The sequence below is a fragment of the Molossus molossus genome, unplaced genomic scaffold (assembly GCF_014108415.1).
Source record: "Molossus molossus isolate mMolMol1 unplaced genomic scaffold, mMolMol1.p scaffold_m16_p_18, whole genome shotgun sequence".
NCBI classification, from domain to species: domain Eukaryota; kingdom Metazoa; phylum Chordata; class Mammalia; order Chiroptera; family Molossidae; genus Molossus; species Molossus molossus.
Genome location: NW_023425353.1, coordinates 55,978,765 through 56,459,152, shown reverse-complemented (window position 1 = coordinate 56,459,152; position 480,388 = coordinate 55,978,765). Strand labels below are relative to the sequence as shown.

Here is a 480,388-nt window from a genome sequence, read left to right as displayed (position 1 = left end):
ACTGGCAGCTTTGTAAACCAGGGGGCGGGGCAGTGCCGCAGGAGGGCGGGTCTGGAGGCGGGGCCGGGGCGCTCGCGCGCTCTCCACCAATCAGGAGGAGTTGGGAGGGCCTGCGGAGTGCTACGTCGTGGGCCAGGCCGAGTGGGCGGGCTGCCGCGCAGAGCGCCCCAACGCGCGCGCACTGAAGGCCTTGTAGGCTCGTCCAGGCTTGTTGTGCCCCAGAGGAAGCGAGGCTAATGGGACCTTTCTCCTTCATATACACTGGAGCATGGATCTTGTTGCAACGAAGTTGAGTGCTCACGAGAAAACCAGCGATCCTCTCCAAAAATTTATTGTATACTTCAGGAAGGGCTTCCGGCGAGGAGCACCCCACAGACCTCCCTGGTCCCTGCACTAAGTCGACCTCAGTGAGGGTCCCCAGTGGGAGACAGCCCTGGAACAGGGCTCCTGTGTCTGAGGCTGGTGGGAGAGCACTTCCGGGGAGCTGCTATAAAAGGTAGTTAGGCAAGCAGTGGGTGTTTTGCCCCCAAAGCCAGACCTCAAGTGATATCCTGGCTCTGTTAATGGGGCGGGGGGGGGGGGGGGTCTCGGTTGCCTTGGCGTGTGCTCTTACAGCTGCACCTTTGGGACCCCAGTGATTTGCCTGGGACAGCCGAGCCATGAAGGTTGCAAGTGAAGTGCCCTTTTGGTTAGAAAGGCAAGCCCTAGTTAAGTAGCCTGGGCTCCAGGACATGCCCTACCTAACCCTCCCAAGTGCAACCAGATTAGGGCCCCATTGCACCCAGGACGTCCCTTATCTCTACTTCTAATGCTCTTCACATTTGTTGTGAGGGGTTTATGGCTGGGCCAGAGCATGACAAGTTAAAATGTTTTCTGAATTCAGTTTTTTAAATCTACTGAATTCTAAGGGATCAGAGAGGAATTTCCCAGAGATAGCTGTGTGGGGAGATACCACTCCTCATACAGTCCTTAGTATATGACCACAGAAATCAGCATCCCTGCTGCCTAGCTGACACAGCGTCTCATTAACCAGGGCAAGGTGATAGGAGCACTTGGACTCACTGATCCACATACCTGAGGCCTGATTCCTTTTGGGTGGGGGACTTTCAGAGGTTCTGCACACTTAGCTGAGGGTAGGGAAGGAGCTCAGGGTACAGGGCCAAAGGAAGTGGTTTTCATCACAGATTCTCTTTAAAAACATTCTCCATCTTTTCTTTATTTTTTATTTTTTAAGAGAGAGAGACAGAAACATAGAAGAGAGAAAATCGATTGGCTGCCTCCTGCACACCCCTCACTGAGGACCCAACCCACAACCTGGGCATGTGCCCTGACCGGGAATCGAACCAAGACTTATCAGTCTATGGGACAATGCTCAATCCACTGAGCCTCGCCAGCCAGGCAGATCAAATTACTAAATATACAAAATTCATAGGTAAGTAAATACACCAGGACAAATATGAGTAAATGCTTTTTTTAAACTTGGATGGGAAAAGCCTAAGACTGACAAAAACTCCAGAAATTACAAAGGATAAGATTGATAAATTTGGCTACATTTATTCACTAAACAAACATTTATTGAGTGTCCACTATGTGCTGTGTTCTGTTCTAGACACAGAACCTCAGAGTTGTCCAAAAGGAGGTTTTGGGAGCTGGGCTGTCATACTCTTGCATGTCCATTACAGCTAGGTCTGTCCTGGGGGCCCGAAGCCCCCAGGTACTTTGGGCTTCCAGGGAATAAAGCAAAGCTGCCCCAGTGACCTGAGGACAGGTGCCAACCATTGGAGGCCAAAGCACATCAAACCTCAGAGAGGAATGCCCAGAAATAGTAAAGGGGATCTAAGGGGATCTGGACAGAGCACCAAAATGTCATCTGAGTCACAATTCCCAGCCTCCTACCATGCAGTGCCCTTGTTCCACATGCACTATTTAATGTTCTCCTTACATTAAATACATTTTTATTTAAATAGAAAATTAGTGGGTAAGATCTTTTAAGGAAAGACAAATGGGAAATGTAGGAAGGACCGTGATCCCCAAAAGGAAGAGCTGTGCAGAGTGAGGTGACAGAAACTAGAATACTATGGGCAGGGGGACATGGGACAAGGGCTGGCAAGCTGGGCCTCAAGGGGCCAAGGACAGGAACAGATAGGAAGATGGAAGGTATTGGTGAGAGCAGCCTGGCCTGGAGCTCCAGCGTGGGAGGGAACAGTTGGACCAGAAGGTGGGGGACAGTGGCATGACTGCTCTGAGGGTGAGGGAGAGACTGCCCTTGACAAAGAAACACTGAGTTTGAGCTGCCCCTCCCATGACCTGGAAGACCAAGGTATTGTTAGGGAAGCCAGAGGGCTTCCTTATGTCCCAAGACACCCGTCCTGTCTTCCCTGCTCAGTTGCCCCAGGACATCATCATTAAGGGCTTCCCAACAGCTTTTCCTTTTGCCTTCAACACTCATGCTCCTGCGACATCCTGATTCTTTCTTGCCAAGACTCCCTCTCCCCATCACACATGGGCTCCTCCAACCAAATGTCTATCTCCACTGACACCTGGCGCTTCCTAGGCATCTTTTCCCTCTGCCCTCACCCCCAGGGTTTCTTTCCAACTGGCCCCACTTGGGACGTGTGTAAGTCATCCTCACCTGAAAAAGGCCCCCTAATGGGCCACTGGTCTAGCAGGTGTAGGCTGCCCCCTGGTGGCCCCCATATTGTGAAGTCCTTTATATGTGCCCAATTGAATAGGAAAGCTGGCCTCTGTCCCGGCCAGCTCTCTGGAGTATACCACAGCTAGAATGGGCTCAGTCATGTCCTTCTCTTCACCCAGCAGTTCTGATTTGCATTCCTGTTCAGCTTTCCCCAGGGTATTAACAGAAAAGCCCTCGGGAATGTGAGGGTCTGTGCGTTTGGAGGGGTAGAGAGTAGGGGAATTATGTGCCCCACTTGGCCACCAGTCTTGGAGTAGAGATGGAGTGGCAGAGTTGATGCTAGCTGCTGGAGATGGACAGAAGGGCGGTCAGCCGGGGGTCCTGAGCACGGGAGGAAAGGGCATCTGGTAGAAAGCTGCTGGTCAGGAAGTACTGGGGAAATATGAGAGCAGGACACAGCCTGGTCTGAGACAGACTCTGCAGCCTTGGAGCTGAGAGGTTACATCCTCAGGGTACCGAGAAATCCAGGTAGCCTTCTTAGAGGAAGACACCTCAGTCACTTCCCTCTACCTCCAAAATCCCCGACCTGTCCTGTCCAGAGAACCTGGGTGGAAGTAGGGGACACAGCCCTGGGCTCAGGTCCTCCCTGGGAGCTCTGGGTGGGGGGAGGATCTGGTCCCACCCCGAAACCATGTTACAAAGGAATAGCAACTGGAGCAGGGCACTGTGTCTTCAGCCCATTGGCAGGAATGACTTTGGCTCATGAATAGGCAATATGTCATAGAGTCCCAAGTTGATTTAGTGACTCTGGAGCCAATGAGCCCCTTGAGGTGGGACCCCACACTTCTAACCCCCAGGTGGATTGCCCCTTCGACGCCTCTCCTATGTCCCAGGGTACAAGGTATCACCTGGCCAGGCTGGTGGAGCTGCTCCTGCCTAGCTGCTGGCATCTGGCCTCTCTCCCAGCTTCCCCGGGCCCCGGGCTCTGGCCCAGCCACAGGTACGCCCTTTATTCCCTGACCTGTGCTTGCAGAGCGGAGGTGGACAGCCCCAGACATGCCCACAGTCAGTGATGTGAGGTATTTCACAGGCAGGTCTGGTCACAGATGCACATCTTGGCACACACAGGTACAAACTGACTTGTGCACAGGCTCAAATACATGCCAAGACATGGCACACACGTGACAAGGTTTCTCTGCCCAGGCTGATTTCTCTCACCTTGGCACTGCACTGTTCTCCCTCCTTACCCCACCCTCTGGCATCCGCATCCCAGCCCTGCCAAGCACCACCTACGCCTTTATTCCCCCTGAACCCTGCCTCCTACCCTCTGGGTCTCTTCGGACCGTCCCTCATGTACATGATCATGGTGAGAGCAAAGGAGTTTGCTAGCAATTTCTATTTTTCACACAAACTTTCCTAGAGGCCTGGGTGGACAGAGAGCTGGGCTATCTCCTTTGGAACTGGGGGAGGGAAAAATACAAGGAGAAAAAGAAATCTTAATAAGTCCACCTGTCCGTCCCTGCCCCCCCCCCCTTGTCACTCATCAGTGTCCGCTGTGCTTTGTGCTACACAAATGTCCCAAATGCACCACTAAAACCGATTCTCAGATGGGGTTTTGACCCCAGTGACCCCCAGTCTACACAGTCCTGCTCCGGTCTAACGTGGCCATGGGAGGCCTCCCTGTGTTCCACATCTGACTGCTGGCCGGGGCGGCGGAGAAGCAGTATGTGGGGACCCAGGGCTGGGAGGCCCTGTCTCCACTGACAAAGGCCACAGGCAAGTGCTTCCTCTCTCTGGGCCTTGCTTTTCCTGCAGGAACACACAGATGATGGTCTGTTGCCCAAAAGGCTCTGGAATGAGTGCAAACTAGAAGGGGGCGCCTGTCCCAGTCTGAACTTGGAGATGGGATCAAGGAAGTACAATTTTTAGACACTTGGAACCATTAAACTTGTTTTTAAAATACTAAAAGCAACATGCTTTTGAGAAATGAAGATACTTGCAACCTGGATGTGACCAGACCTGAAGCATTCACAAAGCTCCTGAACAACTACTGTCTCTACAAGCCCCTGACAGCTCTTGGCTGGAGAAAGGAAGGTGGGTAGGTTTCACCCATCCTGCTTGCTTACTGCATGCCAACCTCTGACTGGGCACCACATGTCCCCAAGGAAGAGAGGATCCCGTGGATGCAAGGACTGGAGACTCTCTTAGGGAAGGACCAGGATGAGGGCCCCGGAGCAGGGTTCTTACAGGGACCCAGCTCAGACCCTGGAGAAACTCACCACTTTGTAGACCTCAGGGATGACCCGGTTCCACTGCTCACCTCAGGAAACTAGGTCCTTCAGGGCCCGGGCCACCCCAGACCAGCACTCCTGTTATTGCAGGGTAAGTGGTGATTGTGTCTGGGCTGTGTCTTCCACACTGCTTCTCTTCGGGCCTAACCACTCGTCCTCCTGCTAGCAACTCATGAAGTTTCTTAAGTCCCAGGTTCACGTCGGGGGAGAGAGAGAAAATCAGTGTGGCTCAGTCCATTACTATTGTTCAGGTTCCTATGGTTGTATAAAATATTATTCTAAGACTTAGCGACTTAAAGCAACAAAAATACATGCATAAGCTCTGCAGTTTGGAGGGCATGGCAGGAATGGCTCATCTCTGCCTTACAAGGTGTCCCAGAACCCCTGGAAGCTGTGGGGTGGGGGGCCTGGACTCATCCAGAGACTCACTTCCTCACATCAATGCTGGCCGTGTGCTGAGACCTTTGGGCTGCTGGCTGGAAAACCCACGCCTGATTGCAGCAGCTGTGCCTCTTATTTACAGTCTCGTGTTTTGACATCTTGGGGCTTTGCTGACTCATGCTGGAGTGGCTGCCCCGCCCTGGCAAGGCAAGCCCGTTCCTAGAGACAGCAGACAGCTGCCATGAGCGTGCCTCTCCTGTGCAGACAACCAGCCCCGCACCGCTCCTCCACGAGGCTCTCACACTCCAGGCCACTATTCCCTTTCCCTAATCACTGCAGGGCCGGGTGCCAGACACCCAGGGACAGTCCCTGCACCCCAGAGGCCACTGAAGTGATTCAGACCAGCCTATCCTAAACCTGCTCACCCTGTCTCACCCGTTCCTTTCCATGGAAACCACACTCAGATCTCTTGACACAGTTTCCCTTTCTCCCTCTGCCTCCTGTCCTGTACTGGTGGTGGCCCCCATGGCATGGTGTGCCCCTTCTCTTGGGAAGTAGGAGTATAACAAACTCTCTTTTCAGTGGCAGCTGTCTCCTGTCTATGGGCCTTGCTGTTGCTGAATAATAAAATCTGTATTTTAAAACAGTGGTCTCGCCAGTGGCTTGAGCTTCCTCACATTATGGTGGCTGGGTGGCCAGGGTGAGTGTCCTCCAAGCAAGCAAGCGAGAGCCCTGGGGGAAATGACATTACATTTTATGACCTAGTCTCAGAAGTCACTCACGGCCACTTCTACTGCATTCTGTGCACCAAGGCCATCAGAAAACCCTGTCTAGGTACAGGGGGAGGAGAAGTCTCCACTTCTTGATGGGACATGGCAAGGCAACAGAAGAGCATGGAATGGAAATATTGTGGTGGCCAGTTTTGGGAAGTACAGTTTGCCAAATTCTCCTCTCCGGGCTGAGCTTTGCGTGCCAGGCTACCTTCTAGGTTAGGCTGCCCAGAGGTCAGATGTGCAATCCTACCCCAGTATTGCCCTGAGACCTAAGCAAGAGAAGCTTTTGCCATGGGCCTTGCCCTTCAGAAGGACACATTCAGGCCCCTGTCCAGCTTTCCCTCCTCTATGGGATGAGGAATTTGCAGGACAACAGGACATGTGACTACCTGAAGTCTGTGCACCCATTGGCCCTGTTTTATTTTTTAAATTACTTTAACATTTTTATTTTTCATTACAGTTTATATTCAATACTATTTTGTATTAGTTTCAGGTATACAGCATAGTAGTTAGACAATCATATACTTTACAAAGTGTGCCCCCTGGTATTTCCAGTATCCACCTGGCACCATTACATAAGTATTACAATATTATTGACTATATTCTCTAGAACACACTTGGAGCACCCAGGACCCTGAAATATCCTACCCACACAGCTCTGAACCCACTTCTAAGGTCAGCATGCATTTCATCACTGGAAGTATTTCTTGAGGGCTGACTTCATCCTTGGTGAGGGGTGGCCAAAGGGTGGCTGTTTGCAGGGTGTGGCTGGGCAGGGTGAGGATGCAGCTGGAATGCACAGGTCGAGGAGAGTCCACGTGCATACATGTGGACCTCACGTGTCTGGGGAGGAGGGAGACAGGCTGTGGACCAGGAGCCTGGGCTTGGTCATGCTCTAGTGCAGAACTTCAGGGACTCTGATCATTTGCAAGGTAACTGGTCTTCCAGCCTTGTGTTTCTTCGCTGTTTCCTGGATTGGATTGGATGGAGTGAAGAAAACCCACACAGCACACAGAGTCTGGGCCTCCAATGTTCTCTTGCTCCACAGATGTCAGACATGGGCCTGCCCTGGTCCCATCGGCTGTGGACTGGTGGTGGTATTTCCAGAGGTATAAAAGATTGCCCCACTCCGGCCCCCATGCTTGGGGAAGAGTCTAATGCAACCGGAGGCATGTCAAGCCCTGTCATCAGACTCTTACAACCTCTCTGAGATGGAAATCAATAATGCCTTTTTACAGATGAGGAAACTGGCTCAGAGAGGTTAAGAGGCTTGCTCAGTCACACAGCTGGTGTGCAGAGCTGAGATGGCAATGGACACCTTCATGTCTGGGGCTCCTTCTGTCCAGGAAGCAGCTGCTCCAGATTACAGGGCAAGTCCTTGGCTGGGACTAATTCCAGATATTGACTCGCAGTTCTGACCACTCTTGTACACTGTGCCTAAACTGGGGCAGCTCAGAAAATGACTGTACTTAATTTGTTTGCAGAAGGGATGGCATTGACGGAAATCTAGAGAAGTATTCTGGCTAAACAATAAAAACTAACATCTCCTCAGTCTGAGCGGAGACGTGTTTATCTGGCATGAGCAGGATATGACCAGGGGCCGAGATGGGCACTATTTCTGTATTCTGGTTATGAGGTCTGAGATCCACAATCTACTAGATCTGTGCTCACTAGGCCCTGATGTCCTCAGGAAGCTAAACTCGTAACTCTGGACTGCCTATCTGTTGCATTGTTCCCAGAGAGAAATCAGGATATGGAGAAAAATGGCAAGAGACTAAGACGCAGACCCAAAGTTATATCTGTCATGAGTCTCTTTTGCATGTGCCGTTCTATCTGCCCAGAATCTGTTCCCCTCCTCTTCACCTTCAGTAATCTCTCAGCCTCCCAGGCAGCTTCCTCCTCTGTGTTCAGTGCTCCTGGGCTGTGCTCCCCTTGGTCTTTGGACTTATTAATCGGGAAAGACAATTGCAGGTGAGAAGGGAGAGGTGGCATAAATGTCCCCTGGCGCAGTCTGCAAACTGATTTAACACATCCTCTTGCTGGCAGATTGGGCTGCACCCTCCGATGAGACCACCCTATATGCTGCACGGGACCCGTGAAGGAGGCCCTGCTACTCACCTGGCTTCTCCTTCCGACGTAGAAAAGCCCATGTGCCCAGAACATTTCCCATATTGAAACACATGTTTCTCCCTTCACAACTTAATTCAACTTTAAAGTTTCTTTTCTCCTTTATTTATACAAACACATTTTTTTTTCAACAGTGGGGTTCTGGAAGATTGCTAGGTACCCCTCCAGAGCTGTGTAAGACCAAGATCAGAAAGCAGGAGGCAAGATGCTCGTCCCTCCCAAAGGCAGCCAACAAGATGCAGGCCCTCGGCTGGGAAGACTGGACCACAACCGCTCGTCCTCATCTCTGAGGCCCGGGCCGCATTCAGATGAACTGCTTTATCACCAGGGATGTCTCTGCAGCTTCCTTGTTGGTGCTAAGCTGGTTTTAAAGTCCCAGGTGTAGGAATGTAGCCTCCAGCACTCGTAATGCTTGTCCTCAGCAACACTTCACTCAAAATCAATTTAAGAACATGGGTCTAAACTGGATAATACAAACTGGCAGCCCAGGGGTAAAATCCAGCCCACGGGCCTGTGTTGGGGGCATACACGGCTTGTTGTTGTAATTTTTTTCTGTATAGTGTAGACTCACAGTGTTCTTTAGAAATTAAAGTCTTACAGAAACATTGCAAGAATAAAGAATTCCCATGTACTCTTCAACCGCAATCCCCAAGCGTGAACTTTTTATCCCGCATATTATTATTGGGACCATCTGAGAGTAAGTTGCACACTTACTCCTAAACCCTTCAGCCAATATTTCCTAAGAAAAGTCTCTTCTACGACCACGCACACTGATCGACTCAGGAAATTAACATGGCTTCGGTATAATCATCTAATCTTCGTAGATTCACATCCCACCAATTGATCCTTCTGCCTCTCAGAGCAAAAGAAGAAACATTTTTTTCCAGTCTAGGGTTCAATTTAGGATTATATTCTCATGTTTCTTTTGTTTCCTTTCATCTAGAACAGTTTGTCTTTGTCTTTCATGATCTGGTCAGTTGTGAAGATTACAGGCCAGTTTTTTGTGTGTGTTTTTTTGTTTTTTCTTTTTTCTTTTTAGACTATCCCTTACTAGGACTTTGCCTGTTGTTTCCTCATGATTAGACTCAGGCTATGCATTTTTGGCAGGAACACTACAGAAGTGATGTATCCTTCCCAGTGCGTCACATGTCACGTGAAGCACATCATGTTTTTGTAGTGTTACTTAAAAAAATGTTGTTGTTTATTTTTATTCTTTACCCGAGGATATTTTTCTATTTATCATCAGATAGTGTGGGAGACACAGAGAGAGAGAGAGACAGAGAGAAACATCGATATGATAGAGCCACATCGACTGGTTGCCTCCCGCGTGACGCGACCAGGGCCGGGGACAAACTGTACCCGAGGTATGTGCCCTTGACTGGAATCAAACCTGCGACTCATTGGTCCCCAGGCCAACACTATAACCATTGAACTAAACCGGCCAGGGCTAAAAAAATGTTTTTATTGCCCAGCCAGTGTGGTTCAGTGGTTGAGCATCGACCCATGCACCAAGAGGTTTCTGGTTCGATTCCCGGTCAGGGCACAGGCCTGGGCTGTGGGCCAAATCCCCAGTGGAGGGCACGCAGGAGGCGGCCAATCAATGTACTCTCTCACTGATGTTTCTATCTCTCCCTAAAATAAAAATAAAAATAAATGATTATATTGAGTTTGGAGAGAGAGAGAGAAACACTGACTTGTTATTCCACTTATTTATGCATTCATCGGTTGATTCTTGTATGTGCCCTAACCAGGGATCAAACCCACAACCTTGGTGTATCCAGATGAAGCTCTAACCAGCTGAGCTTCCCAGCCAGGGCTGTAGCATTATTGATAACATTAACTTTGATCCCTTGGTTAAGGCAGCGTCTCTAAGGTTTGCCCCCCATACGTTTTGCCCCTTTGTATGCCCCCTTTCTAATTAAAAAGCATTTTGTGGGGAGGTGCTTTGAGATAATATAAATATCCTTATTCTTATCAAATGTTTACCTTTTAGTTTCAGCATCTGTTGCTGATTCTTGTCTGAATCGGTTATTGCCACCAGGGTTTCCCGGTTTGATTAGTGGAAGTCCATTCAGGTTGTTCTTTGTGTGTGTGTGGCAGCTCCCGTTATTCTTTGAGCTCTTCCCTACTTTCTAGTACGTTATCCAAGGGGGCTCGGGTTTTTTTGGTAGAGAATGGTGTTTACAAACCAAGACCTGGGCTGTTAATGATTCTAGGCTCACTCAGCGGACACGATAAATTCTATCAGTCATCTATCTATATTCAACCTTCTGTTAAATTTTTTAAATTTTTATTCTTTATTGATTTTAGAGAGAGATGAAAGGAGAAGGAGAGAGAGAGAGAAACATCCATGAGAGAGAACATTGATTGGCTGCCTCCTGCATGTTCCCCACTGGGGATCAGGCCCACAATCTGGGCATGTGTCCCGACCAGGAATCGAACTGGCAACCTCTTGGTGCATGGGTCAACGCTCAACCGCTGAGCTACACTGGCCGGGCTAATACCTTGAGTTTATAGTGATACCTCCGATTCCTGTCTAACACCACATGATTCTTTATAGTCTCCCCTCTGGGTGAGTGAGAAACTTGTCCCCCGTTACCCACAATACATTTGTATCCTCAAGCTTAGAATACCCAGAGTGTAGCTTCAGAAATGCTCATCTATTCTGCTGCAAAACCAACCCACTAAGTAGGGGTCAATATTTGTTTACGGTTCTCTTTGTCTTTTGTCGAAATGCTTTATTCAAATATTACTTGGGTTAGTTCTTCCACTCCCTAACTGGGGTCATTTTTTTCTGTCTAATTCTATTTTAGGATGTTCCCCCATTCTTGCTGACTTTTTTTTAGGTAAGTGGGACGTGGCCCTAAAGTCAGAACTACACAGACAGGTATACTCAGAGAATGTCACTACCCCATCCTGCGTGCCTCACCCCTAACCCCACACCCTCTCTACCCTGCTTCTACCCTAGCACAGAATAGAATAAAATACCCCCAAATCAACCTAAGTACATACGGAAACTTAATGTGCAATTAAAGGTGGCTTTTAAGTCCATGGGAGGACGTTCAATCCACCGGGCTAGAGTATGTTTTAATGTCTAGTAGGGCCAGCACCTGACTCCCACTAAAGCTTTCTCCCCTCAGTACTTTCCTAGATGTTCTGGTATGCTTCTTTTTCCACATAAACTTCAGTATCTACTTGTCTAGACCCATTAAAAAATTTGTCTTCACTCTGGCTGGTTTTGCTCAGTGGTTAGAGCATCAGCTTGCAGACCAATGAGTTGCAGGTTCAATTTCAATCAAGGGCACATACCTCAGTTATGATTTTCCCCGGCCCTGGTCAGGGTTGTACAGGAGGCAACCCATCAATGTGTCCCTCTCACGTCGATATTTCTCTCTCTCTCTCCCTCCCTCCCACTGTATCTGAGGATAAATGGAAAAGTATCTTGGGTGAGGATTACAAAAAAAAAAAAAATGTCTTCTGCCCAGTTGGTGTGGCTCACTGGATTGAGCATCGTCCCATGAACTGAGAGGTCCTGGTTTGATTCCCAGTCAGGGCACATGCCTGGGTTGCAGGCTCAATCCCCAGTAGGGGGCGTGCAGGAGGCAGCTAATTGATATTTCTCTCTCACATCAATGTTTCTATCTCTCCCTTCTTCTCTCTCTCTAAAAAAATCAATTAAAAAAATTTTAAAAATGTGTCTTTCTAAAACTTTAAATTAGTTTCTAACATTAACATGGGGAGCTATCACATGAAAATATAGATTTCTGGTTTCTCTTGAGAATTGGAAAGGTCTGCCAACGAGCCCGTTAGTGTAGAGCGGAGCAGTAGCTGCAGCCTTCGCACAGGCTTGTGGTCTCCAGGACAACAGAGTGCCCACCACTCCCCCCGACCTTCTTCACACATTTAAGTTCCCTGTGTGGCATCTGAGTTGTGACTCAGGCTTTCAACGATCAGGCAAGTTACATACTATGTCCACTCTTAGTCATCCATTTCTCTGTCTCACAATAAAATGTTATGAAAGGGATTTGTGTATTTTGTTCACTGCTTTACTCACTAGGGCCTAAGAAGAGGGTTTAGGGCATTGTTAACACTTGGTAATATTTGTTCCATGAATGACTGTTTATAGATAGGAAATGAGAAGTGATCAAAATGTTCCTCTCTTCAGAAACCATTGAAAACAACTCAGGTAGAACCAGCACACTATGGTTCGGAGTGGGACGGTAGCACCCTTACAGAGGGCAATTTGACAATATTTGTTGAAGTTACAAATGCGTAGATCAGTGGTCCTCACAGTCTTACTCCTGACACTTGTGCCGAGGTGTGCTCGTAGGCAGGCAAAATGACGTGCAGGGCTACCTACCGCAGTAATCATAGATCGGAAATAAATTAAATTTCCTTCAAAGGGGGACATTATATAAATTATGGTTTATCCATACCTTAGAACAATGGAAGATACAGTAATAAAAAGAATAGGGCCCTGGCCAGTTTGGCTCAGCAGTTAGAGCATCGGCCTGCGGTCCAGAGAGACCCAGGTTCGATTCCTGCTAAGGGCACTTACCTCGGTTGCAGTTTGTCCCCGGCCTTGGTTGGTCGTGTGGGTGGCAGCCACTCGATGTGTCCCTTTCACGTCGACGTTTCTCTCTCTCTCCCTCCCACTCTATCTGAACAGAAAAATGGAAAAAAAATGTCCTCTGGTGAGGATAAAAACAAGAAAAGAAGAATAGGAATGCCGTCTATGAATGGAGAAGGAAAAACACAGTTGTAGAACAGTGTATACAGCAGGTTACCTTTTGTCTGAAAAAGGAAAAAAACAAAGTTCCATATTTATATTTGTAAGTTTATAAAGAAAATCTGAATGGGCTCAAAGGAACAAATAATAGTGGTTAGTCAGGTTGGAGGAAGTAGGGCGAAGAAACTGGGCAGATGAGGACAAGGTGGGAGGAGAATTTCTCTGCCCCTGCCCCTGTCTCTCTGTCTCTTTCCGTGACTCGGAGGAACAGGTTTTAAACCAAGTCCTTACATATGCATATCTAATGTACAGATACATACAAATACACACATGTATAAGAAGAACTATCACATCAAGGAGATGGTAGAGGAAGTCGTCGGACCCTGACATCCACGACTCTCCAGCCAGGACTCTGTATAGACAACCAGGTGATGGAGACTCTAGGTCATTCACGGGAACGTCAGCCACTCTCGTCGGAGGATGATATAGTGTGCACGATAATTCCATTTGGACAGAAAAGGCGATGAAATATGTTTCCACTCTTACTAGCTCTCATGCGGATAATCCCAGAGGGCACTCTACAAATTGACAGTCAATAAACCACTTCACCCAGTGGAGAAATAGAGGGCATTCCATGACGAAATGGTACTATCCATGACACAGAGACTCCATGATAAAGAGGTGAAATCTTCCGGCTGATGAAATTGGCAATTTAGCAAAGAAAGACTATTTGGGGTAGTTATAGTTCTAGAATGACGGGAAGCAAGATCTTCTAAATTGTTAAAAAGCAAATTCAGGAACTCTTCAGAGAATAACACGGATCTTATATATTAAGACTTTGGCATACGGCATATGATCAATGTGAAGTGAATTTAAAAAAATGAAAATGTATTAAGCTGAGTGCTGTTCCTCAAATAAATTAAATGGATGAATCTATATCTGTCATAGCATTTATCAAACTATTTTAAATCGGGGAGCCCAAAGAGTAATTAGAACTAATACTGTAGAAGATAATATTTTGGATGTATGTATGACTCATTAATTTTATTGTCCTTTTTTGGTTTATAATTTTTTTTTTCTGGAATTGCCACTGTTTGTTTGGAGTTATTAGTTTCCTTTAAAAAAAACTTCCTAAATAGCAAGCCATCCTGTTTCACATTCTTACAGATATCTAATAAGAAATGTTGACATTTCTGGTAGGCAAAATACTGGTGTTTTAATTCAGTATGCCACAGCTCAAGGTCATATATTTAAAGTAGAATAGTATTAATTTTCAGAAAACTTTAGGATAAACCACCTGAGTAAAGAGCCTTATGTACAATAAAAAGTATTTTCAACTCATGGGCTCCGAGCATCCAATGAAGGATTCATATATACATACATGAATATAGACATGGAAAAGAATCTATATTAAACAGCAAAACATATAAACAGCTTAGAATCAAAGTGTGTCTCTGTTGTCTTTATAAGGTGTATTTAAAATTCAGATGTCTCTATTAACTGCAATGACATTGTAGAGCAAATGTTGCCCAGGGACATCTATTGATTTAATGGCATTTCACCCATTGTTACACGGGCGGTTAGGAGTGAATCTCCTTGATGATATATATGGTTTTGGGGGGCCTGGAGAATGGCCCCATTTCACTATGATCATGTGCTATGCTTCATCATAATTCTCAGTTTTTCCATAATTCTACAACTTGAAATGAATGCCCAGTTAAAGCATTGCTTTTATAAATTTATGGTTGAAGAATTATTTTTGTTCTTTTAAAAGATGTTCGCTTTTTTTCCCTTTTCCTATTATTCCCACTAATTGCATAACTTAATTTCTTGATTATTGTTGCCTCTCGGCACTACTTCACTGACGTTTTTGGAAGTTAAATGTTCTGTTCCCGTAAATACCCAAAAAAGATCCATATACTTTTAAAGCAGTTGCTGAGAAGGCTGCCCCGACATGTCCTGACCACCAGGGGACAGCCGGTAGCCAGATTATTTGATTCCTTCCCCAGTAATTCAGACTCCTGATGGCGGGGTGCTTGCTGGTGCTGCCCTCACCTTGGCCCTTCCCGTAGCCTATGAACTGGCAGAGGGCTAGTCATCCCAGCACCTGCTTGCAGAGTTCCTGCCTCTGCTTGTCCTGCCTCACCTCACCCCAGTGCCTCTTGGCTCCTGCACTCTGGCCACTGGGTTTTTTTTTCAGTTTCCTGAACAATCTAGGTTCTCACCTGCCACGAGGTCTTTGCACATGCTGTTCCCTCTGCCTGGAATGCTCTCTCTTCCTTTTTCACATACTCATTTCTCCTTCTCAAGGGCCTGATCCTTAGGGAAGCCTTCCCTGATCTCCCAGAACAGGCAAACCTTTCCTTTGCATGCCTTTATAATGCCCTTTGTATGATTATTTATATGATTATATGTATGATTATTGTTAGTAACCTAATTCCACAGCCTTGTTGCAGTTTGCTGAGGGGTGGGGTGTTACCCTGGAAGGCCCTGAATCCTCCCTGGGTAGACACACTTCCACACCCAAACTCACAAGGACTTAGGGGCCGGACTAGGATGCTTTACAGTGAGAGCTGTGACTATCGTTCCTTTGGCAACCGTGAAAGTTGGAGGCGGGAGCTTGAGGCCAATGCACCTGTTTCCATTTGCTTCTTCAACTTTTGTTTTCCCTGAAATCAATAATTGTCTTTTTCCTCCTTTTCCATGGTTATCTCACTAATTCATCCCCGAACTGAGCTCAGGTTGTATGTGTCTCCTTCCCTTATGTCCTAACGTGTTAGGTGCTCGTTTGCATTGGCCTGTTGGCCAAGCAGCATCCCCTAAAGCCTTCCTACCTGCTCCGCATGGCTGGGCCCGCCTCGCCTCGTAGCTGAGCTGGGCACTGGGCCTTCCTCACCGCGCGGCCTTTCCTAATGGCAAATGTGTGTGAGCTTCTTCTCTTTCATGGTTTGACGATGTGATTGACCCCCACATGGGGGGGGGACATTTCCTGTAGATCTGAAGGCATTTAAGGGGTAAGGGGTGTGGGGCACATAGAAAACAGGCTTCTCTGTTTTCTGGGCCTTCGAGTGGGGCAGGCACAGCCTCATCAGACAGAAGCAAAGGTAGCTCACAGCACCTTGCCACATGTCCCCATTGCAACTCGGGTCTCACTCATTTCCTCATCCAGGCCTCTTCAGTGCCCTGCATCTCACACGCAGATCTGATCATCTGTGAATTTAATGGATTTTACAATTGGACAACCCACAGGATTTCAAGCCTGACTTTTGGCAACTTCAGTTCCGTGGCTGCATGAGATGAACATTCTTTTAGCCTCATCACAGAAAGTCCCTTGTTTCTTGACCTTGCCTTGAACCAAAGCTTTAGAATTTGAATTGCTTGTTCTTTTTCATAAAGTTGTCCAGGGTAGTTAGAAGTAACCAGCTGACTCCACAGTCCTTCCTCATGCCTTCCCTAGGGCTGCAGTCCCTCCCCAAACTTTGCCTTCATTCCATGGGACCCGTGCTTTGAGAACCTGCCTCAGGCTGCTGGAGCATCACCCTCTCACCCCTCATGGGTCTTCACTGTCTTCAGGCTTCACCAGATAAATAGCAAGTCCAGATCCCATCTCCTTGAGGGTCTGTTGTTGGCAGTCACCCTGATACTAGTATAGAAGAGAGAGAATTCTCAGTTGCAACAAACCAGAGCACACTTTGGCTAGTTTAAGCACAAAGTAAATGGAGAGGCCTTGGGAATGAGGCTTGACTGTTTCACAGCCAAGAATGGGATCATGGAAGCTCTCTTTTAGGATTTTTTCAATTACAGAAGAATCATATCCAATAAAATATAAAATTATATAGACTAGATTTCAAGGCAAAGCAGAAGTTTGGCAGCAGCCCCAGAATGGCACAGCCTTGGATTTTAGCACAGAGCTGGTGATACCTAGTTATACCCACTTTAGTTGGATGTGTACATGGAACGAACACACATGACCTCAGGGACCAATGGCTTTGCTGATGGATAGGTGCCAACCAGGTTGCTGGTGTAGACAGAGATCTAAGTAAGCACTTACATTAATTTTATTACTAAGCACAGTAACCTAATGAATAGATAGACTTAAGGACCAGAGGTAGTCTGGTGGACTGAAAAACTCCTGATTGAATTGAGGCAGACTTTACTAACTGGTGATTTTTCTTCCTCTTAATGTCCTATCTTTCAAGTCCTCTGGGTCTGTCAAGGCCTCTTCTGGCTTAGGGGAAACAGGTTGGGCAGCCTCGGGTAGAGAAGCGCATTTGATCAGCATGAGGAATGTGGCAGGTCTTGCTAAGCCAGGAAGCATCTGGAATTAAAATGCTTGAAATTACTTGCTGGACCCTTGTCCTAAGTGTCAGGCTCATCAATGCTCTTTGCTGCAAACAAATCTCTTCCTTTCCAGACCTACAATTTGGAATCTTTTTTTGGCTTAATCATTGCATGCTCTCCTGGATGTATATCATTTGTATATGCTTCACGGTTACAGAAGAAATACATGCCCTCTATAGAAAACTAAAATTCAGGCTAGTAAAAACAAAAAGCATAGCAAAACATGGACAATCCCACCTACTAAAGATGCCCGTTTTAATGTCTATATTTCATACCCCCTCTATACTGTGTGATGTGTATGTGTGTGCATTTTAACCAAAGGGGTGTAAAATAAATTTTAACAAGATCAGTGATTAATTAACTAGAAAGCCAAAACCAGTAGACTTGATTGGTACAACCAAAGGCTTATTCTTGGAAAAGACCAATAAAAGAGGTATATCTTTATTGGTCTCACCTAGGGAAAAAAGAGAAAAACACACAAGTGAACAACATTTGAGATAAGAATAGGGACATAACTAAACAGATGGAGGGGACTAAAATTCTAAGAGAGCACAATGTGTGTGAAAGTCTAACAATGCGAACCAAAAAGCTACTGGGAAAACGCTGAGTGCCTGGCTGGCGGATGCATGTGGAAGCAGTGTACTAACAATGAGGAATGTATTCTGTTCAACTTGGGCACATTTCCCTTAAGACTAAGGCCTCAGGTGTGGCCCTGGGCAGGTAGGTGATGCACAGAGAGGGTGATGGCCACTAAGTGGAGGCCAAAGATCAGGAACAGTTCAGCCACATTTAGTGGCCTGTTCATGAGCAAGTAGATGGACCTGCACATACATCCCCATCTTCAACATCCTAAAAAAGGTTCAAGTTCTTCATTAGCAAAGAAATTTCAGACTGAATTCCTGAATTGTTTGCAGCCATTTTTTTTTTAAATTTTATTCGAAACATGTATTTTTGTAAACCTGCATTTCCCAAACAGTGCAAGTGAATTAGAAGTGACTGCATAGACTTTAAATACATGTGACTTCGGGAGGAGGAACACCCCTCCCGCCAAAACTCTTCAATGCAAATGTACATGAATGTATCAGTCAAGTTCTTGAAGTGAAGTTAGCGTGGGTGCCTGCATGCAATTAATCACTCTTAAAGCTTCGAAACTCACTCTGCCAGTCACACCGTGCACATTAGAATAATAATAATAATAAAAAAAAAAAACACCCAAAACCTTAACAAAGTATGAAATCTAGACCATTGTGCTATAAAGCACGGCACCATGTGGGAAATTGGTTCATTGTCCCTGCAATGTGCTGAAAATCAGAAGACATTCCAGAAGGTCCTCCCTTCAGTCCTTTGTTTCAGAAAATATTCTCCACTGTGTATACTATTGCTCTGTATCACAGAACCAAACATTGACTAAAACCCTGTATATTGGAGCATTTCCAAAATGACACTCGTATTTTGCATTTTGTCTGCTAAAGGGCCATTCCCCCAAATTATAATTTACAGTAAATTTGGGGCGGTTTGAATCAGGTGTAGGTAGGTTTCACCAGGTGAACGATTCATATGCATCCTATGCATAACTGCATTCAACCTTTCAAGACGTTACTCTGCTGGGGATGAACAGGTAGCATTCAAGACACATATCACTGGAGGGATCCACTATGCTTCCTATTGAAAACCAGCCCCACCCGTTTCCAGGAGGCCTGCAGGTTTTGTTTTAACCTCTTTCCCTTTGGCTCAAGGCCTGTAGGATCCCCATGACTCAGTGAAGGGCTTTCTATGGGATTTTCTACGTTTACCAGTCCTCAGAATGTTCCTGGTGATGCTGGCGGAATTCTCCTGAAGAACTGACCGAGAAAGCCTCAGTGACCTCAGTGGTCATTCCAGAGGTGTGCCTGTCAGGCACCATGAAGCCACTGGACCCGCTCACTTCGAGTGTTTCCTTGCTCCCAGACTCCACGGCTCCGTTGCGACAGGTCCAGAGCTCACTTTGGGGACGTTCCAAACTCGTGAGTCCCAGGTAAACTGAGCATCAGCAAATTGTTTTTGGAGAGGGGGGCACGCTTTCACTCCATTTCTACAAAGGTCCTTTTTTTAATATTTAAAAAGCATCACAATCCTTCTGATAGTTGGTTAAAACTGATTTTTCAACCTTTTTCATCTCATGGCACACATTCCTAGAATTCTGCCACACACCAAAATATATATATTTGTTGCCAATCTGACAAAAATAGATACAATTTTGATTCATTCACATCAGACAGCGATTGTTGTGTTGGCTGTTGTCCTTGTTAAAAAATCTGGCAACCTAAGGGAAAAGAGGTCCGTGCCCCTGACAAAGTAGTCAGGTACTGCATGTTTTAAACACTCCTGCAGCACACTGGTTGATAATCACCGTCTTACAGGACTCCACAGCAAATCCAAAGAAACGGAAAGGGTAGAAATTGGAATGCACTGTGGAGTTGCAAAAGAATATTCTGGAGAAGTAACACAGACACAACTCACCCTGTCTGCTTGCCCTGAGAGCGGACTGAGGGCTCCTGAGCTGGGGCCAGCGGCGGGGAGCTAGTGAAGTGCCCGAGCCGGGAACGCGGTCACAATGTGCTGGACTCTCCCTCTCCCGGTGCCCCACCTGCTCCTCAGCGTGACCAGACAAGCAGAGGCACCATCCTCCCCAAACAGGTTCCCGCAGGGGCTGCCAGTATTTGCTCCTGCCGATGCCAAGCAGGATTTTCTCAACACTGCCTTCTGAAGGGTTAGCGATCTCCTGGGGCTGTGACTGCTCACGTGGGTCCGCCGTCCTGGAGCAAGTGGATCCAGCTGACGCCACCCTAGGAGCCCTCCCTTGTTGGAGTGAGCTTTTCCCTCGGGCTGGCAGAACCGTTGGCCTGCGAGTTCCTCTTCCACATCACCAGTGGGTCTGCACCCCTTGCAGGAGGCTGGTGAGTGGTTACAAAAGCATTTGGGCCCTGGCCGGTGTGGCTCAGTGGTTAAAGTGTCAGCCTGTGGACCAGAGAGACCCAGGCTCGGTTCCTGCTAAGGGCACACACCTCGGTTGCGGTTTGTCTCCGGCCCCGGTTGGGGTCCTGTGGGTGGTAGGCAGTCGATGTGTCTCTCTCACATCGATGTTTCTCCTCCCATCCCCCACCCCCCCATCCCTCTCACTCTATCTGAAGATAAATGCAAAAATGTCCTCGGGTGAGGATTAAAAAAAAAAGTATTTGGCCAAATCCCTGATGGAGCCGGCCCAGGACTACCCCCTAAAAATTTTAAAGGACAACATGACACAATGAACAAAAGCAAAGGAAAACTGCGAAGGGGGCAGGGGTTCATAAAAAACATCCACGGTCTACACTCCGCCGCAGGAAAATGTGCCTGTGGTTCTCTGGGGAACCTCCAGGACCTAGCACAGTGCTTGATGCACAGCAGGGACCCCATGGATAGCTTTTAAATGAGTGATTAAAACCCACTAAAGGCTGCTTTTAGTACTTTTGATAAAACTCACAGGCAAACTCTGAGCAAGAACTGGTTTCTCTGCCTCCACCTGTCCTGCGGTTACCTCTGTGCCTCCATCCCTTAGATGCAACATCCCTCACTTCATTCTAAGATCAGCCTCCTTCACACCTCCTATGACCCTCTGGCCCTTGTCATCTGTTCCCATATTCACCATGATACATTCATAATCTTCCTGCTTCGGGGTCAGTGCATAAGAAGAAAAAAAAAGACACACATGTTGCGCGCCAGGTGCACAACTTCCCAGCACCCTCATGATTTTGCCAAAACATTCGATGTTTGCAAGTATTAACCAAATGGATAGAAAACCTATCTCCCCTGAAGTTGAGTTGTGTCTTTCCAAAAATGTTCACAGACCCCCACCAGCAGACAAGGTCCTATAATAAAGATCCTTCATCTTGTTTTTTGTTTCATTCCCATTTGATGCCCGCCTGTATGTACTGGGGCTTGAACAGGCTCTCACAAGCCACGAAGGACTCTGTCAGATCCGGTTCTGAGTCACACGTTTCCCCTCTTATCAGATGGTTATTCAGCAGCGGTAACAGAGCCATCGCAGCTAACAGTTACTGAGTGCTCACGACGGCGCTGGGTGCAGTGCTGAGCATGCTACAGCCATCATCTCATTGTCTTGTTAGAAAATCACAATGCTCTCAAAACTGGGCAGCACAGTGCCTTGGATAATAAACACTCAAATAGAAAGCTTGGAAACTGAAGGCCATAACTCAGCATTCAACCATGCGGGGGGCGGGGGAAGAGGAGGAGGCTGGGGCTATGCCCAGATCCTTCTGCATCATTTCTGTATGCCTCCCCAGGTTGGGGTGCACCTGCATCTCTCTTTAGAGGACTACCCCTGAGTGATTAAAGCCTTTTTTGCCAGTAGGAACTGAGAATGAAAAATTTACATCAGCCCTGGATGCAAGAGAATGAAGGCTCAGCTCCCTTGCCTCAGGTTGGGACAACCCTGACATGCAAGTTACCCTCCAGAGCTCCCCTGCAGGATCAGGAGGAAGCTACCCTCCATGGGACATCCCTGAAATGGCACCCTTCCCTGGCTTCCTCCCCCCCCACTTCCCTGTTCTGCTTCCCTCACTCCCATACTGGTGCCCCCTGGGAACACTTCCTTAATCAGTTACTTGCATGCAAATCCTTGTCTTGGGGTCTGCTTCTTGGGAACCCCACCAAAGACACTATTAAAAAAAAGAAAGAGAGAGAGAACAGGTTGAATGGTCATCTCTGGGAGGACCTGGCAATTATCATTAGCTGGGACAGCAAAAGTGACTGGGAAATGGAGACCTCTGAACCCCAATGACTGCGCAAAGGCAACACATCACAACATTCAGACATGAGTCTCTGCTTGGTGGGCACTGATTTAGTCCTTGTGGTGCACACCCTCTGATTCATGATGTCCAGGATTAGACGCCATTCTGAGGTTTACCAGATGACCGGCTAGCTCTGCTCCCATTCTATTGTCCCATTGGAGGGAGGGTGAGGTGTCTTCTGTGTGGAGGTGAGGCAGAGCAGACCTGTTGCTAGGAATCAGGTTTTCCATCCAGACTCCTGCTGGGAATCTTCCAATGAAATGTACGTATGAAAAAACACTTCTGGTTCTTTAGCACATGACTTCAAACTTGACTCCAGGCAATAAAGATGTAACACGTCTCAGGGGTCCTGTCACAGACACAGTCGATTCGCAGCGCCACAAGCTTGGTGGAGTCACGACACGAGGTTCTTCAGATCACTTTGTCTGCAAGTCTGTTGTAACAGCAAGTTCCAAAGAACAAGAAGATTTTTATCCTTTAAAAATCTGTATGAATGTACATGTGTTTCCAGGCCAGATATCAGTGCTTGAGTGAATTATATAACTATTTAATAGAAATAATAAAACATCGATACAAATATAAAGACATAATCAGTATAAAAGGCTTATATTTATAAAAATACTTTTAGGTAACAGTTTTCCCCTGAGGGTTGACCACGCGTGTTGCATCCATAAATATTGCTCGGCTCCGCAGCTTGCTTGCCAAAGTTCAGAGTTCGTCCTTGACAGGAAGTGGTGGGCTCCAGTCATGGGACCTGGCCAGAGTGGCGGCCTCAGGTTGGCACCCGGGCTTGATAGAATGAAGATGAGAACAGCATCAGTGGGGCCTCCGAAAAATCTGGAGAACATTCTTTCTTCCAAATATGGAAGATACAAAGATCAAAGACGACAGGCGAAACGACTGGGTCATGTGACTGGTGTGGCTGGTCACTGGTTTTTCTGGACCCAGTCCCAACTGTCTTCGTTCTCTTTCCGGTTCTTCTCGGCTTCAATAATTTCTTTGTACCTTCGGCGGAAGAAGCCCATCTGAAAGGCAGACAGAGAAGCCCGGTTAGAAGTGCTGCCGAATCGGCCGTTCAGATCACAAGGCAGCCTGGCCCAGGAGGTGGCGTGACCTCTACTCAGTGCTGGGGAGGCTCGGAAAACTCCTCCAATTAAACTGCTTCGGAAAGAGCCTTCTACGGAGCCACTGTTCAAAGTGCACGGACCTCCTGCAGGCCACCTTAGGATGGTTCCTTGCAAAATGCTTCTAGCGGGGCGTTTCTCAAACCATGTGCTGGGGAATACTAGTCACAGAGAGCTAGTCTAAGGTGTTTAGGAGTAAAATAGGTCTCATGGTCAAATGAGTTTGGGAAATGCTGCATTCTTTCTTTCTTAAAGAGATTTTCCATGTATAGTAGAACAGTAAAGGATCTAAGAAACCCAGGGGCTGGGCATTTCAGGAGCTTATTTGGCTTTCGATAAACCGATTAATTTCCTGAGAGATATTAGCCATTGTGGAATAATTTAATTGCTGCTCTCACATAATAGGCTTTTGAACGTCTGCATTCTACCTCACTGTCCTCTCGATCTTGCTCTCAAACCTGTGTGTCACAGCCGGCAGCGTGGACGCCCCAGAACTGGCATCTCTTCCTGACCCAGGAGGGCAGTCTCTCTTAGCCTGGTTCTGAAAAGACCTTCCCCTCTTAGGTCTTCTGGTTTTTCACATATGGTGACATGAACATTTGTTTTTCTCAGTCATTGTAGGCACTACACTGCCTGATATTTAAGCAACTTTCTGTAGCCCAAAGCTGACCTTTGCTCCCATGCTCAGGGTGACCTGGCATCTCTTGACCTTTGCTCACCTGCATTAGTGGTGTCTGTTTCTGAGGTCAGACATCCCTCCTTGTATCTGCCTTTAGGCATGACTGCCTGGACTGGGTCCTCCAGCTCCCTCTCTCCTTGGATGTGATACCCCCGAGGGGCATGTCCTGCAGTTTCCCAGTGGCCCTTGCTGGCAGTGCTAACCAGCTTGACATATCCTTTATTGGCTTCCTTGTCTTCCCTGTCTTACTTCCCTGCTCCTGTCAGTGCTTCCTGAGATCACCTTCCAAAGAAATCACCTCCCTGAAGTCCTCCCTTCATCCCTTTGAACAGTGGATTCACAGACACGCACACTTGGTCTCCTGCACCGCAGGTTTGTGGCACCATGCTGTCAGGAGCTTACGATTCCCTCGGTCATATTTGAAAAGGCTCAAGACTAGCAGTCTCTCCAGTCTGCTGCCAACAATGAACGCCCAGAGAAACCTGCCCTAAGCAAACCATCAAGCAAACCCAGCTCACGTGAGCACATCTAACTTCCTGTTGTCTGTGCCTCGGTCTGCATGCTCCTTGGTGAGCCAAGCACCTACAGTCATCCGATGTGTGAGCTCCCCAGCAGGGAAGGCAACTGGGGGTCAGGAACGGTCTTGCTCTACCATCTTCCTACCCCCAGATGGGGGCTTATTGATTGAGCCAAAGTTGAGAACTATCAAGAGAGCTGCCAGGAAACATCTCCACCTACACTGCCAAGGAAATCCTGAGCGCTCACTTTGAATGGAGTCAGCGAAGAGGTGCCGTTTGAATGACCGGGGAAGCAGAAGCTTCCTTAACACAACTGGCGAGGGTCTTGTGTGGCGAGCGTCAGTCCTCATGGCCAGGGCTGTGAGCAGACAGTGAGTCCTAGTGATTTCAGCCCTGGGGCTTTCTTCTCAGCAGCATCAGACCACATTTGTCAGAACATCACTTTCTGACAACCCCACACATATACTTTTCTCTCCTCAAATTCCTACTGCTGTCTCCCCTCTGCAAGGGATATGGAAAAGGGGCTTGGCCTGAATGTTCTGGGTAATTAGAAAAAGGTCCTTGTCACTGCCCTCAAAGTATACCCGCAGGAGTCCAGAAAAGCAACCTAAGAGTTCATGGAAATGTCTGAGAAGTTACTAATGGAACGATCACTCTTTAAAGATAAAGACGGTTGACGGGGGGGGGGGGGGGGGGGATGTCATGTACCTCTTCTGTGCTGAAGAGAACATAATCAAGAAAATAAGGCTGGATACAATATGGAAATAAGATTCTTTAGCACATAACTCTGCCTGCCGCCCGTGTCATGGTTCAGTAATCCCTTCCTCTCAATTTCAGACCAGTAACATCGCTCTCCCGTGGCACTAATGCAGCCGAATCTGAACTGTCTGCTCCCTTCTTACCGTTCGCATTCGTCTTCGAGCTCCCGGAAGACGGAGCTTGTGCTTTCTGTCCTCAGAGCTCAGCTCACGGCACTTGGCATCAGTGACACACTGCAGAGGTGCCCACGATCCTCCGCTCCCCCGGTTTCTGTGCCCTTTGCCACATGACCGCAGCGGTTCCCATGAGGAAGGTGGCACCTATTTCCCACACCTTGAATCTGCTCTGTGACTTCTGAGACAATGGGATGTGATGGGGGACATGCTGTGTCAGTGCCACAGGAGACCTCGCGAGACCTTGCACACTGCTGCTCCCTGTCTTGGAGTCCTGCAGGGCCACGTGAATGAGTGTGGTCTAGCCTGCTGAAAGAAGAGTGTCCACCCAGCTGGGAACCTCCTCCACCAGCCCACCCCCACTGCCTGCAGGTGTGGGGGCCCCAGCTGAGACGGGAGAGCCACCTGTTAAACTCAGTCTGACCCATGGAGTTGTGAGCTATCTAGATGGTGGCTGCTTTTAAGCCACTAGACTTTGGGGTGGTCCGTTACGCAGCATGAGTTAACTGATACAGGGCTCCACATTCTTTGTCTGACTTACTGAATGAATGAACACCCGTAGGAAGGGTGGCAGGGGCGCAGTGGATGGGGTTCTAGATGTAAAGAGCATCTGCACCTTGTCCTGCCGAACAGACTATCCTTGTTCATCTCCAAAGACAAGAGTCGGCTCACTTTCTCACAGCTACGCTGGTGTGAAGACTGGATGGAGTGCAAGCAGTCTAGCAAGGGGTTAGAGCACATGGGCGAACTTTCACACGTGTGCTCCCGCAGGCACCCAGGAGCGAGTGCTTTCCTTTCAAATGGAGGGTTATCAGTATTCGTCCTAAAGTCACCTCCCAGAAGCAGCCTGGCCAACTGGATGCCCCACTCCAACACGGCAGGGTCTTGAGAGCCCTGTTCCCAACACCACCTCGGTGTACTCTCTAGACTAGGGAAGGTTGCAGCTGCTGCTGCTGTTTGTCATTCTTTGGAGCCAAAGACCATTTCTTAAAACACGATCCTCTCTCATGGATGGGGTGTGCTGGGTACAGCAGCGCAGGCTGTGCCGGGCGTAAGCGTGTGTTGGGAGGTGCGGGCGCCAACGCACATGAAAGATGTAGACTTGCAAATGTATTTTAACTATTTTCCAGAAGATGTCAGTAGAGAGTCTTTTTCTAAGGAAATCAGTGGAGTCTGAATTTCTGACAGAGGGAAGTCAAGTTCCTGGAGGAAGGGGCACTGCTTACTAGTTTGCACAAAGGTGCCCTGCAGTCTGGTGGGGGCCTCTGTCAACCTAATTTTGCTTCTTAGATGGTCAAACTAATTCTATTGCAGAAAATGAGACTTGCCTTAGTGCTTTTGTTTGGAGCTGGTTTTCGTTTCTGATAGAGAACCCAAAGCCCTGGCTCTGAGTTTACCAGGCAATGGTCCCCGAACAATGGCCCCACGAGGCCTGCACTGTGCCACAGGACCTGTTCAGAAGCGCTGACAGGTAAGAGATGGGGAGCCCAGAGTCCAGATGACTGCTCACACGCCAATGAACTACCCCTTGGGGTAGTAAACTACTGTTTGTATCTTTAAATAATAATCATTCAATTAGTAACTTCAAGACAGGACATTTTCTGCCTCTGAACCCCAGTTCTTTGTCTCTGCCCTAGAGACCACTGGTGTTCTCAGACCTCTTCCAGCCATGAAACATGACAGCTTTTCACGCTGGCCCCGAAGCCAACTTGGGACTGCAGCCCGCGGAGCACACAGCTGTGCACCCAGGACTCAGACTAAGAAGGAACAGGCAGAGTCCTTGCCTGGCGTCGGTTTTCCTCAGTTTTTGGAAAACTTGTCTTTTCAACTTTTCTATTCAAGTATGGATATATTACAAAGAATGATACACTTCTTAAAAATTAAGCTACATCAAGACTTCAGAGACATCTCTCTCCTGCAGCAGGCCGTCCTTGGGCACACGCACGCGCGTTAGCGCTCATGGTTACATCGGGGAGAACCTTTGAGAAGTGCTGGGCAAACCGATGTTTTTGCTGTCAGCTGAGCTCATGCTGAGCATGCTGGGAAGTGATTGGGAAGTGCTGAGTGTGAGCTGGACCCTCAGCAACCCCACATCCAATTCCAATCCAATGGAGTCAATGTTTTTCCACACTTTTTCTGGAAACTTCCAGGGCTGCCTTTGCCACTGGAGGGGCAGAAGGCTCTGTTTATAACCGTTCTGTCCACAGCAGAGGAAACACTCGGAAACCCTGGAGGAGGAGGACTCGAGCCAAGTGTGGCTCAGCTGAAAACCGGGGAGCACATGGCTTCTCGCCCTTTGTCTGGGAGGGTCCCACGGCCCCCCAAGCGGCTCCCTGAGCCTCTGGACAGACTCACACCGTTTTCGGATATACCTTCATCACAAAGCTGCCAGAAAACATCTAGGGAAACTGCAGACTTCCCCTGAATAGCCCTAAATAGGGAGGCAAGAGGCCTAGGAGGAAATTAGGCTTGACTGAGTTCTGGGGTCTGCAGCCCCAGCCTCTTCCGCGGCTCTTCTGGGGTGAGAGAGGCCGCCCCGGACTCCACGGCAGCTGGTCTCTTGTGTGACCCCCACCCCTCCTTCCCTGGCCTCTGGGCTCCTCCTGGGCAGCTAGTCCAAGGACCTCAGACACACTCCTTCTTTGGATGAACGCAGGGACTCATGTTTATGGGTCTCTTCAGTTTCTTGACTATTTACATAGCATGTCTCTGTCTCAAGATGTCAACCATGCAACATCAGCCCAATATTTACTTTCAAACATAAATAAGCCCCTACCGAGTGTCTCTGGCACATGGTTTTAATTAAGACAGTGTGATGGGTGTGCGTGTGCGTGTGTGTGCGCACGCAAGTACGCACACGTGTGCATGTGTCTGTGCACTCTTTTTTCCTTTGGAGAAGCAAGGATGGCTTCCCCAGCCTGGCTGGAGGGAAGGTGAGGACCCCAGTGACCCCCGGAGGGGCTGCCAAACCTTACACATTCTCCGAGCCAGTTCACAGATTTATTTTTCTAAGCATTTCTGCTGGAGGTCGGCAGTAATGCTCTCAAATAAAAACCAGGAGCCCAAAGCCAGCTTGAAAGCAGCAGGCTCTTGGAATAGCTCCAGCTGAGGTCACGTTTGAGGCCGTCCTTTTTCTGAGGGCGGCCAACACCCCCTGCAGCCTCCTCTTCACCGTGGGTGAAAGGGAGGAGCCAGCAGGGCCCGGGCCTGGGTTTGGACTGGTCCGGGGCTCCCAAGGCCATGGCACTGCCCTCTGCTCCAAGCCGGCTTGCACGGGGTCAAACAGGAGAGAAGGGAAAGGTTCCCTGGCCAGAAGCAGTAGGGATGAGATGCAGTTTTTCACCTTCGCTGAGTGGTGGCCTGTGTGTTTTGGCAAACTGCACAAGAGGGTGGGGGAGAGCTGCCTGGGGCCCCAAATGAGGCTTTTTCTTCTAAATGAAAGACATCCCAGCATCTTCATTCTCTTACCACTTGACTCAGAGGCTGGCTTCCTAAGTTGAAAGCACTTCTTAGAGGGACAAGTCACAAAGTTGTCATCCCTACTGTAGTGCTGCACAGTGACACCTTCTCCTACAGACAGGCCCTGACGAGAGTCTTGAGGCACCAGGCCCAGGCCGCCCCAGACCCATCAGGGGCGCAGGGAAAGGAGAGGGGACTCATTTGGAGTGTTCTCCCTTAAGCGCGGTTCATATTTCAAAGTCTGCTTCCCGCACGGTGGTTTGGCAGGCTACCGTAACCCTCGCGCATGAAGTTTAAATTATGCTCCCAGTGTCTGCGAACATCCCGGCTTCGGGCAAGCGATTGGGATCCATTTCAGTCTTTGTAGAAGGGTCTGGTTAGCTCAAGGCCCTCCTTGTGGATTTTGCGCTGGAGCCAGGGCCTGCTGCTGCCAAGCATGAGAGAGTGGCTGGGATGCCAGTGGGCAGACCTTCTGGAAGACTCCAGGGTCTGCCCAGAGTCAGCGGGAGAGGAGGCAGGGAGACTGGAGCTCCGCCCTGGAAAAGGCATTTGCTGACCCTATAGGGGTTTCTATTTTAGATCATCAGTAGATGATGGGTGTGTTAGTAGCACCACAGTGACATCAGGAAAGTCCAGGAGCTGGTGGCACCGACTCCTTCCCTCGCCAAGTCCTGCTCACCTCTCGGCGTACATGGCTCAGCCACATCTCCGGTCACTTAACTGCTTTTCCCAGAGGTCTTCAAGATGGAGTGAGGGCTGTGTCATTTACCTCTGTCCCTTTGCCCTGAGCCTGCCACCTAGTAGGGACCCCGTACTGTCTGCTGAATGAAGGCACTGGCCATCAGTGGCACAGGAATACATTAGCACAGCCGGCTTTGTTCTCTTGTCAGCATCATCCCTGCATTTGTGTTTATGGGACACATTTTTGGAACAATCATTTGTGGCTCCTGAGCTCAAGGCAGTGGCAAGCAACCGTAGGTGGCAATATCAAGAGTTAGTTTAAAGGGAACTTCAAGACCCCTGGCTGGTTTGGCTCAGCAGTTAGAGCGTCAGCCCGTGGACCAGAGAGACCCGGGTTCGGTTCCCGCTAAGGGCACGCACTTCGGTTGCAGTTTGTCCCCGGCCCTGGTGGGGTCGTGCGGGTGGCAGCCACTCGATGTGTCTCTCTCACATCAATCTTTCTCTCTCTTTCTTCCTCCCTTTCTCCTTCCCGCTCTATCTGAAGATAAATGCAAAATGAGGATATAAAAATAAAGGGAACAAGAGAAGTGGCTCTGTAAAGGGAAGAGGACCTGAAGTTGCCTTCCTGTCTTCGCGAAGCATGCCCTGGGCAGCAGGGGCACTGGGCACCACTCCTCACTTTCCTCCTGACTGGGGACTGGGGACAGTTGTATATGGGGACAGTTGTATATATAGTAAGGAGCTGGAGTGACTGAGACCACCCATGCAAGGCTATACACAGCGAGCTGGGCTTGAGGCCCATAGTCAACAGATTTCTGTGCACTGGACTGTGGGTGTGACAGCGATCTCTAGTCACTGTGTGTAAAGAATCATTCTTGGGTTACAGACACAGGAATGAGAATTGACAAGAGGTCTGTAGTTGAAGTTTTAGGAATATGTAGGTCTTCCAAGTATTCCTACACTTCATTTCCCCTTTTCAACCTCCTATAAAGTCACCACATTTAGCCATTTAAGAAAGAATTTTCCCTACAGAAATTCCCTGTGCCGAGCCCCTCCCTGCATCGCAGCTTTGCCCGAGGAGCCTGTCCACCCGAATGCTGAGTGCTCACGAAAGCTGGGCCCAGGCTTCTCTTCTGTTTGCTTTTCCCTGCAGGAGCTCAGCTGTGATTGTATCTACGACACTGTGGAAGAGCGGTGAGGGTTCATCTACTTGAAAACAACAACAGTGACTTTTAAAGAAAAGATTAGGATTTTGCCCATATTCCTGAGCCTCATAAACGGGGCAGAGAAGAGATGGCCACAAACCCTTTGCCACTCCTCCCACTGACAGGAGGGGTCTAATTCCCCTTCCTTGGATCTCAGCTGGCATGTGCTTCTGTGCCGGTCTGCAGAAGGACTGGCAGCTTTTACCACGGTCTCCTGGAGCCTCCCACCATGTGAAAAATCAGACCACTCTGCTGGAAGGGCCGTGCAGAGGGGTCCTGAGTCCACACAGTGAGGAAGAGGGGCTCAGTTGAGTCCCAGCCACCCCCACAAAGGTGCTGGGCATGTCAGTGAAGCTGTCTCAGACTCCTCAGCCCAGACCAGCCACCAGGTAAATGCCACTGAGTGACCCCACCCAATGTCACGTGGAATAGGAGAACCGACTAGCCAAAACCTTCCTGAGTTCCTGGACCATATGTTTGTAAGATATGAGGTAACGATTGTTTAAAGTCACTCAATTTGAGGGCAGTTTGTTACGCAGCCATAGCTAACTGCTACGGCATAAAAGCCTGCAATTCAGGCATCAGCACCACTAACAGCCATGAAACCCTACTGGAGTGAATGCCTTTGGGGTATCTGCCTGGTTTCCTTCTTTTCTGGGATTCAGCCCCAACCCCCCCAACCGCCATCTTGCATCTTTCTCCTCTCCTAGCCTCAGCTGTTTGGACTTGTGGGAGACATATCTCTCCAGCCAACTCCCTGCCCCTGGCCACAGTTGACAGGAGTGGGCATCTGACTTGAGATAAGCCAATCAGATTCTCTCTCCCAGACTTGTAGAACGGGGAATGAGAGGTGGCGGAGCAACCTGCTCTCTGTGTGTTGGGAAGGACGGAGCAAGCTGGTCTGCCATGGGGAAGAATGATGTGGGGCATGAGAATGAGGGGGCGGGGCAGGAGAGGAGAACCCCCGCCCTGCTTTGTGGACATTCTCTGGGTCTGAACACACACGTTTCCTTTGGTATCTATGAGCTTCGGTGGCTATGAAACTGGAAAAAATGGCCTCCAGGATGCCTGAGATTAGTATGTTCAGTCCTGCAAATCAAAGAGAAAACTGCCCAGGCTAGCAATGTGATAGAAATGTCCTTCTGCTGACCTTCCCTCTGCTAGGTGAGGGTGACTGGGAACGAGTCGAGTCAATATCAAAGTCTTCCTCTTTCAAAAGGACTTCCAGGCCTGCCTCCCCACCCCGGTTAAGGGAAACCATCCATCGTCTAAAAACAGCCAGAGACCGGTACTTTTTCCTTCCTGACCTCTCAAGTCCAACTGGTCAGCACATCCTGCCTCTTCTAACTGGGTCCCTTCCTCTCCACCCACAGAGATGGCCTTCATCTCATCCTGTCACCAGACCTCCCTCTTGAAACAGATGTGGCCGTGCCACTGCTCTGCTTACAGACCCCGGAGGGCCTGCCACAGCCAAGGAAGGTGATCTCACCGCAGGTCACTGGCTTCCCTTTCCTGACACGCCTCGCGAGCGGCCCCCCACGAAGCCTGCTTATTTCCCACCTCCTCTCCCTCCATGCGGAATATCCACCTGCCCTTCCTTTCCTGGAAAACTCAAACCAAACCTGAGATCAGACTTGAATGACACCTCATCACCACCATAATTCAAACTAGATGTTCTGGTCTTCATTCTACAGAGGAGGAAACCGAGGGTCATAGAAGGCCACACAACTGGCAAGAGCCAGGGATCCAGCCTGCAGCTGTCAGCCAGCAGAGCCTGTGCCCATCTCCCACTGTACTCGATAGCCTCTTCCTTCCCCTGGGGCAGGGCAGATGGGTGGTGTGTTTTTCAGTTTCCAGAGAAGTCACTGCACTGCCCTCAGTTATGTTTACAGGCCTGTGAACTTGATGGTGAGGAGTTCAAGGGCAGGGGAGAGTCGCTGTCATGGGTGCATCTGGGCGCCTGGCCCAGGGTTTGGTTCAAAGCAAGCGGTCAATAAATGTGAGTTGAAATGAGCTGCTCTTAGATGATGAACAAAGTTGTCTGACTCACACAGTGTCTTTCAACAGCTTTTTCAATGTGTTTTTTGATCATTTTATTTTACCTCTTTAGTAATGACAAGACCTTGCCTGGGTTAAGGCCCGTTGACTGCCACCCTCTGTTCTCTTCCCAGTCCACGGCACTGACGTCGGCCTCTATGGGTCCTGGCTCTTTGGATCACACATAGCTGGGTGACCCCAGGGTCTTGGCTACCCTACAACAGCCACCTTCTGCAAGCACATTCTTTAATCAAACACAACCAAAGCAAAGCTAAGCAGATGACGGGGGGAAGCATGTGCTTGGGAGATGGGACACCCCTGGGTGGCAGAGCCAAGTGGGGTGGCCCAAAGGAGGGCATGGGTGCCATGACACGTGGTGGGGCACAGCCGCCCCACTCCTCACTCTGTCCCTGTCTCGCCCACACTCAATTGTGGAGGATGGTGTTTCCTCCCATCTCAGAGCCCATGCAAAGGCAGAAGGAAGGAAGGAAGGAAGGCACACACACACACACACACACACACGCACACACACCCCCCCAAAGCCCTTACTGTCTTTTCAGATCTCAAACACTGAGCTGGCTTTGTTCTCCACCCACAGACCAGAGGCTGTCTCAGCAGGAAGGAGTTGGAGAAAACGGAGAATTAAGAATCTATCCGGCCATACTGATTAAACAAACAACAAATTGGCAGATTAAAAAAAAAAAAAGGTAATATCCACTCCTGGCAAATATACAGGAAATTGAACACTTTGGATGCACCACTTGTGGGAGGGTGAATCGGTGTAACCTTTCCAGAGGGTGACTGGCAGTATGTAATAACAGGCTTAAAATATGCATTTCTTTTGACTCGGTAATTCCATTTCTAGGATTTCATCTTAAGCACATAATGAAGGATTTGTGCAAATAGTTGGCTCCAAGGATATTCACTGCAGCACAGTGGACAGAAGTGTGAACCCAGGAGCCACCTCAATTCCAACGTCAAAGGTCTGGATGAGTGACCTGCAGACTGAAGCCGTAGGCAGCGCTGCAGACAGGAGTTAACTACATGGGAAGATGATTACAACATTGTGTTCAGGGAGAAGCAGGCTGCAAAGCAGCACACGGGCGTCCGAAATATGCGTGGAACGTAAGATAGACTAATTTTCAAGTAATATGCCCAGTATACTTTTCTTTTAATTTTAAGTTTAAAATTTGATTTTTAGAGAGAGAGAGAGAAGGAAGGAGGGTGAAGGGAGGGAGGAAAAGGGAGGAAGAGGGAGAGGGAGGGGGGCAGGGGGAGAGAGAAAGAGAGACATCAATTTGTTGTTCCACTTACTTATGCATTCATTGGTTGCTTCTTGCATGTGCCCTGACCAGGGATCGAACCCACAACCTTGGTGTATTAGGAGGATGCTCTAACCAACTAAGCTACCTGGCCAGGGCTCAATATACTTTTCTTCAACTTCCAGACACTTTTTCAGGCGAAGTGTCTCTAAGTTTAAAGCAATCAGTCCAACTGTCAATCTGAAAAAATGTACAATAAAAACACTATTTTTCCTGTGTGTCTAGACTACTTGGATAAAAGTGTACTTATTATACTTTTTCAGATGAATAATTAAACCCAATGCTTTAATTTTAGAGGTCCTACATCTGAAAATATATCAGATTATGTTGCTGGAAAATTTAACATACTAAAAAAAAAATCCAAAGTAAACGCCGCGAGAATGCCTGGTCTGTGTCTATTTTGCAGAAAAAAGGTCAAGAAGAGACAACCCTGTGTGCTCCCTGGTTATTTCTGGGATGAGGACTCCTGAGTGTTTACAAGTTTCCCCCCTGCTGGTATGTTACTATGTTTGAACAGCAAATACAAAATCTTTTGTAATCCCAAAGACACTAATTATTTAAATTTAAAGCATCCATTCGCAATGCTGTAAGAGGCTGTTTCCACCTGCGTCTGAAGGCGGGACCTCTGCACAGGCAGGGCTTTGGCATCAGGACGTCCCAGCTCCGGTCCCTGGGGCTGTGCTAGGAGCCAGGACACCATGGAAATGAGAACAGACACGTCCCCTCACCAGGAATGTTGCTGTGCAGTGGGACGCAGCCCTTCATCGGAAAGTGACTGACACCATTATTGACGAATTCATAGGGCAGAGTGTGAAGCAAAGAAACCATCCTAGACTTGGGGGTGAGGGCATCCCTTTCCCCTTGAGGAGGTGACAAGAGACCAGGCACAAAGGATGAGCAGGTGTTCTTGGTGAAGGAGGCAGGGTAAGTCTACACCCCGGGTCACCCACGTTGCACCACCATGGGGCCGGAGAGCTTAATGGTGCAGCGACCCAGGAAGGACTTGGGACTCGCAGCCCATCTCAGTTACCAAGTCGTCTGGGCAGAAATCTTTCTCCTGTTCCACAGGGGAAAGAAACAATGAGCTGCTCGGTGGTTCCTTCTGTTCTCCTTTCAGGAAATGGCAAAGCACCCGAGCCCCAGTGTCACGCCCCACGCTCCTGTTTTGGAGGCAGGCTCCCGCCATCCTGTGTTAGGACTGGAGGGAAGGCTAGAACGAGCAGAGGAAGCTTTTCGCTCTGCCTCTGAAGTGGTCCGACCCTCTGTTGTAAATGACCTCAGAGGAGCCAGGATTCTATTGGCCTCCGGAAGGGGACGCTGCCCTCCCCCTGCTGTCCCTGTACCATGAAGGAAGCTCCAACAGGATCCTCTGTCAAGAGGCTCTGACCTGGCGAGGCCGGGAGCCGGGCACCCTCAGGTGGGGACCTCGTGGGGACCGCGATCGCCACACTCACCTTCCAGAGCAGCACCGCCAGCAGCAGGAAGATGAGGATCCCCACCAGCAGGCTGATGGCGATGATCCACCCCACGACGTAGCCTCGGGGCTCCAGGTTGTGCAAGGCCTCGAAGACCACCTGGGAGGCGAAGGGAGAGTGAGAATGCTTCCCACCGGAAGTGTCCCTGGCGTGACGGAGCCCACCTGGGCCTGACATTGGGAGTGAACCCGAGCACAAACCATTCCTTCCCACAGGAAGACAAGTGAAAGGAAACTGCCTACGAAACATGGTGGTCGCTCTGGGGATGGACATGAGGCCTCTTTGCAACACATGTGCTCTAGCTGTGTGACCCTGGGCACGGTTCTTTACCTCTCTGAGCCTCATTTTTCTCATCTGCAAAACAGGGGTAGAACGGCATCTCCCAGATAATTAAGGGGATAATGCAGGCTGGCCCCCAGCACAGCACCTGGCGGAGCTTACCCTTGACAAATGGAGGTGCTCCTATTAGCATCATCATTGCTGGCAGGGAGGTTTTTTGTTGTTGTTTTTTGAGATTCTGCATGGTTGGCTACTTTTCAGTTTTTAAAAACTATTGACATCTAATATACACAGAGAAAAGTACAGCTAACCTAAGTGCACCGCTCACTGAATGCTAAATGCATCTGTGGAACTGAGATAAGAAACTGAATGTGACCAGCCCCCCAGCTTTCCAGTCACAAGTCCCAGCAAGGGTGACACGACTCAGACTTCTAAGAGCCTGGATTAGCTTCCCCTGCTCTCGTCCTCGACGTAGCTGGACTCGCACATCATGGCTGGGAGGTTCACCAGGGGAGGCGTGTTTCTCCTCGTTGCTGTCTAGATCGACTGTGTGAACACACAACTTCCACGTCCAGCCCACCCCTTTAGACGCTGGGCCATGCTGAGGGGGAGCACTTGGGGGTGGGAGCTGGTGGGACCGGAACGGGCTCTGAAGTCTGTCATCATAAGCCCACTGTTTTCTTTCTTTCTTTTTTTTTTTGATCCTCACCCGAGGACATTTTTCCTTTTTTTCAGACAGGGCGGGAGGGAGAGAGAGGAAGAGAGAGAGAGAGAGAGAGAGAGAAACATCGACGTGAAAGGGACACATCGAGTGGCTGCCACCCATACAACCCAACCAGGGCCGGGGACAAACTGCAACCGAGGTACATGCCTTTAGCGGGAACTGAACCCAGATCTCTCTGGACCACAGGCCAATGCTCTAACCGCTGAGCCAAACCGGCCAGGGCAGCCCACTGTTTTCTTTCTGGTTCATATTAGGGTCCTGTCTTCCAAGTTAGATTCACGCCTTTGGGTTCTTTCCCCTCAAAAGCTGTGTGTCAAATCATGTCCCGGATTCAGATCTCTCGTGGTGTCTTGTACATATGAACTATGAGCCACGATGGGCCAGGAAGTGTGACTTCAGGTGACCAAGACACTACTCTCAGTGTCCTCCTCTGTGCAATGGGGTCTGGAAGGGAAAATGAGGTCGCTTATCTAAGATCCCAGGGTCTGGTCGTGTAATGAAATCTGCTGAAGCTTCTTGTTGCCGATGAAGTGCTGAGGCAGGCCGTGAGCTCAGAGGGCTCAGCTGTAGAGACCGGCCCTGTGGGTAACCCTGTTGGCTTCTCAAGGACATTGCCTGCCCCTGGGTCTCTGAAATCTGCATCCCAGCGAAGCCACGCTGGAGGTCTGGCTTTGTGGATACAGACACAGTGAGAGATTCCACTAGAGTTTAGTCTGGCAGATTCCACAAGGGTACGCCGTCACTGCCCCGGAATGCGTGCTTAATCTTTTATTATTTTTAGTGATGCCGGTCAGCTTCTTGGACGTGAGCTGGATGCTTTGGCAGAGCTGGTTCATGTACACTGCGACTCGAATAAACTCATTTGTGGGTAAAAATCCAACATCCTGCCGTTACAAGAAGTCACATCTTCGATGAAAACCCAAAGGAAGAACAGGAGCATGGACGATGGGGACAGACCCACTGACGAGCTGGGGATCCTATCTGTAAATATCTTCTCTCTCTGTCCCCTTGTTTCCATCCCCAGCTACTGCCCCAGTTCAGGTCTGGTCTGCTCCCACCGGCACTGTCTGGGGAGCCTTGGAGAGGCCTCCTTGCTGCTGTCTTCCTAAAACACAGGTCTTGTGTGTCAATTCGCAGCTTATATGATCGATGGCTTCCCTTTATACTGAATATCCATCATAATTCAGGGTACAGTCTGGTCTCCTTCCCACCTTTTCAGCCCCTTGCAGAATGTGTATTCATGACATGCTGGCCGATGAGAGTCATCTCCCCTGTGAGACCGGCTTTTTGTCCCCCTGAATGCTCTTCTCTTCTTGTCCCTTTGACAAACTCCAATATTGCTCATGTTACAAACATTCCTACCCTTTGACCCATAATTTCTGTACTTAAAAATTTACCAAAAGGCAAGAAATATAAAATACAGAAAAAGTTTTCAATTCAAAGATGTTCACTGCAGCCCTGGTGGTATGGTTGGAGCACAGGCCTGCAAACCGAAGGGGAGCAGGTTCTATTCCCAGTGAAGGGCACATACCCGGGTTGCAAGGTTGATCCTTGGCCCTGGTTGGGGCACGTGCAGGAGTTAACCAATCGATGTATCTCTCTCACATCAATGTTTCTCTCTCTCTCCCCCTCCCTCCCTCTTTTCTACTCTCTCTAAAAATCAATGGAAAAAAATATCCTCTAGTGAGGATTTACAACAACCAAAGAAGGTGTTCGCTGCGGAATTATTTATATTGGTGTAGAAGTAGAACTGTTCTAAATGTCTAACCACAGAGCAGTAGATCAGTAAGTTACGATCAATCACCAAGTGGAATACCACGGAGCTATTACAAATGGTGATAATACATCAGGCTGTCAAAGTATGACTTTCAAAAAACTAAAACATGACTGTCATACAAAAATCCAGCGAAGACACGTTAAAAACGTATTTAATTCAGTATCGAGGGAATGAGCAGGATGGTAAAGCTGGCTCAGAGAAGGGCCTGAACACAGGGTGAGGCAAACGTAGGTCGACATTTGTGAGCACCCGAAGCGCAGAATTTATTCTCGTATTATTTATTCATTATTGTATTATTTTCCATAAGAACAACTGCAAACCCACTTTTGCCCCACCCTGTATATGTGTAGTCACAGAGAAACAAACAAAAAAAGAGTTCTGAAATGAGACACAAAACTGGTCAATACCCGAGAGGACAACAAACTGTATAACCTTTCGGATGACGTTTTCAGCCAGACAGAAATCATTGCCATCTTTTCTGGCAAAAGTCGTTTATAACTTATCAGTCTTCTGTGGGTTAACATGGGGCCTCACAGGAGCAGGGCCCAGAGGATCAGGCGGGCCTGTGAAACCAGTGCTGTTCTCAAACTTGAACGTATACAAGAACCACGAGGACCCTGGTCACAGAGCAGATTCTGATTCAGCCCATGAGGATGGGGCCCGAGACTCTACATGTCAAATAAGCTCCCTGGTGAGGCCGATGCTGCTGGGCTGCGACCCCACCTAAGTAGAAAGGGGACAGAGGATGCTCCAAGATGTCACTGGAAGAGCACCTTTTTGCCTGATTTCCAAATACGTCCTAAATACGTCTGAAACCATGACAATAACATGGGAGAAAATAGCAAACGTTATAGTGTTAAGTGAAAAGAATCAGGATATCAATTCAATACATAGAAGACTTCAGCTTTGCAGAAAAACAGGAGAAAAAAATGTAAAGAAAAACATGGTTTTTGAGATTGTGGGTGTTTCTTCTTGTTAGTACTTCTTACTATTAAAAACAATTTTTTTAAAAACCGAGCATTTAAAGCCAAGTTAAAAAAAATGAAAAAGAGAGGCTCTGCTCCAGCACCTCCTCTTCCAAGAAGCCTGCCCACTCGTCTCTCTTCGGAAGAATTAATCATCCTCTGAGCTTCTGGAAACATGGTGATGTCCAACCTCTCTTAGCAAAGAAAACCTACTGTAGCATCCCGATGTACATGACAGAAAAATGTGGATTCTCTGGCTATAAAGAAGACAGGCAGCCAGAGCCCTGTCTGCTCAGCCCCCCTCCCAAGCCTGTACCCCATCCCCAGCCCCAGCAGCCCGAGCCAACTCAAGGGGATCCCTGGCTCCACAAAGCTTAGTTTAAAAACCACAGTGAGTGCTTCATAGTCTCAGTTCTAAGTCCTGTCACTGGCAGGTAATGATGTATCTTTTGTCTACGGACTCCAGCAAACTGGGAATTCTTCTAGAACAAGGGTTGGAAGGCACGCTCTCCTGTCACCTAAACCACGGGAGGGATTCACGATGTGATTCGCGAATGCACAAATTAAGAAGGGCATTATGTTCTACCCTAGGGTTAGATGAAGCACGGGTGTGGCTCGGTCTGCAACAAAAGAGAAGATGGGATTTGAGGCTGGAATCTCTGACTGTGCTTCTCTTCCCTCTACTTCAAAATGTATCTGCAAATGTTATTTCTCTGGGGGAAGTTCTGGTCATTCATTTATCCATCTGTCCATCCATCCACCTATCTGTCCATTTGTCCATTTGACAAATGTATATGTAGCACTGAGTACTGCCAAGAACTGGGGGGACTTACTGATGAATAAAACAGGCAGGCTTTGCTCTCATGGAGCTTTCTGCTTGTAGGAAACACTGGCCAAATAGACACATAGATGCAAAATTATAACTCTGGAGAGTGCCCCAAAAGAGAGGTTCATGGTTATAAGAGGCAGATAAGCATGACAGTTAGAGTTCCTTGATGAACTGCTTGAGTGGAGACTTCAAGGATAAGCAAAAGTTAACCCTGTAGTCGACTAGGGGAGGGAACATCATCCCAAGGAGAAGGAACAGCATGTGCAAAATGCCTGAGGCAGGAGTGAGCTGGGCAGGAGTGACTGTCAGCAGCCGAGGCTGGAGCAGAGGGACCAGAAGCCGGAGGAAGCTGTTTAAGGTGAAGCCGGGGCGATAGGAAGGGCTGGAGCCACATGAAGAATTATATGCTATATCTGCCGAGAAATGAGGAGCCAGTGGAGGGTTTTCACCAGGGGACCGGCATGGTCGCGAAGAGGACTCCAGCTATGGAGTACATGTATGGATATACATCAGATGGGAGAAGTTTATGTGGGGGTTCAAGGAACAAACAGCCCCAGTAGGAGGGTGGCAGGGGACGTGGCTTCCCCAGGGGAGATCCATGCTTCTGGTACGAAAAGAGAAAAATGACGGAGGATGAGGGGGGGTCTTCTGGTTTTCGAACGTGGCAGGAGGCAGAGAGACGGGGAAGGCAGGGTGTGACCAGTGAAGGGCTCGATGGGGGCATGGCCGTGGTCTGCAGCAGGAGGGCTTATGCGTTGATGCCAACACTTAACACAAGGACGTGAGGAGCAGGAGGATTTGCCTCCACTGAGCCTTGGAGGAGGACAGATATCAGGGGTGGTGGCAGGGCCCAGACACTGGGCACCCTGCCTGCTGCTATAGTTTAATGCACCTGAAGTTGGCAAAGTGGTGTCAGGAAACGACCAGGAGCCAACTTGCAGTTGGAGGCAGCTGGCGAACCTAAACCGCAGTGCGTGATTCACTTCTGTGTTTCTGGAAGTTTCCATGTTCTGACTATTGCAAGTATGCCTAATGTCACAGCTGGAAATGCTCAGGACTCCGCAAGGCCTGAGGACATGACCACAGTGGGGTACACCTGGCCCAAGCTGGATGGAGTCTTCCAGTGCTGGCGGCACAAATTAGTTAGTGCTACCCCCACCCTGACCCCCACCAGGGGAGGTCCAACCGGCTAAAGGTCAGTTACAACACAAGGCTCTCCGCAGTCAACGTTACACGTTACACGTCTCACAGAGGGAAGGAATTTATGTAAAATAAAAAGTGGAAAGAGATAAGCATCTGGGACAATGAAAAGACTTTTCCACCTGCTTCACCCAATAGCCAGTAGGGGCGTGGGGGCAGGGGCATGGGGGCTGGGAGAAGTGTTCTCAGCTGATCATAGCCTCCAGAAAGCGCATCAGCCTCGGGGAGCAGGGAGGCTTCTGGAGAGGCATCAATGAACAGAAAATAAACTGCTTTTGGCAAGATCAACGCTGTAAGTCTGCGCTGTGATAAACAGAGAAGTCAGCAGCGCCCGTTCCTGCCGGGTGCCGGGGTCCGGAAATTCCTTGCTCTGTTAGAATTTGCAGAGGAATAAGCTGGGCTGGTGCTGACTCCTTTGTTGTTAATAAAGGGTCACATTTGTTGAGAACTTGCTATGTGCCAGGCACTGTGCCGAGAGGTTTCGCATCTATTCCTCCTGAGAATCCTCACCTTTCTTTAAAGGCAGGAGGAGAATGCAGCTCAGGCACCTCAAGCTACAGGGCCCTGGAGGAGCCCCAAGTCTCCTCTTGATGAAAGTTGCATCCAGTTAGGGACCTGGCCACAAAGGGAAGAGTTCCAGAATCAACAGACATCTAAGTCTGAACATGCTGTTCTTCTGAAGCACCAGAGCCAAGGGGCGCTCCTAAGACAAAGGACCAGCTGCTAGCCACCCAAGACGGCCATTCCCACCTCCTGCCCGGAAGGGGGCTCTCACTGCGTGGGGCGTGGGGCATGTGGGCACGGGGCTCGGGGAAGCACAGGTCAGAGGCACGAAGGACTGAGGACTCGGGGCTTGCAAACGGGCAGACCCGGCAGCCAGTCCTGGCTCTTCCGTGACAAGCTGTGGCTCCTCCGGCTGGCAGTCTCTTCACTTTTTGGAGCCTCAGTTTCCCCAAGAGACAGTGGGTGTAATCATGCCTGGTTCACAGGTGACGTGAGAGTGACAGGAGATAATCACACCAATGGTCCCTCCCATCCTCGCCATCTCGTTATGCAATGACAGCCCCTGTTAACTGAACGGCGGGTGCACCAGGCACTGACTTTGCATCAAGATGTGACTGAGCCTCTCCTGCCCACTCAGGACAGGTATTTCCTATGTGGGACTAGCACAAATGGCCACATCTTTACTCATACAAATCTACCTGTCCATGTCTACCTTCTCTGCCACCATCATCTCTTGCCGGGTGACAGGCACAACCGACAAATTCGCCTCCTTATTTCTATCTACCCTTTACCCCTACAATCTACTGTCTGCACAGGAGCCTGTGATTTTTAAATACTATACACTGGAACATGCTGTGCCCAGCGTGAAACAGAAGCTTTCGATGGCTTCGCTCTGTGACTGCCCCCCTGTGTGACAGGGTGTGGGCCCTGCCTGTGTCTTCCATGGTGGGTGTCTTCGGCTCACCAGTTCCTGCCACGCCGGTCTTTCAGCCTTGCACATGGCAAGCTATTTGGGTCTTCACACAGCTCTGCCCACCAATGCCACCCGCACACTCTTCCCCGTGCGTAGCAAGCGACTCCCTTCTCAGCCTCCGGGTCTCGGCGTCCTTGGAGAAACGTTCCTTGACACTCCCCCACCCAACCAAAAGCCGGCGACTCCCAGAGCACTGTTTGAAATAACACCCTGGCTTCCTTGTTTACTGTCTGTCATCCCCGCAGTCAGCTCTGGGAGTGCAGACACCTTGTCTATTTTGTCTCCTTTGCATCCCCAGTGCCGAGCACAGTGCTTGGCCCGTAGTAAGCCCTCAATCACTGTTCCTCAAATGAATAAGCACATGGTGACCATTAGGAATATGATTCATGTATTCTGGCAAACTATGCTGGGCTTTTTCTCAATTCCTGTGGTTATTTAATTTTTTTTTTTTTTTTATCCTTACCTGAGGACATTTTTGCATTTGTCTTCAGATAGAGTGGGAGGGAGAGAGGAAGGAAGAGAGAGAAATATCAATGTGAGAGAAACACATCGAGTGGTTGCCATCCACATGACAACTGAGCTATCTGGCCAGGCTGCAACCTTTTTTTGTTGTTGTTGTTAATCCTCACCTGAGGATATTTTTCCATTGATTTTTAGAGAGAGTGGAAGGGAGGGGGAGAGAGAGACAGCAAGAGAGAAACATCAATGTGAGAGAGACACATCAATTGGTTGCCTCCCATACAACCCAACAGGGCCCATGAATCAAACCCCAAAACCCAGGTACGTGCCCATAATGGGAATCAAACTCACGACCCTTTGGTCCGAGGGTGTACACTCTAACCACTGAGCCAAACCGGCCAGGGCTACCTACTACCTTTTGATAAAGGTACAGGATGGGGTTGGTGGTGACCTTCCAATGACCCTCTTCTTCATCTTCCATCTCAATGCAACTTGAGGTTCAGGGGGGCGGGATTCTCTTGCCATGTGGAATGCAATTTTGACTGAAATGGGCCACACAAATGGTAAAGCACAAGTCACAGTCTACTTGGTGGCAGTAAAACTTGTAAAGTTTGCATCAGGCACAGGCACCAGAAGTGGCATCATTGGGAGTCATCCTTGCTTACCACGTCAGATGGTGTCCCTCTGGTCGGGACGCCCTGGCTCGTGTCTTTGGCTGGGGGGCAATGGTAGGGGGTAGAATGAGGGGGAAACCTCCTGGAAGTGGAAAGCGACTGCCCACCCGGAACCTGGGCTTACAGCGCTGACCGACACCCACAGTCGGTCATCTCAGGACGGGAGGGAGGCGGGCTGGACCCACTGTGCTCCCCCTGCGCAGAGCGAAGGCCAGACCAGCACGGCTAACTTCCTAAAGGGCTGAGACTGGGAACTGAACCTCAATGGCTTCAGAGAAAACGCGCTGGGACTTGCCGTCCTGATCCGGCAAAGGCAGAGTTAGAAGTGAACGCGGCTGTGATCACGCGGCTGCCTGCTGGGGGCTGGCGTGGCCTGGCAGGGAGAGCCCCACTGGGCGGGGAGGGAGAACCAGGTCCAGTCCGAAGGGGCACCGGGGCAGTTTTAACAGAGATCCTTTATTTATTTATTTTTTTATCCTCACCCGAGGACACTTTTTCATTTTTTGTTCAGATAGAGAGGGAGGGAGAGAGAGGAAGAGAGAGAGAAACATCGATGTGAGAGAGACACATCGAGTGGCTGCCTCCCACATGACCCAACCAGGGTCGGGGACAAACTGCAACCAAGGTACTTGCCCTTAGCAGGAACCGAACCTGGGTCTCTCTGGACCGCAGGCCAATGCTCTAACCGCTGAGCCATACCGGCCAGGCCTAACAGAGATCCTTTAAAACAAGCGACTGTTCCCTGTCCTTACTGGAGACTCGGCATCGCGCCAGGTCTTCACCCAGGAAGGCTCGGTGCTTCTGGACTGAGTGGCTGCAGGGGAGGGGGATGGAGCCCCAGGCTGGGAGTCAAGAGTGGGGGAGGGGACGGTCCTCGTGGCACCACGGCCAGAGCTCCCTATATTTGCCAGGTCAAATCATCAAGGAAGCAGCGCTCATTCAAGCACATTTCTTAAAACGAAACAGAGCAAAAAGGCACGAATGCTCTGCAGCCATCTTTGGACAAGTATTTCACATTCTGTCACGAAGCCTGCAGCCTGCCCAGAAAGTTAGTGCCAACACAGTGGTTTAAACGTTTGAACAAGGACTCCAGCTTGGACGGAAGCCCCGAGGAGACCTGGGGCTGGCTGGCTGGCCGAATACTGACCCTCAGATTAGAGAAGCACGTGGGAAGGCCATTTATCACTTTTTGGCAGCCTGGTATTGAACCCACTTCCCGTGCTGAGGAACCCTCCTCTGTGTGAGTCTCAGGGCGAGGGCAAGTCTATGCCACACTAGCCCAAAATGCCAGTGACCTGCTCTCCCTCGGGTCCCTGGCACCCCGGTGACAGGGACCTAACCACAGCCTGTGAGAGGCTCCTGCCCGATTCCAGGGCAAGAGGCTGAGAGAACCCAGGGATGGCGTGTCCAGGGCACCACGCCGGGCTCTTCCCATGGCCTGACTGAGCCTGTGGTTCTGGCCCCAGGTTTCTTGACTCCTCTTATGCCCCTGGTCTTACATCCACTACCAGGTGGCCTTCGAATCCACCTGGTTCTGCCTCAACGAGACAGAGGCAGCCCCGTTCTTGCTCCCATATCCCAGCCTGGTGCACAACCTGCACGTGGCGAGGACTCGCTCCCCATCTGCGGATTTCTCCGAGATCCTGCCATTTTAAAATATCGAGAAATGGATTTGTATGTGATTCACACAAACTCCTCACCCAGCCTGAGAAGAAAGTGTGGGTGGTAGCTCGAAGCTGAGCTGATTCTGTAGGTTCTAACCTCAGTTGTTGGCAACTCTCCCTGAAAAGCAAGGCTGGGTTGACTAGAATAGGAAATGCAACGTATTATTGGAATCAAATGCAGTCCCGCAGGCCTCACCTGCAACTCTCAGCTTTGGGTCTCTACAAAGCCACGTGAGCTTGGTGTGGTTGGTCTCGGACACATGCTAACACCCCACCCGGGAAGTACCCCCAGATCTATTTATTAATAAACAGGGCAAATGTCTCACGACCTATTTCTAGGTATTCACCTAAGAGCACTACACATTCCATGGCATAAAAAGAAAAGACAGAGTCCCAGGGGAGTTATCTGATTTCCCTATCAGTGAAGCTGTAGACCTGGTGTGGTTCAAAATCTGACTGCTCTCTCCTCACCCCACCCTGCTCAATACCAGCTGCAAGTGCATTTCCTGTTCACTCTGAGGCCATGAAAACTCGGTGCCTCATGTAAAATCCTGTGACATTCTGCCTGATTTAAACTTGGTGGCTCCCCTCTATGGAAATTTCCCCTCAGAGGGATGATTGACAAACAGCCAGGCATTCAGAAGAATCATGCAGGAAAGAACGTGTTTGTTCTAAAAAGGCAAACCTTCCTTCTCAGAAAAGATTTTCTTCTTCCTGCCAGGAAAGCTGAGGACAGATTGCAGAACTTCATCTGAGCTCACGGATCGAAAAGGCTAAGTCGTGGAGAGGAGGGGGAGGGGGCACTGTGGGGTGACGATGGGTGTTATTTTTTTTCTTGGGAGCACTGAAAAAAAGTCAGTTGAAATGAGAGCTTCTTCCAAAGAACGCTTTATAGTGAAAATATCGCCCCAGTGTTCAAAATGGAACAGGAATTAATGGAAGTGGTATTCTGGGGTGTACAGATGACTCAGCATCCAACAATGGGATGCTAAGCAAAGTCTTCCTGCATCCTACACACGGCTCAGTGTTCGAACCGAAGGCCATGTTCCCAGAGACAGATTTTTTAAAAAATCTACACAAGGGATTCCACCTATAGAAAACCTATTACTTCCATTAGCTCTTTATTTTTTACTTATTTATTTTTAGAGAGAGAGAGAAAGACATTGATTTGTTGTTCCACTTATTTATGCATTCATTGGTTGGTTCTTGTATGTGCCCTGACTGGGGATCAAACTCACAACTTTGGCTTATCAGGATGACACTCTCACCCGCGTGTTGGGCTGTATTTCATTCTATAAAGCTTGTTAACCAGCACTGTGACAATGAGCAGTGAATCATCACTCTCCTTCTCTTCCCAGGGGAAGGTCTGACTTAGCAGGGAGATGGCCCAAGGCCGGGAGGAAAAGACTAAAGCCAACTTGAAATATTTGACGTGTCAGAAAAACTGGCCGTCGGTAGTGAAGGGATCCAGTGTCGTTCTACTCCATCCCATTCAGTTGCCATCAGTGAAATCACTGTGTGGACACTTTCCCAGTGTGGCTAGAGGGAAGCCGAACATCGGACAGGCCTTCCCCACGCCGAGTAGGGAACAGCCAGGTCCCGGTGCAGCTAAACATCCACACCCTTCCACAGGCTCACCGGTCTTCATTCTGTCCCAGCTGGTGGTGTCTCCTGCTCCCCACCAAGAGCAGCAGCTGAGGTCCCCAGACACTTCCACTGGTTCTATATGAACCCTTCCCAACCAGGGTCGCGTAAGAGTGAGCTTTGGTCCAATCCCATCCTAGCATTTAGACGTGGCGTCTCCGTCGTTACCAGAAAATAAGTTATCTTTTTTTGTAAGTAAATAATCTTTATGAACACAGCACCTCTGTAAACTTGTCACAGCCACACTGACTCTTCCGAGAGAGGGCCGAGCCTCCTTGAGGCGAGGCGAATCCCAGGCAGGGAGATGCAGAAGGGAGGCCCTTGTGCAGCTCATTGGCTGAGCCAGTTCCCAGCTGCTTTCTCCCCTTTCCTTTTGTTTGTTTTTTATCCTCACCAGAGTACATTTCGCGTTTTTATCTTCAGATAGAGCGGAAGGGATAGAGGAGGGAAGAGAGAGAAAGAAACATCGATGTGAAAGACACACGTCGATCGACTGGTTGCCACCCACACGACTCCATCTGGGGCTGGGGACAAACTGCACCTGAGGATCATGCCCTTAGTGGGAACCGAACCCGGGACTCTCTGGTCCGCAGGCCGTCGCGCTAACCGCTGAGCCAAACTGGCCAGGGCCTCCCCTTTCCATTTGCCTGTGGGTCAAAGGATGAGCCCCGCCCACCCCCCCACCCCACCCCCGCCCCGGTGAAAGCAGTCAAATCCCAAGGCCACACTCCTCCAGCCTCTCCACCACCAAGTGTTCTGGATGCCACACTTCCACGTGTCTGCGGCCGGCATGCCCACTGCGTTTTACAGAGAACCAGGGAGACGGTAGAGGATGAAAGAGAAGGTTCTAGGACCTGGCGATCTGGACGTGACCTCTTTAAGTTATTTGAACAACCTGTTTTTATCCAGTGTTTACCCATGGAGCAATTTTATGGGGAAGGCAGATGAGGTTTTGGGGGAAGGTCTAAGGGAGATAAAAATAGTCTTGGCTTCAGAGTGGAAATCCAAGCCCTGTCAAGGGTCCTTCGAGACTATTTTTCCTGTGGTTGGTTATAGCAGGGAGCTTTCGCCTAAGGATGCAATCCCAGGGAACAATGCTATCACAACAAGAGCAGGCCACAGAAGTCCTCATGGGGGCCTGGACGCCAAGGCAGCAGTGGTCTTGGGCCTACCACAAAGCTGTCATCTCGGCTCAAAAACCATCTTTAGCCTCAAATTCCAGCACCGGGTCACCCAGAGTCCCTCCCCCTCTGAGGAGGGTTGTCCCGGGGGGGGGGGGGTACTGACTCACCACCATCTCCTCTGGGTTCCCATTGGCTATCTCCACCACTCTCAGGACAGGGTCCACTCTCACCTTGGCACGGGTCATGAACTGGATGACAGATGAACTGTCCTGTGGAGGAAACAATACCATTCACTGTAAGGTCGTCCAGTGACCATGGCTGGGCCTTGACCATGGCTGGGTACCAGGCAGAACTAAAATCCCAAGATTCCACATGGACCAAGCAAAAACTGTATCACTGAATTAGATCCCTCCCCATCCCAGGCTCCCACACAAACAGATCGCCAGTCTCTCTCTCCAGAATCCTTTCGTATCATGGTGGATGCTGAAAAATGAAGGCGTCTCGCCAACCATCAACGCATGGAAGCTGTGTGCTGTGGTTTCCAAGTGCAAAGAGCCAGATATATGGATATTGATATGGATAAATAAAGCTGTTTAATTGTGTAAAACAAATCCAGGCCTGGCATTCCACAGAAGGCATTTGATTTACATTCTCAAGCATCTTCCTGCCTTGACCACAACCCTCCAACCCTTCACATGCGTTACTTTTAACTCTTTCTTTGCTCTTACGTGAACATGTTTTGGGTTCAAAGCCGTTAAACATGGAAAGAGGGGACTTGATGGAGACATGAGAACGCAGGAAGCATCTGGCTTATAAATTAGGCTATGGGGCTTGGGCACTTCTGAGACTCGGGAAGAGCCCACCAGCCAGACGCAGCCAGAGCCCTGGTGTGGGCTCGGAGTCAGAGCCACTGACCCAGAACATGCGAAAATGGCTGCAAGGCAGGGATGGAGAAGGAATTTGGAAAAAGACAGGGGTTGGCAAAATACAACTTTGGAAAGGGCCAGAACCTCAGGCCAGTGGTGCGTATGAACGTGGGGCGGAAAGGCAGCCTGGCTTCGGACGTGGAAACAGGGGACAGACAACAAGAGCATTCAGCGCCCCACCTGTGTGGGGGGGGCTCAGGCTCTGCCATCAGGTACCCTGTAGTGCACCCACCCACATCTCTTCAGCCCACGGGCCACGCAAGGAGGCACGTGTTAGATGCCAGCTCTGGTTCACTGCTGGTGAAACCCACCGCCCAGATGGAAGTGGAGAGCTCTCCAAGGGACAGTTCCGAGGGGCCTCTGCTCATCTCTGACAAAGGAACCACCAAGCCCTTCCTGGGAGGAGGCACGGCTGTCACTCTGTGCACCTTACCTGAGAGTTATGCACTGATTATTGTTTTTGCTTTTTTTTTTTCCCTCACCCGAGGACATTTTTGCATTTATCTTTAGATGGAGCGAGAGGGAGGGAGAGAGAGAGAGAGAGAGAGAGAGAAACATTGATGTGAAAGAGACACATCGACTGGTTGCCACCCGCACGACCCCAACTGAGGACTGGAACAAACTGCAACCAAGGTACGTGCCCTTAGTGGGAACCGAACACGGGACTCCCTGGTCCACGGGCCAACCCTCTAACCGCTGAGCCAAACCGGCCAGGGCTGATTATTGTTCTTTTTAAGAACAGCAATAAAACACATTTTAAATGCTCTGGGAAGCTTGTCACTCAAAGGTACTATTCCAGTTAGCTCACATTAAGCAGCAAATAATTTTGTGCACAAGTAATCTTTTCCCCGGTTTTAATAGTTTTATAAATGTGTGGGTTTCTGTGTCAGGACATATTGTATTTTCAATCTGGGATAATCATCATCATCGCCATCATCATCCTCTCAGGTACTAGTCATGACAATAATAATAACCATGCTAAGGATGCTAACTGTCAAAGTTCAAGGCTGAGCAGATGAGGAACCTGCCCCAGCACAGGCCTTGATGGCTGTAGAACACTTTCAAAGAAATCTAAATCCTCTGATAATTTAAAAAAAAAATCAGATCCTACATTTCAAATGAAAGCTTGTTAAGGTCAAAACAATAAAACCTCAAATTCCCTTGTCTGGGGCCAGACCTTGAGGTCAAAGGAAGATAAACACGCTGGCGGCCCAAGCAAACCACAAGGCTGGCGCCGCTCCACGTCCCTGGGGAGGCTGGGGGTGGGGGGGCTGGAGCCATCGCCTGCTCCACTCCCGAGGGAGCTGGTGGCTGGCTTCAGGGGACTGACACTCGGCATTTCAAGCTCCAGGAGCAGCTGGGGCCCCATCTGGCCTCCAGGTCAGCCTTGTTCTAGGCCTGGAATTTCTGTTAAAAGGCACTTTCAGGGAGAAGGACCCTCCAACACCCACAAAAGATACCCCATGGCTTTCTGCTCTCTTGGGGTGCAGACTGGACTGGATGGCCCATGGGGACAGCAGTCCATGGGACATGTCGCTTGGCTAAGGGTCTTCACTGATCACTGAGAGAGGGGGATGCAGATCAGGCCACAGAGCTGTGTACAAGGCAGGCTGGAGGCCTGCTGAGTCAGCTCAGCACCAGTGACTGAGGCGCAGGCAGCAGCCATCTGGGTTCAGGGTGAAGGAGACATCGGAGTGGTTTCCCACCATCCATGCCAACGACAGGGCTTGCTTGGTCAACAGTGAGGGATAAAACGGTCACCAGGGCCATTTGTCAAAAATGCAGACAGGCTGGGATGGATCTACCACCACAGTCCGTCCACTGAGCTGGCACCCATGCCGGGACGGCACGTGCTGTGGTGCGGGGCTTCCAGACTCCTTTCTGGACCAGAATGGCCAGCAGCGCTCTGACTCATGCCTGGTCCTCTCACAACACTGTCCTTCCGCAGGGGACAGGAACAACAGGGAAGGTCTGCTGTGTGAGCCCCATGTGCCCCAAACTCATTGCCCTCCAAGGAAACCGGAGAGGGCAGGACTGTGCATGACTCTCCGAGGGTGTGGGGCCTGCACCAGCTCCACGCGGAAAGTGGGGAAAACATCCCGTCGTCCCCCCGCGCCCGTGACTTCTCAGGTCGGCATGTGACTGCCAGGCCTAATGTAAAAAATAACATCGGAATGACTTTCCTAAGGATATTCATTCACATACTGACAGGTTTATACGGAATGACACGTTTCGTTTTTTTCAAAGGAAAATAAATAGAATCTCTGTGGTTAACATGCATATTTAGTTTTATCTTCACATAAGATTATTTTGAAAGCATCTTGTTGGATGTGGCCTTTCACACTCAGCAGCTCTTGTGTCAAAATAAATCATAGTAAATTTGTATGATTTTTTTAAGGGCCACTGATTCACTGATGGAGGTTTTTTAATGAACCACTTTTAATAAACTCATAATAGCAAAGGTTGGTTCAAACGCTGGATTGCTCTGAACAAGGTGCCACCTAAACAAACTACAACCCACGGGTCAAATCCGGCCCTTTGTTTGTTTTGTAAACATTTTCCCGGGGCACAGCCATGCCCATTTGTTTCAATACTGCCCAGGGCTGCTTTCAACACACACCGGCAGAGTTGAACAGCCCTACAGCTTAAAACATTTACTACCTTTGCGGAAAAGGTTTGCCAACACATCTAAAATGTGGTCCCCTGACCAGCAATATTGGCATCACCTGGGAACGTGTCAGAACTACAGCATCTCAGACTCCACCCCCAGGAATCTGCGTTTTAACAAGGTCTCCAGGTGATTCTGACGCAAGCTGGAGTCGAAGAAAAATGTGTAAACCAAACAGCCTGTTAAAGTGAAGATGCTGATTCAGCAGGTCTGGGGTGGAGTCCAAGATTCTGCATTTCTAACGAGCTCCCAGGTGAGGCTGGTGTTGCTGATCCTTGGACCACACGTTGAATAGTGAGGGTCTCGTCGTCTTTCCCTGGCATCCTCCAGCAGAATTCTCAATGGTACTGGCCAAGAAAGTTTTCAAAGGGGCAGGCAGAGTTTCATGAGAAACCGATTCAAATGCTTTTAAATGAACCTCGAGGGTGCAGTTGCTCAGGACTTACCTTCTTCAGTATTTCTGTGTTCAGCAGCATGTAAATGTCTATGGTACGACTTTCTTCTTTAGCAAGCGCACTCAGGTTACAGTGCATTGTGAGGCAAGACATTCCTGGTTTTTCACAGTCCTGAGAAGAAAAAGCAGAGCACTGACACATGGTATTAAGAGCAAAGACAGATGCAGAGCAGTTTATGGAGCAGAGGGCTCCATGTGCTTCTCTGGTGACTAAGACAACTCCAGGCACTGGAACTGCACAGGAAGATGCGATCATTCCTTCCCGCCACTAGAGGGCAATGGAGGGATTTCCCACCCAGTGGGCACCAGAACATGCCTTCAAGTCAAGCCACTGGAAGAAAGCAGCTCACTGGTTACCCTACCAAAAATCGGATTTTGCAAGGAGAAATAACTGATTTTGAAAAGAAACTCATTTACCTATTCTGAAAGTATTTTTCTTATGAGTACTGAACACAAGATGTATTTCTGCCTGTGCACTGGAAAATACACGTTCATGACCATTTTTTAGGTAGGTAGAGTAGAGGGCTAAGGAGTCATATGATGCAAGAAAACACAGGAGTGGAGAAAAACACATGTTGGACCAAGAAAATACGTAAACAACCAATACAAACCTTTATTCCAAATTTAAGTTACAAAAAGAGCAATTCTCTTTTGTACTGTAGAACCCAAAATATCCACACATTACCTTCATGATGCTTCATGTAGAGGGTAACATTTTCAGCAAGATACAGAGTTGTATCTGTCACACAGCTAGATACCACTACACCTAACGATTCTAAGGGCTTTTATTATTTATTTATTTTTATTGTTATTATTTTTTATCCTCACCCAAGGACATTTTTCCATATTTTGTTCAGATAGAGTGGGAGGGAGGGAGGGAGAGAGAAACATCGATGTGAAAGGGACACATCGAGTGGCTGCCACCTGCATGACCCAACCAGGGCTGGGGACAAACTGCAACAGAGGTACGTGCCCTTAGCGGGAATGGAACCCGGGTCTCTCTGGATCGCAGGCTGAAGTTCTAACCACTGAGCAACCAGCCAGAGCTATTTATTTATTCTTTTAATTTATTTTTTTTCTTTATTGGTTTTAGAGAGAAAGGAAGGGGGAGAGAGAGAGAGAGAGAGAGAGAGAGAGAGAGAATCATTGATGAGAGCAAACATCGAATGGCCACCTCCTGCATGCCCCACACTGGGGATTGGGCTCACAACCTGGGCATGTGCCCTGACTGGGAATCTAACTGGTGACCTCTTGGTGCATGGGTCAATGCCCAACCACTGAGCCACTCCAGCCGGGCTTTAAGGGCTTTTAAAAATAGCTGTATCACCCTGACCAGTTTGGTTCAGCGGTTAGAGTGTCAGGCCTCAGACCAATGAGTCCTGGGTTCAATTCTGGTCAAGGGCACATATCTCAGTTGCAATTCGTTCCTGGCCCTGGTTGGGGTCATGTGGGAGGCAGCCACTCGATCGATGTTTCTTTCACATTGATGTTTCTCTCTCTTTTCCTCCCTTTCTCTCCCACTCTATCTGAACTAAAAAGAAAAAAAAAAAAGGAAAAATGTCCTTGAGTGAGGATTAAAAAAAAAAAAAATAGCTGTATCATCAGCACTAGGTAAAGTAAAAAAGAAAAAACATAAAACACCGACATTCCAAGTGGCAAACAGGCCTACTTCTTCTACAGGAATACAAATGCACATGAGATGTGCCTAGGCTGAAACAAGAAGCTGAAGAGACGGAACCAAAGATCTGGGGAAAGGAGGCTTTCAAAAAGCTTAAGATTCTGAAATACCTGCACTTAAAAAAATTGGGGTCAAACAGATTACATCTGAAGGGTCCATCTTGGTGTGTTTTTACATATGTTCATACCCAGATCAAGATGTAGAACATGTCCAGTCCCTAAGCAGGTTTTCTCATGCCCCCTTCTATTGATATTCCTCCAAAAGTAACCACTGTCCCGACCTCCATTGCCACTGATAGTTTTGTTCTTATTGAATTTCATATAAGTGAAAGAGTATGATATGTGTCTTTTGGTCTCTAGCTCTGCCACCCGAATATTGTGCCTAGGAGATTCATTCGTGTTGTTGTGTGCAGCAGTTTTTAATTGCTCTGTAATATTCCAGTGGATGACTACACCACAATAGATGGATATTTGGATTGTTCCCAGCTTTGGGCTATAATAAAATGACTGTGATTCTTGTCCATGTCTTTTGGGAAGCACGAGAACTCATTTCTCTTGGGGATAGACCTGGAAGTGGAATTCCTGGGTCACCAGTACAAATATCTTGAGTTTTAATAGATACTGCCCGGCAGTTTTCCAAAGTGGTTGTACAAGGAGCATCCCTCTTGATTAGACTCCTCGTTGGAGAAATGTTTTACTGCTTTATGCTTGGTAGGTTGCAAAGATTTTCCCTTTGCCAGACAATGGAACTTGAAATGTCAATTTAACACTTTGAATGAAACCCTCAGGCTGAAAAACAGGAGCTGACCACAGTCCTTGTGACTTTCTAAGACAACTGATTAAAACCAGATTTGGGAAATAATAAATGCCAAATAGAAAACTGGCCTCTCATCTCAGATTTGCCTTCCTAGTGAGGACCACCCATGTTGACCCAACCAGAAAGCAAATTCTTACCAAGACTTTTCTTCCAGACTTTGTGAAAAAAGCAAATATAGTATGGAAGATATTTTCTTGTTCTTGAGGGATGATGCAGGGGGTTGGGTTTTTCTGGAAAGAACAGTTTCCCTTCTCTTGGCCCACCTGAAAATAAAAAGAAATCTGTCAGAGTGGTCCTCTCAAGAATGGGTCACGAGCATGGAATCTCTTACTGTAAAGGGTAGTAGTAGTCGAGTCCAAAGTTAATTTTCCCTCTTGTCCATTCTCCAGTGGACAATAATGGCAGAAAAATTGCAAGGCAGAAGTAATAACATCAATATGGTCAAACAACAGAAAATGTGGATCATCAGTCCTTAAATAAATGAGATGAGATGGCGCACAACATGCAAATGAGATGTGTCCAAGAAACAGTAAGACTTTAGGAACAAAATAAACCTACACTTTATGGTTTCTATAGCACATGTATAGGCTTCTTTACAAGTCCCTGAGATAAGCATTCATGCTCTTTGTCCAGACGTGGAAAATGAGACTCAGGTTAAGACGCTTGCCAACAACCACCGAGTCCAGAATGCAGGTTTTGTACCCAGGCCTTCCCAGATCAAACCTTTATGCATAGTCCACTGCCAGAGGTTTTCAAACTGTGTTCCATGGAACCCCTAGAGCACTATAAATCCCTTTCAAGTCCTGCAGCCATCACACTGGGCCATACAGAAGCTTATATGCCCAGTGACGTCTTGGTTGGGTTACCTGATTTTGCTTCTGACAGCAATATCAATGGTGCTGAGCAACAGCAACATTAAACCCAAAAGAAACCCAAAACAATGCTGTATAGTCTTCCATGCTGATTTCTCTAAGAATGTTATTTTTAATGCCTACACTGGGGAATTGTTAAAAACAAATAAGATCTTTTTTTTTATTTTTTTATCCTTACCCGAGGACATTTTTGCATTTATCTTCAGGTAGAGCAGGAGGGAGAAAGGAAGGAAGAGAGAGAGAAACATCAATGTGAAAGAGACACATCGACTGGTTGCCATCCACACAACCCCATCGGGGCTGGGGACAAACTGCAACCCAGGTACGTGCCCTTAGCGGGAACCGAACCTAGGCCTGTCTGGTCCATGTACTGACATTCTAACCGCTGAGCCAAACCAGCCAGGCAGGGCCAAGGTCTTCTTTATATATTATCATATCACACTGGTTGAAGATGGTGACTTAGATATGCCTTAAGGTCAAGTGATAAAATTAATAAATAGCAATTCATAGGACTGTGTTTATACTCCCATTTCTAACCAGAACCATCTGTTTAAACTCCCCTATCTTTAATACCCTTGAATAAGATATGGTGTATAGTCTGAATTTACTGAAGAAGTTTTCAAATTCTCATTCATGGTAGATTTAGTTTAAATTTTTTACATCAAGAAATTTCCAATGTAAGCTAACAACGTTAATCTTTTAATAATAAACTATAAAACCAGGCCTCCAAATTTGCTAAATTAATCTCTATTTTATCTTTGGACTACACACATATGCCAGGATTTACTATGTAGTAGTATATGCCTGGAAATAAATACAATGAAGATGTGTTTCCTCAAATTGATTATTAGAAAAAGAGTGTTGTCTTTACAAGTCTCTCAGAGTTTATAACTTATTATTCTTTAAAGGTATCTCATAATTCAGCACTCTCTCAATTACTTTATTTGAACCACAAAATCTGGGAAGACACACGAGCCCAAAATGGTCTCAATCAGTTGGTTTTGGATGCTTTCAGAGGCCACTGGAGGGAATTAATGGGAAGGAAGCGATGAGATTTAATACATATTTGGTGAATCTTCCTGGGGTGCCATTGTTGTAAGTTGTGATAAATATTTTATTAAAATTTTTTTTTTCCTTTATTGATTTGAGAGAGAGAGAGGAAGGCAGAGGGAGAGAGAAAGAAACATTGATGAGAGAGAACATCAGTTGGCAGCCTCCTGATGTCCCCCACTGGGGATTTGGCCCACAACCTGAGCATGTGCGGTGACCAGGAATTGAACTGGAGACTTCTTGGTGCATGGGTCCATGCTCAACCACTGAGCCACACAGGCCAGGCGTGATAAATATTTTAAAGCTCATTTCAGATAGCAAAACATAAGTTGCTTATATAGTGAGGATAGTGAGTGATTACTTCCCAAATGAGAAATACAATTTCTGCAATGTTATACAAATGGGTGTGTGTGTCTCTCAATAACATCTCGGCATCAAACATGAATTAAAAATGTTCTATAGTTCAAATAAATTGGACACATGGAAAATGACAGACCCTGGACATCTGTCAACTGAAACATGGCTTAGTGATGACATATGTACATTGATCTTGAAAGATGTACATTTGCATAAAATCATTTTGTGAAATGTGTGAATGGGAAGAGTAATAAATTAATATATTATTATTTTTTTATCCTCACCTAAGGACACTCTTGCATTTATTTTCAGATAGAGCGGGAGGAAGAGAGGGAGAGAAACATCATCGTGAGAGAGACACATCAACTGGTTGCCACCTGCATGACCCCAGTGGGGGCCCCGGATGAACCACAACCGAGGTGCATGCCCTTAGTGGGAATCGAACCCGGGTCTCTCTGGTTCATGGGCCGATGTTCTACCTGCTGAGCCAAGCTGGCCAGGGCTATATTATTCTATGATTTTAAGTATAGTAGTTCCTCTTTATCCGTGAGGGATATGTTCCAAGACCCCTGATGGATCTCTGAAGCTGTGGATAGTACCAAATCCCATATACTATGTTTTCCCTATACATACATACCTTTTCACTTATAGGAAACACTTTACAGCTTCTCTCTGGCATATTCGAATCGCCAGCATCAATACTCTAGTGTTTTGGGGCCATTGTTAAATAAGGGATGCTTGAACCCAAGCACAAACAGGACAGTCCATCTGACAACCAAGACGGCTACTGGTGACTAACAGGCAGGTGACAGAGAGAGTGTGAGATGCTGGACAAAGGGGTGATTCATATCCCGGGTGAAATGGAGTTGGATGGCTCAAGATTTCACTATAAGATTTCAGAATGGTGTGCAATTTAAAACTCATGAATTGTTGATTTCTGAATTTTTCCATTTAATATTTTTGGACTATGGCTGACCATGTGCATAACTGAAACTGTGGAAAGCAAAACCACAGATAAAGGGGAGACTACTGTATGCAATTACCTGGTTAGGTTAAATATTATTAAGTAGATATTATTTAATTCATTATTATAACTTTTTATGGAGGTAAAATTTACATTTACTAACGTGCACAGATCTTATGGGTTCAGTGTGATGAATGTTGACAAATGAAATCACCCACATAACTGCTACCACAGTGAAGGTATAGGACATGTTCATCACTCCAGAAAGTTCCCTCTGGCCCCCTTCCAAAGTCAATTCCCACCTCCCACCTCAAAGGAAACCAGTTTTTATTTCTATTAAGTAGGCCAAAAAAGTTAAGTTGACCTCATTAGGGAAGTGGGGGGTTGGGTTATTTGGGGGCTGCTCTCTAAGACACATATAGCACATTGCTGATGGAGAACATTTTGCTCACTGAGCATTTGAGAATTTGAACGTGAGCTCACGATCTTAATCCCTCTTCCTTCTGAAGCATGTGGGTCTCCACTTTCCCATTTGTCTTCTGCAGAGGACACCTGCTGACAGACCCCTGGAAAACAGTCCTCCTCAGCCCTGGGGCACACACATTCCTCTGTTGAGGTGGTCAGACCTGGCCACCCAAACACACCTGGTCTGGGTTTGGAAAAACAGCACCTCCGAGTCTTGCAGGATGCATCCACCCTAACTAAAACCAGGGAGGAGGGCAGAGTTCCGCCTGGCTCTGCACATGGGCACTCTGGTTGCTAGGCCAGGACAGAAAGTGTGGGAGCAGAGCCCCACATCAGCCAGTTTCACTAACGTGCTTTGGGTGTGAGCCTGGCGCCGTCATCCCCACAAGAACAGAAGCCTCATCCCAAGACAGCAGGGCAGAGACCTGGCTCAGAACTTCATTTTCCTTTCCCACCCGGGAGTCTCTGGGCAGCCTGTGAGCAGGGTGATGACGAGGACATGATGTGATCAATCTGACATTGGATCGGCCCCTGTGGAATCTGGAGAAGGGAAGTAGAGACCAAGCTTGTGGTGAATGAAAATCTCAGCCAGTTGTGCTCCCAACTGTGGTTACGAGGGAATCACTACAGTCGGGAAAGCGACCGTTTCTTTCTGGGAGGGTCAGGGTGGTCCTCCTTCAAAGGGAGACTGGAGGGTGCTTGGTGCTGCAGGGGTCTGACTCAGACCAGCTATTCCTGTTGTAGATGCTCCCTCAGCTAAAACTGAGCAACCCAGTCCCTGGCAATGGTCATCAAAGGGAAGCATTTTCCCACGTGTGTCAGGTACGTGACAGCCACGGTAATACCCAACACTTGTGCGGCCCTACTGTGTGCCAGGCTGTGCACGCTTTACACAGATTAACTCATCCAGTCCTCACCCCCGCTGAGAGGCAAGGGGAGGCCAGACGGCTAGGGGCAATGGCAGGTGGCAGAGCCGGGCTGGAATGAAGGCCATTCAGCTCTAGAGATCTGCTTGTAACGGCCTTTCTGCCCCTCAGATATGGAGGAGGAGGATGGGGCTGGGGAGGAAGTCACAGAGGGGTGGGGGTGGAGGGAGGCCATCCCTTCCTGTTTGACCTTGGTCAAAAGAAGGGACCAGTAGCCTAGAAGCTTGGGAATCTCAGAGTCCTCCATTGTGACCCAGTTCTGCTGCTGTGGCCAAAAAAAAAAAAAGGGCTCCTGCTTAGACCATGGGAGATAGAAATGCCTGCCGGCCCGGAGGCCAGGCCACCCCGTGCTGTCTTGGGCTGGAAGGGGAACAGAGCATCCTGGAATGTTGTTTCTGGAAGGCAGCTCTGAGGTCCTGTGGTCCCCAGGCCTCAGCTGTCAGATAAGGAACCAGAGGCTCTGAATTCTGTGGTTTGTCCAAGGTCATGTGATTGCTTGTGGGCATGAGTGGCACTGGGGAAGGAATCCTGTGGCATGGATGGCCTTGATGACCACTCGGCGGTCCTGGGCCCCAGCCTTGGCTCTGCCTCCTAACAGCTATGCAGTGCGGGTCCCTGGGGCCTCAGTTTTGTCACGCGTGACTTGAGGATGGTGGCTGATGCAGTCACTAAGTAGGCCTCAGGTGCTAATTCCACATTTTGACGACTATCCGTGCATTTTTTTAAATTGAATTTTAGAGAGAGAGGAAGGGAGAGGGAGAAACAGAGAGAAACATGGATCGGCTGCCTCCTGCACGCCCCCTACTGGGGGTCGAGCCCACAACCCAGGCATGTGCCCTGACTCGAAATTGAACCAGCAACTTTTCAGTGCCCTCTCTGTGCATTTTAGTTAGAGCATGGGGTCACCTAATTTCACATTAAATAGATAAGCAACCGTATCTATTTAAGGTTGGAGGCTGACCACCCCATCGCCTCTGACACACAACTGGTTCTAACCACCACTTTGTTGAAAACCAAGGGGCAGTTTTCTTGTATCGCAGACAATCCAAGCATCACAGTGCTAGTGTCCAACAGCTTCGTTTCCTTGTCTGGCCACAGACTCTGGCCATGGCCCCTGCTCATCTCTGCCCACTCACTTCTCATCTATTTTCCAGGCTCTGCGAGTCCAAATGCTTCCCATGACATGGCTGCTTATCTGCCGTGACCCCTGGGGGCTGGACGAGGTCCATGTCTATTGGAATGCGAGTAAAAGGACTTCACAAACACACACAAAAGGACACAAGGATGCGGGACACAGTGTCACGGCTGACTGCCGGAGGCGGCTGCTGAGGGTTTTCTGTTGGCATTTGTCCCCCCGCCTCCTTGTCCCAACCCCAAAGAAAACATGGTGCAAGTTGAAACCAAGAGATAATGGTGACTCAGGAAATTGTTGGGAGCCCAAGGAGAATGTGGACATCACTTGGTGGCAGGGACTAGGTCAGTCTTGGTCAGGGGAGTCTTTATGGTCAGAAGCTTTCGAGGGCCCAGATCTGGCAAAACTTTGTTTTATGATGTACTGGGTTTGAAGTATGAATGAGGACTGATCCCATGGTTGTGATCCCAAAAAGGAGAATCCATGCTTTGTTTTGAATGTTATCATTTGAAGGAACATGTACAGCTTTTACCAAAGACTCTCCAGGCTGTGGTGGGCTGATAACAGGGTTAGAGGAAACAGGGTTTCTCTGTTGTGGCCTCAGAGAGGAGCCTGCACAAGGTACCAGGAGTTGTTTGCTGGCCTCAAGTGAGAGAGGGCACAGGTCTCCCCCTGAGCCCCAGAACAGAGCAGCCCTAACACACTCTCTGTCCCTGGGCCTGAAGACTGGAGGGACCTGAAAGTCCTCCAAACTGTTTTCTAAGTCTCATGTCGCAAGCACATCACCATGGAAACCAGTTTTCACTGCTGAAGGCCCCATCTCCCATCTCTACACTCAGTTCAAATACTAACGGAAATGATTCTGGCTAACATTAGGTACTATGCTAAGTGCTGTGGCATACATCGAATCCTGAAAACACCCAGGTGCACAGGTACTGCTATCATATAATTTATTGAGGATGACCATGTAATTTATTGTCCAGACTGGGACATTTTTGAGAGGGAAGTGGGGGAGTCAACCAGACAGAATAGCAAGACAGAGATATATATCAGCGATGTGACAGGCGAACATCCAGTCTCCTTAATTTTCGCCCCCAATTTAGAGATAAGAAAACTAAGGCCCAGAGAGAGTAAGCAACCTGCCTTGTACCTTTAAGTTTTGACCCTGGGTCTGAGCATCATCTCCCAAAACCCCATCAGGATGCTCACTGTCCTGCTCCACCTTCCTCGCACCTCGGTTGCACAGACTCTGTTCCACACACATATGAATCATCATCTTTTTAAAAAATCCTCCCCTGAGGATATGTTTATTGATTTGAGAAGAGAGAGGAAGAGAGAGAGAGAAACATCGATCGGTTGTCTCTTGTACACACCCTGACCAAGAATCAAACCTGCAACCTAGGTATGTGCCCCGATCAGGAATTGAACCTGCAACCTTTTGGTGTCGGGATGATGCTCCAACTAACTGAGCCACCTGACCAGGCCATGGACCATCATTTTATTGTTTATCTTTTCACAGTCCTCAAAGCAGGGCTCTGTGATTATAAATCTTGTCTACAAGTTTCTCTCTCTACTAGCAAGTCAGCCCCTGTCATAATCTGCATTTCTGATTGGGAGATGGCACTTCAGGTGGATCTTGGAGGATAAAGGAACTTCTAGAGATTAAAGAGAGAAGGGGGAAGGTAATTCCAGGCAGAGAGGAACAGCACATGCAAAAACATGGAGGTACAAACAGTAGACTTGAGTCCAGAAAGCCTAAGAGTTCAACATAGCTCAAGCACTGGATGAATACTGGGTAGCAGAGACCAGAAACAAGGCAGCAGTGGGGGGCCTGAACATGGAGAAGGGTCTCAGAGGCAAATGGGCCAGTTATTCAGAAGGTGATTAGCATGACTCAAATATAGGAACCACTATTTACCTGGGGCACGGGGTCTTATTGTTCTTTAACAAGCTAAGGCACAGATGTCCTCTTCCTTCCAGCAGTGGCCCATTCCTCGACTGTACTCTGGCTGGCTGGATTCTGGGGATGGGAAAAGCCACCCAAGTGTCTCTGACTTGGTGTACAGAGTGCACTGCCTTGAACGCAGTACACAGCCAATATAAGCAAAATGGAAGATTAAATTAGCAGAGGAACCAACTCAGTGACAACAGTGCTTTCCACGGGCCAGGCTTGGAGCCTTCACCAGTGTGGGTGTCTCGGGTGAAGTTTGATCTAAAAACTGTTTGTTGAATTGACTTGGATTAAAGGGGGCACAGGTTCATTTCTGAATAACACATGTTTTGTGTCAACTGACATTTATCTGTTAATCATTGACTTTATGTTCTCTGTTACATCCCTGGGCCACTTTTCCATATCACGTTACACCAATCACAGCTGATGGCAACTGGGAAAACATGACCCATCCCCTGACTTACCACCTGTTCCTCTGAATTCACGTGCCCCTTGACTTTGAAAACCCAGAGAATGTTCTGAGTGCCTCCTTTGCTAATTTAATTACCTATCGCCTACTCTGGGAACCAAGGTATCAGGAGAAATAAGTTCCCTTTCTGCCTCCGGAGGCTGAGCAATTACCACAGTGACTTTGGTGATATTAATTTTAGGACTCCAAGGTTTGACGTAAAAATAATATTCATAAAATGATGGAGAAATGATAGCAGTGAACTAGGCCAACCTAAGATGTTTACTACTAGTGGGATAAATAAGAACTGCATATTTTCTGTTCAACAAAATGTAAACTGTGATAAAGTATTAGACCCCTTTAGGCGGTGCCTTATGTTAAATCACATTGTTGTGATTTACTACAAAATGTTTTTTTGTATTGACCAAAGAGCAGTAAAAGGTGACAATATTTTAATCATAAATACTAAGATAGGTATTTCCATCATTCATTTCAAGCCTTTATAATGACCCTGGTTTTTCAATAGCAGTGACATTATTTAATAGAAGGGCAGAGAAACAGTGATAACAATGTGGATCGTTCTTCATAATGAATATGCCTCACTTTATGTTATTAACGTGTTAGCAAGGTCGAAAACACACTTTTTATGTGCATGCACCATGTCACTGAAAGGAAAGAGCTCTCAGAGACATTCTGTGTTGGACCCTCCTGAAGAGTTAGGGATTCTTTTACTTTGTGAAAAGGTTCCCCTTGTTTATTATTAGTTCAGGAAGTTCTGATTTTCTGATATTTACCTCTGTGTGTAGCTAGAGACTCAAATATGTTCATACAAAGAGACAAAAGGGGAAAACACTTTGATGATCACAATAGTTCGAGGTAAGGGACCAGGAGGCTCTAGCCTGGGACAGCCCCCTCCGAGCCTTGCCCTCAGATGAAAAGCCACGTTCTGTTTTGAACCAAAAAGAGTGAACGGGAGTCCGTAATAGCCGCTAATAAATAACGGCCCGCTGCCAAATCTGCCGAGTCAGGCACGGTGTGGAAGAGCAAGATGTTTACGAGTGGCCTCGTGCCATCTCGTCCCGGAGAGGGAAAGACAGGACAGTAACTGGGAACAGCTGGAAAAGATCAGCACTTTAAAGGGCTTTGCTCTTTCCAGGTGAAAAGTATCTTCTAAATAAAATCCTCGCTTTCCTCCACCCCTTCACCAGCACCACTGTGAAAAGTTAGGCTAGATCTGAGAGGTCAGGGTGTCCCTGAGACCAAAACCGAGACAGGAAATAAATAAAGGGGCAAAGCCTCAAAAGCAACACCCCGGAGGAGAGGGAGAACACGAGGCACCGTACAAGTCTGACCTCTGTATGTCTTTGCCATTATTTCATTTAAAAAATCTCACTTCTTATGATAAAAGCTAATGACCTCCCCCGCCACTAGGTCTAGGGTTTGGCTAAAACAATGTGGTTCCCTCCCCACCCCCCACACCCTTTCCTTTGGGTGTGGCAGGCCAACACCCTGCAAAGTCAAGAGTGCAGGCCACCACCAGGCCAGGCTGCCACCAGGCCAGGCCGCCACCAGGCCGCCCTATGAAACGGAATTCACTTGCATTTACTCAAAGAAAAACGAGTCTCCCAGATGGGGCTGCTTCAGAGCACGGGGATGGCCTTTCACTGGAGTTAAAGTGATACAGATGGGATGTAGTTTCAGAGAAGCGGTGACACAGAAGAATTTCCAGATGCGGTCAGATGCTCTTTAGCGAAAACGTGAGACATAAATATGTTATCTGAGCACTTGACATGCATGCCAAAAATGTTTTCCTTCCACAGATAATGAAACATTTGGAAGCAGAACGGTCTGCTGATTTGGATAATAAATGAGTGAGTAGCCCCCTGCCTGTGGGACCCAACCCAGTCCTTGGACTTGCACTGTTTCTTTAAGTTCTGGTTTTAGCTCTTGGCCACATCTTCTGAGAAAGGATACAGTAGCACACCTACTGACTCACTGAGTTACCTCTGCATTTACTAGATGTGACACTTCATTATTACCTCTTTATCAAAAGGTAAATAATCATTTTCTGGTTGTCATGTTCCGTGTGTAACGGCCTGTCTAACCTCTTACACGCTTTCTGAGATTCCATCCATCAGAGCAGTGAAGGGAGAAACCTAGCTGTCATTCATTAAGTCTAGAGTTTCAGGCTTCATGGGAGGCCTGAAATATGCTTTAGGTCATAAGTTCCAATGAGAAGGAGAGGAGAGTGGAGTGGCCCCCTGACAGCCCGCAGATAATTACTTCTCAGTGTCTAACAATGTTGAAAAAGTCGCCTTTGGAAGAAACGCAGTGTGGCTGTCAGAAAGGAGTTTCCCTGTTTCTGTGCTTCCGAAGTATCCACAATTAGTCCTGTGCAGGTTGGATTAGAACCATGTGTGTCTCAGCAGTGACCGATGAGCTCTGTTTATCCTCAGTGAGATTTCCTGTTACGGACTTTGGTGATGGCCCATCACCCCTGCAAGGACAGCGCTCTGTGTCATGTTGCTTTTAAGGAACAAAGAAAGGAATGAAGGAAAGTAAACTGCCTAATCAACAACTTTTAAGCCAGACAACGCCAGGCACCTAAGCGTGGGCATTCCAACGGGGCCACACCCCACAAAGCAGCATTAATACTTCCAGATGTCCCTGTAGCCTGAGCGCAGGGCCCTAGGCTCCCTGATAAGGCCGGCGCCCTGGGTCTGCAGGGAGACAGGACTGTTGCCTTGATTCATTGGCTCTGTCCACACAGGTTAAAGGGCGGCCTCTGGACCACACTGTGCAAGGACAGCCCAGGCTGACGCTTATCCCCTCCAGCCAAAATGAAGATTGACCCAAGGGCCCAGGAACGTAACTCTCACTCCAGAATTCCGTCAGCCACCTCCCCTCTTTTTAAGCGCTTGGCTTCTGTTGAGAAACAAACAAACAAACAAACAAACAAACAAAAGTATCGAAGCCAGCCTAATCCTGACCCATTTCAGGAACTTGACTATTCAGCTCACACTCAGACATGTGCAGAAAGAAGAAAAAGAAAAAAAAAAAAGATTTGAGCCTATTGCTGAGATCAGCAGGCTTGTCGTGTGTGTGTGTGTGTGTGTGTGTGTGTGTGTATGTGTGTGTGTGCGCGCGCACGCGCGTGTGGAGGTTGGAGGGAAAGGGAGAAAGAGGGGGAGGTGAGGGAGAGAGAGGGAGAGAGAGGGAGAGCGAGAGATGTCTTCATGATCCATCTGACCAAAATGTGTGGATTTAAATTTGCTTTTGGTACCCTCTATTTCTGATAGGCGATTCAACCCCCTATTTCAGCTTGACCTTTTGATTTATTCCCATATCTTAATGAAGGCAACCTCTGCTGTGGATTAAAGGAAGTTGTCAAAACACCTCTACTTGGGGATTATGGTTCCATGAAAATTTCCCAAGTCCCTAGAACATATAGGGTGCTCCTTAGATGTGTTGCAGTGTGTATAGACGTGTAAGGACACACGCCTATCCTAAGGCAGAAAGAAATACTTGTGATGGTGAGGCTACCAGAGTGGGGTAGCCGATTCTTCCATTTAACTGAGTACACACTGCGGTCCAGGCACTAAATGCGGGGTGGGGTGGGGGTACACAGGGAACAAGGCAGCCGTGAACTTTATTGTCACAGTGTTTTTAATCTGGTACAAGAAAACTGACAACGAAAAGTAGTAATATCAGATAGTGGCCAGTGATATGAAGAAAGACAAAACATCACACACAGGGAAATGGCACAAAGAGTTGATGGGGGTTTGCAACTTTAGCTAATGTGGTCAGGGAAGACCTCCCTGAAAAGGTCAACTTTGGGCTCAGACCGACATTATGAGGAGCCAGCTATGCAAAGATCTAGGGGAAGAGTGTTCTCAGCAGAGGCGGGTGCAAAGGCCCTGAGGTAGGACTAGCTGGGAAGGCATCTGCCAGGCTTGATGGAATGGAGGATGTGGGAACTGGGTCTTGAGGAATGAGTGGGCTTCCCATAGCTGAGGGGAGGGCGAAGCCATTAAGGTCGGGAGGCCCAGGGAGGTGCATGGTGGGTGGTTCAGCAGCTTTCGTGGTCCAGGGTGGCTGGAAGACAAGGTCATGGATGCAGTTGGAAGCAGAGGATACTGGCCTGAAAGGTGGGTCGTGCAGAGTTTTGGACCTCATAGTTTTGGCCATTAAGATGCCCTTGTTGATTTTTTTTTTTTTTTAACAGAGAACCTTAAGGTGTCTCTGAGAGTTACACAGAGAAATAATTAGGAGTGGAAGTTAGCAAGTTCACAAATGGCAAACAAGGTGCTGTCAGCCTAAGCAATACATTTGTGAGGAGGAGAGGTTGGATAAAAGGCATACATATCTGGTGCTCAGGTGTGCATTTTGAAAAAATATTTTTTTTATCCTCACTCAAGGACATTTTTCCATTTTTTGTTCAGATAGAGTGGGAGGGAGAGAGAGGAAGAGAGAGAGAAAGAGAGAGACATCAATGTGAAAGGGACACGTTGAGTGGCTGCCACCCGCACGACCCAACCAGGGCCAGGGGTGAATTGCAACCGAGGTACATGCCCTTAGCGGGAACCGAACCCGGGTCTCTGGACTGCAGGCCGACGCTCTAACCGCTGAGCCACACCAGCCAGGGCTTGCACTTTTATTTATTAGGACAATGTGAAGAGAGCAAAGAGAATGGCCTAGGAAAAGAATAAGAGAATTAGAGTAATTGTGATGAGGCCCTGGCCGGATAGCTCAGTTGGTTGGAGCACTGTCCCAACACGCCAAGGTTGTGGGTTTGATCTCTGATCAGGGCAGGGCCAAGAAGTAACCAATGAATGCATAAATGAGTGGAACAATAAATTGATGTCTGTCTCTCTCCCTTCCTCTCTCTCTCTCTAAAATCAATACTTTTTTTAAAAAAGGAATTGTAATCTTTTGTAGAAGAAAAGTGGGAAAAATGACGAAGTAACAGCTCAACCTCTCCACAGAAGGGAGCTAGGCAACTGTTTTCCATTTTAGCTCAAAAAAAGGTCAGAGAAATTAGAGTATGGAGAATTGAGGACAGTCGTAAAAAATAGGCTTCAAGTGGTACCAAAAGGCTCGACTAAGAGCAGTTAGCGGAAACCGGTTCTATTGTACTGGGGAGATGTCTGTATTCTGTCCAGAAGCAGAGGGTTACATCATATAATCCCCAAAGCCACCCCAGGGCTGGAAATCCATCTCCTGCTGGGGAGGGGTTTCCTTTTCCCCTTCCCTCTCTGTTCCCCTCGTCTTATAACATAAGCTGTATTATTAATAGTTCACTTTACATGACATCATTTAAGTTATAAGATACCAAGGAAAAGAACAAACATAACCAAGCACTTAGCATCCAGGGGAGGGTTCCTAAGCCTCCACCTCTCCTTAACGGGAACCTCTCGCCCAGGATAAGTGCCGATTTGGTACAAGGCGAGTCCTTGAGTTTCTACAGGAAAAATCTGAGGGTAAAGGAGGAGAAAAAAGAACATGTGTTCACCATTGGGGAGACTAGTAGACATTGGGGGAAAAAAGTGAGTTGTTCAATTCTGCTTTGGGTTATTTGTTGGGCTGCTATAAAGTGCCAGGCCTGGCTTACGTACAAGTTAAAGCTTGGCCTCCAGCAAGCCTGCTGCAGGGGAGACTTCTTGTTGCAATTACCCTCCACGCACAAGGAGGCCATAAAACCCAGGACGTTTCTCATGCAAAATGCACCCTCACAACCCACCAGCTTTAAAAATCAGTGTTACTGTCAACTGCTGTTGCCAGCGAAGCAAGTGATTCATTCTGAGGGAGAAGGCTCCCCCAGAGTGGGTGCCGATGAGCACACACACCCAGACTCCTGGGTGTCCACTGTGAACACTGCGAGTGGACAGCGTGGGGCAGCATTTCTAATGGGAGAACCCAAGTAGGGCTAAAACCAAGGAGAGAGAATTCTCCGGAAACACTGCCTTGGCAAGGCCTTCATATGCAAAGAAGATCACACTACAAACTCTAGAAACAGCTCTGGGCCTCCCCCTCCCCCCCCTCCCCCATGAAGGCCTCAGTGAGACCTGCCTGACAAGCCATTGCCTCCTTAATTTTTCTCCACAGCTTTTACCATCATGTTACTATATGTTTTACTTATTCATTTATTAATAAGTAATAAATATACAGTCTTGGGCCCAGAATATACACGAGGCCTGGAAATTATGATGTCTTTGTCTGTTTTGTTCCCCACAGTAAGCCAGAGCTTGGCATATGGTGAGTGCGAAGTATTTGTTGAATTCGGCACAGACTGAATATAAAGCCATGAGTGTGGTTGAGATCTCTGAGTGGAGCACAAAGGAGATGCTGGGCCCTGCAGAAGTTGAAGAGATGAGAACAGCCAGTGAGAAAGGAGAAACCAAGGGGATGCGGTGTCCCGGGAGGAAGGAAGTCAAGGAGGCAGGTGGGGATGATCGTATGCTAGTTACTAAGTGCTTCTTGAGACAGAACCATCTACAGTTGACTTAGGAGCAGGGAGAACTGCATGTTCTGCAGAAACTTGAGTTTCAACCTGCATTTCTGTTTTATGAAGCAATGCTTCACCCTCTAGGCATCAGCGGTCCTCTGGGACACTTCATGAATGCTGTGAACCTTTCCTTCAGAAGAGCGCATTCAGACACACAAGACTGCAGACCGTTGCTGGGGGTTTCCAGTCGGTGAGGTCTACCCCAGAAGTCAGGTTCATCACCAACCCCCACCTCTCCCCAAAGAGGCCTTCTTGTGGCATTAACCAAACTGTCTCAATGATGAAATTCGGGTGCTGCAGGTCTTCCGGCTTCTCTAGATGTTTCCAAAGGTTAGAATGAGTGAACTCTCTGGGCCCTCGGGTGGAAGGCTAAATGTGAATGAGCTGATTCAAGTCTGAAAGCAACAGTGAAACAAAGGAGAACTCACCACCATCTCCTGGATATGAAACATCTCTGCTCCTCCAGGTGACAGTCGATTGGGGAAAGAGATGCTGACAGATGACCCGGGAAGGGTGCTTGGCCCAGTGTTATAGACCTGTGGGTGGGAGACACACAGCAAGTTTTAATAGAAATCGAGCTCTTCATTAGAGCGATCCACACCCTAAAATGCTTTGAAGTGGTATACAGCGACGCTGTGGTGCGGGATCTAGAGGTCATGACTTCAAATGAGATATCAAATGATGGGAGATGTCAATGTTCTTGTCTTGTTCCTGCTAAAAACTATTCTTTTTATATACTTAGAAATGTACTTATAGACGAAGGAATTCAGACATAATCTAGTTCAGTGGTTCTCAAACTTTAGCATATATCACAATAACCAGAAGGGCTTGTGAAAGCATAGATTGGGGGAGGGTCATGCCCAGAGTCTCTGAAGTCATAGGTCTGGGTGTGTGTGTGTGTGTGTGTGTGTGTGTGTGTGTATTTATTTTCATTTCTAATAGGCTCCCAGGAACCAGACTTTGAGAACCACTGATCTGGTCAAACTGCTTTCGTCTTACAGTTTGAGGTAACTGAGACTCTCAAAGATGAAGTAGGTTGTCCCCAAACCAAATGATCTGACACACAGAAAGGGCTGCTTGTACTACACTATCCAGCTGACTTGGTTTCTCCATAACTTGATGGTAATCACTTGCTAACACTGTTCAATGGCATCTATGTGCCTCTTTCCTGTCTCGGCATTTGGTCCCCTCACCCCCTCCAGTCCTCCCTGTCTTCCGTCTCCAGCAGCCCATCACCTCCTGAGAAATGAGAGGAGAGACGGCGGCCACAAAGAGGAAGGGCACGGAGCCAAGGTTGAACATGAAACTCAGGGGGAAAATGGAACATGAAGGAGAAGGAAAAAGATGGGTAGATGCGTAGAGACAGAAAGTAGATGAGTGGTGGCCTAGGGCTGGGGTATAGGGGAGAGGGGAGTGTGGCAGGCAGAAGAATGTCCCCCCCAAGACATCCATGTCCTAATCTGTGAGACCCGCGAATATGTTGTATGACATGGGGACAGGGAATTAAGGTTGCTCATCAGCTGACCTTAAAAATAAAGAGCTTATCTTGGATGATTCAGGTGGGTGCAATGTAATCATGCAGGTCCTTATATAGGAAAGAGGGCAAGAGTCAGAATCAGGGAGATGTTTTGTGAGAAGGACTCAACCAGCCATTGCTGGTTTTGAAGATGAAGGGGACCCTGACCCCCAGAATGCAGCAGCCTCGAGAAGCTGGGAAAGGTAAGAAAACAGACGCCCCTGGAGCCTCCGGAAAGGGACGCAGCCTTGCTGACCACGGTTTTAGCCCAGTGAGACCCATTTCGGACTTCGGGCTGCAGCACTGTTAGGTCATCGGTCTGTGCTGTTTAAGCCACTAAGTCTGAGGTCATTAGTTACAGCAACAACAGGAAACTAGTACAGGGAGTGACTGCCTATGGATAAGGAGATTCTTTTTGAGTGCTGATTAAATGTTCTACAATTAGATGATGACGATAGATTTCCAGTTCTGGAAATGTACTAAAAATCACTGAATCGGCCCTGGCCAGTATGGCTCAGCTGTTAGAGCATCGACCCTCGGACTGAGGGGCCACGGGTTCAATTTCCAGTCAAGGGCACGTACCTGGGTTGCAGGTTTGACCCCAGGCCCCGGTGTGGGTCATGCGGGAGGCAGCCAATCAATATGTCTCTCACACATCAATGCTTCTCTCTCTCTCCCTTCCTCCCTCCTTTCCACTCGATCTAATTATCAATGGGAAAATGTCCTGGGGTGAAGATGAACAACAACAACAAAATCATTGAATTGCACACTTTAAATGGGTGAACTTTAAGGTATGTAAATAATATCTCAATGTTATTTTTTCAAAAAAGATGGGTTAGGAGCAAGAGAGGACGCGGTGAAATGCTGCTCTGCGGCCTGGGGACCAGAGGGAGAGGTCAGGGACGCAAGGCCTCTCTGAAGCTGAGGTCAGAGGGCAGACCCCAGAGACGGGCTGGAAATCTAGGCAGGTCTTCACACATGACAGAACGTATCAGGATCTAGCTCCGGCCAGATCTTCCCTAAAAAACCATGTCTTCATTTTTTTGCAATAGTTGGTTCTGCTTCAAAGAACAGCCCAAAAAAAAAAGACAGAGCACAAGATCTGTCATTGCAACTCTTGACTCAAAAGGAACAAAATCACTGAACAACCCTAAGACACAGGAAAAGGAAGGTTTGTCCAACCACAGATGAACTCACTAATCTGAAGTGAAACATGAGAGCTCCAAGCTGAGAGGAACCCACCGCCACGGCTGGGAAATCCCAATCAAAGCAGGAGGGGGGAGGAAAGAAGAAAATGATTTGGATTTGCATTATTTCACCATCAGGGCCAGACGGATGGGAGAGCTTGTATTACCACATTACTTTATTTTTAACCAATGTCTTAATGTTTGATTCTCTGCAAATGTTCTTGTGCAACATCTACACGTCTGCGTTTCTCTCTGTGAGAGAAAGGGTTGTCTGTTGATGCAGGAGAAAAAAAAAAAAAGCCTCAGTAGTCAACAATGTATTTGTCTCTGTTAAAGAATCTCAGATGAAATGGAGAATCCAGTCCTAAGACTAGTATTTCCGCCTTTCTCCCGTCTGCTTTGGCAGTGGAGTCTTTAAACAGTCGTGAGGCTGCTGAATAACAGCTTTGAAAAGACACAGAAACATCTCTTCATGTAAAAAGCCTAGTGCTGTCCTTCAGGAGTGATGCAGCCCGAATGAGGAAACACAGACGCGATATATCCATGTTCCTGACCCCATCCTCTCCCATTATTTCCACCTCTCGGTCATTACCACCATTAACGTGGTCGGTGGCCTTCCTGTAGGACAGTCACAACAATGACGATTACACAGGCAAATGAGCCGTGAGAGGATGCTCGAGGACACTGTCCACTCCGCTAACACGAGAGAAGCTCCTAATCAATGGCACACCACCCAGCTGACCGTCCCAGCCGGCTCTCTTGATCCTGACGGGAAGGTATGTGCTTCCTCAGGCCACTGATAATCAAGGGGTTTATCTAAGGGGCATGTCGAGCCCTCTTCCAGGGGCCCATTCTCTAGCCTGCATCCTGTCAGGTCAGATGTCTTAGAAAGCTCTTTGCCTGAACACCAGACTTTCAGCTTCCTGTAGAAATGCCGTCAGAGAAACGCAACTTAACCACATGCCCTAAGCTTTCTTTTTTTCACGAAGGTGATAAGTACACTTTTGTCTCGTGCGACTCCTTCTCCTCCTCACTTTCTCCCCCAACATCTACAGCCTCTTCATCCCTGGCACGTGTCACGTGAACCGGAGCACTGTCCCTGACTGTATCTTCTGCTGCGTGACACCTACAAACTAGAAGTGTAGGAAAGTAATTCAAAAGAAAGTGATTTAAGGAAAACGAAATAACTCCATCTGGTCTTTGTCTGTTTTCCACCCAATTACAGAAAGCAAAGAGCAAATCAGAAACACAGAGGTCCTGTTCACAGCAATCGCTCTACGGTCTCAAAAGCGGGTCTAACCCCCCTCCCCCCGCACCCATAAATCAAGCCTGGGGTGTGACAGTTGGGCTTAGTTGGCTGGGAGCGCATCCTCTCTGAGCAGGGGACATGTGCTATCCATCATGGTTTCTGAGGTCTCTTGCCTGGGGAGAACATTTTGGAGAGAGGAAGACCATTGTTTGTGAGAACCCACAAATGTTTTATTGCCTCGTTCTCTGGTCCCTCACCCTGTCATTATTTGTCATCCCCTTGGTCCACCTAGGAGTGGCCACAGGGAAAGAAAATGAAAATTATTTGGCCACAGCTGTGAGTGCCAGACCAGGAAGCCACCTTCTCCATGGGGACGGATGGAGTGGAGGCCAGGGGCGGGGGAGGGGGACTCTGGGCCACGTGGGATGTAGATTATGGGAGAGGCAGCCCATCTCCTCCTCCTTCACTTCGTCCCCAGCTCCTGGCAGGGGGCTGGGCCACACAGGGGTGTCTGGTCAATGCCCAGGTGGCCCTGGCCTCGGTCCACCTCTCTCCCAGCTCGGGGCCTGGCAGCCCGTCCTCCCGGCTTGGGCCTCCATTTCCCTGTGCGGGGCCGTTGAGGAGAATGGACTGGATGATGCCGAGGCCCCTCCAGCTTTATATTCACAGAGCCTCTCGCTGGCCTGAGGATTTGTGCTTTAGAGCCGGTCAGCACTGTGGCCTGCGGGCCAGGCCTGCCACCTGTCTTCACACAGCCTGCGAGCTAAGACCGGATTTACATGTCTAAATGGAGGGGGGGAAATAATCATAACAAGAGTAACGTTTCATGACATGCGAAAATGACATAAAACTCAAATTTCAGTGTGCATCACGACAGCGTTGTGTCTCTACTGCCTGGGGCTGCTTCTGCGAGACAGTAGTCGAATGGTCGCTGCAGGGGCTGCGGCTGCCGAGCCTGAAACACTCACCCTCTGGCCCTTTTCAGGAAGTCTGCCCACCCCTGGTTTAGAAAAGGAACTGTGTCCCTCACGATGGCCACAGTCCACAGCGAGTGGCCCTGCTGGGAAGATGCTGGTGTGATGGGGAGGGCCGGCACGGGTCCTCCCGGGGGGAGTTCACAGGGGTTCACACTGCTCTGCCGTCGCTCTGTGGGGGTGGGCTCCTGGCTCGTCGCATGGAGAACCCGGAGGAAGGGGACTTGGCAAATCCTTGAGGCTGCCTGGCCCATCCTGTGAAGACTGGTGGAGCTGGAAAGGGGTCCTGTGGGGCCATTTGGGCTGGGATGTTGGATGGGCCTAGCATCCAGAGACCTTCTGGAAGCGGGCTGATGGTCATCACACAGCTCTCCTTCTAAGCACTGAAAAGCAGAGGGGTCTACACAGCAGAGTACCAGCCAGGGAAGGAACTGATTCTGTGTGTGTTTGCAGAAAACACATACACACCCATACACTGCACTCCAGCCAACCAGGCTGGGCAGTGTCTCCTGGAAAGAGCCTGGCCCTTTTCCCTGTGACGGAGACTGTCTCCAAGGGTGAGTACCTGAAGGGTGACGTTGAGGGGCTGGAAATGACACTGCAGATCATCCAGCTGAATGAAGTTGGACGCGTCCACAGATTCGCCGTACACAAAGGAGGTCGGAGACATGATTCTGAAAGAGGAAACCATGAAATCCATCATCTCAACCCACGGTCAAGCAACCCAAGGTCACTCCTGTCCTGAGAACCCAAACATCTGTCTCTGGAACCTGGCTCTCTCCAGTGTCTTCCAGCAACTGCTTTCCTTCTGGATTTGTTACTTCTCTCTCCTGAACACACACAGCCAGACTGACGCTTTCTAGACAGACACTTCCAACAACGACCTCTCATCTTACGTCAAATCAATACGCTACATAGGTACTAGGATTTCATTTCTAAAACGAAGAGGAAAGCAATGGTAGCTTGGATTTCAGTTTTATTTTTAACTGGATTATAAAATTATGTATGTTCTGTTTTGTCATTTGCAAAACTTTCTGTAGAGTGAGAAAGATCATGGCAAGCTTTTAGGAAATAAATACAAATGAATTATAACACATTTGGCATCCTAAACTCCACCCTGTGATAGGTTCATGAAAACATTTAAATTTATCAGTCCTGGCCAGTTCTGCTCAGTGGTTAGTGTCGACACCCGGACCAAAGGGTCGAGGGTTCAATTCCCAGTCAAGGGCATGTACCTGGGTTGAGGGTTTGATCCCTGGCTCTGGATGGGGTCATGCAGGAGGCAGCCAATCGATGTCTCTCTCTCTCTCTCTCTCCCCCCCCCACCCCTTCCTCCCTTCCACACTATCTAAAATCAATGGAAAAGTATCCTCGGGTGTGGATTAACAACAAAAAAAGTTTAATTTGTCAAACTACCAAAATTATTAGAAATTAAGTCTGAAAAGTGGACTCCATTCGATGACAGCATCTTCCCTCAGCTTTCTAACTGACTATGTGTGCTGTGACTAAGAATTCCAGGTGTGACGGAGAATGTAGCACGCTTTCCACACGGCCCGCTCAACATCCCTGAGACAGACAGAGCCCAGACCACTAAGCTCCCAGGGAAATAATGGGTTCTCCAGGAGATCCGAGAAGCTGCTCCCTTGCCTAATCACTCACAGCGTGAGATCAGGGGCACCGAGTCTGAATGGACAACCATTCATCTGTTTTCAACCTAAGTGTATGCCTTTCGAAACGGAGCGAGCTGCGGTGTCATCAAATGGCAGGAACTGGCTCCAGTAGGCTAGCCCTGTTTTGTGTTCCTGCAAAGATCAGAGGTTGCCTGGTTTGTTTAACTGACGGCTTCATCGGGGGCTGTTCACACTTCCCAGTGAGGCCTCCTCGGGCCCAGCAACAGGATCAAGTGAGCCAGTGTTTTCTCTTTGGTCCCCAAGGACAGGGCTGGGTTCAGGGCACGTTCTCACTGTGCCTCTGATGAGACAAGTAAATAAACTATATGGTTAAAAATAGAGCTGTGAACAAAGGCAAAGCTATGCTAATTTGCAAATACATTCCACGAAAGCCTCGCGTCTGAAGACCGTGATGGAAATGCCCAGAGAGCAGGCCTGGCCGTCCGGGCACCCAGCAGTGCGCCGGTCTCCGGGGACGGCTCCTTCCGCGATGTATCAGCACTTCTGCTGCTGGCCAAGGCCGGGCCCAGGCACTGGAAAACTGACAAATGAGAAACGCTGAACCTCCAGAAAGTTCAGCTCGTATTTGGGGCGAGGGTTCAGTGGATCCTCATTTGATCTAAATGGAATGTGAAACTCCTTTCCTTACCATCCAAGAGGTATGGGCTCTGTTTTCTGAGGCCAGAAACAGGAACTAAGTTCTCAGTTTTCCAGGCCTGGGCTTTGGCTGAAAACCGACCCAGGTTGCTTGATTCTGCCCACAGCCCTGTGTTCCGATGCCAGCAGCGGAGTGGCCTGGACTTCGCCTGGCAGGTGGTGTGCCCATCCTGATGGTGCCCTGCCCACTCCAGACCAGCACAGACAGGCAGAGCTGCTGCCAGCCCCGCAGAAGGGGTTAACAGAGACACACAGACCCAGCGCACTGAGAGCCAGCCAGGGAGCTGGGACACCCCTGGCTGCAACCTTTGGCTGAAACTTTAGATATTTCTTTTTAATCCTCACCCGAGGACATTCTTTGCATGTATCCTCAGACAGAACAGGAGGGAGAGAGGGGGGAAGAGAGAGAGAGAAACATCGATGTGAGAGAGACACATTGAGTGGCCACCACCCATATGACCCCAACCGGGGCCGGGGACAAATTGCAACAGAGGTAGGTGCCCCTAGTGGGAACCGAACCCGGGACTCTCTGGTCCACGGATCGATGCTCTAACCACTGAACCAAACTGGCCAGGGCTTGGCTGAGACTTTAATCCACGAATCATGCTGCCCCCAACCGTATGGCACTCTGGAGGGGTGGGTGCTGGGAATACGTGCATATAAAGGCATACAGAATGTTCCAAGAAATGAAGGGGCTTAAACCTGTCATCAAACTTCCTGAGTTACCTCACCATGTGGGTGGGTGGCGGGAAAGGGGAGAAAATGAAGAAGGAGGAGGACACAAGTCGCTGGAGCCAAAGCTTCATCCTGCGTTTCTGAGCCAGGAGGCGTGGAGGAGGCAGGGCCACTGACCCCGGGCTACACATGCAAATCCAAGAGAGGCACAGCCTGCCCTGCAGGGCTCCTCCATGTTCTGGAGCCCAGGCCTGGGCTACTCACCCTGTGATGGACGTGTCCACCTCGTGCATCAGCGGCACCGCCAGCGTGAGCGTGTTGTCGTGCAGGGAGTCGGCGCGCTCCGTGTTGCCGCTGTGCGGGGAGAGCGAATGAAGCTGGTCAGCACCGGGTCTCAGCAGCAGCCTCCTGTGCTCTGGCTGGAGCTCAGCCTGCTCCCCAGGAGCTGACCGCACCTATTTATCCTCAGTTCTGTTTCTGGTCCCTGTACAGAGTGACAGTGGCACTCTATTGTCTCAGCTGTCTTCCCCTCACAAAGATGGGAGTGTGTTGGGGAGCTGACCCCAGGAAACCCCAGTGGGGAGTGGAGAAGGGAGACAGGGAAGGGGGGGAAGACAGTGAAGGCATGTGATCCAGCAGGTCAGCGCTGTGGGCAATTGGGCTCGGTCTGGCTGGGGAATTCTGGGCCTTCACCCCCTGACTCCTGCTGCTGCTGGGGGAGGTGGGGTGGGGGCCATTAATGTCCTGGCACCTACCCTGTGCACACAGGTGAGTGGGCTCCGGACAGAAAAGCCTCGGGTGGAGTGGCAGGTGCTGGGAGCTGGGAGCTGGGAGCGGTGCATGGGGAAGGTGAGTGCCAGGGGGTAGGGATGGGCACTGGCAGTGTGTGCCACTTCTGGGAGTGCTTGTCCCATGAACGACGGACCAGCAAGGGTAGGGCACTGAGGCCGAGGAGGAGTCTGCTGGCCATCAGCAGCTGTTTCCCACCTGGGGCCTCCCCCACCTTCCATGGACAGGCAAGCCCAGGAGGGAGGCCCTAGCCTAGCCCGTCACCATGAACATCAGAGGAACTCCTGTTGCGAACCTCTGGCTGCGGTGTGTCCCCTCTGGGTGAGAAAGCACAGGACTGTTCTTCTCCTGAGGCCGCCCGCAAAGGCGAAGGCCAGGGCGCTGAAGCTGCTGATGGCTGCTTTGTGGCCGGCACATTTCACAGCAGGACGTCCCCAGGTCCTCAGAGCGCCCCAGAGGGAGGGACTCCCCACCTCGGACAGGTAAGGAGCGGACAGATTGGGTAATTTGCCCCAAGGACCCAGAGCAAACCAGGTCAGTGTGACTCCAAAGCAGAGCTTTTCTACTGTGGTTCCCTCTCCTGATACTAGGTTTGGGGGCTGAGGGAGAGATGGGAAGAAGGAAGAGGAGGAACAGAAGAGAGGAGGAGGAGAAAGAGGAGAGAGAAGGTCTAGTTTCCCTTTACCATTGACTTACATTTCAAATATGAATTGTGATTATTATTCCAGGGAAGCAACTGCCTTGGTAAAAAGGTGCGGCTGTTGGGCACCACTGACCTCACTGTGCACAGTGGGCTCTGGCACACAGCGTGCATGTGGTTCCCGGCGGGAAGCCAAGGTCACCCCAGGGTGGAATACGAGTCTCCGAGACCTGCTGAGGTTTGGGCATAGCTCATCCGCACCCGCCCATTACACCATTCCCTGCACATGTGCAGAGTTCCTGCCTGCCCCCTGACCCCCACTGCCTTCCTCTCCCACCCAGCAAGTGTTGAATGCAACAATACTTAAATAGCGCTCACATCCCCTCTCCTCTCTTCCATTGTCCTGAAACAATGGCACTCTGGGACTCTGCCCCGAAACTTCATCTGTCTTCCGCCTAGGGGGTGACACCCATCACTCAGAGGGCAGCCACAGTTTGCAGAAGCAGCAGGATCAGGTGCTCACCTGGCCTGGCTTCCTTGCCCTTCCTTTCCCAGGGGCCAATGAAAGCCGGAGGATCGCTGCTCTGGGCAGACCAGAGAGGCGCCCCGCTCAGAGGGGATGGCAACCCAGGGCCTGCCCCCTCCCCCGCCGAGCATCCTGCCAGGTCTGCAGAATCAGTCCCTGATGGAAGCGCCACTCCTTGCCCTGCTATTTGTCCAGCCACCTGTGGCCGCTGGCAGCTCAGGCCCAGCGGTGTCATCTGTCACCAGGTGGCTGCTCCAGACTGAGCCAAGTTGAAAAGTCGATAAAGAAGCCAGACATCAAAAGGCTTCCAGTCATTCTGCGAGCGCGTGACTTGGGATGCCTTCCCGCGGTCGGCCAAGCCCGGCTGCTGAGAGGGGAGCTCTTGAGAAGCTGTTTACTCTCGACATTAGGTCTTCCTAAATCCACACACGGGCAAGAGACCTTCAAAGGGTGGTGAAGGGAAGAAAGGCAGGGACACCAGCTTTCAAGATAAGGGGCTTTAAGGATCTTTCCATCACAGCAGGAAGTCAAGTGCTGTGGGAGCCCTCTGGGCAGTCGGAGAGAAACGAGTGCCCGAAACAGTCTGCTGTCTATGCAACATACAATACAGCTTCCTTAACACCTGTGATTCAAAGAATTAGAAGATCTGATTTTTAATAGTTAAGCTGCCAAATGCTAGGCATTCCTCGATGCTATGTGGCAATGCTAATGTACAGAAGGAGATACTCTTGAAGTTAGTTAAGTTATTGGCACCTTCTTATGTGGACAGCACAGTATCTGGTAAACAGTCGGTGCTTAATAGATGTCTGCTGTGTGAAAATGTGACCAATATAGAGTAAGGGGCTACAGATACTGGTTCTCTGCTGTGGCTGCTCATTACAATCACTTGATGAGCCTTTTTTTTTTTTTTCCCTATATTGATCTTTAGAGAGAGAGGAAGGGAGAGGGAGAGAGAGCTTGAAACATTGATGAGAGCGAACATGGATTGGCTACCTCTTTCATGCCCCTCACTGGGGATCAGGCCCACAACCTGGGCATGAGCCCTGACCGGGAATCAAACTGGCGACCTCTTAGTGCATGGGTCGATGCTCAACTACTGAGGCACACTGGCCAGGTTCTTGATGAGTCTCTTTAAAAATCCCAAAGCCCAGATCTCACCCCAGACCAATTAGATCAGAATCCCTTAAGGGTGGACCAGCATCAGTAGTTGTCAAAGCTCCTCAGGTAATTCCAATGAACACTTATGGCCAGGGCACCACCGGTCTAGGACACGTGGTTCTAATAGATGAAGTTTTCACCATCAAGTGTTGGCCAGCCCCCTTTTCACACCTCTGATTTGCCCTGAGTGGGGTTGAGAGGCAGGTGGAGTTTCCTCTTTTGGACAGGGAAGTCTCTTTCATGTCATATTTCCTGCCCAAATGTTCCTCCCCAGTCTATTGGCTGCCCCCAGGTGATGAGGGACCAAGAGGTCATGTTGATAGATCTGCCCGACATTGGTGAATTTTCTATGGATCCAAGCAGCAGCAGGAGAATGAGAATTTTCAGGTTGTAATGGACACCTGCCTCCCTCTTTTAACCTGACGATCTCTGCTCTGTGGATGAGCTGTTGCATGGCATCACTGCCCTCCCCAGAACATTCAGTGGCTCCCCACTGCCTTTTGAATGTAGTTCAGACTTTCTGAGGCTACATGGGCCCTCCTGGCCCAGTCCGATTTCCTCTTCCAGCCCCATCTTCCACTGCCCAGGTATGACCCCCGCCCTTCCCCAGAGATGGCTCGTGAAGCCCCCAAGCACTGCATGCCCACCACCCCCATGGGTGTGACAGAGAGGTTGCCCCATGCACATGGTCACCACTGTGCTTATGTGCCTTCTGCCTGAAAACAGACCCCTCTGTTTGAATGGCTCCCCAGTGAAGCCCTTCTGGATTCTAGCAATGGGAACGAAGGCCACCCTTTCTGTGTGTCTCAAGTGTTTCTATTAGATCACAGCCATATTTTCTGTGAACATGAATTATGTGATCTTGAAAACAGTGTGAATGAAAAAGAGCCAAGTCCTGCATGACTTCAAAGCTTGCAAGCCCAGCAACGGTAACCTGTGTCAAAATGCTCTTACCCCACGGCAGTGACACCCGGACCGTGGGAGCCATGCTGTGCTAGGAGGTCGTACAGGACTTCGGGGGTGGCTGGGCTACGTTTGAACATTCACTGTCATTATTAGTGACATCTACTTTGTACACCCTATAGCAATATGTAGAATACACTTGACGTTAATGTTCATTACGTCCAACCAGCACTGAACAAAGGCCAGCGAGTCATCAGCCTTGGGGTGCAAGCTGGATATGACAATGTATGGTAAAGAAGGTCAAGAAAACCACTGTGTGTGCTGTGCTTTTTTTTTTTAGGACAGAACTTTCTCCAAAATATTAGACATAATGCTGAAAATTGCAGAAAGCCACACTGAAAGCAAACCTATGCTATTGCTGGGTGTGGATGGAGGGGCTCTGACGATAAATGCCTCTGGCTTCCGTCATTCCCAGGGGAAAAGTCATCTTAATTCTGTGAGTTTTCAATAACGCTGGGATGGAGGAAGGTCTCAAGTGAGAACAAAAGGAAAGGGAGTGGAAGAAAGAAAAGGTAGTGGGCGATGAAAATGCTTCCTTACCTCCACACCCCATGAGCACTGCCGCCGCCCACTGCTGCGTTATATCGGGGGGCGGGGGGGGGGGGCCGGGAGGGCTGACCTGGGCTTCCCAAAGGCTCAGCTATTAAAGTTGGAGACTGAGGCCCTAAGAGCAAAGCTATCCGTGAGGCTGTGGATGACACTGCAAGACTCAGGACTTGTGAAGACTCTTAGTCTAACCTTTGAGTAACTAGTGTCTTTTTTTGAGTGAAAATTCAAGAACCACTCAGTGGGCGAGGATGACGCGATGTTAAGATGGAAACTCTAGCTGAGGCATCAGAGAGGCCAAAATTCAGAGAAAAGCAATAGACCAGGATTTACTACGTCTGGCAGCAGAAGTCCCAGATAGGACGTCAAGGACATAACAGAGTCCAGAAAGGAAGATTTCTGCAGACCGTTTTGGAGGAAAACTGTTTGTGATGAGGGGAGGGGGACCACCTTTTAAATCAAGCATCGGGAAACCTGATCAGACGGTGTGTGGTTCCTGCCCAGAAAATGGGAGAAGAGGCTGCTGGCTTCCCCTACGAAGGCGGAGTGAAAACGCGGAGACCCCCCAAGGGTCACCTGCACATCCAGAGACTGTCTGAGCAAAGACTGTTTAATGGGATCTATATGGGGAAAGGCAGTGGGGGTCCCCTTTGGTCCAGTCCCGGGGTGCAATCTCAGCAGCAGCAGCTGAAGGTGTCTCCGGCTGCCTGGAGGCTGAGGTCGGAAACTCTTTTCTCTTTTCCAAAGGTGAAGAATCGGCTTTGAACACCTGCACAGCCCAGTGAGGGCTCACAACAGTTCCTGTCAACTTAGACCCTTCCTGTTCCCCAACCCCTGCTGTGAGCCCAGAGGGCTCAGAAACTGCTCCGGAAAACGGGAGAGGGTCAGTAAAAGTAAGATCACACCCCCGAGGCAGGTTTTCCTCGGACACTATAATCATGAATTTGTCAACTTGCTTTGAGACTCGAAGTGACTGCAGGACTTTGCATCACCCAAGAGCGACCTGAGAAAGCACAGGACTGTCCTAGATGTCCTCCAGGGACAGGGTAGCTGTGCAAGCAGAACCAGACAAGCATACCATCCTGGAGAGAGCTGATTCCACCTGGCACTTGGGGCTTTATCCTTGAATAACCATTTCCTCCTCTTCAGCACCCTGGGCATCATCACAGCATGATGCACCCTGGGCATCATCACAGCATGACCCCCAGGGTGCCATCACAGCATGATCAGGCACCCTGGGCACCATCACAGCATGACCAGGCACCCTGGGCACCATCACAGCATGATGCACCCTGGGCATCATCACAGCATGACCCCCAGGGTGCCATCACAGCATGATCAGGCACCCTGGGCACCATCACAGCATGACCAGGCACCCTGGGCACCATCACAGCATGACCAGGCACTCTGGGCACCATCACAGCATGACCAGGCACCCTGGGCACCATCACAGCATGATCAGGCACCCTGGGCATCATCACAGCATGACCAGACACCCTGGGCACCATCACAGCATGACCAGGCACCCTGGGCACCATCACAGCATGACCAGGCACCCTGGGCACCATCACAGCATGACCAGGCACCCTGGGCACCATCACAGCATGACCAGGCTGTGTCTTTTCAGATCCCAGCAACACTTCATCTTCGGGGGAAAAACAAGTTTAAATCATCCCCCTTACCTCTGAGCAGTAATGATGAAGCTTAGAATTTCCTCTTCCCCAGACAGATGGCTTGTATCAAAGATCACGCTGAATTCATACTATAAAAAAAAAAAAGTGACATCTGGCATTGGCAGGCATTCCAAATTAAACTGTTAGCTACACTCCTTCGCTTAAGACCCCTGGAAACTCATTTGCATGACAAGCTTTATTTGTATGCATATACTTTAGGAAAAAAAAAATGTTTTTATTGATTTTAGAGAGAGAGCAAAGAAGAGGGAGAGAGAAGCATCAATTGGTCGCCTCTCATACATACCCCGACCAGTTTTTGAACCCGTGTCCTTTTGGTGCACAGGACGATGCTCAACCAGCTAAGCCAGCAGCCAGGGCTGCACACATATCTTTTTGATTGTCAGGCCAGAGACACAGCTTTCACAGTAAAACCACCCTGCCAAGAGGCACACGGTCCTTTTCAACAACAGAGGTTCTCTTTAGGAAGTGATATATTTGTCTCTTAAACCAGGACTTTCTGAATTTCACTCACATACCATCTTCCCAGTTTTTGGCCACAGCTGCATACCATAGCACCTGTGATATTTACTTCATATTTTTATTGCCTCAACTCTTTCTGATTAAAAACTCTGCTGAAAGGAGAGCTGTCACAGCTGGGAATCCGGGATCGCTTGCCATAAAAAGAAGGTAGTCATCAAAATAGGTGTCACGGGAACACGGCGATGCTGCATTCCGTGGCCTGCCAAAGTCTCTGAGCCTGAGGTCTATTCTGTTTTGGTAAGAGGGAGGCTGACAAGGGGAAGGGAGGTACAAAGACACGCTACACTAGCGCAGACCTTATCCTGCGCGCGGTTAGAACTGAGAGAGCGCTGGAAAGGTAATAACTTTCTCTGTGAGTCAGTGCTCTTCAGTGCTGTGTCCACGTATATATGACCTGCGCTCACCTTACGAACCACTTGAAATCGTCTCAGGTGCCCAGTGCTGACATGCTGTGCTTTGGGAAACACTACCCTAAGCAGGGGTTACAGGACCAGGCTCTACCACAAACTGACCATGTGATCTTCACCAAGACACGTCATCTCTTTGCATTTCAATAAAAAGCATGGAAAAAATGATTCTTAAATGCCATCAAGCTCTGAGAGTCTGTGACTTATTTAATATCTAAATATGTGGGTCCCTTTATGATGGATTCTAGGCCACGGTCTAACTCTGTGGGACTGGACTCCACGGAACCGAACGCTGCCGAAAGGACCGAGCCCTGGACCGCAGCATTGGACCATCGCCTACGGTGGCCACTGGACAGCCCTGTCCAGACAGAAGTTTCATGGCTGTGGGACTGTCTACTCCCAGCGAGGGTGGGGCAGGAGACAGGACGGGAAGCAAAGCTGGAAGACACAGAGGAAGGGAAAGTCAAGGGTCTTGTCCCAGCAAAGACTCAGAACCGGCAGAAGGTCTGAATGAAACACACTCGGTATCAAAGTGAGGTCAGGAGCAGAAGACCTGGGCACGAAGCCAGCGTCAGAGAGGGAGGCCGGAGGGCAGAAGGGCAGAAACGTAGGCTAGCTGCAAGCCGGGAGTGTTGTCATACGGCTGGAGCCCCGTGACCCACAGGGTCTGGGGAACAGGGGAGGGCGAGCCAGGATGTGGACAGAGGCAGCCGCTGTCCCCACCGAGTCACTTCGTGAGCTCTCTCCAGGGAACCAGCGCCACCACCCGTCTCCGCGTTTATTCTTGCTCCAGGTCTCAGCCTCTGTGCGTGGGAGGAAAGTGGCGGCATTGCCGGGTAGGAAGAGGCTTCAGCTCTCCAACATTCACAGCCCGTTGGCTCCATGTGGAACGTTAACAAAATCGAATGCCCCAGATTTCAACATCGCTTTGTTTTCGCTCTATTCATTTTTATGATCACCTTCTGTTTATGGGAAGCGATCCTAGGTCTATTTGTGACAGGGATCTAAATTCTCCTTTTAAAATAATCTTTAGTCCTGGCTGGTTTTGCTCAGTGGTTAGAGCATTGGCCTCAGCCCAGAGAGTCCCGGGTTCAATTCCGGCCAAGGGCACATACCTTGGTTGTGGTTCATCCCTGGCCCTGGTTGGGGTTGTGCGGGTGGCAGCCAATCAATGTTGATGTTTCTCTCTCTTTGTCCCTCTCTATCCCTTTCTCCCTCTCTCCCCCTCCCACTCTGTCTAAAGATAAATGTAAAAGTATCCTCATGTGAGGATTAAAATAAATAAATTAAATAAAATAATCTTTAGGCTAAAACTAGTAAGACACACCTTAGGTTTGATTTGGGATGTAGACTAAATTTTATAATAAAATGGCAACTGTGAAAATGTTTCAATTAAGTTTATTTTCTGTTGCTCAACAGATTTCCATTAAGTCTGTGTGTGGTGTGCCACACACATTAGTACAGGCAATTATGTCCGAGGTTCAGGGTCTTCCTCCTTCTCATCTTCCTTGGAGTCTCAAAGGGCTTGGCTTGTATCCTTTTTTATTTTCTTTATTGATTTTTAGAGAGAGAGATAGAAACATCAATGAGAGAGCACATAGATGGCTGCCTCCTGCATGCCCCCCACTGGGGATCAGGCCCACAACCTGGGCATGTGCCCTGACCGGAAACCAACCGGCGACCTCTTGGTGCATGGGTCGATGCTCAACCACTGAGCCACACCGGCTGGGCTTGGTCTGTATGAGGCAGAAGAAGGCTCAGGAATCACGGATGTAAGAGCCACAGTAGTTTGGGGCAGATCCATTCAATGAGGCCGACGGGTTCAAGAAATGAGCAAATCTTCTTTCTCACTAGAACACTCTCAGAATTGGTTTACCAAACAGCTACCATGTACTGGGACCAAAAAGTCTTAGAGAGTAAAATGATCTGACTCTATGACACAGGCAGGAGAGAAGGATTAAGCTTTCATTTACTCTAGGGGGCGGAGGCAAAAAGGTAGACAGAGAAATATGAACTTTCCTTCAATTCGTAGCAGGGAAAATAGCTTCCATTTCATAAGGCAGACCTGGTCTTTAGTTTCGTCTCCAATAATCGCATCCTCTATGTATCTTTGCACCTCCTTATAATGATGGCACACGCTAGAATGTTCCAGGAATGTTTGAACATGCTGGGCTGTAGTATTGTTTGAGCTTAGAAAACTCAGCTCCTTATAAAATCAAAATGACTGTAATTTCTTTTACTTAAAAACATGCAGCGCAATACAGTCATTTAGGTTTTAAGAATATGAGGAAGTCTCTTAAGAAAACTGAGTGCCCAGGGGAGTCAGGACTGTGGGTCACTAGGCCAGACCACCTGTATCTTCTCCCACGTCTCGGACTGAAAGTAGCCTGCAACGTCCCGGAAAAACCACTTCAAGAAGGCCAACTAGATTCTGTTTGCCAGAGTGCTAAGGCCACACTGTGTCTCTCCCATCGAGGGCGCATCGTGTGGATCCCAGAGGAAGACCAGGTGACCAAGGCCCCTCGGGAGTATCCTTGGAGTGGACCGCATGGACGGGAGCGCGGCCTTACCAGCCCTGGCCCGCCCAGCTCCTGCCGCCCAGCTCCTCGGGGAGGCAGCTGGTGGAGCCAGAGGCTGGGGGCCGCTCCCAAGGAAGTGCCCTATCTCTGCCCCTTACCTTCGACTTCGACCTCATGAAAGGAAATCCCACGCTGCATTTGAGGAAGTCCGATTCCAGCAGTTCACAGGAAATGCCCATTTCCTCCTGAAAGAGAAAAAAACACCAACCGGTGGGCTGGCCGCGCGAGGACAGATGGTGCGAGTAGCCCCAGGGAGGCCGGCGGAGACTCCAGCGGACACGGCCCGTCTTTCGTTCCCAGACAATAGCCGCTGTGGCTGTGGCGGGAGCAGGAGCCGGACCAGGACGAGTCCCAGACCTCCATGGCTGCCCACCCTTCCCCTGGGTTCCCTAGGAGACAGGTGCAGAAAACACAGCCGCTCCTCATTCTTAGCTAGCACTTGCCGCACCCCCATGCCCTCCTGTGAACTGGACCGGGCCGATGTAATCTGGACACCTCCGAAGGTTTGGAGTACTAGGCCACCAAGTCATCTTTCTGGCCCCTTTCACCTGACTCCACACCCTGATCCTGCCTTTCAAGACCTTGCTAGTGTAGGGAAGTCAAACTCTAAGAAAATCACATCAACAAAAACACAGGGATTCTTCCTACAGCCTAAAGAAGCGAGGAGGGCTGGACTGCTCCCCTGCAAGCCTCCCCAGGGTTGGGGGCAAGGGCAAGGAGAGGTTTTCCGGTGTAGCTGGCCTGCCCTGGACTCTACATTCGGTGGCACAAGAGAACCAGGAGAGGGCACAGGGAGCTGCCGTCTTTCCACCGGAACGCATGGTTTACAGTCAGAGGCTCCTCATAACCCCACAGCCTGTCCAGGTCAGGACTTCATGGGGTGTCAGTATGTTCGCAGACCTTGGAGAATGGGAGACAAGGATGGAACTAACACCTGCTGAGTGTCTGGAAGCCAGGACAATGAAGTTCAATGGGCAGTGTGACTGCCCCAAGGTCATTCTTGGCTGACTCTAAGGCCTGGCCCCTTCCCTGTTCCACACAAAGGAACCGATTCGTGTGGACACGGTTCTGAAATGCGGCCCGTGCTTTCTGCTTCAATTTCCCAGACCCGCACCTCAGCTCAGACCAACTGTTCCAGTCCTTCAGACACGCAAGACAAAATGTTGTTAGTATGTCCAATCAGGGGGAAAAAAGTGAGAGCACTTACTATAATATGCTTATTCAGTTATACGTTATAAACAGTTACTACCATACTAATGTATCTAATGTATGATGAACATTATCAAAGACACAAAAAGTACAAATGATAAAAGATAACTAATCCATGGGCTTAGAAATCAAGACAGCAACTGGGGAGGCAGTCCGTGGAAGGGGCTGCCGGGACGCTGGGAATACTTTTGGGAATGACCATCATGAAAATCCCAAGAGCAGGGCACTCAGTGATTTGTGTACTTACACCTGTTAAATAGCAGTAAAACTTTACTGAAAAAATAGCAACAAAATAAAATACAATGAAACACAAAGTAGGAGACATAGAAATAGAAAAGGAAACTCTATTTTTTTAGCATCCAGTCTTGGGGATTATACATTTTCTTTTTGTTGTTGTTGTTGTTCAGGTAGAGTGGGAGGGAGAGAGAGGAACAGAGGGAGAGAGAGAGAGAGAGAGAAACATCGACGTGAAAGGGACACATCGAGGGGCTGCCACCCGCATGACCAACCAGGGCCAGGGACAAACTGCAACTGAGGTACATGCCCTTAGCGGGAACTGAACCCGGGTCTCTTGGGACCGCAGACCGACGCTCTAACCGCTGAGCCAAACTGGCCAGGGCGACGTTATACATTTTCTAATGGCTCTTCGTGACCTTGGTCGGCGTACCTCACATGGACCCCCTGCAGTAGAATCAGTTTGGGAGCATCTTGAGAAACACAGATTCCTGGGCAACACCCCAGTCACCTCTGAGTGGACAACTGATTCGATTCAGAGACTGTGGGGCCTGAGGAAGCATTTTCAATGCACGGGAAGTGATCAAGGAGGTGAGGCTGCTGTACAGTGGGGGCTACTGCCGCAAGCGTCACTTTCTCTGGTCCAACCTACAGGCTGCTTGAGGAGCCTTCTGAAAACATGCCTCTTGCCCTGGTCAGTGTGGCCCAGTTGGCTGGATGTCGTCCCGTGCACCCAAAGGTTGCCGGTTCAATTCCCGGTCAGGGCACATGCCTGGGTTGTGGGCTGCTTTCTCTCTCTCTCTCCCTGTCCCTTCCTCTCTCTCTAAAAATTAAAAAACTAAACAACAAAACATGCTTCCCTCCACTGCCATCAGAATGAAGCTTAAGCCCTGGCTGGTTTGGCTCAGCGGTTAGAACGTCGGCCTGTGGTCCAGAGAGACCCGGGTTCAGTTCCCACTAAGGGCATGTACCTCGGTTGCAGTTTGTCCCCGGCCCTGGTTGGTCGTGCAGGTGGCAGCCACTCCATGTGTCCCTTTTACATCCATGCTTCTCTCTCTGTGTCTCTTCCTCTTTCTCTCTCCCACTCTATCTAAACAAAACATGGAAAAATGTCCTCGGGTGAGGATTAAAAAAAGAAGAAGCTTAAAATCCCGATGCTGTTGTTCATCATTTGGGCCCATATTCACTGTTACCATCCCCCGGCCTCACTGAGCACACACATTACTACCCTATAGACACCCTAACCTGGGACCATTTCCACACTCTGCTTAAGTCATCCCCACGGTCAGGAACGCCTTTCTTCAGTCCCCCTCCAAGGTTTTCTTCGTCCATCTTGGCCCCCGAGCACTCATGGGTAGTAAGTTCACATAGAGAATATGGATATGGTGCAGGGTTCAGAGTGCCCCTGAGCATCCCCTGGGGAGCGGAATCATCCTACCAGCTGCCACAGTTGGCGCTGAGGGCACCGGTCTGAAAGATGTCAGTCCCTGAATTTGAAGAGCTCAGGGATGGGAAGGGGAAGAGCTCCTAGCAGAGAAACAGACATTTACATGGCGGTGTGAGGGGCTGCTCTTGGGACCGAGGGGACATGTGTTGGCAATTTCAATAAGGGAAACCGGAGGATAATTTCTCAAGCGTTGTCTAAGACCTGCGTGTCCCAGAGACGGGTCCTAATGATTCACTGTGGGTGGCCTGTCACCATTCTCTCCCTCATGCTCCTCGCCCCAGAAGCAATGTCTACAACTGCTACTCCAAATCCTAGCTGATTGGCTTGTGGGTCCCGAGGCAGCGAGCCCGAGCCTAGGGGGACCTCAGCTCTCGTTTTTCCTGGGACAGCCCTGGTTCATGTCTGTCATCCGGGTGTAATTACTCTCAAGAGTGTCCCGGCATATATATAAATTGCATGATTACTCAACCCAGTCTCAAACTCCTTTTCTAAAGCTCAGTAACTCACCAGAAATCCCTTTCAAGCCAGGAGAAAAGTTTTCAATTTAAGTCAGAGGCCTGTCTGTTTTTGAAGTTTACTGCCCCGAAGACGTCTTCAGCTCTTGCATGTGTGTGGGGGGACGAAGGCGGCTTTAGAAATGTACTCTGGAACTTGACGGGACCTCAGTTTACTTCGCTTTGGCTTGGCCTGCTTTGGATTATTCACTCGCTGCCTTACGACCTTGTGTTTGTTCATTCCAAAATCCAAGAAAATAACATTTAAACCCACATTTACTGTATTTTTCCAAGTCTCTCTTCCACTCGGTCTAATAGAAATGACAAAATTCTGGATGGATCTCGGTGGCGGTAAGCAACAAGAGTGAAAACAAAGACATCTCTGGGAATGATCGCGCTCAGCTTCTGGCTCCTGACTCACGTGCTCCTGGACGACGCTACAGGCCAGTTGTCATGAATCACCCTCCTGCCACCTCTCAGCACCAGTACAGCCTCCTGTGGCTACTGAAGCTGGCCTGACCCAAATGTTTTTTAATTCTAAGCCCTGCCCTCCTACTACAGCTCTGTCTGGACATTACGGCGCCCTCCCGCACAAGCGTTCTGCAGCCTGCGACTGACATGGTGCAAAAGGCCCCCCTTTGCCTCAAGGTGAGACCAGCTCGCTTGTGTACCTCATGACCCAGACTCCCCAAGGAAATTGGCCAAGCAGACCGGCCAAGTGCAGTCCCTTTGGCTCCTCCCTCTGCCTCATCCTGCCCTTCTTCCCCTTTCCCCAAGAGCATTACCCCAATAGATCACTTGCATAGGAAACCCCAGCTCAGGCTTTGCTTCTGAGGAATCTGACCTCAGAGAAGACTTGTTACAGATGAGGCTCTGGGAATGAGAACCACTGGAGAATGCTGGGCATTTGCTCCTAGGAGGGGACAGGCAACGGAAGGGCACACTCACATGCGAAGATCTCGTGTTTAAATCCCTACTGGCCAAGAGAAAACTCTTAATGGCGGTTTATAAAATCTGCATAGCTTTCCCATCAGGACAGCACTTGCCTGCAAAGAAGCCTCTGTACCCCCTTTGTTCTGGTTTCAGATCATGCCCAGGTATAACCTTAAATACCAGGGTCAGGCTGGAGCCATGTACCCCCTTGGTAGTTAGGTAGGCACACTGTAGGCACAGAAAGACCCAGAGAAGCTTTGAAAAATAAATTCTGGGCTCTGGCTGGGTAGCTCAGTTGGTTGGAGCATCGTCCCATACACCATAAAGGTGGCAGGTTTGATTCCAGGTCAGAGCACATACCTAGGTTGCGGGTTAGATCCCTGATCAGGTCGTGTGCGGGAGGCAACTGATTGATGTTTCTCTCTCATAAATCCATAAAAACATATCTTACCCTTTCTCTGAAATCTATAAAAATATATCCCCAGGTGAGGATTTAAAAAGAAAGATTTCTGGGAGATGTGGCTAAACTCTGCCGTTCCCCTGCTTTACGGAACATCCATGGACAGTGTTCTTTTGGGGCGTGCTTATTACCTCTGCCAGGCAACTAGTGCCCACCAGGAGGTATATGGGGGTGATCCCAGGGGCCAGGCTTCTCCATGGCTCTGGTTTTTTCCGTGTCTCAGTCACTGGCTACACTGGCTTTAGCCTGAAGAACTAAAAATTAAGATGATCACCTCTCAGCCCTCTGGGAATGTGGACCAGTGAACAAATGGTCCATCCTTCTTTGTCCCTGGCTGCCAGACAGTGTAGACATGTGATCATCCAATTCGCAGACAGTACACATGGACCACACAGTAAAACTAAAACCCTGCTGCCACGATCCAGACTTTCACGGAATCAGGGAGAGTCCTGCTGGGAAGCTGCTCCCCGCGCCGAGAGCCACCGATACACCCGCATGGCAGCGACAGTCAGCGAACTGCTGGAGAAGTCACCACTGTCCCTGGATGGTCACCCAGGGAGCTGCTTCCGGAGATAAGGATTTAAATAAAACAAACATACTCGCAGTGCCCTTGGCAAAACATACCATTGCAAAGACGACGTTTTTGTGACTGTGTTTTAAAAAAGGCAAAATATGAAGTGAAAAAGGTTGCTTTGTGACAAAGTGGAGTCACCTCCCAAACCTGCCCATCCAGCCCTCAGTTCCTTCTTTTATTTCAGAAATCGATACACTGTCATTTTATTTATTTATTTTTATCCTCACTCGAGGACATTTTTGCATTTATTGTTAGATGGAGTGGGAGGGGGGAGAGATCGATGTGAGAAAGACACCATCGAGTGGTTGCCACACACACGACCCCAACTGGGGCCGGGCCAAACTGCAACCGAGGTACATGCCCTTAGCGGGAACCGAACCCACGACTCTGGTCCGTGGACCGACGCTCTAACTGCTGAGCCAAACCGGCCAGGGCCAAGCACTGTCATTTTAAAGACCCTAATAAAGCAAGTAAGCTCTTGCCTTGGGTCTAAGATATCCTTGACAATTTTAACCACAATCTTACAAAAGCTGCGAAATGGAAGATCCTATAAACTTATCTTCATACTTTTTAGTTTCATTTTTCAAGTCAAGTTCCAATCAAAACTTGAATTTTTTTTTTTTACTACGGAATTTTGGACCCTATTTTAAGAAGATTCACACAACCGGCTTTTTTCCCAGTCCCGCTTCTCCTGGGCTAGCCAAGATGTCCCATACGATACAGTGCTACCGGGTTTCTCTCTGGAGATGATACGTGATTCAACTGACTTTCTTCTTTCAGTTTTTCACTCACATGGATTACTCTCAGGATCGAGAAAACACCAACGGGCATTTTTTGAGAACCCCACAATGAAAAGCGTGGTTGGTACACATTCACCTCTGTTTTCTCGGTGTCTGGCATCGAGCCGGGCGCTTCTCAGACCCTGAGTTTGCATTTCTTGCACGAACGGGCCCTGGCTCATCAGGGATTCAGATGAAGGGACCGCACGCAGCAGCCTGCTCGCTGGCCCGCCTGGCATGGGGGATGCTTGCCTTGGCAGAGACCCTCTCCTTTCCAGACATACCTCGGCTGCCCCGGCCCCAGGAGCACGGCCGGCGGAGCCGAGCTCCAGCCCTGTTTGTACCGTGTGGTGGTTGGCAGGAAGAATCAGATAAAGGGGCTAGGGAGCCTCTCTGGCCTTTGGGTTCCTCCCTCCCCATCACACAGCATTTGGTTTCACTGTGGAGTTTGGGCTTTATCTGACCACCAACACGGTGCTCTCGGCAGCCGCCAAGTCTGGTGCCGGGCTGATGCTCAGCACTGGGGCGAGTCTGAAATCTGATTTCCCGTGTCCCACTCCCCACACGTGACGATGACCCCGATGTCTCCACGTCTGTCTGCCAGGCTGGCAGTCTGGTGCTCCGCCCAAGGCCCTCTTCCTTCCTCAGGCCTGCCGGGTGACCCCTGAGCCGGTAAGAGAGGCCTCCGTGTTCAGTCAGTTAGCGGAGAGTTCAGCTGAATTTTGGAAGCATTTTAGGCCAAAATCCATAATCAACTGAGAAGTCAGAGGTGAGCAGGGGTTCCCAATAACCTGGCCCAGTAAGTTAACGGAAAGAGCGTTTATTCCTAGGAAATACTTTATCGGCCTGACTCAGCGGTGAGTCAGCCTGAGTCTCCCCAGAAACAACAGTCCTGTTCCCAGACGGGAATCCTGTGGGACAAGGCCCATGAAATTCCTACCCGTGGAGCTTGAAGCATGAGCTTGAAGCATGGAACGCACTCGCTTTGGCATTCGTGTCGTAACTTGTTCTTTTATCCTCGCCGAGGATGTTTATTGATTTTCGAGAGAAAGAGAAACATCGATCAGTGCCCCAACTGGGGGTCGAACCCATAACTCAGGTATGGGCCCTGATCGGAAATTGAACCCCAAACCTTTCTGGTGTATGGGACCACACGCCAAACAGCTGAACCGCCTGGCCAGGGCTCCAGTCTGATTCCTGGCTCAGATATGTAACAGCCGTACGTCATCAGGCAAATGAACCATCCTTTCTACAAGCCTCCATTTCTCCCCCCGGGTGCATTTCAGAACACCTGCCTCACGGGACCGACTGTCGCTGTCCTTCAAGTGCTGATGGTTACAAGGATGTGACGCTCAGATGGCCCCTACTCAGTAACGCTCATGAGGAGCCCGCAGCCCCTCTGTGGCAGCTTCTCTTTTTATGCCCATTTTACAAGGAGGGAAGTAGAACAAAGAAGTTATAGCCCGTGCCTGGGTTCCCAGCTGGCGATAGAAGAATGGGTCAGAGGGGGTTTGGGGGGACACCAAACAAGGAACAACAAGGTCTTTCTCCTCCCTCCCCCAAAGAACCCATTGAATCTGAGACTGATCAGGTGGCCAGCACAGACCCCATGAAGCTGGAGTACACGGTGACTCGGGTGCCAAGGGTGGCTGGTGGCCTGGCAAGGCTGCGGGTTAGGAGCTGGCAACTGAGTGGTCCGGGGGAACCAGAGGTTCCACACACGTGGGGCATTTGGGGGAGCAGGGCAAACAAAGTGCTACCAAGCAGGTTTAAAGTTCACGAAAACCCCCACTTGGAAGAAAAGGCCCCGACTATTCTGCATTTGTTCTTTCCAAGCTTGAAAAAGTGAAGCAAGCAGGAGGGATAGTGAAAACAAATGTCGGGGAGAGAGAAACCACAAAGCTGTTAAAGCAAAATTCCCCTCCAAAGCCGAGCATCAGAATGAAGAGAATCCACTTTCAACAGCCCGGACCAATCACAGGTGTGGGAGCTCAACTGTGGCAAGGGGAGCTGGTCTGACCAAAGTGGTGACAGGGGAGTCTCCTCCCAAACAGCCCTTTGACCCTTAGAAAGAAAGTGCCTTGAAAGCTTTAAAATAAATTAAAATCATCTTACATTGAAAAAAACAATACAGACTGGAAATGACTTGAGTCAACTTCTTCCTGTAACACGCCCCTCCCTTGGTGCATTTCATCCACCTGCTTAGAGCCGATCTTTTTATTTTCCCAAGGTGAAGACAAAAAACTTTCCTAAATGCTGGTGTTTGCCCCCTTTGGGACCCCAGGAATGTGCACTTGAGAATCTAAACAAACAAATAAATAAAAATAAGTCAACCAGCCCTAACTGAAGAGCCCGAAGTGAAGAGACCAGCAAGCCATGCCTTCTAAGGCTCGACTATTTGATTTTCCTCCGGGAAGTTTTTCTTTCTATTAAACAGAGGCAGCTAACTTATTTTTAGATTTTTTTAAAAAAAGGTTTATTTTCTATGATTAATATATATATATATTTCCCAGAGCCCGCAAATTCTTGACCAACAAACCAAGAATTCAAAGTTGAATTCCATCTCACGAATCCAATTATTTTGGTTTTCTATCACTCTTTTCCTTTGCCCTAGAGGCTTGACCGAAGAAAATAAGGTGGGGACCTCTCCTGAAATGATTGGAAAGAATTTAACATCATGACATGAAGACAATTTATGAGTGGTGTTTGGATGAAAAAGGTTGTGTAGGCGTCAAGTGTTTGAGGGGTGCTTATTAAAGTCTTGGCCAGGAATCTCGATACTAGAAATGTACTTACAATGAAGATTTCCATCCCACCTCCAAACCCACTCATACCCCTGCCTACTCCAAACTCACTTGTGGCTCAATGGTTAGAGTGCTGGCCCACACACTGAAAGGTCATGAGTTTGATTCTGGCCAAGGGCACATACCTGGGTTGCAGGCTCGATCCCCAACCCCAGATGGAGCATGTGCGGAGGCAACCAATAGATGTGTCTCTCTCACATCAATGTTGCACGTGCTCTCTCTCTCTCTCTCCCCCCACCTTGCTCCCTTCCACCCTCTCTAAAAAATAAAAATAAAAAATCAGTGGAAAAAATATCCTCAGGTGAGGATTCATACACACACACACCCTCACTTGTGAAGAATCTTGCTGCCATGGGTTTGATTACTCGAAGCACGGTCCTTGGACCAGCAGCATCAACACCACTTGGGAGCTCGCATCAGTGCAGATTCACGGGTCCCACCCCAGACCTGCTGACTTAGAATCTGTGTTTTAACAAGAGCTCCCGGTAGCCTCTGTGAAATGACCATTGGAGAAGCACTGCTCCACCTCGCTGAGCCCACCCACACAGGTAGCTTGATGTCAGCGATGGAGTCCACCTGCCTCATGCGCTCAGCCCTCCAGAAAAATGCGTGCCCTGCTGATGCTATTTGCGGACTAGTGTCTATGGGAGGACAGACATTTCTGGAGATGGAGACCCACCCATTCACCTGATCCTTATCTAGGCAGACTCTGGGAAAGGATTAGGGGATAAGTAGGGAGTGGGGAAGTGTGCCACCAAGTGGGGAGAAAGGTGGGCATCTGTCCTTCAACACCCGCCTCTCCTTGGTGGAGAGGTGTTCAGGAGACAGTGCCTAACCTGCGCTTCCAGCCCCCTCGGCGCGCGAGCACGGCATCCTCCTGCAGCCAAGAGAGCCCCCGGCAGAGAGACACAGGCAGGCCTCGGCCTCAAAGGAGCTGGTGGTCTCCAGGGAGGGGGGAGGGAATACGAGAGGGCATCGGCTGTCTCTCTCCCCATCCTCTCCTCCTGCACAAGCGATCTCGGGGTGGCGGCTGCGGACTGAGAACAGAGGCTGGAGGCAGCTAAAGGGGAACTTCTCCCGGCCACAGACGAAGACACCTCTCCTGGGTCCAGCACCCCTGGCGCAGGCCTCCAAGGGGCGTGCTGTGGACTCACAGTGCCCTGTCTCAGCAGGTGGCTACTTCTACTCTTCACTCCGGTTGGCACATTCACTTTGCTACGTCTGGACACATCTCAGAGCTCTCCTTAAAGAACTGGTGTCCTCTTTCAGGAGACTCCCTCCCTCCTTCCTCGCTGCCCCAACAGGCGAGCTCTCACCTCTTCTCCCCTAGACGGGTGCAGAGCAGTCTCTTGGTGAAGGCTCTGCTCCCAGCTGCCCTGCCCTGCTCTACAAGCTGCCCAGGCGACTCCACATACTACCGCCAGCCCTCACTCAGCGTCGTCCACTTAAACTAAAACAACATGTAACAAAACCTATTGTACCACAGGCTAACTGATAAAACAACAGTTCAGTTCCTCCGCCATCTCATCAACGTTATAAGGAAACATTGAATGAAATGACATTTTGGAGGATCTGCAGTACTTTGTTATTTTTGCTCAAAACCCTTCAAAGGTTATGAACAACCGAGACCCTTCACGGATTCCTAGCTGGGGATGAGCACTAACACCATCTGGGAGCCAGGAATACCATGCACAGCTTTGCAGGCTGTTCTCAGCCCAAGAGACCTGGCTGAGGCGGACAGAGGCTGATATCAACCCAGCCCGGGCAGCGTTCACCAAGCCCTGCCCCCTGCAAAAGTCTCTGGACCACCAGAGGGGGCACTTCTCTCCAGTTTGTACAACGGTGCTAGGAAGACTATGGTAGCTCTGTGGGAAGGTTTGTTAAAAAGACCCAGATGGAAGCCCCACTGTGGACCCTCGGAATCAAAGCACACAGCACGGGCAAGCATTTGCTGAAAGCTCCCAGTTAGGAACCTTAAACGTTGGGCTGCATTAAAATCATTAAAGAAGCACATCGCATGCCCCGCCCTCCAGAATAGGGTTCTAGGTCAGGAGCAGGAGCTGGGTCAGGGGATTTGGATGTTGCATCATCCGAGGCAGGTGTTCTGCCCCAGCCTTTGAAGCACTGGCCCCAAGGGCTAGGACGGTCACTGCCGTCGTGGAGATTGAGACGCAGAGTGTACAAGTGCCTTCCTGAGGTTCCAGCTTTGGTGAGGACAGCACACCTGTCGTTATGGCGCTCCCTGCCTCCGAGTCCTCAGACTGAGCCTTCAGCCTGCCTGCCCACCATGCCCCCAGGGCAGTGAGCTCTCAGAGCCCGGCCAGCTCCAGCTGGGGGGGGGAGGGGACTCTTGGAGGGGGAGGAGTCCTGCTGCCTCGGAGGAAGCTCGGCCATCCACTCGGCAAGTGTTTCTTATTTTGCCTCAAATGGGAAACAGCTTCCATGGATACTTCTTATGCATGAGAAACGTATGTTTTCTGTTACGTCTTACATTCCTTTGTTCATTCCCTCGGTTAGCAGTTATTTATTGAGCAGCCTCGATGTCCTTCATTGGGCCACATGCCTTTATAATAGAGTCCCCGCTGCCTCCACGGGGGTGTTCCCAGCCTGGGAGGAGGGAGGGGGACCATGCTGCTTGAAGAAAGACTCCTGTACACTCCTGTGTGACAAGTGCCTGGCGAGGCGGCTCTAGGGGGTGAACTCCACCTAAGCTTGGCTCCCCACCCGCCTCACCCCGTGGGTCCTAGTTCACACCTCATTATCATTACTGTCGCTTCACCTTGCCTTTCCATTGGCGAAATAATCGACATGTTCTTTAACTTATGGAATCAAAGACTGGACAGAGTGAGGGACGTACCCGAGAGTCACACCAGTGCTGACTTTGGCAGGAAATTGTAGTTGGTCATTCGAACACCTAGGTCAATAACTATTACAAATGACTAAAAATATATATATATATATACCATTCATGACACAGCAAGATCTAGGGGAGGGCCCTGTCCTTCAGAGCGGTATCTAGCAGACTAACAGGCTGAGCACAGGTCCCGGTGGCGAGTCGAGGACTTGTGCTGTTATTATTTTACTCGACAGATACTATTGGACTAATCTCATGCGCCAGGCAAGGAAGTACCCAGGCATCTCACCGGCCTAAGCAAGCTCTTCTGTTAAATACCAGACATAGAGTAATTGCCTTGCAGCCGATCTAACAGAGAAACCTGCACCACTGAGGGCTCAAGCTTTGGGAGCTTGGCCACGAGGAGGACAGACAAGGGCGCCCAAGCGGCTCCGAGATCTGCAGGCCGTGCACACCGCGAGAGAAAGCCCGCCACCAGGACCCGAGGACCAGCAGTGCAGTTAGAACTGCTGCACGTCAGTCCTACGGCGCCCAAGCCAGAAGGAGCCCCCGGCATAACGAAAATGCCCAAGGTGTGTGTCCTTTTGTATTTTCAGGAACAGTAGAGGCACACGGGCCTGGTGTTCGAGGATTGGGCTTGGTTTCCTCCATATTTGGTTCAACATTCTCCGTGACTTGGCCAGTTGTTGAAAATGACTTACAAGCACCAAGCACAAGGGTTGCTTTTGGTGGTTTGAACAGTAAGGTTTTGAAGTTCAATCTCGCCAGAGTTGTTTGTGAAAATTTGATGATTTTTTTTTCACGGTTCTTTACACAAACCTGCAGGTTCATAAGACTGTCTAAGCCCCGGTGTGTTTGTTCTGAACTCACGGAATATACCGGATTTATGACCGTCAGCTGCTGGCGTGGCTGTGGGCAGAGATGAATGGACTGACTGATTTACTACTTCCCATGCCCCGACCCTGCAGAAGTAATCAATGGGTCAGCATTTTCTGTGTCTCCATCTGTCATTTTCTAGGTGTCTCTCCCTCACAGGACAGTTCTGTCCATTCTTTGTTCTCCCTTTAAAAATGTTTTACTTGTCTTGCTTTCCACGTTTTTTACAATGTTGTTGACTATTCCCTGTGCTGTATGCTACATCGCCATGACTTATTTATAACTGGGAGTTCATGCTTCTAAATCCTCGTCCCCCTTCCTGCCCCTCCACTTTGGTTTTCAGTGTTGCTTCAGATGGCTAGACTGATCACACGCCATTTCCCACACAACAGGGCCGAGAAGGACGGGCACACAATGCTGGTGGCGCATCTGTGTCCCCTGGGTCTCACCACCATCCACGGCCATGCACACACACTTCCCAGACACCGTGTCTTTTGCTGGAGGGGGACCGCTGGGCTGCTGGAACCCTCTCTGCCTGTGAAGGTGGAGGGATAGAAAGCTTGGGAATTCACATCCCCTTGGGGGAACTGTTGATAAGCTCTCTTGTCCCTGATTGGGACACCCCGAGGTAGGACCTACACACTGGGTTGTGCCAGAGTTACCCACCTTCACCCCCCACTCTGACATCACCCCTTTCCTTTGCCTCTGTCCCCATGCCCCTGGTGGTTTCTGCTGGGAACACCTCCTAGTGTCCCTTTCACATGATGTCTCATCTCAGGATTTCATTCTAGGAAATTCAGACTGAGACCGCGGAAAGGGACCGGGATAGAATGTCCAGCTTTCCTTCTCTCTCGGCGCCTCCGGCGGGACAGTTTCAGGTTTGAGCGAACGGTTTGCTAACGCACAAGGCAGGGCACAGCTGCTCACTGGGGCTGCCACTCCAAGCAAGCCAGGATCTTTGAGAACAAAGAACTCCACCCAGCAAACATCAAGGATGCCGCTGGGATGGCCGTGCAGACGTACGAGGCTTTCATATTGATTTTAATCCACTTAAGTGCCTCTCAAACATGGGCTCATTTAATTACCGTTCCTAAGCATTTCCTCTTTGTCCACTTCGGGAAGGATGCCGCCCGCACTGTCCACACCAGGCTTCAGCCAGGGGCCCTGAACAAAGGTTAAAGCCACGGTCCTCTTTCCAGAGCTTCCCAAGGGAAGGAACCGGGGCCCTGGGAACGTCTTGACTTGTGATGGCACAGTGATTGTTTTCAAACGGACTTGGGTTCAAATCTCAGTTCCATCATTTACCAAGCACCTCTCTGTAAACACACAGTCGGTAACCCCACCCACAGCCTTGCTACAAGGACTGAATGCGTTACCACGGCCAGCCACGTGGTGTGACTACTGCTCTCAGGCTCTCCAGAGGGGCTTCTCAAGCGCTTCCTTTGCTCTGCCTCCCACACTTGCTGGCAAGTCCTTAGGCTGTTCGCAGTCACCCCCAGAATAAGACCCGCAACCTGGCTGGGCTCCCTAGAAACCAAGAGGGCAGAGCTGCGTGCACTGAACTTTGACCACGTGGCTGACGCTGCTCTGAGCCTTTGTTAGGATGAACCAGTTTATGCTTCTCAACAACCCTACGAGGTAAGTATGAGGTCATCTGTTTTTCAGATGAGGGATGGGGCCCAGCGAGGGTGAAGGAATCTGTCCAAGGTCACAGAGCAGCTACATGGTAGAGCTGGAACCCGAGCCCGGCAGTCTCACCCAGAGCCCCACTGCCTCCCAGACGCCAGGCTGCAAAGGGGCCATCGGGGTGAACGGTGCACAGTAGGTTCTTTCCTTTGCTCTGTGATAACCTGCCTGCAGCACAGCGGGTCCCCAACTCGGCCGTGCTGACAGCCCCTGGAGTATGTTAAAGGGTGTGGGGCTGGGGCTCAGCCCCCGAGTTTCTGATTGGGCAGGTCTGGGGAGCGGCCGGTGAATGTGCCTTTCTAATCAGTTGTGGTGATGTGAATGCTGGTGTCAGGAGACCACACTTGGAGGGTCTCTGATCTAGATGCTCAGAACGTGGTCCCGGGCAGGACTCGTGATGCAGGACAGAGAGAGCGGACTTGGTCTGTTGAGCCTGTGACACCTGAGAAGCCCCTTCCAGGGATGCTGAGAAGTCTGCAGGGCTCTGCACTGATACACAGGCCACCCACTGTCCCTGTGACACCCAGATGTCACCTTTGTCCGGGTTGCCTCCAGCCCCCTCTAACACATGGAGCTGACTTTATCGTGGTGCTGTGGTGAGGAAATGCTGAAGAGGCACTGAAGAGAGCAGGGACGACCATGCCCCGGGCACCTTCCATATCTAGCCCTTGAAGCTCCATCTAATCCCAAGGTGAGTCTCATAATCCCCAATTTCCAGACGAGGAAAAGGAGGCCCCAAGCTAGTAAGTGGCTGAAGTGGGATTCAAACCCAGGTCAGTTTGGCCCCACAGCCTCCGCACTTCCTTGACCCCACGTTGCGTCCCTGTGACCCTCTGGATGGTGGACACCCTGCCTCCGATGAGCCTGGCAGGCTGCAGAGGGAGGCCTGTGTCCCACGTGGTGTTCTGTGGGGCAGGTGACATTTCGCGCGCAGCACTTAAAGCCAGGTAACACTCTGGTCTGGGTGGGGTTTCCCAACCAGAAACAGACAACTCACATGGTGTCTCAGCCACCTGAAGGATCCACGGTTTGTCCTGACCCACCACAGACAGACACAGAAGTGTGACCGCAAGCGGAGTGGCCCAGGCCTTCAGGAATGGCCAGCAGAGTCCACGCTGGCAGCCAGGGTGCCCATCCACGAGCCCCAGGCAGCTGTTCCCGGTGAAGAAAGTGCCACAGGCTTTTTCTAACGAGCACAGAGGGTTTTCTTTGGCACGAGGTTCAGATTTCCTGCCCTGTTCCGATGACCTCACGAGGGGGTATGGAAGCACCCCCGGGCCCCTCCCCAGTGCCAACGATCTCGGTTTCACAGCTCACTTTCTGCTTATTTGGGGAGAGAGTTTGTTTCTTGTCTTCTTCATCTGAGGTTCTGTCCACCGCCCTCCTCTGTATTCGGACACCGAAGGCCGTCCCTCCAAGTGGAACCTTCTAGAAGGGGGCTGAGGAGAGAGGCCTCTCTGTCATGAGCACCAATCCCGCATCTCTTCAGAAGATGCATTTCTAACTGCTGATAAATGACATGCAGGAGAATTCTGGGTTTTGTTTTTTTTTTATCCTCACCGAAGGACATTTTTTCATTTTCTGTTCAGATAGAGTGGGGAGGGAGAGAGAGAGAGAGAGAAACATCGACGTGAAAGGGACACATCGAGTGGCTGCCTCCTGCACAACCCCAACCAGGGCCGGGGACAAACTGCAACCGAGGTACGTGCCCTTGGCGGGAGCCAAACTGACCAGAGTAGAATTCTGGGTTTAAATCTCACAATGAGGCAGCCAAGAGGAGAAAGAAAAAGTCACGTGAACCCCGAGACAACCAGAGTTCCCGCGTGTTGGTGGTGTCCAGGGAGCTGAGCTCTTCCCTAGGTTTCTGAGAAGGGGTTTTCCTAACTAGAAACCCTGTCTCCTCCTGCCAGTGGGTCATCATCCCATGCCGCTATCTCCAGTCACTTCAGAGCCAACGGTCATACCCTGGAGTTTTTTTGTTTGTTTTAAATGTTTTTATTGATTTCACAGAGAAGAAGGGAGAGGGAGAGAGAGAAACATCGATGATGGAGAAACATTGATTGGCTGCCTCCTGCACGCCCGCTACTGGGATGGAGCCTGCAACCCAGGCATGTGCCCTGCCTGGAAATGGAACCAGTGACCTCCATGTGCATGGGATGAGGCTCCAGCACTGGCCAGGCTGTCCTGGAGTTCTGAGTGCACACTTTACATGGCCACAGAGCGCTCAGAAGTTAGGGCTGGGCAGGAAGCGCAGGCTCCCTCACCTGTGGGCTGTAGACTGGCCACGTCACTTGCCTGCTCTGAGCCCAGTTCCTGCCTCGGTGAGGGGGGATCACACAGCTCCCGAAGACAAGTGTTTCTAACCCCCCACATCCGCCCACCACCCGTTCCCTCTGGGGAGCATCCTCCCCATCTCAGCCCATGGGCACTCCACCAAACGCCCACCTTCCTAAGAGGTGGCGCATGTGACCCGAGCTTAAGCCGAATAAACCAATGAGAGTCCATGAAACTTTTGCGAGGACTTTTGTGAAATGAGACTACTGGCAGTCATTTTGCCACCCCGAGGGACAGCTTGTCTGAGAATGAAGCCAAAACAAGAAAGAGAAGCTGACAGATGGAGAGAGAAAGAGACGGCGACAACTTTCTGAAGCCCAAGGACTAGCTGTGGCCAAAGCCAACCCCAGGTCGGTTCAGTTTGCAGGACAATACACTGAAATTCTCTTTCCACCCTCGCCGCTGTGGGCTGTTTTCCACCGCTTGCCACAAGACGCAATCACCGACGATGCATCTCAAGAACGATACAAATACCGATCTCCCCGAGTTCCGAGAAGCAAACTAAATGACATGAATTCTTGACAGGGCGTCACGGAAGCTGGGCTGGAGAGCAGCCCACGGAATGGGCCTCTGCGCCAGGGTCTGGGCTCCAGGTCCCGAGTGGGAAGGGTACTCAGCCGCCACGCCTCCAAGCACCAAAGCGGGGGTTGGGAGTTTCCCATCAGGAGGTTTCAGGAGCATATGAGTGAAAGTGGAACCCAAACCGAGGTGGGATTTTGGCCAGCTGGACCCCACAGAGGAATGCCTGCACCTGAAGAAGCCGCAGAGCCTCGTGGTAAAGGTGACTCGGGTCATCCATGCCTGGCAGGGCTGCTCCGGCGACCAAGCATTTGAGAATGCTGCTGCTGGACCTTGGGGGCCAAGAGTCTTTCTGGTTTTCATGCGTGCCAAGCACACACAGTACCTAACTTAAAAGTCTATAGCATCCATCCTGAGTGGCTACAGTGGCTTTCAAATATGGCCACAGATTATCTGACACGCCTCCCTCGATAGAGGGGCCTAATCCTCCAGCCCTGCCCCTCGTGCCCACGTCAAGGCGCCTGCGGAGTCACTGAGCCTTCCCTGGACTTTGGCCATAAGTAGGATGACCACGCATTCCATTTGGCTGGGACAGTTCTGATTTATGCCTGTCTTCCTGGGGCTAATTATTCATAATGCTCCCTTTAAGTCCCCCAAGGTGTCCCAGTTTGGGAGATTATATGGTCATCCCCAAAATAAGGACTCCATCTTTAGCATTCAGGCCTCAGAGTCCCTCTTGGAGGACACCCCGAGGTCTGAATGGCGCTGTCCAGTGAGAACCTTGCTCACCCAGGAGCCACACGCCGTCCCCTGTGAACCACACCTGGGAGCGCATCCTCCAGCGTCTTGCTCTTTGTTCCGGGAGGGAGGACAGCATTCATCTCTCAACAGGACTGTCAGGGGTCAGGCCCTGTCCTGAACTGTGAGGCAGAGCAGCCGAAGGGGAAGCTCTGTCATCAGACTGATGGGACCTCCAATCCCAGGGCTGCCACTTGCTGGCTTTGGGGCCTGGAGCAAATCACCGTTTTTCTGAGCTCAGCTTCATTTCTGTAAAATGGAGATGATCACTCCACCTCCGTGGGGCAAATGTGAGTGTCGCCTGAGAGGACACGGGTGACTGCACCTATTCCAGTCCCTGCCACACGTGGGTGCGTTCCTCCCCCCCAGCATAGTTCTGTGCCGCATACTTGTGAAAAGTTAATCCAGTAAGTGCAACGCTGTACTTCGTCTTCTCCATCACAAGGCAGAGTCCGCTGGAGCCCTGTCCTCCTCCCTGTGTCGGGATGGAACCTTCATCCGGAGTGTTCTTTGGAAACACCGGGTTCCCGCTCTGTCCCGGACTTTCTCAAACCTCGTGGTGGTGTGCTCTATGCCCTCCCTGTGGGACCCTCCAGTCCAGGGTGCAGAGGGAAGACGACGTGTCCCCAGCACACTCTCCATCTCTCCCCATACGCACAGCTCTTTGTAGTACCCCCCATCACGAGGTGGACTTTATTCTTCCACCTTCAATCTGCGCGGGATCGTGACCTGTGACTCGCTCAACAGCACGCAGTGCAAGCGATGCTGTGCCTGTCCCGGCCCTCATCTCAAGAGGCCCTGGAGCCCTGCCGAAGCCACGTGGCCTGTGCTAGCCTGCTGGAGGGTGAGAACCGCGCAGCTCTGTCGCTCCCTCTGCCCCAGACAACAGCTGGGCCCCAGCTGACCTCCCAGCTAACCACAGACGCCTGAGTGAGGTCAGCCAACGGCAGCCGAGCCGGGCCCCCAGCGGAAAACGACTCCTAGAGTCAGGAGCAATACTCAATGGTTATTGTATTAAGCCACTAAATTTGGGGGCATTTTGTTACAGCAATGGATACAGACTTGTTGTGAAGAGTAAATGAGGGCACCTGGGAGGTACCCAAGCCCCATCTGGCCAACAGGGAGCACCCAGGAGGGGTAGCCGTGATGATGCTATTACCCACCTGCCCCCATGCTACCTGCCAAGCAAAGCCCCAGCCTCCGCTTTCTAAGAAGCTCAGGCCAACTCTTCTTTGGTTAAACCCCAAGGGGGGGGGAGGTAGAATGATGTGCCCAGGTGAAAACAGACCGAGATCGGAGACAAGACGGTCACAGAACAGTAGGTTTTCCGAAGCTCTGAGTGGTGAAATCACACGACTGCACCCAAATACCAGAGAGAAGGGAAGGGAGCCTGGGGAGATGTGGAATGTTCAAGAAACCCCGGCATCGGCTCACTTCAATTCATATGTGTGTACCCTGGGGGCCGAGAAACGACCTTCCGAACACAGAAAAACATACCAACTCAGAGAGGAATGACAAAAAATGACCATCCGTCTTATTTACTGTCCTCTAACCTTCAAGGTGCGTGAGGGTACTGCAAAGAGAAGGAAATGTAGGAAGAACGCAAACATAGTAAAAACAAGAAAGGTGTTTCATAAGCTCCTTCAAAGAGACTGTTTTCCTCACCTGCTGAAGGTGCGGCCACTCACAGAGACCTCACTTACACAGAAAGTAACTCCTTGGTAAAACTGTTCCTTAACTAAATATTTGGAGATTGTTGAGGCACATTTAACTTTTTATTTGAATTGTACTGACCTCTGTTGAGATGTTTTAAACATTCTCAGTATTAATCCTTTTGTAAACAGAAGAAACTTGTGATTCAAGTAATCAATCCCGTATTTACCTTTCTTCAAGTCTGGAGTTTATTTGCTTAGCTTAAAATCAGGTTTCTGCACAGTACAGTTTAAATGTCATCACTTCTCAGACAGTTTCGCATTGAAATTTTTCCTTAATTTATAGCCGGTGTCAAGAATAGTGATCAGGAAGGACTGAGGTGTAGATTCGAACCCCCACCCCTCTCCCTCCAGAACATAAACTCTTCCCTGCTCACCTAGTCTTAGAACAGACTGTCTTCCCCTCGGGCTTAAGGACAATCAGTAGACTGACTGTGGCCGGGAGACATCTGGCTGATGCTGTTACTCAAATGGCAGAAAGTATTTCCAGGTTGAACTCAGGTTGTGAGACTTGGGACTGCCTGGGTGGGAAGGGGGTTTAGCACAGGCCTCATATGCCTTTGTCACTTCCTCCTGGCCCAACCCCGATCGCCACTCAGGCCTGGCACACGGTTCCATGGGCTCTCCATTCAGTGCACCCCTTGCAGGGCAGGACACTATTCCTTCCGAGACAGCCCTCAGCTGCCTGGGAATGGAGCTGGTGACACCATGCTCTGGTCTTCTGTCAGGTAGGTGAGCGTTTCCGGGTGACTTTTATTCTAATGCTTCTCCAAAGGTCCAGGCACGACCAGCAGGGACCTCAAAATCACACTCTCGAGCTGGCTTTCCCCCCTCCTTCCTGGGACCTGGCTCCAGTATGGCACCTGCGTGGCGCCCCCGTTTCAGGCTTTGCAGAAGGCAGCGGACCTCAGGAAAGGGCAATGGTCTGAAAAAACACCCTTTTGGGGGAAAAGGTGAATCAAAAAACCCAACAGTCCAACTGAGGCAGAGAGGGAGACTCCCAGAGGGCGTGCATGGCAGAGGCATTCTGACGGCCTGAGGGGCCCGCAGGCGAGATTCTCGAGGCCACAGGGCCCTTCTAGGGCAGGCCGGTGGGGAGGAGAGAGCCGGTGTGAGAAATACACCTGCCTGGGTCCTTGCTCGGCAAAACCAGGCCTCTAGTCTTCCCTCCGTCCTTCATCTCCACTCCAGCCCAATGGCAAGCCATCCCGTGGAAACTGCCGGGCCCTCCGTCAACCTTTTTGTTTTCTGCTGCCTCCATCAGGAAGTCCCCCGAGAAAGAGGAACGGAGGAGTCCAGGCAAGGCAGCCTGCACCCTGGGCCCTGCTACAACGCCTTTCTCGAAGAGCAGGCCGGGTACTAGAAAGCGGGGTGAATCGTGCCTTTTACCAAGGCCAGCTCTCGGTCTGCACACTCTTTCCTCTCACTGCCCAATTAATTCAGGAGCAGAAATAAAATGGTTGCTGTATCCTTCCAGCCAAGTAAAAGAAACCTGTCTCCCAACGCCAAAACTAATACTGCAGACCGAAGCGGACGGAAAGCCCACGCGCAGAGCGGGCCGGGCGGGCGTTTCACGGAACACACGTCGTAACCCTGAGCTGGAAAACGAGCTGGGCGCCTCAGTGCCCCCCTGCACCAGCCTATACCTTCAGAGAAGCTGAAGAAAGGAGGAATTATTCCGAACCTAAATTCAGTTTTCTTAAACAGGGACCCCAAAGTTGATCTGCTCTTGGCTTTGTGACTTTCAACAGACCATTCCCTTTTCCAGGGGCTTGTCCCATCTGTAAAATGTAACCTTTTAGGTCTTTTATAGCTTTAGCTTCCATCCTCCAAGGACAAGGTTCAGATTTAAAGCTTGGGCTTTTTTTTTTTTTTTACCTCCTGGGCTGCTTGAAGATCGGCCACCATCAGGAACGACACAGTAACTATCTGGACCAGGAGGTCATGACCAACAGACCACTTCAGCAGAAACAAGTGGTCATTAGCAGCCTTCCCCCTAGGAAGGCAAAGGTACCTAAGACAGAAATTCAGGAAAAACTAGCCAAAATGGATAAGACCACACCAGATGTCACCTCTGTGTTTAGATTCAGAACCCAAAGGCTGTAGCATGATGTATGTATGATTCCTTGGATCATGAAAAAAAAAAAAATGAACCCAAAGACTTGCAAGGCACGGCCTGCACGAGAAGCCCTCTGGAAGACAGAGGAAGGAACACGAGAACAGGATGAAGAGCGTCAGGTCTGCAGAGGCCAACGGTGGTGCTGCAGAGTGAGCTGGGGATGGGACCGCAGAAGGAGCGAAGATTCTCCCGCGACTTTATCTGCGGCGACTGCGCAGATTTTTCAGGAGAAGATTACTAACTAAGAACGTTTAAAAACAAAAGACTTAAAACTTGGATCCATCAACTGGCTAATGACCATCAGCAGTGACCCAATGTGTAAATGGTCCTTCTATGGTGACAATTCTGGTCTCGATTAAAAAGTGTGCATTTTCATTAAAGACAGCTTTTTATTGGGGGGGGGGCATCTTCTAAAGTAAGAATGATAAATACATGACTTGTCTTCCCTAGACTTAATTATTAGACTAGAGCTTTATAATAAATAAGTAAATAAATATTTTTATAGCATTTTATAATCATACTTGGAAGCTCCAACATTAAGGCAAAACTTGAGCTGAAATGCACACACACCATTGCACCCTGCTGTGGGCCCAAGCAAGGACTGTATCATCGACCCTGCCTAGTTCTTCAGCCTCATCCAGGCCTCTCGCTCACACCCTCACTCGTTTTAGCCACCCTGGCCTGCAGCGTGACCCGTCTTCCTTCCAGTGCCAGCATCTTTGCTTTTCCTGAAAACCTCCCCACAGACCTCAGGAAAGTCTTCACGGCACCCAACCGAGTGTGTTCCACTTACCACCGTTGCAATCGATTTCATGAAGAGTCCTTCAGCTGCCTATTTCCCCGATGGACGGTAGCAGATTGAGGGCAGGGCCTAAGTCTGTTTTGCTCATGATCTCCTATGCCGACTACATGTTAAACACACAATCTCAATTTGCTGAATGAATGAATGGCGTTGTGATCCTGCTCATGACCAAGCCAGTCACACCATTCTAAGCATCTGCTTTCCCACTTGTAAGTTCAGTACTCAGAGGAGAAGTAATTCCTTTAGACCTTTAGGATATATATTTTTGGTTATCTGTCCAAGACCCAGTTCTAAATCATGCAAGCAAGGGGCTCTATGGTATTCATTCAGTCTCTTGTTGATAGAACTTGCCTCTGACTTATTTAGAGTAAAACAAAACAAAACTAAGCTTTTTTTCCCCATGGAAATCGCAGCTGTCTCTATAACCCAGCATCACCTCATTGCATAATATCCACCAGGAAATCAGAACACATGACAGGATTCTAGTAGTTACTTGATATAATTAATCCTCCAATAACCTGCCGATATCCTTGGTGTCTGAAAGCTTCAGATTCACTGTGCCGATTACACAAAGCCACCAGTATCCCCTCCTCCAACTGTCCAGTGCTCTACAGGTAAATGTCAAAACAGGAAGGGTTGTGCTATTCCACCTTCCCAACCCCATTTAAGGACAAGGCTGCCATGTGTGATCTTCCTTTGGGGTTCACCTAAGGACAAATTCATTTCAGAGAGGAAACCCCCAGGGCGAGGCTGCTGCCAAGCTTTCCAGGATCCAGCGTGGAGACACGCAGGCACCGCAGGAAAGCGTGCTCGGAGGAGCTGGTGGGGAGCTGGGTCTGCGTGCCAATATCCTGGGGATACTGAAGGGAGCCTTGTTCAGACCAATTGCAGCTGCCCCTGAAAATTCATCAATGCTTCCTTGCCCGTTGCCTCCTGCACAAAACACTGGGCATGACATAATGAGAAAGATCTAATTCATGAAGCACCTGGCACTCCAGAGGGAAATTGCCATCAAGCCACGTAGGCAGCCAGTACACCGCATCAGGCATGCAACTAAGTGTCTTTATGCAAAGAAGATGCGTGAAGCACACGGGAGTCGGCCTGTCTGGGCCCCAGTGCCCACTCTGGCACTTACCGGCTGCGGCTCTTCCTTCACCTTGCTAAGTCTTGGTTTCCTCGTCAGGAAAACTGAGGTCATAAGTGGATGCACCTCACGGGGCTGTTGTGAGGGTTAAATGCGTTGGTAAAAGTTAAGCAGTGAGGGTAGAGCCTGGCCAGGGCTCCGAGAAGGCTCGGCTTCTGCTGCCCGCTGTGGTCACCCCGTGGTCTTTCCAAGGTACGGGGAAAGAATGCAAGCTTCCTGCTTGTTTTTGCAAAGACTAGCAAAAGCCTGACACCCACCTGACAAAGACCACACAAGAAAGAAAGCGACGGACCAATACTGTTTATAAAAATAGACACAACACTACTACATAAAGTATTAGCAAATTGAATCCAGCAACATATTAAAAGAATGATACACAATGACCAAGGAGAAGTTAGAGTTTTTACAACAGAACTGATCTTATTAAAAGGTCAGAAAAATAAGCAACATGAATAGCTTAATATGGCCATGTTCTGAGTCTTAATAGCTAATTTCAAAAAGTTGTCATTTCAGTGTCCTGATGGATCAAAAACTTGCGATTTAATTGAATTAGATTGGGTCTCATTCAGAACAAAATCATTCAGAACAAATACTTACAAAGTAGATTTATAGTAGGTTGTGTTACAAAGGTGACAAGCAGGGTCATTGGAGGAAAAAGACTGTGGTCACACACACACAAAATCAAAATCTGACCGGTCAGATCAGTCATTTGGGAATTTTCTGCTGTAATAACAAAGCCTATTTATGAAAAAGGGGGCATGTCTGTTTTAGGTCTGGGTACTCAGAAGCAGAGCCAGAGATGAGGACTTGAGATTAAAAGATACATAAAAAATATGTTCCCAGAGAGACCAGGGAGCGAGTGGGGCAAGCAGGATAGCAGCCGGGGAGGAAATCAGACCAGATGTGAGCTCAGGCCAAATCCCACAGAAGGTGGACTCATTTGATCCCGCAGGGGAGCTCTGGACTGCGTTACACCTAGAACTGTCCTAACCTGGGGTGCTTGCTTGCATACATCACACCAGGGGTCGGTCAAGGGCTGCCCAGATTTGGGCATTATAGTTCCTCCTAGTTACAGGTAAAGTGTCTCTACCAGCCTGAGGTCAGTCCTTCAAAAAAGAGCCACAGATGGTGGGTGTGAAAAGCACACCGAAGTGGAGTGTGTGTGCAGGTGGAGGGGCAAAGAAAGCAGGCAGGGACTGGAGGGGATCGGAGTGGAACACCAACACGGCTGGCTACATGACCGACTGCAGAATGGACTAGAGCAGCATCCTCATGCCCACAGGCACCCTGGTCCATGTCTTTCTTCTGGGAAAGTCAGTACAAGTATAGCTACAGAAGGAGTCAGAACCAAAGTCAAAATCAGAATCAGACTAGATAGAGATAATTAAGAAACTTAAGTCTTTGCCCTGGCCGGTTTGGCTCCATGGTTAGAGCGTCGGCCGGCGGACCAGATAAACTTTAGTCTTTGATAGTAGCACTTGTGCAATTTGATTTAGTGTTAGCCTATTGATTGGCGAATCATGGGTTTGCTTTCCAAGGTATCGAAAGCATTTAAGAGAGTCTGAGAAAATTCCATTGATTCAGTTGGTGTTCAAAGCTAAGTGGGAAAGTCTATTAGACTGAACCATATAAAATCGCCAATATTCGGCTCTGACCTACAACACCACCAATTTAACATGGTTTGACGTAAACCTCTTATGTTCATGTTTGTAATGTAGAAATTAGACAGGTACTCTGTGAATAATTTGTAAAATGGTAGCTGTTTCAAGATACATAAACTGGACATCAGACATAATGCTAATAGAAGTGACCCTTCCTTTTCATGCATAAAAGCTCTTCAGATTGGGAGGATCTTGCAAATAGACTGAAAGCTGATTTGACAACATGTCAGCATCCATCATGTTAATGCACTTCCTTAATATGATGAATAAAATATGGACCTCAGGTCTACAGCCAGCACCGTGCGCCATCACAGTGGCAAACAGAAGAGTGTTCAGGACGCCTGCCGTGGTCACGTTACCCTTAAGTGCGAGGTAGAGACTACTCCCGAAGGAGTGAAGTTTTGATATTAGAAAGGAGGGGGCAAAATCATTATTTGCACAAGGTAAGATTTCTACCTTAAAAAAAGGCCTCGCTTAATAAAACTGAAAAACCAAGGTATAAGTTCAGGACAGTCACCAGTTAAACTTAGACCAAACTTGAAAGCTTTAAAAAAAAATGTACATGTAATATCCAGCTATAAAACATAATGGAAAAGGACCCCATTTACAACAGGAATAGGCAGACATGCAGGATCTAAGTGGAGGAAGTGGTGATACTCTTCTGAGGGACAGAAAAGAAAAAGTAAATGGACAGACAGCAGATTCTTACACAAAAAAACCCCTAAACACCGCAAAATGTATATATGTTCTTCCAAAGTGAAAGCACGTATTTAAAACAATTCCAATCACATTGCAATGGAATTTTTCCTGAACTCAAAAGAGTGGTTTCTTTAAAAGAAGCATGTGACACCAGCCAAAAAAATTTGGAAAAGTTGAGCGCTATGGCAGAAACTTCTCTTGGATATTAAACTCTCATACAAAGTTTCAGCAATTCAAGTTCATGGTATGACCCAGAGGTAGATCAGGAGACAGAACAGAGAAATCCAGAAACAACTCCAAGCGCAAACAGAAATTCAGCAGATGCTACGTAACTCAGACACACACTTGCCGAAGCCCTCTCCCAGATTTCTGCTGCGGGGGCTCTGCTGATTGCTCCCACTCTTCCCTTCCTCCCCAGGAACAGGACCTGGCTGAGTTTGGGACGGCAATGTGCCCAGCTAGGAAGACTCATCTCCCAGCCTCCCTTGCAGCCAGGGGTGGCCATGTGACATGGGTCTAGCCAATGAGATGTACATGGAAAATGCTGAATGGAGCTTCCAGCAAGCTCTGAGGGAGCCAGCCCGGTCCTTGTCTTTCTCACGCCTGGATGCAGCTGAGTAGGAGACGTCCAAACCAGAAGCATCGCGTACGAAGAAAGGTTCAGTGGAGAGACAGAAGGAACTGGGCTCCTGAGGGCATCAGGCACTTTGCTCACTCAGTCTCAGCGTGTCCAATTCTAGATTTATTGTTACAAAAGAAGTATCAAATCTCATTAGGATCCGCTGCTAAAAGTCGGATTTTCTGTTACATGGAGCCAAACACATTCCTAACTGATTTTTAAAATCGGTTGGTTAATCCGCTTGCTTGGGAGAACCGGACAGGCTGGCGAGTTATCCTCACGTGCCTGGGTAGGAACAATGCCAGTGGCCATCGCGCAGCAGGGGGCACAGAAACCTCGACTATTTGTAAGTCCAGCTTCAAAGGGACGAGAGGATGGCAAGCTGGGTTGTAATGGGCCGCAGCTCCGCATTCATGCTCCCTGTGAAATTCCACGAGCACCCACGCCTGCCGCCTCCCTAATGCAGATGCTGGCGGAAATATCCCGTGTGCCACCGACACTGAGAGCACCACACAATCACCTCAGAGCTCAAAGATCTCAGTCAACACGCTTGCAGTGTACCCTTCAAAACACAAAGGAAGTTATTTGATGGTAACTGTACGGTCGCAAACACTTACAGTGGTCCCTCAGGTCTCCTTGGACCCCTTTATATGCCCTCTCTCTGGCTTCAGGTGGCCTCTGCTCCCAAGAGCCAGCATCTGTAGACCTTCTTTGGAGACCTGCCTTCGGGCTAGCAGAGCCCCTGTGTCCACACCGCGCCCTCAGCGGGTGGGAAGTGCCTGGGGCATTGATTCCTCTGTAAGTGGCCCTTGTGGGAGAGCAAAATGCCCAGCGTCCAGGCCCTGAGGTGGGACGGTGCTGAAGTAGGCCCTTCAGAGCTGCCCCAGAAAAACCAGGCTGTGGCCACCCTCTGTGGTCCTTTGCCTGAGACTGCACCCTGCCCTGTCCTGCTCCCCCACTCCCTATACGTCTCCCTGGGGAGCTGACCCTTCACACAACACCTGGCATAAATCCCCACCCCAGGATCTGCTTCAGAGAAACCCAGCCTGAGACACCCACGTTCTTCTTGACTTTTTTTTTTCAGTTTTCTTTTGTTTGCCTTAGCTTAGCAGACCATTTTCATGGCTTTCTTTTTAAGAGGTGTGATGCTGCTTTATGAAAACATTTTAAAATCCAAGACTCCCTTCTTCCCCTTCAAAGAGGAAATTATTAAATTGCTGTTTTGCAGGTCATTAGAAAAAAATATCCAGAGGTTTAACACATGTTTTCTAGGCTCCCCCACCAGAGATCTGGGAAACGTCCTTCTTCATTGATCCTTGTCATAGCTACGGCTGTTGACATTTCTAAAGCAAAACGCAGCCTTCCTTCCAAACGCAGTGAATACACAAATGAGGCTTTTCATATATGTGAAAACTGAGCCCCACGGTGGAACACTGAGGCCACGCTGTGCCTTGCAATGGACATCTGGGTTTCTCCACCACTTCCTCGCTGCCGACTGCCACAGGAAGGGCCCAGCCCTTCTCTCCGGCAGTTACACTCCGTTAGGATCGCTGACTGCAGGGCCGCAGAGGGCTAATTCAGTGGCCACAGGTAATCCAGGTGAGAGACTAACAACCTGGCGTGGCCGGGGTATGGGCTGCCCCCTGCCCACTCTGGCCCTCTTGAAGAGGAAGGTCAGGGCCAGCAGACACAGCTCAGAAATGCCACAGGTCTCCAGGGACAGGCCTGCTGGGAAGACCAACTAGGAAGAGAAAGAGCTCACTGCTGTTGGAGCCTCGGATGGGCTGGGAGCCAGGTGAGGTTTTTCTGCCTGGCATTAGGCAGGAAGTTCAAGGTAGAGTCACCAGGGGGCTTGGGGCAGAGGATTAAAAACAGGAAAGGGGCGGAAAAGACTTATTATTTTCTGAGTATCGATATCCACCCTCAGGGCTCTCTTACAAGGGCAAGCAGCAAGTTCATTCATCATCTTAATGGCCCAGCGGAGATGACTATAAACATCTAAGGGCTGCATTTTACTCGGGGCTACTATTAACTTGACGAGAGACACCGGAGAAAGCAGAACACAATGAAAATCAGTTCCTGCCATGAAGGAGAGCGGTGGCCGGGGAGCAGAGGCCGTTTGAAATCTGCTCCTGCCATCACGCACGGGCTGGGGTGGCCCGCTCCTGCCGCGGACCCTCTGACGTGCGCTGTTGGGCTTCCCGGCCCCACTGAGCACAAGGCAGCTTGTTCCCACGTGCAGAGGCAGCTTCCGTGGTCAGCGTCCTGTCTGAGAACAGGCCAGGGCACTCCCGCAAATATAACGCGGGACAGACACGTCAGCGTCTGTCCTTCCTGCTCTGTCTGGGTTAGAAACATCGGTTTTATCGCCTGGCACCATCTCGTGCCATGTGCTTTGAAAGTGAGAAGACAGAAGCCCGTGACAGAAGGGGACGGCCCCTTCTGTGGTCCAGGGAGATAGATGGGAAGAATCACTTTACAAGAGAAACACACTTACAAGCCCTCTCTGCCTCTTGTCATCAAGAATCAGCCACCTAGAAGCTGCCCAAGGTGGCACTTTTCCGCCCCCAATGCCAACTTGGAGGCCTAGTGTCAGTTCCGCAGAAAGAGGGAAACCGAGCTTTCCTCCCGGCAACACCTGACACTGTCACACGTCCCCCATCAGGCCCCGCGTGGGGGAAAATGAAAGGACAAAGGGCCCATCCCTCCGTCTCCGTCTCCCAGGGAGGTTAGAAGGCGAGGCAACAACCCACCAGTCCAATTCACTGACTTACAACCAGCGGGAGCTGAGCTCTGACTTGAAAGCCATCAAATGAATGACGGGTCCTGGTCCTCACTGGTCCCTTTCCTCCAGCCCTCCTGAGGTGGCCACGCCTGCGCGGACTCTTGTCTGCTTCCTCTCTGCTCTGCCTCCAGGACGCCTCCAGCCTCCGTCCCTCTGGTTCCTCAGTCCACACCCTCAGTGAAGACGCAGGTGGGTGATGCCCACCTGATAAGGAACAGGAATTTCTCCAACCGGCTTCACAGGGCCTGCCACACCCCTGCAGACTGTGGGGCTGACTGTCTCCCTGCCCCACCTTCAAGACGCAGGACCTCGCCCTGCCATTGCTTTTGGGGTACACCATTCTCCTCATTCTCTAGACTCTGGTATTATTTATTGCATGTGTCACATATTCGAACAAGTATAGATCTTGGATTCTAAAAGGTCGACATTCCCAAAACCACCATCCCAATATTTCAGCAAAAACCAAATGGAATAACAATTTTTAAAAGATCAACAAGCCTAATTAAAAACAAGCAGGAGCCACAAAGGCTAGCACAAACATTTATTGAACTGACATATATTTGCTAACGTTTCACATTCATTTTCGTGTAATTTTATTTTTTTTAAATAAAGGCAATTTGTCAAACATAAAAATATTTTCACTTTGACACTCTCTCTGTTTAATGAACAGTATAAACACGTATGCACACGTGTGTGTGTGTGTGTGGGCACACGCAATCTTTTGTTAAGATCACGAGTCTTGATTTTTGATTTGAAAGGATGAGTCAACACCCTCTGGCTTGCATGTTTCGTCTTATATCCTTGCTTTCCCCCATCCCTCTCAGCATTTAATCTTGGTCTGAGTGGGCGATCACCATGTGCTTTCTGAGAAAATGAATGAACTATGAAGCATGTGCTAATGGTGCAAGGAGTCAGGTGGAGGCCTCAATTATCCCCAGCACCTCTCACTTTATAGAGAAAGAGCCTGAGGCACAGAGAGAAAACCCTTGGCCCGAGGTCGCACAGACCAGAGGAACGAGCGGAGCCCCCTCTGCATCCAGAGCAGCAGCCAGGGCCTCGCCTCTCCCCTTCCGGCTTGATATTTTACTCCCCCTCTAAGCACTTCAAGAATAAAAACTCCAGCTAAGCAGCTTCTCGCATCACTACAAAGTACAAGTAGTCCGGCCTGAAAACAGTTTTCAAAACATCATTAGCTTCAAAAATTCCACGGACATTTTTGGGCTCATCATCTCTAATCATCTCCCTCCCTCCCAAAACACTCACACCTGACGCCCTGGAATTCCGATCTCTTGGGCCAGCTTATCTGCCACCCAGGGGTGGTTCTGAGACACACTCAAGGCTGCAGACAGACTCGGTTTATCAGAAATACAGATCCATGCGATAAACAGGCAAGCCAGAGAACAGGACTTAGAACATATGGGAAACAGCTAAGCCAGAGGTCACAGTTTGGTGGCCAGCAGGCTGGACATGGTCCGTGGACATGTTTTGTTTGGCCCATACAATGTTCAAAGAACATTTTAATTAGCTGTCAAAGTCATGAGATTTCACATAAAAATGTGGATTTCTGGCTTTTATTGAAAAATAGGAAGTCTGGCAGCACTGGCCGTGACTCCCACCTGACTACCACGGACCCTGCCGAGTCAGATGAGGCTGGAAACCTCCATTTCCCCGTCTCCACTGCTTCCCAGTGTCGCACACCTGGCCCCACCTCCCATTTATAACACCTGCCTTCTCACGTGAGACCCTCAGTGAGTTCCACCAGGCCAATGTACAGCTCCAGGAAGCCTAGAAAGTGAGGTGCCAGGTTGGAGGTGCTTCCCACGCTGTGGGCAGTTCCAGCAGACGCTGGTGAGCCCTGCTCAGATGCTTTGCCCCTTCACGGTGCTCCAGCCCCTGCCAACTGCCAGCGCCTGCGTCTCTGCACCTGAGGGCATTTCCCAGAACCATGTGGTCTGCTCTGCTCATGCTCATTACAGGACAGGAGTATTGGGGGGTGCACAGCCCAGACTCTTTGGGAGGGTGTACATTCCCAAGCTTCTTCCCCCCAGGAGTTGGCATTTCGCTGTTTCCCAGATGTCCCTTCGGGAGTGAGTCCCTCTGCACCTTCTGCGTGAGCACCTCCTCCTGTCCGCACCACTCCCCCTCCCCCCAGCGTTGTCTGCACCTCCCAAATAAGCTAATGGCCCTCACTTCTCGGCTTCGAGGTCAGCATCTGGGAGACCCAAACCGAGAGCACCCGTACTGGGGACGAGAGCCCAGGTCAGGTCTGTCCCCGTGCTCCCTCCTCTCCCAGCACGGTCTCCTCCGTAACTCCATGGAAACCGCAGCCTCCCCCTTGCTCCCGGAGGTCTGCTGGGAGCGCCCCTGGACCCGACTTGCACCTCACCCTGCCCATGAGCATGTCTGGGTCCATGTGTACCCTCACGGTCAATATTGTGGAGATGTACTCATGAACCCAGCCCCTTCTTTGAGCTTCTTTCTCTCTTGGTCACATGAGACATTCACGCGTGCACAACTCCTGATGACCAGCGACTCCAGCGCGGAACAGCAGGCAGCAGATGTCCTGAGGTCACCCCCACAGGAATGTTCCTGGCTCTCTGTCCCACTTGGGCAGCCTCTTTCCTTCTTACTGAATTTCTCCTCTCCTCCTTTGCTCTCCTCTGCCCTTCACCCCCGTACCAGCCCGGCTCTCTCTTTCACTGCCCACATCCACGGACTTACCCCGCCCGCCCATCTTGGCTCTAGATGTTGACACTAGCTGACACCAACTTTTCAGAGACCCATCCATCGACCCTCCGCCTTTCTCTAAGGATTCTGTCCAACCCAAGACGAGCAGTCGAATAACGATTTGCTTCACCTCGTCGGGTCGGTGCTTCCAAGCAAGTCGTCAGCACCTCTCTCGGGCGGCTGGCATCTCGTGCTTCAGGTGCTTGCTGGCATACCTTTCACCCCTGGGCTGGGCTCCCTGGGAGCGGGGCCCAGGTCTCCCCATCGTGTGTCTTCCAACGGCTGGTGCGGCCCTAGCCCTCCGCAGGCATCTAAGAACTGCTGTCCAGAGAAATCCAGTCCATTCCAGAGGCAGCAGGAGCCACAGCAAGAAACTAAAACTTGACCTAATCTCGATGCCAGGGCCACATGTCTGGGGCACTCCAGGGGCACCATGCACATTATATCTTCTGGCATGTGCTCTGGGGGTGTCACTCACATAGAACCCAATGTGAATGTGACCCCGGAGTTGGGTGATGGGGTGACTCCAACTTGCTTTCTTTCTTCTTTCCTATTCTCCCCTTCAACTGTACGCCGGCCCCTGCCCCGCCCCTCCAGTCCCCTTCACGGTGCCACAGGGGACCTTTATATGACCATCCGATGCTGTGCTCCTGCCAGACAGCACACGCCAGCCGGCCATCAACCAGCCGGGTAGCCACCAACAAATTAAGTCCTATTTTATAGAGTGTTTTCAAGTTAGCTTTACAGCGAGGGAACGGCAGCAGATGGTCGCCCATGTGCACACCACGTTGTGACAAGCAGCCTTCCCTCCCAGCGGTTCGCAACCTTCCTGGTGCCGCGGCCCTTTCATACAGTTCCTTGTGTTGTGGTGACCCCCAACCATAAAATTTTTTTCATTGCTACTCCATAACTGTAATTTTGTTTTCTGATGGTCTTAGGCGACCCCTGTGAAAGGGTCGTTCGTCCGCCAAAGGGGTCGCGACCCACAGGCTGAGAACCGCCGCCCTAAAGGCAAGAACCAGCACAGATCTATGAAAGCAGCCGTGCGTTAGGACAGAAACATCCATTTCGGGATATCTTTTGTTCGGTCTCAGAAACGAGTACGTCACTGACTGTGTGATGACGGAGAAGACCTGAGACCTTGGAGTCCTGGGCTCGGAGTTGCTTTGTGACTTTGGACACGAGGGTTATCCATCCCCCCACATCATCTGTGCGGCGCAGGGAGCCACGTGCCTAGGTGCCACCTGAGCTGAGATTTCAAGGCAGAGCCCAGGGTAAGGGCAACTTCCCCCATAATTAACGATGACTGGATTCAGGTGTGTACGTGGGGATGGTGACCAGCGAGGCGGGGTGGTGGGGGTGGCGGGGGCGGAGGACAGGAGGGCCCAGGCTCAGCACGGCCTCTCGTGAACAGCTGAGGACTCTGGACCCCATTCTGAAGGATGGGAAGCAAGAGGAGTGAGGAGATTAGGTTTCTTCTCAGATCTGTATGGTATAACTGACATTAGAAGATCACTTTTAACTAATATTTTAAATGATGCTTTTACTGTGGCAGTAATTATTATTTTTTTACATTTGCTTAGTATTTTAAATATTTGTAAAAATTGCTTTTGCCTACTTCTGTTTCTTTGGCTTTAACCCACTTTTCATTCAACAAGTTCTATATCCTTGAGGGTTTTATCTGTAACTATTTCTCAGGAACAGTTTCATGGTGATTAAAGCTTTTATGGTTATTGCAGCAGATGCTGCCAGCGCCTGGCTTACATTTCCCAGAACCAACCAAGGGGCTGGTCACCTGAGGCCAGTCCCCTTCCAGGCCAAAGGCTCCCCCATTCCTCTGCCCGAGTTGTTCCCTCACCCCAGGGAGTGTGGCCCACAGCCAGAGAAGGCTGGAAGTGCTGGAGAGTTAAGGCCCTTGGGGTGATGCTCCATGGATGAATGACAAAAGTTGGTAAATAAACCCTCACCCCTCAGGGGAACAGTTCTGAAGTGTGTTCCATAGAGTCTGTCTCTCTGAGGATCTGCAGCAGGACAGAGCCCAACTTCCCTGAAGCAGGTCAGCTGCTCATCCATGCACACTTTCTTGTCTTTTATCCATCCTCTGTCCAAACTCGCCACTTTCACACAGGGTCTTCTGAGATCACTCCCCAAATAAACTACCTGTACCTCAGTCATTGTGTCAGGGTCAACTTTTGGGGGAATCCAAACTAGAAAAGTTAATAGACAGTATGAATTCTCATGTATATGAAGAAATCTTTATTTTTCCTTCACAACAGAGGACAAGTTGGCTGGGTATAGAATTCTTAATTCACAATGGAACATGTTCTAATTTTTAATATTAATGTTATTGAAAAGACGTTTGCAGAAAACAGGTTTCTTTGTTTTCTTAGATAGTAGTAGTACCATTTTCATATCCTTAAAATAAAAAATTTCATAAAGCTATGTGTAGACATTAAACTGTTCTCAATATTTTTGCCTGGTATTTGCAGCACCCATTCAAGAAAATGGAGATCCTTTCTTGCTCATGTTTTCTATTCCAACTATTCTGGACCATTTCTCTTTGCTGATTATTCTGTCTCCATATTCCATATCTGTCATCCTCCCTCATTGTTATGTTTTCTCTGAATTCTCAGAGACCTTCTCAAATATGCCCTGTACAACAATGAATCTATTTTCCTTACTGCTTATTCTGCCCTTTCCTTATTATAACACATATTTTAATTCTGCCATTGCTTTCTTGGTTTCATTAAAATATTTCCTCTCCTATCCACAATTTTTACTTTTGCTTCCCTCCCAGTCCATTCCATTTTTATCCCAGTCTATTGTTCTATTATCTGATCTTTTGTTGTACTCATGTTTTCTTGAATTTCTTCAAGAACAAAAGTAAATGCTCTAAAATTTACTTTTATTTTCTATTAATAATATATATTTTTAAATCCTCACTCAAGGATATGTTTTTTGTTGATTCTAGAGAGAGAGGAAGGGACAGGGAGAGAGAGAGAAAAATCAATGTGAGAGAGATACTTCAATCGGTTACCTCCTAGACACGCTCTGAATGGGGATCAAACCTACAACCTGGGTATGAGCCCTGACTGGGAATTGAACCCATGACCCTTTGGTACATAGGACAATGCTCTGACCAACTGAGCTACACTGGCCAGAGCTCTAGTAATACTCTTTTTAAAAGGTATGCTTTCCCTCTGTATCTTGAGTTGTACTTTCAGTCTTTCTGTTAGAATCTTTTTACAGGGCCCATTGGTCCACGTGTCGGCTGGGTGGGCTCTCTTGGTTGCCCTTCACTACCCACCTGGGTGCTGCTAGAAATGTGCTGTGGCTGAGAAATGCCATTTATATCCCCTGTTGTAGGCATGGGCGTAGTCATGGGAGGGACTTTTTTGTTTCTTTACCTTCTTCTGCCACACTAAGGGTCATCTTGTCTGCTTTCCCAGTTGGTCCTGCCTCCGCAGCAGCTCTGTGAGGTCTCTGTGCCCTGCCATCATTCTCATACTAATGCTCACCACATCCTGAAGAGCCCCTGACACCTTGTCGACTTTCTGCCAGAGTGAAACCTAGGATTCCTTATGCCAAAGATTTTAATGGTGTTGAAACTCAATGGCAAAGAGAGAAAATGGATGCATTTTCATTTTCCCCATGATCAGCTAACAGTGGTTAATGACCTACCTGTGTCCTTCTCAGGTGCATTGTCCTTAATTGACTACAGTCTCCTCATCCAGAATGCCTGGGAGGCTACTCAACCCCTGGCCCCCAAACAGTGGTCAATAATGATAGGGTGGTGGAAGGGATGCTCCCCACCAGTTCAAGAGGGGACAATCTGCTGAGTGATCTGTTCTCTGGAGCACCCCTCCATCTTTCCACCCCGTACACCAGACCCCGGCAGGCTTTCAGACAGCACAGCCTATTCGGCCCTTTCCCGCTGCCCATCCAGCTCCTCTCCCTCCTGCTCTCCCGCGGGTTCACCAAACAGAGCTCTGGGTCGCACGCGGTAAGGAGGGAAGGCGGAAAGGTATGTGAAAGCCTGGTGTACAGCAGGGAGTCCCCATTCCCTGAATAGTTACAGGTCGAAAAATATAAACATTTGCTCATAACAATCTCCGTAGAAGATATTAATCACAATATTATTTAAAAGAGAATAAAACTGGGAATAAGTATCTAATAATAGGAATTTGTAGATAATCCATAGTATGTCTTACGATAGGCTATTATGCAGTCTCTAAGCTAAAAGGAAAACCATGGTGAAGGGAAGTAAAGTAAGATATAGGAAGTTATTTAGTTTATTAAATAATACGACCAACTCCTATATTCTGACAGAGAGAGGCCAGTTCTGAACGTTCTAGCAGACAACAGAGAGAACAAAGCTGAGTCACAAGGATGACAGTGCCCACAGGTAACATGTGCCAGTGTTGAAAAACAACACAGCTATTCCTCCTTCTGAGACCCGAGAGGAATTTCTCCCACGGACCTGGAGTGAGAGCGATCTGTGCGATGTAATGACCGGTCACCAACCCACGTCCTTTCAGTTACCATAGAGCTGAGTGTCACAGGTCTTGTCCCCGAGTAAACCCCTCGCCCCCCTCCAACTCCTTACAGGAAGATGGCATCACAGCAAAAGAAGTTCCGTAAGAGAGACTGTGCATAGCCAGAGATACTGAAACCCTATAGATACTTGGTCCTCTCTTGATGGGGCGGGCAGCTAAGCCAGGGACAATGTTTAGAGTGTAGAAGGTGAGTGGAAAGCATGCGCTTCCCACAGTCCTTCCTAATTTTGGGGGGCCTCCCCGAACCCTGAAGCTCCTAAGCCGCAGACACAGCAGAGTCTGAGATGATCTCTTGGAGCACTGTCATGCTAGATGGCTCTGTGTGCTTCAGGTGACCCTAAGCTGGGTGAGACTGGCACAGCCCTGTCAGAACTATCGAGTCTGGTAGGACAAGTGCCTGAGCAGAAATCAGGCTGCCAGCAGGTTTGAAGGACGCCCAGTGCTCATCTGTGGGTAGGGCAATGGTTTGCCTCAGAGAGTGATTTTGGTTCCATTTTAACACAGACATCAGGGCAGTGTGGTACGAGGCTGTAAACACTATGAAAAGCTGCAAATATCCCCACGGGAACCACTGTCAACAGTTCGAGCAACCACGGGGTAGGGTGAAGTCTATTTAAATCCACCCATTCCTCCTGTTGCTCATCAAGAAGGTCTGTTCTTTCTCCCCAAAGGTGGTCCACTGAGGCAGGTTACAAGATAGGAGAGGATCCCAGCTCCTCTTTCCTTTGAGTCATACTATTTAAACTCCAATTCATCCAAATAAATTAATTCACTCTAAAAAGCTCACTCAATTCATGGAAATAATTTCATTTCCTCAATTCACTCCAATATGTCAGGAATAAATAAATATGCCCAAGTGCAGGCCGATGATCAGGGCCCTCTAATGAAAACATCACGTGCTGATAACAAGCATGCGAAGCTGCAGTCTGTGCTCATCTCTTATCTTGTTTTTCACAACGACTGACCTAACCCTGCAACTCTGTGGAGCACACGCGTGCTGGAGACAGTGAGCATATCATCTCAGAGGAGGGCCAGACACAAGACTGTAGGAAGAAGGTTGTACAAGAGAGAACGGGTAGGAGACCACAAAAGACACTGGTACTGCTACTCGAGGTATTGATAGTTTCTTCTCTGGCTGTACCAACTTATTTTCTAAGTCCAGGAGGAAAAAATTTCTAATAGTCCCAAATGATACTCCACGTAACAAAATAGTCTGCAGAATCACTGCACACTCTGAGCTACGATGAATGTCAGCAAATGCACTAGATGGACCAAAGGCTCTCTTCTGGGGTGCCCTCCTTACCTTCTGCCATATGTTGATGAAGAAAAGCTCCCGGGAAACATTGAAGGACACGTTGGCATCATAGGCATCATCGCCGAGGTTGGAAATGGAGATGTTTAGGGAGATGTTCTTCACAGCCCCCAAAGCCAGATAGGGGGTTTTCTCATCAATGCTGAAATGGAAAAGTAAACAGCAATCAATGCCCTGAATCTTTTAGCTTTCACGAGCATAACGTGAGCCATCGTCAGGTAGCTGAGGGTGGGGACAGAGACTTCACTAGGATCAGGACTACAAGTCCCAGGAACCCCAAGAAGCACCCATGGATCCTTGGGTAATCAGTTAAATCCCATGAGCCTTGGTTTCTTCATCTAACCATAGGAGGGTTCTGTGCTGCCCGTCTCAATAGGCTGTTCTGGGGCTCACATGAAATCTTATACATCAAACTTGGAAAATTATAAGACATTTAATAACCTAGACATGGAATCCAACTAGGCATTAATTCATTAAAATATTTGCTAAGCATCTCCTACCTGCCCATCACGACTATTCTACAAGAGTTCTTTCCTTCTTATAGCTTCAGGGAGACAGAAAACATAGACACAAAGAAACAAACACACAGATCAGACTGTGATGACCTTGTTACAAAGGGGTAAGAAGGACTCGGAGTGCCAGATTTGGAGGCAGGGTAGGTTGCAATATTAAATAGGGTGGTCAGGGAAGCCTCACGGATGAGGTGACCTCTCAGTACAAACCTAAAGGAAGACAGGGAGCCAGATGTAAAGGTATCTGGGAACAAGCAAAGAAAACGTTGTGCCTGGAATGTTCGAAGACTGACAAGGAGGCCGGTGTGGCTAAGAGGAGCGAGCAAGGGAGAGACTGGGAGGAAACGGGCTTAGAGAGGCGAAGACATTTGGGGCAAGTAGATCATGTAGGGCCCTGCTGGGCCATCAGAAGGATGTTGGTTTGACTGTGAGATGGAGCCCCTGCAGAGCGCTGAGTAGAGCACCAGTGTGACCTGACCTCCGTACTTAAAGGCTCACACTACCCATGATGAGAACAGCTGGTGGGGTGAGCAGTTGGGGGAAGCAGGAAGCCTGGTTAGGAAACTCTTGTAATAATCCAGGTGTGAGAAGATGACAGACCAGTCCATGGGGGTAGAGTTTGAGACTGTGAGAAGAAGTCACATTCTGCATATGCTTCAAAGGTTATACAAACAGATTTTGCTCATGGGTAGATGAGGGAGGCTAGGGATCTTGACAGGGGAGTCAAGGATGGCTTCAAAGACTTTAGATTCAACACCTAGAAGGAAAGAGTGGTCATATATTGAGATGGCAAAGACCGTGGGTACAGATGGGTTAGCAGAGAAAATCCAAACACTTACTGGATTTTTAAGAAGAGATTGAGACTGTCAGATACCTAAGTCTGGAGTTGAAGGAGGAGTCTGGGCTGGAGACATACATTTGGGAAGGACTAGCTATGATCAGCAAGGAACATGTGTAGGTAGAGAAGAGATCTCATACTTAGGAGTTGAAGATGAGGAGGAGACAGCAAAGGAGACTGAAAGAGAGTGGCGAGGGAGATGGGAGGAAATCCAAGAGAGTATCTAAGTGGCCACAGAAGACATGTTTCAAGGAAGGAGAAATCAACTTTGTCAAACACAGCAGAGAGGTCAAAATAACATGAATTAGAACTGGCCATTGGAATTAGCCACCTGGAGGTCTTCGGTTATCTTGATAAGAATGACTTAAGTGGAGTGATTGGGATGAAAGAAAGCATGACTGGAAGTGCTTTGAGCTGGAGGAAGAGAATAAACGGAAAGAGTGAGTACAGTCAACGACTTGGAGTTTTTCTACGAAGGGGAGGAGGGAAAAAGGATGATCATTTTTTTTTTTTTTTTTGAAGATGGAAAGGATCCTAGTATATTTGCATGATAATGGAGAGGCTCTACTAGACAGAGAACAATCAATGATGGCATGACAGGGCACAATGGCGGATGGCCTGTGAACAAAGGCAGGGGCTGGCCTCAGCTGGTGTGAGATGAGACAGGCGCATGTGGCACAGATGCATTAAAAGATGGTATGAGAAACAAGAAGAGATTCTCTTATGGATGCTTTCCATTTTGCAGTGTAATAAAAGCTGACTCCAACACCGGGAAGGAGGAGGGGGTGGGAATATCTGAGGGGCGAGCAGGAGGGAAATGGCAGCCCAGGAGAGTAGGGGAGGGAATATGCTATCAATGGGATGATGGTGGAGAAGAGCATGATGGGGATGAGAATGATAGTGAGGATGACAATGAGGATTTTATGAGATTGATGATTATTATGTGGTGTGAGCTTGGGACAAATTCTCATGGGTGGCCGACCAGTTAAGGAAGATGTGGTTAAGCATATGAGGGTTTATGTAATGGACAGTTGATATTTTTGGTGTCATCCTGACACCTTCCTGTGTGGGGGAAATCTCAAGATAAATGGGAGGGGAACATCAGAAGAAAGGGTAGGGTTAGGGTTCGTTGCTGAAGTATGGGCACCTAAGTGTAGTCATGTGATCTTTGGGTGTGGTCAAGTGGCCTTGGTGAGGTGAGCAGATGCTCCTAACTGGGGCCAGGAATTTTGAGGGTTGCCCAAAGATACCAGGGCCCTCTGAGATCATCTGAGGTTGGCCACAGAGGACTGAGAGCCCAGAGGTGGCATCCTGATCTAAGCCTTTCCTGTAATGATGGTTCTCCAGCCTTCCTGGCTAAGCTCTGAACCAGCCCATGTCCTTCCAGTAAATTCCTTCTCTGTTTAAGTTAACCAGTACACGTTTGTTGTTGCTTGCAACCATTGATATTACTAGTAGAGCATGCGAGGCAAGAGAGCTATCCAAAATCTCAGTAGGCTAAAATACTTTGAAATACAGATTGGGGGCGGGGGACAGGAACCCTCATTACCCATCCAAGAAGTGAGGACCTCACTTTTCTGCATGCCTGGCACATCAACAAGAATAACACATGCAAGGAGAGATCGGATGGTCTCATTTTTGGAAGCAAGAGCTCTAAGGATCCAAACAAGCTGTGAAAAATTAACTTAGAGAAAAGTTTCAAATTCTTGAATGGCCTCCAATAAATCACGACCCTGACCTCAAGCTATGTGGCAATTATTTATTGTTGTTGGCCACTTTTAATTTTAAACAATTGATGGGTTATTTCTGTCCTCTTGTTTGCTTTTGTAAGATTAAAGGAGTAATCCTCAGGCCGTGAGGAGTTATGAGAGCGAGAGAGCTACCCTGGCTTAATCTCGAGAAGGAATTGCATAAGCACACACGAGTTGCCTCAGAGAATACCTACCCATAGTTTCCAAACGGAATGTTAAACAGAGAGGCAACAGAAAAAGGCATAAGACCATGGGGCAGGGGGCTGCCTCCTTATTCCACTTTTGTTGTTCATGATCAGCCACCTTTCCTTACGTATAAATGGCAAGGGATCATTTAAGAGGCACAGAAGAGATTCCCTTATGAATGTTTTCCATTTTGCAGTGAAATAAAAGCTGAGTCAAAGACTGACTTCCGCCAGCCCCCAAAGCTTCAACCTCTGTCACTTAATCATGCAGCAAGGTGGTCCCTGGGGTTTCAAAGTCAAGTGATTCAAACATGGCTCCATGATTAGCAGAAGCCAGGTACCTTCCAGAGGACACCGTGAACTCAGACTTTTTAGAAGGAGGCTTCAAAGTGGTTTCACTCCTTCTCCACAGCCGAAAACCCATGTAATAAAACAGAACATTTCTGTTTCCAAAGCTATTCTTAGAAATGAAATGAAATTTGCCTGGTGCTGGGTACTTTCAAACATGTCATCCTTCTGAAACCTTACGGCACCGTGAAAGGTTCCTGATGTTAGTTCCATTTTTAGAGATGAAACTGAGATGCAGAGAGATAAGGTGACTGGCCAGGAGTTGTGCTGGGCTTAGAAGTCAGCGCCCCCTATGCCTTCAGAGCCCACGGCTGGCCATCGCAGCCCGTGTTCTCCGCCCGCACCTGCCACGCCCCAGGAGGCCCTTTCTGATCTCCCTCCTGGGTGAGATAAATCTCCCTGCTCTGAGCTCTCCCAGCCCCACGAGCTCCGCTTCCCTTCACAGCACTTGCCAGCATTGTGATGACACATTTATTTGTGGGCGTACTTGATTAAGGGCTCTCTGTCTCCCATTGGGATCCAAGCACCAGGGGCAAGGACCTCTGTCTGGTTTTTCTCATCATTGAACCCCCATTGACAGAGCTGTGTCTGGGACACAGTAGGTGCCCAACAAACCCTTGTGGAATGAATGAACACACACACACACACACATACACACACGCCATCCCCACAACAGATCATCAGCACAACCTTTGCATTTTGCAGATGAAAAAGCTGAGCCTCCCCAGAGGGAAACACACTTTGATGCAGGTCCCCCAGCTATCTGGGGGCTGAGCTGAATTTAGTGCCAAACTTCCGCTGGCTGGCATGGAGGCTGTTTGAGCTACAGCTCTTATATAAATTCCATCTCGCTTGGGAAGGGCTTTGGCAAGAAGTATCTTTTCATGACATCTGAAAATAACGGAACTCCATGAAGACCAACCTCTGACAGGACTGTTGAAAGAATAAAATGACCAGGACCCAGGTTGTGGTGCCAAACATTCCCTGGTGCTTACTTATTTAGGAAAGAACAATCTTTCTAATTTTCAAGGAGTCTTATTCCCTGAAAAGAACTCCCATTAATTTTAATTTGCTTGTGCAATCTTTTAAGTGGGTCACATTACTCTGAACACCTACCACTCTGATGTACTTTTATAAGAAGAGCATTATTAAGAGTCAAATAGCCCTGGCCGGTTTGGTTCAGTGGTTAGAGCGCCGGCCTGTGGTCCTGAGAGACCCGGGTTCGGTTCCCGCTAAGGGCACGTACCTCGGTTGCAGTTTGTCCCCGGCCCTGGTTGGTCGTGCGGGTGGCAGCCACTCGATGTGTCCCTTTCACATCGATGTTTCTCTCTCTCTCTCTGTTCCTCTCTCTCCCTCCCACTCTACCTGAACAAAAAATGGAAAAATGTCCTCGGGTGAGGATTAAAAAAAAAAAAAAAAAAAAAAAAGAGTCAAATAAGAACCAACTGTAAAGCTTATCTTACCACACATCTGTGGTCTGCTGGAAACATATCACTCATCTGTTATCAAAAATAACCACTGTAACTGTCCTAATACATCTTACAGCAGCTGTTTTTGAGTATGTCGGGTTTCTGTTGAAGTTTGGTACCGTCCACTCAGTACTCCAAATGGCAGCTGTTACTGCCGTCTTGGTGGCTGTGTGGTGCCCAAGGATCCCTGGAGAATTTGTTCTGGGATCTCACTCAGCACCTTACACTAAGAGTGTGTACCCCTCAGAGTTCCCTGTTGGGGAAATGCAACCCATTCTGATACCAGTCATCATATGGTGACTCACTAAGGACGCTAACTCCATTCTCCCCCTTCTACCATCATGGAAACAATTTTATGCAGAAACTTTGCTGTGAAGATGCTAAGGGAAGAAACTGAAGTAAGCTGAATGATGTTTAAGAAATAACTTTCCACTGGATCCTTTTCGATCTTCCTCAAATCTTAACAATAGAAACTGGGACCTTATTTAAATAATCTGTGGTTACAATCTACCTTCCATAAAATGTTTATTTTCTTTTGCTTCTAGCTTGAATCTAGCCTGAGCAAAGGATGCAAACATAGGAGTTAACCAAGTGCATTCTAGTCAACTGTATTTGAGTCTTAAAATCTTCTTGGTGTTGATATTATACTTGTCAACTACAACTATATTTGGCAATGACAACTAAAAGAATAGTACAAGGCAGCCAAACCCATCTGTTTTTCTCCCTGCCTTCCTCCTTCCATCCTCGTATTCTCCCTTCCTTCTTCCCTTCTTCTGTCTAGTCCTTCTTGCATCCCTCTATCCATTACTTTAAAAAACGACTGTCTCAATTTAGATGCTAGGGATACAGTTTCCATACTTCAAGGACTTCATAGCCAAGTAGAGGAGACAAACACGCAAGACATGATGTCCACATGTGCTAAATGCTGACCCAGAAAGACAAGGAAACATCCCTATGAAATCCTTTAAGGTATGAGATTACAAAGAGGAGATTCTGCAGGGTCAATCGGGGGAGGGGAAATGTATTGAAAGGTTTTAGGCAAAATATTACTAAGGAGGCAAACCACGAGTCCTACAATTAACGGAATGATAGCCCCATCAATAAAAATGTTGTAAGATTGAGATTGAGTGTACCCACACACACACGCATGCGTGCACACAATCCCTAGGTTTTCCATTCATGGAAATCATATTAAAAAGGACACCGTGAAGCAGATCACATTCTCCCATAGGAGAAATGTCAAAATTGGAGGCAGCCTTCCTGAGTAAGGATTCAGCATCCCACAAATCACAGACATTCTCAACAACATGTCATAAAAGCAATGACATAAATGATAGCCACTGCAATTCAAAATCATAAGCAATGCCTCTTATGCTGAAAAGCGGGCAGACATCACGGCATCAGAGACGGAATGTGACAGCCGGACGGCGGCCCATTGGAGTCATCACTTCACAGATAGAGGCCAAGGAGCGAACCCCTTTCCCGTGGCCGCGCAGCCGACAGCGGCAAAGCCAGGTAGCGTTCCTCCCTCTGTTCCCATGACTCCTAAAGTACAGGAAACGGTTTTACTATAAAACTGTGTAAGATTCACATAAAGCTCATTTGGGTACGTGGACAAAAAGGGACAAGCTCAGGGAGGCCTGCGGGGTGGCCTTGCAAACTCAGAGACCTACAGTAACCACAAAGGATGGTCTAAAGGAACACTTTTTAACTAAAAGCAGTTTATGGCAGGTAGTCATGTCCTCGGCCAGCATCTTCCCTGACAAAGGTCGATCTTTACCTTCACTGAGCCTGCCTGCTGTCTTTTTGCATCTACGATAACATATCTTTGGAACATCAAAGTGATTTTCCTTTTTCCGGACCCCTCAAAGCATAGGCACCTCCCTGCAGAGACCACACATCTCCTCATTGTTACTGAGCTAATTGTTCACTGTTAGCTATCCTGTACCCACCTCTATCTAAGATGTATGTGTCTATCATTTTACTTTTCATCCAATCCCAGAGGTTTCCTCGCTTTGCTTTCTCCCGCCTCCCTAATCTATCACCAATGGGTTTCCTGTAACCCACTTCCGCCTCCTCTTTTGATTGTAATGTATGAAATAAGGTGCAAAACTGCCCGTCTCTGGAGCACCATCTCAATCCGTTGAGATTTTGCTTCCTGGCAATTGTTGACAGTTTTGGTTCAAATAAATTCACAAAAATTCTTCACAGGTTTGCATGTTTCTTATGTTGACAGCTATAAGAAGAGGGGAAATGAAATTGCATTTGCCTTCTTAGCATTTAAGATATTTAGAATACTGGAAGGTGTCTTCTCTACAAAAGCTATCTGAGGTGTTTCTTCTTCTTCCTCTTCTTCCTCTTCCTCCTCTTCTTCCCCATCCCCCTCCCCCTCCCCCTCCTTCTTCTTCTTTTTCTGGACAATTTTCCTTGAAATTGGTGGAGACGTTCAGGATGGTTCCACACACCTTCGGTACCTCTGTGGGGCAATCTCCTTGGTGATTTGTTGACAACTATCAGTTTTTCAGCTATCAGTGCTTAACCTTACAAACATGGAAAACCCCATAAAACCACAGTTGCTCATCTGATGTCTTCCTAGGAGGGACAGGAACACAAAGCACCCAAGACTGATTACACTGTGAGGAAAATACACGAGGTGAACACACGCCATTCTGAAGGGCAGGCGCAGAACAACGTGCAACAGAAGCCCAGGGGGAAGACATCACTACAGACCGAAGTCATCCTAAGAAGTTCCCCGAGACAGGTAGGAATCGAGCCACATCTTAAGGAATGAGGAGCAGAGAAACAGGAAGTACATTCCAGGCAGAGCAAACAGTCAACAACAGATAAGTGCATGGAGGTGACTCAGAAATCGTGTGGAAAGGAGCAGGAAAAGGACGCCCTGAGCAGGAAGACCAGTAGAAGACATGGGATGCGCCCACATTCCCATGGACTCCGAATGTCAGGGTTTGGGGTTGATCCTCTAGGCCAGTGAACTTAACCATGTATCTTGAGTCACCGATGCCAAGTGTGTTGAAAGTAACTTGTTGATAAATAACAAAGCACTAAAAGGAAAGTATTACAAAACAGTCGACTTTGGTGGTTCCACGTCGGTTGCCTGGGGTCTTATCACTGTAGCCTGCACAGGCTGCAATTCACTCCCCATCTTATGCCGAAGGACTTTTCTCTGCAGGCCAGCAAAGTGCCAAAGAGTCAAGCCCCTGACAGCCTGGTAGCAGCCCCCAGCCAATGACTGATGGCAACTGGTGCATAATGACCTCGGCTCCCTCGCCTATTGCGGGAGACGACGCTAAAGGACATGTCCTAGTTCTAAGCCTGAGCTGCCCAATGTGGTGGCCACTAGTCACATATGGCTTTGAGCCCTTGAAAGGTGGCAGGTCTGCATTAAGTGTAAAATATACATCAGATTTCTAAGACTTAGCACAATAAAATAAAAAAGGATGTAAAAGAATCTCAGCCATTGTTTTCATGTTAATTACATGTTTAAATGATGTTTTGCTATGTCAAATGAAATGTTTTACAAGTTTCACTTTAACTTTTCAATTTGGCTACCAGAAAATTTTAAATTGCATGTATGGTTTGCATTACATTTCTATTGGTCAGGACTGTTTAAGACTCTCAGTAAATACTACGTCTTTTGCTTTTAACAATATAATGTTTGATTCGTGATTAATCTTCAATGGTACCTATTTGCTCATGTTACTTGCAAAGCAGAGGTCTAGAGAAAATAAAATAAATTTGGGTAAAAATAAAATTGATACTAAAAATTGATGTGCCTGCTGCAAGGTCCCTCTAAAACTCATTTGCTTATACGATGATGTAATGAACAGTGAAATACCACATGCGTGCTTCTCTTCCCCACAGAGCAATTTTGAGTTTCACCAAAATCTGATGCCCAAGTTGTGCACTGTGCAAATAAACCTCGTTGGTGAGGGAAGTATTTATGTGCTGCCTCTAGTCGCTGGTTGAGGTCTGCGTGGGAAACGGAGGGCACCAGATCCCAGCACCTCTGGCCCGGTGGGCAGAGCAGGCAGAGAGGCAGGGGCCTGAGCATGGGGTTGACGGGTCGCACGCAGCCCTGATGTGCCTGCTGCAGGGTCCCACGGCGGGAGATGTGGCTTTGTGAACGGGAGATGGAGCCAGCCAGGGAGGCCCACGGCTGGCAGATCAGAACAGTTGGTCCTGTTATCTCTGAATGCCTGGAAGGAGCCCAAGGCCCTGGAGACCCCCCACCACCCCTTGTGAGCCACATCCTGGTCGCTTTCCTTCTTTAGCAACTGTCACAAAGACTCATCACAAGTGCCACCGTCTCCATGACTACCGATGGTTCCAGCCCATCCAGGCCTCATAGTCCTTGCAAATGTCGGTGTGGGCGACCCAACACACCCCTTACCCAGCACTGACCGCCAGTGGGTTACACTAGGGGCGCTGTACTGGTTGTCTATGGCTGGCAAGGCCTCTTCAGGGTAGGGACACCCAGGCTGTGAAGATTGTTAATCATTTTGAATGTTATCCCTGCCCTACATCAGGGCACATAAGGTAAGACACACAGGGCAATGCCCTTGCTGAACCTGAGGGGTACATATTTGAACTTCCTCCGCGCAATCCACTTTGGAAAGAATGACGGGGATAAATTCAAGAAGCTGTAGATGGCAGCGAACACGGTCTCTGAGCCACCTCTGCAGGGTGTGCCCTGGTAAGGAACTGCCCTCAGCTTCCCAGCCCAGGAAGGCGGCTGTCGACGCCTCCAGGCACACAGTGTTCACGCCGCTCTGTCCCCGAACGTTGTGGTGTTCACTCCTCAGCCTCTGTTCACCCCTCCGGCTGACACTGTGCAGCAAAGGCTTCTGCGGGCCTCTGAGAGCCGTCCCAAAGCCCCCTGGCGTCCTCACAGCAGGAGCATCGCAGGCGCCGGGCGAGAGGCCTCTGCTCTGCCATACGGCCAACCCCTCTGGACAGAAAACCAGTGCTCCAGACCAAACACACAAAACCCATTCCCAGAACCCCAGCATTTCCCCAGCGCCGATGCCTGCAGCTGCCAGCATCGGCCGTCAGAAGGCAACGTGCCAGGTGAGCGCCCTCATGAGTTCTACACAGCGAGGGTTCTTGACCACGTTTTCAGCTTCTCAGTCCCTTTCTCTCAGCTTGAAATAAGTGGAATAGCTCCTTTTTTTTCTTCTTTCCAATCTGGAAGTTTTTGTTTGTTTGTTTTGGAGAAGCTCTTCTTTCCCCCAAAGCAGCCCTCCTCATGGGCTAGAACTCTAGACAAGGAAATCTTGAAGTACAGCTAGAGTCTACAAAGAAGTCAGTTCTCATGGAATGTTCCAGAATAAGCTGCAACATTTCTCTTTCCTACAGGAATGGGAAACTATTTTGTCTTGCTGGCGCATAAAGAATAGCGCCGACCTCTTCTTTTGCATTCCTATAGAGCTTATTGATAAATCAATTATTTAGGATCCAAACACCCATTCTCACAGCTATAAAAAAATCACTAAAGTTTCCCGATTTATAAGGTTCTGGTTATTGTGGCAAACATTTAGGAACTTATTTTACTAACCAAGAACACGCAAAAAAAGATAGCACTTCTATTTTTTTTAAAACACTTTTTTTTCTTTGTTGATTCTTAGAGAGGAAGGGAGAGGGAAAGAGAAAGAGAAACATCGATGAGAGAGAACACCGACTGGCCGCCTCCTGCATGTCCTCCACTGGGGATCTGGCCGACAACCTGGGCATGTGATGTGCCCTGATCGGGAATTGAACCGGCGACCTCTTGGTGCATGGGTCGACGCTCAACCACTGAGCCACAATGGCCAGGCTAGCACTTCTACTTTTTTAATAAAAACATTTTTGGTGTCCAAAAAGAATATAGTACCAAAAGGTGTTCTCTCTATATATATACACACACACACACACACACACACACACACACGTATACATATACACACACACGCGCGCGCACATATACATACATATGTATATGTATATATTAATCTAAACTTATTTTAGCTTCTAATATACTCTAGACAGATAGGCGTGGCTACTTCTGCCCAGTTCTTAGTCTTGTCCTGTGGTTGTCCCTGTGGCCCCACAAACCCAGGTCTCTGGCAGCCCCCTGTGCTTTGCAGCCTTAGGCCTGAGCCACCTGCTCCAGACCATCTGATGTTCCTCTCATTTCACACCGCACAATATGTTTCACTTTATTCAATACTCAGCGCCACATCTGGGACCAGCCTGCTTCTCAGGTGTTCCCGCCATACCTCTGCCTCACCCAGCTTCCCCTCCTGCCTTGGGACAAACCCCCCCCAAGTGGCCAGACTTGACAAGCTGCATCACTGGGTTGATACCTTACACGGCTCGTCTCAGAACTCCACCAGCCTCTACTGGGTATTTGTCTACTTTCAAATACACTTTAAAAAATCTAAATAGCGTCCTGGCCAGTTTGGCTCAGCAGTTAGAGCGTCGGCCTGCGGTCCGGAGAGACCCGGGTTCGGTTCCCGCTAAGGGCACGTACTTCGGTTGCAGTTTGTCCCCGGCCCTGGTTGGTCGTGCGGGTGGCAGCCACTCGATGTGTCCCTTCACGTCGATGTTTCTCACTCTCTCTCCCTTCCTCTCTCTCCCTCCCATTCTATCTGTACAAAAAATGGAAAAATATCCTTGGGTGAGGATAAAAAAAATTTAAAAAAAATCTAAATAGCAACAGTGTATATTAATTCATTTCTGCTTTCGTTTCAAATCTGCAATTTTAAGGAGCTGTAATAGTCATATGGTTCATATCCTTAAATACTGCTTAAACCGTAATTGAACTCTGTGTGTTTGGATGTAGGTTTTAATTTTTCCAGCGGGGGTTAGTAGGCCATACAGTTGGACATGGCTGCACATCTCCCCAGGCTTTATGAATCCCTCCTAATCATGCGAAACAGACCCGGACAGGAGCCCTGAGGCACCTCTGGAAGGCATGTCAGTTCAAGTTTACAGGGGCAGGGAAATGATGGCTAGGACTGAACTTCTGCTTCGAAAACCACTTACGTGGAGCCAGAAAGACCTCTATCGCCCTCAGATGCACCCACCTGGGCCCATTTCGTAATCGTGGAGAGAAAAGCATTTACTAAGGTGATTTGAGCCAAAATAGTGGTTTCCCTAGCAACATTCAGATAATTAACGTGTGTTACTTTAAAAAAGTAGTATGTATCCTCGCTGACTTCACTCGCATCAATTTGGCCCCAGCTCTGGCTCATTTAATAACTCGGGCAGGGACAGAATCAGGGCTCGCCTCAAAGGCCATCCTCCTTCTAACGAGGCAGACAGAGAAGCCCTGCCCTCCAAGAGCTTAGGCTCCTTCCTCCTGCCCCATCTGTGTAACTGTGAAAAGCATGGCCGGTTCCCAGCTAACAGAGGAATTCCAATCCTCATCAGCCTTTACTGTAGGAGTCGTTTCCGGAATCACTAAATCTTAGGACATCTGGAACAAATCAGTCAGGTTCACTCGCTGTAACAACTGGATTAAAGGCAACGAATACTCCGGGGGAGCAGAGGAATTCCCAAGATCTGTGGGCTGCTCAGAGGTCTGACGTCATGAGACAGGGATGGTGTGCGGTGATGTACGACCTGGCCCGACAATGGCACGGTGCCACCTTGTGTTACACATAAGCTGCCCATGAAACCGGGCCATACACACGCAACACGCAAAGGAGCTGGTGTGCACGGCACAGAGGCTGGCCGGCCAAACACCAGAGAACCAAGTCAGCATGGCCACCATGGTCCCCCAACTGTTATGGCCATAATTCCCCCCAATTCTAGCTCAAGAACCAAACAGGCGACATAAATGGTCGCAGACAATAAAATGTATTATCATCCTGGATGTGGAACTGTTTTCTCCTGTGAGGGGCAAGGGGGAAGGAGGTCTTTCCTCCTGGGTCTGCTGCATCTCCGGAGGCCTTGAAGGCAGACACAAGGACACACATCACCTGCAGCACCTCAGACCGCCGCGAACGGGCCCATCCGTGCATCGAGGGGCCGCCTCGTTCACCACCTGGCTCGGTTTCTCTGCTTTGGGCCCGAAGCACTAGTTTTCTTGAGCTCATCAAAGCTCTGATGAGCAGCTCCCTGTGTCTTTAATAAATAATAAACCAAGGACAAGAAATGAATCGTTATTTCCCAGGCAGTGTGTTCTGCAGACACTGAGAGCCACAGACAGGAAGGCAGGACCACAGCCGTATAGCGAAGCCCCAGTTCTGAACATCACGATAAAAACCTGCGTCTACTCCAGTAAGCAGAGCAAAGCATTTGTTTCTCCGAAGCATTTGGTTCTCCAAGGCACACCTTTTCCCACACTCAGGGGAAACTTCTAGAACAGGGGTCTTTCACTTGTTTTTGTGTCTCCAGGTACTCTTGGCAGTCCCGTGAAGAGAATGGACCCCTTCTCGAAATACTGCTTTTAAATGCATAAAACGAAAAACAGCATTACAGAGAAACCAATTACATAAAATACAAGAATCATATTTTAAAATGTGTGGTTTAGTAATAAGTGCTATTTTTGAAAAATAACAATGACTAGTAAGATTGGGCAGTAGATCTAAAAACCGCCGTAACTATGAAGTTGGGATGAATGTAAATGATATTTCGGAAAATCTGCAATACAGTAAGTCGATATGAAAATGTCAGCGATTTCCACGTGTGACAGTCTCAGTCCTGCTAATAGTTCGATGCTTTGCTGTCCACCTTCATAACGGAATAAAATGCTAACCTCAACCCCATGAACTCTAGGCACAGATCACCAAGGGGATGCGGACCCAGGTTAAGAACCTTCAGGAAGGTGAGAGGGAGCGACTGAGGTACCGCTGGGACAGGGAGGCCACCAGGACAGAGTGGGCAGGGACGCCAGGTGGGGGGGAGGACGGCATCTCCGACAGGTGTAGAAGATATTTGTAAACGCTTGGACTCCATTCACCTCGACCCCACCTGGACTAGCAGTGCACCATCTTTAAAACTGGGGAAGGTGGGCAGGCAGGTACGAAGACGAGAATCTTTTCCTTCTTGGCTTAGGAGGGTAAACTGTCTGAGTTCTTCCGCACAAGAAAAAAAGAGAGAGACAGAAATGTAAAAGGTGGTCTTTCTTAAAGAAACACGACTGGGGGCCGAAACAGTGGCATTCACCTCTTGTTCAAGTCTCATTATCACAGAAAACATTCCCGAAACAGAGCCCCGTGTTCCTGGCCAGGAAGGCTGACCGCTGCAGCCGAGCCTCGCGTGTGCCCGGAGCACTGAGGGGGGCACTGGCGTGCAGCTGCCACCGGGGCAGTCTGCAGGGACAGGCCTCTCTCACAGTGCCGCCCCTCCCCTGGGAACCCTGCCTGGAGAGCCCTCTTTAAAAGTGAAGTCCCAGGGAAGAAGCAACCAGCAGTGACCCTACCAGATACGAAGTCCCATTGGCCACCTGAGGGGTCCTCCCCCACATCACTCCAAGGCCTGGTCTTTAAAAAGCCCAAACCCCTCCATTTCAAGTGAGCAGACTTTTTAAAAGCCCACCGGTGACTGTCTCCCCCATTCATAGCTGATAAACACACTGGGTTTCGATTCCTTCTGAAATCCAGTCCTAAAAAGGGATGACACGGCCTGGCCAGGAGGCCTGAGAACAAACGAAAGGTGAGGTCTCACTCGACAGGGTCTCAGGTCCCCTGGAAGCAGTGTGACAAGAGCGTGGGTGGGTTATAGGGAGATGCCATGGGGAGCAGGGGGGCGGGGGAGGAGCCGCTCAGGGCTGTGGTTTTGGCAGAGTCTGGCCTTGGTCCGATTCACACCAGGGCTCTGGAGCAGAAGACCCTGTGTGAAACTGCCTGCACTTGACACAGGGGGCTGGCTTTGGTACCCCAAATCCGTCAGTCATTAGCTGAGGGCTGCCCAGGGCGGGTGTAACCTCCCAGGCAGAAGGACTCCCGTGAGGTAAGGGCCCTGCTCCAGGCCAAAGTGGAACAACTGTGAGTCCTTAGCAGCCAACCCTCAGACAGCTGGGAACAGGGCACCTGACCGGCAGAGGGAGCCGGGCGGGGCACCAACAGCATCCACCCAGCCTCGTCACTTTTGGATCACGATCACCTGGAATGGAGTCAGGGCAGAAGGCTCATAAAATCCAGACGTTCTTGACGCGGTGCCTCCCCTTCTCCCAGTAACAGCAATGGACTGGGACTTAACGAGGAGTTCATGTTACTCCCCAGTCTGTCATTTTTGGCTCTGCGGGGAGGGGCCAGTGACCACTGGGAACAAAGCAAAGGATCACCCTCCTCAGCCCCGGCGGTCCGTGGTTTCCCATCTGTGCCCCCCAGGTTACCAGGTGGCTCAGAACACACTTGGCGGAAAAGCTAACGAGGGCGTGTGCACCACCATGAGAAACACTTGTGTGGAGGGAGGTCCGTCTGAGAAAACAGAACCACTGTGCATCCTCGGAGTCCGGCTGTTCTTACGGTCGCTGAGTCGTCGTGGGATCCGTGGCCAGTGTTCGTGGCAGGAGACCGACAATACGGTCACCCAGAATAAACTGAGAATCTCAGCAGTGATCGCAGCACGTGGCTCCCGACTGGACAGTGGAGAGGAACCCAGGTGCTCCGTCCTCCGGGGGGGTCCCTATCTCGGGCTGAATGTCCGGGGAGAAGGAAATCGCAGCCGCATCATTTGACCCTGCTGGAGAGGTGCTTACACATACAACCTCCAGCGGTTGGCTATATTTGGAAGCCAAGGAAAATACTACCAAATAAAATTTTATTAGGTATACCCGTGAGGTAGACCCAGACTTCCCAGGTTGCTCGGGAGGGGGGCCGGCTAGGAGACCGTTCCCCGCTTCTCCTGCGGTTGCCATGGTTACTCCTCAGCCTGCCTGCCACGCTCCTCGATGGATTTCCCATCCTCTCACCATCCAGATGGGAAATCTCCATCGGTGTCTGCTCGACAGGGGCAGGGCTGTCCCTGAAATCCCGAATTTGTTAGGATAGATTTCTACAGCTCATGCGTGGGAGTGGGGGGCCCTGAAAATGGAGTGACCTTCCCAAGGGAAAAAGGTCAGTTGCTAGGGTGATGGCCCCAGCGTCACATTGAGGCCAGTAGGCCATTCAGGAAATCGGATCATCCCTCAGATAAGAAGGAATGTCCTAAATTGGACAGCAGCACATCACAGTAGGAGCAAGAGACAGGTTCCCAAAGCTGCCATGGCTATTTATTGATTGATTTTTAGAGAGAGAGGACGGGAGAGGGAGAGAAATATTGATGTAAGAGCGAGACACTGATCAGCTGCGTCCTGCAAGCCCCTATGGGCATCGAGCCCACCACTCAGGCATATGCCCAGACTGGGAATTGAACCAGCAACCTTTCAGTGCGTGGGACAACCCCCACCGAGCTGGGCCAGCCAGGGCTGCCACAGCTATTTAAAGACAGAGACCCGTGTCTAATGGCTGGAACACTGGACTTGGACTCAGGAACCTCCCAGCAGGTGTTTTTCCTGCCACTGCCATTTAACTTCCTTCTTGACCTCAGACAAGTGGCTCAAATCCCTGCCTGACAGCTTCCTGTTCTGTACCTGAAACGCCGTGGCTCCAAGTGCGTACATGGAGACTAGCCACGAAGGACCCGTGAGCTCGGCTTGTTTCTGTCCCGCCTGAGTTACTTTGGAGGGTGTGTCTCAGAGTCCCCGGGTCACCATCTGTGCTCATCCCCAGGCCGAGCCAGAGCGAGGGCCCCAAAGTAATACAGCTGTGTGGCCAGCTCCACCCTGGTCCCTCCCAGGATGACGGAGGGGCCAGAGGTCTTATCCTCTCTGCCTCGGATATGCTGTTCCCCATCCCTTGAATCTGGTTGGCCCTGTGACTTTGCTTTGGCCAAGAGAATGTGCCCAAAGTGACAAGGTACCAGCTCAAAACTAGGCTTCACGAGGCCGTACGTACTGCCGTTCTAGTTTTTGGACCCCCGCCACACTATCAGGGTAAGAGGGTAAAGGGTCAAATATATGGTGATGAAAGGAGACTAGGCTTCAGGTGGTGAGGCCACAATGGGGTACACAGAAGTCGTATGATAAAGTTGTACACCTGAAATTTATATAATGTTATTAACCAATGTTATCCAATACGTTTAACCAAAAAACCACACACACACACAAGAATAAGCCTGGGCTGGCCTGCTACAGGATGAGGGACACGTGGAGGGAGCGGAGGAACCCCAGGCAACAATCAGCATAGCACACACACTGGCACCTGGGCAACCTGAGTTTGGTGCAGACCCACGCGGGAGACCAGAGACCCAAACAGCTGAGCCCAGCCCAAGCAGCTGACCCAAGGATCTGGAGCTAAATAAATGGTGGTCGTTCGACTCATGCGGCCATGCGTGTTTTTACTTGATTGATTGGGGTTTTTTTTAGAGAGAGAGAGAGAAGAGGGAGGAGGAGGAGAGGGAGAGAGAGGGAAGAAGAGGAAGAAAAAGAGAAGGAGAGAGAGAGAGATTTATTGTCCCACTTATTATGCATTCATTGGTTGGTTCCTATGTGTGCCCTGACTGGAGATCAAACCCAAAACCTTGGCATTCCGGGATGATGCTCTAATCAACTGAGCTACCTGGCCAGGGTACGGCATGATGTTTTGGGGTGACTTGTTACACAGCAGTAAGTAACTGATACGCTGGTATTATGTTGCACCCTTACTGGCAGGCTTCTCTGTATACTTCTTACTCCCCTCTCTATTTCCTGCACTTCTCAACTAAATTATTTCTCCTCAGATCTGTCTCAGGGTCTGCTTCTGAGAGAACTCAGGCTCAGACAGGGCGGTGTTTCTTCCCTGAGCTTCCAGGGATCCCAGAGAATTACAGTTACTGTTTTCATGTGTTTCCGCTTCTAGACAAAGAACATTGTGATGCAGTAGTTTGTCCCTACTTGTTTCCACCAAGCCTGGTACAGCCACAGCAAGTGCTCTCTCAGTTTGTCAGATAAATGAATATATTAGCACTGTGTCGGGGGAGGAGAAGCTAGGCACTCCTGAGGGGCACTGCACTCTTCAATGCCTCTTCCAGTGTGTAAATGTCCCTTTGCTTGTCTTCCTCTTCTGATCACCTTCCCAGGGCCTAACTCCCAGCCCAGCCCAGGCCGTGCCCACAGAAGACCACCCACGTGTTCCTAAAATGTGGGAGAGACACCCGCTGCCTCCTGCTGGGAGCCCACATCAGAGCGAAAGCTTATTCTGAGGGAGGAGATGAGGATGGACCGGCGTCACCTCTCACTCAGAGAGTTCTTCATTGGAGCATTTCACCTTTCCTTCAAGAATATACCATTGAAAAAACCATTCCTGTTTCCAGAGATTCCAGAAACAGCACTACAAAAGCCAGCTGCTCCTAATCAACAGATTTCTTCTGCATTTTTCCCCCCAGATCTGAGGCAGAAAGTGAAGAAGTGAAGAAAGAAAGAAATCACATGGCCAATGTTCTGGCAAGGGCAAAAGTTTTCCAGGTTTCCGATCAGTTTCCACTCACCTTCCTTCTTTCCTTCAATAACAATAATAATAATAATAATAATGTTAAACATTTGAGGGAACTCTTGATATGCCAGCCCCACAAGCTCATGGTCAAGTCTAAGACCCTCCAAGAAGAGAAAATTCAACCTACGTGGATTAGGGATGTGGTGACTCCTGCAGGGACTGCCACCCACCCAGCAGCACTGACGGTGAACATCTCCCGAGAGAAAAGCTGTCAAACGGCCCACGGGTCAGACAGCACATCAGGGATCATGACTGGGGGTGGATGGAAGCCATCTCTGATAAAGGATTTTTACCCATCAACCTCCTTTGTGAATCGGGGCTTTTCACACAGAGGACTTTCCCCCAAGGTCCCCAGCCTTGGGACTTCTGGTCTAGAGCCAGCTGACACCAGACCCCAGCAGCAACTGAGGCCCATGGACAGGAAGAGAGCAGGGTGTAGAGAGGGACCTTTGCAGCTTTAATTCCCCGCCCCTACCACGAGCTCTTGAGCAAGTAACTGGCCTCCCCGAGCCTCTGTAACCTCCCTACTAAAGAGTGTAGTCCTGCTGGTGGGAATGCAGCCTGGTGCAGACACTGTGGAAAACAATATGGAGTTTCACAAAAAATTAAAAATTGAACTGCCATTTGACCCAGTGATCCCACTTCTAGGAATATATCCTAAGAAGCCTGAAACACCAATGAGAAAGAATATATGCACCCCCATGTTCATAGCAGCACTATTTTCAATTGCTAAGATCTGGAAACAGCCCAAGTGTCTATCAATAGACAAGTGGATAAAAAAGCTGTGGTACATGTACACAATGGAACACTATGCAGCTGTAAGAAAGAAAGATCTCTTATCCTTTGAGACGACATGGAGGAACCTGGAGAGCATTATGCTCAGCGAAATAAGCCAATCAGAGAAAGACAAATATCACATGATCTCACTTATTTGTGAAATATAATGAACAAGGTGGGCTGATGAACAAAAGAGACCCAGAGACATGGAAGTAAGGATCAGACTGACAGACCTTGAGGGTGGGTGGTTGGGAAGAGATAAACCAAAGAACTTATATGCATAGATGCATAACCAACGGACATAGACAACAATACTAAGAAGGGTGGGGGGAAGGACGGGAGTGGGGAGGAGGGTGTCAATGGAGGGAAAAGGTGAAACATCTGTAACAAAAATAAATACATTAATGAAATGGTAAACAAATAAATAAAAAGAGTGTAGCAATATTTACTTCTCAGTGTTGTTGAGAGGATTAAATGATACACTGTTAGCTCTCATCTACTGGGTGCTTACTATATGCAAAAAACTTTTGGAAGCACTTACATATGTTTTAATTCATTAAATACTCAAAATAACTTTATAAGGGGTTGCTCTTATTTCTCCCATTTTATAGATGAGGAAACAGAGGCCCAGAGATGTTAAGCAGCTTGCCCAAGGTTGCACAGCTGGTAAGACACTACAGTGTGTTTATGTATACTGAGGACTCTATAGGGTACCTAGTGCATGTAGGTGCTCAATAAACCAGGGTCTCTTTTCCTTCACAAAACAAGACAACTTTATTTCTACTCTACCCTTTGCAGTTAATGATTCTGAACACTTTGCCATTTTTGAGAAGGAGAACAATTTGTTTCCAACTCTAAATAGTTCTCTAGGTGCAGTGATCCCCCTTCGAAGGCTGGTCTTTCAGGGACAAAGCTACTCATCTCCCAGCCAAGGGTTCTGGGAAATTCACTCGACTCCCCCACCCTGACCGCGATAATAGCATTAGTAAGGCTATAACCATAGGACCATTACATGTGGCCACTAGATGGGTCTTCTAACTTCATAAATATTCTACCGTGTCTCTTCCCCTCCCTCAAGAGTGCTTTCATTATTGGAGTTGGCTAGCCAGACGGCACTGAAATGTTCCACTGGTCTCCTGTGGGAGGCATCAAAAATATTTTTTTTAGCTCAACTGCCATAGTCTATATTTCTTTTTCTTTAACCTAATCACGTGTGATGCATTCTTAGGTACGGTGAGTATTCAGACAGACAAAACAAAACATAGTTGCATCATTTTACAAATGGGATTTTCAGTCCTGTCGAATAGAAACTATCTCTACAGATTCAGCCCTATTCCTGGACATTTTTGGAAATGGCATGTTTTAGAACTAGGCTCAAGACCATTAACAATTGTGGACTTTTAATTGAACAGTTGATTGTTTTAGAAGACAACAGGCCTGCCAGAATTCATGCTCTCTGGAGAGGAAAATAAAAACATCCATGAGTCCCAGTCACAGAGAGCATTTCCTGGCTCGATCCCTGCCACTCTGGGTGACCCAATCACTCCCAGATGTCGTTCCCTCTGTCTCCTCAAGACAAAGGCTCCTCAGTCTGGTGGGAACTTGGCTGCTTCCAGCCACAATGCCTTGGACTGCACTGTCTACCAGTCTTTGGAAGGATCTTTCTCTGTTACCCCTTTTCAACTTTTCAGTACAGTGAGTCACAGCTCATGTGAGAGCCAGGTTCGAAAGACAGCACGAAAGGCAAATACTGTGTCCAAATGGCCCCCAAGAAGCCCTTGGGGAGGCACCCTGGGGGAGGTCAACACAGCATCTCTCCTGAGTCCGGCCCTGCCAGCGGTGCTCCTGCACCAAAGGCTACTCTACGGACCTGAGACGGATGGAGAGCAGCCGACTCAGAACCCCGGCTGGAACATATTCATGGGTGGAACAGAGGACAAATAACCCACACCATTTTCTCATTCTCTCCTCTGATTCTCACCCCCTCTCCTTCCTTTCCCCTCCCTCCCTCCCTCTCTTCCTCCCCCGACCCTGCTCCTGATCTCCTCATCTCCCACTATGTTCTCCTGACCACCTCCTTCACTCCAGACCCTGCAGAACTCCATGAGAATCCTGCTCTCCACGCCTCCATTGCTCTGCTCACATTTTCCTTCTGCCCAGAATGGGTGGATCCTCCTCATCTCCCTAATTCCTCTCCCTGCAAGCTGCTCCATGGCCCTGTAATGACCTTCCCACCTCTCTTAAGCACTGAGCACCATCACCTGGCCGCCCCCTCCCGGCCACACTGCCCATTGTGAGAGGAGCCTGGTGCCCAGAACTCCCCTGATTTGAACACTGAAGGAATGTACATCCCCCCTCAGGCAATAATGAAATGAGAGAGTTAATCAATAACCAAAGAAGTTCACTTCTAGTTCAAACCTCTAAGCCTTTGTCAACCAAATCCAGACCTTGGTTTCCACTCGCAGTGTACTGACCGGACCTTCCGCACTTGGGCTGGCTCTACATGCAGGTCTGGGGGAGCCCACTGCAATGGAAACCGCAGGCTTGGTTTTATAGCTCCACTTATCCAATTATCAAGTAACATTTCTCTGGTAGCTCCTTTGAGGACAGCTTTGGGCCCGAGTGTAATGAAGGTTTAATGGGGGATGTAGCTCAGAGGCTATTTCAAGAGACCAAGGGGCCTCCTGGGAAGTAACTTATCCTAAGAAGAGACTCCGAGCTCTGCCCAAGGACACTGCTTCGGAGATTTAGAAAGTCTTCTCATCAAGTCTCTAGGTCTCATGTCTGAGTTCTAGAAAGATGGAATTGCAAGAAAGGCTGAAATAGGCCGGAAAACCGCAAGGCATCAGAAAAGAGAGAGAAGCACCCTGTCCCTTATGTCGTAGGACAGAGAGCATTATTGGTCCCAATTCTCCATCCCTTCTACATTGTACCCTTGGCTGTGTGTCTTTTCAGTTCCTCTCACTAAAGGGTCAGAGTATATTTTCTTGTCCGTTGACTTTGGGTTTGGCCATGTGCCAAGCAGAGTAAGGCTGAAGTAAGAATGCACCGTTCTGAGCCGTGGCCTCAAGAGTTGTTGAGCGTTTCTGCCTGCCCTGGAGCACCACGGCCATGCCAGGGGACAGGGATGCCAAGGCTAGCCCACTGGCTCCAGCGGGACAATGAAAGACACATGCAGCAGAGCTGACTGGGTCGCCCACATCTGGCTGAGATCAACCCACCATCTGCTGAACCCCAGACGTGTGAGCATGTCAGCCCAGATCCAGCTGAATCCGGCCAACCCTCTGCTGCCCTGCAGGCCCTTGAGAATAAGTGACTGCTGTTTTAAACCACCAAGTGTTAAAGTGGTTTGTTATGCAGCGCATTTTGTGGCTACAGCTAACTGATACATTATTGATTACTGGGCCCACAGAGCAGAACTGGTTTGGACCAACACTCTTAAGAGGCAATGTTGTGGAAGTAGAGGCATAAGGTCCCTTACTGATCAGGAGCCTTGGATTTTACCTCTTAATATATGAAAAGCGCAATTCAAGAGAGAGAGACGTGACCATCCGTTACTGGGCAGCAAGAGCATCAGGACTTTTCTAACCTAATATCTAACCTTGGAACAAGTGAGCATTTTACTACCACATGAACTTATCTATCGTCCAAAGTAAATGTCAAACATTTACAGTAAGCCTCAAGACAAAACAAATACACATATTTTGTTTCCTCTTACTTTTTCCCTAAAACACTTTTTGGAAGACCTATTTAAAACTAAAAGTAATGACCCAATAGTTTACAAACCTTCTTTAGATTTGGTTTCTTTAATAATCCCAGGAGGTCCTTCTTACTAAATGTTAAAAACTCCCCATATCCACTTCATCAGGTTGAAGTAATTTTCTAAGCTTGGTGAAACATGTGGTACTTCAATGTACCACTCTTGTCCTAAGTAAAAATAATGCTAATTAATATTTAAGTGGCTTGAAGGAATATTTGTGTGTGTGCGTGTGTGTGTGTGTGTGTGTGTGTGTGTGTGTGTTGGGGGATTACATCACCTTTCACCCAATGAATGCAAACAAAAGAAAAAGAATCTTCGTATTACTTTCCTTTGATGGATAGCACATTTATCATCATAAGTGTCCCAGTGCAGTCACTGCTTCATGAGGGGATATTTCTTTCATTCCACCCACACTTAACTTTCACAGATACAAATAAAAGACATAGTTGGGCGTTCCGGAGAATAACTGTCAAAATGGATGGCGATTTTTGAGCAATGGTAATAAATCATACGGAAAGGCTTTCTGGCCCCAAGGCTAAAACAGTCTTTCAGAAGGAATTGTCTGGCAAAGAAACCATCCTCTGAAGTGTGGCTAAGGGACTCGGGGCCAGCACCTTCCTCCTGAAAGAAGTCTGAACTGCTGGTTGGCGAAGAGGAAGTAGGAGGCCTGTGTGCGGTTCACCTTTTAGCCTGGGGGACTCGCAGACGGGGGGAGGAAACCCTGAAACAATAGAGATGGGCCCTCACTTGGATCAGGACAGCCTGCCCCTCCTCCACCCCCTCCTGCCACAGAACCCCTAACGGTTGTTAAAGCAGACACCACTGCTGAGCGTGGGAGAAAAATAAAAAGAGCCTTTATAGAACGCTCAGTTCAATCATATGCGTTGTCCCAAACAGTTCAATACTGGCACCTTCATATGGTTCAACGTAACACAGTGAGTCCATATAAACTATCCCCCGCACACACACAAGCACAAATACTCTCAGAAATTAGAAATACAGACGATATTGTGAGATGTGGAATTGCAAACAAGAACCAAACTATCCCCCCAAAATAATAGCCGTTGTTAAAATTATTGTATAACCTACATTTTTAAAAACCCACAAAATAGCATTGCAACCCACCAATTCTATTTACCCTCTTGGGTGGGGAAATCTGCACATTCAGGCTTTGGGCCTGGAGTCAAGACAAAAGAACTTTCCAGAACAATGTCAAGCAAGGAGCACTGACTTACCTGGACAGCAGCAGTTGCCCTTGAAGCTGCAGGTCAGCAGCACAGTCCTCGGAACGGCAATTCCTCTCGAAAACAGTCTGTGAGAAAGACAACAGGAAGGTTGGAACAGGATTTAATGGTAAATGAGCGAATACAGCCAATACCTTCTTCCAGCGGGTTCTCCCACGAGCCCTCCCTCTCCGCTCCCAGAGGCCAGTGCCCAGCGTGCTGAGGGGCCCTCTGGTGCTCCCGGAAGCCCACGTCGGTACTGGTCTTCCTGCAGTGTGCTCCTTACTGGACTCATCTTGCGGTCTGTTCGCGGGCTTCCTCGAGGAGTTTTCTCAAGAAGGGTACATGGTAGAGACCTCTGAGAAGACCTCTCACTGCCCCGAGATGTGTGTGGATAATCGTCAGTTAAGAATTCTCAGGTCACTGTCTGGCCATCCCCCTCTGTCTGCTGTCTTGGGGAGGCAGAGACTCTATATTTGAGATGGATTCTGCCTGAGCAATGAGATCGCATTATAATTTTTAGTTCCGAAGGGAAAAGTCAAAGGCAGTTAGGCAATTAGGCTGCAGGCACCACAAAGGGCTGAAGGGATCCTATCCTGTGTCTTGGCAGGGCAGCCAGGGGTGAACAGGGACAGAGGGTCCTTTTCCCAGCTAAGACGAGGCCTTGACAGCCAAAGCCCCACCCAGCGCTGGGCCTACGGCTCAGTGTTCCAAACCTGCCATCTTTCCCCAGCGCTGGTGGAGGGGGCCTGAGCTGGGCCTATGGCTCAGTGTCCCAAACCTGCCATCTTTCCCGAGGGCTGGAGGAGGGGGCCTGAGCTGGGCCTACGGCTCAGTGTTCCAAACCTGCCATCTTTCCCGAGGGCTGGAGGAGGGGGCCTGAGCTGGGCCGACGGCTCAGTGTTCCAAACCTGCCATCTTTCCCCAGGGCTGGTGGAGGGGGCCTGAGCTGGGCCGACGGCTCAGTGTCCCAAACCTGCCATCTTTCCCGAGGGCTGGAGGAGGGGGCCTGAGCTGGGCCTACGGCTCAGTGTTCCAAACCTGCCATCTTTCCCCAGGGCTGGTGGAGGGGGCCTGAGCTGGGCCTACGGCTCAGTGTCCCAAACCTGCCATCTTTCCCGAGGGCTGGTGGAGGGGGCCTGAGCTGGGCCTACGGCTCAGTGTCCCAAACCTGCCATCTTTCCCGAGGGCTGGAGGAGGGGGCCTGAGCTGGGCCTACGGCTCAGTGTTCCAAACCTGCCATCTTTCCCGAGGGCTGGAGGAGGGGCCCTGAGCTGGGCCTACGGCTCAGTGTTCCAAACCTGCCATCTTTCCCCAGGGCTGGTGGAGGGGGCCTGAGCTGGGCCTACCTGGGGAGGCTGGCCAGGCCAAGCAGCGCTTTGGGAGGAGTTACACTTTTCTCATCTCTGTGGTACATGGTGGGCTCAGCCCTCCCTCCCTCCATCTGGTGTCAACCTGTCTGGCGTTCCAGTCTATGGACAGCCTGCTCCCTGTATCAGAGGCTCCACTCTTGTTAGCTGGCTTTGATGGTTGCAGTGAGATTTTGAAGAGAAGAGTCTTTTTCCATTTTTTTTTATTCCTCACTTGAGGATATTTTTCTACTTATGATCAGAGAGAGTGGGAGGGAGGGAGAGAGAGAGAAACATCGATGTGATAGAGCCACAGCGACTGGTTGCCTCCCGCACAACCTGACCAGGGCCAGGGACAAACCATTTTTCAATGGTAATTGATTCACTATTTAACATCTTCACCATCACTCCCCTCGCCCCAAGCACAGTTCCAAGTGATCTGTTTCCATCCCACCGGACAGTCCAGGTGGCTTCCCAGGATGCCAGCGCGGACTCGGCAAAGTCCCGGCCCTCGGGCAGTCTGGACCCAGCCTAGGCCAAAGGAGCTCATGTCCCGGCCGCCATTCCCTGCTTCGACCGTGGGGAACTCACGGGAGTCTTGGGCAGACCGAGAACATTCCATGCTCTTTTGGACTCTCCTGGGGGCAGGGAGAGCGCCAGATGTCCAGGAGAGATCCACGTGAGACCCTGCGCTTGGTTTGCCGCCTCGGCCGGGGACAACAGGAGGAAGTGTGTGACAATGGCACGAGAATCTCAGGTGAGGGAAGCGGCCTTCTGAGGTTAGGAATGACACCTCCCCCCGAGCCGAGGAGACACTCGCCAGAAGGTCCCTCACGCACACGCCTTGTACCCACCTTGGTATTCACAACTTTAATCTTTTCATTTTTTTCTTCAGGAGACTCTCCACCCAAAAACCCAGCTCTGCTTCTGGTCCTCCATGCTCATGTCTTGCTCATTTCACAGGCAAGAGAGACAGTCTGACTTCCTTACCAGGTGCTCAGGCCTCGGGGTACCCATTTCTCTGACCCAAATCTGCACTGGAAAAATCTTCCCTTCTGCTCTAATAGGAAGTAGAATTCTTAGCCTCTTCCAGCCGTCATGTTCAGAGGAGGGTCAGTCTCTAGCACTTTAATACACACACACACACACACACACACACACACACAATCATTGACATAGGTTAGACATGGTTTATGTGATTGCTATGGCAACCAAGCCCCATGTTAAGGTCTGAGAAAATTGGACAACTGCATTGGGTGGGAATAAATGCCTTTCAAATCCCATCCCAAAGGGACCAGAAGGGACAAGAAGGCTATTTTTAAGCTAAAATGAGTGACATATTTCCCGATGGGACATATTACTTTGCAGAGAGTCTCTGCCCGGACAACAGGGGGGACAGCTCTGTCACACTGGCACAGTTGCTCCCTAAAGACTATCCCATCCGTAAGAAGAAATGAAGACAAGTACTTTGTAAAGTTAAAGCTGAGACAGCCCCTCTACCTCAGGGTCTGCACACACTGTCCGTTTAGACTTTGAACTCACGGGAGAGGAGCCTGAGACACAGAGACGGAGGCAGACCTTTCTGGTCAGCGAGAACGTCGAACTACTTGTTTCCCTCACATGTACTTGAAACTAGATAGTTTTCACACTCTTCTCACCATGGTGCCCTTTCTGGGAAGATGACCCATAAGTCGATGCCTATAGAAGTTGGACTGATCTTATTGAAATTGGGATTGGGGGGGGACCTTCTTCCTCTAACACCCTTCTCCTCCACTGGGCCAAACCGCTCAGTCGAAACCAACTCATAACTGATGAGTCAACTCTCTAGGTGTATCAGATGGAACCTCTGAGAAGTCACCTGCCAGACCTCCTGGGGCCACTGGAGAGCTCCCAGCCGGCCTCACCAGGCCCAGGCACAGCGGTCTCCCTGAAGTTCATCTCTGATCTCCCCACACTCAAGAAAACGTGGTGGTCCCTGCCGGGTCAGGTCCAATGCCTCGGCCAGTGAACAAGTGGCCTCACACGGAAAGACTGTTATGTCCGGTCCTGGTGGCCCATCCTCTTCCCCCCGCTCTGCAGCCACATGGAAGACCGTTAGCATCCGTCAGTCCCTCCTTCTCCGTCAGTCTGTCAAACCCCTCCAACCCTGAGTGACCAAATCCTACTTCTTCTTTAGGCTCTGGCCAATTCTCCCTGTCTCCACAGAACATCTTTTCCTCCTGGGAGTGTCCTCTGGAGTGAAATACACACACACTAACCCGAGTCTCACTTTCTGCTCTGTGTAAGTTTTTCCTGCATTGTCTGTAAGTCCACTAAAGCAGTGATGTTTTATTTATCTCTCTTTTTTTAATCCTCACTGGAGGACATTTTTCCATTTTTGTTCAGATAGAGTGGGAGAGATGGAGAAAGAGAAAGAGAAAGAAAGAGAGAAAAAGAAACATCGAGTGAAAGGGACACATCGAATGGCTGCCTCCCGCACAACCCCAACCAGGGCCGGGGACAAACTGCAACTAAGGTACGTGCCCTTAGCGGGAACCAAACCCGGGTCTCTCTGGACCGCGGGCCGACGCTCCAACTGCTGAGCCAAACCGGCCAGGGCTATTTCTTTTTTATCAAGGTCTTACATGTAGTCAACATGCAAACGATTGATTGACTTGCTCTTGGATTTATAGTCCTTTTAAATATTCTTCTGGTCAACAGATAAAATAAGTTGGGGTTATTGTTTGTTTTTTTTTTTTTTTTTTTAATCCTCATCCGAGGACATTTTTCCATTTTTTGTACAGACAGAGTGAGAGGGAGAGAGAGGAAGAGAGAGAGAGGGAAACATCGATGTGAAAGGGACACATCGAGTGGCTGCCACCCGCACGACCAACCAGGGCCGGGGACAAACTGCAACCGAGGTACATGCCCTTAGCGGGAACCGAACCCGGGCCTCTCCGGACCGCAGGCCAACGCTCTAACCGCTGAGCCAAACCGGCCAGGGCTGGGGTTATTGTTTTGTTTTGTTTGTATCAAATATTTCCCAAGGAGAGAGGCGGGTTTCTGTTTTCCTTAAAAATCCCAGGAGAAGGTGCTCCTCAGCTGTCTCTCCTGCAGAGGCCCGCAGTGTTGGAGTTCCATTCTTCCCAGAGCACCCGGCATCCCCATCCATTCTCAGCACTGGTGGCCACCCCGCCATTCCCTCACACAGCCGAGCACCCCCCTGCAGTCCACTGTCTCCCACGGCTGTGCTTCACCCAGCAGAGCGAAGGCGTGGCCCCTGCCTGTCTCACTCATTCCCACTCACAGCAAAAAGCCTGGGGTCCATCAGTAAGTCTCCACCTAGCAGGCCCTAGTCACTGTCTCCCAGCTGCATACACTGTGCAGCTCTCCCCCCAGGACAGGGCCATCACTGGGGGCGACTCTGCCTCTACGAGGCCGCCACGCCTTCATCCACTCCATGGCAAGCCCAACATGGGGTCAGCGCCTTCCGCTGCAGAAATCAAGGCACGTGAGGCCCAGTGAAAGAAGGAAGATGCGCCTGGCGGAGCTCTCCCAGAGGCACACAAAGTAAAGCTCAGCTCTGCCTCCTGGGGTGGCCTCGCTGTTACTCTGACTCTCTTCCCCTCAGACTGAGCCAACATCTGGAAGACACATGGGGGAAGGTAATTAAATTATCTTTTTTAAAAAAATTATCAATCAGGAAAAGGAGAATAAGCAAGGATCACTCTCCCAGAATTTATCTCAGGCTCCTGGACAATCTTCCCAATCTAAGGTCAGTATTTTTCTTGCAATTTCCTTTAAGCCAAAGAATCACATAGTTAAAACAAAAATAAGCACGTGCGCGCACACACACACACATACACACTGCCACACACACACACACACACACACACTGCCACACACCTCCCTACCAAGTCCTGCTCTCCAGAGGCAACCACTATTATCCAGGTCCACTTTATGTTTCATTTGATGATTATTTCCATAGCTCTAAAAACTATGCTGATACTACTACTTCTTGATTGGTCAGATTTGGACATTATCTTACAGAATTCCTGCCATGAAAGACAAGAACTTATTTCACTTATATAATGGCCCCCTCGTATCCACCTTCCTAATTTTAACAGGTAAGTCATTCCTCTTAGCTCCTCTACCGCGGTGACTCGCAAATGTGAGCTACATCAGAATTGCCTGGTCAGCATGCTATGCACAGATTGCTGGGACACACCCATGAACATCTAATTCAGTGGGTCGGGGGTAGGTCCGAGAATTTGTCATTTCTCATAAGATGGCCAGAGGCTGATGTCGCTGATTCAGTGACCATGCTTTAAGCAGCACTACTCTGCTGGTGACCGCTACAATTCTAAGTAGCAAACAACTATTTCTTGTTATGTCGTCAAGTTTTATAATATCTCTCCGCTCACCAATTTCAAAGATTAAAATGTGAAAGAACTTCAATAGTTCAATTTTTACTTCTACACAGTCAAATTTAATGACATTGACATTTCATACTATAACCATAGTCTCTGGGATTGATTGTAAATACTCAAAACCAATGTACAGTGTTAATGTTATTACGGCCACATGATTCCTGTTCTCACAGAGCCAATAAGAGTGTCATGATGATATCTCCCCTACAAAGTTAAACTCCTAGAATACTTAATTTCTACTTAAGAGAGAATATTTCTAGTATCACAGTCTTTCTCTTCCTTGTACTCTTCTTGCTTAAAATCCACCACACTTTGTTTCATTTTTTTAACTATGGCATAGTGAATATATTTATATTTTTCTGGGAGTTTTTTATTGCCTTTATTTTTTTTTATCCATAGGAGGAATATATTTTATCAACACTGTATCCTGAATATTTGCTGTTTGCTTGGCATTCTGTCTATTGCTGGCTTCATTCTTCTTGAAGTTCATTGACCCTCTGTTCTAAATCAATCACCTGTCTTTCAGACTTGCTGCACAGTTGTAATCCTGAATTTCTTGTCGTTAAACCTCTGGGTATTAGTCCAGTTTTTTTGTATCCCACAACTTGCTCCTTTTCATTGTCTGCCTTGTTTGTTTAGAGCACAGCTCAGGTCATTTCCTTGGGAGGGCTACTAGGGAAATAGACTTCCTGGGTCCTTGCTTGTCTGAAAAATTACTTTGACCTGATATTTGACTATTCGGCTATGTATAAAATTCTAGTTCCGAAATCGCTTTCTTTCACAACTTTGAGGCCCTTTTTTACCATATTCCAGCTTCCAATCTTGCTAATAAGGAGTCTAGTGGGCGACACAGCCTGACCAACTCTGTTGTAAGCCAGCATATACCCTCCAATATCACCATCCTGTACTCGGTCCTGAAGCATTTAGAATTCTCCTTAAGTCTGAGGAGTAGTGACATTTCAAAATGATGTATCTAAGATATTTTTGGTTTATCTTGCTTGTAAGTCAGTGGACTTTTTATTATTATTTTAAAATATGTTTTTATTGATTTTTTTTTTTTTTTTAAGAGAGAGGGGAAGGGAACAATAGAAACATCCATGTGAGAGAGAAACATTGATCGGCTGCTTCCTACACGCCCCCTACTGGGGATCAAGTCCACAACCCGGGCATGTGCCCTGACCAGGAATCAAACTGGGACCTCTCAATCCATGGGACAACACTCAATCCACTGAGCCACACTGGCTGGGCTAGGGACCCTTTACATAAAAAATACATAATTAACACTAGAAAATTTTTATTCTATTCTCTCTCTTATAATTTCTTCATTTTCTCTCTTTACTTTTCCTGATAATCCAATTACTTGGGTATAGGACCTTGTAGATTAATCCTTTATTCTCTTATCTATTTGTTTTTGTCTGCTTACTGGGAGACTTCTTACCATTATCTTCTAATCCTTTTACTAAACTGTTGGCTCTGCAACCATAATATAACTTTCAGAACTTTCCTTGTCCTCTGATTCTTCCCTTCAGAAAGAAATAGAATTTCAACCATTTTATAATGGATGGAATATATTCTTTTAAAATTTTTACTGTATGGAATATATTTTGAAGTCTCACGTTTATTACATAGAGTTTAAGTTGGTTTTGATTTTTTTATAATTGCTTCTATTCCCTGAATAGTTATTTCCTTCTAATAAGTTCTCCTGTAGATTTTTTTTCATGTACCACATTCCCCCCAATCTCAGATTTCCTTGGTTGTTCATTCATATTAAGAACAGGCTTAAGGGCTGACTGGGAATCTGTGGGATGTCTGGGTGGATGGTGGGAGCGGAAGCTAGCCTGTGCATTTGAAGAAACGCCAGAAGTCAAGGTTTTCCTCTGGGGCCCCATTCTCCCCATCCTCTCTCTCAAGCAGTTTATTCAGTTCTTTAGAGAAGAAAATGCCTGGTTGCTTGCAATTCTGCAGGCCTGAAGCAGGAAGGGGTAGGGGAAGGAGCGGAAAGTCAACTCTTCCACATACCAAGCTTCCCTTAACACCCGCGTTTTCCACCCCATTTCACCCTCTGTAACTGCCGCCTTGGCCTTGGCTGCAGCCTCTCTGGATCCGTGGGTGGATGGGCACCCAGCCTCTCTGTGGGTAGTCCCAGGTTCACCCACCAACACTTCTCCATCTTCTTTATTTGCTAAAACAATTACAGACTGTCTCACTGACTGATGCCCCTTCCCCCATAGGATTCACCTTCGTGTTCAGATTACTCATCCATACTCATTCTGATGGGGTCTCAGAATACACAGACCTACATATGCACGCCTGGTCCCTTGAACCAGAAGTGATGAAGAATAACGTTCTTGTCCAGGTCCGTCTCTGCATCTCTGGCTTGGATGAGGATGCTTGACTCTAAAAATGGCAGTCAAGGCTGTACGATGCTCTTCACTAAGAAGACCTGCCCTGTGCCGCTGACAGATCAAGAGAAACGAGAGTTGGGTCCACGGTGGGAGGTGTGCCCAGGGGAGCCAGATGCTGAACAGAGTAGAGGGCTACCTCACTGGGGTCATTTTAGATGCAGGACCCAGTTCCCCAAAATGATTCCTCTAAGTTGGACCACTCCCATAACACATTTATTAGGCCAGCAAGATGCCACCTTGGAATAAGACTAGGACTCGGGGACCAGCCTAGAAATCACCATAGTGCTCTGACTTACTGAGTCCCCAGCCTGATCTCTGCTCCACTTCCCTGCCGGGAGGTGACACCAATCTCTACTTCTCAGTCAAGGTGAAGTCCTCAGCTTCCTGCCCTGCCTCCTCTTACCTTCCTCTCCTCGCCCCCTGCATGCCTCCCCTTCACGCCAACTCCTCCACTCTGCCCCCCACTGAAACCCCAGTGTCCTCCCATCTCTCCCCTCACCGCCCCCCTCCCAGAGTCTGCTCCAAGTATCAATGACCAGCAGGACATACTGGCCACCTCCAGGGCACTTGTATTTTTGTCTGTTTTAAATTTTTTCTTTATTAATTTTTTTTTCTAGTAGAGAGAGATGGAAAAGGAGAAAGAGATAGAAACATCGATGAGAGGGAACATCGATTGGCCACCTACTACCTGCCCCTCACTGGGAATTTGGCCCACAACCTGGGCATGTGCCCTGGCCAGGAATCGAACTGGCAACCTCTTGGTGCCTGGGTCGATGCTCAACCACTGAGCCACACCGGCCGGGCAGGACACTTGTATTTTGAAAGCGGTTCGTGTATGAATTCAGAATGGGCATTCAAAAAGGCAGTGTCGCCAACAGGCTGAGTGTAGGCGGCAGCGGCACCGTGAGCCCAGGCCCCTCACAGCTGCTGCCCACGCCCCAGCCGACGTGCGTGCAGGCTGCAAACGGCTCACTTGCATCCTTCTCCAGAGCCTGTCCTCAGCTGAGGGGTCTCCTTGAAGGACGCTCACACCCTACCACACCCCGCAGCCAGACAATGGCTGACTAATTGGGGTACCAAAGGCCACCCCGACTCAAGCAGAGGACAACTCTGGTGTAATTTATGCTCCAGAGTTTTCCGTCTCAGGCTAGGCTAGACTTGAGCGGAGACCACATCCTCGCTCAGCCCCTTCCCCTTCCCTCATCCCCGCACAGGTTTCTCCCAAGACCACAGCCTCAATCGACCAGGAGAACCCGAGATCACATGGGAGAGGCTCCGGGAAAAACAGGGATGCCTTCGTAAGAAAGAATCACCACTTAACCGAACAACTGGCTGGACATCTCGAACCCCAAACACTTCTCTGTGGTTCTGTTTACGTCTAATATGCAGGGTGTGGGTCACTGATCGGCTTGTTTTCCCACAAGCTCAGGGCATTCAGAGAACTGTGCAGGGTGGGGCTGGCAGGTGGTTCCACAGCTTTGTCCCCACCCTGCACAGAAGTCTGGTTTAGCCCCAAAGACAGCTCTGTCTGATCTTCCCCAGGGTCCTGGATCTGTGGCAGTCTTGGGTGTTAAAGGAAGATTTATAACAGACTGGGGATCGCAGATGCCTTGCATATTTCCTGATGAACAGTCAGCATTGCGCATCGCCAGATGGCTCTGGGCAGACAGGCCAGTGAGCACAGAGTGAGCTCACAGGCTCACTCCCGCCTCGTGTGGCCTTGTGTGGCTCACACCCGACATCACTCGGAAGCCCCGCCACGCACTGGCACACGATGGAATCTGATCAGCGTCACGCGGGGTGGGTGGCCCACCTGCGCTCACAGGGCTCTGGCTCCCGGAGACACTTGGGTAGGACATTTTTAACTCAACCACCAAGTCTAGTAAGACAAAGTCCTCGCTTGTCCACCCCACTCGCTCCTCCACCAACACAACACTGAATGAGCACCTACTGTGTGCTGATCCACGCTCCGGAGACCGTGGAGGAACAGGGCACACGTTCAGGGGCCAAGCGGTCAGTTCACGACCTCCAAGGGATTCTGATTTCCTAATTGCTTGAGAATAGCCTTCCATGTGTTTAGATCATGTGGTTGTTAGAAGCAGCACCCAAATCACAGATTTCATCATTTTGCTGATCAGGAAAGGGAGGCTCAGAGAAGGGGGTGAGCCTTGGCCGAGGTTCCCCAGGCATGCCCCCTTGGGTGCCGGTTGTGGGCTTTAAGGTTCTGACCTGGTTCTTCTGGGCGATCTTTTGTCCCTTCTTCCAGCGGAGCACAGGTGTCAGGGCCGGCAGTTCCCTCTCCTCCTCTCTGGTCACGTGCTCCCCCAGGCTATAGGCGGCTTCGAACACGATCGGACTGATGACGTCCTGCACCCTCCGCTGCAACAATAAACAAACGCGCGTGAACTGCTAATACTGGCTGACATTTGCAGAGCGTTTCACGGTTTACAAAGACCTTCCGCATGAACTGCCCCATGTGATCCTCACCACCACCGCTGTGAGGTAGGATGTTATTATTTGCACATTTTCGATGAGGTAACTGAGGCCGGGAACAATTAAGGTCTTGTCCAAGGTCACTCTGCTAATGAGCGGGGGCTCCCCCACTCTACCTTGCTGTGGTGCTAAATCATCTTCTCTTTAGCATATGGAAAACATTACCTTACTCATCTTCCAAATATTCCTCTAAGCTAGTTGGCAGGCAGGGAAGCATTAGCACGCACCCTGCAGTGCTAACCCTTCGCGTCCGCGCTGTTTGGATGATCAAAGCTCCTCTACGTTGAGATAAATGTGGATTTTATGTTAGAAGAGGGCACTGAGGCCCTGACCAGAGTTGTTCAGTGGTTAGAGCTTTGGCCTGAGGACTGAGGGGTCACAGGTTCAATTCCTGGTCAAGGGCATGTACCTGGGTGGCAGGTTCCATCCCTGGCCCTGGTTGGGGTTGTGTGGGAGGCAACTAATCCATGTGTCTTTCTCACATCAATGTTTCTCTCCTCCACGCCCCCCCCCCCTTTCCTTCTATTCTCTCTAAAAGTCAATGGAAAAAATATCCTTGGGTGAGGATTTTTTTTTCTTTATTGATTTTAGAGAGAGGAAGGGGGAGGGAGAGAGAGTTAGAAACATCAATGAGAGAAGACATCGACTGACAGCCTTCTGCACATCCCCCACCGGGGACTGGGCCCACAACCTGGGCGCGTGCCCTGACCGGGAATTGAACCAGCGACCTCTTGGTGCAGGGTCGGCGCTAACCACTTGGCAACACCGGCTGGGCCTTGGGTGAGGATTAACAAAGAAGAAAGAAAAGGACATCGACAGGCCCAGGGTCTCCCCAGAGCTAGTCATCAATGGAGCTGGAAGAAAAGTCTGACCTTTGGCTTTGTGTTCTTTCCTTGGGAACCCAAGGACTCTGAGACCAAGGGAACGATAGGCTGACAGGTCAGGAAAGCAGAGGAAGGGAAGAAGCAATGGACACCTCTGAGGGGCCAGGTATGGTGCTAGGTTGCTAGAGGGACAAGCGGCACGCCCAAACCCTGTGGGCGAGGGCTCATCCTCCACTGTCCAATAAAGGGCCAAGGCCAAGTGCTCAGGGCACAAGGCTAGTAGGGATTCTGATTCACATCTTCAACCCTGGGCTTCTCGGCCTTTCCGTACAAGGTGCCGCTGCCTCCCAGGATCACACACTGGAGCAGCATCCTCCATGACGGGTTCCTCGACCCTCCGTTCCCCAGGAGGGAGGTCAATGAAAGGGTCTGTGATCAACTAAGTTGGGGGGACACCAGGTTACACAAAGGTAAAGAAGATTTTTGTTCTGTTTTGCTTGCTGTTTCTGTTTTTACTACAATGGCCTCTGAGAGAGAGCAGGGCAGTTCCAAGTTTATTGGGGGGCGGAACCCTGTGTTCCCTCAGAGCTCCTCGGGGTGTGGGTGTGGAGAAGAACACCCTCGGAGACACGGGAGGGCAGAGCAGGACCTCCAGGGGCTGCTCAGGAGAGGAGATGGCGCCACAGCCAGGGTGTGGGGAGGGGGAGACAGGTGGCCGTACCTGTGGCTGCTGAGCTGGGGGGCGTGGGGGGCAGGGCAAAGGGGCCTGGATGATTCTGGGGTGACCAGCAGATGATGTATATTTGTGTGCAGTGAGGAGGAAGACTTTAGATAAACTGCTTCCTCTTCAGATTTTAGGAGCAAATCTTTAATACCCATCCCTTTCAGGGAGCAAACACACCCTGGGATCCAGATCTCCTCTGCCTGCTGACTCCACTAAGCAGAATTTAAAGACGGTCAGGGATGTGGAAAATAACAAGTAAGCACAATCCTCATGTTTCTACAAATAAATGCTTTGGTGTTTCTTTAAGGCCAGCGATTTTAAGGGTTTGAATTGAAATCCTTTATGTTGAAATAAGTCAGTTGTGATGTTGCTATTCTTGGGGGACAGGTTGAATATGGGGGTGGGGTAGACAGAAGTACTTCACATTTCCTGGCTACCAAATGTATTCCAGAGACTGGGCCACGGCGTTTTCCTCCTTAGTCCACATAACCCCTGAGCTGGGAGATTACTGCTCCTCTTTCATAGATGATGAAACAGAGGCCTAGAAGCTGAATAAGCTGTGCTTCATCCTAAAGCTAGTAAGTGGGGGAACCAGACTTTTTCTTCTTTTTATTGTTGTTGAAAGTATTACAGATGTCCCCCTTTGTCCCCAATGACCTCCTCCTTCCTGCTCCCACCCCCTGCTCCCTTCCCCAGCCTAGTGTCCCTGTCGACTGGTTGTGCATATATGCATATACAGACTTGTTCTTAAAACCTGAAGCAAAACAACTTTTCTTGAAGTCCATAGAACACTATTTAAAAATGGTCCCAACTGCCCTGGCCAGTGTGGCTCAATGGTTGGAGTGTCAGCCAGCATAGGAAAGAGTTGTGGCTTTGATTCCCGGTCAAGGGCATGTACCCGGGTTGCAGGTTTGATCCCTGGCCCCTGTCAGGGCACATTCAGGAGGCAACCAATAGATGTGTCCCTCTCACATCAATGTCTCTCTCTCTCTCTCTCTCTCCCCCCCTTCCTCCCTCCCTTCCACTCTAAGAATCAATAGAAAAAATACCCCCGGGTGAGAATTAACAAGAAAAAAAAAGAAAGGAAAAAAAAATGATCCCAACTACTTTAGTTTCTAACATCGCCCCTAAAAATTACCGGTTTACTTAAGGGACGACAGCAGGGGGTTTGCGGGGGCGGGGGGGGGGCCACACACAATCATGGATGTAGATGGACGACAGCTGACAGCTGACAAAGGCTGGACGCGGGGCTGTGGGTAAAGGCGCAGCCATCCCAGGCGCGGCCGCGCTCACTCGGGATGAGTTCCGACATCTAGGGGCGCAGATGCTGTGCGCTGGCACTGATTACACAAACCTGTTTTAACTAAGAGCCTGAAAAACAGCTTCTTATTACACATCCCAGTAGCTCCGGGCAGAAGGCATCCAAACCGCGCCGAGCTGTGAGTGGAGGCAGAGGGAGGGGCAGAGGAGGGGACAGCGATTAGAAACACGCGGAGACCCACAGGCCAGCCCCTGCTCAGCTACACAGGCGGAGCAGCAGCCCCAGTCAGTGGTTTTCTCCTCGTGCTGGGAGGGCGGCTTCCCCAGCTCAGCGCTGCAATTAAGCGGAGGAGCTCCTGAGAGGAGGCGGCTTAGGGTTCTGGCATAGACCGTAATTGCTGACATTTTACTGCTAAAAAAAAAAAAAAATCAAAACTACAAACTGAAGCTTCTCAAGTTGAACAAACACTTATCCTGACAGGCTGAAAGGCAACCACGTCCGTTTTCCCGCTGCAAGTCTCCGGAGTCTCCTGCTTTGCAGACGGAAGGAGCCCGCCCCAGAACACCCAGACGGGTGGCGGCATTTGCGGCGGCTGAGGTTTTACGGGGAACTTAACATATGCTCCAGTGGAAGTTTATTGGGTGCTTACTTTATGCCCGGCAACATGCTGGCCCGAGGGACACAGAGATGAAGGGCTTTCAGGGAAACAGGCAAGCAGTGACGACCTCACGCCACAGGCGCAAGGGCAGAGGTGACTTTGGGGACACAGACGAGGGACACCTGACCTGGACTGAGGTTTGGCAGGTTTCCCGAGGAGGTGTCCCGGACCCAGTCATAAGACAGGAGAATATTAGAGAGCAGGTGGGAGGCATGGGGGGGGGGTCTACTGGGGTAGAAGGGACTTGAGGTGTCCAGCGGCTGCATGTGACCCCCAAGGTGGGAATGTTGGGCTTGTGGGCAGAAGTGGGAGACAGGAGGCTGAAGCAGAGACCAGATCTCAGAGGGACTTGCCGGTTGGGGTGACTGTACCCTACAATCTAGGGAGAGCTGGAGGGGGGCAGATGATGCAAAAGGCTGCAGCATAGAAACATCTCTCTGGTTTCTTGTATTGACAGGGGTGAGACTGGAGGCAGGACGGCCAGGAAGGACACCGGAGGAGGCTGTGTTCTAGAAAGATCCCTCCAGCCATAGCATGGAAATGGGTTGATGGGGGCAGGCCTGGGGACAAGCAGGCTACAGAGGAGGCTGCCACTGGGGTTCGGGGGACTGATCGTGAGGGCCTGGGCCAGGACACGGCAGTGGGGGTGGAGAAAGAAGGAGGGAGGTGAGGGAGATTCGGGAGGAAGAGATGACCGGAGCTGGTAACTGGATGTGGGGGATGAGAAAGAGTTATGTACGACACAGCCCAGTGTGGCTTGGGTAAGTTGACACACTGGTGCCACTCAACACCGTGGGGACCCTGGAGAAGGAACAGGTGTGCAGTGAGGGTAGGTGTGGACATACTGAACTTGGTTACAACACAGAAATCCCCTTCCTGTCTCCCAACTCAAACGCTACAAGAAAGGTACTTGAACGTACAGATTTGGGCCTAAAATTCCACACTTCATTTTCTCTCACACAGAAGTACTCCCCTGCCCCAATGTGCAGATCCCCCTTCCCTGGGCCTGGGTCGGACTGTGAATCCTCTGACTACCCCATGGGCTTCTCCACCCCTTTTCAGGGCCAGGCTGCGCCCTCCTTTGGACCACATCCTCCTCCTGCCTCAGATCAGCTCTCATGCGAGACATTCTTAAAAGGATGCCAGGGCCCGGCCTGGCGGGGTCTGCAGACAAGAGGGAGTGAGGAGCTCAGGGGAACCTCTGAGTCGCCATCCTAGGAACCCCGTTCCTTCTTGGCGAGCCTTGTCATTCGTTACCTTGCTCTGAAGATGAAACAGACGGAACTTAGATAGGAAGTCCAGCAGATGAGGCCCATGACCGGTAGGTGCCACCCACGCCAGGGCTTCTACTAGAGGAAGGGACACTCAGCTCTGTGACCCTGGGGTATCTAGGCAGTTGTCAGTCAGAAGCCCCAAAGTCTTTTGTCTCCTCTACTCTGTGGAACCAGGGAAGCTTTACTAGTAAATATAAAATCACCTGAAATCACGGGACCCCAACGGTCCGGCCAAGGGAAGGTCTGCTATTTGGGGGGAAGGTGACCAGATGCCCGCCCTCACGCCACAGCCCTAAATAAGCAGCACCTGGGTGCCATGCCCCCAACCAGCCATGTGACTCAGAAACCTACCTCCCAGCCACTGGCTTCAAGTGGAAGATGAAGGGTTTTCATCCTCCTGAGCTAACTAGCAACCACAGTGGTAAAGGAAATGAAAACAGGAAGGGCTGCCCTCACTTTAAATGGGCAAATAACACAGAAGGTCGGCAAATAAGCCACTAGCACTAAGCCAGATCACTGGTTTGGGAAAAACACAAAAACAACAACAGAAAACACCTCTAAGTGTTTTTCAAAGAGGCCTCAGTATTTTTTCTTTTTCAAATGTAGTCTTTTTTCTTTTTGGCCCCTTCCATCCCGTATTACTTCTCACTATTTCTCTGCCCTCCACACCCAACCCTACTTCTGCCCATGATCACTTTGTCGGCTTGCCTAAAAATGAGAAATCTTCCGACGTAAAACGCCTTCTCCTTTAGTTCTGTGATCACAATGATTAGAACAGTCGTTAAAATGGTACCGACAAGTTGAAAGTTCTCTGAAGCTTGAAGATTTGAGAAGAGCAAATAGGAACTTGCATTTCTAGCAATAACAGAACAGCGCTGAAAATCTGCCCTCTCAGAACGACTGGAAAAGCTGGGGCACGCGCACACGCTCACACACACACTCTCTCTCTCACACACACACTCACATTAAAAGGTATCAGACCTAACAAGACAGCCAGCACTTCAGAATCCAGGCTCCCACGGGGAAGGAGAGAACACCGCGGTTCCCCAGCGAGGAGCGGCCCTGTCCCCGAGCGGCTCACAGATTTGTCACCAGTATGGAATGAGAGGAGGAAACTGAACGGGAGCTGGTGACTACAAGGCCGAGTTCTCAGCCGCTGAAATGAGTTTCTGGCCATCGTACGAGTCCGTGAAGACACAATATACAGCTCAGGGCGAAGGCAGCCAGGACTCGAGGACCAAGAGCCCAAGGGAAGGGACGCACAGGGAGGCGAGTTCACTGGCACGTTCATGTCAAGGCACCTGCCGATTCCACAGCAGCAGGGGATGTGGGGCTGCGACACAGAGCAGAGGCAGTGGCCGGTGCTGGGAAGAGTGGATGCATGCATTTCGCTGCCGACTGCACACAGCAGGAGAGAAGACCAGGGATCCCCAAGGTAAGTCACCAGAAAATATTCAGATGGAGGCATAGAGGGGAAAACCGAGAGAACTCAGAATAAACAGAGAGACGTATGGACCATAGTAAAAGGAGTAACAAACTTGTAATAACACATGATAAATAACATTTATAATTATATAAAATACCTAGCACAATCACTATAACACTATGTTAGAAATAACTGGTGGCTATTATTATTTTTCCATAATCTTTTAAATGGCAACTTTGATATGAAAATCTGTAAAAAACACCCTATTGCAAAACAAATCCTTATCATGAACCGCACGTCACAAGAACCTACTTCCCATTTTACAGGAGAATTAACTGAGGCCAGCGTGGTTTCATTTAGACTCCTATAAATTAAAAAATAAATAAGAAAAAAATGTAAATGAAAACCAAGGAAGAAAATCCTAGAAATAACTTTTTTATAAAAATCCTCACCTGAGGATATGTTCCCATTTATCTTCGGATAGAGTGTGAGGGTGAGAGAGAGAGAGAGACACTGATGTGAGAGAGACACATCAACTGGTTGCCTCCTGCACAACCCTGACCGGGCTGGGGATTGAACGTGAAACCCAGGTACGTGCCCTTGATCAGAATCGAACCCGAGACCCTTCAGCCCATGGGCCGACGCTCTAACCACTGAGCCAAACCAGCCAGGGCACTTTTTAAAACTCTGTGAAAAGCACAAGTATGATAGTGTCCAGCGACAGTCTTCAGGAGACAGGATTACACGGGGAGGAGACAGCCTCATCTTCGGATGATGATGATAAACACCGACTAGACAGATCAGAAAGCAGCCGGCTTCAGAAACTTCAAACGCTCCGGCGTGAGAGCAGGAAATCAGCAGTGAGCAAATCAGTGTATCTTGTTTCTGGAAGTTTCTCAATGGGATTAGACATTTTAATTATGACAACATACCAGTTTATATTAATACCTTGTTATGGAAATGGATATCATCCCCGGTCCAACATGTCTGCCCCCCGGGCGAGCACCAGTCTCAGGAAGGGCTAGAGAGCCTCAGCTACGCGTCAATGGACACGGCGGCGTAAATTACCTGGGAAAACCTCATCACCTCACTGATGCTTTCTCCTCTTCAAAGATGAAGTGGCATCTAGCTGGATGCCTGGAAAATGGTTTTGTGTTTGAGTTTGTGTGTGTGTGGCGGGGAGGGCGTTGCTTACATGTACATGTTTGCATGTTTTGTGATGTTTGCTTTATTCCTTTTTCTCTGACCCATTCCAAAACAGGCGAGTGGGAGTTCAGACTTGACAGTTTGGAAACAATTTTCTAACAGCACACTGCATACATGTATAATGTTCCTTGCACAGATACTTGTTAATTACATGACAGATAATTAGACACATCATTTGACAGCTAAATGACACCAGCTGGAATGGGCCCCACATGGGGACTATCCAGCCCTTGGATAATCTAGTGCTCTCCCCTTCTCTTTTTAAAAATCCTCCCTCAAGGATTTTTCAATTTCTTTTTTCCATTTCTTTTCAGACAGAGTGGGAAGGAGGGAGGGAGAGGGAGAAAAAAGTCCACACATCGATTTGTTGCCTCCTGAATGACCCTAACCAGGGCTGGGACCGAAACACAAGTGAGGTACGTGCCCTTGACCAAAATCGAACCCAAGACTTTTTGGTCCGCAGGTTGTTGCTCTAACCACTGAATTATCTTCTGCCTTTTATCGCTTTCTTTCCTCGGCGCTAAGGACTTCCCTGACCTCAAGAACCAGATCATTTCACTCATATGTGGGATTAAAACTGAAAGCGACACATGAACACACAAGGAAAACAAACAAAAACTCATAGACACGGACGACGGTATGGTGGCCACCAGAGGGAAGGGAGTGGGACGCAGGCAAGGACAAAGGGGTCAGATATATGGTGACGGAAGAAGATTCGACTTTGGGTGGTGGGCACACAATGCAATGTACAGATGATGTATCATGGCATTGTAAACTTTAAACCTACATAATCTTGTTAACCGATATCACCCCAATACATTTAATTTAAAAAAAAAAAGAAAAAGAACGTTTCTGAAGGTGGGCTAGATCTTAGCATCGAATACATTTATTGTGAGAATGTTTCCCACCCTCAACACCTGCCTGAAACTCTGTCGTTACATTGTTGGCAATGTGGGGGGTGAGGAGATGGGCTTGCTGTGGGGTGAGCTGGCTCACTAGGGGGACTGGCCGAGGGACTGGATCTCAGCTCTGTTTTGAGCTCCCCATGCCTCTTGGACAATGCTGAGCATACTCTTGTCTGAAAGAGGGCAGTGTGGCAGCGGTGGCCAGGACACAGCACTCAGGAGAAGACCCTGGTGACAGGTATGAGTATGGGGGTGGGGAGGTGGTTGACCCTCCAGAGGAACTTCACCTGGACTGCCTTCAGCCGATGTGTGCCAGGCAACAGGTTAAGCAGAGGGAAGCAAAGAGGAGGGAGGATGCAGGCAGGAAGGTGTGAGCAAAAAGATGCAGAGAAGGTGCCCATTCACTGACCAAGGGGACCTGATGACAGGGAATTGCTTCTGACCCAGAGTGGGCTAGGAGTGGAGTGTCAAGTCCCCGGAGAGCAGGTGACCTGGAAGAAAATCTAGAAATGCAGCAGGTTGATGGGGGATGGAATGAGGGCCACTGTGTCTGTTGGTGGAAATAATATGGAGGCTGAATAGACAACGGCTTGTCTGAGGACTGGGAGCAACAGACGAGGTGGAAAGCAAGGACTTCGGCATCAGACAGCCCTAGGTCTGAGGGAGTCCCCGCGCCATCTCTTACTAACCCTGTGACGCTGGTCACTTAATCTCTTGGGACCTGCTCTCTCAGATGTGAAACTGGTCGACAGCATCTATTTTGCATGACTGTTGTGAAGATCAGAGATGACAGATGTCAAGCACCTTGGAGAGCTCCTGGTACTCAGCAAAAGTTAGCTACATCATCCTTATGATTGTCATCAGCATCACCACCACCACCACCACCTAACAAGTGTCTGTGGATCAAGATCACAGGATGAGGGGTAGGGAGGGGCTATAGGCAGGGCAGGAACACAGATGGGAACCAGGTCACAGGACCTCAGAAACCTTGGTTGAATGGAAGCATCACCCAGGAAGTTTTATGCCCACCCCCATCCCTTCCCAATAGCTAAGACTGACTGGCATGGGGGTGCCAAGGGGGTACCCCTTGCCTCAAGGTGGAATTCCTCCGTAGGGCACTTCCTGCCCCAGAGCTCCTGTGGGCTCAGGCTGAGGCTGGCCTGCAGTGAGACGCCATCCTGTTCACACAGTAACTAGGTAATGCCAAAAGAATCATGGCAGCACAAACCCATACTTACATACACATGCCACAGATAATTAAAATGTGGACTCGGAGGTAGGGAGAAACACAGTTCCTATTTGCTCAACACCTAACCTGAACCCTTTGCACGCCCAAGGGGACTCCTGTGTGAGCCCCTAAGGCCTCCACAATAGAGATGAAAACCCTCAGGGCCAAAGAGGTGAAGGGACTCCCCAAGGTCACAAAGCCAGTATCCCTCTTCCCTCTGCACCCCGAGACTCTATGAAGGAGTGAGAATGCAGCAGGGATCACAGAGGGAAGCTGCAGCCAACGAAGTCTCTGAACCAAGGCGAGGAGGGACGCCCCCCACAGCCCCGTGGGTCCTGGGGATCCCACACTGCTCCTGGGAAGGAAATGTGGGAGAAGGCCGCACTCTGAGAGATGCAAACGGTCCCAAAAGGGACCCAATCAGGCCCCGAGAGCTTCCAGGGGATGTTGGTCTGCAGGCAACAACCCCTCCTGTTCGGACTCTGATTTGCACGACCAGCACTGAGTGCGTGGTGTATTGTGTCATGCCTGTCCTTGTGCCTGTCTCTACCACCAAACTGTGAGATGACAGAGGCATGAGGGGCAGAAATCAGACTCTCAAGGCAGCTTATTCCACATCAGCTTTGACTTCTGTTTTTAAAGCTACACCCATCAGGAGATGCCCATCTGTAGCAGTCTTGTTAGCGCCCTGCCCAGATGCCCTTTGCCAGCTGGCGCATCCCTCTCCTAGCTGCTACAGGCATTGGCTACTAACAGCCCACATCTACACCCTACACTGCCCTTGGCTGATGGGAACCATTCCTCCAGAGATGCCTGCAGGTGATGCCCTGTGAGAGGCAGAAATGCAAGATGAGCCCCAACGGCCCATGCCCTGTACAACCCATCCCCTCCCCTTGAGGGTGGGAAGGACTGTAAATATGACAGGTGTTACTCCTGTGATTATGTTACATTGTATATGGCAATAGTAAAGGGATTCTGCAGATGTAAATAAGGTCCCCAAATCAGCTGAATTTGAGTTCATCAAAAGAGGTATTATCTGGGTGGACCTACTCAGGCTAAAGAGGGCTTAGGTCTTCTCCAAACTAAGGGATATGATGCAGGAGAGACACTCTACTCTCCTGTTGACCTTGAAGAAGCAAGACACCGTGGACTCCAGAGCTGCAAAGTCATGAATTCTACCCCCACCACATAAATCTAGAAGAAGACCCTAAGCTTCAGATGAGACGTGGCTGACACCTGGATTGTAGCTTTGAGGCCCTAAGCAGAGGACCCAGACTTCTGATGCACAAAAACTGAGGTAATAAACATGTGTTGTTTTAAGCTGCTAAATTTGCAATTTTTCATGTAACATAGTAAACTAATACATACCCCCCTCCCTGCTCGCTGATCACAGCCCATCCCACTGGCCACTGGGTGAATAGCTCTATGGTGTGTCAGCCCCTAGTGCTCCTTCCTGGGATCAGGCTGAGGCTAGACTTTTCCTGAGACCACAGCCTTTCCCCTGCCCCATGCCATTTCCCTCTCTCCTGCCAACACTGCCCCAGTAAACCCCTGGCAGAAACCCCTATCTCCAAGTCTGCTTCTAGGGAACCGGGTGCAAGATTCCGTGTCACGAAGTCCACGCTGAATCTGTCGCCTGCAGTGTCCTTAAGGAAGTGAGAAAAGCTAGATAAAGTGCCAGGATGACCAGAGCTCGTGTCCGACCAAAATACAAGCCAGTGCACGTCAATATTGGGGAGGTGTGGGGACTGCACGCAGACTATCATTTTGACCGTTACTCTCCACTACTTTCAACTCATACAGTTTTCCTTTGCCCTGCTTTTATTTATTTTCAAAAAGAACAACTAACACTCCATAAATACATCTTAGGGTTCAGGGGTGGATCACAGATACCCACCAGCCCCAGGGCTCCATCAGGAAACTCTTTGTATATTTTAGAGCTGTTCACGGGAGCACCTTTGTGTCCAGCACACCAAGCACCAAGTTTCACAAAGTGCAGAGAGAGAAGGGCTGGGACTTGGACTCTCACAAAGTTAATAATGAGCTTCTCAACCCTGAAGAGTCAATGATCCATTACCGCACGTCACGTCAACGATAGACTTCCTCGTTTGTTTTTTTTACTACTTTCAACCAAAATTTTCTCTTAAACCAGAGGTTATGAGTCTGCAATTGAGAGGGTCTGTAAACTTGGATAGAGGGGGAAAAAATGTACTTCTTTATTTTTATTAACCTCTCGCTGAAATTTAGCATTTCCTTTCATCATAAGTGTAGGCAGCAAACCACAGAACTATCAGAAATACCTGTGACTCTGTCCTCAGCAGAAATCTGAGCTGTTTCCACATCATATTACAGTTGTAGAGTCCTTGAAATACAGTGTATGCTCCTTAGTATTTCAAAATTCCGGATCTCATTACTTAATGCATTAATAAAAAAAAATGGTATATTACGAAGTCACAAATGTGGGGTTTCTTTTTAACATTCTGATAGCTGAATTTCAACATAATTGGTTTCTTTGTAATTTTATGTATTTTTATCTTATGCACTTAGAAACATCCGGGGGGGAGAGGGGGGGCAGAAGCTTCTCTCAATTGCCAAAGGGACCCATGTGTAAAAACAGTAATGAACTCTTGTCCTAATGGTCAATGATATGATGAGGGGGTCCATCCTGTGGTTTTTTAAATGCTTCAAGATATACTTCAAAAAGTTCAGAAAGAATCATTATGTTGTTTCAGTCTTCATCGGTTGTATGAACTCACTGGTCTCAGCAGTTAAAAATATACCATCCATTACGTTTTATGACAGGTTCAAGGCCTGAGCTCAAAATCACCCCAGGGCCCCTGGGGTTTTAAGAATTTGGTCCTGGATGGATATTTCGGGCCAGGGTAGAAGCAATGCTGCTTGGATGCTGACAGTTATATGAAAGCATCTGTCTCCCTGTGTGAGCCCTTAGGAGGGTAACAGTGGAGAGACAGGGCTCTCGGGGCCACATATAGAGTTCACTACTTTTACAAAAAGATCCCTGACCTTCCCAGGGCAGGCCTGTGGCTTCACGAGCCCTGGGAGGGTATCTAGAAAGCTGAGACGCTTGCCCTAGACCGCAGTGGTGTGTGAAAATCCTGAACCGTGACCGAAATAAACCCCGTAAGATTTCTGAGTTACTCAAACCACAGTGAGCCTAGCTGCTCAGTTTGGGGACTAACTGAACCAGTACAATTGCTTTGAATGATTTGCTGCTTAGCAAGTGAGGAAAATAGCTCCCCTCAAAGCTGTAATAAAACAAGGTCATTAAAATTCCAGTGACTTTCATCAAAACTTTTTCACTCCTTGGTCTCTTCCATTCTCCTTCCCGCCACTCGGCTCCCACTGGTTTTGACAAGATCACCAACAGCTGTTGTGCTGTTGATTCAATGGATACCCTCTCTCTGTCCTCATTTTTTTTTTTATCCTCACCCAAGGACATTTTTCCATATTTTGTGCAGATAGGGAGGGAGGGAGGGAGGAAGGGAGAGAGAGAGAGAGAGAGGAAGGGGGAGAGGGAGAGGGAGGGGGAGGGGAGGGGGAGGGGGAGGGGGAGAGGGAGAGGGACAGGGAGAGGGAGAGGGAGAGGGAGAGGGAGAGGGAGAGGGAGAGGGAGAGGGAGAGGGAGAGGGAGAGGGAGAGGGAGAGGGAGAGGAACATCGACATGAAAGGGACACATCGAGTGGCTGCCACCCGCACAACCCAACCTGGGCCGGGGACAAACTGCAACCGAGGTACATGCCCTTAGCGGGAACTGAACCCGGGTCTCTCTGGACCACAGGCCGAAGCTCTAACCGCTGAGCAAAACCGGCCAGGGCTGTCCTCATCTTTCTTGAACCCCACAGGCAATCCTTATGGTTGAATCTCTTCTTCTTGCAGCTCATCCTTCCTTGATTCCCCCAGGGGGTAGCTTACTCCCCTCTGTTCCTTGTCTTTCTGAGCTGATATCTAAAGCAATGCATGGCATTTATTGGTTGACATATCCCCACCACCGCCAATACCACCAAACTAGACTGGACTCTATGGGAGCAGAGGCCAGCCTTTAGCACAGTTCACAGTGGAGAGTAGACACACTCAATAACATCTACTGAGATGTATATGAATTGAAATGGGCATTCATCCAAAAAGGAAGGCTTTGGTGAACTTGAGATCACCACTCTTAAGAAAGGTGGTTTTATGGGTCAGACCAATCCTACACCAACAGTCAGTGCACAATATACACATAAACATCTTAGTAAACATTTACCTAAAGCTTTTTCCTTGCTCTACCATTACTCCCTTTCAGAGAGAGAGAGAGAATCTCACAACTCTTGGCTACTTTTCTTTCCAAATCTTCCCACCGTCTTAACCTTGGCTATTTTAAGCACCTGTAAACGCAAATGAAACAATGTCATACCTATCTACAAAAACCTTACTAAACCACTTAATAAATATCATTTATTATACCTCTTAGCTAGAGTTTTTGGGTTTACTGGGTACTGTCAGATCCTAATCTAATGAAAGGAGACAGACACTGGGTTCCTAGTGGTGGGAAAAAGTTGGAACACTGGCAAATGGATGCTCTGAGTGAACTCTGCTTTCACTTCAGTCCCTTCAACATTGCACCTGTCACATCTGAATTCAACTGACACTGATCAGTCATCAGTGCTCTGGACCAGGCCCCGTGCTTTCATAGACTGACTGGTATAATCTCACCACAGGTATTCTTTTCCCCCAAGTGGTGAAACTCAGGTTTGGACAAATTAATTCGGTGTATGTACCATTTCAAAGTTGATTGATATGATCGCAAGAGACTGTTAAAATTGTCAGGAATCACAGCAGAATTCTCTGAACTATCATTACATTTCTGGAATCTTTGCAAGTAGATAATAAAAAGAATGTGTATCATAACTACCTCTCAGTTCCCCTCTTCTGTTTGGGTGGGCCTTGTTTCCTTTCTCACCTGGCCACTAGATGGAAACCAGGTGCAAACCTATGAGATTTAATTAAACAATTTACAAAATGAAAAAAAAAAAAAAATCATCTTCCTTTTGGGTTAAACATCCCTGCCTTAAAGAATTTGAAATCTATCAGAAAAAGAAATAAAGAAAATAGCATTTAAAACAGCATTTTAAAAACCACAATAAAATACTTAGAAATAAATTTAACCAAGGAGGTGAAAGATCTATAAGATATTTGATGAAAAAAAAACTGAAGACAAAATAAAAATATCCTGTGTTCATGGACTGGAAAAATGAATATTGTTAAAATGGCCATACTGCCCAAAACCATCTATAGCTCCAATGTGATCTCTATCAAAATTATAACAGCATTTTCTAAAAAATGGGAAAAACAATCCTAAAATCTCTATGGAGCCACAAAAAACCCTGAACAGCCAAAGCAATCTTGAGAAAGAACAAAGTTAGAGGTATTGCACTTGCCAATTTTAAATTACACTATGAAGCTATAGTAATCAAAACGGGTTAGCACTGGCATGAAAACAGATACATAGACCAATGGAACAGAGTTGAGAGCCCAGAAACAAACCATGCATATGTGATCAACTAATATTTGACATGGGAGCCAAGAATACTCAATGGGGAAAAGACAGTCTCTTCAAGCAGTGGTGTTGGGATCACTGGATATCCATATGCAAAGGTATAAAACTCGATCCCTATCTTATACCACTCACAAAAACAAACTCTAAGTGGATTAAGATCTGAAATGGTAAAACTCCTAGAAGAAATCACAGGAGAAAAGCTCCTTGACATTGGTCTTGGCAATAATTTTTTTTTTATTTGATACCTAAAGCACAAGCAACAAAAGCAGAAATTAAAAAATGGACTACATTAAACTAAAAAGCTTCTGCACAGAAATAAAAAAGGTAGGGGTCAGCAAAATGAATGAGAGAATATTTGCAAATCGTATATAGAATAGGGGTTAATATCCAAAATATATAAGAAATTCATACAACTAAAAAAGAACAAAAACAGAAACAAATGGCTGTTGTTTTATGCTATTAAGTTTAAGGTGGTCTGTTACATAGGAGTACATAACTGTAATACCTATATTTTGTGATTCATAGTTATTTACAAGTGTCATGGGAGAGATCATGTCATTCTTTGATAAATCTTCCACAAGAATTTTTTATTTGGCACAAGAATGTGCACATAGATGTTAAATAACTCTCATTCAGTCATTCACCAAACGTGTATTTTAAATGCCCTCTGCATAGGGCAGAGTGCAGTTGGGATCACAAAGATGAACAAGGTATCATTTTACCTCATAGGGGAGCTTACACACATTCTTTTGATGGAGACAAGACCTGTTTACAAATACTTCCAACACAAACCTAGAAAGACACAAAGTGTTATGAAAATTCATGGCAAGAAGAAATCTTTCCCTATCAAAATAAAGACTGAGAGGAGTATTTGGTAGGAGGGAGTTTGTGAGTGTGTGGGACATGAAGGTGGGCTGTGTGACAGTGAGTGACTGTGTGGACAGTCTGGACGAAACAGAGGCAGAAAAGCCCAGGGCACACCCTGCCTCTCAGAAAGCACAGGGAAAGGAGTGATCCTACGGTCCAGTGAAGAATTTTTTGCTCCGTGGATAAAAAGGAAGGTGTAACGCCATTTACCCTGAGATAGTCACAAATTTAAGGGATGCCGACCTACTTCTTCTTCTTCTTTTTTAAAAATTTATTTCCTTTATTGATTTTAGAGAAAGAGGAAGTGAGAGGGAGAGATAGGAACATCGATGAGCGAGAACATTGATTGGCCACCTCCTGCATGCCCCCCACTGGAGATCGGGCCCACAACCTGGGCATGTGTCCTGACCAGGAATCGAACCAGTGAACTCTTGGTGCATGGGTCAACACTCAACCACTGAGCCACACTGGCCGGACCTAACCTACTTCTCAGTGCAGCATGTCTCCGAGGGCAAAGGTAGACTCTGGTCCCAAGAACTTGAATATATGGAGCCCATCTCTCTGCCTAGCCCCCCAGCTCCCCTTAAGACAGACAATATCCGGATTTACAGACTCCACTTCAAGGACTACCCTAATCTAAAGTTTCAATGAAAACCTCAAACAAACAAACAAAATATCCTCTAGACTTATAAAACACACCATAAAAGACTTGGCCCCACTAACTATATAAAACCGTATTTATGTCTTCAATGTCATGTCACTGAAAAGTCCAGCAGAAGCCTTTCAATGGAGCAGGGACGTGTCTCCAGGAACTCTCAAAGCAGCACTATCTGCACCAGGACAAGCTTGTCTAAAATGATTTGTAGGTACCCACAGACTAGCTGGGGCCCAAGGACAAACCCGTCTGAAATGATTCACGCAGTTCCGTGAATTATCGGGAGTCCGGGAACCACATTCTTGACATAACGAGGGCCAACGATGATGAAAGGCGTTTGTTTGTTTTGTAAGTCTTGGTTGGTTGAGCCATTTTCCACTAACTCTCGGCCTGTTTGCATTGCTATTCCATATAGTCAATTAAAAAACAACAACGAGGAGGAGAAAAAGGAAAAACAGTTAACACTTTGTGGTATTCACCTTCAAAGACATTGTCCCAAATCCTTGTGTGAACAGAAAGAGCCGAATGTTGTGTTCCTGAAACAGCCCTGGTGCTGCTGCGTTTACGGCCTCTTTGATCTCAACGATTTCAGTGGGTAAGTTAATAACACTTCTTATTGGAAAGGGAAACATAAAGGACTGGGGCTCCCCAATCAAGGGAAATTTGGCCATAACTTTTAAAAGCATATTCTGGAAATACAGCCATAAAGAGCTTGAGGATCTCCCCCCACACCCCCAAACCACCTGTTTATAAGCAGATCAGCTCCAACACGGGGCGTGAACAATGCCGGGACACGTAGAGAGAGCCACGGCTGCGGTCCAGATAATTACCCGCAATCGGGAGTCCCCGCTTGGCTTTCCCGTGCCTGGCCCCCCCGCAGGGATAAAAACAGCTCTCGGAATGACCACCAGTGGTGAACACAGGGCTACCCCAAATTAACAATGGTTCCTAAATTTTTTCAAAAAAAGAACCAGCAGGCCTGTTACAGGACCACATCTGCCAGGGCTCCGGCCTCCCGGACGTCACTCCCAGGCCTGGGCTATTTCTGGGACCCATGATATTGTTTCTCCCCGATTCCATGGGCTTTGCATACCTCATTACTATGGTAGATGGCACCACTTTTCACCCCTTTCTTTCCTGAAAAGTTGTGTTCTAAATCTGTATCATGCAAAAAACAAAAACAGAGCTGCTCTCCATAGAACATGCATCCGTCACCGTTCACGTGACAGTTGCTACGCAGAATAAAAACAGTCCCCCGTGCGCTGGATGCTGGTCTCAGTTTGAAGGCAGGAGTTGCCCGGACACCGAATTCCAGAACGGGTGGGAATCAGTGCCATTCGCAGCTGACCCCAGGCTCCCAGGAAGCTCGGTCACATCACATCGTCCCTTCCTCACCTACAGACTGAAAAGGACAATGCTGGGCCCATTTTCTGTCCTCTCCCTATTTCTCCCTCTGCACCAGAATAACCTTCAACGGCTCCCTCTATGGACAGGTGAGCTACCCAATGTCTGACCATGAATCCAGGTGTCTCCTGACCCTGGAGAGCAAGGCTAGCTCATCCACCCACCCACACGCCTGCCCTGGAGCCAAGGCCTCCTGAGGACACTCGTGTTCCTAAGGATGTGGGCAAATACCAAGTGTTCGTTAGGCCTTGCTGTTGTTACGGCCCCCACACTGTGGTCATCAGCCACCAGAAATCTGTCACATAGTCCGGAAGTGGGCATGTACCTCAAAACCCCTGACTTTCAAGGGCCTATGCCAGTGGGGACAATATTAAACAAATGTCCTCCCCGGGACTGGCTGTCCTCCACAGCCACCACTGGGGACACAAAGAGACCAAACACAGGAAGCCAGAGCTCGGAGCAGCGCCGTCCACAGACAGCTTTCTCAACGGTCCTCCCCAGCATCGTGTTGCATCACCACATGGGCAGTCAGGAGACAGTGAGAAGGCAATGCGACCCCCTGTAACTGTCCAACAACAAGGAGGTGTCACAGCAGTCCCCAAGCACAGAAGACACAAGTGCTGGTGAGGATCTCAGAGGCTGTGAGGGGGTCTGAGCTCACAGATTCACAGAACCCGGGGGGCTCAGAGGAGCACTCCCAGGAGAAAACAGTTTCCTCTGGGACTGCACTGTGAACACAGAAGCCACTGGCCACATGTGGCCATCTAAACTGTAACTAATTAAAGTACAATACAATTTACAGTTCAGCTCTTCAGCGCCTCTCGAGTGCTCAGCCAGCGGCCACCGCGCTGAGCAGGGCACATGGAGAAGGTCCCTGCCGCCGTAGCACCCTCCAGCAGACACTTTTAAATTGGTCTCTCTGGGAACCCCGAGACCCTCTTGGATGCGGGGCAGCAAATCTCAGCATCTGCTCGGGGCTGCAACAGAAAATTGCATTTGAAACAGGATATTTCCTTGTAACTGAAGGATTCCGAATGGCCCAAACTCACGATGAAAAATGGACCTGCTGTGTTCAAAGCCAAAATAAGTATCATGTGACTTTACCCTGAGAACGCTGAGGTTCTTGGGGGGCAAGAACATAGCAACCCACTGGACCAGGGGATAGTGATGGCCCATTAGCACTAATTGGGTGCTAAGAGCACGTGGTCCCCGGTCAGCGGGGAGGTTTAAGCATTCTCATATTCGCAGCACATCACACCTACACAGTTTATCCCACTCACACATCACCCACATTTGGTGACCAGAGACGCGAAGCTAAAATAGAAACTCAACCATTCCAAGCTATTACCCCAGCAAATGACTCCATATAAATGACCACACCATGTGACTTTTAACCAGTGGCCCTCCCTCAGAGAGACACTGAGGGCAGTCAAGAAACAAAAGCATCTCTTTCAGCCTCAGGCTGTAATGAAATGCTGCACACGTTGGGCAGCTGAGTGATTTTTCCAACTTTGCAGGGGTCCGCCTCCTTTCAATATGAATCATATTATTGCTCAGATAAGCATATGGTCCAGGTTTATAGAGGCCTTTATGAATCCTTATTCCTTCCAGAAACCACATGAGAAAATGCTCACCCCGATTTTATTAGGGGTGAATGCCAGAGACATTAGGAGAGCTGCCCCAGATCGCGCGGTCACAAAGCGGCAGAGGCAGGCCAGCCCACACGCCAGCTCGGCACACACGGCGACCTCTTGCCTGACCAGCCACACGCGCCTCCTCTCTGGCTCCCTGCTTGCTCTCCTGTCCGTTCTCCATGCGAGACCCAGGGTAATCTCCTGGAAACACAAGTAGAACCATACACCCGCTTCCTCAACCCCTCACCAGCTTCCCACTGGCTCAGATCATTAAACCCACTCACTGAGTGTAGCCCACCAGGCCCCTCGGGAGCGGGCTGTGTAGACATCGCCACCATCACCTCCTCCCGCCGTCTTCCTCATCCACCACACTCTAACCACGCGGCCCCTTGAGGCCCCTCTGAACGCCCACTCCTGCCTCTAGGCTGCCACATTTGCTGTTCCCTCTGCCTCTAATGCTTTTCCCCCAATGCTGAGCATGGCTGACCCCTTCTCTCTGGACCACAGGCCGACACTCTAACCGCTGAGCCAAACCGGCCAGGGCGGCTGACCCCTTCTCAAACATTTCACCCTGGTCCCCTCATGGCACCGATTCCAATCAATGTCTACTATTTGGTTACTACACGTTTACTTTGTAGCATTCCCATTAGGCAGTCAGCTCAGAGAAGAGCAATCGGGTTTCTTTCATCGGCCTCTGAACACCCAGCCCAGAAAAAGGCTCAGTCAATGAGCTGAACAAGTGAACGACCCGCTGGGCAACGGGATGCTTTCTCGCCCCTGCCGACGGGCCTCGGTGCGTCCTGGGCGGGACCAGGAGACCTCTCCCAACGTCCGAGAACCTCTGCACAAGTGCCCTCGACTTTCCGAAACTAACTCTCCTTCAGGGTTTTAAAGGAGCGGAGTGAGAAATACTGAACTCGACCGAGCACATCTGCCAAAAACGACACGTCGGGTTGCTGCTCCACAGCGAGGCAAGAAGAGAGGAGAGATTGAGGAAAGATGAATTGCAACTAGAGGCTGGGCAGAACTGCAGTCACCTGTGACTTCTACACCGTTCCCAAAAGCCACACAAAGCCCTCAGTGTGAACCCCTCTGGCTCAACATTCGCTTCTACAAACAAGGTTTTCCTAAGTGTTCAGCGCGTGCTTGACTCTCACAAGGAAGCCGTTTTTTGCTACCGTCCAGGTACACGTGATAGGAAAATACATAGATTTCCATGAATTCCTTCTGACATACACCAGAAGATAAGGCTTCACTTCCAGTAAATCTGCTTCCAGAATCCACCTGACGACTGGAATGTTCTACCCCTGTAACTGAGTTTAACACAAAGTGGTAGGGAGTACAGAAAACTAGGAAAGACTGATTAAATGGCAGATTCAACTCCTTATCGTTTATTTAACGTCTCTCTAGGCTAACTGTTATCTACCCCTGGCTGTCACCTTCTCTCTATTCCTTCTCCATTGAAGTCTCAGAAACTTTAGTGAGTCCAGATGTCTCAGAAAATAAGCACAGCAGATGGGGTGTGATCTGGGAGGGGAGGGGAAGAACCGCAAAATTTTCTTAAAACCCAATCAGTTTTCTTTCTGAGAAAAATGCCTGCCCATCTGTATCCCCTGTCCAGTTCCTGGCGAAACACGGTCAGCTCCGGCCCAGACCTAAGGAAACCCAAGCAGTTAGGATGTGGCTTGGACACACTTCAGATCAGGTTTTCTGCCCTGGCCAGTGTGGCTCAGCAGTTAAGAGTGTGGGCCCGCAGACCCAAAGATTGTGGGTTCAATCCCCGACCACCGTGGGGGTCGTGTGGGAGGCAACCAATCCATGTGTCTCTCTCACATTGATGTTTCTCTCTCTCTCTCTCCTCTCTCCCTTCTACTCTATCTTAAAATAAAATCAATAGAAAAATGTTCTCGGGCCCTGGCTGGTTTGGCTCAGCAGTAGAGTGTCTGCCTGCAAACCAATGAGTCGCGGGTTCGATTCTGACCAAGGGCACGTACCTCGGTTGCAGTTTGTCCCGGGCCCTGATCAGTGTCGTGCAGGAGGCAACCAATCGATGTTTTTCTTTCTCTCTCTCCCTTTCTCTCCTCCTCTCTCCTTCCCACTCTGTCTGAAGATAAATAGAAAAATATCCTCGGGTGAGAGTTAACAACAACAAAATCAGGTATGTTCCTGATCCTTGTATACAGAACTGAGCCCCATCCCAACAAGACAAAATAATGGCAGCATGAGGTGGTGGTCAGAAAACCCAGGTTTGAACCCTTCATCCCTGATACTTGCATAAGGAACGCAGCCTCTCTGAGCCTCAGTCCCCTCCCCTGGCAGCGGAGGAGATACTGCATGGACCTGTCCCTCACGGTGACGGGCACACCAGGTGGAGGAGCCATCACAACATCCTCGGGGAAGCAAAGTCTCCTGTCGCATGTCGCCTTGTCAGTTACTAAGAGAATCCCAGACGTTTCCAAGAAGAAAGCTCAGAAAAGCTCCAGTTAAAACCTCACAGTACCCCTTAATTGTCAGGCAACACCACACATCACTTTCCACGATGATCGCATAACTGGATCTTGGCACTAGGCGGGGGAAATACTGAGCAACATAAACCCCACTTAACGAGGCCCAGAACCTCTCGGATACTGAGCGCCTGGAATATGTGATTCTCCGTGAAGTAATGAGGGAGCTGGAAGGCTGGGTCAGGCTGGAGAGTGCTTTCGCGCCTTCGACTGCATCCAAATCATCACATCGCGGGGCCGGGGTGAGACACCCCACATGGGAAGCGGGTGATCCACAGAGAAATCCTAGGATGGGTGTTTCACTCAGGAGAGCATTAGCGAATGGCTGAAATGAGGGCCTTTGAAGTAATACGAACCTTTGCCCCAGCTCTGCCAAAAAGTGGCTGTGTGGACTGGCACACATTCTTTGCCCTCTAAACCTCAGTTTCCTCCTTGGCAAAATGGTGGTCCTGGTGGTACCATGACACAGAGTGTTGGTTTTGCTTAAATGGGATAATGCACACAAAACACCCGGCATCAAGCAAGGTCTCAGTAAATACAAAACACCATTGCTGAGAGAGACTTATTTACAATGACAGCTTGAATCCATTGACTGTGTAACTGACCTCACTTGGAAATGGCCAAGAAATGCGCAAAACTAGAAAAGCATGCCTGATTTAATAAGAGTAAATGGAAGAATTCAAATAAAAAAGAATCTAAGTCTTAATACAAAATTCCTCATCTAATGAAAGAAGATAGCATTTCAGGAGAGCCAGGAACTTACTTTGAACTATATTTTTACAAACACGATGATGGATGGGTAGGTGTGTGATAAAGCAAATATAGTGAAATGTTAATTGTAGAATCAAAGTGGTGAGGACAGCCCTGGCTGGTTTGGCTCAGCGGTTAGAGCAGTGGCCTGTGGACCAAAGAGTACTGGGTTCGATTCCAGCCAAGGGCATGTTCCTCAGTTATGGTTCATCCCCGCCCTGGTTGGGGTCGTGCAGGTGGCAACCAATTGATGTGTCCCTCTCATGTCAAAGTTTCTTTCTCTTTCTCTCTCTTCCTCCTGCTCTATCTGAAGATCAATGGAAAAATATCCTTGGGTGAGGATTAAAAGAAAGTGGTGAGTACAGTTGACCCCTGAACAACATGGGAGTTAGGGACACTGAACCCCGCACCCCGTGCAATAGAAGAAAATGTGTATAACTTTTGACTCCCAAAAAACTTAACTACTGAATCCTTACTGATAACAGAGTTAACACATATTTTTAGATTATATGTATTATATACTGTATTCTTATATAAAGTAAGCTAGTGAAAAGAAAATATTAAGAAAATCACAAGAGAAAATACACTTACAGTATTTTGAAAAAAAATGTATTATTATTGAAAAAACTCTGCATGTAAAGGGACCCACACAGTTCAAACCTGTGCTGTTTAAGGGTTGACCGTATATGGGTATTCACTGTGAAAATCTTTAAACTTTTCTGATCGTTTGAAATCTTTTAGAATAAAATAGTAGGAAAAATAATGGAGGTAGGAAGTGTGAACCCTAGTTTAAAACTCCAGACTTATTCGAAAAGTTTGGGAAGAAGTTTACCCTCCTTGAAGGAACTCTAGTTTGGCCTGTAAAACCACCTTCAGATGTCATCACTTCTTCCCTGGGCTTCCTTCACGGTGCTCCCGAAACACCTGGAGAGTGTGTGTCCGTGCACCTCGGTCATCGCTCAGGAAAGACACGGAGCGTTCTTGTTATACAAGACCAACTCTTTCCCATGCTCTTCTCTGTTTCCTCTCCATACATGGTCACTATTATCAGCCTTTCTGAACTTTTTTTTCTTTATTGATATTAGAGAGAGAGGAAGGGAGAGGGAGAGAGAGATAGAAACATTGATGAAGAGAACATCAACTGGCTGCCTCCTGCATGCCCCGCACTGGGGATTGCGCCCACAACCTGGGCATGCGCCTCACCAGGAATTGAACTAGCGACCTCTTGGTGCATGGGTTGACGCTCACCCACTGAGCCACACTAGCCGGGCCCTTTCAGAACCTTAAATATGTATTTTATATATATACAAAGAAATACAGGCATACTTCATTTTATTGAGCTTCACTGGATTGTGGTGGTCTGGAACTCAAGGGGAAATACCTCCAAAGCATTGTGAGGACTGTTTCAATGTAAATGGCATCGACTCTGTCTGTGGTTCTGACCGTGACTGTCGGAGGCTGGGGGCTGGGAAGCCAGCTCTGACATGGTGAGTAGCGTGCATGAGTCTCTCTCTGATCTCATTCTGTGGCAAGATCGCCCTGCCCACCCTGTCTGACCCTCCCCTTTTAAATGGCTCGGGATGGTACCGCGGGCCACCGCTCTCCCTGGGATACACACACACCCTTCTCTAGGAGCACAGGACAGTCCCTGGGCTCCACTAACCCTCTTCAAGCTGCATGTCCAACACTCACCTTTGTGCCCTGGGCTCTGGGATACACCAGGGCGGGCACTCTAAGCGGCCCTCTCCGTTCTCTTGGCCTGAGGGACACACCCCCTTCTCTCCTCCAAGGGGCTCAGGTGAGAAACCACCACACACCAGCCTTCTCCACAACCTCCTCCCTCAATGCCAATACCTGGGCCTCTCGAATGGCAAGCCCTTTGTGCCCCCAGTGTCAATAGGGGCCAGGGGTCCAAAACCAAGTGGCGCCTTTCTCTTTCAACGTCTTTACAGGGAGCCAAGCATCCCAACTCCCAACTGAGGACGTGGAAAGACTTGCAACCTCTTGGGACTCAGTGGAAAATGACAAGAGGATGTCACAGCTAAGCATCCTGCTACACTTTAAAAGCAACATGTTTCTTCATGGCGGCGTCACAGCCGGAAAGACACACTGACTCACAGTGGCACTTCCGCAGGGCAAGGACCATGTCTGCTTCTCCCCATGACTGTGCCCACAGCATCGCGCACACACTGCCAGCCCGTGGTGGGTGCTCAACAAATGCCCGTTGACTGACCAAATGAGTCAATGATGAATGGAAGGAAGGAAACACCTGTGACCAGGAAGCAGGGGCTCCGCACTCCAGCCATGGTGGGACGAGCGGAAGGAGCGGCGGGTGGCCTCTCGGGCCCAGGCACAGGGACGGACCGAAACCCCAGAAGTCCTGGCTGAGGCCCGACTGCCTTCCCCTGCCACACACAGGGACGGAGGGAACACTTACCAGTGGGTGGCAGGAAGTCACCCTGGAGCTTTCTTCAGACACACATGGCCATCTTGCCGACAGCACCAGCACCACGCCAGGAAAGGACGGGAGGGAGAAGCAGCCTTAGCAAGGTGTCCAAACACAGGGCAAAAGCCCGCTGTGGCCAGGGCATCTGAGACCAACTGCTCCCACCAGATCCCCGTGACCCCCGTGATCACTGAGGCAAAGGGGACGCGTAGCTGATTTGTTTTGCAGGCCCGAGCTCTCCCGCCGTCCCCTGAATGTGCCCTGGACAGAACCGGTCTCTCATACGGAGACTGTGCACTTTTAATTCGGCTGTTCTCTTCCCAGACGGCTCTCCGACTCCAGTCGGGTCCCGTGGCCTCCGAACCCGACATCGGCACTTCCTGCTTCCGTGGCCCTTTCTCACGGAGTCTTCCTCTGCCCGTAGTGTGGTCCGTGGGCTGCCAGGGGCACTGACTGTCTGTCCTGGTGGAGGAACTGGCCATAGGACGGCTGTCGAGCCTGCTCTGGGGTGGTCGGGCCTGCCCCTTGTGCAGTCTGGGGCCCTCTGGGGTCTGCCGTCCCTCCACCATCCGAAACTCAGCCTCCGAGGCTACCAGCTCCTACCGGTGTCCCAGGCATGTCTGAAAGACTGGTTGCCTCCCTCCTGTCACGTGGCTCTCTTTCAACCAAGAAACGGCGGGTGCTCTTCTCCGTATCAACAATCTTCCAAGTGTCAAATAAGGCGAAGGTATGACAGGTGCCCCTCCAGTGCTCATGCATTGACTTTTCAGTGCCCTACACCCATATGGCCTGCTCAATGCCAAACAGTGGACACCCAAAGGTCACGTGGTTCCCTAGAAGACATCTTTGTCTTCTTCGTTATTTATTCTTGAATGGGGCCCAAATTATTGCAAGCTAGATGCTAATTTGTGGACCACTGATAATCTGAGAATGTTTTCTGTCTGGTGGGAATATATCCCCAAGGGTTTCGGTTTTGTTGCCCTAGAGGACAGCAGCCACTTTTAAATCTAACTGCGATCTTAGTCCAGTATTCTCACTCCCCCCACTACAAGACCCTGGTCTTAGCTGCTCCTCACCCCTCTCCATGTGTTCCAAGGGCCTCCCCTTCCAAACACCTGGCTCGGTGTGCAAGGCACACCCTGCACCTCCTCTTCTGTGAGGGAAACTTCCCCAAGGCCTGCAGCCCTGCGTGGCCTGGCCCGTGGCACTGCCAAGGAGGGTCATGGAATTTCACACTTCATCACAAGTGGTTTGGGTCATTTCTCAATCTTTCCCCGCCTCTGGTATCTCTATCTGTATCTCAATCGCTGACTAATCCATAGCTGTCTTTTGTTTTCCTATAGTGCTCAACATTCAGGAGGTGCTCAGCAACCCCTGGTAGGTCGTTTCGGTTCAAGCATAAGAATGACACACAATCAGCCCTGGCTGGTATGGCTCAGCAGTTAGAGCGTCGGCCTGTGTTCCAGAGAGACCCAGGTTCGGTTCCCGCTAAGGGCACATACCTCAGTTGTGGTTTGTCCCCGACCCTGGTTGGTCGTGTGGGTGGCAATCACTCCATGTGTCCCTTCACATTGATGTTTCTCTCTCTCTCTCGCTTCCTTTCTCTCCTTCCTACTCTGTCTGAACAAAAAGTGGAAAAATGCCCTCAGGTGAGGATAAAAAAAAAAAAAGAATAACACACAATCAGATGACAACCAGAACAACCACATTTGCAGGGAGAGAAAAGCCTGGCACTGTGGAAAAACCAGGGCCTCACACACTAGGGAGTCTGCTGAGAGCATGGGACAAGTCAGCTACAAATCCCGGCCGTAACCTCTCCCTCACTCTGCCTGGGCTCCCCAAGCAGAGATGGGAGCCCTCCCCGGCCCCTCACTCCTGTGTGAAGGCATACCAGAAGTCTGCCAGTCTGACCTTCCAGGCAGAAAAGGTCTGCCTCTACCTCAGCCTCACTGGTAAAGCCTCCCACACCCCTGTGACCCGCACTGGCTCAGAGCTCAGGTGGCCCAGGCTCTGCCACACTTGGATCAGCCCAGGGGCAGAGTGGCCGGCAGCTGGAGTCCAGGACTTGGCCCTGAGCCGGCTGCCCTTTCTTCTGATGAGGGATGGAGAGGGCAGCCTGCTTGCCTCTGGTCAGATGCTAAGTGATGCCAGCTCCCAGCCCTCTCGGGGCCACATCCCTGCAGAAGGGAGCCCAAGACCACGGAAAGCCGAGGAAGGGCGCTGGTACAGGCAGGATTCCTCCTCCGAGTCAGGGCTCCTAGCACAGATCCCAACCCAGAGCGGGCTGCGTGTCTGGGGACGTGTCCTCTCCTGGCTTACTAATTACGCTTTCTACCCCCTGATTAGTCTTTAATCTTTTTTTTTTTAAGATTTTTTTTCTTTATTGATTTTTAGAGAAAGAAGAAGGGAGAGGGAGAGACAGAAACATCAATGAGAAAGAACATCGACTGGCCGCCTCCTGCATGGCCCCCACTGGGATCCGGTCCACAACCTGGGCATCTGTCCTGACCAGGAATCGAACCAGTGACCTCTTGGTACATGAGTCGATGCTCAACCACTAAGCCACACTGGTTTGGCATAATCTTTTTTTTTTTTCAATCCTCACCTGAGGACATGCTTAGCAGGAAGGAGGAGGAAAGAGAAACATCAATCAGTTGCCTCTCATATGTGTCCCGACCGGGAATGGAACCAGCAACCATTCAGCATTCAGTGCACAGGACGATGATCAACCAGCTCAGCCACTCTGGTCGCTCTCCCCCCCCCCATTAGTCTTATTATTCGCTTTGTGATAACAAAGTGATTGGTCTGATCCTGCTGGGTGCTGTGGTTTCAGGCCGACTACAGCCACCACCTTTCTCTCAACTGGATCTCATGGGGTGGGCGGAAGGGACCTACGTCCATCCGCTACTGTTACTACTCCCTGCATTCACAGAACATCCCCACAGCCCCACCCCGTGCTAGGCATGTGGCAGCAGGAGCTCCCTCAACCTCTGCCCCGCTTCCTGCAGACGCCATGTCCTTGGGTGGCACCACCAGCCACCCCGTCCTTTGAACCAGAAATCTGGGGGTGGGTTGGAGGGCACGACCTTGGACTCCTGACTCCCTGCCTTGCCCACACGCACTCGCTCACCAAGCTGATTTCTCCTCCTCGGCATCTCTCCAGTACATCCCTCCGCTCCATCTCCTGCCACGGACACGTGTGGACTTACCAGCAGTGGCTCCAACTCGGGACCACGTTCCCAGCCTCCGACAAGGCCCGCTGTGGCCACGTGACTGTTCTCACCAGCAGGAAGCGAGGGGGAGGGGTGCGGGTCAGGTCCAGGCTGGGGGGTTAAGGAGTGGGTGTGCCTTCTCCCATGGCCATTCCACCTCCTGCCCCCAGGAAGCAGAAGACGTGAGACCCGGAGGGACGGCCGAGCCAGCAACAGAAGGACCCAGGGTCCCAGAGTCACTAAATGGAACACCCTTCTTTGTCTGAGACACGAGCGATGAGCCAATTTCTAGTGGATTAAGTCACCAGAAAACCGAGGGCCTGTTACAGCGGTTAGCACTGTGCTGGCCAACAGAGGCCTACACAGGGTTATCTGCTCTCAGTGGGGGTCCTTGAGCACATCTGAGCAGAGCTATGGTGTGAAGGGAGACATCTCAGGCCACAGCAGTGAGCGAAAGAGTGGGTTTTCCACCATCTCCCAGGATGGGGATGTGGGACAGAAGGCGGGGCTACACCCCCTCCTCATCCCATCCCCATCCTCCCAGACTAGGCCTCTTCACAACTACATTGACTAAGTTCAGGGTTCTAAGTCCACTCTACGTCTTTGCCTCCTTTTAAATCCAGAATCAGGTTGAACTACCCGTCCCTCAAAACCCAGAACAGCACCCCTTCCCTTGTCCCCTGTCAAAGGATCTCCAGTTAGACCCAGACCAGGTTTCGGAGTAGAAATCAAGACATCTTGGGCTGGAAATGAGGGCTGGGAGTGTGGCCCTCCGTCAGGGTGAGGCCTCGGGGCCAGCACTGCTGGGGCCGGACGAGAGTGTGGAGACAGACTCCGCAGGCAAGTCAGGAAGAACAGGCCAGAAACAGTTCCCAGCCCCGCCAAGGTTCCGGCGGCGATGCTTAGGCTTTTGCTAAGGTCCAGAGACAGGGTGATTCAGGGCCGGGCTCTGTACACAGGAGGTTCTCCAGCTGAGGAGGGGGAGGCAGCCCCGGGAAGTCCTGACTTCAGCAGCTCACAGAAGCAACTTGACTGTGTGTGGGGGGGCAGGGGGGGCTTACACCCTCAAAGAAATGGCTAAGGGTGTGGGTCCCCAGATGCCAATGGGATCCATTCCATCCCAGGTTACATAACCTCTCCGCTGCAGCCAAGGTCTGAACTAAATATGAAAATGGAAAATGCTCCAGCAAATAAATTCCAGGGGCATTAGGCAAATGGCCCTTTTAAATAAACAATAGCTTTCATTTTCACACAGATGCGATGAAAGGGAGGTGGGGAGAAACGAAGAAAAACTGGATCCTTCCCTGATCACAGAGATCATCCTTAAAGCCCAGGGTCTCTGTTTACCCCCAAAACCTGGGACCCTGAAGTCAAGGGCAGGGGTCAGGGAGGCGCGCTGCCCAGTGGAAGCCAGACTCTGTTATGCCCCGCCCCCCCCCCCCCCCCGGGCAGGGCCAGGCAGAACAGAACAGGGCAGCAGGGCGAGGACTTCCTCCATCCGAGCCACCCAGACAACCTACCGAGCTGGGCAAAGGGAGCCGGTGTTTCCACTGGCGGATTTCTCCAGAAAGGGAGCTCCGGGTCCTCTGCACCGAGGAGGGGTGTGAGGGTGCAGAGCAGCAGGAGGCCTCTGACCCAGAGCCACCCTCACTGCCACTGCTGGGCGCAGGAGTGAAACAGGCCTTGCCCACCCCCCACCGTCCCCCCAGGCCCACCCACGGAGCCTCAGCGGGGACATCTGCACCTTGGCACTGGCCCCAGGAGAGCTTCCAACACCCTGCAGGGCTGTCCGGCGGTGTCAGGGGCAGGGCAGATGCTCTTGGAGGGCGTCTGGACAGATGTCTGTAGCACAGTTACAAGCAGAGCAGGGCTGGTGCGGTGGTGGCTGAACATTTGGGCTGGACGGCACCATCCACAGGAACAATGCTGCTGCAGACTCAGCCTGAGACCCAGGGACAGCCAGGACTGGGAACTCAGAGAACAAACCCAGCCCGGCTTCCTGCTGGCTTCCTCACTCACCCCCTCACCCGCTGTGCGCCCAGCCCCCCGCCCAGCCCCCCGCCCAGCCGCGATTCTCCTTCCCTCTTCCTGTGCTCCATCACTGCTCACCAGGCAAAGCCAGCCAGCGGCCCAGGCTGGTCTGGGCACAGATGGAGGGGGGGGGGGGTGCTCTGTGGGCAGTGGGGAGAGCCCAGCCAAGGAAGGTGGCCACCACCAGCCTGCCTCAGAGGTGAAATGTGCGCCCACAACCTGCCCCACACCTGGATGCTCGCCAGCAGTCATTCTTTTCTAAAGGACTCCAGAGGACAAAGCATCAGATCACAGGCTAACGTCAGGCATCGTGAGGGTATGGGAAAACACCCCCCACCACCACGACCCGGGGCATTGTGGCTGGGGATGGAGAGGGGCGTGACACATGGGTAGGAAGTAGTGAGCCTGGAACAGGAGGTGGGGCAGCTTTGGGGACCCAGAATGACAGTACAGTCAGCCTGAGGGCGGGCTCATGGGTAGGAGGTGCTGAAGGTTATGTCCATCCCCCACCCCCCACCCACCCAATACCCTGTAACGGCCTATCTCACTCAGAGTAAAAGCCACACCTTCTCGGCGGTCCTTAAGGCCCCCCATGACCTGGCCCTGGCACTTCCCTGACCTTATCTGTGGGCTCTCACTCTGCTCCAGCCACAGCTGGACTGGCCTCCAGGCTGTCCCTGCGCAACATGCATGTCTGCCTCGGAGCCTCCGCATTGGCTGCTCCTGCAGCTGGAAGGCTCTTCCCCCAGATACGTCCACGCGCTCCTCCCCTCACCTCCTCCAAGTCTTTGCTCAAGGGTCTTCTCATAAGGCCTGTTCTGACCACCTACCTAAAAGTATAGCCCACCTTGGCCTGACCAAAGCCCCTTCCCCTGTCAACTCTTTTCTTCCAGGATGGATTGATGGGTAGATGGACGGCAGGCAGCCCCTTCTCCGTCCAGGGCTCTTGAAGAACAGCAGCAGCAACAACAGCTACAATCACTGAGAGCTAACTATGGGCAAAGCCATGTCCAGTGCGTAGATGTCTACAAATGTTTCCTTCTGCACCTACACAACGCTTCCGCAGATTCCATTTGATCCCCAAATTCCACATGAGCAATCTGAGTCTCCAGCGGTTTAAAAAAATCACAAAGCTGGTCAGGGGTGCTGCTGAGACAGGCCAGAAGCCTCTCTCAAAGCCAACAGCTTTGCATAAATCGTATTTTGAAATCACATCTCCGCAGCAGAATCCATAGAAGCTACGGTGACCCATTCGGGTCCTCGGGTCCCCACCCCCAGAATGCCGGTAGGACAACAATTGGAAAAGCTCAGCCTTCAGAAACCACATGCAAGGGGCCAGCTTACCTTGTGCGACGAGAACGGGCCACTGGCTGGGGCACCGGGACAGGGCTCTGACCCAGCCTGAGATTCACTAGCCGGGCTCATCTATAAAAGGGCACGAGTGGGTCATCTGGACTCCGCAGGCCTTTCCGCCCTCTGACTTGGCACAACTGGTGTTTCCTAAGCCCGGAGCAAGAGGAGCCCTGGCCTTGAACTCCACATTCACAAGGAGCCTCCTCCAGCCACACATCTCCCCGGGGGTAGGGAGCGTGCTAGGCCAGGGCAGAGCCCATGGCCCCTTCTTTCAGACTTGCTCTGGGAGCCCAGGTCTACAGAATTCTTGCCCACACAGGCCTGAGTCTAACTTCCGAGTCCATGCTGGGCTCTCCTCCAGGGTCCATCTCCTCATCTGCAGAGAACACGACTGGGTGTCCCTATAGACCCAAGGGCAGACTTTTGTGGGGAGTGGGGGTTGGCGCTTGGAGCATGTCCTGGCTGGGGTGTCCACACACATGCACCGCAGGTCGGCTGCAATGTGGGTGAGGACAGGTGCAAAGGGGAGGGGGAGGATGGACTGGGGACCAGCTCGTCTGACTGTCAGTTTCTGCAGTACACTCCGAGGAGCCGGAGAATCTAGACTCGATCCCGGACTTCCAGGTTGTGGTAAAGGTATATTCGCCAAGGTAAGAAGGTAGAACGAAATTTACTTAACAACTCTCTTGATTTAACTTTCCAGAATTTAGACATTCACTACATGGACCTCCATTTGTCCCCTTGTACCCTCAAATAACAGGGGGAGTCTGGACAGAACCCCAAGCCTCCAAGAAGGCTTTCGGTAAAGGGCAAAGCAGGGCCATGAGAGTGGATGGACCTGCAGGCTTCTGTCCTGTGTACGGTCCTCTCCATTTCACTGGGAGCAGGAAGACTCCCCAAGAGAAGATGTGACCAACGAGGGGCTGTCCCAGCTCTGAGCCTGCACAGAGGCTCTCTCTGCACTCCGAGGTGGGCCTGGGTCTGGGCAGGCGGAAGAACATGCTGCTCTGGTCCTCGTGTCACTTGGATGCCTCAGGCTTGCTCCACCCTGGCGGGCTGGGTGGTCCAGACACCTGCGTCTGCTCTCTCCTAAAATGGGATACAGCTCTTACCTCACAGAGATGCTTTGGACATTGGAGACTGTCTGGTAACAGGCTCTCAATAAATGATGCTTCATCATGTAGACAGTGCCAGGTGCCTTGTAGGAATTAGTCGATGTTGACATGAGTGGGTGAGTGATGGGTGATAGATGGACAGATGGACAGTGGACAGGTGAGTAGATTCTTGATTGGATTCATTAAAGGATATCACAAACTACTCAGTATTTACAAAACTCCCTACCCAATCATGATTCATCCTACACTGCCCTTGAACTGAACCTCAAATGCCAGGGCATAAAACTCCTTTTGTCTTTCAGAAAGGAAAACAATAACAAAAAACTTGGAAGTCATCTAGAGCACGTGTTGTGAGGTCGTGAGGGAACGGTTACAAGGTTACAAGGTCAGTTCTGGAAGATGCAGATTTCAGGGTTCATGGCCCCAAGGCTCTCAGTAGCCACCATGGCTTAATCTCTGCCCTTGAACATGGAGACCACTTTTAATATCACAATTATTGGTTCAATTAATTGAGTCTCGGTCAACGTGATGCAGAATGAGAAAACAGACGTCATGCTGTTTTTCCACGGATACAATGCAATATACGCTCAACCAGGGATGTTGATACATCAGCTCCGATCCAAGGTATCCCCATGAAAGAAGGAGACAGGCCAACACTAAAATACATGGGCATCACGGTTCCCCGACCCTCCAGGCCTGTGGGCTTATATTATTCTTTCAGCGTTGTCCTAGATTTTGTAGAAGGCAGAAGGGTGTGGATGGGGGATGGACAGGAAGTGAGGGAGCGGAATGTTACAAACAGGCATGGGGGCAACAGAAAAATGGACCAGCCAAAACCTGAGCTTTGCCAGTGAGAGATTTCTTTCTTCCGTGGGTCACAGAAGAAATGACCAGATGAGCGGCAAGTTAGCTGGCAGCCCAGGCTCTCTAATTTAAAGTAAATAACATGATAGTTCCCCAAATATATTCATTAATCATTTGAACCCCTCCCCCCACCACCTCAGAGTACAATCACAATGCGATGTGATAGCAAAGGCTGCAACGTCATCTGGCACACGAGTCACTAAGTTCCATAGGTACAGCTTTCTCAGAACTGTTCCCGAAACTTGAACAGCATTCCTAAAGGGAGCCTTCCTAACCTGCAGTAAAGAAACAGCCCCGCGTGTCCTTTTGAGGAGGAAACATCTGTGCTCCTCCCCAGAGAGCAGTCTGTCTGCAGGAAAGCCCTCTGCAGAGATTTCTAGAAACTCCTCTTGCACCGTCCAGGCACTGAGTGAGGTTGAAAGACGTGATCAGGAAGTCCTGCCCTGGTTCTCAGAGGGTGGACTCGAGGCTGTCTGCACGCTGCTTTCGTGCGTAGAACATAATTGCTGTACCTTTGCTTCTGGTATTAATCAGGATATTTAACAAAAGCCTGCTGGTCCCCGTTTCCATTCAATTCAGGTAAAACAATGTTGGCTCAGGAGATACTAGACAAGAACAAGTCCGGGAGGGATCTACGTGGTGAAGGAGAATGTGTGTCAAATCTCGGCAAACCGGACCATGATTTCTAAATGTCATATGTTCTATACTGTCATCATCATCATCATCATCATCATCATCATCAGATTTCTCCTTCAGTCAACAGACCAAAACCTGTGAGAATCATTAGCCTGGTCCAGAGTATCCCACATTTGATTAATATGACTCACCCGGATGCATGTTGAAAATAAATTCCTAGGCCCCACCCCAGGCCCCGTGAATCTGAATCACTGAAAATCTGAATTTTTAACAACACATTATCTTGACCAGGGAAGTTTGGGAAATATTCCAGTGGTTCTCAAACTCATTTGGAAAATTGAAATTTGGGGCCTTTTTTTTTCTCCCTCGCTTAAAAAAACAACAACAAAACTCATCGCTCTGTTGGTCGGGCACAAGGGTGTTAATTACCCCCGCCCGAATCATTACTGGTGGGTTTTACATGTAGTCTCCGTATGTTGAGACTTCTCCAGCCACAGACGTTCTCAGCATTCCCTTCTTGGAACATGATATGGTACATCTGGGAAATAAAACCTCCACAATTTATGGAGAAAATGTTGAACTTGAAAGAATCCCTAATTATCCCACAGCGTGTGCCAAAAAACCTCAGAGAAAAAAAGGAAAACCTTATCTTCTGAATTTATTCTAGTGAATTTCCCCTGCCCGGTTCTTACGCGAGGGGATGGCAGTCGGACAAATAATGGGGGGCTGCCCTGAGCTGAAACCCCATGGGGTCTTCAGACAGAAGAATCCAGTGACCAGTTCGTGGTGTAAAGGCCAGAGAGGAGAAAACAGGGAGCCCTGGTGCTGTCCTAATCATGCGCTTATTGAGCACCTACTGCATCCGTGAGGGTCCTGGCCAGGAACAGATGGCAGAATGGCGAGTTCACTGAAAGGACTGTTTATAACACAGGGGGCAGGTTTAAGAGGGGGACCCCCGTGGGAAAGCACTTCAAAGCTAGCAACAGCAAGGAGCTCTAACTCCTCCAGATCTGGTCACTAGAACCCCAAGGTTCGCAGAACCAGCCGCGGCAGAAGCTCTAGCCTCGTCCAAGGGGTCACGGTCACACCAACCTCTTTCCACTGTCCCCGTCTGACTAAACCCAACTAAAAGCCAGAGGAAGGTGGGCCTCCCAGGGCACAGAGCAGGCAGGAGGATGGTGGAGCATGGACCTACAGAGGGGACACAGAGAATATCAACATACCCATTAAGAGTCAGACACCATGGTTTGCACACCCTGACGGTCTTCCAATAAATACCCCGTGTGCTGCGGACTGCATCCCTGTCCCCCACCTGCTCACGCCCTTTGCCACTGACTCTGAAGTTCCTCTCACTCGACGTAAACCTGTTTCCCCACTCCCCCGACACTGGATTTGGCCACATGACTTGCTTTGGCCAAAGAAGTGACAGTGTGGTTCCGAGCCTGCCCCTTACGGGGCCCCACATGCTTCTGCTCGCCCCTTCTGCCCCAGGAGGCCACTAGCCTAGAAGGACGGAGACGTGGAGAGCTTCCCTAGCCAACCTGCGGGCTTGTGGGCTGAAGCAGAACAGTGCAGCCATCCCACAGACCTGTGGGGGTGACCAATGCTTCTCTTGTTGTGAGCCTCAAGGGTTGGGGTAGTTTGTTAGACAGCATCAGCTGACTGATTGACATCAGTCCACCCAGTTAAATAAGCCACCCCAATTCAGTAGGAGAAGCTAGAGGGGTAGAGAGTAAAGGGAAAGTGTGGGCACAGCCAACAGAGTCAAGTTCAGTGTGGACATTAAAGGTCAGTAGTGTCCACTAGGGAGAGACACCATGTGAAGTCCCAAGGCTCAGACATGAAGCCGCCCTGATGTGGGAGCCTATTTGAAGTGACACTATAAACCCTCTCTCAGAGGAACAGATGCTTTGATGTTTTTGTTTTTGTTTTTTAATTTATGCCTAGCCTTATTCCAAACAGGAGTTAAGGATTCTTACAGAAATCCCCACAATAAAATAAACAAGGGAGAGAAGCAGAGAACTGGGAAAATGGCGGTATATGAAACCAAGGAATCAATAAACCCAGATGCATGCCATAAAGTCTTGTTCTCCTGCTAGACATGAGATGCAAAGTTGCTTCTGAGCTTCCCAGTGGCTAAGGCAAAGATAGAAACAAGATTCATAGCAGGAGTGAGGCATAGATGAGCCAATAACTCAGCAGAAGGAGAACCATTTCCTGGAACTGAGATCTGATAGACATGTCTTCCCTGGGGCTCCATAAGACCCTGGATTATATAGTGAACAATGTTCTCAACAGAATCCTTACCAAAAAACACTCTAAACACCACAATGACAATAATGATGATGATAACAGGAGTTAATGCTTACAGCATGCACCCCAATGCACACACAGGTGTTTATAGGTGCTCAACTTACAAATAACTTAACCCTTTTCTTACTATCCTCAAAGAAATAGCAATGGCCATGTCTCTATTGACCCATAGCAGAGCTACCTTTGTGAGGACAAGGATCTACCAGAGTACTCTGGGGATGCTACTTTCAGAAGATGTCTTTTAAACCAAGGACATATCTTAGAGCATCCCATGAGAATCCAGAAATCAAGAGTTGTAAATGAAAGATTCTACTTTAAAATAATGGCAAATGCCCATCAGGAGATGAGTGGATAAAAAAGCTGTGGTACATTCCATAGTGGAATACTATGCAGCTATAAAAAAGATATCTTACCCTTTGAGACGACATGGAGGGACCTGGAGAGTATTATGCTGAATAAAATAGGCCAGAGAAAAACAAGTACATGATCTCACCTATTTGTGCAACATAATAAACAAAATAAGCTGTCGACCAGAAGAGATCCAGAGTCATGGAAGCAGGGAACAGACTGACAAACCTCAGAGGGATGGGAGGTGAGAGGGGTGGGAAGAGATAAACCGAAGAACTTACAGGCATATGTGCACAACCAATCGACATAGACACTAGGCTGGGAAGGCAGGAGGGGAGTGGGAGTGGGAAGGAGGGGGTCAGTGGGGAAAAAAGGGGGACATCTGTAATACTTTCAACAATAAAAAAAAATTAAAAATAGCCCTGGCCAGTTTGGCTCAATGGTTAGAGTGTTGGCCCATGGACCACAGAGTCCCAGGTCCGGTTCCCGCTAAGGGCACGTACCTCGGTAGCAGTTTGTCCCTGGCCCTGGTTGGGGTTGCGTGGGTGGCGACCAGTCAATGTGTCTCTCTCACATTGATATTTCTCTCTCTCTTCCCCCTCTCTCTCTCTCTGAAGATGAATGCAAAAATGTCCTCGGATGAGGATAAAAAAATAAAATAATGGCATATAGAGGTCAACATTGTGCAGGGCAACATCCAGTCTGCAGGTCAGCAGTTTCCGACCTCTGGCCTAGAAATGAATGGACGGCACACCCCTCGGGCACGCCACCACAAACACAGCTCATTTCAGCCGTGGTTTCCACAAACACTGAAGGGCAGACCGTCTGAAATCCTACCGATTGACACTTTAGGGGACGGTGACATCTGTAGTGTCGGTAAGTACAGAAGCCCGAGGATAACCTAGGCGCGGGGTGGGGCAGACACCTTCTGAGGGTTGTGGAGCAGGATGAAGACAGCCTCCCTGCCTGGAAATGGGGCGGAGCAGGTCCAGGAAGCAGCCAACCTGTCCGGGAGAAATCACACCATCATTCCTTCAACTGCAGGTCTGTGTACCTCTTCCACTCAGCAGGTTCGTGTGGGACCCAATAAAGAATCGGACTGCCAGCACCGTGCCTCAGACCAGCCGTCATCAAATGAACCATCAACACATCGCCGGTACCCCTCGAAGTTCTACCACCCAGGCAGCCCCCAATTCCTCTACTGAAAACCAACTCTTCTTCCTTCTCTTAAGAGGAAGTCTGGAGTGGTGCGGGAGGGTGGAAGACACACAGAAGAAAACAAGAAAGACCATGTATATTCAGCCATCTTCCTCCCCTTAAAAATCAATCCCTATTTGGAAATGTTTGCTGCCCCTTCTCAAACAAGACAAGTGACCTCAGGGCCAGAGAAATAAAATCCCCTGTCTCGACTCAACAGGTTCCCGGACAAGCTAAACACAGCTGCACTTCAGCTGCTATTTTTAGAGCCTGTAAATTCTGCTCTCTCTTTTTCTCTCTGAAATAGTCTTTACAGATTTGCCAAAGCCTTTTATCTGAACTCTTAACTCCGTGACAATAGTTTCGTAAGAACAAAGTCCTCGCTGTGTGTATTAGTTTGCTGGGATGGTCATTATTTTAGGAATACACTCATAAAAGACATGAGGGGTTTCTTCCTCCTCAGAGAGGGGCTGCCTGCCTCCAATTGCCCCCTGGAGTCTGAATTATGAGCAAGAAGAGGAAAAGCGGCCATCAAACTGATACCCTTCCCCCAAAAAAGTGGAAGGAAAAGAACCAGAGCCGGAGTCGGCTGGAACATACACCCCCACCTTGGACCGTTTCTCAAAGTGTCTCAAAACCCAGACTTCCGGGCGATCCCCCAACCTGAGAGCTAGATGACGGGGGAGGAGTCCTGGCCCCACCTGTGACAGTCCTATCACTACAGCACCCAGATTTGAGACTGGTGCTCAGACTCCAGAGCCCTTTCAGAATCCAGCTCTGGCTTAGTTCCGTTTTGTTCTGACTCCACGTTAGAGCAGCCACCTGAAGGTAAGGGACCAGTGTCATCTAAGGTGGTATCACGGTGAATGTGAGGGTCCCTCAAGATTTCAGGTGACTGTGTCGCTTTCCAGGCCTTGCTCAGTGCTGCCCAACCTGATCCTAGAAGCGGCCATCTACCTGGGTGGGTGGTCGGAGCACAGTACTTTCAAAGCCAGCGCGGAAGTGGACGTTGGTGTGTCCCGCTGTATTCATCTCCCACGTGGCCCGACCACACGCACACCTGTCTCCTCCAGGTGCTCATGAATCTGGCCGTCCGACCAACATTTTGTGGGTGTCACCCACATGCACTGTCCTCTGCTTGGCTCAGTGACAGGCACTACCTGCCCCCAACCTGGGATTCCGGCTTGATTGTTCTCTATCCCTCCCTTTTCCATATCTAAGAATGGAGCTTTTCCTACCGTCTTCCTCTCCAGACCCTTCTGCTCTTTCTGGCCCCACCATGACCGGACTTCAGTCCAGACACCTTGTGCACCGATCTCGCCTGCTGGCCGGGCTGTGGGCTTCCACCCCTGTCCCCCCTGCCCCAAGCCACTCTCTCTGCAGAGCCAGGGTGATCTTTTGAAAACAGCCATCAAACCATGTCACTGCTCTGCTTCCCGGGGCACCTAAACAAAGTCCAAACTCTCAACCCAACGCAATCTGGTCTTCGTCTACCCCCCTGGGCTTTTCTTCATACATTATTTCGTTCGACCCTCTCAACAGCACTTTGGAGTAGGAATTCATCTCAGTTTACAGATGAGATTCAAGAGATTCAGAGAGGTGGAATCACTTGCCCCAAGTCACACAGCCAGTACTGGTGGCGCTAGCATCGATACCTGTGTCTTTCAGACACCAAACTTCCACTTGACCTCTTAGCACATGTCAGCCGGACTCAGAGGGAAAAAATATGGCTGGGGCCCCCATGGTTTCTGGTTCGTGTACTTCCAAAGATCAGACCTGAGTTGATTTGGGGAGAACAGAATGGCTACAACAGGAGCACAAGTGGAATAAAAAGGAGAATAGGTAAGAGAGTGAAAGAGAAGGAAAGGGAGAAGAGAAAATGAGGAACCCGGGGAAAATACTACGACCAACATTTGATACAGAATTACAAAACGTAGCTATAAAACTTCGTCTGCTTTTGGCCAAAGCTCTACTAAGTTTCCTGTGCCAGAGGGTTGGGCCAACAATGATGTCCCCACCTCCCTAGAAGCCGCAGTCCCTGCTTACATCACCCCTCCCGGGACCTAGCAGACACGGTGAATCAGCCAGTCACATGGGGAGGGTTCACCAAAGACACTTTCCAACGGAGATGTCCGGCTGTCAGAGTTTCCTTCCCGCCCCGAGAGCAAAAGGAGAGTCCTTCCTTACAACCATGCTGATTTTTCCATCCACTTATTTTTTTTTTTAATGTGGTGGAACATACATTTACGTCACTTGATTTTCAGATGGATCCCCTGCCCTTTTACAGATAGGAAGCCCGGACAGTTTCCTCAGCACACTCCCCTCTCCCGACACCGTCATTTCAGACGCACACAAGACGGTCAAAGGGGGGGTTTGCAATAAAGATTTCTCCCTAACATCTAGGAATACTGACGAGTAGTGAAACCCTTACTTTTGTTTCTCTAACATCTGGAATTAGAGAGTATAACTACCTCTTTCCCAAGACTGCCAATTGTCATGGCCTAGATGTTTCCAAAACATTGATAATTATTAGCGCCATTATCATTACGATGTATTAAACTGATAATTACGTAAAAGCCCTCTGGGAAGAAGTTACTTTCTAAAACATATCTATGAGTGGTTTCTTATTAACTATAGAGCCACGGTTGGGAGGGGGGAGGGGGCAGGGGCTGAATCTGATTCAATTCAACAAAGATGGGCTGAGAACCCACCGTGCTGCCCCTGGATGGTAGCAACGAACATTACAAGCACGTGGGGGTCGATCAGGGCCTCCAAACAGCTAAGGGGCTGATAAGAGGGTGAGAGATTGTATACATGGCTAGAATGCTTGGCAGAATACATGAAGGTTCACACGTGAAGTACTTCACGTGTGCAGGACCATGGCAGAGACTGCTGTTCGCCTGGCCAATATCCATTCTCCTCTTTCCCTGTGAACTGGACTTCCATTTTATTCCAGCCTGCAGTGTGCCCCGCGGAAGGGCAACGTGTTCCAACCTCCCCTGGGAGAAGAGGTGGTCAACAGGAAGCAGAAAGCACCATGTGAGGCACCCAGGAAAGTTCTATAAAGGGAGACACCTTAGCGGACAGATGTCTCTCCTCTCACCCTCCTGTTTCCTACGTGGAATTTGATGTGATGGCTGGAGACCCAGCAGCTGTCCTGGGCAATGAGGTGGCTTTGAGGATGGAAGCCAGGTTCTGAGGATGGTGGGACAAAAGGGAAGAGGACTCTGGATTCTTGATGACCACAAAGCCACCATACCAGTCCTGAACCTCTCCTGTGTGAGAGAAATTCACCTGTATCTTATACACTTATTTTTTGGATTGTCTGCTACATGCGGTTTGGCTTCGCCTACAATCATGGTGGCCCTAGGGAGCCACCAGGAGAAGAATCAAGAGAAGGACAGGCTGATGGGAGCGCTTCCCTGGGTTTACGGAGCTGCTGGGAGGCCACTACCCAGATAGCGGAGACAGGTTCTCAAGACTTCTCTTGGGGAGAAGGGGACACTACACGGTGAGGGAGGACACAACGAGGTGGGGACAATCCCCCTGACCTTCTCGACAGGATTTAACTTTCACTCAGCAGATATAAACCACCTTAAACGGCCTTCCTCTGCTCCCCCTTTCTGCTCGCACCCCCAGGGGACTCAGGGGACTCATACACGGCTACCTCTGAGTGAGCCTCAAGGGCAGTACAGAGAACACATCTTAGGACCTTCCTTCCTACCTTCCTTTTTCCCTCCCACCATAATGAGATGTCTCCTTGGAGCTCTCTAGGGGACCTGGACACAGAAACAGGTGGAAACATGCCAGGAAGAAATACTCTTGAGGTTATGAATTATGGGAGGCAGGTCCCTCCCCGTCTCCCTTCCCCCATCCCCTCTCACAAAAGGATGCCAAAGAAAATCCCTGATCCATCTGTCTGAGACAGCGTGCGGGCTCAAGCCTGGGAGAGGAGCTTCTCGCGTTTGAACCCGCAGCCACAGCACACAGGCTGAGGACCGAGGGACCACGGCAGAAGCCTGCGTGGGAAGGAAGCACTCCCTAACGGCACCCAAGTCAGGACGGACGAGGGGCAGTGGCATCTTTGAAAAGGCATCCAAAGCAGATTGGCCTTGACATTTTCCACCGAAAAGTAGCAGGTCAGTCATCCCGCCAAGGATGCGGTCCCTTCTGAGGAGGCAAGCTTCCCTGCTCCCGTCCCCACGCGGGCTCTGAAAACACACACATCCTTATAAAATGAACTCACCCAAGATTTCCCAGCGATGAATTACAATTTAGCAACATCAAGCAGTCCAGGTAAAAGTTCCAAAAATCAAACCCTTTTCCCCCAGGGGAAACGCAAGTTTTTAAAGAGCAAAAGGAATAGGAGTCAGACTGTCTCCTTTCGCTGAACATTTTTTCCACCTTTTAGACACATCTCTTCCCCCACCCCCCAAAAAAAATTCTTTCTGGAACTAAAAATACCAAGCTTTATTAAATATCTTTTCCTCACAAGAAACCATGTTTGGGCTTGAAATGAAATAGCAAGAATTCTTTAAAACTACATTATTTTTATTATGGAAAGTAAAAAAAAAAAAAAAGCACATTATTTTAAAAAAGTAAATAGTGACCACGGCCAGAATTCAAGATTTTCCAAGACAGCATGAAGATGACAGCACAAGATAATACCAAGGGCCCTACTCACACTCCAAGCGTCACTCACGATGAAATGAACCCGTGTCGGTTTCCACACACCTATTTAGATTTCATGTCTGCTCACTGCGCCATCACTCACAGGGAGAAGTTACAAAGCTTCACGGTAGACGTAGAGATGGAAGGCTTTATTAATTGTTCCTCTTGTACTACAACTTAATTAAAAACAGAACTGAAAAAGATCATTCGGGAGAAGCCTCTCGAGGGCAGGAAGGGCAGGGGGCAGGGGGGTGGGTTATTCCAAAATTAACAGGCCCCTGGAAAGGACTTAACCTTTCCAGCCACTGTCGATGCCACTTCTCAATGCCCTTTTTTTTTTTTGGTATGTGCCCCTGGCGGGGAACCGAACCCAGGACTCTCTGGTCCACAGGCCGACGCTCCAACCACTGAGCCAAACCAGCCAGGGCTCAATGCCTTTTAAGGATACATTAGAAATGAAATGAAGACAGGCAGGGCTGGGAAAGACAAGCATCTGGATGATGCGATCAAGGCAGACGGAGTTGGTTCCAGGGCTGGTCCTGGGCCCCCGTGCAGCCCATTTTAGGGGTCTCCAGGGAGCCCAAGTCCACCCCGAGGACACAGAGGGGCCTGCTGTTCTCACAGCGGTCAGCCGTGAGGGCGCGGCACCACCCTTGGCTCAGATGGAGCCGAAGTCGTTATTTGGTTTTTATGATCACAGTCACTCAGTGTCCCGCCAGGACATGTACTGCAGCCTCTCACACTCCAGAAAGTAACATAATTAACTGAGCCCAAGGCTACCTACCCAAGGAGGAAATGGAAAGCAAGCACGGTGAGGTCGAAGGGCTGCACCTGTGGGCCCCTGGACGTGGGGACACTCACCTTACCCATGGGTAGGCGTAACAGGTGCCACCACAGGAAGTAAATGGCCTCTCTGAGCTTCCCATCCCCACCAACCTCCTGGACTGTGTCAGAGGAACAGAGCCCAGGGACCTGGCAGCCCCCAGGATGTGGGCCTGAGAGGCAGGGGTCGGCCTCCATCAGACTGGACAGCAGGGCATCCCGGCAGAACCCAGGGTCCGAGCTCCAGCTCCGCAGCCCGCTCCGCTGCTCAGTGAGCTCACTGACTCGATTCTCTCATTTCTGCCTTCCTCTTTTTAAGAAAAAAAACACAAGAATTGTGGCTGAAGCCTCCATGCTTGGCTGTGGTCTCCATGGGCACTCTGACATGCTCCAAGAGGTCTTCCCCTGACTGTCATCCCACCTCAGCTTCTCCAACAGGGCCTGTCCTGGCGGAACACGATCTCGGGGGGAACGTTTCCCGTCCTCCCTCACACTGTCGTCACTGAAACCTCTCGTAACCAAATGAACATCTGGGCACTTAGGAAACAAGAAGAGCAAGAGTCGCGACTCACCGGAGTGCACTGTGGGCAGGTTACAAGTGCTTCTGTTTACAGACGCGAAGAGGCTGCTCAGACCAAGGCCCAACTCCCCTTCCCTGCTCTCCGCCTCCCCAGCCCTGCTGACAAGGCCCCTCACACGTGGTGACAGCCAGCGACATCCTCCCTGGGGGGTGAGGTGCGGAGGACCTCAGTGTTGATAACACGGCCTGTTTGCCACCGTGTCCCTGGAGGGCAGCGCGCTCAGGGCAGGCGCTCCGTGACACAGCCGAGGAAAGCCACCTGCGGCCCCGGGCTGCTGGGCCGCTGGGCAGTGCGCCTTCCCCGGGGACACAGGCTGTCCCTCTCACTACTTCCTCTGCGAGACGCGGGTTCCATAAGAGCCCTGCTGCTTGACTCCACGTTTCGTTTCTTGAGGCAGCTTTGTCAGAGAGTCTGAATTTAGCACCCAGCCCAAGTTCAATGATGAAAACCTTGACCTTTCCTCAGAATAAAAACATCCACTGGTGTTCATGACCTGCTTCCAGTGCTCACGGCACCTTCCAGTTAGCCCCACTCCGGTGAGCAGACCGAGGGGCAGGACTGTCTCCCCAGGGCGGTTCGCAGCCGTGTCGGGTCACCTGGGTCACAGCCCGCCCTCTGCCAGGACGGCCGGCACAGTGAAGGCAAGAGGCCGGCCTCCGGGGCGGACCAGGCTCCGGAGTCCGACAAGCCGGGCGGGGCCTGCCTCGCTGCCTTCCGCTGTGAGCAAATCGCCACCTCTCTGGGCTCCGTCTCCTCGCGGGTAAAAGGCACCATGACAGCGGACACGTCACAGACCTGGGTACGGACGGGCAGGTGACGCAGGGTAATGCGCTTCAAACAAAGCCCGGGTGTAGCAAGCCTTCCCGCCAGCTGCAGCCATCGTCCAGGCGATTCCTGTGCTCTCGCTGCCTTTGTGTATTCTTCAACGGGAGACGGCAGGGCAGGGCAAAGGAAGGAGCAGGTGTGGTCTAGGGGACTGCTTGTCCGACACCTGCCGGAGGCCTCCTGGCGACTCCTTCCTCCTCACAGTGCTCTGAGCCCCTGCCCATCAGCCAGCGGGATAATCTAGAACCTGCTACTGAAAAACAGGAACGCACTGGAGCGAGCTACACCAGGGGCGCGGACTGTGGGGGCCTCAGGGGACAGCAGCCTGTGGTTGCATCAACTTCCTCACCAGCAAGATCTTCACCCATGGCCGTCCTGGGAGCACCAGACGTCCCAGGGCACCCACGTACGGCTGCCTGCCACCCTCTCTCTGAGCCCTGACTCCAGGGTCCCTTCAGGGGAGCGGAATCCAAGGAAATATACTCTGTGCAAAAACACCCTGGAAGTGATCCCAGGGTGAGGTCCTCTGGAAGGCTCTAGAATGTGCTGCAGCTCCAAAAGGATCTCTGTAAATCCGGGCCAAGCGGCTCAGATTCGGCTGGGACTCCAATGCCAACACAGGTTCCCTCAACGCCGTCCCAGAGCTGCGCCACCAGCAGGGGTGGGGAGGAGCCCCCGGGAGCTCTCCCCCTGCACGAAGGCATGCAGCTGCAGGCCTGTGACCTGCAGACGTCCGCACAGCGAACAGTCCCCACTCGGAGGGGAAACGGCAGGATCTGTCCAAAGGCTCCAGGAGAAATCAGCTCTGAGGCTGCGAGGAGACAACTCAGGAAGTTTAGGAAAAGGTAACCACATCCCAGCGGGAGTTCAATGGCTTTATGGTTTATTGGTTAAAACCTTAAGTTTTAATTTCAGATTGGATCTTAATGTAACAATTCTTGGCTGCAAGAGCTGGATGAATATGGAATAACAGGAAAGAATAATAGGAAAAAATCAGCAAAGGTGACTCTTGGGACTGATATTTTATTACACCACACTTGATCCTCACCCGAAGGTCAGAACGCAATAGGGTTTCACTCTCTACTTGACCTGGAGCATCTCCAGCCATTATTTACAGTTAGATGTTCTGAGGACACAAAGATGATTCAAAAATAAGAGAGAGCTTATTTTGGTGGGGAGTGGCAAGTGAAGGGGAAATACACCATTAACAGTCTCAGAAGAAATACCTACCCTCTGAAGACTACCAGGACCAAAAATAAACTTCACATAAATGTAAAATAAACTTTTACAAGCAATCTTCTCTGGATGCCGTGTTTTTCCTTCCCATCTGACTGAACGCTGACTGAGATGAACTTTTCACTCTTTAAAACAGTAAATGGAACACTGTAGGTCCTGTGCTAAATACAAATAAATCTGAAAATGGGCTTCAATGAGGCCAGCTTTTCAACAGGATGAAACTGGTGCGGAGCCTAGGTTTCCCACGTGAAGCGAGCGTCCAGAAGGCCCTCTGCCCGGCCCCAAGATCATCTGAACAAACAGTCACGGGGTGAATGATAACCCAGCACCCTTCTCTTGCTCCACTCCCCACCACGTCCAAACTGACCTGACCCTCCCGCCTAGAACACATCAGCTCGGATTCTCTACTGTCGATGCAAAAATGTATTTCCACCCTGGCCGGGTTAGAGTGTCCGCTCGCAGACCAAAGAGTCATGGGTTCGATTCCAGTCAAGGGCACGTACCTCAGTTGCAGTTCATCCCTGGCCCTGGTTGGGGTTGTGTGGGAGGCAACCAATTGATGTGTCTCTCTCACATCAATGTTTCTCTCTTTCTCTCTCCCTCCCTCCCTCCTACTCTATCCAAAGATAAATGGAAAAATATCCTCGGGTGAGGATTAAAAAAAATGTATTTCCGTCCTTGAAGTCATCTGTTTTTCTCTAATGCAACCTTGATACTCTTGCCACTGAGTGGCAAGGCTATGTGCCTTCCCCTTGAACGTGGATAGTCCATGACTACCTTGAACACGGTAAGAGATGCTCTGTGACCTGGAGGGCAGATCATAAAAGTGCCATGCACTTCCATTCTGCTCTCTTCTGACTGTCACTAGGAACGTCACCGCCATGTGGGGAGAAAACCCAGATCAGCCCACACAAAGAGAACACGTTGAGAGGCCTCTCGTAGGTGTTCTGGCCACTAGCCCACCTGAGGCCCCTGACCCAGCAAAGCACCTGCCAGACCTGTGAGGGAAGATGACCCAGTGTGTGCATCTTCCCGGCCGAGGCCCCAAACAACCCGCATACCCATTCCTCTGTGCCCAACCTGAATGACCCACAGAGTCCAGGAGCAAAACAAAATGGTTGCTTTACACCCTCCAGTTTGGGGGTGGTTTGTTACAGAGCAAGAGTAACTGGGATATCAGCCCTCAGTGAACAGAATCACAAATCTGAACGAGAACCCAAAGCGACAAAGGAGCCAGGTGCTACACCCACCGGGAAGAGGGTGGTCCCAGATGTGAAGTGGTTAAGGGTCGCAGCTGTCGGTAACCACCGGTGGAGCTTAGACCCGTCGCTTCTCTGAAGTCTGCACTGTACAACTTGTAAAATGGGAGTAACAACCTGGTAGAGCCACAGAGAGGATTAAATAAGACAGCACACCAAGACCCTTTGAAAGGTACGAACATCACATATGAAATCTGATCAAAATGCACATCTTGCCCTGGCCAGTGTGGCTCAGTTGGTTGGAGCATCATCCCACACCCCAAACGGTGGCAGGTTCAGTTCTCAGTTGGGGCACATACCCAGGTGGTGGGTTTTGTCCCCGATGGGAGCACATACAGGAGGCAACTGATCAATGTTTCTCACATCAATGTTTCTCTCTCGCGCTCCCTCCCTCCCTCTCAAATCAATAAAAACATATCCTCGGGTGAGGATTAAAAAAACACTTAAAAATAAATATTAAAAAATATCATATGCATCTTCCTTTCCGACGCCTGGGTCCCACGACTGCACAGTGCCTACGGAGGCCTCCTGAGACAGGAGGAGGAGAGGCAGTGATGAAAGCAGGTGAAACTTCCATGATTTCTCGCGGCACCCTCTTCCCACCCCCCGGCTGCTTTTCTCCAGAAAGCACGCTGAAAGCTTCTACAGACATACTCTCGGGCGGGTGGGGAAACCAAGCACTCCACTCCTGAGCGTGCACACACACCGTGGCTCAAGGCTCACAGTCATCTCAAGTGTGCTGACTTTTTCTGGAGGTGCAAGGTTAATGGCATGACACGCACGACCTTGCTGAGTCCTTACAGCACTCCGACTAAATAGGTTCGAGTGCTGTTTCAATGTATCGGTGAGGGAATGGAAGCCCAGGACAGTCACGCCACTCGGTGGCGACGTCACAAAACTGAAGCCCCAGGCCTTCTGGGGCAGGGCCACCCTTCCAGCCACTGCACGAGGCTTCCCAAACGTTTTCTGCAGGGTAACATACGAACTCACGCGAGGTTTGTTTCCTACCCGATTACTGGGAACGTAAAAGGTGCTCTTGATAACACTGCCACTCACGGTCCCTTGAAGGAACACACGGTAAAAATCAAAAGGACTTCCAGCGGAACACAGCAGAAAAACGTTTTCTGTTCTGCTTCCGACTGCCTTGGAGTGTGAATGAACGTGCCCGTCCTAAGAGCCGGTAGACGTGTTCACAGAGCAGGACCCACGATAACCAGCTGAGTGTTCATGGGCCACCTCGTGGGGCTCAGGTCCCAGCGAAATTCTGGGACAGAACTCAACAGGCTCCCGAAATAACTTACAAAACCACACGCTTCTCTCCAGCCCAGACCCCATGCAGTTCAGTTCTCTTCTTTCTTTGAAAATGCAGTGTCGCTCCCGGGCTCAGTGGTTAAAGCGTTGGCCCTCAGACCAAAGGGTCTTGGGTTCGATTCCAGTCAAGGGCATGTACCTCCATGGTGGTTCTGTCCCCAGCCCTGGTCGGAGTCGTGTAGGAGGCAACCAATTGATGTGTCTCTCTCACATGGATGTTTCTCTCCCCCCCCCCCTTCCTTCCTCTCTCCCACTCTATCTGAAGATAAATGGAAAAATGTCCTTGAATGAGGATATAAAGAAAGGGGAGAGGGGCCCTGGCTGGTTTGGTTCAGCAGTTAGAGCGTCGGCCTGCGGTCCTGAGAGACCCGGGTTCGGTTCCCGCTAAGGGCATGTACCTCGGTTGCAGTTTGTCCCCGGCCCTGGTCGGTTGTGTGGGTGGCAGCCACTCGATGTGTCCCTTTCACATCGATGTTTCTCTCTCTCTCTCTGTTCCTTTCTCTCCCTCCCACTCTACCTGAACAAAAAATGAAAAAAAAGAAAGAAAGGGGAGAGGGGAATAAGCCACCCTCTTGAATTTCTAAGACTAAAGGACAAGTGGAAGGAGAGAATACAATAAAGAACGGTGCATCCTCAGACAGCAGAAGTGACTGGGAGAGACAGCACATGCCCGTCATGTCACCGTCCAGCCCCAGTATCTCCTTGGCCTCCTGGTGCCCATGGAAACAGAAAGCAGGCCCCCCCAAAGGCCAGGCCTCCTGTGCAGTTGAGACCAGGGGATCTGAGTGTGGCCCCAGGACCAGCAGCATTAATACCCCCAGGAGGGAGTCCAGGCTCCCACCCAGACCCACTGAATCAGAAGCCCTGGGCCCCAGCAGTCTGCTCTAACAAGTCCTCCAGCTGATTCTGAGAACCGATAAAATCCGAGAACCACTCTTCCCAAATGAGAGCCCTGAATAACAGGACCACAAGAGGGCTCCAGCTCGCGTGGTCTGAGTCCCCCTCTGGCTGACGTCTAGGCAGCGCTCCGGCTCCTTGATCACCTCACACCAGGGCCCCGCTACATTTGCTGGGCAGGCCGATGGGATGAGCTCAGCTTTCTTGACTGTCTTTCTCTGGATTAATTATCCGTTCATTCATTAAACCATGGGCAACGCAGACGTAGTCTTGTGAGACTCCCCGAGCTCAGATGGTGTGCACTTTCTGTCTCTTAGACGACCCGTGTATGTGATACGCTACCTCCAGCTGACCTGCCCGGGCTGACCCCGGGCCACGGAGCAGCCACCCTGGGCACTCGGAACTACCACGCGTCCCTTCTGCCCCAGCACACGCCTTTGATGAGAGGCTTCCCCTGAGTCCCAGGGTCTCGTCACTGGGCTTGTTCTTGTTTCACATGATCACATCGACATGAAGAGTCCATTTGTTTGACAAAGGTTCAGTAAATTCTTGCTAGCCAACTGACAAATTATTATTTATAAATCGTTTGATTCTGTGACCACTGATGAAGCGATCACTTTTAAGGGGAACACTTTTACTCTGTAGATAATATAAAATAAGACCTTCAAAACAGTATCATCCCAAAGTCTACATTTCCTTCTCAGAAAAAGTAGATCACGTTTCTGGCCTGGAGACCCCCGTTTCCTAGGAACTTGGAGCGTGTCGGGACTTGTAAACAAAAGGCTCGCTGCCGCTGGGTGGCACCTTCCCAGCATCCAGTACCAACAGCGCCGGCTGTGCCCTTACTAGAAGCGTATTTCTGTCCACCTCTCACCCGTGGGTTCTCAGCACTACTTATGGCCAATATTTTCCTAGTGTTATCTCATCTCTCTGCTCTCTGCAGCTGTTTCATTCTTGTTTCCCTTCTGCAATGAACAAGAAAAAGGACTAAAATAAGAACATCTTTTCAGACACCGAAGGAAGCTCTCAAATGTCAAAGTTCGCCTTGGCAAAAAGGCACAAACGTTCCCAGCGGTCCTCACAGATCATCGACAGAGGGAGGTCCCCCTCCTCTGGGAACCTCACATCTTCGTTTGTTTTTTATTAGACTTTTAATGAAATACCCTACGGTGAGTCTGACAGATGATACCGAGGGGCGACAGAATGAAGAAGGGAGCCACCCGTCAGAAGCACTTCTAGAAAACAAAGCTTCTGTGTGATTCAGAAGAAACTCGTAAACAATCTTGTTTGGGGAGACTGCTCACTGCAATTCACAGCTGCATCGTGCCCCCACACCTGTCCCGGAGGGTCCCACCCAGCTGAGATCAAGTTTGTGAATCCTTTGGAGACTCAATGTAAGAATAGTGACAGCCAGAATAGTCCATAGGACTCTAAAGCTGTCCGGGGAAAGCTGCCAAGCACTTGAGAGGTGCATCCTGGTGGGTCTTTGCTGTACCCTGGAGGAGGAGGTCGGCCAAGGCCAGGGTGGCCAAGCCCAGGGCAGAAATGCAGCTGCTTTGGGATATGGCAAAATCGCTGACCAACCCCACTTCGGGGAAGCTGATTCTTCACAAATGCACGTTAGTTTAAAACCTCCCGTTGGCAGGGCTCAATATGTGTTCTCCAATCAACCTTCAGTCCTACCAACATTTCGTCATCACCATAAATCAGAGGCCAAATCTGATCTGACTTCATGCTCAGCCCCTACTTTGCCCCCTGAAACCTACAATCTGTCACACCAAAGTTTCTCAACATCTCTCCTGCATACAAAGGCCCTTTGGCCCTGGCCGGTTTGGCTCAGCGGTTGGAACGTCGGCCTGCGGTACAGAGAGACCTGGGTTCGGTTCCCGCTAAGGGCACGTACCTCGGTTGCAGTTTGTCCCCGGTCCTGGTTGGTCGTGCGGGTGGCAGCCACTCGATGTGTCCCTTCACATCGATGTTTCTCTCTCTCGCTTCCTCTCTCTCCCTCCCGCTCTATCTGAACAAAAAATGGAAAAATGTCCTCGGGTGAGGATTAAAAAAAAACACAAAAAAAAAACAAAGGCCCTTTGCCTGTGCTATTTCCTCTCCTTAGAATGTCTTTGCTTCCCCTGATGATACCTCCAACTCCTCATCAATCCAGCAACCCATCTTCTGTGGTCCAGCTCCTCTCTCAAACTTGCACCCTCCTGGCCTTGTAGATATTTGCTAACCACTGCCTCCGAGTCTCTCAGCAATGCGTGCCTGCGTGCATTATGGAATTTACTTATATTACAGTTGTGTATGTGTATCCACCTTCCCCTCTCGATATTGCCTTGTATTCACAATGTCTTATTCATCTTTGTACCCCGAGGCCCAGAGCAATGTCTGGTGTTGAGAGCACCAGGATTTCATTCACAGGAACTAATTAGACCAGAGCCAAAGGAAAGGATCACTTTGGCAACTACATCCACATGGTGCACCGCTTGATTCACAGTCTAATCCGTGTTAGCTCCAAACTCTGCCACAGCTATTAAGAGAACCCCAGGATTCTCAAGAAGTTAGACACTCCAGAAACATGTGGTCCAAGCTCCCTCTCAGTGCGGGGGACAGGGACTGTAAGTTCATGCTCGCATGTCTTTGGTGATGAAAGACTCACACCCTCGTGAGACAGTCCATTCCGGAGAATGAGCTAGATCAGCTGTGAGCCACAGGTGATGGACACAGGAAGCCCGTCCAGTCCAGATCTCCCCTTGGTGGCCGAGCTTCGCTGCGGACCGGGGCTACTCCAGCTCCCGGCCAGAGCATTTCTCTCACCCACGTAGAGCCGACTCAAATGCCACTCAAACCCCACATAGGAGGCTCCACTAACTGGAAAGAAACAGATTCCTTGTCTGGAGCTAAGCACTTCTTTTAAAAAGTGTATGGTATGATATCAATGTCAGTGAGCTGGTTTTGATAATATACTGAAGGTATATAACATTATTATTGGGTCAAGCGTACCTAAAAAATTTCTATACCATGTTTGCAACTTCTTGTGAATGAAACTATTTCAAAATAGAAAATCATTTTCAAGTGATATGTATGAAAGAGACAAATCTGGGAGCCGGGGTCACTGTCCTGAGGGTATGTGCCATAGTGTGATGATTTGGCCATGATGCAGTGGGATTACTTTGAGGATTTTATCATCTGTAAGTACTAAAAGGTACAGCAAATTCCATTCCGTCCAGGGCTTTATCCTCTCAACCACTGTTATATACCGGTTTGAGACAAGTCTGACCAGTCTATCATGAAGCATGCCCCTACCTTTTTAGTCAACGCAGTCTTCAACCAACAGCCAAGGTAACCCCCAGGCTCACTAGGACACCAGGGACAGGAAAGTCAGTGGATCCATAAGGAGCACCAACTACGAGCTCAGCATCCTCTGGGACACAAGCGATCTCCATCAATCCTCACTACCATCCACACTGTGTCCATCCCACAGGTCCCAGGAGGCAGGAGACCTGCTTCAGGCCAGCCAGTGCGGAGGGCAAGTCATCCTCCAGCTCGGTCCTTGCTTACCTACGGCCCCCTGCAGGGGAACCACGGACCCTCGGGTCAGCAATGACACTAGACGGGTTTTCAGAAGTCCAACATCCAACCTGTTTTGTTCAAACCCTTTAACTTCACTTAAACTTTGAATCCCAACAACCATGTTTATGCCTCTCTAGGGTTGGTGTTTGGGAATATCTGTTAATCCCATGGGCTTCTTTTAGCCCTCTCTCCTCATTCAGTCTGGGTGGGGATGGGTGTGGCTGAACAGCAGGCCTGGGGATTTTGTTTGGGGCTCCAAGGCCCTTCAGTGAAGCCCCGGGACCCCAGGCCTGCGTGGTGCTTGCACCCCTGGGCATTCAACAGATGCCTGTTGAAGTGGAGGCCAGTATATCCATCTCAGCAATGTGTCACGATTTCAAAAAAGACTCCCACTTATCCAGTGGTCATAAATCAGTAATAATTTAATGATGGGGAGGAGGAGAGAGGATCATACTTTCTTCCATTAAGACCAGCAATCTATTAAGCCTGATGAAAGTCCAGCTAAATTTAGCATGAGATGTGGGCTTTCAGAAAGTCCTCCACAGTGTGGGAGGCCACCAAATATATAACAAAACAATTAAGTCACCACAGGACCGATGGAGGTCTATAAATGGTGGGGACCAGAGAGATTGGTGCTAGGGCCTGTCAGCCCTCTAAATAGGTCTTATTGATGAGAAGGACCTAGAGAAATCTCTCTAGATGTGAAATATCACTAGGTTCTTGAATGACTGAAATGTGAAGCTAAAGAATATCTGCGCTCCTGCTAGTGTTGCTCAGTGGTTAGAGCATTGGCCCACGAACCAAAGGGTCGTGGGTTCGATTCCCGGTCAAGGGAACACACCTGGGTTGCAGGTTCAATCCCTGGCCCTGATCAGGGCGCATGTGGGAGGCAACCAATCGATGTTTCTCTCTCTCACTCTCTTTCCCCCCTCCCTCCCTTCCACTCTCTCCAAAAATCAATGGAAAAAATATCCTTGGGTCAGATACAGAGGAGCAACAAAAAAGAAGAATATCTGAGTGAGTGAGGAGAAAAGGAATATGAAAGTATACTTAGAGAAACCAATCTACATTGTAGCAGTATCACCTAACTTCAAGAGGAAAGAGAGTTCTATGGCCAAGTATACTCGTGTTCTAAGGACAAGTACACACCCCTTGTGTACACTGGCATCTAAAGACCAGGTCCTGCAATAAAGACACCTGCCCAGTGTTAAATGCAGTATTTTCCAAAAGTTATCTGAAATAAAGAACTTTGTTTTGTTATTGACATGAAACCTGTTACCATCCTATTAAGAAAACCACTTTGGAAAATGCTGGTATAAAGGATAATATTCCTGATGTTGTCGATGTGACTTCAACAGAGACCTGGTGTCATCGAAGACTGGCCCATAAAACTGAGCAGCCTGTGCATTGCTGCTGACATGTGCCACCTGTGCTGATCGAAAAGGCCCTGCTCCAGCCCAAGACTGAGTTAGCACAGCCCCGACTCGGCAGGAGGCAGCGGGGAGCTGCCGGCTCTCCTCGCTGAGGCCAAACTCAAAATGGAGGCGCTCTCAGGTGACTATGGTCCCTGCTATCGGGCCATGTGCACTGACAGGTATTCACTTACTTCCAGTCGCAATCCAACACTGTTTGTATTCACATCTGTTCTATAATATCTTGGACAACACACAAATGAACTCAGAACGGATCACTGACTTAATGCAAAAGCTGACCTTGTAAACTTCTAATAGAATATCCTGGGCACATGTTCAACTTGGACACGGTCCAGCTTCTTCTACATTCAGTGAACATTTATTGAGCAATTAGTCAACGTCAATTACTCCGTCTGGTGCTAGGGACATGGCGAGAAATGACACAGTCCCTGATGCCAAAAGTCTTACTTATGATCTTTTAGGAGCTCTTTATGGCTTTGTCATTAACAAAATTATCCCAATCTCTCTGAATCCATGTCTATTTCTTGCCAGTACTACCTTGGTTGTAACCTAAGTATATGGAACTTTGGGGCTCATTAATTGATCGAGTAAGGATACTATCTGCTACGTGCTAACATGTCTCTTACCAAGCAGATGGGAAGAAGGACATCAAGCCCAGGAAAGCACAAGATGAAAGAAGAACAAAGTCAGATTCAGGAGCGCCCGTGGATGAACACCAGTGTCTAATTCAGACCCACACACAGGGCTGATGTGGAGGACGAGTCTAGCCAGCCCGTTCCAGGCGGTAGGATGTTCTCGGCCAACGGGAGGGTACAGGTCAACAGGAAGGAACTGACACTTGCATTTACCCTCAGTTGCAGGCATCTTCCCACACGGGTGTTGCTTAGGAGCAAAACTGGCTGGTTTGAATTTCTTCTCCTTTATTTTCCCTGACCTTTGGGGAGGAGGTGGCTAAAAGGTCAGATCCAGAGGAAGAAAGGAATGAAAACAAAGAGTGTGGGTATCTCACTAATGGAATAACAAACCGGAGACCCAAAGGAACTGGGCCCCTTGGAGCCCGGGAGGAAACAGGAAGTGGGGGGTTGGGAGGACGGACAGAACTAGGAGCGGGTGTGATTACAGGGCAAGGACTCTGGTTCACACAAGGAAGGACTTTCAGGTTATCCGTACGCTGGATGGGCTGCCACACACAGAGGCATCCTCTCCCACCCAGGTGGCCGGAGCTGCAGGACACTGCAGTGGCCCCAGTATCCTATCCGTGGCTCTCCTCTCGAGAACAGGGGGATCCCAGCAGCCGGGCAGCTGTAGGCAGAGGAGCTGAAGGAAGGACAAAGTTGCATTGCCTGGGTATTCCATGCAAGGGGGAGCATTATTTGTGGCACACAGGAAATGCTTACACCCTGACTTCAACACAGGAAGCCCTTAGCCAGTAACAGTGCTCACCTACTTCCTCCACCTTTGTACCCTCCAAGCCTCTGAGTGTTAACAGGGTTGACGAGTGAGTCCCAGACATAGGTCTGTACCTATGTCCGTGGGCGAGGAACACAGACACCAGAAACGTGGGCCTCTCCAGCCTCAAGCTCTTCTGTACCCCCTCTCTCAGCCGCACCCCCTCTAGCACGACCCCAGGAATCTCTACTGTGTCCTCAAAGGCTAAGCGGCAAGCCTGGTCAGCACAGGCTCACCAGCAAGCTGTCCTTGCACGCCGGCGACAGCAATGCTGCGGGTGTGTCAGCAGCTGGGTGGTGACCACTGTGACTCCCACAGGCTTTCCAAAAGGCTGAAAGATTTGCAGACCCTCAGCACCGTGTGCACGGCCACCTGGGCTCCAGAGAGGCGCTCCGGAAGCATGCTTCCTCATCTAAGTATGAAGGCAACCTTCTAATAGTACAATGCTTCTCAGCACCTCAGTGACAGAAGCTGCACTTGGATTATGAGTTGATTCAGGAAATGCATCTGCACATAGGAAGTCACACTCTGACCCCTGCAGCAAACTCGAGGTCCCCCAAAGTGGGCAGGAGGTTTGACTCTCGACCAGCACTGTCCAATATGGCAGCCTCTACCCACACGTGCCCGGTGAGTGTGTAAAATGTGGCGAAAATACACATCAGGTCTCAAAGATCTAGTACAAAAAAACAACATACACATCTCATTAATAATATTATATTGACTACATGTTAAAATTATATTTTGCATATATTGGGTGAAATAATACATCTTATTCAAAATAATCTTCCTGGCTTAACTTTCTCAATGTAGCAACTAGAAAATTTACAATTAAATATGTAAATTTTTCTGCGTTACATTTCTACTGGACAGTGATTCTCTCGCGTTTCCACTCCAGGGACAACTCCCCTTCCTGAACAGAAGTAAGGGGGCGCCAATGCTCTGGGGCGAGGCACGGCTCCCCGCCACCTAAATCAGCTTCCTGCCACCTGGTGTCCCAGCGAGCCACAGAGCTGACTATTACACCAGGCGATTGCTCTGTGTGGTTTTCTTAAACATACTGCCGCCTTGAACCATTGCCTGAAGGTGTTGGGGTCCCTCCTTCACTCCTCCCCAGGCAGGTTAAGTAATCTGGGAAGGCACGTGGGACAGAGTGTACAGGCGACTCCACCATCACCATCTGGTGGGTCTGGGATTTTCTAAACAAATAATAAGTTAAACCACAAGGGCTAAAGAAGGGGCAGTGAGGATACCTGCCTGGAAACCCCCGCCCAGTGGACCGACGAGGCCTCTCGCGGACGTGTTTGCGTATTTTCCAGTGTGCTGAGATTAGTCCCTTCTAAACAGGTCTCCTTTTATCCTCATACCAGCATTATGGGGTAAGTATCTGGACTTTGCCTCTCCCTGCATTACATCTATGCCCAAAGAGAGAGATGATCCAGAAAGCAATTTCTTCTGTTTTTAAATAAATGACCCCAAAATGGTTATGTTGTGTGCGTGTGTGTTCATATGGTCTCATCCACCAAAATCTTTCCAGGATCAGAAACGTTTGATTCCTTACATCAGAAAACAAAAATCTCCTTTGAAGTGCAGTCCAGTAACCGTACTCATCCTTTGAAATGGACAGTAAGGAAGAAATTACACTGGAACCCAAGCAGTCATTCGACAAGCGTTTGGGGGTCCTAGTCCATATTAGGCATGGCCCAGGGCGACAGTACCAAATGTCGTAAGCTCCCTGCCCTAAAAGAGCTGATAATCTAACAGAAGAGACAAAAGGCAAGTGTAAAGTGTAAAGCCAAAGTGTAAAGGCTAATTTGTGTCCTTCTAAATCCCTATGTTGAAGTCCTAACCCCCAGAACATCAGAATGTAACTGCACTAAAGACAGGGTAATTAAGAGCTAATTTAGTTAAAATGGGGTCAGTCAGGGTGGGCCCTAATCCAATATGCAGAGTGTTCTTATAAGAACAGGAGATGTGGGCACAGACAAATACAGAGGGAAGACCACAGGAGGACACAAGGGCTTTGACATTTCAGCCCCTCAGACCTGAGCAAAGCCTCGGGCCATCTTCAGAATGTCTACAGAATTCACCCGCTTCTCACCACCTCCACTGCAACCACCCGGGCACAGCCACCCATCCCTCCTCCCAGGATGCTCAAACGGTCCCCTGTGTCCCTGCTTGTACGCTACCTCCTACCATCCATTTCAACACAGCAGCCAGAGTGTCCCTTTAAAGGACCCCTTAATGTGGACAGTAAGACCATGTCACTGTGCTGCTCAGATCCCCTGGTTGGGTCCCATCTCGCCCAGAGTAAAGGCAGACTCCTCCCCATGGCCTGAGGCCTGATGTGATCTGCCCACATTCACCAGGGCCCTCACACCTCCTCTCCTTCCATCTGCTCTTACACCCGCCTCCCTGCCCCTCCTCAAACAGGCCCAACACTTCAGGGTCTTGTCCGAACACTTCCCGAAGGAATCCACTTTGCTAACTCCCCACCTCCTTCAAGTCTTTGCTCAAACCTCACCTTCTCGATCAGGTCGCCCTGACCACACCCAGCCTGCACTCCCAACCTGCTTCACTTGCTCTGTGTCTCCTTTGTCCGTATCCCTCATCACCTAACACGCTTTGAGTTACTTCTGTATTCCATCCACCGTCTGTCTCCCTCCACTGGTGTGTAAACTCCCACAGGGCAGGACCCCTGTCTGTGCACAGATGGAGCTGAGGGCCACCAGCCTCAGGCACAGTGGCCACTAAGTACACGTTTCCTAAGTGAAAGGTCGGAAAGTCGCATCCTCCAGCCAGTGGTACAACACCAGCAACTCCTCTTCCCCCAAGAGCCGTCTTTTGTGAGAAAAGGTCACCTGGACGTGCTTCAGCCCCTGTCATCAGTCTGGTCTCCAGTCCTGGCTGCTGCGTGGAACTCCCAACTGACACCTCTGAAACCTCAGGGGATCGTGTCGTGTTCACAGATTGCAGTGAGAAGTCAGAACTCCTTCCAGACACCATGGTACTAGACGCCCTACTTAATGACCCAACTTATCACCTTCCCACGAGCCGGAACTTGCCTCTGCTCCGGGGAGCAGAGGAGAGAGGTGGTTAAGCAAGTGATCCTTCTATTATAATCACTCCCTTCAAAGACTTAGCTGACTCAGAATCATTCCTCAGAAGAATTTTCCGGACAGAACCCCCACACACACACCGCCAATGCCACTCTACCCCAGACACAGTCATCTGTAGCTAATGATGTTTTTATCACATCCTATCTTAATGTGACACACAGCACGAAGGGGAGCCCTCTTTCCCCCACTTCCCCTTCTTGCAGTTAGTTCCCACGCAAACACACAACCTCCAGTACCAGTCTGGACTGGAGTCACCCCTCCGGCCCCCTGCAGTCAGCTCGGAAGTCAGCACTGATGGCCGGCGAGTGGGCCCCGGGTCCAGCGCCCTTGCAGGGAAACACTGTGGCTGGGTCACTCGGCTCCTGTCTTCACTGACAGGCCATCGGGGGCCCTTCCACGTGCAGTTGGATGTGTCCCGGGCACAAATGCCTGGTCGAGCAGCCCTGGGGTGGAGGGACGGAGGGACCTGCCACTACCCAAAGGGTGGCTCCCAAGCCCATCGCTCCTTGAACCATGTGGGGCTCCTTTATTAGGCCAGAGAACCCTACAAGTGGCTTTGGGAATGGACATCTCAGGAGGGAGTCAAGAAGTCGAGGAAAGCAGGAATCGCACAGTTCGGGCCGCCTTGATATGCTGCTTCTGCTTAGAGCCAGTAGTAAGAACAGGGCAGGCCAGCCCTCAGGTTCTACCTGATCGAGTCTCCGAGCACGAAAACCAAAGCGCTGAAGCACGACTCCCAGAGGCCAGTGCGTCCCCCACGGAGCAGGCCAGATGCGGTCTCGAGGGGGGAGGAGGTTCCAGGGTTCCCACCCCCCCCTTCACCAGGCCGCTTCCCTCCTCCACGCAGCCCATCACTTTGGGGGCCGAGGGTTGCGGAACAGAATCTCAGCGTGTACGAGGCATGCTCAACTTGAGTAACATCTTTTTCATTATTTTAAACAGAAACTATTAAACCATCTAATAATTTCAGTCAAAATCAGAGTGCCTCTGAACCAAACACACAAACATAAAAGCTCTGAACCCCACAAACTGACTTTCCTATCATCTGTCAACTGAAACAGCCACGGGAAACACGCAGAAGAGGATCCTGATAATCAAGTATCTCTGAGGACCGGCTGACTTGATAGGAGCAACTCGGCCACAAACACAGCAGACACCATGGTTACTGCCGGGGAGCTCCCTGCGGCTGGTTTGCAAGAGCGAATTGCGAAGTTTTCGGAAAGTTTATGAGCCCGTAGTTAAACACGGCCATTATGAACGTTAAATTGCATTTACGACAAGTGAAGTCAGTCAGACAAGAAAGATAAATACTGTATGAGCTCACATATATGTGAAATAAAAACAATTTTTTTTTTAAAAGCAAACTCATAGATAAAGAGAACAGATTGGTGACTGCCAGAGGAGGGGACTGGGAAAATGGGTAAAAGTAGTCAAAAGGCACAAACTTCCAGTTATAGAATAATTAGGTCCTGGGGGTGTCCGGTACGCCATGCGGACTATAGTTAATGCGACTGTATCATATATTTGAAAGCGGCTAAGAGAGTAGATCTTGAGGGTTACCACCGTAAGGCGTGGTGGCCAGTGTGACGTCCCGCCCTTCGCCACCCCAGGGCGGCCGTCTGCCCCCACAGTGACAAGGCAGCCGTAGTAACTTAAGGTTCACGCGCCCTTGAAAGGTCCTCCAGCAACATAAAAGCACAGCCTCATGAACATCTGCAGCTACTCAGGAAGCCGCTGAGCCTTGCCAGTCCCCCGTCCAGCGCCGAGTGGCTTGTTTTCCTTTTTACATTCATCCTGGATATCGGCTCCCTTGACAGTGGCTGGCACGTGGTTTTGCTCGCCAAAGGTTTTCTGAAGGCCTCTAGACAGGGTGTCCCTCATCCTCACCACCGGGAATGACGCAACTGGACACAACCGGCCCCAACCTGGGCCATGCCTGGGCTCCTTCTCCCTCCCTGTATAGACTCCAAACTGTCCCCCTGGATCCCGGCTCCTGAAGAGGCTCCCAGTTTGCCCGTCAGGCATAGCGCCTGACCTCCCAAAGGGCTGGCTTTCTCGGGGGTTGTGCAGGACTTGGGGATGGAGCACAGCTACACCCAGGCAAATACATACAGACCAGAAAGTGGTGCAGAAATGACAAGACACTTGTATTTATCCTTCAGCACGGGCCGTGCATCCCACACACTCTGCTCCAGCCTCTCACACCATCGATTCCCACGGGTGGGTCTGCAGAGAGGTGAGCAGGCCCCGCCCCGGTGGGATGCTGCCTGTGACCCGCTCCAGCTGACCCGAGTAGCCACTCCCATAAGTTTCAGTTTGACAAGCATGTATTTTGTGCCTATCAGTCTCCAAGCAGGAGTCGGCAGTTCTGAGAAGACAGGAAGTTGTCTTCCTGGTGAGGATGGTGGCATCACCGAGGGCAGTGGCCGGCTGAGGACGTTGAAGACCTGCGGACTGACAGAGCTTTGGAGGACAGACAGACCTTCAGCAGGCAAGAGGGGTGAAGCACAACCCACTGCAGCAGAGCAAGACCAGGGCACAGGGCTTCCCAAACGGGCCAGGGCATGCTTTCCCCGCACGTGGGCAGTGCTCGGCGAAGAACTGCACGTTTGGGAGTTACTCCCCTGGAGTCCTGAGCGCCAGGGAGCACGTTCCAGAGCGGAGCCTGTGTGTCCTCGGTACCTCCCTAGCACTCCATAATTCCCCCCGAACAGACGAGCAGGCTGCTTCTTCAGAGACTTTGGCAAACAATGCGATCCAGTTAGAATTCAATGACGTTGTTGTCTTCAACGTATTTATTTTTACAGTTACTTTCTACTTTGGCATGCGATCATTGGTTTTCTGCGTATAGGAGAATACAAAGTTTCTGTTTTAAATTACTTTAGTTGAGGCCGAAAGTCAGCTGATTTAAAGAAAAAAAAAATGAAATAAAATACCGAAGGAGATATGTATTTAAAACAAAAAACACACACAAAAACTATGCAGGAGGTACATGGTGGTGCATGGATGTGACCAAAACTGGGCCTCTGATGACTGAGAGCCCGAGACGCTGGGGTGAGCACAAGGACCAAGGCGGGGAAGCAGAGAGGCACGTTCCGGGAGGAACGGGGTCAGGGAACATGGGATTCAGGAGATGAGGCTAGGAAGGTACTCTGAGGCCGAGTGGTGGGGAGCCTTGAGGCTGAGGGGAGGTGTGTGGGCCTGTGACCACGGGGATCCACAAAGGTTTCCAGCCCACTTCACCAGAAGGGGCCTGTCCCCAGAACGGGGCTGGTTTGGGGGAGGAGAGGAGGGAAACTGAGGCCTGTGGACTGTGAGGCAGAGAGGCCACGGAAGCAGCTGGAGCAGCCTCGGCTCTGGTGACCACTGTGAGGCCCTGAGACAGCACCGAGCAGTGTGGGGCTCAGCACAGGACTCCGAGCATCCTGCAGGCCCCGCCCCACCAGGGCCAGGAAGAGAACAAAGCACAGGACAAGCAGCTACCCTGGGAGGCAGGTGTCAGCCCAAGCAGTCCTCTAGGACAGAGATACTTATCACCATATAAGGAGTAAAAAGTAGGGGAAAGGAGGAAGGGGGAAAAAAGATTGGAATAGGCTTAAAGAAAAAAACACCTAAAGATAGCCTAAACAAAACACGCCCAGCCCTGGAGCCTGCCTCGCTGTCTGCTGGCCATATGGTGTGCGATAAGCCAGAACACTTTTATTTATCTTCCTCCGCTGTCTGTTAAACCCCACGGACAAGGCTGCGCTGGAGGCGAGGCTGCGCTGTGCCTCGGGCTGTGACAACCAGCTCCCAGTCCTTGCTCCAGGAGGCGGCCGGGCTGTGATCCTACCCCCTGCTCTGCTGCCTGTCTCGGCCCCACAAGAGCCCTGGCCTCCACAGCTGTTCTCCCACATCTGGAGAAATGACAGGCCAGGCCAGCTGGGCCACACTAAAGACAGCCAGCCAGCTCATTAGCGTTCACCCTCACTGGCTTACTCGGCCACTCACCAGGTCCTCTGCTGTGACCCAGACAATACCTAAGAGAAAAAAACTTTTCCTTGTGACTATATGTTATCGGATGCGCCGAGCGCTGCCGAACAGAGGTGCTGCCTCTCGAACCCGCCGCGCCTCGGGGCTTCTGCCTTCCCGATGTATGCAACCACCCCCACGTCCTTGCACGAGAAGATGGTCAAGCGATAACTACGTATATCCGAATTGCGCCAGGTCCAAGTCCACTGCTGTCCCAAATGATCACAGGAAGGTCCGTGTTTGCTCTGCACTCCCGAGCCCTACCCTCCGCCTCCACGCGCTTCTGACCGCCGCCCCAGCCTGGTCAGCCACGTCTTGACCGAATGGAGAAGTGAGGTGTGTGGGGCGGAAGGAGGTCGGCGGGCGAGTCTTCCACAGGACGCCCAGTGAAACGTGAATTCAGATCGACAGCAAGTACATTTTATTTTTAAAGAAACCGTTTTAGTTGTATTTCTCAATTACAGTTTACATTCAGTATTGTTTTGTATTAGTTTCAAGTGTATGGCATAGTGGTTAATCATATACTTTACAAAGTGTTCCCGATACGTCCAGTACCCACCTGCCACCACACACAGTGATTCCAGTATTACTGACTTTATTCTGTGCTGACATCCCCATGACTATTTCCACAAATAAATTTTAATATAGGTATATCACATGCACTATTTGGGATATACTTCTACTAAAAAAAATTTATTGGTTGTTTACTTGAAATTTAGGTTTAACCAGAAATCCTATATATATATATATTTTTTTTTTCTTTCTTTATTGATTTGAGAGAAGAAGGGAGAGGGAGAGAGATAGAAACATCGATGAGAGAGAACATCAACTGGCCGCCTCCTGCACGCCCCCCACTGAGGATTTGGCCCACGACCTGGGCATGTGCTCTGACCGGGAACCGAACCAGCGACCTCTTGGTGCATGGGTCGACACTCAACCATGGAGCCACACCGGCCGGGCAGAAATCCTGTATTTTCATTTACTAATCTGCCCACCCTGAATATCAGGAAGCAGCAGGGCAAAGGCCTTGGGCCGCCCTGCTCTTCCCCAGTTAACCCTCGGAGGCTGCCTCTGGCCTGCCTCTCCGTCCTGCCACCCGGAGCGCTCTCTGCGGTGGCCTTGCAGGCTCCGTGTGGCCCTATCTTGCGGCCAGGACCTCAGGTAGCTACACAGGAAGGGCCACCTCTCAGCCAAAGCGGCAGTCAGAGCCCCGAGGAGAGCCTCCGGGGAAGACCCAGCAGGAGGAAGGCCAGGGCAGAGGCCCCTCCTCCAGGAAGTATGCAGACACCAAGCACAAGTACTTAAAGACCTGACAGCAGGACGAGCCCGTCCCGGGCAGCCTCACACCCCAAGGGCACCCACAGGCCTATGTATTGTACCATCTAGAGGGGTGGGTGGCTGGCTGGTTGGCTTAACATGAGCATGAACTGTTTTATTTTTTTTTTATAAGAGAAAATTTAGTTATAAAGTCATGGAAGTAGCATAAGTGAGTGGTAGAAGAAATGGGCCCAGGAACCAAGTTACAGAGGCAAAGGGGGGGGGGGGGCTTGGAGCTGAGGAGAGAAGGGTAGAAGCCACATGTCTTGGGTGTGGGGAGGCGGGAGAGGGAAAGGCTCATGCTCCTGGAGGGAGGGCGAGCTGCCGGGTCCCCCCTCCCAGGGGCTTTTAAGGGTGGGGATGAACCGTTTTATAAATGGCTTTCACCCGGGTCCTTAGGGCAGCGGGTCTGGGCAGGTCCCAGCATGAATCCTGGCAGGAAACATAACCCAGCCCCAGTGGAAAGCATCTCGGGGCCATGGATTCACGGGCTCTGGGCCAGACCAAGTGCCGAGGATGTGGGGGCATTTCTCTATATACAACCCAGAAACATCTAGAAGCAGCTGGTATTCTCCTGTGCCGGCACTCAATGCAATAATAGAATGACACTTCATCCCCAGTCTGTGGACCATGTTTGTTATCATTCAGAAAGCCACTGGCTAATAATATTAGGTTCAACTATATAAAATTTTTGTAAGTCAAGAATGTTAGAATATTGGCAATTACATATAGCCCAACCAAGTAATAATGATAATAGGGCTTAGCACCTGCTGTGTGTCAGGCCACATAAAAGGTCCTTTGAATGCATTCATCGTGCAATGTTTAATTCTTACAACCCCCTTCCAAGGTAAGTATTACTGTGCCCATTTCAGAGATGCAGAAACTGAGATACGGAGAGGTCAATGTATTCTTCCAACTGGGTCTGCGTGACTCCAAACCCCACATTCATTTCACCTACCATGTGGCCTGGTCATGGGGTCCTTCCACCTCCTCTGTTCTCTGCCTCTGCCTGTGGGTCAGTGGCTGGTCATCCCTGCAGCACTGGGCACCGCCAAGATTCCCACCCTGCCATCGCCTGCCTACACAGGAGCCGCTCTGTAGCTAATCAAAGTCTGGCCTCCTGAATTAGCAGCAAAGTGTATTTAACAAACAATTTCAAGAGGAGAAAAACATTTGAGCATTTATTTAGAGTGAGAGGGGAAAGAAGCCAAAAATGCACTCCTAAAATAAACAGAAAGTAATCAAGGGAGAAAAATCTAGTCCAACCAGTTCTAAAACGCCTTAACCATGACTTTGAGCATATGTAGTGGACTAATGAGAAGGCATCAGGTACAGTGCGATCCAGCATCATGCAGACCCAGAAGCATGTGCTTCTGTGGCTCTCCTCTGAGAAGATTACTGAGGCTCATCAAGGAGAGAGGGAGAGAAACCTCTCAAAAGAACAAGTCAAAGACAGAGGATCACTGGTCTCCTGGCCCACCATAACCCCCCTCCTCAGGGGCTGAGACCAGCACAATAATATAAAGGGCTGTCAGAGTCGAACTTTAAAATAAGAAAAAAGGAATGTTCTCCTGCTTGTGAAATAGGATTTTGGGAGTCAGAGCACACGTAATGCACAATAAAAGTAGTTTCCATAGTTCCAAATGAACATCTGTGGACATCAAAGTTTGAGGATGAAAAGGAGGACTGACCTTCACATGGGCCACATAGTGATGACACGTCTCCTCCATGTGGACCAGCTGCAGCTTCTCTGAGACCTGACCCACAGACTCTCCCAGCAACACAAAGTAGACCCTGGGCAACTGGCTCTTTTCCTTTTTGGCCACATCAGCCGTCAGCACGTAATTCAGGCCTGCCAATAAATAAGGTCAAAATGTCAACGAGGGTAGGCACGCAGTGACAAGGCAACCTCCACTCCTCCTCCCAGGATCACAAGCACGTCTCATACAACACCTAACCCTCCACTGTGCAGAGGCCTGTCGCCCCAGGTCAACGCCTTCCCAGAGAGAAGCATGCAGCCAGGCGCCCCCTGCCCTCCTGCTCATGCTCTGTGCACCGCACTTCGTGGCTCTCCCCGATTTAAACCTCATGAGTTACCAACTGAGCCACCAATGCACACATGGACAATTAGCTGTGCCCAACACCATGAGTGCCCTGAAGAGCAGGCACCATGTAGAACCCACGGAACGTCACTGGGAGCTGCTGAAATCATCAGGGTAGTGTACTGATGACGTCTGTAAAGCAATGGGATACATGCCCAACACGAGGGAGAGATCATCCCATCATTCTGACTCATATCACGGACGTTGAGTGTGCTCTATAATCCCTGCGTCTATCGGACCATGCACCACCCATGGTCCACTGAGTTGGACCGTGTGCCAGGCACTGTGCAGGCAGAGGACACATCAACGAACCACACAGGCCAAATGCCCTGTCCTCACAGAACATACACTCATGGAAGCTCAGACACAGGCTGAAGCTTTCTCCCCAGGCATCCACGTTGGGGGATCACATGTTGTATGGTACCTACCATTTTAACAAAACCATGACCACCACGGGGCTTGTACTGAGGTGCCCTCCTGAAAAGCAAAACTCATCACCTACTATGGGTAATGCCAGTGGGCAGAGCCGGCTATGACACTGTCTGGGATTTTTTTAATGGTCACAATACAGAATGCACACTGGATGAACCCAAAAGGTTCCGCCTCCATTACGTGAGTCTGTTAGGAAACACAGGACAATGTGTTTTATTGGGTAAATATGGCTTTAGTATTGAGAGAACTGTTTCACTGCTTGTCTGTATCAAAGAACCCCATTCCCGAGGCCAGCCCCTTTGCAACACGTTATTTTTAGCTGCTTTGTGGGGTTCAGCGGGATATGACATTTGTAAAGTGAGAGAAAAGGAACTCTCTGTCCGTAAAATGACCATATGAGACTGCTGAGCAATGGGGAAGCGGAGGACCCAGCCCCTGCCCCGTCCCCACACCCCAGCCTCTTCGAAGCTGGGCTCTGCCATCAGTGAAAAGCAGCCTCACGCCCATCAGCACGGCACTGACGTTCGGGAAGCCAGGCACCAGGATGGCTCTGGCTTTGAATAACATCACAGGACTCAGCCGCCAGGGGAGGGATGAAGCAGGAGAGAGGAAAGTGACCTGCACTGGCATTCTGCAGCTGCCACAGGGCATGTTTTTGATGCATTTAATGGTTTTCCTGGGCCTCTGCCATCTCAGGCAGCTTGCCATGTCAAGCCGGCGGATTCCTGGTCAGCAAGGGCTAGTCTGACCCAACTTATTTATTTGAGCAAACAGCTGATTTCCAAGGCAAGGCTGGGCCACCAGGAGGGACTGTTAAGAAGAGAATGCATGCAGGAAAGTACTTCAACAGAGAAAACAGGGGCCAATAAAGTGCTACACCCCGACTGCCTTGCTGACAACGGCAGGAAAGGGGGTATATGCATAGACCATCAAGCCTTTAGGGCAATTCTCGGGACCATCTGGTCCAAAACCCTCATTTTTCAGATGAGGAGTTGAGGCCTCAAAAGCTAACGAGGCTCGCTCGAAGCCAGAGCCCTCCACCTCGGAGCGGGATCCAGACCTCTCCGCATCTGCAGCGCGGCTATTCCACCCGATTCTTGGTGCATTTTTTTTACATGATTTGACAAAAAAACAAACTCATATTTTTTTAATGCACAGACAGCAGAACCAAACAAGTGCCAAGATCTAGAGCTGAACTCTGTCCCGTTTACTTTGTACTGGTCACCACTGCTCTGAGCAACCGCCAAACAGTAAGAAAGGATGAGTGCAAATGAGGTGAGCTTCCAAGTTCCCTGGAGCAGGATCAGAGCTACAGGTGGGCGTTGATGGGAGATGAGCCGGAGGCCCTGGCTCTCCTCTGCAGCCCACTGGCCTTCCTCCCAGGGGAGCGCCACGGCTACCCTCCAGCGGGAAGGGTGTCGTGGGGAGAACACAGGGTCTGACCCATCTTGCCAGCAGTGAGCTGGCTGAGCTCAGAGCAAGCCTGGGTGGAAATGAGCACAGGAAAGTAGAGCGGATGATACCAGTGCCCCACCCACGTCCTCTTGGCTTTTCCCATTTCCCCGCTGTCCAGCCTGACCTGCAGCACCTGCAGCCCCCTTCTGCTGGCTCTGCCCACGTGCGTGACAGGCCAGAAGACCCAAGAACTCAAGTGCCCGGAGCAGCCTCAGTACTGTGTGACCCCAGCTCCCTCATCCCTTGGGTGGGGAGACTCTGCGGTATGTTCCACACTGATTCCCGGGGTTCCCTGCAAAATGCACCTCCAGCCCACACAGTGCCACGTGCTCAGTAACACACCCTCTGTTAGGCAGCTATGATGGTTTATTTTATGTGTCAGCTTGACTAGGCCATGATACCCAGATGTTTGGTCAAACAGCGATCTGGATGTCACGGCAAAGGTATTTTTTAGATGAGATTAACATGGGGGTTGGAGGGAGAGATAAACCAAAGAACTTATATGCATATATGCATAACCAGTGGACGCAGACAACAGTGCAGTGACGGTGGGTGGGAGCGGGGAGAAGGGTATCCATGGGGGGGCAGCTGTAATACTTTCAACAATAAAGATACATTTTAAAAAGCATTTAAATCAGTCCAATGTGAATAAAGCAGATTACCCTCCATCATGTGGGGGGGCCTCATCTAATCAGTTGAAGACCTAAAGAGAAAAAGACTAGATCTCCCCCCACCCCTGCCAAACAAAAGCCAGCATCCTGCTTCCAGACTGCCTCCCAGCTGCAGTATCACTACACGTGCACCCTCTGGTTCTGGTCCTCTGGAGAAGCCCGGCCACGGCCGCTGCCCTCCCTTCCTGCCCCGCTGCCCCACTTTCCTTCTGGGGCTTCCTGGGATCACTTCCCAGACCAGCGACCTGCAGTCGAACCCCTGCCTCAGGCTCTGCTTCTGGGAGAACCCAAATTCAAATGGGGCGAGGCGGCAAAACGGAATGAATGCCTCTTTCAATGTGTGCCAAGCACTGTGCTGAGTACTTGACAAATACCAACGTTAGTCCTCCAAAGCCCCGTCTCACAGAATCACTGACCCAGTACATCCCTCTGGGGCTCAGGGGGAGGGGAGAAGCAGCTCGGTTACCAGAAACTGGGCCGAGGACGGCGGCCACGCTCTGCAGGGTAGCACGTGGCGTGCACCACGGTCACCCGTCAGACGATGCCGCAAGGCTCAGGCAGACCATCGCAGACAGACCGAATTACCCACTCCACCGAGTGCAATCGTTTTGGAAGCTTTTCATCTTTAGAATTGCCTACTTAATGCTTCTCCTTGATTTCAAATTTACTTTGACGTCTTAAATTACACAAAAAGAAGTTAGCTCCGTATCAAACTCTCTCTTCTGGAAGAAAGCAGAAGAGAAAGCAGCCAGGAAGAGACACGATGGCAAACCCAGCCCGGTGAGGAGGGTCTCGGAGCCGCCAGGCAGAAGGGCAGCGTGTGCCGAAGCCCCGAGCTCGGCTGGAAGTCTGAAACACCACCCACCCCAAGTGTGTCTGGAAGGGAGCCCCTCAGAAGGGAAGGGGTTGCTGGGGAAGCAGCCAATCAGCCTGCTCGGGGAGCCGGCTGGCCCTGTGGGAGGTGGCCTAATGCAAGCCAGCCGGGCCAGCGTCCCGGGAGGGTGCTGGTTCTGATTAGGGTCCTCTCCAACAGCACACTTCACGTCTTCAGGTTTGCCTTCTGGCAGCTTGTGTCCATGCCATGTCGAATGATGTCATGTTGATGGAAAAGCTGATCAGCCCCAAGTAATGCTTCCAGCCGCCTCCTTCCCCTGCCCCCAGCTGGTTCCCAAGGGCCCCCTGGGCCAGGAGGGGGCCAGCTGTCTCGCATCAACTCTGGCTCTGGTCTCTCCCAGCGAGTTGATTCATTCCCTTTCTCCGTCAGAACATGATTTCAGCAGTGAAATTCTACTAATAAATTCTCCTTCCAGAGTTACTCTGAGGTTCCCTTAGAGTCTCCCAGGAGAGGAGGGGCAAGGGTATTTCCACTTTACTAGCGTTCCCAAGTTTTCTCCCCCATCAAAGGAGTAAGTGGTAATTATGAGACCAGGTTATTTTATTCCTCGTACAACACGGCTTTGCCTCATTATCCCGTCTCCACGCTTCACAAGAAACCAGAAGGAGCTAAGAAAAATGCACCCCAAAAGCCAGTGGGAGGGTCAGGGATCAAGTCGCCTGGTTTCAACCTTACTTCCTTATTGGCATGGATGACCTAGGTGCCCTCTCAGGACCTGGGCTCGGCTGCTGGTCTGGAGAGGTACCTGGACGTTCATGCTTTGCCCGCTGACTGAGGGTCCTGAAAACCTGGGGCCGCCAAACCAGAGCACAAAACACACCATTTAGGGCTCATCCCTTCCTGCTTTTCCTCCAGGACTCTAGTCAGAGCCCAGGACTGCTGGCTCATCCTCAGCCTCCAGAGAGCGAGCGACAGGCTCATCCTCAGCCACCAGAGAGTGACAGGCTCATCCTCGGCCTCCAGAGAGCGACAGGCTCATCCTCGGCCTCCAGAGAGCGACAGGCACATCCTCGGCCTCCAGAGAGCGACAGGCACATCCTCGGCCTCCAGAGAGCGACAGGCTCATCCTCGGCCTCCAGAGAGCGACAGGCACATCCTCGGCCTCCAGAGAGCGACAGGCTCATCCTCGGCCTCCAGAGAGCGACAGGCACATCCTCGGCCTCCAGAGAGCGACAGGCACATCCTCGGCCTCCAGAGAGCGACAGGCTCATCCTCGGCCTCCAGAGAGTGACAGGCACATCCTCGGCCTCCAGAGAGCGACAGGCACATCCTCGGCCTCCAGAGAGCGACAGGCACATCCTCGGCCTCCAGAGAGCGACAGGCACATCCTCGGCCTCCAGAGAGAGAATGACAGGCTCATCCTCGGCCTCCAGAGAGCGACAGGCACATCCTCGGCCTCCAGAGAGAGAATGACAGGCTCATCCTCGGCCTCCAGAGAGCGACAGGCTCATCCTCGGCCTCCAGAGAGCGACAGGCTCATCCTCCGGCCTCCAAGAGCGACAGGCACATCCTCAGGCCTCCAGAGAGTGACAGGCTCATCCTCGGCCTCCAGAGAGCGAGCGACAGGCACATCCTCAGCCGCCAGAGAGTGACAGGCTCATCCTCAGCCTCCAGAGAGTGACAGGCTCATCCTCGGCCTCCAGAGAGCGACAGGCTCATCCTCGGCCTCCAGAGAGCGACAGGCACATCCTCGGCCTCCAGAGAGAGAATGACAGGCACATCCTCGGCCTCCAGAGAGAGAATGACAGGCACATCCTCGGCCTCCAGAGAGCGACAGGCTCATCCTCGGCCTCCAGAGAGAGAATGACAGGCTCATCCTCGGCCTCCAGAGAGAGAATGACAGGCACATCCTCGGCCTCCAGAGAGTGACAGGCACATCCTCGGCCTCCAGAGAGTGACAGGCACATCCTCGGCCTCCAGAGAGCGACAGGCACATCCTCGGCCTCCAGAGAGAGAATGACAGGCTCATCCTCAGCCTCCAGAGAGTGACAGGCTCATCCTCGGCCTCCAGAGAGTGACAGGCTCATCCTCGGCCTCCAGAGAGCGAGCGACAGGCACATCCTCAGCCGCCAGAGAGTGACAGGCTCATCCTCAGCCTCCAGAGAGTGACAGGCTCATCCTCGGCCTCCAGAGAGTGACAGGCTCATCCTCAGCCGCCAGAGTGACAGGCACATGGAGGCTTCAGCTTGGCCAGCAAGTAGTGCAGGCCTGGCCCATGGGTCAAGAACAGAGCTCTTGGGGGCAAAGCATTCACCACCCTGACTTATGGCATCTGGGAGGCTCCAAGGAGCCACAGGCCATGCCCCAAGCCAAGAGTGCAGTGATGAATGAGACTTGGGATGGGCAGGCCTCTTGCTTGGTGCAGTACGTTATAAACCTGTCCTTGAAGTCGTCAGAGTTCGATGCTGTGTCTGCACCCCAACACTGAGCGAACGGCCTGCCACACAAAGGGGCTCAGACACACCCGGCGGCAGCAGCATCATCGGCTGTTGCTGTCTCGATCCTCTGTCTCCCTCCCTCTGGATCGCAAGCTCCACATGAGGACAAAGACTCTGCCCAGCCTCTTCTCTGCTCTGTGCCCAGGACCAAGAACTTCATAATGAGGTATTCATTGACTGACCCAACAGGCGCTCTGGTAACTCCACGGGACTGGATACTTCCTGTGCTGCTTTTGGAAGCTGTGTCTCACTCTGAGATGCCAGGATGGGGCTCTGCAAACTCATCTGTTTTGCCAGTGGCTCTCTGCGGGGCTCTGACAAGATGGAGCGCTCAGGGGAGGCTGCAAGGCTGAAGGAGGGAGAAGGAGCTCCCTCCTTCCCGCCTGCTTCCCGTTCCTATCAGCTTAACTCAGCATCAGTTTTTCACTGCAGCTGGCTCCAACAGCAGTAAATTCAAGTTTCAGTTTTTTCCCCCAAGCCAGCCTCCTTGCACCCCTTCGGAAACACCAGCCGCACAAACTAGCAGCCCTGATTCCAAGCTTTGGGTCCTAGCCCCGCAGAGTCTCTTCTACCAGCTTCTAGGTTCTGATACCCCAAAGGAGTGGTCCACCCCAAGTGTCACCTTTTCCCTTTGTTCCCTTTGACCAGAGGTGTTCAACCCTATGCCACCTGGAAGCTTCTTAAACCACAGGTTGCTGGGCCCCACCCACAGAGTGTCTGATTCGGTTAGAATTTGCATTCTAATCAGATCCCACATGCTGCTGCTGCACCTGGTCCTGGGACAACACCTGGTGCAGACCTAGAAGCGGTGGCTGCTTCCTGCAGTTACTGCCAGGTCCTCTGTGACCTGCTGGACCGGCCCCCGGTGTTCAAGCCCCTTTGTTAAAATAACTGGTGGGTTTCTGTCTTCCTGACTGGGGGCCAGGGCAGAGCCACCCCTAAGAGTCCCCACAGTATTGCCAGAAGCCACAGCATCCCCTAGTGGCTTGGCTAATCAGTGGGCCCTGAAGACTCCTGGGACCCAGTGGGAGCTGTGGTTCTCCACTGCTAAAGCAGAAAATGAAGAGGTGGATGGAGTCCCTTTCCTAGAGACCCCTCTCTGCATATGCCTGAGCCCCACCAGGGCCCAAGGGAGAGAAGAAACCAGAGACAAGGCAATACCATCAATCTCTGGCTCCCAAACCATCCCCTGAAGGTGCCCGCAGGTTGATGCCACTGACGATACCCTGCCTGCCTGCTGCTCAGAGGCCCCAGCACACACTGGCACCTCTTCCTTGCACTGCCCAGGCTGCGCTGCCAAATGCAGCCATTCTGTGGACATTCCACTCGGCATCTATGGCCAAAACCACCACCGCCAAGGCTCCTCCGCAGCCGCCAGCAGCGAAACGGGGAAGGCTCAGAACCGGAGCCCCAGCCCTAAGCGCCCAACGCAGGGGCCTGGGCGCCGGCACTGAGCCAGCTGCAGCGCTGTCGCTGGGCTAGGAGAGCGGAGGATGCCCATGCCCTGGACGTGCCCCCGCCCATCCTCCATCTGGAAACCTGGTCTTCCCAGGGGTGCAGAGCCAAGGGGCTGCCTTCTCTGCCGAGCTCCAGGACACCCCACCCGTGGCCAGACTCCCACAGCTACCTGACAGGCACCGTTCACCTCCTGACTTCCCATCCCATTTCCACAGGGGATGCTCATTTCCTCTTCTCGAACTTTCCACAATCCCACCGCCAGCTCCTTTGGGGGCAGACCTGTGCACTTGTCCCTTTACGGGGAAGACTGAGATGTGGTTCATTTCCCTGACCTCCAAGGGAAGAAGAAAATGCCAAGGATGGATCATTTTCTGCACTGCCCTCCCAAAAGTCTTCAGTTACTATCCTCTTTAAGCCTGAATCTTAGAAAACATGGGGAAACACCCCCTTAGACGGTTGATTCTCAACCTTCCTAACGCCATGTCCCTTTAATACAGTTCCTCATGTTGTGGGGACCCCCAACCATAAAATTATTTTCGTAACTAATTTTGCTACCGTATATCTTAGGCAAACCCTGTGAAAGGGTCGTTTGACCCCTAGAGGGGTCGTGACCCTCAGGTTGAGAACCGCTGCCTTAGACTATAAAGGAATGTTTGACTTCATCGATGAACGCTTGTGGCAGATGGAGGGGAGGGAAGTGACCTCAATTGGGGTCCACTCCTGCGCAACATTCACCACCCTAATGTGGACATTAGGGGGCTGCTCCCCAATGCCCATGAGGTGCATCCTGTATGGCACCCACCAGCCTGTCTCTTCCATTAAAACTCAACACTCCAAGAACCATGGCTAAACATTGACCCTCATTATAATTCTGCCTGCAGGTCAGTGGAAGGGACCCCAGTGACTGCAGTCAGTGACTGGGGATAAGGAAGGGCCACTGGTTGGGAGTCACCCACACATCCTCCTTCTCAGCTCCCAAACCTGCAAATCAGAGTGTGTTCTAGCTCTGCCTTGCGCTCTGAAATCCCTCTTGCTCAAAACTCCCAGCTTGGCTTCTCCTCTGTCCCAGCTGTACCAGTGCAGTGTCACCAGCCGCCACAGGGATGCGGACAGTGAAGTTGTATATACAGTCGGGATCAACACCGTAACACTGTTATTCCCATGAGAAGTTCCACGGGACGTGCCTGGCACACGCAGGGGCACAGTAAACACTGTCAAATGAACACTGATCAACTACTCACCGCTTGTTTTATTTTAGTGTTCTAGAACAGTTCTGCTTATTTTTATGCACACCAAATTTGATCTTCAATTCAACAATTCTTTGGAATGCTTTTAATGGAGTCCAACTACATCATGAGTTGGTATTTGATAGAGGACACACCATCTAATTAGGCAGAGGTCACATGAGTCCCAGGACCAACAGAAAAAAAATATTTTCTTCCCTGGCCAGTGTGGCTCAGCTGGTTGAGCATCACCTCATACACCAAAAGGTCACAGTTGCATTCCCGGTGGAGGCACATGCCCGGGTTGCAGGCTCGATCCCAGAAGGGGGTGTGCAGGAGGCAGCCGATCAATGTTTCTCTCTCACATCTATGTTTCTCTCTAAAAATAGCAATAAAAAAATATTTTTAAAAAATTTTCCGCTGGAGACTGTGGTGTCTTAAATAATTAGTAAAGTGGCAAGAAATCGTTTGGGGAAAGCAGAACTAAGTATCATCAGACCAGAAATCAACTCCTGGCTTTACCAATAGCTATATGATCCTGAAAATGTACCTTTTTCTCACTGGGCTGCTCACAAAAAGTTTGTTAACCCTCTCTCACTAACCAAGTCCCAAGTTCATGCATGGTATGTTTACATCCAATTATGAAATTTCTAAGTCCTTTAAAAAAATCTATATGAAAAGTACAAGGTTTGATTGTTGAATGTATTCAGTCCACCTGAAGGTCAAGATAAAGTGCCAACGACACCATTAGCCTAGAAGGATTCGAGTTACACAAGGTGGAGCAGTCCAGGTGCAGCTGAGGCATGGACCAGCACAGGGAGGTGTGTGTGCATGGCTAGGGGTGTGTGCATGCACACGTGTGCACCGGAGCAGTACCTCTCACACTTAACTGTGCACACGGATCTAGAAGGATTCGAGTTACACAAGGTGGAGCAGTCCAGGTGCAGCTGAGGCATGGACCAGCACAGGGAGGTGTGCATGGCTAGGTGTGTGTGCATGGCTAGGTGTGTGTGCACGCATCTTGCTGAAATGCAAGTTCTAGTCCAGAGGTGCCGAGTGGGGCCTGAGAGTCTGCATCTCTAACAGGCTCCGGGGTGCTGGGGCTGCTAGTCCAGAAACAACACTAACATGTCTAAGAAAGTCAGTGAGTCCAGGTCCTTATCGGCGTTTTTTCTTTTTTTCCCCCTGAAACTTCACTTTCTATTATTAAATCAGCCTTTTGAGTGAAAACAAAGCAGCTACTAATCTGCACAATTGCTCCACATCATTTCCTACAGGCGCTCACACACACGCTGAGCCCAAATCCACACCGATCCCAGCGTGTTCTGGGGCTCGAACCGGTCTTTGGAACTGGGCTAGCAAGTCGACCTTCCCGGCCAGAAACAGCAGAACGGCTGCCACTGGCCAGGGCAACGCCTGCCTCTGCTCAGTCACCTGCAGCCGACAAAGCAGCCGCCCTCGGCGGAAGCCAGGCCGTAGTCCAAGTCGGCATCCCAACCCTACCAGCCATCCCTGTCTCCGCTTCCACACGAAAGGGCCTAAGACACTGACATCTAGCTGCTGCTGCAAGGTCACGGTGGGGTGGGGTGGGGGTCGCAGAGGCAGGGGTTGTGTTAAATTGGGAAACCAGGGTACACAGAGGAGACAAGGAACCTCAGAGGGAAAGGGCCCAGCCTGTGGGCCTGCTGCCTGCCAGACCCCCCGGGCTGCACAGCCGGCGGGAACTCCAGAAACACCCCCGGCTGCCACAACCCCCGCGCCCGCCCAGCCTGCATGGCCCTCCTGAGCCCCGACGGGCGGCTCCTTACCGATCTCTCCGGGAACGTGCCTGCCGTGGAAGCTGAAGCAGGCGGTGACATTCAGGCAGTTCACGGGCTGCTGTCCGTCGCGACACTGCGGCGCGGTGATGTTGATGGACACCGGGAGGAAGATGGAGACCTCCACCGTGATGACGGGTCTCGCCCTGCAGGTCAAGAGAGGAAGGCGACTTAGTCGTGTGGAGAAGCGGCTCCCAGAACCAAACAAGAACGAAACCGACAGGCCAAATCCTCGGCCTTCAGCCCAGCACTCCAAGTGTGAAATAGCTCGAGAGAAAAGGGCCAGGGTGCCCCGTCAACCCTTGTTTCTGGTTCTTCAGCGCATTTCCTAATAAATGAACGGTTAGCTTCGCAATACGAAAAGCAGGTTGGCTGTTAATAAAACACATCTGGTTGAGGCCCTACATGAACCGCCAGATGTTAAGGGATTATTTGAAGCGTCACCAGTGAAGTTCCGATTCCCATTTCCTTGGGAAGAAATGGATGTATTTACGTGGAGCTGGCCCGTGGGCGGCACGACGTGAGAAACAGAGGCACGACCGAGACTCCCCCGCGGCGGTGACCTCCGCTGGGAGCACGAGCCGCCAAGTCCCAGTCCCATCGAGCAGGTCAGACTTCCCCTTCAATTCGTTAAGTATTTTTCTGAAAGAACTTGACTAATGGAGTCCCAGCTGGTAACAGCCAAGCACTTCAGAGCTGATGAGATCAACCCGCCTGGCCTCAGGACCAAGGGAAACCCAATTAACATCCACTCTTAAGAGGGACGTGGCCCACCCCCAGAGCTTGATGGATGGACATCACTGCTGCGAGTCCCCAGGCTGAAGCCGGCCACTCCGCTCTCCCTGCAAACATCTGCTCAGACGCCGTTCACCGAAGCAGGGGCTTGACCTTCTCCTCCCCTCCAGGCCTCACAAAGAGACCTTTTTACCTCTACGGAGTCCTGGCCTTCACACAGGCGGTGACATAATGAGATTAAGGGGCATTAGCGGCCTGAGAACAATGACCTTACTTGTGTACCGTGATCCCTCAAAGAGTGCCCAAGGTGACAAGACAGATGGGAACAATGACTAACACCAACTCTAAGGGAAGAAAGGATTAAAGAGACCTCGGAGAAAAAGGAGCAAGGGGACCAGGGCTCAGCGGGGTCAGGGGCTTTCACCCCTGCCAGAGACGTGGGCCAGGAGAGGATGTGACAAGTACAAGGGGACTGTGGGACTCCCAGAGCAAGCCCAGCTAAAGGACCAACAGAAGGTGGACAGCAGCAGTGCCTGGAAGAAGCCCAGTATGCGGGCCTTCCCACTGGCCTTGGGTTCATCCTTGGAAGATGCTATAAGCAGACAGTCAGGCCCGCTCACGGTGACTGCACGAAAGCCGTGGCCCTCTCTAGAGTCCCGGTGGCCCTCCCGCGGCCAGTTCGGGTGTTCCCCGTCCCAGGGAGCCTTCCTTAGCCACCCTAGCAGCCGACGGCCACCCCTGCTGTGGCCTCTGGGTTCTTACTCATGAAGGTCACTGTCTACTTCCAAACCCACACACACTGCCCACCCGTGACGGGGAACCTGGTGAATTCATATGATGTTCTCAGCATAGTAACCGTTCAAAACCCTTGTTAAATGGCTGCAAATCTGCCTTCAGGCCAAGGGATTAAAAACCACAGGAAAGCCGGAAGTTTCACAAAGCAGACGGCGGGACTGGGGAGAGCTGGTCTGCACCCCAGGAGAGCCGCACTCTGCCTGGCGCATGTCCTGCTCATCGTCCAGGAGCAAAGCCCAGCCCCTCCCATCATCCCAGGGGCCACCTGGGATGCCTGGTGGCTCCTCTCACCGCAGAGGTTTGCAGAAGGCGAGGTGAACAGGAAACAGCAGTGAGCAGTCCGGACAAAATGATGAAGCGTGTTCAAACAGAATCCTTTGAAATGACCCACAAGGACCTTCCCAGGCACATCTCCCTCCAACACCAGTTCCCTCAAACCTTTTTGTTCCAACTCCAAGTATTGTTTTTGGACCAGGCAAAGCCCAGAGATCTTTCAGAGGCCTCTCTGATCACTTCCTCTGACTTTCAATGGCAGCTCACAGCCTCCTATCACCCCACCACAGGACCGGGCCTCCTGAGCTAATCGGAGAGAACAAACTTCCTGAGGGCAGAGCTGGCCCAGCCCGCACTCCCGGGGGCCAGGAGGCCAGGCTCCCCGGTGCCAGGCTCTGGGATGAAAGCAAAGGGCACGTCAGGACAGCGGCGCACACGTTCCCAAGGTTTTCTGTGGAAGAAGCTGGTGGCTGGAATATGTCTGATGGCTAACAGGTCCTATTTCACAGCCAGGTGAGTACTGAAACCAGTCAGGATGCCCTGGGCTCTCTCGGGGTCAGTCTCCTGGCAGGGCAGAGATGGGGACAGAGCAAGGGCCTGAATGGCTGGAGAAGATGCTTCCACACCTGCCCTGAAGCCATCTGCTCCAGTGAGGTTCTCCTGGAGCTCAGCCCAAGGACCGGGTCGCGCCCCTGCGGACTCTCGGTGAGAATACTGAGAACCAGCTCGGTGTGTCTCCAACGCAGGCAGTGTGGGGGGATTCCCTGCCCTCCTCCCTTCGCTGGCCCCCGCCAAACCCTGAGGTCACTCAAAGTCTACCTACCTTGCCTGCTGGCTAGGACACGGTTACCACCCTCAAATACTGAGGGACCAAGAAACAGAATTTGAAGGAGGCAAATTTAACCTAATTCACATCAGAATTGCTCACATTTATTAAGCACTTAAATTAGGCCCTGTTCTCCACATTTCACATGTACTCATTCGTGGGGTTCTCATGAGATCCCCACGAGGTCAGTCTTATTACCTTGCTTCACAGATGAGAATCCTGACAGAGAGGTTTCAGACTCACTTCGGACGGGCAGAGTCAGGCTAGGGCCCCGGACCCCGGCCCCAGAGTTTACACTCTTAGCCTCAGGGTATTCTGCTTCCTGAACAACCTAACGGTCTGAGTTCCCTGGGGGTTAACTGGTCCCCCCAGAAGTTCACAGCACTGCTGAACGAGAGGGACCCAGGGCGGGAACTACATGGCCTCTGGGATTCCTTCCAGCTCTCAGGTCCTACGAGCCTATTTTAGAAAGTTCTGCCGTGGGGTTATTAGCAAAACCTAAGAGTTGGCTCCCGCTCCAAAGTGTAATTCTGCCTCCTCTGACTCATACAGACAGAAATACTTGGAGATGGTTCGTGGGTGGGATGGCAGCCCACTGGCCTCGGCAGGAGAGATCCAGGCTGCCTGGGCTCCAGCGGGCACTGGGCCCGAGCTCACGCCCTCAGCTCCGCTGCCACCAGGCAATGACCTGCTGCCCCACGGGACTGACAGGGTCGGGAGAGAGGACGCGGGGTGCGGGATGAAGCTATGGGACAGGACAGTGCTTCCCAGGCCCCCCGAGTGTCATGGCACCCACAGGAAATGATAGTGTGTGTACACCACATTAGTGAAAAGGGTTGTTCGCGGCTAAAAGCAAAGACCCCTAGGGCTCAGGACAGCCCAGACTCTGCCTTGAAGCTCCAAGGGTGCTATCACCTCACATCTGTAAGCCACTGGGGGCCCACCAGCTGGAAACCCTGGGACAGAGAACAAGAAGGGCACCATTGGTTCTGGCCGGGTAGCTCAGCTGGTTAGAGCGACGTCCCAATACACCCAGATTGTGGGTTTGATCTCCAGGGCACATACAAGAACCAACCAACGAATGCATAAATAAGTGGAACAATAAATGTCTCTCTCTCGTCCTCTTTCTCAAATCAATTTAGAAAAAGAACTTAAAAAAGAAAGGTAGGCCCTGGCCAGTTTGGCTCAGCGGTTAGAGCGTCAGCCTGCGGTCCGGAGAGACCCGGGTTCGGTTCCCGCTAAGGGCATGTACCTCGGTTGCAGTTTGTCCCCGGCCCTGGTTGGGCTGTGTGGGTGGCAGCCACTCGATGTGTCCCTTTCACGTTGATGTTTCTCTCTCTCTCCCTCCCACTCTATCTGAACAAAATATCAAAAAATGTCCTTGGGTGAGGATAAAAAAAAGAAAAGAAAGAAAGGTAGCATTCCCACTTCCTAAGCACCTCCACCTGCATGGAACAGGACCGAGGAAATTGCTGACAATGGGGAATGACGCCCCGTGCTCCTCCCACCCAGTTCCACCCCTCACCCACGAACAATGTACTCCACGAAGCAAGAGAATCATCTCACCTTAGAAGAACCACACTGTCAGACATGAAGGCTCCAATAGTTACATCTGAAACCAGAAGTTGACAGATTCAGAAACTTGTTGAAACCCATCCCTAGCCCCCCATCCCCACCCCAAGGTGCTCCAATGCAATCAAGGTCTGGCCTCAAGGTCAGGGGCCTCTGACAGCCATCCTCTGGGCTACAGGATGATGTAAGAGTCAGAGTCACACTGTCCCGCACGGCAGCTGATCACCAGACGTGTCTGCTGAGTCCCTGAAATGTGGCAGGTCTGCAACGAACTGTACTGTGTCAAACACAGACTGATCTCAACGACCTAGCACAAAAGAACCGCTACCTCAACCTTTATATTGATTGCATGTTAAAATGGTAATATATTGGATGCACCGGGCTAAATAAAACGTTATTAAAATTAATTTCACCTGTTTCTCTTTATTTTTTTATGTGGTTACTAAACTATTCTAAATTGTATATTATATTAAAATTGCATACATTATATTTCTTTTAGGCATCAATGGATGAGAGAGGGGGATACCTGGAATTAAATGACTCTTGGACAAAGCCCCAAGTTCTGTGGAACATGTGACTCATTTCCACTGCACCCCTCATTCTCTGTGACCTCAGAGTCGCTCAGTGTCCTTGTCTATAATAGACATAATTATCCCACATCCTCTTCAAAAGCCGATAATATTTCATTACATTTAAATCAGAAAATATTTATTCAATACTAAACAAAATATTAAATCTGGTCAATGTAATGCTTTTAAAATATTTAAATATGTATTAAATATAATATAGTAAACCAGATATCTAATTTAGAAAATACGTGGTAAACTACAAAGCAAAGCAAAAGTGTTAGCTGGCAATGTTTATTCTAAATAACTTTAATTTAGGAAGTATTCACTCCCCCAATAGCTCTCTGCCTTTTTTTTTTTTTTTATTGTTGAAAGTACCACAGATGTCCCCCACTTCCCCCCATCTTCCGGTCTAATATAAGCCCTTAGTTGTAGGGTTCCCATTCCTACTTCGCAGAACCCAGCATCTGAATCCAAGAGAATCGAATCCCTGCACCTAGACAAGCCCTCGCTGGGGAAAAAGACAGTGCTAAAATGTTTGCAATTGAATGCACTTGTTTATTTTATTTTCCAACAGTCTTTTGTAATTGATTGAATGTTTGAAAATAAAAGAACCTGATCAACTGACCATTTTTATGCAAGATAAATTCAGGTTCATCATGAAATATTACCATACCTGCTTACCACGCATGTATGGAGAAGTAGCCTAGGTCCTCACCCACCACAGTGTGGTCTCTGGCCAGTCCCTTCCATTTTCTGAGGCTCAGTAGCCTTGACTGTAAAGTGGGGGACAGCCCTATCTCCACCCACCCACTGGGGTTATTATAAGATGCCCATTGCATGTGGGAACATTTTGCATATATTAAAATGCTAAGCCAACGTAAGGTATTATTTAGGGATGGCCACAAATTGCCTGGGACGAAGAACAGCCTTCTCGAACAGAAAAAGACCCCCGAGGGTCGGACAAAAACGACCACACCTTGTCTATTCCCACTCCTCCTGGCTCTGTCAAGTTTCGAGGGATGCTCAAAACCCCTCTGTCCGTGAGCAACCACAGGGTCCGGTGCCCTCCTACAGAATGCCAGTCCTTCCCCAGGCCCTCCTGAGACACGCTAAGTGGAAAAAAGTACCTTCTCGAGGTAGATAGCAGGATAACCTATAGTTTCAGGGAAATTTTTTTCTGAATTCCACGATCAGTTTGGATTTTTAAAATGCTTTATCTTTTGTTTTCTAACCTCACCCGCCTCCATCCCCTTCAAACACCTGAGTCAGGTCTCACTTGGGACTGGGGTATGGCTTCGCACATTCTTATTCAATTAGCCGCAGCCACCACTCATTGACCCCGGAGACAAGTCAGCCAGCCTGCACAGTGAGGGTCTGCTTCGTCCATCAGCGGTTTTCCTTTTGCTCAAAATCTTTCAATAATCGTGCAGGGGGAGGGATGCTACTCAGCTCCTTTTTCCCCTCTCAGAGTAAAAAAATTCTGACTCTGATTAAATAATATCAAGGGAAACATACGGTTTCATTATCTATCATTTTAAATGTGGACAGCGCTGTTTTCTTCATTAGGCAGGCTTTCGACCACACACTTTTCATTGCAGAACCCACCCCACCCATCTGGTGCTTCAACCCTTCTGAGCAGGTCATTTTTAAAAACCCAAAAGAAACGTCCACGGTTCACCTTAAAATCAAACACCAGGCCCTTTCGAAGGGTGCGAATTCTCCTAACCCTAAAACAGATGTACCCGCTGCTTAACCAGACTGGAAATCTCTCTACCTCATGCATTTTTCTTCACTTATCTCATCCGCCTTTAAACAGAAATCGCTTACCAGGGTAGCCATTCCCATCCATGTCAATGCCTCCCGATATGGACTGCCCGAACATCCGCAGCACGGGGCTTATCTTCCGCCCCCGCAGTTTCTGAAACAGACCGCAGGGACGTGAGTCACCGGGAAGGAGCACAGAATGTCGCTTAAATCAGAACATATTGAGTCGATATTGATTAAACACAGTATTAAACCTGTTCAATGTCATGCTTTTAAAATATTTAAAATTAAATATAATATAGTAAATCAGATATTTGATTTAGAAAATACTTGGTAAACTACAAACCAAAACACAAGTGTTAGCTGGCAATGTTTATTCTAAACAAGACCCCGGACCCTGGACTGTTTGGGCCCAGCTTCTGGAAGACACTGGTCTTGACTTTGTTGTTGTTGTTGGAAGGAAGGAAGGAAGGAAGGAAGGAAGGAAGGAAGGAAGGAAGGAAGGAAGGAAGGAAAGGAGGGAGGAAGGGAGGGGGAAAGGAAAAGGAAAAGGAAGGAAGAAACAATGTGGTCCTACTTGGATCAGGGGTCTTTAGCAAGCAGCTGAAGACCACACTCCTTTATTGTTACTTGCCTTTGCCAAATGCCTCAGTTTAAATTGTTTTCTTCGTTCAGTGCTGATGAAAACCTACCTAGACCGGAGTGTTACTGTTGTGACATGTCCAATGAAGGGTGAAGTGGGTCAAGTTCAGCTCCCATTCCTAACGGAGGCTCTGTGTTTTCACGTAGGTGTAGCTGGCTGAAATCCTAAGACCACGCTCTCCCTTACACCACTCCACCCAAGCGTGTACTAGACGTGTAATGCTCCTCTCCTAAGAGGCACACGTCAGAGTCTTTCCCTGGGCGGACAGGTGGTTGGCATGTCTACACGGACCAGACGGCCATGGGGCAGCCGCCTCTCCATTGAGCCGACCAGGAGATCACGGGCTCTGAGCTTGCTGATAGGGTGAAACGGTTTTACGTCATAAATCTAGACGTCCAAGATCCCGAACCCGCCATACACCGTAGGAAACCCCCAAAATGAGCTGCAGCCACCTCCTCCCTAAAGGGCAGCTCTCAACCCACCATTCAGAGCTCACAGCCCTACCTACACGAGGCACACTGGCATCTGTGCTTATCCAACCCGCTCACCGTATGTTAGTACAGGCCACGTTGGTTCCAGACTCCGTTCACGAGCAGCCTTCACCATACATTGACGTAGTGTGGCTGTTCCTCACGAACACCCCAAGTTCCCTGAATCACAGAAGTCCTGTCTGCTGGGATCTGACCTGTCCCTCCTTCCCTCTGTCTACACAGTTCACAATACCCTCATGGTAGATAAGAGAAATGCTGTTTTTATGCCATGCGGCAAAATCCTCGTCGGAACCGGGTTTACCGATAGCCAGGGGCTCCCTTTGGACTGTCTTCCCTACTCTTTTCCTCACTGAGTCATGCTCCAGAGAAGTCACGAGGCCGGGGAGGGGGAGTTTCCATGAGATCCACAGACGGACGCTCCAGCGACATTCCCCGCCCCCGGCAGCCAATAACTACAAATAATCCTCCACTTGCCATCTTCGGTGAAGCCGTCCAACAGGAAATGTGCACGCGTCAAAGTACAAGTCAGAACGCTGCAGGAAACACTGGAGAACTGTTTCTTGCTAACAGGCAGAGCCTACATCCCACATGGCTCTGTCCAAACAAACATGCACGAGTGCTTGCACATTTCCTAAAAGCCACGTCTCGGAGCACCCCATCTCGGCTCTGGGGTCCGCCGACGCCAGCGGCAGCTCGCCCGGGGTTTGCATTTCCAAGGCCTGCTGGGGCTCGGACGAGGGGGCAGAGTGGAGGGGTGGTCCACTTGGGGGTGGCAATGCAGGCTTAAGTTATCCCACAGACATCTGCAGGCCATTATGCCATAAAGCCAGGAAGATAAGTCTGCTCGGTGCTAATAACTCTAAATGAAAACCAGGAGCCTTGGAAAGCTCGGCTTGACCAGGTTTATAGGCAGTGTCCTCGCGGCAGGAGAAAGATCACAGGGCCGCCAAACGTGCCCGGGGGCTCTCGAACAGAGAGGGGCACACAAAGACCCTAAAATCCACACATTGCGTGGTGAACCGGGGAAGGAGGAATGAGTTAAAGAGTGATGTGGAAGAGCTTTACCCTGATCTCACAACTTATCCAGTAGAAATAATACCACCCTGGGCCAAAGAAAAGCGATTCCCTTGCCTGGAGTGGTTTCTGATTTCCTCCCTGAGTTCACCCACACAATGCCCGGTCTGTCCGGACCTGGGCCCCAAACAATCTGTCATGAAAGGATTTGTTTTTTTCCTTTTAAATCACTGACCTTATCACATACATATTAGCAGCTTGGAAAAGTATAATCACAGTTCTTGTTTTTTTTTTAAGAGCTCCCAACTACTTCTCTTTGTCAAAGTTAACGAGCCAGCCTGCTGACAAAGGCGGGACGGGTCCAGCTGCTGATCCCTGCTTCCTACTGAAGACACCACGCTGACCACAAATTCATACTTGGGTTGCCTGCAGGATTCCACCCAGCAACCAAACAAAACACTGGAGGGCTGCGGGAGGAAGGGGGCGGGGCCCTCCCAGGTTGCCTCCCTGTGTGATTAGCTTCCGAGGTCCGAGGTCCAGGAACAAGCTTCCAGGAGGATGCGTGGAGAGTGACCCCGGGTGGCTGCCGGAGGACGGGGCTCCCTGGAGGATGGTCAGCTCGTCAGCAGAAAGATCAGGGGCCGCCATGACATGCCCAGAGGGCTCTCAAATTGAGAAGGACGCCTCAGATCTTAAATGAACACTTTCCACGGAGAACTCAAGAAAGAGGAATGTGGAAGAACTATCAGCTTATCGCACTGGAACAGCATCCCTGACTCAGACTACAGCAGCCCTTGTGACAGGGATGTGACCCCCACTGTGACTGAAGACCCCTTCCTTCTGCCACATCAGCTGAATCCCCTAAGAGTTTATTCCCACCATTAATTGTTCACGTCTAATAAAGAGTAGACGTGTAGATAGATGGCCCTTGGAGTATGTATGTCTCACAGCAAAGTAAGTTTCCATACTCCTAACTTTTCCAACTGAGCTTCCCCAAGGGTTCCTTTCTCCAACGTGTAGCTGAGGACGGGGGATCCAATAAAAGGTCTTGGAGTCAGACTGGCAGTTTCAGTAGCCACATTGCCACTTGTTGGCTGGTAACCTTGGGCAAGTTCAAGAACCTCCCCGGGCCACAGTCACCTCATAAATAGAAGGTGGGTAAGAAAGGTGCCATCTCAGAGAGCTGTGATGAAGATTAAAGGTAAGAAGAGGGCAGAGCGGGCATTCAGGAAGCTCACCCTCCACTCAGCATCTGCCCCTTGGAGTCACCCACCGAGCAGAGGCCCCAGCAGAGGAAACCTGATCCCTACTGACAACGACCCTCAACCCTTAATTAGCCAACTTACATCTGCAGCAACAAGAACAATTATGAATGTATTTGCTGAACCTGCACGTATGTACTGCCTCTAAAAACCTTAATTTTTCTTACCCAGAAACTTCAGTACGTGCACAGGTTTTGGTACTCAGCTGCTACTTCATTCTACGGAACACTCGTAGAACATTTTATAAGAGCAAGACTCAGTTAAACACTGTGTTTCCTTTGCAGTCGTTAAGACATGAGGCAAGTGACTTCATGATGAGAAGTGTCGGCAGGAGTAGGAAGTAGGAAGCCCATAATCAGTGCTCAAGAAATCAATATCTGCTGATGGGAACTTGCTGCCTTTGCGCTCCGTCCCTCTTTGTCACTGACCCACTGCAAGAAAGATACAGGCCTGCGCCACTCTGCACACAGACACCCCCAAATATCCTGACAGTGCTTCTGCTGAGAGCATGACTTCCTTTTTCCCATGGGCTGGGCTTGACACCATCAGCAAGTTTGAACGCTAAGCTGATATGACAAAAAACTGAACTCACCACTTCCATGTTCCCAAGCCTGGGGTACAAGGCCAGAGCTTAACCAGCTTCTCGTTTCAATGCCAAAAGTGACAAGGGCCCTGGGCTGGCTTTCAGGCCCCTCCTCTGTGGGCCACAGTCTTTCTAGATTTTTTTTTTTTTTTTTTTACAATAGATGCCTTTGGCTTAGCGCAGACGGTTGACAGAGAAGTAACAAAGGAGAAAGAAAGCAAGCTGCTTCTTACATAAATAGCTGTAACTCTGGATAAGAATTTATATATTATCTTTTGCAGGCAGAATGCAACCCTGAATGTGAGCAAATTCTGGGGTCTATAAATATGTTTTCACATTGAATAAGCAGTATCAGTCGTTTGTGTCTTTCACTAGAGGGTGGCAAGGCTAAAGGTCGGAGCAATGGTGTCCGCTCCTGTGCACCCCAGGGTGTGGCACTGAGTCAAGGCGAGTGAGTGTCTGAACAGTCACCATGCCACTCTCGCACCAGTTACCATTGAGTACTGGGGGGCTATCCCGCTGGCGTCCCCATGGTAGATGTAGACCGCCCCCGAGAAGTCGTCCTCCTTGGGTGCGCCGATGGCCACATCTGAGGGGAGAAACAGCTGTGGTTAGAAAAGCCACGTGGAACCACCTAAGAGCGGATTCCCTAACCCCTGCATCATGTGAGTCCCTCCATCCCGGAAGGTCCTGGTTGTTCGTTGGTCAAGTATCAAATCAGTCACATCATCTCTTAGCAGAAAGAAGACGTAGAAAGAAAAGTACAGAAAGTGAGAAGAGTTTAGTTCCAGACAAGTTCCTAGCTCGTTCTTCTAGGAAAAAACAAAAATCACTGAGCCATCCAATAAAAGAATCACAGAGGAACCTCCTGGCCTCGTTTCCGCCTGTCAGAGGGACGCTGCCGACAAGGGTGATTGCACCACTGAGAGTCAACTCCGTTCCGGGAGAAGGAAATTGTTCAAAACGGCATTCACTCCACACACACACACCACACACACACACACCAGCATTCTCCCAAGCTGGCAATTCCTGGAACAAAGCCCAGATCTTCCTTCTTTCTGCCCTTTGCACCTAACAAAAGTCAAGTGTGCAGAAGTGAGGTCGGGGGTGAGGGGTGCACCCACATGACCTCCCGTGCAGATCCCCGCTCTCTGAATGAAGCCCTCTCTGGCCAGTGGTGTGAGGGCACCAAAGCAGTCTGGCCTGAGGCAAGAGCTGCCCCAGCCCATCCCCCCACCCCGGACCTGGCTCCCATCCCATCCCCCCCAACCCCGGACCTGGCTCCCATCCCATCCCCCCCCACCCCGGACCTGGCCCCCACAGGTCCTGATGCCTGACCACTGCCTCTACAGTGAGGAGAGGGGCACCGCGCAGACCAGAGAGAGAAGCCAAGACTGGGACTGGGACTGCGGTCCACACAGAGCTAGATGCTGGGGAACCCCGTACCCCAACAACGAACTTATCCAAAAGCCAGTCCCGCATGCGGTCACTGTCAGGGGGAGACTGGCAAGTGCTCCGGACTCACCTCACTCTCCACACGCCAGAGCACCGTGCAGCCTCCGAGGCTCGGCCACAAGCAGCCTCGGTGGCAGGAGGAAGCTGATTCGAGCTTCTCTGCCCTACGAGGCCCCAGTGGACCGGCCCCAAGGGTCACTCGCCCCACAGTCACACAGCCACGCACACCGCGTTGATTAGACGGGGCTACTCGGGAGCAAAACTCCAGTGGGCTCAGAGCTCAGCCCCGATGTCTGCACAGAGACCGTCCCCCTAAAGGTGCCCTCTCTCCCCGGGGGCAGGTAGGCCCAGGAGTGCGTCGTGCGGGGACCGTGGGGCGGGCAGGCAGGCACGTGCTCACCCACCTGGGAACCCGTCATCGTCAAGATCGCCCAGGCTGGCGATGCTCTCCCCGAAGTGTGCGTTGTAGGCGCCATCCCCGGTCAGGGCCAGCTGCTCCTCCAGGGCGCCCTGGGAAACAGGATGGAGGAGAAAACGGAAAACAAAACAAAAACAGAACAAACCAAAAACACAATAAAACACCAGAGCGGGAACGCCGCTTCTCTAGCACACCCCCGCTGACAGGAAACACCTGGCAGGACCACAGGCACCCCACCTCCTCCTGGTGGCAACAGGAGTCCCTTCCACCTGGGCAGCACGGGGCTCCCCGAACGCCTCGGATGCCTTCAGGAGGGGAGGAGAATCTCATGTCGGCCAGTAACGAAATCTTTTCCTTATGCTAACGCTCTGGAAACAAACTAAGTGACCTACCTACCTGTCCCCGCAGTGCCTCTCAGCTTTCTTTAGAGCATAACGTGTCTGCCCCAGAGTTGTGTTAAACAGAAATACAGTTTCTGTTTTTCTCTCCTGCTTTTCGGTACAAGTTTGTAAAGGTGCTTTGCGAGGTGCGTGCATTAGTAATCTTGACAGAGGGGGTCACAGCTCAGAACACCCCACCCCTTGCAGTTCTTGGCTGGGTGGGGGTGGGGCACACACAACTGTGCCCATGATCTCGCCTGGTTCAGATTTCCTGAGCAAACACCAACCAAGGGAGGGAGGAGGTCAATGGTGATAACTGGTAAAAGCCATCCGAGGATACCTGCTCTACCCCCCAAGTCACTGGCATGTGGATTTCAGAGTGCCAAATGCCATCTGGCGTCTGGGGGCATCAGCGTGTCCGAACCAGCACTCCGTAAGTTTAGACGCTGGGCCCTCCCTACACCCACAGCATCGCAGGGGGTGCCCAGCTTTTGTCACCACCACATCTTCTTTTTCACTATAGACACAAACAACTTGGAAACAAAAAAGATATGATGATTTCTTAAGTCAGTGAAACCCCCAGCCCAGGACACAGATACGTGTTGACGTCTTCCTACGAGTTCAGCAGGGAGGACAAGGAAGAGCCAGGAGCTGATTCCCTGGACACCCAGGCTCTGTCTGCCCATCTCCTCGCTTCAATCACGCAGTGACTCTGTAAAGACCTTATGACTCTCTCGCTTTACAGATGAACAGACTGAGCCATCCATTCTAGTCCTTGTGTCCACATCACACAGGCTGGTAAGTGGCAAAGCCAAGTTGCAAATGCTGGTCCATCTAGATGGCGCCCTCGTCATCCTTTTCCCCACTCCTCCACTCTGCGTTGGAACCATTAATCAAGTAGGAAGAGGCTCAACAGAAATCAGAATACCTTGGTACTTAGGGTAAGCATGTGGCGTTAAGAAACCTTGGCTGTGTGGGGGGGGGGGGGGGATGTGTGGGTGAAATGTTCCCAGAGAAGATCTGGGGAATCACCCTGCTCCAGTGACCACACCCTGACTTAGACACATCGTGGGGCTGTTGGCCTGGGTCGCCTGATAGCCTCAGACAAGTTAATATCCACACAAATGCTTCAGTCACCTGCAGAGTGGCTGGCAGCCGCTGAATGAATGAATGGATGCTGTTCTCGTCTCCACAATGATCACCTCATTCCCCCCACGCCCTCCCTGTCCCCCTTCCTGTATGTCAGTGAGGATGCAAGTGACCGGAGTTGCTGCAATAGGTACTAGGAAGCATCTTCCTTCCCAGGTTTAGCTCCATCTTGCAAAAGGAGTTTGCAAACAACCAAGAAAGCCCAAGGCTCTCACGTGCCCTGGCTCCTCTTTCAATGGACACCCTTCCTTCCTGGCACCTGCCCACCTGGGCACCGTGAACCACCACCGCCCCTTCCCAACTGGGAAATTGGCACCTTGGTCACTGCTTCAAAGTCACTTTCACTGATTTTTTCTTTAATGAAAGCATTCTATTTCTGCTATTTGGATAAAGAAAAAACTAAAAATCTACCCAAGACCACCACCCAGAGAGATCTGTTACTATCATTCTCTCTGCATTTGGTGTATTTTTAAAGGTGGTTTGTATACGCAGTTTTTAATCCTGCTTTTCACTTATTATCTCATAATCATGGTCTCCTGTTAGTGCAAAGGCTGCTGGTACCAAAAGTTATTCATTTAACCATTTCCTTCTGGCTGAACACTCTTACTTCCAAATTCTGAAAAGATTCCCTTTTTTCCCCTGGTCTGCCATCTCCTCGGTCCCTGCCCCTCCCACCCTGCCTTCGGCTGAGGGGGGATTCTGCAGAATCCTTTCGTGATTCTGCAGAATAAGGACATCATGGTTATGGCCCGTGGCCCTATACTGGGTCCACCCAGCCCCCCTATGCTGCATCGCACCCCCACCCAGCTGTCCGGCTCCCAGCCCCTCCTGCCCGTCTGCCTAACTCCTACTCCTTCTTCAAGACTCCTTCTGGCCCTGCGTCCTGAGAAGGCTTCTCTGCTTCCCTGGGCAGATAGAGATGAAGCTCTGAAACCAGCTCGCCTGGGTTCAAATCCCAGCCCCACCACTTCTTAGCTGCGTGATTTGGAGCCGGTTACTTGACCTCTCTGGCCTCTGTTTTTACCCCTGAAAAATGGGGACCGATGATGCCATGGGCACATGCCACTGAAATCACTCTCAGAAAGCAGGAGGGACAGTTCCTGGTACATGGTAAGCACTCGAACCACAGCCATGAGATTCTTCTTCGCCCCTGTGTGGGGCAGCTGTGCCACCACCTGTAACTTTCCGTTCATGGAGCCGAGAGTCCTGAAGGTGGGGGCGGGCCTCTCCCTCCTCGGGGAACGGGCTGACCTCTCCCGGTGCTCAGTTGCTGCCCCGGGACAAACGTCCCTCCCCACCACCCTGTCCACATGTATCCAGCACCCTACTCACGTTTCCTCTGTTGATGTAGACGGTGACCTGCCCCTCGTCCCTGACCTCAGAAAACATGGGGGCCCCCACCAGCAGGTCGGAGAGGCCGTCGGCGTTCAGGTCAACTGCGCATAAGGAGGAGCCGAAGTAAGAGCCCATCTGCAACCAAGTCGAGTTGCAACAAAGCGTTCAGTGTGTGCCCTGGACAGGAGGCCCTGGCTCTCCCAGCCCACTGGCTTCACAGACACGCGCCCCGGGCCCTCACGGGCCGCGACTGGCTGCCCCGCGAGCCAGAATGCCGAGGCAAACGGGCAAATCCCCGACTGCTCTGCGCCTTCCTGCAGAGCCCCCCGTCGACAGGAGACCAGAGCCAAGTGGCTCAGAGTCTCGTCCTGGAGCCCTGCCAAGGGCACAACAAATGGACCGGTCCCAGGAGAACAGCACTGTTTCGCAAAATGCAAACTGAGGCTGCAGATATAGGTCATGACCATAAAAAAGTACCTCGTAATTCAGACATAGCACAAGGCCAAGCAAAGAGGGACAGAAAATGTCACAGCACCAGGCCGGCATGAAACATGTGCCGTGGGAGACGGGTTACCCCCTCCCAGGCCTGTGCACAGCTACCGCTGGGTTAGGAGCACGTGAGCTGAAGTGACAGAAAAGGGAGAACTCACAGACTATTTGAGGGTTAGGGTACACAGCCAGGTTATCCTGACTCATTTACCCACAGCCTAATTCAGAACCTATCACTTTAAATCAGGGCTCTAAACACAAATGAGAATGGGATCCAGGCAGGTGATATAACAGCTGAAAAACAAATAACAGTACAAGTATGCTCACAGGTGGCAAGTGACGCCTGGCTTCGGTGTCTGAGACACAAAAGGGAGTGGTGGAGACTGCGGCAAACTGGCGTCACAGACCTAGGCACGGTCAACTGCAGCCATGAGGAAGGCTGACCGAGGGAAGGCCAACCTTCCCATTTTTCAAGAGAAGCCAAAAATAAAAAATTTTATGTGAAGGGCCAGTTTTTTTGTGTGGTTTTTTAAATGATAGCAACTAATTCTGCACAGGACAAATACACACGTTTGTAGGCTGTATCCCTTCCAAAGGCTGCCAGTGTGCAGCCTCTGACTTTCATTTGGAAAAAGCTAGCCTTTGAAAATAAATGTTTGCAAAATAAAAGGGCTCTCGTTTCATTGACATGAAGCAGCATTTTCTTGCACCGTTGGAGCTGGTTGGCAGCTGACCCCGGGGAGGATGGCACAGGTGGAGCGTCCTCCGGACCACTTCTTGCAGGAACCTGGGATAAGAGGGCCCTGAAGTCCTTTCCCAGTCACATGCCAAGGCCGCCTGCACTCAACCCACACACCCTCCCAATGCCCATTCCCAGGAGAGGAGGGCACGGAGGGTGCAGAGTCACAGGAAGCAGGGGGCACAGAAACTAGCTGCCAGTCGCCAACTCGCTGGCCTGGCCAAACTCCCTATCTGGACTTTAGCAAAAAGACAAAGAGCCAGGCAAGGCCCCAAAGTGGCTGTCGGAGCCCCAGGGAACTATTTGTTTCACTCTAATGGGCTATTTAACTTGGCATCTGCATGGGTGTTAAAGCAGAACTCCCTGGACGTGAAGTTTCCTATCTACATTTTGACATTCTAATGCATCATGTGCTCAGTTACTTCCGTGAGACTTTACTATGGCAATGGGGTGAGCGGTCCTTGATCACAGATCGCCCGTCAGCCTGGAAACTCAGGGACATGTGTTTGTATTAACCTCTGAGCTGCACACGTACTGGTGATTTCTTGTGTGTTCTATATGTGAAAGATGTCAACCAATGAAGACCAGAACTTGGGTGTTTTGCCTTTTCCTCGTGGTGAAGCCACGAGACAGGACTAGCTGACCAAATTCAGATAGAGTCAGGAAAGCAGAAGTGGACCGGTGGTTTACTGAGTCAGAATCCTCCTGTGTGGGTGCGAGGCCAGACACAGGGGTCCAGCTAAAGGCATCCTTTGAGAGCCTGGGGTCATGTCCCTTACCTATGAAAGAATGGAGAAGTCAGAGAGACAAGGATGTATCACTTCTTCTGGCAAAAAGCAGAATAAGATGCATAAAGAGAATAATGGTCTATTTCGAAATCAGGAAGATGGCAGTGGGGGTGAAGCTAGAAGAGGGAGCAACGGGAGGGCGGGAGAGAGAGGCAGAGGAGAGCCTCTGGAATGGTGCGGGTGAGGGCAGGAAGCGCCCAGGGAGTGGCAGGCAGCACGGCTCGGGGCTGGGAGGTGGAGCCCACACACCCCACGCCAGCTGGTCTCCTGGAACTCAGTGTCCTCAAGTCCACAGGAAGTCTGGACAAGGGGGTCCTCCAATGTTTACCTCTCACTTCACCCACTCTCAGATCAGCTCCCCCAAACCTGACCACGACCCAGTCACAGATGGGTGGCCATGTATGTTATCACCCAAACCAGGAGGTTTTTGAAAAGGAGAGGTCACAAGTATACATTGGCCATTACACCAGGACGACAGGCATTATTGAGTCTGTCCTCAGCATAGGCAGCAAAGGGGTGGGGGTGGAGGAAGCAGGTGGGAGGCACAATTACCATTAAACATGAAACTATTCTGAAAATAGAGCGATGTGGTTTAAGCTCCACCAATCACTTTATTGATCGACTGATTTAGAGAGAAAAAGGAAGGGAGAAGGGAGAAGGGAAGGAGGGAAGGAGGGAAGGAGGGAAGGAGGGAAGGAAGGAAGGAAGGAAGGAAGGAAGGAAGGAAGGAAGGAAGGAAGGAAGGAAGGAAGGAAGGAAGGAAGGAAGGAAGGAAGAGGGAGGGAGGGAGGGAGGGAGGGAGGGAGGGAGGGAGGGAGGGAGGGAGGGAGGGAGGGGAGAAAGAAAAAGAGAGGGAGATTTTCTGTTCCACTTATTTATGCATTCGTTGGTTGATTCTTGTATGTGCCCTGACTAGGTATTGAAACCGCAACCAACCAACCTCCCTCCCTCCCTGCCTTCCTCTCTCTCTCAAATTAGTAAAAACATATCCTCAGGTGAAGCTGAAAAACGAAACTCCGTGCTGAACTTGGCCATGCACAAGCTCATCTTGCTCCACGTCTCCAACAACAAGCGTGAACCCCATGAACCTGCAGGTCAGTCAATGCCGAGAAGGTAAAGGCACCACTAGGCAGCAGACCTGCCAGATAAACTCAGGGCACAGAGAGCCCTTAAATCAATTTTCCAACAAGTAACATCTGATTCCCACAGGATGACATCTCTCAAACAACAAAAAGACACTTATACCAAGAATCTCACCTTTTTACCTGATGCCTGAAAAATCTTAATTAAGGTGCCTGATCTTCGGTCAGCTCTAAAAATGTAAACCTATGGAATGAAAAAAAAAAAAAAAAAAGTCTAGTTAAGATGGAAGCAATGACCAGAGATGTTTATCAGCATCCTCCTGCGAGTCCTATTTAAACGCCTGACCAGGCACAGGACAGGGGTGCCTGTGCTGGGTGATAATAATGCCGTCACCTGGCTCTCATGTTCCCAACTCTGCAAAGAAAGTGTCCTTCGACCCTGAGGCAGAAACTGCCCTGCTCCCGAGTCACGTCACGGATGGCAGCCTCGCACAGTAAGACCCGAGGAGCTTCCAAATCCCTAGTAAGCAATTCAACACTTAGGAAAGATGGTTTCGCCCTGGCCGGTTTGGCTCAGCGGTTAGAGCGTCGGCCTGCGGTACAGAGAGACCCGGGTTCGGTTCCCGCTAAGGACGCGTACCTCGGTTGTGGTTTGTCCCCGGCCCTGGTTGGTTGTGCGGGTGGCAGCCACTCGATGTGTCCCTTCACATCGATGTTTCTCTCTCTCTCTCTTCCTCTCTCTCCCTCCCGCTCTGTCTGAACAAAAAATGCAAAAATGTCCTCGGGTGAGGATAAAAATAAATAAAATAAAATAGAAAAGATGGTTTCTTCCTTGAAATATCTCCTTCGTTCCTATTAGTGAGTGCCTGAGCAGGTACGTCAAGATAAGACGGAGGGAGGGAGGTATTTCAGACACAGCAGTTTCCCAAAGTGACACCACAGAACCTTAGAGCCATGAGACCTGTCTGCATAAATGGGAGTTTAGTTGGCAAACGCCAGAGTTAAACATTGAATACATTCCTTTACTGCGGGACTTCTCAGAGCCTTTAGTATGTGTTTATACCATAAATCTCCACCACCAAGAAGATAACTGATGTAGAACCTCCTAAATGACATGACTATGGCAGTCCTTTTTCAAGTTACATCTTATGGGAAGAGAACGTCCCACGAGAACCAGGGAAGGAGACGCCCCCCCACGGGGTAACCCATCTTAGTGTGAATGCCGGCATGCCCAGGTAACAGAAATGAGTAACCACCCAAATCCTGAAGGCCAGAGGTCCATTCTGGGGTCCTTGGGAATCAGGTCTGTACCCGGCCCCCACCCCTGGGAATGTGGAACAGTCATCAATTTTATCAACTGTGACCAGCTTCCCCAGTGCCTCTCATGTGATCCAGCCATGAGTCACCGGAGTCGCTGTGAACTGGGAGGTACGCGTTGCTGTCAATGCCGCAGAGGTGCCTGGGCTCCGCAGCTCCTCCCCGGAAGACAGTATCAGTGTGGGGACGGCTCTTGGCGGTTCTTCCCTCCACCATGGCGCGGGATCTGCGTGACTCGGAAAGACCCTTATCTTTCTCGAAGTCACCAGAGTTCCTCTGCATGCCTCACCCTGCTCAGTGCCCTGGGTTTTTTCTCTGGTTTCACTTTCAAAGAACCTTTCTCCATAGCATCAGTGTTGGGGGGAGGGAGGCACATGCTCTAGAAACGTGAGCAGTGGCTCCTAATTCCTGCCCAGGAGGATCCAGGGGAATGACCCACATAGACAAGTCACAGTCAAGCCTAGGCAGCTGGTATAACTGACACCCTGGCGGAAGGCTCCAATTAACAGTGACCTTCGCCCATCCTGGCCTCTCCAGAATCCAGACCCCATGTCTCTGGACCCCCAGAGATATGGTTAGGCTACCCTAGGTCCACCCCATGGACTCAGATCCAAAGATCATGCCTCTGTTCAGTCTTTCCTACCAGAGAACCTAAAGAGTTTATTAAAACTTCAGATTCCTCACTCATCTGGACCTACCCAACCTACTCAATCTGGATTTCTTGTGCCCTGCAGCCAAAGAACCAACAAGCATCGTTCTCCATTTGTAAGGCGCCAGAGAGGCCATGGTTCTCAAAGGGACTCAGACAGCTCTAGGTCCACGAGGTCTTTTCTATACTCTCAGCGGATGCTTTAGGGAAAGTGACCCACATATTTCCAGTCCAGCCTTTGCGCTGAACCAGTCTTGGTTCTAAAACACTGGGGAAACAAATACAAGAATCTAGGTCCAAAGATAAATATATAAATCCCCAAAGACATCTGGAATTAGACCTGGCTCCATTAGGTCAAAGTCAAGCTCGGAAAGGGTTTGGGAGAGGGGAGGATTTGAAGCTAGTGCTGGACACCATTCCCTCAGAGCAGGATGCCATGATGCAAGGTCAGACTTCATAATCTCATGTGCACACACACCGACTCAGCTGGGAAAAACTCTCAGATGCCGATGTGCAGGGAATGGAGGGGTCTGGCAGTACTAGCCACATTCTGCTTCAGCTTCGAGGTCAACTCTCAAAAGCGGTTGGAAGGAGACAGTAGCGGTCCCTCAATACTTTATCACTTACCTGCCAGCCACCCAACAGAATGTTCAGATCAAAGTGAGTTGACAAACCCCTGTAACAGTAGCAGCATGCTCCCCGCTTCTGTCTCACCCCATGCTAGTCCATGAACTCTTCTCCTCACCTTTCCAATGCCTTCATCCTGGGGGGCGCCTCCTACCACATCGGTGGTGGACGGATGGGAGAAGTGGCCGGCGGTAACCGCATAGCCTGCAAAGAATGGGCGGACACCAAGGCCAGGGTTGAGAAAGAATGACAGGGAAGGAAAAGGTCTATCAGAGGAAAAAGTTCCTCACGTATCTCTTATCTAGAAATTAGTATCCAGCTGGTCTCAGACCAAACGGCCGCTGTCAGTCTGCTCACACTGGAATAACTCATCTCACACGAAGACATGTTCACAAGGACATTGGTGCAAGAAAGAGTGGTCTTGCCCTGGCCGGTTGCTCAGTGGTGAGAGCGTCGACCTGCAGTCCAGAGAGACCCGGGTTCGGTTCCCGCTAAGGGCATGTACCTCGGTTGCGGTTTGTCCCCGGCCCTGGTTGGGTCGTGTGGGTGGCAACCACTCGATGTGTCCCTTTCACGTCGATGTTTCTCTCTCTCTCTCTCCCTCCCCATTCTATCTGAACAAAAAAAAAAAAAAAGGAAAAATGTGCTTGGGTGAGGATAAAAAAAAAAAAACGAAAGAAAGAGTGGTCTCTGAATGCCTTTTTTGGAACAGGTACTGGGCTAAATACTCCATGTCTGGTTCTTCTTTCTGATACATTTTGATTTTTCATACAGTACACACATCTGAAGTGTAGAACTTAATGAATGTGTTCACATGTACATAACCATATATAGAGCCATATTCACCACAGAACCATACCCAGTAGGATCCCTCATGCCCTTTTCCAGTCAATACCCCCTCACAGGTGGCCACTATTAAGATTTCTATCACTATATATTGTGTTTGCCCAGACTTTCACTCAATCAACATAACTATGACATCCACCTACATTGAGTGTAGTTTATTTTTATTGTTGATTAATGTGCCATTGCATGAATACATCATAGTATCTTTTTTTTTCTCCTATTGCTAGGCATATGAGTTGTTTCCAGCTTGGGGCTATAATGAACACCTAGTATGTATCTTTGGATGTCATCATCTCTTTTTTTTTTTTTAAACCTCACGCAAGGATATTTTTCCATTTTTGTTCAGATAGAGTGGGAGGGAGAAAGAGAGAGAGAGAAAAACACTGATGTGAGAGGGACCGACGCTCTAACTGCTGAGCCAAACCAGCCAGGGTATCATCATCTCTTTTAATCTCACAACTCTAGGAGGAAGAGAGATTATTTCTTTCATTTTAGAGATATAGAAATTGGGACAAAATGTGATTAAGCAACATTCCCAAGGTCACAAAGCAAATTCTGTGTGTGCCTCCCAAGCCCCTGCTATTAACCATTATGCAACACTCCCTCCTAAGAGAAGGCAGAAAGAGCTAACAGGGATGGATGGATGGATGGATGGATGGATGGATGGATGGATGGATGGATAAATGGGCACATGGATGGGCGGATGAATGGATGGGCAGATGGGCAGATGGATGGATGGATGGATGGATGGATGGATGGATGGATGGATAAATGGGCACATGGATGGGCGGATGGATGGATGGGCAGATGGGCAGATGGATGGAAGGATGGGTGGGCGGATGGGTGAATGAGCAGATGGATGGATGGGCGGGTGGATGGAAGGATGGGTGAGTGGATGGGTGGGCAGATGGGCAGATAAATAGATAAATGGATGGATGAGTGGGCAAAGAATCTATCTTCAGATGGAATGGGAGGGAGGGAGAAAGAGAGAAACATCGATGTGAGAGGGACACATCGACTGGTTGCCTCCAGTACAACATCAACCAGAGCCGGGGACGAACTGCAACTGAGATGCATGCCCTTGACCAGAATTGAACCCACAACTCATTGGTCAGTGGGCCAACACTCTAACCGCTGAGCCAAACTGGCCAGGGCTGTCCCTGTTCTTAAATAGGCATGGTCTTGCCCCAGCATCTTTCTTGCCCAGTGGCTGCTCACTCAAACTGTGTCCATCTTCTTTCTAGAAGATTAAAAGGGTTGAGAAAATGGGAGAAATTTTTCCAAGCCTTTAATTAAACTCCAGCACTGGGCTGCCATCCACCGTGGTAATTTCTCGTTCTCATCATTTCTATTTGTAACCACTTTTGCGAGCAGGAAGCAGACCTCGCCCAAAGGAACACCGTGGAAAACCAGGGTCCTGTCCCATTCGTCTGGGACCCGGTCATTTGAACTTGAGTAACTGCTTCCCTGGAGGGTCAGCTGTCAGCTTTCTAATTAAATCACCATTCTAATTCCGTCTCCTGCTTTGTTCTCCTCTGTGTGCGGGGCTCGACATTAAGGTATACGGGCTAAAACTGTAACTACTGAGAGTGGACGTAAAAGCCAACAAGTTCTTTTTTCCCACCAGTGAGGTGATAATCCGTGAACTTCGTGGCAATCCTCACATTTCCCTTCTCACCTGTCACCTCCCCGAGCTACTCACCCAGGTAAGTGTACCTCCTGTTCATGATTGCTTCATCGTTCAGCTTGAAGTAGGTGTTGTCCGTAAGGTTCAGCACTTTGACTGTCCCAGCCCAGTAAAATGACCCTGGGGCGCCCATCACCACCAGCTCCTACCGAGGAGAGACCCACAGTTAATCGGGAAAGAAGCTGAAGAGGGAAGTAGCCAGCGAGATGAGAACCACAATACCAACGAGGGATTTAAGTAAATTACAGGTAACTCACCAAGGAGCCTCTTCAGCTGAACAATACAGAAACGATTCCACCAGATTCCCTGGCATTATGGAGTCTATCACACAGATGGGGTTGTCAGGAATAAAGAGCAAGACAACTGAGCGAGTTGACAAGACGAGTAACCTACCAGGGCCCTGTCCCATCCACAACGAGGCTTCACATATGTCCTCACTTTCCCATCAGGGTCAGACAAGAAAACGGCAAAGACCTGACTTTGTCCTAAATCTCCAGCAAACAATGCTCATGAAGAGACACACCACCTCCTTATCCGACCTGGCCTCCAGCCCACCATCCAGCAACCCCCGCTGCCCCCACAGAGTGAGAGAAAGACAGGGACCAACATCAGCTTTGCACAAAACAGGTGCTAACGCTCCGGGAAATCCCCCGCCTGTCCTCAGGACTGTCGTCTCGGGAACAGCCTGAAGCTGGGTGTCCTGACCACTGGGCCCACTGCATGCCCAGAAGGACAACTGCGAGAGAACAGAGAGGCCCCCTGAGGGAGGACGGAGCCTGGAAAGAGAAGAGACCACAGACAGCAAGAGACAGCACTGCTCTTGAAAACAGACCCCGAACACAAAGACGCAGCCGTCTCCAGCATATCGATTAGGGGCAAACCGGCCGCATCCCCGACAAGCCTGAGAGCACGTCTGTCTACAAAACCATCCAAGGACCAGCGCTGATGGGAATCCTCGTGCTCAGAAGTGACTCAGCTACCGAAGGAGAGCAGCACAGATACCTGCCCGGCCTTACACCAGATGCACAGCCGCGCTAACAGAAGCTGGAAAGGCCCCATAACCGGGATTCTAAGCCTTGGCACCTCCATCCAACAGAATGCTGTGGACAATCTAATGGCACCGAGGGTCACGGGGTGCTCCGAGTTAAAAGGGTGCACCACACAACACCCATGCCATGTTCAGGTTTGGTGAAAGAAAAACGTGTATGAAGAAAGACTCTAAGGATAAGCCCCGAAACATGTGTGGTTTTGCCACTAAGTGACAGGATTTCAGGAATCCTTTTTTCTTACTCTCTTTTATCCCTGAAGTTTATTTTCTCTGTGTTTTCTCAAGTTTCTAGAACAACGATTAAACACTGACAATGAGGTCATCTCAGAAGTGCAAAATGCACTCCTGGGAGGACACCGCACAGGCACTGGAAGGGGTGCAGCTCTGAGGGGCTGTGCCAGGCTGGGGGGGGGGGGGGCAGGCATCCACTGGTGCCCCGGCGGAGCCTTTGGTTCCTTCCTTCTCAACAGGGAATCCTTCCTTTTAAATTGTCTGTATTTTCTGAAGTATCTACACTGCAATAAGAAATGATAAAAATTATTTTTGTAAAAGAAAAATTGTTCATTTTTTTCACTCAACAATATTAAGCACCTACTGTTATATATGAAACCTTGTACTAGATACAGAGACAACAAAGTCTCTTTGTATGACACTCCCAAGGTAAGCCAACATAGAAATGTTCAAAATATTCTGGAAAAATTCTATCCAAAAGGGTTAGAATAAAGACCATTTTAAGAGGAAACCCCTCAGCTGTACAAAAGCCCAAAGGTGCAGGCCACCCGGGCTCGCGGAAATGAAGCCACTATGCTTCTCACTGTCCCCCTGGGACCCGATCCTTCCAGGCTGTCCCTTTCCTGCAGAGCTGGCTTCTCACCTCTGCCAGAAGCTGCTGGTTTCCAACAAGTCCCTGGAGGCCAGATCCTACGACAAACATTCTGAGTTTCGGGTGACAATTCATGAAGCCACCCTGAATTCCCAGGGAGCAAATGACTGAAAAAGCCAGACACGTCTAAGGAGAAAGTCAGAGGGCAAGGACAGAGTTGCATGCGGGCGGGCGAGCATGGTAGCACCAGGTAATGCCGTGACCGCCACAGGTCCTGCGGTCAATTTGGGAAAGCCCCTGAGCAAGGAGGAGGATGACAGTGCAGATGGAAGTCAAGCCACTAGACTTCTGCCTGGACGGTTTGCTCCTGCTAATTCAGGACGGTGTGGACCACGAATGCTTCGTTTTAAGGTTCCGAGACCCTATCTATCCGCCTCGAAAGGAAAATGCTGCTGCTAAGCTGGGTACGCTCAGGGACATCTCGCTGTTTTATAAAAAATATACCACTTTCTGCACGTGGGACTTGTCACTGGGAAAACATGGGCCTTGCATGCATGCATGTATGCATTCCCCTTGCACTCGTGTTCTGTGGAAAGGAGTGTGCTAGTTCTAGAAGGTGTGAGAAAGACCGATGATCAGTTCATCAGAGAGACTTTCCTTGGCCTTGACCTCAGAGAGGAGTCTGGAGCCAGTGTCCAGGCACAAAGGCCACCAAAGGACACACGAACAGCATCCTCGGTGCCAGTGTGCACACAGTGTAGCGCTTTCTCCACCTGCGGCTCTTCTCAGCCAAAGCTCTGAGCATCCCACAGGCCAGCAAGGCCTTCGGAACGCCAGGCGGTAGACACGTTGCTTTCAGATGCTTCAGACGAGAAATGCATGTCTAACATATCCCTCTCCCAAACATTACAGAGGGACTATGACAAGGTATTCCCGCTCCTCCAAATCCTTGAAAACCAACAGTTCCTTTGATTCCTGCTCATGCCCCATCTCCCTTCAATTCAAACTGGATAAACTGAAGCCAAGCCTGAGACCCTGGGACGGGGTAGGGGACGTGGCAGGAGGGGGCAGGGAAGCAGCATCTGTCTGAAGTCCCTCACATTTGGTTTTTTCCATTCAATGCAGGGGATGCCTGTACTGTTCGGCATTTCGACAAGCGCCAGGAAATGTTACCAATGCTTAGTCCCCACGCCCAGGACCAGCCAACGCAAACGTCACACACAGAAACGCAAGCTTCTCCAGGAGCCTGCGGCCACCGCTGCCTACAGCAACGTGTGGGATCCCAGCAATACACGGCGTGGGCGGCACGGGGGTATCGGGCATGCCGAGAAGCCTCGGGGGCAGGAGCTGGAGGGTAGAAGAAGGCTCGGGACCTACAATGGAAGTCTATGCTGAACGGCCTTCCCCCCAGATGTCTCAGGTTTCCTGGAGGGCTCTCACACTGGCGGGGTTGGTCCATGCCTCTTCTTGCTGCTTAGAGGTACCCATCACCTCCGTTACCCTAGGCTACAAAAATAAATGAAGCTCCCAGGAAATCCCCTCTTATGCTCCACGGCCAGCGAAAACTCACATGGTATCCATAACTCAAACAGCTTAGATAACCCCAGGGTCACCGACCTCCAGGTCAAGCAGGCACTTTGGGCTAGAGTATGTCAGGGCAACAGGGCCGCGTCCAGAAGGCCACAGAAGCACGTCCAGCCCGGGAGGCAGCTGCCTGCCCTGTGCCGGGACAGCCCAGCTCACGGCAAAGGCATGCCCAAGTGGCGAGGTCAGCAGGAGGGCAGAGGAAGGGGCAGCACTGTTTGACCCCTTCAACCACATTTCCTGCTCAGCCTCCAACAGCTGAAGTTCCAGAAATGAGGGAGGCAGGGAGTTCAAAGACCTCCCGTTCACAGGGGCCAGAAGCCTGGGAACCAAAGCAGAGGCCAAAGCCCAGAGAGGCCGGGAGACAGTGTGGCTGGGTCAGAGGACGGAGCCTTCCAGCCACTGCCAGCCCTGCCCCACGCCCCAGGCACCGAGGCCCCTGCCCCGCGCTCCAAGCGCACATGCTGAGGCACTGTGGTCCCCTTGAGATCCAGAGCCCAGCTCCTGGTTCCTCTGCTTACTTCGAGCTTGCACGGGCCTGGGTTCCCCTCCGCACCCCTGCCCTGCCCGCTCCTCCTTCCAAGCCCCCCTTCTGCCCAGCCCCAAGACCCTCCTCTTCTTCCCTGACTTTCCAGCTGACGAGACCACCATGACACCCCCTTCCCAGGGGCTCCTTCTCTCCTTTAGTGTGTCATCACACCTCTGATGAGTTCTTCCACGATGAGTGTACTTCTCTCCTCCCCATCTAAAGGGGGCATTCTCCCCGCACCCACTCTGCCCCCTGCTAAGCACTGCGGGTCCCCTCAGGGAGCTACCAGCACTGGTCACATCTAAGTTTCTAACTCAGGCTGGCATCCGGTCCCTGTGTCCACGTACCTTCTAAAAACATCTGTGAGTGTCCTGTCTCATCACCTCACTCAGCACGTATCTAAAGCAGACCCGTCCATTTTCCTGTCTCAGCGAGTCCTCCTTGGGGGCCCCCTTTCTTCCGAACCCCGGCACGAAACCTCCTCCCTCTCCCCACAGCCCTGTGCCGGTGAGCTGCCTTCGTGTTCCCCAACTCTCCACATCATTTCCCTTCCTAAAGCGCCTCCCTAACCCGCACTGTTGCTTTGGGGCTGGACCCCATCACAGACCCCTGCCTGGCCTCCCTCCAGGCCCTCCCACTTCCAAATCCCTGGGCACACCCCGCCCGGCGCCTCTCATACAACACGCCAGCCCCTGTGTCGTCACCGGCTCGTGAACTTCCAGTGGGTCCCTGCCGCTACTGGGCTGTCACACTTCAGACCTCACTGGAGGAGTGACGGACACAGACGTCACACAGTCTACAGGCTCACTGAGCTGGAACATGGCAGGATGGTGTTTCAAATCAATGGGGACAGGAAACACGGGATCAGACCAACCAACTATATGTTTAGAAAACAACGGAGTTCGTTTCTACCACATGATGTCTGCAAAGAAAAAATCCAAGATGCACTAAAGATACACGTTTGTTCGAATCGATGGAAGAGCTAGCCGCAAAGGTAGGTGGGTGCGTACAGCCTGGGGCTGGGGAGACCCACCTCGGTGAAGAAGCCTGCTATCCCAGCCTGGCAGGAGCCGTGCTCTTCTCCGTACTTCTTCTTGTACTCTGGAGGGGGGAGAACAGACCACAGCCTGGTCAGTGTGTGCCCGCCGAGTGCCGGGCGGCCCATCTCGCTGGCCAGCGCCCCGAGTGCCGCATCGGGCTGGGCCCTGCTGTCCAGCCTCGGGCACGGCCGGAAAGTCTCGGGAACCCGCCAGGCCTCGGAAATCCAGACTCTGGTGCCACCAGGTAGTGAGGCTGCCAGGTGCCCCAGAGGACTTCCTCGCGCATGTGGGGAGAGAGGCGCCGCGGCCATGGTGATTGAGTGGGAGCGGGTGACGGTTATTTCATTTGCTTTAGAAAGGATGGAGAGCCCCAGCACAGGAAGGAGGAGCTGAAAACATGGCCCAGAAATGAAATGATGTCGCTCTCCCACTGTGGAGTCCCCTGGAGGACGACCAAACCTCCAAAAAAGACACTCCATACAGCTGGAGGCAAGATGCTTTCCACCGTCCAGCCAGAAACTGGTCGTGAGAGCCCGGGCTGCCAGGGGAGGGGCCTCCGCACACCTGCCCCAGCACATGGCCACACCATCGCCGATGGCATGGTGACACCGCACACTGACGTCTCTGTCTCCCTTGTTCCACATGAGGAACAGGGGAGGCTCTCTCCAGGTCAAAAGGAAACAAAAGCGGCCTCCTCCACGCCCTCAGGGTGGAGTTCCCAACACTCCACCCTGACAAAAAGGGCATGTGTTGCTGCTGTTTTCCTTTTACTTTGGCAGGAAAACTGTTTAGCATGTTCCCGGCATGGCTGTGTTCATAGCGCTGTGTCTGCCCACATCCCTGGGAGCCTGTATCGCCCTGGACCTGCTAACAGAAGAAACTCCTGAGGCTCAGAGAGGTTAAGTGAACTGTCCAAAGTCACACAGCTAGTAAACAGCCAAGCCAAAATTCTACCCCAAGCTCGGCAGACTCAAAAATCCACATTCTTTCAGCTCTGTGCTCGGTCCTAGGTTTTGCAAAGTGACTGACCGCACAACAGCCAGGAAGCGACCAGCCATCTGGAATCACTGCATGTGTGAAGTCCTGGACATGGAGAGATGCTCAGCTCAGGTGACTCCGGTTAATTACATGTGACCCTGACATGGCTGGACACTGGCTCATGGCTGACCCTGGGCACCTTCAGGCTGGCGCTACCCAGCAGAATAATTCAGGGAGGCCCCCCTCCCCCCTCCCCATCAACCCCTGGGCTCTTGACAAGTCTCTGGTACCATTAAAAGCAATATACTTCCTTTTGAAATGTTTACACTTAAATACACAATATCCTTAAATTTGAAACAAAATAAATAATACAAAGAAGCAAGGAAGCCAAGATTGCAACACACTGCCACTTCCTGCAGCTCAGATTGTGTGCTGGAGAAGGACGAAAGGGCCCTGGGGACAAATCCAGAGTAATTCAGTTTCTAACAACACTCACCGCGGAGCCTGGTAACGTTTTCCAGTAAGTGGCCATTAACCGGCTGCTCAATTACAACGGAATGTCAAGTGAGTTACCCGTCCTCCCTGCAGAGGGCTGACTCCGCTCCTCCGCCTGTCCTGTGATCACAGGGAGAACCTGCTTGTTCTGGGCACCGTCCCGCACCAGGGCTGGGAGGCGGCTTGTGCAGACAGATTCTGCATCACATTGTAGGATGGCAAGAAACTATGAAAATTAATACTAATCCCTACATCACACCGCACAATGGCAACAAGGATAAAACATCCCAACCTGAGCAGTTGCGTTGAATCTGGAAGGTCTGGGGAAAGCATAGCCACCCACGGACTCCAGGGGCTCAACACCCAACTGTAACCCCCAAACAAATGAAACAGAAAGGAAATTCAGACACCCCCAAGCTGCACGAAACTGTATGGCAGGGCACCAGATCAGCCTCAGAAGTGTATGATGTGAACAGGAATTATGTGGGAATTGTTCATGTTTTAAAGAGGAAACATGTCTCACAGTCTCTTTTGTGACAGATGCTAAGAAATGGTAGGTAAGGAAACTTCAGTCTCTCTCCCCAACTCACCCCCAAACTCTACGCCAGGAGCAGGATCTGGGGGCTCTGAGGTGGGAGCTGAGAGTACCCCACTCCTGGCCCCAGGTGAAAGGCCAGCAACGTAAAGCCCTTTAAGCATCACCCCTTCGTCAGCCAGCACGGAGGCACCAACTCCTGGCTCCCCAAATGGAAACCTGCCTCATCAGAGGTCTGAGGGCCAGGGTTGCACAGAAAGCAGGCACGATCCCACTGGCTCTGATGTTTCTGAAACCCCAGGGTCTGTAACTGCCTTCTCAGGATGCTCTAAAACACGGACTCAAACCATGTGGGGCTCCTGGCGGGAAGCATAGCTCTCAATTAGAGGACAGGCAATGTTCCGACCTCCCAGAATCCTGCGTGACTGTCTGATTAGCCCCTTACCTTGGAAGAGGATCCACCCCCTCCCACGCCACGGACTCTAGGAGGGAAGGGGCAGTTGTAGCAACTCCAGTCTAGGAAGGCTCAGCTGGTGCGACCGGGTTAGACGGTTTCACATTCCAAGCCTTGCACAGCCCTTCCAGAACCCTCCTCCGCCTCTGTCCAGGGACCTTGCAGCTAGAGGTACATGAAACCCTCTCCCCATCACAAAATGTTCATCTCACAGTTTATTCAGCACAAAGATGAGTTCATTCATCTCAGTGCCCCCAACACCAGCCCTGTGCCAGGCACCTGTATGCGCTGACAGTGGGCACACGTGCTGTTCCGTGCAAGGACCCGAGGCCCAGGTGGAAAATGTAAGAGGCCAGACACGTTCCTCCTGCCACTAAGTACCTGACTACTCTCTAACCTGCTTCCTTTTGGGCCTCTGTCCCCGACCTTCCAGCCCTGCCTTCTCTCTTCCAACCTGGCAGGCTCCCTGACCCCCACCCCAGCCCTGATTGAAATGAAACTGTGTCCTGGGTTCTCCACCCGGTGCCACCACTAACTGCAGGGGCCAAGCATGACGGTGGGTATGATCAGAGCTAGGACCCACAGGATGGATTTTTCTGGGCTTTCCAAACCTAGATTGCCTGAGCCTACCTTGGGCAATTCCATCTCCTCTTGGGCCTCAGGAGAATATTCAGATCCAGTCCTTCCATCCCTGCCCATCCCCAGGCACAACCACTCACTGACTGTCCTTAAAAACGCAAGAGAAGCCCCTGAGCCCAGCCAGGGTAGCCCACCCAGGAGACCAGGCCAAACCCATCCCTCCCTGTGCAAAGTGCTCTCAAAGCCAAAAGCAAACCTCTCTGAAGAACTGGTGTGAACGGCCATCACAGAGGACTTCAAAGCTATTCCTGATCCATCACATCCTGAGAGGCAGCACCGCTGTCCAAATACGGCTGCCCAGGCCCAAGTTCTGTGCCCAATCCAGCCTGCTTCTCTGCAGTTAAAAAAAAATCACATTGTGCTGTCCTACTAGAGAGGAGAGTCAGTCATCCCAAATAAGTGAGAAGTGACCCAAGAGAGCACTTGCAAAGGGAACAAGGTCACACAGGCAAAGTGACCCCTCAGGGTGCCATGGTGACCATTAGGGCCCAGGCCGGGGATATGGGGACTTTCCCAAGAGATGGTGGCCAGACTCACCAGGCACTGGGCCACAGCACACACACTCCAGCTGTTTTTACTTGCTTGAGTGCTATTTCTGTGAGTTAAAGATATCGCTGTTCTGCCCTGCCGGTGTGACTCAGTGGTTGAGCACCGACCCCCACACCAAGAGGTCGCCGGTTCGATTCCCAGTCAGGGCACATGCCCAGGTTGTGGGCCCGATCCTCAGTGGGGCGCATACAGGAGGCAGCCAGTCATGTTCTCTCTTATCAATGTTTCTATCTCTCTTTTCTTCTCCCTTCCTCTCTCTAAAATCAATTTAAAAAAATTTTTTTTTAAAGATACCACTGTTCTTTCCATCTGGTTCTTTCTTTTTTAAAATGATATAAAGAGGTCAGGTTGAGGTTCCTCCTTAATCCACTTTCCAAATGTCTACATACAGGCCTAGGACCTGGGTATGGTAGACCCACCTGGGTGCCGTGCCCACATCCTGGAAACCTCAGCCTCTGCTTGCCCAGACCGAGGCAGGAAAGCCTCTCCCACAGAACGAGAAGGGTCATGGGCATGGAGATAAGGGGCTGCCCTGGCACGGCGATCCCAAGAGACCCCCAGGTCACACACCCTCCCTCCATTGAGAAGTCCAGGAAGTGCGGGGTGGAGGAATGGGTGGGACCTTCAGCCTCTGGAGTTCCCAGGAAGACTTTTCCTGCACACACAAAGGGTGTGGGCCCCCGGTGGGCTGCTCCTGGGCGCGTCCAGTCTCCGTCTCCAATGCCCCGAGGATGTGGCCGCTGGGGAACAAAACGTGTATCCGCCTCGCAGCAGCAAACGAGAAGCCACTTGGTGGAACAGCAGCTCACAGGCGCTGTAGCAGCTCTACGGCTGTTAAATTTGGAGAAACAATCTGGGAAGCAGAAGATGTGGTGGGCGAGGGGGCCCAGGCGTGGCTTGGAGGAGCCGGGAACAGGCTGGAAGGCTGTCTTTTTTGCTGTGGCTGGGTCTGAATTAGTGGGCCTGCGTCACACACTTTGATTCATGAAGTCGTATGGCTCTGCATTCTAAAAACGGCAGTATTTTCCCTGGTTTAGCTGCTGGTTTTACTAAGCCCTGTCTAAACAGAAGGCAATTCAGAGAGGGAAAAAAATACTGATTTCCAAATGTCCACAATCCAAAACTCAATGTGGGCAGCTTTCACTAATGAATTTTAATTCATTCAAGAATAAACTTGGGTGGGGTCGCTTCCTGCACCCTTCCCAGACACTGGTGGGATCAAACCGACCCATGGAATGATCAGGATTTATATACAGAGTAACATATATCCTTCTTACTCATGTCTCTTCCTATTACCCACTTAAGAACGTTTCATCTTTCAAAGCTAGTCTTTTTAACACACCAATTTTTTTTGTTTTGTTTTGTTAATCCTCACCCAAGGATATTTTTTCCACTGATTTTTAGACAGAGTGGGAGGAAGGGAGGGAGGGAAAGAGGTAGGGAGGAAGGGAGAGACAGAAACATTGACTTGATAGAAACACAGAGATTGATTGCCTCCTGCAGAACCCTGACCAGGGCAGGGAGTCAAACCTGCAATCCAGGTCCGTGCCCTTGACCGGAATGGAACCTGAGAGCCTTCGGTCCTAGGGCTGATGCTCTAACTGCTAGCCAAACCAGCCAATTTTTAAATTATTTTTCCATAGTTTCTTAACTTAGCCATGAAATAAATTAACAGATTTTTAAAAATAGCTTTCCGGTCTTAAATTATTTCTGATTTTTTGCTCAATTTCTGAATGAATACTAAGTAACTAAAAATTAAACAACAATTTAGAAGACAGTGAAGTTGGATAGATAGCAATCAAAAGGGCACTGAAGTATACAAACTAAAGAGAACAAAACCACCCTCAGCTGTGAGGGGCCACAGTCTAAATGGAAAAAAAAAAAAAAAATCTAAATAGCTATGTTGGAAAGGAAGGGACAGCATTTTATCAAAATAATTGACGATTAAGCTTTGGTGAGCATTAAATGCAAACTGCAATAAAGCTGGAAACTTACAATTAAGTGAGAAAAAGAGGCTTTAAGAGGGGACATGATCTTTAGAGAATGTCTATAATTCTAATCCTAGCCATTCATTTTACAGATGAAATCACTATTGCTCAGAGACAGCAAGGGGTTTATTTAAAGCCACACAGCTAATTACCCTGAGTCAGGATTAAAGAGTAAGACTCCTGACTTCCAGTCTGCTTCCACCGTACTATCATGCTTCCCACAGCACATTTCCAGTGATAATATCCCTATCCTTTTTTTTTTTTTTTTTTTAAGTTTTCCATTGATGGATGAATGGATGAACACAATGTGGCAAATGCATGTGTTGCAGGGGCCGTAATGGCACCAGGTGTTAGAACGATGGGGTCAGACTGGACCTTGGTTGAGCAACCTCAGTACTTGAGTTCAACATCCTAACAGAACAGGAAGTACAAGAAAACCTACTCTGAACTTCAAAGTCAGCAACCTTTCCTCTGCTTAAAAATCCTATGACCCTCCATCCACCTCCCTGAGCCTCAGTTTCCTCATCTGTATAATAGGGGTAAGAACACGTACAAAATGATGTGATTGTTCAATAAGGACAAAAAATGTTAAGTACCTTGCACAACACCTGGCACCTAGTAGGCACTTGACTCGTGTCAGGTAAATTTGAATCCGTTAGTTTCTCTGAGAGGAATAAAACCCAACATGTCAATCACACAGACATGCGATTTTAGAAGAGGAGACTCATAAAATTTGGACAACCATAAGGAAAACATAGAAGATACAGTTTAAGCAGTCAATAACACCACATGATGCATGGACACACATCTGAAGTATACACACATTTTTGTGCCCAAGATAAAAATCCTTGGCCCCAAAGGAAAAGCTTTGCCAGGGTTCCCTGAGGCCTGAGGCCACTGCCGGAGACCTGGCCTCCTCCCCTGGGCCTGGCTGTGACCCCCGGTCACCCTTCCTCTCTCCCCCCCGGGTCCTTCTCTGCTTTTACTGGCCATAATTCAGAACTCCATCCATTTTATTATTTTTAAATGAAATAATAAATATTAGATATATAAAATTTAAGGAGTAAATGAATATATAAATTCCTCTGTTAGCCCAATATTTCTTTTTTTGACATTCAGTATTATTTTATATTAGTTTCAGGTGTACAGCATAGTGGTCAGACGATTGTATAATTTACGAAGTGATGCCTCCCCCATCCACAATAATTCTAGTACCCACCTGGCACTGTACATAGTTATTACAATGCTGACTATATTCCCTATGCTGTATTTTACATCCCATGACTATTTTGTAACTACTAATTTGTACTTCTTAATCCATTCGCCCTTTTCACCCAGCCCCCAACCACTTCCCCTCCAGCAACCTTCAGTTTGTTCTGTGCCTGAGTCTGCATCTGTTTCGTTTGTTCCTTATTTTGCTCTATAGATTCCACCTAAGGGGTCTTTCTCCGTCTGACTTGACTTAACATGTTGTCACAAATGGCAACGTTTCATTTTTTATATCCAAGTAATATTCCATTGTATATATGCATCACTTCTTTATCCAGTCATCTATTGATTGGCACTTGCATTGTTCCCATACCGTGGCTATTGTAAATAAAGCTGCAGTGAACACGGGGATACATGTATCTTTTTGAATTAGTGTTTTGGATTTCTTCAGATATATACCCAGAAGTGAAATTCCTGGGTCATAGGTAGTTCTATTTTTTTTTTTTTTTTTTTATCCTCACCCGAGGACACTTTTTCATTCTTTATTCAGATAGAGCAGGAGTGGGAGAGAGAGAGAGAGAGAGAGAAACATCGACGTGAAGGGACACATCGTGGCCGCCACCCGCACGACCAACCAGGGCCGGGGACAAACCGCAACCGAGGTACATGCCCTTAGGGGGAACCGAACCCGGGTCTCTCCAGACCGCAGGCCGACACTCTAACCTCTGAGCCAAACCGGCCAGGGCGGTAGTTCTATTTTTAATGTTTTGAGGAACTCCACACTGTTTTTGACAACGGCTACACCAACCCGCATTCCCGCCAACAGTGCCCAAGAGTTCACCTTCTCCACATCCTGCCAATGCTTGTTGTTGTTGATTTATTGATGAGAGCCATTCTGACAGTGTGAGGTGATATCTCCTTGTGGCTTTAATTTGCATTTATCTGATAATTAGTGATGTGAAGCATCTTTTCATATGTCAATTGGCTATCAGTATGTCTTCTTTGGAGAAGCATCTATTCAGGTTCTCTGCCTATTTTTTAACTGAATTGTTTGGGGGTTTTTTGGTGCTAAGTTGCATGAATTCTTTTATCAGTGTTGGATATTAATACCCTATCAGATGTATCATTGGTGAATATCTTCTTCCATTCAGGTTGTCTTTTGGTTTTGTTGATGGTTTCCTTTGCTGTGCAAAACTTTTTAGTTTGATGTAGTCCCATTTGTTTATTTTTTTTCTTTTGTTTCACTTGCCCAAGCAGATATATCAGGAAAAAAACATTACTAAAGACAACGTCAGAGACTTTACTGCCTGTGTTCTTTTCTAGGAATTTTATAATTTCGGGCTTTACATTTAAGTCTTTAACCCATTTTGAGTTGATTCTTGTATATGGTGTAAGAAGGTGGTCTAGTTTCATTTTTTGTATTATCTGTCCAATTTTTCCAGCACCACTTGTTGAAGAAACTGTCTTTACCCCATTGTATAGTCTTGCCTTCTTTATCATATATTAATTGACCATATGTGGGTTTATTTCTGGGCTCTCTATTCTGTTCCATTGATTTATGTGTCTGTTTTTATACCAGTACCATGCTGTTTTGATACTATACAGTTTGATATTAGGTAGCATGATACCTTCAATTTTGTGCTTCCTTCTCAAGATTGTTCTGGCTCATCAGGTCTTTTGTGGTTCCATATAAATTCTTAGATTTGTTCTAGTTCTGTAAAAAAATACAATCAGTATTTTGATAGTAATTGCATTGAATCTTTAAATTGCTTTAGGTAACATGGACATTTTAACAATGTTAATTCTACCTATCCATGTGCATAGTATATGCTTCCATTCATTTGTATCTTTTTTCTATTTCTTCAATATCTTCTAATTTTCCGAGTATAGATTGTTTATCTCCTTGGTTACATTTATTGCCAGATTTTTTTTTTTTTAATGAAACTGTAAATAGGATTGTTTTCTTAATTTCTTATTCTGATAGGTCATTATTGGTGTAGAAAAATGCAAGTGATTTCTGAATATTAATTTTGTATCCTGCTTATTGAATTTATTATAAGTTCTACTTTTTTGGGTATTTAGGGTTCTTTATATGTAGTATCATGTCATCTGTAAATTTACCTCTTCCTTTCCAATTCTGATGCCTTTATTTTTTCTTGTCTGACTGCTGTGGCTGGGATTGCCAATACCATGTTGAACAAAAGTGATGAAAGTGTACAATCTTGTCTTGTCCCTGGTCTTAAGAAAAATGCTTTCAGCTATGGGTTTGTCATATATTGCCTTTATTATGTTGAGGTCTGTTCCCTCTATTCCTACTCTGCTGAGCGTTTTTATCATAAACGGATGCTAGATTTTGTCAAATGTTTTTTTTCTGAATCTATTGCTATGATAATAGAATTTTTAACCTTCATTTTGTTTATGTGGTGTATCACGTTAATTGATTTGTGGATATTGAACCAACATTGCATCTCAGAAATAAATCCCACTTGATCATGATATACCACCTTTTAAATGTATTGCTGAATTCAATTAACATTTTGTTGAGGATTCTTACATCTATGTTCATCAGAAATATTGGTCTATAATTTCTTTTTTTGTCATGTCTTTTCTGGTTGTGTAATCAGGGTACTACTGACCTTATAAAATGAGCTTGGCAGTCTTCCCTCCTCTTTAATTTAAAATAGTTTGAGAAGGACAGGTATTATTGCTTCTATGAATGTTTGGTACAATTCAACTGTGAAGCCACCTGCTACTCCAGGACTTTTATTTGTTGAGAGTTTTTTTTATTACTGATTTAATATCATTGGTAGTAATCAGTCTGTTCAGATTTTCTGCTTATTTTTTATTCAATCTTGGAAAATCATGTTTCTAGAAATTTGCCCATTTCTTCCAGATTGTCCAATTTGTTGGCAAATAATTGTTCACAGTGTTTTCTTATCAATCCTCTGTATTTCTGTGGTTAGTTGTCACCTCTCTTTCATTTCTTATTTTATATATTGGGATTCTCTCTCTTTTTTCTTCTTGACGAGCCTGGTTAAAGGGTTATCAATCTTGCTTTGCCTTTTCAAAGAACCAGATCTTGGCTTTGGTGTTCTTTAGTACTGCTTTTCTTTTGTCGTTTTGTTTTTGATTTTTTAGAGAGAGAGGAAGAAAGAGACAGAAATACCGATGTGAGAAAGAAACATCAATCGGCTGCCTTCTATATGCCCTCTACTAAGGATGGAGCCTGCAACCCAGACATGTGTCCTGACTGGGAATCAAACTGGGACCTCTCAGTCCATGGAACAACACTCCATCCACTGAGCCACACCAGCTGGACTAACATTGTTTTTCTTATATTCCATTTAATTTATTTCCACTCTGACCTTTATTATTCCCTACCTTCTACTCACTTCGGGCTTTGTTGCTCTTTTCCTAATTCCTTTTGGTGTAAGATTAGATTGCTTGAGATTTTTGTTTCTTGAGGTAGTCCTGTATTGCTATGAATTTTCCTCTTAGGACTGCTATCACTATGTCCCACAGATTTGGGGTTGTTGTTTTCATTTTCACTTGTGTCAATGTATCTTTGATTTCTTCCTTGAGTTCTCATTGTTACCCCATTCATTTAGTATGTTATTTGTCCATGTATTTGTGCTTTTTTATGTAATTGATTTCTAGTTTCATAATATTGTAGTTGAAGAAGGTACTAGATATTTTAGCCTTCTAAATTTGTTGAGACTTGTTTTGTGTCCTAACACGTGGTCTATCCTAGAAACTGTTCCATGTGTGCTTGAACAGAATGTATATTCTGCTGCTTTGGGATAAAATGCTCTGAAAATATCAAGTAAATCTATCTGGTCTCATGTGTTATTTAAGGCTGCCATTTCCTTGTTAATTTTCTGTCTGGAAGATCTATCCATGGATATCAAAGGCTGTTAAAGTCCCCTACTATGACTATATTACTGTCAACCTCTGACTTTATGTCCACCAATATTTGCTTTTTATATTGAGTGCATAAATTATAAGGGTACATCCTCTTGTTGAATTGATCTTTTTATCATTATGTGGTGTCCTCCTTTCTCTTATTTTAAAGTTTACTTTGTCTTTGTTTTAAAGTCTGTTCTGTCTGATATAAGTATTATTGCCTCAGCCTTTTTGTTTTCATTGCTATTTGCATGAAATAACTTTTTTCAATGCTTTACATTCAGTCCATGTGTATTTTTTCCATCTGAAATGGGTCTTTCTTTTAATCCTCACCTGAGGACATTTTTTTTGCATTTATCTTCAGATAGAGCATGAGGGAGAAAGGGAGAAAAACAGAGAGAAACATCAATGTGAGAGAGATACATCGAGTGGTTGCCACCCACACCACCCCAACCAGGGCCGGGGACAAACTGCAACCAAGTTACGTTCCCCTAGTGGGAACCAAACCCAAGTCTCTTTGGTCTGTGGGCCGATGCTCTAACCACTGAGCCAAACCTGCCAGGTGGGTCTTCTTTATCCATTCAGCTACCCTATTTCTTTTGACTGGAGCATTTAATTCATTTACATTAAAGTGATAACTGATAGGTACCTAGTTATTGCCATTTTATTATTCATATTTATGTTGTTTGTTTTTTGTCTTCCTTCTTCTTAAAGTCCCTTTAACATTTCTTGTAATACTGGTTTGGTGGTGATGAACTCCTTGAGTTTTTTCTTGTCTGGGAAGCTCTTTATAACTCCTTTAATTTTAAAGGATAGCCTTACTGGGTAAAGTAGTCTTAGTTGTAGGTCCTTGCTTTGCATCACTTTGAATATTTTGTGTCAATCTGTTTGGCCTAAAATTTTCTGTTGAGAAATCAGTTGAGTCTTATGGGAGTTCCCTTGTAGGCAACTGTCTTTCTCTTGCTGCTTTTAAGATTCCCTCTTTGTCTTTAACCTTTACCATTTTAATTATGATGTGTCTTGGTGTGGACCTCTTTGGGTTCATCTTTTTTGGAACTCTCTGCACTTCCTGGACTTGTCTATTTCATTCTCCAAGTTAGGAAAGTTTTTAGGCATTATTTCTTCAAATATGTTCTCCATCCCTTGCTCTCTCTCTGATATCCCTATTATGCAAATGTTGTTATGCTTGATGTTGTCCCAGAGGTCCCTTAAACTACCCTGTTCTGATTGGGAGTTTTCTTTCTGCTGTTCTGATTGGGAGTTTTCTGCTATCCTGTCTTCCAAATTGCTAATGTGATTCTCTGCTTCATCTAATCTGTTGTTGATTTCTTCTGGTGTATTCTTCATTTCAGTTATTATAGTCTTCATTTCCAACTGGTTATTTTTTATGATTTCTATGTCCTTTTTTAGGCTTACTATCTCTTTGTTGAAGTTCTCACTAAGTTCCTTGAACATCTTTATAACCGATGTTTTGAACTCTATATCTGATAGATTGCTTGCCACCATTTCATTTAGTTCTTTTTCTGAAGATTTCTTCTATTCTTTCATTTGGAATGTTTCTTCCTCTCTGCATCTTGGCTGTTTCTCTGTGTTTGTTTCTACATATTAGGTATATTTGCTATATTTCCCAGTCTTGATAGAGTGTCCTTAAGGAGTAAATGTCCGGTGGGACCCAGTCTCCCTGGTCACCTGAGCGGGGTGCTCCAGGAATGTCCCTTGTGTGTGTTGTGTAGGCGCTCCTATTGTAATTGTGCCTTGATTGATGTTAGCATGTAAGCAGATGGGGTTGACCCTAGCTGTGAGGATTGGTCATGAGCCATGGTGCAGGATTTGCCCCAGCAGGGTCTGGTGCCTGCCGAGACTATGCTGTGGGTATGCTGCTTGTGGAGCTAATCCAGTGGTGTTCTGTTGTAGTCTATAGCCAGACACCATGTGTGTTGGTTCTGGGGCTTCTTGGGAGGGGCCCCAGTGTAGTCCAAAGTCAGACACTGCCTGTGGCAAGCCTGGGACTACCTGTTAGGAGCTAAAAGTGATCCGCAGTTGGTAGCTGCCTGTGCTGGGCTTGGATATGCATGAGAGAGGCCATGCTGCAACCTGAGACCAGCTGTCACCAGTCCCAGGCCTGGGGCAGGGCAGTAAAAGGCCCTAGGTACCTCAAGACCTGCCACCACCTGCCAGCCACCTATTAGGCTCTGCCACTGAAAAGGCCTCAGACAATATGCAAGTTGAATGAGGCAGGTCTAAGGGAGTCACCAGTGTGGGCTGAGTGGTGTTTACCAGGTTAATGCAGATTCAGATTTGGCCATGTTGGGGGAGGGCTCACCATAGGAAGGATAGCACCCATTGTCAATGCCAACACAGGGACAACGGCAGCCATCCCTCAGCCCTTGCCCTGAAGCCATGCAACTCAGTTTCTCCCTGTATGTCTCTGGCACCACCCCAGCTTGACTGAAATTCCTCAAGAGTTTTTTAAGAAAGACTGCAATAGGGCCCAGGCTGGCTGGTGCCAAAAGGGCCTCAAACAATGCACAAGCTGGATGGGGCGTCAGTCTCAGGGAGTTGTCAGGATGGAGCTAGTGGAGTCCCCTAGGCTAACTGCATCCACTTTTTAGTTAAATGCTGTATTTAGTTAAATGAGATAAGATTTATGAAAGCTCTTTGGAACCCATAAAGTCCTATGTAAATGTACAGTTCTTTATTTAATAAAAATTTATGGGGGGGGGGGGTTGTTCTTACATTTTTTTAATGGATTAACTTAGACTTTTATGGTTCTCTCCAAAACAAAACACAATGAAACAGAACAAAACCTCAATTGCTTTTCATTTGTAAATGGCTCTTTATTTTTATCCGCTGTGGAGCCATGGCCTCCAACATTAGAAGGGGGATGAAAAAAATCTTCACATCTGAACGGGTGACCTGTTTCCTTCCCTAGAAATGATCAATGCCTCTGGAGATGAAAAAGAAATTGGGAATAAAAGGCCAGCCACTCCCAGTAATAAAGAAAGTGGTACAGAATCTTTGGGATCAATGGGATCATTTTAAAATACAGTAAAATCTGATAAATTCAAACCCCAACAATTCCAAACTTGAGACCATTTAAACATGGCATGAGTCAGAGAGTTTTGTAAACTCTCCATCTACAAAAAGAGGAGAGTTTAACAAGCAAATCAATTGTGCAAATACGATCTTCAAATTATTTAAGAAATGATCATCTTTTCAAGAAGTCTTTTTTTTTTTCATCCTCACCCAAGGATATTTTGCCATTGATTTTCAGATAGAATGGGAGGGTAGAAGGAAGGAAGGGGGGGGGGGGGGGGAGAGAGAGAGACAGAGAGAGACAAAGAAAACATTGATGTAAGAGAGATACATTGATTGGTTGCCTCCCTCATGACCCTAACCAGGGCTAGGGATCAAACCACAACCAAGGTATGTGCCCTGACAAGAATCGAACCCACAACTCTTGGGTCCGTGGGTCAACACTCTAGCCACTGAGCCAAACCGGCCAGGGCTCAAGAAGTCTTAACATTTTAGTAATACCCAGCTTTCTAACATTCATTATCTATTCATTAAAGTAGGATCTGCTAGTCACCTTCTGAGAATGTTTAATAATCCTATTATGGTACTTAAAAGTGAATTTAAAAATTCACATGTATTGAGTGTTCACTCTGAGCTGTGAACTGTGTTAAGCACGTTATATACCTCAAATACCTCTTTAGTAGAACTTGATTTCCCCCATTTTACAGATGAGGGCACTGAGGCTCAAGGGGTTTGTCCAAAGTCGCCCAGCGAGAACTAAGAGCTATGGGTTAAATCCCAGGAATAAGTGAGAGGTAAAGCCAGATTCTGAAGTTAGGTCTACTATGCAACGGCATCCTAATTGCACTTCTTTGTCAGGGTTTTATCTGGAACACTTTTTGTTAATGTAGCCGAGCTACTCCCAAATTATTCCGTATCAGTGTGGTTGTTCTATCCCAATCAAAAGATGACTTTTTTATAGCTCCACTCCGGCCAAGCTCCGGCTTCTTGTCTCAATGGGTTCAAGGGCAAAGGATGAAAGGAATCGGTGCTTGATTTTATCAGCGCACTGACAATTTTTGGGAGTCCTAAGATATCATGACTTTGGCTAATAGTAACTAACAGTTTTGAGTGTTTGCTCTGTAATTTACAAAGTTTTCCCCATATGTCATCCCACCGAACCTCTCAGTTCCTCACAGATTCTGATAAAACCCACAACATACGGCAGCGATGACACTGTTCTTGTATCGAACATAAACTAAATGGTATAACTTAAGGGCACGCGCCACTCGTTTATTTTACTTTGTCCTAGATTCATTTTTGTTTCCCATTCCCTCTACATTTCCTGGTTCCAAACAGGATATTCTGATAGCATTTCCCACCAAACCAGAAACAGGAAGCACCTGAAAAGTCATGAGAAAAAGGCCCTTGTGCCAAACCCAAGACCAATTTTTAAGAATTCAAAGGTTTGAGACGTTTGGACAGGTGCCCACACACTTAGAGGCTTTCCTTAATTAAACCAACCTTGCTGCATTCTGAAGAGAGAACAGCTCGCCCTCACGGGACCCACAACGAGGCCACAATTATACCATTGTGTGGTCTGAGTACTCTCACCTGAGTTTTCTCATGATCCTCCCCCCTCCCAATAACCCTGAGAAGTAAATGCAATGGAGCCATTACAGCGTCCATTCCCACTGAGGGTCCAGCCACAGACCTGTGGCCACAAAGACAAGAACATGAAGAGCAGGTTTGAACGGGCATCCCACCCCCTTCCACGGTCTTTCCACTATTGTGCAGGAAGCGTACCCTTCCTCCCCTGCCCTGCACCCTCGGCCATGGCCAATGTGGAGTCCCACCATTCCTTACCTCTGGGCCCCAACAGACTGCAGACTCGACACAGGTCTCAATTTTTCCCATTGTAAAATAATTCTGCCTGAATGCCGACTTGAACTTGGATGTAGTGTGGCCCCTGGGGAGAGGTACCCGGCAGCATACACTGGCATGGAATTCTGTACCCCACACACAGCTCTTCTACTCTTGATACCTCATGTTCCCTCTCTGTTCTTCCCTGTAGAATGGGGAGCTTCTTGAGAGCAGAGACTTGGGATTTATCTATCAGGCACTCAGCAGTGTCTAACAGGTACTTAATAAGCTTAAGTGGACTCAATTCCTGGTAGACAATGAAGTCACCCCATGGTGATTAACAAACACTTACTTGGTATGTAGTACAGTTGCCCATAAGATGGGGTTTTGGTATATATATGCTCAGCATGTAGCGTATCAGTATATACATGCCAGACAGTTCTAAGAACTAATAAACATTAACTCAGTCCTCTTCACAGTCCCTTGAGGGGGGCCAGGCACAAGGACATTAAAGAACTCATAGGGCCCTGGCCGGTTTGGCTCAGCGGTTGGAGCGTCGGCCTGCGGACCAGAGAGTCCCAGGTTCAGTTCCTGCTAGAGACACGTATCAAAAAAGAAAAAAAAAAAAAAAGAATTCATCTGAAGTGACCCCATTAACAAATGGCAGAGCCAGGTCATGAACTTGGGCAGCCAGGTCCCAAGTCTGAGCTCTTGGCCACCATGCTATTCTCCGTTGTGTGCTCAGTGAATAACAGAATGGAAAGAAAAACTTGGCCTTGAGAAAGCCACACCACATCTCCAGACCTCAACAAAGACAGGCTAGTAAAGGTGATATCACATCAAACTCTCAAATGCTTCCGATGTCCTTAACCATAATGTGATCCTCCACCCAGTGAATGGAGAGCTTGCGTCACCAAATTTTTCCACATTAAGAGGAAGTAACGGTTGCCTTCAGAGCCAGTGTAGCTTTCATTCAGACCACAAAACAGGGAGGTGGAGATCCCCAAAGCCAACAGAGCACAGGCGCGAGCCCTAACGGAGGCCTGCACCCCCACCCTGCCTTTCCAGTCTTCTAGAGAAATCCGAGCGTCTGCCACCCTGCGCCTCTTACCGGACCAAGAACCACAGAAATGTTCTGTTCAGACCTCTGCTGTTCTAAGGGGCTGCTCTTAGACTCCAACACTCCCCCCTGCAGGCTCGCCCCTTACTGTTCCTGGCCAAAGACTGAGTTAGGAGATGGAAGTGTGTGTGTGTGTGTGACCGTGTGGAAGGAGCCCTGGGCAGGGCATGACCATTCTGCTCATTTCTTTGTTGGCTCCATTTGGCCATCGCTAAGTCAAGGAACAATCAAAGGCCATCCCACAGGCACTGTTAAGAGGAATTTCGTTTCCTGAGATGTCAGTCAGTGACTTCTGCATAAGGACCATGAAATCTCCATGGCAAACAATGACCTTCTCACTCATGCATCTACAGAGCAGCTGGGGTTTGGCTGATCCAGCTGGTGTCCTGCTGCAGGTTCCGTTCAGGTCTAATCACACATCTCTCTCCTGGGACCCGGGAGCTATAAGGGGCCTGTTCTACGGCTATGGTCCGAGGCACCCACAGGGGTGGCGGGAACCCCGATGCCTCTTAAGGCCTCGGCTCAGAGCTCACGCACTACGGTGATGACCTGAACGTCACCTGTCACCAGCCCTGCTGCCGCTCTCCTCGGCTCACACAGGCTTCCACGTCCCTGCCGAGCACCACGCCAGAGCCGCCAGCCCAGACAACGGGGAAGCAGGCAGGGCTTCCGGGAGCATCATCCACAACCGCCACAGCCCCACCGCGTGCTTATACCCCCGGGGCGGCTCCGTCACGCTCTCTCGTTCAGTGAGGGCTGTTGACGGCTCTTATTTAATTCTCATTTAAATAGAAAATCCGAAACACAAACACAAACCACTAACCACCAGGGCACAGAAAAGCTTTCTGAGGTCAGACAGATGCAAAATTCAAGACCCAGAGCTACAACGTACTGCATGAGTGACCTTTGGCCTTCTGCTCAAACCCTGAGTCTCGGCTTCCTCGTGGGTAACAGGAGAGAGGCTCCGCAGGCATCCTGAGGGGCCCACCACGGCCGTGACGTGGCACCTGGCAGCACTCTGCCGGGCCTCCCTGCCCACGCACGTGGACAGGCGGATGCCAGGGGACAGAGACCCGGCTCCTCAGCCCTCCCCTTGGCTGTGACGTGGCACCTGGCAGCACTCTGCCGGCCTCCCTGCCCACGCACGTGGAGAGCAGGATGCCAGGGGACAGAGACCTGGCTCCTCAGCCCTCCCCTTGGCTGTGACGTAGCACCTGACAGCACTCTGCCGGGCCTTCCCTGCCCACGCACGTGGAGAGCAGGATGCCAAGGGACAGAGACCCGGCTCCTCAGCCCTCAGGCGGGATGATTCTGAGGTGTGTTCTCTGCTGGTCACAGTGCTCCCCAGACACGTGCCTCAACTGCCCATGGTGTGACCTGTGGGTAACAACGTCCCTGGCGGGCTGCCTCCCCTCCCGGTCTCGCCTTCCACTCGCCCACTGGGGTCTTCTTGAATAACTTCCAAAATAAACTCCCTGTACTCAAGCCCAAGAGAAAAAAAAAACCTATTTTGGGGGCTGTGGTAAAGATTAAATGAGAGAATGTGTAGTCCTCAAACCAACACTGGGCTACTGCTGACCCCACAGCTGCTGAGTAACGGATCGTGCGACAGCGTGAGCCGTGGTGGCTGTGGTACACGTGGACATCAGCCCCAGCCCTCGCGTCAAAGGGCCTTTTGCTTTCTGATCGCGTGGGATCCACGGGCATCACTGGGGACTGCAACGCGTCCCTGCTTCACAGCACATCTGGGGAAAGCAAGGCGCTGGCCCCATCGCATAACTGAATTCGTCCAAAATCTGTCTCCACGTCCCCATGGACGCCCTCGCCGCTCCACAGCCTGACAGCGGTTCCAGCGGCTCTTCCCCCCTCCTGGCAGAAAGGGAGGGATCACCTGGGCTGTCAGGACACAGTCTTGACCCGTCATGTGTATGTCCACCACCTGGCCCTCCCTCCTGACCAATTATAGTATCCTCTCTGTTTCAGATGAAGTTTTTCTTCTGATGGGGTAATTCAGAGATCGCCAGAGCTGATCAAATGCTGACACCTGGGGGGACAGGCTCCTCCTCAGGGAAGAGAGGGTCCGTGCCCCTGCCGGGGTCATGTCACAGAACACTCTGCTCCGGCCACCGGGGTCTCCTTCAGGGCCGGGAGGGTCCTTCAGGCGGCAGGAGAAGGTGCATGTCCTGAGAGCATTTCTCAGAAGCCTCTTTGGTGGCCACAGGTCTGAAACCTGGGAACACCCAGGGAGGCCCAAATGACATGTGGGCACGAGCAAGTCAAGATTTTTGTCCCAACAAATAAATCAGGGGGTGAATTCAAATACAAACAGCCAGCCCGGCTGGTGTGGCTCAGTGGATGAACGTCCTCTCATGGACTGAGAGGTCCCAGTTCGATTCCCAGGCAGGGCGCGTGCCCGGGTTGAGGGCTCGACTCCCAGTGGGGGATGTGCAAGAGGCAGCTGATCGATGTTTCTCTCTCTCCCTTCCTCTCTCTAAAAAAATTAATAGAAACATATTTTTTTAAATATAAATGTAGAGGAAACAGATTCTAGCTCACTCAGAATCGGGCTAAGAAAACCTGAGCGTACAAGCTATGAAACTGGAGAAACTGACAGCATTTTCTGAATCCCTGAAGTCAAATAGACTGAACTAGACAATGACTGGCTCATGGTCCCCAGTGCCCAGCAGTTTGGAGGTTCTAAGCAGGGAGCCTGAGAAAACACATTTTCCTTCCAAGACCCAAGGGCCCCATGGTGGGCAGCTCTTAACACTGCCAAGGGTGCACCCAATCCTCAGGCATCTGACAGGTGCACAGACCAGACAAGAGGAAAGTCAGACTTCTGATGTTATAGAAACTGAATCCTGGGACATCCCTGACCTCTGCCTCAGGACATTTGTCCACGGGTGTGGCCAGGAGCTATTTCAGGAGCCTTATGTCCATCTGGGAGCTACACGGGAGGGACTATGGAGACCATCTGAGCCAACCTCTAAATTTCCAGGTGAGGAAACTGAGGCTCAGAGAGAGAAAGTAAGTTCCCCAAGATCACACAGCATCTGACAGTGCCAGGAAACCAGGAGTTCTATCCGACGGCTTGGCTGAGGCTGGTGAATTTCCATCCCGGAGACTTCATTAAGCTTGGTACGCACCAGAGTCCCTGGGGCAGAGACTGGCAAGGCCTGGCAGGGCCTCGAACCGCTGCCCCCTCTCACCCTCCGCACTACCTGGGCAGGACCTCGGCACCAAGGGGCCATCTGGGGACACAGTGCTGCCCTCCTGTTAGGGTTTGGAAAGCTGGGGGGAATGGTATGGGTGGGGACTGTTTAGGGCACGACACAGAGGGAGCAGGAATATCAAGAGCACTCACCTTCATAGCAAGGGATCAGTGTTCTGCCTTTGGCCTGGAGGTTGGACGGGATGACGTAACAGAAGCCATGGGGCAGGATGTGGTCTGTTTCATAGTAGATGTTCTTCCAGCGGTGGGCACAGGCCTAGAGGACAGAGGGGGGTTCAGAGCAGGAACAGGGGGTCCCAAAGCAGACCCTGGCATGCCAGGTGGTTCTGCGGGAGGACAGAGGAGCAGAAGGGCCTAGAAGCCACCTTCTCTCCCACCCAGCCCACCTGGGGCCAGGTGCTACTCTGGGCATCAGCAAACTGCATGAACCAGAGCCGTTCCTGGGAGTAGACAGACAACACACTAATGTATAGACAAACGGGGACTGTCGCTGGTGCTGAGCTCTAGGAAGCAGACACAGGGTCCGCGAGTGGGAAGGGTGGTTTCCATCCGGAGGTCAGGAAAGGCCACACTGAACGTACAGGGAAGAGGGTTCCAGGAGGGAATGCCAGGTGCAAAGGTGGCACGTGAGGAAGGTTGGAGGTTCAGGCGCGGAGGCCGGTGGGGCTGGTCTGGAGTGACTGGTGGGAAGAAGATGAGGTCAGCGGGGACAGGGGACAGGCCACAGGAGTTCCTCTAGACCGCGGGGGCGACTACTATCTTAATGCGATGGGGAGCAGATGCAGCGTCTCACACAGGTGCACGGCAAGATCTGATTGGGTTTGAAAGGTAACTGGGCTGCCGTGCAGAGGCTGTAGGCGGGCACGAGGGGACTGAACATCCAGGTGAGAGAAGACGCTGGCCCGGACCAGGACGGGGCAGTGCAGACCAGGGAAACGGCTTCAAGGTGCGGGCTGCAGGCAGGGCTGATGGCCTCCACCAGATGCGGGAGGGCGGGAAAGGAAGGAAAAGGAAGCCAGGCTAAGAGGAAAACCACCACCCGACACCCACCCTGCAGCCCTCGGGCCACGAAGGGTCCGCTGTGCACACCCCACCCGTGCCTCTGGGCATTTATTCCCACACGGAATCATTGAGCACCCAGCGCATATGCCAGGCTCTGTACTAGGCTCTGAGCAGACAGCCGTGAACCGCCACACCCTTCCCCTGGGTCAGCTGGTCAGGGACAGACATGGCTCCTCATGAAGGAAGATGCTGAGAAAAAGCCAGAGACAAGAGATGGCTCCTCTGCCATGACAGACCTGCCGTGCACGATGCCCACCTGCTTACCCACTGGGTCAGCGCTTGGCCTCCACCAACCCCGAGACCTAGCAGAGTCACCTGGAAGCCCTACCACAGCACACTGCCGGGCCCCGCCCCCGAGACCCCCGAGAATCTGCACTTCTACCAGCCCCCAGCCGACCCGAGGCTGCCGGGCCATGGAACACTCTCTGGGGAGCTCCTGGTTGGAGCTGGTTCCGGGCAGAGCAGTAGGTTGAACCCTACGGAACTGCCACTCTTTGACCGCTTTACCTACAGAAGCACTTGGGCATGCACATCACAAACCAGAGTAAATGCCTGCTGGCGGTGCCTCTCTGGAAGGGAACACACAGCCACACACACGGACCGCAGTGGGCATTCGCTCCTGCCGTCACACCCTCAGCGAGACACGGGACATCTCACCAGGAAGTTCCCTCACACCGGGAAGTGGCTGGTTTTGCCAGGCTGGCCAAGGAAAGGCTCTCTGAGGAGGTGACATCTGAACAGAGACCTCGAGGGTGAGGGCGCAGCTGGGAGGAGCCCAGAGAAAGGTTCGGGGCAGAGGGCCCTGAGGTGGGCGAGAGCTGGGCATGAGTAAGGAGATGAGGCTGCTGGGGACAGACAGCCCTCTGGCCAGCTCACACCCACAGACGCCGGACCAGAAGCATCTTTCCCCACCCACCACAGGGCACACATCCTCACGCTCGGACGCAACCCCCCTCCAGGTGTTCGTGCGCATCTCTGCACGGCCGAGTCCCCACGAGGCTGGTTAGGAACCGACCTGCTTGCTCAGAGGGCGTGTCCTCTGCCCAGCTCAGCCCGCTTCTCGTGGGCATGCACCCTGCACGTCGGTTCCACAGATACCTTTTCTTAAAATACCGCATTTTAAAATAATCCGGGGGTTTCCCTTCTCGGCTTGTTCCCTTCAAACTCACTACAGGCCATAACGTTCAGTCTGTCGGTGGCCCCCATCTGACTTCGGCAACCCGGGAAGGTGGGCAGGGGAGTCCTTAGAATTCCCCTTTCCACGTGGGCATCCTGAGTGGCAGAGAGTGCTCTGCCCACGTCACAGAGCCAGGAGGGGCGGCGAACCGGAACCCACCGCTTTCAGAGGCCTGCTGGTCTCACCAGGAAACAGTGCCACCTCAACACTCCCAAGTCCGGCCTGAGACCCATCAGAACCCACCTGGCACTGCTGTCCTCACAGCCTCCCCCACAGGACCCAGACCCCTGGAATGGCCACTCTGGGGGCGCCTGGAATGTCCAGGTCAGCGAGCAGGGAAGGGGCTCTCTGGAGCCAGGTGTCCCTCAGATCACTCTATGAAAACCTGCTGCCCGCCAGCCTCTCGGCTCTTCACCCCTTCAGGCCAACTGGCGGCGGGACGCTCAAAGCCCACTCTCTGCCCAGAAGGCGAAGACGACACACTCGGGGGGACTGGAAACCCAAGCTGCCCACACTCCTCCTGCCCTATGACCCGAAACGACGTAAAACGACCTCGGTATTCCCTACACCACAACCCCTCTCCTGCCTCCCCGTGCGGGACCGTCTTATCCTCACAGCACATTTCTCAATAGACTGAAATGCTGGGGGGGTGGGGGGCTATGAAAATGTACCACTAAGCAGATCACTGCTCTATACCGCTAAGTGACTGATTTGTTTGTATTTTAGTTCTGATTCCATTCTGATGGCTTGCAAAATTGAATCACTTATCATTGAAATAGCTGCTAAATCAGTTACATTTTAGTTTATGGATTTAGCAAAGCCCCTGACGTCTAGGGTTTGCCCTGTTTGATTGCACCTCTGGGTTGGAGGGGCCGTGGAAGAGAGGCAGATGTTGACTGTGGGGCACACTGACTCTCACCGGGAAGGACTTTCCGCAGCTAACGTCTCGTTTATTGTCTCGTGTTTCCTTAGGTACCGTAAACTGTTTAAGGAGTGATCTTGAGAAATTCCTAGAAGATCCAAACATTGCATTTCACTATAAACTGAACTAAACTGAACTAAAATTAAGGCATTCTGTGAGGTCAGACAGCAAAAGGTCGAAGGCAGCATGGGTGTCGCAAAAGTGTCTCTGAATATAAATTATAAAAAGACAAGACTGTTTAGCCCCGATTATCATTATATATACACACATGTCAGTCTGACCCCAGCATTTAAAAAAAATTCCCAGGGACTGTCTCCAAAGCATTAATAACTCCATCAATCTCTCCAAATGAGCTCTGCTGTGAGGGAGGTAGGGGCAGAGGGGACGAACAGGACAAAGAGCCTTCTCTGCAAACAGCGAGACTCGATCAAACTCAGACTCCGATAATCATAACAAGCGGGGGGGGCTCACATCATCCCAATCTTAAATCTGACATATTTCAAATGATAAAGATGGTTTTTCCTTCCAAAAGAAAAAAAATGAGCGTTTTAATTCAAAAGCCTTTTTTAACAACATGCCCTGGGTGGGGGTGGGGGGAGGGTGTTACCGGGCTTCTGCAGATGGCTCAGCCACAGAGGCACGTAAGTCCCCACCTCTTACACGTGCATTTGTCGTACACAGATGGCCAGAGCTTCGACCAGGCCCTCAGGTCCACCCCTGGACCACTGAGGACAAGGGCTGGAGAAAACAAATCCACAGGTCCCCCCACAAAGATGTTCCCTGGACCCCCCTCCAAGAGAAGAAGTGGCCTGGAAGGCACAGGGAAGGGGCATCTGGGGTGCTGGGAAAGTCCTTCTGAGAATGCTCACCAGGTGACAACTCATCAAGGTGTACACAGATCATGTGCACGTTCCCGCATGTGTGTTATAGCTCAATAAAAAGTTCACTTTAAAAAATCAGGAAACAGAGCAACAGAAGTTAAAAAAAAAAAAAAAAAAGCCACCCTGTGGCTTTGGGAAAAAATGGACAGAGGCACCTGGTGAAGAGACAGGGCTGCCCTGACGTCTGGGGACAGCGAAGAGCTGGAGAACACTGCTTCCACCCAGAAGTCTTCTCGACACCCATTATTTGTTGTCTGAGCCTTGGAGACTAATGAAAAGCAGAAACCAGATGAGCACAGTCTGAGCTACCCTCCCAGGCCCCAGAGAATAGTTGGTGCCCTCTTTCTTTTTCTTTCCTTTTTTAAATCCTCACTCGAGGATATTTTTTCATTTATCTTCAGATAGAGTGAGAGGGAGAGAGAGAGAAACATCGACATGAGAGGGACACATCGATTGGTTGCCTCCCACACGACCCAACCAGGGCCGGGGACAAACCGCAACCAGGTATATGCCCTTGGCCAGAATCAAACCTGCGACTCTTGGTCCAAGGGCCAATGCTCTACCGCTGAGCCAAACCAGCCAGGGCCTTCCCTATTTCTTAAACTGCCATCTGCACACCAGGACGGGAAGGGGCTTGCCTCTACTCCCCATGCTGTGTTCACACCCGTATCATGTGTCCCCTGGGGGAAAACTGGAAAGGACCACAACACCTGTGAGCTGAGACTGGCAGGTGCTAAGCCAAGGTCAGCCCAGCAGCCCAGCCCAAAGTCATGGGTCTTGCCAGAGCTGGTTGCTGGGTCCATGGGTCAGAAAATGCCATTTTTCATTGAGACACCGGACTCCCTGGCACAACATTCAAATTCTCCACCTGTTCTTTACTTTAAATCTGTACGAGATGGCCCTTTTCCAAAAAAGCCCCCTCACCTCTCCTCCTCAGTCCCTATCTTGGAATCCAGTAGCATGCTGCTTGGGATACAGGTGTCATGCCCACGTCCCCAAGTACCAACTGAGTTCTCAGACGTGTTTCAAGAAAACATATCTCCCTGTTTTTAATTTTAAGATAAATACTTGCCTCCAAGAAAGCTTTGACCAGTAGATGTGAGATGCTAAAGAAAAGACAAATGGATAGGCCTCCAAAATGTAAATATGGACTAGGTTACCATTCCTTGCACCCTGGGGTCACCTACCATTTCTAAGGGTCATTTCACAGCATTTTGCCTCATACTTCTATCAACCACTTAGTAGCCATCGAGAACAGATGGCCACTGATGTGGCTTCTAATTGTTTTATCATGGATACCCTGCCCCTGTATGGCCCAAACACACTTAGACACCACTCCTTAGATCTCAGAGTGCAAAAGGTCTCTGTCTACAGTGGCCTCCATAAAAAAGGGCACCTACACCCAAAATAAATTATACATATAAGGTGGCCACGTAGTGATTTCCTAATGACACAATAAGGTTAAGCCTATTCTGGACAGCGCCGTCACCGACAGGCCCCACAGAGGACACAGTCTCAACCAGGAAGGACGGAGCGGGGCAGGAGCAGAGGGACTCTGGACAAGCCTCATCAAGCACGGCCACACGCACAGGAGGCACAGGACAAGTCAAGAACAAAACCAAACAACCCAGTTTTAAAAATGGGCGAAGGACGTGCCTGGCCAGTGTGGCTCCGTGGTCGAGCGTTGGCCCATGCACCAGGAGGTGGCTGGTTTCGATTCCTTGGCAGGGCACGTGCCCAGGTTGTGGGCCCAGTCCCCAGTGGGGGCGTGCAGGAGGCAGCCAATCGATGTTCTTTCTCATTGATGTTTCTCTCTCTCTCTTCTTCTCCCTTCCTCTTCCTCTAACATCAATAAGGAAAAAAAAAATTTTAATGAAAATGAGGTGTGTACATACAATAAGATAGTATTCAGCCCTAAAAAAAGGAAATCCTGTCATATGCTCCAATATGGATGAACCTTGAGGACATTATGCTAAAGCAAAATAAGCCAGTCACCAAAAGACAAGTGCCGCATGATCCCATTTATATGAATTAACTAAAATAATCAAATTCCTACAAACAGCAACAGGACCGGTGGTCACCAGGAGCTGAGAGAGAGGAGACGGGGGCGGGGGGGGTACCCAATGGTTACTGAGTTTTGGTTTTACCAGATGAAAAATTCTGGGGATTGTTCACACAACATGTGCACAGGTAATGCTACTATACTGCACACCTACAAAGGGATAAGATGGTACATTCTGCGTTGTGGTTTTTTTTTTTTTGCTTGTTTTGGGGTTGTTTTTCTTCTTTATTGATCTTTAGAGAGAGAGGAAGGGAGAGGGAGAGAGAGAGAGAAACATCAATAAAACAGAACATCAAATGACAGCTTCCTGCATGTCCCCCACTGGGGTTCAGGCCCACAACCTGGGCATGTGCCCTGACCAGGAATCGAACTGGTGACATCTTGGTGCGTGGGTCGACGCTCAACCACTGAGCCACACTGGCTGGGCTGCACTGGGTTTTTGACCAAAGAAAGCCACGAGGAAAATGGCTGCTGTCGGCTGCCCCGCGCTTTCTCCGACACCCACACGTGGTGACTTATTGCGTGGACGGTGCCATCACTGTGCAAACCACGAAACAGCTCCTCACGCAGTGAGTTAGAACAGGATTGTCACGGCGCAGAGAGCACAAACGCCCCGCTCTGCCTTCGCAGCTCCCTTTCTAAATCGTCCTGCGACCCTCACTGCTGTCGTGTCCCCAGAGATGGCCCCTTCCTGACGCTGACTTGCAGTAACGAGAGCCCTCTGGAAAGCAGCTCCCAGCCGCGCAGAGGTTACTGCTCTTCTCACAGGAACCCCCAGCCGTGGGCTCCAGGCTCCTGGGGCGCCGCGTGGTGTGCGCCATCAGGCCGCTGCTTCCTCTGTCCTGAATCTTGACCTCGGGCCGCCCTGACTTTAGACGAGTCAGCTTCTTCCTTTCCAGAGGAAGGCGACAAGCTTTCTGGCCGTCCTGGGGCCTAGATGTCCAGCCAGGGTCAGGCCCCTCTGGCTGGAGGAATGTGCAGGCTGGGAGCCGGTCCAGGGCAGCTCGTGACAGTGATTAGAGGACTGGAAGCCAAGACGAACCGCGGGGCTGGAGACCCCCAGCAGGGGCTCCAGGGCTCCCAGTGGGGAGGCCTCAGGATGCTTCACTTGTGCTGAAGGCGGAGGCAGAGCAGCGGCCTCTGCCACGGCGGAGTCTACCGCAAACGTGGGCTCCAGGAGAGGCGACAGAAACACCTTACCTAGATCCTTAAGGAGAACCTGTTTCCCTGGGACAAAATGCATGTAAACCCCCAGCGTTATAGCATGTGGCCCAAAGAGAGCCCTCGATATACGGCTGGTAGTATTCTTTGCCCTTCTTGATCTTATGCTTTTATAACAAAAACCATGAGCCCCGGCAGGGTCGCTCAGTTGGCTGGAGTGTGGTCCCAATACACCAGGGCCGTGATCCCCAGTCAGGGCACATCCAAGACTCGACCAAAGAATGCACAGGGAGGTGGGACAACAAATCCATGTTTTGTTTTGGTCTCCCCCCTCCTGTCCTCTCTCTCTCAAATCAATAAAATAAAAATTTTTAAATGCTAACGTGTTACTACATAACACATAATACCATGCAGGAATAAAGAGGAATGCTGATACACACGACACGGACTAATCTCAAGAGAATTATTCCGAGTGAAAGGGGCCTCACACAAGGGGCACACGCTGTGGGATTCCACGGACACAAAGGTCTAGACAAAGCAAAAGGGACCCACGGCACCACAGTTCACAAGGGGGCGCCTCGGGTGGGAGGAAGCGATGAGAGAGGAACGTCAGAGACTTTCTGGAAGGTCAGAAAGTCTGCACCTTGAGGGGTGGGGAGGGGTGTTCCACAAGTGGGTGCAACTGTCAAAACCCAAACTGTCATCTTACGACCTGTGCATTTTATATAAATTCAACTTAAAACGACACACACAAATCTTGGTGTAATGAACAAGATTTACAAAGTGCTTTTCTCACACATTTTATTTGTCATGTTTCCATAGTCACCTCTCTGCACCCGGGGACAGGCTTTATTAACATCTCACAGATGAAGAAAAGAGAAAGATTAGTCATCTGTCCCAACAGTAGTCCCGAATGTGCAACCTCCAAGCCCTGGCCTGGTCACCATGCCATCCAGCTCTCCTGAGAGATAAGGTCCCGCGTTCTCAGGTGCCGGCCCCGCGTGTGAAGCCCCCGGGGGGCCTTACCAGAACTCTGCCGTCGGCCTTGGGCTGCCGGGCCAGGCTCACCCCCATCCACTCGTCATCGCGGTCCTCGCGGCAGGTCTTTCCGCAGGACATGCCCCGATTCTTCCCTGGAGGGAAGGGGAAGAACCAGTCAGTAAGGAAAGATGTGCTGCTGGCTGCTTCTCCAAGGTCTGCGGCCCAAACGTTTGTAACCAGCTCAGGAGGAAATAAGGAACTCACGACCAAGTGTAAAATGAACTCTATCGCTCCGAATGCTGTTTCTTTCAGCCGAGAGCGTTTTCAGAGCAAGATGTTCTTGCTGAAGGAGGCACTGCACGGGTTTACGTTCCCAAGCGAGCTCCTTAATTAGTTGTGCATCCATAATAAACAGTTCCGACCAGTCATTTTGAGTCGCGTGACAGAACACCATGGACACCTCTCCTTTTCTGCTAAGGAAAATCACGACACTAGTTCATTTAAAAATAATAATGATGAGCCCTGGCCGGTTTGGCTCAGTGGTTAGAGCGTTGGCCCTTGGACCAGAGTCACAGGTACGATTCCAGTCAAGGGCATGTACCTTGGTTGCAATTTGACCCTGGCCCTGGTTGGGGTCATGCAGGAGGCAACCAGTTGATGTGTCTGTCTTTCTCTCTTCCTCTCTCCTTCCCTCCCTCCCTCCCACTCTGTCCGAAAAAAATCAATGGAAAAATATCCTAAGGTGAGGATTTAAAATATAATAATAATTAGAAGCTCTTGATGGGAAAGGACTTTGGAGAAAGTGAGGAGTTGAAGGGATTGAAATAAAATAACTTCTCCTTACTGAGTAGCTACTATGTGCCAAGTACAATTCTGCATATTCACCTCTATTATCTCACTTAGTCTTCCCCAATCAGTACTGTGAGGTGGGTATCTTAGTCCTACTGAGGAAACTGAGGCCAAAGAGGCTAAGGAACTTTCCCAGTAAGTCCCAACTAGTAACTGGGAGAGTTGGGCTCTGACCCCAGGCAGATCCATCTGATTCCAATGGATCAAAGTGAGTTTTTTTAAATATCCTTTGGTCATATCTTTCCCTACTTAAAATAAAACCTAAAATTGATTTTAGTGGCTTCCCCCTTCCTACATAGAATAAAATCCTAAGCCTTACACCAGGCAGCTGGGCCCTGTGGTCAGCCGCAGTCTGCCCTGCGGGGCTCCTCTGCCCCCCCCCCAACACTCCCGCCACCGACCTCGCTCTGACTTGACAGGCACCTGTGTGCCCCAGCTCGGAGCGTCTGCCTCCCCGGCTCCCAGCCAACCCCTGTGCACCTTTCCAGTCCTGTGGATCCAACCCCCACCTTCTCTCCGGTCTTCTTGCTCTCAATGATTTGTTTTTAATGTCTCTTTTGCCCACTAATTTGTAAGCGTGGCAGGATCTTTGTTTTGTTCACTGGTATATCCTGGTCCTTAGTGAGTAACAGGTACTCACTACAGGATGGAAGGAAGGAAGGAAGGAAGGAAGGAAGGAAGGAAGGAAGGAAGGAAGGCAGGCAGGCAAGGCCACCCTGAGAAGAAGAAAGTGTGAAGGTGCCAAGCCCGTGATGTCCACCCACCTCGAGCCATGTCCAGTTCGGTGCATCTCCGGTCAGGGTTGGTGTGGACGCGGCACTTGAACACAGCCCCCGGGGACTTCACGGACGTGCTGTACTTGGAATCAGCCTTTGGTGCGCCCACAAGGACCCTGCACATGAAGAAGGAAGAGCATTCGGTCACAACCCAGTACCAGAAGGAGGGGGCTGAGGTTAAGTCCTAGCAGCCAGGGCAGGCCGTCTGAAGCTCCCTGGGAAAGCATGCCCTGGCGTTATACGGTGCTGGCGGGGCCGGGGGTGGGGGTGGGGGTGGGGTTCTCCTACAGCCAACCTGTACATTTTCTCCAGGCACATTTAAAGCTTAAGTTTGGCTGGAAACACACACAACCAACAAACGGTGCTTATCCAGAATCTATAAAGAACTCCTACAAATCGATAAGGAAATTACAGGTATCCAATATCATAATGGGCCAGAGACTTGATGACAGACCATGATCAAACAGCCAATGAACCTACGAAAAGGTGTTCGGCTTCATTAGTTATCAGAGAAATACAAGCAAGATACCACCTCACACCTACGAGAAGGCTAAAACCAAAGACAGGAGAGGCCGAGCGCGGGCAGGACACGGAGCGATGGGGACCCGGCAGTGCGAACATTACAGCCACGCTGGGGACAATGCAACCGTTTCTACCAAAGCTGAACGTGTGTCCGCCCTATGACCCCGTCACTCCATCTGTAGGATCGCACCCAGCAGAAATGTGTGCACAGGCTACCTGGAGACAGGTACGAAAGTGCTCAAAGCTGAGTATCTAATGGCCCACAGCGAAGAAACCCGAAGGTCCATCAGTGCTCAAATGGACACTTCACGGGATAGAAATACGATGGAATTCTACACAGCAATGAACACCAGTGAGCATCGCTCAACCACAACTACATGGATGGATCTCGTAAACATAACACTGAGCAGAAGACTCTGGGACATCAGTGTCCTCACTGATTCCATGTACCTGAAGGTCAAAGCAGCTGAGGTTTAACTGTGGTGTTAGAGGTCAGGGTAATGGTTACCTCGGGGGAGGGACAAGGGTTGGTCACAGTTAGGGAGGCAGGGCTCTCCGTGTACTTAGGGTGTTCTACTTTCCGACCTGAGCAGCGTTGACACAAATCTGTGGTACTTCATTAGTCTGTATATATGATACGGGTACTCTCCTGGATGTATAAGACCTACAATGAAGTGAATAGATAGAGATACCATTTCTCTTCTGTGGCCCTCTCTCCCTCCCCACCACACACAATATGCACGTTTAGGGGGACAAAGGAAAGACACAGCAATAGTGTAACGTGATAAATGCATCCTCTGTGTCAGCACAAACCAGAGATGGACCCGTCCACAGACAAACTGGGCGAGCATGAAGCTCTCCGTCCTTCATCCCGAACTGGAAGCTGCCTTGGGGATGGGCCGCCCCCAGCAGGGCCCTTCCCCGCTGAAGGAAAAAGCAAGACATGCCAAGAAGACAGAAAAGACACATCCGGGCCTGTGTGGATACAGGACACGGGGGGGAACAGCAGAGGGTTCCCCTCCAGATGTTACGAAAATAATTCTGACCTCCAGTTTTATGCACTGTCTCCGGAAATCAGTCAACCGAAGAGCGACAGCAAAGAATACTAAACAGCACCAACCAGGCAGTGTGTGCTGAGCTACGAGCCATTTGGAACAGAACTTGTACGATGAGACTTGAAACAAAACCCACACTGGTGTTCAAAGAGGAGAAAATTCTAGGCCGCTCCTCAATGAGAACACGAGCCGCCCTGTATCTCGAGCAGCCTAGGAAGGGGGTGCAATTGCCCTCGAAAGGTATTAGGCACATTGTGAAAATGATCATCTCCACTTGCCTGGGAATAGAAAGCATTATCCATTAGGCATCTGTGGAAAAGGTGTCTAGTGAGGTTAGAATGACCCCACAGCCTCCCCTCACTTTGTCCTGAAAGCCACCTTCATCTTGAGATGCTGGACACTCACACTTCACCCCTACTCTGGCCTCAGAATGACGCTGCTCCCCCACCAACCCTCTGGATGAGCAACAGACGTCAGAGACCCTGAGATGGGCCTTCAGCAAAGGCTGGAGGACATCAGAAAGGACACCCACACTATTATGACTCAGACATGTTATAAAGTTCATGGGAAGCCACGCAGGTCCCCTTGACACGCAGAGGGTGAAGGATCTGAGGACACGAGGCGCCAGGGAGACCCACCCCTTCTGGAGCACTGCCTTCAGGATCAGCCCTGGAGAGTCTGCATTTGACTCGGGGATGAATCAAGTCACACCCTGCTTGGGTGTGAGAGGAGCCAGGCCCCCAACAGTGAGGGCACCCACGCTGCCCGTGGCCCCTCAGTGACACCTCGGGGAATGGTGGGCCACAGCTGCAGAATCTCCAAGCCGAAGCAGGGCCAGAACCCACAGCCTTTGGAAACCGCAGCAAGCACAGACCACACAGCCTCTGTCCCTCTCAGAGGGACAGGCTGGCCCGCTCTTGGCTGCTCTGACTCTGACGACACACCGAACGAAACCCCAAACGAAACTGCAGGGAGAAGAGGCCACGTTCAGGTCTCGACTTCCCCCTGCCTTCCTGCTGCTGGGGCTGAGCTCTCGGGCCACCGGGGCAAGGCAAGGGCTGCTCTGTACAAGGCCAGTTCTGTTTTCACAGGTGAGAAGAATTAGCACTTGGCCATATCTAAGCAGCTGCACCACCCACGCCTGCCCACCTGTCAGCACGGGCAACGAACAGCGTCTCCCCCCTGGAAACCCGGTGGGACGCGGCTGGGCCTCGAAATTCCTACCAATTCCAAAGGTACATGAGCACAGTGAGTAAATGCCACTTGCAATTCATTTTGACAAAAATTAAACAAAGGGGGGGAATTCATCTCATACAACAGCCAGCTGTTTCTCGATCGCATCCCCCCCAAAGGTGCCAGAGGCTGGACATTTCAGAGGGTGCCCCATGTTTGCAGACCCAGATTCTCAGGCCATCCAAGCGGGAAGGGACCCTGCAGAGCTCAGATCCCAGGCACTGCTTCCCTTGACCTAGAGCGGAGATGGAGGGGCCAGATTTCTAGGGAGCTCTAGATTTCTATGAAGATTTCCATGAAAGGACCGCTGAATTACCTTTTCCTTCCAAGCCCAAGGTACTCAATGGTTCTAACCACAATGGCCGATCAAGTACTGATAACAACCCTCTGGTGCAAACCCTCCACCAGCCGGTCGGATGAGAAAGTTTTTCCCAAATCCTGTGTGGAGGGAAATGAAACAAGAGACGGGGGTGGGGGGCTGCACGCGCATGTGCGCACACAGCTAGCTCACAGGGGTGGCACGGTGGAGAATGAGTTTGTATCTCTGTGTTTACAGAACATCGTGGCTTCTTCCTTCACTGCTCTTTACCTAGGCTGCCGGCCAGCAAGACTGCGGCTGCAGGCCAGCCTATGAGCTTGTCTTTTCTGATGTTAGTTCAGCTGGCTATGCGCCAGGCTGATCCCAAGAGATAGAGAGCGCAATGGCCCAGGGTTCAGGACAAGCCACTGAAAAGATGCCATCTGCTTTTTCTCATTATTTTGAGTTATAAAGAGACATCCCGGATACTTCCAACATCTCCCAAATCTTCCTTGCTACTCTTGACAAGACAATAAGACATTCCTTTTCTCTGTATGGTTACCCTATAAAAGGGCCCGAGAGTCCCCCACCCCCAACAGGCACCATTAATAAATCATCAGGATGAGTCTGACCTTCGCTGCTCCTCCCAGTGTGGTCCTCAGACCAGCAGCACTGAAAACACCTGGGAGCTCGATGGGCCTGTGGGCTCTCAGGCTGCACCCCAGCCTGCTAATCAGAGCGCGCAATGGGCAAGCTCTCCCGGTCATTTACAGTCTAAGACGTGCTGTGTAAACACCCACGCTGATGACAAAGAACCATGTTCCTCCAGAGCCCCTTTGAAGAGATGACCCTGGAGAAGCAAGATTTTCCTCCTATACCATCCTCAGTTAAGGATGCAAACTCCAAGGACATTTTAGAGTCCTTTCATTAACTTGGAATCCTAGGTCTCTAAAGACAAGGCCAGCCAGCATGTACCGGGCCCTTGGCTGGTGGGCTAGGCCCCTGACGGCACAGTCGCATTGCACCTTCACAGCAACCCTGTGGGAGGCGCTAGCGCTCTCCTCCCCACTGTGCCATGGAGGAGCAGGTGACCAGAGAAGGTCCTGGCACTTGTCCGCGCCCACCAAGCGTGGTTAAGATGCTATAGCACGTACCCCGGCAGTCAAGTGCAGTGCCCACTCCCCAATTCTGCCCATCCCGCATCAGCCAGGAGGAGGAAAGGGGAACCAACAGGTATCAAGTGCCCCCCTGTGGTGCCAGCCACTCACAGGAGTGACCTGCTTGAAAAAGCCCAGGTGAGGCTCCGCAGGAGACCCCCAGGTCAGAAATGTGCCATGGAGGAGCCTTCATGCCAAAGGACAGACCGGGCTTTGGAACAGAAGGAAGGCGTCCTCCTCCCACCAGGCTGAACTTCACAGCTTCTTGCTTTTCTAAAACATATATTGCTGGCAATCCTGCCAAGCAGCCTCTTCTGTGCATTTTACTCAGAGATGGTGGGTGACTTGGCTGGTAAGTGGCAGAGCTGGATTTGAACCCAGGGCATTGGTGTCCAAGGGCATGGTCTTTCCAGTCCCCCCAAACTCCCTTTTATTGTGGCAGTTTCGATGCCCTTCGTTTTTGCAACACAGCCGCTTCTTTGACTGGCCTGTGTGTGGTGCAGCTGGCTCCCAAGGCTCCAGTCCAGCCACTGATCCTGCTGGCAACCCCTCACGGCCTGAGGGCAAACTGCAGGTCTGTCCCCTGGGAAGCAGGTGGCAGGGACAGGCTGAGCCACAGCTGCCTCCTGGGGAAGGCCTGGAACTGACAGCGCCTCCAAGGCTCCCCCCCTCCCCACAAATGCCACGGCGGGGTTTCTGTGGGCGAAACTACAGCCAGATCCAGGACAGCAACGGGGGATCCAAAACCTTAAACCCATTAGGTTTGCTTTCATGCATTTGATCCCAAAGCCAAAGCTTCCCCAGGGGCCCACGTGGCAGTTACTGGAGTGGAATTCCATCACTGTGCTCACCGCACGGGAACCCCAGGAATCACTCCACGTCGCTTCATCAAGGAAAAACACCTGACCGGACCAGACCATCCTCTCCCAGAGGGACGAGACTCCTGGGGCCGAGGCTTGCCAGCTGGAGGTGTGGAACCTGAAAAACCTCAGAGGCACCTCTTTGTACATTTGAGGAAACTGAGGCCCCCGGCATTTAAGCAGTATATACGAACTGCTTTTAAGTGTTTTAAACCAGTAATGCCACCGAATTCTAAGCTCCAAGGGCAAGTTACTCAGGGTGGTGAAGTGTAAGAAGCACAGGGGTAACACAGGCTTCAAATTCTGTCTCTACCACTGATAAGATGTGTGACCTCAAGTAAGTTTCTTGACCACTCTGAGCCTCTGTAAAATAGAAGAAAAATGTACCTACTAAGTTCTTATAAGGTTTTGTTTTGCTTTTTGGTACGTGCCCCTAGCCACTAGGGCCTAGCAGGAACTGAACCCAGGACTCTCTAGGCCGCAGGCCGATGCTCCAACCGCTGAGCCAAACCGGCCAGGGCTAAGGGTTCTTATAAGGTTTAAGCAAGATAGTGTTATAAAGCATCCAGTACAGCACTTGGTACACAGTGGGTGTTCAAAGAAGTGTTAGCATGCTGGGCAACAGGCCAAAAACCTTGGCACCCAACTCGTCCCAGCTCCACGTCCTGGCAGCACCCCAGGAGCTCACAGATCCTCAGAACCTCAGTCCCTTTTCTGGTGTGCTAGGCAGAAATTGATTCAGACAGTCAGCTGAGATCAGACATCCAGGAATGGCTGGGACACTTTCTGCACAGGTCGTCGATTGCAAAAGTAGCCACAATTTTCCATGCTTCCTGTATCCATGCCCTTTCAATGGGACTTTGCAGCTTCTTCCATCAAGAGATGGAATCTGCTTCCCTTCCTCTTCAATGTGGGCGGGCCCTGTAACTTGCATTGGCCAGTAGAATGTGACTGAAGGAACAGCCCAGGCTTCAAGAGGCCAAGAACACGGATTGCCCTCTTGGCACCCTGCCCAGCCACCAGGTGTACACGCCCAGGATGCTGGAGAATGAAACACACATGGAGCAGAGATGAGCCATCCCAGCTGAAACCATCGTAGCCCAGCCAGCCAGCCAGCCAACCCAGAAGCTCACAGCCGACGCACAGCAAGCCCAGCTGAGAACTCGAGAACCACCCAGCTAAACTCAGTCTAAACTGCCAACCACAGAACCGTGAGCTAATAAAACGGTGACTGGTTTAAGCCTCTGCGTGTGAGGGTCGTTTGTCCTGCAGGAATAGAAAACAGATACATCACCAAGCGAGGGCATGCCACCCCTGAAGAGAATTAGACTGTGGTATCGCCATCGCCCACCCGTTGCTCCTCAGTCCAATCCAAGTATCCAACTCTGCAGCTCAGAACAGTGGCTGCCGCTCGTCTACCTACCTGATCCCCTTTCCTTCCCGCAAAGGAGTCTCACTGCCAACCAGGACCACAAGGTCCAGGGGCTCGGATACGAGAAAAGCAAGGTGGTGTGGTAGAAACAGCCCTGAAGAATCTGCCAGCTCGCTCCAGCTGTGGGACCTGTGAAAGGCCCCAGGCACTTCCTTATCTCTAAAAGCAAAGACAATTACAAATGCAGGGACCCTCCCAGGGCAGCCATGAGCCACAGAAGGAAATGTAAAGGGCAAAGTGTCTGGGGGAGAGATCCTGCACCCAGGAGGGACTGACTTTTGAGAATGGGGTAGGACCTTTCACATGCCAAGGCCAAGAGCAGACAGGAGTGCCCAGGCCCTTTTTCTTCCCCCTTAGGAACCTGATACCTTGGACAGGGACTCCACGGGCTGGGTGAGTGGAGGGCAGCATGGCTGACCCAGAACAGCCAGAGCAGCATTAACTCGGATTCACCTGCAATCTACTTGCTGGGGAACCTTGGACTTGGCTGCTGTGCCCCCACTGCATCGAGGTGACTGTGACACAGTACCTCTGGCACAAAGGAAGTGCTCATGAAAGGGTGGTGATAATTATTTTCATCCTGGGAACCCTAGGTTGGAGTAAATAAAGGGCGGGAGAGGGGTGCAATCCACCCCAGAAAATGCCGATTCAGTGAATGCAAGAGATAGGGTGCCATCTCCAACTGGGGAAGAGCAGAGGCACAGGCAGGGTCTCACCTTAGAGTGGCATCAGCCCCCTGGCCACCCTGTCAGGGAGTGAAAGGGCCTCAGATCTGGGCTGCAGCCAGGCCAGACCAGGGGCTCAGGTCTTGAGAGAGCATGGAGGGGAGGCAGCTGGAGAAGGAAATGTGGCAACAGGACTGATGCTGTCTTCCCACCTAAGAGCATCGCGGAAACATTAAAATCCGAGAGACAGCCCGGCCGGTGTGGCTCAGTGGATTGAGCATCGTCCTCTGGACTGAGAGGTCCCGGTTCAATTCCCGGTCAGGGCACATGCCCAGGTTGTGGGCGGGCTCAACTCCCAATAGAGGGCATGAAGGAGGCAGCCGATTGATGTTTCTCTCTCACATCGATGTTTCTATCTCTCTCTCCCTTCCTCTCTAAAAAAAAAACAATAAAAACATTATTTTTAAAAAATCCAAGAGACAGAGCAAGCTACAGACCTCTGGGAGATCTGAATAACAGCCTTGATGTCTTCCTATTGGTTCCTTGTTATAAGTTTCTTCTCCAAGAAAAACAGATTAATAATTTCACATTTACTTTTTTTTTTTTTTTTTGCGCTAAAATTCTCAGCAGTACCCCACCTTGGAACTGTAGACCTATCTGCTAGACTTATTTAGAGCCTGGGATGGGGACCAGGGCTCCCCATAACACAGTGGCCCCCGACCCCTGGGAGAAGGAGGAGGTATGCAAAACTCTAGGATTTGCCAACCCACAGTCTCCAGTTAAAGCAGCCATCTCGAATCCCCCCTCTGGAAGCAGACGGGATGTAAATGATACACAAGGCACATACATGTACAGCATGACCAAAATCTCAGAGACCACACATAACGAAGAGAGGGTATTACGTGAGGCTATCGCGTTCATTTCTCACTGAGTACTGACACTCAGAGTTTGACACGTGAATGAATGAATCCACAAACGTACTAGAAAGCAAGCTCTTTCAGCGTCTGAAGTCGGGATGAAGACGACCACTCGTTCCAAAAGTCAGATCAGAGTAACAACAGAAATAACTACTAGTATTTATCAAGGGTTTACCATGTGCTACATACTGTATTCCGGGCTTTGCCAACACCCTCTCATTTAATTCCCCGGCAACATGAGGAGGGAGAATTCTCAGTATCCCTCTTTTATAGAGGAAAAGAGGCTCAAACCGCTGGGGTGACTTGCCAAGATCACCCAGCTCCTCCCCGGGGGCAGCAGCAGGGCTGTTGTTGAGCCCGCCCACCCTCATAGCACCGCAGATGTGGGTGTTGCTGGGGACTCGAGCCACAGTGAAGGCAGAGCCAGCAGGAACATCCACTCTCCAGGACCCTGGTGGAGAAGAGGTGCCAAACCCCTGCCACCCTGCCTTCCAGTGTGTCCTACACGATGCCAACCGTGCCCTGGGGGTTGTGCACACTGCAGCATGGTGACGCCGGCTGCTCGGGGAGGGCTGGGAGGCCACCTGGGCTGAGGCCGAGGGAACCAGGCAGTGTGTGGTGGTCACCGAGGCTGGTGGGCCCTGCACACCACCTGTCACTGCTGGCCGCCGCCTCTGGCCTGCAAACTGGAACCGCTCTTCGGGTAGTCCCAAAGATTCCCTGAAAGACGATTTGGCCTGTGAAAGCATGACTTCTCGAAGATGCCCCGCAATTACCAGCGGATGGAATCGTCAATTTTGATTTCTTTTTTTTTTTTAATCCTCACCTGAGGACATTTTTCAATTTTTTTGTTCAGATAGAGTGGGAGGGAGAGAGAGGACGAGAGAGAGAGAACATCGATGCAAAAGGGACACATCGAGTGGCTGCCACCCGCACGACCAACCAGGGGCGGGGACAAACTGCAACCGAGGTACGTGCCCTTAGCGGGAACCGAACCCAGGTCTCTCTGGACCGCAGGCCGACGCTCTAACTGCAGAGCCAAATTTCTTAAAGTTACATGCACCTCCCTTGAAAGCGAGTGATTGTTGTGAACACCGTGGCTGCTTGTGATAAACGTGAAGACGTTTTCCCTGGAAGATCACAACAGGAGTTATCAGAAGGAGACTGTTTCCTGACCAGCAGTGGGTCACCGGGGAGTCAGAGCTGGCTGGAGCCCGGCCCTTCACACCCTCACACCCGGGGCTGTTCGTGACTGGCTGGGGAAAGTCTGCCTTCCTGCCTTGGAAGGCTCTGCCCCCGACAACGCAGCTGCCTCTGCCCCAGCCCAGTTCAGCACCAGCTCAGGAAACAGCACCCCCACCAGTTTCGGGATCTTCAGGGAAACCCCAAGAGATGCTTTCTGGGTCCCCTCAGAACTTGGGCCTCATATACATGCCATCCCTTCCTGAGAGCCTGAGAAAGCAGGGGCTGCCGGGCCAGGAAGAACCAGGAACAAGATCTGAAAATGCTGAGAAAATCCGGATGGGAAGGCGGGGCTGCGGCGCCTGCGAGTCGGTGGGGGCCGGAGAAACTCGGCAAAGACTCCCCCAGAGGTTACAGAGGCAGCTGCCAGGCCCTTTGTGGGCATCTCCTCACTAAATGGGGGCAGCCAGGCCCATGATCCCAGGACCCCCCTTCTAAAGGTTTCACCTTTACAGGGGTCTCTCCTCGGCCCCCTGAACTACCCGCGCCTGACCAAGGACAAGCCTCTCCCGAGGGGAGCCCATATCTTATGTTTTGCCACCTTCTCACCCGTCAGACTGGGGATGGGTTTTCCCTCCCGAATCCCTGCCTCTCGGCAGAGCAGACACTGCGATGCTTGAGGACTGGACAGGGAATTCAGCCGCTGAATTCTCAGTTCGATGTAAGCGCCTCCATTTCAGTTTTAAGGCTCAAGTCTGCCAAGGGTTGGTTTTTCTTTTTCTTATATTGCCTTCTGATCTTTGTCCAACCTTTAAGACTTCGGTCATTGCTCTAAACCAGCGCTACCCAGCAGAACTTTCTGCAGTGATGAATATGTTCTGGGCATGATCCAAAAGGTAGCCGCTAGCCACATGTAGCTACTAAGCACTTGAAATGCAGCTAGTGCGACTAAGGATCCGAATACTTTGTTTCCTTTGGTTGTGATTAATTTTACTTCAAAATGGCAACACATCTGCCTGGCTGGTGTGGCTCAGTGGATTGGGCATCGTCCTCTGGACTGAGAGGTCCCGGTTTGATTCCTGGTCACAGCACACTCCTGGGTTGTGGGCTTGATCCCCAGTAGGGGGCATACAGGAGGCAGCCGATGATGTTTCTCTCTCACATCGATGTTCCTGTCTTTCTCTCCCTTCCTCTTTAGAAAATCAATAAAAGCATATTTTTAAAACTAAAATAAAATAGCAATACATCTGGCTACTGGCAACTGTATTGGCAGGGCAGCAGAAACTTTTTGCTTGTTCTTTTCATCCTCAACCTTAATGCAAAGTGAGGATGTTATGTTCGCCCTGGCTCTGAATCGCCTCCTATCCCTCACTGAATGATGCTCTGACAACCTTAACAAAGCAAAAGGCCCGCACATCTTCCATTTCCAAGCACTTGCTCCGTGCCCAGGCACAGCTGTCTTGCTGTGTCCCAGGAGATGGGGCAGGAAGCCAGTGCACCCAACCAACTCCAGGGCGTCTGGGGTGAAGGGGAGAGGAGGGGTGTGAAAGAAACCCACTCTGGGGGCTAGACGCCAGCCGGGCTGCATTTATTTATATCACAGGGTGTTCTAGCCGTCTGTCCTGCAGCTGAGGAACCCGTTCACATCTAAGGGAAGGAGACAGAAACTGGCTTTGTCCATGTTCCCTGGCACCCACTGCTGGTGTTCAAAGAGTGCAAGCAAACCCAGTGGGGTTGGGGGAAGGACATGAGATGAAGTTGACCCTGGTGCCCGAGCTCTATCCCTCCCCTTTTCACCTGTAAAAAAGTGTTTAATTAGCATGAAGCAAACTTATTAAACTAATATTGAATTAAGAAGCTGAGGAGCAATTTCCTCTCAAGAAGAAAGACACCAAATACAAGGCTTAATCAACATTTCCTTCTTTTCCTTTCAAAGGTTCAATGTATTACGCTCCCCTTTCATGTCTATCATTTACCTCTCTCACCCACTGGGACTATTTGTGGTCTTCTTAAGTCCCCTTCTGTGGGTGGCTGTCCACTGTACTGCAGCGGCCCTTTGGTAAATACCCCAAAACCCCAGTGACCAAGTAAGTTAATGCATTTCTCTAAAATACACACTTCAGCTTCCCTGGCACTTTGGAAATACATAGAAAATGACTTAAACTTCCCTTCCTCTCTGACCCAGCAACTCTAAGCCCAGGAGCGTATTCGGAGGAAATAATTAAGGATGCCATCAAGCTGTAGTGACAAGGATGTTTACCCTCGCTGTTGTTTATCATCATGACTCACTGCAAACACTTACACGTCCCTCAAGCGGGATTAAAAGACCCTGGGCCCAGGGACTGCCTGGTAGGAAGAGACCAACAATCAGTCACTAAGTCAACCTACCAACCCCAGAGCGGAAAGTTAAGGTAGAGATATTGGGTTGATCTAAATTCCACAGGGCCTGAATCTTATAAATTTGGGTTGACATCATTCTGAACTAAGAAAGTTAGTACATGCACGGCAGACGTGGCTCAGTGGACTGAGCGGTCCCGGGTGGAGTCCTGGTCAGGCACATGCCCAGGTTGTGAGCTCGATCCCTAGTAGGGGGCGTGCAGGGGGCAGCCAACTGATGCTTCTCACATAGATGTTTCTATCTCTCTCTCCCTTTCTCTCTCTCTCAAAAGAAAAAAAAAAATCAATAAGATTTTTTTAAAGAAAGTTAACCGAATTATGAGCATAAAACGAGGCACGGGGCTTCGTAGGGACCTGTGTGCGTGAGGGGCCTGTGGTGGAATTTCCATTGGCCTCATGGTAAGTTCGGCCTAGAAGAAGAAGAAGGTGAAAGTAGGAAATGCTGGAAGCTTCTTCCTTCAAGGGCCACAGCTTACCAAGACTGGGCAGTATAATCAGCAGGGATACATTCCAGGTCTGAGACAAGGAATATTTAGGGGAAGGGAGAGGAGAGAAAAAGAATCAGGAGGGAAATACTTGGACAAAGCAACAAGAGGACAGAAACCATGGAGATAAGCCAAACTAAAGGTAAAATTAAGTAAGGGTGTGGGAGGGGGTAGATTGCTTTAAAAAGATTTCAGTAGAAGTTAGTTGGTGCCTGAAAAACCATAGGAACAAGCCCTCCAGCAGAAAAAGCGGCGACTCAGTATCAGAAACAGAGAGGGCACTTTTGAGACCAGCAGCCTGGCGGTGAATGGGTTCGTCCTGACCCCTGAGACATGTCTCACATCTCCACTGGCACCAAGGCCATGCACCAGGGCTACTGCCCTGTTCCACCCCCTCTCTGCCATTTACCCGGGTGCAGAGTTGAAAGCCAGACTATCTTTTCCTGCATTTGTCGAATGTATCCACATCACACAGCTTTTCCCGGTCCCCCTTTTAAAACAAAGCAGGCTCAGCTCTTTCCCCGTGTCAGATCTGCTCTGGGCTCTTCCCAGTTGTTCCCCAGCTGGGGCAGCTTAGCCCTGTGGCCCATCCAAATCCAGGTGAGAGGGTCTTGGCACCTCTCCCAAGAACTCAGCCCCGTTTGAAGAAGCTTAGAAAGCTTGGAGCGCACAAGCCCGCACAGCTGTGGAGCCCACACAATGCCCCGGGGCCCCTGCCCGGAGAAGCCCTTCTATTTTTGACAGCTCTTTCCACACACTCTGGGCCAAGGTCACACAGCCCAGGAGTCCAGCGTGTATTCTGGGGTGTGCTTCCAACTGCTTCTGCCCAGGCTGCATTCTCTACCATATCCAAAGCTCCCGGTGGACTCTCAGTGTGGAGGGGGCCATGGAAAAGGTGTTCTGCCTGCTTTGCTTTATAAAGGGTACTAGGCAGCTGCAGGGAGAGACAGTCTGGCCTTAAACTCAGCACCTGGGGTTGATGGGAGGGAGCTACACAGGACTTTAAAAACTGGTTTTCTTGGAGGCAGCTCTTTAAACAGCATGATTGTTAATCAGCCGGCTGGTCTCGGAGTCCCCACTTTTCCAGGAATTCGTGAGGACTTGATCTACAAATCCACTCTTTTCCATCAGCCTCTGTCCAATTCAGAGCAGTGACTCTCTGGCATGAATACATGCTGAGAGCACAGCCATCACGACCTTGCCTTCCCAGCCTGCAACCCCTAAGGATGTCACACCTGGACCTTGAACAGGGGAACTATCCATGGGCATAACTCTGATGAAGGGGTGACTCTGGGTGGCTGTTTCATTCCCTCTTGTGCAGGGAAAGGGGTCAAGGTGGGACCAACTTCTCCTAGGTGCTTCTCCTCTGGGGCTGCGCTCGAACTCTGCATCCCTTAGCTGATGGTGCTTAACCAGGGAGAGTTCCCCACTCCTTGGGATTCTTAGGGGGACACTTGGGGGCAACTGGACTCCTTGACTTCTACAAAACCACATCCCTCTAAGACTTCAGGTGCTTGTGTCCAGGTCAGATAACCCATGTGAAATGAGGCCCAGGATACCCTATAAACCACCCACCAGACCCCTGTCTTTGTCACTTGCAGTCCTGGACCATCCTCCTCTCCTGCATCCTGGAACCACTCCGCTCACTCTGCAGAGTGCCTTGAATGGGGGGAGTGGGACTCTAGGTTCGTATGTGCCCCTGGGTCCCAGACACTCAGGGGTCCCCTTATTCCCCCTCCAACCCCCATCAATGTGCACACACAGCCTATTCCCCTCACATCCCGGGGTTACCCTGCTTCCTGTGCACAGTGGCGTGGAACAGGCTTGAAGCCAGGTAGAGGCGGGTGGGGTGTCACCAAGAGTTCCCCGAAACTGGAGTCTGCATCTGAGTGCCCTGTCTCGGGAGCCCTGTGGCACCGGGGATGCAAGCCGGGCCAGCGGCGGGCCGAGAAGCCAAGTTACTTTGCGACTGAGAGAGTTAAGCTGAGTCTGGCTGGGAGGCCGAGGGCGGTTCTGCCCGCACACTCCGGGCTGGGACCCCGGGAAGCGCCTGGCCCGGCCCCCTCCGACTCCGGGCGTCACCCGGGACGTCCCGGGAACCCAGGACCGGCGCCCTCCCGCCCTCCCGCCTTCCCTCCGCGGCCGCGCCGAGCGGAGACATTTAAATCGTCCCCTCGGGACGGCAGCGAGGAAGAGGCCGGAAAGGCGGCGGCGGCCGGAGCGCTGAGGCCGGGGCGGCGGCCGCCGGGGTCGGGGACCGCGAGGACACTCACCAGCGCGTGTTGTCGTGGAAATGCTCCAGCACCGCGTAGCCGAAGAAGGAGCCGGCGGGACCCTGGAAACGCACGGGGCGCTGCGGGTCCAGGTTGTAGGCGCCCGCCGGGGTCCCCGCGGCCACCAGCGCCAAGAGCAGCGCGCGGAGCCCCCCGGCGCCCCTCCGCGCCGCCGGGCCGCCCATCCCCAGCCGACCACCGCCCTCCCGGTGCCCCGCGAGCAGGGCGCTCAGCGCCGGCGGGGCTGCGGGGTCCGCTAGGACAGGGGAGCTCCCGCGGGTGGGAGCCGTGCGCTCGGACGCAGGCGGGTGCGGCGCCGGGCCGGGGGCAGTCCGAGCGGGCGCGGAAGGCGGGCACAGGGCGGCCGAGAGCGGGCGGCGTCCTCAGTCCGGCCGAGAAGTCAGCGCGCTCGCCGCGAGCGGGTCCCGGGCCCGGCGGCTCTGGACTGCGGAGAGGCGCGCCCGCGAGGTGGGCGGCCAGGGCAGCTGGACGGCGCGGCGGCGCCCCCTGCTGGCCGCCAGCCTGCCTCGCACCTCCGGGCGGGAGAGAGCCTGGACACCCGCCAGGCGCCTCTGGCTGGCCCCACTTCCCCACCGCGCCCTGGGCGCTCTGGTCGGGCGGCGACCCTAATCCTCCCCGCAGCTGCGGGCTCTGCTCGCCCTCCTGGGTCTCTGTTGGTGCCTCTCGTTCCCTCTCAGTTTCAGTCTCACACCAAGACCAAAGGAAGCCAGAAGGATTGAGTTTATATTCTAGCCTTGCCCATCTGCTGCCCCTTTACCCAGCTGTGAGAGAACCTGCAAGAGGCAAGCACTCGGTAAACGGCAGCTGTCGTTGATCATAACAGTAGCCACGTGGGAGTGAGCAAGGTCCCCCCCACGACCAAGTAATCCTCAAGTGTTCTCCTACACCGTTCATCTCTGACTGCGGTGCAAGCAGCGGTCACCTGGCAACTCGCTAGAAACGCAGACCAGAGGGTCCCCCTCCGGACCTGCTGAATCAGAAGCTCTGGGGGTTGGGTGGCGGTGTGTGTTCGATTTCAACAAGTTCTTTAAAGGTAAGGTAGTTTTAAAAAGGTTAGGACCCACTGATCTGGAACACATTCATTAATATCTCCGTAAAACAAACCCTAAAAGGTGATATCCGGTGAAAACTGTAGCCCTAGTCTGATGTAACAGACCTGTGGCGTCCAAACCTGGCTGTAGATCAGATCCTCAAGCAATCATTTAAAAGTAGATTTATGAACACCACTCATGGTCAGAATCTCCAAGGGTGAGGCCCAGGAATCTGTATTTCAGCCTCTCGGGAGACCTATTGAGTAGCCTGGGAAACACTGTCCTCCAGGAGAGATTCGGAGTTCTGCATTGTGTTCCTGAACATGTGACACCATGATGCAGTAGGAAAAACATAGGATTTGGCCCCAGATGAAAAGGATTTAATTCCCAGGTCTGACCAGCTGTGTAGTCTTGGGAAGTTAATGAAACAGGGATGCTAGTAAACTAGTAAACCTATGGATGGGCTTCTTGGGACAGCATTTTCTAACTGTAAAACTCTAAACATTTGTTAGTTATTCATATAATCTGGCATCAAGCGTGAGCTCAATTTCCCAGTGGCCAGAGTAAGCTTCCCTACAGAGACTTGATCTGTGTGTCTCCAGGATGACTGGCTTGCCCAGGGGGGCATAATAATTCAATCTGGCCATATAGAATGCAGATTTCCTTCATGGGGGGTGTGCCTTCTGAAAAAATAAAGCTCTTGTCCAATTTTCTAACTGAAATGACGACCAACTGCTCTTTCTCCCTTTGTTGTCTCACTTTAGGAACTAGTCTGAAGCTCTGGCCAGTTGCTCAGTGGTTAGAGCGTCAGCCTGCAGACCAGTGAGTCACAGGTTCAATTCCAGTTAAGGGTACATACCTGGGTGTTGTGCGGGAGTCGTGTCCTTCTCACATCGATGTTTCTCTCTCAATTCCCCTCTCTCTCTCCTTCCCACTCTATCTGAAGATAAATAGAAAAATAGGTGAGGATTTTTAAAAAAAGAACTTATCTGAAGGTTTTCCATTAACCCTATTGATGCAGATTGAACATCACCTATCATTTGCCTCTTCTAGAATCTACCACTTTTCCCTAAGGCAACCCTGACTTCCTTCCACGGGTGAACATAACAATTAGAGCATCCTTGTCATAACAATGCAACAGAAATAATAGCTTTGCCCTCACTCCCACCCCACCCCACTGCACAGAGGAACATTAAATGATCAAATATCCTCAAAGAAACAATGTTGATTTTTTTCATAAATTTTGACAAAGTTTTTAAGGTTAATTGGTCTATTTTTTCCTCTTCCTTCCTCTACCAATATTTTTTCCTTATAAATTTGTACATTTTTGTCGGCCTCTCATTATTTCCTAAATGCTTAAATGCTAGGTCAAAGCTAGATACACTTCTAAGTTTCTTAATATAAGCTGATTGTTTCAGTAAACTTTACATTTAGAATATATTTTTTCATTTCAGAAACCCCAAATTATAACAGAAAAAAAGCACACAGTTCTTCCTATTAAGAAGCTAGTAACATGAGCATCTTCAGGCCCTGTCTTGAGCCATACCTTTGCCAGAGATATTTTTTCCTGGAGTGTCCTCCCCCTGGTGTCCAACAAAAAGTGCTGATTCCTCCTCAATGGCGCTCCCCAAACATCACTCTCTAACATTTCCCTTGGCTCCTCCTCGTGAGTGCTCCCCTTTCTGGGCTCAGCCTGAATGTACCTCGGCAAGGCACTAAGTGGTGGTCTTGACCTTCGCAGTGATCATGGGCACCTGGTCTGCAGAGAGAGCTGCTGGGCGTGCAGACAGTAAGCAGGGCAGATGCTGCTGTAAGCCCACCAGCAGCCAACTACAAAGCAGGAGCATTCAAGATGTGTGAACACTACACCCAGCCCTTTACAAATCATTGTCTATCACTTAACCCACACAGTGATCCAATTAGAAAGCTGTGGGCTCAGACTTGATCTCAGTTCAAGTGAGGACTGCCTATATTGTCCACAAGGATTGTGAGTCCACAGTCCGAGCCCAAAACTCTTGTGGCCAGATATGTTGCTGAATTCAATTTTATTTTTCTTCAGAATTTTCAAGATTCTATAGCATCATCACCATCCATGATAATACATCCAGCACATGAAACAAACATAGAACTAGGTAACAAAATGTGTGACTATTCACAGTGTGAACGGCAGAATAATGCCTGCCCCTAAGTTCTGGTGTTCTAGTTCCCAGAACTTGTGAACTTACAAAAGGTACTTGGCAGATGTGATTAAGTTCAGGACCTTGAGATAGGGAGACCTTCCTGAAATATCCAGGTGAATCCAATGGAATTACAAGTGTCCTTAGAAGAGAAAGAAGGAGAGTTAGAGCCAAGAAGAAGGTGTGGCAGCAGAAATGGGCAGGATGATGTGACCACCAGCCAAGGAAGCAGGCAGCCTCCACAACCTGCCGAAGTCAGGAAGGAACAGGATTCTCCAGAAGCAACTCAGAGGCTCAAGAAGCAACTCGGCCTTGCTGACCCATTTTATGCTTCCAACCGCCAAAACTGTAAGATAATAAATTCGTGTTGTGTTAAGCCACTAGGTTTGTGGTCATTTCTTACTGTAGCAACAGGAAATTAATATAACACTAGAGTAGTATATCAGTTTGGGTAAGGTTTCACCACCAAATTATTTTTAAGAAACTCAGTTTTCAGAAATTTTTCTACTTTAGAATTGTGAAGGTTCCCTCCCACTCCCATTCTCACTCTATACATGGGAAAAATAAGGCACAGAGAAGTTAGGCAAAATATGAATATCGATAGTAACAGCCTCATAAGTTTTCTCTGATGATTCAAGAAGATAAAGCAGATATAGCATAGCACAGTATGTGGCACACAGGAAATATCCTGTAAATATTAACTATTTCTCATTCATTCTTTAGACTACATTCTGGAAATTTTCTTCAGTTTTATTTTCCAGTTCACTAATTCTCTCTTCAGTTGTTTATAATGTCTTGTTTTTACTGGTTCTTTGCATTTGTAATTTTCATTATTTATATTTTTTTAATCTAAAAAATTCTATGCGGTCCTTTCTTTAAAAACTGCCTTGTCCATTTTCATAGGGTCTTGTTTCTTAATCGTATTTCCAACATCTTCCTTAATTTCTTTAAATAAATTAAACTTGTTCACTTTCTGTTCTGTCTCTGGTCATTCTAATGCCTGCACTCTGTTGATTTGCCCCTGCATTTGTGATCTCTGCTTTTTCTCTCTCAGTGGTGGCTTGTTTCCTGTGTGTTATGTAATCTTTGGCTGTGAGTTCATGTTCCTTGGAAATTTATCTTTGTTTAGAATATGTTTCTCGACAAATTATTTGTGTTTACTACTGCCAGTTGCCTGGGGCACTGCCGTTTTACCACTACTTTAACCTAAATTTCTGGCTTGGATTTTTTTTCTGCTCACATGTAGCATAGTGCAGACTTATGCTTCAGTATTCTCAGAGGCTATATTTTCCTTTTACGTTATTTTACTCCACCAAGAGCCAAGGAGGCCCAGACAAGAAAGACTTCTTACAATGTCTCTCCATGGGGCAGGTGTTATCTTAGTTCACCAGCTAAAGAGGTTCAGCTTCATTTGACCTCTCCAATCTGACTACACCCAGGCTTGGGTCCCAGGCTCTGTCTATTGTCCTCTGCATGCGTGAAAGCTACTTAAATCCTGGCGTACCCAAGGTGGATGCTGACATCAGCACTCACTTTTTCCCCTAGATTAGAGTTCTTTTCATTATTCCTGGCCTCTGGAAGAACATTTACTTTATTTCTTGCCAGCTTAGCAACCCATTATTCATTTTTACATTTTATTCAGCAATTTTAGGTGTTTTGTACCAGGAAAGATTCCCAGATATCTGGGCACTTATTTTACCATTATTCCCAGAAAGGAAACCTCACTAATTTTAAAGTCAGTGAATAACCTAATCGTGTTTTGGAACCCTTTACTCTGCTAGGAGGTTTTACGTCATTGCAAATCCTTAAAGAGGAGCGAGGATGAGTGTGAGGCTCTGGGAAGTTCCGTTTGATGTAAGGAAGAGACTTTGACATCTAGTCAAGAGCCTTTGGAATGAGAGGATGTGCCAAGCATCGTCACTGCCCCGGGATCAGCTGCGGCAAGGACACAGGAGGACCAAGGGTATGACAGTAAAGTCTTTTGTTTGTTTTCTCACATGTATTTGATTTTCTCCTTAGTTTAAACTTTTTTGAGCAGTAAAAATAGTGAAAAATAAGTCTCCCGTCCCCTCCTCTCCTCCAATTCTACTATACCTACAGACAGCCCCAGCAGCCGTTTCTCAGTACGCTTCTAGAAACATTTTGAGCATATTCAAGCAGACAGTTTCTTTTTTTTTAATCCTCACCCGAGGATATTTTTCCAACTATTTTCAGATGGAGAGAGAGAGAAACATCGATTGGTTACCTCCCGCAGGACCCCAACCAGGGCAGGGGACTGAACCACAACCAAAACACGTGTCCTTGACCAGAATCAAACCTGCAATCCTTTTTTTTTTTTTATCCTCACCTGAGGACATTTTTTCCATTTTTTGTTCAGATAGAGTGGGAGGGAGGGAGAGGGAGAGAGAGAGAGAGAGAAACATTGATGTGAAAGGGACACATTGAGTGGCTGCCACCTGCACAGCCCAACCAGGGCTGGGGACAAACTGCAACCGAGGTACGTGCCCTTAGCGGGAACCGAACCTGGGTCTCTCTGGACTGCAGGCTGATGCTCCAACAGCTGAGCCAAAGTGGCCAGGAAAAACCCGCAATTCTTTCGTCCACGGGCCGATGCTCTAACTGCTGAGCCAAACCGATCAGGGCAGTAGAGGGTTTCTTTATACACACATCAGCATACCCGACACGTTGCACCTTTTTTTTAAGCTTAGTGATAAGTCAGAAATGCTCTGTATTGATGTGATGCACTTTCCTATTGGCTGCATGGGTCCCCATCCTGTGGATGGGCTGTCCCTGATTTAAACAACCTTCCCCACTCCCGGTCGGGAGGCATTGTTGACTGTTAGAAATAATGCGGCTGAGGATGTTCCGGTACCTATATCTTGTGACCATGGGTAAGTATTTCTATAAAATAAATTTCTAAAATTGGAACTCCTTAGTCAAGGGGAATACACATTTTAATTTTATGGATATCACTAAATTGCCCTGCAAAGAAGTCGAATCAATTTATAGACCTGATAGCAGTGCATGAGAATGCCTGCTTCTGGGGGCTCTTTAAAAAATTGTTTCAATGCCCTGGCTGGTTTGGCTCAGTGCTTAGAGCATCAGCCTGCAGTCCAGAGAGACCCAGGTTCGGTTCCCGCTAAGGGCATGTACCTTGGTTGCGGTTTGCCCCAGCCCTGGCTGGGTCGTGTGGGAGGCAGCCTCTAGATGTGTCCCTTTCACATCAATGTTTCTCTCTCTCTCTCTTTCTCTCCCTCCCTCCCTCCCGCTCTATCTGAACAAAAAATGGAAAAATGTCCTCGGGTGAGGATAAAAAAATTAAAAAATAAATAAAAAATGTTTTCAATTACAGTTGGCATTCAATATTATATTAGTTTCAGGTGTACAACATAGTGGTTAGACGTTTATATAACTTACGAAGTGATCCCCCAATAAGTCTTGTACCCACCTGATTCCGTGCATAGTTATCACAGTGTTATCGACTATATTCTCTGTGCTCTACTTTACATCCCTGTGACTATTTTGTAATCACCAATTTGTGCTTCTTTATCCCTTCACCTTTTTTCACCTAGTCAACAAACCCCCTCCCATCTGGCAGCCATCAGTTTATTCTCTGCATCTATGAGTTTGTTTCTGTTTTGTTTGTTCACTTATTTTGTTTTTTAGATTCCACAATATAAGTGAAATCATATGGAGTTTGTCTTTCTCTGTCTGACTTATTTCACTTAGCATCATACCCTCTAGGTCCATCCATGTCGTGGCAAATGGTAAGGTTTCATTCTTTTTTTTATGGCCCAGTGATATTCTATTAAATATCTGTACCACATCTTCTTTACCCGGCATCTATTGATGGCACTTGGATTGCTTCCATTTCTTGGCTATCATATATAATGCTGTAATGAACATAGGGGTGCGTATAGTTTTCCCAATTAGTGTTTTTGGATTCCTGTGGATAAATATCCAGAAGTGGACTTGCTGGATTATATGGTAGTTCTATTTTTAACTTTTTGAGGAACCTCCATACTGTTTTCCATAGTGGCTGCACCAATTTGCAATCCTGAAAGCTCTTTCTTAATCTACTTCAATCAATATGTTCTTACTTTCTTAAGAACTTAACAGTTTGTTCAGCTGACTGAATTCAACCAGAAAAATCTCTATATGAGTGAATTATCACAATATATTGTGCATCATATATTATGCCTATTATTGAATATAGAAATACCCCTTTACAGATGAATAGCTGGAAAATTGCATTTAAATTGCAGTTAATTTCTAAATTACTTTCTGGTGTTGAAGATGCTTTAACTACCTTACTGACTGACTGTCGACTGGATAAAGGTCCTTAGACTTAGGTCTAAGTGCACACATACTTCCTCTTCCCCTCCCCCTCCTCTCTGCGCCACAGCCTGAACCGCAAAGTATTAACAATCCGATTCTCCCATGCAATCACCTCCAAGAAATGTATTATAAGAACATCAGTGGATATAAGATTTTAAAATGTTTGCATAAAGATTTTCATGGCAGTTCTGTAATAGTGAGAAACTGGAAATTACGAAATGACTAAATGTCCATGGGAAAGATACTGGCTTATACTTTATGGACAGCCATAGACTGTAAACCTATGCAGCCATCGTAAGTGAAAAGAGTCCGCCTGACTGACCTCAGTGTGTATACACACATGAAATGGCTTTATTTTTTTCTAGTAATTGCTACCACCATAGTCTACTAAGTAGCAGCCTCTCTTATTTCATATCCTGATTGAATTCTGTAACTCTTCAGGCCGTCGGTTACTTAATAGACATTTTGTCTGTAAGACTTTGCCTTGTTCATTGAAAACTTCAAACTCCTTGGTTCCAAAGCTCTTCTCTTATCCCCAGCTTAGTGGCTGTGAGTAGGACTTTGGAGGGTGTGTGTGTGTTGGGGTAACTTCTCTCACACACATCCCCTTCCCTGTACCTACCCTTCCAGTGTTGGGGTGAAGATGAGTGAGCACGGAAAGGAATCCCCTTACTTGACTGCCTGGGGTGGTTGGTTCTGCCTTTCCTCTTCCTGTTGGTCACCACCACCAGTATAGCTTGTTTGCAGACGAGACAGATGGCTGGAGGCCCCAAGAGACCTTGTTGCTTCAGGGCTCGGTCCCCAGCAGGCCCATAGGCACTGGTGATTCCTTGTAAGACTTGGCCACGTCCCTCTGTTGTCACCAAGCTGGTGGCCTCACTCCACCTTTCCCTGATGTAAGGACCCCTGCCCCTATAATATCATGGTCTCTCAGGAGCCCCAAACCCACATTCCATCTACTCTCTGCCACTGCAACCTGGGTCCAGCAGGTAGAGATGCCCACGATTTTCAGGAAATGGAACCTCTGAGGGACAGTGACTGCCCTTCTCCAATGGCCATCCCCCTCTCCCACTTCCTTCCTATTCCTTCCCTCCCATCGCCCTCATCTCGGAGCTGGTGGCTTAGCATAACCAAGGAACAATATATATCAGCTTCCCCTTCTTACAGTCACCCAGAAAACGTGTGATCAATTATATCGAGACCCCCCCTTCCATAGATTCGAGGGAGAAAAAGCCCTCAGTCCTGCCCCATGGGCTGGAAGAGAAAAAGATAGACTGTCTTCATAGACACTGCACTCCCCCTAAATGTGACCGCCTTCTAGTTCCAGTGCCCCCAAAATGCAAGGCCCACAAAGCCAGTTCATCCTCTAGCTTTTGGGGCACATGGCATCTCATGCTAACAGTGAGCTCTTCTTTGGAGACAGCCCTAAAGAATTCAACTTGGTTCTTAACGATGCGCAGTCACACGCGCCTTTTACAAAAGGATGGTGTACAACTTTATGTTCCTACAAGGAAAGATACCCACAGAATATGGAGGGGGAAACTCAGGTTTATTAACAATAACCCCAGTAGCCCTGGCCGGTTTGGCTCAGCGGTTGGAGCGTCAGCCTGCGGTACAGAGAGACCCGGGTTCGGTTCCCGCTAAGGGCACGTACCTCGGTTGCAGTTTGTCCCCGGCCCTGGTTGGTCGTGCAGGTGGCAGCCAATCAATGTGTCCCTTCACATTGATGTTTCTCTCTCTCTCTTTCTTCCTCTCTCTCCCTCCTGCTCTATCTGAACAAAGAATGGAAAAATGTCCTCGGGTGAGGATAAAAAATAAAAAAAAAACAATAACCCCGGTATGATCTGAAATATGCATATTTTCATGCATCTAAGTGTGTACATACACATAAAAGGAGGAAGTTTACTGCAAATACTAATAATGCTTATAGTTGAGATTATGGGCGGTTCTTCCTGATGGATCCATCCATCCATCCATCATCCCATCCTTTTGTACAGTCTGAATTGTCTAGAGAGCCAGCAGGTGATGCAGAAGATGCTACATCTATCTATAAGACCAAAGCCCTCATCAAAGTGAAAGCCAGTTAGAAACAGAGACATGGAGCCCAGCCGGTGTGGCTCAGTGGTTGAGCGTCGACCCATGCACCAAGAGGTCACAGTTCGATTCCTGGTCAGGACATGTGCCCAGGTTGTGGGCCTGACACCCAGTGGGGGAAATGCAGGAGTCGGCCAGCTGATGTTCTCTCTTGTAGATGTTTCCCTCTCTCTCCCTTCCTCTCTCTCTCTCTAAAAATCAGTAAAGAAAAAATATCTTTTAAAAAAGAAACCGGACGTGGATTAAGAGCAGTGTACACAAAGCTGTCTACCCACTCACCCTCACCCCCAAATGAAACAGAAACTTGACCTTCATACAACAAGGGAAGAAAGTGGAACCAAAGGCCCTGGCTGGGTGGTTCAGTTGGCTGGAGTGTCATCCCATACACCAGTAAGTTTGCAGGTTCAATTCCTGGTCAGGGCGCATACCTAGATTTTGGGTTTGATCCCCATTGGGGCACATATGGGAGGCAACCAATTGATGTTTCTCTTTCACATTGATGTTTCTCTCTCTTCCGTCTTCTCTCTCTAAAATCAATAAAAACATGTCCTTGGGTGAGGATTTTTTAAAAAGAAAGTGGAGCCAAAGGCAGCCCACTTTATCCATCTATCGGCAAGTCCCTGCCGACAGCCCTGTCTTCTGTTCAGGGCCCGGCACCCACTTCCTGAGAAGGGGCTTTGCCCGCAGAGGTAAGGACACCGGCCAACATGTGGAAGAAAGCGGCCAATCGCCAGACAGCTCCTCACACTATTTTCAAAGAGAAGAAAGAGAAGAAGAAAAAGGGCCAGAGGCATCACACACCAGACGGTCGTTCTCTAACTGTTCGATACTTAGCTAAATGCGCTTCTTGATGTCAGTTCTTTAAAAGTTACCTGACTTTATTTTTCATATGAGACAAACTACATTTCCACGTGGACTTGAACTCCAGAAAGTTCAGGGGAAGGGCAAATTCGATCACCAAACCTTCAACTGTAATAGCAGGCAGAGATTTAAGCAAATACTTTCCCACTGAAGTATTTCATAAGCCGAAAGTCCAACTAGTATTGCTGGGCGCGCTATTTCCAACCTGCTTCCATGCTCAAAAAAAAAAAGTTTTTCCAAGATTTAGTGAAATGTCTTTTGGTCTTAACTATTCATGTTAGACCAAAGCTGTACATCACAATGCCAACTTTTAAAAACGCTTCCCACCTCCATTTAAAGACTAAAACGAGCGTGCCACTTGTGGAAACACAGAGCGTTTCAACGGGTGACGAATGAGGGTCCTGGTGCTGAGAACCCCGGTGTAGCGGGCTGTCTGCTGGATTTGTTGGCTTAGGTCACCACAGAAAACCATGGACAGGCTTAAACAACAGAAGTGAATTTCCTCACAGTTCTGGAGATTGGACATCCGAGAGCCAGGTGCCATCAGGGTTGGTGTCTGGCGACACCTTCTTGCTGTCTGCTCACGTGGCCTCTTCCCAGTGGGCATGTGCGGAGGCCTACAAGCCCTCGGGTGCCTCTTCCTACAAGGACATAATCCTATCCGATCAGAGCCCCACGCGTAGGACCTCATTTAACCTTATTACTTCCTTATTCCACATACAGGCACACGGGGGATAGGACTTCAACATGTGAATTTGCGGGCAGCACATATGTCCCATCCAGATATGTGACCTTGAGAAGTTATCTGACCTCTCCAAGCCTCAGTTTCCGTGGTGTAAAGAGAACCTCGTGTGCAGCTGGCTGCTGTGAGGATTGAGACGAGCCCTGTAAAGCACGGTGCTGTCTGGCACAGGGGAAGCAACTGATAAATGTTAGCCACTGAATAGCATTATTATTGTGCTGCTTATTTTGCTCTTTTTACAATCGCTATTTTTATTTGGAGTAAAAGAGAGAAAATGCATAACACTGTTCTTAAGGTGGCTTTGTTTTTAAGTAGGCCCTTGAGAGCCTTCTTTGGCTTGAAGGTTCGCGACCTCCCCGCCCCACGTGCTCCGGACGCGCCTTGTGGAGGGCTGAGAATTAGCTGTGGGCAGCAGCCAGGACCTCAGCCTCCTCCGGGCCCAGCCAGCTGGGCTCCGTAGGGCTGCCTGTGGTCACTTTAGTAAACTGTCAAATTGCATTTCACCAACTTCCCAGGTGTGAACCATCTGGGGAAACTCCTGAGATGTCTTCCATAGCAATTTCCTCAAGGTTCCACCCACTGTCTTCATGGTTGAAATGCAAGGGTGGTTAAAGGTAAGGAGAGAGAGAGAGAAATCATGGTCTGTTTGCTTGTCTAACACCCATTCCGTTGCCTGTGGGTGCTGAGCACCTCAGAAATAGTCGAAGGGTTCTCAAAAAGATGGAGGAAAGTTGGCAACATCTTGGTTTCGGTATTTTAAGATGCAGACCTGCTGTTTGTCCTCCAGGAGCTAACTCCTTCTGAATGTGGTTGTTTTCTGTCTGTACTTTCCTTTTCCTGCTTTGGTTGTGGTTTAACTTGATTTGAGTTTGGTGGTTTTTGGTTTTGTTTTTTTATTTATTGATTTTAGAGAGGGAGGAAGGGAAAGGGAGAGGGAGAGAGAAACGTCGATGAGAGGGAACATCGACTGGCCGCCTCCTGCATGCCCCTCACTGGGGATTTGGCCCACAACCTGGGCATGTGCCCTGACCGGGAATCGAACCGGTAACCTCTTGGTGCATTGTTTGACGCTCAACCACTGAGCCACACGGGCTGGGCTGGGTTTGTATTTTCAATAGAATGTTTCTTCTTGTCATATTCTGTCGCAGCCACTCTGGTTCACACAGGGGCGAGTCCGACCAGAAGCCTGGGCTCTCCATCCACAAAGCTTCCGGAGCCCGAGCATCAGGGACACACCGTCTGCTGCAGGGCACAGCTAGTGCTCAGAGCACACCTCTCCCATCCCGGGCTGAGTTCTGCCCGAAGGGTGCTGTGGGTGCCTTCAGTGAGGAAAGGTGATAGGCAGGGTGTGTTTGGTACACAACGAAGATGCACCTTGAACCTAGGACATCCATGTGGGGAGTGGAGGGACTTCTAGGTCACCAAGGCACCAACAGTCTTGTTTAAGAGACGGAGCTTACATACAAGACTCATTTCCTATTAAAAATAATAGACAATCTCAGTCAAAGCCCAAAGGTGAAGTCTTTCCCAACAGAGCTTCACTGACCCAGGAGTCAGCTTCATGGGTTTGAATCTCAGCTCCAACATTTACCAGTAACAGAAAAACAGACAAACAAACAAGTTACATAAGCTCTCTGAGATTCTAGTTCTCCATCTGCAAAATGGGGATGATAATAGTCCCTACTCACGGAATTATCGGCAAGATTCACATAATGGCGTTACAACAATTCCTGGCATACAGAAAAACTCAACCTTCTCGTAGTAGAAGAAGAAGCTGTTGTTCGCCAGCATGGAAGGAGAGCTTCAGAGTTCCATGTCCCAGTGCCCAAGGCCGCTGAGTGCTGAACCTGCAACCATGAACATAGCATGCCTGTCCGGAGAGCAGTCCGGTGAAGGAAGCTGATGAAAAACCAGTTCATCACCACTGAAATAGGAGGGGGCTGGTAAAGAGTGATTTAGGAGTACAGAGGAAGGGTCCTTGTTTTCTGTTGGGGGGGAGAAGCTAATGGCTTCCCTAAAGCAGCATCTCCGTTGAGATGTGAAGGGTTAAGAGTTGACCAGTTAGAGAGGGGTGTGGGGAAGGAGCAATCAGGGGAAATGTAGTGGACATTGAAGGAATACAGGAGGTCAAGGGAGGGTGTTTGGGGGGTGGAGGGATGGGGAGGATGAAGAAAAGAAATACCAAAAAGTTAAGGGCTGCAAAAGAGCCATGAACCAAGCGTGAGGGACTATGCACTTTGTCAGAAACACATGTGCCCTTGGAAAATGTCTGTTGAGATTAAAAAGGGGGGACTCGGGGCCCAGAACACAGGTTCAAGATTATGGGGGCACAGGTGGAACTGGAAGTGGCTTAGGGCTGTTTGGTGGGGTGTCCTCTACACAGAAAGACTCTCAGATGAAGGGCCAGTGACCCAGCCCTGCCGGGAGCCTCAGTGTGGGAGGGAAGGAGGTCAGGGAAGGTGGGGTCAGGGCCGTCATCTTCCAGAGCTGGCTGCTCTCACACACTGAACGTGGACAATGGAATTCGACATCAAAACACTCTGACCCGTATTTATTGCGCCCTCATTATGTGCCGAGGGCTCTGGCTCTCTACTGCCACATAACAAACTGTCCCAGAACTTCATGTGTTTACATTTTTATTACATCTTACATTTTTGTGGGTCAGAAATTTGGGCTGGGCCGTTCTTCAGTCTGTCTCCTGCGGCATCAACTGAGGTTACTCGGTGGTACTTGGCTGGTCGCTGGGCTGGAGGGTCCAGGACGGCTTCAGTCACGTGTCTGGTACCTTGGTGGGGTGGGACAGGTTGGGATTGGCTGGGACTGTTGATACACTGTCATGCTGGCTGTAAGTGATTTACACTTTCAGAGCCTTGGTTTTCTCATCTGTAAAATGGAGCTCTGGCCAGGATTAAAGCAATGAATGCCTGCCGCACAGAAGGTTCTTAAAACCTTTAGTCCACTCACCACCCCAGACGTCAAACCAGCCATATTTATCATTTCCCCCATTGCGGCAACTTTAGTTTCAAATGAAGAAACCAGCCTTCGGTCATCTTTAGTCCGGGGTCCCAGGGGAGAGACGCTGAAATGCTGAGCGCTGCCCGCAGGCTCGTCCGGTCTGCATCAGCCGGCCTTCCTCTGTCTGTTATTCCTGGCGTGAAGTCTCCGTCCACTCGCGTGCGAGCCGTTCGGACACACCACAACCTCTTTACCACAATTTCCAAGCCTAGGCCTGTTCGGGAAAGTTTACACCGTCTGCTTGTTGCCACTGTTTTCACGCAGATTCCGATTTCGAAAGAGGCATCTGGGGCTCTTCGCTGGAAACATTTATGTGTAAGCTGGATGCAGACAAATATCACCAAAGACTGAAAAGGAGATGGCGGAGGAATTAGAACTGCACTGCGTGGGCTCTGTCGTTCACCGAGGCTCAAGGGGGTGGTCAGGAGCCCGGGCTGGTCCGCCCCCTCCCTGAGCCGCTCTTCTTTGGGGGTAGGAATTAAATAACACCAAAAAGATTAACAGAAACATGTCAATGTTCGGGTATAGAATAAGAAGTGCACATAACTGTATAAAAATAAGTGGAGCACAATAACAATATTGGTTACCATGCATTGAGTATTATTTGTATGTCATGTTTTGCTAAGTGCTATTATTTCATTTAAACCTTAAAGCAAACCTGTGAGTTAGGCATAGAATCAGGGAGGACTCTTTAAGTCTCAAGTGATCGAAAATTCACCTCGAATGGATTCAGAATATAAAATAATTTTTACTAAAATTAAAATCCAGATTTAGTTCTGGCTTCGAGTAAGACTTTATCCAAAGATGTTTCCAAAGACTCAGATTCTCTCCCTCTCCGTTCTGCTTTTTTATTGGCTTTCTCTTTGGGCTTCATGTAGTCCGCTCAGACGTTCCAAGCTTTCTCATGGTAGCCAACTGCTGCAGCTGTTCCAGACCTCACATCTGTATACCACATCACTCTAAAGAGAGAGAGAGCGCAAGGCCTGGAAGTCACTCTTTCTCACTTGTCCCAAATGAGTTATGTGCCTCGTCCCTAAACACTATGGTGGGGAGAGAAGACAAGGTGAACAAGGGATGTTGATTGGATTAAGCCTTTGGGATGGGGGAAGGGCCCATACTCAGGAACAAGTGTTGGGGTCAATCCCAACCAAAGCCCCAGGCTGAGAAATTGGGAGAGGTGGTTTCTCAAGGAAACATAGGAATAAGGTTCATCAGAAAATGGAAAATGGATACTGGGGACACACTCGACAAACATCCATTCTAGAATTCATTCGTTCATCACAAAACTTTGTCAAATGCAGTTTAGGTATGAGTGCCACATCAGGGAATTAAAAAATCCCCATGGCAGATGCTGTTGATGCCCCCTCGCCTGGCCCTGGACCCACCTGCAGCTGTGGTGGACAGTCCCGTTCAGGGGACTACGCACAGCCCTCTGCTTCTCCGCCTGAAGACTTTTTCTGGCCCTGCAGAAGCGTGCTCAGCCCACACACAAGGCTGCCTGGATGTGTCTGGATGTGCCAGAGGTTTCATGCCCTCAGGGCAACCTGCAGCCAGTAAGGGCCAGGCGTTGGGGACAAATAGGAAAACCTCCAGTTTTTCTATCTCTAGGTAAGAAATTTCTGAGCCTGGTTTGACAGGACTTCTCAAAGAAGCTCCAGAGGGCTGAGCCCCAGTCGCCCACAGCAGTAATGAGCTGGCAAATGCACCTTTTATAGATTTTACCCCCTTCATTCCCTCTTTTCCACGCCTCCAAGAGAAAGTGACATGTGAGTCAAGACCTGAAAAAGGGATATGGGTCAGGTCAAGCTGCGTTGTGCTTAGTCAGGTCAAGCTGCGGTCATAGGGGCTTAGAGGTTCACTCCCCCCTGAAATGATGTGTCCCTTGCAGGTCAGCAGGAGACTTTGCTCCACATGTCTTCATTTAGCAGCCCGCGGAAGCTACATTGCTGGTTGTCAATGAAGATAGAAAAAGAATTCTCAGAGGTCTCTGACCATCACGTAAAAGTTCGGCGCTGAAGTCTTTGGTTCTACTCATAACTCATGTCCAGACTAGCCACGTGGCTCCACAAACTTCAGAAGGTGAAGGAAATAAAGTTTCCAAGTGTCTGTGTGGCAGCAAGCTGAAAACAGTCGAGAACAGACCTGAGAACACCACAGTCCTCCTTTCTGATCACTGACTGTTCGGATAAAACGACTCATTCTTCCTCAAAGGGAACAAATGTCAATCATGGCATCAAACTCTAAGTCCAGCAGGGGATGATTTGTCTCTGCATTAGGTATCTTAAGGTTTCTCTTGATCAAGAGAACTGTGAACAAAAAGGTAACTTTCTCAGAACCCACCACGTAAGACATAATGTCCAGCTTTCAACAAAAATTACAAGGCATACTAAAAGGCAAGATACAGTTTGAAGACACATGGTAAGCATCAGGACTGGGCTCAGATATGGCAGGGATGTTAGAATGATCAACCCAGGAGTTTAAAATAACTATAATTAATATGCTAAGAGCTCTAATGGAAAAGTAGACAATAATTACAGACGGGTAACGTAATCAGAGATAGAAATTCCAAGAAAACAAAATGCTGGAGATCAAAACTGCTGCAACAGAAATGAAGAACGCCTTTGATGGGCTCATTTAGTAGGCTGGACATGGGGAAAGACTCTCCGACCTGGAGGAAAGGTCAATACAAACTTTCCAAACTGAAAAGGCAAAGAGAAAAAAAGACTGAAAAAAAAAAAATGAAACAATATCCAAGAACTATGGAACAACTATAAAATGTGTAACATCATGGGAATGCCAAAAGTAGGAGAGACAGAGAGAAAGGAACAGAAAAAATATTGAAAGCAATAATACTTTAAAACTTCCCCAGATTAATTCCCCAGACATCAAAGCTCCAAGAACACTGAGCAGGACAAATGCCAAAAACCTTGCTGGAGAAAGTCAAAGATAAAGACATAGATGACTCCACTATCGTAGCTGAAGGCTTCAACACCCCTCCATGAGAAACGGACAGATCCAGCAGGCAGAAGATCACAGTTGAACTTCACAGCACCAAGAGGCCGATTTCCAAAAGGCACAACAAGAGAAACAGAGCAGACGCTGCTCGAACAATTCTGAAATTCTGAGCAGCTATTGCAAGGGCCTCCCCAGCCTGGAGGCACAGAACGTTCCATGACCAGGTCCCAGTTCTGCTCCCCAAATAATGTTTTTTAGGCCCTTGGCCCCATGGTCTAGGAGATTCTTCCTTCTCCATTACCCTCCTTGGCCCTATCTAAATTGGGTGTTGGAGAATGTGCCCTCCCCGGGGGCCACACTGGAACACAAGCCCTGTGCGACGGCTCAGATTCTCTCCTGCAACCACAGTTCCAGGAATCTACCTTGTAGACGGCCTTCCAAAGTACGTAACATCACATACACGAGGTCATTCATTGCAGCCTTATGTTAATAGCAAAAGACTGCAAACAACTCAAATGTTCATCAGTAGGGGTCTGGTTTCGTAAGTTACATTCATACAATTATATTCTTTATTTTTATTGCATTTATTGGGGTGAATCAGTTAATAAAATTATATAGGCTTCAGGTGTACAATTCCATAACACGTCATCTGTATATTGTACTGTGTGTTCACCGCCCCAAGTCAAGTCTCCTTCCAGCACCATTTATCCCCCTTGACCCTCTTTTCCCTCTGGTCATCACCACACTGTTGTCTGTGTCTGTGAGGTGCTTTTGTTTTGTTTTTGCCTAATCCCTTCACCTTTTACACCCAACCCCCATCCCCCTCCCCTCTACAGCTATCAGTCTGTTGACTTTGTTTCTGTTTTGTTTGTTCGTTTATTTTGTTCATTAGATTCCACATATAAGTGAAATCATAGGGTACTTGTCTTTCTCTGACAGGCTTATTTCACTGAGTGCCATACAATGAAATTCTGATGCAGCTATAAGAATGAGGAAATTCTCTGTGAACCAGAGTGATCTCCAGAATACATGAAGTGAAAAAGGCAAGCTACGAAACAATGCATATAGTAGGCCAACTTTTGTGTAAGAAAAAAGGGGAAAAACATATATTTGCTTATTTTTACCAAAAGAAACACTGAAAAAAAATGGGGTAGAGAAAGAGGTACAATTCTCCAAGGATACCTTTTAATATCACTTGGACTTTGAACTACATAAATGCTTTACATATTCAAAAATGAAGTTAAATCAGAGAGGGGAAAATGCAAGCCCAAAACGGAAGGTGGAGCTATGCGATTCCGTGACTGTGAGCTGTGGAGCGTGAGAGAGACATGCAGACAAGAAACTGGAAAGATGATGTTGCCTTTGACTGATTTGGGGTGACCATGGGAGAGAAAGGTTTGGGGGACAATCAGGATTCAGCCCTGGGCATGCCAAGTTCGAGAGGCCAAGTTCAAGACGCCACTTACACATCAAGAGGAGACACTGGGTGAGTCTGGGGCCCAGGGAAGAGGTCTGGCTGCAGCTATGGATACGAAGCACCCTTGGCATGTACCTCGTGTATAAAACCGCATTTCAGCATGAGATTGCCGAGGGGATGCAGCTAAGACAGAGGAGAGGTGTGGAGCCAAACCTCAGGTTCAAGTTGTCAGTGACCAGGGAAATGAGGCTGCACCAGCCCGTGAGGTGGACGGAAAAGGTGGGAGCCCTGGAAGCCAATGGGGAGAGGTTCTCAAAGGAGAAAGTGACCCCTGTGCAAGTCAGATAGAGACCTACAGTGACCAGGGGCCTTAGCCACTGACCTGACTGAGAGCACTTTCCAAGGAGGGGACAGGGGTCCTGACCAGAGATGTTTTAAAGGGGAATGGAAACAAACACATCGGGTCTAGGGAGTGGAGTGATCTCTTTTTAAAGCGTTCTGTAAAGAGGACTTGAGAAATGGAGTCAGAGGTGGAGGAGGGCGGGAGTCCCGAGGGCACTGTTTTAAGGTAGGAACAACACAGCATGTTAGTCTGTGATGGCCATGACCCAGCAGAGAGGGAAAACTGGAGAAGGATTACTACATAATTTATCAGATGAGGGAAATGACACTTTGGGAGGCAGTTGGAGGAGGCTGGAGCAGTGACCTGCCAAGGTCACCTGGCAGGATGTGACCCACACCTCCAGCCCCAGGGAGCACAGCAGGGCCTGGCTCTGCCCATAAATGGCTACAGACCTGAGAGGGCTGCCACCCCACCACCGTGTGGAGGGGCAGCCCCGGAGGGACAAAAAAGCGAAGCCGGCTGCATTAATCAGGCCACGGGATTAGATATGAATGGCGAAAGCTTTGCCAACAACTCCAGCCCTGACAGCTGACGGGGAAATCAGGAGGCCCTTCAGCACAAACATGCCCCAGCCCTCCACGAAGCCTATCTGAAAGGGGCCGCATGGCTCACACACGCAGCCGCCAAGCCCAAGGTCAGAGGACGGAGGAGCCTCAGACCCACCACCGCCGGAACCGGAGCGGCAGCCTAAGGACCTGCAGGAACCAGAAAGGTGCAGCCCTTGGATGAAACCACCTCTCCCCCTTCTTGCTCAGTGGTGGGATGTGTCCTCGGCCCACTCTCCCCAAGGTGAGGGACAGGAGAGGGATGTCCCGGCAGCCACGAGGAGAGAACGGCCAACTCGGTCCTATGCTGCTGACAGTTCGAGCAAGAGAAGCACCGAGAAGCAACCATTGGATTTGACTCTTTGGAGGCCACTGGTGACCTTGAAGAGTCAACTTAGTGCAGTTGTGGGGGGAACCTCTGAGTTAAGTGGTTCATAAAGAAGGAAGATGGAGCCCTGGCCGGTTTTGCTCAGCGGTTAGAGCGTCCACCTGCGGTCCAGAGAGACCCGGGTTCGGTTCCGCTAAGGGCACGTACCTCGGTTGCAGTTTGTCCCCGGCCCTGGTTGGGGCCTGCAGGTGGCGGCCACTCGATGTGTCCCTTTCACGTTGATGTTTCTCTCTCGCTCTCTCCCACTCTATCTGAACAAAATATGGAAAAAATGTCCTCAGGTGAGGATTTAAAAAAGAAAGAAGATGGAACAGTCTGGAGGCCGAGCAGAGGCAGCCCCAAGGAGGCTGGCATGCGCAGTAGAAAGGTGGACGAGGCTGCAGGGGGACATGCGGCGGCGGAAACGTGGCGATGTGCCTTCCGGTTTGGTTTCCGCGATGGGAGCGGTCACAGCACGTGGCTCGGTACCCACAGGAGCAAGCAGGAGAGAAGACCCTGTGCAGAGCGCCACCCGCGGTGAGGGGCGCCAGCTCGGTGGAAGGGTGGCGGCTTGGCTCCCACGGGGCACAGGGGCGGGGGCGGGGGCGGGGCGGGGCGGGGCCGGGACAGGGGCGGGGTGGGGGCGGGACCGGGATGGGGTGGGGGCGGGGCCGGGCCCAGCGGTGAGCTCATGGAAGCCGAGGGGCAGTGGGGCACCCTGCGGCTGCTGGCTCCTCGGGAAGAGGGGTGGGAGGTGCTGGAGGTCTGAGGAGAGAGAGGTGTCCTGCGGGGGCTGTGAGGGCGGGAGGACCGGGAATGTGGCAGGATGGGGAACAGCACGAAGGGCCACGTGAGGTCAGTGTCATGAACCTCAAACGAGCGAGGGAGCACGGTTCAGTGGGTTCTCCGGCCTCTCCAGCTGCCGGGGTGCAGGCGGGGAGGCGAAGGGAAGCGGATGGAGCCGAGGCAGGAGTTTTGTCAGGTGAGTCTCATGGGGAGGGACAGGCCTGAGAGGTGACAACGTGTGACAGTCAGGCCGAGCGCTGGAATCGGGGGGCGAAGGAGAAGGGTGAGGAAATGAATGAGAGGGATGACGCTGGTGAAAGGGTCGTGGCAGAACCTGTGGATCTTTAGTTTGGAAGGATCCTGGAGCTGTGCCAACGGAAGGACACGGTTGGTTGGAGAGTAGGAGGCGTGAAGATTACCTATGGAGGGGTACAGACAGCAGAGCGCAGCTCAGACATTGGCGAGGGGTGGGGTCAGCAGTCTGGAAGCTACGGTGAGGAGCAAGGTGGACACTGACCCCACCTTCAGGCCCAGGGGTCCAAGGGGCATGGGGAAAAAATGCCCCACTTATCCAGCTGCCCCCACACACAAACCCAGAGGAGTGGAAGTGTTACAAGCAAAAGGAGTTCAGAGCAGAGATGGGGGATGTTGGGAACTTCGCTAACGATTCAGTGTGAGTTTAAGCAGGCCCGTGGGAGGTTTGGAGTCACTGAGTCCAGGGTCTGAATCCTGCCTTCCAGGGTTGACTCTGTAGCTTTGAGCATGCTTCTTGACCTCCAGGGTGGCCCTGTCTCTGGCTGTAATGAAAGTTAAAGAAAATACGGCATGCGAAGTGCCTGGCAGGAAGGGACAGCAGGGCCAATTCTCTTCCACCTATTTTCTGACACCTGAAGCGTCAGCTCCAGCTTCTGATGATCAAACACATTTCAAGACCCATTTTATCAGCTGTTCTCAAAGTGAGAGCCCTTCTGTCTCCTGGCGCCCTCGCTCTCTGAGCCCTCTCCGCACCCCACCCTCTGTTAAACAATTCCAACATACTCCATTCCTCCCAAGGAAGGAACCCAAGTATGTAGTATCCCGAGACCACGAGGCGCCTGACATTTTCTGATCCTTGAATATTTCCTTATTTAGGCTTCTATTTTTGTCACAACCCAATAAAATCTAGTGTCAACTTTTAAGACAGCTATTAAATATGGCTAAAGGGCCCTGGCCAGTTTGGCTCAGCAGTTAGAGCGTTGGCCCATGGACCAGAGAATCCCGGGTTCAGTTCCCGCTAAGGGCACATACCTCAGTTGCTGTTTGTCCCCGGCCCCAGTTGGGGTAGTGTGGGTGGCAACCAGTCAATGTGTCTCACATCGATGTTTCTCTTTCTGTCTTCCCCCCTAGCTCCCTCCCGCTCTATCTGAAGATAACTGCAAAAATGTCCTCGCATGAGGATAAAAAAAAGAAAAGAAAAAAATATGGCTAAAGTGAATCCTAATTATTAAAGTGGGGTCAACAACACCTGCCTCCCCTGGAGGCTCACATGAGCCAGTGTGTTCTGAGTCCCTCGCCGCGCCTGGAAGATGCTCAAGGTGTCCCGTTTCTCCTTCTCGTCTCCCCTCTCGGAGGACAGCAGTGCCCTTGCTAATCCAACACTGTCCGTATGTGAGAAAGAAGAAGGCAGGTACTCTCAAACGGGTCTGAAGAGAAGGCGAGAGAGGAGAGAGAGGACGGAGGAGAGAGGGAGAGAATCACACAGAAAGATGTCAAACTGTCAACAGGCCCAGCCACTTACATGGGACACAGAGGCGGCCCTTCCATTTGGGGACAGACTTGTGAGACAAAGAGATACAGATAAATGCAAAAGGAAACTCAGTCCAGCCATGAGAGCAACCTACCTCGTCTTCCACTGGTCCAGCAAGGACTGCCAGGCACTGGAAACACCAACAACAGAGAGGAAAAAAAATTAGCAGAACAATGCTGTAGGATAAAGAAGGAAACAAATTTTTTATAACATTTTAATTAGTATCTTCAGAGAGATTTAAGAGTAAGTTTCAAAGACTATTTTAGTTTAAACATTAATATTGAATCTATTAACATCACAACTGTAGAACCATGTTTAAGTTCAGCTTTAAAATCTCATTATTCTAATTATAAATGTACCAAATTTCAAGAAATTATTTTAAGGAGATTTTTATCACTTCATGAAATTCCCTTTAATATTTGAAATTGTTACATTAGTACAGCTATTATACTTGATCTCCTTTATAAGTATTCATGTATTTACCTGACTCAAAACACCTTCCAATGACTTAAGTCCTTCTTTGCCCAAAGTTGATAAATCTAACCAATTAAGTTTATAAGTGACATGTATCCTAAATATTCCAAAATTGTTTATAAACAATAAATGTTTGGCTTAAGATCATAAATCTAAATCAATTCTTTTTTTTTTAATCCTCACCCAAGGGCATTTTTTCATTTTCTGTTCAGGTAGAGTGGGAGGGAGAGAGAGGAATAGAGAGAGAGAGAGAGAAACATCGACATGAAAAGGACACATCGAGTGGCTGCCACCCGCACGACCAACCAGGGCCGGGGACAAACTGCAACTGAGGTACGTGCCCTTAGTGGGAACCGAACCTGGGTCTCTTGGGACCGCAGGCCAATGCTCTAACCGCTGAGCAAAACCAGCCAGGGCTTTAATCATAACTTTTCAAATGAATCCACTGAAAAAAAAAAAAGGAAGAAGAAGAAGACTCCAAGGCTGAGCTGCCCAAACCTGTCATGGCCTCTGACCTTCCTCTCTGATAGCACGAGCTCCGGCACCCACTCCAGCTTCTCCAGCACCCAGCTCCCCGGCCCTGGGCTCCACGCAGTCAGTCACACAGCCACTGGGCCTGGACAGCCGGCAGCCAGCGTCTGTGCAGGCACCAAGGACTGGGCTCCCAGTTCTCCGTGTCCTCCTCCACCAGTGTCCAGGGCGGCTGGAGGTCCAGGAGCTTGGCTATGGGGATGGCCCAGGGTCTGGAGGGCATAGGGGCATCCAGAGTGAGAAGGAGACTGGGCAATGCCTGAATGACCGCCTGGCCTCCTGCCTGGAGAGGGTGAGGAGCCTGGAGGCTGATAATCGAAGACTGGAGCGCAAACTCCGAGAACACCTGGAGGAAAAGGGACCCCAGATGAGACATTTATAGGTGTGATGGCAAACAGGTTTGATGCCATGTGTGAACTCAACTGATTGGCAGTGGCTGCGGGGTACTGAGTTGAGAAGTGTTTCGGTAAATTGTTTGCATGAAGGACCCTAACTCTTCACTCCGTCCGTGAATTCACACCCTGATCATGTGACTTATTGACTTCAACTATCAAGAGATGGTGTGATTTCCCCAGCCCTGAGTTCTGAGTTTGGTGCAGGTTCTGACAGGAGCAGAAGCTTCAGAAAGTGCTTACAGGTGGCCATGTCTGCCCTGGCACCTGTACTTTACCAGGAGAACACAACCGGCCAGCCTGCTGGAAGGATGACAGAGACACGGGCCACGGAGCCAAGTTTCCGCAGCTCAGCCCCAAGCCAACAGACAGCCCGCCAACCCCCAGATCACGTGCCGGAGCCTCGCCAAGACCAGAATGGTCCAGCCTGAATCCCTGGCCCACTCTTGAGCTAGCGATGCTTCTTTGCAGCCGCTGGGTTCTGAGTGGTTTGTCATGCAGCGTGATTGTGGCGATAGATAGCTGAGACAAGTGCTGACAGTGATGTCTGCCATTGTGCAGAAAGCGACGCCTGCACCCGGCCTGCATTCCAGGAGAATCAACAGGCCACGTGGGTTTCCAACCATTTTCCGCATCCCACCGGCCCTAGGCTTCCCACACAAAAGCCCCATCCCCGAGATTCACCTCGGATCACCCTCCAGGGGCAGTCTGAGGATGAGTCCACCCAAGGACCCCCTGGGAGGTGCTGGAGAAGCCAGGGTGCAGGGTGACACCCGCCTCTCAGTCATCAGTCCACATTCCAGAATGGGGGACGGGGGAAAGAGCAGATATGCTCAGAAAGGCACAGACAATACCCTCCTTCCCTTTGGCTCATTCTGCAGCCATCAGCTGGCTTGGTTACACTCATTCACACCTTCCGCTGGACCTGGAACAGACCTCCCATTGCAAGAGTGGGACCCACAAATAGATGCCAGTTAGAACTGAGCAGTGGGCCAAGAAGTCTGGAATCTGATCTATATCCTGCCTTTGAACTGTTTAGACTGTGGGCCTTGGTGACAAAGGCCAGCTGGCTGTGACCTCCTTCTCCAGGGCACAGGGAGCCAGCAATGGGTGCACATAGCTCCAAAACACAAACCTGACTTCAGAGGGTGCCTCCCCTGTCCCCCAAGAGGCCCAGATTGCCCTGCATTACATTTGGCTTGAGCAACGGAACACCCCACGTCCACTCCATTTTGCAGAGTCCACACTGGCAAAAGCTGCTGTTACAAGATTCCTGGCAGCGAAATTGGCCCTGAACTTTCAAGGAAGGAGATAAATAGCTTCAAGCTGAAAACATCCAAGACTGTCTGGAACTTCTCTCTTGTTCCTCTTCAGGATGAAGTCTAAGAAATCAGTGAGGAACAGTGGCCTTGATCACCTGGCCCCGTTCGCTCCAGCCTCCTCTCCCACACCTGCCTCACACCTTGAGCCAGCAACTCTCACTTGCTGTGGCTTCACACACAATCCCGGCCACTCCTTACCTCGGAGCTTGGCTGTCCTCCTGCCTCCCGACTCCAGCGGCTCCCTCCTGCTCCTGAGGACTCAGGGCAGGTGTCAGCCTGGCAAGGCTTGGGGAGGCGCTCCTCCTGGTTCCCAGAACACCTGTGCCTCCTCTGAGCACCCCTATTGTCGTCTCTTCCAGGAGATTTTCCCCACCGCTCTCAGCATGCAGTTCTGTCTGTGCGTCTTCTGCTGCGCTCTCGGGCGCTCGTTCCCTCTTGGACTCCTTCCTCTGGCTCATGACCAGGGAGCCATTCCCCACGGAAGCCCCAGCAGGCGTCCCTGCCGGCAGCTCCTCGTTTGCCAGTGCTGGGGTTCGGCGGGCTCCAGGGCCGTGCTCAGGCTCCTCTCCCTGCTCGGGGTTCCTGTGTTAGTTGCTCATGAGGAAGTCCTCTCCTGTCTGCACTCGGCAAGTCCAGCTCCTTTCCCAGGCCAGAGCGTGGAGTAGTGCTGCCACTTCTGGCTTAGTGCGTGGACAGTCATCAGTGGCTCCCGGGTTTATGGAGAAAGTGTGGGTCGAAGTTCCCACCTCCCTGGGCTGAAACCTTGTAGTAGATACTTCTGGTGTCCACTCACATCCTTCTGGCCTCGGTTATGACGAGGGTGGACAGTTCCATGTGGACGTGGGTTTGTTTTATATCTAAGCATACAGGCCAGGCCCCCAGAGCCAGTTCATTCCCTCCCCAGGAGCCATGCGGCCTGTGATGGCCTGGACCACGTAGAATTACCCCCTGGGACAGCTGGGATCAGGCCCGAGAGGTGGCTGGGGAGCCCTGGAGGCCAGAATTAGGGTTAGCCCTGAGAGGGAGCCTCAAGGGCCAGGGCAGAAGGGCAAGGGTGAGACTGAGCAGAAGCCAGGGGAAAGGGCCGAGAAGGTGAGAGCCAGCAGCTGATGCTGCGAATGATTCAGGTCGACACAGGCAGGACCGAGGTGAGGGTGTCCCTTCTCAGTGAATACTGGCAGCAGGACTCCTGGGCAGCTGGTGACTGAGGGCAGAGCTGTACAGGCCGACTGTCCCAGGGAAACGCAGGAAGGTGGTCCCTTTCAGGACGGACAGAATGCCTGATGGCAATGTTGGTTTTCAGGCCCAGGAAATCCTGAGGCTTCTCCAAAAGGTGTGGAGCCAAGGCTGAAGGAGGGCCTCCGTCCGGAGCTCCCCTCCAGCCGGCACCCAGACAGAGTGTCAGCTCTGGCCTGCAAACCCCAGCGCTCAGCCCACCCAAGTCCTCAAGGAATCCTGCCGCATGAGCCCACCACGCAGGTGGGTCTTCTGAGCCAGGGAGGAGAAGGAAACCCTGCTCTCAAGGCAGGACAGTGTGTGGGGAGCAGAGCAGAGACAGGTGAGGCCACCCCGACTGGCGACGCCCCTCCTCACAGACTGTGTCCTGTGAGTCTGCCTCTTTGCCTGTTTCCAGCAGCATTTGGGCACCTATGTTGGCTTAGGCTGTTCTCTGTGAGGCTCATCCAATCACTGCAGCAGGCATCATGCCCAGGATCTCATGATCCCCAGCAGATCTTGAGGCAACCCCTCCTCTTGAAGATCTTTGAATTCAAAGGACAGATCACCTGTCCTACCCCCTCCCGACACAGAGCAGAGAGAGAGGGAGCGGAACGGACAGGGGGGCACACTGGACACTCGCCATTTAAAAGGGGAAGGCAGCCTCATTCAGCTGCGGGGCAACCAAGAGGTGGCCTTCCTGCTGCAGGGAGTGAGCGATTGGAAAAGCAGAGCTGAGTACCCACAGCTGCGAGTTAGGCTGATCGAGAGAAAAATTTTGAGTCTATTTTTAAGTGTCTGCATTATTTACTCTCATTGAGGTGATGTTCACATTTGTGTCATGTTTGAACACTTCTAAAGAATGTAGCAACATCAACAAAACCTAACTAAAGAGGATCCCCAAGGAAAGCAGGAGGAAATTATCACAAGGGGGACGAAAGGAATGTGGTTGGCTGCACCCCTGCCCCTCCACGGAAAGTATGTTTTAGGCACGGCTATTTCAATTTGTCTTTGACATTTCCAACTTGGGCGATGCCCAGCTTTGAAATGTAGTGTTCTAGGAGCGTGCTGGCTCAGAAGGTTCACCCATGCATCACATCTTTGGAATGGGAGGGGAAGCGGTGCCAGGCAAACCCAGCACACAGCAATCTGAAATGTGATCCTTGTTTGGCCCCGGAGGCGGTTGGGAGGAGGACTAATTGGTCCTCGGTTGTATTTTCAAGAGTGCCAACAGTGTAGACAATAAAACCATCATCCTGAATGAAAGGGACCAATGGCACAAGACCTAAATGTTCAACAGTAAAGAAAGGGGTTAAATGATGACGAGTCCATAGGGTAAAATATTATGCAGCCATGAAAACGTTTCAAGGACATTTTGATGGCCCACAATATAATAAACATGTATGTACACACACACACACACACACTTCTATATATCCATTCACACGTTAGAAAAATATTTCATGATTATATGCACCAAAGTAACGTGGTAACTTCTGTTTTCTTTTTTAAACAATTTTATTGACTTGATTGGAGTGATATTGTTTAATAAAACTTTATAGGTTTCAAGTGTACAATTCTATTAACACAGTGGTAATTTCTGGGTGAGGGATTCTGGAGGATTATTTTTTAAAATATATATCCTCCAAATTATCTATAATGAGAACAAATTTTTTTCAGAATCAAAGAAAACAAAAAGGTCTTTTCGCCCTGGCCAGTTTGGCTCAGCGGTTAGAGCGTCGGCCTGTGGTCCCCAGAGACCCTGGTTCGGTTCCCGCTAAGGGCACGTACTTCAGTTGCAGTTTGTCCCCGGCCCTGGTTGGGTTGTGCGGGTGGCAACTACTCGATCTGTTCCTTTCACGTCGATGTTTCTCTCTCTCTCTCTCTCTTCCTCCCACTCTATCTGAACAAAATAAAAAATGTCCTCGGGTGAGGATAAAAAAAAAAAAAAAAAAAAGGTCTTTTCTACTTTGCTTTTTATTAGAGGCCAAGAAAAAAGCTCAGTCTGAACACAGCACGGTAGCCGGCAGCCTCCTGGCTCCTGCTGGCTGTGGAGGGTGAAGCTAGACCTGCGCCACCCCCACCGCTGGGCGGCGCTGCGAGAAGGCGGCATGCGCCCTACGGACTCTGCGCACCACTTACTCGCCACTTACTCCGCCGGCAGGGGTTTTTGCAGCCAGTGAATTTTTGCAAGGAAAGCAAGCACATATCCATCAGAAAGTCTTAAGTGAGAATCCAGTCTTTTAGTTTAGGAATGCCTAATTCCCCCCCGAGCTCCCCACTCTTTATCACAATACAATGCACTAGATCGTCTGGAAACTGAGACTCCATCTTGAGTCAGAGGTTGGACAATACCTAGATACTGAACACTGTAATATAGAGAGTTCCCATCTCTTGGTGTCCAGAAATTTCTCTGTCGCTAAATTTAAAAAGAATCAAAGTATGGACTTCCGGTCAAGATGGCAGGTAGGTAAATGCGGTATCGCATCCTCCCAGAACCACATCCAAGTTACAACTAAACTACAGAACAACCATCATTCAAAACCGCCTGAAACCAAGCTGAATGGAAGTCCTACAGCCACGGAATTAAAGCAGCAGCCACATCCAGACTGGTAGGAGGGGCGGAGGCGAGGGGCGGAGGGGACGGGCTGGTCCCACACCCACGTGTGGCGGATAAAAATCAGGAGGACACCTCGGCTGGGAAGGTCCTCCCTGAGAACTGAGGGGTCCCCGTCCCACACCAGGTGCCCCGCTCAGGGTTCCAGTGCCAGGAAGAGAATCCCCATAACTTCTGGCTGGAAAAACCAGCAGGAACTGAGGCTCAGGGAAGCTGAGGTGGCTGGAGCCCCAGGCAGCTCCTTAAAGGGCCCGCGCACAGACTTACCGGACTCTCTCCCTCTAAGCTTGGAGGGGAGGCAGCTCGAGGGGCACCAGAGACATACAGGGAAGAGCTGAGCTGTTTGGCACTGGAGCGAGGGCTGGAGACGGGGCTTTCTTCGGGACAGACGTGCTGTCAGAGGCCTTTGTTCCTTTGGTGAGCCCTTCCCGGGGGTGGCAGACAGCCACCATATCTGGGACTCCAGCAACCTGGCTCACACTGGTAGCCCCGCCCTTGTGACTCCCTGAGGCCCCGCCCCACCCAACTTTCAAGCCCACCCAAGCTGTTGCCACTTGCTTAACCATAGGATTGGCCTGTCTTGGATCCTGCTTCAGGTTTTTCCTAAATTCTTTCAAACGAGCAGCATCTGGTCTCACATAGCCCCATACCTCTCATTAAGTAATACACTGAAATAAACAGAGGGAGGCAGCCAAAATGAGGAGACAAAGAAACAGGTCCCAAATGAAAGAACAGAACAAAACCCCAATAAAAGAACTGAGCAAAATGGAGATAAGCAACCTAACAGATACTGAGTTCAAAATACTGCTTATAAGGATGCTCAATAAACTTAGTGAGAACCTCAGTGAACTTAGTGAGGGCCTCAAGAGCATAAAAAAGGACCAGTCAGAAATCATGGATACACAGAATTGAAGGAGGCATTAACTGAAATAAAGAATAATTTACACAGCTTCAATAATAGAGTACGTAAATCCAAGGAGCAAACCATCGATTTGGAATATAAGGAAGCAAAAAATGCCCAATCAGAACAGCAAAAAGAAAAAAGAATCCAAAAAAATGAAGATAGTGTAAGGACCCTCTGGGACAACTTCAAGCGTGCCAACATTCGCATCTTGGGGGTGCCAGAAGGAGAAGAGAGAGAACAAGAAATCGAAAACCTGTTTGAAACAATAATGGCAGAAAACTTCCCTAACTTGGTGAAGGAAACAGACATACAAGTCCAGGAAGCACAGAGAGTCCCAAACAAGATGAACCCCAATAGGCCCACACCAAGACACATCATCATCAAAATGCAAATAGTCCAAGACAAAGAGAGAATCTTTTTTTTTTTTTAATCCTCACCCGAGGATATGTTTCCATTTTTTTTGTACAGATAGATTGGGAGGGAGAGAGAGGAAGGGTGAGAGAGAGAGAAACATCGATGTGAAGGGACACATCGAGTGGCTGCCACCCGCACGACCAACCAGGGCCGGGGACAAACTGCAACCGAAGTACGTGCCCTTAGCGGGAACCGAACCCGGGTCTCTCCGGACCGCAGGCCGACGCTCTAACCGCTGAGCCAAACTGGCCAGGGCCAAAGAGAGAATCTTAAAAGCAGCAAGAGAAAGGCAGCTAGTTACCTACAAGGGAGTTCCCATTAGGCTGTCAGCTGATTTCTCAAAAGAAACTTTGCAGGCCAGAAGGGAGTGGCAAGAAATATTCAGAGTGATGAAAAGCAAGAACCTACAACCAAGATAACTCTATCCTGCAAAGCTGTCATTTAGAATCGATGTACATATAAAAACTTTCCCAGACAAGAAAAAGTTAAAGGAATTCATCACCGCCAAACCGTTATTATATGAAATGATGAAGGGTCTTTTTGAAGAAAAAGATAAAATATATGAACAAACAAAATGGCAGTGAATACATATCTATCAACAATGGAATCTACAAACAAAATGAACAGGTAGAACAGAAACATTCTCATAGATACAGAGAACATTTTGTTGGTTGCCAGTTGGGAGGGGGGTTGGGGGAATGGGTGAAAAAGGTGAAGGGATTAAGAAGTACAAATTCATTGCTAGACTGACAAACCTCAAAGGAAAAGGGGTTGGGGGGGGGGGGAATAAACCAAAGAACTCATATGCACAACCAATGGACACAGACAATAGTGTGGGAAAAGGTGGGAGGGGGGCGGGAGGGGGGATGAGGGGGTCAATGGGGGGAAAATGTGGAACATCTGTAATACATTTTACATCCAACAATAAAGATTAAAAAAAAAAAAAAAAAAGAATCAAAGTATGGTCTACTCCAGAAAGAGAAAGCGTCTCCAAGTTGGCAGAATCCTAGAGCACACCATGAGGTATGGCTTCTTTCCATACTTCTAACGTGGTCATGCTAATTTTGAACATAAAAAAAAAATCTTTCTAAATACTCATCTTGACAAATAGTTCATTATATTCACCCAGATAGAAAATAAATTCTTAACTATTTTGAAACAGATTTCAACATAGGAAAAAAGCACAATCAGCACATTTTATACAGTAAATAAACTTTATTTATTGGTTCTTCTGAGATGACAATGCCAACAGTCACAGGTATGCATACAATAGTTATGTATTGACTATTTACAATTTACAGTAGTATTTTTTCCTCTGAAAAATAGAAGTACAAAAGCTAAGTAAACAATGAGGTACTGCTGTTTGGATTTATCATATGTCATAACTTAAAGAACTAGTCTTCAGAAATATTCAACAAATCAATCTGGATAAAATAGTCAATTAAATGCTCTACCAGAAAAAAAATCCACTAAATTTCACCTCAAAATATATTGCACAAGTCTTTTTTAAAAATCACTCTAAAAATAAATAGAAAAGGCAAGCAGTTCTTTTAAAAGAGGGACAAAAGAATGGAAGAAAGGAACATTAAGTGAAGCTATAAATCAGGTTAAGTTATTTAAAAAATTTTAAACAACATAAAACTCTTCCCAACAACAAAAAAGAAGAAGAAAAACTATCGCCATTTCTCCACTGATACAACCTACTGTAAAGGCTGTCTGCAACATGCCTACGGGCCAAGGTCAGCTTTTTCTTGGTCTTTTGGCGGCCCGAGGAGCCCTAAATGTCAGCTCTTTTCAAAGAACAGCAACGTACAGCTTTCCAGCCTTGCCCAACACGACTCCTCATTTCTTCAAGATGAAGATCGAAGCCATGACTGGAAAAGGAAAGGGAAAAGGAAAAGAGGATAAAGAAAAAAACATCTTTAAAACCAACTTTTTGGGAGATTAGTTGTTTCAAATTAAAATTATAGTCCATGGCCTAGGAATTCAAGTAGAAGTACTAAATCCTACAGAAATCTAAAAATCAATGTCCTTGGAATGATCTGAGTCAGAGATCTTGAAAAACAGCAGTTTTATGTGACATGGAAGCTGTAACCCTTCACCCTGTGTTGAATGCTACCAGGTCAGGAGTAAACATGCTGACTCGGCAGAATTACAGCAGTTTCGCCTGGATGTACACAGGAGAAAGCACTCTTCCCTTTCTCTGCTGTGTTGCTTTTCCTACATATTGCAGTTCCCCAGGGTGACATGCATGGCAGCAGAGGGCAAACCACTTTGGTGTAAAAACATATGCCTCACCTGAAATTAACAAACTTAATTTTCAAAATGTAAAATGTTATGAAAAATGATGCTAAAAAGGGTTACCTGATTAAAATCTCATAGTTAGCCCTGGCTGGTTTGGCTCAGTGGTTAGAGCGTCACCCCGCGGACCAAAGAGCCACGGGTTTGATTCTGGTCAAGGGCATGTACCTCGGTTGCGGTTCATCCCCGGCCCTGGTCAAGTCGTATGGGAGGCAACCAGTCAATGTGTCCCTCTCACATCAACGTTTCTCTCTCTCTCTCTCCCTCCCTCCCTCCTACTCTATCTGAAAATAAATGGAAAAATATCCTCGGGTGAAGATTGAAAAAATAAATCTCATAGGTCAAGTATGATGTAAAAAAAAATGCCATAAAAATAAATTACTGAATAAGATTAAGTAATAGAGACAAACTCATAAATATTTAGTGGAAAGAGAAAGTTTTAAAGCCATCTCAGTTTGTAAATGAACAATGTAACCCACTATTTATGATGTACTTCAAATAGCATATTATTTCTAAAACTAACTCAATAATCATGTTGGCCCTAGAAATCTAGACAAGAAAATAAAACTTCTGTTATATTTAAATTCCCTTGTCAGTTATCATTTCAAAATCTTAGCTTGAGCTGTTGTGGGGGAAAAATTCATGCATGACCCAATAATGAATGTCAATGTCATGAAAGACAAAAAAGCTGGGAGACGTTTTCTAGTTCAAAGGAGAGATTAGACAATAAACTGCAATGTGCAATCTTTTACTAGATCCTGAAATTTAAAAAATGATGAAAGATATTTGGAAAACTGGAAAAATGCAAATATTTACTATATACTAGATAACAGTATTATATTAATATTTGAATTTCCAGAAAGTGATTATTATATTGAGTATGTAGAAAAAGCCCTTGTTCTAAAGATATTTGCTGAAGTATTTAGTTTATGTTTGCAAGCAACTGTCAAATGTTATAGAAGGAAAATACACATGAAGAGAAAGAGTGAGAGTGAGAACAAGCGAAAAAAATTTGGCAAAATGTTAATAACTGGTGAATACAGGTGAGGGTATGTAAGTGTTTCTTGTACCATTTTAGAAATTTTATGTTTGAAATTTTTCAAACTAAAAGTTGAGGAGACAATCAATTTATCAGTCAACAGAAATGCTACACAGTAATCATTTCCAGTGATTAATGATAGTATTCAAATGCAACAATATAACAAGCATGATGCAATATTTATATTATTCTTTAAAAAGAAAAATTTAAGACTTACTGAGTTTGATATGGGATTTACATGACTAAAGATAATTCTAGGTAATCACTAAGGCAAGTTAATTGATATATATTAAAATGAAAATGAGACTCTAATGTAGGCATAAAAGATTTTTAAAGCTAAATGGTTTTTTAAAAATGCTGTATATTGGCATTTTAAATTTTTATACCATTAGCTGAATACTAGCCAAGTTAACAATCATAGAGAATCTTTAGTTATAATTAAGCTCTATTATTTGTGATTGTGAAAATTCTAACAAAGTTTGAGATACAAATGTACCCTAAATTTTTAGGGGGTACTAAATCAAGCTAATAGCATGAATAATATGTGGGGGTGATTTGAGGGGTGTTTAAATAGTGAAGACAGTGAACTGTTTTCAAGTATTTTAGATGCCTTCACTTCATTGTAATAATATATTAATTAAAAATAGCCACCTTCATATTAATGCAGGCTGTCTAGGGTCTCCTGGTGTTATTTTGTAAAACTGTATGATCCCAGGAAGTAATTAAACTGCATTTATTTTAAAATAAACTTTACTAATTTTCATTAATTCAGACTGGCCTTGACTGTAAATAGGCTTTACAATATTTTAAATTCTGGATTTGTGAAATGTATCACATCATTTTTACCTAGAAAATGATTTTTCATTTCTTTCTCATAATTTTTATTGACTTCAAAGAACATTCTTGAGAAATAAAAAACTGAAAGGAATATAAAACACATAAATACTTTTTTGGATTCTTTAACAAAATTTCAAAGAGCAATTTGAAAACTTTCAAGTACTATTTAAAGAACTAAAATTTCCTAAAATTACATAATCTTACTGGTAGTGGTAATTATTAACCTATATACTATTAATCTATAAAACAAAATGAATGAAAAATACCTATATTACCCCATAGCAAAATCATATATTCATTAAGCAAAAAAGCAAAAGAATTTCAGCGAAATGGTTAGTATCATGCAACATATTTGATTTTTGCACAGAAGACACAAGACATTATTCTTCACTCACCACATGCTAACTAAGCACAGACTGATGGTTTACTCAGAAGATACCACTTCGAGGTGAAGTATACTACAAAGCCAGGAAGAAAAAAAAGCTTACTAGGTTAGTTTTAAGACTTAATATAACACATAGATTTTATGTGTATGTGAGCGTCAAAGGATTAAACAGATTGTACTTAAATTTTTCTCAAATCTCCTCAAATCAAAGAAGTATAAAGTATAAGGAATCTGTAATACCTCCCTCCTATCCTAAGTAAATGTAACACTATATAGCTGAGATTTTTTTACTTGTAACTTTAATTTAAAAATTTAAGCAACATAATTAAACATGTACTTCACACTTTAAGTCCATATTTATATGCTACATAGATTATTTAGCATATGATCATCTGCTTTATAAAAAGATTTCTTTAATAATTCCATTAAAGTACACATTCAAATTTTTTTTACATAATCTCAATTGACCATCAAAAGGTTATGGGAAAATGTTGATGAATATGACTACAGTATATCTAAGTCAAAATGTCATTCCTAATATATGTCAACTTTATTGCTGAATAATTAATTCACTTGTAATTCAACAGTACATCAGGAATGGTTTCAGAAATAATGACCTACCCAAAATTTCCATTCAAAGGGACCCAATTTCAAACATAGAATGATTTTTAAAAGTTGCTGCATTAAAACTATGTCCTGTTTTAAGATGATCATAATCCAAGATTATTAATTAGCTTCCTGGTTTGCTTTAAACCAGCATCAGCAAAAACAGGTGTTATTTATAAAATCTAAGTCTATTCTTGGATAGTGTGACCAACCTCAGAAGTATCACTTTATTAATTTTTTATATGTAATGTGAAGTTAGTAAAAAGCAGCAAAATCAAAAGACAAACTAGAAAATAATATCAGCAACATACACAATACAATAAAGTTAATATTCTATTGAAAAACTTGCAGAATGTATTTGTATGGATATTCCTGTGTCTATCCTTGTAAGTAATGAAAAAATGGAAACCACCTGTGTCCATGAATAGAAAACTGGTGAACTAAATTGTAGACATCCACATAATCATACAATCAGCCATTAAAAAGAATGAGGTAGCCCTGGGTGGTTTGGCTCAGCATTTAGAGTGTTGGCCCAAGAACTGAAGGATCTCGGGTTTGATTCCCAGTCAAGGGCATGTACCTGGACTGCAGGTTTGATCCCTGGCCCCAGTCGGGTTCATGCAGGAGGCAACCAATCAATGTGTCTCTCTCACATCAATGTTTCTCTCTCTCTCTCTCTCTCTCTCTCTCTCTCTCTCCCTCCCTCCCTTCCACTCTCTCTAAAAAAAAAAAAAAAAAAAAATCAATGGAAAAATATCCTCAGGTGAGGATTAACAAAATAAAAAGTAAAAAATAAAAAAAGAATAAGGTAGATGTATTTGTAATGAGGTGACATAATATAAAAAGATAGTAAGTGAAAAAAGCAAGCTACTGCCTACTCTCATTTTTATAAAATAATTAAATGATAAAGGAATAATCATTAATATATTAATAAAGCTTAGAAAACCTGGGAAGAGTCACCACATTATTAACAAAGATGATATTGGCATGGTGGAAACAGCTGGGAGGTGAAGAGTATGAAGACCTCCCTCTTTCTGTGTAATGTTTCTGAATTGATTACATACAGTGCATCTTGACAATGACCATTTATTACATAATTCTAAAATAATCAAGAGTTCAAACTACGTTTAAGATAACAAATCCGTATTTTACACGTGCAATTATCTTTCACTATGCATCAGTTTTTTTGCAATTGTTTCCTGAATCCACCTTGCATGCTTCAACTGAGACCATACAAAGGGAAAAATAGACCTCCACTGGAATAGAAACTATTTGTACCTGACAATGCCAAAAAGTTCTGATTATATTAATTCAGAGATTTTAAAAATCCCAACCAAAGGGAGAGAGGTGAGGAACATTAGCTGAAGTACAAGACTGGTCTAGGGCAAAGACTAATCAAGAACTTGACACAAGCCCTGGCCAGTTTGGCTCAGCAGTTATAGCGTCAACCCACGGACCAAAGAGGCCGGGGTTCAGTTCCTGCTAAGAGCATGTACCTCAGTTGCAATTTGTCCCCGGCCCCGGTTGGGGTTGTGTGAGTGGCAATCACATGATGTCTCTCTCTCACATTGATGTTTCTCTCTCTCTCTCTCTCTCTCTCTCTCTCTCTCTCTCTCTCCCCCTCCCGCTCTATCTGAAGATAAATGCAAAAATGTCCTCAGGTGAGGATAAAAAAAATTTTAAAAAGAACTTGACACAAAACAAAGGGTCAGCATGAAAGCAAAGACAAAACAAAGTAAACAGAAGATCAATTTTTAAAAATGACTAGAGTGGATGGGGAAGAAAATAAGCCAAACCTTTGTCATTGAGAAAATTTTTTTTTCTTTTAATGGAGTCAAGAAAATAGCCATCTACGTTAAATGTGTCGGTAAGTTTGCCAGCATTCTAGAGAGAAAACTGTATTTGGAGAAATACTTTTTAAAAGAGATTCCTATATAACAAAAGAGCCTCTCAATTCCAAAAGATGATTTAGCAGCTGCCTATAATAAACTTTCTGTAATACCGTATGTCAACTGTACTTCATTAATGAATAAATGTTCTTAATGAGATTATCCTAAATAACAAATAACACTCTCCTTTAAAAACATTTAATGATATTCTTCTATGGCAATTTTATTCAGGAAAAAAAAAAAAAACAGACAAGCCAAAGACATTTTGTATTTACTCAAATATCCAGTCTACTCTAGCCATCTAACCTACCTAAACCAGCGCAAATAAAATAAGACACAATAAGCTAAAAACTGAGAGGAGGACAACGGCTGTTAGGGAAGACAGAGGGATGTGCACATTTAATAGGTGCATTTTCTTTTTAACTTCTGCCTGCTGTATGTAAAGCAATTTTTTTCCATTTTAAATAAATCTGAAACTTTAAAATTTACAATTAATTTACTACCTTTGAGGGAAAGAAACCTTAGGGATATAATAATCCAACACTCTCATTTTACCAATGAGGGCCAGAAACATAAAAAATGTTTTCTCTAAGTCATGCCAGAGGTTGAACTGTTCAGATGTAGGCTCTCACCACAGCCATGTTGCATGTGGCTGATACCCCAAGGCAGTGGAAGTGGAGATGGGAACATTTTTTGAGCTGGTAGCTTTCCCCTAAAATGACTTCACTGTCCTACTGAGGTCTTGAATTATTTATCTTACACGCATTAATTATTAGTTCACCTTCCCAAGTCCCATTTTCTAGGAAACACTAGTTCTACATATTGCTACATGGTGGTGGCTAAGTAATCATCACCACCACCCCTACTGTTATCACAAAAGCCAGCACAGGCACTATACTCTGGTTCTCCAACAGACCTAACAAGATGATGTTAGTTTTATAAAGAAACAGAGGCTCTGAGACTTGCCCTCCTTTCCACGACATGTCAATGAAGGATTAGGATTCCTTCTCGACACACCATGATCCTCGAACCAAACTTGAATTGTGCTCTATAATTTACTCTTCCTTAACAGATAATGATTTCTCGTCTATAAAATGTATTCTTGAAATTAGGTTAAACTCTGAAACCACTTATTAAGTAATAACTGTTATATTCTATAATGAGGTTTTTCAAATAGAGTATAAAACCCACTGGGGGAGGGGAGATATGGTAAAGAGGGGATATGCTGAAAAATACCTTCCCAGCAGTCATGGAAAGCTTCTGAACTATGCCAGAAAGCAAATGTATAATATCAGAGTCACAAAGTTTCCAGAATGCATTCCTCCTGTAACACCTGCTAAACAACGTGAACACTGCCATGGGCTACCCTGTCAGCACAGAGTGCAATCCACCCTCTCTCTAGTATCCCAAATATTTATGGACAGGAGAAGCTCCACAAGGTATTTGGGTTTGTTTTGGTTTACTGATACGAGCTTTTTAGCCCCCAAAGCTAAAATAACAAAACACTCAATGTTGCTAATTTTAACAGAAGGGAAACTGTAGCTCCTCATTTACAAAAAATTACAGAAAAGATTCATTGGGAACATACATTTAAAGCTAACGTGACTAAATAACTTTTAAATGATTATTTAACAAACCCTTAAAAAGCTTTTTTTTTATGCATTTATATCCTTCTACTGGAAAGATATTTTATATAATGACATTGAAAAGATATTTATATATCTTTCTAATGGATATCTTATCTTGTTATTGAAAAAAAAGAAGTCACGTTCTTTGTAGTGTTGTGTTCCAATCAGCTACATTTCACTGAACAGGGGTATAAAATCAGTTGAAATTTCCTCAAGAGACTTATTCAAAGACAGTGATTTTTATTGCTCATTTTATGAATGATAGCAATCTTAATACAAATGTGACTTTTACTCAATGTTCTCAATCACCAATGAATAACTTTCCATCAAATAGAGAAAGAATCATGAGTCACTCTATCCAGTACCAAGAATTTCCTTATACTGACAAAAGGCGACTAATGTTGATTTATAAGTCTTCTTCAGCCCTGGCCGGTTTGGCTCAGCGGTTAGAGCGTCAACCTGCGGTCCAGAGAGACCCGGGTTCGGTTCCCGCTAAGGGCACATACCTCGGTTGCAGTTTGTACCCGGCCCTGGTCGGTCGTGCGGGTAGCAGCCACTCGATGTGTTCCTTTCACATCGATGTTTCTCTCTCTCTCTCTCTCTCTCTCTCTCTCTCTCTCTCTCTCTCTCTCTCTCTCTCTTCTTCTCTCTCCCTCCCACTCTACCTGAACAAAAAATGGAAAAATGTCCTCGGGTGAGGGAAAAAAAAAAAAGTCGTCTTCATGTTCATTGTAAGTTATTTCACATTTCCTAAGCATTTATTTTTATAGCTTAAATTATATTTAGTATATCTTTAATTCATATAGGAACAAACGGATGAAACCTCTTTCCCTTAAAATATCTTCCTTCCATTTTCATATCTTCAATTTTTCTATATTCACCGTAACAAATAGAAGAGTAGGTGAGCAATGACTGAACTCATTTATTAAGCAAAAGATAATAATGGATGAGACTGCTTAAATAGTAGTGAAATGGGACTTTCTTTCTGAACAGGTCAGCCTCTGGGATAAGGGAGGATTATTTCAGGAAGAATCAGCCACCATTTCATCCCTGTCAAAAATGAATTCTACTTTACTCAGGAATAACAGTGTAATGTTTTTCAAAAACTGACTTTTAGTTAAACGTAAAAAATAACTGTTCTGTCTGCTTTAAAAGGTTTTACATGGTTCACTATTTACATGTATCAACTCCATTAGTTTTCCTCAAGGCAAACCCATCTGAGACTACACGTGTACATGGGGTGAGGAGGAATGCTTCCTAACACATTTGCCAAGCAGTCACTCAGGACAACTCTACACTGTAGAGCAAATCCTGATCAAATGTAGCCCGACAGTAAGAGGAGAGTTTGCCATGCTCCATCCAACATTAAAATGATAAAAGAGGCCAGAGTAGAAGGAACAAAGGTAATAAAAGCTTTTTTGTATCATTTAAAAACATTTTCTTAAACTGGGCCATAATGACAGAATTGTGTCAATTGTCTCAACCGGCACCAGAGATTGTTATTTTCACAAAGACACAGCTGTTTTACTCAATGAAGAAGAAAACTTCTGAGTGGCCACATGGTTATAGAATTAGATGATTACTTCCGATAAAGGCCTGGGGGGGCGGGGCAGAAGTGGGGTGGAGGGGGTCAATGGGGGGAAAAGAGGGGAACATCTGTAATACTATCAACAATAAAGATAAAATTTTTTAAAGAATTAGATGTTCACTAACATTTAAAATAACATTCTCTCTGTTCATAAAGAACATACATTATAGCTGACAAGTGCTGGGGTATTTCGCCTAGAAGGGATATACCTCCCATCTAGGCCATCTCCAGAGTTTTGGTTCAGTTTCATGGGTTAAAACCAGAAAAAACTGGTGACCACTAAAGAAAAGGAGATTTGGGCTCAAGATAAGCAAAAGCTTTTCTAAGACACACACAGAGTCTGTCTAGATAAAATGGGATGTTTTGGGAGACAATTACTTTTTGGCTTAGTCTGTCTTACTGGAGATACTCAAACACAGGCTAATCCATTACTAAGGAGAACTCTTCTTGCTTCGGTGAGGAGAGAAGAAAAGAGAAGAGCAGTACTGAAGCTGGAGGGGAATATGAAGGGAGCAGAAAGAGGAAGCCTGGGCAAGACACAAAACTTACAAGTTTGACTCTGTTTAGAATGGATCTTCTGAATTATTGGTTCAGGACAGAAAGAAGTTAGGCATGAAGAATTTTTCATAATTTATGAAATGTATATTTGTTTCATTTTAATCACAGCTGAATTCACACAAAGGTTTCTAATAATTCAGTTATCTACATTTCCCTTATAGGATAGGTAACAAGCTCAAAAATGCTTAAATTCTTTCACTCAGAATTACTATATATTTGAACACTGAAGTATAATAAAGAACTGTAATCTATAAAATAACATGATATACCAGAAAAATGCCTTTTCTATCCTTTCCATTCATAGCCCAAATTCTGGAAATCCCATATTGCACATATGGGCATCAACCTCATACATGCTATTGAATAAGATTATTCTTTCCTTGAGGGCACCAATTCATATCTGCCCTAAATTAAACTTTCTTACTGTGGATTCACTCTCATTTTTCAAGCTATAGTATAATAAAAATAAAAAAATTAAGTTTCTTTTACCAACTCAAAGTCTTTGTAAATGAGACAGAATACAAACTGATAAGACAAAGTCATCTTCTATCAGTAACCTACTTTTAAAGCTTACCATTAGTCGAGCATCTTCTCTTTCTAAAATTTTCTGAGTCTGATCATCAGGGAACTTCAGTACAGTGGTTATAACTTTTGCCATGGTCTATAAAAAAAACAAGAGACGATGACTAACGAATATTAAAGCAGAAGTCTTGACCCACTCTGACATGTTCTGCTGGTGAGATTCTTTAGTGCTCTCAATGGAAGCCACGACCAAAGAAGTATGATGTGAAGGTATCAGTCAAGAAAATAACAGCCAACACTAGAACTTCAATTTAAAAGGACTCCTCACAACGTCTGGTTGAGATTATTTTAAGAAGATGCCTTTACAATAGCATAAAGCTATATAAAGTTCTAATGCTCTTGGTCCTTTGTCTTATTAAGATGAAACTTTATTACTCATTCTTTTTATTTGTAGAAATCTATCTAGTAAGTGATGTATTGCCAAAACACATGCTCTAAATAATCAGAATTAGATACTCCCAAGTTCAGCTTTAACTAAATCACATCATATATCTCATAAACATGGGCTACTGCATGAACATGAACATGCTTAGTAGGTATTTTTAAGACATGCAGCACATCAACCTAATAGAAATACAAATTACATTTTAAATAAACACAAGATGTTTTGTTTGGTAGAAAACATGACGAATCAAACATTACACATGGTGGCTTGCAAAACAAGATTATAAATTGTGCAGATCTAAATAAATATACCGTAAGCAGAATGTCATCAATAAGCTCGTGGAAAATTCTCCTCAAAGGTTGAAATTCCCTATTTTGTATCAAGATGAGATGTTTTGAGGGAGACAGAGAGGAAAGAAGATACCACTTATGAAATAAGTAGGACAACAAGTTTAGAGCTTACATGCAAATTCAGGTGCTAGGGCTCTCCTGAGGACTCCTACAGAGAAGGGGAGGGTCACCCAGGGAACTGACTAACATTTCTGTATGTGTGGTGGTGGGAGGGGTTTGGGGTGGAGAGACAGATTAGAGAAAGCCATTGAGGAAAAGAGGATAAAATAGAGTTAATAAAAATTTTGGAAACTCACCCCATTAGGAGAAAAAGTATAATTATTTTCAGGAAGGAAAGAAACTAACGTTTTTAAAATTCCTATTATGTGCTAAGCCTCGGCAAGGCACTTTACATATTTCTAGTACTTATTTCAACTAAGCAATCAACTAATAACAACACAAAACCCCAACACAGCACGATTTTAATTTCAGAATCCTTTCTTTTTATTTTTTGCTTCTGTCACTTTGACGATCAAAACAATACTATTTAAAACAACTTAGTTCTTGGAGAATTCCAAAGGTATTTTACAAAAACCCTCATCCTTTATATTGTATTGCTAAACTGAAATCTAGAAACGAAGCATAAATGGGACATGAAAGAAATGGCAAGAGAAAGATGAAGTAGTAACTATTTCAGTATTCTTTTTATTAGCACTCTGAAGCAATTTTAAATGTTTTCTAGTATACTATCTATGAAGGCTGATTATAGGAACTAACAAAAATCTAAAATTCAGGAATTTACAATTATAAGAATTTCTTTAATTTCAACAGCTTATGAAGTTCAAAGTACCCCAAAGTCCATTTATATTCACTATGAAATCACATTTACAAGGATACACACACATGTCTGTCAAAAAAAAAATTTGGGGGGGCTAGTGTCTCTTCATATTTCTAGACAATTGGAAATCCATCTCTAAATTCATCAGCAATTTCATCAGAATTTGCAGCTGATTACCCAACAAAGACTTTAAGCTCTTCCCTGGCATGACAGAACACACTTTAATGGAGAAGCCCAGCTCTCTGCCATACCTTGAAAAAGAAATCAGACTGTCTACTCTATACAGACAGCATCCTTAGGTCCTGGGAGTAAGAGAAAGTTCAGATGAGCCAACTGGTTTAGAAGGGGCCTCTGTTGCCAGGTTTCTCTAGGGAGAGGCTTCAGTAAAAGTTAGGATAAGAAACAATTTCTATTGAAAAGGAGAACAGGCTGAATTTTAGTATCAATAATAGCACAAAGGATCAAAACCCAAGAAAAAGAAAGTGCAAGAACAGAAGAAAAAAAGGAAGCTTATTTAACTTCATACTATAAGAATGTGTGTCCTACATGTGATCTTAAAAAAAAAAAAATCATCTGCCTCATAAAATTAAAGACATTGTGTGCAAAGGCAGATTAAGAAACACAGGTGGGGTGACAGACAGACCCTGCTAGACAAGAAACAACTGCAGATGAGAATCAAATTGCAGAGGCCACAATAGAAGTCTGGCTCATTCTAAAGCCATAATCTGGTCTCCATTTCAAATTCTTTATTAATGTGTAAAAACTGGAAAAATCAGCAAAACATATGTCCAGGCCCTCTATACTCTATAGTCCTAAAGAGAGTCACTTCTACCTCACAGATCCAGTGTTTTAGTTGAACCAGACTGTGTGTCTTCCAAAACCCACACTTGATTTCCTGCCTTGGACCTTCTAGCTTTTTCTCCTCTCTGAGCTCATCTATCAAAATCTAAGCACCCCCTTTAAAGCCCAGTAAACATACTTGCTTCTCCATGATGTCTTCCCTGACCTTCCCACAAGAAAACATGAAGACTCCATGCCTCTCTTGAAAACATCACTTTACACCTAACTTATCTCATTCAGCATCACATTATCCTTAACTGAGATCAGCTCCCCTTTCCTACTACAGACAGTCCCTGACTTACAATGATTTGACTCCAGTTTTTCACCTTTATGATGGTGTGAAAACAAGATGCATAATAAACATAAAATATTCAACACTTCATTGTAAAATAGGTTTTGTGTTAGATGATTTTTCCCAACTGTAGGATAATGTAAATGCTCTGAGCATGTTTAAGGTAGGCTACACTAAGCTATGATGCTCAGCAGGTTAGGTGTCTTAAATACATTTTAGACATGATATTTTCAACTTTCATTGGGTTTATCAGGAAATAACCCCACCATAAGAAGCATCTATATATGGTAAATTCCTTAAAGTTAAAGATGGTATCAAATTTTATCTCCCTATCCATCCTGGTGATAAACAAAGGGCCACAGGTAGTAAGTGCTCAATAAATATGCAGTAAATTAAATAGAAAATCTGCTACCGCCCTGGCCGGTTTGGCTCAGCGGTTAGAGCGTCCGCCTGCGGTCCGGAGAGACCCGTGTTCGGTCCCCGCTAAGGGCATGTACCTCGGTTGCAGTTTGTCCCCGGCCCTGGTTGGTCGTGCGGGTGGCAGCCACTCGATGTGTCCCTTTCACATCAATGTTTCCCTCTCTCTCTCTTCCTCTCTCTCCCTCCCGCTCTGTCTGTACAAAAAAAAAAAAAAAACGGAAAAATGTCCTAGGATGAGGATTAAAAAAAAAAAAAGAAAATCTGCTACCAATTTTCAGTATTTACCTCTAAAATGTGAATGCAGAATGATAGGCTATTCACCATTTTTAGTTACTAGAAAAATATACTGCATGATTAAGGTGACGAGCAGAGAGAGCACTCCTCAACATGGATTCCTAGCCAAGTATTAGATGAGGCTGCCCATGCTCTGAGGACATCCCTTTCAGCTGTCTCCCAAGTCACTCCCTACAACTAACTGCAAAACCCTGAAAACACAAGCTTAGATCTGGCTGAACTGGCCCAGCCCCAGAGTATACCTTATGTTTGTGCTGGGTCTTTCTTCAGAAGGATTTAAAGAGTGAATCACTATAAATTAATATATCCCTCCTGTGATATGTGTTCAGAATCACACTAGTTATTACTTTAATTTGAAACTATCTGATACAATGAAATGAGATTTCTACAGATATCAAGGACTCAAATGATTTCTAGCCCTATAACTACTAGTGTTTAGCTGATTTTACAATCCATGAAATCATAATATCCTTTCAAGAGATTTTCTTATGCCCTTAAATATATTTCAAATCAATCCCTGAACTGGCTTAGCAACCTATGACTCAGTAATCCCCACAGATCTATACATTAAAAAACTGATTGCTTCTAAGAATAGAAAACTCATTATCCCATTTTCAGCCAGGGTATACAGACAGTATAAAAGTTCATGTAGGTAAAAACTTGAAACAATATCAGGAAAACAAAATGCTTTAAATGGAAAGTTCTGCTTGAGGAAAGACTCGCGAATTTCCCTAAATGCATTCAATTCAATTCAAGATATATTTACTAAAAGTCCAATATAAGGCTCTTTTAAAAACACTGTAGGGGATATAAATAAGAATAAGACTGTACACTCAAGGACCTTACAATAAATTTCACATTCTAAAAACAAATTAGCCAAGCATTATTACTCATATTATGTAGTAATTTTTAAATGACCAATATTCCTTACATGAAGGAATGATTTTGTTACAGTGACTAATGTAAAATATTTCTAAATATCTTTAAGAAGTCATTCTTAATTATGATTATTTCCAATACTTCCATGCTATCCTTAAGTCACCATGAAAATGAAATATTATCCTAACTTTAAGATCTGAAGTCAAAAATAAAAATAGCAACATGCTTCACAAAGTATTAAGTGAATGAAATTTTAAGTTTTAGTATTTAGCATCATCCAACAGTATTTTTAAAATTAATATTGTATCAATGTAAGACATATAAGCAAAATCTGCCAATTAAGAGCAATCTGCGTAAATTAAGAGCAGTTACACATGTATGTATCACCTACTATTAGCATATATGGTCTGTTAATAGTAAACATATGGAATCAGTATATATATTAAGAAGGGGCTATATTTCCTTTTAAATTAAGCCACATGCCAAATCACCAGACATGATTTATACCTTAGTCTCTCGACCCATCATATACTCAAAAAGCACTTTTCGCAAATACTCAAACTCAGTAGGTTCTCCAAAGAGCGAGACATCGGTATGGTACAAATTGCCACCTGTCAAATAAAAAAACAGATCAAAATGTAAAGACAAAACTAGATAAACTACTTATTACTTGGAAAATAGACAAACTAAAAAGCAACTGAACAAAGAGCTACATTACTCTTGTATTAATTATATTGTACTGCATGGTACTGTATTGTATATACACAAAGTATTCTGATTAGTATTCTTGCCTTGTAAGAGAAAACAAGAATTATTATAGCAACCTTATTTCTCACATTTTTCCTCCTCCTTCTGGCATGACCATTTTAAAAGACTACAGTTAGGGAATACAAAGATTCTTGAATTTTAAATATTATGTAATGGCTTCAGATATTCTACAATGATTAAAATTAATCATTTTTATTTTATTAGTAGTTTAGTAATATTACTCTGGTTTTTCTAATATTCTAAACCAAAAAGCACTAAATTTAAATCAAGTTTTCAATGCTGTTTTTGAAATACAGGATAAATAAAATAACTTGAAAATGCATGAAATACTAATGTCATTATAATAATTTTCAAATATTTTGATCCAACATCTTAAAAGACTGCCATATTTTAAGTGTGTATTTTTAGAAGACCCAATTCACTCAAACCTCACTTTGCAAATACAGAGTACCAAGAACTAAATAATGATAATAAACTATTTCTGCTTCAAAAAATACATGTGTTTCATTCCTCTAGATCAGTGATTTTCAACCTTTTTCATCTCACAGCACACATAAATTACTAAAATTCTTCAGTATACCAAAAAATATATTTTTTGCCCATCTGACAAAAAAATAGGTATAATTTTGATTCATTCACACTGGAAAGCTATTGTTGTTAGCTGTTATCATTTTTTCATTTGACAGTCTAAGGGAAAAGAGGTCAGTGCCCCTGAGCAAATAATCAGCTATTGCATGTTTAAAATTTTTTTTGCAGCACACCAGTTGAAAATTACTGCTCTAGATCGAGAAAATGCAATAGTTTACAATGTTTTTCACTTTTCAGAAAAGCTATTTTCCTGGAGAAGCAATTAATACTTTTTCTTGCATGGTGGGTGCTCACTTTACTCTTACTCTTTAAAGAAGTAGCATGGTGAAGAGATTAATGTGCATCTTCAACCAGACGACTTGGGTTGTTGAGTATTTAAATGAGTTGATACACAAAATGTATTTTATAATAGTGCTTGGCACTTAGTGTTATACAACTTAATGGTTATTAAATAAACTACACATGATCATTCTACAACTTAAAACTGAGAAAAAAATTATGTATGAAATTCTTAAGTTGAAACTACCACAGAAACACCGTTTCTATGCAGTGCTGAGCACTGGTTCAGAAATTCTGTGCTGAAAATCACAAATGTTGACTTAACTACGGCAGACAATCTTTGTAGCAGGAGTCTTCTCTGCAATGAGCCACGGGAAACTTCCAAATTGGTTTTCCCTTCTTTTTTGAAAAGTATTTTGGAAAGAATCCAAAGTCAGTCCTTATTTAATTTAATAAAAACTGTGTAGTATCTTAATGTTATTTCACAGTAATAACAGTTTTCAAAAATATAAAAGAATTCAAAATGGCTTAGCTTCATGCCCTAGTACCTCCCATGAAAAAGCAGAAAGTTTTACAAAACATTTAGCAAAATGAAACTATTCTTAATGCAGTGAGGCAGTAAACCTGAGAATGGAAAATTGTTATGAGATTATTCAGTGATGATTATCTCAAGGAAACAGCTACATAGAGACCCAAGTGCCCTGGCCAGTTTGGCTCAGCAGTTAGAGCGTCAGCCTGAAGACCAAATGGTCTCAGGTTTGCTTCCCAGTCAAGGGCACATGCCTGGGTTGCAAGTTCAATCCCCAGTCCGGGTTGTGCGGGAAGCAACCAATCTATGTGTCTCTCTTACATCGATGTTTCTCTCTCTCTCTTCTCTATGATCTCTCTCTCTCTCTCTCTCCCTCCCTCCCTGCCTCCCTTCCACTCTATCAAAAAATCAATGGAAAAATAACCTTGAGTGAGGATTAACAAAAAGACCCAAGATGAGTTTTAAAAATCCTTTGCAAGTAGCATACATTAAATCGAGAATAATCTTTCCAAATCATCCTTCCGAACTTGAATATAAGAATGCTTACAAAATTACTTTTTCCTTAAATCCTGGTTTAAAATTTAGTACTTATATCATTATTGTAATAGTAAAAAAACAGAAGCATTTAAAATATATAATTGTGTATGAGTACGTATAGTGTATTATATAAATATTTGCCCACATACAGAAGAGTCTAGAAAAATATATATAAATTGTCAACTAGGTTCATTTGGAGAATGAAGAATAAAGTGGAAACATGCGGTTTCACTTATACACTGTAGCATTATTTGAATTTTTAAACAACAAATATGCATTTGTTTTTGATTACTGTCCTTCTTAAAACCAGCTGTTATTGGTGAATCAAAAGGTAAATATATTCACTGTAAAGAATAAATTAGCAAAGACAAAAATAAAAATCGTCCATATTTCTACCAATAAAAGATGACCATGGATAACAACATATAAGAGATAATTCTTACTTCTGTAAGGTGTTCCCACAGTTGTTGCATATACATTCTTTTCATATTTCTTTAAACGGTCTTCTAAATTGTGAATCTAAAAATAGTAAATATTAAAATCGTATCATAAAATTCATATGGAGACCATAAGTAAAAAAAAAAAAAGACTGCTGTAGTCACTAGACTTTTTAATGCTGAAAATAAAATACAAATGGTTTCTTAGATGTGACACCTAAAACACAGACAACAAAAGAAAAAATATTATCAATTGTGTAAATTGAACTTGAACAAAAGTAAAACTTTTATGCCTCAAAGGACCTCACTAAGAAAGTGAAAGGACGATCTACAGAATGGGAAAATAATATTTGCAAAGCATATACCTGAGAAGGGACTTATATCCAGAATATATAAAAAACACTTAAAATGCAACAACAAAATAACCCAACTAAAGAAATGAGCTAAGGACTTGAATAAACACTGCTCCAAAGAAGATATACGGGCAGATGATAAGATGTTCAACATCATTATTCATTAGGAAAATGCCAATTAAAACCATAATGAGACATCGTGGAGGGCTATGATAAAAAAAAAACTTGAGAATGTGAAAAAAATTAGAATCTTTATACTTTGTTGGTGGGAATGTAAAATGGTGCCACTATGTAAAATAGTTTGGTGGTTCCTCCATATGATCTAGCAATTCCACTCCTGGAAATATACCCCCAAAGAACTGGAAACAGGTGTTCAAACAAAAATTGTGCATAATGTTCCTGGCAGCACTATTCATAACAGCCAAAAGGCAGAAACAACTCAAATGTCCATCAACTGATAAATGGATAAAGAAAATGAGGTATATTCATACAACAGAATATTACTCAACCATAAAAAGAAATGCAGTACTGATACATGCTACAACATGGATGAACCTTAAAAACATCATACTAAATGAAAGAAGCTCAATAAAAAAGACCATGTATTATACATTTCTATTTATATTAAATACTCAAAACAGGCAAACCCATAGACCCAGAAAGCAGATTAGTGGTTGCCAGGTATTAGCGGGGAGGGTAATGAAGAGAGACTGTTCAGTGGATATGAGATTTCCTTTTGGGTTGATGAAATGTTCTGGAACTATATAATGGTGTTGTGAATGAACTAAATGTCAATGAATTGTGTGCTTTAAAAAATGGTTCAAATGGGCCCTAGATGGTTTGGCTCAGTGATTGGAGCATCGGCCCGAGGACCGAAGGATCTGGGGTTCGATTCCTGGTCAAGGGCATATACCTGGGTTACAGGTTTGATCCCTGGCCCCAGTCTGCAACCAGTAGGTGTGTCTCTTTCACATCAATGTTTCTCTCTCTCCCTCCCTTCCTCCCTCCCTTCCACCCTAAAAATTCAATGGAAAAATATCCTCAAGTGAGGAGTAACAAAAATGGTTCAAATTGTCAATTTTGTTACACATATTTTACCACTACAAAAATAACTAATACAAAATTGTTATGTTAGGACAGTTTGAAGATTTGAAGATGGTAAAGAAGAGAATCTTAAAGCAGTGACCTTGAGACTAGATGAGAAAAATTACACCACTGAGAACCAGAAAAAAATAAAGTAACAACAGGTCCCCAAATAACTTTGTTTCATTCAACTTTGTCTTGTTATAACATTGATGAGAAAAATAAATAAATTACCAGCTGGGGCCACTGTCTGTATGGAGTTTGCATATTCTCCCCATGTCTGTGTGGGTTTTGTACAGGTACCTGGGTTTCCTCTCACATCCCAAAGGTACACATTAGGTGAACTGGCATATCTAAACTGTCCCAGTCGAGTGGGTGTGGGTGTGGGTGTGAGTGTATCCTGTGATGGAAGGGCATGTTGTCCAGGTTGGTTCTCGCACTGGACCCTGAACTGCAAGGACAGGCTCCAGTCACCCACCAACCTGAACTGGAATAAGAGGGTTGGAAAAGAATTCTCTTGTTTTTATTAATCTTTCTTAAATGTATGTATAACTGACATTTATTTTATTTGTTACTGTTAGAAGTATTTGGGGTCTTTATTTTGAAGCTTGGTAATATTTTTGTGACCAGAAATATGCCATAGAAAATTAATTCTTATTTATATTAATCAGCCTAGGGTAAAATTGTTTTTCATTATATGTCATTTTGTGTAAAGTTACAGTTTCCAAGAACCCACTGAAAATGTTAAGTGAGGACTTACTGTAACTATCTTTGTTGTTGTTGTTAATCCTCATCCAAGGTTATTTTTCCATTGATTTTTAGAGAGAGTGGAAAAGTGGGAAGGAGGGAGAGAGAGAGAGAGAGAGAGAGAGAAACTTCAGTGTGAGAGAGACACACCAACTGGTTGCCTCCCACATGACCCTAACCTGGGCCAGGGATCAAACCTGCAACCCAGGCACGTGCCCTTGACCAGAATCGAACCTACGACCCTTTAGTCTAAGGACTCACACTCCAACCATTGAGACAAACCAGCCAGGGCTGTACCTATTTTTTTTTAATTAAAAAATATATATTATGAAAAATTTTAAACATACCTAATATAGAAAGTATAGAACAATTAGTGCCCATATATCCATCTATCACTTAGTTCCAACAATTACCAAGAATTTTATGTGTTTGAATTTTAAAGAAAACTGTGATATCCCTGGAGATTTAGCCTTCAAACTTAGCCTACTGGCCTGACTCACTATTTCTCCACTTTGTAAAAAAGACCACTAAAGATCATGCATCACAGATACACGTATACTGGTGTTTGTATGTCTGTGCATCCTTCTAGGTATACACACTTGGTCCTACTTAACTCAAATTACTGGATAACGTGGACAAATCATATTAAGTCAAAATAATTTAACCAAAAAGGTAGTCAAGATTGATGTCAAAGTATTTTCCCTCTGGTAAAACTTAAGTTATTATAAATTAAACAAATATAGCCCTGGCCGGTTTGGCTCAGCAGTTAGAGTATCGGCCCTCAGACGAAAGAGTCGCAGGTTCAAGTCCAGTCAGGCACAGACCTCAGTTGTGGTTCCGTCCCTGGCCCTGATTGGGGTCATACGGGAGGCAACCAATTGATGTGTCTCTCTCACATGTTTCTCTTTCTCTCTCTCTGTCTCTCCCTCCCACTCTATCTGAAAAATTAATGGAAAAATATCCTCAGGTGAGGGTTAAAAAAAAAGTCAGGCCAGTGTGGCTCAGTGGATTGAGCATAGTCCCATGGACTGAGGTCCTGGTTCGATTCCTGGTCAGGGCACATGCCCAGATTTTGGGCTCAATCACCAGTAGGGGAAGTGCAGGAGGCAGCCGATCAGTGTTTCTCTCTCATATCATGTTTCTATCTCTTTTTCCCTCTCCCTTCCTCCTCTCTCAAACAAACAAACAAAAAAATCAATAAAAACATATTGGAAAAAAAAAGACAAAAATCTTTAAAAAAAATAAAGAGACATAAATTGTTATCCAAAATGTTAAGCATTAAAATAAGATACAAATGTTCTTTTTTAAATATATGCAATCATGAATTTGGAGAGACAGCCTCTATAAATGTAAAATAAAACTGCAAAGCCAACTATTAAATCAGTTCTTTTTCAGATAGTTAAAGAGATCCAAGTACATACTAACATAAATTAAGGACGGTAGTTAAAATAAAAGGTACCACTTAGACCTGTACCTGTTCTCTGAACTCCTGCTCTTTCAACTTTGAATCACTGATCAGACTAGTCTTCTGTGCTAGTTGTGTCTGAAAGGACAAAAAGTCAGATGTGAAATTCATATGGGTTTGATCACTGTCTGGACACTTTTCTGTACAGCTTGGGAATTTTAAAAAATTAAAACAGTCTCTTTATGTTTTTAACTTAAAACAGAATGCTCCTGAAAATGCACTACCTTCATTCAAATTCAATGAAGATTCAGTATTACCTGTAGTTCCATAATTGTTACCTGAAAATGAAAAAGAAAAAAATGAGTGTATACAATAAAATTTTTAAGAAGCAATTAAATGGAGTAATAAAAAATTACAAGGAACTAAGAAGTCAGTGTTACAGTCTTAAGAGAGTTGAAATGAGATGACTTTTAATACTTGCTTTTAAATCTGGTCTATTTTGTTATACAAATTATTATAGTGTAAATATACACAATCATTGGTAAATACTGGTAAAAACAAGAGAAAAAAACTGGAAGGCCAATCACCAAACTTCTAGCAATGATTACCACTTAGCAGGGGAGGTGCCACCAGGGAGGGTTTATTGTATATACTTTTGTATTATCTGATTATTTTACAACAAGCATATATTCATGTATTGTTTGTATAAGTTGTAAAAATTAAACATATTAACATCTATTTAAAGCATATGGGCCCTTTAAGGACACTTCTAAACGATTATTTATGGGAATCCACTCTGAGCTATATCACAAATTAGTTTTCCTTGAACTCAACACTGATATGCAATTGAAGATATCACAGACACATCAAAAGATGTTCAAGAAGGAGGAGGACAAAAATTTATGAAGAATAAAATAAAAAGGTATTTCTTAGAGCAGGAAGAGATAAACCAAAGAACTTATATGCATTTATGCATAACCAATGAACACAGACAATACTGTGAAGAGGGGGTGGCAGCAGGTAGTGGAGTGTCAGTGGGAGGAAAAGGAGAAACATCTGTAACAAAAATTAATTAATTAAGAAGATTTAAGCCAGCGGTTCTCAACCTGTGGGTTGCAACCCCTTTGGGGGTTGAACAACCCTTTCACAGGGGTCACCGAGGACCATCAGAAAACACATTTCCAATGGCGATTCATAACAGTAGCAAAATTACAGTTATGAAGTAGCAGTGAAAATAATTTTATGGTCGGGGGTCACCACAACATGAGGAACTGTATTAAAGGGTCGTGGTGCCCTGGCCAGTTTGGCTCAGCGGTTAGAGCGTCGGCCTGCGGTCTGGAGAGACCCGGGTTTGGTGCTAAGGGCACGTACTTCGGTTGCAGTTTGTCCCCGGCCCTGGTTGGTCGTGCGGGTGGCAGCCACTCGATGTGTCCCTTCACGTCGATGTTTCTCGCTCTCTCTCCCTTCCTCTCTCTCCCTCCCACTCTATCTGTACAAAAAATGGAAAAATGTCCTCGGTTGAGGATTTAAAAAAAATAAAAATAAAAAATAAAGGGTCGTGGCATTAGGAAGGTTGAAAACCACTGATTTAGGCCCTCCCCATGCCCCCAAAAAGGTATTTCTTAGAGTAGAAATAAAAATTAAGAATATTACCCTGGCCAGTTTGGCTCAGCAGTTAGAGCATCAGCCTGTGGTTCAGAGAGACCCGGGTTCGGTTTCTGCTAAGGATGCGTACCTCGGTTGCAGTTTGTCCATGGCCCTGGTTGGGTTGTGTGGGTGGCAGCCACTCGATGTGACCCTTTTACATCGATGTTTCCCTCTCTCTCTCTCTTCCCCTCTCTCCCTCCTATTCTATCTGAACAAAAAAACGGAAAAATGTCCTCGGATGAGGATAAAAAAAAAAAAATTAAGAATATTTTCTCTCCTTTCTTATGAAACAAAGTAAAGGACTCAGGAAACCTGAATGTTAATTTCATAATCTTTCCATATTCTGTGCATCCCAAGACAAGTCAAAATGTCACTATACGCAACATTAATACTTATTTTGACACCAAGGAAAAGAAGTATTATTAAGTACTTCTCATAGGAAGTTTTATTTTATAGCACCTTTATTTTATTTTACATCATGACCAAATTAAAAAAAAACCTAAAACAACTTAGTAGACATTAAAGAAACAGAGAATGAGGTGGGGAGTGGGGTGCCAATGGGGTAAAAAAGGAGAAATATATGTAACAAAAAATAAAATAAAAATTTTTTTTAAAAAAAGAAAGAAACAGAGAAAAGTCCACTCAGCTTTCTCAGTGTTGATAACTAAGATATAGGTACCAAGTGGCACAGAAAAACAGAACCCTTTATAAAGGCCTCTTCTCTCCATTTTCGGAAAGTAATCCATGTAATTGGTATCTGGAAAATTGTTATCTGGTAACTGACATTCTATAATGAATTCTTCATAACTCTCAAGGTTGAAGACATGAACAGTGCCCACCTACTTTCCTAAGGCCCTCAGGACAGTGCTATGAAAAGACCACACTGGATGAATGAGAATATTTTAGAAAGTAGAATGATACACTGACCAGATTCTCAAACCCAGGCCCACATGCCCTGGGAGTGTGCACTTACTGGGCTGCAGAGTGGGACAGGAAGCCACAGGGTAAACATGGCATCAACTTTACTAAAAGCCTGGGATTTTGAAAATGCCTTGATACACAGCACCAGATCTCTTTGAATTGAGTCCAATTTTTCAAAAATAATCCCATTACATTTGCAGCTGACCCATTAACCAAGGAGAAAAATAGGAACTGTTTTGCTTTTCTTTTTTTAATAATCATGCAAGGATATGTTTTTATTGATTTTTAGGGAGAGAGAGACAGACAGACAGACATTGATGTGAGAGAAACATCAATCGTTGCCTCCTGTACACACCCTGATAGAGGATCGAACCCACAACCTAAGTATGCGCCCTGACCAGGAATCAAATCCACCATTTTTTTGGTGTATGAGACAATGCTCCAACCAACTGAGCCACCCAACCAGTGCAGGAATTGTTTCCCTCAATGGTATATAATTAAAAACATTTCTATGTGACTTACACATAAGGCTATATTATAGAGTAGCATATAGAAGCTACATGAATTTTTAACACAAACACATAAAAATAAAATTATCACGCTTTCTGAGGACCATTTTGGCTATGCCTCAGGGCTATGAGGTTCACTTTCTTCTGCTGTTCTTTCCACAGAAAAGGCTGAAAAGCACTAGTATAACAGAAATGTCTAGGCTTTGAAGTCTGGTAGGTTGGGTTTGAATTCCCAATACAACTTTGATTGTGTGAGCCTGGACATTTTATGTAACCTCTTTGAACCTTAGTTTCACTGTCTATAAAATAAAGGCAAGGTTTTTGTTAGGATTAAATGAGGTAGGTATGTGTGTTAGTGAGTGAGTGAAATAACGGGAATGACAACGTTTTCAAGAAACGTGAGGCCAAGTACAGATCCGCTCACTTTGTCATTGCCAGGGCTTTCTTCCGGCTCCAGCCTTTGCTGATAGTTCTTCTGCAGCTCCTCAAGTTGGGTCTGCAAGTCTATTACTTTTGCAGTCATTTCTTCTTCACGAGCCTTTAGAATAAAAAAAATGTGTTAATAAACATATCAAAAAGAACACAGAGACTACAGGGTATAAAGAAAACTACCTCTGTAGGACAAACAAACACCTAAACATTTTTTGAGTCAGCATCTGTGCTAAAAGAACATTTGGAATTGGAATGTTGATCCAATTTAAGTAATGAAGACAAGACAAATGTCTGCTGAGTAAGAGTCTAAACAGGAAAAACAACTGTAAACAGGTATCTGACTTAACAGATGCTGACTTGCCAGAACCAAGAAACAATCTCAAAAACAAATAAAACCACATAGGCCCCATGGTACAAAATAAGTCAATGAACCACCACAGGATACATGGAAAATCTAGTTTTAAATACCACTTGTCATGAATTTAGACTACCTGAAAAAGAACGAACCCCTTCTCTCAACAAAAGCAAAGCAGGGCTCTCCTTCACCATCTCCCTACTGAGACACACTTTAACCTGGCCACCTTCCCTAAAACACCATTAACCAGAAACTTGTAAATACATTAACTGCTCGCAGTCTTGGTTTTCTTTTTTTATTCTACAATGCGTATCTTGTGTGGATACCTTTGTCAATGTGGCTTAGCTTTGTTTGAAAAGACCATCTCTTAGCTACTTATTCAGTTAAGTCAGATTTTAATGACAATTAGCTATATCAGACATTTCTTTTGACAGTTGTGGGATACCAATTAAAGCAAGCCCGATAAGAATTACAAAAGAGTTCGGCCAGTGTGGCTCAGTGGTTGAGCCTCAACCCATGCACCAAGAGGTCACTGGTTCGATTCCTGGGTCAGGACATACCTCCAGGTTGTGGGCCCAATCCCCAGTGGGGGGGCATGCAGGAGGTGGCCAATCAATGTTCTCTCTCATCGATGTTTCTCTCACTTCCTCTCTCTCAAAAATCAATAAAAGAAAAAATTTTTTAAAAAAAGAATTACAAAAGAATCCTTAATGTGTTATTTCTAATTTAAGAAACAGTTCTGTAATTTCTTTTGTAAGTCTTCTTGGGGGTGGTGGGGAGTACTGCTTGCTTTGAAGTAAAAACAAGAAAAACTAGTCAGACTAGTTATGCACATAAATGGAAATTAAATGTTAAAGACTAGTTATTATGCCAAAGCCAAATTACTAAACTACAATCAACTGTAAAAAAGAAACCAGTTTTCTAGCCAATGTAGCTTTAAGAGCTACTTCCCGGTGGTGAAACTGTTCTGAGGTTGGGACAAAGTGATAAGGTAAGCTTCTTTACTTGTGCATCCTCCTTTGAGAGGTCACCACCTCTCTTCCCAAATAAATTCTTGCCTGCCCTACCATGTGTCACCTCCTTCAAATTTACCAAGTATCTAGTATGAACGCAGCATCTGACTAGGTCCTCAAGACTAGAAATGAATAACAAAATGCCTGCCTACAAGATGCTTATGGTCTAGGGAAGAGGGCAAATACATTAATACATGTACACATATATGTATATATGTATGACAAAAATCATATTATAAGTAATAAATACAGATAGATACCAAAGAAAATAGATGCCATTAATTCCATTTAAGGAGTTTGTGAAAACAACATGATGCAGAAAAGTATATTGTAAACAGCTAACTTTGGGTGGGGAAAAAAGTAAGAAGGTTTCATTTTTGTTTCAGTTTGCATAAGGAAACACTGGACTATTACATAAGAAACTAATGGTTATCTGTGGACAAAGAAGAGGGACGGGATGTAGAAAACAGAGAACAGGAATAGGTACAATTTTCATTATACACCATTCTCCAACTATACTCTTTTATTTTGATCTTTAAACCATGTGAATACATTCCATTCAAAAAATGTTTCCTAAGTGAAATTTAAATTTTTAAACATTTTTTAAAATGTTAAGAGAGAGATGGCAACAGCTGCACTAACACATGAAGTTTGAGAAAAGCACAGGCAAAGGTAAAATACGGTGAAGAACAAGTGAAAGCTGAGTTTGGCAGGAACACAGACTGAACTGGCGGAGGTACCACTGGAATGATGGGAAGCCACTGGAGGCATTTAGGAGAGGAAGTGGTATGATCACAGGTGTGTTTCAAGATAGAAAATGACAGTGACGGGAAGAAATGAATACTTTAGGAAAAAAAGATCAGCTGCAAGGAGATCAGGTGGGAAATTAATACAGCAGACCAGACCAGATGAAAGATGGCAGCCCAGACTAAGGCAGTAACGGTGGAGTTAAAAGGAGAGAAACGTGCAATGTACTCAATGAAAAACTCCATCCTAAGAGCCTACATAGGTTGGATGTTGTGCTGGAGATACAAAATTAATGGGAGACAGAGAATTTCTTTGTCTAGTAAGTCAGAGAACATAAGCAGATTTCTTCACCTAAAGATGTATGGATGTCTACACACATGTGAGGGGTTGAGGAAAGCAGGAGGTGACTCAAGGATGACAAAAGTTCCTAGCTTCTTCAAATGGGAAAAGGAATGGTAAGAATGTGATGTGGATAGTAAAGGCAGGAAAATGAAGATGTTTCTGTGCTCCATTTTGCTATTAACAAATCACAGAACTATTTTCATGATGGCAAAAATACAGCATTCTATAATGTCATCATTAAGACAAATCATTAATCTGATAACAGCTTTTCAGGTGCAGGGACAGGAATACCACTATATATAACACATATAAATCCCATATAAAAGTCCCAATTTCAGAAATTCCTAAATGGTAAGAGAATATGTCTCAAATAAAAGCAATGTGGTGTTTGCTGAGAATTATTAATATCCCCTTCCAGTAATGTTTATATTTTTTCTGATAGAGAGAAAGGGAGAGGGGGAAAGAGACAGAAATATCAAGAGAGAAACATTGATTGGCTTCCTCCTGCATGCCCCACGCTGGGGCTTGAGCCCGCAACCTGGGCATGTGCCCTGACCAGGAATCGAACCAGGATCCCTCAGTCCATGGGATGACGCTCAATCCACTGAGCCACACCAGCTGGGCAATGTTTATATATTTTTTTTTTAATTCTCCAAGTCAGAGGATGTATTTGGGGAGTTTAGATGAGAACTACTTGTTTAATCTCAAAGTCAACCCTGCACCTGGCAGTTGAAGTCTAAGGCCACACTGTTCAATACAGTAGCCACCAGACACCCTAGATCTGTAGCCATGGGCACTTCAAATGTGGCTAGTCCAGTCCTGGCCAGTTTGGCTCAGCAGTTAAGAGCATGGGCCCAAGGACCGGTTTGATTCCTGATCAAGGGCACATATTTAGGTTGCAGGTTCAATCCCCGGCCCCGGTCAGGGTCATGTGTGTCTCTCTGGCATCGATGTTTTTCTCTCTCCCTCCTTCTCTCCCTTCCACTCTATCTAAAAATTAATGAAAGAATATCCTCTGGTGAGAATTAAACAAAAAAAAAGAAATATGGCTAGTCCAAACTGGGATGGGTTTGGTAAATGTGAAAACACACTCAAAAATTAATTCATATATAATTTTTATACTGACTACATATTGACAAGATAACATTTTTGATATAATGATTAATTAAAATACTATTAAAATCAAATTCAGCTGTTTCTTACTTTTTTAATGTGGCTACTAAAACCTTTAAATTCGGTATGTGGCTCACATTTGTGGCTTGCATTGGACAGTGCTGGTCTAAGACACAGGAAGGGGCTTGGGGAGAGTCAACCCAACTCCTTTGCCCACCCTCCACTTCCTGCCCACTCGCTTTGCTACTCTAAGCCTAAAGCGTGATGGACTATTCCCTTAATTTTCTCTAATAAACAGAAGATTTTCAAGGACAAACCATACCCAAAGGCTAACTTCTCTCCCTGCTCCCTCACCCCTCTACCTACACATTTGTCATGACCATCTGCTACCCCCACACACCCAGAAACAGAGAAGTAGTTCACAAAAGGGAACTCTCTAGCTGTGGGACAGTTTACCCCCTGCAAATGAAGCTCCTTGACTTTATTATCCATAATAAATAATTGTTGCCTTCTCCAAGTTCCATTCTTAGGAAAAATTCTTTATAAAATATATAAAGCTAGCCCTGGCCGGTTTTGCTCAATGGTTAGCGCATCAGCCTGTGGACCAATGAGTCACGGGTCTGATTCCTGTCAAGGGCATGTGTTTTGGTTACAGTTCATCCCCGGTCTTCTTCTGGTTATTCAGGAGGCAACCAGTTGATGTGTCTCTCTCACATCAATGTTTCTGTTTCTTTCTTTCTCTCTCTCCCTCTCCCTCCCACTCTGATGAAAAAATATCCTTGGGTGAGGATTTTTTTTTTAAATGTGCGCGCGCGTGTGTGTGTGTGTGTGTGTGTGTGTGTATATAATGCTAATGTGTGTGTGTGTGTGTGTGTGTATATATATATATAATGCTAATGTGTGTGTGTGTGTGTATGTATGTATGTATATATAAAGCTAATGAAGAGACTGATCTGCCACTCACTATGTAGTTTCTGGGAAATCATTCAACTATGCTGAACTAGTTTTTCCTTCTGGAAAAAAAAAAGAAAATGAAACTAAACTAGTTTTAATGTATCTAATGCCAACAGTCTCTAAGCATTCAAGAAGCAATGGTATTTTTTAAAACTTCACACATATGTGCTCTATGGAAGTATAAGAAAATGAGAAATTATTCAAATCTTTTCATAATGAGATCTACAGCTCAAAAGTATGAAAAAGTGGCATTAATATGCATGTGTCATATCAGGAATTTCAGCCTTTTCAATTATATTTAAAATTATTAGGATCTATTCCTGCCTGAGACTTCTGCTGCTGCCGCAGTCATTTGAGGCATGATTCTCTGATTTATACATTCTTTTTTAACCTTTTTTTTCTTTACTGATTTTTAGAGAGAGAGGAAGGGAGAGAGAGAGAGACAGAAACACTGATGAGAGAGAACATCGACTGGTCACTTCCTGCATGCCCCCAGCCGGGGATTGGGCCCACAACCTGGGCGGGCATGTGCCCCAACCAGGAATCGAACCGGGGACGACCTCCTGGCTCATGGGTCAACACTCAATCACTGAGCCACACTGGCAGGGCTGATTTATGCACTCTTAATTATCGAATGATTCTTAGCATATAGTGAAATCAGGCTTGGAGTAACTAAAGAATCTACGACCCAATGAACAATAGTTTATATTGTTTTACATTTGAAAGTGTTCTGGAGTCCAAAATACTCACTAGCACTCATGCCTTATCCTCACACACAAAAATGATGGCAATCCTACATTAGTGTAATAAGTATATTGAAACATTCTTTCAATAAATATAAAAGATCTGGCTGATACATTCCACACCCTCCCCATCTTTTTTTGTCCCTTCAGACCAACAAAAACCATGTAAATTGGGTAGGGATGAAATAAAGTTAAATGCCCGCTCCCCCTGACCAGGAAATATCCCAACCAACCTAAGTAGCCACACTAAAACATACACTAATTGTCCTATTACTTAGACTTTATCCAAGCACAGACTCTCATTTCTTAGTCTGGTTCTCTCACAATTTAGCCTAACCTTGGGAGAAGGACACTTAAGAGAATAAATTCTTCCCGTTAGCAACTCTGTTGCTTCAATACCTGCCAACTGGACTGCCTGGTTAGCAGAATCTGATCAGGAAACTACAATCTTGGCAAAAATCAATAAGACTCCTTATAAATCTGCATACAGTGTAGAAATACTAATTTGGATTATATTGAACAAAAAACAAACCAACAAAAACCTCTACATTAAACACACACACACACAAAATCTGACATCCCAAGCCCAATTTTCTTTAGCACTACCATGAAATCTCTTACAGCTAAGTTTCAAAATAGAGAAAATAAGGTACATCAAGGATTTCTTCGTATCTTTTGGCTGTTCTTTTTAGATCATCTTCTTTCTCTGCAATTTTTTTATATAACTGATTTGTCTCTTCTTGATGGCTTTTCAAAAGTTCAGCCTCCACTTCCTGGGCTTTATCTAATAAATAAAAAATGAACATACACGAGAAAACACATTAGGTAGAATTAATATCTATATCCCAATTTCATTAAGAAACCATGTTCTGAATCAAATTTTATAAAAATCAACTGACCAAATGTGCCCATCTCAGAGCAGAAGTGTCTTTATAAGGTAATTAATGTCCCAACGCTTCCAGGTTCATTTACCTGCTCCTCCTCTCAGCAAGGCAAGCCATGGCCAGGCAGCGAAGGTTCCCATTAGAGAACTTTCTTGGGCAAGAATCATTTTTTCTCCAATTTCATTACTTAAAGCACTTAGCACAGAGTGAAGAGACTAAATTATAAATAGTCTCTGCTGATACTGATTTGTTCTCTATTGAATTTAGAATTTTCCTTACCAATGGTTTCTTTTAGGGTTGTTTCCAGCTCCTGATCCTTTTGTGCCAGCTGTGTATGGAACTCCCTCATCAGCTGTTTTAATGTGGAATTGTGCTTCAACTCCAGATCTTCCTGCTCCTGCCTGGATAACGAAAATATAGTTAACTAATGTCACACACACACAAAAACAAGCTGTAAAGAGTCACCTGGTCTTCACAACAGTGTATACAATATGATCTCAGTACAGCACACATGAGAGTGAGTGTATGTGTGTGTGTATGCGTGTGTCTAGGCACAGTAAACTTTGGAAGGATACGTAAACTATGACTACCTCTAGGGAATGGTCCTGGGGATTCAAAACTTTTTTCTGTTCCACTTAAAATTCCATGAATATGTACCTAATAACCATGATCTTACATGTAAAAAAAAAAAAAGTTTTTTCCCCCTAAATGGACATGGACATGGAGAAATACTGCCTATGTCAGAAATTGCTTTTATCTCTCCTCAGTATTTAACTTACTAGATTTATGTTTAATACTTCAGGTAGGTGAAACTTAACTGTATTAGGCACAAAAAGAGAATTAATTAAGGAGGCCTGCCTTAAAAAGATTTATGCTGAAATAAAACTTACTTGAGCCCTGGCCGGTTTGGCTCAGTGGTTAGAGCGTCGGCCTGCAGTCCAGAGAGACCCGGGTTCAGTTCCCGCTAAGGGCATGTACTTCGGTTGCAGTTTGTCTCCGGCCCTGGTTGGGTTGTGCGGGTGGCAGCCATTCAATGTGCACCTTTCACATCGATGTTTCTCTCTCTCTCTTCCTCTCTCTCCCTCCCACTCTATCTGAACAAAAAATGAAAAAATGTCCTCAGGTGAGGATAAAAAAAAACAAAAACAAAAAACTTACTTGATTTTCTCTTCCATTTCTTGTTCATATTCTTTCCTTGTTATATCCAGTTCTTGCTGATGCTCCTTCCGCAACATTCGAAGATCTTTCTGCAATTTTACGATCTCCTTGCCCAGCTTCTGCTTCTCCTGCTCTACCGCTACTAATTTAAACTCCAGGTCATTGTGCTCAGCCTCCATGTTACTAAGCAATTTGGGTTGGATCACATGTGATTTGGATTTTTCTTCAGCATTTTCTTCCAAAATTTCTGTGGCTTTACTTTTTCCATCCCTCTGTTGTTGCAAAGCCTGTAATTTTTCATATTTTGAGGTCAACGCTTCCATTTCAACTCTATGTTCTTCCTTCTCTCTTACTAAGCAGGAATCCAGCTCTTTTATCTTTTGCTCCAAAATCTGACAAGTCAGTTCCTTCTCCTGGAGGGTTTTCTGGACACCATCAACCACATTTTCCAAGTTTTGCTTTGCCCCTGTGTTATTTTTACCTCCTTCTTCTTCCACGTGCTGGGATACTATCAAGGAATATTTGTTTTTTTCTTCTTCAAGGTTTTCTTGAAGATGATTAATCATAACTTGATCCTCGTGTTGCTTTGCTTCCACATGTTCTAGCTTTATTAAGAGCTCCTGGTATTTGCATTGCATTTCAGAATGAGAAGAAATTGTCTCTTCTTTGTCCTTCTCTAACCTTTGCAATAGCTTTTCTTTTTCGATTAAATTTCTTTGTAAAACACTGATTTTTTCCTCGCATACCCTCTGCACACAGCCTTGGGAATCTGCTGCTTCTTGCTCAGTACATGTTGCCACATTTTTTGCCGATCTGGGTACAACTGATGTTTCTGATCGTGGTGCACTTTCCACTGACTTAAGTTTTTCTTCCAAGATGTGAGTTTCTCTCTCTCTTTCCTGCAATTTTGTGTTTAGCTCACTCAAAAGGCTTTCAGTATCTTTTTTATACTGCTGTTCTTTCTCTTCCATTTGAGATAACAACTGCTTCTTGATGGCAGCAATTTTTTGTTCGGCTTTCTTCTTCAGTTCCGCTAACTTTGTAGCACTCTCTAACACAAGCCTATCTTCCAACGCCTTTAACGCCTCTTCTTTGCTTTTCACATTTGAATTCACATGTTCCAATTCTTTCTTCTTAGCTTCAAGTTCAGATTTCATGGAAGCCACTTGTTTTTCAAGTCTTAAAACCTTTTCTTCAGTCTCTTTAACCCTGTTGTCCTTTTCTTCTCCTAACTCTTGAATGTGCTGAAGTTTCTGAACCATTTCATTCTGTTCAATATCCTTTTGTTGATTGCAATTTTTAAGAACTTCATTTAAGGACTCAATTTCATTTGCTTTTTGAGTAACACACTCCTCTAATTCCACAATTCTTGCTGTCTGAATTTTTAACTCAGTCTCTAAATTACACTCCTTTATCTCCATCCTGCTCTTCTTATCTTCCATTTCACCCCGTAAACATTCAAATCTTTTATTTTGCTGATCAAGGTCTTCCTTCAATAAAGTTATCCGCTCATCCTTTTCACCAGCTTCCTTTGTTTTTAACTCAAGCTGCACCTGCAATTCTTTAATAGTATTTTGATACTGTGTAAATTTTGACTGTGCTTTCTTCTTCCATTCTGAGAATTTATTAGACAAGTGATCTACCTCTTCAAGAGCAGAAATTTTCTCTTTACTCAGAGTTTCAACTTTCAAAGATAAATCTTGTACCCGATCCTGCAATTCACGTTGTTCCTCATCATATCGTTTACTTAGTGATGAAATGGCTGCATCTTTTTCAGTTAGGCTGATACTATCCTGAAGTTGAGCATTCAAATCAGTTAGCTGTTTACTAAGACTGCTGATCTCAGATTTTTTTTCTTTAAGCTCTTCTTTCATCAATGTGACAGCATTGATGTTTTCCGATAGCTCTTTCTTCAACTGTGTGATACAAGACTCCTTTTCAGAGGCAGCCTGCTGCTGACTGCCTCCCTCCTTCTGTAAGGCTTCTTTTTCAGTTATAAGACCTTCAATATCGGCCTTCATGCTCTTAATTTGATTTTCTTTTTCTTCTAGCTGATGGGTAGCTTGATGAAAAGAACTATTTAGTGTATGTCGCTCTTCTGTTAGCTGTCTAAGTTGTGCTTCTAATTCAGAAACTCTGCAAGTTTTAATTCGTAGTGCCTCCTTAACTCTGGTTGTGTGGTGTTGACAATGGGAAATTCTAGAGAGAACAGCATTAACTTTACTATCACTAAGGCTGATTAGTTCATTTGTTTTAGCTTGAAGCAAGGCTTCAGTTTTCTTAGCATAAATATCCAGCTGAACTGCTAGTTCCTCAGACAGTTTTTTGAATTCCAAGTTTTTGTCTTCCAGGCTTTTCTTATTTCTTTCATATGAAGATTTCAAACTCTGAAATTCTTCATCTGTGGCTTTCAACTTGTCAGTCAACTCAGAAACTTTAAGCTTATCTTTTTCTGACAGTGTCTTCAATTCACCTACATGCTCCTGAAGAAAAGTATTTTCCTTCTGCAAATGCTTCAAGTCAACTTCCAGCTTTTCAAGTTGTGCTTGCAGTTTAGTTTCATTTTGTGAGAGAGAATTCATATGAGCAGATTTCTGGTTGACTTGTTCCTGTAACTCCTTTATTACTGAATCCTGTTTAACACCTTCCTCCTTCAGCCATGCTATTTCCTTGTTCATTTCTTCTTTTTCACATCCAAATATAAGGATCTTTTGCTTCAGTTCTGCTACCTCTTGTTCTTTATCCTGTAATTGGGTTTCATGTTTTTCCTGCAGTTCTTCAGCTTGCTGATTAAGTTTCTTCTCCCAGACTGATATCACATCACTGAGTTCTCGCCTATGCACCTCAGTAAGACTTTCTATTTGTTCCTTTTGGTTTGTTTCCAGTCTTGACACTGCATCATTAATTCCAGCTGAGTTAGCCTGTGCCATTTCCAAAACTTTGGCATTGAACTGTTTTTCTTTCTGACTAAGCTCTAGAACAGTATTTTCAAGCTCTTTTTTAAGCTTGGCTTCCTGATCCAACAATTTCTTCTTTAACGTTTCTTGCATCTCCTTTGCTTTCTGCTTAATTTTGTCCATCTTTTTTTCTTGATTTTTAAATTTGGTTTCATATTCCTCATGCAAAATACTAATACTGTTCTCTTTGGCTGATAATTTCTGTTTGAGTGTTTCAATTTCTTTGCTCTGTCCTTCCCTCATTTGTAAAATTACATTTTCCTTTTCTATCAAGATTTGCTTTGTCTGTTCCTGCTCTATGTTACTATCTTTAAGTTGGGACTCATAGAGATGAGTTAAAGATTTTACTTTTTCCTCCATTTCATTATTCTGCTTCTCAAGTTGCTGCCTTAAGTCCTGCACCTGGATTCTGTGAGTTTCTAACTCAGTACAAACATCTTTCTTTTGTGTTTCAACTTCAGCTACCTGTTTTGTAAGAAGAATTCTTTCTGTTTCCAAATCCAACAACTGCTGCTGCAACTGGGCCAACTGCTCCTCATATGCTTTTGCCTGCTCATGGGTGGTACTCTGGTGTGACTGAAAAAGATCCAGCTTAGCGGATGCCTGCTGGAGTTCCCTTTCTGACCTTTTAATATCTGCCTCTAAACTTTCCACATGAGCCTGATGCTCTTTCAGATGCTTATCCTTTTCCTTCAGAAGAAGCCCAAGTTGGTTAATTTCATCTTTCAATGCCTTCTCAGTTCTCTGGATAGACATCTCTTGTTCTTTAATAATATTGTCAACTTGTTGCTGGTGATGATTTTTCTGTTCATCCAGCTTGGCCTCTAATTCCTGCTTCACTTTATTTGCTTGATCCTTTAGTACAGAAAGTTCCTCTTCTAGCTTGTCACGGGCTTTTAATACTTCTGACAGTTCAGAAGACAATGATTCTAGTTCTGTTTGCTTCACATCCAGCTTTTCTAATGTCCTTTCATTCATCTCTTCTATGTGGGCCTGGAAGAGACTCTCTTTGTCTTTCAACAATGTTTCTTTTTCTTCTTCATACTTTTCTCTAAGTTTTTCCATTTCAATCTGATGCTGTTGCTTTAAGACTTGGAGTTTTTCAGTCCAAAGGTTATCCTGCTGATGTTGCAGGCTTTCCAATTCTGTCTTGTGTTTTTCAACCATGATTGTAATTTCTTTATTGTGCTTATTTTTTTCAGCTTCCAAATGAACAGCCAAATCTTTTGATCGAATTTTGCTCTCTTGTAAGCTTTTTTCCAAAGAACTTTCTAATTCAAGAATTCTCTGTTAATAAAAACAGATGTATTTTTATTAAGTACAGACTTGTTTATTAGCAATGATATACATGACATGATGTCTATACCTATTTAAAGATTAAAATGTAGATAAATAACTCTACATAGCACACCAAACACTAGAAAGAACAAATAATCTGTGCTCAATTCCTAAAGGAATTACATAACAAAGAAAAGATTCTATTTTTAATACGACTCATAATTCCAGATTCTGTCTACCTACATGGGTAACTATTTCAGCTACTTATATTTCAAGAATATTTTGAATGAACAGTCAATAAGAAATAAATCATAAAGTAGACAACAGTAACTGTTGGTTAAAAAAAAAAAAGGTATTTTTTAAGGCCTAAAACAATATTTATTACTTGAATAATTTAATCTTGGAAGATAATGTATCTGATTTTTCTACCCCAAATATTATTTAAAAAAAAAAACTTATGCAAATTTTACCAAAGATTAATATTATCTCATAAAAATACCAATCCTGACTGAAAAAATAAAAGGGTCAAATAAGGCAAAGCCACAGAATGTCAGAGCAGGTCTTTAGGAATGACCAAATTCAATCTCTTCATGTAGTAGGAGAGAAAATTAAGGTAAAATTAATTTACAAAGCTAGCAATTGGAAGATCGAGGTCTCCATCAGGCCATCTTACATAAATGTTGGAAATGTGAAAATATAGCAGTTTAGAACTATGGGTAAGAAGTGACTGTTTCACTGTCTAAATCAGAACAAAAAGTCTAAATAAATGACATCAGTCAGTTTATTCAAAACAGGATGCACATTTCATATACTTCTGAGGGAAAGGCAAGAGGACCTCAAAAATGTGAACACTGAGACATATATGCAAATATGTTTATTATAGGGCTATGTTTAATATGGGAAAATTTAAATGTAAAAGTAGGGAATTGGGAAAACTAAACTGTGATACAGAAAATAAGTTATGTCCAGGATATGACATGAGATGAAGCTAGACTGAGGAAAGGTACCAGGGCAAGGGCTGTCTACAAAGTGAGACCACTTCCTAACAATCAGGGTGAGTAAGCAATGGAGTGGAGATGCTCCAGAGTGTAAGTGCAAAGAATCAGAGTGAATGGCTGACAGTAACACAGCCAGCTGAAAGCAGAGTCAGGAGCACCCTGTAGCAAACACCAAACCACTTTCATGAATAGCTATTACTAAAGTGCATGTATATGTAAATCTAACTCAGCAAAACAAAAGCTTCTCTACAACTGGAAAGAGAACTTAGTTGTCATATTCAAACAATTTCATAGCTCTGGAACCTGAATATCATATAAACTTACAGTTCTGTAAGTCTCTGCTTCTTGCTGAATGTCCTGAAGTTTATTTTCATTCTCTGTGAGAATTGCTTTTTTCTGTAACTCTAACTCTTCCAGGGCCAGAGATTCTTGCTGTTCTTTTTCTTGGGTGATCTTCAAATATTCTGATTGACATTTTTCCTGTGCCAAAAGCAATACCACCTTAGATCCAAATAAGCCTTCAGCATTCCCAAAGTACTTCCATAGGAATCATACATTTCATTTGAGCTGCACACCAGACCTATGAGGTAGGCAATATCATCACCTCTCTCTTCCCATGCTCTAGTCTGTGGCTTTTACAGTGTGGTCTGGCCAGTCTTTGCCACAGTTACTATTGATACGAAAATTTTTATTTCACCTGGCCGGTGTAGCTCAGTGGTTGAGCATCGACCCATACCAAGAGGTCGCCAGTTCCATTCCCGGTCAGGGCACGTGCCCAGGTTGTGGACTGATCCCCAGTGGGGGGCATGCAGGAGGTGGCCAATCGATGTTCTCTCTCATCAATGTTTCTATCTCTCTCTTCCTCTCCCTTCCTCTTTCTCTAAAAATCAAAAAAGAAAAAAAATTAAAAAACAAACTAAATTTTTGGTATTAACACTTCTTAGGGTAACATATAAAAGGCTTTCATGGTTCAAGAAAAAATGTTGTTTTGTTTTAAACTTTCAAATTATACTATTCCAAAAATCTTATCTTTGCTTTTCTGGTTATTGATTTGGTTAGTTAAATCGGTTGTTTTTTAATTTTACTTTTATTTTTTCAGTGTCGTATGGATTAAAAACTACTAGTGAAATTATTCCACTTAAAATGAAAAGTGCTTGGTTATTTTCATTTTTTCTTTTTTAAAATGCATTTTAAACAAAACTTTCTGGGCCTTGAGCTCCACTACATTCAGTCTGATGAGTTTTTAGACCTCTTCCTGAGTTATGCACTCACTGGCTCACAGCTTCAATGAACCTATCTTCTTTTGTACTTCTCCCTAATCATAGCCTACTGCCAGGGTGAGAAGGATGATAATAAACAAACTGAATAATGAGAGCTCATTAGATCAGTGAATTTAATTTTCACACAACACTAAGTTAACTAGCTCTGATAGCCCCTTCCCTGCCTACATCCTATACCCTCTTGACTCAAAGGTCAAGGCTACCAGTAGTCTGACCTCCAGCTGGTAGCCAGGGCGAGGAGATGACTACTTTGAAACACTGTTGTCAGGCCAGTGTGACTCAGTGGTTGAGCACTGACCCATGCACTAAGAGGTCGCCGGTTCAATTCCTGGTCAGGACTCCTGCCCAGGTTGCAGGCCCGATCCCCAGTGGGGGACATGCTAGAGGCGGCCAATCGATGTTCTCTCTCATCGATGTTTCTATCTCTCTCTATAATCAATGAAGAAAAAAAAAAAGAAACACTGTTTAGTTTACCTAGAGCAGTAAAAAATTAATACTTACAAGAGCTACTTTCATTTGCTCCTGAAATTCCCTTTCTTGAGTCTGAAACTTCTTGGTCATTTCCTGCTCTTTGCTGGCCAATTCTTCTTCATGAAGCTTCTGTAGTTGAGCAATTTTTTCTGAGGATTTCTGAAAATCAGACAGATAGTTAATAAAATGTAACTCTACAACTAAATAATACTTTGTTACAATTTGATTATCAAGCTATAGCTTTATAAGAGGAAAAATCAGAACATATTTCCCACATAAATCAAAAGTCACCAAAGTCTCCCCAGTTAAAAGAAAAACCAGTCAAGTATTGCTCTTCATTTAAGACAACGAGAGTTGCTGCTGCAGTAGTCAGGTCTTGTGGGGTTGAAGCCCCTTTTCCACGTCCTGCAGGGATTCCCTCACCAATCAGGATTGGGAAGCATAGCAGAGGAAAGAAGGTGCTCAGAGAGGCCACTCCACTACAGTCAAGCTGCCCAGGCTGCACCAATCTAATGATGCCTAGCTTTTCAGGCATGTACTATTTATTAAAAATATTGACCATACCCTGGCCATTATGGCTCAGTTGGCTGGAGCACCATCCTATATACCAAAAGGTGGTTGGGTTCAATTCCCAATCAGGGCACATACCCAGGTTTTGAGTTTTGATCCTCAGTTAGGGGTAACCAATCAATGTTTCTCTCTCACAATGATGTTTCTCTTTCTCTCCCTTCCTTTCTCTAAAATCAGTTTTAAAAAGTTTAAAAACAGCTGACCTTGTTCTTTCTCTGATAGGAAGACAATCTTATAAAAATGTCAAACCTCGCTAAATAAATGTAAAAATATAATAAAATAAAAATGGGGTGGGGGGCCACTAGACAAAATAAACATGTAAAAATAGCCAATACTCTTTTTAAAAATAAGAGTAATAAGAGGAGGTTATCAAATAGTAGAACATATTATAAAACTAGAATAATTATAACTATGTAATACCAGCACAGTCAGAAAAAGCAGTGGAGTAACACAGAGAATCCAGAAAAAAGCAACCATATGTAGTATTATAATATTTCATATGTAATAAAGACAGAATGTCATGTCAGAGAGGGAAACACGGATTATTAAAAAAAATTATTTGAAGCCCTGGCCGGTTTTGCTCAGCAGTTAGAGTCAGCCCACGGACCAAAGAGTCTCCAGTTCAATGCTGGTCAAGGGCACGTACCTTGGTCTCATTTGATCCCCGACCCTGGTTGGGGATGTTCAGAAAGCAACCAATCAATGTATCTCTCTCACATTGATCTCTCTCTCTCTCTCTCTCTGTGTGTGTGTGTGTGTGTGTGTGTGTGTGTGTGTGTGTATATCTTTGTCTCTCTCTCCCTCCCTCCCTCCCTCCTACTCTGTCTGAAAATCAATAGAAAAATATCCTCGGGTGAGGATTAAATAAATAAAATGATTTGGAGACTACTTAGTAGTCTCCTAGAAACAAATTGAAGTTGGCTCCCCACCTCACTCCTACGCTAAATAAATTCCAGTTCAATCAAAGATTTAACCGTTAAAAAATAAAAGCACGCCCAGCAGGTGTGGCTCAGTGGTTGAGCACTGACCCATGCTCTAAGAGGTCACGGGTTTGATTCCCAGTCAGGGCACATGCCCAGGTTGTGGGCCTGATCCCCAGTGGGGAGCATGCAGGAGGTGGCCAATCGATGTTCTCTCTCATGGATGTCTCTCCCTCTCACTCTCCCTTCCTCTCTGAAGAAAAATAAATTTAAAAGAATAAAATCATATAAGTGCCAGAAGAAAATACAGAATTTTAAAAAATGATCTCAAGTGAGAATGTATTTCTAAAGAAGAACAAAAACCCAGATAGCATTTTTAAAAAAGAAAGTTTTCTGAATGGCCAAAAACAAATAAACAAACAACATAAAGTCAGTGAGTAACAAACAGGGAAAATTACTTGGGTAAAAGCATCATATATCTGAACAGATAATTCCTACCATAAGTAAAGAGTTTCTATAAATCAGTAAGAAAAAGTCGAGAGCCCAATAGGAAAATGAGTCAAGGATTTAACCAGGTAACTCTAAAGGAAAAACTACAAATTCCTTTTTTTGTTGTTGTTAATCCTCATCTGAGGATTATTTTTCCCACTGATTTTTTTTTTTTTTTTTAAGTGAGAGTAGAAGGGAGGGAGGGGGAGACAGGCAGAAACATCAATGTGAGCAAGACACATCAATTGGTTGCCTCCTACCCTGGCTGGGGTTGGGGAACTCACAACCCAGGCCCATACCCTTGACTGGGAATTGAACCCAAGACCCTTCAGTGCTCCCATCAACGCTCTATCCACTGAGCCACACCAGCCAGGGCTACAAATTCTTTTTAAACATATAAAAATATGTTTATCATACTGGTAAGACATACAAACATTAACACCACATTGGTGACATTTTTTTTTTAACTGATGAGTTTGTAAAATTAAGCAACACCATCTTTGCTGGGGGAACATAATCCAATACATTGCTTGTGAGAATATAAACTGTCCTCCATAGAGTTTGTAGCAACTATGCAATAATGAAAAAATACACATAAATCTTTGCCTGAGTAATATTCTACTTCTGGGAATCTATCCTGAAGAAATATACATGTGAACAAATATGATAGGGATACTCATCATCTGCAACAGTGAAAAATAACCTAAATATCCACTAGTAGAAGACTGATTAAAGTATGAGACTTTCATATAATAAAATCCTGAGCAGTCTTTAAAACAAATGAGCATTACTATCAATTACCAATGATAAGGAATAATCTCCAAGACAGATTATTAAGTAGAAAAGCAAAATATAGAACAGTATATATAACATGCTATCTTGTATATTTAAAAAAAATTAAAGATAAGATTTTTAAAACATAAAAGAGACATTATATACAGAGACTACCACTGGGAAGTATATACAAAATAACATATGTCCATTTCTCTATCAAAGTGCTTTTTCCCCCTATATCCTGAACATCATGACGTGGTCAAATAAATAAAAATAAAACATATTTGAGTATTAAAAAAGTATTCTTTGTACTCAAAGATTGTCAAAAAAGCATAAGACTCAAGTTTTCAAATTATTGTAGCCCATTTCAATCTAGGATTATTCTTACTTTCATTACATCAACAACCTCCTGTTTCACCCGACTTAATTCCTGTTGAAGACTGCTGCGTTCTTCCTCATTTGCTTTTTCAATAGCTTTTATTTGTTCATCCATTTCTGCCTTCACTTTTCTCCGTGATTCTTCTGCTTTTTGGGCTGTACTCAAGGCTTTTTCAAGTTCCTCAAAAGCTATAATGAAAACAGCAAAAAACAAGTATCTCAAGAAATACTAACATTGAGTTAAAGTGTTTTACATTCAATTTATGGGAACTAAGAGCAGCAGTAGCAGGACAGGTTAAAAAAAACTCATCAGTATTTAAGCCAGGAGATATTTCTGAGTGGTTCAACAAGCCACAAGAAATGTTCATTCACTGAAACCAATTTGTCATTGAGTTCTGGATTAGGATCTTACAATTCCTTTTATAAACTTGAGCTCAGAGGTTTGAAACAAACGTTAAATTACTAATGGTTTCCTACTCTACCCACAAGTGCACTTAGAGACAGCAAACTTGAAAAACAGACTTGTACCTACTTCCATACTATGTAATTTTAATGCTTTTTTGTTTGCTATGCAGTTATTCTTTATTACCAGCAATTAGTTAATATTATTATATATTCACTAGGACAACTTCAATGGAGAAATTCTTTGCCTAGTCTTATTTTTAAAAACCTGTTAACCATGTAATAAAAGAACAGAGTTTTTTTTTTTTTAAACATTTACTGGCTGAATCACATAATTAAATAATGTATTTTGCAATGAAACCTATTGCCTGTAAAAGTTTCAAACTAGGACCATTAACTAGAAAACCCTACCTAATTCAACAGTATATAGAAAAGTACCACCAACAGGGAGTTCTTAGGTGAAATAAATAAGAATTCAGGGCCTGAGAAAAACAAACATCTAGCCTAGAGTAATATGATCTTTAAGGAGGCCAAATAGCTCACCCAAAATTAGACTGGTTGGGTGCAACAGCTGGGTAACTTGGCACCAAAAATATGTATGCATGTATGTTTATGTGTATGTGTGTATATGTATATGTGTATTTGTGTATGTGCATGCACATGTGCACTGTATATGTATGTGTACACACACACACACACTCTCTACTAGCATAATGATACCCTGTGAAAACCCTACTGTATTATCATTCTAGATTATTTCTTCTAGTTCTCACAGAATAGAAGACACCCGACCTCTTTTTACCATAAAAATGGACTATAAATAAAACATCAATTATCAAGATGGGTTTTCAATCCTATCAAGAAATATATGTTGGGCCCTGGCCAGTAGTTAGAGTGTCAGCCTGTAGACTGAAGAGTCACAGGTTCAATTCTGGTCAAGAGTATGCACCTCAGTGGCAATTCTATCCCCGGCCCAGGATGGGGTCGTACAGGAGGCAATCAATCGATGTGTCTCTCTCACATTGATGTTTCTCTCTCTCTCTCTCTCCCTCTCTTTCTCGTCTCCCCCTTCCCCCCCCCCCCCAATCTGAAAATCAATGGAAAAATATCCTCGGGTGAGGATTAAAAAGAAAAAAAAAAGAAATATATGTCAAGAGATACAGTTCATTGATATATGTGTGGCATTTTTTTTCCCAGTGGTATACAAAATGTGTAACTTCAACCTATGGCATCTCGGGGAAAAGAACCCTTTTATTAACCACACCATGGCTTAACAGAGAGTGGTTTAAGCACAGGAATTTCATACCTTAAGATAAAAACTGTTTTAAAGCATCTGCGTAATGGTAGATTGTATTAGTAAAGAAAAAGGCAACAGAAAGGCTGAATTCTACTTACAATTGGGAAACACAACTTACTTTGCTTAACATTTAAACAAAAACTTCTCTGGGAAACCTTGTATCTTTGACATAAAAAGAAATCTGATTTGTTCATTTTATATGCCCAAAGCATAAAACTAATGCTCAAAATACAGTTTAAATTTCAAAGAAACACTAATTAGCTGAACTTATTTTTAAAGATTTCTATACTAATGTTACTGATATTTGCCTGCAAAAAACAAGATTATAATCCTTAAATATAAATATGTAGGAAAATTAAGTATTTAAAAGACAATGTTGTCTGTTTTACTTAGATATTCCTTTACTATAAATTCTAGTGTAGCCCACGCCAGTGTTGGAACATCGTCCTGTACACCAAAAGGCTGCAGGTTTGATTCCCTGTCAGGTCACATATCTAGGATGCAGGCTCGATCCCTAGTTGGGGTATGCAGAGCACACACAAGAGGCAACCTTCATCCTCACATCGATGTTTCTCTCTCTCTCTCCCCACTCCCTTCCTCCCTTCTACTCTCTCTAAAAATCAATGGGAAATATATCCTTGGGTGAGAATTAACAACAACAACAAAATTCTAGTGCCAAGCATAAATAAATATCTCTTATTAACAAGAAATGTAGTTTCCTAATTTCTTAAAAATCAAGTAAAGTGATCATTATGGGAAAAAGATTCTGTAAGAGTGCTTACTGCTTAGTTTGTGCTGAAGGTTTAAATGTGGGAAAGGAAAAAACAGAAAATGACAATATTTTTTAATGCTTGGATTTCATCAGCATCTTTGTATTATTGTTATTATTCAGCATGCAAAAGTGTAACTGATCATTCCTAAGCCCTTCACAGAAATATTTTAAATCAGGCTCTGGAGAACCCAAAGATACTTTTGATATTCTTCCAGCAAAATACAGCTTTATATATTAAAAAAAAAAAAATTTGTCAACTGAGCAAAATAAAACAAATCTATATACAGTCAATACCAAGTGAATTTTCCTTGTTTTCATTTTTAAAATTCCAGAATCCAGTACAGTATAAAAATAGATGTAGTGCTCTCACTTTTTCAAACAAACAAAAAAATCCATGCCATGAAGTTCCTATTTACATATAACTTTCCAATTATTAAGTTCTCTAACCACAATCAGTAAACTTTAGAATATTCTCCTACATTACTTTCTAATTTTAGTGTTTAATCACTAAAATTTTGTGTTTGCTAAGTCATTTGATTATCCATCATGGTAATTAAATTAGGATAGATCTGGTTTCATGGTTCTTTTCATCTAAATTTAATCTTCTCTTCCACCTTCTGCTACCATGTGAGAGAACCATATAATTTTATACCTAGTGATCTTTTAATTCAATGTCCTCATTCAAATGCAAGAACTGAAACACCTAACTTTTCCTCAGATGATAAATCAACTTGAATATATATATTTGATGATAAAACTTTATAACTGTATTTAAGAAACAACCCGTACCTTGCATTATTTTTAAAAACTTAGAATACTAACATTGATCAAGTTTAAGTGAGCAATAGTATATCTTTCTAAACCAGAATTTCTGAACCATTCAATTATTGATGGCTTCTAACTCAACAAAATGCAGCATGTTACACCTCTAACAGACTCAAAAACTCAATTGCTTTCCATTTCCATCCTACTGTACAAAAATGTTAAGTACCAAAACAAACAAACAAAACCACCATTAAAACATTGCATTTATTTACATATAGAAAACATATTTCAAACCCACTCTGGATTCTACTCTGTATCACAAATGAAGCCAATTCCTTACAGGAAGTCTGTCTCCAATAATGAGTTTGATTTCAATGCTAAAGGAAGATACCCTGAGAGTTTACTTACTAACCAGAAACATCTCACTTTCTAATGTTGCAAAAACCAGATACAGTAAAGTGGTGTCCAAAATGGAACTGTGCTAGGGTTTTAATATGAGTACTAAAGAAGTATGCTCTGAACATCTACATGATGTTTCTTGCTTGCAATTACCCACGAAGGATAAGTGAGTGGGTAGAACAGAAGCGTGCAGCAGCCAGAACTGACAAGTCTTCTGCCAACATGCAAGAGTGCACGGAAAACCATGGTCACAGCACACACTGACAGGAGGCTAAGCACAAACTGCCGCCAAATGTTGCAAGAACACACTGTGTTCTTCCAAAGCAAAATTCAATGTATCTCAGGCAATTTTTATTTAAAAATAAAAACAAACTTTGAAAATATTTCTAGGCAAAAATTTAATGAATCTTAAGAACGGTACTCTGCCAAAAGTAAAATGTGGAGGAGGCCACACTTCATTGCTAGTTCCTCACTTTCCACTTTAGATGAGGTTCATTCACATCTATGGGAATTATAAAAGGGACAAATGTTCACTGCAAGAGTTAAATGAGAAATGTTGGCAAGAGCTCAATAATTCAACCATTTATTCATTATATATTTACTGGATGTTTGCCAACTGCCAAGCACATGTTAGGCACTGGGTGATATAAAGAACATTTTTCTGCTACTAAAACATTTTTTTTTCTCTCTCTCTCTCTCACACACACACGCACACATATACATACACGATTGAAGTAGTAAGAGGGAGAGCGAAATATAAGAATTCATCCTTAGGTAAAAAGAGTAATGTGGCATTTGCTTTTACCACTTCACCACCTTTTCCTGTCCTCATCTTTGATGCCCTTACCATAACAAATGCCAGAATTCTCAGATCCCAGGTAGCATTACGGTTTTCTTGCACTGTTCCAGAGGACATGTACTATAAGAACAACAAGATCCACTTCTACTCCCACTACAGGGAATAAACATGCAGAAATGTGGAAAGGCTGCCAATCTCTCAATTAAACTGCTGATCCTAAGAAGCTGATTGAGAACATCAAGAAATTAATAAATTAAGCTAGTGCCTAAGTCTTTATCCCAGAAAAAAAAAAAAAGCTACTAAAATGCATGTGATATTAAACTAAAAAAAACACAGGTAATACTACAAAATGAATAAAACACAAATTATCAGGAAAAGCAACAAAAACTTTTTTATCAGAACTCTCATCTAATCATCAAGAATCTTTTGTGAATAAAAGCAAGTCTCGTAGCAGTTTTCAAAGTGTGGTACAAAAATCCTTAGGTCCTGAGACCTTTTCAGAGGGCCTATAAGGTCCTCCATTTTCCAAATACATATCTGTATGAAGGGTGATTTTCTTCATATAATTCAACCAAATAAGATACCACCAGAGCCCTGGCCAGTTTGGCTCAGCAGTTGGGGCGTCAGCCTGCGGACCAGAGAGTCCCGGGTTCGTTTGCCACTAGGGGCACATACCGCCCCCCCCCCCCCAAAAAAAAGATATCACAACAGATTAAATGCAAAAACAGATATAAAATCCAGCTATCTTCTATTAAGCCCAACAATAAGATAAGCAAAAATGTAAAACAAGGCCACTCTTCACACTAAATTTTATTTTGGAAAATACAAGTAATTTTCACAAAAGTTTTTAGTATGTAATAGATTTATAATTGTTATTTTAAAATACACTAAAAAACACTTTTTAATTTCTGATACAATAAATATCACTACACATAATCAACATAAACAAAAGCTCTTTGGAATCCTCGGTGAGTTTTAAGAGTAGAAAGAAGTCCCTAAGACCAAAAAATTTTGAAAACCACGCCTCTAGAGTTTAAATGAAAATAAAGTAATACTACCACCCAGTGGCACAAAACCAGACAGTGCAATATTTATATATAAATTGGGGCCTTCAGATATTTAATAAACATCACATTTACAATGGAGATCTACTTTTTAAGCAACTTTCCAAAATGCATAACAAGATTCATTCTGTAAATCAATTATGCTTTGACTTTTTTAAATGTACAGATCTATCCAAAATTTCATGCACTTTAATATTAACCATATAAATTTATCTATTAAATACCTTAAAAACATCAGAATGATCTTGGAAAATATTCATCTAAAGCTGAGTAAATTTAATTAAATTGTAGATATGATTCTGTAGCAAAGAAATGTGTTCTGCTTGCTGATGGTTTCCAAAACAATGACAGTACCAGGGACATAAGCAAGTGCAGGGTGATAATGACTATCTAAATATATGGATGCACCTACAAACACATGACTATTAAATAAACAACCTATAATGAATGAAAAACTAATCCATTAAAAATAAATTTTACCATCAGATATTCATTTAGTGCCAAAATATATACGTATCACTTATCTAACATGGCAGACTTAAATTCTACTTTAAATCATACTTTTTTTTTTTTTTTTTGCCTGAGAAACATGGAATTTTCTTTGTAAAGCTTATCCTAAGCACCATGATAAGAAAATAAATAGCCCTTACCCCAGTCCTGTTCATACAAGGCTTGGGAAAGGCACCATGATTCACTTATTGGCATGTGTGGATGCACAAAAATGAGATGTTTTGTGAGACTTAAGACTCCAAGAAAACTTTGTTACATAAATTATCAATAACTAACAAAGCCCTTCCATACACATGTGATTTTTGTTTGTTATATAAATATGCATAAATCTTACACATTTAAAATATATAAACTATTTTAAAGGGTCCTTCAAACATCAAATAAATACGTTCCACTAAATGTCTTTCGTATATCAAGCCTAGACTATACAAACGAATTAAAAAAACTTATTTCCTGCACAAACACAACATGGCAATAAAAAAGCAAAAAATGTTATAAGCTAATCTAAGTTTTTAAATGCAGCCAATCATATAAAACACATAACTTCAGCAAAGACAGGGTGCATGAAAGGGAAACAGAGCTTACAAAAGATAGTGCACTCTGGAAACTTTCCTAATCCAAGCAGAATGTTTTAATCTTGCATAACTGTAGGCAAGAATATTTTACAGGAGGGGTGGGAGTTAACATGGTGTTGTGAGTTCTTTTTTTATACTGTCTTTATTTCAATCACTTAAAAGTAAGTAACAAAAAAGATTAAAAGTCCATGGGTAAGAATTTATCATGAGAAAAATCAAATATGAAATAGGCCATATCACAAAGTTGTTACAGTATTATTCAGAATAGTGGAAATATAAAATAATCCAGACACTGATCAGTGGGGAAATGGGTTAAGTAAATGAGATGCATGCATTCTGACACAGCCATTAAAATGTTAGTACTTTAGCAACATGTACAAGTACTCCTAATATAATACTAAATGGAGAAAAAAGGAGCATACAAAATTGCATATACAATATGGTAAAATATTATTTACAATAATATAAAAATAAGGATTAGAAAGAAGACTAAATGGAAGTATACTGAAACAACAGTGATGTACTTTCATTTTTTCTCTTTGTTTTGTAATATACTATATTAATAATTAGCCAGCTACCCCCATTTCCTACCCTGGTTGAAACACACACACACACACACACACACACACACACACACACACACCAGCCAAGACCTAGTGCAAGGATTAGTAACATTAACATTCTGCACTGGTGCTGCATTGAAGAGATAATATTCTAGACAATCAGTAATAATACCTAGCACCCATCAAATACAGCATTATGCACTTAAGCTAAATCACCAGACTTCTCCAACTTTAAAAATCTGGTTACTTAAAGATATGACCATCTTAAGTAGCATCTAGAAAGGGAAAGTATCAACAGTTGTAGTAAAATGCTTATAACAAATATACTTATTTTGGGGGGTTCTTATCCAATAAAATAAATTTTAACAAGACAAAGAGTGATACAGTATCATACTTCAAAAACATGCCTAGCCCTGGCCAGTTTGGCTCAGCGGTTACAGCCTCGGCCTGCGGTCCAGAGAGACCCGGGTTCGGTTCCCACTAGGGGCATGTACTTCGGTTGCAGTTTGTCCCCGGCCCTGGTTGGGTCATGCGGGTGGCAACCACTTGATGTGTCCCTTTCACATCGATGTTTCTCTCTCTCTCCCTTCCTCTCTCTCCCTCCCGCTCTATCTGAATTAAAAAAATGGAAAAATGTCCTCGGGTGAGGATAATAAAAAATTTTAAAAAGCCTAAAAATTCCACTGGAAAGCAGAATCATACCACAAGTTGATATAGCTCCTAAAGTAAGCATGTCACCATGTTCACATAGTCTCCCTGTTTTATGATAAAACTGTTCTTTCAAAAATAATAAACATTCAAATTTCCTTTGTCCTCCAACATATGGGAGGCATCATAGTTCATCTAGAAAAACTAAGAAGAGCAGTGCAATAGACTGGTTTCCATGAAAAGTGCTGGGGAATGTAATTGAACCAATTTTGACCTCCATAATAAGCAAGCCAAAGAAATCAGTTGTTAACTAATATCTATCTACATGTCAAAAATTACTAAATATATCAGAGTTAAACTTTTAACAGTTAAAATACATTAGGAGAGTTTGTATTCTTTAGTAATTATTTTATGTAGACACAATTTATTTCTAAAAATCTTAACAACTGTAAGCTTTAATGATGTTAATGTTTCCTTCACATGGCCAACTCTTATGTATTTAGTCTTTGAATTTTAACCCTACGAGAAAGACAAATATTTAACAGAGCAATTGAATTCTCCAAGAACCAGATGATGTTCACAAACTATTTATGAAAACTATTTCAAAGACCTTTTCTTACTTTTAATACTAAGTTGGAATTTTTCTGTCAATTGGCTTATCAACTTATGCTTCAACTGTCTTAAGAATCATTTTATGTTTCACCAGTTCAGCTGAGATTCAACTAAGACCATTAGATGAAATGTAGTCGGTGTGCAAAAATAGTTTTCATAATCGACTTCAAAGACAGTACCTCCAATGTGGAATCAGTCTGTTGTAAGTTTCTATCACAGCCCTCAATAATTATGACCCAAAATAAAAATTTAAATATCTATAAAAGCAATCATAACTGTGATCCAAAGACTTTCCAAAGGGAATGAAAATTAAATAACTTTAAGTCTTAATACTCTAAGTATTTATTAATCTTTATTTATTTATATTTTTTTTGTGGTACATGCCCCTAGTGGGAACCGAACCCAGGACTCTCTGGTCCGCAGGTCGAAGCTCAACCACTGAGCCAAATTGGCCAGGGCTAATCTTTAATATTTTAACAGTACTATTAACAGAAAAGTTTCTCAATTTATAGGCTATCAATTATTTACAAAAATATAGTTTTATGAAAATCATATTTAAATACAAAATATATCTGTGTTTTGGCGAAGCAAGAGAAAGGCTATATCATTAAAGACTTGATTAAAATAGTTATCTGGGAAATTTTTATCCTACATGTGAATTAACCATATATTTTATCTACCGTTTCATCATTTATCCCTTTCAACTTGATAACTATTCGTGGGTTTCTAGCTCCTGACAAGATACACCCCATTACATTTTAAAGAAAATGTAATCCCTTAACCAGAATTATTTTCCCTTGACTGGCTATATTAGTTAACAAAAGCAGTTCTAAAATATAAAAGGCTTGATATGAGAAGCTGAGACTAACTCATTAGTCTCACCATTTTCACTAAGAGCAAACCTGTTTAACAATGTCTCACAACTCTCAAACAGCTTCAAGTAAGTCTTCAGAGATTATAGTCTGAGAGATGTCGTCTATTAATGTTCTCTGAAAAAAAATTTTCTTAGGTTTACTGGGAACAAATTAACTAAATTTCCCAGCCACTTATCAATAAATTTTAAGGAGATAGGAGGTATTAATGAACAACCAACTACCTCTCTCATTCAGACCCATTCCCCTCCTTAAACCTTACAATCTGGTTTCTACATTTCTTAAGCCGCATCCTGGGAATCAAATCTTAACCAAATTCAAAGACTTTTTAAAAAGTCTTCATCCAAGCCCTGGCCGGTTTCACTCAGCAGTTAGAAAGTCGGCCTGCGGACCAAAGAGACGCAGGTTCGATTCCGGTCAAGGGCACGTGCCTCAGTTGCTGTTCATCCCCAGCCGGTAGGTGGCAACCAATCGATGTGTCTGTGTCACCTCAATGTTTCTCTCTTTCCACCTCCCTCCCTCCCACTCTGTCTGAAGATAAATGTAAAAATATCCTCAGGTGAGGATTAAAAAATAATAATAATAATAAAAGTCTTCATCCTATCTCCCCCACTTCTGGAAAGACTCTGATATTCCCTCCAAAAGTATAACATTTCACAATTCCTATGACTTCTTTCATAACTATTTTCATTGATTTCTCTCTGCCAAACTCAAGATCTCTCTAGCTGAGAGCAGATTCTAGAATCAAAATGCCTGGATTCAGATCCTTACTATTTTACTATTTACTCTGTGTGCGTGAATGTAGGCAAGTTACTTAACTTCTATGCTCTTAGGTTTTCTTATTTGAAAATGAGAATAATAGTACCTACTTCATAAAAATTGTAAGGAGGACATACAAGTACATACACACAAGTAAAACATCTATGACAGAGTCTTGCCTAAAATAACTGAGTGCTGGCTATCAGTAGGAGTACCAGCAGCAGTGAGTGCATACATGCTACTGTTGCCACTATCAGTACTACAACTGTAAAACTTAATCTTTTAGAAATCAGCCTCTCCTACAGATTGAACCATAGGCTTCAACCTTAGGCTAGTGACTCCTGAAAGATGATCCATTTTCTTATTTCCAAATTCCTACAAGTCAATTTCATTTGGAAAGTTCATGATTGGCTCAAATTCAAAGTATTTAATAAGCAAACTCATTATTTCACCCCATGCCTCAATTTCCCCATTTAGATTTCCTATTTTGACTTCACACCATTCATTCAGTCTCCTAAGCTGAAAACCTTGGGTGTCATCTTGGATCCCTCCTGTCTTCTGCCCCTCTGAGTTGATAAGATACCAAGTTCTGCAGACTGTACTCTTCCTCCTTCCCAGACCCACAATCCTAATCAAGGTGGCCAAAGCACTCAGTCCCTCAAACTTAGATTTCTACCTCTGCTTCTAAGTTTGACTTCACCTTCACTTCTTTTCTCCATAAAACACTAGCTTCCACATGTTATGCTTTCCTACTACTGGTTTCCTTTTGCCTTATACACCAAATCTAAACTCATCTACTCACCTTTTAAGATTTTAACAGTCAGTTCCTTCACAATCCAACTTTATTCCCTAGCAAGAATGGCCTTTAGTTGATTCACACACCCACTATGGTCACTGTGCTTATTTATGGTCTTACAGCATCTGAGATGTATGCTGTTCCACCACTCTGTTTAGTTCCATTCTATTAATTTGAGGCCCAGCTTCAAAACTCACATCTTCACTAACCTGAAGGCACCGGTTCATTCAACCATCTCCACTTTCTAACGCCTCTCCTTTTTCCTAGCATTGATCAGTACTGTACCTATCAAATACTATGCTGGTCTCTATACATTATGCTGGTCTCTATACATTACAGCCTAGCCATTTATTATGTCAAAACATAATGTTATTAGGTATAACACTGAATTATTCATTATTCCTTTAAAAAGTAGACTATATCTTACACTTTGTTTACCCTAGAGCATCTATAAGGTAGCAGTTATTTAATATGTACTATGTTGGGCCTGTTTGGGGAATTCCAAAATTGTAAACCTGAATTTTGATGCTCTAAGGCAGTAGTCAGCAAACATTTCCTACAAAGAGCCAGACAGTAAATATTTTAGGTTTTGCAGGCCATATATGGTCTCTGTCACATATTCTTTTTCTTCTTTTGTCCAACTACTTGAAAATGTAAAAATCAGCCCTGGCCGGTTTGGCTCAGCGGTTAGAGCATCGGCCTGCGGTCCAGAGAGACCCGGGTTCGGTTCCCACTAAGGGCGCATACCTTGGTTGCAGTTTGTCCCCGGCCCTGGTTAGTCGTGCGGGTGGCAGCCACTCGATGTGTCCCTTTCACATCGATGTTTCTCTCTCTCTCTCTTCCCCTCTCTCCCTCCCACTCTATCTGTGCAAAAAAATGGAAAAATGTCCCCGGGTAAGGATAAAAAAAAAAAAAGAAAGAAAATGTAAAAATCAGCCCTGGTCGGTTTGGCTCAGCGGTTAGAGCATCGGCCTGCGGTCCAGAGAGACCCGGGTTCGGTTCCCACTAAGGGCGCATACCTTGGTTGCAGTTTGTCCCCGGCCCTGGTTGGGTCGTGTGGGAGGCAACCACTCGATGTGTCCCTTTCACGTCGATGTTTCTCTCTCTCTCTGTCTCCCTCCCACTCTATCTGAACAAAAAATGGAAAAATATCCTTGGGTGAGGATAAAAAAAAAAATTCATTACTAGCTGAGAACTCTACATAAATAGACCATAGTTTACCAACCCCTGCCTCTTCTGAGGAATAGTTCATTGCTTTAGAGTCTCTACAGTTAAGCATTTCTATTAATATTTAACTAATTTTTCTAAACATTGGTTGGTCAAGTTGCACTTTACATGACTTTGGAGCTCTGACATAAGATAAGTAACCCCTGAGTTCTTACCAGCTCGTTCAGACTTTTCTTTCTGTTCCCGTAATTCCTCTCCCTGAGTAGTCATCTCTTTGATGCGACTACGAAGTAGGGCAATTTCTTCTTCTTTCATCTCCAGGGTTTCATGCATCTGCCGTTTTGTCTCTGCTATTACCATTCCCTAAACAGAAGCACAGGCTCTGAAGTGTTTGAATAACAAAACTACATCATCAATAGCATGTATTAAACTTACTTTAAAAGGCAGAAACAAAGTATTTCTTACTAAATACAGCATAAGAATTTTTTTCATGATTTCACAAACTGAAGTCTGTGTTTTCCACTATATGCTATACTACCTAGTATAATAACCTTGGTTATCTAGCTTATCAGGGTATATTTGATATAAAAATTATTTTAATAGTAAGTTTAATCTTTTAAATATTGAAAACATATTTCAATTTAAAAACTTATTTTATAATCCTTCTATGAATGTTTGCTATAATTTTCCCTATCTTAGTAAACGGTTTATAACGAATGGAATATAGCTTTTGTATTAGGTTCAATTATTGTGAACTATAATTACAAATCTGTGCTGTAACACAGAGAGTCGAGAGGCTGCTGAGAGTGTCAAGTTACTGCTGCCACACTGAATGGGCCAAGACCCTGGTACAGATCTACCTGGTTTTTCTCTTTCTCCTTGTGACAGTCTACAGTCCCATCACTAATCCTTATAATGTCAGTGAGGCACCTTCATTCCTCCAATTTGCTAATTGCTACTGTCTTCCCACTCTTGGATAACCTACACAAGAAATGAAGGTCATTAAGTCAATCATTCATGACTAGCAAAAAATAGGGTGGTTCAACTTGTCCTTAAAAAACAAGATTTTGCGCCCTGGCCAGTTTGGCTCAGCGATTACAGCATCGGCCCGCACACCAGAGAGTGCCGGGTTCGGTTCCCACTAAGGGCACATACCTCGGCTGTAGTTTGTCACCAGCCCCACTTGGGGTTGTGTGGGTGGCAGCCACTCGATGTGTCTCTCTCACATCAATGTTTCTCTCTCTCTTCCTCCCTCTCTCCCTCCTGCTCTATCTGAAGATAAATGCAAAAATGTCCTCTGGTGAGAATTTTTTTAAAAATAAAGAAAAATAAGATTTTGTGATAGCTATTTTATGGTCTTAAGATTATTACATTGCTTCCAGGGTTTATAAACCCGTTTTATTATATAAAATTTCAAAACAAAACCGTGGGCCTTCAGTTTCTTCAAACACCAAATCACAACAGAAAAAAGAGAGAGAGAGAAAGAGAGCAGTAAAACCTATAGATTAAAAGAAGTTTTAACAGTCATATCAATCATTTGCAATGAAAGAATCTAATTTGAATCCTAATTCATAAAAATGGAAAAATAATGTATGAGACAAAAGGGAAGTCTGAAACTAACTAGAAAGTTGGTTATACAAAGAAATTATTAAATTTTTTAATGTGATCATGACTATGTGGTTATATTTTTATAAAAAATAGAGTCCTTTATTTTAAAGATACATTAAAATACTTATGGAAGAAATTATAAATATTTCTTGGATTTATTCTAAAGGGTTGAGGACAATGGGGGTTGGGAATGTACAAATGAAACAAGATTAGCTATGAGATGTTAACTGTTGAAGCTGGGTGATGGGTTCATAGGAATTCATATCATTAATCTTTCTACTTTTGTAAATGTTTTAAGTTTTTCATAATAAAAAGGTTGTTTTTTCAGGTGGGGCTTCATGCATTCTATAGAGTAGACTATAGCAAAATGATATTATAGAATGAAAAGATTGCCAATACATTTCAATATGTCAGCTCTGACATGTTCTTAATTACATGACTACTGTAGCTATAAAGTAGCATACTAAAGAAAATGGTGGATGGTATGTAACAAACTGGGAGCTGCTTTTAAAAAAGGACCCAAGAACTTGGGACTGAGTTAAGTCAAAACTATCTGCCCATGGATTTCTCAATTGTCTTTGCTGCCATAGCTATAGCTACAGCTCCAACTCTAAACTACCAACCTCATTCTGTTTATGCTAATTATATATTGCCCCTTCTTTATTTTTTAGGCATTTTATCTGAAAGATTATTCTGTTTCCATATTTGAAAAGACAATAATTTTAACATTCACATTTAGCAATGCCTTAACTATAAATAACTTTTCTCGGAAACATGTTATGTACTATAAACAGACTTCCTTTGCAAAAGTTATTTTAATCTATAAATCAAAATACTAACTGGGATCCGGAAATCAGAGAATCAGCTTCACATGATACAAAACTAATGCTAACAGTTATATAAATCTAGAAATTAAAACAAAAATATTTTTCATGGAAGCAGCTGCAATAATTTTGGAAAGCAGAGGTCTGAATGCTTCCAAGTGAATTTTGGGGCCCCCTGCCAAATTTTAGTATCATAAGTATTGTTTTACCTTATCTTGTTCAAGTTGTTCAATTAAGTTCTTTGCATCACGTAACTGAGTGATAAGCTTAGTCTTCTCAGCCATATGAAGCTCCTAAAAATTTTAAAAATTTTAAAAATTCATTTCCATCTCTAGTAAAGCTTCTCCTCATATGAGAACTCTAAACATTTTATCTGATTTGGTTATTTTTCACAGTCTAGAAGAAAAGTACACAGGATGTCTCAAGTATGGTAAATGCTATGAAGCCCAAGGCACTTGGGTGTTGTCTTCATGCTGTCTATGGAGGAAGGGAGAGGCTTTGCAGAGGAGGTGCAGGCCACGCTGGGGCCTGTGCATCTAGCTTTATGGGGCTACCTTCAACCAAATCATTTGCTCTTTTACCTTCATCTTTTCTAGCTCTTGAAGTCTTTCATCTAGTTGTTCCTGCAGTGCTTCTTTTTCACTGGTTAACAGTGTACATTGTTCCTTATGTGACTGAATTGTTTTCTTACAACGCTGCAGTAGGTTCTCTTGACGCTTAACTCTTTGCTGAAGTATTTCCAGTGTGTTAGCAGAAGCTCCATCTCCAACTATTGACAATAAAGCAGCATAAGCAGGGGCAGTCAGTAAGGAATTTAAGGCTCCCTGGGAAATTTAATTATGTTAGTTCACAGGACTGTATTCTTATCTAAACACTCTGCTATACTCTGAGCCAGATCAACAAAAGGGGTATCCTTCCTGTGTCTTAGCTCCTATCCCAAAAGAATTTAATAAAGTATTCCTTCCAATGTATTCTAATATCTTCCAGAAAAAAATTCCAGTAGGTACACCTTTCTCCATCTCCTGACATTTACGAGTGAAGTTTTCAGACCTCAGGGGAATTTCAGCATCCCTTACTTGTTGGTTCCTCAGACAGCTGCTCAGCACCTTACTGTGGCTCTAGCTAGACCAAAAGTTCATCATAAATCTCTTGAAGACAAAGAATTGGTAAATAAAAAGTAGAAATTTCATTGACTATGTACCTCAAAGCCTCAAAGAGTAGGGAGGACTATAAATGGATTTTAAGAAAAGATTTAACTATTCTTTTCCAATTAGATAGCAAATAGGGCAAACACAGGTATCTTTGAATGCAGAACGATGTAATATTACTTAAAAGTTTAGAAAAACAATTACAATTAGCATATTCATTAACCTCAAGCAGAACTATCCTGTTTATATGAAAACTACTGCTATCAATAAAACAGTGTAAGATAATAAATTGATTTCAATTATAATGAAAGTATGGTGCTACTACCCACAGATTGTCAAGTCTTAAAACAATTACTTAGTTACTTTCTCCTGAATAACAACAAGGAACCAAAAAGAAAACAAAAATTCTTGGATCTTTCTGGAAGTGTTAGGATCAAGGATACTTTACTGCCATCTCAGCCCATGTTTATTAGCTCATATCCTAGAATCTCTCAACATCCTCCTCTAAATTTTAAATTAACATTTGACAACATGAAGCTTACCTACTGCCTCAACATCACTCTCTGTATTTTTTTCTTCAGTGACACCTTCAGCCTGTGGTTCCATCTGAGGGAGTGGTTTTGGTATATCAATATTCATCGGGCCATTTCGTAACCGTTGTTTCAGTAGAGAAACCTAAAAAAATGTACTTCATTTAAAAAAATGATCCAAAAGAAAATATGGCAGTCGTACTTTCTTTAAAACAGAGAGAATAGAGGAAATTATATCTTTTTTGCTATACTGAGGGGGAGATTAAAAGGTTTACTCCCGCCCTGGCCAGTTTGGCTCAGCGGTTGGAGCATTGGCCTGCAGACCAGAGTCCTGGGTTCAGTTCCCAAGGGGCACGTACCAAAAAAAAAAAAGTTTACTCCCAATGCAGTTGCTTTTTGTATTTGTTATTTCCAATTATATCAGTTAGCCAAAAGACAAAAGATTAACAATTATCCTTAAAATTGAGAAGCAAAGAATTTTAAAAATACACAATTTTTTAAATTATCTGGAACCTATACATATCCCATTAAAACCCCTTTATTGTTCTTTATCCAAAAATTCCACACTTTTAATCTTTTACCTGAGTCTGGAGAACACTGATATACTGATCTTTTTCCTCTAAAGATGCATCAAACTCTTCCTGGAGATGTTTCTTTGCTTGCTGGTCCATTTGGAGCTCCTAAAACATAAAGAATTTTATAGGGTCATGGCCCATATGGCTCAGCGGTTAGAGCGTCGGCCTGCGGTCCTGATAGACCGGGGTTCGGTTCCCACTAAGGGCATGTACCTCGGTTGCAGTTTGTCCCCGGCCCCGGTTGGGTCGTGCGGGAGGCAGCCACTTGATGTGTCCCTTTCACATCGATGTTTCTCTCTCTCTTCCTCTCTTTCCCTTCCACTCTATCTGAACAAAAAAAATGAAAAAATGTCCTCGAGTGAGAATAAAAAATTTTAAAAAAAGAATTTTATAGGTACTTTTCAGCATAAAAAAAAAAATACAGACTTGAAGTTTTCAAAATATAAAAACACAATCTGGATTTGCATTCCTCCTAAGATAAGGTATCAGAAACAATAATTAAAAGATAATTAGCATTTAAAACAGTATTTACACCAGCAAATAATTTTGATCCTTAAAGAATATGAAGATCCAAAGAGGATATTTTGTAGTTGTAACGACTGCTGAATAAAAAAATTACTTAAGATAAACTTTATCCTACTTTAAGACATCTCACGACTATTTATGCTACCTTACATTCACTTGATCTAAAATTAAATTGTTATATAACAGCCAATCGAGCCTTTCTCCTCCCAAAATATGAAAGTGTTCGATAGTTAAAATCAGAAGCTTCCTCGTCTGTAAAATAAAAAGGTTCAAGTAGTTCATTACCAAACAGGAAAATTTCAAGTTCCTGAAATTACTACTCAAAATGTTGCTTTCTTTAGGTCATTAATGAGCATTCCTAACTAACTCCAATGATCTTTACCTCTGTGCTACAGCAGTCACCAATAATGATCTCCTCAATGTACCTATTTTCCGTGGCTTCAGGTCTCCTGCCTATGTCCTATCTTTTACAGTTTCCACTCTGCCCATTCCTGATTCTGTTGCCTTCTGGCCCTCTGGGCTCAGTCCTGTGTCCTCGGTGCTCTCTTTTACACTTACTCCACTGGCATGCTAGAGACGAACTTCTAGAACATTTTATACATCCTATCAAAACGCACCTCCTTTTTTCTAGGATTCCTACTTTTCTTACCTGAAGTCTTCCTCTGACTTGATCCATCCCTCACACATTTACTACAAAATTCTCCTCAAACAATATTTTCAAGGACTTATAAGCAACACCCTCTTCTTACATTGTTTCAAATTTACTAATTCTCAAAACATTGAGGTACTAACTGTCCTCTATTCCCACCACACCCACACTGCCCAAGATCTCTAAGCTTAGTTACTGTTTTTTTCACTGAAGACTCCTGGCTTGACTTCCTCTCACAACATTAGTCTCCTAATGTTGGTCTTCCCATAAGAACATGTCAAGAATGAAGTTTTCACGGATCCATGGTGAAATAACAAAACAGAGGTTAATGCAGAGAATTTTTCTTAGATCCAAATCCTTCATTTGAACAGCTGTACTTGATTCTGAGAATATGTCCTTCCCAATTTTTTGTGATAGAAAAAAAAAACCACACCTTTCTTGTATGAAATAATGACAAAAGAAGAATCTGATTCCTTATTCTTGATGTCCACACTTGAAAAAATAAAAGCATTCTATGACAATTCTCCTGTCCCACATTTCTGGAAGGAACTGGACATGATTTTTCAGCCTACGAAATTCATAAGTCTGGAAAGAACTGTCTTTCATGACTTTGCCCAGGCCAATTTGTTAGTCTGGAACCTCTGAACATTTCCTCAACAGCAATGAGTCCTTTACTTTCTTTAAAATTCATTTCTTCTAAATAATTTTTTATATCCTAACACACTAGACTCTGTTACCCAGTATCTCTAACAGCCCTTTAAAAATGCCTCAATTTATACTACAGTTTTCAGTTTTTGAATTTTTTTTTAACATTCCAGCAATTTGACTAAATCCTTTAAAAAGGGGGGCGGGGGGAGCCAAGTATTGATTCCAAAGTCCAATCTTAAAATTCTGTATCTTGACGGGGAGGGGGTCTGCATATTAACTCTTAGAGATGAAAAAACATGTTCAAGATTTTCTATCATCTGACAGTTTATATATCAACCTCAATCACCCAAACTATTTTGATACAATTAAGCCTATGAAATAAAAGTAACTCATTCAGAATAAACTATATTTCCACTTTAGCTTTAAATCAATAATAATTTTAAAAATATTTTCAAGCCCTGGCCAGTTTGGCTCAACAGTTGAGTGTTGGCCTGTGGACCAGAGAGTCCTGGGTTTGGTTCCTGCTAGGGGCATGTACCACACAAAAAAATAATATATTTATATATTATTTATCTGCCTAAGTTTATCTGCCATTGAATATAGTCAATAATGCTCCCTTCCATTAACTGCTTAAACCAACCCCTGTTCAAGTCATAAGAATAAAATACTGAAGTGTAATGTAATTAAACTTTTAAACAAAATAATAACTGTCTCTATAATATTACTAAATATGACAACCAATTCAATAATTCTCCTACTGTTGACCATTTAGATGGTTTCCAATTTTTGGCATACCCTGAGATTAACATTTTTATCCATAAATTTTGCAAGTCTTTCTGATTACTTCCTTACAGAGAAATTCTGATTAGTGAAATGTATCAAATACCTTTAACTGTTTCATTATTTTTTTATCTCAGTCCTATGTTACCCATTATGTTCTGAGGTGATTTCAAGCTGCAAAAAGATGAACCCTCCCTCCCTGAAGTCAGCTTTGAGAACAGCAACTGCTTATAAGAAATTGCATCTGATGAGCCTGGAAAAAGTGCATGCCATATACAGAGAGGACAGAGAAAAGAGAAGACATCTAAGACAATGTCTTCATTTATTCTCCATTTAACTGGCCTTAAAAAGGAATCTACTTAAATGAGCTCATAATTTGCACAGCATAATTACCACTTCCTCCAAGCATGATATTCCTGTTTAATATCTATTTGTGTTATTAGATTCAAAATCAGGAAAAGAAAGTTACAATATTTTTGTTGGAAATGTTTTTACTTACCTCTTTACTTCTTTATCTTAGTCATTTAAAAACACCTAACACACTAGGTATTGACATATTTGCCTATATAGAGCTATTGTTTTGTTTTGTTTGTCCTCCAGAAAATACTGAGATGTTCATGTACTCTATCATATCTCTATATCTATATATCTACCTATCCCTCTCTATATATACACACACATGCACACAACACACACACACACTCATAATCACAAAGGGAAGAAATAAACTACTAAAAAATACTTTCTGATGATCTTAATATAGCAAAATAAAGGTATTATACTCAATTTTGGCCTGTCTAAATCAATAAAGTACTAATGAAACTTTGTATAGCTTCCATGAAGAATATAATCCCAAAGAAATAAAACATTTTATGACTTATATCATTGCAAATGTTTAATTAAGTGGCAATCATGATTTTATGGGTTATATTATCTAGTTGAAGGAAATTTTTCTCTTCATAAACAAAATTGAAAGTATCTAAAACTATCACTTACCTACTCTATATTTACATGAAAATTACTGGGTAAATGTTTCTTTATGTAATTGGAACCAGGGTACAGTTCAGACATATATCTTAGCTACTACAAAAACAGTTTAGAGCCCTGGCCAGTTTGGCTCAGTGATTAGAGCATCGGCCAGTAGACCAATGTGTCGTAGGTTCGACTCCGGTCAGGGGCACATACCTTGGTTGTGGTTCGTCCCCAGCCCTGGCTGGGTCATGCAGGAGGCAACCAGTCGATGTGGTTCTATCACATTGATGTTTCTCTCTCTCTCTCTCCCTTCCTCTTGTCCACTCTATCTAACAATAAATGGAAAAATATCCTCAGGTGAGGAATAAAAAAACAAACAAAAATAGTTTAGATATGTGTCAAGAAAGAATGTATTACATGTGCTCTAAACTCCTTCTTTCTTCTGTTTTCTCTTATTAGCTGTCTTCTGGCCATTTCAATGATTACATTCACTAGAAGCAGTGTAGTAGGAAGAAGAAAGGCCCCCGAAGACTCCATGTCCTAATTCCCAAACCAGAATGACATTATAAGAATTCGCAGGTATAATTAAATTAAGAATCTTGAGATGGGGAGATTCTCCTGGATTATCTGGGCATGCCTAATCTAATCATATGGGTCCTTAAAATCAGAGAGCCATTCCTGAGTTCAGAGAGAAAGGGAGAAGTGACTATGAAAGAATGGTCAGATACGCAACATTGCTAGCTTTGAAGATGGAGAAAGAGGCCATGAGTCAAAAAATGTGGGCAGCCTCTAGAAGCTGAAAATGGCAAGAAAATTGATTCTCCCCTATAGTCTCCAAAAAGGAACACAGACCTACTGACATCTTGATTTTAGTCCAGTGAGACTTGTGTCAAACTTCTGATGTAATACACTTGTGTTGTCTTAAGCCATTAAGTTGTGATAATTTATTGCAGTAGCAATACAGAACTAATACAGGTAGTCAGGTAATAAAAATGTTTTAAAGTACTAAAACTCAATCTGTATTTTTTAAAGTACTAAAACTCAATCTGATAAGTATTTCCTAAGAAAGGAATATAAACTTACTGAATAAAGTTATGGATTCATACTACACTATATCTTTTACTTCTATATTACCTTACTTCTGCATATTCCTTCAACCCCTCATCAGCTTCCAGAAAGGGGAGATACAGTTGCAAATCTGATTGGCAGCATCCAGATTATTCAAAGACCTCCACCTTCTTTGAAGGGTCAACACATCTACTACTTACCACAGATCTTGGAAGGGTGTGCCTTTTAGTTAAGTCTCTCTCATTTTCTAAGTCCCTCAATGCCTGCAACTGAGTAGATAAGCTTGGCTGGAGCTTGCTGGCAAAGTAGGCCCATTCTCTGTTCCCACCGATATGCCTAAGAATACTGGTTCTATCACTTATATTAGAAAAAAACAAACAAATAGAAAGCCTATATTTTCTAAGAGCCAGCAATGAGGAATATAAAATGTGTACTTATTCATCTATTATATTAATAAAATAGAAGTTTGTGGCCCACTCAGTATTTTCTTGAAAATAGCTCCCTCAATCAGGGACTCCTAGTGGATGGAGGACTGAGCAACAGGAGGAAAAAAAAAATCAGGTATTTCTGTCTCTAGCTATAATGCTATTATAAACACCCTCAAAATCTAAATTTTTATTTTATTTTACCAAAAAGAGTGTTGTTTAGGAAACAAAAAGAAGCCTGAAATATCTAACAGAAGGACAATTTAGCCTTGGAAGTTGCCACTGACTATGCAGGCAAATGATATTGTATTGCTAAGTAAGACATTCCTATTTCACTATTTCCACTGACAATATATATCAGAGAAAAACCACATACACAGTAAGAACGCATCCCTAGTCTTGTAGGCTGGGCTAGTTAGTTATTGCAATAACTACTGAAGTACATATGAAACTATCCCAGTACGTACAATAGTTCTGATAAAAATAAGAGATTTAAATGCTATTCTAAATTATTATATTAAAATACTAATCACTATAACTTACCTCTCTTAATTCTGCAATTCTCCGAAGTGATTTATCCTGGCTCTGACTTAATATACCCTTTAATTAAAAATAAAAAATAAAGTTGGGTCAAACAACTGCATGACATAGTAATACAAAGCAAGTCAAAAAGAATTATTTTACAATATTACAACTGTTTATCCAAAATAACCTGAGGATGGAGAACAGAACTAAAAATGTTAAGGATATAGCCATGTTGAAAATTTGTTAAAAGTTAAATCATGATGTTACAGAACTGTTCTGCATTCTGGTTGTAGTAGTGGTGACACAAATCACAAATGTCAATTCTACTATATGTTAATCTTAAAAATTAAAAAAATTTAAATTAAATCAAATCCCAAATGCAATTTATTTCATTGTACCCCATAAATATGGAATAAGTCAATTACTAAACTGGTCAAAAGGTTCTTTTGTGACTTAAAAACAAAACAGTCCTTTTCTATATTAAAAAAAAAAATGTCCAGAAGAAAACTATAGATTTCTAAATTAGTAATCATACATAAAAATCAAGAAGCTAAAAGAGTAATATTGAAAGATGAGCCTTGGCCAGTTTTGCTCAGTGGTTAGAGCATCGACCTGTGGTCCAGAGAGACGCAGGTTCAGTTCCCGCTAAGGGCACGTACCTCGGTTGCAGTTTGTCCCCAGCCCTGGTTGGGTCATGCGGGTGGCAGCCACTCGATGTGTCCCTTTCACGTAGATATTTCTCTTTCTCCCTCCCTCCCACTCTATCTGAACAAAAAATGGAAAAATGTCCTCGGGTGAGGATAAAAAAAAAAAAAAGAAAGATGAAATGATTCATCCTTTCCTTCAGGGGGTAGGAAGTAGAGGGAGACAGGAAATGGGTGCTTTTCACTAGTGAGGAAATTAAATCTGAAAAGTTACGGTCTATAGAAACAAAGTAACTGTGTATTTTTGTACAATATAAACACAGAGAGGTAATGAAATGGGGTAATCTGGAGCTCCATTTGTCTGTGTAACAACAAAAATCAGAAATACAGGTAGACAAATGGTTTGCTTATGGCCCAGCGGAGTGTGACTGGGTTGTATTTATGGGGCCTTATAAGTGAATAAAACAGCCCTGGCCGGTTTGGCTCAGCGGTTAGAGCGCTGGTCTGTGGTCCAGAGAGACCCAGGTTCGGTGTCCGCTAAGGGCATGTACCTCAGTTGCAGTTTGTCCCCGGCCCTGGTTGGTCGTGCGGGTAGCAGCCACTCGATGTGTCCCTTTCACATTGATGTTTCTCTCTCTCTCTCTCTCTCTCTCTCTCTCTCTCTCTTCCTCTTCCTCTCTCTCCCTCCCAGTCTATCTGAACAAAAAATGGAAAAATGTCCTCGGGTGAGGATAAAAGAAATAAAAAAATAAGTGAATAAAACAAAACCAAAGGCTTTTCTCCCCTAAAGCCATGAACACAGGTTTTATTTTGTATAATACACAAATTTTAAATTCAGGAAGATGCAATGCTGAGAACAATGAAAAATTGCAGTGCAGTATTTACCAGCACATGCTCTGGAGTCTAACTGCTAGGAAAGAATCCCAGCTCTCCTCCCTACCTCTTACAAGTTGTACAATGAACAAGTCACTCTTCCTCAATTTCCTCACAGGACAGGTTTAAGGACTAAATACACCATAATGCCTGGCACCCAGTAAGAGCTGAACAAATGTTAGGTAGTATGAACAGCATTAGTAACAATGTTGACAGTACTTACAATTTTAATTTCGTTGGATCTACTGAAAGGATGTTTGTCTATTTAATAAAGAACTTTCTAGGCATGCCGATATGGGCATGTACAGAGATGTAGAAAAAAGCAAAAATCACTGATTTTACCTAACACCCTTTATATTTGGGACTATACAACCACAATTCTCTACTGCCACTTAGTGGTAGAAATAGATATACCTAGAAATAAAAATCCATGACAATTCATAGAAACACAAGCAAGGTACCCACCAAATTTAGGAATAAGATGATCTTTTGAGAATGAATTTATGTAATATTAATAATACAATGAATTAAATCAGAACCACTCCCCCCACTTTGATATAACTCCCATTTAAAGAAAATGTTTTTAAAAACTAAAAACTCTGCCCTGGCCAGTTTGGCTCAGCGGTTAGAGCGTCGGCCTGCGGTCCGGAGAGACCCGGGTTCGGTTCCCGCTAAGGGCACGTACTTCGGTTGCAGTTTGTCCCCGGCCCTGGTTGGTCGTGTGGGTGGCAGCCACTCGATGTGTCCCTTCACGTCGATGTTTCTCTCTCTCTCTCTCCCTTCCTCTCTCTCCCTCCCACTCTATCTGTACAAAAAAATGGAAAAATATCCTCGGGTGAGGATAAAAAAAAAATAAAAAATAAATAAAAATAAAAAAAACTAAAAACTCTATATTTGTAATAATCTAACTCACACACTTGTTATAGACAATTAGAACACTGAATCAGCAATAATTGATGTTGCCATTCTGATTATATTCCATGCCAAAGCCAGAAAATTTAATGTACTTAATGGAGATTAATATTTATGGCAGATTAAATATCTTTAAATAATGTACATGAGGAAATTAATTTTACCAAAACTCATTTTGCAAATAACTTTTGATTAGTGCCTTTGTTTTTGTTTTGTTTTTAATTTGATATATTGATTTTTAGATAGAGAGGGAGAGGGAGAGACATCAAATGTGAGAGGAAACACTGATCAGCTGCCTTCTGCACGCCCCGAACAGGGATCGAGCCCACAACCTGAGCATGTGCCCTAACCAGGAATTCACTGAGCCACACCCAGCCAGGCAGTTAGTGTCTTTAAATGGCACAAAATTCTAAACTATTTTAAATAACTTTATTTTTAAAAAAATAAGACTATGTTTAATAAATAAAGAAAAATAATAGCACTGTTTGAAATGGGCTGGATATTTCCTCTTAGCTCTGACATGTGATACCTGGTAGAAAATTTCTGACCATGAACGGGATGACATAGTAGAGCTGAGGTGAGTCACCCAGAGGAGCTACAATAGCTTCTTCTTTCCACACTTAACCAAGAGTTTTCCAAGCAACAGCCTTCGAAAATGGAAGAGAGGATGCTTAGGTTTGGACCCTGATATAATGATAAGAAACAAAGATGTCTGCAGGTATTTTAAAAATAGAAGCTTTTGAAGGTTGTTATGTCTCTTTAGCACTAAAACAAAGATGCATCCTGCAGCCCTGGCCAGTATGGCTCAGTGGATTGAGTGTCATCCCATGGACTGAGAGGTCCCAGTTCAATTCCAGGTTAGGGCACATGCCAGGTTTGTGGGCTCAATTCCCAGTAGTAGGCGTGTAGGAGGCATCCAATCGATGTTTCTCTCTCTCTCTCACCATCTCCCTTCCTCTCTCTCTAAAATTAATATTTAATTTATTTTAATTTATTAATTTATTAATATTTAAAATATTTTTTATTAAAAAAATGCAACCTGGCCGTGGCCGGTTTGGCTCAGCAGTTAGAGCATCGGCCCGCAGACTGGAGAGACCCAGGTTCGAGTCCACTAATGGCACGTACTTCAGTTGCAGTTTGTCCCCAGACCTGGCTGGGGTTGTATGGGTAGCAGCTGGTCAATGTGTCTCTCTCTCTTCATCTCTCTCTCCCTCCCACTCTATCTGAGGATAAATGCAAAAAGTGTCCTCGAGGGGAGATTAAAAAATAAATTAATTAAAAATTTTTAAAAATTAAAAAATGCAACCTGCAGTCCAGCTGGTGTGGCTCAGTGGTTGAATGTCGATCCATGCAGCAAGAGGTCACAGCTGGATTCCAGTCAGGACACATGCCGAGGTTGTGGGCCCAATCCCCAATGGGAGGCATGCAGGAGGTGCCCAATTGATGTTCTCTCTCATCAATGTTTCTATCTCTCTCTCCCTCTCACTTCCTCTCTCTCTAAAATCAATAAAGGAAAAAAATTTTTTAAATGCAACCTGCAAACTTAGACACTAGGAGACATGCCTGAAAGCGGCAAATATGCCTTAAAGTGAAACCTCTTAAACACTGCAGGGATACAAAAACTGAAGGAAGCCCATCCCTACCACATAAAATCTCTGGGATCCCTCACTCTATCTCTTTATCAAATCCCAGGTAACGGTAAAGCAGGTTAAATACTTTAATCATATGGAGAATTATTACAAGTGAGGATAGAACCATCTTACTATAAAACCCTTTCTAATTTTAAATTTATGTATGAATCAATATAACAGCCAACATAGCACTTACTTGTAGCTTTTTCTTCTCTCTCTGAAGAGTCTGATAAGTTGTTACAAGCTAAAATAAAGATAAAGTCATCAATAACATGTCATTCTTAAATACATGCAATTTATTATCCTAATCTCCACTAAAACATCTTATTCTGAAAGTCAAAAAATAAATTATAAGAATCCTTTATATAAGACATTCAACCTAATTAGATACATATATAGCCAAACTAAATAACATAGGAAACATATTTCTAAAAAAATCAAAGAAGAACTCAACTCTATAAAGGTATTAAATTTCCTTTTGACTTCACCTTAGACATGTGCCTCTTTAAATTTTAGTACCTAATTCACACGTGGTGATGAGAGCCAACTCGCCTGAAGGCAGAAGACTGCTCTCATAGACCAGTACCATCAGAAATAACATCACCTGAAAGTTTACTAGAAACAAATTTTTGGGTCCCACCTCAAACTGAATGAGAATTGGTGGGGGCAGGGGGGCAGAGAGACACAGGAATGTGTATTTTAGCAAGCTCTCTGGGTGATTTTTTGCTTGACCATGAAACTGACCTCTAAAAGTTCCTTCTAGGATCTGTGACTGGCTGCATAAAAATCTAAGGTAAATAACCAACAGATGAAATTGGAAACTCAGGTCTTAAAGAAATGTTTAACCACTTAAGCTAGATAGGATATTTAAACATTCCAGCAGAACCTGATAAAATTATGAATTAACAGCCCTGGCTGCTTTGGTTCAGCGGTTAGAGCATCAGCCGAGGACCAATGAGTCATGGGTTCAATTCCGGTCAGGGGCAGGTACCTCGGTTGCAGTTCATCCCCAGCCCTGGTCGGGTTGTGCGGGAGGCAACTAGTCGATGTGGCTCTATCACATCGATCTTTCTCTCTGTCTCTCTTTCTCTGCCTCCCTCCCTCCCACTCTATCAATGATAAATAGAAAAAATATCCTTGGGTAAGGAATTTTAAAAAATTATGAATTAATAAATCTTTTAAACCTATAAATTATATAGCATTATTCATCTGAAGGCTAAGCACATGGCTCCAATTAATCATTTAGACCTTACTCTAGAAATGCTAGTGGTCTCTGAAGAGAGATAGGCTGCAGCTTTAGGTAGAAACAATCCCCTCTTCTGAGCCTTGCCATTTTCCTTGGAAGGCTGCTCTGTGCACCTAAATGCCTCTACTGAAATCTTGAGTGAAAAGACAGGTAGTAATGAAAGGTACATTGGCAAAAGAAATGAAGAATACAAAAAAAATTCTGCCTAATACCAGGACCCTTCCCTTCTTATTACCTTAAGTCCAGACAGATGAGGAATGGTAAAGACAAATTCTATGGGCTCTTTTCCCTAATGAGCTGCATAACCCTGCCTGAGGTGGCACAGAATAGCAGAAACAACCAGGAAGACATAGAATCAAATCAGACTCCATCAACTGCTACCTATGTGACCTTAAGCAAATTACTTAATCTCTATGATTAAGTCTCTATGAGTCTCTAATCCTTCTTCTACAAAAGAGAGCTAATTGGTATCTACTTCACAGAGATGATGCAAAATTAAATGGCACCGCAAATATAAAATGCATAGTGTCTTACAGTTAAATACTGATTTAAAAACAATTTTTTTGCCCTGGCCGGTTTGGCTCAGCGGTTAGAGCGTCCGCCTGCGGTCCGGAGAGACCCGGGTTCGGTTCCCGCTAAGGGCACGTACCTTGGTTGCAGTTTGTCCCCGGCCCTGGTTGGTCGTGCGGGTGGCAGCCACTCGATGTGTCCCTTTCACATCGATGTTTCCCTCTCTCTCTCTTCCTCTCTCTCCCTCCCACTCTGTCTGTACAAAAAATGGAAAAATGTCCTCAAATGAGGATAAAAAAAAAAACACAATTTTTTTTATTGATTTTTAGAGAGAGAGAGAGAAAGGAAGGTGGAAAGAGAGAGAGAAACATCGATGACAGAGAACATCAACTGGCCACTTTCTGCATGCCCCTCACTGGGGATTTGGCCCAAAACCTGGGCACGTGCTCTGACTGGGAATTGAACTGGCGACTTCTTGGTGCATGGGTCAACGCTCAACTACTGAGCCACACCGGCCAAGCCAGTTAAATATTAATTATACTGTTACCCCTTCTTCAAACTTAAAAGCCATGAATAAGCGAGTGAAAATAACATAAATCTAAACAAACAAAAATCAAGACCATTATTAGCTTTGATAGAAATAAAAAATTAAAATTAAAAAAATTTTTAAGGAAAAAGTTGCCTGACTCCCTAAGTGCCTCCTGAGACACATGACTTTGATACCCTGTTTACCTCTCTGGGTTCCAGCCAGCCAATAGCTTTTAGCCTAATAATTCATTACTAGTTTGCCAGTATTATAGTTTTAAAAGATATTTTATATTTCACCTAGGGTCTTTTTGTTATTTTTGGCTGTAGGGTAAAACTACCCATATTGTAGCCATAATTGGAAATAGAAGTTATGGCTAACTTTACACAATAACCTTAAACTTGATTATTCATTAGTTAAAATTAATTGCAATGCTGCTTACAAACTGGTAAGACAATAAACCATTAGGCATTGTAAAAAATATATAATAAAACATGGGCAGCGTGTTCTAGAAAGGTTTTCTTTAGGAAGGATTGTTTCAGCTGCACAGGATACGGAGGACAACTAATACAATTCAGCCTGAAGGGAAGGAAGGTGCTATGTTCCTGAAGGACAGAAAAGGCGGATGAAGCAGCACTACTTCCTCTCTCAGACCAGAGAATGTCATCCTCAAGGGGGTTAGAAGTTAAAAGATTCATTTGAGGCAAAGTATAAATGTAGGTACAATGAGAATGAACCAAATGTGTCAGAAAATCAAACTACTTAAAATATAATTGGGGTTTGTAATAATGAAAATCTGATTGGCAGAAGAGGTCATGTTGGAACCACAGCACTCAGAAGGTGAACAAGGGAGAGGATGTGAGGAGGAAAGATGATGAACTCTGCACTGGACGTCCATGTGAGAACCAGAAGTCTACAGGCAATAATCTCCGAAATGTTCCTGAGAGTCATGCCACAGAGCCTCTGTACCACTGAAAGTCTTTAACTAGACATTGCCACAGATTACCCATCATTAGTAACCAGCATATCTAAGGAATCAAGAGTTTAGCCAATTACAGGAGTAAAAGCCACAAAGTAATATGACTTAGAGAACGAGGGGAAGAAATGTTCCTTTAGGCAGAAAAGTCATGCTCGTACCTCAGAACATTTTCCTTTGTAGCTATTCAACCTTCGTTCCATTCTTCGCAACCACTGAATCAGCTGTTCTTTGTTGAGACTGTCTAAATTCCCTAGTGAATCTTCAGCCTCGCTCTCCATATCAGAGGGTGGATCAAAGGGGGCAGCAGAAAAGTCCAGGTCAAGTCGATTCAGGGATTCTCTGGAAGACGTTCGTACCAAAGACTCTTTAGAAGAAGATCGGAATAGAGATTCCTTTATTGGACTTCGAAACAAAGACTCCATGGAAGGCACCCGGAGCTGGAGTTTCTGTGCAAAAGTCTGTGTGTCACCTGACTGTAACCAAAACCCAACAGAATATGTGGGTTAAAATACACATTTAGACTTCTATTATTCCCTATCACCAGCAATAATCTATTAAAAACTCTCACATATTCAATTAATATTCCTGACATTTAACATAATACATTGTTTTCTGAAAAATAAAAGACACATGGTTATTTCTGAAAAAGTGCTGGACCCGGAATCAGAGGACTGGGGTGTAAGTCTCCGTCCGGTCTGTCGGCTAGCAGAGAAATGACCTTCACTTCCTTTCAGTTTGCACACCTGTAAAAATGAAGGAAGCCATACTCTCCCAGCTGACTTCACAGTGTGCTGTGAGGATCGGTCCACTAAACTCCTTGGAAGCAGTATCTCCAGTATATACCCAGTGCCTAAAATAGACTGTGAAGTGTGAAGTTGTGGTTGAAATCAAGTGGACTTTATCTGGAGTCTTTATGGAGGCACCGACTCCTGATGACTCTTCTCAACAAAAGAGGGGGATGGGGGCAGGGGGGTGATAATGTATAGTGAGCCCATTTTGTTCCTAAGAGAATGCCAGGAAGAATTCACTAGCAACAACGAACTCTGCTCTCCTTATCATTCTGTCTACCGGGAATAGAAATAAGCATTAAAAAATCATGAACGACAGGTGAAAGTCTGAGCTAGAGTCCCTCTACACAGATCAGTAAGTCTGACGTTAGAAATAGTGATAAGCAAGAGTGATTCTCTTAATTAATCTGAATAATAACACACTCATTTAAATAAAAACAATGAAAAGCAATATAATTCAAAAAACTGTTCCGAGCTGCATTATTCTGTTCAGGTGACAGCAGTATTTTTTTTTAATTACATGTTCTTTCTTTTTTTAATTATAGTTGACATTCAATATTATTTTATATTAGTTTCAGGTGAGCAGTCAATATTTAACAAGTGTTTCCTAGAAACTCATTCTCATTAGTGCATGCAGCAAGGTCAAGATCCCCATGATGCCAGAAATGAAATGCTCAGGGGAGATTGAGGTCATGTGTAAGCAAAGATTACAGGAAAACAAAAAGATTCTCGTTAGTATACAATTTGAAAATCAAACCAGAAATATTTTACTCATGAAATTTAAAGAATAATAATAGTGTGCTGGCACGTTTATAACCCCATAATTGATGACTGGTAAATTATTGTGCTGCTCCATAACTGATGAATGGGAAAGTCACTGTATGCCCTCTAGTTAAACCTGTTTAGTCAAAATAACCTCCGTAAATTGGAATATTCCCTGAACCAAGAAATTGTTGGGCGCTGGCTATGTGTCTGACAGAGTCCACAGAGCCTGGAGGTCTTGAGTCAGAGACTCGACCTCCCCCACAATCTCAAGGAAATAAGCTTGCACTGTGTTTGTGCAACTCGGGCCTAAGTGTACCCAATGTACCTTGAAATAGCTGAAATACCTGGGTGAGCCTGGGTATTCCTGGGTGTTCCTGGGTGGGCCTGGGTGTTCCTGTTATCCATAAGACAAACTAATTCTATACAGCATTGCTGTGGCCCTGGGCATTATATCAAGAAGATCCTGTTTTCTGTAAGGTATAAAAGGCTTGTAATAAAGCTTATTGAAGCTGATTCCGAAGACTCTGTCACAGGGGTGTTCAGAATCAGACGCCGGCCTGCTAATAAACAGCTCTTATTTGGACTTCAATTCTCTAGTGGTCTTTCTATGACTCTGTCACACCACAACATTTGGAAACCAGGCCCCAGGGCTGGTTTCCGAGAACTCGGGATCAGTCACCGGCCAGCTTTGCTCTCTATTTGGCTTTAATTTGGCTCTGGTGGTCCCTGGGTTCTCTCATGCCACAACAGTATACAGCAAGGTGGGAGTAAGAGGGGATAACTTGCCTCACTCCCTTCATATGCACAGATTTATCTCAGGTTGTTTATAACAGTAAAACTGGAAACAACACAAATGTTCACCACTAGAGGATACATTCTATAAGCTGCAATATATGGAAGGAGGTTCAAGACATACTCTTAAAAGGAAAAATACAGGTTATTGTGAATTCATTTATTTAAATTACATATACTTTTCAATTTATATGTATGTTTACACAAACACCCTTAGAGCCAGGTCTTTAAGGACAAACACCAAAAGTTAACAGTGAGTGATTATGAATGGTAAGACTTCCTGTGATATTTATTTTTATATCTTCCTGTGCTTTCTAGTTTTTTTTTGTCCATAATGTACAAGTTTTACCTTTATACTGGGGAGAAAGCAGGGACCCTCACACTCAAATATTTTAAGAACCACATTAGTAATGTTCCATTACCAAATACTTCTGTCCCAAGCAAAGAGTGCTTTCCAGTTTATACAATCTTCTGGTAAATTGCCCTAGGACAAACAAGTGGAGCAGGTTTGAATAACACTAGAAATAGTTGGTATTTAAGGGTTAGTTAGTAGCTAATGAATACTATCAAAGACATGTATTTGCAGAAACTGACAAACTTAGCAACTTGGGAGTAGCATGTTTGAATGCAGTGATTCAGCCTGTGAGCTGTCCAGTAGGGTTGCCTAATGGGAGAACAGTATTTTATGACTTATCTCCAAATCTTTTATGTGAAAAGCTAAACTCTTATTGGCCCCAACTATTGTCAGGTTTCTAGTACCAAAGATATTCACTGATTCATAATTCTTTTTTTTTTTTTTTTTTTTTAAACTGATGGGGGTTAGAGAGGAGAAATATGTAAGTAAAACTAAATGGACACATAAGAGTTACTTTAACTCCTTTCTGTCTCCCCAGTTTTACCTCCTTTTCAATCCCCCCTTTTTATTTACCCAATTTATTCTTATTCAGACCTTTATCCTCTAATCAGTTGGACATCTCCAGCTTGCCTCAAATCTCTTACTTACAAACCTGCCCCTGTCACACTGTCACCAGTCTGATGGTTGTGAGAAGGGAGGGAGGTGGAAAGATGGGTGAAAAGGGTGAAGGGGAATATAGTCAATAATATTGTACACAACTGTGTAAGTGAACTGAACTCTTCTCAAGACTGAGACCAGTTTAATGAGATATAGAACAATTTACCAACCCAACTTCTAGAATGTGAAACTTCCGGGAAGTTTCAGAGGAGGGAACGGTAGGGGTTCAGAATGAGTCACCTCAAGATGTGCTTCTGTGGTATGCTGATTATTTTGAGCTTAAGTTAACTTTAACAACAGGCTCAAGATGAAATTCTACCCCTCCCTTAAATACCTAGAAGAACTTGAATTAGGGGCCTTGTCCATAATAAGAGATTATCAGAGATAACCTCTTTTGACCTATCTATAGGGCAGGGCAAATTTCTATTTACTAAGCATCTTCTCTTCTTCTCATCCTGCAATGACCCTTTAAAAACCAGGAGGCCCCCTACCTCATTCCTAGCTTAGGATGTCTTATATACCCATGGTCCCTTTCTGTCTCTGAACCTCTCCTGCATGTGGGGTCTTGGATTCTCATGCACATGAGGTTCCTATACATATATATGTATTAAATTTGGTAATTTTCTCTTATTAAAAAATAAAATCATAATACTGTGTAAGTTTGCATTGTGACAGATGATTAGACTTGTTATGATGATCACATTATAAGGTATATAAATGTTGAATCACCTAAAATATATACCAACTATACTTAAGTAAATAAACAGAAAGTATTCTACCTCTTAAAAACAAAAAAAAAAAAAGGAAGACGTATTGAGGGATGAAGATGCATAAATTTGTGATGAAATAAGTACAGAGAAGTATCAATAATAAAATCTAGGTGGTGCGTATACAAACTTTAAAGTTCTTTCAACTCTTATATATGCTTGAAATTTTTCACAATAAACTATTGAAAAAGAAAAGAAAAAAGCAGTATTCAAAAAACAGCAACATAAAAGTTTAAAATGCAACTTTAATACTATAATTTATCTTATATTTTAAAATTCACACATGGGCCCTGGCCGGTTTGGCTCAGCGGTTGGAGGGTCATCAGCCTGTGGACCAGAGAGTCCTGGGTTTGGTTCCCACTAGGGGCACGTACCAAAAAAAAACCAAAAACAAAAAAAACCCAATAATAAAATAAAATTCACACATGGTTATCAAAAGAAGAGTTTTCCCAATTATTAAAAAAAAGCATTTAAATCCCTCTATTTTGCTATATTTAATAAACAGTTCTCATTATTTTTATTTTATTTTTTGTTTTGTTTTTTTAATCCTCACCTGAGTACTTTATTTTGCATTTATCTTCAGTTAGATTTCTCTTCAGAGAGACACATCAAGTGGCTACCACCCACACGACCCCAACCGGGGCTGGGGACAAACTGCAACCCAGGTACATGCCCCCAGTGGGAACCGAACCCAGAATTCTCTGGTCCACAGGCCAACTCTCTAACTGCTGAGCCAAACTGGCCAGGGCTCATTTTGTTTTAATAGCATACAAATTCAAATAAGGCGATAGATGGCAAAATATTATAGTGAGACAGTGATGTTTTGTGTCCATCTGTGATAATCCCATAGTACAATCAGTAACTAGTCACTAGTCCTTGAACAAATAATTTAAGACTTCATACCAGATATCTCATCTATACAATAAGAGAGTAATACTAGATCCTAGATTCCTCATAAACTGCTAAAATACTAACACTCCGATTCAATCAAACCATTTTATAACTTGTCAGATAAATGCTCAAATATTACCTACTGTTTTGAAAAATGTATTTTTTTCTATTACGTGGTGGCATATACTAATTATATTCAAATAACTGAGTTTTATAAATCTGTTTGAAGTGAAAGGGCAGTTCTCTGCTTTCCTTTGGAGATGAATGAAGAATCGCTTTCATTACCTGAATACTATAAATTGCATTAAGCAATTTGAAAGTTAACTGTATTTAACAGAAATTTTTTCTGAAATACACACTTCTCTGTCTTCTTAAATAAGGACAATAAGTAATCCTTTTTAATAATATCCCTGCCACAATCATTACATTGTTTGCCAAAACTACTGATTTACACAAGATTTTCTACCCAGTAACAAGGGGGTCACAGGCAGCGATGACTTATGAACTCCTGGTCTTGCTTTTATCATCTCCTCTAGTTTGGTATCAACTCTGATTTTATGCTGCTGTCAAGATGCTCAACCATAGCAAACACTCTACCCACTTCGTGGACATACACTGTTCTCCATTTGATGACAACCAATACCCAACTTGTCAGAAATCTGTTTAAAAGTAAACAGACTCGGTCCGGCCAGTGTGGCTCAGTGGCTGAGCATCAACCCATGAACTGAGAGGTCACAGGTTCGATTTCCAGTCAGGGCACATGCCCAGGTTGTGGCCCCAGTCCCCAGTGGGGGGCATGCAGGAGGCAGCCAATCGATGTTCTCTCTCATCGATGTTTTTCTCTCTCCCTCTCACTTCTTCTCTCTCTAAAATCAATAAAGAAAAAAAATTTTTTTTAAAAGAAAAGTAAACAGACTCGGCCCTGGTCAGTTTTGCTCTGCGGTTAGTGTCGGCCTGCAGTGCAGAAAGACCTGGATTCAGTTCCTGCTAAGGGCACATACTTCAGTTGCAGTTTGTCCCCAGCCCTGGTTGGGTCATGCAGGAGGTGGCCATTCGATGTGTCGCCTCACGTCAATGTTTCCCTCTCTCTCTTCCCCCCTCTCTCTCCCTCCTGCTCTATCTGAAGATAAATGCAAAAATGTCCTCAAGTGAGGATAAAAAAAAGAAAAGAATGCCACTTAGCCCCAATCTCCACATAACTTTTGAATATCAAAGATAACCTAAATTCTCTAGTAAAAAATACTCTGCATTAGCACATTTAAAAGCAAACTTTTTTTTTTAATCTTCACCTGAGGACATTCTTCCATTTTTTGTTCAGACAGAGTGGGAGGGAGAAAGAGGAAGAAAGAGAGAGAGAGAAACATCGACGTGAAAGGGACACATCGAGTGGCTGCCACCCGCACGACCAACCAGGGCCAGGAACAAACTGCAAACAAGATATGTGCCCTTGGCGGAAACCGAACCTGGGTCTCTCTGGACCGCAGGCCGACGTTCTAACCGCTGAGCCAAACCAGCCAGAGCTTAAGAGTAAACTTTAAAAGAAATCCCATTTCCTCGGTTCCCTTCCGCTAAGGGCACGTACTTCGGTTGCAGTTTGTCCCTGGCCCTGGTTGGTCATGTGGGTGGCAGCCACTCGATGTGTCCCTTTCACGTCGATGTTTCTCTCTCTCTCTTCCTCTCTCTCCCTCCCACTCTACCTGAACAAAAAAAAAAAAAAAAAGGAAAAATGTCCTCGGGTGAGGATAAAAAAATAAAAATAAATAAAAGAAAATAAAAGAAATCCCATTTCCTTCATATTCCCCTTTAAATTACGTAACTTACCATGTATTTCAATATGACTTCCTCTATTTTGTCTTACAACTATAAAGTCAGATTCCTTTTTTCAAAAGGTTTTCTCTTTACCACATTAATTTTTTAAATGAGTAATAATGGACTCTTACATGACTGATATATATACAAAAACCACTTTCATTTAAAACTTTTTCCAAAAAACCATCAACAAATCTGGATTTAACATACACTTTGTATCAAATGTTTGGACATCACTGTTCCGATATAAAGTCCAATGCTAGTAATAAAGACTGACCAACACTCTGACACGACTTGCTATTTTTTAAAATAAAATTAATAACAGACCTGAGGAGTCACTGGTTCACTTCCATTAACACTGTCGGGAAATTTTGTGGCTTGGATAGATGCATTCTAAGAAAAAGAAAGAAATATTGTAAAGAAAAAGAACAAAAAACTAATATTTTTAAAACTCAAGAACAAATGCCAAGTATCAAGACCTATTAGATACATTTAGCAAACAAAATTAGTAATTGTTCACTTATTAGAATGTCTTCATGCAAGGCAAAACTAGTTGGTAAGTATTTTAGAAAATTCATTTTGCTGTAATATACATAACTAAATAGCAAAGATTAGTGTGTAGCAAAATTCATTTCAAGCTAATCACATACCTTTCCCTTTTCCCCCACAACAAAATTAACTTAAGGGTTTCAATTAGTAAAACTCATTTAACTAGAAATCTATCCAGAAAAAGAAGTAATATCAATAGTTCCCTACAATAAAAGAATATTCAAATTAAAGAAATTTGGGCTAAGCTCTGAAAAATATCTTGGTAACAAGAAATGGAAATGCCTTATTCATTTGAAGCCAGCAGTATGTATGACATTGTTATGACAACTTTCAGAAAAACTTATAAGTAAAAATAATCTTATTCCACATATGAAAGTTTTTATTTTGTCCTGTTGGTATGACAAATGCTCCAAGTTACGCAACATTCTTTTGATTATATCATACTGGCATAAGGTCCATAATAATGGATGAGATTCTTTGAGATTCAAAATTCTATGCTGCATTCATAATCCACTGTCTAACTGAAATAAGAGCTTTAGAAGTAGTTCATAATAAAATAACCTCCATATTTTAAACAAAAGCATTTAAACAAAAACTAGCCACTATATTTCAATAACTTGGTCTTTAAATAGCACACTTCTGCTACAACTCTACAGCTGATCAAAAAAAGGTTAAATACGTGACCTTACTTATTCTAAAATATAAGCGAAGGCACTCAGCTTTGCAAGTGTTCTCAAATTCTTGAGCTTTCATTAGGTATCTGACACTAAGAAATTATTAATTTTTATGTATGCTAAATGTATAGTAGTTATGTATTTTTAGTTTTTACCTTTTAGAAATATATTCTAAAATATATAGATGCAATAAAATTTCTGAAATTTGCCTTGGCTAGTTACGCTTAGCAGTTAGAGCACCGGGCCAGGGGACCAAAGAGTCACAGGTCTGATTCCAGTCAAGAGCATGTACCTGGGTTGCAGTTCAGTCCCTGGCCCTGGTCAGGGCCGTGAGGGAGGCAACCAGTCGATGTGTCTCTATCACATCAATGTCTCTGTCTCTGTCTCTGTCTCTCTCTCTCTTTCTCTCTCTCTCTTCCTTCCCTCCCTCCCTCCCTCTTCCTCCCACTCTATCTGAAGATGAATGGAAAAATATCCTCAGATGAGGATTTTTTTTTAAATAATTAAAATGTTTAAAAAAATTTTTTCTGAAATTTGCTTCAAATAATCCAATGGGGATAGGGTGAGGGTAAACTGCATGTATGGGGAGGGTGGTTAATGGTATGGTTAGAGAAGTGGTGCAGGGATCTTAATAAGATAGGCACGAGTTATTAATTATTGACACTGGTAATGGATACTGCAGGAGGCGGAAGAATTTTTATACCATTATTAGTACTATTTCCACTTTTGTAATATGTTTACATTTTTCTCTAATAAAAATTTAAATATCTTCTCCCTCTAATATAAAAAGAGTAATCAAATCTTATCAGTCCAAGACTATTCCTTAAAAGTTAAATAGGGGAGAAAAGTTGGGGGAACACAGAAATTAACTTTTACCTTCCCATTCTCTGGCATTTGAAAGTATTAAAAGTTGTACACATGGTATATATTTGTGTAACATCATATGTAATGCTTCCTCACTCTACAAATATACTATGTACTATAAAATAAAAAATATATTTTATAGGGATCAACAAGTCTCTCAGCCAGTCAGTATAATAAGGAATAATAGTTAAATTATGGAAAAAAAATAAAAGAACTCCATAAAATACTTAGGTTAGGAGGAATAGTGGCAAGAGAGTCCATATTCTATTTTAAGTAAATTACTTGACATATGATTATAGCCATACAAAAAACTATTCTACGATTGTTTGAAATATTGCCCTATCAAACACAGCGTAACATTTAAAAACTTTCCCTTCCTGTATAATATTTCAAATTATTATGTTATACCATATAGTTAAATAAATGCAAGAGAGCTAAGGGAAGTATTGGCCTATGTTTCCCTGAAATTTAAATTAGGGATCATTTAGAAGCAAAATGAGCCCTGGCCGGGTTGGCTCAGCGGTTAAAGCATTGGCCTGAGGTCCAGAGAGGCCGGGGTTCGGTTCCCGCTAAGGGCACATACCTCGGTTGCAGTTTGTCCCCAGCCCTGGTTAGTCATGCAGGTGGCAGCCACTCGATGTGTCCCTCTCATGTCGATGTTTCTCTCTCTCTCTCTTCCTCGTGCTCCCTCCCACTCTATCTGAACAAAAAATGGAAAAATGTTCTCAGGTGAGGATAAAAAAAAAAGTTTTTTATTGATTTTAGAGAGAGAGGGAGAGAGAGATAGAAACATCAATGAGAGAACATCAATTGGCCACCTCCTGCACACACCCCACTAGGGATTTGGCCCACAACCTGGGCATGTGCCCTGACCTGGAATCAAATGTGACCTCTTAGTGCATGGGTCGATGCTCAACCACTGAGCCACACCAGCCGGGCCCACCCAAGTACCCCTTCATTTCATTTTAAAAAGCACACACAGGCCTGGCTAGTTTGAGCATCGGTCCACGGACCGAGGGGTTGCAGGTTCGATTTCCAGCCCTGGTTGGGGTGTGTATGGGAGGCAACCAATCAATATGTCTCTTTCACATTGATGTTTCTCTTTCTTTCTCCTTCTCTCCCTTCTAATCTATCTAAAAATCAATGGAAAAAATAATAAAAATAAAAAAGCATATACAGGGTTCCCTGCCAGATTTGTCTTCAATTATGTTTTGTTCAATCTTTTAACAACTATTTATTGATTGCTGAGCACTAAGGATAAAACAATTTATAGAATTAGGGGTGAAGATATGTATTTTTCAAAATGACTAAATTAAAGAAAGTCAGCAACTGGTAAACTCCTAATGTAATGAATTAGGCCCTCACTAACTTTTTATTCTACTATACGTTATGCTATGGTTTCCCTTTGTTATGTGGGGAAAAATAAGTTTTTATCTGAACAAAACTCAATTTAAATAATATTATAAAGACTTTTAGTCTACTTAAATTACTTTTAAAGCCTCCATTTAAAAATTGTTAGCATGTTTTTTTCAACAGAATAGGACTCAATACAAATTACTTTTATGTACTTATGGAAGTGGGCCTAAGAGAAGCTCTTCTTTTTTCTTAAGTCTCTATTACTATTACATGAAGTATAAAGCAATATGATTTTGTTTTTAAATAAGTTGGTGAGTTATATCTAACTGGGACTCCTGTGTCCCTCTCGAACCAGTTTTGAAAACAGTGTGGTGTTACTTCTAGCCAGAACCAAGGAGAGACCTCTTTCCCTGAGAGCCAAGCTAAGGAATCATCAGATCTCTGAGTGCTTTCTTTTCTAAAGCCACGGTCAGAATGGAGTTTAGGATTGCAAGTGGTTATTTACAAACCAAATCTTTACTGGATGCAGGGATTACAGAAATGTTCTAATTTCATCACCAGCTACTTAATAAATTAAACCAATTCTCATTGTTTAAAAAAAAAAACTCAATCCTAGTTCAGTGTCCAATTTAACACCAAAAGCTATCCTTACTGAGCAAACATTTCCAAATTTTAATTTGCTAAGTTAAGAACTTAGCCCAGCTAGTGTGGCTCAGTGCTTGAACACTGACCCATGCACCAAGAGGTCACCGGTTCAATTCCTGGTCAGGGCACATGCCCAGGTTGTGGGCTCAATCCCTAGTGGGGGGGCATGCAGGAAGCAGCCAATCAATGTTCTCTCTCATTGATGTTTCTATCTCTCGCCTACTCTCTTTCTCTCTAAAATAAATTTTTACAAATTTTTTTAAAGAACTTAGATACTTTAGGAAAATGTCGCTTTCCCAAAATTATATACAGATTCAAAATTGTATGAATTCAGTCAGTTGAAAAATAGTGAGATCATTATTTCCTTTCAGATATTTAATACACAGAAAACTGGTACTTTCCTCAAATAAGATGCAATTTTTGGTCACAGTAAAATCAATCTACCTACACAATGTTAATTACAGATTTACACAAAGTGTTGTTTTTTTTTCTCCTAAAAATGTGTCACATCTCAAAATATTCTTGGCCTCCTACCAAACAAAGATTTCTAATAATGTATACCTTTTTTAGTCAATGAGCAAACATTCTCTAGGAAGAAAACTTAAAAGAGTTTAGACCATTAATTAAAACAATGTTATTTTGTTGCTGTTAAAAAGCTACCAGAATACACATCAGCCATCAAAATTCAGCAATTTGCTCTCTGATTTTTTTAGAGCAGGGTTAGCAACAGGGCACTGAAGATGCTTAGGGAGATGGTAAGTGACAAGCAACATGAGATTTGCTTCTAAATTACCAAATTACTTTGCTTCCCCACAAGGGGAATGCAGAAAGCGGTGGAAGAACTCACCACACTGTCAGTCTGTGTTTTAGGCTGTTTGGAGGAATCCAAAGCAAAGATAGTATACTCAGAGAGAAAAGCAGGCTCTGCTATCATCCCGGCTAGTAGCTGTCTCATTCAGTGTAACAAGCAGAGGTATAAAAATAAAACAAATGATGAAAAACAAATCATAAGGGCATGTTGCAAAGTGTTCTCGCCACACTGCATGCACAACACTATAATGGCTCCACCCCCAAAATAATAAATTGCTGGGAAAGGTTAGGAACAGAGATGAGTTGAACTGTTTAGGATCTCAAAGCCCAACTTTAAACAACTTGCTTATTGGCATATAAATAATATATGTAACAGGCACCACAGCACAAAACATGTCTGGCAATTTGGTATATGAGTCTATACCAATAGGAACAATACATGGTAAAGAACACAAAGCTTTAACATAACATAAATACTGAGCCATTCTTTATTTTCAATGTGGAAAGACAGAATTTTTTTATATGTTTTTATTGATTTTTTTTTTTTAGAGAGAGAGAGAAACATCGCTGTGAGTGAGAAACATCAGTTGGTTGCCTCCTGCATGCCCCCTACTGGGGATCAAACCCAAAACCCGGGCATGTGCCCTCACTGGGAATAGAACCTGGATTTCTCAGTCCATTGGATGATGCTCAATCCACTGAGTCACACGGGCTGGGCTGAGCCATTCATTTTTATACATTCAAAAAGCATGGAAATTTATGGGAGAATAAGATACATAAAACTCTGTTTGTTTGTTTACTTATTGAGAGATCAATTTGTTGTTCCAGTCATCCACATATTCATTGGTTGATTCTTGTATGTGACCTGACCCAGGATTGAACTCACAACCTTGGTGTATCAGGACAATGCTCTACCCAACTGACCTAACCGATACATAAGTATAAATAAATGATTATGAAGTTTTATATGTCTTGGCCCTGACAGGGTAGCTCAGTTGGTTAGAGCACATGCAAGAATCAACCAGTGAATGAATCATAAATAAGTGAAACAACAAATCAATGTTTCCCACTCTCTCTTTCTAAAATCAATTTTAAAAAATTTTCTCCAATATGTACAGAAGAAACGTTTGAAACTAAAATTTGTAAGTTTTAAGGATAAATTCTATTATACTAGTAGTTTTGATTTTCTTGTGCTTCAGTTTTCTTTCAGAAGCTGTATGCTAAATACCAAAACACTATGATAAATGTATAAGAGATAATTAAAATGAACTTGATCATGGAGGTTATACAAATATACACGTGATAAAACTGCATAGAATTACACACACACACACACACACACGATGATACATATAAAACTGGTGAAATATGAATAAGCTTTGTGGATGTCACACAATTTACCAATGTCGATTTCCTTGTTTTCATAGTGTAACATAGTTTTATAAGGTGTTACCTTTGAGGGGAACTGGGTAAAGGGTTCTGAACAAGAACTACCTAAAAAAAAATTTGTAACCTCCTGTGAACCTATGATTATTTCAAAATACTTAATCTTTTGAAACATTAATTTTGCAGTTAATGTTATTATATTATATATTATGTGATATATAATAATGAACTTATATCAGAAAATTAATACCTGCAAAAGCTTAAGAGCTTACACTTTTCATCTCAGTATTAGAGTTATGGATACTAACTAGAGCCTTCGCTAATTCTTCATCTGGTCCTACATTAGAGACAGTCCAATAGGTAAAGCAAACATTTTTAAGTCATATTTTTTTTATGTTAACTGATACTTCTTGGGTAGGATACAAGAATTCGCTTTATACTAAATCCTAAAATTTAGTATTAGTACTCAAATATATGCCTGTTTGGTTCTAGAGAATCATCCAATCCAAGTTTCTACACTTGCTAAAAGTCTACTCTCCTGGTAACTCAGGTCAAGCTTCAAGCGAACATTATTTTAAGTTAAAGGCAATACAAATTCAGTTTTTTTAGGCTTCCAAAGTTAACTTTTTAAAAATCCTCACTCAAGGATATTTTTCCATAGGTTTTCAGAGAGAGTGGGAGGGAAGGAGGAAGGGAGAGAGGCAGAGAGAAACAAACAATGAAATGATGTGAGAGAGACACATTAATTGGTTGCCTCCCACATGACCTGGACCAGGGCCAGGGACTGAACAGCAACTGAGGTAAATGCCCTTGATCACAGTGGAACTCACAACAATTTGGTCTGCACGCTGGTGCTCTAACCACTGAGAAATCCAGCCAGGGCCCAAAGTTCGTTTTTGAAATGAAGTCACTCTTGGCCACATAAGAAAATAAAATTGCTCATTTAAGAGTATGTTTGAGCCCTGGCCGGTTTGGCTCAGCTGTTAGAGCATCAGCCTGCGGTCCAGAGAGACCCGGGTTTGGTTCCCGCTAAGGGCACGTACCTCGGTTGCAGTTTGTCCCTGGCCCTGGTTGGTCGTGCAGGTGGCAGCCACTCAATGTGTCCCTTTCACATCAATGTTTCTCTCTCTCTCTCTCTGTTCCTCTCTCTCTCGCTCCCACTCTACCTGAATAAAAATAAAAATTTTAAAAAAATGTCCTCAGGTAAGGATAAAAAAATTTTTTAAAAAAGAGTATGTTTGAACATGCTGTCAGAGGCCTTTGTTCTTTGGTGAGCCCTTCCCTGGGACTCCAGCAACCAGGCTCACACTGGTTGCCCCACTCTGGTGATTCCCTGAGGCCCCGCCCCACCCAACTTTCAGGCCCACCCAAGCTGTTGCCAGTTGTTCAACCATAGGATTGGCCTATCTTGGATCTGGCTTCAGGTTTTCCTAAATTTTTCCAAACAAGCAGCATCTGGTCTCACATAGCCCCATACCTCTCATTAAGTAATACACAGAAACAGAGAGGCAGCCAAAATGAGGAGACAAAGAAACAGGTGCCAAATGAAAGAACAGAACAAAACCCCAGGAAAAGAACTAAGCGAAATGGAGATAAGTAACTTAACAGGGCTGAGTTCAAAATACTGCTTATAAGGGTGCTCAATGAACTTAGTGAGAACCTCAGTGAACTTAGTGAGGGCCTCAAGAGCATAAAAAAGGACCAGTCAGAAATTAAGGAGGCACTAACTGAAATAAAGAATAATTTACACAGCCCTGGCCAGTTTGGCTCAGCGGTTAGAGCGTGGGCCGCGGTCCAGAGAGACCAGGTTCGGTTCCCACTAAGGACATGTACCTTGGTTGGGTCGTGCGGGTGGCAGCCACTCGATGTGTTCCCTTCACGTCGATGTTTCTCTCTCTCTCTCTTCCTTTCTCTCCCTCCCACTCTGAACAAAAAATGGAAAAATGTCCTCGAGTGAGGATAAAAAAAAAAAAAAGGAATAATTTACACAGATTCAATAGTAGAGTAGGTAAAGCCAAGAAGCAAACCATCAATTTGGAATATAAGAAAGCAAAAAACACCCAATCAGAACAGCAAAAAGAAAAAAAAAATCCAAAAAAATAAGGATAGTGTAAGGAGCCTCTGGGACAACTTCAAGCGTGCCAACATTCGCATCTTGGGGGTGCCAGAAGGAGAAGAGCGAGAACAAGAAATCAAAAACCTATTTGAAACAATAATGGCAGAAAACTTTCCTAACTTGGTGAAGGAATCTTAAAAGCAGCAAGAGAAAAACAGTTACCTACAAGGGAGTTCCCATAAGACTGTCAGCTGATTTCTCAAAAGAAACTATGCAGGCCAGAAGGGAGTGGCAAGAAATATTCAGAGTGATGAAAAGCAAGAACCTACAACCGAGGTTACTCTATCCTGCAAAGCTGTCACTTAAAATCGATGGCCATATAAAGAGTTTCCTGGACAACAAAAAGTTAAAGGAGTTCATCACCACCAAACCATTAGTATATGAAATGATGAAGGGTGTTTTTGAAGAAAAAGATAAAATTTATGAACAAACAAAATGGCAATGAATACATATCTATCGACAATTGAATCTACAAACAAAATGAACAGGCAGAACAGAAACATTCTTATAGATACAGAGAACATTTTGTTGGTTGCCAGATGGGAGGGGAGTTGGGGGGAATGAGTGAAAAAGGTGAAAGGATTAGTAAGTACAAATCAGTTGCTGGACTGACAAACCTCAAAGGGAAAGGAGTTGGGGGGGGTGGGAAGAAATAAACCAAAGAACTTATATGCATAACCAATGGACACAAACAACAGTGTGGGAAAAGGTGGGAGGGGAGCGTGATTGGGGAGGAGGGGGTGTACGGGGAAAAAATGAGGAACATCTGTAATATATTCAACAATAAAGATTTTTTTTTAAAAAAAGAGTGTGTTTGAAATTTTAAGAGAAAAACACAAAAGCTAATTATTTAATACCCAGTACAGAAAAACATAACACAAAAGCTAATTATGTAATACCCAGTACAGAAAAACATGTTGACCAAACATTTCAAAAGAAGGTGCTGCCAAACAATACACTCTGGCCCAACAGAAAAGCAAAGTAGCCCTGGCCAGTTTTGCTCAGTGGTTAGAGAGTTGGCCTACGGACCAAAGGGTCACAGGTTTGATTCCCAGTCAAGGGCATGTGCCTGGGTTGCAGGTTCGATTCCCGACCTTGGTCGGGGTTATGCAGGAGGCAACCAATCAATGGGTCTCTTTCACATCGATGTTTTTCTCTCTCTCTCTCTCACTCTTTCCCCCTCCCTTCCTTTCACTCTATCTAAAAATCAGAGGGAAAAATATCCTTAGGTGAGGATTAAAAAAGAAAGAAAGCAAAGTCTATCAAAATTAGTTTCCACTGACAGCTACCTCAAAGCCCAAGGAACTTTTCTCCCTGCTTGTCCTTGTCAATTGCTTCTTATGTCTGTGAAAAGTCTCACCATCATCAATTCTCAAATATTCCCAATAAAATCAAATCTCAACTCAATCACTTTCAAATTGTTCAAATTCTAATCCAAATCTGCTAAAAATTCAATTCACCCCTTCTATGTGATTCCTCACTGAATCCATCAGTTGAACTAATAGTGATTGGAGTTTTATGTGTGCAAACATTCATGAAGGTACCTAAAAACTCCTACTAGATGTGTGTTGAAAGCTTTCAATCTATCCTCCATGTCTCCTACTCTTAGAAAAAAAAAAATTTTTCTTAATCTATCTCTGTGTTTTGAATGGGACTACTCAATATTCTTTTAGAATTCCCTAATTTTCCCTTAAACTGAGACCAATATGAGTTTTATTTTGATTTACATTCTTGTATAATTTTTCTTTCATTTGTAGCATTTCTATTTGATTCCTTTTCATATCTACCTAGTCTAGTTCTGTATTGTCCTGTCTTTTTCCGCACAATATTCTGTTCTTCCTAAGAAAAGTGTTACTTCATTTATCTTACTAAAGATACCCATTTTCCAAATTTCTCTATTATTTTAATTTCACGTGGAGTATATGTATATCCCAATTTCAGTTTTTATTGGCATTTGGTTTAGAATTTTCATTTACAGGCCCATTCTGAGAAGGTATTATCTTTCTCCTTCCTTCTGTACTCATCCTTCCTTACCTGGTCAATCTGATTCCCTGGGCCCCAGTTTGGGTTTCCTGACCTATGGCAATACACGGATTATCACAGACTCAATCACTAAGCCAATGTGAGATTTGGTTCAGTTCTTGATCATGAAGCCTCCCTAAGGACAGAAGCATCTTATAATGGGCCACAGAGAGCTCTAGGCAGCAGTTAGCAAAGGCTTTTTTTTTTAATGCTCACTCGAGGACATTTTTGCATTTATCTTCAGACAGAGTGGGAAGGAGAGAGGGAGGAAGAGAGAGAGAAACATAGATATGAGAGAGACACATCGACCGGCTGCCACCCACACAACCCCATGGGGCCGGGGACAAACTGCAATTGAGGTACATGCCCTCAGCAGGAACCGAACCCAGGACTCTCTGGTCCGCGGGCTGACGCTCTAACTGCTGAGCCAAACAGGCCAGGGCGCAAAGGCTTTTTTCAACCTCCTTTCACCAGGGCCAGATGGCTTCACTGGCAAATTATATCAAACATTTAAAGAATTAATACTACCCTGGCTGGTTTGGCTCAGCAGTTAGAGCATCAGCCTGCAGACCAGAAGGACCCGGGTTCAGTTCCCTCTAAGGGCATGTACCTCGACTGCGGTTTGTCCCTGGCCCCAATTTGAGTCGTGTGGGTGGCAGCCAGTTGAAGTGTCTTTCGCATAGATGTTTCTCTCTCTCTCCCTCCTTCTCTCCCTCAGGTGAGGATTAAAAAAAAAAGAATTAATACTAATCTTCACAAACTCTTCCCCTAAAATATAAGAGTAGGGAGCACTTCTCAACTAATTTATGAGGCCAATGTGTTCCTGGTACCCAAACCAGACATTACCAAAAAAAAGAAAAGAAAACTGCAGACCAACATCTCTTATGAATATAAACACAAAAATACTCAAAAGAACACTAGCAAACCAACACTAGCCAGGTGGCTCAGTTGTTTGGAGTGTCATCCCATACACCAAAAGGTGATGGGTTCGATTCCCAGACAGGGCACATACCTAGGTTTCAGGTTCAATCCTAGGTCAGGGCGTGTATGGAAGGCACATCAATGTGTGTGTGTGTGTGTGTCTCTCTCTCTGCCCCTCTCTCTCCCTCTTTCTCTTTCTCTCTTTCTTTCTTTCTCTCTCTCTCTTCCCCCCTCTCTTTCCTCAACCCTATCTAAAAATCAATGGAAAACTATCCTCAGGTAAGAATTAAAAAATAATTTTAAAAAAAGACAAACCAATAGAAAAATGAGCAAGAGACTTAACAAACACTTCATAAAAGAAGATATCAAATAACCAATACACAGATAAAAAATGTTCATCTTACTAGTCATTAGAAAAACACAAATTAAAACTACAATAAGAGAACACTACACACCCACCAGAATGGCTAAAATTAAAAAGACTAACAATGATGTAGAACAGCAGCAACTCTGATAAACTGGTGGGAAGGTAAAGTTTTATAACTTTTCTGAAAAAACAACTGTCATCTTCTAAAGTGTCAAAGTTCTGTATACCCTTTGACCCAGTGACTCTACTCCTAAGCACATAGGAAAAGAAATGCAGGTACATGTGTACCAAAAGAAATGTACAATAATTTTCATAGCATCACAAAATATAACAGCCAAAAACTGGAAACAACACAAATATTTAACTATAATGTTTACAATAAAAAGCACACTTATGTGATACTATAAAGAGAAGGAAGCAAATACCAAGAAGTCAGGATGATGGTACTCTTTTAGGGAGGAGGAGGCAGTACTATAGTGCTGATACTGTTCCTTTTCTAGACCTGGGTTACATAGGGATTCACTTCATAATAATTCACTGACTTGTGCATTTATGTTTTACCTTCTTTTCTGTTATTTGTGTCCAACTTTACAAAAAGATCAAAAGTTGAAAAAAATCTAAGCTGAGCTATAATGCCAGGTGCAAGTCACATGGAGTCTGTAAAGTTACTTCAACTGTGAAGTTACTTCACAGTTGCCAATCACTAGCTTGAAACTATAGGATTTTTCTCCATATAATGCAATTGAGCAAACTGAACAAACTGTTATCAAATTATTCTGAAAACTTCAAATATTAAATGCAGAGTATATTATCCTCTCAAATTAAGATTCTCAAAAAAAGATACATTTTACAAAAACATAACTATTTGCAAAAAGAGAATATAATAAAAAACAATATTTAAGAATTCAATAATTGACCTGTCAAAATAATTTCCCGTTTTGTTACCAACAGTTGCATTACATTTTAGATTAATAAGCTTCTTGTGAGAGATTTAATAAAATTCCAGACTTACCTCTCTATTGGGTGTACCTTCATCAAACTGCTCTGTAAACGAAGATGTCCTGCTTCTGGTTCCTGTTGGCGTTGAAGAGTTGGAGGAAGCCTAGATTTAAAAATTATTGCACAAATTAGAAAAACTACAATGATTAGTACACTATGAGCTGAGTAGTCATTCTCTCAACCCATGACCAAAGAACTAGAGAATGGAAAAGAGCAAATACATGAAAAAACAGAAAAAGATAACTAAAACATAATCAACTAGGAGACCCAGCCTACCTACTGGGTCCTTGGTCTGACTCTGCTACCAACTAGTAGCTAAATTAACTTTCAGAGGGCTATATGTACCCATCTGTAAAATAAGGTTGTGATAGTAAAATAAGATGATAGTATTAGGGGAAACTAAAACCAGGTGAGGAGTATATGAATGCTCTGTATTATCTTTGCAACTTTCCTGTAAATTGAAATTATTCCAAAATTAAAAGTTCATTTAAAAAAAATAAGGTTATCAGTTCAATCTTGATTTCAAAAAATTTTTGTTTTTCTTTATTGATTTGAGAGAAAGAGGAAGGGAAAAGTATAGAGAGATAGAAACACTGATGAGAGAGAACATCAATTGGTCACCTCCTGCATGCTCCCCACTGGGGACTGGGCCCACAACTTGGGCATGTGCCCTGACCCAGAATCAAACTAGAATCCTCTTGGTGCATGGATCAACTGAGTCACACCAGCCAGGCTGTCGGTTCAATCTTTAAAGTGCCTTCCAGCCCTGGCCAGTTTGGCTCAGTGGTTAGAGCGTCGGCCTGCGGTCCGGAGAGACCTGGGTTCGGTTCCCGCTAAGGGCATGTACCTCGGTTGCAGTTTGTCCCCGGCCCTAGTTGGTCGTGCGGGTGGCAGCCACCCGATGTGTCCCTTCACGTCGATGTTTCCCTCTCTCTCTCCCTCCCACTCTATCTGTACAAAAAATGGAAAAATATCCTCGGGTGAGGATAAAAAAAAAAAAATCTTTAAAGTGCCTTTCAGCTCTAATACTCAATACTATGAAATACACAGGCAAGCTTCTCTCTAGTAAAGGGCCTTGCATTGCACCTACCTTATATACCACAGCTATATACTGAGAAGCCAGTCCATTTAGTTCTATAAAGGACACAGCCCAACTCCTAAAATCCTCAGCACAAAAACCCTCAGGAGAAAGGAGCCAAAATTTAAACTAGAAGTTTGAGGCCTACTTAAGGTGAGCTATAAACAGTCCTAAAAGTATAGAGCCAAAAATTCAGGATCCTTCCCTGAAACTTATACAAAATAATATCGAATGTCAACTTTAATTGAAAAATAAAAATGTTTAAACAAATAACTTTTTAAAAAAGACAGATGTCCAATAAATGATGTTGGAACAAATGGCCATCCATATGAGGGGAGAAAGATACCCTCATTTTGTACTCAAGCTATAGTAAAGACTTAAATGATCTTTTAGCCCTGGCCGGTTTGGCTCAGCGGTTAGAGCGTCAGCCTGCGGTCCTGAGAGACCCGGGTTCGGTTCCCGCTAAGGGCATGTACCTCGGTTGCAGTTTGTCCCCGGCCCTGGTCGGTTGTGCAGGTGGCAGCCACTCGATGTGTTCCTTTCATGTCGATGTTTCTCTCTCTCTCTCTCTCTCTGTTCCTCTCTCTCCCTCCCACTCTACCGGAACAAAAAATGGAAAAATGTCCTCTGGTGAGGATAAAAATAAATAAATAAATGATCTTTTAAAATTGAAATATAGCCCTGGCTGGTGTGGCTCAATTGGTTAGACATCATCTTGTGAATCAAAGGTTGCCGGTTTGATTCCTGGTTGGGGCACATGCCTGGGTTGTGGGCTCAATCCCCAGTAGGGGATTGATGTTATGCTCTCATATCAATGTTTCTCTCTCTTCCTCTCCCTCTAAAAAAAAAAAAAAATCAATAAATTATTTTTTAAATTGAAATATAAAAGAAAAGCCCTGGCCGGTTTGGCTCAGCGGTTAAGAGTATCAGCCTGCGGTCCACAGAGACCCGGATTCGGTTCCCGCTAAGGGCATGTACCTTGGCTGCAGTTTGTCCCCGGCCCTGGTTGGGTCGTGTGGGTGGCGGCCACTTGATGTGTCCCTTTCACATCGATGTTTCTCTTTCTTCCTCTCTCTCCTTCCCGCTCTATCTGAGTAAAAAATGGGAAAATGTCCTCGGGTGAGGATTAAAAAAAAAAAAAAAAGAAATACAAAAGAAAATATAAGAGCCTATTTCTATAATCTCTGAAGAGGACAAAGACTTTTATGTCAAAAGCAGAAATCAAAAGAAACAGTTTAAATTGGAGAAGGGGGGAGAAACATCAACAAAATATGGTAAAAGTTTAATATCCTTTTTTTTCCCCCTAAGTGCTATAAGTATGTAAATTAAAACTCAGAAAATTTACTGACCCAATCTTCTTTGCACCTAGGTTCAGGTGACCTGGGCTCCACTAATGAAAACACCCACATGAGACTCTGAGTCATAAGTTAGTGACGTGAGAAAATAAACATGCAAAACCAAAGTTCATCAGCTGAAAAGTATGGAGTCAGCTTCATGCAGTCATGCACAGGAGCTGTGCAGTAGAAGATTCAATGCCAGTGCCCAGCTGAGGAAGCTATAACATTCTTCTTAGTGTAGTCACCCCAGAATGGCCGGGCATAGCAATCACCTCAGATTGTCAGGCCATCGTGGAAATTCTGTAAGCTACCAAATATTCTTTATTAAATTCCTTTTCTGCTTAACTAGGTAGGCTGATTTTTGTTACTTACAACTACAAATTCCAATACGTACACCTTCTAAAAGATGAACCCCCAAAAATCAACAAGTGATATGGATGAAATTAGCTACATGCACAAGTTACTTAAAGAATAAGATATCCTTTCCCGGGATGAAAACAAAAACAGTAAGATCTTAAATTTTTAAACAAGAAAATGATTGAACGTGAAATAAAGCTAAAGCCTTATCAATGTCTTAAATGTCTAGAAAATGTATGACTAAAAGTCAATATTGTGCTTAGAAAATGGGAACAGAAAGCAGTCAGTGGACAGTTTATCCAGGACTGAGACTAAAATGCAAATGTTGAAAGCATTTCAGAAATAACTTTCACTGAAGTTGAGAGAAATTCAATAAACCCTTCCTACACCCAGAGCCATACATTTCAAACCACGCCAGCAATATATAGATGATTCAAAGGCTGCCACTATGAGAGGGAGGAGCTCCATTTTTATCTATTTTTAAATGGTTAGATGTAATATCCCCTTTAATAAAAGGTCTGCTGTGGGGCAAAAAAAATAAGGTAGTAATTAAAAAACTACTACTAGGTAAGAAGAAATAGCTCTTGACCAATCCTCTCTGCTGTGATTCCACAATCTCCAAGTAATCTTTAGGTTAATAATTCAGCTTTCCAATTGCCAGGTACCAGAAAGGGTTACTCAAGACAGTGACTTTCTAATCACTTAAAAACTTGTATCCCCACTGTGACTTATAAAAATTGATACTATGTTTTTTACCTAGGCCGCCTGTGAACCTAATCAGTAATTGAGAGCCTCTTTAGCTCTGGATAAAACAGCAAAATCAAATGTTGGGGTTTAAAACTTTGAAGACTAGGTTTTAAAACACATTGTCCTCAGAATAGTAGTACCACCCAGCAAGGTTTGGCCTGGTAACTTGTAAGTTTTCCTCTGGAGCTGCAAGAGTACAGATCACAGGAAGGAATGGATGTAACTACAAAGTATAAAACATGCATAAAAACTAACTGTACTTGAGCATGTACTCCAAGGCCCTGGATTTTTAATGGGTTATCCTCACTTCAAAATATAATAGGATTGCTCTGGCCAGTTTTCTCAGTGGTTAGAGCATTGGGCCAGGAATTGAAGGGTCTCAGGTTCGATTGCAGTTTGTCCCACCCAAGGGCACTACCTGGGTTGCAGGTTTGATATCTGCATGAGGGAGGTGGGGTCATGTGGGAGGAGGTCAGTAGATCTCTCTCTCTCAATCTCTCCTTCCCTCCCTTTACTCTAAGAAAACAGTGGAAGGGTGCCCCCAGGTGAGGATTAACAGAAAATAAAAATAATAAAATATAATAGGATTTAGATGCCTTAAAAATAAACTTGGTCTAATTAGTTTTCATAGCCATGAGAAATCTGAAGACAGATTTCTAAGCTATTTGTCAAGAAACCTGATGGCTATATCCAAGCTCACAATTAATATTTTAATGGCCAACGGACTGGTTATTATTATTATGAAACTAAAGGCCCCAACTTCAGTATAAGAAAAACCATTTTAGTCACTCCAGTATGCAGAATTCCAAGATGACTCCAAATCTGATGAAATATCACTCCCCTGATTATCTGACCTTACATAGCAAAAGGGATTTTGTAGGTATATTTAAGCTTATTAATCAGTTGACTTTGAATTAATCAAAAGGAGATGATGTAGATGGGCCCAACCTGATCACACAAGCCCTTCAAATATGAGGGCAGAGGCAGAGAGCAGAGAGATGCACGTCTGCTGTCCTGAAGAAAGCACGTGCCTAGGGGAAGCAAGTGACAAGGAGCTTCAGGAAGCTCTTAGGAGCTGAAAGAGGTCCCCTTCAATAGCCAGCAAGAAATAAGGACCGCAGCCCTGGCCAGTTTGGCTCAGCGGTTAGGGCATCGGCCTGCAGTCCAGAGAGGCCCAGATTCGGTTCCTGCTAAGGGCACATACCTTGGTTGCAGTTTGTCCCCAGCCCTGGTTGGGTCATGCGGGAGGTAGCCACTCGATATGTCCCTTTCACATCAATGTTTCTCTCCTCCTCTCTTTCCCTCCCACTCTATCTGAACAAAAAATGGAAAAATGTTCTCAGGTGAGGATAAAAAAAAAAAGAAAGAAGGAAGGACCACAGTCCTACAACCACAAATGACTAAATTCTACCACAACCATGGAAAAGAATCCTAAACTCCAGATGAGAACACAGTCTGGATGACACCTTGATCTTAGCCTTGTGAGATCCTGAGCAGGGAACCAGGTAGTACCACACCAGACTTCTGACATACAGACTGTGAAATAATAACTGGGTTACTAGGCACTAAGGTTGTGGTAATTTGTTAGGCAACATAAGAAAACTAATACAGTCTCCTTTAGATATATTAAGGCTTGAATACTTGGTCTGTACATACTATGACTTCATTATCAAGACTCTACTCAGATGTCACCCTGACTGACCCTCTCCAGAAGTGCCTTCTTATATGTAGCCACAACAGCCTGTGCACCCTATCACCAAGCTAGGAGTACTTGTCTCTCAACTCCATGGTACAGAGACTACATCTACCCTTCAAGGCTGATGCAACACCCTGCACAGCATCTTAGCAGGCTCTGTTAAATAAATAAGTGCTCTATAATTACAAATGCTTTCAAATACTTTGCTCTTTTGATCCTCACAACCAATCTGAAAGGTAAGCAGGACAGATAGTATCATCCTCAATTTCCTGATGAGAAAATAAGAAGCTCAGAATGCTTATGTGGTTTGTCCAGGTTGCATTACTACAAGAGTGGGTTAGTACACAGGTCTTCTGATACCCTCATCCACTATTCCAATAGTCTTTAGATCACTGTTTCTCAATTTTTTCCCACTAGGACTCACAGTTAAACACTTTTTAAATTAAAAAGAACCATTTCATGCTCTGGCCGGTTTGGCTCAGCAGTTAGAGCGTTGGCCGGTGGACCAGAGAGTCCCAGGTCCAGTTCCCGCTAAGGGCATGTACCTCAGTTGCAGTTTGTCCCGGCCCTGGTTGAGGCCCTGTGGGTGGCAGCCACTCCATGTGTCTCTCTCACGTAGATGTTTCTCTCTCTTTCTTCCTCCCTCCCTCCCTCCCACTCTATCTGAAGATAAATGCAAAAAAAAATCCTCAGGTGAGGATAAAAAGAAAAAAGAACCATTTCACACACAGATACCTCTAAAACAAAAGTTTACAGAACCTTAATCTTTATGACATAAGATGCCATATTTTCTGACCTAATTTATTCTTTCATTAAAATAGAAAAAAGCTGATCCCATCCCTCTTGAACTGCTTCCACCAATAAAAAAAGAAAGAAAGGCCCTGGCCGGTTTGGCTCAGTGGTTAGAGCGTCGGCCTGCGGTCCGGAGAGACCCGGGTTCGGTTCCCGCTAAGGGCATGTACCTCGGTTGCAGTTTGTCCCCGGCCCTGGTTGGTCGTGCGGGTGGCAGCCACTCGATGTGTCCCCCTTCATATCGATGTTTCTCTCTCTCTCTCTCTCTCTCCCTCCCACTCTATCTGAACAAAAAATGGAAAAATGTCCTCGGGTGAGGATAGGAAAAAAAAAAAAAGAAAGAAAGGAACTTTCTAAAAATCAAGGATAAAAGAGAATATTCAAAGATCATGTTAACTACCCATGAAGAAAGAACAGGTTTGGAATTACAACTTTTCATCTGCAACACAGAAAGGGGAGAAATACATTCAACCACCTGAGGAAAATTTTCAACCTAGACCAAGAACAAACAAATAAATACTTTTGAGTGGGGAAAAAGGCCTTTCACACCTCATTAAATGTATAATCTGTTGCAAAAGGATTGTCATCAAAAAGGTATTTTGTTCTCTTTTTTAATTCATGAAGGCATGAAATAAATCCTTAACTCTGAAAACAATCATTCCGGGACTACTCATCCTAAAGGGTTCTGAATAGATAAAAATCAGAGGCTAGAACAGAATCCAGTTTCTGTCAGTAGTTGATCAGTAGTAACTTCCTTTTGCATTCTGAATAAATAAACATACATATTATCAAACGGGAATGTTTTAAATCTTTTGCACACAAAGTGATTTTATTTGATCCAGATGCACTGTCTCATCAGAGGCACCAACCTATCTGAAACAGAACTCTAATGAGTTAGCTTCTAACTAGCTTTTTTACTATTCTAAAACCACCTCTCTTTGCTAATGCATAAAAGCAATTAATTTTCATGAAGAAAAACTAAACATTACAAATAAGACAAAGACTAATCATCTCACCAGCACCTTTGAGCATATCCTTCTCAAACTATTTTCACTGTTTGTATATATACTTATATTCGTATTTTTCCCACAAAACTGGGATCACATGATGCTTTTTAATCTGTCTCTTAAAACAAACATCTTTGCATGTTAATAATACTTTTTTCTGTAGGTTCTAACACTAGTGTGATATTAGGCAACTTATCTCTTTGAAACTCACTCCATCTATAAAAGATTATCTACCTCATAGGTTCATGCACAATTAAATAATATAATCTGTGTAAAATAATAAACAATATGCTTGGCACATAGTAAGAACCCACTACATTTTGGCATTTTTAAGGCTGCATAATAACCGACTACTTGATACAACTATTTCTATTGTTGAACAGTCTTAGCCAATTTTTACCTATTTAAAACACATTGAGCCCAGCTGGTGTGGCTCAGCAGTTGAGCGTCGACCCAGGCACCAAGAGGTCGCGGTTCCATTCCTGGTCAGGGCACATGCTCAGATTGTGGGCCTGATCCCCAATGGGGGGCATGCAGGAGGCGGCCAATCGACGTTCTCTCTCATGGATGTTTCTCTCTCTCTCTCTCTCTCCCTCTCCCTTCCTCTCTCTCTAAAATCAATAAAGAAAAAAAAATGTTAAAACACACACACACACACACACACATTGAAATGAAAATCCATGTGGCTAAATTTTTTGCACATCCTAAATTTTCTTAGACTAAATTTCTAGAGGTGAAATCTTGAATCAATGATATTTTACACATTCACAAATGTAAACGAGCCCTGGCTGGTTTGGCTCAACGGTTAGAGCGTCGGCCTGCGGTCCAATTCAGTTCCCACTAAGGGCACATACCTCTGTTGCAGTTTGTCCCCAGCCTGGTTGGTCGTGCGGGTGGCAGCCACTCGATGTGTCCCTTTCATGTCGATGTTTCTCTCTTTCACTCCTCCTCTCTCTCCCTCCCACTCTATCTGAACAACAAAAAGGAAAAATGCTCGGAAAAATGCTCTCGGGTGAGGATAAAAAAAATACACAAATGTAAACGACTCACATTCACTAACATGACCACTTCCCCACATTCTTGTTTCTTAAATAATTGTTTTGTAAATTCAGAAAAGCCTGCAGTAAATGGTATGAAAAGTAAAATAGTTACTATTTAAAGTTTAAGTCACTATTTACATTTTACATGGGAGAATGAATAAGCCTTCACTGTCATGTTCCAAAGTATTTCAAGCACTGTTTTACTCTTCACGAGCTTTATAGTTAGGAGAACAACTTCAATTTAATAGTTCAGAACAAACTCAATGCAATAGTTGTTCATTAGTTATATAAGATAAATATTATGTTAAAAATGTACTAGAAATGCCGGATTAGTCCAAACTTAGCATTCCTTGTAAAATCTAAAATCAAGAGACAGGTCTGCGTAATCTGCTGAGATTCAGAAAGGCTGGGAAGAAATTTAGTAGAAGCCCTCATCTTCACTGTAGAGACCACTGGTGCTTAGGGGACTGTTTCTTTCAATGAGTATTAACACGCCCCCCTTTTTCCTGGAAACTGCCATTTCTTGAAGCAACAGCATTCGTGAAAAACAAACGTTACAAGACTTGAAGAAGCAGCCGGGTTGTGGACAGGCACAAGCCCCGCAGGGCCTCAGTGTCAGTCTCTCCGCCTGTCCCGGATCAACCAAGTTATGCGAAGTGACTAACTCGTGACAGCCTCGGGCGCTGGCCGCCGGCCACACCGCCGCCTCTTTCAGGTCCCAGCGCCGGGCAGCAGCCTGGCCTTGAATGGCCCGACCCGGGCCCTCACCCCCGGCCCCGGGTTTGGAATCAGACTTCCGTTACGGGTCAGGAGTCCTGCGGGATCCTGGCCCTCGGAGAGGGGGCTTTCAAGAGATCAGACACTACAAGGGACTCGGGTTTGCCCCTGCCGCCCTCACCCTGAATGGGGTCTCGGCTGGGTGAGGGAACCTTCAACGTGGGCCAAACATCACGCACGGGCGGTGCCCCTCTCACTCATTCTCAGGCCGCGGTCGGGCATTAGGAAAACTCCAGGGGTCAGCTATCACGAGGGATCCGGCCACCGCCACCCACTCTCCTGAACGGAGTTCTGGGAGGGGGCACTCGGGGCAGGAGTCCTTCCCAATCCGGGGCTTGGGGGGCATCCTCAGGTTAGAGGTCAAGGGTCACGGGAGAACCTCGTCTCCGCCGGGGAGCCGGTGTCAATCAAGGTGTGTCCGAACCAGAGGAGCGCGGCAGCCATAGTACCTGAGTAGAGGCCAGCGCCTGCTGGAGCTGCTGCTGCTGCTGCTCCTCACTGATCTTTTGCTTCAGTTTCTTGAACATGGTGCAGCGCGGAGGTCCTGGGTGTGAATGAGACCTGAGGGGCGAGTGTCCAGGGAGACCCAGCCGCGGCAGCGAAGGCGGCTCCTCTACACCGGGGACGGCGGGGGCCGGGCCTCTCCGCCTACTCCCTGGGCTCCCGGGCGGTTCGGGACTCTCGTCCCGCGGGTGTCAGCGTCGCCGCCGCCGCGTCTCTTTCTTCTGGGTGCCACCGGTTGCCCTCGGCCCCCCATCCAGCCCCGGCGGCGGCGGCGGCGGCGGCGACAACGGCGGCAGGTGAACTGTGTGCCAAAGGCGCTTGCGCGGCCTACGTGGAGCTCGCCCAGGGAGCTTCTACGGAGCGCCGGACGGGACAAGCACGGAGTCGGGCCAGCACATGCGCGCTCGGCTGCCGCTCCAGGACGCGGGAGCGGGAAAGGAGACGCCGGGTTCTGCACTGCCCACACCCAGCGCGTGCGGAGAGGCGCTCAGAGCCGGGACCAGGGCCGATCTGAGCACTGCTCTGGCGCGCACCCGGGCTTCGGCACTGCGAGGTTAGGCGGGGAGGGTGCTACTTCTATCTAGCATGGCCGGGCTGGCCGGCCCACTGCGAAGAACCACGTGTGCGAGCGTCGAGGTGGGAGAGGGAGTGATCAGGGAACCTGGCTTTGGTTCTAAAGGACAGTGTACTTTTGTTCCGTATCTATGGTTAGGATTTTGTATCTTTAGTGCCTAGTACTTCTACTGCTCCCCAGAGAAGTGCAAGACACCAGGCTCCCAAAGTCCAAATGTTTCAGGACGATATTGTAAGATCTCAAACATTTGGACATCTGCCTTTGTTTCTTATTACACCGAAATAATATATTATGAATAATATATTCATTCAAAAATCTATATCATTCGAAGTGCCACGTACTTGGAGGTATTAAAAGAAGTCACAGCCTAGACCCCCGAGTGTGGCTGAGCATTGACCCCTGCACCTAGAGGTCGCCCAGTCTATTCCTGGTCAGGGCACATGCCCAGGTTGTGGGCTAAATCCCCAGTGAAGGGCATGCAGGAGGAGACCAATCAATGTTCTCTCTCAACCATGTTATCTCTCCCTTCCTCTCTCTAAAATCAATAAAGAAAAGAAAAAGAAAAAAAGAATTCACAGCCTGGTGGAAGACAGCCCTAAAGAGTATACATTTAATGGAAGATCATTCTGCCTGGTTTGTAGGGAAAAGATAGGAGGGTGAGCGCAGGAAGCCGGGAACAGGACAGGGTCTGACTATGGCCTATGGGCCAAATCCAGCCCTCCACTTGTGTTTGTAAATAAAGTTTTATTGTAATGCCAAAAAAAAAAAATAAAGTACACATTTAACCCTGGCACATGCAATCATTCTAAAGAGTTTAATGTTTATCTGCCTGATTCATCCAACACCCTGTACTTTGCCCATCTGTGAACCATCGAGTCCATCTCATCAAGCTACTTCCACCTGCTATACTAAATTGCTTCACATTGCCTCAGGTATCAGAACCTGCCACAGTACATGTACCTGATCACATTTTAGCAAATTTTACTTACTAGCAATTATAGAAGCAAGTTTCCATAGTCTGATCTCTAAATGTATTAGAGCCAGAGCAGGCTGAACACTTAATTGACAACTAGGCTAAGTCCTCTCCTAGCTCATAGTGAACACCTGTGCTATAATTGCCAAGAGTTTCTTTTTGCCCTGGCCGGTTACTCAGTGGTTAGAGCGATGGCCTGTGGACCAGAGTCACAAGTTCGATTCCAGTCAAGGGCACATACCTCGGTTGCAGTTTGGTCCCGACCCTGGTCGGAGCCATGAGGGAGGCAACCAATGGATGTGTCTCTTTCACATCAATGTTTCTCTCCCTAACCCCCTTCCATGCTATCTGAAAATCAATGGGAAAATATCCACTGGTGAGGATTAACAAAAAAATAATAATAAAATTGTTTAAAAGTTAAATTAATGAAAATGAAAACAGAACTATCGAAGTTTGTGAGGTGCAGTTAAAGCAGTACTTAGAAGGAAATTTATAGTATTACATGTTTATATTAGAAAATGACAGAGGTTGAAAATCAATAATCTAAGCTTCTACCTTAAGAAGTTAGAAAAAAAGAAAAGAAAATTAAAACCAAAGTAAGAATAAATGAAATAATAAAGATAAGAGCAAAACTCAATTATATAGAAAACAGGCAAACCAACAAAGATAAAATTTGGCTTGTTAAAAAGATTAATAATATTGATAAGCCCCTACCAAGACTCACTGAGAAAGAGAAACATTGATTATCAGTATCAGAAGAGGGGATATCACTACAGATTCTACAGATATTATAAGGGAATATTACAAATAAGTTTAGGCCACCAAATTTAACAATATAGAAAAAGGGTCAAATTCCTTGAAAGACACAAATTATCAAAACCCAGAGATTTTTCAGCCAGTCAAGGGATAAATAATGGTACATCCACACCATGGAATACTACTCTGAAATATAAAGAATGAACTCTTGATACCTACAACAACCTGAATGGATCTCAATAAGTTTTGCTAAATGAAAGATGTCAGACTTGAAAGAAGCCATACATGTATATGATTCCATTTATATGATATTCTGAAATGTCTATAGGAAGAGAGAAAAGATAAGTATTTGCTAGGAGTTGAGTAGGGCAGAGGTGGGGTAGAATGGGGGAAGTGTTAACTATAAAGGGGCAGTATGAGAGAATCTTTGGGATGATAAAACATTTCATATCATAAATATCATGGTAGATATACAACTCTATGCATTTGTCAAAACTCAGGAAACTATATACTACAAACACTGAATTTGACTGTATGAGAAGTTTTTAAATAAAAATTAAAAACCTGGCCCAGCCAGTGTGGCTCAGTGGTTGAGCATCGACCCATGCACCAAGTGGCTGCAGGTTTGATTCCTGGTCAGGGCACATGCCCAAGTTGTGGGCTGATCCCCAGAAGGGGACATGCAGGAGGCAGCCAGTCAATGTTTTCTCTCCTTGATGTTTCTAACACTCTCTCCCTCATCCTGCCTCTCTCTCTAAAAATTAATAAAAAAAAAATGTGGGGGGTACGTGCCCCTAGCGGGAACCAAACCTGGGACTCTCTGGTCCACAGGCCGGCGCTCCAACCACTGAGCCAAACCGGCCAGGGCAAAGGAAAAAATTTTTAATAAAGAAAAAAAATGTAAAACCTGAGGCTCAGAGAGGTTAAGAATCTCACCCAGCCCTGGCCGGTTTGGCTCAGCGGTTAGAGCGTCGGCCTGCGGTACAGAGAGACCCGGGTTCGGTTCCCGCTAAGGGCACGTACCTCGGTTGCAGTTTGTCCCCGGCCCTGGTTGGTCGTGTGGGTGGCAACCACTCGATGTGTCCCTTCACATCGATGTTTCTCTCTCTCTCTCTTCCTCTCTCTCCCTCCCGCTCTGTCTGAACAAAAAATGCAAAAATGTCCTCGGGTGAGGATTGAAAAAAAAAAAAAAAAAAGAATCTCACCCAAAGTAACACAGCTTGGACATAGTAGAGGCAGCATTTGAACACAGAGCCTTCATGGCTCAAAGCCCATAGCCACATCACCATCCACACTGCCTCTGGATCCCTTACTGCAGAGGCAGAGACTCCCATTGACATTGTTTTATTTTTTATTTTATTTTTTCTTTATTGATTTTTAGAGAGAGAGATAGAAACATCAATGAGACAGAACATCGACTGGCCGCCTCCTGCATGCCCCCCACAGCCTGGGCATGTGCCCTGACCGGGAATCAAACCAGTGACCTTCTGGTGCATGGGTTGATGCTCAACCACTGAACCACACCAGCTGGGCACCATTGATTCTCTCTATGTTTAACTCTCTGCTCCCAAAATATCTGATTGATACTTGTGTCCTCGTTAGTATATATTCTTTCTTAATTGCAAAAAAATGTTTTTTTATTCTATACATATAGTCAGAGGATTATCCTCAAATGTGAAATTGCTATAGCTTTGTTGTTCTTCACATGCCAGATTTCCCAACATTTGTAGGGGGAATGGGGATACACACACACACACACACACACTTTGGCGGTAGCAAGTAGCAGAGATCTGAAGGAGATAGAAATATTTGTATTACTACATACACTGTTTTTTTTGTTTTTGTTTTTGTTTTTTTATCCTCACCCAAGGACATTGTTCCATTTTTTGTTCAGGTACAGTGGGAGGGAGAGAGAGAGAGAAACATCAACGTGAAAGGCACACATCGAGTGGCTGCCACCCGCATGACCAACCAGGGCCGGGGACAAACTGCAACCGAGGTACGTGCCCTTAGCGGGAACCGAAACCCCGGTCTCTCGGGACCACAGGCCGATGCTCTAATCGCTGAGCCAAACCGGCCAGGGCTACATACACTGTTTTAATGTATTTCATTAGAACACTCTGAAACATATTATGTTTTCATATTTACTCTTTGCAAAAGAACACACTATGGCTATATAAATGAAAGTTATAAAACACTTGGAAAACCTCCCATGTAAGAAAGGTCTACACATCAGTGCCTAAACTTAGACTATGACTCTCCCAGGAATTTAGCCAACTTTTCAGCCTCAAGCCTTTTCTTTAAAGAATTTTTTTTTTCATATTTTTGTTTACAATTTAATTCCCATTGTAGACAGAAAGTAAGTAAAAACTAGGGGGAAATGAGGGACTACATTATTATTGCTATTGCACAAAGAAGAGGGAAAAAAAAAATGACTTTCCCACAGTCACCTAATCTCAGTGACAGAACTGGAAACTGGCCTTAGGCCTTTTGCCCTTTGTCCTGGTTGCCAACTGTTAACATGTTTGATACTTCCTTCTCTTCTGAGACACACCCTGCTCAATCTTTTTTAAGTAGTTCAATTTAATTTTTACCAGTTTTATGATTATTTACATGACATGTGCTAGGGTTGTTTACATGGCTGATGACTCAACAATTTAATGAGAAGAATCATTTGTAGAGAAAACCCAACACTGGGCTGAAGGGGAAAAGTCTTATTTCAAGAATGAGGCCTCTTGGAAACAAGAGAGTTGATGAAATGGAGGGAGCAGGTGTCAAATTCCTCGCTCCTTACTAAGTAACCACTTGATAATCAGAATCCTAAATAAACAAACATTTGAAGACTGTGTTGTAAAAAAGAGAGAGAGAGAGAGAGCGCACTTGTAAATAGTCAAGATGTGTGGGTGGGATCCTCCAATGTGGAAAGGCTGGGCAGTGCTATGAATAAGCACAAAAGCATTAAACTCAACTGGCTGGGTTCAAATTCCAGCTTTGCTTTTTATTAGTTCTGCAATGAAGAAAATTGCTTAATTTCTGTATATTTCAGTTTCTTCATTTGCAAAAAGAAGACATGTCATTGTATACATCATAAACTTCTTGTGAAGATTAAATGAGTATTTGGATAATAAGATGGTATTGGGGGAAAAAAAGTGGATTCATTCCTTACACCTAAAAAAATTTAAGTACTAGAAGAAAACATGAGAGGATTTACTTTATAATTTTAGAGTGCTCAAGGCCTTTCTAAGTATAACAGAAAATCCAGAAACCATTACAAAAGAACATAGTTCAATTTATCAATCTATCTAAAAGGTTTTTGTTAATTCTGCATGTCAAAAATGCTATAATATAATGAAATATTATGCAATCCATTGCTTTATTGTAATCACATGCCAACAGGAATAAATCTGGGAGCAAAACTACATGATTTCATGTAGGCAAAATTAATCTAGGTGTTAGAAGTCAAGGAAAATACTGTCTTGAGATATAGGAAAGGCATAGAAATGGGGAGAGGGTGTTGCGGGAGATCCTGGGGTGCCTACCAGTAGGTAGCATTCTGTATTGTCACCAATAGTACTCTGTCTTTGTCATTGGTGTTGATTACAAAGATATGTTCAAAATACTTGTTTCCTGATTGTGGTGGAAGGTATACAGATCTATACATGTGTTAAAACTCCCAAAACTATACATCAGAAAATTCATTTTTACTGTATATAAGTTTTACAGTAATAGTTTGCCATGAAAACAAATAAATAGGCACAAAATACAAAAAAAAAAAAAAATGAGGCAGTTCTGTGCAAACAGATATGGGAAGATCTCAAGATTTTTTTGTTGTGAGAAATCAAAGTGCACTGTATATATAGCATGCTACCGTTAGTATGATTAAAAGTTATATTCATATATACCTATGTGTTAGGTTGAATCTCATGAAACTGATGATTTTTTTAAACTTCAAAATGTTCATATGGTTCAACAAATGTATGCTTGTATATTTGTAAACACACAGATGTTACAGAATACATATGGAAAGACATACAAGTAACCAGTGACAGTGGTTGCCATCAGTGAAGGACCCTAGGTAGCTTGAAGTATCAGCATTAAGATTTACTTTTATGTCCTTTTTATCTTTTGAAATTGTCGGGGAGGAGAATTCCCCCCTTTCTACACTACTTTATGTAGTGTAGTTTATGTATTTAGTTATGACTGGACTAATACTAAAACAATAAAGTTGACACAAGACTAGATTAATAGGAAGAAAACCAATTAATTATCTGAGCTCCAAAGGGTCAAAACAGGATGCTCAGATCATAATATGAGGCTTGATGATCGAACTAGGCATCTGTTTATACGTTTTAGACAAAGAAACAATAAATTTGTGAAGAATTGACAGGACAGAGCGGGGAGAGGAGTGAGTGCTCATTAGAAAGGACTGTAAGCAAGGTTTGGGTGTTCATTAATAAGGATTTAAACAAAGTAGTGAATTAGAAAAGAGGCAACAAGTCTTGCTTATAGAGACTGTTTGGCTCTGAGTTATTTAACTCTAGCAATAAGAGGTGTCTTCCAGGTGTGGGGAGGACACCTGTCACGTGGGAGATTTATTTCTGCATTCAAGGAGATAAGGGAGAGTCAAGGTGCCCTCCTGGCACCAGCTGCTTGTCAGACAACTTTAATTCAAAGTAATCAATATGCCATTGTGGGATCTTTCCACATGGCCTATCATGGGCCCCAGCAAATTCATACCCCAAGCATGTATTAACTATTCTGAAACATTTAACATGTTAAAGAAGATATAGGCAATGGAGCATTGCCTTCAAAATTTTAAAGGAAAATTGTTTTCCACCTTAGATTCTTTTTGAGCCAAATACTTACTCAATCTTTTTTTTTTTTTTCCACCCTCACCCGAGGACATTTTTCCATTTTGTTGTTCAGACAGAGTGGAAGGGAAAGAGAGGAAGAGAGAGAGAAACATCGACACATCGAGCGGCTGCCACCCGCACGACCCAACCAGGGCCGGGGACAAACTGCAACCGAGGTATGTGCCCTTAGCGGGAACCGAACCCGGGTCTCTCGGGACCGCAGGCCGACACTCTAACCGCTGAGCCAAACCAGCCAGGGCTCAAATACTCAATCTTCTATGTGTCCATACTCAGGAAAATATTGAAGGAAACCCACCAAACTCTTAGTTGTGGATAGGTCAACCCAGAACAGCTTAATTAATCAAAACAGTGCAAATTTCACTTTTTACTTTGTATGTTTCTGTATGTTTTGAATATTTAAAATGTGTATATAACACTTTTATACAACCAAGATGAGGCTGAGCCCCAAAGGTAGGCACTGCCCCTTTCTGCCTCCATCTCAGGACAGAGTACCACTTTAACCTCTCTCCAAAGGAAAACAGACTCCCTGTGCAATAGAGAAATACAGATCTTTTACTCCAGAGACTAGAATTTCTAGGGTCTAGATTTTTTTTTTTTTGAGAACAAAAGTCATGATTTACATTGTCTGGTGCACAGTATTTTACTCCAAATAATCTTATTAAACCTACCTTTTCTCCCAAACCACCCTACTCACTGACCGCTGGGTTGTTGTCAGTCTTCCCAGGCAGATATGAGCCTTGTTTGGCTCAGCCTCCACCGGGTCCAGGGAGCTCCAGGGCCTCTGGCATCTGGCTCACCTCAGCCTCCTCTGCCCACCTCTCCAATCTTGCATTCCCATATCTATCTCTTAACTCTGTCCTGCTGGGCAGGAGAGGCATTTGGTACAGGGAAGCTGCTTTTGCACTCAGCAAACCAAAGATGCTCTGGTTACCAGGCACTACCTCTTTAGAAGTAAGGGAAGGAATTGTAAACAATAAGTCTTTTTCTAGCATCAGTCATTATTTAAAGGGTCACAATTGTAATTTAAGAACCTTAGAGCTAAAATATAAAGGCTTGGGGGAAAAGGAGAAACATCTGTAACAAAAATAATGATAAAAAATAAAATAAAATAAAACATTTTCCTAACCATGGAAATTTGTTTTCAACACACGAGCTAAGGATCTTTATCTGAACAAGGGTTTCCAGGTGCTAGGTTCCTATAGGAATAGATGAAGAAAAGTAAAGTCAGTGAGGCATGTTAGAAGAATCAGATTTTACTTTTCAACCCAAGGACAACAGGACAAGTGTTCCACATTTGTGAGGGTCTGGGATGCTCGTGGCGGCACCTTTCAGACCCTCAGAGAATGAGCCTGTGTGCCCACCTTGAACCTGGAATAATCACCCACCAGCTGCCCTCCAGTTCCCACGGCAGCCAGGAGAATGTCGGGTCACTCTCTTCACACTGGGCGGACAAGTGGGGCCTCTAGTCTCAGCCAAAAACTCCACCCACCGCACCTCCAGCAGCGTGTGAAAGGTGGAGAAGCATTCCTTTCTGGAGAGTGCTTTCGCCTCAGACCCCGCCCCCAACACGGATTCAGCAGCTCCCCTGGGGCCTGCCCCAGTTCCAGATTCAACCCCCAGAGAAGCCGGAGAGGCACCTGCTCGGCGCTCTCAGCCTCAGGACTTTGAGACTTCGGATTTTGAGGCTTACATTTCATGACAGAATCAGCCTGCAAAAATCATGCTTGATAAACCGCCCCAGAAGTGTGTTTCTAGAATTCTGTTCTTTCTCCATTTGAAAGGGCATTATTCAGAGTCCCCTGGCCTGCTACTTGAACTGTCTTTGAGGGGAAAAGACAGTGTCTCTTGTATCTTTTCCCACTGTGTATGAAAGAATTGCCTGTCCTCCCAGGGCCAAGGGACAGAGGCCAGGGTGAACTATAGCTCAGTGGTGTGGGAGGACTGTGAAAATATTGACATTGAACAATAGGCCCCAACCACCAGCTGTGACAATTCAGCAGCTGCCCCAACCCAGACAGGTTATGAATGCAGCCAAAACAAGTTGTTCCCAAAAGACGAGGTTTCTGTTGTGGGACAAGTCCTCTGACCCCCACCCTAGGCAACAGTACAACAACACTGACTTATTTGTGACAACAACCAGAGAGAATCACTCCTGTGCAGGGAGCTGGATGGTCCTCTGTAACATGCCCTTTTCTCTGTTTATAAAACACCTCCCCCCACCCCCCTCCCCCCAACAGGGTGAAGGCCATTAGCTTTCAAAGGAAAGTGCTGTTAGATGCTTCTTGGCCTCCATTTCTTTCCCTGATGTGCCTTGACTTCAGGATAATCTACCAAGTCAAGAAGTGTTGGCCTGTTTCTCAAGTGTTTTCCCTCCCCAAACTCCCATTCTCTGATACCTCCACATCTATCAGGCAGGGTCCACTCAGGAAAACATGCCAGGTATGGGGAACTACTTACATAGGTATTAGAAAAACCAAAAAGCCAAACAAGGGACTGTGAGGCAAACCTAGAGCTGAGCAAGAGCAGGGAGCTGCTCCCATCCCTAGGGCTGGAGGCACGGGGAGGGGCAGGACTGGAACCCGGGGAGGAGCCACCTCAGTGCAGACACTCCCACTCCTCCCACCCTCCTCTTCCTGGTGCTTCCCACTGGCAGCACCCACTTGGCAAAGGAGCCTGGGAGCTGTAGTTGGAGGATCAGCTCCTTGCAATTCCAAGAGTGGAAAGAGGAGCTTGTGAACCAACAGGTAAATGACTGTCACTCTCGGAAAATGTCATTTCTGCAACAGATAAAAGCTCTAAATCCTCTCCGAGTGGACTGTGCACTCTGAGGAGTCCACCTCACGTAGTGCAAAATTCACGGAGCGAGAGTCAGGTGCTGTCACCAAAGAGGGTCCAGTGGCTTGCCCCAGCGTTAATCAAGGGGGATTCTTGGAAAACCAGTTTGGGGAAATGTTAGCAGTTGCAAGAGGGAGGGAGAGAGGGGAAAGAATCTGGGGAAAATGGGTGTTTTTAGCAGAGATTAGATGAGATCTGATTTGCATTTTTACAAGAGAGACCTGGTGGTGGTTTAGATCAAGGCTCCTGAAACTTTAATGTGCATACAGATCACCTGGGGATCTTGTTAAACTGCAGGTAATTTAGCAGGCGGGGCTGAAGCCTGAGATTCTGCATCTCCAGCAGGCTCCTGGGTGACATCGATGCTGCTGGTCCATTGACCACGTTGAAAGCAAGGATTTAGGGAGATGCTTGAGTTTGTGTAAATGCTGATTGGGAAGATCCAGGCGGGAGAAAGTGTTGATGCAGAAAGAGATAAAGATAGAAGATTCCTTAGAAGTGGGGGAGGGGATATGATGCTGGGCATAGATGAAGGCACTGGCCTTAGGGGGAAAGAGACAGATCCTCTATGAAAACAGGAAGGAACAGAGATGTATGTAGAAGTAGGAGGTTTAGCAGGAGGTCAATCAGTGTTAAACAGATTTCAGATCATGTAGGTTTCTTAACTAAGGTTTCTTTCAGAACCATGACTACAATCAGGTGCATTATAAATCAATCAGAGGTTTCCTAATCATAACTGACTACAGAACCCCTTTTCATGGATCATCAAGGAGGCTCATGCCCTGGCCAGTTTGGCTCAGTGGTTGAGCATCGGCCTGCAGACCAGAGAGTCCAGGGTTCAGTTCCTGCTAGGGGCACGTACCACAAAAAAAAAGAAAAGAAAACACACCTCAGAAAACCCTGACCTACATAATACATGCCTGAACTTTCCTAACTATTTTTTTAATATATATTTTTACTTTATTGATTTTTAGAGAGAGAAGAAAAGAGAGGGAGAGAGAGATAGAAACATCAATGAAAGAGAACATTGATTGGCTGCCTCCTGCATGCCCCCCACTGAGGATCTGGCCCACACCTGGGCATATGCCCTGACCAGGAATCAAACTGGTGACCTCTTGGTGACCTCTTGGTGCATGGGTTGATGCTCAACCACTGAGCTACACCAGTCAGGCGAACTTTCCTAACTATTACATGGAGACAATAAGATCTTATCTGACAATTACTTCATAATGATATTGTGAAGCTACATTTGAAAAAATATATATTTCATAGTTAAGATCTCAGCGTAGAGATTCAAGTAGGGAAAGACGTGTTTCATCAGTAGTCTAGTCCAGGTGGTCACCAGAAGAAGGAGAGCTGGCTGTGGTCCAGGAGGCTCCCACCGTGGCATCTAATTACCTTGCTGAATTTAACAGAGCTCTCCATCTTGCAGGCCGGAAGACTGTTGTTTTCTCAACACGATGAAAGGAGACATTGCTCAGAAGCCAGTACACGTGAGCTAGTGTCTCAAGATACATACATAAAGTTTATTAATTTACAACAGCGAGGGCTATATCTGTCACACGGGCCTTTATAACCTATTCCTTCATTCAAGGGTATTTATTAATTACCTGTTATATGCTGGGCTATGAAATGGGCATAAGATCTCAGCAGCGCTCATCAGTGTCTCATTCTCTCATTTCCCGGGACGTGATACACAGATCTCTTTCCGATGATATACTGAAGCTGGAGAGGCTGTGATTCTTGGGCTGCTGGAGCATTAAAGGTGTAAAGGCCTGCTTGCAGAGGGAATAAGATGAACATGCAATGAAAAATGGGCACAAACTACGTTGAGAACTGGATGGAGAGAGAGTTCTATTGACAGTGAGTCCATGGTTCCGGTCCCTGGGACACTTGGTTCTTTGGCTTTTCCTCCCACCTTCTAAATTCACCCTCAAACTGATCAACTGGTTCTGCTTAAGCTGGTTTTAGTCAGGTCCCCTCGTAACTGGCAGAACACTGACCTCTGGACCTGGAATGCAACTGGTCTGGATCAGGCTAAATTTGAAGTCATTTAGAGCAGCTGGTGTTCTCTCATGATTCATGAACCTTGACAGAGGAGACACAAGATACAAGCTAGGCAGGAGAATTTTTAAGGCTAACGTCTGCAAGATGTGACAAAAGAGACTAAGGAATGGCATTTTCCTCTCTGTGGCTTGACAAAGGATAGTGTTGCCTCTTTACAAACAAGAAGGGTAGAACTGAGCCAGTCTTTTAAATATTTGGTTGTAGGATCCATCACCACCAGCCTGTTTCCTTAGTTGTTGGGTCGCTTCTGCCCACAGCTGCAGCACAGGTCCAATCATAGCCTGATAAAGAGCCATCTGACTAGCTCCTGCCCCACAAGTTGTGCATCAGCATGGGTGATGTTACCTCATTCTGGTTGCAGTGACCTAGTTCTGATAACTGAGCTCTGGTCTCATGAACAGGATCACGTCCCCAGCATCCTGATTATTCATTTGGCTTTTGCCTTGTCCCCGTTCCCGAGTTCTTATTCTGGTGTGCCACCTACTATCTCATTCCCCCTCCTCCTCTACGGACTTGCTCCTTCCCTCAGGCCAGTGGCCAGTATTTTGCCACCCCCTGACCCATCTCCCTGGATTTTGCTCATTCTGAGTTTCTGTCTTGCTACCATGCTTATTGTAACAGTCTCAGGAGGCTCAATTAATAACCTGCTACTCTCCTTTCAGGTTCTGAGCCAACTGAGAGATAAACTCAGGACGCAGACAGATGGAGAACGAAGTATCAGCTTTATAACTGATAAGAGTGATAGGGAGTAAGAGACCTGTTGTATGCCTCATGCCCTTGTTAATAATCTTCACTTCAGAATTAAACTATTCAGCAGAGGCAGAAGCCTGGCATGCTACTCCAGCCTCTGTGCCCCAATGATGGTGCGAGGGCTTGAAATGGACAGCTGCCAGTCCTATGTCCATATCACCCAGTTCACAGTGACAACTGCCCTGCTGGTTTTCACCTGGCGTCTTCGTTGGGTTCCCCCAGAAGCAGGTGCTGAGACAATGACTTGAGTGCAAGTAGTTTATTTGGGAGGTAAAGAAACACCAGGAGGAGAGCAAGTGAGACCAGTATGACAGAAAAGGGGACTTGGACATTGTCAAGCCATCTACCATGGGGACAACTGGAGCTCGGTTGCAATTCTGGGAGCCAGTGTAGACGTGCAGTTAGGTATCCCACCCGAGGGACAGGGGCTTTGGTATGTAGACACTGACTTCCATTAGTCATCGGTTGAAGGCTAGTGGGGATGAAGCAAGGAGAGGGACAGTAATTCCTGGACGCCTGCAGCCGTCACACAGGTGAGCAAAGCGAGCTTCAGTGGCCCGAGGACAGCCCTCAGACAGGGCTGCAGGAGCTGGCAGATGGAAGTTGGGCTGCCGTGCACTGACCCTCTGTCTTTAGCCACTGGATTCCATCTTTGACCCCAAGGAGAAGACTCTGAATAGGCAGCTCCTCTGCTTCCTGCTCAGGCATGACTATGACTATGACTCAGACTCATGCGTCTCCTCCTGCAGCAGCACCAGCGTCTCCTCCTGCAGCAGCACCAGCAGCACCCACACCCCACCCCAGCGCAGTGCGGACCTGACCTGAGCTGGACCAGCCCCTTTGGCAGCAGCTATTGGAAGGCCAATGAGAATGCAATCACATGGCTGTTATCCGAGGACTTCCCCCCAGACAAGAACTAACCCCCGATCAAGAAACTGAGGAGGAAGGTAGAGATGTGTCCTTTTCCCATAACAAACTAGGAAGCAAAGAGAAATGTTTCTAAAGTAGCAATAGTAGAAAAAAACAAATTTTGATCAACCGTGCAAGAGGAAAGACTGAATTGCTACTTCTAGTCTCTTTATAGAAAATGGCATTACAAAACCAGTGTCTTATGAAGAGTTAACCAAAGAGTAGACAGTCATAAAATATAGAAAAATGTACTATAGAAGCATAATGAACACTTAACGATCATTTATCTCCTCGGCTTCTTTCTAACAGGATGCAGAGGCTGGATGACATTCCTGGCAGCGGCTCCATGTTCTGTCCAGTGTCACTACTGCTCTGTGTCATTCTGGCTCTTTATCTGGGTCTTACTCAGGGGGCCATTTCCCTTTGTCCCTTAGAGTCAGTCCTCTGAGCCTCCATTGTCCCCCCTGAAATCTCTAGTCCCTTCATTACCAAGCTCTGGAGTGACCCACCCAACAGATACGTTTATACTGTTGATATGTGTCTGAACTATAGGGATGGATAAGGGTCCAAGGTGCTCCCTGGGAGCAATCCCAGGAGATTCTGAATTTGAAATGTGGATCAGTGGGAAGAGTGCTGCCTAATCATTCTGCCAAAAGCACTGCATCCCAGCTCATGCCTGTCTGACACCACGTCGTTGTCACTGTTGGTACTCCACCCAGATCTTTTACCCAGTGGTGAGCTTGGAGCTGCTGTGGGAACTGTGACCTTCTCCTGTGCTCTGCCTTGGGGAATTGACCTTGACCCAGAGGAGCCACCTCTCGGGAGCTGCTTCCTGGATCTCTGGGAGGCTACTCCCACTCCTCACGGGGGCAGCCAATGACTGACCATCACTGGAGTGCAAAAGCACAGGGGCAAGGCAACTCAGTGTTATGATGTACACTTCATAATGCTGCCTAGTATAATTTTCTGTGATGATGGAAACATGTATTCTGTCTGTTCAATATGGTAGCCACTAGCTATTTGTGGCTACCAAGCCCTTGACATGAGAATGTTAAGCAATGCATTTTAAATTTTTATTCCTTTAAATTAATTTAAATTTGAATAGCTACATGTGGCTGGTGACTACCATATTAGACAACGCAGATCCAGAACCTCCCATGTATCAGGCCAAGGACACACTTTGCCTGAGACCACATCCTAATTCATCTCTTCCCCCTTCCTGTCCTAGTTCACTCGTCCTCCACTGCTTCTCCTGGGAGCACAACATCAATACATCATGTGCATGCAAACCGCTATCTCAGGACCTGCTTCGGGGGGTCCACCTGAGGTGTTTTGTTACAATTATTTAATGGTAAATCACGGAAAGCTTAAACCCTGAATCAGAAGTGTACATATAGCCCTGGCTGGTGTGGCTCAACTGGTTGGAGCATTGTCAGGTATACCAAAAGGTCTTAGGTTTGATTCCCAGTCAGAGCACATACCTAGGTTTCAGGTTTGGGTTGTAGTGTGTACAAGAGGCAACCAATTGATGTTTCTCTCTCCCATCAATGTTTCTCTCTCTCCCTTCCTCTCTCTACAAATATATATATATATATATATATATATATATATATATATATATATATTTAAGTGCACATACAAATTCAGTACTAGTCAGAAAGTATAAAAGAATCTCAAATTCATTGGGTTAAACACCGAGAAATGGATTATCCTGCACCCTGAAGTTCAAGGATAGGACAGCTCCAGGGATGGATAATTCAGTGGTTCAACAACATCCTCTACATTCTTTCCATCTTGCTGCTCTGTCACCCTGGTGGACAGCCTTCATTTTTGGACTAGCCTCCCCCTCGCTGTCACGTGGTGGCTGCTCCAGTGCCAGCCTTCACATCTAGATACAGCCATGTCCAGAAAAAGAAAAAGACATTTTTTCCTGTGTGTCTTTTATTGGGAGCAAGACAATCTTTCCCAGATGCCTCCTACAGACTTGCCCTCAGTTTCACTGGTCAGAACTGCGTCACATGGCCATGTCTAAACCCATCCTTGCGAAGGGGAATGGGAAACCCACGGCTGCTATAGATCAATCAGGACCTGCCCTGGGGTCTGTGTCCAGCCCTTCCTGAAGCATATGGCTGAGAGAAGGGTGCATACCTAAATACAACATAGCATCTGTGTGTATGGGTTGGGAGCCAGATACAATGGATGTTACAGGACAACCACTGTATCAATTACAGGTTTCCTTAGGCTAGCTTCTGCTACAATGTGTTCTGTGAACCACCTACATGAAAATCATTTAGGGAGCTTGTTAATATGCAGATTCCTAGGCCTAAGGCATTGTCTGATACATGGCAGGAGCTTAAGAGACATTTGTTGGAAGGAAAGGAGGGAGAGACAGGCGCAATTGAGTAGAATCATCCTCAGATGGTTTTTCCGCTCACTAGATCCTGGAGATACACTAACATAGCTGAAAACTAAAGGTTCACCTCTTTCCCTTCATTACCAGTCTCCCGGCAGGAGGCAGGCAGATTGTGGCCATGTTGCCACATGATGCCTCTTTGCTCCAACACGTTCAGTGGTGTTCAGAGGACCGGAGTGCCTATCAGTTGTACTTCACATGCATTATTAACATGGCTTTCAGCTTCTCTCGCTGCATCTGAGATTCCTGTTACAACACTTCATGAAAAATAAATGAATGTGATAATGGCTTCGCTTTGTGGACTACTATATTGAAAAACATCTAAGAAGACTTAAGTTTGATGTGTGTAAAAGCAGCATCTGGGACCGTTTTAGAATGCAGTAAAAGATCTCATGGGTGATTTTGGCATCTGGAAGGCAGCTGCCCCAACAATAAATTGTTTTTCTCCTGGATAACTCTAAATGGAGTCTGATGTAACGCTCTGTCTCCAGTTAACTAGCGTCCCTGGCCAGGGTAGAGAAAGCCTTAAACAGTTATCAGCTCCATTTTACTGATGGTGAATAATCTGACACTTTTTGCCAAGTGCCTGTTTCACTTCTTCGTTGTATGTCTAAGAATCATTTCAAATTTAATATATCCAGAATAAAATTCTTCAGTATACCTTCACTGCTGATGTTCCTGTTCGTTTCTCTCCCTTTCTTGTCTCGCTGTCTCCACTCCTCCCCTTCTGCTTCCTGATCACCTCCCTAGTAAACTGTCTGCACCTACACCCTTATTTCAATCTCTGGTTTTGAGAAAACCCAAACTAACAGAGGTGATAGGAAAGGAGCGAGGATTTCTTAAAATATCACTAGAATGCTATTTCGGGGAAATTATGGGTATAGTATGCATACAGTACAACTGACATACAGCTGGGAGGAAAGATATGATCAACAAGGCAGAGAAGCTGGTAACGTTTCCCTTGGGACAGGAACGGGAACCAAGGGAAGGGATAATAAGGGAGTTTACTCTTCACCGTGACCTCTTCTAACTTGAAAGCTTTTGCCTAGTTAAAAATACTTACCTAGCCCTGGCCAGTTTGGCTCAGCGGTTAGAGCGTCGGCCTGCGGTCTGGAGAGACCCGGGTTCGGTTCCCGCTAAGGGCATGTACCTTGGTTGCAGTTTGTCTCCGGCCCTGGTTGGTCGTGCGGGTGGCAGCCACTCGATGTGTCCCCTTCACGTCGATGTTTCTCACTCTCTCTCCCTTCCTCTCTCTCCCTCCCATTCTATCTGTACCAAAAATGGAAAAAATATCCTCGGGTGAGGATAAGAAAAAAATAAAAAAATAAAAAAATAAAAATACTTACCTATTTTATTTTAATTTTTTTTGTTAATCCTCACCTGAATTTCAGACAGAGTGGAAGAGAGAGAGCAAAACATTGATGTGAGAGAGACATGTCATTTGGTTGCCTCTCACATGACCCCCACCAGGGCCAGGGATTGAACCTGAAACCCAGGTACATGCCCTTGACTGAGAATTGAACCCAAGAACCTTCAGTCCGTGGGTCGATGCTCCAACTGATGAGCCAAACCAGCCAGGGCAAAAAAAATGCTTACCTATTTTAAATGTAGACAGACACAGTGACTCTGAAATCCAGGTAAAGCCAGCCCAATATGGAATTTGCCTTGTGCCTACATTAGGGGGCATGGCTTAGCCCTGGAATCTGCTTGATGTCATAACCACAATTTAAATTGCCTTGTAAAGAGAGCTCAAATATGTGAAGACCTCCTGAACTGGTGGACAGATTAACAAATAAAAGAGGATTTATCTCATGTAAATAAAGCTCCATGGCTCTAACTGGGGGTGGGGAGAGTCCATAGGTGGTTAATGGAATAAACCACAGCTTTCTACTGTGGTTCCCAATCCCCTCAAGGTGTTTAGGTGTTTGGTCTGGACGTGATGACAGGGTGGGAGGACAGAATTTCCATGGAATAATGAGATGATTCTCTATTTCAGAATATACATTGCAAGCCCATGTTTCCCAAAGCGTGGGTGGGATACACATATCTCTGAGTACAAGAGGTGATTTTAGTGGTCCTTGGCCTTTGCTATGATCTGCCTTTCAAGGTGACCCTTTTCATCTATGCACTTTGGGGGAAAGGGCTTGCAAGTTCTCGACTAGTCTGGGAGAGAGAAATGTGGTTGCAGGACTGCCTCCTTCCGCTGATGGAGGCCTGGGGACAGAAGGCTGTGCCTGTCACCTCGATCATGGTCAGAGAGGAGAGATGACCTCCCCCGTCCCAGCTGCTGGATGAAGGCAGGAAGAGAGCATCATGCTGCCTTGATGATCTGGGTCTCATACTGAAAGTGATGCTGTAGTTGAATACGGAAAGCATTATCCCGGAGGATGGATGAGGATAATTATCAAGGATAAGTCGCCCTGGCCGGTTTGGCTCAGCGGTTAGAGCGTCGGACTGTGGTCCAGACAGACTCGGGTTCGGTTCCCGCTAAGGACATGTACCTTGGTTGCAGTTTGTCCCCAGCCCTGGTTGGGTCGTGCGGGTGGCAACCACTTGATGTGTCCCTTTCACGTCGATGTTTCTCTCTCTCTCTCTCTCTCTCTCTCTCTCTTTTCCTCTCTCTCCCTCCCACTACTATCTGAACAAAAAAAATGGAAAAATGTCCTCAGGTGAGGATAAAAAAAAAAGGATAAGTCTCTACAAATTATAAAGTTCAAGGCAATCACAGCCCTCTCCAGACTTTAGTTGAATACATCCTCTGAATTGCTCTCAGACACCTCCCCACCTCCTGTCAAGCTACCAGAAAGCCATGGCTATTATGCTGGTATTCTCACATTTTCAGTATTGGTCATGCAGCATTGCCTCTAACTACCTGGGTTCCAGGCTGTCTGATTATCTCAGACTTTGGTTTCTGTTAGACCTTGGCTGACTCTCTTGACCCCTGGCCTCAGGCCTGCTCCTAGATATTTTTAAGCGAAGTTAAAAGGGAATGCTGAATGGGCGGCAGCAACAGAGAAATCACGTGGCAGCGGCAAGGAGCCAGACCTCAGAAAAGCTGGATATTAAGAGATGAGCAGCCATTAGAGGTCAAGAACAGACAAGAAAGTTGAAAGTCACCAAAGAGGGACACTTAAAAGTCTGCAGGTGACAACAGAGAGAGCTGTGTTAGACAACAAAGTCTAGATTCAAAGAGAACTCAGTTGGCTAGAATGTGAACTCAAACAGCAACATTTTATTTTATTATTACTTATTTTGTTGTTAATCCCCACCTGAGGGCATTTTTCCATTAACTCTTAGATGAATGAAAGGGAGGGAAAGAGAGAGATAGAGACAGAGAAACATCGATGTGAGAGAGGCACACTGATTGGCTGCCTCCCACAGGACCCTGACCAAGGCCTGGGATCAAACTTGCAACTCAGGTGCATGCCCTTGTTGGGGTATCGAACCCAAGACTCTTTTGTCCGCCGGCCAATGTTCTAACTGCTGAGCCAAATGGACCAGGATACAACATAACATTTTCAAGTAATAAAAGTGCTTTTGCTTTTGGTATCACCACGCCATAAGCAAGAATGGAAGACTCTTGGTTTGGGAACAATGTCATGTGAAAAACACCTCAGGGCTTAGATTAGCACAGCCCCAATATGAGCCTAAACTGTTAATGCTGCGCTAAGAAGAATGAAATTTAATGCCTACATGTGAGACCACATCTGAGATGTGTGGGTGCCGGTCTGGGTATAGCGACTGAGATGACATCTTAGCAGAAAGCATACAGATCCCTTTCCTGGGCAGCCATTCCCCACACACTGTGACTGTTGGCTGCTGCGAATTCACAGCTGTGCCCTGCTCCTGAGTCCCCAACAGGAAGCACTTGGCTCAGGAAGGTTACTCCTGTCCCCAAACTCCCAGAGCCAATGGCTGAGCGACATAGAGTACAAAAGGCCGAGCCACGTGTCTCAGGTGGGAAAACTCTGGGGTGCCTTTCATGCTGCAGAGCTGCCCTGGGGATCAGCCGGAGGCTCATCTCCAGCTAAAACCACGTCTTTGCTCAGCTCTGTCTCCCGCCCTTTCCTGCATCCCTTATGTCCCTGTAGGTGTCCCCTGGGGGCACCCCCCCACACACCTGGAAATCACTTGCATTAGAATCTCAATCCCAGACTCTGCTTCTAGAGAACCTGACCTGACAGAGAAGCACAGAATGGTAAGGGCTCTGAAAATCATATCACGTACAGAGAGAGAAAGGAGCTAACATATTTAATCTAGGGGGAAAATATGTGAAAATATGATAAGCAGCTGCCTTCAAATATTTTTAAAAATTAGACAATACAAAAAGAAGGGTTGGATAGGAATTAGACCAAGGCAGAATTTGGCTCAGTATCAGAAAGAACTCCCTAACAAAGCTTTACAACACAGATATAGACTGCTTACATATTAGCAATTTGCATGAGACGCAGTCACCCAGAATCCAGACGGCCATTGGATGGATGTAGGAGGAGGAACTCTGGCTTTGTCTGGTGGGTGATTCACTGGACCAAAGGCAACACTCTAGTTGTTATTACTCTAAGTGGCCACGAGATGGCAGCAACAGAGAATTCACAAGGTGATTACTTAGAAAATTCTAGTTGTTTACACAGATTTGATTCACATCTTCAGATATTATAAAAGGTGTTGTATATACCATTATAAACCTTTATATATTCATGGCACATACACTTTCAAAGTAATTACATTTTCCCCAAACCTTATATTTTACTTTTGAAAAACATGGAATCGTAAGGTAGAAAGAGGTAAACCCTGATTTTTAAGGCTCCACTGAATCAGGGTAAATGCACTTCTTTTATTCTGATAATGGTGCTACTTCTATTGTGTTGTACAGGTTTCCAGGTCCAGCCGTTGTGTAACTTCCAAGGGGTATGTGTTCGAAATAGGCTCAGCAATGGGGCTCTGTTAGGCCTCAGCCTGTGCTGGTCTGTGGCCCTCACTGAAGAACATCTCCATATTGCTAGGCCTTTTCCTACACCAACCTCAAGGTCTACAGGAAGATGTACTGGCACTGAGGGCCGGACTAAAAACTCTGTGGGTAACTCAAATATACCTGTGATTCCATGAAGCATGTCAGAGTCCTGTATGCAACCCTGAGGCCAATTAATCCCATCAGGCCTTACAGCCGTGTCCTGCCTGGTCCCAGCTGTGGTTGCCAGCCTCGAAGATGCACCACCACCACCTGCAAGTGATCCTTTCCTCCCGGAATCCATGCCCTCGTATTGTCCCCATCCACCCTGAATCATGGCTGGTCTGTGTGACCAATAGGACACAGTAGAAGTGATGGTATATGTCTTCTGAGACTAGGTCATAAAAGACATTGTATCTTCTGCTGTACTCTTTTTGTTTTTTATCCTCACCCAAAGACACTTTTCCATTTTTTGTTCAGATAGAATGGGAGGGAGAGAGAGGAAGAGAGAGAGAAACATCGACATGAAAGGGACACATTGAGTGGCTGCCACCCACACGACCAACCAGGGCTGGGGACAAACTGTAACCGAGGTACATGCCCTTAGCAGGAACCGAACCCTGGTCTCTCTGGACTGCAGGCTGACACTCTAACTGCTGAGCCAAACCAGCCAGGGCTCTTCTGGTGTACTCTTACTGGATCACCCACTCTGGGGGAAACCAGCTGCCCTGTTGTTAGAATACTCTAGCAGCTCCATGGACAGTTCCTCGTGGAATGGGCTTAGGCTTCCTGCCAACAGCCAGCGCTGACTTGCCAACCACATGAGCGAGCCGTCTTGCTCGCTAGGTCCTCCAGCCCCAGTTAATCCTACAGATGACCGCAGCCTGGCCAACATCTTCACTGCACCTCATGAGAGACTCCAGGTCTGCACTGCCCAGCTATGCTGCTCTTGAATTCCTGACCCACAGAAGCTATGAGATAATGATGTTGTTGTTGTTTTAATTAATGTTTATTGTTGTTTTAAGCTACTAATTTGGAAGTAATTTGTTATGTAGGTAATTTCTAGAACACCCTAAATGCCAGCTTCCCTGCACTATCTTTTCAAACATTTTCCTTTCTACACACTGGCTGCTGTCCTCCTGGCTCTGGTTAAGTAAGAACAACCTGATAAGTTTGAAATGCAGCAGACATTTCCCAAGCCTTACATTACTAAATTTCTGCTTTATCTGACAGTGGGAATCTTCTTGAGAATTCCTACTCCTGGCTTCCACGACACTATGCCAACTTGGTGCTACTGATTTTCTCGTTGAAATCTTCTTTCGCCTTCAAAGAGGTTTCTGTTTCACAGGACATGTAAATGCTGGTGCTGCGTCAGAGTCTATCCTTTGTGTCCTTCTTTTGACCCTGAACCGACTCTGTGAGTCATCTTGCTGCTCCCCTGGCTCCAGTGACCATCACTCTGCAGATGACCACCAAATGCATCTCTCCAGCCCACATCCCCCTGTGAGCTTAATACCCTCATATCCAGCAGCCTGGAGGCCGAGGTGGGTGTGCTGGAGCCCACTCACAGAGACTCTCAGAAGCCAACTCCACACATCTCTTCCCAACTCAACATTTAGCAATGTCACGTCGGTAGGCTGAAATCAGCCACAATGGGAGTATTTACACCATGGCATTCAATAAATGCTACCAATCAGGGCTACGTCAAGAGCCAGTTAATAAACATTTATCAGCACATAGTTGTTCAACCAGATGCTTCTGCCTTCTGTGCTGCCTGCTGTTCTTTGCACACATTAGGAATAGTTCTGCCTCGGGCCTTTGCACGGTTCCTCTGGAATCCTCTTTGTCCACATATCCCATGGCCCAGTCCCTTATCTTCAAGTCTTTGCTCACATGTCACCTTTTCAGTGAGACTTCCCTGATGCCTCCATTTCAAATTGCAACCCTTCCTCCCTTCCTGATACTTTGAATGCCCACTCCCTGCTCTAATGTCATGTAAATTCCACAGGGATGGGGAACTTTGTGCCTTATTCACAGATATAATTCAAACACCTCCTTGGATAATTCTAGACACACCCTGAGGTTCTCCCCAAGAGCTCCCCTCTCCCTGAAAGGGGCTGTTCCCAAACCCTGAGCACAGAAGGTCCCTCAGACTCTGGAGACAATCGGAGATAACTGAATATGAGAGAGAACACCTTGAATTTGAGGCAGACAACATGGGTGTGAGGCTGATTGACCAGCTCTGTGATCTCGGGCAAGTCACTCCACCTCACTAAGACTCAGATTCTTTTCTGTAAAATGAGGTTAATAGGAGTGGTGGGAAGTATAGCCTTATAGCTTAAATCCTTATGCCTCATGACCCAGAGAAATGGCCCACTTATTAGCATATGATCACCCAAGGGCTATGTCCATGTTTTCCAACTATTCTTTGGGATAAAATGTCAGTTCTATGGAAGGACACATTGTGTTTAAAATTCAGAAATCCTGGGAACATCTGGATCAGGCGGGGAGGGAGTGAAATTAGGGTGATTCACACAGAGGGGTCCGTATTGAACGGTGGAGCAGAGACATGCATTCCATGGTCAGGAGTTATTAATATGAGAAAGCCAGGCTTTGAGAAAACGGATCACTTCCCACAATCCTGACAGACCCTCTGTGGACTCCAGGACTTCTGACTCCCAGGTCAAAACTTGCTCATCACTCCATATTCTTGAAGGGTGAGGCATTTCTAGGTCTAGTTCTTTGAGAGCACTGAGTACTTCATGGACCATCAAACCCCTGCTCAAGCAGCATGGGCTGTATCTGCATCTCATTTCTAGGAATCCTATCAAACCAGGAAGGAGCCTAGGTTATTGTCCCAACTCTGCCAGTCACCTGGGCTGCTGTCCATTCTATAGCTCAGTATCTCAGACCACCATTTACCTTAAAATTTTTTTAAAAACAAATTTTTATTTTCTTTAATCTTCATCTGAGGATATTTTTTTCATTGATTTTTAGAGAGTGGAAGGGAGGGAGGGAGGAAGAGAGCATGAGAGAGAGAGAGTGAGAGAGAGAGAGAGAGAGAAGATTAGTTAACTAATCAATGTAGATTAGTTATCTCCTGCACATGCCCCGGAGACCAGGGATCAAACCTGCAACCCAGGTGCAGCCCTTGGCTGGATATTGAACCCCTGACCCTTTGGCGTGCTGGTGGATGCTCTAATCACTGAGCCACACCAACCAGGGCCACCATTCCCCACCCCCTTTTTTAATCCTCACACGAGGACACTTCCATTTATCTTCAGACAGAGTGGGAGGGAGAGAGAGGGAGAGAAAGGAAGAGAGAAAAATTGACATGAGAGGGACACATTGACAGGCTGCCTTCTGAATGACCCCAACCAGGGCCGGGGATGAACCACAATGTGCCCTTGGCCGGAATCGCCTTGGCCGGAGACTCATTGGTCGGGGGACTGATGCTCTGCTGCTGAGCCAAATCAGCCAGGGCCCACCATTTCCCTCTTAACATAATGGTAGAAGTTTCCCCCTGTTGGATCTTTCCTTTCGCGGCATCTTATTGGCTTTGTCTCAGGTGTGTTAGTCTGTAATTTCAAGCTGGTCCCCAGTAGTATCTCTAAAGTACAGTTGTGTGGTTTGTGGGTAGGTGTACATGCAGGGATGATCTGTGGCTTTGAATCTGAAGTTTAACTGGTAATAATAATAATAAATAATTAACAATGTGGTTGAATATCATCCAATTTTATTGATAAAAATAATAACACTAAGCCATCATTATTGAGTGCTTGTTTTTTTCAAGCCACTAAATTAAATTGAGGTAGAGAACATGTAAGGGTAAGGAAATCAATCACACACAGTCAGTGATGGAGCCGGGATTCAAACCCAGGCAGACTGGCTCAAGAGTCCATTCTGTTCCTTACAAAGAATCATGCATCCTCATATTCTGCTCTCTTCCACAGCTCTTGTTTCTCTTCAGTAATGGTTCCCAATTCTTTGCTGCCTCAACTCACCAGATGGACGAGACTTCCTCAGTTTCTGTGTCCTGCGCACTTCTCTGTTGGCTGGCTCCAACTCCATCTGCAGCTCTGGTTATGACCCAGAAGTGTGTCCAAAAACATCACTCTAAGAGAAAGGCCATACGTCCTCCAGAGAAGTTGGAAAGGCCTTTCCACTCTAGCCTCATCCCCCATCTTCCACCTGATTTCTCACACTTCCTTGAAGTTTCCCCTTGAGCCAGGCCAAGCAGAGTTCTTGAAAGGCTTTGTTAATAATGTCCTCCTCGGCTGGAATAAGCCACTCGTCCTTCCCAGCTATTCCTGTAAGGCTCACATCTCACATATTACCAGGAACTTTTTGCACAAGGCAGGATTCTCAGGTTGCCAGCAACAGAAGCGGCCTGTAAAAGACCTCACTGGAGTGATATGGGAAAGCGCACAGAATTTACTGTCAGGCCTCTGAAAGGAGATAAATAAGGCTAGTTCAGGTAGCAGGAGTTAATGGACAGTCCCTTCAAGGAGCTTCCATCAGGATATATTTTCTACCCTTATATTCCTGTGTTCAAGATTCAAATTTCTGCCCTGGCCAGTTTGGCTCAGCGGTTAGAGCGTCGGCCTGCGGTCCGGAGAGACCCGGGTTCGGTTCCCGCTAGGGGCACGTACTTCGGTTGCAGTTTGTCCCCGGCCCTGGTTGGTCGTGTGGGTGGCAGCCACTCAATGTGTCCCTTCACGTCGATGTTTCTCTCTCTCTCTCCCTTCCTCTCTCCCCCTCCCACTCTATCTGTACAAAAAAAATGGAAAAATATCCTCGGGTGAGGATAAAAAAAAAAAAAAAAAAAGATTCAAATTTCTGCAAGAAAGAATGTGAATGGCCGGGTTTGGGTTACTCAGTTACACATACCCCTTGGCCATTTTCAGACTCTTTCCTGAAGGTAAGAAGCCTTCAACAGCTCTCATGGCTTTTTCGGAGCTAAAATTCTATAAGTATCTATGAAAAAACAATAAGGAAAACGTTGTCTATATCTTGTTCAAGGCAAACGGGTATCCATCCAGGTAGGTACCTGAAGAGGTAAAGCAACAATGCCTGACACATAAAAAAAACACTTAACAACCATCTTTTCAGTGGACGAATCACTGGGAAAGGGGGAGGGGAGTTAAAGAGTGATTGGGAGGGAGACTCTCCTCACTGATTTTAGGCCCTCACCTATACCTTTTTCTCTCTCTCTCCTCCCATGGGAATACTGCTCCTTCCATACAGCCCCTTCTGAAGCCCCTACCTTCTCAGGCATTTGGAGCCAAGTGGGGTCCTGGTCTGAAAGCCCAGAATTAAACTGTGGAATCTGCCTCTTCCTACTCTCCATGATGCTAAGAGTAGGCCCTGGCTCATTATTGACCATAACCAGGCTCTCCCTCCTCTGGAAGAAACCTTTCCCCCTTAGTCTTCCGGTTTCTTTCTCAGAGACGAGAATGTTAGCTTCCCCGGGCACCAAGCGCATTCTTCCATGATGGGTTTAGGCCTGGTGCACACAGTACACACAGAAAGAGGCCAGGCAGGTAATATCAGTTGTGATAGATCGTAGGGAGTGCTGGGGACTGTGGTAAACTGGAAAGCTGAGCCCTGTGTGGCCAAAATTGTACTTTTAAAAACTACAGTGTGAGCCAAGAAAACCTCATCACCGGGTTCTCTACAAACAGTGAACCATCAGTTTATGGCACCTACCAGGTATTAGGAACAAGCCAGAACTTGCCAACTTCTTACTCTTCACTCTGCAGCATGTCTCCCTGAGACCATCTGCTTGGATGGAGGAAGGGGAGAGGAGGACATGCCCACTGGAAATCAGAGTGCAGGTTAGTATCTTAAAATGTTATCCGGCTATATCTACATTTGGCTCGGGTCGAAAGTTGTCTTAGGCTAAACGACATAAAATTGCCATAGAAGCACAATTACTAGCTCCAACAAAAGCTGCCTTTGATTATTGAGGGGGGAGAGTCTGAGTCAGAAGGATCAATTTTCTGATGAATCAGTGAATAATTCTGAGTGGAACTAATCAGGCTTGTGTGGTGTCACCTGTTCCTTATAACTCATACTTCAGTGATTTGAAATCTGACCCCCCTCTGTGACTTCCCCGGCACCTCCTCCTCCTGCTCCTGTAACATGTATGCAGACTCATGGCATAGGCATGCACACACATGCACATGAAGAGGATAAGACCCAGAAAAGTAGATTTAAGTGATCAGGAAGCTCAGAGAGATTCTAGAGCCTTCCTGAACAGGACTGGAAACAAAGAGATACGCCTGACGATGATGACCAGTGGAAGGAATTTGGCTTTCCTTGCCTCCGGGGAATCAGGAAGGTCTCAGGGAAGCACTACCCTGGGTAACAAATTAGCTCCTCAGCAAGGCGAATTCCTGAAGGATTAAATGATGGGAAGCATTCCTAGCAATATTTCTAGTTACTTATGCCAAGGGAATAGGAAGGCGATCAATTATCTTTTCCCTCAGGATTCCGACTGTTATCCCACCAAGCACTGGGTCATATCTCCAAAGCTATGTTAAGTCAGGCCAGAATTACCCATCATATTAGTGAAGGTTATATTGGTTTCATGGACGAAAGTGGATTTTCCTTGTGTTGACTTAAACTAAAAAAAAAAGGGGGGGGGGGAGCTGGCAAGGGAAGAAATGGAGCTCCAGGCGTTCATGGTTGTGTTGCCATTGGTATGATGGTTTCAGCGTGTCTAGGCTCTCTGGTTTTTTGGGAAAAAGAGGATCTTATGGTTCCTTTGACTTTGCTCAGGTTCCCTAGAAGCAGAGAGATTCTGGTGCAAGTGATTTATGGGGGAGTGCTCTCAGTGAGGGGAGCAGGATGCAGCAGAAAACAGAACTAGGAAGTCTAGCCTCAGCCTGATCCCACAGTGAGATCTGGAGAGTGAAGGGCATTGCAGTTATCCCATCTTGAAGCAATAGAGCCTGCCTGTTGTACCCCCAAGTCCATCAGTTATGGCTGTGGGCTCCCTCCAGGGGAAGGCATAGTTTCTCAAGCATATTGGGGCAAAGCGATTCAAGAGAAGGGGTCAGATGTGAGCTGCTAGCAGCCAACATTCACAGCAGCTGGGGGATGGTGCACTGCCCGGCAAGGAGACCTGGCAGAATACCATCTGCATCCATGGCACCTAACGTGGGTAAGGTATGTACCCAAGAACAATCAGCCACTGAGAGAGAGAGAAGCAGAACCTTGAAGTCTAGACATGGTGGCAGAACAAAAGAAGGAAGGAAGGGCAGCTATGCCAAAGGGTGTCCAGTGTCTACACTTAAATCGCTGCCACTGAAAATGTCCTTCTGGCCAGCAGTTAGTGTTATTTGTCTGACCTCTTTCTGTATGCGTTTGAACTTGTGACCCCAGGTCTAAACCCATTAAAGAAAAGTTAGGTGCTAGGGATGCACCTAGAAGTGGAATCTGTAGGTCATAGAGTATGAGTGTGTTTCGCTTTAGCAGACATTATCAAAGAGCTTCCCAGAATGGCCATACCATCTGATACTGCTTTTAGCAACGTGTGGAAGTTCTAGTTGCCCCATTTCTTTACCAGCACTTGGTTTTGTTTGTCTTTTTCATTTTAGCTATTCTAGTGGATATATAATATTATCTCATAGTGGTTTTAACTTGCATCTCTCTGGGTTTTAAAACAGAAACCATTACAGCACAGGAAACCCCTCAGTCTCTGGCAAACAAGGACAGTTGGCCACCCTTGATATCTGGTACCTCAGCTGTTCTTCATCATTTGCATTTCTTTATAAATTTTAGAATAAGTTTGTCTATTTTTTAATTTTTTTTATCCTCACCTGAGGACATTTTTGCATTTGTCTTCAGGTAGAGCGGGAGGGAGAGAGGGAGGAAGAAACATCGATGTGAGAGAGACACATCGACTGGCTGCCACCCACACAACGCCAACTGGGGCCAGGGACAAACTACAACCGAGGTACATGCCCTTAGCGGAATCCGAACCCGGGACTCTCGGTCTGCGGGCCGACACTCTAACCGCTGAGCCAAACCGGCCAGGGCGAGTTTGTCTATTTCTACCCCCAAAAATATTCTGGGATTTCCACTAGGATTGCATTAATCGACAGATAATTTGAGAAAGTTGGCTGCACATTTTTCATTACATTTATTCCTACGTAGTTAAGGTTTTATGATGTTGTAAATAGTACCATTAAATTTTTTCATTTATTTTTGTTACTGTGTTGCTGGTATAGAAATAAAATATAATTTTGTATATCAACACCCTCACCCAGTCACACAGCTGAATTCGCTTATTAATTGTAAAAGTTTATAGATTCTTTTGAATATTATATGTACATAATTAGACCATCTGAAAAGAAGTGACAACTTTTTCTTCCTTTACAATCCTAAAGCCTTTTATTTCTCTTCATTGTCTTATTGTGCGGGCTGAAAACTCTAGTGCAATGTTGAATAGAAGTGGTGATAGTGGTCACACAATTAAATTTGATCCTTTGGAAGATATTGTTCTTTCACTTTATTTACTTTTTTATTTTTTAAATCCTTGTGAGAGAGACACATCAGCTGGCTGCCTCCCATACAATCCTGACCAGGGCCAGGGAAGAGCCACAACTGAGGTACTTGCTCTTGACCGGAATCAAACCCAAGACTCTTTGGTCTGAGAGCCGATGCTCTAACTGCTGAGCCAAAGTGGCCAAGGCTGTTCTTTTTTTTTTTTTTTTTAATCCTCACCCGAGGACATTTTTTTTTTGCATTTTTTGTTCAGACAGAGCGGGAGGGAGAGAGAGGAAGAGAGAGAGAGAGAGAGAAACATCGATGTGAAGGGACACATCGAGTGGTTGCCACCCGTGCGACCAACCAGGGCCGGGGACAAACTGCAACCGAGGTACGTGCCCTTAGCGGGAACCGAACCCGGGTCTCTCTGTACCGCAGGCCAACGCTCTAACCGCTGAGCCAAACCGGCCAGGGCTGTTCTTTAATTTCAAAAAAAAATTGTTGAGGATAAGAGTTTTAGATACTGTAATAAATAGTTTTATGGCGGGTGGGTCTAATTGTATCTCTACTTTTATACTAACATACTAGAAGTACCCCTAACTGAAGCTGAAAAAGACGGCTTATTTACCTTCATCCATGTGGTGCTGACGTTAGGATTAAAGTCCACGTTTCCTGACAAGTTCCCTGTGAGCATATCTGTTGGATTTTGTCTGCCTGGCATCCCTTCCCTCTTCTCACTTCCTCTTTGTTTTTACTTCATTCCAACCAGGGGATCCCACTGAGGCTCCCAGTCACGTTACCGTGTCCCCTCGGCTACTGGGCCGTAAACGGGGCCCATCAGTTTATGTCTTCCCAGAGTTCAAATGGAAGGCCCTGAAGTCTTATAGAAATATCCTGAGAGCAGGCCCAGAATCTCTTCCTGCTGAGGACCTGCAGGTTTCCAGTTTTCTGTCCTTCTAAAAGTCACGTTCTCCAGCTCATCCCTCAATTCTGGAACTGCTCAAGAACCTTCTTTCCAGTAACTCCCTTTCCGCTTAGCCAGAGTCACTTTCTATTATCTGTTAATCAGAGAATAATTACACTCCCCGTTCTCTCTACTCTGCCACCAACATCGAACAAAATGAGAATATATTTTAAGGGTTTGATTGTATTCTATTCACTTATATTTTATGAATTATGTTTTATAAATAAAATGTTAATAACTCAAACCTAGTCATTGTATATTAAAAATATACTGTGGATTTCTGTTATTGCATATGCATAACTTGAGTCCATATAATCCAGGTTTATTTATCCTAGGAAATAGCTAACAACCTACATTTAAAAAAAAAAAATAATAATAATAATTTGCCCTGGCCGGTTTGGCTCAGCAGTTAGAGCGTCAGCCTGTGGTACAGAGAGACCCGGGTTCGGTTCCCACTAAGGGTATGAGTCTCGGTTGCAGTTTGTCCCCAGCCCTGGTTGGGTCATGCGGGTGGCAGCCACTCGATGTGTCCCTTTCACGTCGATGTTTCTCCCTTTCCCTCCCACTATCTGAACAAAAAAATGAAAAAATGTCCTCTGGTGAGGATAAAAAAAAAAAAATTCAGTCCCTTTGAATCCTCTATCCTAGGGATAGGCGAACTCTTCTGTAAAGGGAAAGTGAATATTTCTGGTTTTGTGGACCATATGGTTTCTCTCACAACTACTTAACTGCCATAGCAGCAGTGGTATGCAGTATATAAACAAAGTGGGTGTGTCTGTGTTTCTATAAATAGACACTGACATTTGAACTTCATATAATTTTCATGTGTCATAAAATATTGTTCTTCTGATTAAAAAACAAAACAATTTCTCAAACTGTCAAAGTAATTCTTAGTTTTCAGGCCACCAAAACTGGTAGTGGCCAGATTTGTTCCAGTGGTAATAGTTTGGCAACTCAGGCTCTAGAAGTTCCCCAATTGAAACAGAAGACATATTGCCCTGGCCAGTGTGGCTCAGCTGAACGTCGTCCATGCATGGAGAGGTCTCTGGTTGGATTCCCGGTCATGGCACATGCTCAAGTTGCGGGCTCCATCCCTAGTAGGGGGTGTGCAGGAGGCAGCCAACCGATGTTCTGCTCACATCGATGTTTCTCTTTATCCCTCTCCCTCCCTCTCTATCTCTAAAATCAATTTAAAAACACAGTTAAAAAAAAGAAACAGAAGAATTATGAGATTGAGATTGTTAAATAGTAATAGTCATTATTTACGGAATATATAGTAACTTATTTATTTTTTTATCCTTACCTGAGGACATTTTTGCATTTATTTTCGGATAGAGCAGGAGGGAGAGAGGGAGGAAGAGAGAGAAACATTGATGTGAGAGAGACACATCAACTGGTTGCCACCCACACGACCCCAACCGGGGCTGGGGACAAACTGCAACCGAGGTATGTGCCCTTAGCGGGAATCGAACCTAGGTTTCTCTGGTCTGAGGGCCGACATTCTAACCGCTGAGCCAAACCGGCCATGGCTATAGTAACTTGTTTGTTTCCTCAAGTGATAAGAATGTGTTCAAGGATATAACTATATAAAATATTAACTGGATAAGATTTTTCTTATTTCCGGGAGCCCCTATGTGTAGGAGAATTCAGGAAGATCATACTATATGCTAAACTTTTCTATAGTTGTTTCTTACTGTTCAATTTTATAATGTGCTAATTAAACATTTATTGTTAACATAGAATAAAGGAAATACGGGGCTTTTAGATATAAATCACTTAGTCACTTATAGTAATAATGATGCCTAACATTTGTATATTGTGTGTTAGTTCACAAAAATTATAGTTCCATATATTCTCTCTTAAGATTCTCCTAGCAACCCTGGAGGTAGAAAGGCAAGGTATTTATTAACCTAATTTAGAGAAGAGTGACCTGCCCAAGATTACACAAGAGACAAGGGAGTAGGAAGAATACTCTGGTCACACCTTTGAATCATAGTAAGTTGTTCTCATAAACTGTAATGATACAATTGTGTAATTCAAGAACTGGGTAATGAGTAAATCCTGCTTTACCAACTAAAGAACGCACAGTTTCATCAGAGGGATGTCTCTGTTTTGTCAACACAAGCCCCACACGTCTAAATCAGTGGGAAATCTAGACCTCCATTTCTCTCCTCACTCTGCCTCCCTCCTGCACGTGACTAGGAACCACAGTGATGAGAATCAAGGCTGACTGCTCTGGAGGGTGTTAACTTGCTGCTGTGGAATCTAGGAGCCGGGTGTCATTGCTGACTCTGAAACATTCCAAAGCTATGCCCTTGGAAAGCAAGGCCCCTGTCAACTTCCACTGCTGCCTACAGGAGTGTCCTTATACCTAATGAAGCCTCAGTTGAGATGATTATAACCCCCACTCAGACCTCAGCTCCAGGTGCCGTGTCAGCCAGAGCTTCAGTTACCTCTTCTTTGATCACCTGTGGACACACAGGCCATCTGTTCTGTAGTGCACGTCCCCTCAGTGGTTCCACAAAATAGGAAGGGAGATGTGCATCCAGACCTGCTGGCTCAGGGATCCCAATGTTACAGTTCATATTCATTCACTCAGTTTCTTGCTCAGGGCACAAGTCAGGTGTAAAAATAAGCCGCCCTAAAGCCTTGTACATATGTCTGTCTTTATGGAGTCATTTAAATTTTAACTTCCTGTTCTGGAATACTAAAAACACACACAAAAGCTAGACTATGGTATTATACCACATCCCCTCCATGTGCCTATCATTCAGCTCTAACATTTATCAACCCATTTCTTTTGTTTTTAATTTTTTTCCAGCTAAGACAGAAGAGATTTATTGTACATGTTACAGTCAGCCACAAAGGAGAACAGAACCAGTCCGGAATGTCACAGGTCCAGAGCAAAGGACCAAAAGGGACTGCTTTTGTAAGAGCAGGGTGGATGTCTCAAAAGGCGGTCACGGAGATCAGATGGCATGTATGTTCTAGATCCATCGAGAAGTTCTAGACAGCAGGTATGCAGTCCAACAGTGTGTACCAGTGTCCCTGGCCTCTGGCTTCCCTTATTTCTGCTTCTGTGGCTTCCACGGGTACACAAGCTAGTGTACTCATCTGCCTCATCTTTCTTCTTTTGCGCTTCAGCCTGTGCATTCGCTTCTTCCTCCACTTGGCTCTCATGGCGCAGAAGTTCCTAAGAAGATGGCGCTAAGGCCGAGAGCTTATTAACCCATTTCAACTAATTTTGTCTCATCTGTCCTGACACTTCCCCTATTCCCTCTGAAGTATTTTGAAAGAAATCCTGGGAGATCACAGTATTTCATTCTTAAATTATATAGTGTATGTCTCTAACAGAAAAAAGACTGTTTTCAAAAACACAGCCACTGTAGCCCTGGCCGACTTGGCTCAGCGGTTAGAGCGTGGTCCTGTGGACCAGAGAGGCCTGGGTTCAGTTCCTGCTAAGGACACGTACCTTGGTTGCAGTGTGTCCCCGGCCTCGGTTGGGGTTGTGTGGGTGGCAGCCGCTCGATGTGTCTCACATCAATGTTTCTCTCTCTTTCTCTCCCTCCCTCCTGCTCTATCTGAAAATAAATGCAAAATTGTCCTCGGGTGAAGATTAAAAAAAAACCACAGCCACTGTATCATTATAACCCAGATAAAATTATTAACCCTTAATGAATAATAAATAATTCCTTAATGTCATTTAATATTCTATCTATACCCGAAGTTTCCCATTGTCTCAAAAATGTCTGTTTATAACTGTTTGGTCAAATCAGGATCCACATGTTATATTTGGTTGTTAGGTCTCTTATATCTCTTAATTTATTAAGGTAATTTATATGTTAAAGAAATCCTGACATTTGTCCTGCAGAACTTTTCATAGTATGGGCTTAGTTAATTGCATCTTCTTGTTGTTGACACTTTCTTCTATTGTTCATTCTCCCCCCTTCTCAAAAACTGGTAGCTACAGTCACCGCTTGATTGGATTCAAACTCAAAATATTTTGGGGAGTGGCAAAAATACTTCACAGGTGATTCAATATATTTTTGATTGCTCTACATCAGGCATATGTGGCTGTTCAACTTTTAGTGATGTTAAAACTGCTTAGTTGGTTCAGGTGTTGCCAACCTGATCCATCTGTTATTAATTCTATCCATCAATCTTTCATCTAATGGTTCTAGTAATCATTGATGATTGTTATTTAAATCTATCATTTTATTAGCTGTTTCCAAAATGATAATTTTAAAAATTTTATCATTCCTTATACACTTGTTAGTTGGAAATATTTGTACAAAAGGACTTTTCCTTATCAAAAACACAATTTATATAAAAAAGGCAGAATAGCTCTGGTTGGTTTGCCTCAGTGGTTAGAGCACTGGCCTAAGGACAGAAGGGTCTCCGGTTCCAGTCTCCGGTTTCAATCAAGGGCACATACCTGGGTTGCTGGTTCAATCTCTGGCCCCGGTTGGGGTTGTTCAGGAGGCAACCAGTTGATGTGTCTCTCTCACATTGATGTTTCTCTCTCTCCCTTCTTTCTACTCTGTCTCAAAAAAAATTTTTTTAATAAAATGAAGAGGCAGAATAAATGTTTGATTTTTTTCCCCTTCATTAGCCAATTACCATTATTATACCATTTTCCAACTTAACCATTGCGACTTTTATAGGTGACCTGTAAGTTCTTTTCTCAGTACCATTATACACTTGGGAATTTGAACATCACTGATGTGATAGATGATTTAGAATACGTTTGTCGGCAGTTGTGAGCCACCACAGGCAGTTCCCAGCTTTCAAACACACAGCGTACCTAAACATATATCTAAAAGTCAAACAATAAATGTACATGTTCTAGGAGGAATCTTTTCCTGAAGAACTGAATAGATCAACATCTCCCAACATACCTAAAATTTTACGTACAACCTTTAACAATAACCATTTGCAGGATTCTGTTTTTGTTCTCTGGATTTCTTTCTTTCTTTTTTTGTTATCCTCACCCGAAGGCATTTTTCCATTTTTTATTCAGATAGAGCAGGAGGGAGAAAGAGGAAGAGAGAGAGAAACATCGACGTGAAAGAAACACATCGAGTGGCTGCCACCCGCACGACCCAACTAGGGCCCAGGACAAACTGCAACCAAGGTACATGCCCTTAGCGGGAAGGGAACCCGGGTCTCTCCAGATCGCAGGCCAACGCTCTAACTGCTGAGCCAAACCGGCCAGGGCTCTGGTTTTCTTTTTTCCTTCACATAATTTACTAGCCTCATTTCATGAATGTCTGGTTGTCTCGTTGAGGCTAAGGATTTACTGCTTCTGGCACGCCTAATGATTTCCATCTTTATAGCATTCAAATTACATTGATAAGACCTGCATTTCTTATAACTAGTATTTGCACTTTGGTTTTTATAAAATGAGAGCACATAAATACTCAAACCCTTGAACACTAATAATTGAATTGAACACTACTATGTGAACCAGGATGGGGACGTGGCTCAACCTGGAGCACTGACAGCGAGCACACTGTGTGAGAGCTCACCGTGCTTGTCAGCTGATGTACCAAAGCCAGATCTGAAGTGCAAAAAAGAGGGTTAGGTGTTCTGATTCAGAACACACAAAACTCTGTGATCAGCTGTGATGTGCTGGATAGTTTCTGTCAGCTTACTTGTTATATCGCCATCAGACAGTTTTAGGAGGGCGGGAGCCACACCTGTAATGTTCATATACTCCCAGCATCCAGTACAGTTTTTTAAAAATGAAAGAACAGCCTGGCCAGTGTGGCTCAGTGGATTGAGTATCATCCCATGGACTGAGAGGTCTCAGTTCGATTCCCAGTCAGGGCACATGTCCGGGTTTCAGGCTCAATCCCCAGTAGTGGGCGTGCTGGAGGCAGCCAATTATGTTTCTCTCTCACATTGATGTTTCTATGGCTCCCACTCCCTTTCTCTCTTTTTAAGAAAATTAACAAAAAACAAAAAAGGAAGAACAAATGATGTATGCAAGGTAAGAGAAAAACTTATAGTGGTTTTGAGCTGTGAGAATCATAATTAGATCTATTTTTAGTTATACTTTTTGTATATGTTGAGTGGGGTATGGGCATCATAAACTATTTTTCTTTAAAAATTAATTTATCTGCCCTGGCTGGTTTGACTCAGCTGTTAGAACGTGGCCTGCAGTCCAGAGAGACCTGGGTTCGGTTTCCGCGAAGGGCACGTACCTCGGTTGCAGTTTGTCCCCAGCCCTGGTTGAGTCATGCGAGAGGCAGCCACTTGATATGTCCCTTTCGCATCGATGTTTTTTTCTCTCTCTCTCCCTCCCACTCTATCTGAACAAAAAAAGATGGAAAAATGTCCTCTGGTGAAGATAAAAAAAAATTAATTTATCTGAGTACAGATGTAATATGTTTCATCTAAAAATATTTTGAAAAGTAAACAAATCAAATCACTGATAATTCCATTTCTTTTTTTTTTTTTAATCCTCACCTGAGGACATTTTTCCACTTTTTGTTCAGGTAGAGTGGGAGGGAGAGAGAGGAACAGAGAGAGAGAGAGAAACATCGATGTGAAAGGGACACATCGAGTGGCTGCCACCCGCACAACCAACCAGGGCCGGGGACAAACTGCAACCGAGGTACATGCCCTTAGCGGGAACCGAACCCGGGTCTCTCGGGACCGCAGGCCAATGCTCTAACCGCTGAGCCTAACCGGCCAGGGCGATAATTCCATTTCTTAAGGTTACTATTTGGGTATCTTTTTTTTTTAAATTTTTTTATCCTCACTGGAGGACATTTTTGCATTTATCTTCAGATAGAGTGAGAGGCAGGGAGAGAGGAAGAGAGAGAGAGAAACATCAAGTGGTTGCCACCCACATGACCCCAACCAGGGTGGGGACAAACTGCAACTGAGGTATG

The 480,388-nt window shown here is 46.7% G+C and overlaps 2 protein-coding genes across 9 annotated transcripts; both read right to left on the bottom strand.

Moving 5' to 3' along the window:
* Positions 1–22,583: 22,583 nt before the first annotated feature.
* Positions 22,584–310,938, bottom strand: ITGA9 (integrin subunit alpha 9). The gene is made up of 28 exons (XM_036267254.1): positions 310,709–310,938; positions 296,221–296,348; positions 294,653–294,759; positions 286,494–286,617; positions 266,375–266,442; positions 261,373–261,502; positions 258,943–259,028; positions 256,407–256,475; positions 253,131–253,268; positions 250,256–250,361; positions 248,891–248,985; positions 244,467–244,557; positions 242,065–242,110; positions 237,861–238,015; positions 227,070–227,230; positions 160,225–160,374; positions 149,845–149,921; positions 125,441–125,591; positions 87,411–87,497; positions 83,796–83,875; positions 77,756–77,845; positions 75,055–75,163; positions 69,992–70,099; positions 55,031–55,156; positions 52,392–52,511; positions 48,519–48,620; positions 35,515–35,634; positions 22,584–23,128 (listed from the first exon to the last, which is right to left on the bottom strand). Exons 1-28 carry the CDS (start codon positions 310,891–310,893, stop codon positions 23,030–23,032), a joined length of 3,108 nt encoding a protein of 1,035 aa, XP_036123147.1. The 5' UTR covers positions 310,894–310,938; the 3' UTR covers positions 22,584–23,029.
* A 31,374-nt stretch (positions 310,939–342,312) lies between these two features.
* On the bottom strand, positions 342,313–443,233 carry GOLGA4 (golgin A4). 8 transcript variants are annotated; one of them, XM_036266369.1, is made up of 26 exons: positions 442,876–443,209; positions 433,609–433,698; positions 425,822–425,920; positions 421,214–421,279; positions 414,221–414,535; positions 410,998–411,045; positions 406,760–406,816; positions 401,156–401,254; positions 400,587–400,719; positions 399,478–399,665; positions 399,106–399,189; positions 396,680–396,827; positions 384,475–384,653; positions 381,364–381,492; positions 379,907–380,062; positions 374,350–378,593; positions 373,471–373,592; positions 372,961–373,091; positions 367,033–367,146; positions 363,849–363,869; positions 363,601–363,669; positions 359,950–360,025; positions 357,313–357,416; positions 352,521–352,607; positions 345,688–345,750; positions 342,345–342,989 (listed from the first exon to the last, which is right to left on the bottom strand). In XM_036266369.1, exons 1-25 carry the CDS (start codon positions 442,951–442,953, stop codon positions 345,721–345,723), a joined length of 6,867 nt encoding a protein of 2,288 aa, XP_036122262.1. In that variant the 5' UTR covers positions 442,954–443,209; the 3' UTR covers positions 342,345–342,989; positions 345,688–345,720. The 8 variants fall into 8 exon arrangements, 7 of the variants coding, with proteins under 7 accessions (XP_036122263.1, XP_036122269.1, XP_036122262.1 ...); XM_036266370.1 differs by lacking the exon at positions 345,688–345,750 and having other exon boundaries at positions 342,313–342,989; XM_036266373.1 differs by lacking the exon at positions 425,822–425,920 and having other exon boundaries at positions 442,876–443,233.
* Positions 443,234–480,388: the final 37,155 nt, after the last annotated feature.

Bases quoted from the DNA above. Each gene is read 5' to 3' on its own strand.
- ITGA9 (XM_036267254.1), bottom strand. From the start codon at position 310,893: ATGGGCGGCCCGGCGGCGCGGAGGGGCGCCGGGGGGCTCCGCGCGCTG. The intron at 238,016-242,064 runs GTGAGATGATTC...CTTGACCTGCAG, and splicing joins GACAGTGTGGTTCTTCTAAG to GGCGAGACCCGTCATCACGG. The intron at 77,846-83,795 runs GTAAGGGGGATG...CTCCCCGCACAG, and splicing joins TTCATCATTACTGCTCAGAG to CGGCAACACGGAGCGCGCCG.
- GOLGA4 (XM_036266369.1), bottom strand. From the start codon at position 442,953: ATGTTCAAGAAACTGAAGCAAAAGATCAGTGAGGAGCAGCAGCAGCAG. The intron at 378,594-379,906 runs GTAAGTTTATAT...TTTTATTAACAG, and splicing joins AAGCAGAGACTTACAGAACT to AGAATTCTTGAATTAGAAAG. The intron at 363,670-363,848 runs GTAATACTGAAT...TTGTCCTTTCAG, and splicing joins TAACAATTATGGAACTACAG to ACACAACTAGCACAGAAGAC.